Genomic DNA, 576,716 nt, shown 5'->3' with positions numbered 1-576,716 from the left:
AAAAACTGTCTTTAAATAGTTCTGTTTACGTTTTTGCATCCGACACACTGGACCTTTAATTTTAAAACATCCTTATAATTTCCCCCAACAACACCTCCAGCCCAAATGACCACATAGGTAATATGTTCCTACCCTCTGAATCCGACCCACTGACTGTTTCCAAAATTAGCACCCCTACTGGTGGACAACAGAATACCTGCATAGGACTATTAATGAGCACAGTTTCAAACTCGTGGTTAACACCGTGAAACAGTTGCACTAAAACTATGTGGTTATTTGTAGTGACCAAATATGAGGTCAAATGTTGCAATAATCACCTTTATTCATTATTCGAAGACACCATTCACTTTATAAGTAATGAGAAACCTAACCCCTAATCTAATCCTAACCTTAACTACCTCTCTTTTAAACTAACACTTTATAGCTAGCTAAATGCTAACTTGGCATTTTCTTCAGGGTTACTACTTCTGGACCATAGGTAGGTCTTGAGGCCACTCCGGCTACAACTACAACTTGCTAAATTTTCCAAGTTAGGCCACTCAACCACCTCCCATCCACGCTCGACGTCCTCCGATGCTCCAGCAACAATTACAACAACCACTAGAGATTGTCACCTAACAAAAAATGTCTGTAGGACTATTGGTTCTTAATTTGTGCTTGTAAAAATGACTTATGTGTTCATGTTTTGGAGGAGAAAGTCTCAGTTTCCAAAACATTTCTGAAAACAGCTATATATTAAAAGTGGTAGTGATTAAAGGGAAATAATTGTGCACAGTTTAGACAATAATTGAGTCAGTGCATGTCAGTATGAAATGTGTGTACAGGCAGACTTAAACTTTAACAGTCTAAATTTTGTTGATGAACGCAATGATGAAAATTATTGTCAACAACCTTTTTTCCATGATGAAAACAAGACGATGATGAGCTAAAAATATATTTAAATGATAGACACTATGACAAATCTACCCTGCACTTTAACATATTAAATGTAAAATAAGGTTTAAAACGGATGTAGGAAAACTTGAACTCTTGGTCAGTCTTAATTTTGAGGAATAATAAAATAAACTCAATGAGCTACAGTTGATCTTAGTTGAATATATAAGTTTAATGACAACACAAATCGAATCCAACAAGCTCTTGGTACAGCACGCACATGGACAAAGACATACCGAAAACTAAAAGAAACAGAACAATAGTTCAGCTTTATATATAGTGTATTTTTGATAGTATCTTAACCTTCAGAAACACATTGCATGCAGACAATGAATAACTCCCAGGCCTCCAAAAATACCTAAACCATGACCACAGATGAATCATACATTCATCCAGTTACTATTATTTTCATGATGACATTCAAAAACTGTGTTTCATTTGTCTGTGTTAAATAAGGTTTTCAGCTGAGGAAATGCCTTTTTTCTCATGATTAGTAAGAAGTCTCATGGTTCTTTCCAGGAAATTAGAGGAAATCGTTTGGAAATTAAAGACCGTAAGATTAAACGCCTATCAAAGTAGCTTTTATGAAATTACCTTTTTCACAATACATGTCAGGCACACAAATGCAAGGGCAAAGCACTCAGAGGCTGAGCTTCGGTCTTGAATACTGACGTGTTCAAAGTCCTTATTGCTGGACCCCTGCTGGTTTGTTGAATCGCCCACACAGGGATGTTCTCCTCTGAGGATCTGAACCTCTGTGCACGTAACACTCTCCGTACATAAGGCTCCGTGCATCTAATGTCAAGAATTTTCCTTTAGATTTTTCTTTGTAGTCTACTTTTGATATTTACCTCTAAGTGAGTCAGATTTAAATAATCATGTTTTAAACACATAACAGTTTGAGTTTTGTTGCTCTCATGGAGCTCTCTATCTAATTTATCTTCTGGGAACCAGGAATATAAAAAACTGTTTCATTACATTTCAATTTGTAGCCCAGTGGGATATGGGATTGGTGGCATCACAGGGAGTGTGAATGACTGAGGGGGGGGACGAAATGTGGAGCAGAACTAATGTTGAATTTGATGAATGTGGGAATGAAAGACAAAGAAAAAAAGTGCCTTCAAGTAGGGAAATGTAAAGTAATTTTTTAATTTTTGTTTTGCAAAAGTACCATGCTTATATGCTCATGCTTATAAAATGTCTCAGTCAAGACCAAAATATGCTATCTTACACTGAGCTTACAGTCATTGTGGTTTCAGAGACGGTTTGGGTTAAGCTGAACTTCTTGTTACTGTTGTTATTTTTGTTGTTGTTGTTGTTTGTTTATTTTTTTCCCCTTTTCATCACACTACTCAAATGCTTTAAATAATATAAGCCAAACCTTTATTGATCCCCAGTGAAGAAATTTGTTTTGTGGCAGCTTTAGGACGACAACTTTTAGATGGCATACTATACTTTGATGTTTTTTTTTGTCATTGTCTATTTTCAAAAGTCATTGTATAGTATGTTGTCAAAAATATCATTAAAAAGAACCGTCACAGTATTGCATAACATCCTAAAGTGATTAAAAAAACAAAAATGTCATAGTAGAGAATGTTGTCCAAAAATCATGAATCATCATATGAATCGTCATATTATACGATGTATACTATATGACTAACTTCACAAAAAATGTTATCATTTAGCGTGTCTTCCAAATACCATATAAAATATAATATAAAAGTATGCTGACAAAAATCACAAAAATTGTCATAAAAAAGTCATTTTAGTATGTTGACCAAAACTCAACAAAAACATCATAGTATACCATGTCTACTAAAAATCATAAAAACCATCAAATTGTAGTATGTCATCCCAAAATGTGTAAAATTCTTAGTATTGTATAGTATATAAAAATAATGAAAAATTTCATCATAATTAAATATCACAGTATTGTAGGTTGACCAAAAATGATCATACTGTAGTATGTTGTCAAAAATAATTGGAAAAACAAACAAACATTGTATATTACAGTGTAGTATGTGGTCCAAAAATCATTTTAAAAAACATCATAGTAAGTATGTCATTGTGTTCATTGTGTTTTCCAAAGACATTTTTTCATCATTTCAAAAGACTTACAGATGTGTGAGATTTTTTCATGATTTCAGAAAACATACTATGACGTGTTTTTTGATGATTTCGGGCGTCAATCTATACTGTGACGTTTTTTTATGATTTTTGGTCGTCGTATACTCATAGGTAGACTTTACTATTAGGCGAAACAGGTATTCGCTTGAAGCCCCGGGCCCCATAAAATGCCTTTTGGGACCCCATAAAATTACCTTCCTTTATTTTACTGCTCATTTATTCTATTTTTCAAAATTTCTTTCGCAAGAATAGCATCGGGATGCCTAATTCATCAATAACTCACGTTTTGTCGGAGTCTGTCTGCCCCCCTCCCAGTCGGCCCATCATGGACTATTCCATAATGCGCATCAGCGTACTGCGCAGCGCTTATGCGGAAATGATTCTGGCGCGCAAAAAATCAAATCATGTGAAAACAACACGACAGAGAGACTAGCCGAGATAAACCTCTAAACTTAGCTATGAAAGCGGGAACAAGGAGAAAAAACAGGAGTTTTTAACAAACCTGCCAAAGTTATCTACCGTTTTACAAAGCAGTGCCGGCGTCGTGCCAAAAAGTTAAAGCTGTTAAAGTTGTATCGCCCAGTATTGACATCTTCAGCTGCTCTCACACTCATCAAACAGTCGCAGAAAAACTTCTTGTCCGTGGAAAGAGCATAGGTAAGTCTGTGTGAAACTCTTTCTTGAAACCCAGTTTTCACGTGTTTGTGATTTATAGTTTGATCAGGCATGACATCTACGCAACTATTGTTGTCCCCGTTGTTTGTATGTGTTTAATTGGTCTAAAATCCTGTTCACATTTGCAAATAGTCACTTTACTTATGGGTAATGCAAAGATGAGGCTATTATCTGCTATTGTCCTTATGAGCCGGCGTTATATTACTTTCTCTGTGCCCAAGATTATAACTACTATAGTCCTTTTTACCCTCTTTTACCTGTTGGGATATCTTTGAAGAGCCAATAAAACACATCACACAGTGATTGCAGCTCCTATGTCGTCACTAAAAGGTTGTTTCTGCCTCAAAATGACTGGATTTCATTCCTAGTGATATATTTTACAAATGATGGCTCACCAAGTCCCTTTTACCTGTGTAAATACCTTAAAAGGGCCAATGCCATGCATAAAATGCCATTTCTTACTTGCCAAAAAGTGTATGCAACTGTTACCGAACCATCTGCATCTTGTTACTGAAAGGTTGTTTCTGCCTCGAAATGACTAGATTTAATTTTGGGGGGTTGCATTTGACTAAATGCAATCACTCCAGTCATTTTTACCTGTGTAATTACCTTAAAATGACCAAGGCAATGCATACTTGCAAAACATTTATTGCACCTCCTATACTATGATGTCTCTTGGCAAGCTATAATACGTCCTTTTCGGGCATTTTTTCAACATATCACCCCCAACCCCAACCCCAACCCCCAACCCCAACCCCAACCCCAACACCAGATCACAACAGATGTCATAGACACCCCAAACAGGAGGAGGAAGATTCTACTTGAGCATGCCATCCCGAGGCCAGTCAATAAGGAGAGACGGAGAGTGGAGACAGTGATGACGCAATGAACCTCCAGATACAGAGGAACAAAAGATCACTGTGTGCGTGTGCTTTTTGTGCTTTTGCTTTATCTTGCTTAGACTCTGTGCTAGAGGGTATAAGGAACATCTGTAAAAGTGAGTGAGGTAACTGCTGTTTTTGATTTACACCTTTTACATTATTATCTTTGAATAAAGCCTGCCTCGAGCAGTTTTAACCTTTTTCTTCCATCCCTTGGTGTTTGCCTTTTCATCCTTCTGAGAATCTAGTGACTGGCTAAAACACAAAAACAAGAAAAAAAGAAACAGGTTGCTGGACAGAAGCAAACTTTCAGTTGCTGCTCACAAAGAAAAGGACCGGAGACGCTCCGTCAGCCCGAATGGCAGGGGGTTAATCTACTGGTCTGGTCAAGAAAATGGCTGAAAAGGACACTGTGAAGTATGTTGAAAAACCTCAAATTTTGATGAAAATTGCAGGAAAAGAAAAACACGTCAAAATGTCACATATCTAAAAAATCAGCTAAAAACTGCGAAAGTTGGCAAGACAAAACACGTCAGTGCGTGATTGTAATGTCATCTTTTGAATCTTTTTATGCTTTTTTAATGTTGTTTTGAGGTGTTTTCAGCTTATTTTGGGACATGTCATGTTTTGACATTTTTGCCTTACTATAGTCTTGCCTTTTTTGGTCATTTTTTCAAAATGCTTTATTATGGTATTTTTCATCATTTTTGCAGCATTCTATGCTATAGAGTGATTTTGCACACTATTTTATGTTGTTTTGATGTGTTTTCAGCTGTTTTTGGGACATGTCATATTTTGACATTTTTGCCTTACTATAGCCTTGCCTTTTTTTTGTCATTTTTTTCAACATGCATTTTTATGGTGTTATTGGTCATTTTTGCAAAATTCTATGCTATGACGTGACTTTGCATACTATTTTATGCTGTTTTGAGGTGTTTTCAGCTGTTTTTGAGACATGTCATATTTTGACATTTTTGCCTTACTATAGCCTTGCCTTTTTTTGTCATTTTTTTCAACATGCTATATTATGGTGTATTTGGTCATTTTTGCAACATTCTATGCTATGGCGTGACTTTGCATACTATTTTATGCTGTTTTGAGGTGTTTTCAGCTGTTTTTGGGACATGTCATATTTTGACATTTTTGCCTTACTATAGCCTTGCCTTTTTTTTGGTCATTTTTTCAACATGCTATATTATGGTGTATTTGGTCATTTTTGCAGCATTCTATGCTATAGCGTGACTTTGCACGTTATTTTATGTTGTTTTGATGTGTTTTCAGCTGTTTTTGAGACATGTCATATTTTGACATTTTTGCCTTACTATAGCCTTGCCTTTTTTTTTGTCATTTTTTTCAACATGCATTTTTATGGTGTTATTGGTCATTTTTGCAGCATCCTATGCTATGGCGTGACTTTGCATGCTATTTTATGTTGTTTTGAGGTGTTTTCAGCTGTTTTTGAGACATGTCATATTTTGACATTTTTGCCTTACTATAGCCTTGCCTTTTTTTTTGGTCATTTTTTCAACATGCTATATTATGGTGTTATTATTGGTCATTTTTCCAACATTCTATGTTATGGCGTGACTTTGCACGCTATTTTATGTTGTTTTGATGTGTTTTCAGCTGTTTTTGAGACATGTCATATTTTGACATTTTTGCCTTACTATAGCCTTGCCTTTTTTTTGTCATTTTTTTCAACATGCTATATTATGGTGTATTTGGTTATTTTTTGCAACATCCTATGCTATGGTGTGACTTTGCATGCTATTTTATGCTGTTTTGATGTGTTTTCAGCTGTTTTTGAGACATGTCATATTTTGACATTTTTGCCTTACTATAGCCTTGCCTTTTTTTTTGTCATTTTTTTCAACATGCTATATTATGGTGTATTTGGTTATTTTTGCAACATTCTATGCTATGGCGTGACTTTGCACGCTATTTTATGCTGTTTTGAGGTGTTTTCAGCTGTTTTTGAGACATGTCATATTTTGACATTTTTGCCTTACTATAGCCTTGCCTTTTTTTTTGTCATTTTTTTCAACATGCTATATTATGGTGTTATTGGTCATTTTTGCAGCATTCTATGCTATGGCGTGACTTTGCATGCTATTTTATGTTGTTTTGAGGTGTTTTCAGCTGTTTTTGAGACATGTCATATTTTGACATTTTTGCCTTACTATAGCCTTGCCTTTTTTTTTGGTCATTTTTTCAACATGCTATATTATGGTGTTTTTGGTTTTTTTGCAACATTCTATGCTATGGTGTGACTTTGCATGCTATTTTATGTTGTTTTGAGGTGTTTTCAGCTGTTTTTGAGACATGTCATATTTTGACATTTTTGCCTTACTATAGCCTTGCCTTTTTTTTGTCATTTTTTTCAACATGCTATATTATGGTGTTATTGGTCATTTTTGCAGCATTCTATGCTATAGCGTGACTTTGCACGCTATTTTATGTTGTTTTGATGTGTTTTCAGCTGTTTTTGAGACATGTCATATTTTGACATTTTTGCCTTACTATAGCCTTGCCTTTTTTTTTGTCATTTTTTTCAACATGCATTTTTATGGTGTTATTGGTCATTTTTGCAGCATCCTATGCTATGGCGTGACTTTGCATGCTATTTTATGCTGTTTTGAGGTGTTTTCAGCTGTTTTTGAGACATGTCATATTTTGACATTTTTGCCTTACTATAGCCTTGCCTTTTTTTTTGTCATTTTTTTCAACATGCTATATTATGGTGTTATTGGTCATTTTTGCAGCATTCTATGCTATGGCGTGACTTTGCACGCTATTTTATGCTGTTTTGAGGTGTTTTCAGCTGTTTTTGAGACATGTCATATTTTGACATTTTTGCCTTACTATAGCCTTGGCTTTTTTTTTGTCATTTTTTCAACATGCTATATTATGGTGTATTTGGTTATTTTTTGCAACATCCTATGCTATGGTGTGACTTTGCATGCTATTTTATGTTGTTTTGAGGTGTTTTCAGCTGTTTTTGAGACATGTCATATTTTGACATTTTTGCCTTACTATAGCCTTGCCTTTTTTTTGTCATTTTTTTCAACATGCTATATTATGGTGTATTTGGTCATTTTTGCAACATCCTATGCTATGGCGTGACTTTGCATGCTATTTTATGCTGTTTTGAGGTGTTTTCAGCTGTTTTTGAGACATGTCATATTTTGACATTTTTGCCTTACTATAGCCTTGCCTTTTTTTTTGTCATTTTTTCAACATGCTATATTATGGTGTTATTGGTCATTTTTGCAGCATCCTATGCTATGGCGTGACTTTGCATGCTATTTTATGTTGTTTTGATGTGTTTTCAGCTGTTTTTGAGACATGTCATATTTTGACATTTTTGCCTTACTATAGCCTTGCCTTTTTTTTTGTCATTTTTTCAACATGCTATATTATGGTGTTATTGGTCATTTTTGCAGCATTCTATGCTATAGCGTGACTTTGCACGCTATTTTATGTTGTTTTGATGTGTTTTCAGCTGTTTTTGAGACATGTCATATTTTGACATTTTTGCCTTACTATAGCCTTGCCTTTTTTTTGGTCATTTTTTCAACATGCTATATTATGGTGTTATTGGTCATTTTTGCAACATCCTATGCTATAGCGTGACTTTGCATGCTATTTTATGCTGTTCCGATTTGTTTTCAGCTGTTTTTGGGACATGTCATATTTTGACATTTTTGCCTTACTATAGCCTTGCCTTTTTTGTCATTTTTTTCAACATGCATTTTTATGATGTTATTGGTCATTTTTGCAACATCCTATGCTATGGTGTGACTTTGCATGCTATTTTATGCTGTTTTGATGTGTTTTCAGCTGTTTTTGAGACATGTCATATTTTGACATTTTTGCCTTACTATAGCCTTGCCTTTTTTTTTGTCATTTTTTCAACATGCTATATTATGGTGTATTTGGTCATTTTTGCAGCATTCTATGCTATGGCGTGACTTTGCACGCTATTTTATGTTGTTTTGATGTGTTTTCAGCTGTTTTTGAGACATGTCATATTTTGACATTTTTGCCTTACTATAGCCTTGCCTTTTTTTTGTCATTTTTTTCAACATGCATTTTTATGGTGTTATTGGTCATTTTTGCAAAATTCTATGCTGTTGCGTGACTTTGCACGCTATTTTATGCTGTTTTGATGTGTTTTCAGCTGTTTTTGAGACATGTCATATTTTGACATTTTTGCCTTTTTTCAGCATTTTTTCAGCATGCTATATTACGGTGTATTTGGTCATATTTGCAACATTCTATGCAATAGCGTGACTTTGCACGCTATTTTATGCTGTTTTAGATGTTTTCAGCTGTTTTTGGGACATGTCATATTTTGACATTTTTGCCTTACTATAGCCTTGCCTTTTTTTGTCATTTTTTTCAACATGCTATATTATGGTGTATTTGGTCATTTTTGCAACATTCTATGCTATGGCGTGACTTTGCATACTATTTTATGCTGTTTTGAGGTGTTTTCAGCTGTTTTTGGGACATGTCATATTTTGACATTTTTGCCTTACTATAGCCTTGCCTTTTTTTTGGTCATTTTTTCAACATGCTATATTATGGTGTAATTGGTCATTTTTGCAGCATTCTATGCTATAGCGTGACTTTGCATGCTATTTTATGTTGTTTTGATGTGTTTTCAGCTGTTTTTGAGACATGTCATATTTTGACATTTTTGCCTTACTATAGCCTTGCCTTTTTTTTGGTCATTTTTTCAACATGCTATATTATGGTGTTATTGGTCATTTTTGCAGCATTCTATGCTATGGCGTGACTTTGCACGCTATTTTATGCTGTTTTGATGTGTTTTCAGCTGTTTTTGAGACATGTCATATTTTGACATTTTTGCCTTACTATAGCCTTGCCTTTTTTTTTGGTCATTTTTTCAACATGCTATATTATGGTGTTATTGGTCATTTTTGCAAAATTCTATGCTATGGCGTGACTTTACACACTATTTTATGCTGTTTTGATGTGTTTTCAGCTGTTTTTGGGACATGTCATATTTTGACATTTTTGCCTTACTATAGCCTTGCCTTTTTTTTGGTCATTTTTTAAACATGCTATATAATGGTGTATTTGGTTATTTTTGCAACATTCTGTGCTATGGCGTGACTTTGCACGCTATTTTATGCTGTTTTGAGGTGTTTTCAGCTGTTTTTGAGACATGTCATATTTTGACATTTTTGCCTTACTATAGCCTTGCCTTTTTTTTGTCATTTTTTCAACATGCTATATTATGGTGTATTTGGTTATTTTTTGCAACATCCTATGCTATGGTGTGACTTTGCATGCTATTTTATGCTGTTTTGATGTGTTTTCAGCTGTTTTTGAGACATGTCATATTTTGACATTTTTGCCTTACTATAGCCTTGCCTTTTTTTTGTCATTTTTTTCAACATGCTATATTATGGTGTATTTGGTTATTTTTGCAACATTCTATGCTATGGCGTGACTTTGCACGCTATTTTATGCTGTTTTGAGGTGTTTTCAGCTGTTTTTGAGACATGTCATATTTTGACATTTTTGCCTTACTATAGCCTTGCCTTTTTTTTGGTCATTTTTTCAACATGCTATATTATGGTGTTATTGGTCATTTTGCAAAATTCTATGCTATGGCGTGACTTTGCATGCTATTTTATGTTGTTTTGAGGTGTTTTCAGCTGTTTTTGAGACATGTCATATTTTGACATTTTTGCCTTACTATAGCCTTGCCTTTTTTTTGTCATTTTTTTCAACATGCTATATTATGGTGTATTTGGTCATTTTTGCAACATCCTATGCTATGGCGTGACTTTGCATGCTATTTTATGCTGTTTTGAGGTGTTTTCAGCTGTTTTTGAGACATGTCATATTTTGACATTTTTGCCTTACTATAGCCTTGGCTTTTTTTTGGTCATTTTTTCAACATGCTATATTATGGTGTATTTGGTCATTTTTGCAGCATTCTATGCTATAGCGTGACTTTGCACGTTATTTTATGTTGTTTTGATGTGTTTTCAGCTGTTTTTGGGACATGTCATATTTTGACATTTTTGCCTTACTATAGCCTTGCCTTTTTTTTGTCATTTTTTCAGCATGCTATATTACGGTGTATTTGGTCATATTTGCAACATTCTATGCAATAGCGTGACTTTGCACGCTATTTTATGCTGTTTTAGATGTTTTCAGCTGTTTTTGGGACATGTCATATTTTGACATTTTTGCCTTACTATAGCCTTGCCTTTTTTTTGTCATTTTTTCAACATGCTATATTATGGTGTATTTGGTTATTTTTTGCAACATCCTATGCTATGGCGTGACTTTGCATGCTATTTTATGCTGTTTTGAGGTGTTTTCAGCTGTTTTTGAGACATGTCATATTTTGACATTTTTGCCTTACTATAGCCTTGCTTTTTTTTGTAATTTTTTCAACATGCTATATTATGGTGTTTTTGGTCATTTTTACAGCATTCTATGCTATGGCGTGTCTTGACATGCTATTTTATGTTGTTTTGAGGTGTTTTTAGCTGTTTTTGGGACTTGTCATATTTTGACATTTTTTCCTTTCTTTAGCCTTGCCTTTTTTTTGGTCATTTTTTCAACATGCTATATTATGGTGTTATTGGTCATTTTTGCAAAATTCTATGCTATTGCGTGACTTTGCATGCTATTTTATGCTGTTTTGATGTGTTTTCAGCTGTTTTTGAGACATGTCATATTTTGACATTTTTGCCTTACTATAGCCTTGCCTTTTTTTTTGGTCATTTTTTCAACATGCTATATTATGGTGTTATTGGTCATTTTTGCAGCATTCTATGCTATGGCGTGACTTTGCATGCTATTTTATGCTGTTTTGAGGTGTTTTCAGCTGTTTTTGAGACATGTCATATTTTGACATTTTTGCCTTACTATAGCCTTGCCTTTTTTTTGTCATTTTTTTCAACATGCTATATTATGGTGTATTTGGTTATTTTTGCAACATTCTATGCTATGGCGTGACTTTGCACGCTATTTTATGCTGTTTTGAGGTGTTTTCAGCTGTTTTTGAGACATGTCATATTTTGACATTTTTGCCTTACTATAGCCTTGCCTTTTTTTGGTCATTTTTTCAGTGTGCTCTATTATGGTGTTTTTGGTCATTTTTGCAACATTCTATGCTATGGCGTGACTTTGCATACTATTTTATGCTGTTTTGATGTGTTTTCAGCTATTTTTGGGACATGTCATATTTTGACATTTTTGCCTTACTATAGCCTTGCCTTTTTTTTGGTCATTTTTTAAACATGCTATATTATGGTGTATTTGGTTATTTTTGCAACATTCTATGCTATGGCGTGACTTTGCACGCTATTTTATGCTGTTTTGAGGTGTTTTCAGCTGTTTTTGAGACATGTCATATTTTGACATTTTTGCCTTACTATAGCCTTGCCTTTTTTTTGGTCATTTTTTAAACATGCTATGTAATGGTGTATTTGGTCATTTTTGCAACATCCTATGCTATGGCGTGACTTTGCATGCTATTTTATGCTGTTTTGAGGTGTTTTCAGCTGTTTTTGAGACATGTCATATTTTGACATTTTTGCCTTACTATAGCCTTGCCTTTTTTTTTTGTCATTTTTTCAACATGCTATATTATGGTGTATTTGGTCATTTTTGCAACATCCTATGCTATGGCGTGACTTTGCATGCTATTTTATGCTGTTTTGAGGTGTTTTCAGCTGTTTTTGAGACATGTCATATTTTGACATTTTTGCCTTACTATAGCCTTGCCTCTTTTTTTGGTCATTTTTTCAACATGCTATATTATGGTGTTATTGGTCATTTTTGCAGCATTCTATGCTATGGCGTGACTTTGCACGCTATTTTATGCTGTTTTGATGTATTTTCAGCTATTTTTGGGACATGTCATATTTTGACATTTTTGTCTTACTATAGCCTTGCCTTTTTTTTGTCATTTTTTTCAACATGCTATATTATGGTATATTTGGTCATTTTTGCAACATCCTATGCTATGGCGTGACTTTGCATACTATTTTATGCTGTTTTGAGGTGTTTTCAGCTGTTTTTGGGACATGTCATATTTTGACATTTTTGCCTTACTATAGCCTTGCCTTTTTTTTGGTCATTTTTTCAACATGCTATATTATGGTGTTATTGGTCATTTTTGCAAAATTCTATGCTATTGCGTGACTTTGCACGCTATTTTATGCTGTTTTGATGTGTTTTCAGCTGTTTTTGAGACATGTCATATTTTGACATTTTTGCCTTACTATAGCCTTGCCTTTTTTTTGGTCATTTTTTCAACATGCTATATTATGGTGTTATTGGTCATTTTTGCAGCATTCTATGCTATGGCGTGACTTTGCACGCTATTTTATGCTGTTTTGATGTGTTTTCAGCTGTTTTTGGGACATGTCATATTTTGACATTTTTGCCATACTATAGCCTTGCCTTTTTTGTCATTTTTTCAACATGCTATATTATGGTGTATTTGGTCATTTTTGCAGCATTCTATGCTATGGCGTGACTTTGCACGCTATTTTATGCTGTTTTGATGTGTTTTCAGCTGTTTTTGGGACATGTCATATTTTGACATTTTTGCCTTACTATAGCCTTGCCTTTTTTTTTTTCATTTTTTTCAACATGCTATTTTATGGTGTTTTTGGTCATTTTTGCAACATTCTATGCTATGGCGTGACTTTGCATGCTATTTTATGTTGTTTTGATGTGTTTTCAGCTGTTTTTGAGACATGTCATATTTTGACATTTTTGCCTTACTATAGCCTTGCCTTTTTTTGGTCATTTTTTTCAACATGCTATATTATGGTGTATTTGGTCATTTTTGCAACATCCTATGCTATGGCGTGACTTTGCATACTATTTTATGCTGTTTTGATGTGTTTTCAGCTGTTTTTGGGACATGTCATATTTTGACATTTTTGCCTTACTATAGCCTTGCCTTTTTTTTGTCATTTTTTTCAACATGCTATATTATGGTGTATTTGGTCATTTTTGCAGCATTCTATGCTATGGCGTGACTTTGCACGCTATTTTATGCTGTTTTGATGTGTTTTCAGCTATTTTTGGGACATGTCATATTTTGACATTTTTGCCTTACTATAGCCTTGCCTTTTTTTTGTCATTTTTTTCAACATGCTATATTATGGTGTTATTGGTCATTTTTGCAGCATTCTATGCTATGGCGTGACTTTGCATGCTATTTTATGTTGTTTTGAGGTGTTTTCAGCTGTTTTTGAGACATGTCATATTTTGACATTTTTGCCTTACTATAGCCTTGCCTTTTTTTTGTCATTTTTTTCAACATGCTATATTATGGTGTATTTGGTTATTTTTGCAACATTCTATGCTATGGCGTGACTTTGCACGCTATTTTATGCTGTTTTGAGGTGTTTTCAGCTGTTTTTGAGACATGTCATATTTTGACATTTTTGCCTTACTATAGCCTTGCCTTTTTTTTGGTCATTTTTTAAACATGCTATGTAATGGTGTATTTGGTCATTTTTGCAACATCCTATGCTATGGCGTGACTTTGCACGCTATTTTATGCTGTTTTGAGGTGTTTTCAGCTGTTTTTGAGACATGTCATATTTTGACATTTTTGCCTTACTATAGCCTTGCCTTTTTTTTGTCATTTTTTTCAACATGCTATATTATGGTGTATTTGGTCATTTTTGCAACATCCTATGCTATGGCGTGACTTTGCATGCTATTTTATGCTGTTTTGAGGTGTTTTCAGCTGTTTTTGGGACATGTCATATTTTGACATTTTTGCCTTACTATAGCCTTGCCTTTTTTTTTGTCATTTTTTCAACATGCTATATTATGGTGTTATTGGTCATTTTTGCAGCATTCTATGCTATGGCGTGACTTTGCATGCTATTTTATGCTGTTTTGATGTGTTTTCAGCTGTTTTTGAGACATGTCATATTTTGACATTTTTGCCTTACTATAGCCTTGCCTTTTTTTTGGTCATTTTTTCAACATGCTATATTATGGTGTTATTGGTCATTTTTGCAAAATTCTATGCTATTGCGTGACTTTGCACGCTATTTTATGCTGTTTTGATGTGTTTTCAGCTGTTTTTGAGACATGTCATATTTTGACATTTTTGCCTTACTATAGCCTTGCCTTTTTTTTTGGTCATTTTTTCAACATGCTATATTATGGTGTTATTGGTCATTTTTGCAGCATTCTATGCTATAGCGTGACTTTGCACGCTATTTTATGTTGTTTTGATGTGTTTTCAGCTGTTTTTGGGACATGTCATATTTTGACATTTTTGCCTTACTATAGCCTTGCCTTTTTTTTGTCATTTTTTCAACATGCTATATTATGGTGTATTTGGTCATTTTTGCAGCATTCTATGCTATGGCGTGACTTTGCACGCTATTTTATGCTGTTTTGATGTGTTTTCAGCTATTTTTGGGACATGTCATATTTTGACATTTTTGCCTTACTATAGCCTTGCCTTTTTTTTGTCATTTTTTTCAACATGCTATATTATGGTGTATTTGGTCATTTTTCCAACATTCTATGCTATAGCGTGACTTTGCATGCTATTTTATGTTGTTTTGATGTGTTTTCAGCTGTTTTTGAGACATGTCATATTTTGACATTTTTGCCTTACTATAGCCTTGCCTTTTTTTTGGTCATTTTTTCAACATGCTATATTATGGTGTATTTGGTTATTTTTGCAACATTCTGTGCTATGGCGTGACTTTGCACGCTATTTTATGCTGTTTTGATGTGTTTTCAGCTGTTTTTGAGACATGTCATATTTTGACATTTTTGCCTTACTATAGCCTTGCCTTTTTTTTGTCATTTTTTTCAACATGCTATATTATGGTGTTATTGGTCATTTTGCAGCATTCTATGCTATGGCGTGTCTTTGCATGCTTTTTTTTGTTGTTTTGGTGTGTTTTCAGCTATTTTTGGGACATGTCATATTTTGACATTTTTGCCTTACTATAGCCTTGCCTTTTTTTTGTCATTTTTTTCAACATGCTATATTATGGTGTTATTGGTCATTTTTGCAAAATTCTATGCTATTGCGTGACTTTGCACGCTATTTTATGCTGTTTTGATGTGTTTTCAGCTGTTTTTGGGACATGTCATATTTTGACATTTTTGCCTTACTATAGCCTTGCCTTTTTTTTGGTCATTTTTTCAACATGCTATATTATGGTGTTATTGGTCATTTTTGCAGCATTCTATGCTATGGCGTGACTTTGCACGCTATTTTATGTTGTTTTGAGGTGTGTTTCAGCGATTGCTTTTGAGACATGTCATATTTTGACATTTTTACCTTACTATAGCCTTGCCTTTTTTTGTCATTTTTTCAACATGCCATATTGGTGGTGTATTTGTTATTTTTTGCAACATCTATGCTATAAGTGGTGTGACTTGGTGCATGCTATTTTATGCTGTTTTGATGTGTTTTCAGCTGTTTTGAGACATGTCATATTTTGACATTTTGCCTTACTATAGCCTTGCCTTTTTTATATGGCCATTTTTTCAACATGCTATATTATGGTGTATTTGGTTATTTTTTTTGCAACATCCTATGCTATGGTGTGATTCTTTTGCATGCGCTATTTTATGCTGTTTTGATGTGTTTTCAGCTGTTTTTGAGACATGTCATATTTTGACATTTTGCCTTACTATAGCCTTTGCCTTTTTTTTTGTCATTTTTCAACATGCTATATTATGGTGTTATTGGTCATTTTTGCAGCATTTATGCTATAGCGTGACTTGTCATGCACCGCTATTTTATGTTGTTTTGATGTGTTTTCAGCTGTTTTTGAGACATGTCATATTTTGACATTTTGTTGCCTTTTACCTATAGCCTTTTGGCTCTTTTTTTTGTCATTTTTTTCAACATGCATTTTATGGTGTTATTGGTCACTTTTTGCAGCATCCTATGCTATGGCGTGACTTTCGGTACGCATATTTTATGTTGTTTTTTGAGGTGTTTTCAGTTGTTTTTTGAGACATGTCATATTTTGACATTTTTGGCTTTTACTATAGCCTTGCCTTTCGCTTTTTTTTTGTCATTTTTCAACATGCTATATTATGGTGTATTTGGTTATTTTTGCAACATCCTATGCTATGTATGCTGTGGATTTCTTTGCATGCTTATTTTATGCTGTTTGAGTGTGTTTTTTCAGCTGTTTTTTGAGACATGTCATATGTTCCTTATTTTGACATTTTTTGCCTTTACTATAGCCTTTGCCTTTTTTTTTTGTCATTTTTTTTCAACATGCATATTATGGTGTTATTTGGTTATTTTTGCAACATCCTATGCTATGGAGTGTGACTTTGCATGCTATTTTATGCTATTGTTTTTGAGGTGTTTTCAGCTGTTTTTGAGACATGTCATATTTTTGACATTTTGCCTTTACTATAGCTTTTCTTTCTGCCTTTTTTTTTGTCATTTTTTCAACATGCTATATTATGGTGTTATTTCATTTTTGCAGCATCTCTATGCTATACAGTATTCTTTTGTATGCTATTTTATGTTGTTTTGATGTGTTTTCAGCTGTTTTTTGAGACATGTCATATATTTTGACATTTTGCTCCTTTACTATAGCCTTTTGCCTTTTTTTTTTGTCATTTTTTCAACATGCATTTTGTATGGTGTTATTGGTCATTATTTTGCAGCAATATCCCTCTGCTATAGGCGGTGTTGACTTTGCATGCATTATTTTATGCTGTTTTGAGAGTTGTTTTCAGCTGTTTTTGACATGTCATATTTTGACATTTTTGCCTTTACTATAGCCTAAGGTGCCTTTTTTTTGGTCATTTTTTCAACATGCATATTTTATGGTGTTATTGGTCATTTTTAAAATATTCCTATGCTATACGCGTGACTTTGCAACGCTATTTTATGTTATTGTTTTGAGGTGTTTTCAGTTGTTTTTGGACATGTCATATTTTGACATTTTTTGCCTTTACTATAAGCCTCAGTTTTTTTTGTCATTTTTTCAACATGCTATATTATGGTGTATTATGGTTATTTTGCAGCATCGTCATATGCTATGTGATCTTTGCATGCTATTTTATGCTGTTTTTGAGGTGTTTTTCCAGCTGTTTTTGAGACATGTCATTTTTGACATTTTGTCTTACTATAGCCTTTTGCCTGGTTTTTTTTTGTCATTTTTCAACATGCATTTTTATGGTGTTATTGGTCATTTTTGCAGCATCCTATGCTATGGGCGTGACTTTGTTGCATGTTATTTTATGTTGCTTTTGAGGTGTTTTCAGCTGCTTTTGAGACATGTCATATTTTGACATTTTTGCCTTTTACTATAGCCTTGCCTTTTTTCATTTATTGTCATTTTTTTTCAATACGTTATATTAAGGGTGTATTTGGATTATTCTTTTGCAACATTCTATGCTATGGGCGTGATTTTGTACGCTATTTTATGTTGTTTTGAGTGTGTTTTCAGCTGTTTTTGAGATATGTCATATTTTGACATTTTTGCCTTTACTATAGCCTTTGCCTTTTTTTTTATTATTATTTTTTCAATGCTATGCATTTTTATGGTGTTATTGGTTCATTTTGCAACATCCTATGCTATGGCGTGATTCTTTAATGCTATTTTATGTTGTTTTGAGGTGTTTTCAGTTGTTTTGAGACATGCTCCATATTTTGACATTTTTGCCTTTTTACTATAGCCCTTGTTTTTTTATCATTTTTCAACATGCTATATTATGGTAATTGTTATTGGTCCATTTTTGCAGGCCTTCTATGCTATAGCGTGATCTTGCAATGCCTTTATTTTATGCTTGCTTTTTGATGTTGTTTTCAGCTGTTTTGAGACATGTTTACATATTTTTGACATTTTTGCCTTTACTATAGCCTTGCCTTTTTTTTTGTCATTTTTCAACATGCATTTTTATGGTGTTATTATCATTTTTGCAGCATCCCTATGCTATATGGCGTGACTTTGCATGCTATTTTATGTTGTTTTGAGGTGTTTTCAGTTGTTTTTGAGACATGTCATATTTTGACATTTTTGCCTTACTATAGCCTTGCCTTTTTTTTTGTCATTTTTTTCAACATGCATTTTTATGGTGTTATTGGTCATTTTTGCAGCATCCTATGCTATGGCGTGACTTTGCATGCTATTTTATGTTGTTTTGAGGTGTTTTCAGCTGTTTTTGAGACATGTCATATTTTGACATTTTTGCCTTACTATAGCCTTGCCTTTTTTTTGTCATTTTTTTCAACATGCTATATTATGGTGTTTTTGGTTATTTTTGCAATGATTTATGCTACATGTGCGCAGACTTTGGTACTATTTTATGCTGTTTTGAGGTGTTTTTAGCTGTTTTTTTGAGACATGTCATATTTTGACATTTTTGCCTTACTATAGCTCCCTTTGCCTTTTTTTTTTTTGTCATTTTTTTTCAACATGCATTTTTTATGGTGTTATTGGTCATTTTGCAGCATTCCATATGCTATAGCGTTGACTTTACGCATGTTATTTTATGTTGTTTTGAGTGGTTTTCTAGCTGTTTTGAGATACGCTCATATTTTGACATTTTTGCCTTACTATAGCCTTGCCTTGTTTTTTGTCATTTTTTCAACATGCATTTTTATGGTGTTATTGGTTCATTTTTGCAAATATTTCTATGCTATAGCGCGATGACTTTGCACGCTATTTTATGCTGTTTTGAGGTGCTTTCAGCTGTTTTTGGAGACATGTCATATTTTGACATTTTTGCCTTACTATAGCCTTGCCTTTTTTTTTGTCATTTTTTTCAACATGCATTTTTATGGTGTTATTGGTCATTTTTGCAGCATCCTATGCTATGGCGTGACTTTGCATGCTATTTTATGTTGTTTTGAGGTGTTTTCAGCTGTTTTTGAGACATGTCATATTTTGACATTTTTGCCTTACTATAGCCTTGCCTTTTTTTTTTTTTTTTTTTTTCAACATGCATTTTTATGGTGTTTTTTGTCTTTTTTGCAGCATTCTATGCTATGGCGTGATCTTGCCACGCTATTTTATGTTGTATTTTGAGGTGTTATTCAGCTGTTTTTGAGATGATGTCATATTTTGACATTTTTGCCTTTACTATAGCCTTTTAGCCTTTTTTTTTTGGTCATTTTTTCAACATGCATATTATGGTGTATTTGGTTATTTTTTGCAACATTCTATGCTATGGCTGATGACTTTGCACGCTATTTTATGCTGTTTTGAGGTGTTTTCAGCTGTTTTTGAGACATGCTGCCATATTTTGACATTTTTGCCTTACTATAGCCTTCTGGTTTTTTTTGTCATTTTTATTTCATTTTTTCAACATGCATTTTATGGTGTTATTGGTCATTTTATAGCATCCTGTTGCTATGCATGCGTGATTTTGTGCATTGCTATTTTATGTTGTTTTGAGGTGTTTTCAGCTGTTTTTGAGACATGTCATATTTGACATTTTTTGCCTTTACTATAGTTCTTTGCCTTTTTTTTGTCATTTTTCAACATGCTATATTTTATGGTGTTTTTGGTCCATTTTGCTTATTAAATTTTCATGCTATAGCGTGGACTTTGCACGCTATTTTATGCTGTTTTGAGGTGTTTTCAGCTGTTTTTGAGACATGTCATATTTTGTCATTTTTGCCTTACTATAGCCTTGCCTTTTTTTTTGTCATTTTTTTCAACATGCATTTTTATGGTGTTATTGGTCATTTTTGCAGCATCCTATACTGCTACATGGCGTGACTTTTGCATACTAGTTTTATGTTGTTTTTGAGGTGTTTTCAGCTGTTTTTGAGACACGTCATATTTTGACATTTTGCGTTTTCATTTTTCTATAGCCTTTGCCCCTTTTTTTTTGTCATTTTTTCAACATGCATTTTTATGGTGTTATTGGTTCATTTTTGCAGCATCCCATGCTAAGTATGGCGTGACTTTTGCATGCTATTTTATGTTGTTTTGAGATGTTTTTCTTTAGCTGTTTTTGAGACATGTCATATTTTGACATTTTTTGCCTTACTATAGCCTTGCCTTTTTTTTTGTCATTTTTTCAACATGCTATGTTTATGGTGTATTTGGTCATTTTTGCAATATCTTTATGCTATGGCGTGACTTTTCAACGCTATTTTATGCTGGTTTTGATATAAGTTTTCAGCTGTTTTTGAGACATGTCATATTTTGACATTTTGCCTTACTATAGCTCTTCTTTGGCTTCTTTTTTTTTTGTCATCATTTTTTTCAACATGCATTTTTATGGTGTTATTGGTCATTTTTGCAGACATTCCTATGCTTATGGCGCGTGATTTTGCATGCTATTTTATGTTGTTTTGAGGTGTTTTCAGCTGTTTTTGAGACATGCTTCATATTTTGACATTTTTGCCTTTAACTATAGCCTTGCCTTTTTTTTGTCATTGGCTTTTTTCAACATGCATTTTTTATGGTGTTTAGTGGTCCATTTTTTGCAACATTTCTATGCTATGTATGCGGTGACTTTACATGGCTAACGCTTATTTTATACGTTGTTTTGAGGTTGTTTTCTTTAGCTGTTTTTGAGATACATGTCATATTTTGACATTTTTAAGCCTTACTATAGCTCTGTTGCTCTTTTTTTTTCATTTTTTTCAACATGCATTTTTATGGTGTTATTGGTCATTTTTGCAGCATCCTATGCTATGGCGTGACTTTGCATGCTTATTTTATGTTGTTTTGAGGTGTTTTCAATTGCTGTTTTTGAGACATGCCATATTTTTGATATTTTGCCTTACTATAGCCTTGCCTTTTTTTTTGTCATTTTTTCAACATGCATATATTATGGTGTATATTGGTTATTTTTGCAACATTTTATGCTATGGCGTGGCTTTTGTAACGTTTATTTATGCTGTTTTGAGGTGTTTTCAGCTGTTTTTGAGATACGTCATATTTTGACATTTTTTGCCTTACTATAGCCTTGTTTTTTTTTTGTCATTTTTTTTCAACATGCTATTTTATGGTGTAATTGGACATTTTTGCAGCATCCTATGCTATGGTTATGATTCTTTGCATGCTATTTTATGTTGTTTTGAGGTGTTTTCAGCTGTTTTTGAGACATGCCATATTTCTCCTTGACATTTTTGCTCTTTAATATAGCCTTGCTTCCTTTTCTTTTTGCTTTCATTTTTTTTCAACATGGCATTTTTATAAAGTGTTATTGGTCCATTTTGCATGCAAAATTCTATGCTTACATGTTGACTTGTGCACTTATTTACATATGTTGCTCTTGAGTTGCTTTAGTTGTTTTTAGACATGTCATATTTTGACATTTTTGCCTTTACTATAGCCTTCGCCTTTTTTTTTCATTACTTTTTCAACATGCTATATTATGGTGTTATTGGTGATTTGCAGCATTCTATGCTATGGCGTGGACTTTTATCGCTATTTTATGCTGTTTTGAGGTGTTTTCAGCTGTTTTTTGAGACATGCTTTATATTTTGACATTTTGCCTTTTACTATAGCCTTACCTTTTTTTTGTCATTTTTCAACATGCTATTTTTATGGTGTTATTGGTCATTTTTGCAGCATCCCTATGCTATGGTGTGACTTTGCATGCTATTTTTATGTTGTTTTGAGGTGTTTTCAGCTGTTTTGAGACATGTCATATTTTGAGCATTTTGCCTTTACTTATAGCCTGGTGTTTTTTTTTGTCATTTTTCAACATGCTATATTATGGTGTATTTGGTTATTTTGCAACGATATTACTATAGAAGGCGTGATTTTGCATGCTTCGCTATTTTATGTGTTGTTTTGATGTGTTTTCAGTTGTTTTTGAGACATGCTCATATTTTGACATTTTTGAGCCTTTAATATATTCTATAGCCTTGTCTTTTTTTTTGTCATTTTTTTCAACATGCATTTTTATGGTGTTATTGGTCATTTTTGCAGCATCCTATGCTATGGGAAGCGTTGACTTGTACGCGTTATTTTATGCTTGTTTTGAGGTGCCAGCTGTTTTTGCGAGACATTACGTCATATTTTGACATTTTTGCCTTACTATAGCCTTCGCCTTTTTTTTTTGTCATTTTTTCAATACGTTATGCCATTTTATGGTGTTACTTGGTATTTTGCAACATCCCTATGCTGCGAAGTGACTTTGCATGTGTTATTTTATGTTGTTTTCGAGGTGTTTTCAGCTGTTTTTGAGACATGTCATACTATTTTGACATTTTTTGGCTCATTACTATAGCCTTTCGGTTTTTTTTTGTCATTTTTTCAACATGCTATATTATGGTGCATTATGTTGGTTATTTTTGCAACATTTCATGCTATGGCATTGACTTTGCCATAGCTATTTTATGCTGTTTTAAGGTGTTTTCAGCTGTTTTTGAGACATGCTGTCATATTTTGACATTTTGCCTTTACCATAGCCTTCAGTTTTTTTTCGTCATTTTTTCAACATGCTATTTTTATGGTGGTGTTATTGGTCATTTTTTGCAGCATCCTATGCTGGCGATAGCGTGACTTGCATGCTATTTTATGTTGTTTTGAGGTGTTTTCAGCTGCTTTTTGAGACATGTCATATTTTGACATTTTTGCCCTTACTATATATACCTTGCCTTTTTTATCATTTTTTTCAACATGCTACGTGCATTATTATGGTGTTATTTGGTTCATTTTTGTTAATTTCAATATAGCTATGTTGACAAAGTTTTGCATTTTACGCCTGTTTTGAGTGTTTTCAGCTGTTTTGCGAGACACTGTCATATTTGATGACATTTTGTATCTTGTCACTATATTCCTTTGCCTTTTTTTTTTGTCATTTTTTTTCAACATGCATTTTTTATGGTGTTATTGGTCATTTCAGCAAGCATCTCTGATGCTATGGCGTGACTTTTGCATGCTATTTTATGTTGTTTCTTTTGAGGTGTTTTTCAGCTGTTTTTGAGACATGTCATATTTGACATTTTGTTCAACATTTGTTAGCCTTGCCTTTTTTTTTGTCATTTTTTCAACATGCTATATTATTTTTTCAATACGTTATTTATGGTGGCAATACGCCTGTATATCCTATGCTATGGCGTGATTCTTTAAAGCATTTTTGAGGTTGTGGTTTTGAGGTGTTTTCAGCTGTTTTTGAGAGACATGTCATATTTTGACATTTTTGCCTTACTATAGCCTTGTTGCCCTTTTTTTTATTGGGTTTTTTCAACATGCTATATTATGGTGTATTTGGTTATTTTGCAACATTCTATGCTAAGTATGGACTTTGCACGCTATTTTATGCTGTTTTGAGGTGTTTCAGTTGTTTTTGAGACATGTCATATTTTGACATTTTGCTACTTCTTACTATAGCCTTGTAGTTTTTTTTGTCATTTTTTTCAACATGCATTTTTATGGTGTTATTGGTTCATATTTTTTTGCAGCAGCATCCTATGCTATATGCGTGACTTTTGCATGCTATTTTATGTTGTTTTGAGTGTTTTCAGCTGTTTTTGAGATACATGTGTCATATTTGACATTTTTGCCTTTACTATAGCCTTGCCTTTTTTTGTCATTTTTTCAACATGCATTTTTATGGTGTATTTGGTTCATTTTTGTAAATATTTATGCCTGGCGATGACGATTTTGCACGCTATTTTATACGCTGTTTTGAGGTGTTTTCAGTTGTTTTTTGAGACATGTCATATTTGACATTTTGCCTTTTTACTATAGCCTATTGCCTTTTTTTGTTGCCTTTTCGCAACATGCATGTAACTTATGGTGTTATTGGTCATTTTGCAGCATTTCGTTATGCTATGGCGTGACTTTTGTACGCTATTTTATGTTGTTTTGAGGTGTTTCTCAGCTGTTTTTTGAGACATGCCGCGGCATATTTTTGACATTTTTGGCCTTTACTATAGCCTTGCTCTTTTTTTTATTCATTTTTTCAACATGCATTTTTATGGTGTTATTATTGGTCATTTTTGCAGCATCCTATGCTATGGCGTGACTTTTGCATGCTATATTTTATGTTGTTTTTGAGGTGTTCCAGTCTGTTTTTGAGACATGTCATATTTTGACATTTTGCCTTTACTGTAGCCTGTTGCCTTTTTTTTGTCATTTTTTTCAACATGCTATATTATGGTGTATTTGGTTATTTTGTAAATATTCTATGCTGTATGTGACTTTGCACGCTATTTTATGCTGTTTTGAGGTGTTTTCTTTAGCTGTTTTTGAGACATGTCGGTATTTTATTTTGAGCCTTTTGCCTTACTATAGCCTTTGCCTATTTTTTTTTCATTACTTTTTTCAACATGCATTTTTATGGTGTTATTGGTCATTTTTTGCAGCATCCCCATGCTATGGGCGTGACTTTTGCATGCTATTTTTTATGTTGTTTTGAGGTGTTTTCAGCTGTTTTTGAGACATGTTTACATTTTTTGACATTTTTGCCTTTACTATAGCCTTGCCTTTTTTTGTCATTTTTTCAACATGCTATTTTGTATGGTGTTTATTGGTCCATTTGCAACATCCTATGCTATAGGCGTGATCTTTGGCATGCTATTTTATGTTGTTTTGAGTTGTTTTCAGCTGTTTTGGAGACATACGTCATATTTTGACATTTTTGCCTTACTATAGTCTCCTTTTGGCTCTTTTTTTTTTTTTTTTTTCTTGCATTTTTTTCAACATGCCATTATATTATGGTGTTATTATCATTCTCCTTGCAAGCATTCTATGCTATTAAATTTGACTTTGCATGCTATTTTTATGTTGTTTGAGGTGTTTTCAGCTGTTTTTGAGACATGTCATATTTTTGACATGCTCTGGTTATACTATAGTACCTTTCGTTTTTTTTTGTCATTTTTTCAACATGCATTTTATGGTGTTATTGGTCATTTTGGTACATCCTGCGTTATGGCGTGACTTTTGCATGCTATTTTATGTTGTTTTGAGGTGTTTTCAGCTGTTTTTGAGACATAATGTCATATTTTGACATTTTGCCTTTACTATAGCCTTTGCCTTTTTTTGTCATTTTTTCAACATGCTATATTATGGTGTATTTGGTTATTTTTGCAACATTCTATGTATATGGCGTGACTTTTGGTTTTCATTTTATTTTACGTTGCTATTTTAAGAGGTGTTTTCAGTTGTTTTTGAGACATGTCATATTTTGACATTTTTGCCTACTTATAGCCTTATTTTTTTTTGTCATTTTTTTCAACATGCATTTTTTATGGTGTTATTGGTCATTTTTGCAGCATCCCTATGCTATGCTATGGCGTGATTCTTGCATGTCTATTTATGTTGTTTTTGAGGTGTTTTCAGCTGTTTTTTGAGACATGCTCATATTTTTTGACATTTTGCCTTTACTATAGCCTTGTGCCTTTTTTTTATTATTTTTTTCAACATGCATTTTTATGGTGTATTTGGTTGATTTTGCAACTAAAATTTCTATCGCTATGGCGTGATTCTTGGCATAACGCTATTTTATGTTGTTTTGAGTGTTTTCAGCTTGTTTTTTGAGATTACGTCATATTTTGACATTTTTGCCTTACTATAGCCTTGCCTTTTTTTGTCATTTTTTCAACATGCTATATTATGTTGGTAAGTTATTTGGTTCATTTTGCAGCATTCTATGCTATGGCGTGACTTTTACGTGCTTATTTTATGCTGTTTTGAGGTGTTTTGAAGTTGTTTTTGAGACATGTCATATTTGACATTTTGCCTTTTACTATAGCCTTGCCTTTTTTTTTTTGTCATTTTTTTTTCAACATGCATTTTATGGTGTTATTGGTCATTTTTGCGGCATCCCTATGCTATGGCGTGATTCCTTGCACTGCTATTTTATGGTTGTTTTGAGGTGTTTTCAGCTGTTTTGAGATACGTCATATTTTGACATTTTTGGTTTCTATATTATAGGCCTCGTTGCTTTTTTGTCATTTTTTCTCAATACATGCTATATTTTATGGTGTTATTACCATTTTTGGTAGCATCCTCATGCTATGGTATGTTGACTTGCACGCTTATTTTTATGTTGTTGTTTTGAGGTGTTTTCAGCTGTTTTTGAGACATGTCATATTTTTGACATTTTGCTCTTACTATAGCCTTGCCTTTTTTTTTTATTATTTTTTTCAATATGCTGTATTATAAGGGGGTGTTATTGGTCATTTTTGCAGCATCCTATGCTATGGCGATTGACTTTTGCACGCTATTTTATGCTGTTTTGAGGTGTTTTCAGCTGTTTTTGAGACATGCTTCATATTTTGACATTTTTGTCTTTACTATGCTTCGCTTTTTTTTTTTTTTTGTCATTTTTTTCAACATGCATTTTATGGGTGTTATTTGGTTCATTTTTGCAAATATTTTCCTATGCTATGGCGTGATTCTTTGCATGCTATTTTATGTTGTTTTGAGGTGTTTTCAGTTGCTTTTTGGAGACATGTCATATTTGACATTTTGCCTTACTATAGCCTTTGTTTTTTTTTGTCATTTTTTTTCAACATGCTAGGCTATTATGGTGTATTTTAGTTATTTTTTGCAACATCCCTATGCTATGGTGTGATTCTTTGCATGCTATTTTATGCTGTTTTGAGGTGTTTTCAGCTGTTTTTGAGACATGTCATATTTTTGACATTTTTGCCTTTACTATAGCCTTTGCCTTTTTTTTTGTCATTTTTTCAACATGCTATATTATGGTGTTATTATGGTTATTTTTGCAGTCATTTTATGCTATAGTTGACTTTGCACGCTATTTTATAAGCTGTTTTTGAGGTGAATTTTGTTGTTTTTGAGACATGTCATATTTTGACATTTTTGCCTTACTATAGCCTTGTTTTTTTTTTGTCATTTTTTTCAACATGCATATTTTTATGGTGTTATTTGGTCATTTTGCAGCATCCCTATGCTATGTGGCGTGACTTTGCATGCTATATTTTATGCTGTTTTGAGGTGTTTTCAGCTGTTTTTGAGACATAATCATATTTTGACATTATTTTGCCTTACTATAGGCCTTTGCCTTTTTTTGTCATTTTTTTCAATATGCTATATTACGGTATCGGTTAGTCATTTTTGCAGCATTTATGCTATGGCGTGACTTGCACGCTATTTATGTTGTTTTTGAGGGTGTTTTCAGTTGTTTTTGAGATACATGTCATATTTTTGACATTTTTGCCTTTACTATAGCCTTTGCCTTTTTTTTGTATTTTTTTTCAACATGCTATATTTTTATGGTGTTATTGGTCATTTTGCAGCATCCCTATGCTATGGCGTGATTCTTTATGCTATTTTATGTTGTTTTGAGGTGTGTTTTCAGCTGTTTTTGAGACATGTCATATTTTGACATTTTTGCCTTTTACTATAGCCTTTGCCTTTTTTATTGGCTTTTTTTCAACATGCTATATTATGTGTATTTGGTTTTTGCAATATCCTATGCTATGCGGATTCTCGGTTGCATGCTATTTTATGCTGTTTGAGGGTGTTTTCAGTTGTTTTTAGAGATACGTCATATTTTGACATTTTTGCCTTTTATTTATAGCTCTTGGCCTTTTTTTGGTCATTTTTCAACATGCTATATTATATGGTGTTATTGGTCATTTTGCAGCATCTCTATGCTATATGTTGACTTTGCACGCTATTTTATGTTGTTTTGAGGTGTTTTCAGCTGTTTTGAGATATGTCATATTTTGACATTTTTGCTCACTATGCCTTTCCTTTGCCTTTTTTTTTGTCATTTTTTTCAACATGCATTTTTATGGTGTTATTGTTCATTTTTGCAGCATCCTATGTTACTATAGTGACTTTTGCATGCTATTTTATGTTGTTTTGAGGTGTTTTCATGCTGTTTTTGAGACATGTCATATTTTTGACATTTTGCCTTTTACTATAGCCTTTTGCCTTTTTTTTTGTCATTTTTTTCAACATGCTATATTTTATGGTGTTATTGGTCATTTTTGCAGCAATCCTATGCTATGGTGCGTGATTTTGCATGCTATTTTATGCTGTTTTGATGTGTTTTCAGCTGTTTTTGGAGACATGTCATATTTTTGACATTTTGCTCTTTACTATATTTGCCTTGGTTTCTTTTTTTTGTCATTTTTTCAACATGCTATTTTATGGTGTTTTGGTCCATTTTGCAGCATTCTCTAGTAAGCGTGACTTTTGGCACGCTATTTTATGTTGTTTTGAGGTGTTTTTCTAGCTTGTTTTTGAGACATGTCATATTTTGACATTTTTTGCTCTTTACTATAGCCTTGCTTTTTTTGTCATTTTTTTCAACATGCATATTATGGTGTATTTGGTCATTTTGCAAATAGCCAGGCGTATATGGCGTGATTCTTTGCACGCCGCTATTTTATGCTGTTTTGAGGTGTTTTCAGCTGTTTTTGAGACATGTCACATGTCTTATTTTGACATTTTTGTCTTTCTATAGCCTTGCCTTTTTTTTTGTCATTTTTTTCATCATGCATTTTTATGGTGTTATTGGTCATTTTTGCAGCATCCTATGCTATGGCGTGACTTTGCATACTTGCGTTATTTTATGCTGTTTGAGGTGTTTTCAGCTGTTTTTTGAGACATGTCATATTTTGACATTTTTTGCCTCATCTATAGCTCTTGTTTTTTTTTTCTATTTTTTTCAACATGCTATATTATGGTGTTATTTGGTTCATTTTGCAGCATTCCTATGCTATGGGATGCGTGACTTTTGCATCGCTATTTTATGCTGCTTTTAGCTGCTTTTAGCTGTTTTTGAGACATGTCATATTTTGACATTTTTGCCTTACTATAGCCTTGCCTTTTTTTTTGTCATTTTTTTCAACATGCATTTTTATGGTGTTATTGGTCATTTTTGCAGCATCCTATGCTATGGCGTGATTCTTTGCATGCTATTTTATGTTGTTTTGAGGTGTTTTCAGCTGTTTTGAGACATGTCATATTTTGACATTTTTGCCTTACTATAATAGCCTGCCTTTTTTTTTGTCATTTTTTCAACATGCATTTTGGTATGTGTATTTGGTCCATTTTTGCAGTAACATTCTATGCTGTTATAGCGTGATTTTCGCACGCTATTTTACGTTGTTTTGCTGTTTTCAGCTGTTTTTGAGACATGTCATATTTTGACATTTTTGCCTTACCTATAGCCTTGCCTTTTTTTTTTGTCATTTTTTTTCTTTGAATACGCATGCTATATTATGGTGTGTTGGTTATTTTTGCAACATCCCTATGCTATGGCGTGACTTTGCATGCTATTTTGCTATTGTTTTGAGGTGTTTTCAGCTGTTTTTGAGACATGCTAAATATTTGACATTTTTGCTCAACTATAGCCTGCCTTTTTTTTTGGTCATTTTTTTCAACATGCATTATATTATGGTGTTATTGGTCATTTTGCAGCATCTATGCTATGGCGTGATTCTTGCATGCTATTTTTTATGTTGTTTTGATGTGCTTTCAGCTGTTTTTGAGACATGTCATATTTTGACATTTTTGCTCTTTACTATAGCCTTGCCTTTTTTTATTCATTTTTTCAACATGCATTTTTATGGTGTTTGGTCATTTTTACAGTATCTCTATGCTATAAGTGACGTGGACTTTGTATGCGCTATTTTTGTTGCTTTGAGGTGTTTTCAGCTGTTTTTGAGATATGCTTGCATATTCTTGACATTTTTGCTTCTCACTATAGCCTTGCAACTTTTTTTTTTCATTTTTTTCAACATGCTATATTATGGTGTTATTTATCATTTTGCAACATCCTTGATGCTATGGCGGACTTTTGCACGCTTTATTTTATGTTGTTTTGAGGTGTTTTCAGTTGCTTTTGAGATACATGTCATATTTTACATTTTGCTACTATTTCTTTTTTTTTAGTCATTTTTCAACATGGCCTTTTTTGGTCATTTTTCTCTATGCTTTTTTTCCATGCTATTTATGCTGTTTTTTTTTTTTTTTTTGCTTCATATTTACTATTTTTGCCTTTCCTTGCCTTTTTTTTCATTTTTTTCTAACATGCTATATTATGGTGTGTGTGCATTTTCCATGCTATTTTGACTTTACTTTTTTTACTACTTTGTTTTTTTTTCAACATTTTTTGCATTTTGTGTTTTTCATTTTTAGACCTATATACTTACCTTTTTTGTCATTTTTCAACATGCATTTTGTTTTATTAATTTTTTTGTCTATGCTGTTTATTGCATGCTATTTTATGTTGTATTTTATTGTTTTTCATTTTTGTGTATATTTTTGACATTTTGCCTTCATTGCCTTTTTGTATTTTTTTTTTTTATAGATTGTATTTGGTTATTTTTAACATTCTATGCTATTATTTTCGCTATTTTATACTATTTTTGTTTTCAGCTGTTTTTTCATATCATTTTGCCTTACTATATTTTGCACTTTTTTTTTGTTTTTTTTATGCATTTTTATAGTGTTTTGGTCATTTTTCTTGCTATCTTTTGCATGCTATTTTATGTTGTTTTTGTTTTTCAGCTGTTTTGAGACATGTCTTTTGTTATTGCTTGCCTTTTTTTTTTACATGCTTTTATGGTGTTGTGGTCATTTTGCAGCATTCCTGCACATAAGCGTGACTTTGCAGCTATTTTATGTTGTTTTGATGTGTTTTCAGCTGTTTTGAGACATATATTTGGCATTTTTTTTCTATAACCTTGCCTTTTTTGTCATTTTTCAACATGCATTTTTATGGTGTTATTGGTCATTTGCAGCATCCTAATAACATAGGCATTGACTTGCATGCTATTATTTTATGCTGTTTTTATGAGGTGTTTTCCAACTGTTTTTGAGACATGTCATATTTTGGCCCATTTTTTGCCTTACTATAGCCTTGCCTTTTTTTTCATTTTTTCAACATGCTATATTATGGTTTTGGTTTTTATATTTTGTACTTTCATTTTGAGGTGTTTCAATATTTTTGAGTCATTTTTCTTTCCTTTTTTTTTTTTTTTTTTTTTTTTTTTTTTTTTTTTTTTTTTTTTTTTTTTTTTTTTTTTTTTTTTTTTTTTTTTTTTTTTTTTTTTTTTTTTTTTTTTTTTGTTTTTTTTTTTTTTTTTTTTTTTTTTTTTTTTTTTTTTTTTTTTTTTTTTTTTTTTTTTTTTTTTTATTTTTTTTTTTTTTTTTTTGTTTTTGTTTTTATTTTTTTTTTTTGTTTTTTTTTTTTTTTTTTTTTTTTTTTTTTTTTTTTTTTTTTTTTTTTTTTTTTTTTTTTTTTTTTTTTTTTTTTTTTTTTTTATGTTTGTTTGTTTATAAGCTGTTTTTTAATGTCATATTTTGACATTTTTGCCTTATGTTGCACTTTTTTGTGTTTTTTATGTTTTATAGTGTTATTGGTCATTTTTTATACATGGGCGTGACTTTACTATACTTTTATGTTTATTTGTTGCTATTTTTTTTGCTTTTTTTGAGTGTTTTAATTGTTTTTTTGAGTTTTATTTTCTTTTGTTTTATTTTATCTTTTTATAATGGTTTTACTGTTTTTGTTCTTTTTTTTATGCTATATTATATTTTTGCAACATTCTATGCTATGGCGTGACTTTGTATGCTATTTTATGCTGTTTTGACGTGTTTTCAGCTGTTTTTGGGACATGTCATATTTTGACATTTTTGCTATACTATGTCCTTTACTTTTTTTTTGAAATATATCAAAATATGACATGTCCCAAAAACAGTTGAAAACACCTCATAACAGCATGAAATAGCATGCCAAGACACTCCATGGTATCATATGCTGCAAACAAAATGTCAAAAACACCATAAAAACACATGTTGAAAAAATGACCAAATAGGCAAGGCTATAGTATGGCCAAAATTTCAAAGTATGATATGTCCCAAAAACAGATTGTCATGGCCCTGAGCTGTGAGCTGTAATCCCCTCCCTTGGCCGTTTTTGTATGTATGTATGTATGTATGTATGTATGTATGTGTGTGTCTAACCATCCAATTGAGTTACAGCTGTCCCCAGAGTGCACGTCCTTCCCAGTGTCTGGTGATTGGTGCGGTTGGTCAGTCCGGGCCTCTACCAATCCAGGAGGGATGACGGTTATAAAAGTCCGATTTGCTATACTGATGGCGGCAGATACCACCTGTACCTCTCCGTTGCAAAGTTGTTGCTTGTCAATTGTGTAAAGTGTAAGAGAACTCGATTCCTGTGCGTGTTGCACAGGTAAGACGAAAGTACTGATTTTGGGCTGCATTCACCATAGGTTGTGTCACTGTTTAGTTTCACTAGGTTCAGGGGTGCTGGTCGTTTGTCTTTGTGTTTTTCACTGAGTCACGACAGTAGTTAGTTAGGTTCTGTTCAAGAGATGTTTGCGTTATTTGTCTCTGTAATCTTTAGCTTTAGATAGTCAGCTGTAGTTTTGCTTTAAGGAGTCCTCTTTTCATTGTATTTATTTGAATGTTTTGACAGCACCCTGTGGCCCTCATCTGTTTTGCACATAATGTCGTCATGTTCTTTTTTTAAATAAATGCACCTTGAATCACAATCTCCTCCATCAGTTGTGTGTGTGTGTGTGTTACTTCCCTTTTCCCCATTGTCAGCTGGGTTTGTAACAGACATGTCCATAAAATCTTGAAAACAACTCAACACAGCATAAAATAGCGTGCCAAGACACGCCATTGCATAGAATTTTGATAAAACGGCCAAAAACACCATAAAAATGCATGTTGAAAAAATGACAAAAAAAGGCAAGGCTATAGTATGGCAAAAATGTCAAAATATGACATGTCCCAAAAACAGCTGAAAACAACTCAAAACAGCATAAAATAGTGTGCTGAGACACGCTATTGCATAGAATTTTGCAAAAACAACCAAAAACACCATAAAAATGCATGTTGAAAAAATGACAAAAAAGGCAAGGCTATAGTATGGCAAAAATGTCAAAATATGACATGTCCCAAAAACAGATGAAAACACCTCAAAACAGCATAAAATAGCGCACAAGACATGCCATAGCATAGAATGCTGCAAAACAACCAAAAACACCATAAAAATGCATGTTGAAAAAATGACAAAAAAGGCAAGGCTATAGTATGGCAAAAATGTCAGAATATGACATGTCCCAAAAACAGCTGAAAACAACTCAAAACAGCATAAAATAGCGTGCCAAGACACGTAATAGCATACAATTTTGCAAAAACAGTCAAAAAAAACATAAAAATGCATGTTGAAAAAATGACAAAAAAGGCAAGGCTATAGTATGGCAAAAATGTCAAAATATGACATGTCCCAAAAACAGCTGAAAACAACTCAAAACAGCATAAAAAAGCATGCAAAGACACGCCATTGCATAGGATGTTGCAAAACGGACCAATAACACCATAAAATAGCATGTTGAAAATGACCAAAAAAAAAGGCAAGGCTATAGTATGGCAAAAATGTCAAAATATGACATGTCCCAAAAACAGCTGAAAACAACTCAAAAATAGCATAAAATAGCGTACAAGACACGCTTATAGCAGAGAATTTTGTAAAACGCACCAAAACACCATAAAAATGCATGTTGAAAAAATGACCAAAAAGGCAAGGCTATAGCATGGCAAAAATGTCAAAATATGACATGTCCCAAAAACAGCTGAAAACACTTCAAAACAGCATAAAATAGCATGCAAAGTCACGCCATAGCATAGGATGTTGCAAAAATGACCAATAACACCATAATATAGCATGTTGAAAAAATGACCAAAAAAAAGGCAAGGCTATAGTAAGGCAAAAATGTCAAAATATGACATGTCCCAAAAACAGCTGAAAACACCTCAAAACAGCATAAAATAGCGTGCAAAGACACGCTATAGCAGAGAATTTTGCAAAACAACCAAAACACCATAAAATGCATGTTGAAAAATGACAAAAAGGCAAGGCTATAGTAAGGCAAAATGTCAAAATATGACATGTCCTAAAAACAGCTGAAAACACCTCAAAACAGCATAAAATAGCGTGCAAAGACACGCTATAGCAGAGAATTTTGCAAAAACAACCAAAAACACCATAAAAATGCATGTTGAAAAAATGACAAAAAAGGCAAGGCTATAGTATGGCAAAAATGTCAAAATATGACATGTCCCAAAACAGCTGAAAACAACTCAAAACAGCATAAAATAGCGTGCAAGACACGCCATAGCAGAGAATTTTGTAAAAACGGACCAAAACACCATAAAAATGCATGTTGAAAAAATGACAAAAAAAAGGCAAGGCTATAGTATGGCAAAAATGTCAAAATATGACATGTCCCAAAAACAGATGAAAACACTTCAAAACAGCATAAAATAGCATGCAAAGTCACGCCATAGCATAGGATGTTGCAAAAATGACCAATAACACCATAATATAGCATGTTGAAAAAATGACCAAAAAAAAGGCAAGGCTATAGTAAGGCAAAATGTCAAAATATGACATGTCCCAAAAACAGCTGAAAACACCTCAAAATAGCATAAAATAGCGTGCAAAAGACACGCTTATAGCAGAGAATTTGCAAAACAACCAAAACACCATAATAATGCATGTTGAAAAATGACAAAAAAAGGCAAGGCTATAGTATGGCAAAAATGTCAAAATATGACATGTCCCAAAAACAGCTGAAAACACCTCAAAATAGCATAAAATAGCGTAAAGACACGCCATAGCAGAGAATTTTGCAAAACAACAAAAACACCATAAAATAGCATGTTGAAAAATGACAAAAAAGGCAAGGCTATAGTAAGGCAAAAATGTCAAAATATGACATGTCCCAAAAACAGCTGAAAACACCTCAAAACAGCATAAAATAGCGTGCAAAGACACGCTATAGCAGAGAATTTTGCAAAAACAACCAAAAACACCATAAAAATGCATGTTGAAAAAATGACAAAAAAAAAGGCAAGGCTATAGTATGGCAAAAATGTCAAATTATGACATGTCCCAAAAACAGCTGAAAACAACTCAAAACAGCAGAAATAGCGTACAAGACACGCTATAGCAGAGAATTTTGTAAAAATGGACCAAAACACCATAAAAATGCATGTTGAAAAAATGACAAAAAAGGCAAGGCTATAGTAAGGCAAAATGTCAAAATATGACATGTCCCAAAAACAGCTGAAAACAACTCAAAATATAAAATAGCGTACAAGACACGCTATAGCAGAGAATTTTGTAAAAATGGACCAAAACACCATAAAAATGCATGTTGAAAAAATGACAAAAAAGGCAAGGCTATAGTATGGCAAAAATGTCAAAATATGACATGTCCCAAAAACAGCTGAAAACACTTCAAAACAGCATAAAATAGCATGCAAAGTCACACCATAGCATAGAATGTTGCAAAAATGACCAATAACACCATAATATAGCATGTTGAAAAAATGACCAAAAAAAAGGCAAGGCTATAGTAAGGCAAAAATGTCAAAATATGACATGTCCCAAAAACAGCTGAAAACACCTCAAAACAGCATAAAATAGCGTGCAAAGTCACGCCATAGCATAGAATGCTGCAAAAATGACCAATTACACCATAATATAGCATGTTGAAAAATGACAAAAGGCAAGGCTATAGTATGGCAAAATGTCAAAATATGACATGTCCCAAAAACAGCTGAAAACACCTCAAAACAGCATAAAATAGCGTAAAGTCACGCCATAGCATAGAATGCTGCAAAATGACCAAATACACCATAATATAGCATGTTGAAAAAATGACAAAAAAAGGCAAGGCTATAGTAAGGCAAAATGTCAAAATATGACATGTCCCAAAAACAGCTGAAAACACCTCAAAACAGCATAAAATAGCGTAAAGACACGCTATAGCATAGAATTTGCAAAAACATTCAAAAAACATAAAATAGCATGTTGAAAAATGACAAAAAGGCAAGGCTATAGTAAGGCAAAAATGTCAAAATATGACATGTCCCAAAAACAGCTGAAAACACCTCAAAACAGCATAAAATAGCGTGCCAAGACACGCTATAGCATACAATTTTGCAAAAACAGTCAAAAAAAACATAAAAATGCATGTTGAAAAAATGACCAAAAAGGCAAGGCTATAGCATGGCAAAAATGTCAAAATATGACATGTCCCAAAAACAGCTGAAAACAACTCAAAACAGCATAAAATAGCGCATGCAAGACACGCCATAGCATAGAATTTTGCAAAACGGACCAAAACACTATAAAAACGCATGTTGAAAAAATGACAAAAAAGGCAAGGCTATAGTATGGCAAAAATGTCAAAGTATGACATGTCCTAAAAACAGCTGAAAACACCTCAAAACAGCATAAAATAGCGTGCCAAGACACGCCATAGCAGAGAATTTTGCAAAAACAGCAAAAATACCATAATAAATGCATGTTGAAAAATGAACCAAAAAAAAAGGCAAGGCTATAGTAAGGCAAAATGTCAAAATATGACATGTCTCAAAACAGCTGAAAACACTTCAAAACAACATAAAATAGCGTGCAAAGTCACGCTTATAGCATAGAATGTTGCAAAATGACCAAATACACCATAATATAGCATGTTGAAAAATGACAAAAAAAGGCAAGGCTATAGTAAGGCAAAATGTCAAAATATGACATGTCCCAAAAACAGCTGAAAACACCTCAAAATAAAGCATAAAATAGCGTGCAAAGACACGCTTATAGCAGAGAATGTTGCAAAACAACCAAAAACACCATAAAAATGCATGTTGAAAAATGACCAAAAAGGCAAGGCTATAGTATGGCAAAATGTCAAAATATGACATGTCCCAAAACAGCTGAAAACACCTCAAAACAGCATAAAATAGCGTGCAAAGACACGCCATAGCAGAGAATTTTGCAAAACAACAAAAACACCATAAAATGCATGTTGAAAAATGACAAAAAGGCAAGGCTATAGTATGGCAAAAATGTCAAAATATGACATGTCCCAAAAACAGCTGAAAACACCTCAAAACAGCATAAAATAGCGTGCAAAGACACGCTATAGCAGAGAATTTTGCAAAAACAACCAAAAACACCATAAAAATGCATGTTGAAAAAATGACAAAAAAGGCAAGGCTATAGTAAGGCAAAAATGTCAAAATATGACATGTCCCAAAAACAGCTGAAAACAACTCAAAACAGCGTAAAATAGCGTGCCAAGACACGCCATAGCAGAGAATTTTGTAAAAACGGACCAAAACACCATAAAAATGCATGTTGAAAAAATGACAAAAAAGGCAAGGCTATAGTAAGGCAAAATGTCAAAATATGACATGTCCCAAAACAGCTGAAAACAACTCAAAACACATAAAATAGCGTACAAGACACGCTTATAGCATAGAATTTTGTAAAATGGACCAAAACACCATAAAATAGCATGTTGAAAAAATGACAAAAAAGGCAAGGCTATAGTATGGCAAAAATGTCAAAATATGACATGTCCCAAAAACAGCTGAAAACACCTCAAAACAGCATAAAATAGCATGCAAAGTCACACCATAGCATAGAATGTTGCAAAAATGACCAATAACACCATAATATAGCATGTTGAAAAAATGACCAAAAAAAAGGCAAGGCTATAGTAAGGCAAAAATGTCAAAATATGACATGTCCCAAAAACAGCTGAAAACACCTCAAAACAGCATAAAATAGCGTGCAAAGTCACGCCATAGCATAGAATGCTGCAAAAATGACCAAATACACCATAATATAGCATGTTGAAAAAATGACAAAAAAAAAGGCAAGGCTATAGTATGGCAAAAATGTCAAAATATGACATGTCCCAAAAACAGCTGAAAACACCTCAAAACAGCATAAAATAGCGTGCAAAGTCACGCCATAGCATAGAATGCTGCAAAAATGACCAAATACACCATAATATAGCATGTTGAAAAAATGACAAAAAAGGCAAGGCTATAGTAAGGCAAAAATGTCAAAATATGACATGTCCCAAAAACAGCTGAAAACACCTCAAAACAGCATAAAATAGCGTGCCAAGACACGCTATAGCATACAATTTTGCAAAAACATTCAAAAAAAACATAAAAATGCATGTTGAAAAAATGACAAAAAAGGCAAGGCTATAGTATGGCAAAAATGTCAAAATATGACATGTCCCAAAAACAGCTGAAAACAACTCAAAACAGCATAAAATAGCGTGCCAAGACACGTAATAGCATACAATTTTGCAAAAACAGTCAAAACAACATAAAATAGCATGTTGAAAAAATGACAAAAAAAAGACAAGGCTATAGTAAGGCAAAAATGTCAAAATATGACATGTCCCAAAAACAGCTGAAAACACCTCAAAACAGCGTAAAATAGCGTGCCAAGACACGCCATAGCAGAGAATTTTGTAAAAACGGACCAAAACACCATAAAAATGCATGTTGAAAAAATGACAAAAAAGGCAAGGCTATAGTATGGCAAAAATGTCAAAATATGACATGTCCCAAAAACAGCTGAAAACAACTCAAAACAGCATTAAAAAAGTGTGCAGAGACACGCCATAGCAGAGAATTTTGCAAAAACAACCAAAAACACCATAATATAGCATGTTGAAAAAATGACCAAAAAAAAGGCAAGGCTATAGTAAGGCAAAAATGTCAAAATATGACATGTCTCAAAAACAGCTGAAAACACTTCAAAACAACATAAAATAGCGTGCAAAGTCACGCTATAGCATAGAATGTTGCAAAAATGACCAAATACACCATAATATAGCATGTTGAAAAAAATGACAAAAAAAAGGCAAGGCTATAGTAAGGCAAAAATGTCAAAATATGACATGTCTCAAAAACAACTGAAAACACATCAAAACAACATAAAATAGCGTGCAAAGTCACGCTATAGCATAGAATGCTGCAAAATGACCAAATACACCATAATATAGCATGTTGAAAAATGACCAAAAAAAGGCAAGGCTATAGTAAGGCAAAATGTCAAAATGTGACATGTCCCAAAAACAGCTGAAAACACCTCAAAACAGCATAAAATAGCGTACAAGACACGCCATAGCATACAATTTTGCAAAACGGACCAAAAACACCATAAAATAGCATGTTGAAAAAATGACAAAAAGGCAAGGCTATAGTATGGCAAAAATGTCACAATTTGACATATCGTAAAAACAGCTGAAAACACCTCAAAACAGCATAAAATAGCGTGCAAAGTCACGCCATAGCAGAGAATTTTGTAAAAACGGACCAAAACACCATAAAAATGCATGTTGAAAAAATGACCAACAAAGGCAAGGCTATAGTAAGGCAAAAATGTCAAAATATGACATGTCCCAAAAACAGCTGAAAACAACTCAAAACAGCGTAAAATAGTGTGCCAAGACACGCCATAGCAGAGAAATTTGCAAAACAACCAAAAACACCATAAAAATGCATGTTGAAAAATGACAAAAAAAAGGCAAGGCTATAGTATGGCAAAATGTCAAAATATGACATGTCCCAAAAACAGCTGAAAACAACTCAAAACAGCATAAAATAGCGTGCAAAGACACGCTAGTAGCATAGAATGTTTTGAAACTGTCAAAAAACACCATAATATAGCATGTTGAAAAAATGAACAAAAAGGCAAGGCTATAGTATGGCAAAAATGTCAAAATATGACATGTCCCAAAAATAGCTGAAAACAACTCAAAACAGCATAAAATAGCGTGCCAAGACACGCCATAGCAGAGAATTTTGTAAAAACGGACCAAAACACTATAAAAACGCATGTTGAAAAAATGACAAAAAAGGCAAGGCTATAGTATGGCAAAAATGTCAAAATATGACATGTCCCAAAAACAGCTGAAAACACCTCAAAACAGCGTAAAATAGCGTGCCAAGACACGCCATAGCATAGAATTTTGCAAAACAACCAAAACACCATAAAATAGCATGTTGAAAAATGAAAAAAAGGCAAGGCTATAGTATGGCAAAAATGTCAAAATATGACATGTCCCAAAAACAGCTGAAAACAACTCAAAACAGCATAAAATAGCGTGCCAAGACATGCCACAGCATAGATTATTCCGAAAACAACCAAAAACACCATAAAAACGCATGTTGAAAAAATGAACAAAAAGGCAAGGCTATAGTATGGCAAAAATGTCAAAATATGACATGTCCCAAAAACAGCTGAAAACACCTCAAAACAGCATAAAATAGCGTGCCAAGACATGCCATAGCATAGATTATTGCGAAAACAACCAAAAACACTATAAAAACGCATGTTGAAAAAATGACAAAAAAGGCAAGGCTATAGTATGGCAAAAATGTCAAAATATGACATGTCCCAAAAACAGCTGAAAACACCTCAAAACAGCATAAAATAGCGTGCCAAGACATGTCATAGCATAGATTATTGCGAAAACAACCAAAAACACCATAAAAATGCATGTTGAAAAAATGACAAAAAAGGCAAGGCTATAGTATGGCAAAAATGTCAGAATATGACATGTCCTAAAAACGGCTGAAAACAACTCAAAACAGCATAAAATAGCGTACAAGACACGCTTATAGCAGAGAATTTTGCAAAACAGCAAAAACACCATAAAAATGCATGTTGAAAAATGACAAAAGGCAAGGCTATAGTATGGCAAAAATGTCAAAATATGACAAGTCCCAAAAAACAGCTGAAAACAACTCAAAACAACATAAAATAGCATGCAAAGACACGCTATAGCATAGAATTTTGCAAAACGGACCAAAACACCATAAAAATGCATGTTGAAAAAATGACAAAAAAAGGCAAGGCTATAGTAAGGCAAAAATGTCAAAATATGACATGTCCCAAAAACAGCTGAAAACAACTCAAAACAGCGTAAAATAGCGTGCCAAGACACGCTATAGCAGAGAATGCTGCAAAACAGCAATAACACCATAATATAGCATGTTGAAAAAATGACCAAAAAAAAGCCAAGGCTATAGTAAGGCAAAAATGTCAAAATATGACATGTCCCTAAAACAGCTGAAAACACCTCAAAACAGCATAAAATAGCGTGCCAAGACACGCTATAGCATACAATTTTGCAAAAACAGTCAAAAAAAAACATAAAAATGCATGTTGAAAAAATGACCAAAAAAGCAAGGCTATAGTATGGCAAAATGTCAAAATATGACATGTCCCAAAAACAGCTGAAAACAACTCAAAACAGCATAAAATAGCATGCAAAGACACGCCATAGCATAGATTATTCAAAACAACCAAAAACACCATAAAAACGCATGTTGAAAAAATGAACAAAAAGGCAAGGCTATAGTATGGCAAAAATGTCAAAATATGACATGTCCCAAAAACAGCTGAAAACACCTCAAAACAGCATAAAATAGCGTGCCAAGACATGTCATAGCATAGATTATTGCAAAATGACCAAATACACCATAATATAGCATGTTGAAAAAATGACCAAAAAAAAGGCAAGGCTATAGTAAGGCAAAAATGTCAAAATATGACATGTCCCAAAAACAGCTGAAAACACCTCAAAACAGCATAAAATAGCGTGCAAAGACATGCCATTGCATAGAATGTTGCAAAAACAGCCAAAAACACCCTAAAAATGCATGTTGAAAAAATGACCAAAAAGGCAAGGCTATAGTAAGGCAAAAATGTCAAAATATGACAAGTCCCAAAAACAGCTAAAAACACCTCAAAACAACATAAAATAGCGTGCAAAGACACGCCATAGCATAGAATGCTGCAAAATGGACCAAATACACCATAATATAGCATGTTGAAAAAATGACAAAAAAGGCAAGGCTATAGTATGGCAAAAAATGTCAAAATATGACATGTCCCAAAAACAGATGAAAACACTTCAAAACAGCATAAAATAGCGTGTCAAAACACACCATAGCATAGAATCCTTCAAATATGAGCAGAAACACCATAATATAGCATGTTGAAAAAATGACCAAAAAGGCAAGGCTATAGTATGGCAAAAATGTCAAAATATAACATGTCTCAAAAACAGCCGAAAACACCTCAAAACAGCATAAAATAGCGTGCAAAGTCTGGCCATAGCAAAAAAAGTTGCAAAAGACCAAATACACCATAAAAATGCATGTTGAAAAAATGACTAAAAAGCCAAGGCTATAGTAAGGCAAAAATGTCAAAATATGACATGTCCCAAAAACAGCTGAAAACACCTCAAAACACCATGAAATAGCATGTCAAGACACGAGATAGCAAAAAAAAGTTGCAAAACAACCAAAAACACCATAATATAGCATGTTGAAAAAATGACACAAAACGTCATAGTATAGTAATAACAGTATCTATCTGGGGTATCCAGAAAAACCGTGGACAGGGTCCAATATGTCCAAAACTCTGCCATCAGAGTTCCCCCACCTAGCCCTCGCCGCGCATCATCCTAACCCTCATCCACCTGTACTGGCTCCCAATTAAGGTCCTCATCCACTAAGAAAATCCTCCTTCTCACATACAAATCCTTCCATGCTCTTCTATCTCCCTCACCCATACAACCCGTCTCAGATCCTCCAGTCCTCAGTCCTCAGACACTGGTCGAGCTGCAGACCTTTGGGGACAGAGCTGTCAGTCCCACAGACCACATCCTCTGGAATGCTCTGTCTGCTCACATCCACAATGTAACATCCCTGGACTTGTCTGAAAAACATCCTCAAACGCCACCTGTTCACTATGGCCTGTGACCTAACATAACTCACACTCATACCAGAACTTTTTAGTTTAGTGTTTGTTACTATATAAAGCAGTTTGTTGAAAAAACAAAAAGAAAGTCAAAGTATAGCAAGGTCATAGTATAGAATGTCAAAAAAAGGGGGGAAATATGCTTCAGTGGTGTATTGTGTCAAAAAGTCATAGTATAGTAAGCTGAAGAAACTGAAAAAAAGTCATCATGTACTATGTCAAAAAAATCTAAAACAAAAAGTTTTAGTTTAGTATGTCAAAAAAACAGAAAATGTTATATATTAAAAAACAAAAATATATGCATAAAACACCTTCATTAACATTTTACAGTAAATCATGCCATTAAAATTCTATTAAAAAAGTCAATTGTGTCATCATTAAAAAGTCATGAAAGTCATAGTATATTATGCCATTAATAACTAATTTAGAAAAGTAATGGGAGAAGTCATGAAATTATTTTTCCTTTTTTCTAAGTCAAAATATAATGTCATTAAAGTGTTTTTAAAAAATGTTGTAGTTTCAAGTTTCACATATGTTTTCAAATGCACAACAGTTATAGAACAGCAGTGATAAATCTCTTAGATCTCAGGCCCCCTTCAACAATGCTTAAGTCCCTTTTGGATGGCCTAAAAACTGAGAAAATGCGATGCAGTCCTATGTTCTGCCGGATTCCCTACATGCTTGAAACCTCTCTGCATGCTGGTGCCCCACAGCATGCCGCTGGTGCCATTTTTTATCAGTCACTCAGTATGCGGGAAAACATGCCATAGCCTTTATAGTCCTATTTCAGTGATAAAACAACAACTTGCAGCAAACGTGACACATTTTCTTGCCAACTTCTCCTACATTGTTAATAGATCATTAAAACTTAAAGTTGTGTAAGGCGCTCTCTGCAACCTAAAGGAGGCAATGAACCATTGAGATACCCTGCTGTGAACCAAAGTGATGGACTAACAGACTGAACAGCCAACAAACACCATGACCTTCATTAGACCCCTGATGCTAGTGGAAGAAAAATAGAAACAGACATGACCTCTGCGCTCTCAAAGCAGTAATACCCCTGAATAAAATATTTTCAAGCTATGCAAACTGATTTTAATAGCTTTTAATGCCATGCATTTTTGTATGTATATCCTGTGCTTACTGTCAATGTGTCAGCCCATGCTGTGCAGCTATATACACATGGGCGGACATATACATGAGCTTTGGGGGTTGATTATTTGCGGCATTACATGCATAAGTCTGATGTGTACGTGTCTGTGCAAGCACAAACAGATGCTTCCCTTTCTTTGTGTCTATATGCATGTATTAGGAGTGTATGATGGATCATAACAGGTGAGTGTGGAGGTTCAAAAATGACGAGCTCATCCATGAGTGATAGGCAGAGCTGTACTGCTAGTTAGGGATGACATGTCAGAGGATGGAAAAGATGAATGCAATGCAGAGTCTGCATGTTTATCTGCAGGTCTCAGAAGGAATGGGATGCTTGCATGAGTGATGACTGCTCAGTGTTTAATTACTCCGAGGTGGTCAGACTTTACACTTTTTAAAGTCCATGCTGCGGCGCACACGTGGCACACACAAGGAGGGAAAGAACAGTAAAAAATAAATGCTTATGACTCAAAGTGCCTCCAGTTCCTAAACAAACAACAAATCTCTTCCTGCTTATTTCCTTTGTGATAACAGATATGAAAGGCTTTGCACATTTCTGTGGGTGGACAAACAGATGTGATCAGCAGTTGCAGTCTTTAGAAGCGGCAAATGACGATGGATAAAGATGTTGATTACAGACAGGGATGGCTACACGCCTTTCACTTTGTCCCTCTCTCCTTCCACCAATCCTCCCACCAGTGTGTCACAGCAGTACGATAATCATCCTCCCCTCTCTGCCACTCTGTGACGCTTACACACATGCTGCCTTTACTGTTAATGTGATGCCATTTTGAGGTTAAAAGGTTATGTGCAAGGAGGGAACCAATCCTGCAAAAGTGGGAAATGAGCACTGGCAATTTGACTACACAAGATGCACATGGATACATCTGTCCTATTTTTGTGTGTTACATTCATGTTGCTACGGCAAATATATGTTCACAATGTCACATTATAGGGCCTTACTACCTACCGTTTAAGAATGAAAAGCTGGCTGCCACAAGTATAAAGAAATAGTTTGAAATTTTGGGAAACAGGCACATTTGCTGCTTGCCAAGAGAGAGGTAAGAAGATCGATAGACCTACCACTGTGCCAGCAGATGGTTAACTTAGTTACTTTATTGCATTAAGACTGAAAACAGAGGGAAACAAGTTGCCTGGCTCTGTCTGAAAAGAACAAAATGCACATACCAGCACCCAAATAGCTCACTTATGAAAACACATATGTTTAATCATATAAAAAAGTGAGTGACAGTACAGTATATCTAACAATAAACTAACAAAAAGAAAAGTCCTTAAAAAAAAGTCATAGTGTAGTTTACGATAAAGATATTAAAAAGTAAGAGTATATTATGTCATAAAATACTCTGAAAAAAATGTATATATGCTTCAGATAAGTCTCAAGGGAAATAATATATGGTCAATAAAATGTTTCCCCAAGTGAGAAAAACAAGTGTCAAGTGTGCATGTGTCAAGGTCACCGTGGTGACAGGTTAATTGTGACAGATTCTAACGAATGCATAATGTGGCCAAGGGGGAAGTTAAAGCCCTTTAAATATGCCAGTTGCAGAGGATGAAAGCAGAAGCTGGAGCGTATCCTACACATTCCCACACACGATGCCAAGTCACAGTAAAGCTTATGGGCTCAGGCATTTATTCAGACATGATCCGTATGTTTTTTGTAAAATTTGTGCTTATTTAGATTTTAAAATAGGCTATCATCTGGGGAAAAAGTGACTACCGGTGATCTGTTTTAGCACTAGATTTTATTTTGCATATCATACCACATCACTCTACTCGAGAGTAGAGGGATGTTTTCTCATTATTACGCAAAATAATACAAAATTTAAAACAAAACAAAAAAATTTTTGACACTATGCCCACACTCCTTTTATGCTCTCAGTTACATTTTTATCACTAACTTTGTAAACGGAATTATTTAAAATCCAATTAGCGACTAAATGTTTACAAGTATTTAGTTTAAAAATACTAGAACAAGCCTATAAAATACTGACTACTTACTGTACATTAGTTTTGTTTTGTTTTTAATGTTAAATGTAATCTCCCTGTAGGTTGCAAATTCTCATTTTTGGTAGCCACAGTCCTTAATATAATACTTAAGATAAGTGTTATCTGTTTTTATGGAAGACCCTTACTGCCTGGAAAAAAAAGATCAGAAGTTCTGCATGATTTAAAAAAAAGTTGCAGATACAAAATCTGCAACATCCAAGGACTAAAATAACATAGCAGATAAATCAAATGTATAGTAGATATGAAATACAATACACAGCAAATATAAGCTAAATGTAAAACTAGATCACATTAAGGAGCAAAACACACACAAAACAAATACCTAAAAGTAAGGTGCAAACAGCAAGGTACTGATAAGTGCAAACTAATCAAATAAATTACACAAACACGTTACTAGCATGAATGATAAACGCTAAATCAAATATATAAGATAGGCCACTACTAGTAAATATTTAGCAGTAATGAGTCAAAGTTGAGATACTGAATTATACTCTCAGAATTTCGGTCCACTTTTTTATATGAATTTGTATCTCATACTATTATTTAGTATCTTTCAATTTGAACTTGGTATTTCAAAATTACAACAACTTTTATTCGACCAATACACCTGCATTGGGAACAATTTGGGGTTCCATGTCGTCCTCTAGGACAATTCAGCACAAGAACAGATATAACCAGGGATCAAACCACCAACAATGAATAGCCAAGCAGCAACATCCAGGGCTAAAAAAATGAAGCCAATGTGAAAGTGCCAACAAATCTGCAGTTCCTTGAATGGCCACTTGGGGCTGCCTCCAAAAGCAAGTAAATCTTCATAGACCGCCATGTTAAAATGCCTAAACTTAGCAGATATAAAAATGTTTACAGCCACGTGTGGAAAAACAGGTTTGGTCTCTATAGCTATTTTCAACATTCATGACAACTGAACTGAGGTTAAATTTGTATACAATTCACTGCTCTGCATTTCATTGAGCCTTTTAGTTATAGCTAAGATTGTGGCTGCTTTGAGTGACGCATTGTGCTACAATTATAGCTCAATCAGGCCATTTAATTGGACATCTGTCCTTGTCTCAGTATGCAAGCACTTGGGGAGAATGGATTTATGGACTGCACCATGGTAGGTGGCAATATGCCCCCCTCTTCTAATTGACCTATTACTTCACCTGTACCAAACATGTTAGCAAGCAGCAAATGGGCATGTGGCATAATGACAACATGGTCATCTTTTCAGCACTGTGCATTTCATACATACTGTACTACTTTTTGTTAATACCTTCACCTTCTGTTGTTTTCCTCTCTTCTTCTTACTATCTTTCTACCATGAAATTATGGTCTCTGATTTCCAGGTCAAAGCCCAGCGCATGGACTATGGAGCATGTGCACGCCTAGGTCAGCTTAGGTCTGTTCATCTGACTTTGAGAAATTTGACTTTGATTTCGGTCAAACTAACATGTTTACACATATTTTAAAAGTCTAGTCTAGTTAGCCTGACACAATAATTTGACTTTTTCTAACATCATGTAAACATACTAAGTGAGGTCCTCCACAGGTCCTCTTGTCCAGATTTGGACATTTCTGACTCAAAAACCCAAGATGGCCAAAATGCCAAACTCGAGGCATCAAAATGGGAGTCCCACTGAGTAACGTCACAGTGACTTTCTATACTACTTTTATACAGTCTATGGCCAACCCATTCTCTTAACTTACAGCTGTTGTGCATACTTTTTTGTAGGTATTCATATATTTATCTATACCGTACTTAAGTAGTTTTTGGTGTCTTAAACCCTTCTTTGTTTCTGGGTCATTCTGCACTGATCGGCTGGTTAACTCACCATAGTTCAAATGTCAAAACCTAACGTGACTGGACTCCGTTGGGGTTTTTTTTATCTCCAGCAGCTGCCTGAGCACTCTCTGATAGCATGCAAATCTCTGCATGCTCCTGCACAAGTGATGCCTGCACGCTAACGACTTCTTGAAAGGTGTAGCTCCCTCACATGTATCCCCAGCTGCATTTATCTCACTGCTGTGATAAGGATTGAACAAGAGGCAGATTGGAGGCCTCAAGAGGAGCTTGTTCTTCATGAGATTCGTGACTAACAATCGTAAGTAGCACTGAGATTTTGAGGTAACAATTTAGTGTGATTAGATATAATTAGTTCTAGATGGTTAAGGACACAGTGTTGGTAAATAAGAGAGGAAAGGGGGATGTTTCAAAGGACTTTTCAAAGTGAATTACTTCAGTGAGAAACCTTGAAAATCAAGAAGCATATTATAAGCCTGTTCTTTCTCTATTAAAGGCAATGATATGAAGCAAGAACATACAAAACCTGTAGCAGTCTGCGAGAGACTCACACTGTTATTTGTACGCTATAAAAAAAAGTCAAGATGCAGCATAAAGAGCTGCAGTTCAATGCATACACTGTGTGAAAGATGCCTGGACAAAGAGATCACCTGATAAGACCCCAAGAAACCTTCAAACACATATTGCACAATGCACTCAAGCACCTATTCAAATAATTGCACACAAAACTGGTGCATACTCAAAGGTTTCCACAGGATATGTGCTCCACCTCTTCAGTGTGAGAGCTTTACTGTTTCCTTGGATCCCCTCCTGTGGAATAGATTAAAGGGCAAATGCTGCTGCCCTGAGAATTTGCATCATAATGCAGCCATGTGATTATCATCAGCGAGCCAGGTCTCGACCAGGGAGCTACTTTTGGAGTTAATGAGCAGAGGGAAAACGGAAGATAAAGACAGAGGCAGAGCAAACCCACCACAACTATCAGGATTCATCTGAAGACGTAACCAGTCTTTACTGAGAGAGAAGTGAACGGGTTAATTCCCAGTAATACCTGTATTTTCCCTAAGAAACTGTTTAGGAGGAAATTATGCCAATGAAATGATTATTTTATCCAAATGGGAGGACGCACTGTATCTTGCAAACTGCACTTAGTCGCGGATAAGCTGTGCTTCTAAAATAGAGGCACATATTTAATAATGTATCAGGAGACGGCATACATAAGTAATGCATTCTATGCACGGTCATACCTCTTTCACTCAGGACCCACAGCACCTGGGCTCCCCTTATTCTGTCAATCTGTTGAGCAATTAAAGTGAGACCTCCCCATCACCTTGGCAGGGATGACTGGGAGCGACTTGCTGTGTGAGTGGTTTATGAGAAAAATGTGCATCGACTTGCTCGAGGGTGCGCTCGCATGCGAGGCAGAGCGAGAGAGACAGAGCATGACAGTCGCATAAAGGCTTGGTCATTATATTTTTTTTCCGAAGGGGTCAAAATTCATGCAGCATTAACCCAAAGTACAATAATGACCACTAATTACACATTTGGTTCTCGTGTGTGTTGTCCATTTTAAAGGAGCTGTGTGTAGGATTTGGTGACATCTAGCGCTGGGGTGCAGAATGCAGATTACAACCAGCTGAAACATCGTCCGCGTGCCAAGTGTGAACTTTAGGTTTCTTCGGTTCTCATTGTTCAGGAGTTTTTTACCGGGAGGCGAATTATCCGCAAAGGTCTTTTCCTCTCCAAAATAAAACTGACCCAATGATTTAAACTATAAAAACACTAAATAAAGCAGTTTCAGGCCATGCTGCCAACTCGGTGCCTATAACTGCTACTTTTAGTAGCAGCATTTACACTGCCCGTTCAAAGTGGGAATATCACTCTATTAGGCCACCTCGCCATTCTGTATATAACGTCCAATTGCAGGAAGGAGGGACAGAGTGGTATCACCTCTAAACCGGGAATGGAGGTAGTAACAACACCTTAACGACATCCGTGTAAAAATGGAAAGTCAGGAAGCCGTGACCATGGGTCGAGAGGTAACGTTTTGATTGCATATAATGTTGGCAACTACACTGCGGGAGATTTAAAAAGCAGCTGTTAGCAATTAGCGGCAAATTCAAGGAAGAAGAGCAGCTGCGGTAAATGTCTCACAAACTGAGAAAACAATGAGATTCAGGAGCTTTTTTCCCCTTTAGAGCAGAGGACAAGATGAGCTGCCATGTAACAGAGACGGTAGATGATTGTGACTGACATGTTATGCCTTTGTTATTGTTTAGAAAGTGCTGTTGACACATATTATTATGTCACACCAGCGGCCGAAGCTGTTGCCTTACATCTCACGCCCATCACTCCTCTTTTGAATGCTGGATGCCGCAATGCAGTATATAACCACACACTGGAGCAGAGTGATGCTATCTTTGGTTCTGTGCAAATTTGCATCTGTGTAAAAGGAGCTGGTGACTTTTTAGATTCACTTAATGATTTTATTTCTAAAAAGCTACTCGCAAAAAATTCAGCGACATTGTCAGACCATCAGGGAAAAAAGAAAAATATATTGTTTTTTCCTATGCGTGCTGCTCAGTCATCGACTCTGACGGCATCAGTGTGGGGTCTCTCACCATCCAGATGTTTTGATGAGGATTTTTCTATTGAATTTAATTCATTGAAGTTGAAACGCTTCCATCCATTCCAATGTTTCCAGTATGCAAATACGTGCATTACGTTATCTGGCAGCTTTTAGTTGCAGCTTTTAGAGTTGTCAACTCTGGTTTCACATTACAAATTACTGTTTCTCAAACACTGTTTGGTCCCACTGACTGACGACCAACCCTGCACATCTGCTAATGTGTGCTCACTTTCTTTCTTTGATAAATTAGGATCAGGACATTCAGGAGGTTTTTACAGGGAGCCGAATTATCCACAGAGGGCTCTTTTTTTCTCCAAAATAAACATAAACAGACTTGGTGATTTTAACCAAAAAAACACTGGGAAAAAAAGGCATTTAAAAATAGGTATTTTTCTAATGCTGTCCAGCGATACTCCAGCATCAAACATACTTGATATATTACATTACATTTCTGCCAACATATCCACCTAAATCCTGTTCACTGGACCTTTAACCAGGCTGCTGATGCTTTGACAAAAAATATTGCATGAAAACTCATTCCTCTGTACTTATTCATGCTTATTTGGAAAACGTACCACACTTCAAGAGTCTATGTTTACGTCTAGTTTTTTATCAGACCCTCACAAACACCTGGACAAAACCAGTTACTTTAATCAGCACATGGACACACACACACCATCTCTGTTTGGTAGTAGGCCTCTCTATCTACCCTGCACACTCTGTTTCAATTTTCCTCTGCTCTCAGTGTCCTCTCTGTGCTCAGCGAGATACTGTTCACATGTGACACCGGCGCCGAGCTGCCGAGTCTGAGAGCCATACTAAACTGGCTCCGAGCACAAATCTTATTTTCTCTCTAATTTCTCGCCTTCTCTTGTGTCAGTGTTTCCTAATTGTTCCATCTCCAGCTCGCTCTGCTTTGCAGTCACGTGTGTGCTTTGTTTGTGTGTGCCAGGTTCGCATGTATTGATTGTTCAGTGATGATGCACAGGTGGCTGTTGGGCTCCCGTGAGGACATATTGACCGCTCTGTAGCAAGCTACATGTGATTAGAATCAAGACTGGACTTTAACGAATAGATCACCATTTTTGGAAATGCGCTCATTTGCTTTCTTAACAATTGTTGGCTGAGAGAATCGATACTCTGATGTCTTTGTGCTAAATAAGAAGCTACAGCCAGCAGCCAGTTAGCTTAGCTTAGCATAAAGACTGGAAACGGGGGAAGACATGGCTAGACTAGTTGCAAAGGTAACAAATTCTGTCCACCAGCATCTCAACCACAGCATTTTTATTTTGGTTTTCTATGTTCATAAACACACTTATATAACACATAATGTACACTCGTGAGAATGATATCAACCTTTTTCGAACTCTCAGCAAGAAAGTTACAATGGATATTTTTCCAACTGTATAACTATTTCTTATTTTTTTGTACCCCATCCTTCTTATGGCCTGCTCTTACCATCTTGTCATGTTTTAATTCATCTACTTGTCATTTATCTCTTATTAATCTTTTTTTATCATCCTATCTTTATTTTAGCCCCACTCATGTGACGTCGTATCATCTTGTTAGATTACCTCTTTTTATCGTCTTTTATTGCATTAATTTTTATATTTTCTAAAAACTTCTAAAAATGTGCTTTATTCTTGTTGACCTTTATAAACATATTTGTTCTGGCCTTTTTGACTGTCCTGCACCTTTCTCTGTTCGACTTGATTGTTGATGTCTATTTTTATTATATCCTGATTTCCTGCCTTTGCTTTGTCTATCAAAGCACTCTGTAAACAACTGTTTTTAAAGGCGCTATATAAATAAAGTTATCATTATTAGTTTTATGATTTTTCAAAGTGTACGACTCGTGCGATAATGAATTTGAAACTATCCTTCAATTGTTTGTGCTCATTTTTTCCCCACTTTAATCTATCAACTTCTTTCACTCAGCATCCTTTCTTCTCTGTTGCCAAAGGCCCTGTCTACTTCTCATACCAATTGGCCTTTTTGTCTCTCACACCTTTCCTTTCTTTCATACTCTGCTTCAGCTCACCACATAATGTGCTCCCACTCTCCCAGCTGCAGGCCCCTGCTGCCTCTGAGTCCTGTGAAACTTGTTAATTAAATCTGCAGATTGAAAGACCCCCGAGGAACTATGTTTAATCGATGAGCACAAATAGATGACTTTCATTCCACACAATTCTTCTCATAATGTTAGCGGAGAGAAGTGAGTGTGTGCACTCTTACAAACAGGGCAAGAGCAATCTCAATCAATCACTTAATGCTAAAAATCTTCCCCTGCCTTCGTCACAGCGAGCAAATCGTTTCTTTACTGCAGAGCACCTCTTTTTCTGTTATCTCTGTGCTCAGAATGATCACTTTCTTAAACTTGTGCCAGTATCATGTCCCCCTGAGGCTCATCTCTTTTGTTATCAATAGCTACGTCAGCTAAATCAGGAAAGATTGTGCTTACTTGAGAGTACCTGATGTGTGGCGGACGAAGTCTCCAGCAGCCGTCGTCTCATTCCCAATGCCAGACCGACGTCACTGGCGAAAACACAAGGAACAGAACAGAGGTTACATGCAAATTAGGTTAAAACTGTGCCTAACCATGTACAAATGAACACAAATATTGCATGCACACTCACACACACATACTAAATGCAGCAGTCAGACAGAGGGGTGCCTGGCCTTTCTGCAGCTGCGGGCGGTATCCCGGTTCGCCCAGCTGTTCTTTTACCCCTGCAGCTAGCTTCATGTCTGACCTCCCCATCTCCAGCAACAACAACCCGACCCAGCTGGCTCAAACATTAGCAGCACCCACAACACTGAAATGCAAAGTCACTGAGAAAACAAGGCCGTGAGTCATCACAGACAAAACAATCGCTCTCAAAATAGCCAAAATAGTCCCAAAGCGCCTGGCAAAGATGTCATCAGTGACCCACCGCGAGTTTTACACATTCATAGGTGAACTTCAGCAGCTGTTTCATAAAAACATGTTCGAGGGGTTGTAGTTTCATTCTTGGATTTAGTTGTCAAAAATAAAGACTGACTTATTTTAATCTCAAGATGTTTGCGATTGAATAGCAGAATGGCAAAGAGCTGTTTCTGTGGTAACAGTCAAAAACACCTGACAGCAAGTGACAAGCAGTGTCACCTGCTAACAAAAAGTTAAATAAATAATTTTTGGTTTTTGAGCAGTGACATGGGGTGGGAAATGAGGAGGTAATTCTTCTATTCAACATGATTTTTTTAATAGACTTTTCTACAGCTCCACTTTCATAAAATCTCTTTTGTACTGGCAAATTATCGTTTAAAAGGCAGCAACTCTGTACCTTTATATGTTAAGTGAAGGAAGTTAAGCACAATGTGCTTTTAAAGAGCAATTTCCCCAGAATTAATAAAAAAATAGTCCTGTTTGATGCTGAGTTGTGGCAGGAAATCTTCACATTTGCTAACATTTGCTAAAGGTAACACTAAACACAATAGTATAGTTTAGGCTGATGGGACTGTCATTTGTTTATTTGGTCTTGAACAAAAGTACATGATAAATGAATTTCTTCAACCAGATGAAGCATTAAATCAAAAGTCAGGGTATCACCAGAGTCAGTAGTATTCATCCTCTGGAGGCCATGAATGTATTGTTCGTATGTATCGTCCAAACCGGGCCAAAATGGTGAACAGACAAGCCGTCAGATCTACATGTCTAGAGCTACATCTCTAGCATGGCTAAAAAATACATTATGATGCAGAGAGCTCATATGTATAATTCTGTGCATTATATCCGCATCTGTTTTGATTAAACTTTTATTAGAATCTCATGTCTTATTTGGAGGTTTCAAGCGAAAATGTAGAAATGCAGATCCTCCTTTCGATTAAAAAAATGCAAATTCAGGCCCCTTTCTGCTGAAGAGATACAAGATAATGCGACAGCAACGAAGGCTAAAGCCACCAGCAGCCAGGAGGTGTGTGTCCTCAGGGACCAACAGGCTGAAATGATAATATTCTGCTTCTGTTTCAACTCCCATTCATTCAGCTGTTATCCTCACTATTTCCTGATTTGTTTTTCTTCATGGTATTAGGATTATTTTGCTTTTGTTTGTGCGCTTCTCGTCAGCATATCTAGCATTTTTTTTTGAGATACCCAAAGTGAAGTCGGATTTCATTCTAAAAGTGGAATAATAGGAACAAAATCACTGCAATTATTACAGCTGGGGGAGCCAGAAATCTGAAAAAAGGCAAAAAAAAAAAAGAGCAGAATTTGAAAAAAAGCCTCCTGCTGCCGCTCTTTCCTCTCTGTCCTTTACCCCCATCACCAGGCAATCATTTATTAAATCTTATGTAATTGTAGAGTTGCCTGCAGTGCATCAGCTCAGCCCCACCTTGACCCGTTCTCTCTCTCTCTCTCTCTCTCTCTCTGTTTATCTGACAGTAAAGAAGAAAAATTTTAGCTAGCTACAGTTGATCCACCTTACTCCCTGCCCCTGCAGACAGTCCACAGTTACATTTTCCAAAGCTTGAAAACAGAATCAAGAGGAGGTGCAGAGATCTAGTGTTCTCTCAGTCCATTTGAGTTACAGTATACTCAAATGTTAATATGGGATTTTTGTCCAGTGATGCCAAAATGAAACTGCCTACCCCACTTTTAATATCATTCCAGCGTACAATGCCTCAGTAAAGAATATAGTTTGTTTTAACTACTATACAAATACAGGTCTCACAAACATTCCACAAATTACATTTTTTATGCAACCACAATTAACCCCGGACATTTTCACAGACTGCAATGGAAATGTTTTTAAATCACCTTCACAAACATACATGCATACAGTAAATTACATGGTTATACAAACATCGCCTCCGTGGTGAAATGATACTTGAAGCAGGTGGAATACCACTGATTGGACATGGGTATACTGCGGTCCCATCTTATGCATTACAAATGACTTTGATTGTATGGATTGATGTATTTGAAAAACAGATGCAAATATGCCAGTCTAAAGCCGGACAATCTCATCTGGCCTACTGATCACAGTGAGGGTGTTATTTCTCCGCTGAATGTCCCAAGTGAGGGTGAGTAACTGAGGCATGCTCAACACTTGTGGTGTTAAAAGGTGGACAACTGCAGAGATTTGTGTTTACGCGAGGCTGCCTGACAGCCTTTTCATCAACGCCATCGAGACGCTGGAGTAATGCCAGAGTTTCAATGAGATTTCGGCTCCATCATTCACAGAAACACGCACTTCCTGAAGCCTGGAGCAATGAGGCAAAAGACTCTGGTCACAGATTGTGCAGAGTAAAAGAAGGAAAGTTTAAGGTCGAGAGAGGGGAGGATATTTAACACAGGTCCTATAGGCTGAATATACAGCATCAACGACTGAGCTACCAGCACGCCTGTCTCTTGATTTAATCGAGGCACAAGGAAATTGCCTTCAAACTCAATAAATGTCAGTGCATCCATGACACACAGTGGCAAAACCAATCACACTGCTGGTTTCTGGACCAAAAGCCCTAAACATGTTGAGAAATGCCCTACACTCGCAAATGTATATTTGCTGCTGCTGCTTCTTTTGGATATTTGACTGCATCCAAATCTTTGTTTATGCCAAGTTTGCACAAGAGCTAAAGGTTTCTCTGTACTGTCGTGAAATCTCAGCGGGAGATATGCATGATTTGTGATATCACAAGAAGTGGCAGCCAATCCAAAAACTGATTTATTCGCAAGTTGGCAACAGCTTGTGTCAAGTGGTTAATCTTTTGGAATTAATATGACAGATTGACGACCCAGAGCTAAGTTTCCTTCCACTAAATATCCAAGCAATACCATGCTGAGGCAGAAAATATTGGATTTTATGTGCTCACAAGTTAACTTTGAAGGCTGCAAAGTATTTATCCTCAGGCAACAACTGCAATTGCAAGTCAGTATGTAAGTATTTATTTCATTAAGCAAACCCTCAAAAGAAATCTGTCCCCATACAACATATTTCTTAGGTGACTTTTATATTGTTATCTGACCACTAGCTGCTGTTGTTAGCCAGCAGATTGAATCAGATGGTGTGTGCTGACAGTGTTCATTTATGAACATGGCGGCCACATGTTGGTGTGGTGGAAACAAGGAGGGAATGATTGTGGCGCCAATAGTTTCTTGATGTCAGCTACAACCTAAAATATGTTGTTTGTGTATTAAACAGTAACATAGTTAGGGTTAGAGTTATTCAGGTCAGTCTAATGATTGTATAATGGACAGACACACATTGGGCCTCATACAGAAACGTTGGGCAGGCTTCCATTACAGATTAGCGCAAAAATTAAGCAATATTTTCCAATTGTCAATAAAACATCAGCGGGTTTATTTCTATTGCAGCCACAGTACTAGCCGTCATTATTTCCAATCAAAGGCAAGAGTTATGTGATGCAATAACATCTCTTGTATCACCTGCTGCATCATGCCCAAAGGAGCCAGTAGTGCATAGCCATAGCATCACGTGACCTATATAAGCCAAGAAAAAGTGTTTCCATTGCACTTTTGCAAAACATGGCTTTTTCAAATTGCCTGAAATACCACCTTATGCAAGCGTAAAAAAGCGCAGTTTCAATTTGTGCTATTTGAGGATTCATAGAAACCTGCCTACTGTCTTAAATTACTTTTATTTTCTCTTAATTTTCTGTGAAAAGGAAAGTGAGAGAATTCTAGATGCTCCAAATTTTCTTAACATCCAATTCTGCTCTCAAGCTGGGAATACATAAAGCCCATTTTAAAAAGGTTTAATTATATAAAATATACTTATAATATTTAATTACATAAAAAGTTTTTATGCTCACAATGTGTGGCCCAATTTTTAAGAAAAAAGCAAAAATAAGAAAATATTGGTAATTCACTTACATCAAGAACAGATCTGTTTGTTGAACGATATCTGTATGTCAGTCACAGGGCAAACCAGGTGGATAGCTCAGATAGTTTCATGTGACATCAGCAGTATGCTTATAGGCTGCAATCCAGTCATTTCTGAGCGTAAAGCACAAATGAAAATCAGCTTCCTTTAAATGACATGCCTTGTGTGGCGGTTTGTGTAAGCGGACCGTGGTGGTGGCGGTGGGTGGAGCGTGAGGCCTGAGGCAGCTGCTATTCATACTGTAGACTGGAGTTCTCCATGAGGGAGTAGATGTGCTTTGAGGGCTCTTCAGCTGTTCGTTGAGCTTTCATTTACCAAAAATCAACTCTAAACAATATATCCCTCGGTTGACTAAATTGTACCCAGATGAGCTATTTAAGGAAAATGTGCTTTAATACACCATCTTTTTTGTGACTTTGCGCTAAACAACGGATATGTGATGCGACTTAAAGCTCGACAAGTGAATCTGCTTTGAAGCTACTTCAAATCTCAGATGAACTTACAATTATCCGCTATCGGCTGTCTCTGCTCGTACAGTCAAGAAGAAAGAAAACATTATGTCGGAGAGCAGGAACAATCAGATTTCTCTCCACGCTCTTCATTTCTCCCACTTTAAAATTCACTTTCTATACTGGTCTCCTGCTCCCTCTGAGGCTTCTGTCAACTGTCATCTTTGTCCTTTCGTCTTTTCATACTCAATGCTTTTTGAATACCCAACTAGTCCTGTAAAATAGAGCAATGTTCCACAGCTTTTCAAAGAAAACAAAAATACCACTATTAATGCCACACACATGCCACAAAGTAGCTACTGCAACAACGGGCAATCCTCGCCGTTTGGGCCTCAGAGGAAAATCAGTCAAACCCCCACCGCCTCGCTTCATCTCTACAAGGAACAACCATACTCCTTGGAGGATGCGATCACTATTTAATCAAGGCTCTGCATGCATCAAGATGTTGAGTCACACTCTTGAGAACAAAACTCCCTGAACTGTCATTATAATCAAATTCTATTGATTTAGGCTTGATCGTCATTGACATCTCCGTTAATGTTCAGCTTCCTGCCATTTATTTGAGAATGCGTAAACTCTAAAATAAGACAAAAGGCCAAATCACGTGGGCATTTGTTTCCACTTTTTAACGTAAGGCAAGCAGCCATCACGTGAAGTTACAATGATTCACACCTTTGGTAAAAGCGCTGTATGAGGCAGATTAGTTGCCGCTGTGAGGCACCTTAAATTGCAGATAATGGATCTGGCAGGCTGTTTTTCTTCATCCAGGCACTTTAAATTGTGTAAGAGAATGTCTGATACAAAAATGTGCTTATACTGCCTTTTGAATTTATAAATAATGACTTTAGAAGTAACAATAAACCATCCTGAATTATAGTTGACACATATATGATTAGATTATTAGAAATGGAAATCCATGAGAGCAGTTTGATTGATGGCACGGTGATCACATAAATTCGCCATCATTAAGTCTTCCGTTATCGCACGTCATTTCTCTCTTTCAAACAAGCACCACATAAACCATAAACAGCAGTGGCAATCAAATATAACTGGCTTGAAGGTGCTTTCAAAATTATGCCCCAGGGTCCTTAAGGAAATCACATAAACAATTCCCTCAAGTTATAGTCCACGTGTCACGCCATTAGGGTAAGATGAATTCCTCAATCATCACTAATTGTAAGGAGGTTGTAAGAGGTTTTTCAAACTACTGCCTATCCAGAAAAGCTGTAGGGAGACATTCACAGAGAAACCTTTAGCTGTAAACACTTCAACTGCAGCAAATCACTTCCAGCAACTTCCCTGTAGTGTAGAAAGTGATAAAAATGTAGCTGATGAGAAACTTTAACCCTCGTGCTTTACTTTAAAAAAGCATCTCTGATATGTAAAAAAAAAGAAAGAAAAACTGCCGTTAAAAAATTATATACATATTTTTTTTTCTTTCACTTTCACTGACTGAAATTATTTAACTAACTTCAGAAATATTCATTCACTGCCAGTTTGTTAACATGATTAATTTCAGTTTTTTTTTTTTTCATACGGTACACAACAAAAAATGGCTCAGTCAGAAAAAAAATATGACAAACTGCAACTTTGAAACAAGATCTTTATATTGAAAGCCCAACATTATAGAGTGCACGAATCAATGTCGTTATGTCAGGGGATCAAAAAAATGTTGTTTTAACGGGTTTAAATGGGGATGTTTGCATCCTTAATCTGTTCACGTCTCTAGAATAATAATAGAGTTCTTATGGGAGCTGTGGCCGAAAAACTACAAAACTAGCACCCTTGCCTGAAATCTATGCCATCAAATGCATTAACGCAGCCAAAATGATCGCAAAATAAAAAAGCCAAAAATGTTCCTGGTGAAGTGCAATAGTGAAGAGTGCCTTCCCTTTTCTTTCACTCTCTGCTTCTATTTCAGCAAAGAACCCAGACCTGAAATGATGATGCTAACCAGTAAAGGTCAAATCCCACTTGGCCTTTTCATCCTTCTGATGTCCCACTACCCTGAACACAGCTGACCTTTCATCCAACTTCGTGTGACCTCTAGGGCAGCAGAGCACTATAAATGAAATGCCTGTTTTCATGAAACAGAGACCACAAAAGCAAGAGCTCATCCGACATTTTGTAACATTTGGTGTCCTTTGAATAACCCCTTAATTAACTAACTCAGATTTTCCAAATTACTTTTATCCAGAAAAAGAGGGACATTATTTTCTCTCAGGATTTTAGCTGCCTGGATGGTAACAGCTGTTACTATCACACAATAATCATGCATTCAGGAGGTGAATCTCTGTACAGCCGGAGCATCACAACTTAAAGGTGCCAAAGATGATAAATGCTTGTTACCTCGTGTCCCTCGGTGTATTGCTCTGCTATCGATGGCTATAACAGAATAAATGTCTTCAGAAAAAGCATTTTTTAATATTTTCTAAAGATTCTGACCATTTTTCCTACTGCAGAGAGCCTTTTTGCTGACTCAGAGGCAAACAAAATAAAATACTTCTAATGAAAGATGAATCTGGACAACCCCAGCCGACCTTTTCTCTCAAGTTATGTTTGCAGATCTTTTTCTTTTAGTCTGGCTGTATATTTTATTGAATTTATGTGTGCACAGACAAAGTGGAAGAGTCAGCATAATCAAGATGAAACCGTTAATCAATTGATCAATCTTTGGTTACAGTCATTCCGTACTTCGTTTTCTGTGATAGTTAATTGATTATTAACTGAAGCAGAATGAAATGTCTTTATAACTTTTGGATGGACTGCTAGGGAGTTTGATACAGATACTCACGGTCCCTAAGAATAAAATGTAATGATGATCCTTTAACTTTTCCTTTATCACCATCATCAGGTAAAAACCTCAGTTTGTCAAATACTTTGGTTTTTCACCAAAGGTTGCTTCACAACTGGTTCTCTCGTCTCAAAATCAGTGGGCTTTTTTATTGTATTTGGTGAGATGCCGAAAATAAGGCCTGTGGTTAACACAAGCTGAAGAGAATTTCACATGTTGTCACATTGTGTCTTTAAAAAGGCGGCTGCTAACAAGCAGCTAAATAAGACTACAGAGCTTCATCACACCAAACACAGCTTTACAGCCTCACTGCAGTAGCAACGTTAAAGTTATGCAACCTCATTGGGGTTGGTTTTATAACCCATTGTTAGTGTTTTGCTTCTGGAAATTGCATTTAGTCGTAAACTGCCATATACTTTTGCTGTCCACAGATCCTATATTTATGCAATAGTTCAAAATCAAATGGAAAAATCCCATTGGCCTTTTTAGGAGGAACCAGGGCAACACTAACTTCCTTTGTCTGCCTACAAAAAACTCATGTGCCACTGAGCAGCTTATAGGAATGAATGGACCCCACCTTGAACACTGTATCCAGTTTTCTTTATGCATCTATAGTGCTAAATAACACTGTGGACATGGTAAATGTGCAAAAGCTCATCATATTAGCATTGTCACTGAAAGCATGCAGATGTTAGCATTTAGTTCAAAGCACTGCTGTGTTTACAGTACAGTCTCAGAGAGACAAGAGCATAGCTGTCCAGTCTTTGTCTTGTCAAACAAGATTAATTGAGAAATTTATCAGCAAATTAATCAATAATTAAAATATTGTTAGCTGGAGCACCAGTGCACAGTCTTGCCAAACATTAGCAGCCGTCCTCCTTTTGAAATATATTTAAATATTGTCTAACTATAATTTATTTTCAGTTGTATGCTTTGTTTGTGCAACAATTAAAACTCTGATTTTGTATATTGAGTGTCTTATTAAGAGAGTTTCTTGTTCGGTTAGTTGACCATGTCACTCGATCAATACCCAACAGGGTTGAAACATTTCGAGTTGCAGTCCAATAAGGTTTAGTAGCTACAATCCAATGTATACTATTACCATTCTACAACTAAACCAAATATGGGACAAAATTTACACAAAACAGCAGGGTGCCAAAAACTCAGCTACAACCATCAAAACAACATTGCTTAAAAATGTAACAAATTCACAGCACATGTTTTTGAATGAACATGTTTAAATATAACTCAATACTTCCACACCGCTTCACAAGAACATCTGGTGTTTACAAATATAAACCAACATACCTGGTTTTGCAGTGAGCATACTGGTTCCAGAAATGGGAAAATATGGTTTCAAATCTATTCCAGAGAACCTACAAAAAAAAAAGGATACAATCACAAAAATGAAGCATGATATGCAGAAAAAGCCAGCAGGCTTTGTTCTAACATTATAATACCGTGAGTGAGGTTGCGCAGAAAACTGATGTATTCTGTGCACATTCACAAAGGAGAACTTATCTTTCATATTTCATTAAATTCACACGACACCGGGGCAGAAGGTCACAAGGGAAGTTAACCAATAAGGCTGGAGAATTAATGTATTATAACCTCTATCTCAGAGTACTTTAACCTACACTTACACGTCGTGACGTGCAGAGTCACAACCCCGATGAAATATTCACTCTGGGTGCATGACAGAGCCAGTAGGTCCCTGCTGAATTTAGAACAGTGTCACCTGATGATTTGTGGGTGTAAACTGATCCTGAAATAAACTGATCCTGAAATACAACATCCTAAAATAATGATGATCTTGAAATAATAAGCTATTTGGCCTCCTGTTTAGTAAGCAATCACTCATGGCCAGCATCACCGCTGCTCCATGCTGGTGGTCAAGGGTTACCATGGGGACGGAGGAGAGGGTCAGGAGCCACCAAGGGGTTTTTATCATGTTGGTTTGTGGTGTCTTGATTGTTTATGATTGGGTGAAATGAAGGAGGAGAATCTGTAAGGTAGGCTGACAGTATGATGCCTGACTGTAGTTGGGAGCAAGCTGCAACCTTAGACAGATTATGAGACAACAGGCACCCAAACTGTCCACAGGAGCAAGACACACAGACGGACAGAGATACAGAATTTAGCTCTGTTTTTTATTGTGGTTGTTTGTTGGAGGGTTTTTTTTAGAATCTCTGTCATTGTGTTGTGTCATTTTGTTTGTCTTCTAATACATTATGTCTCTGTGGTCGTGTTTTGTCTCTTTATAGTTTGTTCTGTGTTTCTTTGCAGTTATTTTGTGTCTATTTGTAGTCATTTTGCCTGTCTTTCTGGTCATTTGTGTCTTTATAATAATTTTGTTTCTTTGTAGTCATTTTGTGTCTTTATAGCTGTTTTGTGTGTATTTGTTGTCATTATGACAATCTTTCTAGTCATGTTGTGTCTCTTTATTGTCGCTTTGTGTGTCTTTGTAATTGTTTTGTGTCTATTTGTAATCATTTTGTGTGTCTTCATAGATGTCATGTGTGTCTTTAAAGCTGTTGTTTTTCATTTTTTCGGCCCTTCTAGTCATTTTGAGTCTTTTTGTGTGTCTATTTGTAGTCATTTTGTGTGCCTCTATTGTTGTTTTGTGTCTCTTTTTAGTCATTTTGAGTCTTTGCACTCGTTTTGTGTCTCTCTGCATTTGTTTTGTGTTTGACTCATAATTTTGTATCTTTCTTTAAATCATTTTATGTGTCTTTTGGTTTGGTGTTGTCTCTTTACTGTTGTTTTGTGTCAATCGTAATTTTACATCTATTTTTAGTCATTTCGTTTCTCTTTGTATTTGTTTTGTACGTGTTTGTGGTTATTTGATTGAACTGCCAACAACAAAATGTTAGTCACAAACAGAAGTTCCCCCTGGGGTCAGGTGGCCCTCGGGCCAGTGCCCAGTAGGCTCATTGAGTATTCCATTCATGGCTGTGGCACCTTGTCAAATCAGTGATTTAAGCTCCCAACACATCACAAAGTGACACTTGCCAAAGTGACAAACACTGGCACTGTCTCACTCCAGTAATGACTCTGTATGCTCTGCTCTGACAACACAATCCCTCAGAGATGAAACCCTCAGAGATGAAACCCTCTCTGGCCATCATTTCCTCCATGATAACACCCGATTCACTTCACACCGCTGGGTTTATGAGACTTTCTGTTGTCTTGGGAGAGCAGCTGATCTCATCCGTTTTCGTGTTGTGCCGCCACGACAGCAGATAACAGTCCTGCTGTCGTGTGAAGTGTAGGATAAATGTCATGCTCGAATTACACTGCAAGCTTGTTCAGGAGAGTGGAGACAAGAAACTTGTAGTGATCCAGCCTGAACGGCTTTCTCTCCATCTGTATAATTAGTTGAAATGAGCTATGAGGGCCACCTGCTGACTGTGTCATTGAGAGCTCTTTTACATGGAAATTGTGCCTAATGTTGCTCAGTGCAGCACAGGGCCAAGGCGTCCTCCATACAGCTCTCAACATGGTGGTGGCTGAGCTGGCGACCACCTGCTAACGGTGCTAACAGTACAAATAGTGCTGACAACAGCAACAGTGATGACAGAGCTACTTTAATAACATGGGTAGGAGATTGTTGCAGCATTTTTTCCCTCTTGAGATCCGACATTGATAGATGTAATTTTGCATACATGCATTCCGCAGGAAATTGTCAAATCTTGTGTCGATCGGTTAAAGTAAACTGTATTAACTGATAAAATGTGTTTTGAAGTACTCACTTCTTTCTACTCCATTTTGGACGTGAAATACTTATGTCTGTATTCTTTTTTTTTTTCTTACATACGTATATACATTTTTTGGCATCTTCAAAATCTTCATATATGCTCTAAATCCACATATTGTTCACATTCTCACACTCTATTTTTTCTACTCAGAACACTTGAGCTATAAAATATCAGATGTGTTTAAACACCACCGCCCCCATCTGCTGTATGCTTATTTATATTCTATTTCATTGTGCTGTATCTTATTATTGCAATCACTCTTTTCCACTCGATCTCGCAGTTGAAGGTCACAAGCTTGATAAATATGACAAAATGAATAATAAGTTAGAATACTGTGGTCGAGAATTATTAAGAGCAATTTCACTCAACTGCTATTAAGAACAGCTTCAAAGGGGACTTATTATTGAAAGCTTGTTTTAAGCAGTGCATATTTACTGAGGATAATTTACTGAGCAGGCTTTTATACAAGCATTTATCAGATACTCAAGGACACATTTTGATTTCTTGTAGTCTGACCGTCCATGACAGTCTTGTGAACGTGATATCTCAAAACTGCCTCGAGAGAATTTATTCAACTTTGGCACAAACATCCACTCAACAACGATAAACAGATTACATTTTGGTGGTCAAAGGTCACAGTGACCTCACAAAGCCGTTAGTCAAGAATTCATTATGACAAATTTTCACATAAACATCTAAAATAATAACATGATTAAGCAATGACATTTTATGTCCAGAAGTCAAAGATCAACTTCACTGTGACATCATAAGGTTTGGAAAAATGCCTTTGTGGCCGTTATTCAGAATCATAACTCAGGAACAGAAGGGAAGACATTTAGGCAGATACTGAACTTATCTTGGGTACCCACCTTGAAACTATGCTGATTGTTGAAACTGTGCTGAATGGACTTCTTTTCTGCTAGAGGATTTGTGTGAAGCATCCTTGTTTCCATGGTTCACCTTGAGTGGTTTGTGGAGCCACGCAACTGCAAGGAAATACATAGTTTGTTAGCTGCTGAACACCTACACTGAGGCCGGTTCTAGTCAAATATCAACAGAAGCTATGCAGGAAAAGGAGGACAAATTCATTTATTACTTATTTTATTTTTACTAGCTAATCTGAGGGACTGACTTTTCAACATTCTGCGCACTAGTTTCTCTCGACTGCCATCCCATTAAACCTTAAAATAAACATAAGTCTCAAGGTTATTGGTTGTTTCAGCTTTTACATATTTCTCCCATGGGCATTAATACACTTCCATCTTTCCCTTTCCATATTATGCCTACATTTCTAAAGAATTCATGCACTGTGCCCACCGATTGATGACAGCAAATCCTCCAACCTACTTCTATACAATGCTCAATGCAGGTAACCCACAGGTGCGACAGCCATCCGCATTGCTGTTCCATAAATCCATCATACTCTCCTCTCTCTTAGTCTGTCCACTGTCCTCCACAGACAGCTGCATGGTCTGACAGTCAATTATAGCTCCTCACCTTCAAAAAGGTTCCCTCCACCGCTGCATGGGAGGCAGCAGAGACCCATATCTTTCCCTGATCTTTATCCTTTCCCAGCAGCAGGAATGGTGGAGCTGTCAGCTTGAACCTTCAGTTAACCTCCCCAAAACCCACGAGAGACAAAAGCCATCACATCTGCATGCAGAACTGGGTGTTTAATGTGACACAGTCTCATCATACATGCCGGTTAGTCAGCGGGTTTGACAGCAACATGAAGTTAATCTGCACGTGAGGAGCTCATCCAACTGAAACATTAAAAGATTCATGAACAAATGAGAAATGATGAAACCTAGAATGAAATTCCAAAAAGCTTCAAGGAAATCTTATTATACACATGACAATGTACAGTATAACAGGAGAAAAGCAGGATATATTTTGGTCTCTCTAGTAATCGGTCACCAAGTTAGTTCACCCTCTGGTCTATGCTGCTAAGTCAATGACTGCAGAGGATATTAGTCATCTGCTGGCCTGTAATCAGACCACAACAGGAGGCACACACGGATTCTGAGAGTAAGATTGCATCTGGCCAAGTCAGTCCAGTGATCCTTCAGAGGAAAAGCTGATAAATCCCTCTCTTGTCCTTCTGATTTATCTGACTCATTGCTTTTTTTCAGTGTGCCCAACTCTCTCCCTGAGCACCGATCTCTTTAGGAGGTCCAGTTTATCGTTGGCCAGAGCTTCTCTGAGGGCGCCGAAAAAGGCATGATAGTGGGTTGTGTTGTGGATCATGAGCAGGACTCCCGCCAGCAGCTCATTGGTCACCAGCAGGTGGTGCAGGTATGCCCTCTGGTGGTTCTTACAGCTATAGCAGCCACACCCCTCCACCAGGGGCCTGAAGTCATCCTGGTACCTGGATAAAAGTTGAAAGAAAGTTTAAGTAGAATTCAAAAACAGGCCCCTTAAATGTAAACAAAGTGATTCTGCAAGCACAGCTACTTGTGAAACCCTTTGGGGTTTTTATTACAGCTGCAACAAACCTCTTGTCTTTGAGATTGATTTCAAAGGACGTCATCTGCATTTGATCGTAAAGATTAAAATCTCCATTCTGTTGCGTCTCCCCCACAGTGTCCTTCTCTTCATCCAGCTCCAGCACTGCCAAAGCATACATCGCATTAATAACAGCACAAACTGCTCACGGCACACTCTCACGCTATAGCAGAAAATACGTCCCTACATACAGACCCACAGCGCTCAATCAGCCCGCCGGTGGAAATAAAACGAGAACACACGCTGTAACTTGACCCCCTTTTAAACACTGCGGTGTCCTATATTCTCTCTGACGTTATAATATAATTACTGACTGGCTATGGTCTGACAACCAAAGCCTGTTCAACACAGATGGGTGTTCACTGCAAGGTGACTTCACTTAAATTAATGAGAGTGGAAAAGTAACCAGAGCTGATGAAGAGCCGCGTATTATCAAGAGGGCTGATGTTGTTTCACAGGACATACACCACAGTTACAGACACAAGAGATGTGTTATAAGGAAAACAGAAAAGAGAGTGAGGAGGGAAGGAGAAAGAGAAATGCATACGTTTAAGATTTACATTAAAAACTGACATTAAAGGAAACAATAAAGAAAAATGGATTTAGCACAAACTAAACAGTGTAACAACGCATAAAAGCTAAATTAGGTGGGGGGGTGGAAAGAGATTAAAGCTTGACCAAAGCTAATAAGATGTTAAGGAAGTAACTTGTGCTGACAAGCTATTCTGCCTTAAAAGAGTAGAGCAGTAACTATAGCAACAGTGATTTGAGAAATAAGGGCGTGAAGATGAGTTAAACTGTGAGATAGACTGTTGTAAACCAGAATTTTATGTCTTTCAGACTGACTGTTAAACATTTTGAATATTGCACTAAGTGTTCAAACATCTCAAGGTTGCATAGAAAACACACACACAAGACTTTTTTTGTCCTCATCTTTCTTTTCCATTGAACAAACTACTCTAATTTTTATTTTTAATTAAATACAGTTAATGTGATTTAAAAGGTAGCTCTAAGTTACATCATGTAATAGAGGGCTAGTTCTTCTGGTGTTGCTTTTTTTTCATCATGATTACATTAGGAGCCGTGTCCACATTGAATTTTTTTTTCTGAGTAGCAGTATCTTTTTTCAATCGTTCCCAATAAGGACAGAGCGTATGAGGCCGAACGCATCTGCCTTAAGAAAAAGCCACATATCCAGCATTGTTTTTTCAGAGTGCTTGTGTCTGAGTGATGTTTGCTGAAAATCTCTAAATTTATTAGAAAGTTGTCATTAAAATTAAAAATTAAAAATTAAAAAAATGTTTCTCAGCACCCTGCCACAACTTTCCTGTCAAGTAAAACTATGTGGACAAAGGCCCATATTACTGCGGCCATATGGTCTTAAAAAAACTCAATTATTAAGATGCTGGAGCATTAAAACTGATTTTTCTGCAGGTTTCTGATTTTCTAGTTCTTACAAGTACTGTTTGTGTCCCAAAAATTACACATTTCTGTGGCACAATAAATCTGTCAGACCAGCAGAGATTCTGGTCTTTCCTGGATTTTGAACAGAATATGTAGTAGTAGCATTTTGGCTTTTTAGGGCAGAATATGTGGTGGAAGCGCAGTAAAGGGGAAAAGTAAGACTGGATGATAAATACAAGGTTCAAAGAATGGAAAAGAGTAAACTTAGAAAGGGTATAAAAAGAAGGAAGCAGCTTGGCATAGCATATGGACTTTTGTGTCAAAAAGGGCCTTAAGTTGGAAGTGAGGACGTTGACATCCCCCTACGGGACTTTGTAATTGGCTGAGAGAGAAATTAGAATTTCTCTTCAGATTTTACACCATTGCTGCTCTAAACTCCACTGAACTCTATTACGCTCCCTGTGCAGAATCGATTAGTGCTGTCTGACACTTGATGCTCCCGGATACTGAACTTCACTCTGTCGATCAGACAAGTTTCACGCAACTTTTTAATGAAGCACAAAGTCCTCAGCGGGCCGAGTCAGTGCATTTCCCATATCTCTTGTCATAACACTTCTTAAGTCTTCAGCTCGGGACAACAATGAGGATGACAACTCTGACTTAATTGTTACCTTACTGCTGAGGGATACACCATTGATTTCATTTCACTGGCTGAATTTCTTTCTACCCAATTACTTCAGTGGACCTGGGGCTAGAAAATACACACCAGCCACAAGACACAAACAAAGACGTAGCTTCAGTAACAATTACAACCCCTGGCAAAAATTATGGAATCACCAGTCTTGGAGGATGTTCATTCAGTTGTTTAATTTTGTAGAAAAAATGCAGATCACAGACATGCCACGAAACTAAAGTCGTTTAAAATGGCAACTTTCTGGCTTTAAGAAACACTAAAAGAAATCAAGAAAAAAAATTGTGGTAGTCATTAACAATTGCTTTTTTAGATCAAGCAGAGGGAAAAAATATGGAATCACTCAATTCTGAGGAAAGAATTATGGAATCATGAAAAACACAAAAAAACACTACATCACATCACAAGTACTTTGTTGCACCACCTCTGGCTTTTATAACAGCTTGCAGTCTCTGAGGCATGGACTTAACGAGTGACAAACAGTACTCTTCATCAATCTGGCTCCAACTTTCTCTGACTGCTGTTCCCAGATCAGCTTTGCAGGTTGAAGCCTTGTCATGGACCATTTTCTTCAATTCCACCACAGATTTTCAACTGGATTGAGATCTGGACTATTTGCAGGCCATGACATTGACCTTATGTGTCTTTCTTCAAGGAAAGTTTTCACAGTTTTTGCTCTATGGCAAGATGCATTATCATCTTGAAAAATGATGTCATCATCCCCCAAACCAAATCCTTTCGAATGATGGAATAAGAAAAATCCCAAATCCAAAATGTCCAAAATGTCAACGTAAACTTGTGCATTTATTAAAGATGTAATGACAGCCATCTCCCCGGTGCCTTTACCTGACATGCAGCCCAATATTATCAATGACTGTGGAAATTTGCATGTTTTCTTCAGGCAGTGATCTTCATAAATCTCATTGAAACGGCACCAAACAAAAGTTCCAGCATCATCACCTTGGCCAATGCAGATTTGCAATTCATCACTGACTTTCATCCAGTCATCTACAGTCCACGGTTGCTTTTCCTTAGGCCATTGTAACTTGTTTTATTCTGTTTAGCTGTTAATGACGGCTTTCGTTTAGCTTTTCTGTATGTAAATCCCATTTCCTTTAGGCGGTTTCTTACAGTTCAGTCACAGACGTTGACTCCAGTTTCCGCCCATTTGTTCCTCATTTGTTTTGCTGTGCATTTTCTGTTTTCAAAGTTTTCTGTCTTGACACTTTGATGTCTTCCTCGGTCTACCAGTATGCTTGCCTTTCACAAGCTTCCCATGTTGTTTGTACTTGGTCCATATTTTAGACACAGCTGACTGTGAACAACCAACATCTTTTGCAATATTCCATGATGATTTACCTTCTTTAAGATGTTTGATAATCCTCTCCTTTGTTTCCATTGACATCTCTCGTGTTGGAGCCATGACTCATGTCAACCCACTTGGTACAGAAGCTCTCCAAGGTGTGAGCACTCTGTTTTAACTGCAGACTAATGAGCAGATTTAATCTGATGCAGGTGTTAGTTTTGGAAATGGAAATTTACAGGGTGATTCCATATTTTTTTCCTCAGAATTGAGTAATTCCATATTTTTTTCTTTAGTTTTGTGACATGCCTGTGATCTGCTTTTTGTTCTACAAAATTAAACAGCTGAATGAACATCCTCTAAGACTGGTGATTCCATAATTTTTGCCAGGGGTTGTAGATCCATCTCAGATTCTAATGCAAAATAAATCCCTCATCTGCAGGGAAACATTACCACTGAAAACACAAACTGGCTCAAAAAGCAGGCTAACTTTCGCTTGTTCTTGTTCTCACCAAACTAACTGAAATTGTAAGGTGATGTCATCGGGGAAAATTCTCTGTGCAGCCTCTCTGCTGTGAGATGAATGTCCCCTTTACATTCGTATAAGAACCACAAATATCTGCAAGCATTTTCAACTCAACACCAAAGGTTCCCTCCTATAGGAATTACCATAAGCCTGCTTGGCTCATTATTGAGCTTCTTTAATCATTTCTTATTCTGCAACATTAATAACATCAAAGTGGTGTTTTTCCTAACATACATACTTGTGTTTATGACATCTCTGCATATTTACATACATTTTCTCATTGCTCTTTTATGCCCAGAAATGATGCAAAATAAACTATCATGGGGAGAGGAATCATTTTCTCCACCACAGTCTCATTTCATTAAGGTTTCATCGTATTCCTAATGCGTCTAGCGAGAGATACCCCCTACCCACGCACCTAAATTACATTGTAACATGTCAGTTTGCTCTAGGCATACCTATATCGAAAGCTCCTGCTTAGAAATGCCAATTTGATTGTTTTTTCTTTCTTTCTTTTTTTTAATCTTTTTGTGGGTAATTTCCTTCATCACACTTTAAAAAAGTCATTTTGTGGCTTTAGGCAAGGTTGTTTTACCTAAAAGGTCATCTGAGAGCAGGATTGTCCCTCCGTCTTCTTTTAAATTAAACCTGTGTGCTTCAGTTTAAATGTTAAATGTTTAATGTCTGCTACTGTCTAGGAAACACACTGACGGTGCATAAGTTACAGAATGAGAAGAACAAGAAAGTCCATCTCTCAGAGAAAAAATAATGTGCACTGCAGAGTATGAAACACAATACATTTGTAATGGGAATCCTTCAGCAGCACAAAGCAAAGACGAGTTAATGCAACTTGAATGTTAGGGGAACGTAAGAGCAGCTGAAAGTGAACAAGCTACATCTGCTGATGTTGTTGCTGTTTGATGATGTTTGATTCATGTGACAACATCAAAATGAGGCCACAGGGCAAGAGAAAGACAATAAAAGTAAAATCGTTAATAATAAAAATAATACAAGCTGTTGTATTAATGGAGTTTGTTCTTACCGTTTAAAAAATTACCAGGACCAAAAGCCTTAAAATGATAACAGTACCAATAGTACTTCATTTAAAATATTGAAAAAAAAAGTGCAATTTTGGAGTCTGTGAACATTGCACAGAATAGGTCATGTTTAAACACCACAGACCCTCTGCTTTCTTCTTCTGTGAAGGCATAACGGAAACGGGGGTTGAAACAGAATTGGGAAATACCTTGCATTTGTTGGCAATTTACAGCAATTTTGTGTAAAATTGCTGTAAATACTCTGCATGCGGGATTGTACTGTCTTGATTCCTATCCTGCTGAGTTCGAAAAACTTTTTGCATAAAATTTACCAAGCCTCATTCAGTCATGCCCCAGAACGGTGGTTAAATAGACAATTTTTATTGAATGTGCACTTCCATGTCATCCAGTGACAGCTGGCTCGCAGTCAGTGTAACTCCTGCTCTGAGAATCCCTGCCAGAAACAAATGTGAGTGTTGTTGGATTCAGGAGCCTGATCCGCAAGACTTTTAAGCTCCCTGCTGCATCACCTCACGTTGCAGTGTCTCAGCAAAAAAGTTGCACATAAAAATGCAGAATCTGCCGAAAAAAGCCAATGGGGGTCGACGAGGGTCAGCAGTGCCAGACCCACTGCTGATTTTAGAAAAAGACTGAATGCAGGTATTATTTGATTGGAGTAAGTATCTATACTACTTGGTACTGGGTTATTTTGGTGGATGCCATCAAAGGTATTGAATACAGATGCGCAACCCAAATTGGTGCAGAGGCACCACATATATTATTTAAAAACAAAATGTTGTAACAAAACTGTTCTACAGCACAGCTATTCACCACACCTGCAGGGGGCGCTCTACCTGCGAGCTCCGGGTCCGGGGTGATGTTGAAGCTGAAGCAAAGAGCACAGCCTCGATCCGTCACCTGGAATGGGAAGAAACTCTCAAAGAGGTCCACACCAGCCTCCACGCACCTGAGCACCTCATCAGGTCGTCCTACACCCTGCAGCAGTCTGCGAGTCACAAACAGAAGAAATTAAAAATTCAATAAATCATAAACATTAATGTAACACATACGAGCGTCTACAGCATATTACTGGCAGCATTTCTCTACCCTCTAACAACATGTGCACCCTTGTGTGTTCGTGCTCTTCATAGGCTTTCAGTTAACTGCCTCCCTCTGACTCTCTGCCTGCAGGCATCAAGGTCAAGCCCAATTTAGCATGTGATAATGACTCCACTTCCAGTAGGAAGCAGCCAGAGCTACCAGCAGGGACGGTGATGGATACAGACTGCCTCTCCTCTCAGGCTATCTCTCTTAAACTCAGAGCCGGCACCAGAGCTCCTTCACCGCCTCCAGAAGAGGATTGCTCATGTGGGACAGTCTCCGGTGAAAGCCTCTAAAACGCTACAGGCTTATGTAGTTTGAGAGAAAGTTTGGCTTTTAAAACTGTATTGGGAAAGTTTCGCCAGTCTTTTTGGAGACATTAGGGCTCTTTTTTAATGTTGTCAGAAGAAGCATTTCATCATTTAACAACACTCCTGCCACAGGATTAGGCAATTTTCTTCAAAAGCACTTGTTTGTGTCCGACCAACAGCTTAAAACCCAAACACATTCAAATAATAATAATTTAAAAACAGCAACAAGCAACAAATCTTCACACTGAAGAAGCTGGAACCAGATAATGATTAACTGACACCTAATCCTTTCAGCTCTAACGCTATTCAGAACATAAAAGAAGAGACACTGTATAAGACAGATTAATGAAAATTGGCAAAACTAGATAACGTACCTGCCTGCAAACTGTGTGTTTTAAAATCGATAAAAGAAGATATCACACTCCCTTTGCTGTCAGTCACTTGACTATTCCAGAGAAACATCCACGTCTCCACCACAACATAATCCTTTACACTGTCACTCATTTTAAAAATCAATCTCTATTTTTGTCGGGATGATTGGTGGTTTCAGCCAATGTTTGATGTTGTAAATTTAAGATCTTAAATTTGTCATCAAACAGTGCAAAGTTATTGGAGTACTGTAAACTGAACACGGACAGTAGTAAAATGAATACAAATTAACTGACACTGGTATTATCCTTTAAGGTTGAGCTGAGGTAATGACTGCAGACAGACTGTGCGTGTGTGTGTGTGTGTGTGTGTGTGTGTGTGTGTGTGTGTGTGTGTGTGTGTAGGGGGAGAGCTGCTGGGTTTTCACTTGTAATCAATCATGCAGGATAATTAACTGATTGAGCAGCACCCACCAACTGCTCCCACTCAGTCTCTGAATCACACCGTCTCGCACACAGACGGCCATGACGGTGTGAGGCACAGCAACTGCAGTGGTTCGCTGAACATTCAAAATGAATCAAATTCATTGAATTTTCATAAATAGTTTGTTGCCGTCTCCCACTTTACAATATTAATTTGATCGGATTAGATTTGTCTTATCGATGCCAATAAAATAAATAACAGTGTACTGTTTGTCCATCCAACCTGTATGCTTCGTTTTGCTTGGCTCCAGCTGATTTAATGTTTTCAGTGACTCTAATAAACACTGTTGAAAAGTTTATGATTAGCAGAGAAAAAAAAAATCTCCCCTTAAAAATGTCATCCATAAAAACATTTCTAACACAGCCACAAGCTGACCTGGGTTTGTCCTCAGGCAGCTCCTTGCTCACAGCGGTGATGAGCTGCGTCCTCAGGGCCGGGTCCATTGAGCCCGTCTGAAGGCCGTCCAGGCAGAACCCTGCCACAGGCCTCTTGGCAGTCTCCCTGGCTGAGCGCACCCTCTCTTCCAGGATGTCTCCTCCCTCCACCACCCCGAACACCTCCACTCCCTCCAACTCCTGGCAATGACAGACAGTTTAGTGATTAAACAGCTGGCTGCAAGAAACCCCAAATAACAGAAAGAGAGAAAGAAAATTAGAAAAAGAAATACTGTAGACTAAAACCTCCCACAACATAGATGTCCTTATTCTAACCATACATGGTGCATGATCAGGTATGCAGTGACAAAGTGAAATTTTCTTTTTTTCTTCCGTCTGGGTTTTGATGAGTCCACGAGAAGTTAACAGCACATCACGAGGAGGAGAGACGCAGCTCGGTAGCAATCAAGCAGCTCACTCAGAGTTGATCTCCCTGCATTGTACCGTCGATTGTTTTTGCTCCGTATTGTTTTACAATAACACATTTAATGTTCCAAGGGAAATTTGGCAATAAAATACACAGATGAGCACATCTAAAAGACATACAGGCAGTCAAATATACACATAATACAAATAAACACTTTCAGATTAATACACCAAGAAATATACAGTAAACCACCTACCATAAATCAAGTTACACACCTCTAAAGCAATACAGCTTGAAAACATATTATCTCCCTTGAAGCATAACTGAGTTAAAGTGTCATATGTGTCTACATACCATCTCCTGCATATATCTATATATATGGATCAGCTTCACTCTGTTCTCTCTATCGTGAAATAAGGTAACGTTTCGCTGCCTTTAAAAGAAAGAAGAACAGTTCATTTGTATTCCTGCTTGATGCTGAACCCTTACACACCTACTGATAATATATATATGTACCCAATGATAATGTATTCCACCTAATCTCGCTGCATTTCCCGCCGCAGCACAGCAGCGCCTGCGACAACAAAAACACCAAACATCAATTCTTGTCCTGTGCTCTTGTGCTGTGCATGACTGATGCACAAATGCAATAGAACAGCTGTGTGTGTTAAGAGTGCTGCTTGTGTGTGTACCTGTGATTTTTGGTGAAGCAGCAGACACTCATCCAGATGGGCGAGAGTTCGATCCACCGACTTTCGGACCCTTTTGCGTGAGGTGTTGTTCTGCCACGTCTCTCCGTCTGCCATGCTCTGGTACCAGTCCGGCTGCACGGCCTTCTGGAGAGCCATGAACTTGGCCGCTGTCAGCTCAATCCGCCCACCGCTGCCCCACACCGACACCGTCTAATCACAACCCACAGAGCAGTTACATGGAAAAAGATGCTTGAAATGAAACAATAACTTTAGTGAGATAAATGTGGCATTATTGGAAAAAACGCCTAATTGTTATTCTGCCAAAAGCTCGATGAGAAGATACCAATCTCACAGCAGCTGGTTAAAGACACAGGCTTCCCACACGTCTTCACAAAGAAAATCTCAAAACCTTTCAATGACGTTTTTGAAACTTAGATTCAAACTCTATTCAAACATTATTTCAAGTAGCTGGCATACATGAAGTGCACTATAAAAAGAGAATATCTGTTTACTTTAAAAAATTAGTGTCTACGCTATTTTTAAGTTGACTGAATTTGAAAAGTTGAATCATTCAAAAAAGACCTCAATTTGTCTTCTTGATTTGAGCCAACACAAAAACAATTAAGGCAGCCTGAACACTAATTTTTTTAAGTTAAAACGAAATGTTTCTTTTTACAGTTTAAGAGACATAATGGAAGAACAAACAAAAATTGAGACATGTATGTGATGGTAAAAAAAAAATGCCACAAATTGACACATATTAAAGCAACATTATGACGACTGCCACGGAAAACAAATGTGATCTTACACTACATTACATGGAAGGTTATTATGAAAGAATGATTAGTGTTTAAGTAGAATGAATTTCAGTTTTGCTGGAAAATGTTGTATAATAATAAATACAGCATGTTTTATATGCAATCTCATTTGAAGAAGTTTTCTTATTTTGTCCACTGAATGTGTACATTTTGAATAGCATTGTATTTTATGTCTGCATCTACCAGTGGGCTATTATGATAAAAACGTACGCATAGTAATATATTATTTCATACAGGAGAGACTTGAAGTTCTCTGAAATTTGTTGAAAATAAATTTGTAGATATATGCGTTTCGGCACCAATATTGTATAAAATATGTTGTAAAACATCGGTATAAGGGATATTTGTAAAAATCAAGTGTCATGCATCCTTAGTTAGCTTAGCTCTGCATAAAGACTGGAAACAGGAGTATACAACGAGCCTAGCTCCATCCGAAAGTAATAAAAATTTACCTTTCAGTATCTCCAAAGTAACAAAATGTGGTTTAATGTGGGGTTTCTGTGTTATTTGTGAGTACTCCTTGGGTGTACTCTCCACTGGTTGCCTAGCAACTTCTCCCAGGCCAAACAATAGCCCTATACATAGCCCCCCCAAATTAAACTACAACTTTATCATCTTCACATCTTAGAGGCTTCAGAGGTGTTGCTAAGAGGTTTTTTTGGTCAGATTTGGGCTAGCTGGTCCCCCATTTCCAGTCTTTATGCTAAGCTAAGCTAACAGGCTGATGGCTCCAGCTACACGTCCAGCGCACAGATATGAGAGTGGTATTGTTTTTTTCCATCAAAGTCTCAGCATAAAAAGGGAATAATTGTATTTCCCAACATGTGGAACTATTAATCTCACCTTGTTAGTAGTGTAACCTGTTGGGCAGGGGGTCGCAGGGTCATGAAGCGAGCAGTACAACACGGTATCATGAAGACCTGCACAAACAAAAAAATCAATACGGATCACTAACAGGGAACAAAATCAGACAAAAGATTAAAGTCAGCAAAGGCTGAGCAGGAAACGAGGTGACGGAGTGAGAAGCTTCATTACTGCATGTTAATGTGACGGCTCCGAGTCGGAAAAGAGGAATGAGGTGCGGCCTTATCAGCAAAGCCAGCTGCAGCGGGAGATCAAAAGGTGGGAAAACAAAAGGCTTAATAGCAGCAAATGCTGTTATTATTTCTAATTATTCAATCATTGCTCTTTCCAACTAGGACTTAAGAGGCAGCAAAGTCGTAATCCCCTGACAGTCTACAACAAGCGACGCTACAGTGATTACATTTCTAATTTCAAACTGAGGTCCCCGAGGCAGGGTTAGGCTGAGAGCCACGGCTACTGTTGCATAGCAAAGCCGAATGAGGTCACTCTTCTGAGGCAGTCATAGAAATATCACTCAGAGCGGCACTGCTCTTTGGTCGAGACCATGAGGCTAATCAGCTTTTAAATGCTGAACTCAACATACTGTATATTTAGAAGCAATTGGCTCCAGTCTTTTCTATGTAGCCAGTGGAAATAATGTTCACACACCCCGAGCTCCTCAAAGTAAATTTGTGCATCAAGCATGTGTGACATTTACATCAGCCAACTAGTCACACCACTCCACCATTTTAGCCTGGCAGGGGTTATTATTTATTTATTTTATTTATTTTTTTTCAAATATGACTAATACAGAGGGCTGAATTGCAATAACAGTGAGCTAAAACAGCAACAAAGTTCATTCAAAACAGTTCAAAAAACAGTTCTTTTGCTTCTCAGTTGCCGAGTCTTTGACAAAGAGATGATTGTTCTTGTTGTTTTGACAGAGAGAGAGACGAATGAGTTTTAACCGACGACCAAAAGCTATTTCAGTCAAAGGACGGACTGAATCTTAACACAGCACGGTTCAAATGCCACACGCTTTCTCGGCAGAGACAGACTGATCGCAACATTAAAGTTTGAGAAAGATATTTACACTCACAATCTCTTTTAAGATCTGTAAATGTTCAGACACACGACCATTTTAAATCTTGTCATCCGTGTTGGCTTTAAACTTGAGACTAAATGAAAAGAACAACTGCTGGGTGAACCACATGGTGAGACTGTTATCTGTTTTTGTCAAGGTCAAAAATAAACTTCATATCTCAACATAAAAAGCTGTTTCACGATTTGAATAACATGTTTTTGCTTACAATAGCATTAAAGCCTTGACTGGCCACTGTTGTCATATTACATATGCTGCTGCTGAGGCTGCACAATTAATTGAAATATTACCAAAACTGAATAATAAATGAATAAAATTTGTCACAAAATATGATTATAAATTAAGACATTTGGTGCTACAGAGACGTCACAGTCAACAAATCATATTCCAGGGATCATGCTGATTTGGTACAGACCCCAGCTAAAACAACATCATCATTTTTAAGCCTCCACGCCGGCGATAGTTATGGCTGGAGGCATTATGTTTTCGGGTATCCTTCCCATTCTTGTGAACGCAATATTTCAAGAAGGCCTTGAGGGAATTTCTTCAAATTTGGCACAAACAGCCACTTGGACTCAAGCATGAACTGATCAGAATTTAGTGGTCAAAGTCACTGTGACCTCACAAAACATGTTTTTGGCCATAACTTAAGAATTTATAAGCTAATTATGACAACATTTCAAGCAAATGTCTGATGGGATAAATAATGAAGTGATGCCATTTTATATCCAAAATTCAGATACTGAACCGTTGACACTAATCCATATTTTCACTGACATGAATGCAAACTGTAACTTGACAGGTTTGTGGAGGCACACAATCGCGAGGCGCTAATTCTAGATATTTTTTTTTTTTTGGTGACAATGAAAGACAAGACTAACCATAGCCACTAAAATCAAGGCTCAATCAATATCACAATTACAATATCTGTAAATAATTGCTATATGATTTTTTTGCATATCATGCAGCTCTAACTTCTACTATATTTTTCTAATATCTGGCCTAACATTTAACCAATATCCAGTATAAGATCTGCAAATTACTAACATCTGTCCTTTGTATTTTGCAATTGAATGCCTTTACCTGGAGGGAATCAAAGTATTTCAAACAAATATATTTTTATTCCAAAGAAAAATGATTAACAGATTGGCACTTGTGTTCGGTAGCTTTAAAAAAACTTCTACTGCATTAAAATTAACACAACACTTCATGATTTTCAGTTAGTTAAAAGCTGATTATGTATTGCCTTTTTCAATTGATACTGCATACATCTGATTACATTTGGTGTCATAATTTAAGTAAAACAAATAACTGGGCCTTGGTCAAGAGATGTATATGTATTGTTTAGTTACTATGGGTTTGATTAGGGATTTCTTAATAATGAAAAAATTAACATTTTTTATGTTCGAGATTCTGTGCTTACTCAGTATTATCTGGAGAAAGCAGGGGAGCTGAGAAAACAAGCTCTTTATAAGATAAACTGTAGATTTTACACAATTTATTTTTCACTATACAATTCATTTTTTGGAAGAATATTGGTCATATATTATTTTGTAACTTAATTTATTTTGTGTACCTACTTTTTCTTTTTGCTGACGTGTAAAACTGGACGGTAACACACATGCTTTACCTTCAGAAAATGCATGACACAGAAATAACATCTAACTTATGTCTGTCTAATCAATGCTGTCCCAGCTTATCCCATACACTTTTCTCCTGATTACTTTGAAAGATAACTGGCACAGAGGAAGCAGAGACGAAGAAAAAAATGTGATTTATTTGACAAAAGTACCTGCAAACTTCCTGAATCCATCCTTAAACTCCTCCAACACCTCCTGGTGCTCTGCTCTTAAGAAAGGAGAAATAGTTCAATTGCAGTGAAAGTTTGGTGTGTGCATGTGTGCGTGTTAAATTTAACTTACAGATTGGAAAGGGTGACCTGGGTGACAGAGGGCAGGTTGTTCAGGGTGTGCAGTGTGTCCTGGGTGAGGTGGGGCACGGTGCCCAGGTGTGTGTGCAGCAGACACCCCGGGACTTCCAGAGAGTGCTGTCCCGACCTGCCGAGCCCCTTCAGGACACCCAGCCGACTGCTCCCCTGAACCACACGGCACAGCTCCAGCTTCATCCTGCTGCCAACCAAACGAGCAGCTAGATCCACTGCACCTCAGTGCAAAACCTGAACCACAACGAGTCTGAACAGCAGTGATGCCAGCTGGCTAACATTAGCAAAACACATGTGAAGTAGCCACGTTGCTAACTAGCTTAACGGCTCAAGTGTTACGGATTCAAACAGGTTTTCGCCAAATTAAGATGCTATTAAATGACTTTCGGGAACTTTCACACTCGCGGTTGTGCTTGTTTGGGTTATATCTGTGTTTAATTTGAATAATATCTGTGTTCAATTTGAATTATATGTGTGCTCAGTTTAAGAGCGTCTCTCATTCTGATACCAACTGCCCGCCCGACAGGAAGTACAAGTCGACTAAATATGACGTCATCGCTGGCCGCGCCGCCACTCGAAAAACTACAAATAAAGTTAGCTAGTGCACTAGCATAAACTCTTAAAGGGCTCTGAAATTAGCAACTCAGCTCAAATATTTGTTAATTGTGTCATCATAATACCAGATTATATCTTTACGGGTAAAATGATGAGTGATAGAATAGTCACTAAAACACAAGAACTTAAATTAGACCAAAAATTATTTTATGGGGAAATTCTTTATCCATAAACAAACATTTTTAGGTTCACTCTTTCCATCGTTTCTCGATTGATCTCAACTCAAGGCTTTCCTCTCTTGCTCTTACAAATAACAAAAAAGCAACAGAGTTTTAGTCAATAGGCCTAACAAAAACTTATAAACAAAAACAAAAATTAATTCATATTCATGTCACATCAGGGGGTTTCGCCAGCCCCCCTGATGTGACATGAATATGATTTTTTTTTTCGTTTCTTTGATTTTATCTATGTCCATGTTCATTTATTTATTTCACGATTTTTATGAATTTATGTAGGCCCTATTGGTATTATGATTATTTATTATTATTGTTTATTATGTTATGTGTAGATCGTCTATCATCTGTGCACTTATGTATGTTTGTGTTCTTGTTGATCTAGCATATTTATAGGCCATATATATTTTTTGTTAAACAAGGCTGTGAAAAAAAACTACAAACATTGCTTTTGTTAAAAAAAAAAAAAAAAAACACCAATGTGTTATGTTGTGGGTTGTACAGACATTTAAATAAGTAGTTTTCTTTGATTCCTTTAATTCTACTTACATCACTTACGTTACCCTACTTACATTTCAAACGCAGGTCATTTAGAGCACAACTGTTGCAGAAGTGAGCATCGTTGCTATGGTTACAAAAAACTACAAACAAAGTGTAGTGGGTCATGTAGTCCTAAAATTCTTCGTTGGCCGGACTTTCATCCTAGAAAAGTGGTGCATTCACTACATTACCCAGAGTCCTATGCGATCCAAATCGATGGCAGTTATGTGTATGGCTCTGCGTTGTACGAGGGATCTTTGTGACGACTTCTTAACACTTTTTGTTCATTATAAAACGAGTAAAGTAGTTTTTTGTTGCTATTTGTATAACAGGGCGCTGTAATGGCGTTTGGGATCATATTATAGTAGCTGCGGTAAAATGCTAATATAATCCACAATAACTAAACAGATGACATTCCCAGGTCACAATCCTCACCTGTTTCGGTGGAGGAGGCTCGGCAAGAGTAAAACATCTGCAGACAAGGTGAGTTTAGTTTTTGGAGTAATGTTAAACTGAAAAGCTAGAGCTTCTAATTCTAATTGAAAAGGGGTTATACTGTGGCTGCCTATTCTAGATAATAAATTTAAGCCCACCTCAACACTTTCTCTTACATAAAAAAAGGATATTTTTTAATCCATTTTCACTTTTTAGACCCTTTGCCCCAGGATTATGAAACCCCCCTAAAGAGATTAACAGAACTGTTAATAAATGGTCCTGTCAGATTTATGAATAAATCAGTGATATGGATGAATACATGGCTCATGTCAGTATCATTTCCAGATGCTCAAATGCCTGCAGCCTCATATATGTGCAGCCTGAGACAGAGATAGCTGAATCCGATGTCTGGGAAATTATTTTGAAGTAATGTGCTGATTTAAGGCATTAGCTAAGCTGCCGTGTGAAATAATCCGCAGACATCAGGCATGTGGCTCAGCCCTGGATTTGTGCTGTGCCGACAGCTCAAGGTGTCTGAGAGCTCGGCTGGGCATTTTCAAGCAGGCAGGAAGTTGACCATGACATCAGTGATTTCTCTTGCAAACTCCCACTTGACATGATTTTTCTTTCCATAACAGATGCCTGTGAAGAATGGTGATATCGATCAGTGGAGAAAGGTGAGAAGAATTTAGGTGCAGGTGTAGCTGTGTATATTTTGTAAACTGGATTTGGATTGATGGTGGGCAAACAAGCAATTTAAATATGTCACACTTGACCCATTAACCCTGAACCTTCATCAGTTTTCTTGTGCTGCAGTTAGACGCCTGTCATAAGTAGTTTAACCTCTGAAACCTGAGAAAATTGGTTTGATTTCTGTCAAAACACAGGAAAAACATAATGAGCAACTTGGAAAGAAATATCCCGCAAAATGCAAAAAAAAATAAAATAGTAAAAGGTGACATGGAAATAATAAAAATCAGAGAAAAATGTCCAGAAAACTATATTAAAATTCTCTTACATATTTAAAATGAGAAAGAAATGAAAAAATATATATATTTTTAAAAGTAAGAAAATAGCTTTATTGGCACTTTCTTGAAATTATTTTCTTGTTTTTTTTCCTTGTATGTTTGTTCTGTATTTTCAACTTTTCCCCCTATTTTCCAGTCATCTTTTGTAACGTCTTATTCATATACATCTGGGCCATTTCTAACTAAGTTGCTCGCCGCCCTCTGATATTTTTGACAAAAAAAACAAGCTAATTTGCTTAGGTTTCAAAGGGTTAGCCAAGTAATTGGATAATCATCAGATGCATTGATAATGTTACCAATTATTAGATTATTTACTTGTCCTCAGCGCGTGGAGGCAGCATCTGAGTTTGCTGTATCTGAAGTCTTCTCCCAAAAGAAACCTCATTTAAGGACTAACAGCGTGGCTGTACCTTTGCAAAGCTCTGACCAGTTAAGAGACCACGATGACGCTTACAGTGAAGGTAGGTCAGCCCATTAAAAGAATAACAGGAGTGTCTCTTGAGAAGTGTTACCTATATAATAGAGTTGAGCCTGTGCAGCAGCTGCAGGCTGAACAATAGTATCTGATTGCTTGCTTCCTGCAGCACAAGCTCTCCTTGGTGATTGGCTGAGCAGTAAGCTGCGGCTGGAGCTGGACATGGAGGAAGATGATGACCTGATGTGCTACAGTGAGAGGAGGAGTCCTGCTGCACCGGGTAGCGCTCAACCTGCAGCCCTTGACTACACCAACTTTGATGGTACAAAGCAAGGACGAAAACTAAGTTACCAACCAAACTAACTATATATATATATATAAAATATAAAATTTAAAATGTTTTATTACTAAAATAACATCTAAAACATAAAATAAAAAATATATATTATATATAATATATATATAGAATATATATTATTTTGACGTATAGTAGATCCCACTACAATAGTGCCATATGAGTTGTGATTTTAGTGGCCATTTTTTAGTCATTTACACTAATTAAAAGATTATCTGTTTTTTGCTGGCATCTGTACAATAAAAGCATGTCCCCTTATATCTGGAATAGGATTTTAATTTTACCATATAAAATCACTGGTGCAGTCCTTTAGAAAAAAATGTCTGTTGTGATTTAATTCTTTTACTTGTATGCAACGATAACCTAAACTAAGCTCAAACAATTCATAAATATGACATAACACCCCATCATTCTCCTTCTGTATTTAGGATTTTGTTCTTATGACATTATTTTAGGATTTTTGGTCGACATACTATACTCTAATCTATATCCATTTCTGTTCTAAGATCTGTACAACTGCCTGGCCGAGGAGGAAGAGCACAGCACAGTCAGCAGCTTCCTACAAGGCCTGATGGAGCAAGAGGTCCTGGACTCTGGTGTGATGGAGGAGCTGGCACTGGATGTTGGACAAACAAGGAGGAAGTTCAAAGATCCAATTGTCACCATGGAAGCACGACACCTGCAGGTAGGTTGCCTAAGTGATTAACTCGATATAGTAAGAGACGTGAATGCTACAAGAGGAACAATCAGCACCCAAGTTTTTTTTTCACTCACTCCACTAATTGCCACTGAAGGTGCGAGAGAACAGAGCCCGGCGGGAGGCCGAGAGGCAGAGGCAACAGAGAGAGAGGGAGGCTCAGCGGGGCGCCAGAGCGGAGGCAAAGAGGAGAGAGCGAGAGGAGGAGGCCAAGAGGAGGGAGCAGGTACGCAGACAGGACGAGATGATGCAGAAGGAGATGGTGAGACTGCGACGTCAGATGGAGGAGAGAAGAGGCCTGGAACAGCTAGTTCGACAGAGGTATGGTGTCCACATCATCCGCTGGTCTGCGCTGAAGGGTTTAACATCTCTATCTGAACTAAGTCTCCTGTCTGACTGCACCGGACAGGATCTCACCTCTTCCTACCTCAAATGGTGGATTGAATGGATCCATGGTAACATATTTAGAGGGACAGGTAGAAGTGTCCCTCTGGAGAATACAATAACTCTGGGTCAGCACTGCTGGGTAATCTCTCACAAAGTGTTCACCAGACAAGACTTTGTGTCCTGAGGAGCCCCCTTCCTTAAATGCAACTGCTGGCTGTCAACATGCAGAAAAGAAAATGTTAGACCTTTAGATATACCTTATAAAGGTGCTGCTAAGAATAGTTTTAATTGGGTAAATACAAGATTGCAGAGGTGCTTGAAATACTTAAATTCAACACTCAGGAGTTTAAGTCTTCGAAAACCTTGAAAATCAGACATTTTTTTAACATAGTCCTTGAAAAAGTATTTGGATATAATTGACAGGATAGCAGATTGATACATTATTTCATAAAAAACTATCAGATAATTGTTTAAACTAGGATGCAAAGAGCAGCCTAAATGCTAAATGCTTACGCCAGTACTCACAATGACAATCCTAAAGCTGAGGCAAATGTCAGGGGATTATTTAAATCAGTAGAATTCATTGTTTCCAGTAATATACAAATAAATAAGTTGAAAATCTGATAAAAACTATAACATGAGGGCATGAAAATTGAAAAGAGAAAAATAAACGATAAATGGCCTGCACTTGTATTGGGCCTTTTTAATTTTCCAACCACTTGAAGTGCTTTTTACTCTATTTATCATATTCCCAGTTCACACACACATTCATACAAGGTACCACCTGCACACCTAAACACACACACACACACACACACACACACAAATAACCCCTAATGGCTGTGCTATCAGAAGCAATTTGGGGTTTAGTATGTCTTCCCCACATGCAGGAGCCACCTCCTGAGCCACAGTCAGCAGTCTTAAGAGGATGAGCACTCTCTTCTGAAAATGGTTTCTCTTTGGGCCATTCTTTACAAGGCCCTCACATATGTATGTTTATTCCACAGGGAAAGGGAGAGAGTGGAAGGGCAAAGGGCAACCAGAAGCCTCCAGTCAGCTCCTCCACTTCCCACAAAACCTCAGCTGCAGGACACAGAGCGACTTTATAAGGAGCAGAAAATTCAAACCATGGTTCACGTGGGTCATCTAAAGGTTGGTTCCTGTGCCATGTGTGTGGGTTGATACAGTGAATGTATTGATATAAATTATCTACCTCACGGGCCCTCATGTTTGAATGTGCATGTTTTAGTGTCTGCAGAGGCATTTCTTTGGATGGTATTCAGTGGTGTTAGACCGAAGGCTACGGTTAGGTAAGGCCATGGCCCTCTGTGATTGGAAGCGGCAGCTGAGGTCCTGGCGAGCGTGGCGGGCAGTGGTGTGGGAGGAACGTCACCAGCGAGAGGTTGCGAGAACAGAGGAGGATCTACGAGCTGAAAACAGGCAAGAATTAAAAGAAATTGCGTCAAAAGGTCCTGATCCTATCATTTTTTAAATCCTGCCTTTCACCACAAATGTCACAATATAAATTGTTTAAATGTAGACCATTAATTATGACAATATTTCTCAAAGACACTCACTGATAAAAAAAAAAAATACATCCTGTTACCTTGATCAAGCAATAATTGAGGGTTAAAAATAAGTCCACATCTGTTCCCTACTCTAGACAACGCCAGCTGGCTATGGAGAGTGACCGTAGGCGGCTGCTACGGCGGTGTCTGAATGAGTGGCAGCTATGGTGTCAGATGGAGAGGGAACAACGAGAGCTTTTGGCCCAGCAGCAGGAGACTCGGCGCAAGATGGCTGCCTTAATCGATGCTGCATTAACAGGCAAACTCAAGGCCGCAGAAAATCCAACTTATCAGCTAATCATGTGCCCACTTGAGCCGTCTAACCAACCAGAAACTCTGAAAAAGGTCAGAGGTGCATTCAGAAATCCTCATATCATTAGTAAGGGGTTGATTCAAATGTCTGTGTTAACTGAAAACAACCTGTAAAAATCACATTTTTAGTGAAATCATGACTAAAACATCAGCCCTACCCTTGGCAGGTGATGCTAAAGGCTAAAATTACTGAGGCAATAAATACGTTTGGGACTGAAATTGAACAAAAATTGTTTTGCATGGGGTGACCTAAACCTTTCTCAGTTAAGTCAGCCAGAGGCAAAAACTTTTCCTGCTGAAATATTCAGAACTCTGGAGATTGAGAATGAGGTAAGAAGGAGTGGTGTACCTGTAAGGGACGGGGGGGCATAGAGCAGATGGAAGAAGGTGTAGGATTGTGGAACAGAGCTCAAGGGACGAAAGAAACAGAACAGGAGATGAAGTTCACGTTGACAGGGTCAATAAAGAGGCCATATTAGGCCCGTGCTGCTTACATATCAGGATTTCTGGTGCTCAGTGAAATTTAAATTGCTCTCAGATACTTTATCGTATTCCCCTTAAACCTTCTGTAGAAGTAGGCCTAAATTGGGATTTTTTTCTGCTCTTTTTCCTTCTTTTTTTCAGGAAGATCACCAAAGGTCAAGCACTGGAGCCCCCGACGCCTCTTCAGTACATCAGACCCCTATGGGTGCTGTGGCCCAGCCCACTCAGCCGTGGCAGGTGACTCGACGCCATGCAGCACCGACTGCCGGTGAGCTCCAGAGGGCACAGCAGAGAAGTGAGGGCAGCGGTTTTATGTGTTCAAAAAGAGCAGTGTCTCCGGGCAGCAGGTTTGAGAACAGGCACACCGTCCAGCAGCAGATCATCACTCAGCAGAGGAAGCTGCTGAAAGAGCAGCAGGAGCAGATTGCTCGGCTGAAGGAGGAGCAGAATATGGCGGGACTGGAGCTGGAAATGGAGAGAACCGCACAGCTCACCCAGTTATCAGTGCGAGGAGGCTCCAGACCAAAGAGATACAACACTGACCCTCAAGAGCAGAGGTAGGCTCACTGCACCTCACCAAAATGTCACCCACCCAAGCTCTAAATATGTGAGTGTATTATTTTTTCAAACGTCACCCTCTATAAAGCTGTAGCTAATGGCTTCATTAATGGTTAATTAACCTTTTACCACATGTTTTGCAGTGTGGGAGGAAACCGGAGTACCCGGAGAAACCCAAACTATGAAATAATAAGTAGTTAATGTTTCAGGAGGGAGAAACCCCAAAGATACACAAGACGTAAACATTAGCAGTGTCCTCCTCAGCTGAGCTGTAACATTAACGAGCTCAGTGGTTTTAGGTGGGTTAACAGTAGGTGCACAATTTCTTCTGTGCTGTGACCCATAACTTGGCAATGATTTTTGGAGAGACATTACTGTTGAGTTTTTCAAATGTTTTTTTGGCGCTTTGAGCACCACAAGTTGAGTGCCATATATACCACAATAAACTTAATTTATATAGCACTTTTTTAAACAAAGTTACAAAGTGATTTTCAGAAGACAATCACAAAAACAAACACAACACAGCGATCAAGTACAAAGGTCACAGGGGGTTAATAAAACAAAGCAACAGCAACCTTCTCAAAACTCATAAAGGCTTTCCTATAAAAAAAAAGTCTTAAGAAGTGATTTAAAAGATGCTAAAAATGGAGCAAGTCTGATTTCAATGTGCAAGGAGTTCCAGAGTTTAGGGGCTCTGATGGCAAAGGCACGATCACCTTTTGTCCCCAGCCAAGAGCAGGGAACCACAAGAAGAGCTGTATACACTGACCTAAGGGGATGCCGGGGTATGTAGGGGGTCAATAACTCGATGTAAATTGGGGAAAGTCCATGCAGTGCCTTAAAAGTGATCATTAAAAAAAAGATTTTATTTATTTAATTTAAAATTAATGCAGTAGGAAATATAATTAAGAGAAGGCAGGCATCTCTAGGGACGATATCTCACACTCAAAACAACAACAACAACAAAAAAACTAGACCAATAAACAGCACAACAGTTAACAGGAAAATATGTATTTCGAATTTTGGAGTTAAATGTCCCTTTAAGTCATTTGTTGCAAAAAAAAAAAAAAATGGGAATGGGAATATGAAAGTTTTGTGCCTTCACTGGTGATTCAGACTGTTCAGCCCTTTGAACAAGTACATTACAGTCTGTGTATATACATTCTTTACCTCCTTTTCAACCCTTTTGCTTCAACCTCCTGGACAATTACCTCATAAGACTGTCTCCATACTGCCATGCCCAAATGTGCCGAAGCTCTCCTTTGATGATTAAGCACTTAGTTTAGTTCATTTCTCTTTCTACACTGCAGACTGATGTTGGCAGGTCATTTAAAGGATTTTTTACAGAAATAATACCATTTTACACTATCATCTCAAATGTCTAGAGTAGTGCAGACGTTTTTTTGTTTTCAGGAGCTACACTGAGGTGAACGGGGGTAAAAGTCATTATCCATTAATAGCTTTCCCTATTAAATACAAGACACATACTGTAGGAGTCAAAAAGAGCAGCTACAGAAGGATTTTAAAGCTTAGAGAGAACAGAGGAGCAGGAGGTTGTGCTAAGGTTTTGTACATTCATGGTTCTTGTTGGACTGCAGATAAAATACACTTTCCAAAAAGTCTATGCAACATTGTATATTTCAGTTTTCAGTAAAACTAAAAACTTTTGCACATTACCTCATACTAAAATTCATTTAGAGATTTTTGGACAGCCTGACACACGTCAGTTGAGCTCATCAGAGTTAAATTTGCCCTACAAGGATGTGGAAGATGTGAATGCACAGACAGTGTTATGACTTGCCTTTTTTTTCCTGTGCTTGTGGCGGTGATGGTTACTCTTGCAGGGTGACGAGCATTACTGTAGAACCTGACAATCTCCGTGCACCTCGGAGCAAAACTGTCACACGTCAAACGTCCGCCCATCCCATCATCACAGGTCAGTATGGAGGGTCCTTCACTCAGAGAGCTTAAAAGCACAAGACGACACACACAAACTCACCTATACATGCAGAATGACATAGCAGGTACTAATCTTCTTCCAAACATGTAGCTCTTTTGTCAAGAAGATTGCATGACCCTGGATCACACAATATTTGCATATATAAAGTCCTACAGGTCAAAACATCCTGCAGGAGTAAAACACATTTTCCTCCTAGTTACATGTTTAGAATACAAAGGAGGAAACATACATAAACATCCACATACCCACTCCTTTTGTACCACAAAGGAATACCGTGTGTTCAACTCACCTCTCTCTCGCTTTGAAGCCATGGAGGAGCGTGCACGTCAACGCGCAGGGCGGAGGAAGGAGATTGAGGAACTCAAGAGAAAAAAGGAAGAGGAAAAACTAGTAAGAGGCGGACTATTTGTTTACTAATTAGCGTGTTGTAATTGTCTGAAACAATATAAAGAAAGCACATTTAATTGAACTTGTCAGGCTAAGATGAAAGCCGCAGAGGAGCAGAGGCAAAGGGAGGAAGAGGAGGAGAAACGCAAAGCAGCGGAAAAGAAGAGGGAGGAGAAAAGGCAGGAAAAAGAGGTGAGATTCATATTTCCCCAAAAACTTGAGTCCGAATCGAGGAAGCAGTGACACACAGAGGGACTGTACTCTTGTGTCACATTGCAGAATATTAGAATAATGTCACTTCTTTCTGCGTTTGTGAAGAGGGAAGAGGAGAAACAGAGACAGCTGAAGAGGCAGCAGGAGCTCCTGAAGCTGGCCCGACAACACTACCACAGAAACTTGCTGTTACGGCGAGGCCTGACGCCATGGAAACGCCTCATTCTGCTCAAACAAGCCAACCTGCAGGTGAATCACCTGTCTTTTCCATTTCAGCCACAAGCTACAGCAACACAGAGTGTAGCCAGCCAAATTTAGCCTGCCCTCAGTCCTCAAACTCAACATTTAAAAGGTCCAGTGTGTAGGATTAAGGGGGATTTACTGTATTGGCAGAAATGGAATATAATATAAGTGTGGGTGTTTTCTTTAGTGTATAATCACCTGAAAATTAGAATTGTAGTGTTTTCATTACATTAAAATGAATAAATGGATAAATCTGCTCCTGCTACAAACCTTTTGAACGTCTTGATCAGAAATAAGTTGAGCACACATTAGTAGGTGCTGGGCTAGTGGTCCCTCTCTGACGTGCCAAAGAGCTTAGGAAAAACCTTGATTTGTAATGTGAAACCCCGATGTTCAGTTTTTTACTGGTTTAAATCATCTGGTCGGAGAGGAGGAGACCTCTGCGGATAATTCAGCTCCTAGTTTCAGCAGGTTGCAATCATCAATCCTTACCGTTAAATGCCACTAAATCCCCCTAAATCTTACACACTGAACCTCACAGAACCCAAGAGGCACTTTTGATTTTTAAAATCCTGTTTGAACAGCAAACAATGTGAAAAAGTGCTTCAGGTTTTCCATTATCACACAAAGAATTACAATAAGCAAAAGGGAATTTTGACTTGTAAGGGTAAATCCGAGTCCAGGTTCACACCATGGATTTGAATAATGTAAAGTCGGGTTTTAGCCTTTCTTGCATACAGTACTGCATGTGCATCTGCTATGTGACTTGAAGGCATTCGCTTAAAGGCAATGTGTGTCTATGAAAGGCTTTTCAGAATTCAAATCTTTACAAGTGGGTGGATGTTTTTTATGGCTCATGGACTGTTGGTGAACATAATGCTTCCCAATGGTCTCACGCTGAAAAGCGTCTTTAGTTATTTTCCATCCATCTGAGAAAGACTACAAAGACAAATCTGTCTTAGATTTTAGTAATTCAAACAGGATTATACATGCTTTTTTTGTCATCATGTCAGTCGCATTAACTGTAGAAGTAGAACTTCAGACAGATTCATTTAACCAATAGTATAAATAACTTCTTAAAACTGTCATAATGAGTTGGCTCTTTATCTATTTCTACTTTTTTAGCTGATTTATGTATTCATTTATTTATTCTATATTTATTATCCCTGTTGCTGGGATGATTTTTTTTTGTTCCATTTTAATAATATCTCTCTTTTGGTGCTTTCACCGGTTGGATAGCACTTTGATTTTCAAAAGTGCTATATAAAGTCTCTTATTATTATTACTATAAAGTACCAAAAAACAACATGCTGTGTATCCACAGGAAACCCACTTTAACACATTTAATAGGCTGAGCCTGGGAGTAAAAATATTCTTTCGGCAGCTTAAAAGCTACAAAGCACACATTTACCCACCACCCTGTAACACACTTACACCCTTGGACATGCACACAAAAAGCCCAAACACACACACAAACAAACAAACAAACAAAAGCATATGACATCTATGTAGCCTCATTCTTTTGACTGTATTTCATCTTCAAAATCTTCATCTCTTTGCACAGCATCACACAAAAACTCTTGTGCATACATGTTTCACAGCTAGATATAAACCCTCTTTGTTAAAATGTGAGATGCTTCATCATTTCATAGCACTCCATTGTTTCAACCCTGCACATATGACTGAGTTTGGATGCCTCTACGCTTTTCTCTTCGATCCCCGCCAGCTGGCCGAGAGTCATCACAATCTCTCCCTCCTGAGGCGGTGTACACTAGGCTGGCAGCAATCAGCAAGAGAGTCCCTGTCTGAGAAAGAGGCTTCTGCTGACCAACTGCACCAGCACTTTTTACTTCGCAGGAGCTTAAGCGGTTGGAAAAGAGTGTGTATATACTTCCTCACACACACACAAACACAGTTACTATCAGTATTGCATTCTCCCCATCTTCTGCTGGTGACTTAGAGCAACATGCTTTCTTATCTCCTCTTCTATCTGAACTCAATCATGTTTTCAGGTGCCAAGTCTTAAAAGAAAAAAAAGTTTAGACCATTTTCTACTTCTTATTTAAACTAGTGCCATCTCGATTATTTTAACCTCCTGAGTAATATGTTTCATTGTGGGTTTTAATGCTAAAAGATGGGATGAAGGCCAATAAGCAGCATTTGTACACCGTTAAAAAATATCCCCATCTTGTCTGTCTCAGCTAAAGGACTGGCGGATGATTCAAGACGAGAGAGCCCAGCGTTTCTATCGCGCTCGAACACTGAGGAGGTTTCTGCTGGCGCTGCTGGACCATGTGAGCCAGGAGAGGCTGGTTGACTGGGACCGTCAGGAGCTGGCTCAGGAGCACTATAACAGGTCTGCTATCTGTGACTTTACCGTGTGTTCACTGTGTGGCGGCTGCAGTGTGCTCTGCCAGTAACATAATCGACTAACAGGGTGTCAAATTAAATTCAACAGCTTGGTTAATTACGAGTTGAAAGGTTATATCAGAGAATGTGTTTACAGTATGCCAGAGAAACCACAATGCCTTTAATTAACATCAGACTAGATCAACATTTTAAGGCCTGTTCTATAAAGACAAGTAAGACTTCCAAAGCCCTTCAGAATAAGATACAGGCTGCCCACTGGGGCATGCATCTTTGGGCAGAAGAAAGTGTTGAACATTTATCAATATGAAATATGAGAGCTTTTGTAACATTTTGACTTTCCACTGCAACTGCCAGTAAATTAAATTATGAACCACCATCTCATTAATGGCAGTAAAGAGCCTGCTGTAATCTGCTGTTACAGTAGCTGTAAATGTCTCCGCATTATGTGATTAATGGAGTCAGCTGGGGTCTTTTGCTGCTAAATTACAGAGTGTTCATATCTTGACTCTTCTATAATACTGAGTGATTAAAAAATAGAAACTACTTTCTGCAATAACATTCTCTTTTCAGCTAATAGTTGTGAATACATTTTACCTTAGAGGAATACTTCAACCACACCTGACCATCTGTATATCAGTTACTCACCCCATGTAAGATTTTGGGAGGAAAACTTTTGTTTGTCCCACATGCTTCCACAGTGAGCTGAGCATCAAAAAACTGAGAAAAATCTTGATGAATTGAAGTCATAGATATATGACAACACTGTATGAAAACATCTGTTCCCACTTACCCTGCTTATTAGCTCAACTTCAACAAGGTGGATTGTATATGGTTTCAAGAGAATGAATCCTAATAACCTTAGTGACTTTTCCTCTACTGACATTTGTGATTTTAAAGGAATAGATCACCCCCGAAATGAGAATTTGTGTCTAAATTACTCACCCCTTGTTATGTTGAGAAACTTTGTCAGAAAACGTTTTTCTCCTCCATGGTAGACACAGAACCTGAAAGAAAGAGCGAAAAAAACTCTTGATGAATTAAAGTCACACAACTCAATCCAAGTCTCATTTATCCAGTCAAATGCTCTGTATTTCCTAAACAGCCTTTTCCAACGGGGAACTGAACTTAAAGTAAAACGAATAAAGGCTCTCTTCAAAGTCAGACTCCATTGACAAAAAGTTTTACCTCTCTGAACACAGGATGTGCTGCTCTACCGCTGCCTTGATCAGTGATTTCTGAGGAAAGGGCTGTCTGTTCAGGAAATATTAAGCATACAACTGGATAAATAAGACTTGAGTTATACTGCAACATTTGAGTGAGCGTTTGTAAACAAATGTTTTAATATAGTTTTGCTGTTGTTAATCACAGCCCCCTGTGACAGTTCATCAAAATGTTCTCAGTTTTTGGATTCTACGTTCATCAAGAAGGAATGCAAGAAAAACAAAGTATTCTTTACCAATTGAACATAACAAGGGGTGAGTAATTTCAATACAAAATGTCATTTTGGGGGTGAAGTATTCCTTTAAAACTACAAATGGCAGCAGAGGAAAGGTCAAAGGATCACTAAAGGTATTAGGAACGATCCTCTTAGAAGCATGAAGCTGAAATAATTCACTGGATAAGTGGAAACTTTGACTTGCTGATGGCACTAGAGGAAAAGTCAGGGGATCACTAAAGATTTATCCTCTCAGTACGATAGATATGTGAACCAAATGTGATGGCAATGAACCGCTATAGATTTTGAGAAATTTTAGTCTGAACCAAAGCGATGCACAGACAGACCAACATTGCTATCCTTGGAGCCAAACAACCAGCATGACTAAAAAAAATAATAAAAAGTCAGTTTGGTGTCTACTTGAAAACTTTTCCAATTTACATTTAAATAGTTTTGCAAGATTTTCTTCCTATAAATTAATCATTTTTAAATAAGCAGACACATTCTGGTTTGGGTTATGCTGAATAACAGCATTATTTGGTGGTCTTGATTCCCATTGTGGAAAAAATTAATAATTAATTTAGCACTGGTCTAATTTCATGTTTTCACCCTCACTGACACAAAATGTGAGTGCCTATAAACTTCTCAGGTGAGGTCAGCTAAATGACCAGACCCTGCAGGTGAATTCCCACCGGCTGCCCAGCTGCCACTGTCAATAAGTCCCCTGTGACATCATGTAAAAACTCATTAGCCTGGGTTTTGCTCCCTATAATTCAGTTTCTTATTGCTCATTTGCTCTGTCACCGTCTGTGCCTCCATCTGCTTACACTTCAGACGGGTGCTGCGGCGATGTTTGCTGTCCTGGAGGCAGCTTCCCTGTCTGCTGCGGAACGAGAGAGTGAGGGAGGAGCGGCGGGAGAGGCTGGGACGAAGAGTGACTGAGGTTCTGCCTGATTTCTGCTCCCATCCACTGTAAAGCCTCTGGGAGAAACAAACACTGTGGGAGACAAACTGCACAACCACACAAACATCTGGAGAGGACATAAAAACACAAAACATTTGCACTTTTCTCACATTCATTTAATAAAAATTAATAAATAAATTTCATACAAACATGGACCCAATCAACTTTTAGGATACCAAAAAAAAGCTTTCAATCCCTTTAATAAAAGCAGCAACAGTGTAAAGCTAACTTCTCAAAGTGACATTAATGTGCATCGACTTATTTGCTTTTTAACATTTCCAGGGCTGTTTAAATAAGGAATCATTTTAAGGGAATAAAAGTAATTCCTCATATATTTCACGCACTGATGATGTGACTTGTGCCAAGATGTTTGATTCATCTGTGATAAATATCCATGACACATCAAGTCCAAATAGGTACCCTGCTTTGTGAACACCACAGATAAGTGTTTGTGGAGGACAAAGTGTGCAGAGAGAACATCCTTGAAAAGACGTTTTGTGCAGGACTGACCGACTCCACAGGCGTCATCTTGTTGAAAAATGTCCCTACGAGGATCAGAACAGATTACTCATTCTCACATGTACTCTCTTGTATGCCGACTCCCAGCAAGGCACTAGAATGTAAAGCAGACATAAAGACAAATGTTCAAGTCTGAGAAAGACAGTCGGTGTGACGGAAACAGAGATATTTGTTTGACGGAGAGGCCGATTACATGTGGAAAGAGATTGAAAGGTCAGTGTGAGAGGAAACAGCTGCATAGAGGAGTTGGCAGTTGTGATAAATGGCAGTGAAAGTATCTTATTGGTGGTTGTTATTGCTATATATCAAAGTCAGAGCAACTCAATAGCAGCAATAACCCGTGACGGCAGCTCTCAGGTTTGCTGCAAGCAGAAGAAGAAACCAGTGAAAGGAGCCATGCTGCCATCCAGTGGACATAAACAAGAACAGCTACCAAAAGCTCCACAATTTGAAAAAGGTTGGGTAGCAATCTCTTACACCAGGTCTGTTGGGATGGGAGAGGGTGGATTCAGTTTTTCTCCCATAGTCATGAACTCTTCCCAGTTGCCACGGAAACCTCGGGAGTAGACACCAGTGTCCACGACGAGCCCCCAGTAGGCGCTGCGAGCAGTTTTGTCTCTCAGGGCTGCGCGAGCCTCGCGCTCAGTTACGTTGTAGCTCACATTGATGACCTGCACCAGCAGCAGGTGGAGCAGCCCGCAGGTCACAATGCTGCTGTACCAGCAGCAGGTGAAGCAAAGTGCAGTGCTGAAACACAAAGAGGACAATCAGACAAACCAGGGCTCTCTAGTCTGCATAATTATTACATGACATAATTTAGTAGCAACTGTAAACACACTGTATCTTTGGCATTTCTGTACTCAGGTTTCCTACAGCTTAACCCTTTGAAACTTGAATCAACATCATCTTCTTGTGCTGCATTCAGACCCTTTGAAACCTGAGTGAATTGGTTTGATTTCTTTTAAAAACATGGGGGAAAAAAGGCAATGACCAACTTCGCTAGAAGTGTTTGACAAATTGCAAGAAATTAATAAAAGGTGAAAAAAATTCATCTAAAAACAGTTTAAAAATAAGAGGCGAGGATTTTTAGAAAATGACTTAAAAATAGGGGGGGAAAATATCCAGAAAACTGTGTTTATAGTTAGAAGAATTTTAAATTACAAATTATGTTATAGAAAAAACTATAATAAAATAAATAAAAGAAATACTTATACTTTTTAATTCAAGGGCTTTTTAAAGTCTGTTTCTTGTTTGGTTTTGAGGGGGTTTTCCCACTTATTTTTAAGTAATTTTCTTGTGAAGTTTTTACAGTTTTTTGCTCATTTTTGGACCTTGTCTTACCAAGTTTATTGTTGCCTTCTTCCTATGTTTTTGAAACAAAACAAACCATTTATTATTGTTATTATTATTAATAATAATAATATATGAATGTTGGTTCAACTATTCTGATCTGTGTGACATTAATGTAAAAAAATATTATTTTAAATTACTTTTAAAAATGTGTTTTAATTGGACATTATTTCAAATAGATCAATTATTTTGACTTTTTACAATGCAACATCTGGAAAAAAAGATAAATAAAATCCTACTTACAGGTCTTAGCATTTTTCAGTCTTTTGACAGATCGATTAAGACATTTTGATACCAATGATGGCTTTATTTTTAGATTAATGTATTCAATACCTTTTAAAACGTTTTAACGATCTGCACTGATATAAATATTTCAGTGATAAAGTCATATTTGCCAGTAACATTAGTATAAATTTATGGGTCAGAGTCGACTTGCGTATTTCAAGACCTGATACAAGTTTTCAAAAAATGTTTCATCTTTACATTTTTAGTGTCTTTATGTAGGATTTTAAAATATCTGAAACAATATATTATCAGAATATTTGGGTGTTGGAGTTAGTTAAACAGTAACGTTAAGGTAATATAGTGTTACAATGACCCCGTCCAGAGTGTATGTGTAAGTGTTTGTCTCTGCTCTCAGTACCTGTACTGATCGTAGACCCCCGGGCAGTAGAGCAGGGCGATGACGAGGCGTTGATTCGGACACACACTCTGCAGCACCAGGCTGATCCCGTACAGCGAGGTCAACAGGAAGAGGACGAGCGTAAGCAGGAAGCTGCGGTGATTGGCCTGCCCCACACAGCTGTTTATCCTAGCCAGGCACCGACGGAGGGGACGTACAAACAAACAAGTACACACACAGGTAGACAAAACATGGTACTGAGACTCCAGGGTCACACTACAGTACACACATGCAGGACCACACATAAAAGTGTAGGAGTGGATGACTGAAACAAACTGCTCACTTGTAGCTGATGTTAACTCACAAAACATACAAATATGGTAAATAAAGACACAACAGGTGTGAACAGGACAAACACTCATTCAGTCTGAGCTGAATACATATCCTGGAAAGAAAGACAGTCACTTAAGGGCCTTATTTTGAAAATTAGAAAGGACGCTTTTTGAGATTTATTGAATTGTTTATGCAGAAAAGACGAGCAGATGACAAAAGAGAAAATTTCAGTGTTTGAGGTGAGAGAGGAGGAAAGTGATGACAGGTGAGAGGCATTTTAATGGAACCAACCAGACACAGTGGTGGTCGAGACGCAGCACGCAGACACCACAGATCCGACAATGTCCCGCCCTTGGGGGCCGCATCACCCTGCACACCGGACACCAGTTCCTGCGGCTGCTTTCCTTCAGCTCCACCCCTGCGTGCTCTGGCGATCCCGCCCGGTTGGCTACTGTCATCGTCACATCCTGCCGCCCGCCGTTGACGGCAGGGTCTTTTTCTGCCAGGGGGCGGTAATATGTCACGGTGCTGTGGACGGACTCTTGGTTTGACCTCACAATGCCAGGTCCTCTCTTGGTGTGGACAAGGGCCACCAGGGTGAGTATGACCCCGACGGTTACCACCGTCAGCTGGAGCTGACCAACTTCCCCGCGGGGAAGCACCTCAGTGATGAACAAGTAGTACATGTACGCCAGCGAGAAGAGGGCCAAGCTGAGGAAGAAGAGTGTCTGTCCCTTCTTGCGGTGGGTGAAGTAGTAGTACCACAGCACCAGGCCGGGCAGAGCTGTCAGAGTCACCATGCCGAGCAGGAAGTGTAGAGCAGCGAGGTGCAGCAGGACAGGAAGGAGGACAAGAGGAGGGATGACGGACAGCTCCACTTTTCGGGCTCCACCCCATAGCCAGGGTACACGGATACGGTCTGTGACAACTGCCGCCACATGGGACAGAGATTCAGGTTTCTGAGGCTCCCTCTTCAGAAACCTGAAAGAGTTTTTTTTAACATAAAATCTTTTACTTCAGGAAATCAACAACTTTTTTTACAACATGAGCAAACCTTTACCCACAACGTCTCAGCATTTTCAAGACTTTTGAAAGATTGACATAAGAGATTTTAAAGCCAATTAAGGCCTTATTTTTAGATTAATGAATTCAATGCCTTTTAAGACTTTTCAAGGATCTGCGGGATCCCTTTAAATATGAGAACTTCCCATTTTCTGCTGTTTATTATCATTGTAAATCGAATCTCCGGCTTTTGGGCTGCTTATGGGACAAAACAAGCACTTTAAAGATGCTACTTTAGGCCCAGCGAAATTTGGATGGGCATATTTTCAGTTTTAGGGACATTTTTTTGGACAATCACTTATCATTTAATTAATTAAAAAAAAAAAAAAAGATCATTGTCATTTAAAATAATCATTAGTTGCAGCCCCAGTGTTGTTCGCTTCATTGTCTCCCACCTGTCGCAGGCGTCATCCAGGTCCTCACAGTCACAGCAGCAGGCTGCCACGTGGCTGCGCTCTCCGAATCTGTTCACATACTCGCAGCAGCACAAGGTCTCCTCCACCTCCAGCACCTTCTTGGCTCGCTTCTTCATGGTGGACAGCCTGTCAGATTAAAAAAAAAAAAAAGTTTATTAGTACCGTTATTAATATTTGTGTCGTGGATAAAACGACATTCAGAGACAAGAAAAGTGGCACATAAGAGACAGGAAGTGAAAGATAATAATACTCTCTAAGCCCCGAAATGTCCTGTGCACACAGCAGCTTACCAGCTATGTGTATGTGTTTCAAACGCTGGAGCGGTTCCAAACAGATTTCCACTACGTAACACAGCAAAGTAGACCCTGTTAGTTTGACCTGGTCTGACTCCTGCCCACACAGCCGTCACACATCTGTCATGCTTTTAATGATTTAAAGCAACTGGACGGTCCCGCCGCTGCAGCCTGCTGGCTTGGTTAGACGGCACAGATGGATTTGGGCTGGGGTGAGACAGGGGAGGCTTTTATAACACTCAGAGGTCTTTAGTGTCCCCTCGATCATACAGAGCAAGACAAGTGGGATTAACCCGTCAGATCAGTTGAACCTCTCTCTGCGGGGCATTGAACGACCCTCTGATTAGCAATAAATCAAAGCATGACAAGGTATTTTATTGTTATTAGGCAGCCACTGATCAAACTAATGTGATAAATGGGACATGAGGCTCAGGAAAGGTCGCCAGCATCAGACTGGTGAGTCCTTCCAGAAAGCCGAAAGCAAGTAAAAAGAGCCTTAAAAAAAAGACAGAAGACTACATGTACTGATTAATGAGTGTGTGGGTGTGTGGTAGCACCAACTAGCACATCTGTTCCCTGAAAATAAAAAAAATTAATGAAATACTGCTGCAAGTATTCATAGCTTGACTGTGGTGCTCAGCAGGTTTTTCAACACTTTTTCTGTGCCATGCAGTTTCAGTTGCAATTACAGCAGTTGCAATTACAGGACCATAAAAACCTTCAAAATAAAATTTAGGACTGCTTGAGCTAAATTATATCTTTGATGTCTTTGGAGGTAGGATTAAGAAAGGGGATGCACACCTAAGAGGTCATTTGATAATTGTCGGAGAGAAAAGGAAACGGCAACTATTTTATTAATTACTTCTTTGAGCTGAATTGTTGTGGGGATTTACTGCCTTTTTGTACCTTATGTTTAGGTTTTAAACAAGATAGCCTAGGTGAACTGAAGATGTCGCCTTGATACAGTTTGCTGCAATAACAATGACTTAAGTGTGATGAACAGACGGCAAAATGTATCTTACGACTGTAAGCGTTAACGTGTTAATCACAATGGATTTTAAGTCTGTACATAATGTGTTTTTTTTAATTGCATTAATTGCCGGCCGACATGCCTGTCTTTAAGAGGCTGTACCAGACTGAATTTTGAAGTTAGAGAGATAATACTTGTATCAAATAAAACTAGAAGACCTTAAGAATCCAGAGGTACCAACTCTTGGTTGGTCATTTCTTCTCAGTAAGGGGGCTAAATAATGTTTCCTTGGCCTCTGACCTTAAGATATCTGAAATCAAAATGTGTTTTGGGTACCCATGAGTCTCCCCTTTACAGACATGCCCACTTTATGCTAGTCCCGTGCAGTTTTTTGCTGTCATTTGATTCCCAAATAAGACAATCCAGTAAGAATTGCTTTACCTTGTCAATATGGACTTAGTCACTGCTTTTTAAATTCAATACAAAAAATGCAATTAATCGTGATTATTATTGCACTTCTGCAATAAATTGCAGTTTTTAAAGTCAGTTGTTTGACAGCCTTAATTGTTGTACAGCAAGTCATATTTAAAGTATACTATGCTTACTGAGGCGAAATGGAGAGGTTAATTAATGAAATTTAAGGTATTTTTAACATATTGCAACCATCCCCGGGTTGGAGTAGGTTACAACATCCCTGCTGAAAAAAAACAGCTAAAAAACCATCTTATGCTTGTAGCTGGTTTTAGGTGATTTTATGTGGTTTTAGCTGGTCGAACATGGTCTTATGTGGTCCTGACCCAGTTCCTGCTTGTCTGTGATGGTTTGACATGCTGGTGTGACCAACCTATCAAGCTGTGCACTTTTATCTTCATGAATAACACATGACAAAAAACTGATTTATGCGTGTTGCTTTTCATACTTCCCCCTCATGACAGTGTTATTTCTCCACACTCAAGGACATTCATTTGGTTTCAATTTCACAGGAACTTCAATGAATAAACCAGCAAGATTGACCATCACAAGCTGGTACGACTAGCTAAACAATCAAAAATTATTTAAAAACATACTGTAAACTGGCCAAAAAAGCTGGTCAATCATCTCGAACTGGTCAAACTGGGGGGTTTTCAGCAGGGATCTGACTTTTTTCATTCAAATCCAAATTGTAAACACTATGTCATATAGTCATGTTTAACTGGTATGGGTAAACAGCAGACAAATGTAACTCTAACATATAAAAATGTGTTTGTTGAAGTTGAAATAACCTGTAAAAAGGTGTTGCAACCGCCCCCGTTCTCCCCTACATTTGGGCTTTTCTGGAGTCATTTCAGCGTCTCGTGTCAGCCGGTTAATCACCGACTGCAGGGTCACAGCTGACCCACATTTCACCCACCGTACCTGTAGACAAACCTCCGCACAAAACACGGAGCCTAAATACACACAACACATGTTAAAACGCAGCTTCCACATACCTGAACACTGAGCCGCTACATGCCGACGCTTTCCGGTAAATATCGACCGAAACGGTTTCCCCTCTCCGGGCTTCTTAACGGAAGTCTTTCGCCTGGTAACGGCAGTCGTATCCGGTGTTTCTCTGAGCTACATGGCGCTCCGTGAGCCGCGGAAGTTTCCAGAATAACAGCAGCCGGTGATAATCCAGTCTGGGTTTAAGTGTCCCGGGTCGACTGGGGGTCTTTTCACCGGGAATCGTCCGTGTTCACGTTGCCTGTTGAGGGAGACGTCCGGCGGATCTGCCCCCAAACTGTTTCCCCCCTGACGTCAAAGGAGACTCTCCGCCCAGGACACGTTTACCGCCTCACCTACAGCACACATCTGTGGGCTCCTGACAGTTTCACTCATTTCACTGCTTTTTATACAGCTAAGCAGCTCAGTCTGTAACCGTGCAAAAAAATAAATTAAACAAATAAAAATTAGAAGGTGAATTCTTGCCACAGGTGTTTCTTAAAAGCCTTATTTTCACAATCCTCTGGTATCATTATGGACATTTTTGTCCAAATGGATAATTTTTCACATTTGTTTTGGAAATCATTTTGGCTGTGTTACCACATATGGCATGATTTTTTTAAATTTTATTTTATTTATTTATTTTTATTTTTTTTTTGATTTCCAAGAGTTTCGGTTTAAATTTTTCGAATGCGTCTATAAATATACTTTCACAGAAGGCCATTCATGACAAAAATGTCCACTCCCCAAAAAATTCATAAAAATCATATACATAAATTTTCCCCCCAAACCTTTTGGGTTAATTCTTTTTATAAATTTCAGTCCTGATCAAAACTACCAAATATTTAAACATTTTTCAGGATTTTAAACCTTTAAATAGCACTTTGATTACATGATGTCACTGTTTTTTATTTTGTTTTGTTTTTTAATGGAAAAAAAGACCAAAAATTAGATATTTTCCATATAATAAATGTGGAGGGCTGGAGGATTTTTTTTGTCACGAGTCTTGGATATGTCAAAGATTAGCAACAACACTGATTTTGATGCATTATTAATGCAGTGTCAGGTTTAAAATGTACTAGTTTTGATGCGGACTGAGGTTGATCAACAGATTTTACCCAAAACAGTGGGGGAAGTATTTATATGAAAGTTTTTGGAAGTGGACATTTTTGTCCTTAATGGCCTTATGTTATAGTACATTCAAGTGATACCAGAGGGTTAAGAGACTGTTCGTTACTTATGAGAGGGTAGAGGGGTGGTGCAAAAAGGGGGAGGCATGTCAAATAATTCTTTAAACACTCAGGAGGGATTTCTATTTTTTATTTTGGCTTAGGAGAGGAGCATAAAATTTTAAATGGCTGTATTTGGTATTTATTTTACTGCTGATTTTTTAAGAAAACATGCCTTATAAACCAGGGGCCAGATGTATAAACTATGTGTACACACTAAAACCATGCATACACCTTTTCCTGCACATAAACGTGTATTTATAAAGGAGGAATGTACAGTGAGAATATGAGCACCTCATATATTCTTCAGGCACACGCACAGTTTTAGCTGAGATAGCTGCGGATGATGTGAAAAGCAGGAGATTAAACATGAATTGAGCGCTGGAAAACTATGTTTTAAGGTTGTTTTCCAAGTTTTTCAGGCTGTAGAGTGCTCTGTATAATATCAATCAGAGGCAAATCTATAAAATTAATCTTAAATTATTTATGAATGATACATTTCAGCAGTATTTTTATTTACATTTATTTCCCTGTCAGTGATTGTTTATTTTTTTCATGTGGAGCATTTTGTAAAGTTTTCACAGGAGCTTTATGAATGAGTGTCCGTCTGACATTTAATAATAATGATGATTAAAATGTTGACAGTAATACAGCAATGAAATAAATCATTCTGGCAAGAAATCTTGTTTATTAAAACAGTGAATTGCAATATGGCAAAAAAATGTACAATACAGGAACAAATTTACATAAATGGTTGCTTGTAGAAGTGGTTTTAAGTGGCTGAACAAATGTACGCACACAGACAAGGCTGATGGCAACACTGTAAACATCAAACAGGCTCAAGGTCATTGTAGTGGCATGTCACCAACAACTGATACAAAGAAAACAACTGTAGTGTTAGTGTCAATTTGGAAATCACAAAACAAATTTGCATTTGGTGTTCACAGTGTGAGAGAAAAGTACTACGAAAACCTGAGATAGTTGCACTGACCCTACACCTAGTACTCAAAATTACAGCAAATCATACTTTTTTTTAAAAAAAAAAACTCAAGGCCCACCATCAGCAGTATCTCTGCTCACCAGATTTGGCTCATATACAGTATTATAAAATATTTTTTATTTGCATTTGTTAATTATGTTGCATCTATTCCTGCAGTTCACATATACAAAAACAGATAAATTATTATGATTACAAAAGATAGGACAAACTCAAATTTGAGGCCCTGATTCTACAGTTTTTATTGGAAGAGTAAAAATACTAAAATATATCTAAAGGGCACTTGTGCAAAAATTAAAATATGTGCAAAAATGTACATAGAGAAAATAGTTATTTTAAATAATATTGATTCACTTCCCTGGAGTAAAACACAAATAAAAGTATTTCAGTTCATCACAACATAAGAAGGCACATCAGTAAAGAGTCTTCAGAAACCCAATGCCACTATTTAAGAGTGAAAAAGAAGCCAGCTAAGAGAGCTGACAATAGCATCCTAAAGAAGTCTAAACATGCTGCTCCGTGTGCGGCCGACTGATGTAACTTCATCTTCACAGCAGTCAGTCCACATCTTTAAAACATTCTGGCACCTGATGCCCCGCCACAGGCTTTGGGAAGTGTAACCCCTGGCAACACATGGCATGACAGGGGTCTGGGGACGTCTACACCGCAACATCGCTGGATACCAGAGATTTCCTCAGAGGCAGTTCATTACTGCAGTCTTTTGCTCCTCTCCACAGGGGACAGGTACTCTGTGGTTGCCAGGTGTGGAGCATCACTGCGGTGCTGCTGTGTGATTGGCCAAAGCAAAGTTCTGCTGCAGCGCCAGCAAAGAGCTGCGGAGCTGTGAAAAATACAAGAAATGACTCAGCAGCCAGAAAAACTGCTTCAGTTTTTTTTGTGTTACAAAACAGCTATGAATTTATGTGATAGTTGTAAATTAAAACAAGATAATGATAAAAAGTCTACGATGAACTCATTGACTGTATATAAAAATGGACAGCTCCCCAAAAGTGAAGCCAAAACTTCTCGATCGCCTCCTGGTGGCCGGCTGCAGAACCGGTCATAAACCCCGCCCCCTCCATGTTAGCAGAAGGGACATGGGCCAAAACTAAACTAAAAACTCAAAAGGTACACACCAAGTAACTTTTCTCCAAAGATGGTTTCTGTCACTTAAGGTAGTTATTATCACACTGCTGTTTGTGTCTTTTTTTTCATTTTTCTTATTAATTCAGTTTCACTGGTATTTGATGCTATTAAAAAGGGTGTTTGATGTCATAATTAACCGTTATACAGTGCCAGTTTGTGGGCTCACAATCAATGGCGTCAATAGCAATTAATTGGACAAGTGTAGAGGTAGGAACTCGATACCATGGAGATCACTACTGTACAGATTATGGCTCCGTCACCGGAGAAAGATGGAAGCCACTGTATCCGCACATATTGGCTTCACTTTTATACAGTGGGAGGAAGTAAAGATGTGACCTCCATCTTTTTACACAGTCATTAGCTGAACTACATTCATTTGCACAAGGCAGTGCAGAACCTCCACAATCATGGTCACATTGGAGCTACAATCAGACTTTTCATTTATTGAGTGCGTCCCCAGCTTGTCTCACCTGTTCTAAAAGCTTGATTGAGTCCTGCAATACAATTTTCAGCAGCTGCGCATCATCTGCGGTCCTAAATCCCGGTACCGGTCTGGGCCCATATTCAGAGGCCAAGCTGCCAAAAACAGGAAAAAAAAGATTATTATTATTATTATGAGCAAAATACGAGCATCACACGTTCTCTTACCATGTCCTCCAAAAAGAAATACCAATCTGTCCCTCCAATATACAGTGTAAAATATGTTAAATTTTTTTTAGTTAAAAACAAAACCCAGATTACTAAATAACAGAAAGTAACAAAAATTCTAAAAACAGGGGAAACATCTTTAAAATATAACCATCTGATAGTGAAGTTGCCAGCTGGTATTTAAGTTTTACTGATACTTTCCTGCGGAGATATTACATCAGCAAATCACGTTGAAAAGCTGGTTACTTATTGCCTAAAATACACCAGAAGACTTTGAAAAGACTGAAGTCTGACAACCTCTCACATCTAAAGACAATGTGAATTTTTACTAGATTTGGCACAGACTGTAGATCTTGCACAGTCACTTTACTGCAAGACTTCACCTAGATTCCTTTTCAGATTATGTCCCGACCTGCTCCTAGTGGAAAACATTATGCCAAATTCCCTTTAAGAAATATAACATTTTAATGATTCCTTACATTTCCACAATAAACATTATTCTAGAAACAAAAAAATAAAAAAGCATCATATTTATGCTAAGTGTATTTTTGTCAATTAGGCATCAATATAATCCATAAGGACTTGTGTACAAACTTACTTGAGAGGTTACCTCCCCAAACAGAAGACGCATAAGAGGATGGAAAAGTAAATAATGCCTAAATAATGAGTGTTGACTCAGCAGGGATATAATCTGTCAACGGGAGAATAAAAATTTGACAGCAGTACAGAATGCCTGGGAGCATTACTGTTTTATATTCTATTGACATATATTGTAGAATAAAAATTTCTGTTTCCTTTTCAATAAATAAAGACTTTTCTACCATAAATTGATGCAGAAAAGGCACAAATTGGTCCATAAAAATTCACCCCACATCCCCAGCTTGTGTCCCCACCACTGTTTAAATGAAACCTACGCTCCTCGCACAATATGATATTCACATTTGTTATATAAAAGCAGCAGAAGACAGACAAAAAAGTAGGAGGGAAGGAAATGTAAGAAGAGTGAAGGGGCACAGACGCAAGACGATGTCACTTACATAACCACCATTACTGAGGCTGACCTGCAGGCAGTTTAAACACTGTGACTCATTAGAACAAGTGCGCTCCTGCATGTGGGCTGCTTCGACGCCACAGACATCATTTAAAAAAGTGGAGGAATACAAACCTCTTCCCCCTCTCCACCCACACCAAGACTTCTGCTTTCTGAGTGTGGCAACTTCCGATATAGTTACAGTCTATGACAGATGACGAACAAGGGAGCAGATCCGATGAAATGTGCATATTACAAAAAGAACAGAAAGTTATCTGACCTGGCCTCGCTCCTCTCCCTCAGCCGATGCTTTGTGCTCAGGTACATGCGGTGCGCTACGTCCTCCATGGCCCACAACTTGAAGAACAGACCCAGATTCATCACCGTCAGAATCAGCAAGCTAAGGAGACAGAAAGTTTCATCTGACCACTGGTGCACAGGAGGAAGCATCCTAACACACACAATCTTTGGATGTTATGACCTTTACGATCAACGCAGTCTGTCACGGAATAAAATACCAGGTGTTTCACAGGTGTGTTTTCAGGTTGTTAACTTACATCACACTCATCACAGCCACTATTGTCGTTGTGCTCCATCCGTGCGGCCCGTTCATTTCTACAGGTCCTGAAACACAGATGGACAGATCAAGAAATTATAGATTTGAAAGAAAAAAAACATGCTGGCTGTTGACAAACCTGGGTTGCAGTCGACATTTTTCTGGTTAGAAAATATCTACTCCCAAACGTGGTCAACATTTTGCATCAGCCTAAGCTACACATGCTGCTGTTTTTTTCTGGGTGTGTCATGAGTACAACCAAATACGACAGCGGCAAATCTCCACTCGTCTCTACAGCAGAGGCGGTTGTCCGGCATGCAGTTGGCACATTTGCTTTCAAGGCTTTACCGCTGCACTGCCTCCACCGCAGGAAGAAATTCTCAAAAGTGCAGAGTGACTGGATGTTCATTTGAACATTTTAGTAAATTTTTTTAAAAAACCATGTGTTCTTAGTTTACTTCAGTCAGATTAAAGAAATGTATTCAAAGGTTTAAAATAAACATGCTTTGTACAGAATCAGCACATTTCAACAGATGACCAGGTTTTACCCCTGCTACAGAGCTTTATGCTAAGCTAATTGTCTCCTGGCTATAGCTTCATATCTGATAGACAGACATGAGAGTGGTATTGATCATCTCAGCAGATCTATTCCTTCAAAGCATTTATACACAGTATAACACCATGTACCCATGTTGCCATCTCTGTGCTGTTCGGGGTCTTGCCCGAACTGCTTGTTGGGCTTCATGTGCTCAGGCAGAGTCCGGCTGTAAGTCCGCCTCCTCCTCCGCAGCCCACCGCTCTTCCCTGTGTCTCCACCTCCTTGATTGATCTCTGCTTCCTCCTCCAGCAGCTCTGCCTCTGCACAGTGTCAACAAAGCGCCACAAAGAGTCAAACACAGAGTGAGAGGGGTTAAAGCAGTAAAAACACCATGTCATCAAAGTGTCAGCGTATTTAGACACTGATAATTGAAGAGTATCAGATCAGTGAAACATTTCTGCTTAAACAGTAACTAAAACACAAGAAAGGCATAATTCCAGAAGGTTTCCAAGCTCAGTGCACTTTAAAAAGCTGATAACTTCAGTGTGATGCAGGTACGACTGCCCGTCATATTTCTTTTCTCATAACTGTTATATGATTCACTGCTGCAGAGCACGATGTGTGACAGAGGAAACAGCTCATATCAGATCAGCGATAAAACTGGAATTATTGCCTTGTGGTTATATGCCTCCAAAAACTAGTCCTAATAAAGGGGCGGGCAAAATAATTTTGCGCATTTAAGGGTTGAGAGGTACGTCAAAGAGATTCCACTGTTTTTTTATATACAAAAAGCAGTCTTCGACCCTTTTATTCAGCCAATTTTAATTTAGTTCTGGCACTAATAAAAAACGCAAACAAAAGAACACTTTTTACTCTGGGCTTTTCAAGGTCCCCGTCCCATTCTGCCTCTAGGTAGTCCCATTATTCATAATTGCGACGCCCTGCATGGAGGCACAATAAAACCACAAGCTAAGACATTGCAAAGAAAAAAAAAAAAAAAGAGTAGATTTGGAAAAACTAGTAAAGTATGTCCAGAGAGCCATACTATAATTATCAATATAATCTATTTTAAATTATTTTTTAAAATTACTATATTTTTAAGCATTTTTGTTGTTATTGTTTGTTTTTAACTTTTTTGTTTTATTTATTTTTGCTAATTTTCAGGTAATCTACTTTTTACTGATTTCTTGCCAATTTTAGGGTAATGTCTTCTCAACACTTATGTAATGTTTGGGTCAAATTGACCTGTTTTAAATTTTTATTTAAATAAAAATGATACAATGATACAAGCACTGAAGTGCTCTTTAATGCCTCCACACTGTGTGAACAGCCGTCTACTTACCCAGCTGTCTGAAATAATCTTCTATGCCGCTCCAGGAGTTTTTTGTGATGAAGGACTTCACCAGGCCCCATGGCTGCTTCTTATATTTGACATCAGTATAAACCCTGGCAGTACAATTGACATTTTAAATGGCAGTCACTCAAAAAATATAAAAGTACAGTCATAAAATCATAATATCTTACCTTAGCCGACACTTTCGCTTCGAGTTACTTATGATGTAGTACCGGTTTTGCGTGTAGAAGTAATCATGATAGGGAACATCATGAGTGTACACCTCAGAGTCCACGTGGTAATACTGACCATCCCTGGATTCTTTGTACAGCGTCTGAGAGATAATTGGAGTGCACACGTTTATTTATCCAGTCAGGTGTTCAAACACCATTTACACAGATGTAAACAAACCTGGTTCTCTGTAGCGGTGGAGAACTTGCCAATCAGAGGGTTGCTGATGGTTATTGTGTAGTTCAGACTCCTCTTCATGTTTCCTGGGGCATCTTTTTGCCAAGCAGTAAAGCTGGCGTCTGAGAACACAAAAACACAACTAGAATAATGCACATGGAAGATGTTATTGCCTAGACATGATGGATAGATGGCTGAAAATGATTTTGTTTATTTAACAGGGAGCATACAGATAAACATTGTTACCAAAAGTCATTACGTAGCTATGGACACTCGATTCTGATTCAGTCAATTACAATGCTCCAATTACAGACAGTTGCAGTGGATGCAGTTCTGATCGTAGACTCAAAGCAGTTAAATAATTTTCAAATCTTTTTTTTGCCAATTTATTGATTTCTTTGTTGCATATTGTTTATAGCACTGTCCTGCAGCTGTTGGGGTTTATTTCACAATAATGAACCACTCGCTGTACGTTATCCCTTACATAAGCAATGCAACAGATTTAATGTATATATAGCCCCTTTATATGCCTTTAAATCCAGATTAAAACTGGTCTTATACTTACTGGTTATCTTCCTGACGTTCATGAACCTGCGGATGAAGCTGGAGTCGGTGAAAAGCAGCTCAAACATCTTGTTGGCGCTGATGTGGAACACCTTGTTTAGATAAAGTCGACCCTGCAACTGAGACGAACCCACTCGCTCCTCCACTGATGATGCAAAAAGTTTAGGGAGAGAGAGCAAAATATATTAAACCATGAACAGAATTGCCTCCTCGTGGCATTATGTCTCCACAAATCGGTCAAGTTGCAGTTACTGTTCATATCAATGAGTGTGGTTACATAAACTTGAATAACCTGTTTATGAAGCCAATCCTGGTTATGATAATATTCAGGAAATGGTGTTTAGATGAGAACAGAACTATCGGGTTATTCATATTCCTCGTATACATCTCACTTTCCTTCGGAGTACTCCAGATAGCATAGTTGGGCTTCTCATAAACAGGATATGGTGTGTAAATACCCAACAGATAAAAAGGATACTCCAAAAACACTTCATTCATGTCCATGTAAACACACTCTATATCTGTGAAAGCGTGGAAGCTTCACACACATCAGGTGTTAAGTAATGGCCAGAAAAGTGTTTTTGTAGAACACTATGACATCACAATAAAGTTCACCTTTGACCCTTTGGTTACAAAATGTCAAGACATTTGTGTAAAATATTGTCATATCAGTGAATGAGTTGCTGAGTAATGGCCAATAACATGTTTGGTGAGGTCACATTTACCTTGAACTTTGACCACCAAATCTAATCAGTTCATTCTTGAGTGTGAGTGGACGTTTGCGCCAAAATTCTGAAATTCCTTCGAGACCTTCTAGATATATCGCAATCAAGAAATGAGATGAACGCAAGGTCATATTGACCCTGACCTTTGACCTTGGACAACCAAATTTTAATAAGTTCATTGTTGAATCCAAGCAGATGTTTGTGCCAAATTTGGGAAAATTCCCATTTGGCGTTCATGAGATACTGTGTTCACAAGAACGCAACAGACGAGATCACATTGACCTTTGACCACCAATCTATTCAATTCATCTTTGAGTCCAATTGGACATTTCTGCCAAATCTGATCAAATCACCTCAAGATCCCGGCTATCTCCAGCGTGGAGGCATTAAAATACAAAGCATGGGCTCAAGCATCTTACCATCCTCGATGCTTTCTGAGCCAGTTTGTTCAGACAGGTCGTTCTCATTGGCGTTAAGGTCAAGAGAAAGCGAGGAGCGCTTGGAAACCCGTTCTGGGGCGAGGCGGTCCAGCGACGGAGCTGGGCTGCGCCGAGACGGGGTGCTACGAGCGTCATCCGGCTGGAGGGCGGAAAACAACACAAACGATGAGGTGTGAAAAGATTAAAACATGCACAGACCACAAAATGATGAAAAAGAAAAACATAATACCAAAATGGGAGAGCTCTGTGAGCTGACAGGGGAAGGCAAGTCCTCCCCTTGAGGTGTCGAAGCATCTAAAGGCCCGTGCTCCATCCCAGGGAGGCGAAGGGAAGGGGGGCGCTCGAGCTTCCCTATACCATCATCACCACCAGGCCTCGCTGTCAGGCTGCAGTAAACACAGAGGTGGTGTTATATTACAGTAAATTGAGACTATGTGCAAAGAGCAGGCGGGCGTGAGCTCACCTGGTCTGCATGCTTGAGTCTGCTGATATCTGTAAGCTCTCCATCTCTTCATGGCTCAGGCCCAGGTCATACCCATAATGCTGTTTAACCATCTGCCACAACTCCAAGCTGGTCAGAGGCTGAAGGCGGAGAAAAAAGGGAGGTTACAAACATTACCTGCAATTAAGGCTTGTTTCCAACTTCAAGCCTATTCGACGCTACTTTTTTGACTTAGGTTTTAGAGAAAGTAGTTTTTATTCAGTTGGTGACATTTTTCAGTAACTATATTTATGACAGTAAACATCATAGCATTGAAACAGCAATTTGTAGAGCTTTTGATAGAGCTACCAAACAATTCAACCCCACCCCCCCCCTCCCTCCACACACACACACACACACACACACACACACACACACACACACACACACACACAACCAATTTTCTCAGGTCTCAAAAGGGTTAGATGTGCTCTATAAATACAGCTTGACTTGACTTGGAAACCAGCACCTGCAGATATCTCTTCCTCTTGCATAATAACAACTCTGCTTTGACAGACAGAAACCATAATATGATCAATAAACTTCAGGTGACTCAGAGTTTGAAGTAGGTTACCTGGACACATCTAGCGTCCACACAGTATAATTTACAGTCTTATCTCCATGGGTGACAAGCAACCTGTAGACCTCATTGTCTCTCTCGACCTCTGGGATATTCATATTACATTTCTGTGTTGACAACCAAAAGAAACTCACTCTCAGAAAACTTCAAAAACAAGATGTGCTGCTCCATGTGGCGGAGGAATAAAGTGATCCGTAGGCAGGTTTAATCCGACGGGAAATAAAACACTATATTCAACTAAAGCGCATCTAAAACCGTGAGAAAGTTTCAGATCTATTCACACAGACTTTACTTACTTGTCAGAGGACTTTTCCCCTCGCGGCTGTTTGCTTCAGCTGGCTGTCAGACTGATCTGCAGCCTGGACGATCATTCAGGAAGTCCTCTGAGCGAGTTCAGGGGCGTAAAGACGCGCCGCCCAGATTTTACGCCGCGATAAAAGGTAAATAAAAGCTCGTCCTACCTGTCGAAAGTCCGGTTCACTGCCAGTTCAGACCGCCAGAGAAGCGTCTTTGTTAAGATGCGACTCCGGTTTAACTTCGAGCTGAGCGTCAAGTGCGCTCTGTGCGCAATGTAATGTAAATCTACCCTCGAGACCACACCTGAGAGGTCAATGAACTCTAGACGCTGATGTTTGTATATACAGGTGTTTGTGCTACTGATCCCAGGAGACTGCGCCCCCGTGGGTACAGGTTGCCATAGTGCCTGTCTATAAGAACAGTGGTGTAAGCATTGCTGCTTGGTTTCACCTCTTAAAAACACCTTATTGTTATGTGAACATAAAGCCAATGATTTATATCAGCGATACACAAAACTTTTGCAAAATGACAGGAAGCCAGCGGGTAGTCAATAATCAACCATTTATATTTATCCGTAAATATTATAAATTAATTCCTTGTTTTCCGCCTGTTGATGTTTGCTTTCCTATGTGGTGTTTGCAAATAGGAAAATCCAGTCGCAACCCTGCAAAGGTCAAGTGTATGCAGGGGTGCTTCTAGGATTTAGGGACAGCCAGAACTTAGCTCAAGGGATCTTCCCATTGCACTTTTTTTAAAATCATAAACAAGGTACATTTTGATGATTTTTTTATACACACTAACACCTTCTTTATGCTTATTTCAGATACAAAAAAAAATCACATTTATTTTTATTTTTTAATTACCCTATCACTGACCAAATAAGGCTCAGCACACGATTTAAGACGCAGTGTCATTTTTAACTTATTAAAATTTTTTTAGTGAATTGTGTGCCACAGTGTTTGTTTGGTTGCAGTCCTTGTGAAGTGGCCCATTAAATAAGATGTAGCGTCTCTATTGCTGCAACTTCAGTGAGGTTTTTAACTGCTTCCATGTCTACTTTTCGACTGACAATGTAACTGCTTTAAGCCGCTGCACATCAACTGACACTTGTAGCTCATTTTTAAAGTTGTAATCTTTAAGATTCTCAGAAAATCAAGTTTTCAGCAATTGCACTTTAGCAAAGGCTTAATCCAACCCATTTTAGTGCTTCAACTTTAACTTATGTACAAAATTTGAACCTGTTTACCTGCAAACTAGCAAAATCACTCAAGGTACTGCTTACACTACCTAAAATTTCTGATAAGTGGACGATCCGCTCTAGCTCCTGAGCCACATCCTACTTGTGCAAAGAGCTGTGTGAGCACAAATAAAGCTGGCTCAGCGGTTAACTTTTGAACTAAATCCCTGACATAAATATAAATGATTCCAAACAGCACCTTATTATGTGGAACAATGAACAAAAGCCTGTGTCTGTCAGACTCAATATCAAACTCTGCTGTGCTGCTGTGGGCAGATCTCTACCCTACATGCAATAGCAGAGCAGCACTGATAACCTCAGAGGAGACAGGGCAGTTTGATATGTACTCTGGACCGATTACATAAGTGCTGCAAAATGAGCTAAAGTCACAGAGCTGCTGGTGCTCTGTGAGGCATTTAGTCACAGCAGTCTATTTATTGGATCACGGCAAAGTCTGTGTGACGACAGTGTTTGAGATACGTGTGAAATGACTTTAGGTACTGTGGACATGTGACTGAGGTATGTAACAGTGACTATTGTTGAACCTGCATGAACTGTGGTTATTCTACATGGAGTATGAACATGATACTGATATTGTCTGTGGTTAGAAGACAGTTTTAGGTAACTGTATGTCAGTGGAGCAGGCTTTACCTTGTCCAACAGTGTGTTTTGCCACATGCGGAAAACACACAGGTAACTTTTCTCGCGTGCCGCGAAGGACGTGAAGAAGAACTGCAGGTGAAGATACAAAGATATGATCATTAGTTATTCATTAATTAAATGTGAAATACTGTCACAATTAAAAGTCCTGCATTGAAAATATAACTTAAGTAAAAGTGAGTAAGAATAATAAAGAAAATACACTAAAAGTATTAAAAGTAAAAGAACCAATGCAGAAAGATCTTTGACACACACACACACACATCCAAAAAAACTCCAAATTGTTAGAAAAAAAACCTCAAAATTTAAAAAATAAAAAAAAAAAAAAATATATATATATATATATATATATATATATATATATAAAACAATACTTCAAAATAAAAAATAGAATAAAACACCCAAAAAAAAATCAAAATTAATAATAACATCCCCTATAACTCATATATATAACCCCTATAATTGTTTCAAAAATCAAAAAGGCTTAAATGTTTGTCAAAACAGTTGTTTTCTGTGAATCAACCGATTAATTAAAGAACTAATTATTGCATCTGTACTTGTATAAACTCTTTGGCAATTTATTTTAGAACAAAAACATTATATTTTACAAACTCTTCTTGTGATTTTTATGCAAAAATCTTTATTTGTAAAGTAACAAAAAATACTCAAGTAAGGCACAAGTACCTTAAATTCATACTTATGTACAGTACTTGAGTAAATGTACTTAGTTACATTCCACCACTGCGTCTAACACAATATACCTTCTCTGTGTTCGTGCAGATCTGAATGGCATTGGGAATCAGCCGAGCTGTTTTCTCTCTGGTCACAGTCACAATGTCTTTAAGGGTCAGTGTAATCTATAAAACAGGTAAACGGTTACTGTAGTTAGTACACACATGCTTATCAAAGAATGCTATAAAGAAATAATTCATTACTTTATCAGATATATCCTCATCCACTCAGGAGTCATTTTGTGATGACATCTTGTAATCACTTTAGGCAACTCTCCCAAGAAGAGGCGTGAACATTGTGCTCACAGCAGCATTGTTGCATTATCATACAGTCCACTGAGGCTGCAACAAGTGTTGCAATATGTGGATCTCCCTTGTTATTTTTTACTTTTGTTGCTTAGCTGTTGTTCATCTGTTGCACATGACTGCAAACCAGAATTCCTCGCTGCTTGTTTTTGAGGAACAGGAACTGCACAGAAGGTCTTTTTCCCATAAACAAGTGTATTATTTTGTGCACTTTGGAGCCATATTTTGTTTGTTCATTTGGTGAGCTCTCCCAGAGATTTTGTGTGCTTGTTTAAGAGCATGTTCGAAATGTCATCTCAGTTGTCATTTGATTACACGTCTACAAGAGCACAGTGCAGAGTGCTGACTCTGTTTTTTGTCTCTTGCGTGATCTTTTGTCCAGCACCTGGTTTTTGTAAACATTTTGTATGTTTTTGAGGAAATGATACCAAAATGTGATAATTATGGTTTCTCTTTTACGTTGCTAAAAACACATTAGATTGATATATACATTTTAATAGCAACTTTTGTGGGAATAAAAAAAAATACAGTGGAAAATTCAACAACAAAAAAACAGGCTCAGAAATGCAATTGCTTACATTTTTCCTTTAAAATGTGCACACGTTTCTTTTTTCTCCATTTTTTAAAAGGGAGTGTTGAGTGAACAGTGTGTGAAATAGTTTACTCTTATTAGAGATAAATAAACCATCAATATTGAAATGTACACTGAAGAGGAAGAAATGTTAGTTTAATGAAGATAAATCTATATTTTGATGCTTTGTACGCACTTTTGCAGTTACATCAGTATGAACACAATGTGCTTCTAGACTGTACACCCTCTGCTCTTTCCGTCTGTCCTCCACTGTCTTATTACCTTTGTACCCCGAAACACATTGCTGTAGAAGCAGAGCCAGTTCTCTGCGAGGTAGAGGCGTCCCTGAAGGAGGATGTCCCGCTGGAGGGCACACGGGTAGTCTGAGGAAAAATATACAGGAAAGCTGTAGCAGGTGTATCATCCATCGAAATGAGTGTGCCTGAGGTGTTCTGTGACACATTATATTTATAAAACAGGCCACTGTAGTGAGAGTCATATTGTGACTCACCTTCTCCAAGATTTTTAAAATACATCTAAAATTTTCATCCAGTTCTGGTTTCTAGATCTGTGTCATGCTGAGGTTACACTACAGAGTCATGTGTCTAACCTTGATAATTTTCCATTTAATGCAACAGTGTCACTGTAAAACATCAAACTTAAATATTTTATTTATTAGTGTGTAAGTTTACCATCTGGTTAAAATATTCACTGATGATACCATCTCTGAATACATAATTGACTTATTTGAACATAGACCACAACTGCATTAAACATTATATTTTGTTTCTACTTCATCATTTTATTTTTTATTTTTATAAATTGTTACTTAATTTAGGATAGAATACTGTCATACAGATTTGAAGAGCTGCTCATCCTGCTTCGTACTTATGCACCGCTGCACCTCTTTAAAATGCTGTATTTTCCTTAATTTTATGCATTTTATACACCATTTCTAGCTTTATTTTTATTAATGTTATCTCAGTGGGTTTTATTTTCCATCTTATGTCATGTATTCTGCACATTATATTTTTATCCTTGTTTTTATCTTACTTTTACTAGTATTATCATGTGGGTTTATTCCATGTGAAGATGCACTTTATGAATTCTATTCTTATCTTATCTTATTTTTACATGCTGGTTTTATCATGTCTTTATGTCTTCAATGTCTTTTGATGTGAAGCACTTGGTGTATGCAATGTTTTGTTTTTTTTTGTTGTAAAGCATGTTAGGTTGCGTTTCTTGTATAAAAAGGTGATATACAAATAAAGTTTATTATTATGACGATTATTATTATTATTGTTCTGTGTCTTTTGTCATTTCCACTTTTGCAACCAAAAAAAATCAGATAAAACAAGGTTTGTGAAATAAATAACAATAATAATAAATCGAATAATACCTGAAATATCTGTGTCATGGATCAACACTCTTATTACCTTGAGAAGCAGTCTTTGTAACTCACCCACTATGAGTCTCTCTGACTCCGGCAGTTCTTTGAACAACTTCTTAAATTCATCAAACCTCTGTTTGTATGTCGGCAGGGGAGTTTGTGGTGCAGCAAGACACTGTCCCTGAGGGTCGGAGCTCTGCTGGAGGACATGTGAACATCAGAGACAGTAATAAGACATGGCATATTTTTTCTGTCTTTGTGCTCAAAACAGAAACCAGAACAAATATCAAGATGTGTATAATTCTCACTGGAGGTTAAAAGTGGTGATGAGAGAGAACGAGACTGAGAATTAAGTAACATCTCCTGAGAGTGTGAGCAGATGATAAACAGCATTATGAGCCTGTTGGGTTTTACATCAGAGAGGCAACAGCAATCCCATATGTGTGAGGTGGAACATGGTGTGATAAGATTTTCAACGTCATAGTTTATTGTATTTTCTACTAGAACTGCATGATTTTAGGTAAATCATGTAAAGGAAGTCTGAACGTCACATACAAGCAGCAGGAGCAGGTATAAATGACGTGCATTTATTCTGCCCAATAAAAACATTACAGTAGAAGAAGGCTTATATATCAACAAAATTAAAAAGTTTTAGACCATATATTGATGTAGAAATGCACAAAGTGGTGCATAAATAATCACCACAATGCAGAAAAGGGTTTGACACTCCCCATTTCATGTTCTCCCCCAATGAACTGCAAAAAGGGCACGCCAGATAGTTATGGGATGGGTTTCAATGTGGATACAGAGAAAGGTCCACACACTTTAGCTCCCCTTGCAGCTTTTAAGTGATGTATTTACATTCAAAACGGTGCAAAAAGCTGCCGGGGATGGGGAAAAGAAATATCCCATGCATGCCCCTGGAAACCCCCCCCCAGATTTGGGCGGAGCCACCAAAGTTTACACCATCCAGCTCCGCCCCTGGCATGGTGTAGCGTGTAGTTGTTTTTCTTACCTCGTCTTCATTAGAGCTCCACGTGAACTCTTCATCATCACTGCCCACTCCTGACCGGTTGGATACCTGGTCCATCTGCTCTGATGTGCTGCTCAAATAAATAAATAAATAAATAAATAAAAAGTCATGCTTCTGTGAAAATTCTCCTGCAGAGTGATACTACACAGATTTCAGAATTTTAATTGGAAGAGACAGGAGACAAAAATAACTTGTGTGGGCCTTTAGAGAGTCGAACAACAACAACATGATCGCCAAATGTCATGAAACAAGGAGCACCACAAGGGAAGTCATTATCACTGCAACAGAACTGGTTTGACCGGGGAGTTTCACCGAGGATGAAGTCGTGCCAGTAATCATACACTTTTATGTACTTGTGACACGTTTATGCGGTGTGAAAAAGTTATGTTAAAATTACGCAAAGTTGATTTTGTAAAAGAAACTGAAAGACAGCGATCTAATGCCACCATATCACAACTCTGCTGTCAGATTGTTTGGGCCGATATGATTAATCAGTCGATATGGATGCCACAGAAAACAAAAGATGATAAAAAGTCAGATCTGTAAAGCCGACAAACGTGCGTCTAAATACTTTTACGCACAGCGCCATGAGCGCAAAGGCGTGCTGAGACTCCAACATGTCACTACATGCGGGTTGTGTGAGACAAACGTGTTGTTGTCAGTCACTTACCTGGTACGGAGTGGACCCAGGGTTTCTGTTCTGTTGCAAATTGGTTAAAAACAAAAGCAAAGAAGACGCCAGTTTGTTTGTCGCACACAGCTCTGAAGCTCTGCTCATGGGTTAATGTTGTGCGCGTGCTCCTCGTTGCATGCAGGTGCATCTGATCCGGCCGGGGGAGCATACCTTAAGGAGTTGTCATCTCACCGGTGACGCTCATTGGTCTTCACAGAAGTAGTCAAGGGCTCCAAAATAACCTAATTTACCTACATCCACCACCCTTCAGCCATGCACGAGCTTTGACAAGTTTTAAAGTGAGCGAGCTACACAATAGTTTAAATCACAACAGTTAATAAGGACTTTTATTTCTTTATTAATAAGCTAATTAAGCTCTGGCCTTTAAAAAACATTATTTAAAGTAGCTGAAATGATTTTCTATGAACACAGCATCCTTTGGGCAGAGAGCTGCAGAGAATGAGTGTTATGCAGAGAAACCGGTTCAGCAGCCCGGACAGCATCATCAGAAACTATGAGGTCAAACAAGCAAACACACACATTGTTCCATTTCCCCATGTTTTAATTCTTTGGGAGCAACATGATGAAAGTATTTGGACAGCAGAGCGTCGACTCGTACACATTCACACGGCAAAGTACACGACACAGCACGGCGTGAAACACAACCATAAAAAACAAAAAGAACGACAAAGGCTTCACGTCAAAACGCTGGCAATAAATAGGCTGATCTTATTAAATTTATATTCAATACTCTTCTGTACAGATGGTCTATGAATTACAATACATCAACCGAACAATCCGCTCCAGAAGAGCAACACGGATACACAAAGAAATCATGTAAACAGAGAAAGGAAGAAACAGGGTGAAGAGATCCCTCTTTTCACACAACAAGTCCACACACACGCACACACACGCACACACACACACGATCAACGACCATGCAGAGGATCCAGAGTGCGCCTATCAGAGGCAACAAATAATAATGAGTACAGTACATCTTTCTCTTTTCCCTCCACATGAAATTACACACACACACACACACGCTCACACAATCACTCACAAAAGGAGCACAGGGAGCACATGGGTTTTGGGGATACGAGGAGGTGGAATGTGATTCTGCAGTGGAGGGGTCAGAGATGAAAACTGGAAAGGTCATGAGAGGTGGGAGCTTATTCCTCCAACGTACGGAAGGCGTTCTGCATGTCCTCCACTAGCTGAGCGTACTCGGCCTTGATCTTAGCCTCGCCGTCCTTCACCGGGTCCTGTGGCGACAAAGAAGTACTGTGTTACAACGTGAACGGGAAACTAGAGGTCTGAGCGGACTCTGTGCGTGATCTGTGGGGCTTGACATTTGGCTGTCATAGTTTTCTACAGATTTCATAAATTTAAAAAAGCTTTTAAATACGCTGCCTTCCTCCTGGAAAAATGTACAGACTTTAAACCGATTAGTATCATAACTACTCCAGTTTATTATCACATACAGAGGCTCCAAGATATGGATTTAATTTCCTTCTCACCAAATTAGACTTTCTTCTTTATCATTTAAACAATCTGTGAAAAATATCTTACTACAACAATAGTTTGAACATGATGTGTTTCTTTACATAATTACTTTGGCCCTCATCTGCCTGACCCTTCTTATTTATATTAAACACACACACACACACACACACACACACACACATATATGCATATATACAATTTCATAATTGTTTCTGATCAATGTTAAGAGTTTTTGTGCATAGATTAATAGTTTCCTAGGGAACCCACCCTTTGAGGATTTTCGGGGTTTCCCCTGCATGTCTCCTTTTAACATTGTTTAATATGTGCTAAATAAATCAAATTAAGTAAACTGTCAGAGCAGATTACTTTTGGTTAAATGTACCATATGTCATTTTTTACTGCTATTGGTCGCTCAACACTGAAAGTGTTCATGGTTCAGATAGTTTTTACTAAATTATCTGTGAGGTGTCTTCCTCTCCAAAACAAATGGATGAGGTATTTAAAACCAGTTAAAACACTGAATAAAGCAGCGTCACCTTAAAAAATTCATTGTTTCTCCATCACTGTTCAGCTCTGCAGGGCCTGGAGCCGAGCTGCCACAAAACCTCAACCCGTTTTTCTGACAACTTAACAGCAAATATACAACGCACCATTTTCCTGTGCAACTATCAATCATAAACACAGCATCAGTATAAGTGATGTGTGTATTGATTTTATACTACTTTTATTTTAACTTATTTGAATTTTTGTAATATTTTTTGTGTTTTAGCACCCAATAACTTTTTTTGCTCCTTTCTCTTCCTTCTGACTCTTGAGCTGCTGTAACATGTGAATTTCCTGATCAATAAAGTCTTATCATCACTAAAGATCCAGAAACAACCAAGATCTAAAAAGTGTACTGTAAAAACGTGTCTTAAAACTGGATGAAGAGTAAATTAATGTCAGCTTCTGGCAGGCAAACACAACCCTAACGCTTGTGCAAAGGAGATACGACACCACTGACAGGCGACTGGATCAAATGACACTGACCCTGATTAAAATTACAGATTTCTGTGGGTTTGAACATTCAGGAAACGTTTGGGATAATGAAATTAATAAAAATAAATAACATTGGTCTAATCATTTTTAGAAATTGTAATGCAAAAAACATACATATTATATCTTAAAAAAATCTAAATAAATGTATTGTTTTTACCTCATTTCATAGTTTTTTAAACTCAAACCTGATTATTCATTTTAACTGGATATGGTTTATGCTGTTTTGTACCAAGTGACAGATGTCCTCTCTCATTTATGTTGTTTACTTTCATAGTAGTCACAATGTTTTCATGCTACCCTCCTTGTGCAGGTCTCAAAAGATGACAAAAGAAAACCTGATGGGTGGAGCTCACTGCATCAGCTGCGGTTAAAGCTTTTAAACTTTACTTACTGTAATTGTCTCAGCTCTTAAATGCTGTCATTGTACTGCAGCAAACAATACGTCAACAAGCTCAAAATAATCCCTTCAACATACGACACAAAGACACCTTTCATCTGATGTACAGAACGACTTTCTGCCACGTTTCAAAAGATATCCTTTTCCTTTGATTTTTTTGAGTCTCGTGTTTCAGAAATATCAGGACAGCATCTGTTGTGATGACTTAAAATTGGCCTGAGAACCACAAAATTAACACACAAGGCAGAGGAGAAACATGAAAATACACACACCTTAAATTTCATGGAGCTGATCCTGTAGAGGATTTCTCCCATGTGCTCCCTGATCATGGCCCAAGTGATCTTGTTGTCGCTCTGAGCTGTGGTCTCCACGGCGTGCCGCGCCATGTCGTAGAAAGAAATCATGTTGGAGAGGATGCCCACCGTCTTATAGAAGGGGCAGAACCTGAGGAGACGGACACAAAACAGTCAGCCATGGACCAGACTTACATACTCAGAAAATATCCAACAGTCTCTCTCCAAGATAAAGTCTGGTCAGGGACAGAGTGCATGCTGGGTAGGGCATGATGTTACCTGTCATAAGGAGTGTAACCGTTCTGCTGTAGGAAGTCATCTTTGATCAGCTTGGCCACTTCCAGGGTGATTTTATCTGTTTCTGCCAGGGATGCCTTTAAATAAAATTGTAAAATTACTAAAAAAAACGTGTCAGAACTAGTAGATATAGAATAAACAGGATTTTCTGACTTTACAGGAAAGAGAAAAATCAGATCAGCGTTCATCCAAAGATCAAACTGCTGCTGCCGACTTCATGGAAAATTACCTTTCCGACGAGCTGCACGATCTCAGCGAGGTCCTCCTCCTCCTGCAGGATCTCCTTGGCCTTGGTACGTAGGGGCACAAACTCGGGGAAGTGCTTGTCGTAGTACTCATCCAGAGCACGAGTGTATTTGCTGTAGCTGATCAGCCAGTTCACAGAGGGGAAGTGCTTCCTCTGAGCCAGCTTCTTATCCAGACCCCAGAACACCTGAGAGAGGAAACAACCGCAACATAATGAACAACTGAGCACCTTAAATTATCGACAAAGCTTGATTATAATCTGAATTTAATCATGTACCTGTACGATACCGAGGGTGGCTGAAGTGACAGGGTCAGAGAAGTCACCACCGGGAGGGGACACACTGAGAAAGGAAGAGACAGTAAAAACTCAGGTACAGTCCAAACAGGATGTGCAGAATCATGTCTCCCTCTGGTGGATTTAAGCGGTACTCACGCGCCTACGATGCTGACGCTGCCCTCCCTCTCAGGGTTGCCCAGACACTTCACCCTTCCAGCACGCTCATAGAAGGAGGCGAGACGGGCGCCCAGGTAGGCAGGATAACCACTGTCTGTGGGCAGAGACAGAAAATACTGTTCATTCTCACTCCAAATACTTTCTACTAAGTAAACATGACTACACAAAAGAGTTGTGCACGGCAAAACAAAGAGGCAGCTCCAGCTACTGAAGAGGAGAATTAGAGGATTAGAAATATAAACAAAAACAACCCAGGCTGCATTCAGCTAAAAGACTGTTTTCACACTGTGCACCACTTCTCATACTTTACTTTCACAATTAGTAAGAAGGCAAACGCATCACTGACTTTGCTTTTTTCCTTTACATATACTCATACTGCACTGTAACTAAAGCCCGGTTGATAGTAGCGGTGCAACCAACAATTACATCACTACTGATTAATCAATAGATGATTTTATTGTTTAATGGTTTAGTCTATACATTGTAAAAAAGAAATGTACAAAAGTTCCCAGGGTCCTTTGGGATGTAGACTGTCTTGGTTTTTTAGGGCCAATACCGATAGCAACTACGAGTAGATAATGAGACCAATAATAGATATTTGGAACCGATATGCATTTACAATAAAATTTAAATCTTTCTGTCAATATTTAGAATGTCACTAACTTAAATTCCTTTAGCAAATGTTTTATCAAAACTCAAACTTTCAACATCATATATGGCAAGTTCCCAGTAACCTTTTTTTATAAAGTCAAGTGAAAATTTAAATAAAAAATGCATTAATAGGACAGCTCCCTGACAAAGTAAATCTGTCAATCCCTACTTCAGATTACTTGTTTTGCCTGACCAACAGACCAAAACCTGAAAAAAATATTCAGGTCACCATTAAGACGACTGAGAGAACCTAAACAAAACACATTGAGAAGCTGGAACCATTTAATTTTTGGCATCTTTTGCTTAATTTGACTTTATCAAGTAGTATTCAATTATTCATTCCAGCTGTAGTTGGAATATATCTAATGTCAGAAATACTGAATCCTGAATCAACTGCCTTCAGCTCTTATAATAATCTCTAGAAAACTCCAAACTTACCAGCAGGCATCTCAGCCAGACGACCAGAAATTTCCCTGAGAGCCTCGGCCCAACGGGAGGTGGAGTCGGCCATCATGCTCACGTTGTATCCCATGTCCCTGAAGTACTCAGAGAGCGTGATTCCTGCCAGAAGACTCTGAGTTAGCACGTACCATTCATGTGTTAAAGGAATACGTCACCCCTCAAATAAACATTTCTATATCAGTTACTCACCCAGCAAGTTTTTATGATGAATTTGTGAACAGAACTTGGTTTTTGCATGCCTCCAAGGAATAAATAATCCAGAAACAGAAAAAAATCTTCACTAATTGAAGGAAAAGGGATACAGCAGTAGTATATCAAAACATCCAGTCACAAACTCTCACACAACTCAAGCAGTATAATCCAAGCAGTATAATTTCACCTCACTAAAAACCGGAGCTTCTTATCTACCGCTGCCTCAATCAGTTGTTTGTGCGACCCTGGAAAATCCAAACTAACCCTTTAAAGTCACACACAAACGACCTGATCAAGGAAACAGTAGACCTGCAGCTCCTGTGTTCAGCGAGGTAAAATCACTGTTTTTGTCTACGGAGTCTGAGATAAGTTTCACTTCCAGTTCAGTTTTTATTGAAAGGTTTTAGCAAAAATGCACATTTTTTTGAACTACTGAGTATACAACTGAATAAATGAGACTCGAATTATACTGCACAAGTTGTGTGAGAGTTTGTAAACAAATGTTTTGATATCGTTTTGGTGTTGTTAAATGTGAACCCCTATTACTTAAATTCATCAAGAATTTTCTCAGTTTTTCTTCGTTCACTTTGGAGGCATGAGAGAAAACAAAAGTTTTCTTCAGGAAATCAACGTAACACTGGGTGAGTAACTGATTTACAAATGGTCATCTGGAGGGCGTAGCATTACTTTACATCTATAAGTATTTACAGGAGGAGAGTGAATGACATTTGAACATGTATGTGATCATAGAGTATTTACCTGTGTAGATGGAGGCTTCTCTGGCAGCTACAGGCATGTTTGAGGTGTTGGCCACCAGTGCTGTTCTCTTCATGATGCTCTCCGTCTTCCCGTCCACCTCCATGGTCAGCTGTTGGTCAGACAACACTGTCAGTCACTCTGAATACCACTTAGGTTGGATTACGACCCCACCACTACCTGCCTACCCACCTCGGGGAAGTCTCGCAGTACTTCTGACATCTCGTTACCACGTTCTCCGCAGCCTACGTAGATGATGACATCACTGTTGGAGTACTTGGACAGGGACTGAGAGATGACAGTCTTTCCACAGCCGAAGGCTCCTGGGATAGCTGTGGTTCCTCCCTGCACACATCTTCACACAGAGAAGAGAGTACAGGATGAGAAAAGATTTTCAACAGGACTTTAGCGCTAAATGTTAAATAGTAGGATGTGAGACTTACGGGAAAAGGGCGTCCAGCACTCTCTGTCCGGTCAGCAGCGGGTGATTGGCGGGCAGCTTCTCTGTGACAGGTCGCACTTGTCTGACAGGCCACACCTGCACCATGGTGAACTTCTCCTTCACCCCCTCAAACTCCAGCTCCATCACCACGTCCTGATGCAGAAACACACCAACCATCATCGACACAAAGCAACATGTACCAGTTAAAAAACAGCCGAGGCTAGAGGTGTGGTTGACTCACGGTGACGTCGTAGTTTCCAGGCGGAGCGACGTAGGTTACAGTGCCTCTGTTTCTGGGAGGCAGCATGATCTTGTGCTTGATGAGGGAGTTCTCGTACACCATGCCGTAGATGTCTCCTCCTGTGATGTGACTGCCGACCTAACAGCGTTAAGAAAAAAAGGATGTTGACATAAGTCTGAGAATTAAAAAGGGAACTTCAATGATTTTCAACCAGCTCTATGTCATCACAGTGTTTGCAGATGAAAGGAGTTTGGCTTCTCCCCAGTGCCACAAGCGTGCAGAGTTTCTCGCTAATTTGCTGTCAGACTTCAATGACGTGTTTTGCGCCACCCGGCATACTATTGGCAGTGGATCAGCGCAGCTCCAGGCACTCACAGCATGAGAGGAAGTCAACACTGTTCATCTGCACACTCTGGGATGACACAGAGCAAGTTGACAATCTGCAAAGTTTCCCTTTAAACATGTGAAGCTGAAGGTTTGAAGTCTGCACAGACACACACCCGCAGGCTCTTGCCAGGAGAAAACTCCCACTTGAGGTCTCGGTTGAGGGCTCCGATGTTTACACCTCTGGGGATGTAGATGCTTTGTGTGATGTCGTTGATGTCCTTAAGAGGTCGTTGGATACCATCAAAGATGGACCCCATGATTCCTGGACCCAACTCTACAGAGAGAGGTTTCCCCGTCCGCAGCACAGGATCTCCAACAGACACACCGGCTGGATTTCAGCTCAGGAAAAAAGTTTTAAAACGGGAATGTAGGACAATTTTTAATATTAACTGCATCAGTGTTACATGCTGCTATTTATCATTCTGGCCACTAATCATGCAAAGTGGAAAAGAGATGGTACTGATTTTCAACTTGAGAAAATCATTTTAGTCTGTCTAAAAAGTATATTCACAATCACCTTTATTGTATTACTATTTTTTGTATACCTTTTTGCAGTTAATGACACAGAAAATAGTGTTTGACATCAATTTTCCCTTCTTCCTGACGATTTTGCTTAATTGTGTACTTTGACTTTTATAAAGGATCTCTATTGTATATGGGTTAAAACAATATTGTCTCATTCTTATACAAGCTATTAAAGAATATTATATTTGAGAACACACATAGAAATTCTTTTTTTTTAAAAAAAAAAAGAGGTATAATTAAACTAACTGTGTTGTGTCACTCTTTCCTCTATTTTGTGTCCTTTCCGGCAACTAACTGACTCAAACATCTGGCTTTAGGCTTTCAGCTGTGACATCAAGTAAATGTGAGAAATGGACGGTCATGTGGTCAAAAGGATACACGTCTCCTCGTAGACCTGGATGGTGGCCATGTCTCCCTCCAGCCTGATAATCTCTCCCACCAGCTCACTGTGGCCGACACGGACCAGCTCATACATAGCTGCTCCCGCCATGGCTGTAGCCGTCACCACTATTAAAACAAACAAGGTAAACAGTCAAACCCCAGGAGGCCAAAGAACAGCAGCTGAACAAGTCTGTCCTCTTTTATTTCCTGTTTCAGCTCAAATATTGTTGCAAATGGTGTTTTAAATGCTTCTGTAGTCATTCTGTTGTGCTAAAAATGCAAAGTGGAAAAATACTGACGATAGTGTTAATGCATGTGTGGTGGCCAACCTGGTCCGGAGACTCCATGAACGTATCCAAACTGGCTCTCCCTCTCCTCATCCCTGATCTTAGGCAGCTTGGACATGTCCATCTTCACCGGTTTGTTACTCAGACTGGAAGGAGAGCAGAGAGGAGTCGACTAATGTGAGAGAGACATCAGGAAACAGAGATCTAAAGGACAAAATTAACCAGAGGACTGCAGGAGAGGCCATCCTGTCCTCTGCGATAGCAATTTACAACAACATAACCTCTGTGTCAACATTTTAATTACTGAGAACTTTTAAAAGCAGCCATGCAGCAGCTGTGGGTAAGAGTGCTGTAATTGCTGCAGTTAATAGTTAATTTCATCTAAGACCACAAAGTGCTACCAGTCTGTTTAGGAACTGAGCCGACTTGTTAATATGAAGAGAATGAAACCTACATATAGCCATACAGGATAACCACTGTATGCAAAAGTGTTCACCTTTTTCCAGCTTTAAAGGAGCAGAGTGTGGGATTCATTGCAAAACACTCTCCAGCATACTCTGGGCACAGACAGAGCAGTAGAACATCAGGCGCAGTTAAGGTGAAACATAACAGTTAACTGTGCTAGGTCTAAAAGTCAAAAAAGTCAAAGCAACTGCTCCACCAGCTCTGACCAGATTGACAGATCAAAAATGTCTGAATTTACAGAGGAGACACAGAATGATAAATAATAATAATAAAAAAAACGGGAAGTTTACTTATTTTCGGGTGATTATAAACTAGAAGAAAACACACTTGTTATTCCATTTCAGCCAATACATCAACCTAAAGTCAAATTTTTCGCCTGCATCAATTTGGCATGAGATTTACCACAAAATGGCTTTTGAAAAAATATTCAGACAAAATGAATTTTCTAACCATAAAGACAGAAAAAAATTTAAATTAAAGATATTATTCAAGGAATCCACAAAGTCAGATGTATATATTGCGTGGCACCGTGCTGGTACCTTGGCAGTGGCACCTCCTACTGTAACCATGGAAACCACCAGAAAAATACAGCAACTTCACTGATCACGACTCTCTTTCTCAGCATTACAGTGCCTGATCTAGGCCACCCCCTTCATCTCCTTCTCCTCTGTGGCTGCAGCCGCTTCAGGTGCAGTAGTACAGTCAGGATGACGCGTTGGGCTAACATTAGTGGGGAATCCCACAGAGCTGCATGCTCCTCGTTTGTCCCTTTACATGTGTACAGACAGCACGTGTGTGCAAACATGCTTCTATTTCAAACAGAATGACAAATGACCCCCAGGGTTGCATTTTGGGATTTTTCTCTCTCTTATTATTGTGTTTTTCTGTCATTTTCACATCACATATCTGCTGGATCCTATCCTGACTCACTTCAGCTACATGCAGCAGTAACACGAGCACAAGCTGTCATCAGTCGTGACAGAAACCCATCCCCACAGAGCCGACTGCAGATGCTCTGCACATATTACAGAGCAGCTGCAATATACTGTATGCACCACACACATCAGATCCGGTCAACATGCTCATACAGCCTGAATTTAATATTCCTCATTTTTCATCTTTTTTTTCTGACAGTCATATCACAGATACAGCACTCTACACCCATGCCCTTTTCTTGTCCTTCCCACTGATGTACAGATCTTCCTGTTTACGCTACGCTGCTTAGCCCATCTGTGCAAGAATATAGCAGCTCCACCAGTGGGTCAATACAGGAATTACAGGAATGACACCTGAAAAGGCTTCAAAATGTTCTTTTAGTATATCCTTTTTTTGTAAGGGAAAAAAAGACAAACAGCATACAACATGCTTTCAATCAGTAATTTTGTGTTTTTCATCTCAAAGCCAAACTGAGCACACTGTACACATTTACAGGCATGCTACTCTGAATGATTAAAGTATCAATGTTACTGATCTATTTTTTAAGAGTCTCCAAATAGGAGTACAGTGGGAAGATAAGATCTATTGTTCTGATGATTAGCTGAGATAAGATCAGTCTGCTAGATTAATTCAAATTCTGCAAATCAAACTACATGTTACAATAGGAGGGAAAGTCATTTAATGACAATAATATTACAATCTTTATTGCAGCCATTTTTATGAGCAGTTAAGGTCACGCTCTCTTGTAATAATCTTGGCTTCAACAACAGACACTTGATCATATGATCCTGGCACATGACTGGCTGGCCTCTCTGTATGAGTGTCTTTAAGGAAGTGGAAAACTAGCATGGTGCAAAAGTGGGAAGTACAAATTATGACTGTGTGGACACACTGGGGAAAATCTCTGACTACAGTCCTACATATAAAATAGGTATGGGGCATATCATTTACCTTTCATGCCCTTAACCTTCATAGATTGCTGACCTGTTATGTTAATGAATTTGTGACTGATAGTAAAAAAGAGGGTGGAAATGCTCAACTGTTGCAAACAAATGTCAAATTAAAGGTTGAAAATGGCATTTAAGTATGGCATGTATTGTATTTTCTTTATTTTAGGGCTGAAGACATGCTTCTTTGCTATCTGTGCTCATTACTGGACATTTGAGCTATAGAAAAACCGAATAACAACACTGAGAGAGACATGTATATCTTGGCACTGGTGCAAAAATAGGCTCAGAAATGTGAGAAAAGTAAGATGACCATGCAAAAACATCCTGACACAATGATGTTAATTGCAAACTCGCTGATTGCAGGTAGCTGGTGGCATGAAACTCAGCTAAATCATATTGTTGAAATAGAAAAAAACACAAAAACATGTCAATAGTAAAAATGTTATAAACTAGTAATGACCTGGTGGCCTGCAGTATCTGTTATAACGTTATATGCTTTGAAACTGATGTCAGTGCATGATATTCAGTTTGACAGCTTTCCTCGAAACTGTACACGAGCTAGCTTTACTGACACAGCAAGGAGTCTAAAATCTGGCGAAATTAATTATGAATAAACGTATCTCCAGTTTCCACTAAATTACGATATGAAGTGGGAGTAAAAAAGCTACATCCGTGGTTTATTCGGTGTTGTGAAAACGATAGCAAAACTGGTCTCTCGGCCTTGCTGAAAACTGCTGCCTCTACCGTTTTGGCGCAAACGTTGGAGCTAAATTATTTCAATAAAACACACAACAAAGCCAATGTCAGTTTATAATATCAATAAAAAACGGTTAGAGACAAATATAGTTACCGTCTGGTTGTGAAGTGGTGGTTACTGTCTTGCCTCGAGAGAGAAACGATGGGTGCTGCGGAGCGTGACAGCAAACTGGAGATCAGCTGACTTCATTCACTCGCTGCTCGGTTTTTACTGCTGGGCCCCGGCAACTGCCGCCATTTTGGATCCACCCCTGGACACCAGTTTTTTTTTTCCTAGGAGGGCGACGGCAAGGCCCGCCCTACTCTTGCTCTGATTGGCTAGTGCTCGTTGCTTTCCTTAGTTTGATTGGTTAGATTTAGGTATGAAGCATGATAATATCAAGATTAGCCAATCAGAGGCAGTGTTACGTAGAGTAGGGCGGGTCTTGCCTTCACCATCCTAGGATAACTAGAACTCACCCACTAAACGACCGCAAAGATTTTACAAGTGATCCGAAATCGATCTCTGTAAAGAGGTATTCGTCTGCAGCATAAGCAAAAACACAGTTTTCTTTTTTTTCTTTTTTACAATGCAAACTAGGTTCAAATGCACTCCACCACTTTATTATTATCGTTGTTATTACTAACACTTTTTATTAACAGTTTTGAAAACAGTTCAATACAACATTTTAAGAATGAAAACAATAAGACAAGTAGGTTCAAACCAGACCCAAAAAAAGTTGACACAAACACAATTATGAACACACAGGGGTTTACCTAACTGAATATAAAATAATATTTTTGGTTAGTTTTTTTTAATTACTGCTACTACTATTATTTTTTAAAAGTTTGATATTGTTTTAAGATATGTATCTAGACTGTTTTTTTGAAAGTGGTATATAAGGGCAATTTCTTTTTTTAAAAAGTTATGGATGTAAGATTTAGCTAAAATAATTAGCAAATGTATTATTTACTGCTCATAATTGAAGAAATTTGGGTTTTTGAATATTAGCAAGAAATCAGGTTCTTTGAGTGAAATGCTCCTGTCAAAATATCTTTGGAGATCTGACTGAGAAGATAGTCACATATACACATTGAAAAGATGTGTTCTCATATTTTTACCATTTTATTACAGAAAGTCCATTTGTCATTCATATCATGAATGTATTTAGAAATTCCAGAATTGACTGCATTATTATCTCCTGTATTATTATCATTATATGACCTAAGTCAAAACCTATGCACATGACTCCCCGTTTTATACAGGGGCCCTATGTCAAAATACACTTTTAACACCAGTTCCTGTTATATTATGCTAATTATACATGTGCTTAGATAATTTTGCATTTAATCTACGTCTTTATCCACACTTTATACTGCTGTAAATTTCTGCTCCGTGTCCCCTAAGCAGGTTAATGTGGTTCTGTTAGAAGGCTTTCATTGAGATAGATACAGTTAAATTATTACATAATTTACACTCAAACACGGTGAGGGTGTAGCCTATCTCTTATGTGCTGAATATCTTTACAGCACCGTTTGAGCCAAAATGGAGGCGCTATCACAAATAGCTGTGATTGATTATTTACTCCAGCTACGTCTCTTGACAACATACAACATAGCAACATAATCTAAAATGTGGCGATGTTATAGCAAATAAATGTTTTCTATCAAAGAATAACATTTAATGGTACTCTCTTCAGTGGTCTGCCTCTGTATGTGAGGTGAGGTTTATGTTGTAATGTTTGTCATTTTGTTTTGGTGACAGTGTATCAAGAAGATATTTACTTTTTTTATTTCATGAAGAAAAACTGCAGAAACAGTTCCAAAAATTAAAGCAGTTGTAAATGCATAAATAATGGTTGCACACCGTGCCCAGAGTTCAGCCTTACAGGTAGTGCCTCCTCTAAGGACTAGTACCCCCCTCGTTTATAATTGGGGACTGTTCGTTATTTATGGAGGGGGGCGGGCAAAAAGGCGAAGACATGGGACTGATTTATGTTTTTTATTTGGCTTCGAAGAGGGGCATACAAATTTAAATGGTTGTATTTTGTATTTAAATTACTGCCATTTTGTTGAATGTTTTCTCAAAAACCACAAAAATTACAGCATTTATCACATAGCCAAAAACTATAACAACAGGACTTAATGTTGGGAGAAAAACAACTCGTAGACACATCATATATGACAAACACTTCGGTCAGAAAAAACATAACCATAATCAAAACATAGCAAAGTCTGATCCTACAATAGTCATATTTAATTAAAATCCTAGAGAGTGGGAATATATTGTTTGGGTTTAAATTTTAGCACTCTTGCATGTAAAGCACTTTGAGCTGCATTTTATATATGAAAATTGGTATACAAATAACGATTATTATTTAATGATCAATGAATTCAATGCCTTTTAAGACTTTTTAAGGATCCGCAGGGACCGTTTTATTATAATACATCTAAACACAGCTAACGTTGTGCTTGCAGGGCGCAGTAGACATCCTGACCATGGATATGTTACAGTGAAGCTCCTGACAGACTAAACTCAGGGCACCATGGTTGCTGCATAGATATGCAGCAGTGTCAGTGCGCATGCGGGGGTCAGGGTTGACAGTCTCCACACAGTCGTGGAAGGAGTGCGGCGGCTAAGCTAACTGCAACCACCGCAACTAGCTACATGTGGAGGGTAAAACGGGAGGCATCCCCGACCCTAACTCTGTCAAAATTCCTCCTCTTTACCCAAAACAACTCTAAAGTTCAGCCTCATCGAAAATAAAGGATAACATCCGTTTACAATGAAAGGGTGAGTGTAAGCTTTTGAGTCACGAATAAGTAGCTTAGCACGAGTAAAGTTTTTCATGTCTGTTTTTTTCTAAAAGGGGAGGCGGGGAGGAGACGGCGAGGCTAGCTATAGCTAGCTTGCTAAGCTACTTTTATTCAGGCGTGGGACAAAAAATAAAAAGGACATTGACTTAACCGAAACAGATCTGTCAAGGATATCCTCGTTAGCTTAAGCCGCTTGTCGATTCGTTCAGGTGGCGAACTAGCGAAGCTAACTAGCTAGCTGCTACTGGGAGCTGAGTCAGTAAACCTGCTTTAGCTAAGCTAAAGAGGCTGGATCACAGATTAATTTGTGTTCGCGTCAAAGATCGCCTAAACTTGAGTTGCAATAAGGTTGCCAAGTCGGTTAACTAAGTCACAAGACAAGTTTCTGTTACAGTAAGCCCATATTAATGTCAGTTACCGTGAAAACGTTACATCAACTTCAGAGTCCAGCTTGCTTAGTGTAACTTGTCAAAGTAATGCAGCCAGTGGTGCTCTACGTTGTAACACTTTTTGGCTACTTTTCTCAGATAAAGTGAGGCCAGTTAACACTGAACTATGTTAAAATGTTCAGATTGGATTTCAGAGACGTTACCGGTTTAAGTTTTGACGGATGCTGGCACTGTATATCTTGATGAGCAACACACGTGACCAACAGCTGTTTTTTTTTGGGATGTGTAGTCTAAAAATACCTCAGTGAACCTTTCAACCATACAAGCAGGAGAGCTGTGTTTGGGTCAGTTACCAGGACACTATAACACACACATATCTATAAAAAATAATAGTTACAGGTATTTTATTTTATTTTTTGTTTTGTTGAAAATGAGATTTATGTGGATTGTGTCTGGTACTAGGCAATACTGTGTGGCATACCATTGTGCTGTGTGACATTTATGTCAGTAATGCAGCTTTCAGTTCATCTGGATTGGCTGTCATTTGATTTTACTGCAGAGATTTATTGTACTGCTTTACAATGATACAAAGGAATAGTTATTTTGCTGATAATTTTCTCAAAATAAATTAATTAATCTGCAACATGACAATGTTCAGAGGTTTGTTTGATAAAAATACTTAACTGTAATAATCTTTTTGCGTTTCAGGTTTAGTATTCATTCTGTTTAGTGGATAAAGGGGGGAAAAAAAGCTACTCAACAGTTAGATACCAAAGTTACTAATTGCATTTGGGGCAAATTATACTGTATTAAAAAGTGTACCAGTTGTCAGCCATTTGACCGTTTTGCTCTTGTTCCAGTAGCCGGATCGAGCTGGGGGATGTTACGCCCCACAACATTAAGCAGCTGAAACGCCTGAACCAGTTCATCTTCCCTGTCAGCTACAACGACAAGTTTTACAAAGATGTACTGGAAGTTGGAGAGCTTGCAAAGCTAGGTAAGAAACATCAGTCATGTAACATACTCCCAGATAACTTACTTTTTTGTATTTAAAAAAGCATGACAGTACTGCATTTCTGGTGACGGTGAAATGTAAGAAGCAGAAATCACTGGCAGGATTCAGTCCTTGGTCAGTGACAACACAAATTACTTTGTCATGAAAACCTTAACATTTCTCTGCCCTCTGCAGTTTAGCAATCATTGCTCCTGAGGTTAGAAGAAAAGAAGGATTCCCTGTCTGCTGGTGATGTTACAATCTCCCCTCTTCTTTGTCTTGCAGCATACTTCAATGACATTGCAGTGGGTGCTGTGTGCTGCAGAGTGGACCACTCTCAGAACCAGAAGAGACTGTACATCATGACGCTCGGCTGTCTAGCACCCTACCGTAGACTTGGCATTGGTAAGGAGCTCGGCATCTCTAGACAACGCTGGAGTGCACCTTATGAGCTTGTGTTTTGTTTTTTGAAACTTTGCCTTTGTCTTTTTCTCCAGGTACAAAGATGCTGAATCACGTGCTAAACATCTGTGAGAAGGATGGCACTTTTGACAACATTTACCTGTGAGTGTCCGATTGCAGAAGCTGCACGAGGAGATGTCGTTGCTGCTTTAGTTGATTCTGCAAAAAAAAATAAAAACATTAAAAGCATATTTTCAGTGTAAATTAATGAAATCTTTTTTTTTTTCACTGACAATGGTCATAACTGATTCTTATGAACTGTTCTAACAACATTTCTCCTTTCCCTCTCCACAGTCATGTGCAGATCAGCAATGAGTCAGCCATTCACTTTTACCAGAAGTTTGGCTTTGAGATCATCGAAACAAAAAAGAATTACTACAAGAGGATAGAGCCCGCAGATGCCCATGTGTTGCAGAAGAGTCTGCGCAGCCCATGTGCGCCGCCCAGCGGAGAGCTTCAGAAGGCAGAGTAGGGACACAGTGTTTGGAAAGAGCACAGATGTGCCCGTCTCCACAGAAACAGAACTGTGACAAATGCCCCAGGGTCGACACATTCAACACTTTCTTCAAAGGACGCTAAAAGAGAAAACAAATTTAATGTACAAAAAATGCTGCATTTATTTTGCAAAGGGGCCCCCTTTGATTTTTTTTTGCATATTTTATCGCTCCCTTTTCCTCATACAGATAATTGAACATGACAAAAAGCTTATTATCCAAAAGTGCTCCTATCGATGATGTTGCCAACTTCAGACAGTTTTAGACTTGGTGAAGGGGGAGGGTGTGGTGTTTGCAAAACATGCTGTTTGTGTTTGAGTTGTTTTATGCGGTTACAAAGCTAATGGGGACATATCTACACTGTCGAGCGAACGAAAACAGTTGGTTTGAAGCTGTAAAAATGTTAAAACGGACACTCACGAGTCCCAGCTGGTCAGCTTGGAGTGATGCTTTGAGTACGTGGAACAGTCGCAACTCTATTCCCACACCACCCGAACCCTGGGATTTATGGGGAATGAGTCTGACCAGTTTGCAGATATGTCATGTCCAGAGGGGGAATGTATCCTCTCTGTTCGGGCGTAAAGAAGGCTGAACGGTTTTGAGGTGGTGGGAAGACGCAGGCACCACTCATAATTTCTGAATAACTTTATTTTCTAGCCTGTTAATTTAATTCCCCTTCAACTGTTATTTTTATTTTTTACATTAAAATGGCAAATGGTTCAGAGGTTCTCCTGGGTTTACTATTAAGGGTGATAACATTAAAGAACGAGAGAAACAAAATATTGAATGTGTTTCTGAGAAGGGCACTCCACATGCTCTTGTGGGGGATGTTAAAATAACAGATTGGCTGTTTGGGATTGGATTTGGGCATTATTTTCAGTAATATAATGAAGGTGTGTGAGGATGCATGTCTCTAAACACATGGATGTGTTTGGAGACATCTTACCTTAAACATCTTTGGCACCTTATGTAGCCACCTTTCAGATTTGGTCTTCTCAAACTACCTGTCTCAGTCAGCTTCTGTTACACACACCATGAGGGTTTGAAGCTCAGCTGATAGTTTGGAAGTTTTGGTTTGGTCTCTTGAACAGTGTTTTACCCAGAGGAAGCTCTGTCCCCTCTGCATGCAAGGAGAGATGTGTCCTCTCCACTGTAGTATAAGCATGTTTTTCCTTTCTTTGAAGAATTTTATCTTTTCTGGAGCTCTATATTGTAAGACTTTTTAACGTCTAAATAAAGGAATTACTATTTGCAGTAAATGTGTTGCCAACTGTCTTATTCGTTTTCATAAATAGTGAATTATAAGCACATTATTATGGTCAAAATTTACTGTAAAACCATTTACTACTTTAATACTAGCACAGCAACTAAACTTTTTTTTAATAATGTGAACAGTTTGGAAACAGTACATTTAGTGGTCAATACAAAAATGTATATATGAAAATAATGACAAGTAGGCACAAAAATATAAAATATAATAGATAAGGGGTTTGCCTAATTTGTTATATAATAAAGCTTTAAGGCTTGCATTAATTAATAGTTATGGTAAGTTTTAATACATAATTTTAAGTTTGATATTGTTTTAAGATATGTTTTATAGATAGGATTTTTTGATTATATATACTTTTTGAAAGTGGTATACAAAAGCAGTTTCCTTAAAAATAGAATAAAATGTATGAATAATTTAGCCAAAAATTATGCACAAACTAATTATTTATATAATAAAAATAAAGTAGTAAAATAAAAGTTACTATACATAATAAAGCAAGATAAAGCAAATAATTATTTGTATAAATAAAATAAAATATTTATATATAATAAAGCGGTAAGATTTGCATAAATTAACAAAATTTTAAGTTTGATATTGTTTAAAGATATGTGTGTAGATCTTTTTTTTTATTTCTTTTGATAGTGGTATATGAGGGCAATTTCTTGAAACATTTACAGATGTAAAATTTAGCTAAAAAGAATGAGCATATTAATTATATACTGTTCATTCTTGGCGAAATTTTGATTATTGAGTATTTTAACTCAGGTTCTTTGACTGAAATATTCTCGCCAAAATGTCTTTGGAGATCTGACTAAAAATCAGCCAAGAAGATAGTCACATGTACACATTTTAAAAACATGTATATAGGATACAGAGGGTGCATACAGCATATATAGGTGCATTTGTTGTTCACCCGTCCCGATGCCCTTTTACACGTCCTGATTGGCCCAAACCTCTAAAGTCTGGAATACTATTGGCTGTCGGCTTCCCCAGAGCCCTCCCCTTTCTGCACCAGGCTAGGTGTATCTAGATTGTTTTGAGAAATGAGTTGAGTTTAATGCTCTGCTAGCTAACAGTTAGCCTCCAATCTCAAAGTACTCGCAGCGGCAGACAGTCTCCAAAATGCCGAGGCAACAGGTTAGTGAAAGCTACCACCCATTAGCAGCATTTTATCACACGGGCGGCGAATAAATCCGCCGTTAATTTGCTCAATAATTATGTCGGTAACGGTAAGGTGAGCTAGCTGTTAGCTAGCTGGCTAACAGAAAGCTAGCTGGATAGGTATTTGGTCAGGTTGCTAGTTTCTTGCTGATTAAGTGATCGGATAATAATTGATCATCGCTTGCTGTCAACAACGTAAACGAGGAGTCACAACTGTGTGTGTATTACGCTACACATGCTGTTATTATGTTGTAATGATTAGGTAAATGACTTAGATTAGCTGTAAAGCTAGGTTCATCAACACCAGTTTATTAGCATCTAGTAGTTGTATTAGAGAGGTCTCAGATGTCTACTGCCTTACCAAATTATATGACAACATTTCTGCTGGATAATTTAATTTGATTGGTTATTTGTGGTCTTATACAGTTGTCTGGTTTAATCTTTCTCCTTTAAAATTGATATTTAATCCGGATGTTTTATTTTCATTGCAGGATTGGCACGATAAGGATTTAGGGTCCAGCTGTTAAATGTGTTGACTGGTGCCTTATCATACAGGCAACTTTTAGGACATTATGCCAGAGATGACTGAAACTCAGACACCTGGTCGTAAACCCAAGTAAGGATGTTTGAGATATCTGCTCTGTATTGTTGTTTTAACCTAAGCATAATATTTCAGGCATTTTGATAGTGTCCATAGTTGTTATAAAAACTGTTTTTTGTTTGTTTGGTTTTTTTGCAGAAAGAAGAAAAACAAAGAATCTCACAATGCAGGTGAAATATTCTCTCCTGTTATGCTTCTGTTCAAATATTACTACTTAGCAAACGTGCTATATATTCATTAGGGCTGTACCCAACTCAGAATTATATCAGTCAAATGGGATTTGGCAGTTAAATATGGTTATCCAATGATTTATTTTTTCCATATATTGTAAACAAGCTGTGTTAAAAACAGAATCGAAAATGTGCAACATTTTTTTCCCAAACTAGATATCGAACTCAAGCCAAAGTCTGACATGTTAAGTTGCTGTGAGCTGTAGATTAAGCACTTCTAAGCAGAAGAAATCCTTTCTCTCCTCTGTGCCACTACCTACTCATCTGAAGCTCCCTGTACCAAAGAGCAGTGTGAAAGTCACTCACTTCGCAGCTAAATCTGGGGACCAAAACATCAAAGAAATATACACAGCATAGCACACTGACTGGCAAAAAAACAACAACAAAAAAAGCGTCAACTCCGACTGATTACTTGAATATCTGACTTTAAAGTGGCAGCCCTAATATTTATTGTGAAAGGATTCTTTTCACTAAATGCAACTGGACACTAAAGTTTACTCTCTTCTCTGTGTAGTTGAGAGACACAGGAAAGAGAAGATTAATGCTGGGATTAACCGCATTGGTAATCTTCTGCCCTGTTCCCAGGCACTTAAACAGGTAAGAGACAAGCTGGCATTACTGTTTGGCCTTGTCACTAACATGTTATGGTCAAGTTAATGACTGTACAAGCTACATAAATGCTGTGTGGCATGTTTGAAACCTTAATCTGTACCTTCATCTATAGAGTAAGAACATGATCTTGGACCAGGCCTTTCGCTACATCACTGAGCTGAAGAAACAAAATGATACATTGCTTCTGGAAGGAGGAGATAAAGTCCAAGGTGAAGTTTTAACAGTACACATACAGAAAGTGTGACTGAACAGTACAGCTGGGATACTCAACTTGCTTGGGGGCCACTTTTGCGAAATGCACCCAGCACTCTTTCGGGGGTCAGATTTTGCCCACAGGCTGCAAATTGAGTATGACTGCAGCACAGTACTGTACTTTGAATCTTTAACATATGACACATAAGTACAGTTGATTGATTATATGTTTGCTCGATCTCTGTGCAGCGGAGGAGATTCGTCGGCTGCGGCGTCAGATGGAGGAGTTGAGGAGGGAGAGCGCTCACTACATTGAGCTCCTCAAAGCCCATGATATTAATATCCTAGAGGACCCCACAATTCACTGGAAGGGCAAACAGCGTTGTGCCAAGGTGGCAAAGGTGACCCCTACTCACCAACTCCCAAAGGGGATCATCGTCTATTCCAACGGCAATGTGATGTGCCCAGCAGGGAAGGAGACGAGCCCAGCGAAACAGCCCTCTGAAACAATAATTCTTCAGCCACCTTCTGAGGTCAGTGCCAGGTTGAGGGTTAATGGAGCCGTGCTGCAAGTTAATACCTCGTCCTCCACCCCTGCTCTTCTCCCTGGTTCGACCGCCACACCCATCCAATCTACACCAGGCCTGAGAATGATAGAGCAGTGTGTGGTCGAGACACCGGCTGCAGCCCCCACTCTGCCACCCTCTGTGTCTTACATCACCCTGCAGATCCCTGCTGCCACCGCAGCCCTGCCCCAACAACCACAACCTGCCGCTCCAGCCCCAACCCTCACCATAGCAGCCACACCAGCCTCACAGCTTCTGACTGAAAGCCCCGCTCAGCCTAATCTCACTACGCTTACCCAAGCTATAAACACATCCAGAGCAGCAGCCTCAGAGGTTTGCTCTTGGGTCACACAGGACACTGCCATGAGGACTATAAGTTACACTGCTATTCCCAATAGCCAAACCCTTCTTAGAGCTGGGGCGGCAGGCAGCACACAGACAACCTGGACAACGCTGCAGATGGCAGGAAACACAGTGCAGCCAGTCTGCCAGAGTCTTCCCACCCCAGAGGTCATCAACACCACCCAGGCTGTCCAGCAGGTCACTGTGTGTCCAATGGGCAACAAACCTTCTGTTCAGCCCATTCAAATACAGATGCAACCACACGTGCCTGTACAGCAAGCACCCATTACAGCCCACATTCAAGCGCAGCCCTTTCAGAGACAGCCCCAGCTACGGCCAGCGATCCTGAACCAGGCACAGCCTCAGAGTGTTCTGGCTCCCCAGCCACAGTGTGCAGTTCTCTCCCAGTCAGCCATAGTGCCCCAGCCAGGTGTGGTGGCCCATCCTGCTGTCGTGTCATCACAGCCCCAGCCTGCTGTACTTCAGCCAGCATCATTGGTTCCCCATCCTTCAACCGCCCTCATACCTCAGCCTCAGCCCATCTCTCAGCCAGCCCTGGTGCCCCAGCCACAGGCCACTGTGCTGCCCCTCCTTCAGACCATGCAGGTGCTGCAGGTCAACCCAACTGGAGGGACAGTCGCAGCAGTGACAGCACCACAGAACACTAACAACCCAAGTGTGGTCATCCTGCAGCAGGCAGGTTCTTGCCCAACCCAGTCAGTCGTAAGGGAGGAAATACCCAATCAGACACCGTGTCAGCATATTGTAATTATCCAAGCACCCAATCAGGTTGCTCCTGCCCCTCAAAATCCTCAGGTTGGCATGGTGCCTGCTGCTGTGCCTACTGCAGTACCTGTTGTGTCCACTCAAATACCCACAACCAGCTGTTCAACATCTGCCACTTCCCTACAGAGTGTTGGAGGAAAGCAACTGGTGCACATTCTCCCACGCCCTGTTCAGCCTCAAATTAACCATCCCGTTCAGGTCACACAGGCTTCCTCTTCCCCACCGGTTCCCCCAACCCCACAGACTATCACTGTGAACGGTCAGGTGTTTGCCTTGCAGCCCATGAAGACGTCTGACAAATCCAGCTCCCAGGCCGGCCAGAGTACACTCCAGCTGGTCCAGCCCACCACCACTGAGGAACCAACTACTAATGTGGCCCTCAACAGTTTAGGTGCACTCAGCAGTCTCAATCAGAGCATCTCTCAGGGCCTTCCACTCACTATTTCTAGTCAGAACATTATTCAGCCTCCAGCTGCTCCATCATCAGTAGTCCAGCAGAAGCAGCCACCTGCTCCACCATCCATCCCTGGAACTGCACTTGCTCTACCTGCCCGGCAGCTACAGGTCCCTGGTTTGAACCCAGTCAAATCAGGCCCGGTGGTTAATGCCTCTAAGCCTCCAGGAAAAAGGCTTCGCACACCTTTGAATATAAAGAGGGCAACAGCTAAAAGGGCTAAACCAGTCAAGAAAAAGGAGCTCAGTCAGGCTCCGCCTGCTGCTGCTGTTTATGCCAAACCTGTGGTTGCTGCAGGAGAAATACAGACAGGTCAAGTTTCAGTAACTCAAGTTTTACAGTCCCCGGCAATGAAAGTCACAGAAATTCCCCCCACTTGTACCACAGTTGTTACAACTACAGATTGTAGTGAAGCTGTAGGGAATGTCACCTCTTCACAAAACACTCAATTAATGATTGTGTGTAGTTCATCAAGTGAGTCAACTGTACTTAGTCAATCTCATTCACAGAGCAAAATCTCTGTCAGTGCAACTCAAACAGATGTTGTATTCAGTCACACTAACACTGGTGGTGTGGCAACTGCAGTTACAACTGTCAGTGCCACATCGGTCAAGCCAACAGTTAGTGCAGCTGTGTCCACTGAGAGTAAACCAGCTGTAGCTTCTGGCAACAACTCAACTGTAACCAAACTCTCAGTTCCAGAGGTTAAACAACCGACCACCAGTTCAGCAACTAGCACAACACAAAGTAAGTCAGCTGCCACCACGGCTGTTTCTAAACCAAGCAAACCTGTGGTCAGTTCTGCAGGCACTACTGAGACTCTGTCCACCACCATTTCTACTGCATGTCTGACTCCAGCGTGCACCAGCAGTATCCCAACAACTGCACCAGTATCTTTAAATCAGGCTACCCAACCAACTTCAGTATGTCGTGCACTGGTATCTAACACCCAAGATCCTCTGCCCTGTAGTAAACCTCAGTCTCAGCCCACAACTTCACCCTTGGTAACCACAACTGCAGCACTCACATTACCTGTGTCAACATTTTCTGCAGCTCACAGCTCTGTTACAACCCCTACGACAAGTTCAGAGTTTAGGAAAAGGGTCACGACCAATAAAGCATCAACGCAGCAGCCGGATGTGAATATGCCCAACCCCGCCCCCTGCCATCCTGCTGAAGTCAAACCACCCCAGCCTCCAAGAAGAGACAGGGAGGCTCAGGTAGACGGACACTCCACAGCAGCAGAGAAAGATGGCATGGTGGCTGCAACTTCTGGTGCCCCCTCTAGAAAGGATTTTGCTCTGTCACAACAGGTATACACCAACCTCGACGATCAAACTATAGAACACCCGATGACATCTAGCAGACAGACAGATTCTCCCATGGCTTCAGGGGCCGGGGGAGGCAGAGGGTTCTCCGTGGCATCCATGCTTCCTCAGGGCCACACTATTAGTGCGTCATCTGGCTCCTTTGGAACATTTACATTCACCTCTGAGCAGGCAGAAATGCTGGCGTTGGCCATGCTAGAACAGGACAGTCCAGGAAGGCGGAGTGGAGGCTGCTCTGGAAACAGTGCTTCAACAAACCCAACCGCAGCCACATGGGAGCCTCCGAAAACCCCAGCAGTGTCTAGCAGTAAAGACAGGGGCTCAACTGGACAGCAGGTAAAAGTGACTAAACCCATGGACACAGTAACCGGTAAACCTGCTGCCCCTGTCAGAGCTCAGGCTGGGGAGGCGCCCAATGGAAGCAGACATCCACAAAACATCTCATACTCCCAGTCTCAGCCTCTCCCCCAGGTCCAGTCTCAGAGCTCATCCCAGAGCGGCACTAGCCTCAGTGTAAACAACCTGATCAGGCCCAGCTCCATTCAGCAACCCTATCCTGGCTCTCCCAGTCTTGCTGGCCAACAGGTCTCAGTCCCCTCACCTGTAGGGACTTCAGCCCACATATCCCAACCCTCAAACAACACCCTCTCACCCTGCCCAGGTGCAGCCCAACTAAATGAGTACACCCCCTTAAAGACTGCATTAATGAGGGCTCAGGCTGGACTTGGTGGTAGTGAGCGACAAGTTAAGATCATCTCCAAGCGGCAGGCCCAGGAGGAGGTGATGCTAAACACTGGAAAACGTCCCAAGCCTTGCCCTCCTTCAGCTACCACTGTTAGCCACATGGACGTGAAAGCACCAGACCACAGCCAGATGATGGTGGGACAGCTGCCCCCCACGTCCTCAGCTGTCATGACAAGGATTAATTCAGAGAGCGGAGGCCCCCTCTTCTCCACAAACTCTTTCATGAGCCCCGTAGTTCGGCCCACGGATGGCCACTGCCCTCCTCAAGGACCCCCTGAGCAAAACCAACCAGGTGTGCTTCACCTGCCGCAGGGTCATCCACAGCATGCTGCGACCCAGCCTGGCCAGCACCTGGGAGGAAACCTCTACATGAAGCAGCAGCAAGAGCAACAGAGACATCATCTGTATCATCTGCAGCACCACCTGACGCAGCCTGACGCCGCACAGCGCCACTCACTACACCAGAGGGCGCTTCAGCAGCAGGAGCAGCAGCAGCATGTGCAGAAGAAACGGGGACTTGTCAGAGGCAGTCAAAGTGGTTCACCTGCTGGCTTGCAACAGAAGCAGCACCATTTGGAGAAATCTGGAGTTCAGCAGCAGCACTCACATCAACAACAACAACAACAGACGCAGCATCAGCAGCACGCACAGCCGCCGCAGCAGTCACAGCAGCATCAACAGTCACACCAACAATCACAACAGCATCAACAGCCAACACAACACCAACAGTCACATCCACAACAGCACCAACAGCAAACGCATCAACAGCAGCCACAGACACAACATCAACAACACCAACAGCAGCAGCAGTTACAGCAGCAGCAGCAGAGCTCCCACTCCAGACACCAGCAGCATCTACAGCAGCAGATCCAACAGCAGCAGCAGCAGCAGCAGCAGCACTTTAGACACCAGGAGAAGAGCTGTGAGGCCCAGGCAGCAGGATCTAGGGCCCACCACAGCAGCCACCTGGCCCAGCAGGAGCACCTCAAGGTTAGTGTCACATGGTAGATAAAGACAGTGAGATTTAAAGGGTAGATCCATCTATAATGCTTTCCATGTTTTTCACATGGAAGCCCCCACTGAGCCATTAGCATAAAGCAATATCAGTCAATATCAGTTTAAGTTTATGCCATATTTAGAATTTTTTTTCTTCACTGTGGTCTCAGACAGCCTTTTCAGGTGGGGGAACTTCACATCCATCACATTGCCTACTTTAAAGCCACCAGACTTCATTGATAGTTTTACATTATACACATGGAAGTTGCTGGTCTACTCTATGCTTCAGTCAGTTTGTTTGTTTGTGTTACTGTATCATTTTCAGAAATGAACTAACATGACATCTATAGTGGTATGTTGGTTTAACTGTAGCAACGTGCATCATGTAGAAATGTATGTCAGGTCACATGGGATGAAGTTTATAGAAGGGCTTGGGAACATCGCCTTTTGATGCTAAACATACACATTTTTGGATTTGAAGAGATGAGGTTACTGGAAAGCTACACATGATATAATGATATAAAAACCTCAAAAAAATAATGGAGTCACCCTTTAATAATACTGGAAACTAAGTAAAAGTGATCTTGTCTCTGTATCTTCATTTGACTGGTATTTTTAATGCTAAAATTATTTGTTGATAAATTTGGTCAACAAGTAAACGTGCAGGCAACTAATCAAAGCAAAGTTCCCAATGGATTTTCATTTTTTCATAAATAATCACGACCTCATGTGAGATTTCTTTTTGTGCAATCAAACTGGTTTAAAAAGTTAAAACTGGTATGCTGGTATTTTGTGGGACTGGTTGGTAAATCTTTCCAGCGTTCCTCGTACAAAGGACTAGTTTTAGCAGACCACTGCAGCAGATAACATTTGCACTGTCACAGCAAAAAGAATCCTAAAAAAAACACAAAATGCTTGCTTAGGAGTTTTTTTCTGTTCTGGGCTTTGCAGTTAAAAAGCAGCCCTCCCCACATAGTCACAGTTAAAACAAAGGATTGAAAATGTAAGATTGTAATTTCACCTGAAATGCAATTATTAAAAATTGCCATTAAATATGTTTAAATCATATCTTGTTGATCTATAAATGTCAACAGTTATCTAACAATGTGAACAGTCAAGTAAAATTGTTGATATTGAATAATTAATAAGACTGCAGTTTGAAAATAACATTTAAACTTATTCTCTCCCTCAGCCTGGACAAGATCATAGTGCTATGCAGAGGATGATGAGCACTCGGACTCTGGAGCAGCAGCTCATCCCTCCTCCCAGCAACCCTGTGTCCCGCTCGTCTGACCTGGCCTGCGCTCCGACACGGCAGGAACGCCACCGTGTTTCCAGCTACTCCGCAGAAGCACTCATCGGTAAAAGTTCCACCAGCGGTGAACAGCAACAGCGCATGGGTCTCCACCTTCAGCCTGGCCGTGGTGCCACACAGGAGCAGCCAGACCTTCGCGGTTACTTGGACACATCACGCGGGAAGGCCAACATCGCACACAACCCACAGAACCGCCTGCCCTCTGACCATCCAGGACCCGCTGATGTTCAGCGGGTCTCAGAGTGTCCACCATTCAAGGCCATGGGGGGAGGAGCCCATCAGCTTGGTGGTTTTGAGGCTCAGGTTTCTCGTGGGAGTGACATGGCCCCGAAGTCAGTGCCGTCTTCCCAGAGGGGCCCGCAGGGACAACAGCAGGGCGGGTTTAGGATGGGTGTCGGCCCTCCAGCGGACGGTAGGAACCGCTACAGTGCAGCTCATCCCGGCTCACAGGGAGTACAGGTCGGCCTCCCGCGGGAGCAGGAAGGTTGTCACCAGAGTTTCATGCAAAGCCTCCTCTCCCCTCACCTGCCTGAGCAGAGCAACCACCAGCGAGCAGTGCAGTGCTGTCCCCCAGTCAGCATGGAGTACAGCTGCGTGCCGGGAAGCTCTTCAGGAGACATACAGGCCAAGGCGTCCAGCCCCAGTGTGCCCCAGACACAGAAGGCTCCAGCGATGCGGCTCGGAGAGGGCAACAAGGGCCACATTTCTCAGGTCAGCAGTAATATGCATGGAGGCCCAGGTGTGCGTGCAGGTCTCCCCCACCCTCCAACCCCACACAGCAGCTCTGAGCCCGGCCGCTCCTCAGCCCCTTCCAGACCTCCTACTGCAGTGAGCCAGCACTCTCGCCACATCGCCAGAGACACTCAGCCCACCAAACTGAGACCTGGTGACCGGCCTCGATCAGGAGCTCTGAGACAGAGCAACCCCTTTGAGCCTGAGGGCCACCTGCCTCTGCCGTCAGGAGGAGGCATGCTGCTGAGCAGACCGCAGTCTGGAGGAGAGGCCCGACGCAGCACTATCGTTCGCTTTATGGCAGATAGTGCTCAGGTTCCGAGCGACAACAATCTGGTTCCTGACCAACACCTGACACAGAACTTTGGTTTCCCCTTTATTCCAGAGGGAGGGATGAATCCTCCACCTCCCATCAATGCGAACTCCACATTCATCCCTCCTGTCAGCCAGCCCAACGCCTCCCGCACGCCGTCCCTTCTGCCTGTGGAGCCCCAGAACACTTTATCCTCCTTCTACACTTCTTATTCTCCAGCTGCTCACCCGAGCCTCCCCAGCGATGTCACCCTCCAGTACTTATCCAACCAAATGTTTACCAGCCCGAGTGCCGACAAGGGCAGCGCTCCTCCGCTCAATAACCGCTTTGGCTCTATCCTCTCCCCACCTCGCCCTGTCGGTTTTGGCCAGCCCAGCTTCCCCTTGCTTCCAGATATGCCCCCCATGCCCATTGCCAACTCATCTGGAATCACCCCTCACATATCCAACTTCAGCCTCACCTCGTTGTTCCCTGAGATCGCCACAGGCATGCCCACCGACGGTTCGGCCATGCCGATGTCTCCCCTGCTGTCTCTCTCCAACACGTCGGCTGCCGACTCTGGTAAGCAGCCCAATCGTCCTGCCCACAACATCAGCCACATTCTGGGCCACGATGGCAGCTCAGCCGTGTGAGGAGACGTCCTGCTGCATTGTGATGAACTGGGGTTCTGAAATGATGAGATTTATTTTCTATTAGGGTTATGTTGCTCTTTTAACTGTTCGAGTTCAGAAAGTGGTGAAGCACCTGAAAAAACGGTTTCTAGGTTGAAATGACACCACGTCTGTCTGATTGTTTACACGTTCACAGTTTCAATCTCAAATTTGTTCCGTTCGGCATACTTGTGATGTCAAAGTTATAATTTGTAATATTTCAGAAAACTTTTGATTTTAAGGGCGCAGGAAAATATGATTCCTTAAAACTCTTCATTTGAAATGTTGGTAAAACCGACTGTTTGGTAGTAAAACAAAATCAAATTTAGGTTTAGAACATTAATTGATGTTTTCTGGATCATTAAGAAACCTTCTGCACAGTTACCTACCAATGTAATTTACTAACTTATCAGGTTCTACTGTACAGAATCATTTTTTCCAAGAGCTATTTTGTAAATACCAATGTTTCATATCAGAATTGTTAGATTATGTATGTATTTGTAAATACAAAATTGATTAATAAAGTTTATAAGGAGACATTTGTATTTGCTGCCAACTGAAGAATTGTGTGTTTCTTGCTCCACTAGATGGCACTTGAACTCAGTCACTATTTTTTGTTTTTTTCCTTAGCTGCAGGGTTGTTGTTTTTTTTTTTTCAGAATCCAGCAGTGGGAGAAACAATGAAAATTAGCGGTGGTAGTGGTGGGTTTATTCCAACAAGAGTGGATTTAAAACTAAATCGCCACATCTGTAGAAGTAAATTGCAGAGCAAATTGTTTTTACTGTAAAACAAAGCAAAACAGAAAAACTAGAATTGCCGCCTTGTGGTTGTATGCCTCCATGAAGCAGTCAAGTTGCAGTTACAGTTTACATCCACGTCTGTGAAAACACGAATGCTTCACACACATCTTCCCCTCTAAGAAGAGCACTCAAGATTAATGTCAACGAATCAGTATCTGATTAAAACAGTGTGTTTTTGCAGAACACTACAATATCACAGTGATGTCGACCTTTACCATTTTGGATATAAAATGTCATGACTTTATCACCTTCCTATTAGACATTTGTGTGAAATTTTGTATAAGAGTTGTGGCCAAAAACATGTCTTGTGAGGTTACAGTGACCTTTGACCTCCAAATTCTAATCAGTTCATTCTTGAGCCCAACAAATTTCAGAAATTTCCTCGAGGCCGTCACTTACAAACATAAGACAAACGCAAGGTCATGGTGACCTTGACCTTTGACCACCAAAATCAAATCAGTTTATCATTGAGTCCAAGTGAGCATTTATGCCAAATTTGAAAACAATTGAAAGGTGCTTTTGAGACTATCACGGGTATAAGACAGACGAGGTCATGGTTAACTCGACTTTTAACCACCAAAATAGAATCAGTACAGTCCAAGTGGACGTTTGTGCCAAATTTGAAGAAATTCCCTCAAGACGCTCTTTAGAAATCGCTGGCATGGAGGCATAATGCAAAATCTCAGACAGGGAGTGCTGCTGTACTGAATATCACGGCTGTGATTCGCTCATAGGCATGAGGTTGCAGGTCAATCGCTATTTGTAAACTAACAATAAAAAGCCCCAACGAGTTGTGATTTGTTTATTTGAAGGGTTAATTCACATTTTTTGAAGTGGGGTTGTATAAGGTACTTCCAACAGGGAACTTAAGGTGTCATATCAGCCATTTTTACAGTGTAATTGTGTGAATTTGGCATTTCGACAATCTATTTCAAATTCACCAAAGTTGCAAAACAACACAAACTAACAGATCTAGGCAGCGTTAGACCAGCAGCTCCAGGTGTTCAGCAAGTCAAAATTACTGTTTTTGTCAGTGGAGTCTGGCGGCTTTAACAAGAGCATACATGTGAAACTGAAGCCGTTATTTGGCTGTCTGATGGAAAAGTAAAGTAATACATTGACAAAAGATAAGTACCTAATACAACCCCACTTAGAAAAAACGGAACCATCCCTATAATGATTTATTTGTCTCTGCTGACACAAATAGTTCTTAGACTTTTAGAGCAACACATAAACATTACTGCACACTAGCTTGCTGCTTTATGTAGATCCATACCTTACCACAGGCTATCACGTTGTATATCGTACATTTATCTGTTTTTCTAATTAACTGGCGATCACTGTAGTGTGTTGACAGTCGCCTTGCAGGCACACCTGTGATCTTCTGGTGTCATATGAGCATACCTGGAGATTTGCAGTGAAGTATCCAGGCGTCTTTCCTTCCTTTTGTACTTTTCTGACGACCAGTCATTATTTATCTCAAAAGGTAATAGGAAATATGTTCCTCTTTGCGGTGTTGTTTGTTACACGACCCGTAAAGTCGGTTGACTTAGCCGGTCAACGTAAATTAATGACTCAAAACACCTGGTATGCGGAGTGATACATGCGTAGTTAAAAGTCCCGGCACTCTTGAAATACTTCCTGTCCAGCTAATGCATGGTCTAGCTAAATAGCATGGTCGGACCTAGTTTTTCTATAAAAAGCATTTTAACCCTGTGAAACCCGAGCAACCTGGCTAAATTTCTTTAAAAAAAACAACCTCTGTCCATCTTTGTGTATTTCTGCGACATAAACTGCTGTCTAAACAAATAAAGAATTAAAAAAATATATATCTACATCTACTAATATCTTGCAATTTGTGGGACATTTCTTACCAAATTGCCAACTGCCTTTTTGTCTATGTTTTTGATAGAAATCGAACTAATTTGCTCCAGGTTCAAAGGTTTAAATACTTGTGAACAGCGTCTGAAGGCACAAGAACAGAGATGTCTTTCAAAGGTTAATAGCTTCATCTATGACTTTAGCCAGTGTGCAGTGTCGTTAGCACACCTAAATGTCTCAAGATGAAAAAGATGCACCAAACACTTGTCAATTTCATAAGCTTTTATTTACATGCAATAGTGCTCCAGCATGTGCAACCACAGAGCGGCTACACTGATAAGGGGAGTGTAGATTCAGGATCTCCTTCATTTCGATTGCAGATGTCTCTGGCAAAGACTAATACTTATGCACCAACCTGTGAGGGAGGAATAATACTGACACACCTGTCACAGCGCCCTCACCTGGCAGTCATTTGGTAACCAGCAAATGAGTAAACACAGAAGTGGTTGCAGTATAAAGTTCAGCTTATCAATGACTGAGTTAAAGATTTGTTTTTTTTTCCAGAATCTCTCCCATTCAGTGATTTAAAAAAATAACATAAAATCAAAAAAATAAATAACTATACAATATATAATCTCTTGTACACTACTGAAACAGAATGATTTATGTTGCATACACTTGTTAATAGTTTGTTAATGATGAGCGATGCATAATACATTTGTGTTATTGCTATACAAAATGACAGACAGTTGTGTTTTGAAAACGTGATGAAGCAAAACTAAACGGCAATGAAGCACCTCATAATTACAGCATCGGACTGGTTTGAATTGTCCCTTTCTTTCAGTTGTACGTAAAGCTAAGTACCTAAGGTCCAAACATTTATGATGGAGGGTATCTGTGAGGAATGACGTGAGGAGGGTCTTGACATGAAGTGCTGAACTGAGAGGAATCCCCTGCAGATTTAAGGTCCCCTGACTGATCTTCTCCACACAAGGAATAGCAAACTTCCCTCCCCGGGAAACGCAGACAGAGTTCAGCTTTTCTTTTTCAATATGAAAATAACCTTATATACAGTATAATCAGACACATATGTACAAAAGCATAAATATATAAATATCTGTGATACAAAAATAAATATTTTCTCTTGTTTTCTTCTGTGTGTTTAACAGTCTTTTATGCATCTGTTGTGTTGGCTGCCCCTTCGTCCACAGGGGAGGCTTCATTTGGGAGGATGTTCACTTTCTGTATCGCTGTGTCTTGGGACTGTGGTGTTGTGGCTGCTGAAGATGATGTGGTAAAAATACCTTCGTCTTCTAGAGAGAGGAGAGGGAAGGATGCTGACTCTGCACAAGGGAGGAAAAAAATAGCAGGTCCAAAATAATTAGTTGACGGTTTAAAAAAATAAGATGAGCATGTTCATTGTTTCACCTTGAGTACTTAAAACCTACATCTTTGGACACAGGAACTGCAGGATCATCACGTGCAAGAAAAGCTATGTTTTAAATGTGTCTGTACAAAAAAAGCGCTTTTAACTAATAGCAAATCAAAGTCTTCACACGTACTGTATGTGATGCCATCCTCGGCTTTATCTCCACCACACAAGCTGCTGTCACCTCCCTGTTCCTGTGAACCGAGGTGTTGATGAGAGGAGTCAAGGAGCTGAAGAGTGGAGTCATCAGGAGGACAGCAACTCTGTCCTCGATGATCTGGACCACTAAAGGAGATGAAGAAAAGGTTGGTACTTCTGAATATTTTCAGTAAAATTGTTGTTTTAGATTTTTTTACAGCTTTTTATTGCCTTCATGAAAGAAAAGCTGGGGAGTGACAGGAAAGTGGGAGATAAAGGAAGGGGGTATAACAAGCAGCAAAGGGCTGCAGGTCAGATTCAGAGCCAATGAGTGAGGCCTACATACGCTATCATATGAGCCAGAGGTCACCCCAAAAATATTAAAAAATATATTAAATGTCTGTTCTATATTTAAGTTCTTAAGTGTTGCAATACTTTGCCTTATTTTTAATTATTTTTATTCCTCTTAATATGTTCATTTTATGTTTAACGTTTGCACCAAAAACCAAAGCAAATTCCCTGTAAGTGAAAACCTACTTGGTGAATGATCCTTTTCTGATTCTGGCAAAAATACATGTAAAATCATTTGCTATTAAAAATATATATATATCAAAAAAGCAGAAATGTTTGGTGTGTTGCCTAATAAATTACTGATGATTGAACTGTTAATACAAAAAAAGAAGAAAACAACTGATGTCTAATTGATTAATTGACTCAGTGTTTTGGCACCAGTTTAAGGACAGATTCATTATTAAATCAGTCAAAATTTGAGTAAAATCAAATATCAAAAAAATAATTTGTGTACAGATCAACTAAAACATTAACATTTAACATGATTTGTGTTTTTTTTTATCTTTAGCATTGATTTTTGCTTCCCCATTTTTTATTTTTTTTTTGAAGATTAGATTTTTTTTTTTTAAATTGGGGACATTTTTCACCTTTTTTTGATAGATGACTAAGTAGACTTTGACAGGAGGAGAGAGAGAGTGGGATGACATGCCACAAAGGTCCCGAGGCTGGAATTAAAAAGGCTACATATTGTGTATATGAGTGTAATATGTAAACGTACCTGGTGGGGTAGTGGTAAACAGGCACATGCCCATTTGACACCGTCTGTGGCAACAACGTGTCACACTCCATATCACAGTCCACCTCGTCCTGCAGAAAATGAGAGCACATGCATCATATATTCAACACATAACATGGACGGCTTATTAACAACCTCCAGAATAATGAGCAGTTTATTTTACCTGCTGCAGCCCTGGCAGACAGTGTGTGGGGTGGTGAGGTTTGCCATTCGGGGTGTAGTCTCCATTAGCAGGGTAGACGCCATGTGGCGCCGTCATGTGGCTGTCCAGCGGGCAGTGGCCAACCAGGGCAAGTCCCTGGAGGGGAACCATGGTGTACTGGCATGACGACACGGGGGCGGCCACAGCAGGGAAACACAAGTCGGAGGTTTGCTCTGAAATAAGCAGAAAAAGATGATTACACAGATGCTGAGGTTAATATTTCGACGACTGCAAACAGGAACAGCGAGGAGCACTCACTCTGTTTGGCCCACGCTCTCCAAAGGCAGAAGGGGATGAAGGCAACGATGATGAAGACGAAGGCTCCCAGGACGATACCGACTATGAGGTAGGGGAGGTCGCCGGGCCGAGGCACGAGTCCGCCTGAGTGTCCCACCCCGACGTCTGGGGTCTCTGCTGGAGTAGGCCGCTGGTGATTAGGACGAGCTGAGGAGATAAAAATGAAAAAAATGTTTAAAAAGAGCAGATACATCAAAATCAGCCTGCACGGGTGTCGATTTCAGGGGGAAACAGAGGACGCCGTCCCCACAATATTTAGAACATTGCCAATAAAAACCTGAAAGTAACAGAGGACTTTTATTTTGACAGAATTCAAGACATTTACAACATAAATTGATGCAGAAAAGGCACAAATTTGTGCATAAAATTCACCACAATGCAAGAAAAATAAGACTCGCCTATTTTCTACCAGAGAACCCCAAAACCTCCGATGCTTAAACAAAACCTACGCCTCTGTCAATCTAAATATTATGTTACAGCCATGCCCAAAAATGACCTCACCGTGCGTTTCAAGGATCACCACGTTGCCAAATTCACTCTCGCCCTTCTCGTTGAAGCTCTGCATCTTGATGTCGTAGGCGGTCTCCGGCTGCAGGTCAGTGATTAAATGCCAGTATCTGTCTCCCTCCACCACATCCTTCTTATAGTCACTGTCATTATCGCTGTCCGTCGGCCGGTAGTAGATGTAGAAACCGTAGATGGGCGTGTTGTTTACGGGAGTGTACTGTTGAGAGGCAAATAAATCATGTTACAATGAAATCACTAAACAATGCACTGCAAAAAAAAACATTGTTTTGTCTTTCAGTCACTAACATCAGTTGTGTGCTTTAACAAATTATTATTACCTCGTTACAGTACTTAAGTACTTTTTTGGGAGGATCTGTAGTTTACTTGAGTTTTTTATATGTCTGTCAACTTCCTAAATTAGATTTCTTAAAAACAATGTAAACTTTTACACCACTACATTTCCCCCACGCATTTTAGTTACTTACTACAAAACATGGAAGGAAAAGAGGAGTGCACAAACGGGTTATTGAAGAAATCAGAGATCTTTAAATCCTGTAAGTTATGAAAAAAAGACCTTGTTTTTCTTCAAGAGATTCGCTAAATTTTGAAGGTGCTCTGTGCTACGAAGAAATAAACTTTATAATTCTCAAAATTCTGATTGTTCGCTTTTTTTATTAACAGCATTTACTTGTGCTTTTACCTTCACTACTTAAGTACATTTAACATTAAATCACTTTTGATATTAAAGTTCAGTAAATATCAGATACTTTAAGATTTTTACTCAAGTAATATTCTAAGATGACTTTAACTTCGACCAAAGTCATTTTCAGGATGGATATCTGTACTTTTACTCAAGTGTGGCTTTCAGATACTTTGTCCATCACTGCTTACCGTCCATTTGAGCATGATGGTCGTCTCATTGATGGCTTCATTATAGGTGATGTAGGGTCCATCGACAGGGCGCTCATGGGTTCTCCCGCCTTCCACTGTGTACGCCTTCGAAGGGGCACTGGGAGGACTGGAACCGATTACATTCACCGCCACGACACGAAACTTGTACGAAGTACCTACAGGGAGAGGGATAACCATCACTAATCTGTCTCTGGGGGCTGCGAGCTGCCTAGAATGAAGCCCTATATTGTGTTGACTAATGATGTTTGTCTTCACATCACTTTATGTTTTCCTTTTGAGCGACTTGGTTATGGTTTTGATTGATGCCCGCAATTACTGAAATGACTGTAACAACACTCATTATGTTGATGAATTTACGGGCCGTGGGAATGTAATTATGCAGGACATCATTGCCGTAATTATATGGTACGACATCCTACTTCTCCCCCTGACTCAGAATAAACTGCTGCGAATAATAACAACTCTGTGTAAGGAAGATGGCCGACCTTTCTCCAGGCCCGTGATCTCCACAGACAGACGCGACGGGGGGATGTTTTCCACCGCTGTCACCCAGTCCTCCCCTGCCTTCTTCACCTTCTTGTACTCCACCCGAAATGACTGGATTGGGAAGCCACGGTTACCGCGAGGAATCCAAGTCACGTAGGCCGACGTTTCCGTCGCAGTGGAGACTGTGGGCTTGTCGGGGGCTTCGGGAGCTGCGAAGGAGGAGGAATGGTGTCAGATAGAGGACATAAACTCGCAGAAACCATTCTGTAAATCATATCAGTGAAGGAAAAACACATCACATTCAGCACTTACTGAGAGCTCATCCTTCAGAGACAGAAGGGAAAAAGAGATTGAAAAGTTTACATGTTAGTAAAAAAGGAGAATGATAAGAACATCACGTTACAATTAAGTAGAAGTGATTTTTTATAGTTAGTATCGTTAATAGGAGATGGAGTTTGCAAAGGTGCATAGTGAGGTCAAAGAGGATTGGAGGACACTTACGAGAAAGGCTTGGCGAAGGAACAGCGGGAGTTTTCGGTGGGTCATTTTGCCCTGGACCTCTGCGACCTGGAGACATGAAAACACAGTTAGATCAGAGTTTAAAATAAAGAGCTGCCCTTTGAGCCAAGTAAAATTTTAATTAAATTCTCCTCTAAGGCAGGAATAACATTTTAAGACGTCCACAGCCATGCTAGCAGCACTGTGCGGCTGTGCTTTGAGCTAAATGCTGATGTAAGCACACTAACTTTCTCTCAGTGTGGTGCTATCATAACAGTATTTCAAAATCAAGTCAAAGTTATTTATACAAATAGTAGTTACAACTTTAAAAAGGCACAATAACATCAATAAATGGGAGTGAAAAATGCCAGGCAATATCATAATGTGTAGACAAATTCAAAACAGAAACAGAATAGAAATGATAAGATCAATGAATACAAAATACTAAAATATTAAAACCACGAGGAGCAACCTTTGAAAACATGTATATTTTCTGATTTGTTTAAGTGTCAAAGGAGGGGAAGAATTAGATTGTTACCCCTGCCAGTCCTGAAGGTCATCATAGCAGGTTGTCCTAAACCTGCACAGTTTTTGGCAGCCATCTCCACCTCATACAGGCTGTCTGGCTGCAGCTTGGCCAAAGTCAGCTTGTGCAGGGCGCCTGAGATGCTGCTGGAGGTCCAGTCTGCCAAAGGGTCTCCCACCTGAGAGAGACACACACACACACACACAGAGGGAAAAATTACTGACAAAGAACATAAACATGTTTGTTGAAAAACATAAAGGTCCAGTGTGAGGGATTTAGGGGGATATATTGGATATCATAAATATGTTTTCTTTAGTGTATAATCACCTGAAAATAAGAATCCTTAGCTGTGTTCAAAACCATCAACTCACTCACTCACTCTTCTTTATGTAGTGTGTGTTAAAAAGCAAGCTACATATGGAAAAACCGAATGAGATTTTGGTCACTACACGGGAATTTTTCTTCCTCCGGAAATACACGACTGCACTGCGGGAGTTAAATGTACACTCAAATTGCTGTGCATTATGGGTATTTTATAGTGCTCTATATAGTGAATGAAATTAACCGATAAGAATTCGAACACTCTGACAAAACGGCAAATACAATATATAGTACACTATTTCCATGACAGGGAACGGTTTTGAACACAGCTGCTGTGTTTTTATTATGTTTTACATCTACATAGTAGATCCTCCTCCATGTTGCACAGCCATGTTTCTACAGTAGCCCAGAATGGACAAACCAAACACTCAAGGTAGGGGCAATTATGTTTTTGGATCAACCACATTAGTTAGCGGCCACTTTGCAACAAGCAAATTCATAAATGTGAAACTGCTTTATTTAATGTTTTTACTGGTATTAATCATCTGGTCTGTTTGTCCTGACCTCTGCGGATGATTCAGCTCAAAACCTTCTAAACAAAAAACACCGAAGGAACTCTAGCCAGGAGAAGTTTCAGCTGGATGCAATCTGCAATCCTCACCACTAAATCTCCCTGAATCATTAGCACTGCTAGTTTAGAAATAATATCATTTTCATTCATATATTTTTATTAAGAGCGCAGTGCACTGATTGCAGTACCTTTCTGTATTTGACCATATACTCCAGCACAGGGGCTCCTCGCTCATGCCGCGGCCTCCAGGTGAGTTCATAGTAGTCGGCCTTGCCCGTGCGTGGCTGGCTGAGGATGATGGGGGCGTCTGCGGGCAGGATGTGTCCCGGCAACTCAGAGCAGTCAAGAGGCAACATGGCACCGGCAGCTCCCGGCCTCACAGGCGGCTGCTCTCTCAGCACCTTATCTGGGCTGAGTGGCCGATAGATGGAGGGTAGCTTTCCCCTGGATGGAATCCCTAAAAAGAAAAGGACATCCATGCTGAAATCTAAAAGCTGTGATACAAAAGAGTTACATTTCTAAGAAATTACCAACTGCCTTACCGGTTGATATTGTAATGAGGCGAGCGGAGGCCTGCGAGCTGCCCACCCCGTTCTCAGCCATGCACTGGTAAAGTCCGTCATCCTGAGGGCCCACGTTGGAAACACGCAGCATCCGGGAGCTGACGCGGTGGCGGGAAGATGGGGCAAGAGGACGGGCATTGTGAAGCCACATCACTGAGGGAGTGGGTTTACCGCGGGCCTGGCAGGTGAAACGCACCGTCTCTCCATACACGACCTCCTGCTGCTGCAGCTCCACCGTCACCTGAGGAGGCTCTGCAGGAGACAAGTTAAACACCTGGTTAGAAACCTTAGAAATGGCGTGAATGTGTGTGTGTGTGGGGGCATAGGTGTGATTGTGCAGAGTGTCAGTGGTTATTTTCATAAGAGCTGAGGCAATTAATCAGCAGAGAATTACTGTTATTCTATTAATTACAACTTTTTTTTAAGGCTAAGCATCAATAATGTCACGTGCATAGGCACGTGTGTGTGTGAGTAAAATCACAATCATACTCGTGTGGGTTTGTAAAGGCTGTATGACAGGGGGGGTGGGGGGCTGGGGGGTGTACAGAGCCAGGCAGGCGGGGCCAGGCCAGCGAGTTGATGGTTGGCTGCTTGTGAATCAGGGAAAGACAGAGCTCATTACAGCTACAGCAGCTCTCTGGCTTTAATTAGAGCCAGCTGCAGAGAGACAAGCCCACAACACACACACACACACACACACACACACACACACACACACACACACACACACACACAAACACGCACACACACACACACACACACACACACACACACACACACACACACACACACACACACACACACACACACACACACAGAAAATCACTGTAAAAACAGTCATCCATAACCTAGACACACTCAATCAAGTCCCGCTGCAGAAAAGAGAGCTCTGTCTCCACAAACGTTTTCTTACACAACGCCGCCCGACCTTACATGCTTCTCACACACATGACTGCATGCACACATACAGAGACCTGTCTTCACTGTCCGCCAAACAGGAGTCAGTCTAATTATTAAATCCATGACACAGACAAAACTTTGCAGAGTCAAATGAACAAAATCCATTCACAATGAAAAACTTTTATATTAAACTGCGCTTAACAGATTAGTTCAAGGTCTTTATATAAAAGACTATCAAAACAAATCTAATGAAAACCCAAAGCAGCCGACGCACAACTGCCCCCCTTACTCCACTCTTCCACTTTACTCACCAAACACTTGCACATCATAAAGCACCGTTGCAGAGCCGCCAGACTCTATGCCATTGTCCGCTCTGCAGATGTAAGTGCCCGAGTCGGCCTCGCCCACCGCATCGATCAGTAGGTTGCTGAGCAGGAAGCGCGTGTTGTTATGGGAGCGCAGGTCCTGCCCATCTTTTGCCCATTTGACCTGAGGAGTGGGAATGCCACTGGCCACGCACTCCAGCACCAGCCGCTGGCCTTTGGTCACCATGATGGAACGAGACGCCGGTGGGTAAATGATGCGAGCTGCCTCTGAGGTGGAGCCTGGAAAAGACGTCAATATAATGTGGAAAAAGTCTGTGCACATTTTCCAACCTTCTCCATTTCTTTACATTGCTTGTATGCATGCTGGGGCTGGAAATACCGAATGCAAAGTTTTTAAATCACAATGTGAAGCACTATCATCTCTGGCTTTGAGGATGCACAAACAAGAGTGCGTCATCACCTGTGACTAAATGCATCCTGGCAGGACAATAAAAGTCACACAGAGTGAGCCACATGTGCACCACATGTGTCTGCAGCAACAGTTACAAACTCTCTAATGTCTTTTCTGATGTATACTTACTCTAAGACCAGTTAATATTTCAGTTTGACCCAAGAATACTTCTTCCTGCACATCTTTAGTTTATTATTAGAAGCTGCGATGCAACTGAAGAACTTTATGTTCTGTCTCATCAAAACAGTGTTGGAGGTGATGACTCACGTCGAATGCGCAGGCGGTCAGCAGAGGTTGATGTTTTGACCTCCTGAGTGACGGGGTTGTAGGCAGCACACTTGTACGGCCCCTCATCGTCCTGCGTGGCATTGGCTATCTGCAGGTTCCCTGATGGCATGATGAGGTAGTTCCCTGCAGAGGAACAAACAAACAAATGTCAGTTTGCTCTTAAAGCCTAAAGAAGCAATAATGAATCAGAGTGCACACATATGGCTAGTGTCTGTAGGGGCAGTTATTGCTTTAGATGGTTTAAGATTCAAAAGTTTTATTTGTCTCTTGCTCATTCAATATGTATATGTATAATGTTCTGTTTGGGTCCTGCAACCTGTAATTTCAAGAACTGGGAAAAATTTAATTAGTATTAGTTTCTCTAATTTGGTCCAAATGAGTTGTTACTGAACCATCGGAGTAAGGAGGGTTTTTTTAAACTACAAATGTATGTATTTATTCTTATTCACATTACAATAATCCAAAGAAATGCATTAATGAGCCTCTGCAGTGCTAATCATGTCTATTCTACAAACAGGAAGCTTTACTATAGATAAGCACTTCATACAGTCACACTTTAAAAAAAGCTGAATCTTTCCTTTAAATGGTTAGTTTGATGATAAATCACTCAGTTCTACCTAAGTTACGATTATCATACGGTGTATTGCTGACTGTAATCAACAACAAAGTGAAAGATTAAATGGAAATTGGCCTGATCCACTAGATATGCACTGGAAAAGTTTGAATGAGGGTCAAAGGTCAAAGTTGAGCTCGATATTTCCTTTTTTTGTATATAAATAACTTAATTTGTAAAAAAAAAAACAAAAAACATTCAATATTATGCCTACAATTCAGTTAGTTGGACACCAAAACAACTTTAAGTCCATGTAAAAGGCTTATTCCAGTTATGATTATAATCAGGATATGGTGTTTACATGCAAACAGGATGCTCAAAAAAACAGATCATAGACATGTTATTCATGTCCATAAAAAGGGTCCATAATTTAGGTAAAAGTAAGGATTAGGACATGAAATAGAAAGGACAAAAAATCAAATTCCTAAATATAAAAGTAATGTCAAAACTTTAAAGAAAACTATGCAAAAGATCCATGGAGGATAATGTGCTATAACATGAGATCAGGTTTTACATACTTATTTTTAAAAAGTATAATGAAATATATAAGAAAATACACGAGTATGACCAAGACAAATAGGAACCACAGATAAATCAAGTCCATATTGTGAAACAGTGTGTGTAACATGAGTACTATGTGCCATTCCAGCGCATGCTCGCACTGTCAGGACGGACCACAAGGTGGCGCCATAGAGTCTGAGACCAGTCAGTGAGTGCTCTTCAATGTGGTATTCATTTCCTCAGAGATAAGCTGCAGATATCAGTACCTACAGCTCCCAGGCATCATCAGCATACCAGCCACAAACCACTGGAGCTTTTCTTCTCTTACAGGCAAGTTAGAAGTAAATAGTTTGAAAAATAAACAACTTGCATTCCCATGTTTCAACATTCTCGAGATAATACCCTTATCACTGCCTTTATAATGGGCCTGATAGCAGGATTGTAGCATTCCGGTAAATTATGAAGATAGTATGAGAATTAAGAGGGAAGTAGGGGCTGATTATGGGAAATCCTAATGAATTGAAGCAGCTCAGTACCTTTGGATGTTTCAAGCCACTCCTGTTTGACGCTGTAGCGGACCTGGGCCTTGGGCTGGCTTTCGGGGAGGTGACATTCAATAACAGCCGTGTTGCCTTCATCGACTTCGATCTCCTGCTGGTCGTCAGGCTCAAAGTCCCGAAGCTCTGGAAAACACAAGAGGGTGAGGGGAGAAGTCAGTGGCGTCTTTCATCGCCTTAATACACAGTGTAAATCACGTCTAACTGCACATGTATACAGTCAGTCCTCCGCTTTAGAAGCAGAAAACCACAATATTCTCAGTAATAATAAACTCTATAATAACTGCAGTTTCCATATCTGGTGTCTCTCCATATTTGTAGCGTAACCATATTCCCACAACGTCTCCAGTGTCCTTCTCTTTGAAAGAAAACCCCTATTTTGGAATTTTGTTTAAACATGATCTGCTTTAAGTCACCGGAATTTTATATCTCTGGCTAATTTTTCTGTTTTACTTAGTCCACGCCACTTCAGATAAATCCAAAGCCTGAAAGTAGTGTCTGTAACATTCGAGTAGGTGTCATTAATCCTGTCAAACATTATCCTGTGACTGGAGCCGGTTCAGATTCTGTGGGAAATGGGTGGAGTGGGATTACTGGGGCCATGTGCTGCGACTGTGTCCCGCAGACACACAGTCTGCACAGCACAGACACTCATGTGACCTCTGACCTCCTTAAAACCCGCCTCCGCCTGAGCGGCCCAGAGGCCTGGCCACGGGGTCAAAGGTGAGAGGTGTCCATCCTATAGAGTTTCAAAGAGAGATATCCAGTTTGAGAGGAAACTGAAAAACTGTTGCTCTTAAGAAGCCGGAAAAAAGGAAATACCCACAAAAATCTTAGCGGGGGGGTTCTGCCATTTTATAGATTTGAAGTAGAGTGAAGCCGCACAAGAGAGGGAAAATAGTCGAGCAGTGAAATGAAAGATTAATCTCTAGGAACGTAATTAAGCGTCTACCAGCCTTTGTTGATTTATTCTTAACAAACATGGCCTCTCTCCATTTTTTCCAGAGGTGCTTTAGCTGGTGTGTTTTTCTTGGAGCGGCAGCTTTCTCTGGCAAGAAGCTGCTGGTATACACAGTCAGCTGATGAGACTTTGTATACAGCTCTAATTCAATAAAGAACGTTTAGTTAAGAGCCGGCGTATCTACTGATAGGGACATCTTAGTGATTAATTCGAAGCACTAAACAAAGACAGAGGTGGAGAAGTATTAAGATCATTTACTTGAAAACACTCTGTTACAAGTAAAAGTCCTGCATTAAATATGTAACTTAGGTGAAAGAAAGTAAGTATAATCAAGAAAATATACTTTAAGTATTAAAAGTAACAGTACCCAATAGAAAACCCCTTAAAAACTTTTTTTTAAGGAAAAAAAAAACACCGTAATAACTCAAATTATAAGAAAAAACAGCAATAAATAAATAAATTATTAAGATGGAGAGAAATCACACCAAAAAACTCAATCATTTAAAATAAATAAATAATTAAAATGATTTAAAAAAAACTAGGGGGAAAAAATCACCCTCAAAATTATTTTAAAAATCGGGGGAGAAAATGTTTATCAAAACATTTAGCAAACAGTTTTCCCTCAATCAACTGATTGATTACTCAGCTAATCGTTGCAGTTGTACTTGTATAAACTGTCATTAATTAAAACACTTTTAAACTTTTAAACATATTAAAAGCTTAAAAGTGGCATGAAGAAAATACTGTGAAGTCCAAGTACCTGAAATCTTTCTTAAGTACAGTACTTGAGTTAATGTACTTAGTTACATTCCACCACTGACTGCAGGAGAGATGATTTATTCACCGTGCATCTCTCTCTCTCTCTGTGTGTGTGTGTGTGTGTGTGTGTGTGTGTCTGGGGGAGCTTTGAAAGCAGGCACACACACAGACAAACACTAAAACTCTAACTCTGACTCCGTTTCAGCTCTTATTCTGAAAGATGAGAATCCCAGCCAGGACATGTCAAGCTAAGTGGTGTGTGCGTTGGGGGGGGGGGGGGCTTAAAGAGGGACCGTGTGGCGCTCCATTTGCTAAATCAATCAGGTGCTGTTTTTACAGCCACCCCTCCTCCTCCTATCATCCCTAATTCCTCCTCCTGCCTGCTTCTCCAAAATTCCTCCAGTTACACCTTTTAACCCCCCCACAACTCTAACGCCCCGTATTCTTCACAGGAAGAACCCCGCATGGGTGCCTCTCAGGTGTGTGAGCGTGCATATGTATTCCTCTGAGTGTGTGTGTGTGTGTGTGCTTGGTGCAGGGATGGAGGATTGATGGTATTCATAAAGTGAAGCAGACCTCCCGCACCAGGGCTGCTTGGCAAGGCACACTTAAATATTTTTAGAGAGACAGTGCATTCATCATCTTTATGTGTAGCAGTAGGAGGCCTGTGTGTGTGTGTGTGTCTGAATTATAACATGTTTGTGCAACGTGTTGTGAGTTCACGTTGTGCAGATACATGTCTCTGTTTTCTGCAGCAAAAAAAGGGGGGAGTGCTGCACAAGAATTCAAGCGGAGAGCTTTTAACTTATGCCAAAAAAGCGCAGATTCTTCAGAGTCGGATAGCGAGGAGGGTCTGGGATCAACCTATCCCGATCACAAAAAACATGTGCGTACAGCTAAGAGGGCTCACATGGAGAGGCAGGCACGTACACACTCCCTGTGGAGCAGTTCCTTAGGCGGTTTGGGGGTGGCCGAGGAGAGACCGTTATTAAATTAGAGAAGTTTTAGGAGGGGGGTGTACAGTCTGGCTCCACATGTGGTTATCTCAACACGATTCATCCACTATTGGAGCTATCAATAACTTTTACTGCCTTTGCAATCGCTCTGACAAAAAAGAAGAAAAACAAAACATGAGGGGCTGAAGATGACAAAAGAGGAGGGAAAGTGAAAGATAATGAAAGGAGGCAAGAGGAGAGAAAGCGACAGGGTGAGGAGTGAAAAATGTGCAGAGGAAGAGAAATGTGTGCGTGTACGTGTGTGTAAGGTTACGGAGGCCTGCGAGGAGACAGAGAATGTGACATCACGTCTCATCTTGTGTGAGGATCTTGTCTCAACTGGCCTGAAACACCTCCAGTTTCTCCAGCTTTGGCAGCCTCATACATCACATCACTACGTCTAAAACAATACAGTTAACAGCACCCTTTTTTACCTAAAAGTGAGTTCTAGTGAGGCATATCCTCTGTCTGCCCCTTCACACACACACACACACACACACACTCACGCAAAACTACCATATCTCCCCTAAAGCCCTCTACCCAATTACGGGGCCATAATTTCTGGCGAGCCCTGCTGTCGGGCCCTGTGGAGAGGAATGTGGTCTTGCGGGGAGCAGAGGGGCCGATGGAAGCAGGGGGCCCCCAGGCTGGAGTCCTGGTCCCTGCTCTGACCGGCCCCCGGCCCCTAGGTCCCCTCCATTCCTTTGGCTCAGGTTACACAGCTTCAGGCCCCCTCTCAGTCCCCTGATGCATATCAAATATAACACCACACACTCGGAGCAGCTCACTAAAAACGTCAGCAGTGAGAATAATTCACTTTAACTTCATTCGATCAATATGACACTCCGTAAAAGCAGCTGTTGTGTTTAACAACACAGAATGAATACTGACGATTATCTGGAGGTTTTTATCAGCAATCTCGATGTGCAACACTTTGTCAACATAATCACTTGCAGTGGTGGACAGTAAGAAAGTACATTTACTTAAGTACTTTAGTTTTTTAGTGTCTGTACTTTACTTGAGTATTATTTTGGGGAAAACTTATTACTTTACTACATTTGAAAGACAAATATCGTACTTTTGACTCCACTACATTTCTATGAAGCTCTTGTTACATTTGCTTTGAAGTCAGCGGAGGTTTTTTTTTTTTGGATCATGCAGTACTGCACGTGGTTTCTCTGTCCGCTCGTGCTGCTCATCAGTAGAGACAGGTAATGAGGAGAGGTCATCAGCGGGAGGTCGAATTTGGTTATGCAGTGTTAGTGATGGCTATGGCTGCAGATGGAGATGAAAATTTCCACCAGATCACCTATGGCGATACCTCAAGTCCATGTTTTAAGTTTTGTTTTTTTATTTTATTTTACTTGTTTTCAACAACATAGCAACTGCAGTACGATCAACATGGAATATCAAAATATATAAGCATGCATGTTCCCGTTTTTGACCAGGAACATCTATACTTTGTCTCAAGTAAGAGGGTTGTGTACTTGGTCCACCGCTGATCACTTGGTTAGACTCTCAGCAGTGGAAAAGTACAAGGTTTACAGTGTTGTATTGGTGATGATTTAAGGCAAACAAATACCGCCCCTTCACTGTTTTTGTTTTACTGAAAGGACATTAAGTCAAAGGCGTTCTTTGACAAACCAAAAAGTCACTGTTTATTTGTGTCAGCATTGTGTGGGAGGATACTCACTGGCAGCAGTGACGTTAGCGGGCACACTCGCCAGGGCTCCAGCGCCGGTGCTGGCCACGCACTGGTATCTGCCCACAGTCATGTTGGAGAGAGTGGGGATGGACAGGCTATTGGGCCCCAGTACTACACCCAAATATCCATCTATCAGCTCCTGTCCGTTGAGGCGCCAGCTGATGTTGGCGGAGGCGGGTCGAGCGCTGCAGCGCAGATTCACGCTGCCTCCCAGCTTCTGCACCACAGACATGGGCTCCTCAGTGAACGACGGCACATCGTCTGAGGAAAAAGATGACACAAAGCAGTCAGAAGCAAATAAAAGCTCTTGTGAAACACCTTTTGCTCATAAAGATGGAAAATAAAAGGAAAGTCACATGACTTGGCCTTAAGTCTGACTCAAGTCACAAATTTGATGAGTTTAGACTAAACAAAATCAAAAAAACTGCAACTTGACCCAGACTTTGATACCAATGACTCATGAATTTATTAGGACTTGGAGCCTTTTGACTTGAAAATACTTGAAGAAAAGACAGCACACTTGTCTGTGCTCCCAAAAATGTTTTATTAAATTACCTCCAATTACTGATTAAATAAATATTCATGGTTCAGCATCTAGTGTTTTGTCATCTGAATATGTGTGCTTCTGCATTTTTTTAAAATACTTGGTATCTTCCCCCAAACCCAAAGATTTAAAAAGTATTTTATTCAGTTCCCAAATCAACTAAAGTTAAAGTTATTTATTCCTAGAGAGTTGAAACTTTACTCCCCAGATAATTCACTTAGTTTGAACCAATCTGACAGCATCAAATTAAGTTGCAAGAGAGACACATGAATGTTACATGACTGAGCTCCAACTGGAAGAAATTCTACCAAAGATAATTTAACTTTTATTTACATTAATGCTTGAAAAATGATTTTTTATTTCATATATTATCAAAATAGTGGCTGATTGAGGCGCCCTCTAGATCAGTGGTTCCCAACTGGCCCATGTAGGGGGTCCAGATTTCTCCTTCTTCGTTAGTTCAAGGTCCACACATAAGATAAAATGTGAACACGGGCAAAAAACAGAGTTAAACAACACATGTTGCAAAAATAAAGTGCAATTACGTAAAATCTAGTAAATATATAGCATTGCTTCGAGGCTGGTGATATAAAAACCCTGCAAAGGCACAGCATGTTAATAGGCCAAGTAATAAGCAAGGTGGAGCACACACACATCCAAAGGACTTTTACAGGTGCTGGATCAAAAAAATCAAACCACAACTAAAATTTACTGGGAGCTTTTCATGCAGTGTAATGATCTTTTGTTTGATTATTGCCTTATAGGCTGAATAATACCAAGATCAGGGCAATAAAATAGATGCTAAACTGGAAAAAAACAAAAGGTTGATGTGATACTGAGGCCCTTAACAAAGTTTGTAGGTCTGTACGTAAAAATAACATGAGCTTTTATGAACTTTTATGAACATTCAGAATGGACCCGTGACTCACTTGTGGGCCACAACACACCAGTTGAGAACCACTGCTCTAGATCACCTGGGAGAGTGTGTGCCCCCACATTGCAGCGGGCCGGTATTGATTTGCACCCTTGGCCGTTTACAGCCATCTTCAGCTCAACTAATAATAAGGATGAACCCCCACCATGAAATAATCTAAAAAATTATAAAAAATAATCATGGCTGATGAATTTTTTAATCTACTAATCATTTAGTGGTCTGTTTGTTGCAGTTCTTTATACAGTGCGTCTTTTTCCTCTTCAGTTCAGCCAGGTGGCTTGTATAGCGCATGCAAACTTATTCAGTTCATTCCAAATAAACTGCTGTTGCTGCAGCCAAGACACGTAAAAAACACCTCCCTCCCTCCGTCTGACTGAGCCAGAATATTTTGTCCCTGGCAAGATTTATCCTGCACCAGGTGTGTGGAAAAAACTAATGTAAAGGCGTTCATAAAGCAAGCATACATCAAGTCAGTAATATGGATTTTGAAACTGTGACAAAAAGCATAAAAATGGAAACATTTTAAAGTTTTAATCCTGCAGATTGATGCAGTTTTTTTACTGAGTTTGTGAACTCACCGGGGAGAGAGGCGCCGCTCTGCAGGCAGCACAGGAGCACTGCACCCAGAGCGCACAACACTGGAGCCCTTCTCTTTTTCATCCACGGAGTCCAGTCTCGCTTTCCAGACATCTTCCATACACTACCCCCTGAAACACACACACACAGGAGAAAGGTCAGAGGGTCATTTACAGACTTGGTGCATTAACAACAAACAGCTTAAACCTCTTTATTCTGACTGAAACAAGCACACACAGATGCAGAAAACAACCAAAACTTAGAAACATGCATCATTCATCAAAACAGTCAATCTCAATTCATATATAAGCTGCTCTCTATCTTACTTGTACACACACACACACATACACACACACACAAACAGGCAACCATTAAGGAAACACAACCCAGGCGAGGCGGTGCACTCTGCGGTACCCTCAGCAGCCAAACTCCAGACACAAATAAAGCCTTTCTTTTCTGTCAGCCCCCATCTCACCGCTGACCCCATCTCCTCCGCCTGCACCCGCACCCATCCAGCCTGCGCTCATCAAAGGGGCGCCCTCATTCTGCGGGCCGTAACCCGACCCCTCCACCTTCCCGCTCAGGTGTAACCGATACAGGTAGAGGGTCCAGGAGAAGGAAGAGGGGGAGGGAGAGGAGCCGAGAAGGGAAAACACACAGGCTGCATTCAGAAGTTGGGACAAAGAACAACTAATGAGAGGCAGGGCGGGGAGGGCAGGGCGAAATATATATCAGTGACGAGTGTGTGTGTGTGTGTGTGTGATGGAGGAGGGTTGTATTATGGTTGCAGTTTGTATTGGAAGGAAAATGGAGAAGGCGATGGTAACGGTCAGTCTATTAACAGTTAAAGCAGAGAGGGGAGCTTTACTCTCTCCCTTGTCGCTTACTGCCAAGTTTCCCAAATTCTTTCCTGTCAGGTTAAACTAACAACTTCCCGTCAGGATGAGGAGGGTGGTCCTGCAAAACTGAATCTCTCCTTCTCCCTCCCTCTCTCTCTCGTATACATACATGTCGCTGAGCATGCACACACTTGAGGGCATAAACTGTCCTGCGACGATGTAGTAAAAATGGAAACACACACTGTTCTCATACATATTTGTCCTGATCTTATTATGGCAAGGGGTTTGATTAATGAAGCTCAAACACTAGGGACTACAACACACACGCGCGCGCACACGCGCACACACACACACACACACACACACACACACACACACACACACATATATAAAGGGCCAACACAGGACAGTAAGAGAATGGAAACTCTTACAGTGCACCTTCATCATCTAATGGCAGCAGTGAAAATGTTTAGCTGCCTGGCACATTTATTGAAAATGAGTAAAGCAGCCGACTGATGGAAAAACAGCTGTCAACGACGTCAACTGCCACACTGGGCCACACACTACTGCTGCGTTTTAATTGCAGATAATAAATATGTATAAATTACTTTAGATTGGCAAGTCTCACGACACGAGGAACTCAAGTCCAACTTGCTCAAACTGTACTGATTAGCAAACAGTTGTTTTATTAAATATACAGCCAAACGGAGCATCATTGACATTAATTCGGAATCGTGCATCTGATGGCGTCAATTATTCATCTTTTAGCTCTGTGTTTGGTCTCCACCATCTCCTGAGAGAAAATATATTTCTCTTTAGCCCACAACTTCTTCATTATGTTTACTAGCAAGTCACTGACTTTCGTTTTTTTGGCAACTTTCATCACTTTATTTCGCTGATTTCATGATTTGCCTCTGAAGAGACAGTGAGAGCGCAGATAGAGACGAGGGGGTGAGAGACTCTGCGTAAAAACCAGCATTATTTCACATCTTGCTGTGAATTACTGGATTATTTCAACCAGTGTTGGTGATTTTTGGAGGAGTGGAAATACTAACTAAAAATATTTAGGTGAGTTTTATTTTGTTTCTGTCAAGTTTGAATGAAGTTAACAAGGCAGTCTAGTCTCAGTTTAGTGAAAGAGAGAAACTTGATTTTAGAGGGTTGTATTTTCTATTTCTTTCTATTAAACTGAATTTATCTTGTTGATTTATTGGACTAAAAAGATATTAGGGCTTGTGAAATATACACACTAAGTCACAAACACTCAAACCTAAATGAATAGATCTGCGATCGCCGGTTATTTGACTGACAGCACGGTTGGACTGCCCAAGCCTAGTAGTATACAGTTGGTGTTTAGAGCTATTTTCCTTAAAAAAGCTGCAGCCAGATACAGCTGATGAGAGCCACAAAAGTGAATCAAAACAGTGGCCTACAGTTGTGGTCTCGAAAACCAAAACAATAAGCTTAAAGCCACCAAATAATTTAGTGATAATTGTTCTTGAATGCATTATCATCACCTCTTTAAAGAAAAGGTGCTTCTTAGCTTCTTAAATGTGCAGCTTTTCATTCAATGTTTATGCAAATTGAACATCTGTTTTTGGACTTTTGAGGTGTTTACACATTGGGGGCGTGATGCAAAAATGACATTAAAATGTGAAATATTTTGCATTAATAAAATATCATCAGCAATCCAAATTTGCAACAGCTGAAACACTCAAAAAAAAAAAAAGGTTTTGGTGCTTTCAACTGCAGCGATGCAAATATGCCACAACTATCAGGATCCGACTGACCCAGAGCAACATCTGGCAGTCTGCCTGAGGTCAGCTGCTGTATAGCCTAAGCTACTGTAAGCTATTTTATGAAATTCCTTTTCCTTGGGCTTTTATTGTGAAAGTTAAGAAAAAGAAGTGGATCTGGTTTGTTATGCCTTGTCAAGCTTGAAAGAAGTAATAAAGTTTGCCATATTGGTTTGGACTATCGTGCCTCTGTTGGTGTCTTATAAATATGGACACAATGTGATGGTTGATGCTTCTATCCGCAGTCAAAAGCTCCGAAAAATCAACCTTATTACAAAAACAGGGGCTTTTGCACCATTTAATATCCGTGATTTGTGTGAAAGTACTCATGACAAAAACAACAGTTTGAATAAACACGTTAATGTTTGACCTACATGCACAAAAAGCAAGTAATCTGAGTATGTCACCCTGCACTGGGAATCTGTGACAGGCATTTTCAGTGTTGAAAATAATCCCCAGCTGCAGCCGTACATACATGTACAGTTTAATTCACTCACTGGTCCACTCAGAGTGGCCCATTACTAGCGGCCTCACTCAGTAAACAAACAGCGCACTGCTGTGGAACCAGGAAGCAAAGCCGAAGGTCTGTGGCTTCAGCGGCTGGTCGCTGTATGGACACAACCCGGGACAGCTGCCCATGAAAAACACACACATCTGTATGGAGCACCTGTCCCGACTGTGAGCGTCACTAACCGTAAACCACACCAGTCAATCTGCCAACCGGACACACAGCAGGACACACCACCTCGCCAACGAGACCTCTTACCTGTCCAATTTCTGTCTGTCACACACAAATGAAAGCAGCGACAGTGAGACAGGAACAGAGATAAAGCTTTGTTATAACAGCGGCATGAGCAGGCCCCTCGTATATCATCACTCCCTAAAAACAGCCATACTCCTCCGAGCCTGTCTGTCCGTCTGATTCATTAGTCAGCTGGGTCCTGTGTTTGCTTAGCGGATACCCTGCCTCAAGATGAAAAGTTGGCCTGACATCTATGTCCAACTTTTTCCATCCATCCTTCCCGGAGAAGTCACCGACAGAGAGAGGGAGAGGAGCCTCCTACGCATCAGCGAGACTGATAAAAACCAGAGCGCACGCACAGACAGCCCTCCTAAATTAAGAACCCAGGGAAAGTGTGTGTGTTTATATGTGTGTGTTAATGCGTTCCTGCGACTGTTGTGTTACAGCCTTCCCAGCGAGAAAAGCATTGCACGGCCAACACTTTGTGGGAGCAGCTTTGTGGAATTAAAACATATTTTAGTGACAGTGCAGAGAGGAGAACTGTGTGAACTCCTCAAATCTGCCAGTTCTGGTGCACAAGTATGATTATAGGGGAGTGAAGCTATTTGTGTAATCATGTTGAGAAAATGACACTTGACTACTGTGAGATCTGACTGAAGAGTTGACTCCTAACAGACCCAAAAGAAAAAAAAAATCTTACATTTTGACTTGGTCAAATCCTGGGATGATAAGAAATACATAAGACAGCAGCAGAAAATGTCTGTTGCTGCAGGAAGTTGACTTCATATGTGTGGTCCAATTTATAGTTGTGTTTACTTGTTGTTTTATCAGACACTTAATATTTTATATCATAGTTTCTTGCACAGCTGCTTTGAAATTTAACATGTGAGAACTAGCTTTTTTCTTTTGAGTGAAAAAAGGTTTTGTGGAAAATCTTCAGGGCTTTAATCGACTCTGAATTATGTCAGATGAATTGGATTTGGCTTTTCAATTCAAATATTCCACTATTGGTTTCTTTTCTCCATATGGAGTTTGAGAGCTTGAATGAGCTTTAGTGGGATCTTCAAGCCAACCGGAAATCCAACTGATGAGTCAAATCTTGGTCTTTCACAGGACACCCCTAAAAAACTTGATCATATTCCTTTAAGTAAGGCGTTGAAAAAAGTACTTTTTGTTATCAGTACTGAAACTCAGGTTTTTTATTGTACTAGTTACAAAAAATTGAAACGACACCCAGGCCCTGCAACAGGTGGGCCTTGCATGTTAACAGATATTTATGAGCAGCAAAGACAATCTGCAATACATGCAAAGAAAGTGTCAGCACAGGAGGAACTTTTACTTTGTAAAACCTCAGGGGACAATTTTTATTTAAATTTCACTGAACCATGTTTAAAAAAAGGTTACTGAGGACTTGCTGTTTATGATGTTGAAAAATTAAGTTGTGATTAAACATTTGCTATAAGCATTTTTTGTGTTGGAGTTTACTATATTCCAAATTTTGACAAAATATTTTAATTTTTATTGTAAATGCATATCCAAATATAAGTTATTGGTCTCATTAACTATTAATGATCAGTATTGGTATTGGCTCTGAAAAACCAATATCAGTTGACCCCTAATTGGAGCATCCCTACCATTAACACAGGAATTACTCAAAGGCTGCCTCATTCAAGGACCTGACACTATCTTGACTTGTATTTTGGTTTTGAAAGCTTGAGACTTGGAATTGACATCAAGTACTTCAGACTTCACTCGAACCAATCTTGATTGGACCCAACTCAGAGGACTTTGTATCATAGAGGACGAGGGGAAAGAGGGGTCCTGGTGGTGGCAATGGTGTGCAGGCATGCATCATGAGTGTAGGTATGCGAGTGCCTTATATGTCGTTGTGGGAGAGTCACTTGACAGAAGTTCATTGTGAGCGTGCTAAGTAAAGACACCGGGGCCCCTGTTCTCCCGGGCCACTGCCAGTCCCATTGTCCCCCTGCCTCCGTGGATAAATTCATTTTGACAACCCTGCTAATTGGATAAAACCAGACTGGAGCCACCTCCCTGAGCTCTCACATTCCATCTGCTTTCTGGCATGGAGAGGACACACAGGAGGGGCGGCGGCGGCGGCGGTGGAGGGGTAGCAGGGGTAGTAACTCCTCATGAGGAGCTGAGCTGTTGAATATTTATCACCTCCCCAAACTCCCCTCTTGCCCTCCCTCCTCCCCCAGTTTTACGTCTTTTTACACCCCGTGCCCCCCTCCTCCTCCCCCCTCGAGGTTCTCCAAACACCACAAAGCCCCCCCTTTAGATAAACACATGCGGTGTCAAGTGTGAGGAGTGCCGGGGGTTCAACTGCTCCGCTCAGGCCCGCAGCCCACAATGCCATGCCGCATAGCTGCCATGCGGGAGGCCGGTTGCCCCTGGCGACGCTAACAGGCAGAACGCACCTTAATAGAGTGGAGAGTCATTGTAAAGCAGTGAGCCGGTGCACGGACAAAGACCCCGTGGACCCCTGGAGAAAGGGGAGACGCTACTCTGAAGGGCCCGGGGAAGAGCTGATGGGCCCTGCTCAATGACCAAAGAGAAGGAGGGGGGCTCAGTGACCAAGAGGTTTGAGAGTTTTGGGGAGGAAGGCAGGAGAGTTGAGGGGGGGGTTCAGTGCTTCTATGGATTGATGTGAGATGGGTGAAGGGGGTGAAGGGGGTTTATGGAGGCAGTGGGGGGGGTGGAGAGGTTGACTGAGAAAGCAGAACGGCGACTCAAATTAATAGAGAGGATGTCAACTGGCGGGCGAGCAAGAGGAGAGAGCAGGGCTTCGTCAATGAGAGGGTGTGTTTGAGAGAGCGTGTGTGAGAGCGTCGCTGAATGTCCCAACATATTTTCCCCTCACTCTGTCAATGTGTTTGCTGGTTTGGCCCGAGGTTTGTGCGGAGTGGAGGAGGACGAGGAGGGTCCGGAGAATACTTAACAAACCAGTAACACGCCATCAGACGATCACACAGGGAAACAGCAACAATACAACAAGTTTAATAACAACAACAACAATCTAAGTAAATGACACGTAATCACTGATTGGGCTGCTAGGGTTGCAACTAACGATTATTTTCTTGATTAAACGTTAGCCGTTTGGACTATAAAATGTGAAAAATGACGATTGTTTCCAAAAGCTAAAGACGATGTCGTCAAATGTCTTGTTTTGTCCACAACACTTGGACATTAAGTTTTCTGGCATATAAGAGTAACTACAACTACAAAATGTTCATATTTAAAGGTCGAGTTTGTAAGATTGTGGAGAATGCATTGGCAGAAATGAAATATAATATTAATAACTATGTTTTCATTAGTTTATAATTACCTGAAAATAAAAATGATGAATGGAATGAAACGCTTATATTCACATACAGAGCGGGTCCTCTTCCACGGAGACCACCATGATGTTTCTACAGTAGCCCAGAAGGGACAAATCAAGCGCTCCTGATAGGGCCATTGGCATTATAGTTGGGTTTTTTTTTGTTTTGTTTTGTTTTGTTTTTGCGTTGGTTTCTGTGGGTCTCCCAGTTTCAGTTTCAGTTGGCTGCAATCTGCAAATAAATATTAAATATATATTAAATATATAAATTATTAGTACTGCAAATACAATTAAACTTTTGGCAGCCTACTATAATGAAATCAACAGCTTTTTCAGTGTGGTAGATACATTTTGAGGCAATAAAAACGGATAAACAGACAAACTATTTTGTCTTAGATGACAGATTCTGACTAAGTTAAGTTTTCCTTCACCTAAATGATTTGCAGTTGAAAAAAGGTAATAAACACTATACATCACAATAAATTGTATTGTAATCCTCAGCATATTGCAAACATTTAAAATGGTAATAATATTGTACATGACTTAAGTACTGTGATAGTCATATAATCTTTAATCAGTTCAAATGTACGCAACTGGTAGTTAAATGCTGTAATGATCAATATGTAATTGCTTGTTTCTGTCTTTTACAAGATAAATTGAGGATATGTTTTACAGGGTGGAAGAAACTGGTCTGTCAGGTATCATTGTGTAAAACAAAACCAAAATACAGAGTGATCATGTGAAGATAACGTGCTGGATGCTGCTGTCTCACTTCACAGAAACACAGATAATTCAAACTGAAGTGGAGAATCTCCATACGCTTCACACCAGCAAAAACTTGGCAGACAACAAATCCTAAATCTCTTCCCATCTATCTCTCGGACACAAGAGAACCTTTCGGAGTCTTATCTTGGCATGGAAACTCTGCCCAACAGGTGGAGAGGGGGCCAGTCCAAATCCTCCACTCGAGACATCACTCGTTCTCATGCCATAAAATTACACATCAAAAGCATCTCAGCATCCCTAACGAGGCTGAGAATTTACCCCCTCCTCCTCTACAATACTGTCTCTCACACACACACACACACACACACACACACACACACGCACACACACACACGCACACGCTTCACAAAGTATTAACGAGCTATATGCCCATCCAACCCCTCCTTCGCCCCCCGAACCGACACTAACGAGCTACAGAGCGTCTTGAGGATTAACGAGAGGGATCTGGACAGGCCCGCCGTGTAGAGGAGGGGGGCGTTCTAATCAATTAGGCACTGCGGCATTTGCATAATTTAGATAACGAAGCCGAATTAACCACGGAGAGCTAATTACTGTGCCACGGTGAACACACCCACCCACATTCCTCGGCCTGGTGTGGGATGCCAGCGTGCCCACCAGGGGCCATGGGAACAGGACCGGATCATCAGCGACGCAGAGCCAGATAGACGGAGCAAACAGGGATGGAGGTAGCATCAGCCAATCACATCAGAGGGAGGAATACCATCAAAACTGCACAACTTTAGTCTCAGTTTACCAGAAACATGCTTCAAATGTGACAAGGCAAAACACACACTCTCTCACTACTTGTGGGAATGTAATGTGGTCACAAGTTTTTTAAGGGGGGTTCTTGACATGGATAACATTAAAAAAAAACGGAAAAACCCTTGTTGGTCGATGTTGTGCATCTTGTGTGTTTATCCAGGTGATTTTATTACCAAGAAAAGTTTTTAAAGACTTATTTTTAAGTCTTCCTATAATTTCTCTTATTTTATTTTATTATTACACTGTACCTTGCTCCTGAAGTCTTGCACTGTTCTGTTTTGATGATTGAATGACTGATGATTTTATCAAAAATGTGTCTTTTTTTAAATTCTGTTTGTTTTTTGTGATTGTAAGTGTAATGCACTTTGTAACATTGGCTTTTATAAGTGCTATAAAAATAAACTTTATTATTATCATTGTGTCAGACTAAGAGAGCAATACCCATAAGATGGAAAAATGTGATATTAAGGATTTATCAACATGTGTTGCTATGGAAAAACAGATATCTTACAAATGGAAAGCTGGCAGTTTCTGAAAATATCGGGGGGAGCTTCATGGACTTTTTGAAACTAAATGTTGACAGAGATCAACAAAACCAAAGACAGGAGTTGGGTCGGGGCAGTTGGAAATAAGATTATAAAGTGCTGTAGCCCAATCTTCAAGATTTCTGTTTATTGTAATTACTGTAACACCCGTTTGTCACCTCTGTTTCAGTTACACTGTATTCAGTTGCACTGTGTTGTGCTGTGTTGTGTTGTGTTGTGTTGTGTTGTGTTGTGTTGTGTTGTGTTGTGTTGTGTTGTGTTGTGTTGTGTTGTGTTGTGTTGTGTTGTGTGTCTGCCTTTTCATTTATGGTATACCATATTTGCTGCCAATACAATTTTATTTCTATTTAATATCTGTTATAATAGAAAAAAAAACAATAAGAATATTGTTACAAGAAAGAGGGAGGGAAGAATGGATAGAAAGATAGAAAGAAAGATGTAATGATAAATGAATGGACGGAAGGAAGGAAAGAAGGAAGAAAGAAAGCTGGAAGGAGGGAGGGATTAAAGGAAGGAAAGACAGATGGGTAGAATAGAGACAAGGAAGGAAGGAAAGACAGATGACTAGAAAGAAGGCAAGAATGACTCAAGATGGATAGAACAGAAGAAAAAGCTTAATCACATGGAAGAAAATAAGAAATGAAGCAGATGAACTGATGATAGAAGGAAGGAAGGAAGAGGGGTGGATGGATAGAAGGAAGGAAGGGTGAATAGATCGAAGGAAAGAAAGATAGATGGACTGATAACAGGAAAGCAAGAAGGATGAACAAGGACAGACAAGGGGAAAGAAGGATAGAGGGAAAGGTGGATGAAAGGAATAAAGCCATAAAGAAAATAGATGGATAGAAAGGAGGCAAGAAAGACTCCAGGATGGATGGATGAAAGGAAGAGAAGAAAGGTTAATAGATGGATAGAGGATAGATGGAAGGAATACAGTAAAGAACCAAGGAAGGAAAGATCAATTGTGAAAGGGAACTGTGATCATGGTTCCCACACATTTTCATGGACAAGATTTCAAGACTTTTCCATGACTTTTCAAGGACCCATAATCATTTTTTCTTGTGATGTGTTTTTCAAAGAGAGAGAGAGACGAATGCAGGGAGAAAATGAAGACATAAATGACGGTAAACAAAACGTCGTCACACACTGACGAATATTTGAGCTACTTTATGCCGACAGCTGCAGAAATGTGTCGTTACGTTAAATGACGTGGAGGGTTACACACGTCAGATTATTCTAACAATTTCATTACAACAACATTTCAGGACTTTTCCAAAACTTTTAATCATTTTGACTGATGACTTTTCCAGGCCTGGAAAATGTAATTGAGAAATTCCATGATTTTTCCAGGTTTTCCATGACTGTGGGAACCTTAGGTGATAGATGAATGGATGTAGCAAAAAAGGAGGGGTGGAGGACAGAGGCCAGGAGAGAAGGAGGTAAAGGAAGATAGATGAGTGTATGGAAGAAAAAAAGGATGATGAATGGATGAGAAGATGTACAGATGGATAGAAAGATGGCAAGAAAGACAGTAAGGTTTGAGGAGAGGAAAAAAGGATTTAAAGAAAGATGGATGATCAGATGGAGGGAAATAAGATGAATAGATGAAGGGAAGGGTGGGTAGATGGATGAATGGATGCAGCAAAAGAAGGAGGAGTGCATTGGTAAAAGGAGTGAAAGATGACTGAATAGTTGGAAGGAAAGAAAGAAAGATGGATAGAAGGACACCAGAATGGATAAATGAGAGTAAAGTAGTATGATCAGATGGAGGAAAAGAAAAAGAGATGGATAGATGATAGTAGGAGGGAAGGACAAATGGATGAAACAAAAGTAGTAGAGGTGGAGAATGAAAAGAGGATGATAGAGAGAATGCAAGAAGGATAGATAAGATGAAAGAACAAGGAAAGACGGATAGAGGATAGTAGGAACATTGGCTTATAGCTATATGGCTATATATATATATATATATATATATATATATATATATATATATATATATATATATATATATATATATATATATATTTATTGCCATATATAATATCGAAATATAGAATATCGGAACATCGGAATATTGAATATCGGAATATAGAATATCTGCAAAATAATTCAATATCGTACATCCCTAGAGGATAGATTTAATAAAAGAAGCAACAATTGATGAATGAATGATGAAAGGAAGGAAAGACAAATGGACAAGTGAAGGGATACAAAGATGAAAAGATAAATGGAGTCATGGTCTAAGAACTAGAACAAAATAAAATCTGAGAGGCTGAACTAAAAACTTTAACCACACTCTATCTCTAAAACTGGATTAAAGACACTGAATATGTCTGTTATTGTCATGTCGGTGAATCATTTCATTGTTATTTAATCAGAAAAAACATTCTCTGATTGCAGTTTCTCAAATAAGACTGATTTTTTTTAAGCAAAACAAGACATTGGAAAAAATCACGTTGCAGAAATTATACAGTATATGGGTGTGTGTGTCTTCAGTGACACACACACGTTTGAGAAAAGCTTCAAGTGAGCATCAAGAGTCTCAGTACACAGATCACACACACACTTAATCATTCCCATACAGAGCTGGGAAAACTCACTAATACCCACGATTTCACAGTCCTCATCACACAAACACACACCGCATGCAGTTACATATTTCATTTACCCACAACCATTCTTTCCCTGAACACACACACACACACACAATTGATGACACATAAGCAAGCAATCACACCAACTCCTATTACATGGTAAAAGTATACTCACAGAGGCACATAAATATGCAGACCTCAGGAAGTTTTTCCAACACCAAATGTCAACACGCAACAAAACAGGCTACCACTTCTCCCCGGCTCTGAGAGATAAACTACGTACACACCAACGGCATTCGAATATAAGCTTTCATAGCTGTACATATCTGCAGCCTGCTCCCTGTGTGTTCCTGCATCGTCGCGAGGGAAGGAGGGAGGGAGGGTGGGAGGAGGGATGTGAGGGGGTGAAAGGGGCCCCAAACTCCTTTGGCAGCTCATGCATCAGAGTGAATGGAACCAATTATAAATCAAGAGCAATTTCTCCCCATTATTCAGCAGGAACTAGGAGGGGGAAAAAAGAGATAGACTGGCCCTACAACTCTCAGCAGGAGACGAAGGAAGGAAGAGAAAAGCAGAGAGAGTGAAATATTATATGAAAAACAGATATAGAGAGGAATTAGGAAATTGAGATAAGGCAGACGGAAAGAGAGATGAGGGAATGGAGAAAGGTTGTAAAGTCATATGAAACAACTGAAGGAGAACGTTATGGGAAAAACAGATTAGAAAATGGAGAAGAGGCAGGAAATTAAACAGAAAGCGAAGGATAACGGGGCGTCAACTGTGTCGGAGATGGTGCAACCGGCTTTGACTGCCACGGTTGTAAAGTGAAAGTCTGAAAGAGTTTCTTAAGAGGAGAAACAGCTGGAAAAGGCTTGTTTCAAAGAGAGCTCTCAGTGTCAGGAGCTGGATTTGTGTGCTGGAGCGGAGCTACCACTTGTCCTGTCACTCAGAGATGTGCGTTATCCTAAAAGCAGGGAGGAGGGGGGGGCTCTGAAATATAAAATAAAACCTCACACTCATTTTGGCAGAAGAAAGAGGAGCACTGTCGATGGAAAATTCCAGTTGTGATAACCTCAGGGGCCCAGTAACTAACTAATCTGGTGCCCAGTGATTTATTCTGTTGAATCATGTCTTCTCCTGCCAGTTTGACATTCTTCGATGATGAGTTTTTTCTCTCTGGGGCAACACTTTAAATCTGATTATTGGTTAAAGTGCTGGAACACAACCCAGATTCCGTTATTTGGCACTTTTCCTGTTTCGTTCGCACATGCATCGAGACGGGGATGCATCACGCAGCGTATAAAAGGTCTAATAAAGCTGACCGAAATGACGCAAAGTTTTAAAAATGTGTGCAGTCGAGGCAAAAAGAGCGACTGGCCCAGGTTTAAATTGCAGAGCCCCAGTCAGAGTGCGATCTTATGCCTGTGTGTGAATGATCTATTAGAGCGTCTGGGTTGCTTTTGGCTCGTAATAACACCCCCTAATCTTTGTCCAAATATCTGCTTTGCACACACAGGGCTATTTGTCTACACACACACACACTGCTTTCTTACCCGAGTCTGGAGTTGATCAATGATCTAACAGCACTCACTGCAGACTCACAATGTGTGTTTGTGTTTGTGTGTAAGCGAGAGAGTGAGAGTACGGCTGGGGTAACTTCATTATCCAATCAAGAGCTTCTTAACTTTTACTTTAAGTAGTGGAACAAATCAACTCAGCTGGTTTAAAGGCTTTGGATAATCCCTGTTAGGCTGTTAGGATAACAAATGAGAGCGAGATTATATTTACGATACAGATACAAACTGGATGGGCAACAACATGTGGTTCCAAAATACTATTTGGGACCCCAAAAAGACGTGTTTTGCATCAGAACCGTTAGAAAATTTCTCTTGCAAAAGCTTTCTTTCCTTCTTACATCCAATTCACGATCATCCCAGCCTCGATAATCTCGCTCTGTTTGCTGTATCGCTGCCTGTTTAATTAGCCTCTCCAACTCTCTGTCAGAACTTTCTCCTTCACTATTCCCGCCTCACATTCCTCCTCCTCTCTCTGTCTGTGGTCCTGGCTGACAGCGAGGATCAGGAGGAGAGAGGTATGCAACCCCAGGGGAGGGGCCTGGACCCCGGCCACCTGCCGGTCCAGGTGTCCCTCAATGGTTATCTGATGTCCGGACACAGAAACCCTCCCGGGGGCATGGGGCTTGAGCCAGAGCCTCCAATCTGTCAGCGCTGGAGGACTAATGCACCGTATGTCAGCGGGCCAATAATGTCCAGCTCTGGGAAATGATGCAGCCTTATTTGGCAATGAGGCTAGTTTTTGAAAATTAAAGAAACCTTTCTTTTTCACACACACTCTTCTACTTCTAATCTCAAAACGACCACGCAGGTGAGGCCAGTCAAGGACCACAGTGACAAGCAATACATACCAGTGCAAAGAGATAATCCTGATTGGACAGGAACTATCACTCACACACACATCTGTGCAGCAACGGCCCTCAGATTGTGCCTGCAGGCTGTTATGACTGCATGAGTGTACGCGCTGTCACAGAGATGAAAGCATGCCCTCAGGAAGGAGGGGTTTTTTTCTCCTTTGTCAATTAACGCCAATGTTACACCCTCTACAATAACAATGCTGCTATCCAGCACCGCAGTCAAACCTTTGGCTCACAAACACTGACATCCGAGCTGCAACTGATGGAACCGCTGGCTGTTTGTAATCTCGAAATGCATCTTTAAAATCCATCTAAAGACTTTGATTTACATCCAGATGTAAAAACACACCGAGCGAGAGCCAAACAAGTTAAATCCTATCCTTCCACTCATATCTCACATCCCGGTTCAATATTGCAGAGCAAATTTCGAAACCAAACTAATATATGAGTGAGAGGCTCTATTGCTATTGGCTGCAAACCTAAATCCACACAGTAACTTTCTTTACAAGCTGCAACACATATGAAAACTTTGCTCCTATAGACGCAGAGTTGAAAAGCTATCCACCAGCCTCTGGACAAATAGTGGAAAACTGGCAGCTTTTGTCTCCGTTACACGTCTGTTTGGCAGGTAACCAAGATCAATCACATATAATTTCAAGCTCCAGACTCACTCTGAACAAAAAAAGGCTCCTAAATTCTGACACATATCAGGCTCTGTAACCATAAGACAATAAAGTCAGCTTCCTGTTCTGACATAGAGGCCTGTTTCGCCTAAAGCTATGCACAGTTTTAGTCCAAAAAGTATAGCGTGCAGAGTATTATACACTTTTAAGGACAGCTTCCAGGCAATAGTTGTTGTTTTGGCCCGGGACTGAAGCCTGAAATCATTCGCCTCAGCGTCCTGTACAGAGAAAAACTTGATATTATAATACTCCTATAGGGACTTAAAGTGTGCCTGTGGTATTCAAGAATGGATTGATGCTACTTTACTGTAGTCGGGGGGTTGCAACTGACCATTTTATTGCCAATTTGTCTAAAAATATTGTCATTTTAGGTTTTATTTGGACGGAGCAACAGTCAAAAGATACTTAAATTGTGATCAAAACAGATGAAGAAAAGCAGCATCAGTGAAGCTGAGTTTTTAGCACATACACTCAAAAAATATCCTAAACAATCATTGATTATCGAATAGCTGCCGATGCCATTGCAACGGTATTAGGTCTTCACAGTCCGATAACCGTCTCAGACAACATTGCGGTTTTACACTGTTCAGTATTACACAAATAACATTGTCATTAGTTGCAATGTCCCTTAAAGGAATGAAAACCGACGGTTTTTCTTTCGCCTGAACGAATGTTTTATTACAGTAACTGAAAAATGAACGCAGTGTTTTTAAATGGATTTATGTGTAAAAAGTCTCCTTCTGATAAATAACTAAATCAAGGTGAGATTCTCTGTCCACACAGTAAAAATTAACTGTTTGCTTTCATTGAAAAAGCATCTGGACTGCCATACATTTTAAGGTGACTGAATTGAGTTAAGACAAGTTGAATCATTACAAATTAAATCAATTTATATTCTCAGATTCAGTCAACTTAAAAAAATGCATTTTTTCAGTGTCCCTTAGATGAGATAATGTTGTACATGGTAAAATAACCACCAATTCTTATACTACGGTATACCTTGAAACCGGTGTACCTCTGCAGCCTCAGATGAAAATGAATTTTCTGCAGGCAGTAGTTGTTTTGGACTGCATCCTGAAAGCTTTCCATTCAGCATTATATCCTAAAAACATAATTATATTCATCCTATGGTGATTTAAAGTGTTCCTGTGGTATCAAGTAAAAGCCTTTATTGTTTTATCCCCTGTACTGTAACTGCAGGGTTTAATAAATCACAGTTAGCTGCACAGTACTGAAATATTCTTTGATATTTGCATCATATCTTGCCAGATTGATTATGAACTCCCCATAATTGTTTTTCTAGTTTCCACATAAGTAATCAAAAGGGCCAAACAGTGTGAGAAACAAGCAGATAATCAGACTGGAATCAATTAGTCCCAACTTTGATCCACCCGACTGCCAGAGATGATCAACAACAACAACCAAACAACAAGAGGCTCCTTTTTACTGAGACCAATTAATTCCCTTATAAGCTGTGCGCCTAATTGGAGGAGGCCAGGGCCATTCGTTTCGACTTTTAATCCAAGTGACATTGATTCAGCGGGAACAATCAGGCCCTCTTGTCTGATGCCATGTCTTGTCACTGAGGTTCCTCCATGCGAGGCAGCCAGCGGAGGCTAAATGTAATCCAAATAACAAAACGACACCTGTGGTTGGAAATTTGAGCCCCTGCGGCTGTTCCTGAAGGCCTCCTCCATGTCCCCCTCCTCCGTGTCTCTGTACCCGGCCCCCACGGTGAGTGACACCACGGGCCAAACACTCATTAGCAGCTCCGGGATTAAGACAAACATTTTCTCATTAAATCAAACCTGAATGGTATCAGGAGAGACTCTCCTGACAGGGAGGCAGGATGCTGCATTCCTGGCTGCACTCAGCAGCTGTCACTTTATTGGAAGATTTAATTAGGTTATTCTGACACTGGACTTTGGTTTGGGGGGAAGCCACTAACGAAATGCATTTGTTATGTTGTTTTTTTCTATGCAAACAATGAAATCTGTGCAGTATGAGGATGCATTTTCACATAACACATTTGTAATCAGGAGCATCACTAACAAACACGATGCTTCTCTGATAACATCATTTGTTTTTAGCTTTCCTTCACTGTTCCCCAGCCTGCGTCTACATCGCTGCGCTCTCCGATGATAATATGGGGGTAAATCTGGCACCATGTCTGTTTTCTGTTACCCTATGGGAGCGACTATAGGCTGCGGCCTGCAAAACGCAAGCACATTTCTCCCAAAAACACACAACTATGTCTAAAAACATAGCTATGGATTTCTGCAACGTGTCACACAGAGCCGAATCCTCTCCATATTCACGTATCGCACTGTTATAGCGCGCGTATATAGGCAGAAATGTAAGGAAAACTTATATAAAATATGGACGCAGAGCTCAACCAATCGACAACAGGCTAAGTCCGATCGCAAAGTTAACGTTTCTTATTAAACGTAACGCTAAAGCTTAAAGCCAAAACACACACTTTCACCCAAACTCAGTTGATATGTAACACAGAGTTTGAATTAAAATTTACGCGCATCAGTAAGTGAAAAAAAACAAAACAAATGGGGCTATCAAAGTAGTCACCAGCATGGAGTAATCTAACACCTAAATCGCAACTTTTTCCTGTAAATAAAGTTACAAACGAGTTGTAAAAGACTTCCGTTTGGCTGCACACACGCACAAAAGCTGCTACATTTTGTATAACTTTGTAAAACATGTTGATACAAAGCGCAACACCGCAAAAACATGGACCGCATGAAGAGGCAAAACTTACCAAAACTGCTCTATCTGGTGCTCACACCTCGTTTTAAGCGACCGATGTCTTCTTCGCCTCTCTTCTGCGGTGAGTTTTAGTCCCAAAAAGCTGAAGTTTCTACTTCTCTTTTCCCTCTAAAGCCTCGCTGCTTTAGTAATTTACTGCGATGCCACCGACATTTTCTTCGGCTCCCCAAGTTCTCACATTGAAAGGCCGTTTTTGGATGACTGAGCTCTCAAACAATTCTCCCTTTTGCGACGCCTTTTCGGGTCCTCCCACTTCCCAAGCAGGAGGAGGGATCTGAACAATAGGGACTGGCTCCCAAAATCCCAGAGCCGGGTACTGCGCCGCCTGTTTCTGCACACTATAGATCCATACTCACAGCACATGAAGGCTTCACAGAGGTTGTGCGTAAAACTACAACTTGGACCACGCGTTTTAACGTATATTCATGTGTTTATAGTTATTAAAACTCATAGAAACTTGGAATCTCGAGAACTACGGTGTCCTGGAGGAGAAAAGTGCGCCCCCTCCCCCTCCTCCTGCTCTGTTCCCCCTGATTTGGTATGCGTTGGTCCCCACAGAGTTTGTATTGACCCCCGTCCATTGAGGCCTGCAGGCCCTCCAGTGCAGCTGTGCAGTGCTGTGCTGGGTTGTGTTGTTGTGAGCTGGACGGGCCCAGTCAGTACTGTGCAACACACACACACACAGACACACACGCACACACTCTCATACCACAGTGATCACAGCTCGGTCCCCCCGCCTGTGCTGGCTCTGGAATTCTCTTCTCCACTTCAATCAGCACACTTTGAATCGAGGGGAGCCGTTCCCATCCAGTTCATTAATAACTGACTATTCCCAGATCACAGGGTTTGATAGGGGGGTCTGACGGTGGGACGCTGGCCTCGTCTCGCCTCTGTGAACGCAGGAACTCCCACCATGATGTACCTGAGGGGTTATTGCAACCCAGCGGGGCTCCATTCACTGGTGGCATTTTATGACACCTGTTGCTCTTGTTCAGGTGTTTTTGGGGACACATTTCAGCTTTTTTTTAATCACTGTAAAACTTCAAATATAGGCTTAGTCCCAATTAAATGGGCAGTCCCTTTTACTAGCCTGGTGTGGAGACACATTTTGACAAATAAACATCTGTCTCAATTGAAATCTGGTTGCCGTGCAGTTCATTTTTATATAAGTTCTTTGGATGTATAAAACAGTAGTGTTGGAGTACTCGAGATCAGTCTCGAGACCTATTTTAGAGGTTTTTGACTTGGTCTTGTCTCGTCACACTCTGGACTTGGTCTCACTTTGTATGGTCTTGAATACAAGAATATGAAAAAGGGTTGTTGGCTGCCGGCTGGAATAGTAAACTGCTAAGATCACACAATCAAGTATAAACGTTTAAACTTTTGTCAATATGGATATGCTACACACATGATTAGTTTTGTAAGATTCTCTACAATGCAATCATTTATTTCAGTTTACTGAAATCATGAACACCAAAGAATACATTAATACCATCATAGTAAACAAGGGATATGCCAAAAAAAGAGGTTTAAATAAACAATTTGACTGTGTTTCCCATCTTTAACGAAAAACAGTTTTGTGTGAAAGGAAACAAATGTCATGTTGTTGTTCAAAAATCTTCATTTTAAAAGCAAAAGTGTTCAGATAAATGTAGTGGAGTAAAAAGTTTGATATTTCCTTCTGAAATGTGGTGGGGTAAAAATATAAAGTGACATGAAAGGAAAATACTCAAGTAAAGTACAAGTACCTGAAATTTTTACTTAAGTACAGCACTTGAGTAAATGTACTTAGTTACTTTCTACCGCTGATCCACGCCACTTTGATTTTTTACCCTGCAGGATGTTCCAGCTTCAAGATGTTTTCAAGGAGTCATTAATCGCGGGTGTTTTCCAGTGTTGTGCTGCAGTTTGCCAGCAAGCTCTGCCAATGTTTTGGTGTTGTTGCTACCGAGCAGGGCTCTGTTTGTATGTGGCTCCCTCACACTAGCGCCACCACGCACTGCAGAGTAGAGAGAGAGACGGGAGAAAAAATGGGGACTCCCAACCCCAAAAAACCCTCCATGGTGCCCCTCCCCCCTCTCCATCTCTCCATGCAGGGCTGGATGAATTAGCTCGGGACAAAAGGCTTTGTGGGCCGGCCATGAAAGGCCTATTAACCATACTGCATCCCCCAGAGGCCCTGCCCGCAGGACACCGCCTCCCAGAATGCCACTCTCTCAGCAGGCCGCAATCCCAGCATGCACCGCTTCCCTTCAGCGCTAACCCTTGTCACCCCCGAGCCTCACTATGGAGCCCCACACAGATTGTCATGTAGATGATTATAAATGTTGTTATGAAAGTAATGGAGAGTGAGAAGGAGAGACGGGGGGTGTCAGCGCCGTGTGTTGGTGCGCTGTGATTTGTGCGTTTCACCAACAAAGAAGAAGATGGAGCGAGAGTGCACGTTGAGTTTTGGGTGTTGGCTGTCAGGTGTGAACTCGTCCAGTGTGTCTCATAATTGAGCGGTGTATTGTTCACCAGTGAGTGTGTGTGTAGAGCAGGAGGTGATTTTTCCTCAAGGGTCTCAGCCGTGCGATGCTGCCTCCTTGCCGACCTCCTCGCTCCATTGTTGAGCTGGGCGCCATGACAACGACCTGCTCTCTCCTTCCCTCTCTGTATCCTGCTGACCTTAGCAGCTGTGTCACTTCCTCAGTGTGACAAAACCAGATTGAATCACACACACACTTGTGCTTTGTGGCATATACGAGCACTAAATCAGCACACTTTCACTCTCACGTTCATTAAAGCAAGACAAACAAGCAATCTTGCTCTCTCTTTTACACTCCTACACTGTTTAATTATCGATCATTTCGGATGTGCAGTTGATCTAAAGTTTCCACAAAGAGCAATTAAAGGATAGCCTCAGATTTTAAAGATACTGAAAGGGTTATTGATCACTGTAATGCAGCATTTCCACACATTTTTACCTATGATTTTTCAAAACTTTTCCATAACTTTTCCATAATACTTCATCCCATTTCCATGACTTTGTTTAAATAGGTTAATATTGTAGCAGTCACAGACGGTATTTTACAGCAAAACGAGTTCATTAATTTTTGATACTTTAACTACATCGTTATGACAATACTTCTTACTTTTACTAAAGTCGGGATTTGAATAAACATATTGTTTAAACCTTAAAACCTGGAGCAACTTCATTTCTTGTGCTCCTTTCAGATGTTTTTCACAAGTATTTAAACCTTTGACTTAAAAAACATGGGGAAAAGGAAACTAACAACATGGTAAGAAAAGCTCCACAAATTGACGGTTAAAAAAGCCAGGGGAAGCTATATTTGTAATTATCACTATTACATATGTAAAAGTACATTACAGAATTATTATAATTTTAAGCACTTTTTCTTTTCAGTGTTTGTTTTTTTGACTGTCTTTTTTTAAAACTAATTTCCAGGAAACGTTCTTGTACTATTTACTAATTTCTTGCTAATTTGTTACTCATTTTCTTCCCATGTTCTTGAAAGAAATAAAGCCAATTTGCTCATATTTTGAAAGGGTTAAAATGGGTATGCCTGTATACTGATACAGTCCTGCACATGTTGATGCTTACTTAATCTGCATATCTTAGACAGCTGAAGTCACATATTAACATGGGTACTTGGGTATTGCGGATAGGTAGGAACACTGAGGGTCAAATATAACAATTAGGACCAAATACAAAAGCCAGATAAAGATGATGGTGTGCTCAAAGTAGTTTTTATGATGTGTTATCCAACCAAATCTGAAGCCACGGTGAAGACATCCACGCTGGAAGGCTGAGCGTAAACACCAGGTCTCATTAACAGAGGTAGGATGTGATAATTGTTTAAATATGGGAACAAAAGCGTTCACTTTTGGCCAATCTTTCCTCTAAAACACAAAGGGAGAAGCATCAGACGAGCACATCAGTTGAAGCATAATGAAATCTTCAATCAGCCAGATCAATATCTGCTATACCCCAATGCTGACATGAAATGATGCAGGCATGATGTTGTAAGCACCACTGTTAACACCATCTGAATTAAGTCAAACAACAGTAGCAGTGCTATTGTAAGAAATGTCTTGGTTCTTGGCCAAGGATTTTTTTTTTGTTTTCCCGCATTTAAGATCATGACGGTGCTGCAGATGGATGATGCGGGTTGATGACGTGTCTCTACTTGCACATTTTTTTTGCATCATAGTTCTACGTTTTCATCAGGTTTCACTGCAGTCTGCTTCCTTAAAAAGTGATGCGTACAGCCTGACACAGATTACAACATTTTACAGGACCACAAACAGAGTGACAAAAACCTGCAAGACTGCTTCTATATTAATGTATTAAATCGGGTTTTAGATTTAAAACCGGTTTGTATTTAAACCACAGGGTCATCACTACATAGCCAGTAAAGACTGATGTATTAATCTGACATTGAAAAGAATTCAAACCTTTTCTTTAAAGTGAAAACAATGACTTTTTCAGTGAAAACAACAACATGAATCTCTGTGGGAATTTCAGGGTTCATGTCTGCTGACTTGAGCAACGTGCTGCTGGTCGCTGCATAAACACACTCAGTCATGGTTCAAATCATTACAATAACCCAGACATTCAAACAACAGGTGTTTCTATCCCAGCCCAGTGACAACCTTTCTATTCACAACACATAATACCACTACACTATCTGGATAAAGGATTAAACAAAGCATGATGGGAAGTAGAGTCAACAGCACAGTGGCTGGAGTTCTACTTCCTGACGTTTTGCTAACATATACACTTAAAAATAAACCCATGTGAGCTGAAACACTGCAGAGCTCATGTCACAGCTGTCTCTCCGGTGCTCCTAAATAAAATACAAAAACTCTGTGAAGGAGCTCATGGGAAAATGCCTTTATAGAGAACTGAATGATGGTGTTTTATGACCTCTGAACTGCAGCTTCATGATTTATGTAAAATCCAGAGGAAAAGAAAGTATACAAATCTTTTACTCGAGAAAAAGCCCAGTCCTGCATTCCAAACTGTACCAATACTCTGGCTCAAAATTGAAAAACTACCTTTAGCCATTAAAAAATGTGGAATTTACAGTATTTTTGTAGATAAACTGATCCCAGATATTGAGAAACGAGGATCTTGAGCTACCCAAGCTGTTTGTTTTAGCCAAAAATACTCAAAATATAAAGTAGAACTCTTTGTTTTCTGCTAAATATTACAGTGACAATCATACATAACGATAACTGTAGATGACCAGGATATAAAAAAGGATATTGCTTCTTTTAATTGTCACTGTACTGTAAAAAATATCTTAAAAACTTGATCTAAGAAATAATACATATCATCCAAATGCTTAATTTCACATAAGTGGATGAAGGAGCACAATTTACTATTTACAACCTCAAGCACCTGATATTTCTCTTTTTACATATTGGGCAACTTTTTTATGAGATGACTTTTATGATTATCTTGATACTGAGACATAAAACTAGTAATTTTTCATTAAATACTTAACTTACTACTTAAATACTTGAAACATTAGTTCACACTCAACAATTGTGCTGCCTATGGAATAATCCCTCATTACGTAATTAAAAGTAAACTTGTTTTCACTTATCATTCTCACTCTTTTTTTGCTCGCTGAATAAAGTAAAGTATTATTCTACAAAACTAATAAGTAGGTATTAACTTCTGAATGTAAAAGTTCCATAATAACAAACCTGAGACAGCAGGATTATTTAAAAAATGTAGCACAACATCTAATAATACATCTCATATTATCAGCTTTTTGTTTATTTTATTTGAATCTTGATTGTGCAAAGTATACATTTTGGTAACAGCCATCAGATAAATGTACTGATGTACAATAAAGTTTTTAATAAAGTACCTGCGTGCCACTGGAATGAACAAACATACCCATTTCTGAGCTTGACTCAATTTTACAGATACAGGCTGATAACTGTGCCTTGGGCCTCACATCTAGACACACAATCAAAATTCTCAGTACGACTCCGGGAGAAGAGATTTATGGTGTCTTTTTCTTTCAGATGTCTTCTCCTAAGGTGCACACACACACAGAGAGCATCTTGTACTTAAACTGTGCATTGTTGCCTCGGGAGCTTTTCATATCCGGAGATTTTATTGTTCTTTTTCAATCTTACTGATGTAAAGCTGACTTTTCATGCCCCTGTGTGTGTGTGTGTGCGCGCATTGGAGGGATATGGAGGGTAATTGGCTGTTATTGGTTCTCATTCCAGTGTGATTGTGCTGTTGAGACAGAGATCCAGGCTCAGGTGGGGTCGGACCTCAGGCTGAGTTACTGTGTGTGTCATGATGTGGAATGTGCTGTGTGACTGCTCTGATTAGATGTTGTTTTTCTGCAGAGAGGCCGCCTCGTATCTCCTCTGAGACTCCGGGATGCAATTTTCTGCAACTGTTTTTCATTGTTCGTCGGAGTTCTTGCAGCAGCGATGGCACATGTTTGGTGAGATTCATTTGATTTATTTTATTTACTGTGTTTACTTGTTTGTTCCAGAGATTTTAAAACTTGCTGTCGATCCAGTGTGTCGACGTGGGTCATCGTCGCAGCTTGAAGCTAAAATCTGCAACTTCCCTTTTCTGCTTGGATTCTGTTCCATCTATCAGTTGTTTCCATCGTGCAAAAGTTTCTGATCCAATGTTCAGTCTTGTCTTTGAGCAATTTCCACTTGGCTTCTTTGCTACCTCACTGCTTCTTATTTTTAAATCTGTTGCAGAAGACTGTGACGAAGCCTGACATTGATATAAACAGTCACTATTAAAAAGGCCCGCTCCCTGATGAAAACTGGGAGAGGTTCTCCAGATGCAAAAAACGGATCCATTTATTTCATATACAAAAGTGCGAAACGTGAATTAAAGGGTTTACGTCATGCACAACCTTTAAATTGACCCATCGTGGCCCGTTCTCATTCCGAAATAATCAAATACCGCCATATTGACTGTGATTTTGACATAAGATGTTGACACCAAAAGACATCGTTCACATCTGCATGATACGCCGCTGGACGGCGTCTGGTAAGCATGCAGACATACAGAACCGGTCGCTGTGTTGTTATACACTGGCAGAAGGTCGGACGGCACCTGCTGCGTCCTCATGATACATGGTAGGACGGCGTCAGGTTGAAACACTGCCAGTAACGACATAATATAAGGAACACAAGGGTGCCTATCGGGTGGACGATGGGTCCAACAAACCCCAGACTTTCATGAGGGAGTCCAGTATTCGCTTCCTGTCTGAATCTTACGTTTATTTTCAACACCTTACCATGTGCCTCCTTCCCCTTATTCTAACCATCGGTGCCAGCATGTGTGTTTGTTGACGACTCTGCATTGGTTGCCATGTGCTGTTGTTGTCCTAATATAACCACCTGCAGCGTCATCCCACCACATGCCTGTGCTGAAATCATGGTAGCTGCATCCCAGAACGTGAAGCGTCAAACTTTTGCACCCAAAATGTCAATATGGCATTTCCAACAATATCAGTAAGAAATATTCCAAAGGAAAACAAAGGAAATATTAGCTCTGAGATATTAGTGAGAAGTAGATAGAGATTACTTCAATTTGAGAGCTACATTCACAATATAATTTGCCAGGAGAGTGCTATGAATGAAGACATTAAAGGCAACAAAAGCACATGGTTAGGTTTAGAAAAAACATCATGGTTTGATTTAACATTCACACAGGAACAAACAACGGGCTCCTGGGGGAAATTCAGGGGTTTGTTGGATCCATCCACCAAGATAGCTTTCCAACTCCTTACATTACATTACCAGCAGTATTACAACCTGATCATCATCGCACCACTATAAAAGGTGCCTTTCTACGTGAATATCTGATGCCAACATCACTGATGAAGCTGCAGTATTTGAGCAGTGGGTAATAAGAAAGGGGTGGTTGAATATGGAGCTACTGCCAGCAGCTGGTTAGCTTAGCTTAGCATAAGGAATGGAAACATGGGGAAACATCTAGCCTGGCTCTGTCCAAAAGTAATAAAATGTAATCAATGTTTTATTTTATTATTATTTTTTTTTTTGCTTTTATTGGCTGCCTGGGAACCACTGAATTGTGTTTTTTCTTCAACAACAACAGAAAAAAATGCTCGAAATAGAAGTCGTTGTTTGAATCTTTCCATGATAAAGTGCTATTTTCCATGGGCATGTAGAGATAATAATGTGTTTCTTGGCTTGTACACTCAATAGACACTTGAAGGCAAAACTCTGAGTATTGTTAGTGTAGACATCTTGATCTTGCAATTTTTCCAGTGATTGTTTGCCCTCAGCAAAAGCCTCAAACATAACTAGTATGTTGCAACACGGAAAAAATCCTCTTATTGACACAATCTGACAGCAGCATGTCGGCCTCACTCCATCTCACGCTGCAGTCTCCTCTTTCAGGTTTTATCTGCGGAGCTGTGTTATGACTGCTGCAGAGCTGTAAATATTCTGCGCTCTTTGTGGTACAAAGCTTAGCTGGCCTGTAGTCTAAAAGTTGTGACTTTATATCCCTGCTGGAGTGAAGTGTGAGTTTTGACTCTGACTTTAACTGTGTCCAGATGCAGCAGACAGTCCTAATTGGACCTGGAGCCAGTGAAATCCAGGACCCGCTCTGCTCGGCTCAGCTCACATAGCTGCTTGGCCTGAACTGTCCTTACAGCACTTCACTTTTTAAACAACAAACATTAATATCTGCGCCTGCCGAGCTGCTGCGTCTTCTTGTTTTGCTCTCGGGGGAGTCAGATGAAGGACGACCCATCAGAGGAGGTGGACGGTACAAAAGGTTGGACGGTAAAGTTAAGTTATAGGCGCAAGCTGGTGTTGCTGAAAGGGTCAAAAGGTTGGATGAAAGCCGAGGTCGGGGAGTGTAAGTTGTATATCAGAAGTAAGGGAGTGACGCCAGTGGACGGAGCAGTGAAGGGAAGAGAAAACATCCAAAAACCTGACATGGCTGAATGTAAAAAAAATTCCACCTTTTATCAAGCACCTGGTTTTATCATCCCAACCCTCCCTGCATAAGGTTTTATTTGGATCGGGCTCTATCACTCCCCCATCCTCCCCTCTCATAGTTTCCCTCTTTCCTCCCATCATCCATCTTGGATTCTCCTCCCTTATTTTGACTCGCCTTCTCCCTCACCCCCCCTCCACCCTCACCCTCCTATCATCTATCTACCATCCCTCCCTCTTTCCATCTCTCCCTCTCTGACTTCCTGCTTTCCAGCCTGCCAGACGGTCATAATTAACGGGGAAAACGATAGTCCCCCTGGCCCTCGGGAGCCCTCTACACTCACTGCCCTGAGAAAGCCTGTGTGTGTGTGTGTGTGTGTGTGTGTGTGTGTGTGTGTGTGTGTGTGTGTGTGTGTGTGTGTGTGTGCATACACAGATCCCTGTTTCCCTCCGTACCTCCAGACTTGGCCTATGGTCCGTGCTCCACTCAATGACTCTTTATGTTCAGCGTCAGCATGATCTCACCCCCTCCAAAAAACACACCAAATGACTTACAGAGACTCCCAAACACAGGCCGCAAACACAGAACGGCCTACTATCCAAGAGCAATAACACACACACACACACACACACACACACACACACACACACACACACACACACACACACACACTGTACAAGGCGTCCACTGGCAGTAACTCTCATTATGACTAATTCTGACGAGAAAGTAAAGAAAGCGAGGGAGAAAGATCGTAATAAAGGCTGCCTGGTTCTTTGGTTAAACGTAAACTACACCTTGTTTTTTTCCTTTTTTTCTCTGTATTTATTCATTTATTGCTTAATATAAATCAGAAAACAGAAACAACTACCTGTCCATATATGTGCACAACTGTTTGTGAGTCGTCTTGCCTTGGCATACCACCCCCTCCCCTCATCATTCACCTCCTCCCACCCTTCCTCCTCCTCCTCGCTGCAGTGCTGGGAGGCAGACCCCAGATCAGAGGGCAGGGAGCTGATAAGGAGCTGGACTGATGCTATCTGTCAGTCACAGCCGGAGGGCGGGGCTCACAGCCAGGAGGTCAGGACTCTCACGGTCCCTCGGCTCTCCCCTCCTTCCTTATCTAAACAAACAAGTCCTCGAGATGCTCTCACATGGAGGCAAAATATGAGCATAGCAGGGTGGACACAATAACATGAACACCTTGTAAAGTCACACAGTACAACAATACCTCCAGATATGGCCTAAAAATCCCAGCAGGACTGAATCAACACCTGATGATTATTCTAATTACTGATTCATCTCTCAGTAGTTTTCAGTTAATTGGCTAACAGTTTAGTCACAAAACGTAAGGAAAGAGTGGAAAACCCTCATCACAAATTCACAGAGTTCAAGGTAAGGTCTTCAAATTGTTTGTTTGGTCTGATTGAGTTAAAAAAAAACTTTTTATGTTCACTTTTGTTTTGTCTTTATTGTTTTGTAATGCAGACAAGAAATAAGCACAAATTGTTTGGCTTTGGCCTTTCTCAACTTTTGCCAAACCAACAGCTTAAAACCCCAAAATGTTCTGTTTAGAATGGTAGAAAACTGAAAAACCAGCAAATAATAGCATCTGAGATGCTAGAACAAGTCAGTGTTTGGCCATCTTTGTTGTTGTTTAAAGAGTAACTTCATACCAGGTGCTTGACTGCCACGTCCAGTTAAAAGTTTTAAGTTTGTTGCACCTGTGCCATACCTGACAGTGAAAAGTTGAAGTTTGCCCTCAAATTAAATACACACTTTCTTTTCTTCTCTAACCTGTATCGCAGTTCAGTCTAGACTGTTTTGGTGTTGGAGTTGCAGGGTGTTGAAGATATTGGCCGTAGAGATGTCTGCTACGATGGTGAATATTGCTGCAGGTGAGAGGAAAAAATATGTTTTCTAGATTTGGGTGTGAACTGTCCCTTTAAAACACACGAAAAACAAAACTATAGTTCTAACTGCTGTTGCTTTTTAGTGTCAGATCTTTTCTTTTAACACACACACACACACACACACACACACACACACACACACACACACACACACACACACACACGCTCGCTCTTTGCACATATGCATCTCCAGAGTTTCTGTTGTTTGTACAACTAAAATCATGTTTTTCTAGATACTGTGTTCACCTCCAGCACCTGTTTCCCCTCTGTGCTTGTGCATATGTACACATGCCTCAGTGTTAGTTCGACCCTACATGTGTGCAGGTATATGTGCTGGCGAGCGCGAGCGGGTCTATGTGGATGTGCGTGGGTCCAGCAGTGTAAATATTGTGTTGTGCTCTAGTAACAGCTCTTCCTCTGGCTCTGCAGTAGCAGCACGCTCGGCTGTTTATTTTCCTTCCTGACGGACGACTTCTTATCAAATAAGCAGACGCTGCCTTCTAGCTGGCTGTCCAACCACACGCTCCCAGAGGATATCCCGCCCACTTTCCTCCGGGCTTTTGAGCCTCAGTTTTTTTTGTGATGATTGACAGCTGAAGGAACCACTCACACTGCTGACAGTGTCCGCCTGCACAGATCCTGACTGCAATAATCTAAAATATCTTCGTCTCCTTTAATGTGTCAGTGAAGATGTGCATGATTTATAGTCTGCACATACAGAGCAGATGTGACAGTGTTTCCTCTCTGTTGCCATGGTAGCCCCCTCAGTTATGACAGTGAGATAAGGGCCGATTTTGGCTCCCACAATGAGGGCTTTATGAGTCAACACAGACTAGAGAGACACTGCAGACACTTGAACGAGAGCACCAGAGTGGATGAATGAATTAATGTGAAATGTACTTCAGACACAAACAATCATCCATTCACTCCATGGCTGCATTTCTTACTGCCGCTTTATTCATAACCTCTTGAACAACCACTCAATATTCCCATTACCTCACAGCTGTAAAATCAGGAAATTAGTTTTCCTAGGAGTTAACTAAGTGGAGTTCAAGGGTCATTTAAGAACTTCAGGACAGCAGTTAACAAAATCATCACAACCCAAGGTTCATTAAGAGGCATAAAACACACGGAAAACTCTCTCTAGCCCCTTTTACACTGCCTGTTCAAAACAAAATGTTGCGCCGTTATGCCGCCTCGCCATTCTATATAAAAAGGTACAATTGCAGAGTGGGGGGACAGAACTGTCTTGCTTCTAAGCCGGCAACGTAGGTAGTAACAGCGCTAAAATAAGGTGTGTGTTAAAGGGACAGCAGGCCAGATGGGAAAATACGCCACTTGGGCAGTGTAAAGTTGAGCCCTGTGTGGAACTGTACTCTTAATCCCAATCCTGCCCACTCCCACCGGATTCACACCAAATCCATCTTACTGTAGTGTTTGCTCACAAACTGCTTGAATCAAGCAAACGGTCAAGCGGGCGAACATCAAATTATTTAGTGTTTCCCGATGAAGATGTCCTTACCTGCTCTGTGTTAGCAAACAAGCTAAGCAACATGTTGGTTGCCCGAAAAAAGCTCACCCTGGCTCTATTTTGGCAAAACTTTGCGCACCTCCAACCTAATTTCAGCGCAATAGCAAGTCATTGCTTAGGCTCACTCAGGGCTCGATAGGCTTCCTGAATATTGTCCGTTGTAGCATATTTGGACACTTTTTCGTGCTCCATCCAGCCAAGTTTGCTCACTTGCTTTTAGAAGGAGATGCACAGGGATTTAACTGTTATTAGATCTTAAGGGCAACAAACGCAGTATAAAGAGCGCAAAAATCCACCCAGGTCGGGAGGAAAGGAAGGATAGACCCAACAAGAACAGGACTTTGTCGTTTGTCATGGCAGGGGTTCGTCATTAGTCACATGGATACTTAATCACATCAACCACAATCTTTTCCTAACCTCATCAAGTAGTTTTGTTGCTCAACCACCAACCCCGTCTTTATCACGGGTCTACTCAAGTGAGGGTCTTCTCGACCAGAAGCCCCTAAAGTCATGAAGGGAAATTTTGTGATCTTGGCCAAGGTCTCAAAATGTGATGAGTCGGGTTTAGATAGCAATTGTTCTGGAGCTTTCAGTCACTCTACATGATCTTCTTCAGCACATGGCCTTCTGGCATGGAAATACAGATGTCCAACTTTTAGGTTAACACACATACACATTAAAGTACTCAGGAAAAAACAGTAATTTGAGCATCTACATTTCCATGACAACTGGTTGAAGAAGATCTGAAAAAAAAAATAACCTTAATGATGTAATAGTGATGTCACTGAGCTTAGACCGTGCAAAGTTACAAACTAGGGGTATGGAGTCTTAAATACATGAGCATTTACACAAGAAGATGAGGATCTGATTAAAAGGTTGCATTATGGGAAGTGTAGGAACCACTTTTTTTGGAGCTTGACAGACACTGAAGACAAAAAGTCAAGATATTTTGGCTTCTGTTGCTTTTTTTTAAAACTTTAAATTTAACACATATTTATGTAGGTGACATACTGGAATAAGTCTTTAATAAAAGAAAAAAATCCTCCTGAAGAGACCTTCTGCCTGATTTTTTGCTGTAAACATTTTTAAATTTGATGTCATTTCACTGTAACAAATGAGAACCACCCAAGTTGCATTTCTTGGAAACTCACCTGGCCAACACAACTAACTCATTCTGTCTTTTTTCCTTTAATTCATGCTCTCAGGTGGAATACATCCTAACTAAAACCACCTGGCCATTATGAGCTCCCTCTCCTCCATCACTCCTCCTTCCAGCTGTGTGTGCATGTGTGTGTATGTGTGTGTGTGTGTGTGTGTGTGAGAGAGAGAGAGAGAGCGGAGAGCAGTGAGAAACTGGACCATGCATGGTTGTGATTACATGTTTATGTCCATATTTGTAAGTCTGCTGGAAGGCGTCTGTGTGTGTATGTGTGTTTGTCTGCAGTGCTGACGGCAGAGAGTGTGTGTGTGTGTGTCTGTGTGTGTGTGAGAGTGAAAGTGTGTACACTGTGAGTTGTGAGAGTAAATAAACGCTGTGCAGCGGGGACTCACGTGGCGTTATTATCAGAGCTCAGAGAAAAGACAAACTGTTTTTTCACTCCGGTTTGATTCATCCCACCCTCTGCTGCCTCCTGCCTTTCTGTACGACCCACCGCAGTACACCCACCCCCCCATCCCCACACACACACACACACACACACACACACACACACACACACCAACCTTACCCCCACCACCCCAAATTCAACACATGGCTCCAATCAGGGGATTATTTTTAGCACTTTGTGTTTTTATGGAGGAATGCTAATCAGTTGTATTGTGATTGTTTTGCACACTCTCAGTATGTGAATGAAGTTTTCAGCCGCTGCTCCACAAACTGAGCCCCCCTCACAGTGTCACAGAGACAAGTTTGGGAGCATTTTTTGGCTTCTTTTGCAGACGCCTGCCGCTTGATTGCAATCGAATCCCGGCATCCTTGTGATTGGGGGAATTTTTCTTTTTTTCTTCAAAAAACGGCCCAGATGCGACTCAAAAGCCAGCCTTCTGTGGAATCACTTACTTTGATGACGGCAGAAAAAAAGAAAATCCACAAAATAAAGTTTGGTTTGGAAACCGCAGATCAAACACACACACACAAGGGCTCGTACAGTATGCAAACTCACACACTCACAATTTGTGGTACACTAAGGCATTCTTTCTCCCTCCTTCTCTCACACACACACTAAGTTACACTCATTAATCTGGGCAGACTCAGGAAACCGCGCCAGTGAGCTGGCTAGAGGCCCTGGGAGGGGTGGAGGAGGGGGAGATGGAGAGGGGGGATCAAAGCGAGGACGAGAGCAGCAGACTCGCTGAAAAGAAACAGCAGAAGAGGGAAGAAAAGAGAAAAGAAAGTTTTGAGAGGGAAGAAAAGAGAAAGGAAAATTTCCTTTGCTCTTGAGTTCTGAGAATACAGGAAGGGGAGACGATCTGAAACCCCTCGATTTAATGAACTGGGAGTGCAGAGAGTGTGTGACGGTGTGTGTGTCCATCCATATACATATATCAGGATGTCACGAATGTGTGTGTGTGTGTGTGTGTGAATGTATAAAAACCATGAAGAGTCTCAAGATGGGAAAATAGTTCTGCAAAGTTTCTGCACAAAAAGGAAAAAACCACAGAATGAAAACTTACTGTACACACACGCACAGACAGAAACACACTCATGCATCCACACACATGTGCGCACACACTTACACATGTACACACACACATGCACACACCCACACACATTTCTCCCCCAAAAAGCTCTGCAGGGAGGGTCGACAGTCCTTAAGAAAATATTCCCCAAAGCACTAATTAGAAAAACGATGGTGCTGGGCTCGTTAATAGCCAGCCCCACACACACACACACACACACACACACACACACACACACACACACACACACACACACACACACACACACACACACACACACACACATTCCCCCTCCACCTAAACTCCACCCTCACCCCACCTCACCCCCCAAAAGTCTTGCAGAAGAAGAAAAAAAAACAACACAAAAACAAAACAAAAAAGATTCTGGCAGAGGGAGAAGAGAGCGTTCCACTGGCAGGCCTGGGTCAGAGCCCTATTTACCTACCGCAGCACTGCTCTCTTTCCCTTACAGCACCGAGCGCCTCCCCTCAGCGCCGAAACCTGACCCTCTGTCTCCCTCCGAGTCACACACACACATGAACGTACATACATGCACACAAACCAGCCAAGAAGTGGCACATGGTCTTGGTTAAAGGGTTCTTGGCTCCGAAGGAAACCCAATCTCTCGTGGAGTTATTCGTCTCATTTCTAAAACTTTTAAAATGCAAAGAGGAGGAGTTCAATTTTTCCCTCCTCAATCATTCCTCGTTTCGCCCTTTTTTCTCTCATCCTGATTAAGTTGCATGGTTAAAAAAAAAAAAAAAGCCGGAGGATTTCTTGAGCCTTTATTATCCATCTCTGGAGCCAGTTCAGGAAAACTGAGACAGAGTGAGAGGAACAACAGCTCAGACGTTCTCACACAGATAATAAAGTGGACCAAAAGCTACAAAACACAAACATACTCATTGCGCACAAAAACACTACTGCAAAGTTTCTTCACACAAGTCTCAATCAGAGCAGATGAGGCGGCAATTTCAGGGAATCAATTTGTTTTCTCTCCGCTCTCTTAGCTCTCTATCTGTTGCTGACATTTCCTCCCTGTACCATAGCCGAGCCCAACCGCCCATTACTACACCACACAGGCCCTTATTAAATGTATATATAGTCACGCTTCAGACCAGGAGACACTTTCTCACACAAAGGGCCGAAAAGAGCGAACACGGGGTCGTACAACAAACTGAGAGAACACAGGGAGGGAAAACTGGAGCTTGACCGAGATCCAAAATGGCCTCAGCCTGTGTGGGTGGATGAATACAGTCGAATCCAACATGCCTGCGTCTTGTTTCACGCTGTCCTTCTTCTTCTCCTCCCCCCCAAAATGTGTGCCTCTCTGTCACGCTCCTCTCCAGCCCTCATTAGAAACATCTCACTTAGGGTAACAGTGTTATTTCAGTGTTTGTAGCTCGTTATGGGAGTGTTTTTCCTGCGGCGTGGCCCTCGTAGTGTGTGTGTGTGTGTGTGTGTGTGTGTGTGTGTGTGTGTGTGTGTGTGTGTGTGTGTGTGAGGGAAAGGGATGAAGGGGGAGGTAAAAGAGGGTGGGCTTCTTAAACACGGGGTGAGAGCGTAGAACGTAGAGTGTGATTCCAGATGTGTTTTTTACTGCTCTGGCAGGGATGACAGGGCTGTAAAGAACCTCTCTAGAGTAGCCTGGAGGGGGAGACAGAAAAGGGGGAGGAGGGGGGAGGGAGGAGTTAAATGCTCGGCGGCTTAAGGCCCTCAGGGACGGAGCCAGAGAGGAGTCGGGGAACAGGAGAAGGTTTGAAGGGGGAGCGATGGTGGACATGGTGGTGTTCAGGGGTTTGGGAGAAGTTAAGTACGGGGCAGCTTTTAGGGCCTCAGGGAGTGAAATGGAGGCAGTTTAAGGGGGGAGGAGAAAGGGGGAGAGAGGGGGGAGGACAGAGACAGAATGAAATAGCTTTTCCTGGCAAAAACGTTCCACTTTATTGGCTCAGGTGTGTCGGGCGGAGAGTCTGGGACTGTGAAAGAGTGACTGGGGGATATTAGTGTTAGTGTGTGTCATAGCAAAGAGCTGTGTGTGTGTGTGTGTGTGTGTGTGTGTGTGTGTGTGTGTGTCTGTGTGTGTGTGTGTGTGTGTGTGTGTGTGTGTGTGTGCGTGCGTGCGTGCGTGTGCATGTATCCTTGAGGACATGAGAGAAGAAAATGGACAAGGACCAAGAGAAAGAGAGGAAAGTCAAACAGACGAAAGGAAGCAACTTGAGCTGTAGACTTGAAGCAGACCAAAATAAATAGTTCGACATTTTGGGAAATGCACCTCTTCATCTTTTTACCCAGAGACAGACGAGAAGATCAATACCCATCTCTCATATATATACATATATGCATATATTAGCATAAGCTCTTGCACCAGTGGAAATAAGCTAGACTGGCTCTGTCAGACAATAACAACACGCACTTACCAACATCTCACATTTGGGTTTTGTACGGATACAACAAACCAGATGTTGATCAGTGAGCTTTAAGGTATTTATACATTAGAGGCATGACAAATAAATAAGTTTTATTGTTATTGTGACGTGACCGCACAACGGATTGGTTGATGCCTTTATTCACAGTGTAAATGATCAGAAAATTGCTTGTTGGAAAAGAAAAGTTACGTTTTAGCTTTCGCCGAGTAATATTCATGTGCAATAGTTCTCAAAACAAAAAAGCGTGCGGCCTAAGATGAGCTGACTGGACCATCAGCTCTGTTATAATAAGCTATATTAGCTTTGTTAAACAGTTATTTGTCTCTAAGTGACATAATCTTGCTGTAAGACTTGAATTTTGACTTAAAAGTAAAAACATTCAAGTCCCCAGTTTTGACCTAAAATCTCACCAGCAGGCATGCCGTGCATGGCCACAAACCACGATCATTTACTCATCAGACCTCTGTATTTAAAAGATGGTTTCAGCGGTGTCAAAAACTAATTAAAGGGTGACTTTGGTTCATTACAACTTGCGCTCATTTTTGTAGGTTTGAATACGCTATTATTGGATATTTTAATACTCCACTCTTCAAGTTCACAGCTGATCCGGGAACACAGCGACATTGCCAAAAAGAAGTCCAAAGTCAAGAAACACAGCAGTCGGTTAGCCAAACATATGGAAGACAAAACAAAGGCAAACAAAACAAAGGTAAATTTATGACCCAAACATCCAGCGAAACTGGTAATTATCCATCACAGTTTACAGACTTCCTGGTTGAGCTTTGACATGATGTATTTGTTGTAGTTTAACTGTTCAATGAGAATTATCAGTGACAATTTTGGTGAATTCACGTTCCATTTTACCTCCAGATTATCTGCGTAAGTGTTCGATTTGTTAACGTCTGATTATTTGACCTCTTGGGTTTTTTGCAGACTTTGTTGTTGACTCAGTAATTACTCTGGTAAGTAGCCTACAATCTTATCACAACCGATAGAAACTGAGGCCAAAACTACTAAAATAAGCCCAAAAGTTTAAGTGAGCTAGAATTATGCTTTGACACAACTTTGGAAAAAAAAAAGATTTAAAAACAGCTCTGGAGTATATCATGCATGACGTGTGTGGAGAATGGAGAAAAGCTGCGTCTGAGAAACAAAAAAAAGAAGGGAGAGAAAGAAAACTATATCATGCAGAAGACATGATGTGTGTGTGTGTGTGTGTGTGTGTGTGAGTGTGTGTGTGTGTGTGTGTGTGTGTGTGTGTGTGTGAGTGTGTGTGTGTGTGTGTGTGTAGTGCGCCGTGTGATCCAGCTCCCTGGGTCCTGCAGCTTGTTAGTCATGCTCGTTAATATGCGCCTGTTTTACGGGCTCTGTTCAAAGACTGACGTGGTGTTTCATCTCAACCTTACCTTCTCCACGCAGTCAGAGACGGAGGAGAGGAGGAAGAGGAGGAGGAGGAAGAGAGGGGGGGTATGGGGCCTTTAGTGCAGGGAAGGAGAGAGTGTGATACATTCACAAGCTCATGGCTCAAAAAATACATATTTTGAAGAGAAAATATGTCATATAGGCTGCTTGAAAAAGGTACATCACAAAAGCAAATAGAAAAAAAAGAACCTTTAAGCTTTAAAGATGTGGAGACAAAAACGCACTAGAAAGAGAGCAAGAGGTCAGATGTCGCTGTCATGAGACAAGGATGTCGCGGGAGAAGAAGGCAAAAGCAAACTGGACAGAGAGGAAGAAAATGTGACTGTAAGTTTCAACAAATAAATGAAAGACTTTTATAATCCAGTTAATACAGATAAGAAGAGAAATTTAAGTCTTAATTTCTGATCCATAATCTGCTACCGCTTATCCTTATCCTCCTGCTCGAGCCAATCCCAGCTGACACTGGGTGGTGCATCCTTGACAGGTCAGCAGACTGTCACAGAGCTGACACAGAGACAGACCGTCCACACTCACAGACAAGCGGCAATAATCAAACATTATTCTAACTTACGTGTCTTTGGATTGTTGGAGGAAGTATGAGAACCCACAGAAAAGACGCGCTAAAACGGGGAGAACATGCAAACTCCACACAGAAGGGCCCCAAGCTCACGTTCGAACCTGGAGCCCTCTTGCTGTGCAGTGAGACCACCGTCTCGTCCCTGTTCACACCAAAAACATGTCATGTAATAAGTCTTATTTGATGGAACAATGCAGCCATAAAAAAAAATAAATAAATATCACACGGCAAATAAGAGCTCTGGATAAACAGACACTGTCGGACAGTATCTGATGAGACAAATGTAACTGTTTAAAGCCACTTCAGAGGGGGTACTTCATAGTAAAAGGTTCATCTGTCACCAGACTAACACATATTAAAAGAAATAGTTTGCCATTTTTGGAAATACACTTATTTGCTGTCTTGCTGAGAGTTGGGCCGCGTTCCATTCAAAGTCGGAGGTCGAGAAAAAATACAAAATACAGAGTCCCGACCTGCGAACTCGGGGTAAATCCATGTACCGCAACTACAGCTATCTGACATCACACAACAATGGCAGCATCCACAGAGGCACAGAAGAAATCAACTACAAGGCTACGTAAAGTATATTTGCATGTATTTAATTAAAATATTACATCAACAACGCAAAAACGTGAACAGCTAAATAATCGCTGAGTAACCGTTAAAGTGTTACTCAAACACCTGTTAACATAGTTGCCACAGACTCGTGTGTGTCTTTTATGATAAGTTTGCTTTTAATGAGTTATTAAATTTTACAAGAAGGGGATTTTCTGCCTTGATTGACAGCTGTGACAGCCAATCCGTGCGCTCGCATTCAATTGAGCTGCACGCGATTGGTCAGACAGGTGTTTTGGCGGGAACTCCCCCACCTTGAACATTGCTACTGCGCTCCGAACGACATCGCCAGCGCAAGACGGCAGCGTCCGTATTCCGGATATTTTAGCCTAACTTAAGCAGCGTCCATATTTACTCACAGTCTCTGGTGTAAACGCAGCTTTAGCTGGTTAGCCACAACTGCTATCACTGTGCATTATGTTTAAATATAAAAACCTTTTCAAACATTTTGACCTGACGAAGATCCAAGTGAGGTCGAAACGTTGTCTTGATTAAATTCATGTGGCATGGAGTAAGCGTGCAGGCGTTACTTTTTTCCTTCAAGAAATATTCCCGGACATAACTCCCCATAAAACCACAATATGTCATTTTTACACTTTGGTTTTTGTACGGCTTAAACAAACGAGATGTAAAATGTTAGGTATTGAGTTTTAGAGGTGTTGGGGCAGTTTTTGTTATTTGTGGAGTCAGGCTAACAATTTCCTCCTGTTTCCAGTCTTTATGCTAAGCTAAGCTAACCAGCTGTGGTTTATCCAAGGCCATTTATGGCGTATATTATGTCCTATACTTGACGACTTTGATTATAACTTGCTTATATTCCGAAAATGCAAACATAAAAGAGGCAGACGTGGGAGGAAGTGGAGGAGGAGGTGGCGATAAAAACAGGCCACATCGTACCCGACACATACTGTGTGCGTGTGACCGCTCACTCGCCCTCTGCTCTCCCTCCCCTCCTTCTCTCTCGCAAGTCCTCCACAGGCACGCCAGCACCTCCAGGTCCGGAGAGCAAGGCTTTCTGGGGGATCAGAAACAGATGTGCCTCCTGCCCCTCTGCTCTTAACTCGTACAAAAACACACACGCTGTCTTGTACACACACGTACACACACGCTGGCGGCAATTCAGAACCGGCACCAGGACCCAGCCGGAGTGACGGGGCAGCGTGACCCTGAGCTTGACCCCGGCCAGCAGCACCTCAGACAGGAAAGGGACGCAATTGGCTTCAGCTGTGACCCGCCGGCCCCTCTCTCCTGCCTGGCCCCCCCCTTCTCATTAAGACAAACTGTTTTTTAAGGCAAAGCAGCTTTCACTACCACTAAAGCCAACACCCTGGAGCACGGAGAGGGGCGGCAGCGAGGGGGGAACGACGGAGGGAAGGTAAAAGAACGAGAAACAAATAGAGCCGGAGCAACGGGGGTACAAAGAAGGTAATAAAGAAAAAAAGAACAAAAGATCAAGGTGGAGGAAAAAGTTAGAGAGAAAAAGGGCAGAGTGTAAGAAAATCCAGACTGAGCAAAGCGGGGAAAGTCAGGCATATCACTTGCAGCTGTTGCAGGCTCACGTTCCCAGAATCCATTGCAACTTGGCACTGGTTTTTCTAATGAGAAAGGGCGGTGTCATGGTTACATTAATATCAAAACATCCAAAACAACAGCTTTGAATTGGAGAAGAGAGACGGGGAGAGAGAGAGAGAAAGAAAGAGAGATGAAGTCACTTAATAGTAATGGCAATTAAATCAGTGTAATTATAAACAGCAGTAAGGCGCGTTTGTCTTGGAGACAGAGTGCCGACTACAAACAACATATTTGTTTGTTTAGGGATGTACAGCGAAGACATGTGGAAAGAATTTTTTCACGTCCATAAAAAAAGACTTTTTATTCTCGCTTGCCTCTGCTTTTGTCGTCCCTTCTAATCCATCAAGCCGCTTTAAAAAAAAACACCCACAATTCTCTTCCAATTTCTTCATAACAGCGAGCGCTGTTCAGACTCAGTGGAAACTGTGTGTGTGTGTGTGTGTTTGTCTGTGTGTGTATGTGTGTGTGTCTGTGTGTGTCAGATAGGCTGTTCCAGGTTGTAATGTCTACAAAACTGCTGAAAACATTTGCATATTTCATGTTTGGCAACCTGCAACAGCCAAAACCTAAAGTAAAGAAAACAAACTACACAGATCCTGTGTGTGTGTGTGCGTGTGTGTGTGTGTGTGTGTGTGTGTGTGTGTGTATGTAAGTGAGAGTGGCAGGGCATGCTGAGGTAGATTAATACCGCTGCTCAGAGGGGGGTTCCTCCATTCAGGGCTGACTGATGTGCGTCCCAAATTGATTTATGAAAACGGCCCTTAATCAATTATGTGTGGAGAAAGAGGGGGAGCGGGGAAAAGGAGAGAAGAAGAAAGAGGGGATCTGGTGGGGGTTGGAGTGGGAAATAAAGAGGACAGAGGGGGATGAAGCCACGGAGGGAAAAGTGTGTGAATGACGCTGCTCTGCTGAGGAATGTGTCTAATGGATGTCAGTTTATGCCACAGGTGTCCAACGCAGTGGATGTGATGGTTTGTCAGGGACACACAAAGCGCTGCGGCTGATCCTGATGTATGCAGGCGACTCTGCGGCAACACACTGAGCATGCTGCACCCATAACATTCATCAAAGGAAGCTGTGGCACAAGGGATGTCCTGATCAAGTTTGTTTTTTGCCCCTGATCCCAAACCGAGTCATCTGAGTCCTGATCCGATTCTCGCATTTACCTGGATGATACAGCTGCACAATTCAAGTACTTTAAAGTTATTAAAATCAACCCAGTGTAAATTACTGACAGTTTAATAGCTCTGCAATGCAATACAAGAAAAAATGCTTTTAATCGCAATTGCATTTAGTGCTGTTTATTAAATAACAATGTAAACAAAGAAACTGCTCTAAATTCCACTCATTGTAATATTGTATCACGTAATAAAATCAAAATTTCACTTCAAAGTAGTGTTATAACAAGAGATCGACTGATATTGGTTTTTCAGGGCTGATACTGATACCGATTATTAGTAGTTAATGGGACCGATAACTGATATTTGGAACCGATATGCATTTACAATAAAAATGAAAATCTTTCTGTCAATATCTAGAATTTGGACTATAACAAACTCCAACACAAAACTTTGTTTAGATTCCATTATAAAACGTTTAATCAAAACTGAAACTATCAACATCATATACAGCTAGTTCCCAGCAACTTTTTTTTATAAAGTCAAGTGAGAATTTCAATACAAAATGAATAAATAAAACAGGCTCCCTGAGGTTTTACAAAGTAAAAGGTCCTTTCATGGTGACACTTTCTTTGCACTTTTTTTCATTAGTTAATTTTATTTGGGATCATTAAATAAAAATGCCAATACAGATAATCCGCAAAATGCCAAATATCGGCCGCAATAATCGTCAGGGCCGATAATCTGTCGACCCCTCGTTATACTTAACTTTAACATTCCCAGCCACAACAAATAAAAATCGATCACAATGCTGCTTTTTACAGCATTATAGCAAAACTAGTTCACTAAAAATGAACACCAAAACAATTTAAATTCCACTCAAAATAAAAAAATCAGCTTCTACTTATCCAAGTTGCAGCATTGCAATAAAACCTGAATATCTGCCACAAATTGTGCTCTCTTTACGACACCTGTGTGACGTTGACAAAACATCAGGCGGAGCGTGTGTTCAAAATAACCAATCCCGATCAATTACAAAAATGTGTCGATCAGGTCCATTACTGGACATCCCTGTGTGACACAGCAGATGATTTGCAGAGAAAAGGGGGGGCGTTTGGAAAAATGCACACATGCTCAGTGTTTAAAGCGTAAAGGCTGAATCTGTGCTGCAGTGTAATGTGGTTTTTGTAGTAATTGTAGTAATAATGGCCCGTTTTTTGGGGGGAGCGGCGGAGAAGAGTGAAGCTGCAGTTGTTTAAAAAGCCCTTCCCCTGCCTTGCCCATTGTGCCTGAGTCAGGGGTGTGTGAGGGGGAAGTGGGGGGTCACGCTGAGAGCTCGTTTCTCCTGCCTGTCAGAACTCTATCTGGGATCCAGCCGGAACTAATCAACTCCAATAGGCCTCCCCATTACCCAGGGTGCATTGGGCCACGGGCTGAGGGCTGGCCGGTGGGAAACAGAGAGGAGGAGAAGGGAGAGCACCCCCCCCCTCCCACTCCTCACACACACACCACCAGTACCACCACTATCCCTCCACACACACTCCACCAGCCCGTGCAGCACACACAACACTCCCACTGTTTCACACCGAAGCAATAATAAACACTTGCAATAATATTTTCACAGCAAGCAATAGCCTGCTTCAGATCAGAGCCTCGCACAGCTGCGGAGCGCGCTCACATGGGCACCCACTCACACGCACGCACAGTTTCCCCCGTCACGCACGTCACTCCACGCTGCTTCAAATACGTGAGACATTTGAAAGTGAGAAAGTTAGTTAGTTAGAGAGTTAGTTTACAAAATGACCTCTGAACATGACAACAATCTGCATCTGCACCAAAACAAACTCGCTTAGAGTATCAAAGATAAGATATACTGTACGTTTATAATATTCCCAGTGCACAATGTGATTATTAAACCACTAAAGTGTCACAATATCTGTGATCACTCATTATAATCTCATTTATTTCAACGCCTCTTTTAGGTTTCCACAGATATTACAAAAGTCACAGAAATAGCAAACATAATATTAACTTAACTAATGCTGTGTATCATTGCTTTCTTTACTTTTTAGAAAGAAAAACAATATTTTTTGTGTTAGTGTTATGTGCAGTGTGGTTTTACTAAATTATGGGGGGGACCCAAAATTGAGCCAGTGTTGCACATTAATATTGCCCTCTAGTGGCGTCATAAGCACACGACAACATTTAAAGGTGAACACCAATATATTATTTCCATGGCTGAGGGAAGTTTGATTTGATTGATTTATTTTTATATTATCAGATTTTATTTTATTACTTGATATTTGTTATATTACTTACTATACTTGATTACTATTCTTTTATTTAATAATAATCTAATTAGTATTAATGCATTTTGTTTATTCTGTAATTATTATTATTATTATTAGTATTATTATTATTATTGTTGTTGTTGTTGTTGTTTATTTTATCTTCTTTGTGTGAATTTGTGACTGTGTGAGGGGATGTATCTTTCTATAATGATGTGCATGTTTTGATGTGCAGATGAAACTTCAATAAAAAGTACTGTTTACAAAAAAAACAGAAATAAAAAAAAATCAGGTAAGTTAGTCTCGAAGTTTTGATGTTCAAGTATCAAGTATAAAATCTGGAGCTGCTCAACAGACAATGAATGGGAGCCCGATTTTTTGGACACTAAGATGGTTTATTTTCTTCTTCATACCCAAATGAGCTTTATTCAATTGCAGAGTTTTCAGTTTTTGAACGGGTAGAACATTTTTCCCCCAAATTATTGTTGAGCTCCAGAGAAGAATTAGATTTCTTTGAGCTTCTATAAATCTTAAAGAAACCTACAAAGGTAGTATTAACCCTTTAACACCTGGATTGCCATCAGTCTATTTGTGCTGCATTCAGACATCCAGAAAACTGTTTATAAATCGTTTAATTATGTATTTAAAATCATGTTACAGAAAAAAAACAGAAAAACAAACAAACAAAAAGTAGCACTTTCTTCTGGGGTTTTTTCTTCTTTTTTTAAATTTTTTATTCTGCTTATTTTCACGACAATTTTCTGATAACATATGACTAATTTCTTGGTGATTTTGGGACAATTTCTTGTTATGTTGCTGGTCACCTTTTTCCCAAATATAAAGCCACTTTGCTCAAGTTTTTAAAGGGTTAAACAAACAACATTTTGGTCCGCAGACCTTTATCAGGTTAAAATGTGATGGGTTATTTGGAATAATGAGTTGGCATACATTTTTTTTTATATATACTCAAGAATCTGACTTTGCAGAAAAAAACAGATGTATCCAAACATTTTAGCGATCTATCCCATGATATCTCAGGAGAAATTATAATGCTAAAAATCAGAAAAGAAAGAATTATAAAAGCTTCTCTCTTTCGACAAATAAACTAGCTCCTTGCTCAGGTCGCTCTGGAGTTGACTGAGCGTCACTTTGGACACTATCAAAGGCCGCAGCAGTGTGAGCCAGTCAGTGTGCACAAGTGTGTGTGTGTTTTTCTGAGTGACTTCAGCCTCCTTCACTGAGGTGAAGTGGGGGCAGATTTAAATGAGTAAAGAAAACTACCCCCCCTCCAAGCTCCGCTACACCCCCCCGTCATTGTATGTGTGTGTGACTTTACTCCAGTCTCACCGGGTGCATTTTTTTACTAAGATTGTAAAACTCCTAATTAATATCAATTGAGTTTCCCTCCGCTATAAGTTGCATGATTCAAGTGTGAATATATGAAGTGAAGAGGTGTGCTGAGGCTGCTGAGAGGCCCCGATAAAGGTGGTGGTGTGTGTGTGTGTGTGTGTGGGGGGGGGTCACATGGGAACCTTCCCCAGGCCCTGTGATGGGGGGGGCATTGAGAGGCACTGGGGTGGGGTTAATCCCCATTCACCCCGTCCTTCACTCAGCCTGGCCGGGCACAATAAGCCCCGCCCGCCTCCTCCTGCGTCTCCACGGTGACCTCTGACCCCACGTTTACGGCTGCTGTCCCTGGCCCCTTTATGCCTCCATCCTGTTATTATCTGCAATATTTACTCCTTTTGATTTCCCTGCTGGCCATTGTGGTCGCCCACACGGCTCTCCTGACTGACTGGAAAACTCAAGTGCTCTCCTTCCTCCTCCAGCATCACCCCCGAAACCTTAAAACCCTCAGCAAACACTACCTGAAGTGGGAATGAGTCAGCTTACAACCACTTATTTATGGCTTTTTGGATTTGGCCACAAGGAGCCGCACAGAAGAGCAGCAGAAAACAAATGGGTGAAGTCCAGAGCAGTCACCAGAATAAATGACTGGAATTGTATGTTTTGGAAAACCATGGATAGAAATGTCCAACTATGGTATGTTGACCAAAAATCACGCAAAACGTCATGGTATAGTATACCGTCCAAAAATCACAAGACGTCATAGTATAGTATGTGGTCCAAAAATTACAAAAACACCATAGTATAGTATGTTTATGACGTGTGTAGATTTCATAAATATTATATCAAAGTTTCTAAAGTGACGCAGTATTTGTGCAGATTTTGTCATCGTGAGGTCGAGACGATGGTGGACGGTGTGATGCATGTGAAACGCCTGCCAAACTGCAGACCACTGTTTGAGACCAACAAACACAAAATGCGGTTGTTTTCTCACAAGTTGCAGGAGGCAGCTATTAACTCTTTCACTCACCAGTGAGAGTGACTCCAGGTCGCCACCTGCTGACTCCGGGCTGCAGTGCACCATCTTCTCCTGCACACACAAACCAGCGCAAATGACATGAATGAAAAGACGAATGTATTAGTCATGTTACAAATGACAGAGATGCAATATGAACAAGTGGAAAAATGAAACCTAATGATGCCAACAAAGTCAAAGAAAATAATTTCAAAATTAAATTCTATAGTTTCCAGATATGCAGATGTTGAAAACTCTTGTTCTTTCTGATGAAACTTTAATCCATTTATTTTTTCAGGGTAAAATAACGATGACATTTTTTGGTTAAATTGAATTTCTCATGTTTTTAATAACTGTAATATCACTCATGATTTTACCCATAAATATACAATCCGTTATTATGATGATACGTTGTTAGTTTTTTAATATGTTAATGGGTTAATTCTTTATCCACAAAAAGGTTCAAAACCCTCTTTCCATCTTTCCATCCAACACTTTCCTCTCTTGCTCTTACAAAAAAAGCAGATTTTTGGACTATTAGAAAGACCTATTTTGCAAAATGTGTATAATTATTTTTGTTTCTGTTCGTGTCCATACTTTTTTTTATTTTACTGAGTTGTGTATTGATACTATGATTATTTATTATCATTTATTATGATCTAGTCCTGCAGGTCTGTCACGATGCTGTCAGTGTTGGAGGGAGAAAAAGAGAAAAACAGTTTACCTCAGATGTTTCCGTATGTGTAACCAGATTTTCATGATCGCTAGTCCTCTCTAGTCCCTGTGGCTCGCGGGTAATAAAACGGAAACAATTTCTCTAATTTTAGCTTTTTAAATTCACATCAAAATACGGCAACACCGCGTTTCCTCCACTACAGCAAACATTAACCTGAGTCTGTCACACCAACACCTGTCCCCTGTAAAACAACAGCAGGTAGGAACTATTGTTACGTAAACTCTCTCTCCCTGTTATCTTTATTATTTTTTATTTCAGTATACGGCTGAGTTAGGAAAAGCAGTTTGCACATGAAACATTACAATTTACATTTTTTACTATTGATCTTGTACACATCTTGTTGATGTAACAATGCAAATCCCCCCATTGTGGGACTAATAAAGGATTATCTCATCTGTTATCTTAAATATATAAACATTTGTATCGCCAGTCAAATGAAATGAAATTAAATAGTGAAATAAAATAAAACAAAACGATAACATTTGTGGGGATTATGATAGTAAATAAACCATGGACAGCAAGGTCAATTACTGAAAGACTTGGACATGACATCGTACTGTTACTCTCACTTGAGGCAAAGAGGACATAAAGCAGCAAGATTAAGGCACACATGAAAACATGAACAAAATAATAGTGTGAGTGCTGTTCCTGATGAAGGAATTATTACTGTATTTTTTAACTCTGTAGGTCCAAAATGTGGAATTATTGTTGCTAAATTATTCATCTTTCCAAAGTATTCTGTAAATCAAATTAGTGAAATAACCCAAAAATATAATGTGGAGTATGATGTGGACAGTAACTAGATTCCGTATGCACAGGCCAGTAAATCACAGTTAAAGGAACATTTCACGTCACAAATGATCATTTGTGAGTCAGTAACTCATCCTGCGTTACGCTAAGTGCCAGCACGTCTGTACGGTGAACAAAGAATCCAAAAACAGGAAATTCTTGGTGACTTGAAGTAATTGTGGACCAGTGTTTAACAACAGCAAATATATAATAAACATGCATTTATAAACTCTCTCACAACACATACAGTATAATCCAGATCTCATCGATCCTTTTGTATGCTGGATGCTTCCCAAATACATTTTTGCTCTAAACCTTTATATTTAAAGCTAATGCAAAATAAGACAAAAAAAAACCTGCAGAGGCGCCCCAATTTTCTGTGCCTGAGACGATGTAGAAGTCCTTTAAATAGTAAGGTTACAGCGAAAATGTATGTGTTTGGGAAGCATTGAGCACACGAATAAAAGAATAAGACATGCATTATACTACAAAAATTAAGTTTGTACACAGATGTTTTGATGTTGTCACCTTTGAGTCAAATTCATCAAAACATTTTCTATATTTTTGTTCATTGTGGAGGCATGAGAGAAAAAAGTTTTCTTCACAAATTAGATGTCACATGGGGTGACAGATATACAGGATCATTTGAAGGGCGGAGTACTACTTTAAACCAACTAGTTTGTGTGAATCTTTTAGGAAAAATAATAACAGAAAAAGAGATGATTGTTGAGACCACAGGGACTCAGATAAACTAAGACTTAAATGGCCACAAGAGGCCATACGTTAGTTAAAGTTACAGCAGAGAGGACTTGGAAGCAACTCTTTTCCTCGTCTCCATTCTTTCTTCCTTTTGGTCACAATTTATTGGTATTCAATTCCTCCTCTCTTTAAAAAACATAAATACACTGATACTTAGGTATATCAAACATGCCTCAAAGACTCTTCAGACGCTTATACTGAACCTTACTGCCAGGTGTGATGAAGCTGAAGTCTAAAATGTTTCAGAGGCCAGAACACCATATGGCCATTCAAACATTCAGACACACATCGCTCTGCAGGGAAAATCATTAAATCGCATTTGGGTTGAATGAAAACAGGTACTCTGGATATTTTACTGTCTGCTCATATATCACTCACAGGTACATATCAGGTTTTGCCTGCTGCATAGCGTGTGCTATAAAACAGTGATGACAAAAACATAAAGTTCATTTAAAAACATTTAATTCAGTGATTTAAAATTGCATAGATAAAACACTAAAAACAACGTCAGTTTTAAATGTCCTCGGGCTGAATCATTATTTCTCCTCTTGTCATCTCACATGAGCAGATAAAGCAAACCAGCCTTCTCTCTCTCTGCGTTTCTCTGTCTGCTGTGCGGAAAAAAAGATTTTATAGAGTTTCAGATCCAAGGTAACAGAAAACTGAGTACTTGTGTGTAATCTATAGTGTGTGTGTGTGTGTGTGTGTGTGTACCTTTGTTTTGCCATCCCTTGTTTCGCCTCCAAAACTGTAAGAAGACACTTCAGAACCAGCAGATCTGCACAGAAATACAAGAATGTTAAAGCTTCAAAGACGGGTTTACAAGAAACTATGCGTGTTAAATACAGGGTTCCTGCAGCTTAAGGCAAGGTAGATTCAAGACTTTTTAAGACTATTTTAATGCCACTTGGAATTGTCTTTAAGACCAATTTTATAATGATGAAATTTGAAGGACAATTTCATTTTGCCAAGATATTTATTGTAGCATAAAACAATCCTTTTCAGAGTGGAACACATGAAAGACAATGAACCTATCATATTATCACAGAAGCATCTATTTAGTTTACCAATAGAAGTGGGAAATATCTGGCATTTTTGGCTGGTTTTCTGTGTGATTTTGTGTCTCAATCTGTATATGAGATTTCATTATTTGAATTCCCATCATGACCAGTTTAAATTACTTATCATTTTGAGATTTTACAATGCAATGTCAGAAAAAAAAGATTAATAAAATTGTACTTCCCCATGTCTGAGCATTTTTTAAAAAGTTCATTTAATACCAATTAAGGCCTCATTTTTAGATAAATGGATTCAATGCCTTTTAAGACATTTTAAGGACATGCAGAAACCCTGTAAATAGCATGCTGAAAAACACCCAGGAAAGCAAAAGTTAATTCCAATCCCTCATCAGAAAACACTCTCAAACATCAAACAGAGCTACTCACCGTCTCTCAAAACCACCAGGCTGTGACAGGAGCTCCTGTGCAGGCAGCAACTCTGGACTTCCTCCTGACAATGACATGATAAAGATGATTTTTCTTACAGGAAATACAGGAAATTGGAGGCGGACAGAGACGTGTTGGTTGAAGCACTATACCTGCTGTATGTGGGCTGAAGGCCGAGGGAGGAATGGGGGAACCAGAGGGAGAAACTTTGGCTGAAACACTTTGCTTCTGTTGCTCAATAAGCTCCAGCAGTCGACCCCTCGCCGCTGCACTTTGTCTGTTCAGCTCCAGGAGGCGCTGCTCCACGCTGCTCACATGGAGGGGGTTAGGAGATGTCGCCTGAGCAAGAAGACGGAGACAAACAAATAATTGGCTTCATCCACGTATCCCTAACTTCTATCTTTTCTTTGTGTTTTATGCATTGAGAGTAACATGTGACTGAGAAAATTATGATAAATTATGTAAAGAGTGTTTCTTGCTGACAGACAGAATCTCTCTGATTTTAACTGTATCCAAAATAAAAGTGTCCAGGGGAAATAACAGATCATGATGAGAAAAATCTTGGTAATAAATGAAGTTGTCTGTGGTCTTTTTGTTGTGCAGTCCTTCCGGTGTTTGAGATTCAAACTACCTGATGACAAAAAGCTGAAAGACAATAAGGATCAGTGGTCTGTCTATGAGGGACATTTCTGTGGATTTGGTGCAGAGAGATCTTTCCTCCCATGCACTTTTTAGCTTCGAAAAAAAGTTTTAGCACATTTTAAAAGATGGCCTCATGCTTGCAACCAATCACATGGCAGGTCTGTTATGCTCATCATAATGTCTGGCAACGTTCATGTTTTGTTTCCATGAAAAAAGGACAAATATTACCTAAGATGAAAAAAAAGAACTCATCTTAAAAGATGAAAAAAAAAATTATATTTGAGGTACGTCACTACAATGTAACTCTCTATGACCCTTACACTTTTATAAAATACTTCATGTAGGTTTTTTAAAAAGAGAAATTTAATCCAAAACATCTTTAAAAAGTAGGTAATTCTGTGACAATACAATATTTAGAAATTCATAAATATGTCTTTTAAGGCCATGTGGGGCGTTATAATCTCACCTGATGCGTCAGTTGCTCTCCCTCAGCAGCCTGCACAGGCTGACTCCTTCTCCCTGTGCTGCTGGAAACAGACGTCCTCCTCTCTCCAACACTGTTTGGTGTGACTCTTCCTGTGCTGCTGGAGCTCGACCTTGTCTGCACGTTGCCACTGTTCGGCGATCCTGAGACCTTTGATCCGAGGCCTTTAGCCTGGCTAAGCTGGGCCTTGATCAGCTCGTTCTGTCTGCTCAGCTCAGCGATCTCAGCCAGCATGGCCTCTGGAGAGAGCTGTGGGCTGAGAGGGTCAGAGGTCAGTGATACTGAGGACGTGGAGGGCAGGCCGGTAAGAGGCAGGCTGGTGAGGCTAGAGGTTGAGCTGCGGGAGTGGACGTCCTCACGGGAACGAAGGATATCTACAGGAGGAGGCTCCTGGAGCAGCGGTGCAGGATGATTCACTAAAGAAGAGAGGAGAAAAGCGAGGGAGAAAATTGGGATCATTACAGCTGAGAAGATGGCATGAGGGGATACAGCTGAAATCAGATAACTTAAAAGAGACGTGCTGTTACCAGGACGTTGCTGGCAGCTGTCTTTCTGTCGAGGGGGAGAGAGCAACACAGCAGGAGACACAGAGACTGGAAGTTGTTCTGGATCTCGCTCAGCAACTGGTGCAGACTGACAAACTGTTTATGATACATAAAAACCCATTATGCACTGTTTACCACACACACATATTCATTCAGACACGCGCTGTATGAACCTGCAGCTTTGACATCAGACTCTTGAGGTATATCAGTGTGAGCCTCTAGTAGTCCAAGTCCTCCCATCACCAAAACTACTGTGTCTAACTTCTGCTCCAGCTCTGCTGTCCGCTGCTGCAACTCCGCCTGAGAGGACGCAGACACAAAGAAACAGGATTCACGAGCACAGTTAGAATCTGGAAAAAACAAGTAGTGTCAGATCATGTGGTTAGTTCTGTCTCACCTGCAGGGCGGCGGCCTCTTCTCTCAGAGTCATCGTCTCAGCAGTGAGAGCATCAATGAGCCCACGCTGCTCTCTCAGCTCCTCCTCCAGTCTCCTCCTCTCACGAGCCTCCTCCTGAGCCTCCTCTTCCCTCTGAGGACAGTTAAGTTCAGTCAGCGTTATGGAATTAAGGATGATCCACCACCGTGTCAAACATCAAGCTATAAATAAAGTAAATGAAACCAAAATCGATTAAATGATGCCTGGAAAGTAAGAAACACTTTCTAAAATATAAAACTATGACATGCTTTGGAAAAGTGATAAGCAGTAATATTTAGGGGCAACAATGATGGCAAAGTTTGTTTTCCTCTTTTTCTTCTTTTTCTTTGAAATACGTGTGTTCCTTCACATCATTATGTGTCCCATCTTTAAATTCAGAGGTTTTGGCAGGTCCATGAACACAGCACAGGCAGAACTCTTTTTTTTCCTCAGCAGCAGTTTGTGACTCGCAGGGTGGATGACTGATCTGTCGATCAGTTCAAAACTGATCAGATCAGATCAATGGATGAGAAGAGCCGCTGCTGAGAGTGAATGCAAACTTTTAGACCCAGCTGTACTTTCAATGTGCCCAAAGTTCTGCTGCTCCATTTTTGCCCAGAGTGCGCTCTGCACTTCAAGAGTGAGGTGCAATGAATAACCGAACGGTATATATATTGAACAGTTCAGCTCCCAAAAATAGAAAATCCATTTGTGGCAGCAGATCGGGGTTGGAAATTAGCACAAGCCACCAGCCAAATGCTGTTAAAAAATGGAAGTGGCTGCTAGATTTGCTTCAGTCACCAGCCAAAATAACTATGGTAATATTTTGAGTGACTGGTAGATTTTGGAGTTCAGCAGCCACAATGGCAGCTGGACAAAAAAGTTCATTCCTACCCTGGGCAGATGTTGTGATCATGGCTGTCCAACACAAATAAAATAATGTGTGAGAAACCCTGGATTTTCATCAAAACCAATAGTATGGTCCTTTAATAGTAGCTTTGGTCTGGAGGCACTTAATACTATGTTTTACCTTTGGACCCTCAATGACACCAACAAAAACCCATTCAATAACAGTTAAAATATCAATAGAAATAAGAGGCTCTTGTGAGAATTCCTGTAATGTGTTCATGCATGTTGTCGAACATATGTGTGTTTTAAAAAGTCCTAATCGGAGCCACTGCAGTACCTGTTTGAGGAGGTGAACTAAACGTCCCAGAGTGGACACCAAGGCGACAGAGAATCCAGTGAGGCCTTGAGTCCTGTGCGGTTTCTGACTCTGTGCTGAAGCTGGTTCAGCGTCAGGACTCAGAGTATCCAAGTCTGCCTCCACCTGACCCAGCATGGCCTGCAGCAGGCCCAAACTGGACTGGTCCCCACTGAGAGAGGCAACAGACGAGCCGTCCAGCTCTGAACTCTGAGAAACACACTTCCTGCTCCTGCTGGTACGACAACTGATCCTGCCTGAAAAAAACAAACATAAAAACACAATAAAGACACCACACATTTCTTCTCTTTATTGCAGTATTGTCACAGAGTGACATATGGAGAAACAGCTATGTTACTGGTCTTACCTGACTGGCTGAGAGGCAGCTCAGGGTTCAGGACCTGAGAAACCAGGACTGTTGGTTCCTCCTTGACTTCCTCTGACTGGCTTTGTCTGGACCGAACACGCTGAACAGCCACTGTGGCATTAAGAGCTGAAACAATGTGGGATGAGTTTGTGTGTGGAAAGGGATTTCACACCTGATACATGAATACCTTTTCTCAGTCCACCATTGGCTTAGCTAATGACACGCAGAAGATTTCAAAATAAATTGAGACTCTCACAAGATACAGTTACTATTGCACATCCAAATAACAGGCAACTAATCTGCAAATCAGCAAGAAAAACTGTTACAATATGTCAGCAGTTTATAAAGGTTTCAATGACCTTGCTCCTCCCTGCATCAAAGATTTTCTTTCATTTTATGTTCCAGTCAGATCATTTTTCATAGCTTTTTTAAAATTTTCCTCATGTGCCAAATAAAAGTAACCAGTAAGATGGCCTCCTGTTTTGTTTTTTTGTGTTTTTAAATCTTTGGTGTTTACTTTTTCCATTCTACTGACTTTATTCTTTATTTGTTGTAATTTATTGTTAGAATTTTTAGTCTTGCAAAATTGTATTTATTGTAGTTTAAGTATTTATTTATTTGGATATATTGTTTCAGCTTTGCTTTGTGAAGCTATTTGAGCTGCATGATTTTATGAAAGGTGCTATACAGACAAAGTTGATTTTAAATATGTGTTTCCTTGTGATGAATAAATGAAATACACTTGATATACATATATTATTCAACTGTTGTTAAAGTACATGTAATATGTGTTTTTTAAAGTGTTCTTATCTTTTAACCCAACCTGTTTGGCCTGGTGCTCTGTCTGACGTGCAGGGAGTTACAGGAACTGTATCCCTCTCTGCCTGCGCAGAGTTGGGCCGACAAAGTTTCTGTCGCTGTGTTCCTCTTCTCCGAGACTGTGCCTTCATTTTTTGTAAATTGGACCTGCAAAGAAAAGTATCACAAGCAAAGGAGAGACATGGTCGGTAAATTATATTTACCTTTCTAGCAAGGCACACAAGTCGGTTTCTTCTCTCAGACTGCATTGTGTTTTGCAGGTGCTGTCTTTTCTACAGGCATTACTACCTTTGGATTAAATGATCGTCTGAGCTGCCAGCAGGACGGGTATCTTCATCACTGTGGTCTTCCTCTGAAGCTTCTAGTTCATTAAGAGCCTGGAGGAAACCATTTTACACATGCAAACATTTTAATACAGATCAAACTTTTTATGTAAGAAAGCAAAACTGGGATGTAAAAAGACTTACAGTGCATTATTATTAAGAAAAAACACACACCTGTTGGTCCATCATAGACTGGCTGAGCTGTGACAGCTGAGTTGGAGGATCTGGTCTTTGGAGAACAGGCAGCCCTGAGTCAGAGTCACAGTTTGGAGCCATCGTCACACTAGGGTGCCCTGCCAAAATTCAAAAACACACTGTACACAAGAAAGCCTCTAGCCTCACAAGGAAAAAACTGATGCCTTGCTAAAACGGGTGAAAACATGTTGTGTCTGCTCATGTCTACTAGCAGGGAACAGATTTTCTTCATCATTGCATTTGTAAGTATGAGTGTGAATCTACCTGTCTGCCTGCGTGGAGCATCTCCAAACAAGTCTTTGACAACAGCCATGGCTCTGTCAGAGCGAGCCAGCACATCCTGCAGCAGCAGCTGGTCAGAGAACACCTGCAGCAGTAAGACAAACCACCATCACCAGCAGCAAAAACATCTAAAGCAAAACAGCTGAACGCAAAGAAGACAGTAAAAGTTAAAGTAAGTTCATTGTTGCACACACCTCCCTTATTATGCTGAGGCTGGCTTGGTCTAGAGGTGCAGGGCTTCCAGCATGTCTGAAACGGCGTTGTAGAGCTTTTTCTCTCAGCTCCCACTGCGCCGCTGCCTTGTTGTGGGACTTGTGAATCTCATGACGATGGCTCTGAAGCAGAAGCAAACAATCAGACAAGCATATATGGGCTAGAAGTACCCACTTTAATTGTTTCAAATTAATTGTTTGAATTGCTTTTCAGTTGCACACAAACACAAGAACCAGCGAAAAAGCACAAGGTCAAACAGCGTACCAGCTCTGCAGGGGACAGCTTGTACACAGACAGGTCATTGACAGTGCTCTGAAACCAACAAAAGAGAACTGTCAATTACTCAGTGAATTTTAAAATGTAGAGATAATACTGCTTTTATTAACCCTCTGGTATCACTTTAATTTACTATTGGCCATTAAGGACAAAAATGTCCATTTCCAGTTTGATTACACAATGTCACCGCTGTTTTTTTCTGAGACCCCCCCATATTGATGCATTAATATTTTTTACCCTTTAAAGCTATAAAAAAAAAAAGTCCACTTCCAAAAACTGCTATAAAAATATAACAACTACTTTTTCCCTCCACTTTTTTGGGTTATATCTTTCCATCAACTTCAAACCTGATCACACCAACCACATATTCAATTACCATCAGGATTTTAGCCCTTTAAATACCAGTTTGATTATATAATGTCACTGTTTGTTTGTCTTTTTAATGAAAAAACATACAAAAATGTAATTATTTTCCATATAATAAATGATGCCCCCATCATTTAGGAGGATTTTTTTCAATCACACTCGGATTTGTCAAAGATTGGCAACAACATTGATTTTGATGCATTAACAGTTGATGTGGAGTGTAAAATGTCAATTATAGGACTCTTTAGAAGATGATAAGATCACTTTATGAGGGACAAAACAAACATAAGTGGGCTATCCTCCTAATTATGCGGCAAGAATGTATTCCCCAAAAAAGTGCAAGTATACGACATAAGCACACAATTGTCTAGTCTCTTTCCAACAAGTTAAACATATGTCGGTACTCACCACCCAGTCTCCTTTGGGAGCTGCTGCCTTCTTGGGGCGAACAGGTCTTTTTCCTTTGGTGTTTTGTTGTGGACGTCCAACTCTCACAAACGACATCTGTTCACAGACAATATGAAAAGTAAGCTCCACAGGTTTAACAGTAGAAACACGAACCTTTTGTTGCGTTTACACACAATGTTTCTAATGAAGTTTCCTTCACAGTTAATACTACATATATTTGGGCACCAGTAACGTTAGCTGTTTTCACCGAGCTACACTCGCTTTGCTAAAACGTGATTCCACACTAAGCTAGCCAAATATTGAAGCAGCACTTACGTTTTATGTTACGTAGCCACGGTTAGTTTTACAAGAAAAACGCTTCAGGTTGTCTAAAACTTTGACACCGAAGCTTTGACGAAGTTGAACAGCATCAATATCTACTCTTCGGTTTGTTGTGTGACAGTTTTTCAACAGTTGCGCGCCACTTCCTGTGCTGTTGCCACGGACACCGCTTCAAGGCGGAGCATCATGGGAAATGAAGTACCGGCGTGTAAAGAGGATCAACGGTTGAAGAGACATCCCAAACTGATCCCAAAGTGTAAAAAAGTAAGTAAGAAAAAGGATAAAAATTAGTGTACGCATTACATTTATTAAACAGCAAAATAGACGACATAAATATTGTACCGTTAAGATTATATAATTTAATCATTTAGTAGAATTAGAATTAGGCTGTAAACTTTACTCGCTGCTGGGAAGTAAACAGTGGCGGAAGAAGTATTTAGATCTTTTACCAAAAAGTTGCAGTATCACTGTGTAAAGATAGCCAAGTAAAAGTCCTGCAAATACACTTGCTATCAGCAAATAATAATTGAGATAGGCTATAAAAGAATGAAAACCCTATGGCTCCCGTGGCCCCTGTTAGTATTTTATGATTACAGCCTAAATTTTATTATTTAATCATTACTATAGAGGGGTTGCTATGTATACTAAGCAGTTTTTTACAGTTGTAGTTCTACGGGATGGAGGTAATTTTATGTAGGCCTAGTTATGCTCATATACTGCTGTATATAGAGGCCTACTTGTAGTTTAACCCTAGCAATGCAATGCATTTTTTTAAGCTAATCCAATAGTGTAAAATGTGAATACTGAAAAACGTACAGGAACCTAATATTTTGTGCTTAAGTACTTGAGTAAATATAGGCTAGATAATTGCTTTCCAAAACTGTCTATAATATTGCATCATATTAAAGTGGTCACATGTAAACTCTTAACCTGCAAAGTATCTAAAGTTGTCAAATCAGAATCACAAATGTTTTATTACCGAGTAGCTTTTGCAAGTAATTTGACCTGGTGATTTGGGGCATGATATTAAAAGAAATGACAAAAACCTAGGAAATACATAATATAATAATAATGATAATAATAATATATAAAAATAAGAAAAATATAAATGTAGTTGAGTAAAAAGTAAGCTATGTTCATCCCCAAAATGTGGTGTAGTAGTTATCAAATAAAATTGATTGATTGAAAGCAGATTTGCACTTAAATAACTTTTTGAACTTGTGAGAATATGAGCTAAATTAAACTACTGGGTAATAACAATATGTGAAATACATGTTTTTAAACATTTGTGATAATATTTGAATCACTCATAAGCCAGTGTTTTCTTCAAAAATTAGTTACCTTGACACAACCACCAGGTCTGTAAATTTTGCATTTGATCATACCTTGTTTTCCTAGTGGTGCTGCTAGACGTTCACAAAGAAGCAATCATCTGGATATGGCAACTCCACTAGATGGCACCGTCACCGTGTAAATCTCTATTGACACTGGTAGTTCCGACGGTACATTACTCGATTAAGAGCGATGTGTATTTGCGTCTGACTTTTTTCACGCCCATCTCACTCTGACGCAAAGTGGGGTAGACTCTGCGCGCTCTAGTTCAATCAGACTACACAGAGCCAGACTTGGATGACTGACTTCTGACGCCCAACAATGCAGAGCAAGTCACAAAAGTTTGAAATCTTATCTTTGCGCACGGGGCTGGCTGCGAGGAGTGACAGCAGCATGGATCAGGCTACAAGTGCTGGTTTCTCTGCATCCCCGTGGAAAGTTTGAACAAGATGAACAGACTCGTTGCGGTGCCAGAGGAGATCATTTAGTCTTTTCATACTGGATTTTCAGCTCCGAAGGTTTGCAACTGGAATATCAATTAAGATTATAACTTTTGTAACAATTCAATAGCATCTAATCTGTTGTGTTTTCTGCAACTCTTGGATAATCGCGCACTCTGCGGAGTCACTTTTGGAGACGTTGGATCTGAATTACGCACGGGATTCCTCTAACAAATGACAGCTTCTAAGTGGTTTATTGCTCCCTTACTTCACCCCGTCAGCTGCCCGTATCGCACAGATCCACCGGATCACTCAGGTTAGACACGGGGAGTGAAAACCACTCTGTCTCCTTCTGTGCGCCAGCGTGCGGCCGCGGGCCACCTGGCCGAGGATGTGGGGACGAGGCTTCCCGATGTCCGTCACCACGATTGTGACTCTCCTCCTGGTTATTATCGACGTTAAAGCCAGCGGGGAGTATTGCCACGGCTGGCACGACTCCCAGGGCGCCTGGAAAGAAGGTTTCCAGTGCCCGGAGAAGATCGACGGAGAGGACGCGATCATCTGCTGCGGGAAATGCGAGCTGCGCTACTGCTGCTCCAGCACGGAGGCTCGGCTGGATCAGGGCAGCTGCGATAACGACCGGCAGGCTGAGGAGCCCGGGACAGAGAGCAAGGAGAACAAGGACTCCGGTGCAGGTATATAAACCCATAAGTTCTACTGTTTTTACCACTAATATAATGTATGATAACCAACCATCATCATATATGGTCTTAAAGAAAACGTGCAGTTACGAAAGTGGACAAAAGCAAAGAAAAAACGGTACTGACATATGAGAATGATGTATGAAAATATATTGTTTGAAATATGGGCACTGTCAGAGTAAAATCCCGTAGATAGATCACTGTAGAGGCCTGCCAAGCACAGGCCCAGGGGCCCAAAGTGTCAGCCCCCCCTTACTTCCACCTGCAAAATGTCCCTCAAAGAGATTCTGACCAATTAGGAAGAGACTCAAAATAACCACAAAGAAATATAGGAAGACAAAGAATGACACCAAATGGATGCAAAATTCGTGCAAAAACATAAAATTACTACAGAAAGACAAACAATAACCACAAAGAGAAACAAAAATGACCACAGAGACACAAATGAGTTTTAAATGACCAATAAATGACAGCTGAAAGGCAAAAAATGACTACAAAGAGACACACGACTATGTAAAGCGACTATAAAAAGACTTAAAATGGTTACAAAGTCCTTTAAAATGACTATACAGAGACTTAAAAGACATCAAGAGACAAAGAGACAAAATAGATGCAAAGCAAAAACACAGAGATTCAAAAAGACTACAGACAAAATATGACGACAAAGAGATACAAAATCAACAACAAAGGACACAAAATGACTATGAAGAGACAGAAAGGAACTTTAAAAAGACTCAAAATAGCGGCAAAGAGCCAAAAATTAACACAAAGAGACACAAAATGACTACAATGAGACTCAAAGCAGCTATAAAGAGACTCAAAATTACCACAAAAAGACAAAAAACATGATCACAAAGAGACACATACTGTCTATGAAGAGATGCAGAGACTACACAGAGACTCAAAATGACTACAAAGAGAAAAAAAAGACCACAAAGTCATAAGGCATCTACAAAGACAAATAAATCCACAGAGAGATGCATAATGACTGCAAAGACTCACAAAACAACAACAAAAAGTGGCCAAACAACAACTACTAAGTCTGTGTTTCATGCTCCTAGTTTGTGCGACAGGTGGTGGGGCCTTTTGTATGTCTGTGCCCAGGGGCCCATTGTCTCATAATACGCCCATGTTTAATCCTCATGCACACAACATTTCCACACTGCAGTCGTCTCTGTGTTTTATGTCAGAGGGAGACTGGTACGAAAACTTATTGACCTGTTACTTAAGCGCAGCGGTCAGTGTGGTGATGTTAATCTCAGCTAAACCTTTGTTTTTAAGGTTTATTCTAATTAAATGTCATTGAAAAAGACTTTTAAGTAAATATACACTGTAAGTTTGTTGACGCCATGCCTGAGGCCCATGCACAGGATGCCTTAAATTTGATATTTGGAATTGCAGACCTATTACATGGTTCAGTTTCCCCTCATAAAGCCAACAGCCTCACAGTATCTCCCTGTTAAAAGGCTCATCTGCTGCCTGTCCCGGTTGGCAACGACAGCTGCACAGGAGACAGCAGACAGACTCCTCCAAAAAAAAAAAAAACCCAGTTAACTGCACTCACAAATGGCAAACTGTGTCGTGCTGCACTTATAAATAGCCGTGTTTGTTCTGGCCTGTAACAGTGCGAGAGGGGGCCAGGCTCAGATCACGCTGTCCCCACGGGGATCAAGTTTGGACTTGACCGGATCTTGGACAGTGGCTCACCAAAGGCGCTGACAGCTCTGCTCATAAAAAAAACACAAATCACGTTATGTATCATTTCCTAGCAGGCTCATGGAGTCCCCTTCCTCCTGTAATCCCTCACTGCACTCTCTCTGAGCTTTCAAGGGATTCACACTCATATACTGTACATACAAATACATTTAACCCTTTGAAACCTGGAACGACATCCCTTCTCCTGTGCTGCTTTCAGGCACCTTTCACAAATATTGAAGCCTTTGAACCCTGAGCAAATTGATTTGAATTTTTATTGAAAACATTGGAAAGAAATGTTCCACAAATTGTAAGAAATTAGTAGATTTAGCAAATGACTTTTTCAAAAAGCTAAAAAAAAAAAAAATGTCGCTAGGGTAAAAACTATATTTCTAAGTATTATAATTACATATTAAAAATTATGTTACAGAATTATATAATTTTTAAGCGCTTTTCACTGAGTGTTTGTTTCCTTTCCTACTTTTTGTTTATTTATTTTATTTTATTATTATTATTTTTATTTTATTTTTTACACATTTTCAGGTAATTTTCTTGTACTCCCTGCTAATTTCTTGCAATTTTTGTGTAATTTCTTCTTCCATTGTGTTGAAATACATCAAGCAACTTTGCTCAAAAGCTAAATAGAGGAATTATTAGCAAAAAGCAGAATGTAACACATATTTTTCTAGTGAATTAGGTAACAACGCAAACCAGTTTCTCCCCATTCATCATTGCTCACATTCCCATAAATTATTCTCACATGAATCCTCTTGAAGCTGCATCATATCTCGAATAAAAGATCAACATGCAGATAAGAGCACTCCTGAAAAATGGAGTGAATATTGGACATCAGAGAGAAAGGCAACATAGGCCCACTTCATGTTTCCCTGGAGGATATTATGCCCTCTTTTGGACCTCTAGCTATAATCTGTCATTTGCTAAGACAATCATGCCTTATCGCTGCAGGAAGGGGTATATACATTTCACTCAGTGGCCTCCAGCCAAAATAACTTAAAGAAAAGCAGCTTTTTCCTCACTACGAAAAGAGGAAGGCCAAGTTTGGTTTGTGCATCTCATTCATTTTTCTTGCACTCATAGCCTATTAATCATTCAGGAAAGATACACACTGTAACGTCAATGGATAACAGGCAGGAAATTATTAATGTGCTCAACATGAAGGAACATATGGTATTTAGGAACAGGAGAATGCCCGTGGGACAGACGAGGGAGACGAGCGAGAGTCCAGCCAGTGCAGCCACAAAGACTGTGCCCAAAAACAAGAGCTTAAGAGAGGAGGGGGGCTGCTGTTACTGCGGCATAGCTGCCACAGCTCAACTGCAGCAACAGGTGTGGACGAGTGACTGGGAACAATGGGAGGGTTTCAACCAGCATGTGCACAAGAGGAGAAAATCACACAGCAAGATGAAAGAAAATAAAATCCCTTTTTTTTGATACAGTAGACAGATGAATCCTGAATTTGAAAAAATGAGAACAGTCGACCAGATGCAGCAAGCTCAGCAGTTGAAAAAGCATTCACTCTAGTACTTTACTTTCCATCACAACTCAAGGGGAAATATTGTTTTTTTTACTCCACTACATTTCGTTGATAGTTGACTATGGCTACACATTGAGGTTTTACATTAAAAAACATAAAAGCGTGTAAAGTGCAATTCAGTGTTTAGTTTATTATTAAGAGACTGGATAATTGGATAATCAGTAGTTCCAGTGTCTACTCTAAACTCTGTCACATTTCAGATGTCTATAGCCCATTTTCCACTGCCTGTTCAAGGCAGGAATATTGTGTCGCTATGCTCCCTCCCCGAAACCAGGCCTGTGTAAAAGGGACAGCTGGCAGAACAACATGGCGTGACGGGTGTGATGTTTTGACGGCGTGTTATACGTGTGACCAACTGGCAGGAGATTTAAAAAGCAGCTAGCAGCAGTTAGCGGCTAACTAAAGGGAGAAGAACAGTGGCCGTAAGTGCCGCAAATTGGGAAAACACTGAGGTCCGGGAGCACCTTACCCTCTGAGTACAGGACGAAATCAACCATCAAACAGTGACGGTAAATCCAGGAAATCCTGGAAACGGTGTATGATTGTTATTGACATGTTTTAGTTTATAAAGTGCTGCCGAAGACTGTTATTTTTTACACCAGAGGCAGACGTTGTTGTGTTAAGCGTCACTCCTCTTTTGATTCTGCGATGCCAACATGCTATTTAAAATCACACACTGGAGCAGCACGATGCCGTCGTCATTGCTTCTGTGTAAAATGCAAAGAAGGCATAATGACAGCACCTCGTAGCGGCCCTTTAGCTCAACCTCTATGTAGAAAGGGCTTATTAGATGTCAGCAGTTCTCCAAAAGACACAATATTTCCAATTAAATAACTGTTTTATGCCCAAAGAGGTACAAGTTTCCAACAATCATCAAAAAACAAAGATTAAAAGTTTTTAAAAAACTGTACGAAAATTGATGCAAAGATGCATAAATTGGTGCTTAAAAAGTCATCAGTGGTGCTCAAAGTTTAATGGAGGACCCCCAAATCTCCAGTTTCATATATGTCCCTGCTATAACTGAAACAAAACTTACTTGATTCTACCTGAAAAACATCAGTCACTTAGTATTGTGAGCATGTTAGCATTTTGAAGAAACATTTTACCCAAGTATGGCCTCACAGATTTATTCTGAGACCCCTTTAACATTTTTTTTCCACAATAAGTTATTTTTTTGATGCTCTAGTAATTTTTACTTTAACTTAAGTATTTTTAGATTGCCGTGTTTTTTGTTTCACAAAGTTCAGAGTATTTCTTCCACCACTTGCTGAACTTTCAGTGGTGCTTTTCTCCTCTCCTCACTGATTTACAGTACAGTATTTTGGAAACGAGCTCTGTAGTTCAAAGTAGGGATGAAGTAAAACAAGACGAAAGTTTCTGTGATTACTAATCCTCATCAGCCATGCAGAAAGAGGGAGTGGAGGCGCAGATGTTGGGGTGGAGGCCATATAAGTGCAGGAAGAGAGGGCAGGCAAAGGCTCCCCGCGCTTGTAACGTATATATGTATTTCCAGAGCCGAGTTCCTGTTAAAATCTGTTTACTGTAAGGTGTGTAGCTGTGAGCTACATTAGCCTCTGAAGTCGACACCGCCTCATGTCAAAGGGAAATGGGTCAAGGTCCCAGTCTGTTTTATGTCACCGTGTCTCGGCCTCTTGTGCCGCTGGCCTGTGTCTTTTGTCACCTGGACTTACCGCCGGGGCCAATGAATGTCCCCGAGCTCTTAACAGGTCTCACACGGTAATCCTTTTAATACCCGGCTACTTTTGATGAGCATTCTGAAAAGTTTCTCAAGGCCGAATGGATGTATTTCAAAGAGACAAAAGGAAACCGGAGCCAGTTGCCACCTCTCTCCGTTTGGCATACAGTTACACCTCATAACACACGGGCACATTCAGAGCAGAAAATAACTACACCCTGTGGGAACAATAAAACACAACTAATCACTTATAATGTAACATGGTCGTTATTGTGTTTGTAAGGTGTTTGCGAGAGCGAGCATGGGAATGATCGAGCGAGGAGAACACCTCAAGGGTGACCTCATCTTGCCTGTCACCCTGTTTCTGCCAAAAAACGTTCACTCTGTGCCCTCCACATTCGGCCAAAAGGTGAAATTAGAACAAAAACTGTTACTTCGCCTCAAAGAAAGTTATTGTTGATCATGTTTCAAAGTTGTTGTTGGAGTGTCTCCTCCTCACTTAGCAAATTTACAGATATCCAGCTGCAATCTGAGATGTTCATGAATAAAAACGTCAAGATTTGTACCTGTTGTATAATGCTTCTGTTATTTGACCCAGCAAATCAGAGTGATGGGAGGAACTTTGAGTTACACAAGTGCTTTTCTTTGCTGTTTTAAACAAAAAGAAGGAAAAGGTCAGTGAGAAGAAATTGGCTTACTCCTTTGATTTAAAGCGCTGAATAAGCTCCCATTCAGCTACATTAAATCAGTCAACTTTAATACCCTTCTTTAAGCAGGAGCCAAGCACTGTATTTCAATCTGAGTAACTGATTTTCAAAGGTTTGGTCATAAAGAAAAAGAGGGGTCACAAATATCTGCTGGCAGCCGAGCTTAAGAATGTCACCCATGCAAACACACACACACACACACACACAGATGTGCAGGGTCGAGGAGGCTGGGGACACAGCAGGGTGCGGAGGATTAAAACAGATCAAAACAAAGTTAATAACTGCTAATGAGAGCCCGGGGCTCCCTGGGGACTCAGTCCCAGTTTACCTTTCATTCTTCTTCCAAAATCCAAACACTCCTCTCTGCTCAGGCTTTTGTTTCACTGTCTCGCCCAATCTCCACTCACATGTAGGAGCTTTGCCTGTGCAGAGAAGCAAAACGTGAGTGTGTGAGGCGGCGCGGCTTTGAAGTTTAAAGGTCCAGTGTGCGAGATCTTGGGGGATTTAGTGGCATCTAGAGGTGAGGATTGCAGATTGCAACCAGCTGAAACTTTTCCACATTATAATTCCTTCTGTGTGTTTGTTGTTCAGAGGATTTTTACAGGAAGACAAATTATCCACCTCCTTTCCAAAAGAAATGGACCAAGTGATTATACCTAATAAAATCACTGAGTAAAGCAGTTTCACCTTACAAATCGGTGTTTTGCTTATGCTGTTTGGCTCGTCTCTTCTCTCAAATCATGATTTTCAAACATGAATGTGTCCTCTCTCTCTTGCAGTGCCGATCTATGTGCCGTTCCTGATCGTGGGCTCGGTGTTTGTGGCGTTCATCCTGGTGGGCTCTGTGGTCGCAGTGTGCTGCTGCCGCTGCCTTCGCCCCAAACAGGAACTGTCATCAGGAGGTGCGTCAGGAGGAGGAGCTGGCAGTGGTCGCCTCTTGGAAACCATCCCCATGATGGCCAGTGTGGGGACCTCCAGAGGCTCATCGTCCCGCCAGTCCAGCACTGCCACCTCGTCCAGCTCCTCCGCTCCGCCTGCCGCACCTCGCCCCGCTCCCCCTCCTCTCATGCGGGCTCAGGCCTCCTGCTGCCTGCCCCCTGACGCCAGCGTCTTCGTCAACATGCCCACTAACTTCTCTGTACTCAACTGCCAGCAGGCCACACAAATCATGCCCCACCAGGGACAGTTTCTGCACCCCCAGTACATCGGCTACGCCGCCCACCCTGTGTCCCCGGCGACAGCCTTCCTGGACCCCACTCAGGGAGGATACAGACCCCTCCAGTCCCCCTGCCCTCCTCCCACTGCTGGGTCCAGTGTCACCAGTGACCAGAAATTCCCAGCAGTGACTGTGTGATGAGGGGCCGACCTGCAGACCACTCTGCCACTTTGTTGTGAGGTTTAACCTGTGAGGGCCGCGCCAGAGACCTTTAGGGGACGCTGCCAGAGTGGAAAAAGAAAAGCAGGGAGTCAGACTCACATGAAGGACTCATAAAGCCGCTGCTGGCTGAGGGCCTGCCTGCTATTGTGTGTGCTGTGTGTCTGTTTAGTGTGTCATATGATCTCTTGGCGAGTTGGAATGAGCTAAGCTCAGCCTGTGATGGATGCATAAACAATTTTCAGTCTTGATGCAAAAACAAAACTGCATATAGGAGAGTTACACAGCCCAGATGGGTGATTGTGCACCACCCGCTGCAGCAGCCTGCAGCTCAAATAAAGACCATGCATGTGTTTGTGTTTGCATATATGTGTACGTGAGAGTGAGAAAAAGATTTGTTGGCTCATGTGTGCTCGGGTGAGTGATGACTGGATGATTTATAGCAGTGAAATGTATGAAAAGTGGATATTCAAGCAAAAAAAAATATTATGACCACATGCTGTGTTTATGCCATGTGCACATCTGCACTTGTGAATGGTTGCGAGTGGTTTATACAGTACAGTTTGTTTGTGTTGAAAGTGTGAGGAGAGAAAGCATGTGAAAAGATGTTTGTACTGTACGTGTGTGAGTTAGTGTGAAGTGTGGAGGGATGTGGTCGCATGAGTAACTGTGAGTGAACTGTGTGTAATGGGAAATGCAGGTGGTGTAATGTGAAAGGCAGTCGCAATCTCCCTGTAGACCATTTAAACTCTAATGAAGTGAACACAGGACATAGACTGTGACGCTCCACCCTTCTATACAAACCCAACTGCCACCCAAAAAGAAAAAAAAACACAAAAAAACTCCAACTGAAGGAGCGGAAACACACACAGACCCCAAAAAATTAAAATATTCACGCACGGCTGGCAGTTAATGTCCCTGAGAAGTGTGAGAGGCCGATGCAGAGTTAATTATACAGCGAAAACTGCCCCCCTTCACTCCTCTCCTGTGAGAGGTGTGTGTGCATGTGTGTATTTAACACCAGCACAGTTCAGTGCGTTAGCTGAGTTCATGGGCAGCTTTGACTCATTATTTCCCACTTAAAACCAGCACAGAAATGGCGGTTATTGCTTGTTAACCTAAATAACACTGAGTCAAAGTTGCATTTCTTTCTGTTGTGCAGCTGGTAACTCAGTAACATGCAACCTGAGGAATGTGCTGCTCCACTGAGCGTGCAGCCAAAGACGTCCCAAAGTACTGAAACTGTTCGCGTACCTCATCTGTACTCTGAGCACAATGTCTGTAAGATACAGTCGGCAGCTTGTGTGTGGCAAAATGAGAGAAATGATGTATGTAAACTGGTCCAGTTTGATGCAGAAGTGACATTTTTCATGTGAAATTTTAAAAATAAACAACTTTTAAAGAGAAATCTGTTGCTCATAGCGAATGTGTTTCAGCTTCTATTACTGAGATTTATATTTACTCAGACATGGCTTAATTAATCCACTGAAACTTGGGCAAACTGGCTTGATTTCTGTCAAAAACACAAGAAATTACAAGTTATGAGTTACAATAAAATGACCTGAAATGTATTCAAAAAAGAAAAAAGTAAAAAACTAACTAATACATTTAGATACAGCATATAGATACAAGTTATAAGTTAGAATAAAATCACCTGAAATTTACCAAAACAAGGTCAAAAAGTAAGATATATAGATATGTTTTTAAAAGAAATCAAACAATTTTTCCCAGGTTTTAAGGGTTTAAATGTATGTGAAAGGCATCCCCACGCAGCACAAGAACAAGCAACAAATCTGTGAGGTGAATGAGTTTTTGAACAAAGAACTGTCTCACATCCTTAATCCCCTTGAAACACAAACACACTCACGGTTAAGCTATTAGAAACACTAATTACACACCTTCACAGACAGCTCTGCCACCCACAGTGGACACACCAAGTACCCGTGTCGTCACAGAGAGACAATAAACCACAACAATGGGAAAACTATGACGGTGTTGAGGTGCACTTTTGGCAAGTTCCTCCAGAAACTACAGTAATGTGGAAAGCGGAGCGGGTCGTTGGGTTGCGGAGTCACTGGGGAGGAGTTGAAAAGCTTAAATGGTTCTCTGGCTCCTGCGCGGCCGCAGCCCGATGGATTCTCCATACTGGAGCAGCTGTAGTCGGTTTGGGCTGGGTCACATCCAGGAAGGTGGGTGGGAAAGGGGGCTCCAGTTGGACTCCAATGTCCAGAGACTGGGGGGGGTGTATTAATCGTTTAATGGTCTGTCTACACTGACTCTCTTGAGCTTTAAGAGGGAGCGTGGGAGAGGTTTGATTCTGTTAGTGTATGAAATCATATGAATCTCATGTATAAATCAAGCGTTTTTGATCCATTTTAAGCACACAATGTAAATCCAACTCCTCTTACTGTCCTGTCATGGTGTCCTTAGGTGTCAGACACTTAAATTTAATGTTTTTAAAGACCGTTTTAAAGATAATTTTTAGCCAAATTTAAGACAAGTTTTGGAAAAATTATCTTTTTCTTATTCAAGCATTGCAGGTGAGTGCAAAGGTGAGTAGTACATGTGATCCCATGCAGAGGTAGATTTTTTATCAGACCTCCTGAACTAAGACAAAGTCATGACCAAGACCAGAGTGCATCGACACTGAAACAAGACCAAGTCAAGACTGGACCCGACCACTTTGAGTCCCATACTTCATGACACGCTTACCAGAAAATGTGGAACTTGCAAACCTTGGACCTTGGTCAGACTGATCTGCAAGATCCACATTCTTGTAAAAATATCCACAGAAAACAATTTAAGATTCCACTTCATGTATCTCTTTGCATGTATACCGTACACTGTGTACAGCGTGTAAGTGTACCATAGGAAATGTCTTCATAGAATAATCAAAAGGCATCGCAGAGGGAATTTAACGGGTGGGAATTTTCCTGTTTTCTATGAGCGAACAATATAAACAAGCAATAAGGAGCTGAAATCAGCTTCGCCATCTTCATTCAACACCCACAGGAAATTTAATGATATCCCTGCAGTTGTTGTCTTGATTAGACTTAAAATCCAGATCCTTCTTTGTCTGGAATCAAAATAAGACCAAGTAAAAATGTGATGGAGAGCGGGAGGAGACCTTCAAAAAATAAGACCGATCTCGAGTGCCACAACACCAGGTTTTAGGAAGAAATACAGTCGAGTGAGTGAGGATAATCTACATTTTATCTGCAGGCTAGTGCAAGTATAACATTAATGACACATTAGGTTCAGAGGTTTAAAGATTTGTCACAAAGGAAATGTGGAATTTCACATAGAAGAGCTTGACTCATTCTGGCAAAAAGAAATTAAATATGGGTGAATAAAATTTCATAAAATGTTTGTATCAATTAAGACCTCACCAATTCAAATAAAAAAAACATTCAATTACTTTTAAGGCCTAATATTTATTTAAAAAATCCAGATTTTGAGACTTTTTAAGGACTTGCAGACACCCTGTCTGTCGCCAGTTTGATTTAACCCTTTGAAATGCAAGAAATTTGTAAATGGAGAAAAAATCTAGAAGAAAATGTCCCTAAAACTGCAGCTCTAATGATTATAATTATGTATTTTATTTTATTTCACTTTATTTTAGTTTGCACTTGTTGCCCAGGTCTTTTTTCTTGTTTGTTTTCACTTTTTACTTTTTTTTCTCTATTTTTGTTATTTTTCAGGTATTTTTTTTGTAACTTTGTACTTTTTTCTTTCTATTTTTTGAGCAATTTCTTATGAAAGTGTTCATTGCATTTTTAAATGTTTTTGAATGAAATCAAGCTAATTTACTCAGGTTTTAAAGGGTTAAAAAGCCCACTTGAGTCCATGAGTAGAGACAGCTTACAGTCAAGAGACAGAGACATTTAGTCAGGCCATGGATTGATTAGATTTAATGATTAGGACTGGGATGGATAGCCCCCCTCTCTCCCACCCTTTCAGTCTTGCATTCCTGAAACAGAGTGTCCTCAGCACGGAGCACACACACACACACACACACACACACACACACACACTCAATGGACTCTACATTCAAACAAATCCCAGAGCCAGAAAAACACATGATCCAGGCGAGCGTCTCAATCAGATCGCCTCTGTTTGGATGCCTATTAGCACTAGTTCAAGTAAAGTATTCCCTCTAAGACATGTCTCCACATGAGTACAAAAACAGGCATTAATGAAAAAAATAAACATACATATTAATGTCCACTTTAATAATAATAAAAAAGGGAGAAAAAAAAAAGAACGGTCCAGTAAAGAATGGAAATCCAACAAAGAAGGAAGCTCTAATGCCGGACTCGCTGCTTCCATGTCAGCTGAGGATGCTTAACAGCCAGCGTGAGGAATCACAGGAGTGGTCGGAAACAAAGTGGATGTTTAAAAACTGGCCAAGACAAGGAGATGTGCTCGAGGAGGGGAGACGTGGAGGCTGCAGAGCGGCTAGGAGATGGTAAGATAAGACGGAAGAAATGAAGGAAAGATAAGCATGAGGACGTCCCAGTAGGGTAGGAGGGGTTGCAGCAGGGTGGTGGTCTGGTTTGGCATGAGCGTTCTGCCTCAGTGGCATCTCTGTGGTGTTTGGCAGTGAGGCTTGGTGCTGTGATGGGACATGGGGGGGGGGGCTGTAGCTGGGGTTCAGAGCTGTGGCAGTCCTCGGTCTTTGCTTCCCTCCCTCCCTCTTTAAGGAATTCTTCAGTGCATGTGTTTATTTTGACATCCCCTCCTGCATCAGCGTGTGATGACAGACGAACTGAACCCACCTCACGACAAAGATGAGAGAGAACCATGGAAGCAAACACACGCCGGCCGATACACATGCACACAAACACAGGAGCGCCAATGCGTGCAGACGTACATGCACAGGCAGATACAGACGCACGGGAATGCACACACACACGCACACACACACACACACACACACACACACACACACAGATAAACACACAGTGGCATGAAGCAAACCCAGTCTGTGGGGTATACACATATGAGTTGCAGTCTCTGAGTTTGACTTGTCATGTCTGTGCGTGGATATGATTGCTCATGCCTGTGCAGCTTGAAGAATGGTTTATCCCATAAACTCAGCCTGGTCCCTTCTCTCAAGTCAGTCCTCTATGTGCCAGCGACGTCCTCCACGCCTGACCGTGACCCTCCACACCTGGTGAGGAGCCAGGTCATAGTTCCAGTAAGGCCACAGCAGGGGTCGGTCACCCGGCGTGAGGGTGTCACATGAGTCTTTCTCTGCTGTCGCCTTGATAACCATTGCTACGGTGAGCCGAAGCCTTGGTCAGGGGCGGGGCTAGAGGCTGGGGCGCTGGCGGGTGGTGTCGTAGGAGCGCACTACCTGGGATTGGGACACCACGCCATGCTCCTCTTGAGAAAAGGCATAGCCATCTGCAGAGAGAGACAGGAGGAGGAACATTTTAAAGGTGTTTCAAAATCTGGGGAGTGACGGGAAAAACAGACACACGTATGCTGCATTCAAGTGCAGTTCAAGAGCACTTTCCTTCAGCTTTTTGTGAGCAGGGAAATCACTGCCTCAGGTTTCACAAATGTGGTATTCATTACAGGACTATTTTCATGGATTGGCTTACTTTGAACAAGTGGTTTCCATTTTTCTGGACACTCAGTGTATGAGTTTCTTGTCAAATTTAGTCAGAATACTGGGAATCCATTTATCAATCTGTTGTTTCTGGCCTATGTACGACAGAAACAAGGAACAGCATTGCTTTCTCTCTCTGTTTACTCTCTCGATGGTTTGCCAGATTTTCACCATTCATAAACACAGACGCAAACGAACGAATCAAACACACCAAACAAATCAGACTCAGTAAATATATAGAAAACACAGCTCAACACAGTGTTCTTCTCTTGGTCTACATCTTTAGGTCTGGGTCACACTAAAAGATTTTTACAATCTTTTCAGATGTTGAAAATGTGAGAGATGCCACACACAATGACATGTATTATAAATATAACAAGTTTGTTCCTATAGATGTTTCATTGCTATTCTGGTTATCTGGAAACAGCATTGGTCCCTTTTTACTTCCTGTCAGCTACTAAGGGACCTATAAATTATATCTATCTATCTATCTTACACACATTCCAACAGCAAATACAAAGGGACCCATGTAGAATATATATGTTGTTTGAAACGGTCTATATATCTTGCTGATGATTGTTGGGACCAGTCATGAGTTTATATTACTGATTTATGCACTGATTGTGAAGCTAAATGTGTTTTAAAGACTTTATTTCATGCCATGAGAGGGACAGGCGAAAGACTGAGAGGCAGTTCTCTCCTTCAAGGCCTGAGCTGAAGCAGGACGTTAATAACGTTGTAGATTGTGTGTGTTTGGAAACTCACGTGACACAGTCTGCTGCACCGAGTTTGAGCGTCCTACGCTTGAAGGCGTTTTCCTAAAGACTCTTGTCAGCAGATGGGCACGTTCGTTTAGACTGCAGAGAAAGGAAGGACGGATCAGTTACTCCACAGCGACTGCACATAACCACTTAATAATTGGTAATTAAAGAGAGACTCTCCACTATTTACTCTACTGCACGACACCATGACAAGCTACTTGAAGTATTCCTTAAATTAGAGCAGATATTACTCAGTGTATTTGTCACTTTTAAGCTGTTATTTATGAGCAGAGGCTGGTTTAGCAGCTTTTTGAGACAAAATATAACGTGATAATCTTCACCTGTCCTTGAGCAAAACACTGAAGGACAGAATCCTAAAGTACATAACTCCTTCACAGATCAACATGAACAGATTAACAAGCAATGTCTGAAAACTAGACGTTGATATGAGGTGGAGTGGATACCGACTGCTTCTGACATGCAATGTAACCTAACAGAAAGTCATAAACTGGCTGCAGGGTAACAGGACATCCACAGCAAACTATTTCTCAGCCCCCCCCCAACTCCTCTCCTCTCTCCTCTCCTCTCCTCTCCGTCTCCCCCTTTCCAAGAAGAAGACTGGATCCTCTGTTCAGAGACCACACGCCGTCACGGCTCCTCTCCTCCTGTGACCAAAAATAACTAAGTCCTTTCCAGATATTGCACACAAATGCATGCGTATTTACACACACACACACACACACACACACACACACACACACACACACACACACACACACACACACACACACACACACACACACACACACACACACACACACACACACACACACACTTATTTAGTCCAATACCTCTCTCCACTCCATCATTACAGCCATTAAAGTCATTAGGCAGAAGCGTTGGATGCAAATGCGAGGACACCAGAATCAGCATTTGCCTCATCAGAAAGTGACTTTTTTCCCAATTTTATTTGAATAACTACATTTTCTGCATTTATCTGCCCATGGACAATAAAGAGGGGTTTCCCTGGCACTTGTGATGATCAGTGGAGTACTTATGGACGAGCGCCAGCCTACCCAAGGTTAACATTTGGATCAGGCAGTTAGGAAATTCCTAATACTGTATGTGACTGTTGGGAACCTTCACTAGAGTGTTTGTCAAAAAAAGAGAAAAAACTGAGAGGCTCTGAAGTTTGCTCAAGAAGTTTGGGGCCAAAAAAAATGATGTCTGTTAGATAGATGACAGCGCTGAGTGAATGATAAAAGACTAAATGGTTACTGGACAAATAAGTAAAAGGCTCATGCATCAGTGCGACTCCAGTTGTCCTTCTATATGTTTCTTTCTGGCTAACCTCCGATTCAAACAGGCCCAAGGATGTGCTTCGTTTGAACTCTTCCCTCGAGACACTCCCGTACTCTACCTTCCCACCCTTTCCCATGCCCACCCCAGGACCTCCTCAGGAACTACAAACACAGATGTGCTCTTTTCCATTTTGCTCCACTGCCTCTCTGCACACCACTACTTCACTTCTCTCATTTTAAATGGAGAGGTCCCAAGGACCCAGTCCCGTTTTCCTGGGTTTAAAGCAGGGTCAGTCCAGGACGGGGCCCTGTGGAGGGGTCAGGAGCTGCATCGTGGTTACCCAACCTTGAAAACATACCTCAGACTTCTCCAGCTCTTTTCAAGGACCAAAGTGCTCTGAGAAAGTAGCTTTTTCTTAGTGAGTCACTCACATCTGACTCTTTATTCCAGCGAGTCATAATGGCATAATATCATACAACTTTTTGCAATTCTTTCTCGCAAACAATTTTGGAAAGGACTCAGACACTTTATTGAAATATAAGTATAAATACCAATGGGTAAAAATACTTTGTTAAAATTAAGTTATGCTCTTAGAAATATACTTTACTAAATGTAAGAAGTTTAGAGCGCTGCAGGCATGAGTCCTAAACCCCAGAAATGAGTTAACACATTTGCAACTTCAGTTCCCTCGTCTCGAAGTCAAGTTTTTTGAATGGGTTTTCGGTTAGATGCCTGAAATAAAGTCCATGGTCCAAGGAAAGTACAAGTGCCTCAACATTGTACTTAAGTAAAAGTACTTTCCATCACTGCTTGCAAACAGTCAAACCTCTACAATCCTACAGTTAGTTCATACTGTCTCTGCATTCTTTAGACAAACGTCCCAAAAAACTAAACAATAAATGTCATTGCTTCTAACACAGTTCTAGTGACACCACACAGCTACATCACAGAGAGAACTACAGACAAATCCAGAGGACACACCAGGTCTGTACAGCAGTTCAAATTGGTCCACCTATGGAGCAATCCGCAGAGGAAGGAATGTAAAAATTGGACATAAGGAGATAAATTAAATGCAAAAATGACAACAGGATGAAGGGGAAGGAGTGATTAAAAGATAAACAGAGAGAGGCGTGAACCAAGTTTATGGAAAAGTAGCAAGGTCACTCCAAAGCAGCTTGCAGTGAGGCACACAGGTCATTTGAGGTCAAAGTTCACACAGTGGGACAGTGCAAACCCAGTAACTACCTCTGTGAGCATGTGACAGTCTGGCTCTACGGGACCTCAGCCTTGGCTTCGGCCCTGTGGACGGTGCCACCGGGGAGTTAAGGATGTCATAAATTTCCACACATACAGAAACATACACTCCATGGCCAGTTTATTAGGTACACCCATACAGCCTAATCCAACCCAACGCAGCAGCTCTGCCACATATTCTTCTTTTAAAAAGCATAGAATGACCAATTCTTGTTGATTGAGATGAAAAATGCCTTTTCAACTCTTCTAGATGATACCCCTGGTCATTGTGCACCTATTTAACAATATATGTAAAACAAATAGCAAAAAATCAATTTCTTTGTATTCATGTTTTCTTTATGTAAAATAATATATGACGTGCTTACGTAGGCAAGTACCAACAAATAATATGATGATCTTCACCCATCATTCATTCTGCAGCTTTTAGCAGTACAGATCTAAGATTAAGTTAGCAAGCTATTACAGCATGTTATGTCAGTGTGTTGTTATTTCTCCAAAATACTGTGGTTATGAGCTAGAATTTATACACTTTGAGTTGTGGTATCTGTGACAGTTCCAGATTATAATCCTCCTTCTGATCTAATGATGAGACAGGTGTGTGAGCCAGTAGTCAGCTGTAGCTCCGCTAAACTCTAAACCCCACCACTTTTAGCGGTCTGACCAAATCCAGGATAGATTTAAATCTCTTTAAATCTCTCTTGTAACTGTACACCCATCAAATATTCCATTTCATTGGGAAATACAGTAAAGAATTTAAAGACGTTAAATTTTCCCAAGATGTGTTGTGCTGTATGTTTATATCTGAGGTTGTAGTTTGCGGTGTTGTTGTAATGGGCTGCAAATATAAAACAATGTTTCTTCCCCCCCAAATGCTTGTTAATGGGTTGGGCAAATTAAAAAGGTGTTAAAAACACATCTGACTATAAAGTAATGCAATCGAGTTCAACAGCACTGCAAACTACAAACTCAGCACCAGAAAATTAGATGAATACCTCTCTGACAGTGTCAATCAAAACATATTATAAGTAACTTTGTAAGGGCAGAGTTTTTGGCTATGCTGTTGTTGAACTGCACGAAAGGTTAAAGGTGTACCTAATGAGGTGGCCTCTGACTATTTTACTGTTGCATCTGCAATGTGCACATGTACAAAGTGTAAATATAAATAATAATGGATTATTCTTAGATAAAATCATTCTAAAAAATCATGAAATACATGAAAGAAAACTAAATAAATCAACAGAAATAATTAAAAAGAACTGATTGATGACACAAATTAAACTGGATATGAATGTAAGTGATGCTTTTTCACTTTTTCACTGTATATACCTGCGGCCACTGGCATCCCTAAGTACAGCTGCCCCTGGGTCTACGGCCCGAGCCTCCAGCTCCTGCACCTCCTCCAGAAGAGACTTCCTCACAGTGCGACGTGTGCTGCAAAGCAGAAAATAAGCTCATCAGACCCATGAAGGAAAGTTTGAGTGTTTTACTTTGCAGACACATGTGATTCATAATATAAAGTGTGCGTAAGTGTTGACATAGACTCAATATGGGTTATGTAAACGCCTCGGTAAAGTTAAATAGTCTCTGTATGGATTCCCCATGTATTTATATTAAATGTGTTCTACTTACGCGGTCCAAGCGAAGTCTTTGAGTAAACATGCAGTAGGCACCAGGACCAGGCCCAGCCAGAAGTGCCAGCACTGCATTACCTTGCCAGCCTAAAATGACAAAACACAGGCTCCATTTATTTCGCTCGTATATTAATTCAAATTGAGTATTAAGTCATTTTTCTCTGCAACGGGCACAGAGAAACACATGTGGAAAGGGAAAAGAGAAAAGTGGGACAAAGCACATTGAACACATTCAAATCAGCCACAGTTGAATAGCCCGAATGCCAGCCAAACATATTTAAGAGCTCTCTCACACCCAGTATCTACACCACAAACTGGATTTAACACAGTACTCCCAAAGCAGTGCTTCTATATGATGCTAAAGGAGAAAAATGCTACTGAGTAACCACAGATCCCCCCTACCTGTCTCTGCAGTCCAGCTGCAAACTGCCTCATCGACCTTTGACCCCCTCCTCAGTCTGTCTCTTGGGATTAATCATGCGTCTAACCACTGTCTCAATTTGTCTGTCTGTCTGTCTCCGCTGCTCCTTACTCCTACAGATTTCTTTCTCCTGTGGCTCCCTCCAATCTTTCTCTTTCACAACTCCCTTTTATTATTAGTGACTCTATCTTCTGCTGCTTGTCCTCGCCTGTTACTCTAAATCCCTCAATTTTCCCTTTATTACCCAATATCTCCCTTTACTTATCTGCAAGAGGTCTGTGGTGTTTCATAAGCCTTTGTCTCTAGGCGTGGATGTTTAAGTCAACAGTCACAAACACTTAATGTGCCATAACTTCTACTTCTTTTTTGCCCATATCTTGAGTTTCCTGTGTTTAGATCCAGAGATGTAGAGACAATATGTTTGCCAGAGGGAGAGGAAAAGGGGAAAATGAATCGGATGACCATTAGGAAATATCCTCTGCGGCAGCTGGAATCACGACCAAGCCACTGATGATCCAACACATATCTTCCTGTGTGGGACAAACCCCTACACACAGTTCATTTTTACAGCAATGGACACACATTATATCACATGATCTTCACATACACACTGAGGATGGAGGAATGCTAAACGATTTTCTCTGCTTTGTTATATCCATAGAAACAGACTGCTGGACTCTGCCACTTTACAGTCAACACAAATCACACATAGCTGGACACATTAATTCTCACATGCACAAACACAGTTATTCTGAGCAGAAATATACAGCTCTTTTCCATCCCCTGTCCCCCGTGGACAGATGGAAATATAGATAGTGGAAGCAGGGGAAATAAGAGAGGTAATAGGGTAGTTAGGGGGGACGATGGAGGGTTGGGGGTGGTGGTGGCTGAGTGTCTCGAACCATTCCCCAGTTAGACTGAGCAGCTGCAGAGATATTTGACCGCATTCCTGATTTCTGACACAAATTGAATTAATGGGCTGTGGGGAGTTTAGACGGCGCTATTCCCTTCCCCTCCCGAGACTCTCTACCCACTCAGTGGGGCACCTCACCTTACCCCCGAACTCTAAAATGAGTCTCTCAATCAAGGGGTCCCGGTGTCCACTCTCCCCCACTGGATCCTCATCACCAGGAGCAGCAGCCCACCCTCTTGAGTCAACACCTCCACAGTGGGCAGTAAAAAACGGGGGCTCGGGTGACACGCAGCAGGTGCAGGAAGCCTGGTGAGAGGGGCTGGCCCGGCATAAATCTCCCCTGGGGCTCCAGCAGTGCCGACGTGGAACACCCAAGAGGTGAGTCTTATAGGCGCCATGTATTGGCAACCAAGAACAAGGGAGGGGCAGGTGACGGAGGTTGCAGAAAAGAGATGTAGAGGGAAGGCCCCCCTATTACTGCATTGTGTGTGTGTTTATTTAGACTGATCTGTTCTTGTTTTGTTTTAACACTTGCTTGATTTGATCAAGATGCGCATAGAAAAAAATTGGGGCAGAAACTGGGAATATTAATGTTTAAAATTCAGTTTCTTTGATAAAATTGAAAAAAGGGGGTAGGATTTGATAGGTCACTTCCTCCTACTTCTTTTCAGACATGAAATACTTATGTTGTTTGCTGATTATGTCCAGTGGGCATTCTGGTGTTGTTTTTGTTATATTTTATTTTATTCTCCCATTTTATTTAGCATGTTCAAAATAAAGATATATAAAGAAATTAATGTTTAGGGAGAGGAACTTGCCTGGCCCAGCATGTCAGGAGCGATGGGGATGGTGGGCCAGATGGCAGAGTAGACACCAAAGAAGACCATCCAGAGCGCCATGCTTCCCCAAACCGCCAAGTGGGAAAACTAAGAGAGAGACAGAAAGATGGAGGAGGGCAAATAAAAAAAGAAGGGAGATTAAGAGACAGAGAAGAAAGACAGCGTGAGGTCAAATAGTTTACATACAGCTCATCCGAATATACACAACCTTTCCCTCACTCATTCCCATATCTTGGGCCTGCTTTCTGTGATCTGCTGAAAGCGGACACTGTGTGAATTCCAGTGAGACCCTGCTTCATTACTGCCAGGCTGTTGTGTGGACAGCTGAACGGACAAAAGTGTCAGCGCCCCTCTGGCCATCCTGCCAATCTCTCTCTCTCCAACAGCAGAAAGACAAAACATGTCACCATCAAGGCTCGAGCGGCTGTTGTCCTGAAGTCTACATCCTTCCCTGCTGACTTTGTTCCAATACGATAAGTTTGAAACAAACACTGAGTTCTTACTTTCATTGAACTACTCTTTGTTCAGATACTCGTTTAAAACATCATTTTATAAACCCTTTTATGTGAAACTGCTCAAAACAAGGTCTTGAGATACATAATACATATACACATAACACATGATACATAATTCCCAGAAACAGACATTGCTGTTGAGTTTCCAATTGTATTTTTTGGCACTTTTGGATTTTTGGGTGAATTGTCCCTTTAATGTTACTTAGGTAAGGCCGTGGCAGTGAATAACTAGATTTTGGAAATGTGACTGTGTGTCACAATTATTAACCATTTAAAAGTAAGTTTACTGGTTTCCAGCAAGTTTTTAATTAATAGTGGCAATGTCAACGTATAAGCTGCCATGACATTGTGGTGCCGACTTTCTTGATGTTTATATGCAAAAGAACTTGTCCACAGAAAGTAGCAAAAAGTAGGGCTGGCAGTATACTCTGATATTTACATCAGTAGTCTCTATTTCATCTTTTGACAGTAGCCGTATGGATGAGTGTAAAAATATATTTCTCATGACTGGGATACAACATTCTTTGTAAGGAATGAGGACATCTGGGCTTGTAGTTAACTGTTAAATTAAATCTGTTTCGCTCCCGTTTCTGTATTTACTCTTCATCTAACAGATGTTTTCTGGTCTGTTTTTCTCCTCGGCTGAGCAGTAACAATGTCCATTCGATCCTTGACAGTTTGCAGTTACTTTGATTGACTTGAATATTTAGAAAGTTATTAATGTTTGGACATTTTTCAGAGTTTTTTTGCAAGTGGGTAAGTTTGAAATATTGAACAGAGACGATGGAAAAAAATGCAGCCACAAGTGAGCTGGTGGGTGGTGTGAGCAACTGCAGTTGAAGAAACCTCAAACCTCCACCACAAGATCAAGGTACACCACATCTTTTCCCATGTCTTTCCTGAATACGAAGCATTGAGGCCAGGCTGGATGAAATCCTCACTGAGTGGGCCCCCTCCTCCTTTTTATTTATCAACGGTTGAGTAAAACACAGCACATGTGGTGTGGCGTAAGAGAGTGTGTTAATGTTCTTACCCTGGTCCAAGCGGTGGTCTCCATTCCAGCTTTCAGACATACTGTAACTACCACATACTACACACACACACACACACACACACAGGGGAGAAAAGGGGCAAATAAAAAAACAGAGAAACAAGATTAGTTTGCTGGCAACTGTGGAGATAATAAACATTAATAGTCAACTCAACAATGTCTGTAAAAATATTCAGGACCCCCACAGCCCCCTGCAGACTACACACATTACAACACAACAAATAAACACCACTGACATTCACATGAGACTGCAGGGAGTAAAATGATAGCAAGAGTGTGAGATGGAGAGGTGAATAGAGAGAAGAGATGGATGAGTGTGGGGGGAGACAGACTGGCTAGACAAGAGGAGATTGACTGGAGACTCGAAACGGCTCTAAGGAAGCAGCACAGGACTGGAGTGTACACAAATACTGTGCATACGCAGAAAAAAAACACAAATCAGCAATGCCAAAAGACACAGAAATAAAAAAAGACATATAAACACAGAAAATACAAGCAAGATGCTTACAGTGTAGACCATATTTCCAACAAACAGGTAGTCATTTCCCTGACCGTCATTGAACGGAGAGTCTGTGAGAAACACACACACACACACACCTCATGACAAAGTGTTAACATCCAGAATTTTGTTAATGACAACAACTTACTCAAGCATGTCACTTACCATGCTCTAACATTTTGAGCGGAAACCAAAAGAGAATAATTGAATGAATCAGTGCATTGATACAGTGTCCCCAAAACACCTGAAGTACAGAGAGACAGAAAGAGAGAGAGGGGAGAAAAGAGTGGGAAACAAGTCAGTGAAGACTAATGCCAAAGCATATATATGCCCTCGCACACATAAAAACGTACAAAAACAGCAATTCCTCACACTAACACACAACTTCCACTGTGTCCCTGCCATCAAAAGTGCCCTCCTGTACTGTACACATTAACACACACTCCCACACATACAGTAGGTAGGGTTGCTGGTGTACCCTCGAAAATGAAAGACTTCCTTATTCTGGCCCTATGAATCTCATTAGGGGTTGCCGTGGAAACATCCCAGTCTCCATGCCACTCTTGTTTACTCGCTGGCGTCCCAAACAAACAGCAGGCATCACTCGTCAATCCCGCAGACGAGCCACAAGGCAGGACAAGTCAAATGTAGATTGCTTAGCTTTGACTTGAGAGCAGCACATGGTGCATGTGTATGTGTGATTTGTGTGCGTGTGTGTTTGTGCATGCCGACTGTAAGTGTGTGTGTGTGTGTGTGTGTGCATGTACTTTAGTGTTGAAGCCCTCGGCATTCTGGGTGATTCGGTAGAGCTGTGGGAAACGGAGCATGTTCTGCTGGCTGCACGGCCGGTCAAATATCCCCAGAGTGAACGGAGGCAGTGCAGTAAATATCTGCATCACACAAAAAATACACACACAGCCATTAACACACATAATGACAAAGTAGCTTGTGTACATATACACACTTTAACTAGCTTGACAATCAGTATTCGTATCAGCAATGGCAATCGAAGGCAAAATGTTTGAAAAGTGGGGAGCCTGAGGTCATCCGAGAAAAGTACACACAGCAGCCGCCAAAACACAGAAAACTCTCACACACAAACATTTCTGGCATTCAGATAGAGCAGTGATAAGAAGACAAAGTGAGAGTGATTGAGAGATAGGTTAAGAGTGAGAGACAGCGCTTAACGTTGTGAACATAGTGAAACAGGGAGTGAGTGAGAGTGGAGAAGTGGAAAAGAGTTTGTGAGGGCAGATACTCACCACGTTGTAGAGACCTATACACCAGCGCTCAAAAAGGATCTGGCCAGAGAACCCGTTCACAAAGGCGAACCAGAGCTAGGACACAAAGAGAAGGATGAGAGGGGATGAGAGGCACAAAAGCAGAGAGTAAATCTGCTTTAGGGAGGTACTGATAGTGGAAACAGCAGGGAGAGATGGCCAAATGTGTGCCCCTGCTTACAAAATTAAAATAACTTTAGTGCAACATTTTATTCTTTATAAAGCCTGATGAAACCAGACGTCCTGTACATGTTCTGTCAGTTCTCCTTTTCAAGAGTCAAGACTTTATTGTCATATCAACATGAATGACTGGAATTTGTCTTAGTGAGCTTTCTTAAACAAGGGCAGAGAAAGATTTAAACAGCAAAGCTACTCACTCATAAAGTACATAATACAATAAACAAAGTAAAAAACAGATCTATACCCATAACATAATCACTGAGCATAAAAACAAAATTAAAAACATAAGAGCACCATAGATAAAAACACAAGTACCTGTAGGGAAATAAACAACATAAACCTGCCAATAGAAAAAGTGCCTCAACTGCACTGCAACAGAAACTTCAGTTTGTAACCTGTGGGTTTATATCACCCCAAATTTTGCTGTCAGAAATGAGCTTTTGACGAATGACATCTTTGTCCAAAATTGAATGATACTACACGATTACAGCAAGTTAGTAGAATGACTTTGGCATCGATTCTCAACCAACCTAGTTCCCATAGTTAAATTATCAGTCATCATCATAAGCTGCAACAAACAACAGAAGCGCTCAGATGAAGGTGAATGATTATGTGTTTTATGTCATTTTAAATCTGCTATGTTGTGTGTTTATCAACGTAAAAACCACATTCAATTTTTTCAAATTAAATTTCTAATTTAAATGAAGAATGAAAAACACATAATAATACAGTAATGCCAAGTTGAATAGGATAGGGTAAAGTGGACTTTACTGCAGACTTTCAGTACATATAATTTGGTTTAATGAACATGCATTGTCACTTCCAATATTTTTACCATTTAAATCACTTTCAGCTACTTCAATGCTGAGATAATCTATTTGTATAAGGAAAAAATAGAGTTTCAGCTTCAATCTCAATCAAGTCTAGTTAAGTAGGTGTCAGCACACAAGTTAAGATAATTGCATCCACAGAATGTTATGTTCAGTGTGAGTTGGTGAAGGATGCTAAATGCTTGTCTTATGACAACCCACCATTATCTTATCTGACAAAACACGCCAGTTTCCTTGTTTTGGCATGTCTTCAGTTTTGGCTGATTAGCATAAGAGGGAAATTTTGCCATGTGGTTTGTGGACATGCGCTGTCATGCCTTCCTTTCAAGCGCTCCTATGACCGTTTGTTACTCTCAAATATGTTCAAGGAAGTTGCTAAATTGCTGTGATTGTTTTTGGAAATGGCTTTGTCACTGTACAGGGATATACAATTGTTGTTTAGCTGACGATGTATTAAACTGTGGCTATACACCGACTGTTACACTTTGACAGAGATCATCCATTGATTCTGGATGTCGGCTACATCATGACAGAGTGACTGATTTTAAAGTGTCTCTTTTTCCCTGCCACTAACACCACTACCATAGCAAATAAAGGTTTAGGGTTGTTGACTCCGAAATGAGGTATAAATCTTTCAGATCTTGACTTGATAATAGCTTCTAGATGAAATAATCTTTCCCTAAAACCCCTGACTGGATAAAAAAGCACAGTCTCCTGTTGATGTGTGATACCTTCAGTCTCAGCCCTTCTCGCCGCACACTTGTCCTCTAGAGCTTTTTCTCTCTCCATTTGTTTAGTAAGCTTCTTGAGTTCTTCTTGAAGGGCATCATTCGGAAACTGAAGAGTTTCACTTCATATTTTGGGTTTTCTCCGGGTGCTCTGGTTTCCTCCCACACTGCATAACTTTACTAATTTGTCAATTTCTTAATTAAAAAAACATAGACTAAATAATTGGAATTTTCATATTTTATTTTCAGTGTATCTATTTTGATATGTCTCTTCTTGACCATGTACTGTCAAAGGTTATCTTTAACATCTCAAAAACACACTTACATTATTTTATCATCCCAGCCCATAGAGACAAAGCCCAACATGTCATACCTCAAAAACCACACCCAGACACAGCAGTAGATTGACATTTAAAGGGTGAAAATACTGCCCCCCATTCGGTTGGACTGGTGGCTGGAAATTACAAATATCTCCTTTAAACACAAAAATGTCTGATAACGCAAAATGCTGCTGGTAGACAGGCAGGGTGTGATCTAGGAGCTGGCAACAGCGTTCATCAATACACTCTCCCCATACTGCGGTGACACAGACCTGATAGAAAATCTGCAACGTATCCCTTGATGTTGCAATGTTTATTCATGGGGAATCAAGGGAAACAAAACAAAAAAACAACAAAAACAAACAAACACAAAATAACTAAAAAGGCCAACAGAAAACTTGTTTTCAGCATTCTGACCTCTTCACTTTACTCCTTAAAGAAAAGAAGTAAGTAAAGATGGTATAAAGCAGTGAAGCTCATTGTGGACATCCTTTTAAGAAACACAAGAGCTATCAACAATACCACTGATGCGAGAAGCAAATGAGATGGTTGTCCCATTTGCTTGTAATATTCCCCCGCATAATGATTCTGGCAGTACTGTACTGATTCTATGTAAAACGCAAAATATGCTAGTAAAGTAGTTGCACTTCCTGGAGCTCAATTAAGTCTTCTGGCAAGACGTTTTAAATGCATTCCTCACGCAGGTCGTGGCTGGCTCTGAAACCACTTTCTGACTTTACAGAAGTTAATTTACTGAAAACATGGAGTCTAAATATGACTGGGGAAACCTTCATTAACGCCTTCATACACATACAGAGCAGACACACGCCGATCTGAGGGCAGATAGGGAACATGTTTGGGGCCACTAGTGGGAGTTGTGGTATTCTTGGGGCATACAGTGGAGCATACAGCCTAGGGGTGAGGTCAGATACACAAAAGCACACCCTCACACAACCACACCCATCCCCCTTATTCTGTCTCCACTAAGTGGACAGAGACAGTCTCTAACCTTTGGCCTAGACCGCCCTGCAGGGAGCCAATCATGTGAGATAATAATGGAAACACACACATATGAACAAACACACACACACACAGGGGCACAGAGTGGTGGTGTGAGCCGGACAGTGGGCTCTCATGAGGACCGGCACCTGCTGGCATCCTTAATGTGAGACAGTGGGGTGAGGAGGGTGAGGAGCACAGCTGACAAATACCCCTCATAACAGGCAGGCCAGGGCTGAAGTGTGTCCCTTCATCACACTCACACACACACATGCACACAAAGCTGTCGACCCTTGGAGCCAAGGTCTCGTCACTGCTGATCTAAACACACATTTTTTCTATGCATGTGTGTGTGTGCAAAAGAGACAGAAAGCAGACACCAGAAGGGCACCTCGTCCATCACTGTCAGCCATGTCGACAAACAGCTGCAGAACGTCTCTGTTAATGTTACTGTGTGTGTGTTAAACCTCAGAGAGGGTGTGGCGGTGAAGCTCCTACCTCTATAATGTAGAGGACCACATTCTTATAGAAACAGTAGAGGATGCACTTGGTGACACGGTTGTAGCTCCACGCCCCGTGGACCAATAGCAGCTTCTCCAGGTAAGAGAACTGCCAATCAGGAAGAGAGAGAGAGATTTATTACTATAATTAGAAGAAAAAAAGTGTTTTAAATAAAATTTGAGACAGAAAGGGAACAGAGAGAACATTAAGAATGTGGCTGGGAGACAAGAAAGCTGTGGCAAGAGGAGGCCCGCTGATACAGATAAGCAGCGCAAGAAGCCCAGAGGCTACAAGATAAACCAAACAGTGAAAGTGACAGAATACGTTTAAGTGAGACACAAAAGACAAGACACCTCAGTAATTAGGAGAAGCTTTAGTTGCCATTATGGGCCTAACAGATAATTAATGGGAAGTAGGGTTGCAAATATCAAATATTGTTATTTTTTTAGCAAAAAATTATTTTAGTCTACAAAAAGTCACAAAGTAGTGAAAATGACAATTCCCCAAAGCCCATAGTGATATCTTCAAACAGCTTGTTTTGTCCGACCAACAGCGCAAAATCCAAGCGTATTTAATAACAATTATATGAGAGAAAAGCAGCAGTTCCTCTCCTGTGTGTCACCCATGCCAAAAAATCTTGGTTAAATAGTCAATGTATGTGAATTTCACATGTTTCTGGAGTATCTGTTTGAGCATTCTGACTAGAAACAAAATATGAGTATTGCTGGTTCCACTTTTCTTGTCTGCATGGCGTTAATGCATAGGCATTTGGTAAATTACTTTTCATTTTTTTTAGATTTACAATAAAAGAGTCATAAAATTATGTCTTAGCATTTTTATGAAGAAAATGAATTAAAGAAATTTTAGTACTAATTAAGATCTTATTTTTAGATTAATAAATCTGAGCCCTGTCATGAGCTGTCTTGGCTGTATTTATCTAAACAATTGAGAAGCTAAAGGTAAAATATTTTTACAGTAATAAAATGATTGAAGATGAAACTGCCCTTAAAAAGAACAAAATCAAAAGAGAGAAAAAATGACTTTCTAATGCTGCTAAGAACAGATAAAATGTTATGTATTTTCCTTGTGGGCTGTCTTTTATCCTATTATAACACACTTGTGATGAGCCATGTGTCTGCACTGATAATATGATACTTGAGTGGCCTCTATAAGAAATTTCTTCTTTCAGTTGTCCCCCCCTCCAGCGAGGTCAAAGATCAGACCAGCTGAAGGGTGAACAAGTAAGGATTCAGTGTCCTGCCTTAAGACATTTGAGCAGGGTGGACAACCAGGCATGAATCCATTATCTACGTTCATATAAAGCCTGTAACGTATCTGTATGACCCTAACCGAGCATGAATAATGTCTCCATGCTATGTCTGCATCCCACCTGTGCTATGGAGTAGTCAGATGAGTTGGTGGCCTGCATGCCCTCGTTGCCACTGATCCCCACTCCAACATGAGCCGTCTGAATCATGCCTACATCGTTGGCACCGTCACCTATCGCCAGCGTGATGGCCTTCACATGCTTCTTCACCATATCCACAATCTCAGACTTCTGCAACGGAGAGACTCTGAAACAACAGAGAAACAACGAAACTGAGAAACAGCAAGAAGAGAAACAGAGATTGTTGGTTCATGTAAGAAGTGTATACAGCTGTACCAGAGGTGGTAAGATAATATAATACTGAGAGAAAGAAAGAAATGCAATTAGAGATAAAAAGGAAAAACAAAGACACCAGAAAGTAGGAAAGAAGAATAAAACCTGAAATTTTATATTGGGGAAAAAATTGAAATGGAAAAAAAAGATGGATGAGAGGCTGGGAGAAACACACAAACACAAACAAACACACACACACACACACACACACACACACACACACACACACACACGCGCGCGCGCACACACACACACACACGCACGCACGCACACACGTGCCCTTCAGGGCTCTGTTAACTGCTCTTCACCAAGAATTAGGAAACAATGATTCACTGTTCTGCTAATAACACTCTGGTTAGCTCATGTTTGATGTGTTTATATGTGTGTGTGTGCACGTGGTTACAGCGGTGCGTGTTGTACATTTGAGTGCACCTCAGAGCATGTGTGTGTGTGTGTGTGAGAAAGTGTGTGTGTGTTCACGGAGCCTCCAGTGGTACTCCACCCTCTTGACCTGTATCACTGATCCTCCTGTCCATAACCGGTTCTGTCTCTTCATTGACAATGAAGCATCCAGGGAGGCTCGATTACAGACGTTTCCCTCGCGGCCACTGAGAGACGATAGCGATGTGTTATGGTGCATTTACTGAAGTACCTTGGACATTTTTTCATTTTATGGTGCCATGTGTTACACCTGCGGACAAATGAGAAAACAGCATCCGACCGATGCCCTCTGTTGTGGTGGCTTTCTGTTTGGCTTTACCAAAGAGGTTTTAAAAGTGGTTTTTCCTCCACCATCTGCCTTGGATGAATTTGTGAGAACTGGAGCTCTTGGTCATATCACCTGGTCTTTCTCAGCAGAGGGAGTTTGCCCAGCTGTTACTGAAATTTAGTAACTCAGAGTTTATGAGTTGTCTGGGCACAGTTCATAACATGGAAGTGGCTAAGCTGGCAGCTAGCAGCTAACAGTGCTCACTCGATACACAGCTCTAAACAATGGCAACAGTACTGACTGTGCTAATAGTGTTAATCAGAGGGGAACAAGTGCATGAGCACTATGTTTCTATGACACTGCTGTCCTGATATCAGTGTATCTGTAACTTCTGTATGAGTGCAGTGTAAAGCAATGAGCTAGCCAGTGGAATACACACACCTACATGCATTTGAATACTTATTTGTATATTTAAAAGTTCAGTTGTAGAGTTAAAAGTTCAGTTTTGAATAATGGTTTTTCTATTTTGTCTTCATGTCTGCTTTCAAAACATGCGTTCCGACTGCCTGTAATTCACATTTGCACCACTTAAGTGAGTCTTGTTCCTAGTACCTGTAACCTACACTGTGAAAAATTCATGTACAAAGGAGGAGACATGGGAGAAAACTGATACTGAGACTGGGATTAAACGTGTATAACAAAGCAAGCTATACTTCCCCCAGTGCAGTACTTGCAACTGTAGTTGCTATATGAGACAAACACTTTTTATAGTACCTTGAGATAGGATATTTGTGTTTACTATCACATTTTGCCACAAATTCATACATGTGAAAGTACAGTAGACCAGCTCTCCTATGGGCTGCATTACAAGAGATAAACCAAATCCAGATATTAAATATTTACATTACACTTCCCTGATTATAGTCATTACCTGATCCTCAGTAATGTATGAGGTGATGGTAATTTGAGTATCAACACTGGGCTATTGTGTAGACAATGCTTCAAAATGTTCCTAGAAAGGGGTGGTGGGGGGACTTCCACAACGACTGTTTCTGTGTGTGTCATACAGCTCTAACTCTTCCATCAAATTCCCACCTTGTTCGTCAGTGCCAAGATAATGATATTACAAAATCTAATTATGTGCAGCTGCATGAGCCATCATATGCAAACAGCGTGCAGCAAGATGCTTTGATAAAGGTGCGACGAAATGAAATTATGAGCAGATGTATGACCCCTTACACACACACACACACACACACACACACACACACACACACACAAACACACACACACACACACACACACACACACACACACACACACACACACAAACACACACACACACACACACACACACACACACACACGGCTGGAGCCCAGAGGTCATAAAGAGGCTCTATCTTCTATGAATATGTAAGAAGGATCATGTCCCGGTCAGGCTGAAATCACAGAGCTGGGTGGTCTGCTTAGTATTCATACATAGGCGTGTGCAAAAACACACAAATTTACGCACATGCACAAACACACAAAAACACACCTTGTGCCTCCCTCACCAAACACCACAGGGGAAAACCTCAGAGAGTCTTGGCCTCTGTAGTCGTTGCAGAAGGATGGGATCAACCTCTGCTCTTTGTTTTTCCTGATTCTGCGTCTGATGTGTGTGTGTGTGTGTGTCTGCCTGTGCGTATCTTGGCCTCTGACCACAAATCTCTCTCTATCTCCCTCTCTGTCTCACTCTACCTTTCCTCTAAACACTGCATACAGTGTCTGGAATTGTGTAAAGTGGCGTTGAGGAGATGAAAGGCTCCCGGTGCTCTTCACGGTGGAACTGAGCAGAAAATAAGCAGCCGCTAAGTCCTCCTATAAACAAACGCACAGTGAAGTCAGGAAGCCATGCGTACGAGTACACCCGACTCTGCCGCCCCTGAGACATGCACGCGCATGCACACATTCCCAAACTATGAAACATCACACTCACATACAGTAGGAGATATTATCTCACAGATATCTCTGTAAAGCCAAAGCCACAGCTCATTATGTACAGGCGTCTTATTAACCGTATTGTGCCCTGTATGCATAAACACACACACACACACACACACACACACACACACGCACACATACAAACAGGAATCATCCACAGCTTGCTCCCAACATGCAGGTCAGGACCTCCCAAGGCAGTGTGTGATGGTACTTCTCCCTAATCTTTTTTTTTTTTTTTTTTTTTAAAGGAAGCTCTGGATAGTTTTCTTCCATCAGGCCTTTTATAATTATTCAAATTAAAAAACTGGAGTAACTCAACTCTTTGTTCGAATTGTTTTAAGGGATAACAGGCCCCAAATTGTGGGGAACTACTAACCTATAACACAAAATAAAAAAATATCTACCAGAATCAATACTTTTTTATCTGATTTCTTACTTTGAAGAATATTTTTTTTCTTTTGGAGCTGGATTTTCAAATGTTTATTATAGTCAAAACACAAGCAACTGTACAAGAACTAATTGGTCATATTCAATAAATATATGTTCTAAAACCGGCAAATCCAAAAAGTCAGTGTTTTTGATCAATGGATACATCTTTAGATGCATTGACAGGGTTTCTACAGAGGCAATTTTGCCAAAATGTTTACTTCAACATTAAACATGACTTTTTAAGTCTAGTTAACATGTTAGATGATATCCATTAAAGGTTTCAAATTTTACAAACTTTTTAGAGTGGCAACTCCAATTTTATGTGACACTTCCACACTGCTGCACAACCATGCCTTTATGTATGTAGCTCCATACATGTGGAATCTTCTATGGACTTAAAGCTGCACTTGTTGGCTCCTCTAGGCAGTTTTAAAGCACTGTTGCAGGACTTTTGTAAGTCATCTCCTATTTGCCACTGTCAGGGTGCATCTTATCTGATCTTTTAATTTTTTGTTTTTATGGTTCACTAATACCATTTATTCACATACTTTTTAGTCTTTTCTTTTTGTTACTTCATTTTGTGTTCTATATTGCTTCTCTTAGAATTGTACGCCTTGATTCTGTTTTTTGTTCTATGTTGTCTGTCTGTAACTTATGTTGCTATCTGTCTTGGGTAGGACACTCTTGAAAAAGAGATATTTCATTTCAAGAGGGTTTTTTTTCTGGTTAAATAAAGGTTAAATTAAGCTAAAAAAACAACAAACAAACAAATGCAGCTAATCACCACAATGCTAGATTCGGTGTGAATTCAACCTTAAACATACTCAAAAGAGCAAACTTCAGATACTCGCATGCACTCAGAGGAACATAAGTACCCTGATAAAGACTATGTTTTTAAAAGACCAAAACCATTCTATGCTCATTTGCACAAACTTGGCAACATTTTGACTGAAACCAGGAACCAACTATGAATCAGACCAGACATTTGATGCCAACTTTCAGTACTATACAGGTTTTCAGTATTTGGGTCCTATGCGCACATTTTTGGTCTGTATGAAAAAATTATTGATGTTCGATACAAAGCCCTAACCAAGGTAGCAAAAGAGATATGGAGCAAGGGGGGAGACGTGCACACGAAGAGCGATAGAGTGAAGGATAGAGGAAAGGAAGCTGGAGGCTGTTTGCAAGGCCTGTGAGACCAGAGTCCGGATATGGCCTGGATATGCAAGGGAGAGTCAATTACTTCCCTCCTGGCTGCAAATGCACATGCGCACACACACACGCACACGCACACACAAGTACGATCACACACACGAAAGATGAGTGGAAACTCTTTTGTTAAACATCACAGCTGGTGCTGAGTGGAACATGACCAAAAAAGGGAACATGCAGTAAACATCCTAGGAACAAAGTGCACTTTGTATGAATGGAAATGTATAATGGCAATGTCTGTGTCTGTGTATGTGTATTGGTGCCCATTCCTGGGGTGCCACCAGTCAGTGAGTCATGGCTTTGACATTTCCATGCAGCGTAGCATATTACATTACCCCTGCTGTGCAGCGGTGCAGGCTTTTATCAACCTTATTCATTAGCTGACCGTGGGCAACCGACAACCTTTACAAACACGCATGCACCCAGGTATACAGGCCCCTGCGCGTGCACACACACAAACACACACACACACACACACACACACACACACACACACACACACACACACACACACACACACACACTGAGTCTCTCTTTCTTTTTATCACGCACAAAACAGAACAAGGATTACCTGTAATAAGTGTATGGTGAGATTCAATGGTTCTTTTTGTTAAGTGTTTTTACCACAACAGTGCATTTTTTCTTTATAGGTGCCTACAGTTGCAGATTGGCTGACTTTATTAAAAACACTTTAAGGAGTTAACCCTTTGAAACCTGAGCAAATTGGCTGGATTGACAGAAAATGAACAATGAAAGAAGAAATTAGCCAGAAATCAGCAATAAATTATTTAAAAAATACAAGAAAATTGCCTGAAAATTAGTTAAAAATGGAAAAACATGCTTAAAAATATATAATAATTTAGTAACATAATGTTAAAAAAAAAAAAAAAATTAATAAAAAGCAGCACAAGAAAGCAGCACAAGAAAAGTTATGTAGCTCCAGGTTTCAAAGGGTTAAACCACAGTAACATTTACTTCCACCCACCTTCTTTTGCCAGCACTCAAAGCTCTTGGTAGTCATCAGGATTTATTTCAGAGATGATTTTAAACACGTCATTACAGATCACACCCTCACCTTTACCCTCACAACGTCATGTCTGAGTAAAACAAAGGAAAGCCCGGTAACAAGATAACAGTGTCTTTGTCTTTTTGTACATAAGTATTTTAAGGCAAAAAGTTGGATATTGAAACCCAGTTGGGTACAGGTCAAAAAGCAGCCAAAAACAAGGGTTTGCTGAACAAAGACCTTGTACAAAACGCATTAAAGATACTTTTGGGAACGTTGAAATTTGTTTTTGTGGACAACCTCTTCTTTATCTTTGTACATAGGGGTTTTCCCACAACAGCACAATGATCCTGTGTATCTGTTAACGTTTTTTGAATACAGGATGCTTGACCTTTCTACAAATTAAAATACCAGACTTTGTCCAGATTTCAGGCTTATTTGTTTCAGGTTTATGGTCACAAGACATAAACTTTAACCACGCTAACATTTTTTATGAGGCGCTAGTGTGTTTTTGTAGGATTTATCTTTCATTGCTCCCTTTTTTTTCAGTGCAGGATGAAATATCATCATTGATAACCGAGACAAATTGTCACATCCTTTTCATTATTAATCATTACATCAAATGCACCGTTAATAGTTTGATTGATAACGTCAAATCATTTTTAAGATTGAAGCACCAACAAAAAAAAGCACTGAATTTTTACATGTTTTCCCTTGTGAGTTCCAAACTTTTCTAGGCTTACCAGATGTGTGCAGATACCCCGTAATAAAATAAAAGTTTGCTTATGTACATGTATTTGTATGACGAATGAGTCTTCCTTACCGACAGCAGATGACAGCCTTGCAGGACAACGCCAAGTCAAGGAAGGCCTGGCGAAGGTCAAAGGACAGTGCATATTTCAGTGTCTGACCATCAATGATCAGCGCCAGCTCATTCTCCTTCCTCAGGGAGTCGCCCAGGGACGAACAGTGAGCTGTCAGAGTGGCGCGAGTAGCCTGCAAAGAGACAAAGACACAGAGAAGGGTGTTTGGGTTAGTCTTAAATCTTTAAAGGAGGATTAAGTAGATATTCTCCCTTTCACACCTACATTAGGCTCCAGAAACTGGTTATACAGTTTCACACATCATCAACATGATTTTACTGACAGGCTTGTATCTCCTCTACAGTTGGTTCAAGTCAACAACATACCTCAAACACATTAGTGCTCGTATGGAAATGCTGTTGGGTTGCTTGCTGAGTGAAAGCCTAACCTCTAACCCCGAACCTCATCACTGAATTACTGACAATCTTAGATCCTAATCTGCACCCTTACCAAACACAACTCTAAATCTTAGCCTGGAAATTACTCTTTTTCTGGTGTGATCTTGGAAGCAGCCCTTTCAAGTGAGAGTATTTCCAGGTTTTATGCTTTTGTGGAGTTATTGTGGCCTAACAAGGTGGTGAAAATACAAATCACACATCAAAAACACACAGACAAATTTGCTGAAAGGTCAAAACCGTATGCGGTAAATGGAAGACATATGCTCTTGGTTGAACGGGCTGCTTTCATCTGGGGGAAAGAATTTGCTTCTGTGTACAGTCAACAATTAAGAATGCCAATATAAAGTTCACAGTTGTTCTAGACATCATGACAACAAGCGGACACAGCAACGTCGCAGAGGCTCGTTGAACCACGGCGTCTTATCTGATATCTTTACTTCAAAGGGAGAAAATACACTTAAGACACACAACCAGAGGAAAAAAATAGAACTGAATTTGATTTATGTCATGGTGGGGTAAAATGTATCATTCACTTTTAACAGCAAAGTGTGTGTGTGTGTGTGTGTGTGTGTGTGTGTGTGTGTGTGTGTGTGTGTGTGTGTGTGTGTGCGTAAATGCCAGCTTGCCTGCAGGGCAGTAGTTTGGGGGCAGTTTTGATGGAGCTCTTGATAATAGAGGAATAGGGATTAATAGAGAAAATAAACATCCCGCAGAGTTGTAATGAATTCCATGTGGAGGAACAGGCACGCCACAAGCTACCACTCAGGCCCACACACACACACACACACACACACACACACACACACACACACACACACACACACACACACACACACACACACACACACACACACACACACACACACACACACACACACACACACACACACCTGAATTCTTCATTTCCACTGACTGAAATTATGATTTCCATGGGATCGCAATGTTACAAAGCATTAAAATGCTTCAACATGCATCATCTCTGCCTTGTGTGGTCCATCTGTAATGTTCAGATGGGAAAGAGAAGTTATGCTGATTATCAAAATAGGAAGAAAAAATAAAAATGCGACTGTTAGCAATTCAATTATGAATACTCATTAAAACATGTAAGAACAGTGAAAAATAGAGTTAACAGGATTTAACAGTTCTAGCTCTGACTTAATGTTTCTAAATGTTTTTGACACTGAGAACACTATGAGAATTTGGGTTAAAGCTTATTAAAATCATTCCAACACTAATAGGCTGTCTTCAGGTATCAGACACTTACATTTAATATTTTTTAGGATAATCTTTAACCAAATTTAAGACTGGCTATTTGACAAATCTTTTTCTAATTCAAGCATTGCAAAAGTAAGGGTAAGTCGTACAGGTGTAGGTTTTATGTAGTCATATGGTTTTTAAAGTGAGTAGGGTGAATCTAATTTTAGCCAACAGGTAAGTGAGTGCAAGTATAAATTAAAAAGAGAGTATTAGGTTCAGCGGTAGGTGTTAAGACTTGTAACATCAGAAATGTGGATGCAGAAGAGCTTGACTCAATTTTACAAAAATAAAGATGGACATAAGAAATTACATATAATGTTTGTGGCAATGAAGACCTCATAAATTCAAATTTAATACAATGTCTTTTTGAGCCTAATATTCTTAAAACTAAATTGAATACATTTTAAGATGTTTTAAGGACCTGCAGACACCCTGACTAAGCAGATGTTTTATCAGTTAAGGGTTGTCCAATCCTGTAGCAAACAGCTCACTAACTGTCCCTCTAGGGACACTTTTGTTAGCTGTACACGTGGAAATCAGCTTATTCACATAATAAACACAGAATGACACAAAATGAAATGCCCCATAAGAGGAGCTGTTTGTGGAAACACGGGCAACACAACTAAGCACACAGCAATCAGGAACACAAGAACAAACTACACACACAAAAGTGCACAAACATTTGAAAATTTAGCAACGTTAAGAATCTACACTGTCTCTCACGGTGGGTTACTCATCGGACCTGAGAGAGTCCAGTGACCCGCAGAGAGATTACCCCTCTGTCCGCCAGTCAGGACACAACACAGCAAGCACAAACACGTGATCACTCTTCATGTATGTAATCATACAAACAATGTGCTCTCTCTTCTTCCTGCCAAATAGCGATGCACACATGCTCACAAGTGTCCCTCCTCTTCCAAAAAATTCCCTGCTCTTGTTTTTTCAGCCTGAGGCTCTGTGTGTGTTTTTCTTTGTATGCCGGAATTCCTGTTTGCATTCACCTTTTCCCCCAAACAGGGGAAAGGAAAACAAAAACATAATGAAAGGATTAAAAGAGATTACAGGTTGTCAGAGTCCCGAAACTCAAAGTGTCTATGTGTGTGTGTGTGGTGTGCATGTGTTTTTACAGAGGAGTGAAACACGTGTATGCATGTGTGTGTGTGTGTTTGCATGTAAGTGCATGGGGGTTGTGTGTATGTGTACATGTCCTGCATGTGTGAGAGATGAGAATCTGACAAAACCTCCTTTTCCCTGCTCGTCCTCACCTCATCACAGAGGAATGGACACGAAAAGCCTCAGCAGCATAATGCAAAGTAAACAGTGTGTAAGTGAAAAATGATTGTATAAAAACATGGCACATGACACATATTTGGGGCGGTGGGTGTTGATGCTTCACATCTTACACAACTTTCTGCATGGGGCTTAATTCTCTGGAGTACTTTCAAACATGATATGAGGAGACAGCTTCAAATTCCTCTTTGGCTACAGTTACATGCACAGTTACAGTACAGTACAGTTCAGTTACACCAGTATGCCCCTTGTTATTCAGAATATACCAATATTCTGAATTTGTTGCAGGTCATTCAAACAGCATATTCCCTATAAATATTCCTAATTAGGGGGAAAAAAATGACTTTTTTGCGCATGAAAACAAACTCAATGTCTGTAGGAAAAATATTAGTATATTTGCCAATATTTAGGTGATTTTTTATAATAGTATATGGACCACATTATAAAGACACTAAAAGAGAGGGTCGCACACATGGGTTAATCCTCAAGCGAAATCCTCAATGCAAACAGTTCACCAGCCTATCAGTAAGGTGCTAATACAACACAGTGACTTGTCACAGCAGGTTCAGTCTAAGCTTTAGCGGCGGCTAAGATAACCCGGGATAATAACCAGGCTAAGTATGCAGGCAGCATTAAAGAGGAAAGATTAAAAAGGTAACTAAGGTACAAACACCAGTTAGCTCTTGAAGCTAACAGGCAGCCACCTACTAAAAGTACAGCAAGTCCAGACCTAACTGTATCCTCATGAGAAAGACCGGCGTCTTAACATGAAAAGAAACAGCTCACAAAAGGTCCACTATGATCTGTTAACACTTTCTCAAGAGAACAAACATGAGACCAAAGAAAAAGCTGTTACTATGTTACTTTCCTCTTTCTCACGCTAAATTACCCACTATTTCTGTTTGCTTCGTTCTTTGATTGCACCAGTTCCAATATGACAGATCTCATTAGAAAGAATTTTTATGTTCCAAAATAAATGTTTATTTTGTCATGTGCATCTGAGCTTGAAGAGGGCGGAAACACACACACACACACACACACACACACACACACACACACACACACACACACACACACACACACACACTTTGTAAACCATGTTCACAGGCCCTTCTGCATGGAATTTTATCAGGTTTATATTTGGATCACAAAATAGGAAGGGCATGGAGGCGGTTTGAGATATCACAGGTCACCCTCTCTCATTGCATACTTTACCATACAACGCTCTGACACACGCACACACACACACACACACACACACACACACATATATATATAAATGCACACAGTGGGAATAGGGAAAGCCAAATGCTGATCCGTTCCAGCCAACCTCTTCATTCAAAAAGACCTTAATCACTAGTGCCATCATGACAAATGTATAGCCAGAGTATAAAATATACAAAAAAGCACTAAGCAAGATAAATGGGGAGAGGTACAAAGACAAAAGGGAACGACGAAGGATGTGGAGTGTGAAGTAGACTCATGGAAAAGGAAGAGAAAGAGAGAGAAAGGGAGAAAGAGAGAGAGGGTGAGAGAGCTGCGGAGTGAAAAGAAGGCGGAGAAAGACATGCTCATATCTGAAGTGCAGATTCTGTCACCACTGAGATTTAATATACCGTTTAATTATCAGACTGTGCATCTGTGCAAATACCTACATCCTTCCCTGCCCCAGCCAGAAACACAATCACACAATCACACACACACACACACACACACACCTGAGCAAAAAAAAAGTAGACACACATGTGGCTTGATGTATAAAAAATGATTATAAATTAAAAAATGCCAGAACAATACAATAACATTTCGATCCCATGGAAATCATAATTTCAGTCAGTGGAAATGAAGAATTCAGGTGTGTGTGTGTGTGTGTGTGTGTGTGCGTCTGTGCACATGAAGATGATTAATGAGCAGATGAGAGATGTTGTTTGTTTTAGGGTTGTACTGCGGGCAGCATGACGAGGAGAGGGGGATTGTGGGAAAGTTAGATGTAATGTATATTCAGAACTATCAAGCTGATCAGGATGACTATGTGCCACTGAATACGGGGTAAACAATGTGTGTGTGTGTGTGTGTGTGTGTGTGTGTGTGTGTGTGTGTGTGTGTGTGTGTGTGTGTGTGAGGACAGAAATAAGAGGGCAAAAAGGAGACTTTACATATGCTTTTGTGTCCTTCAGCATTGACTAAACAGAAGGAGACAGGGCAAAGATTTGTGTCAGTCTGTGTGTGGCATGTGATCCGAAGGTGACAGATGGCGCTCGTCACAGCTTCAGCGGTCGCAAACCGTTTACCCAGGAGGCATTGCTCACAGGGTTTGTTTTGATGAGGAGGAGCACCAAAAGGGGATCGCATTACCGCTCACTCATCACCCTCACATGGCTCGGCCGCCTTCTTCACCCCCCTTTCTTTCTCTATCCAGATTGTCTGTCTCATACATGAAGTACAATAAACACTTCCCCTGCTTTATTCACAAACACACTCCTGCTGTTTCCACTAAGATAAACACACATATTTTGTTGCTTGTTCTGCGCTTCCTCTGACTTTACCTCTAACACAAGCAATAATTTTTCTGTGTAGTCGCTTCCTGTGCACAGAGAGGCTGCTGACAGATGTGGAGGTAGTAGTGTGAAGAAGACATGGAGCGGAGAATGGGCTTGGTCGGGATGGGAGCGACAGGGGGGCTTGCATCTGCCGCTAAGACTGGCAACTGCAAGATCCTTCACACAGATCAGCCGTCACACAACAGAAGAAAAAGGGCACGATAGAGAGAGTGAAAAGTTGTTTTCTGTTTTTTTGTTTTATGGTGGCAAGAGGTCAACCCCAAGGTGAGATTTTGATAAGCAGCTTCTGCTTTTGCTCACATGCAGGTTACAAACAGGCCCACAAGCATAAAGAAGCTGAGCCAGCGCAAAATATTTTAAGTGTGTGATAAGTGTTGTGCTGAAGACGGTGTTGCTTTCATCCATGCCGACAACCAGAGCTCTCTGAAGTCGTCCTGATTGACAAGCATGACTGTGACACCACGTGCACACACAGGCATGCTACATTCATACATGACAGAGAATGTTTCGTCTCATACATCTATATGTCCAAATATAAATCTAGACGCAAATAGCAGGGGTCCTACACATAGTCATGGACAAAATTTCGAAACAAACATTTTTTAAAGAAAAAATAAAATCGCAGAAAACAAAAACAGAAAAAAAAGGAAAATTAAGGGAAAATCGCCTCAAAATTTGAAGGTTTCTAAAAATCTCACCAAATTCTTTTAAAAAGAAGAAAGAAAATCTGCAGTAAAATAAACACAAAATACAGCCATTTCAAGTTGTATCACTCTCTCCTAAAGCCAAATATGCTTAAAAAATGTATTATTATATTAGTTAAGCAAATTTTACGCTACACTAATGTAATTTAACTTATTACACAAAACAAATGATGGCTTTGATTGATGATTTTTATTGTTTTCATGACTTTTCTAGGTCTGGAAAATGTTTTCCATGACCATGGGAATCCTGAAATAGAGCCATAAATATTTATTTTTTTGTAGAAGGGGTGCTGTTTTTTAATTGTGTTTTCCAGCAGTAGTATGTCATGTTGTTTACTCTGTCTGTGTTTGCCGAGTTTTATTCACACCCACTTCAAAGTGCGTTACACAAGTCTCTGCAGCATACTGTAGATCATGAACTTGCCACATGAAAAATTCCCCTCATGACCTACGGTTAATGTTTCATGTCAGCCAGCTGTCCGTCTCAACTTTCCTGTCTCTTCCTGTGCCCTATAGAATTGTGTTAGTGCAACTATTTTACAAATGTAGCCCTTGAGTGATAATAACCCTGAGCTGGTACAAATGCAAAAGGTTCCTTTAGCAGGATGGATGTTTGCCATTTCTGTGTGGGACGGGCTTTCCAGCTGAAAGATGGATTCCCTGCTGCACCAAGTTGTTTTGAGTTGTTTCTAAATGGTGTGTATTAAACGGAAAGTCTTTGTCTGCATTTGGCATTACAAAATTCTGGATCTGCATCACAAAAAATTATACTATGAATAATTCTAGTCATAGAGAACATTATGTCAAGACAGAGAGAAAGCTTTTAGTTACTTTTTTTTGGTTCTAGTTTCCACTAGCTCTCAATTAAGTCCAACTAAAGAGGAAATTTATCTGGAAAAATCTGTAATTTCTAGATTTTTTTTCACTTCTTTACACACCATTCGCACCAGTATTTTTTGTTTTAACTGGAAGTCCCGTCTTTAGACAGCACCTCTTAGCAACAGCCTAAATCCTTCACTGCTTCAGCACATCCTGCCTCATTACAAGTCATTCAGCTGTAGAGATTTCTAATGAAAGGGTTTAGAAAGTTTTCTGATGTGTAGGCACAAAAAATACTAACTTTATGATAACAAAAAGCTCTTGTCTTATGTGCTATCGGATCTGCCTACGTCTATGTTTAATCTCTGCTGAAGAATTTCCCAAGGAAGATAGGCATAACAATCTCTTTCTCTGCAATTAAAGCTTATAGACAAGAATTTCAAATATGCATAAGCAACAACAGCAAGGAAGAAAATGAAAGAAACAACTGTTCCTTAATGTTGTCACCTCTTAAAGCTGAATGTTTCATCCTTAGACCCAGACTTCATTGACCAGACTTTGAACTGTTTACTGGAAAAGTACAGTATGTGATCAAACGTGGAAGACGGGCTGCTAACGAAATCTTCCAAACCATGTTAAGAATGATCCACTTATGGTGCTAACTGTATTAGCTTTCACTTTCTTGTGCTAATTGCATAGGCGATTCTGAGGCTAAAGCACCCGTATCACCCTAGCATTAAATGTTCAGCCTGTCCAGCTCAGTTTACTCAGCGTCTAAGTGGCCTTGCACGCTGTCTGGCTTCTGACCAGCCAGACACCACTTTGATGCATAAGGGTATAAAATCACAGTTAATTCCTATAGAATACAGTGAAGCAAAATTTCTATAAGTGTGAAAGCGTGCAGTTAAATCTGAAATCATGACCAACATTAACATCCTTTCACACAGGATTCCAGTTGGATGCAATGTAAACCCACATTGAGGTCTCTGCTGTCATGTTGATCATGCTATGGACTCATAAAATCCTCCTTTGGGTGTACAAACATTCGCTCACACACAAACACCCATAAGCAAAATACACACAAGCACACACACAGTTCCGACGCTTAAAGTTTATAAGGCATAATCTCCCCAGTCTCACATATAAACAAACTCTGTAAAAGTGAACACACTGTGATTGTGTGTGTATACGTGTCTGAGTGTAAGCACACATGTGGGAGTCAGGGAGTGTGTGAAAGAGAGACAGACACGGAGACACATGACAGCAATCAAGCCACTTAGGTTAACAGAAATCTGAAAGCAAAGAATACATAACTGGGATAGAAATCTAATATAGAGACCTTAGACTTCACTCTAAATAGTAACAGGAGCAAACATACAAGTGAACACATATACAGTCTATGTGCTGTGCTGGCATTTAGTGAGAAATAGGTTAGATAAAGACGCGCAAACAGTGTGATACTGCTCTGGGATCATTAAAAGCCAGGGAATGGATGTGAATGTTGTGAAAGAAGGAGGAAAAGAAGTGATAGTTCCCTGCTTGTCTCTTTTCATCCCTTTCTCCAAAGGGACACCAGAGACTTTAATTGCCTGCACCTGTGAGCACACAAAGAGCCCCACCCACCAATCTGGCTGTGGACCACACCCTAGTTCCCACGGTAATCTGCTTAGGACGCCACCACATAACACCCTCGCAACACACAAACAGTCATGACTGTACAAAATGCACACAAATGTGAATACTCGAGGAAGAGGAGGGTCTACTCACATCCAGAGAGTCCTCATTGACGATAATGAGGGACATGCCGTGTGTCACCAGACGACAGGAGTAACCTGAGAGACAGATAGTGGAAGGTAGAGAGCGGGGGATGGGAGGGAGATTAGATTTACTTAAACCCAAAACACAGGTGAAAACTGGTCTTGTGTAGATTTGCAAAATCCTGCTCCATTCTCTCACGCAGCTATCTGACTCCACTCTCCTCCATCAGCCTGCAGCCATCATATCTGTATTGTAGTCTGTTGTGCATCATTCAACTAAATCATGTAGCAATAAACACAGTAAAAATCCTAATTATTCAAATTACTTATACAAGTGTAGCGCACAGCTTGATCATATAAAAGTTTGTAAATAAAAGTTGTACAGTCAACTCTCAAAAGGGGTCCAAACTTCTACGTAAAATTTTGTTTTTATTTTTAGGTGTTTTCTCTTCCTCCACTACTGCAATGAAAAACCAAGCGCACAAATGTCATTGGTGTGCAACTTAAAACCCCTTTTTCCCTGCTTACACTGGCCACTGGCACACTTCACTTAGAGATTGGAGACATGTCTGGCATGTCACAGCCAACATAAGGCCAGCTATTATCCTAGCTGTGATTTAATAAACTCCACAATACATACAGTTTCCTCCGCTGCTGCACATAATGCTGCAGTGTGAAGGGCACATCCACACCACTGCTGGTTTTGTCTTCTTCACTGGCACATAACTTCACTAAGGATATGTTCAGACTACAAGCGAATCAGATTTGTTTCTTATATCAGATCTTTATGAGAGACAGTCTGTGCTGTTATTTGCAAAACAAGTCAAGTCAAGTCAAACTTTATTTGTAGAGCACATTTAAAAACAATTACAGCTGAGCAAAGTGCTGAGCTGGCACAAAATAGAAAAAGAGATAACACACAGCAACAGGAAAAAGGAACCGAAGAAAAAGCAAACAATAGAGCAAATTGCAGCACAACAGGGAATATAGTCGATTTAAGGTGTCACGCTCTAATCAGAAGTACGGCAACGAAAAAGAGGTGGGTTTTCAGCAAGTTAACCAAATCAGATTTATGTGTCCAGACATCACCAACCTGTCTGCATGGGTTACTGCGGTAAAAACATAAACATCAGTAACTACGTAGCGGTGCTGGTGAAACAGTGTTCCAGCATGGAGGCATGAGAAATGGAGGCCCATCACTGCGCACTCTAACACTCATGCTGTCAAACTGCCGTGTTGTCCCCACAGCTCTCTGCTAATAGTACCACGCTCAGCACTTCCTTCTCTTTGGATTTATCACTATCATTGTGTGTCGTGTTGCGAGTGACACAGAAAGAACTTTGAAATCTAGACTGAGACGCATCTGTAGAAATCCCACTGGAATCGCATTTTAATCCACCTTTAAATTTGGTTCGGATTCGATTTGCAAAAATTGCACTTCACGTGTTGTTTTTGCTGTCCAGACTTTCTAAAATTCTGGATATGCCAAAAAGCAGATGTGGGCTAATCTAAAGGAACCCTCACTTTCCATCTGCTTGCAGCTTTTCTGTCCTTACTTTCCACTTAAACTTATATTTTGGCCATTGTGTGTATTTGAAATGTTTTCCCCTGTACCTATATTGATGGCAGTCTCCTGCTTGTCTCCAGTGAGGACCCAGATCTTGATGTCGGCCCGCATCAGAGTGGCGATGGTCTCTGGCACACCAGCCTGCAGACGATCCTCTATGGCTGTGGCACCCAACAGCAGTAAGTTCTGTTGGTGAAACAAAAAGAGTGTGAGAGTAAGATTTTAAAACTCAGTGAGAATGATCACATTTAGGCAACAAATTTAGCCAAACATCACCAGTTTGTACGTGAGTGCTCTTTATGTCAAGAGAACATCACCCATATCTGGTAAGAGGATGAGAATGAAGCCAGAAAGTTCAGTACAGTTGGTACAGCGGCTCATTTTAGACCTCTGTACCAACTCTGTGTCTTCGTGCCAAGAAGTAACCCATTACCTTTCCCCCCCTTGCTTTAATTTGTTCAGCATTTAAATGCATGTGTACCCTCATTAGACACACTCGGACGCACACACAAACACTCGCACAGACACACAAGTTAACACTACTGTGTTGTTGACTCCAGTTTTATGGGGCTTTTGGCAGGCTGGTGCAGGTAATTACCCTTGTGGTCTCCCAGTCTGAGCTCCCCTCCTCCGCCTGCTTCCTCTTTTTTTTCTTCTTCACTTACTTTTCTCACCTAGTCTCTCAACTCTAAATCCTTGGTTTTCCCACCTCTCTCTAAATCTCTTTGGAATATCCTCTGATCTGATATTTTTGTATTATTTTTTCCCCCCACCCCCCAAACAGAGACAGACAGACACACACAGACACAGACACAGACACACACACACACACACAGTGCCATCTCTCTGGTCAACCAATACAAGATATGCAGATAATCCTTTCAGGAAGGAGTAGCATCTGTTCTTTACATTCTGTTAATAAACAAGGGAGGTGGTAAGTGTTGAAGAACCATCAAATTTATTTAAGTGAAGGAAATCAGTGGAGCCACTCTGCCCCCTGCTGGCATACATAAAATGTGTGTGTGTGTGTGTGTGTGTGTGTGTGTGTGTGTGTGTGTGTGTGTGTGTGTGTGTGTGTGTGTGTGTGTGTGTGTGTGTGAGATAGAGTGCATCCATCAGGAAGAGTTTCAGGTCTCTGCTTTGACTTTAAGACATCGCTCACAAGTTTGGATACCAACAGTACAAATCACTACAGAGAAAGAGTTGGTGTGTTTACCTTTTCCAGTAGTTCATAACACTCCTCCAGTTTCTGAGCACGGTCTTTGAGCACAGTGCTGACACGATTGTATTCCTTCAGCCACTCCTGGTAGGCGCCTTCCTCCAGGTCCACATAGGCAAAACACAGAGTCCTCAGTCCTGGATGGGAGGAGATAAGATGATCAATCATTGAGATCATGCAGAATAGATTATGTCTCTAACTGGGAGTGAGTCGTCCAATGTTTTCCATTGTAGTGTTGAGAGGCAGATAAAATGGAGGAAACTCAGAAAGATGTTTCTGCTGGAATTTAAGCCTCAGCCACAGGTGGGATCCAATAATGTCAAGTCTGGACTAGTAGCCAACATTTTAGCCAACAGGATGCCAGAGTAAAGAGCAGAGTTTTCTTGACCGTTATAAGACTTGGATGCAGCCCCTACGCTTTTTTCTTCTTCTTTTTTTTCACTAGGCAAAATTTAAAAAAACAAAAACAAAACTATGCTGAGACACATTTTGCTGTCATTTCTGGTTGTCTGCTCTCTGTGTTGAAGTTCTGCACTGGGCAGGGCTCAGCTCAACACTCTCACTTTTCTTTTTGTTTTATTTTTTAGGATTTTCAATATCTTTTTCCACATTTTCAATTCCAAAGCCTAAAGAATTAAGAATTAAATAATTAAAAGTTCATTGCTTTTTGAGATGGTTTACTATTATTATTATGCTATTATATTTACCATACATAACATAATTTAGTGATTTTTTTCTAGGATAATAAACTGTCCAATAAAAATAAAAGTAGTTGTCGTGACAGGCCTAGTCTTGACCCTTCTAAAACTTCTTGTAAACTCAGATCAGTCTCAAGACAAGGCTAAAAATACTATTACAGAACAAGAAAAAATTAAGTCAGTGTAAAAGAACTAATGCAGTAATAGAAACAGATCAGTGAGGAAGTCATCGCAAAGATAATTGGATGTCCAGTGCAAAGAACAATTGTAAACAAAGAGAAACTCAGCTATGGCTTTCTCCTCCTCTCTCGTTATCTTTGTTACCTTCAGTAGCAAACTGCTCCAGATGAGCAACAGTTAATTCTTTGTACTGGGACGCCTCCGTCAAACGCTCAAAAATGACATTATCCTGCAAAACAACAAAATAGCATTAACGACAAATATCAGGAGATATTTGGAGTGCTGAAATACAGATGTAATGAGATAAACATACAGCTCCTTTGCAGTACAGCCGTAGTCGCCCGTGGGGGGTTCTGACCACCACAGACATGCGTTTGCGGTTACTGTGAAGGAAGCAGAGGGCTTAGTTTCAAAACACACAACAGTCTTATATTACAGAGTTATTTACTGAGTGAGAGGAACATTTATGGGAGTGTTACCTGGAAAACTCAAGCACATTCAGTAGCTCATAACTCATCTCCTTCCCTCTCTGAAACAAACAAAATGTCAGCTCACAGCTTTGCAAAAAGCAGCTGTTTATGCAGTAAAACACTCAGATACACACTCACAGCTTCAATTATGACTGAATGCGGGGTTCTTGCAGTGAAGACAAAGCCGAGCCCTTTGGCCCCTTTGACCAGTGCTCCTTCATCTGGCGAGGAGGCCTGGTAAATGATCTGGTTTTCCTCTCTCTCTGGGACCACCGTGTGGCACACTGCCATCATTGTCAAAAACTCACAGATCTGAGGTGATGTAGGCTGAACAGAGAAGACATTAACAACATCCTTTGGTCATTTTTTTAGCAGAAAAGCTTTGCTTAAAATTTTTTTTTAATTTAAAAATAAATATGAGAAAAGCTTTAGAGATACCTACATGGTTTTCAATGTTCTGGATGAGAGTTGGGTCGTCAAACTCTGTAGAGTTATTGCTGTTGGACGGCAGATTGCTGTGAGACAAAAAAATTACATTCATGTACATCTAACAGCGTAAACAAAAATACCAGCAGTGTGGCATGGAAAAAGTGGGGAAAGGGAAAATTTTAAAAAAGCAAACATAAAACAAATCATAAAATGGTTGGACCAGGGGATATCATTAGCAAACCCTGCCAGGAAAACTCTATTCTTCCCTATTTTTTAAAACCATTTCCCCCTGTGTCTTTCATTTGCATGCAGACTTGTAGACACACCATAAGATCCAACATTCGCTTTCTTTATTTATGTATTTATTGCTTGATTGTTTGCAATCCTGTCATGGCAACCAATGATTTAAGTTTGGTTCTGTCTTGTCTAGTCTAAACTGAAATGTCTTGTTTCACTCAATACAAATAAATACATACGTTTTTAAAATAGATTAATTAATTAAAACATCGCAGTAGTAATTCTAATATTGTACAGAAAAATTACAATTTTGGCATTCAAATAGCCTTACAGGCTAAACAGAAGTTCTTCTGTAAACTTTTTTTCAGATCACAGCACACATCATACATTAATTCCCCGAAACATGCAAAGTTTAAAATGGAAAAAAAGAATATCAAAAAGAGCAAGAATGATTAAAAGGTCAGACAAGGTCACTGACCTGAAGTCCTCCATTGACCGATCACAGTCAAGATCGGGGAAGTGACTGCAGTGATGAATGAGGTTGTATTGAAAGAGGAATCAATCATTTGATGAGTTGGTTATTTCATTTGATCAGGCATGCAAGAGTTCAATCAACTGAATTAATAAAAGGTCACTCTTTACTACAAGTTAGTGTGAGGCTTGAATTAGTTCAACTAATAGAGATTAACAGGTGACTCTGTGCTAAAAGTACATTTAGTGGCATTCTGAGCTCATTTTCTTTTAGTAGATGGCTCTTTTAAAGGCTTAGAGGAAAGAATGAATTTACAAGAAATAAGAGATGACTGACCCATATGTGATTCCCGCAATGGTACACTTCTTGAAGTGCATGACGTTACAGGTCAGAGTTCCTGTCTTGTCAGAAAAGAGATACTTAACCTGAAAAAGACAGACAGACGATCGGGAATTAAAGCACGTTTTAAGAGGCATGTACTGATTGAGTGTGTATATAATGGTAACTTTGGGCATTCCTACTTTCCATCCTAAAGTCACTGATTATGGGGAGGGGGAGGAACTGACCTGGCCCAGTTCCTCATTGAGGTTGGACGTTCGAGCCATGGCTGGTGTGTCTGTCTCTGAGTAGTACATCTCCACATCCTGAGGGGAAAACAAAACACAAGCATGGTGACCAGGAATATTTAACTACTTACAGTAAGTTAATCTGAAAACATGAATTACAAAACAAACAAAGACCACAGGATGTGAACAGAGCAGACAGATTTTGGATCAAACACAGAGGGGATTTTTAAAAATGTTGGAGTGTTGTCTGATCTCACACTCCACCCTGCTCTAATTTTGATCCGCTTACACCAGGAGTTCGAAGCATGCCTGACCCATAATGCATCTGTGTATTGCACAAACTATTCTCTCGCTGCCAAGAGCTCGGCAATGGGGTTTACAAAGTACTTTTAAAAAGAAACTGAGCGATTTGAGTGGAGCAGGGTGAAATCTGAGTTGAGTGTGGAGCGATATTGAGCCGAGGGAACAAACAGCTCCATGAGAGAGGAGTAGAAATTTTCACCGCTCCACTCGGCCAACATGCTCTGATATGAACCATACCCAGTTGATGAAGAGGGCCTGTGTGAACTTGACCACCTCCAGAGTGACCAGCAGGCTGATGGGGATCAGGTTGTTGTACAGGATGATGAACGTCAGCAGGTTATATGCAAAGTTAGTGGAGATGTCACCTGCACGAACACACAATATTCACTTATTTACTGACCTTTAAGTTGTATATCAATCCTAATTTATTACTGTTAGGAGAGTTAAATTACAGGTTGTGAAATGTGTGTATTCTCACCAGCCCTTGACAGGTACCAGCAGGCCTCTTCAGTGTGTTGTTTGTTCCAGATGGCTGCGCCCACAGAGCTGACCAGAGCCATGACCAGCAGGATGCCAAACAAGACGAGGATCTGCATGTTGGTCACCCGCTCCACATTAGAGCGCTTCAGTGGTGCCTTGGTGGAGTTCTGGCAGGACACGTTAATAAATACAACAAAAAGACACTCACATCAAGATGGTGCAGGATGAGGGTACAGTTTTTACTGAGTTACAATGGTTTCTCTGGGAAGAAGTCCACTTACAGCAGCCTTTAAACACCTTTGCTTCAATAATTAAATTTGTCATACACAATTACAAAGTAATTTTTGGCAGAAGAATGTGTCGGCAATTCAAACACTGGGACTTTAATGTGCTCCCAGTTATGAATGAGTCCCTCAGTTAAAAGCTGTAAATTATTCCTATGAGGTTCACTAAGAAGGAAGGATTCCAATTATTAAACATTATCAAATTAAACTTGATTTAAAGACAGGATTATTTCGTGCTTACACTTTGCTGAATTCAGACAGGACACATTGTCTTACCTGCATCAGTTTGGAGTCATGGCCAGTGTAGACAACAATACCCACAACCCACTGTGTGTTTCTGAGCTGAGCGCCACGCAGCAACACCTGGTCTGGACCCAGGGGAGCCGGACTGAGGAGAAAAAAGAGATAATCAGTTAAAAAAACAAAAAAATTACTTTGGATTACTATGGATATTTTCTGCTTTTACTTTTTAAGCCTTACTTTTTTTACTTTTGTGCTGGATAAGTCTATGAAATTATAAAGTCTCTGATGTGTGTATAGTTTTATTCTGATGTCTTGGCCAGGTCTGATTACTACTGACTTATATCTTTTAAAAAAATCAGCATATGCAATTGACAATACACTTTTTATCGTCAATTAATAACTGGTCATGAAAAAACTATGTCAGTGTGTGTGTCTCACTTCTGGTTCTCCAGACGCAGTGTGCCAGTGAAGTCATACAGGTGTCTGTTGGGACCTTCACACTCCAAACGACCAGATAATGCAATCAAATCCTCCAGGGTCTGAAAAGCAGCTGTGAGTGAAAGACCCTGTGGAATAATTCAACAAGACAAGTCAAGAAAAGCCTATTGAGGGAGAACTTTAACCAAACTGGATTATCTCAAAATGCATGAGAAAGAAAGAGAACAAGAACTACGTAAAACATGATCAGATCTTATGTGTGAACCACGTGGATACAAGCGTGAGGATTGTCAGACAGTAAGGCTTCACAGAGTGCTGAGAGCCAATGTTAACATTTTTCAACATCCTTATAATTTGGTAATTTGCATCCAAACTGTAACAAGTATTCAATGTTTCTAAAACAACACACACTCTCAGAGTCCATGCACTGACACATCTGACAAAGTAAGATTTGCTCCTGTGTCATACCTGTCTGATTTTCAGGTTGGTTTCTCCATCCAGGTTTGAGGTCTCAGTGTAACACATGGCCTGCGGTTCACTGTGGAGAGGAAGCATCAACATTTTTTGTTATCATAGTGCTTTATATAATCTATCCATCAATCAACAGGGAATCAGTTACTGACAATTTTGAAAATCAAATAATTGATTAAAGAAGTATCTTTTAAACAACTACTTCATTATAATTCAAACATGAATATTTGCTTCTTTTACATGATTTCATACTATTTTAAATTTAAACACTTTGGGGTTTTTCACTGCTTGACTGCAATTTGAATTCATCATTGCTTTTTATACAAAGAATGATTAATCAAAAGACTAGTTAACAGACTGGTTGATAATGGAAACTATCATTATTTGTTGGCCCTAAAAAGTAAAAGACACATTCATGTTAAAACCTCAAATGCACACTAATGTATTTGTATGCCCACAAACAAACACACGTGCAAATTCATACAAACTGGAGTCTGACCTGGAGGACACAATAACCATGTCAGCTGGAAGGTGCTGGCCATTGGTCACCTTCACTATGTCTCCTACTGCCACCTTGTGGGCAGGACATAGCCGTGCAACAGCGTGAGAGAAAAGAAAGGTGGGAGAAAGAAAGGAGGGGCGTTGAGGCAGGGGGTAAGAGGTGATAGGAGGGGTAGGGGTGGGGGGGCAGAGAGGGGAAACAAGAGGCAGGTTAATTAGTGACCAGTCGAGAGACAGCCAATAAAGAGAGAGGAAGACTTGAGATAAAGTGACAATGAGCACAATGGTGCAACGCTTTAACTCTTTTGGTTTGGCTGCAAGACCAGACACAAAGATTACAAGCATTACATGACAGAAGGAGCTGAGACAAAATAAGCCATTCAGTATTAGCCGTACAAAACTGTAGCTTATTTAAAATTAACTCCCAGAAACTGGAAACAGAATTTGCCTCTCAGGAAAAGGGAGCATTTCAGGGAAACTACTTGTGAGCACGTCTCTTTAACGTGAACATTATTGAATTAGTGGGGCAGCTGGAACAAATTCCTTCACCTTTTCTGACCCTGAATAACAAGGGGGCTGCATTCCTGCTCTACATCACATAACAATGACTCAAGTTTGATTTGATCTGACCTGCTGGAGCAAGACTGCACACAGCTGGACGCAGTTAATGAGTACATTTGAGATTTTTTTTTATGCATTTCTTGTTTAAGAGCACACAGTGAACTTCCTTTTTACTGTGACAACTAAGGGTTCATTTTGCTCAGGTGATTTTAAATATGACATTTGAGATTGCACAGGATGCTTTGCGTGAGTAGGTCACTGGCTCAGATAAACTGCAGACCAACAGAGGAAACCTCAGTATTCAACCAACAAGTTGTGTCTATGTGGAATATTGGATAAATCACTCACTAATTAAATTGTTATCTAGCCCTAAAGCATCAATACTATTCAGGACTCTTTTAACTGCCAGGGATACACAGCACAGACAGATCCTGACCAATCACAGATTGAGAGACTACATCCTGGCCACAAGAAGTGGAACTCCCAGAAACCAAAACAGGAGAAAAAAACTCACAACAGGTGATTCTGAGACAGAAATTTAGCTCCTCTGAGGCAAATGTAACCATTTGACAATGAAATAAGCTATGAAATTGCTGTGTTAATCCTCAGTTTTTAAAACTAGACCTGCAATAGGTCCAAGTTGAACAATACTCAAGTTTCTTATTAACTATGCATATAAATTGAAACATAAAACTGAGCCAGATAGAGAGAAAGCCAAAGCGCACAAGTGACAAAACAGAAAGAGCAACAAAGATGATGTCCGTGATGATAGTGATACCTGTTTCCAGATGATCGTCTGCCAGCCTCCGTTCCGCAGCACTGAGAGACAAGGACAACACAGCCATCAGTCAGCCTATAGAGCAGCACTCATACAGTATTCATAGCGACTAAACTTTTTGTCTGGGGCCTGCACTATAGTGAGTGACAGACAACAGCCATTCACTCAGCCATGAAAGGAAACAAAACCCACACAAATAGACACCAAGCACACTCGTGGAAAAGCGCACAGACAGTTGACGCACATAAGCGAGCACACACACACGCAGACGATACCTGTTGTCTTCTTCTTGTTCACTGTGTTGTCTGCTTTGTGTCTTTTCTGTAAAGACACAAATAAAGACACATTGGCTTTTAAGTTATGATGTCCCTCTCTCTTAAACTTAACATTTAAAAAGTAATAACTTCTGCCTGTATCATTGTGGTGTTGCTGTGTTACTCACGTAGTCCTCTATGATCTCTTTGATCCCGGCCACAGTGAGGATGAAGATGAGTGGGACCAGTGTGGTATAGCGGCCGGTCGGTGATACATCAGGGATTTGCTGATAAGAGTCAAGAGAGGCAGAACTCACAAATCATTGATGATTACCAAGTGTTGAGTACCGTAAAGCACACATGATGGATCACAACAGTCAGTTAATCTCTGATGCGTGGGTAAAGCCACACAAGCATACTGGAAGACTTTTCATGAGGCTCACACTGAGGAAACTGCTTGTTGTCTTACTTATTAACCAATCAGGCAGTGACTACAGACAGAATTACTGACCATCCTCTATGATCAAATTCCTTCTTAATTTTACTTTTTTTCAGTTTACAAGCAGTAAAAATGTAGGGGTGTAAATCATACACACAATTAGGGTTGAGTACCGAAGCCTGGTGCTACTATGATACCGGTTCCTTTTCAACTGGTACCTACCAGACAAAATCATGATGCAGATTTCGCAGCCTCATTTACTGACCCGCTCCGCTGCGGTCGGAGTAGACTTTCAAATTAAATGCATCAGCGTAGTGTGTGAATAGTAAGGGCTGTTTGTCAGTGAATAAATGCACTTTAAATTGTTAAGAGCTAAAGTGTTCAGTTCCCAGGCCAAATATGCCTTTTTGCAATAAAAAAAAAAACATTCTTTTACTTAATGAACAGTCATTTTTTGCTTTATTTTGAAAAAAGTATTGGTTTAGGCGGTGTTTAGGCACTGGTACTGTTTTAAAAGAATTATTTTGGCACTGGTCTCAGAAAAAACACAAACGATACCCAACCTTAAACACGATGCCATGTTTAAATGATTATCTGGACAAAGATATGGAATTTGCTGATATAACAAAATCTTCCATGATATGATTTCAATACGACTCTGTTCAGGGGCCTGTGATCCATATCAGATGACATCAGTCAGTGTGGTTATATGGGCATGAATAACCTGTTTATGACGCTCTAAGTTTCTTTCAGAGTACTCCAGCTAGCATATTCAGGTTTCTTATAAATAGGATATGATGTTGACATGCTCAGACAACACATAAAGGGAATACTATAAAAACCCAATCATAAAAGGGTTACTCATGTCCATGTAAACCCTTCAGTGAATATCCTTACTGTCTTCATCTTAACTGCTTTTAATGTCTGCTTGGGCAAAAATGGTGACACAAGAAGTGCCATGGGAATTTCAAAATAAAGACTAATCTTAAAGATGACAATATGTATCAATGTTTTCACTTTCCATGGGTGATATTGTTACACCTCTATCTAAAAGAAGCCATAGAGCTGCATATGTTGTTGGGAAAATGATGAGTAAAAACAACATGCAGTATTTAATTTTTAAAATGAGTAATTTGTCATATCTTATAAACATGTATTGAAATGTGACGTGAACTATTTGTGATATAACTATGATTCATATTTATTTTTTAAGTCTCCTTCTCTTGGCTTTTTGAGGAAATTTACCAAATCTTAACTTTAGCCATCTAGAAAACAACACTCAATAATCCATAACTCAGTATTTCAAAAATAGCTGGGCCCATGGGAATCCTGGAATACTTCAAAATAGACTTTTTAGGATGTATCATCTACAGCAGCTTGTGCGGGCCACAGAAGCAATCTGAAACCAAACAGCATACCGAGCCATTACAGTTTTGTGCGTGGGGGTTACCTGCATGAGTGCGATGAACAGGAAGAAGGCGTTGGCAGCCCGCCTGATCTGCTCATACAAGAACCGGGGCAGAAAGGTGAGAACCCCGTACTTGGTGGTACTGCAGGAGCAAACAAGGATAAAGGAGACTTTATACTTTGTTTACAGTCAGATAGATGGAGGCAGAGCCAGGTAGTGCATTAGCAAAAGTAGGAATTCATGCATAAATTGTGTGCTAACGATTTTTTCACCTGACACGCTCAAACAGCATTACCTTAACGGCTGGGTTTTAATATTGCAGGACTTGAAAATCTATAAGAAACACTCAATGGTGCTCAGTGAGGGCAAACAGAGCCATTATGGGGTGCACACACATCAGACGTATAAATAGACCAATACTTAAAATCTAGCGATCTAAATTTAGAACCCGAACCCCATAAAATAGGTGCAAGAAACCTTGGCAACCTCAACTTGTCTGTCAATCAACTGTATTGATTAGACAGCTGTAATGATTAGCCTTGTATAACCAGGAGCTACGGTAAGAGCTTTTAGAGAGGTTAAAAATACAAAAAGTCAACCTTCAAGTCAAGGCCTGCCTTGTTTTTTTCATGCATGGCCTGAGTGAAAAATAAGAGCTTCTGCAAAAGCATTTGTTTAATGGATGTGGTACGTTTGTGTTTATGTGCAGGAGTGCATCAAGTGCAAGCACTGAATGGGAAAACACACACCCCTCCATCACAGTTCAGAATCTCCAAGGAGATGAACTCTTAACCGCTTTTTCCGTCTGCCTCATTCACACAGAGACAAAACTACAAAGAGCAGGACATTACACACAGAGCAGAGTAGCAACAGCTGTTTGTCTGTCGCACACACACGCTCGGTGTCCTGACCCTGATGCTCTGGATACCTCAGTTGGTGATACTACACCTATGATTGAGCAGATAAAGCTGCTTTAATCCAATCAAAGACAAGTGATATCTATCTTCTCTCTCACACACACACACCAATCGGACCAGGGCTAAAGAAAAAAAGAAGAAGCAAAAACCTGTCTTATTTTTCATACTATGGATGTCCAACATGCTGGTGGTGTTAACAGCTGTTAGCTGCAGGGTGATGCTCTCCTGCTGCTGGGTTGCTTTGTCGTGTTTTTTATTTAAAGTAAAAAAAAAACTCATACTCTATAGGACAAAAGAAAACACTGAGCTGAAGTCAAAGACGAGTCATTGCTCTGGGTTTAAGAATGCAAGCAGGTAGATTTGTTGGAAATATATATAATAAAAAGTCTTTTTAAAATAGTTGTTTTGCGGCAAGTTTGATTTAATTTGAAGTATCGACAAAATGGAGCATATGTTACCCAGTTAAATATTATTGACAGACAATTATCAATCTATTTTCCAAAGAATAATCGAGCAGCTTACTTCGCTGCAATGGTGCACAGGAGAGCAGCACTAATGCTCAGTATATACAAACACACTGGCATACAATGAAATATGGAAGAGGAGGATCAAGGGAATGGAGAGGAGGTGAGTTGAGTACACAGATAAAAGCTACAAGGCTTTAATCTAAGAAAAATCAATATGGCTATTGAACCTTTCAAACATAAACTAAAGAGTTACAGGAACATGGGGACATCAGAGGGCGCCCCTCTGGAGCCAGAGTGCTCTTGACTCTCCAATCAGCATGCAGCTAGGGGCAGTACACCACATGTGATCCAATCAGATGAGCCAGGGAGCGTTTGCCTTAATCTTATTCGTAGACCTGAAATAGGCCCTTTTAAAAGTAAAATTAAATCTCCTGACCGTAACGGCAGACCACTGAATGTCAGCTGAATAACGACAAGCCTTCAACTCATAGAACATGAGCCCTCTGCTCCTGATGGCGCCAGGCGCAGTTAGTACATACAAATAGGAATAACAAAAGGTGAAGACAAGCTACAAATTACATTGCTGTCTGTATAAATCAAACTCCAATATTTTGCCTGACTGCAACTTAGTATTTATGACCACAACTGAGCCCATAATATATGCAAATGACAGCTGGGATGATGCTTATAAAAGGGACTTCTCCGCTGCAGTACGAAACATTTGGCCCTGCTCATCACCCTGCCTACGACAGATAACTCAGCAATAAATTCAATCAGATTTTCACTGTTGAACCATGGAGGGCAACCAAGACACATCAGCACCATATGTGAAATATTATCAAGCTTAGTCCAACATTTGTAGAAATCAGACACACCTAGGGCGCTTCCTGAAAATTATGCAAAACACATGTAAGTGTAGTTACTTTACTTTCACTGGCAGCCTTCAATATTCATAAGGACATATTGATAAAGCAATGCGGTCAGGGTAAGTTGTTTAGCCAAGCACTTTCCCACTGAGAATCTCAAGTGGACTTCAGGACTTCAGATGACATTAGTCTCACCCGTCGGGGGCCGCTGCAGAGTTGCAACTTAATAGGTGAGTTATTAAGTAGCCTTATCAATAGAGTTTCAACTGTAAAATTGTAGTAATTGTCAAACTAAAACAGTTTTTTTTTACAGTTTCTGTGATTTAAGGCAAAACTAAATGAAGGGGAAATTTTAAGAGAGAAAAAAAGCAAATTTTCAGTGGTCCAAAGTCTACATGTCGCACATGGCATGCTGGGAGTTAAAACATACAAACAGGCTGTCCTTCAACCTGAAAACATGAGAGTACAGCCCCTCTGGTTAAATATCCACAATGCTGGATTCCCACTGAGCAAATCAACATTGAAAAGACGTTTAATAAATGTCTATTACACATCTATTTGTCTTTAGGCTTTTAGATTTATTTGTATTTGGACGTTTATTTTCAATTATTCAAGGTTAAAAAGTGAAGGTTCAGTGGACATCTAGTCTCAGCCTAGATGAAAGAGTAAACTGAATCTGTGTATATGACAGAAAATAAACATCCATAATGAAAACACATAAGTATACAGTGCTTTTGTTAATTATTCACGGGTTTTTATGGGGTTTTTTTTATATATATTCAATGATTATTTTAAAATATGATCTGAAAATTGGGCTCTTTGTACCCTGGTCTATAAGGGGGCTAAAGCTTGGAAATTATGTTTAAATAAATAAATCTATTGCTCAGTGGGATGTCCCTTAGCAAGACGGGATTCCTACATGCTGGCCCTGCACTCTGACCTCAGACAAGCAAACAAACTTGTAATTAAGTAAGTAGAATCAAGATGAGCTTAACATCCTCTGATTAAACATAAAATAAACAAAAAGTATCAATTAAGATGACCAGGGGTTGCATAAGTGCGGTGACATGTTGGCTATACTGTGCTATGGTTTAAGTACTGTGCACAAGTCTTAGGACACCCTAAACTTTGTAATTTTAGCAAGTTTAAACTGATCATACATATTTATTTCCCACTAGTCTCTACTAAAATAAAACTAGAACACACAGGAAAAATGTATACAGTATCAAAAACACAAGTATTTCAGAATAAAACAACTTGAACAGACTAAAGTTGCAAGTACTCCACTCCACTTTGCATGTCTCGAGCTCTCTTGGGCAGACAATATGAGATTTAAAGTAATGATCCTCTGGTGTATTTATGCAAGGTTGCATTCAAGACATGTCCAAAGCTCAATAATAATTGTTTGATCCACTGTTTATGGTTTTAATGCATTGAACATGTTCTCTATATTCTTTGTTTGTAAGAGACTGCGAAATAAATATATACATCCTCGTAACAACTTACCAAAACAGCAAATCTAGGGTGGGCTAAGACTTTTTCACAGTACTGTAACTTTCAGTGCACACAATAAAAAACATGCATAGAAGCTACACAGCATGCATCTCTTTACAAAACGTGCAGTCGGTGAAAGTCCAAAGTGACACCCACCTGACATGGTTGTCGCAGAACTTGGTGTTCTGTGGCCGGTTGAGCAGCACCGTCCGCGCGGTGGCGTCTACGGGATCCGCCTGGGAAGTGGTCCCGGACATCTCATCATCTGCCTTGCGGTAACCGCCGGACGAGCAAGCAGGTCCTGCACCGTTGGATTGATGGGAGAGAGGCGAGGCTGAGTGAGTGCGAGGGAGAGACAGTGAGACAGAGATAGATAGAGAGGGAGGGAGGGAGAGAGAGACAGAGACATGGACGGGAGACGTGGTTTACGGTTCAAAAGCGAAGGCGACCCATTAGTACTAGAGGCTACTGTATGCTGATGTATGCTGAAGCCGGCGGGGTCAATTCAATGACGTTTCCCGTTATAAACACCACCCCTTGTCTTTCAGTATTATTATGCAGGTACCGTCAATGCACACACGCGCGTTTCGCGACGCCCACGGGACCCCCCGCGTATAATGGATGTGCTGAGGGATGCACAATGGCGAACAAACACACCGAGTTTGTCTGTTTTATCAGCACGTCAACTTGTTCATATGTAACACAGGGAAGACCCGGCGCACATCGCAGCTAACATTTAACTACAGGCGCAACTGATGCCGTAAAAAAAGTGACACAAGAGGATGCAACACGCTTCTTCTGCTTCTGCAGACTCCCTGCCTCCCGCCCGCCTGGCTTTGTCATCTCCAACCATTTTAAAGCGTCGTGATCTCCGCTCATTCACCCCCGCATGAGCTCCAGGAGCGGGGCATTTTTCATCCTTGAGTGCGCCTAATGACGGGAATATAGTCCTGCAAGGACATTGTGGGGAAGTGAAAGCAATGCAAACAGGTCTGGACGCTACAGTTTACTCAGCTGGTACAACAACGGCGAACCTGGGCGAGGACAGATGCAGCAGCACGCCCGTGCCTCCTCTCTCCTCCTTCGGCCTTGCACAAGAGGAAGCTCCCGGCCCTGGGAAATAATACTGGCCCACCGAGCTACGCAGCCGTGTCATCTGGCCACCTGCCGCCTCGGGAAGCCTTGTTATTCGGGCGCGATTTGAGCAATGTCCTCCAATTTGATGCTGAGCGGCTCACTACAGCCAGTGCAGACAACAAGGGGAAGCCATATGGAGCTCCTTCAGTGCTGCGGAGGGGCAAAGCCGGGGCTCCGCTTTTAAAGGGCCAGAAGCCTGATATCGCCTTAAGGTCTTGTGGTCAGCCATATGGGTCAAATGACATCCCTGAGGCAAGAGCCATCCATCAGGAGATCACTTCATACTCCACCGTGATGCCTGTGCAACAGCAGGGTGTACTCACTACAGGTTTCTGCTCTTTCTCATTAGTTTGCATCGATGCAGATAGTTAATGTGACATACTGCATCTCAAGTTATGAGATAGAATAAGAATATTATCTATAATGCATTTATCTGGAAAGCCACTAACAAAATTCCAAATTCAAATTCATTTTATGGATGTCCCGATCAAGTTTTTTATTGCCCCAATCCTAATCAGTCACTTGATTTCGAGTATCTGCCGATACCCCGATTCGATACTTGTATTTACCTGAATAATATAGCTGCACAGTGCACACTTAAAGTTTAGTAGCTTTGGGATGCAATCCAAGAAAAAATATCTGCATCCAAACAGTTCCTTAAGGGTTTTTATTCATCTTTACAAAATTCCAAAGTGAACAAACTAAAAATATTTCCATTATGGCTCTTATCACAATTCCAATTAGTGCAGCATTTGTTTGTTTGTTTTTTTAAATAAAATAATAAAGTTAACAAACTATAATTTATTCAGAAATTGCTCTCAAATCTACTCTTTGTACCATTGTAATACATGTACAGAACACTACAAATGAGTAATAAAATCACAATTACACTTCAAAGTACTGTTATAAATCCACATAAACATTCCCAGTCTTAACATATAAAAATCTGTCACAATTCCGCTTTTTATAGCATTATAGTGAAACAAATTCACTAAAAATGAATGACAAAAATTTAAATTCCACATAAAGCGGTGTATTTGCTTAAGTTGAACATGAAAAATTGTTTGTACTTATTGGTATAGCAGCATTACAATAAAACTTGAATATCTGCTGCAAGTCATGCTCTCTTTACGTCACCTGTGTGATGGCCGACGTACACAAAGGATCGAGCGGGCCGTGTGCTCAGAATAATCGATTCCGATCAATTAAAAAAATTATTGGGCCTAAAACCAGTCCTTCCGATACAATCAGGACATCTCTAGTCATTATTTTGATAATACTATTCCTGCAAACCCTTGAAGAGTGCTTGTTGTGCTCAATTGTTAATATATTTTGAGCTGTATTATGGTATTATTTGTGTGAGATAGTCTATCTTTTCTTGCGATCTGTGCATTGTGTGCCTGCCTGTGAGTGAGGCTGTAAGTTAAAACAACGGCCTAATTGCATAAATAATTTAGAATTGAATAAACACTGCAGGGTTTAGCAGATTGAATTTCCACAGTCCCGAAACTCTATTTCTGCAGCACTGTAATCCTACAATAGACGGGTCATTCATTCCCCTCATCAATAACCAAAATATCATTATATTCCACTCAAGCCTGTTATTCTAAAGCAGGCGAGGAATTGTAAAACGACCCAGACAAAAGCCAGCCAGGCTTATTTACCTGATGTGCTATCATCACTATTGACACATCAGACTTCCACTTTTCCATTAAAAGAGAGTTGTGCATATTTACAGAAAACGGCTGCAATAATTGCATCTTTTTCTAGTGCAACTTGAACGGTCATATCAAATCTTATTTAAAGTGGAGAGATTGCTTTGTTTGTGCGTTCGTGGTAAGCTTTCAGCTTTTTATTGTAATATATTTCACATTCTATCACTGCAAAAGAAACCTGCTTGAGATTGTAAGAGGTTAAACAACTTGAAAAACTACAACCTCACTATAGTGCTGTACCACACCAGCCCACAAAGTGCCTGCACGAGGCAGAGAGCAAGGGTCAAAGTCTATCCAAGCAAAATGATAATAAGCTGCCTATCCCTCGTCTCTATATCTCTGACTGGGCTATTACCTCTCGACCTATCAGAGCAGTAAATCACAACCACAGCTCAGCACTCCACACTGTGAATGGCACAGGGGTCAATCAAGATAGCAAGTGATTGCAAGGAAATTATTAAGGATGATACGACGTTAAAAGATAGTGAAGGGCGATGCACATGGTTACCTGTAATGTCATTTTTTACTTCTTTTTCACAATGCAATTCTCTTTTCCTTTTTTCCTGTCCTCCTCATGAATTTTTCTATACTTTGTTGCATGTTTCTGTTTGGCCCCCCTACCTCCACTTTTTAACCCTTCTACCTTTCAAAGTAGATCAATAATGGCTTTCTCAGCAGCCCAACTCAGCTCTGATCTGATTCATTTCTAAAGAGATCAATGCCTCTGTTACTCATCTCAGATGGAGTAGAGGCGCAGTCACCTCCGTAACTTATTACTGATGCACCAGTGATGAGTCAGCAACAAACCCCAGCAGAGCACAGCCAGGTCAATTACACATGAAGCACCCAGGCTGGCCGGACAGGTAGCATAGGTCTGATAACCTGCAGCCAGAGCAGGTAAGACTAGACTGATACGCCCTCAATAAACACTCTGATCTCATACCCTGCTAGCAAGATGCTACCAGCTACCCATTTGGTTAGTAAAGTTTAACAAGACATACCCCCTTTCTTAAAAACAATCATATGCATTAATTAGCCAAATCTTTGTCCATTATATACAGAAGTTTAATGGCCCTTTTACTGTCTCTCTAATGTGAATATGTGTGTCATTAGAAGCCTATCAAATCAAAAACATTAAACACAGTGGGCAGATACCGGTTCCGGAAAGCAGAACAATGACAATGCAGTCTGAAACTGCAGGCGATTAAATCCCTCATGTGTGTCATTCGAAGAAAATGTCACTCATTACACGCTTCATAATATCTTAATATGGAGTATTAACTTTTGGGCTGAGCCCAAGCTGCCCTGGCCTGGAGCCAAAGTTTCACTGTTAAAAAGCAGGCTACTAAATAATGGATAGGGACAGGCTGCATAATTCATCCACATTTTCCAGTATGGCAGAGCATATTTCACCAGACTCTCTGCCTTGGTGTAATGCCCCAGTCTACACTCAAGAAATGGCTCACATATCGGCCACTATCGCGGTGTCTCTCTCGGCGGCTGTGTCAATTAACGTGACTGCCTGAATTGTGTTTTAAAAGGCACAAATATAGCTTCTGGAGATGCTTACATGCTGAATTCAATCATGTCTAATAGAGATGCACTTCACATTTTCCAAACACCCAGCCCAGGGCGGAAATGAGCCAGAAAGAAATTGCTACTAATCATAACAGCAGTTACAGTGGAATCGCTACAATTATCCCCAGCTGTCGGAGCACTCCAACTCCCACAAGCATCTCTGAGGACAGATAGTCTGGCTGTTTACACATTTTTAATCATCTGAAAAACTGTCAAAACATTTTAAATGCAATTGTGCTAAGGCAGCTGAATGTGCATAGCGAATCAGAATGTATTGCATATACTGTGAATATTTTCATCTCAACACGTTTTGTTTTCCTCACCCAGCAACATGGCTGCAAAGTCTTTGGAGTCACTGCCCCGTAACAGTAAGGTCTTAGGTTTGACTCCTCTAACAGCCACAGGACCTGTCAAAGTGCTCTTGAGCTGAACACTGAACCACAACCACTACTACCAATAACTGAATGACTTAAAAAAAACATGAAACATCTTCCCCACATGCTTCCATCTAGTCGAAAATCATGCTGTGAGGTCAGAAAAGCATTACCAACAGAGTGTCGTCTGCCTGAGAGAACCCTACGTCCCATGGCTGTCCTGGTCTCCAGACCTGCAGGCCCTATTTACAGGTCCTGGTTGACCTGGCCTCAAGCATTCCCAGAGGGTCCATTTGTCACCGTAACAGAGTAGGAAGTACGACAAGAAAGCCTCTTACGAGCCAAGTGAACGAGCATGATAATCCCCTCTGTGTCTGCTCTGCAACTTCACCTGCTGCTAATCCATATCCTGGTAATCCTACAGGTGAGACTGCAGCACGCACACAAATACACATTACACTAATGTATGCATATGCACATATACATACACACTCATTGACACTGTTTTATGGGCACACTCTCTCAAACACACAGGTGAACAAACATCATTTAAAGCCAGAGAGCATGCAAGGCCCCAACATGCAGGTACTCCCCTGCCCCCTTCTCTAAGATTTAAGACACTTATGTGTCATACACACATGCAACAGTGTTCATGTACATGCTCTATTCAGGCATGCCATGTCAACACATGCATGTGTTATATTCTACAGCATGCAAATGTGTTTGTATTGAAGGTTTTCCCCAAAGACCCCAGTGCATATTGATCTGCCTTCATCAACATGGTCTGACATGAGTGGCCACCCAATTAACTTCAAGCACATGCAGTGAAAGGTTTAATTCCTGTTCAGCATTCATCACTCCAGGCCCCAAGGAGCTACAGGTTATTCAGGGTCCACAGCAGTCATATAATGTCTTAACCTTTTCAGACAAGAACCAGAGACACTCTGTAGGTAACTAGACATTGTAGCTCTTGAGGGCCGGGGGTTCGGAGACACCTGCTCCGAGCTGTTGCGCATGGCCACATGCACCTTGGGACTCCGGACACAAACGGGGCGTCATCCAGTCTAATTCGAGCAAACTCACTTTTGTCAAACCTGTCTGTGAGGCGGGCACGCATGGTAGCGCCGGTGCCCTCGCCTGGGTCCTGCAGTTCAGAAGCCTCCTGCCTAATGGTGGTCAACACTAACTGCTCTGTGGGTGCCAGAGAGGCCGCGGCAGGAGAAAACAACACACACAAGACAACAAATCAATATACACATACCGCACACAACACATCTATGGGTCAATAACTGAACTGTAAATGTGTTTGCATGGGCCAGACACTGGAAGCGTTAACAATCAGATGAGATCCATGCCTGAATATGAAGGATGTAGACCTGAAGAGTTATACAAAGTAATGTATTTTCTAAATCCTTGTAGCTTGCACAGGAGTGCCCCCCTGTGTCCAACTCATGTAAATGCATCATTGGTGCAATTTATTAGACCTCCCACTATCTCTCAAATGGCATCTTCAGTAGCTTTGCAGCCATGACAACCCCTCATTATCTTTCCAAAACAGATGCATTGTTGACAGTTGGCTGAGCTGCATGACTCGCATAAACTAGACACATCAACACAGAGACAAGATAGGCCCCTACATTGTACAAATGCTGTGGGTTGTCAAAGACAACCTGCAAAACTGTAAGACATCTTTGTTACAGTTTGTTTAGCTTCATATTGTGACATGATGCTTAATGAATGTTCTGTAAAGTATAATATGCTTTCCCAACAAATGTGAGAAGTGCTTTAAGTAAGTACTTATATGTAAAAGGTGCTGTTACAGACATGACAAAATACTAAAATTGTTGGTCAGATTTTATAATGCCCACAATTCATAATGCAAGCAAATATGATTACTCTGTGTGAATGTGTTTGCAAGTGTGTGAGTAAATGTGACAGATTGGTAACCGCAGACGTCATCACCAGGGATATGGCAGCTCGCTAATTGGAGCAAAGAATCAAGAGGTCAGGCTCCAAGAGATTACAGTAAAGGCAGCATTGCGAATCCAGGAGGGAACACATGTACATAATGACTGACACTCATACTGGAGTGCCATCCTAATGTGCCTTAAATATGGCCGTGTTAAACACTTGTACAATTTTAGGACCCCAGAAACCAAAAAAAATGCCCACTATAGATACTGAAAGTCTCACATGAATTTCTCTGACACAAACAGGAATAAAACACAAGGAGAAAAGGCTCTGCCACATAGCTAGGTCAATATCTGATGTAAAACAAACAACTGTCAACAGCGGTGTGACTCATTTGTAAGGCCATCTGATGTGCTATAAAACAAAAAATATAAAAATATGATAGCTAGACTTGTGCTTTTTTGTCACAGTGCTGTCAAAAACATACACTTCTACCTTTTGAAACTGGTGCTGAACCCTTTAACCTTTGACCTGCCCTGTGGTAAAAATGTGCTGCCCCAGTGTCAAAAGGTGGAGTATTCTTTTAACATTAAAAAAATATCTGGGAAACTCTGGCCTGAAGACAGTGTGGCCCAGTTGGCGCTCATCTCTGCTCCAAATTTGCCCTGCTTACTATTTCTGGAAGCTGCATGAGGCATGCAGCCCCACACACACACACACACACACACACACACACACACACACACACACACACACACACACACACACACACACACACACACACACACACACACACACACAACAGCGAAGCAGCCCGACAATATGTGCCAGTCACTATTATAAGCCACTGGATGAGCCAAACACATGCTCCTATCTTCCAGGACAATCCAATCCGATGTCAGTTTGCCATGTGTGAAGTCATCCGAGGCAGCTTTGTGTCCCCTCCCTCCGACTCCTACTCTGAGGAGAATGAAGCGTTTTCTCCCAAAAAGTGAGACTATAGCCCTCACTATACAGTTTTTCCCGGGGGATATATTTAAGATCACTTTCCTTGCGCGGCTCTCAGATTACTGTGACAAGTATTTAAACTTTTGAACACAAAGGCAAATTAGTGCAATTTCTTTCAAAAAAGAGGGGAAAAGGCAACAGGTAACTTAATAAGATTTTTTTCTCACAAATGAAAGGAAATTAGTAGATATATAAAATTATTTTTAAAAAGCTAGGGAAAATGTCTAGGGAAAAAAGAAAAAAGGTAAGGAAAAACTATAATAATCGTATTTACATATATACAATTGTTTTACATTATTCTTAGACATTTTAAGGACTTTTTCCAGGTAATTTCTGTTTGTCTTCCGTTTTTCTTTTGTTTTATTAATACAAAGTTTCAGGTCATTTTCTTTTACTCTTTGCGAATTTCTTGCTAATTTTGGGGTCATTTTTTCTCTTGTTGCTCATTGCTTTCTTCCCATGTTTCTGAAAGACATCATGCCAATTTTGCTCAGGTTTCAAAGGGTTATAGTAACCGTCTTGGTTCATAGAGCACCTAGCAGAGACAATCTCTCTGTGCAACACACTGAACCATCTCTTCCCCAACACATGAGTGTGTAAAATGTTGTGATGTAAAACAGGCTCTGGATGTGGATGACCGTCGGGTCAGGTGAGATTCACTTCCGGGCGGGCTGACAGTAAGGACCTCTCTTTAGACGGTCACGTGGATTTTAAGTCAGCGAGGTAATAGGCTGTTCTTGGACTGATCTATAGGATCTTAGCTTTGACGTTTGAAATGCAAAATAACTTTTTACTTCTTATAATTACTTAGATATGAAATTATTTAGGCGAGCAATCCCATACGAGAATATCCCATATGATACGATTCAGGAGGTCTAGATACAAAAGGCTGTTGCAACAATATTATATAATACCAAAATGATATCATAGGAAATGGAGTACATCCCAATGAGAGTGATAAGGTCATACAACAGACTCACATTCACTCTACCAAGAACAAATATATAGTTATATTTTTGTGATGTTAAAGCACAACACAGATCCCTCCACTTGTTTATATAAACCAGTATAACCGGCAGACGGTGGTTCCTGAAGGAGGCACCTGCAGTCTGCTTGCCCTTGCATCCCCAACCGGTGCCAAAAAAAATGAGCGAGACTGGAGGATAAACACCGGTACAGCAAGTCACCCCACATGCATGCCGCAGTCCCGGGCAACACCGATCCCCGTTATTATGCCAAGCACATCTCAGATAGGCCTACGCACGATTAAATACAGGCCGCTTTACCCTCTATAATAACAGGCCTGTTACGATATTAACACGATCTTACAGTGACAGATCACGAATCAAGCGGCGGGCGCAACCTTGGCCGAGCAAATAATAAATAATGTGTTTGTTGTTTTTTTTCCTTAGCTTACCTCCCTCGCTGTGTATCTTCTTGGCTCTCCGGTTGAAATACATCTTGCTGGTGGTGAACGAGTGTCGGTGAGGCTGGGACGAGGAGGCCGGAGCGGTGGCATGCTCATGGCTCACCGACAGAGCAGGGGAAAGCTGCTCCGGGCCCAAGCTGCGGCTGTTGCTGCTGCTGCTCGGGGATCATTATTTCACGGGTAGACCGCGGAGATAATGTTGTGGACGGTAGTTTGAGCCAGCGTCGAGTCACACAGGAGAAAGTATGTGCAACTTCCGGTCACTGCTTTCAAAATAAAGTACGTTAAAATAAACACTCAACGGGAACGTTATTTATCTTCAGTGTAATACATTTAAAGTGCAATTTTCATGTAACAGTACAATTGCAGATAGGATAAAATTCAGCCACATTTACTAAATAAAGCTTATAGGCTGCTTAAACAAATAATTTGCTACAATATAATACACATACTGCATATATTCTTATTGTCCTTACTTAAAAACAGTACATATTGTGTTGTACATTGCTGCATCGTACACACATGTTCTATTTGTAACTTACACACTAGTTTTACAGTTTGTGTCATAGCATAAGGAACGTAGTTTATATTTTTAGACACTTAACACATATTTATAATTTTAAATATTTACATTCTGGTGCTAATTGTTTTTTATTATTACCATATTTATATTTTGTATGTTTACATACTCTGTGCTAGTACCTATATCTACTTTCTATAATTCTCTATGCATCAGGTTGACTGCAACCAACCTTGATTTCCCCTGGGGATCAATTAAGTATTTCTGATGCTGATTTTCTGGTAAAATATAGTGCCACCTTTTACCTCTCTAAAAAAAAAAAAATTTAAATCACAACCCCAAAAGCTCAACAGGTGCAACAATTTACTATACACCTGAAAAAATACACAACCATCTGCACTTCCTTTGTACAACTAAGTTGTCTGTACAGATTGGCTTTTTCTTTAAAATGCCCACATTTCTTTTTTGCAACTAAATCATATTTATATTTTTGTATCACAGATCAAGGTGCATCATCTTATAATCATCATGCATCTATCTATCTATCTATCTATCTATCTATCTACTAGCCATTTTAATACACTACTGTTTTAGCTGTTAGTTAAACAAATCTAGAGCCGAAATGACTTATTAATCAGTTAGACAAATAACACAAAAACAATCAGCAACTATTCAATGTAGTTATTTCTTTCAATCACTTGTCAGTTAAGATGCCAGAAATGTATTTGTTCCAGCTATTAATTGTGGGGTTTTGTTGCTTCTTTTTTTATATATATACAACTGCAAATTAAATATATTTTGGGTTTTAGGAAGTTGTGGAACAACTTAGGAAGAGGACATTTTGTAGTTAAACTACTTATTTAACATTCATTCAATTTGGGGTTTTATAATACAAATTATTGATCGATCAATTGAGCATATAAGTAGCATATTGGATGATAATTAAAGTACTTACTAGTTTGAATCCTGCGCTAAACAACAATTAAACGGTATAAATTGAATACTCTTATCAGAACTGATCTGCAAACCTTTATTTTGAAGGACAAATGTCAGACTTCCGTTCCTGTCCTGTGCGGCTTTCTGAGCCACGGAGCCGCGCATCGTATGATGAGATGCGTGCGCGCATTGTCCTCTAGGTGTAAAGTAGCCTATGAGATTGACCTGTAATGGATATTTTTGTAAGTTGTTTTTTTTTTTCAATTTATAAAAATAAATAAATAAAAACGCTAGTTCAAAATGATGAAATGTTTTTGTACTACGGTAGTATGAAATATGGTCATTTGCTTTAGAGAAGAAAACAGATATTACGTTTATATTACTCTTGCTTTGAAGGGGATAAAAGTAAACGGAAAAATGTAGTTTAACAGTAGCACCAGGAGAGAAGAGTCACAAGTCATCCAATTGACTTTATAATAAACAGTAACACATTGGTCGAGAAAGTAACTATGTCCTTTACTTTAAAAGTATTGATACCGTACTGTAAAAACACTCTGTTAATGATAACAATCCTACACTGAAAATGTTACTTGAGTAAAACTATGCAAGAACCGTCATAGAAATGTATTCAAGTGTTAAAAGTACTCAATGCAGAAAAAAACACCCAATGTAATATGTAAAAAATATTAAAATTACTGGAGAGAAAAGCAGTAAATCCTCAAATTGGAACCATGAAATATTTATGCATGAAAAAATGTCTAATTATTGACAAAATGCTACCAAATTATTTTTTAAGTGAACTGACTAATCGTTTTAGTTGCTTTTAAATATTTTCAATATGGTTTATGTTTTTTTGTTTGTTTGTTATAATTCGTAACGTAACTAGTATCTAAGATTTTCAAATAATGGTCGGGGAGTAAAAAGTACAATATTTCCCTCTTAAGTATAGTGAAGAACAAGTAGGAAGTGGCATGGGACTAAAATGCTCAAGTAAAGTAAAAGTAATTTGTACTTAAGTACAGGACTTTAGTAAATATACTTGGTTACATTCCACCACTTCAGGTGTACATCTTTAAAGTTTGCTAACATTAGCTAGCTACGTTAGCCACTATGGCTAACTGGTCGGATGCGTTTGGTTTAGAAATTCCGCTTAACACAGTGAAATAAATTATACGTTGCAAAAGTTTTCATTAAATAGGACAACAAAAAATTGGTCACACTTGCAGCTAACCTAACCTTAAACTTGGTGAGCATAAGATAAAGTCAAAGAAGAGACATTAGGTTACTAAATGAGTAACGTAAACGGTTTTAGCTAGCACTCACCCAATTGTGACAATTTTACGTCGATGTAAAGCCACCAAAACGTGCATAGGAACTTTTAAAATCATATTTACAGAATTATCCACTTGCCCTTTGTGTATTCTTATAACTTTGTTATATATTTTTTTTTATTTCGCCTAACTGTGGCTAAATTGGCTACAGCTAGCTTGTGGCTCGAGCGATTAGCAATTAACATCCCGCGCTCAGAAGTACACGCGCACGGCACGGCACGGCACGTTCTATTGGCGCGTGCGCACACACAGACACACATATAAAGCAGATTTCTAGGCATAACAAAGCTGCGTTTTATTCCATTGTTAAAGGAGCAGAGAAGAAAACCCATGTCTTCATTTTATTACATAGTAACATATTTATCTTAACTGTTTACTCTCATCACATTGTAACATAATACATATTTCAAAAGTTGATTTCCATCTTATTAAATAGGAACAGAATAAATATTCACTTCTGAACTCAGTGGCCACAATCCTCTCCCGGTCTTCAAGGCGGACATAAGCTGAACAGAAGCCTTCTGAGAATCTGGCTTACTGAGACACCGGACCTTTCCTTCAGCACCCACACAAACTCACATGCACACACAATTAAACCACACGTTCCCCCACTCTCATACAATCGCACATACTATACTGCATCATTCCTGCAGTTTTATTAGTGACATGTTAACTGCAGTGATGTAGTAGCTCCTGTGTACTGTTGTTGATGTAGAAAGTGACCCTGGTGGCAACACAATGACTTGATGGTTCAGCTAAATAATTCACCTGTGCTACACTAGAATTGCCAATATCAGCGCATGTAAAGACAAATCATAAAAAGCATACAGGAATATTATTTTACTAACACTTACTCATCCTGGTGTTGCACTGGAAATAGACTGCAACCATTGCACTGTGACAAAATGTAGTTTTAGAGCCAGAGGTGCAGCACATGCTCCAAACATTAACAATTATCCAGTACCTATCTCATGAAGGAGTTCGATGTTAGCTGAACAACTGTAAAAACTCTAGAAAATCTATTTTTTATTCTTTAATTCCATGCTTCAGATTTTTGCTCAGCAGATGTATCAGGCTAACCACTCAACGCAACTTCATGACACAGGTCACACAGGTGTCTGTCAGGTATGGAACAGCAACAGGAACCAAGAGGAAACATTGATTTCAGGGTAAACAAGACTGATTTTAAGTGGAGATGATAATCAGGCATTACAATGTAAACAATGAACAGCAAAACAAACAATACTGTCTTTTCTCTCCATATTGCACAACTCTAAATTACATATCTGCATTCCTGATTATCAACATGCCTTCTGCATTTCATATGAATTGTGCTGCTCATATGGGTAATGTTAATATTAAAGTGGCTGATTTTAGCGGGTGACTTTAATGGATGAATTCTGTATTGCAATTATACGGAACAATTCTATGGAAGCGGCTTAACAAATACCAGAAGACATACAGAATAAAACTTATTTCAAAATTAAATACATAGCTCATACACATCCCAATAAATCATACATTTCTTAACCAACGGTAAAGGGACACTTTAAAATGGATGACAAAGCTTTAAAATGGTGAATGTAAAAAAAAAGTTTCCTGCTTTCATTTTAAACAGATGGCATGTGAGGAACGGCCTGCTTCAAAACCCTTAAATACAAGCAGTGTTGAGTTATTTACAGCTTATACTGAATAAATCAAGTCTAGAAGTGATTTGTGTAGTCCAGTTGTGACAAAGAGACGTCACATGTATCAGACATTAAAGAGTTAAAGTGAGACTAGTCAGCAGCGGCTACAGGAGCTCCTTAAGCAATAATGCCATCCATTGACATGGGCCTCTTAAGCTTTGTGACAGAGACCACTGAAACAGGTCATAGGAAGAGGAAAATAAAAGTTTGTTGCTGAAAACAAAGAGTCTAAAAAAATAAAATTTTGTTAATTCTCTGCATTTATAGTTTCTTTTTTTTCTGCACTTTTGGTTCAACCTTCTTCAACTTCAACACAATGGATATTTTCAAAGAAATTAAACCATGAAAGCGCTATGTACATGCAAAGCCCATTTGGGTCTGCTCAGTTCAGCCAGCCAGGAACTTGATAGTTGTGTTTGTGAGCAAATAGGTCAGTCATGATGCACTGCAAGGATGGGCTGCCTGCAGATGGGGCAGGTGTTGTTTTCAGACAGCCAGCGGTCGATGCAGTGGATGTGAAATTCGTGGGAGCAGGGCAGGCGGCGCAGCTTGTTGCCCTGGGCATACTCATTGATGCAAACACTGCACGCACGACCCATCTCTCCCTCCAGGTTGGCCTGACCATAGGTACGCGTGGATAGATTGTCAATCTGCTCTTTGGTCAGGCCTCTGGGGTGTTCATCATCCTCCTCGTCATTGAGCAAGAAGAAGTGTGCCAGCCGCAGGATGGGGAGAGTACCGTTTTCTACTAGGTTGTTGGTGTCTCTGCTGGTGGCTCGTCCCTCTGTGGTGCTCACTACTCCTCCTCCGAGCCTGGCCTGCCCACCCTGGTCGTCCTCACTTCCCACCAGCCCCACCCTCTCCGGATCTACCCCACCTGTACCAACCTGGCCCACTTCACTCTCATTTGTATGTAGACGACTGGCTGGGCTGGTGCTACTATTTGTAACACTAGCGTCTGTGTGGCTAGGTGCAACAGTTTCAGAATCAGCCTCTGTCTCCATTAGAGAGCTCAGCTCCCCAAATCCGGTCATGATCTGGCGCAAGATGGAGCGCAGGGCGGTGGAGTTGGGCTCCCCCAAGCCTGTCTCACTAATGCGCCTCAGGGGAATCCGGATAGTGCTCACATAAGTACGGATCCCGGCCCGCTCAGAGCGGGAGATCGTGCGTCTAAATCCACCACTGTCACTCTCAAATGTGACAGTATTCTCGGCAACCCGGGCACGAGAACGCGTTCTGCTGGCAATACTGTCCCGATCGCGGTTTTCACCAGGTCGAATCCGTCTCACCTGCAGGTCCAACATGATGGTTGGGTGCCGTCGCACCGCTGAACTTCCTGCTCCTACTACATGCGATTCACTTTCGCGTTCTACTGTCTCCACAGCTGGCTCTGTTAGAGTGACAGGTTCTGCCGCAGCCTCCCCGGTCTCCATGGAAACAGAGCTGGTGCCACTGCCTGGCTCAACATTGTGAATGCTAGAGACACTGACACCAGTGCTGGATGGTGGAGTGGTACTGGCAACAGGTACTCTATGCAAGGGGGAACGGCTGCGCCGTGACAGGCGGGATGAAACCCCACCCCCTGCTGCAGCCCTGCGTGCACGACCACGTGATCGAGTCCTACTGCCACGGGGTTCGTGTCCCACTACTGGGGCCTGAGGCCCAGCCTGCGAGGACACACGAGGACAGTCTATAGAAGCAGACATATCATCACTGCCCTGCTCTACTTCTGCATTCAGGGCTTGATGTTGTGAAGGTGTCGTTTGATCGAGAGGCGGGTTGGGAACAGCAGGAGGAGGTGCTAAAGAGTGCAAAGTGGCACTTCTCCTCTGAGCAGCAGCCGGGGCGGCCACTGGTGCAGGAAGTGCAGGGGGGCTCATAGAGAGAGTGGTAGTGCTGCTGCGTGTACGCCGTGTCTGCATCCTCCTACTGAGGGCTGGGCGGGGGGTGGGGTACGGGACTGGCCTTGGCGTGGTTGAAGGGCGAGGGCTGGAGAAAGAGGAAGCAGTGCGTATAGAGGGTGAGATCGTGTTTGGGACAGTCACTGGCAGCTCTGCAGTGTCCGCAGCATCATTATGCTCCCCTGGCTCTGGCTGATCGTGGTTAATGTTGATCTCCAGGCTAAAGCGGAATTCTCCACTGTTGGGATTGGTTCGGCTGACGGCACGCCATGTTTGGTTGCCACTCTGCCCACTGCGAGTAGCATTACCAGTACGTCTGAAAGTGTTCAGCCACTCCAGTAAGGAGTCACCATTAGAAGTTTCTGCTCCAGGCTCTGTGGCCCCTGTAAAAACAACAAATATGTCAGATTGTAAACTAGGTATTCATCCCAGAATCTATTCTCTTGTGCAGACAAACCATAATGGAATGAGTGACATTTCCTGGTGTCCACTTACAACAGTGACAGCTTTAGCCAGTCTGTCACTTTACTCAAAGCCCCCAATTCCACTGTATTCACTGCCAGGCTTAACTACACTTACAGTTGAATAAGCTGTGTTACAACCTTTTTTAAACCTTGCCAAAGCAAGCAACCAAACTAAAATAAAAGATTAATCAATACTCGTCTTAATTATGCATGAAAAAAGTTGCAGGAGCATTCAGTTTTATTTCTTTAAGATGATACAGTTTCAGAGAATTTATGATGAAAGCTATAATTTGTTTTGACAGTCCTGAAAGTCCAGTCCTAAAACATTATCTAATATTATTACCATTGCCAAGAAGGATATGTTTTTGGTTCAGTTTGCTTTTAAGAGGGATTATGGGAAAACTACGGGCCAGGTTTTTATGAAATTTGTTGGAAGGGTGTAGCATTGGCCAAGGAAGGACTAATTACATTTTCTGAATTACGGGGCAGATAAACAAATTGTTTTTCACTTTCTTGAACACCGACAGATATGGCATTTGGCCTTAACAGAACAAATACCACACAACTTAAAATCTACTAGACAGCAACAAAATTCAATACAGACGAAACAACAAATTGTAAAAATACAATTTGATATCACACACATTTACTGTAGTGCTGTAGTGATTTTACATGTGTAAAATGTGCAATAACGTTGTTGATAATCGCTTGAAATTAACCAATATTAAAGTGTAATAATTGCTTGATTCCGACTTCCACAGTACCTGGACTTGTTCACCGTCACAATTGCAACAATGCTATATTCTTCAGACTAAGGTGTGGCTATGGAAATGATAATTTACACATATCATCCAACTAATATATACAGACATATTTAGTGGTTGCATTTGCAGGTTTATAGAAGTCAAAGAAGACTGGACTATCGGCTTTGAAGGAGGTCTGCACTCTCTGAGTGCCCCTCTACGTAGCTGTGGGATGTTTTCTGGCTTCTTTGTTAATCTACAGTGACTTGACCAAGTGATACTGCATCAAGACTAGTGAAAGCATGATTTGGAAAGATCAGATTGAGAGAAATCCCTCCCCTTCCTCCCTACCTGCTCCTCGTCTCCCTCCAGTCCCTCTCTCCTCTCCATCGCTGCTACTGCCCTGCTGCTCTCCAGAATCAGCAGTCTGCGAGCGCTGCTCAGTACGCGGCTGAGATGACATGCGCTCTTTTGCTCCATCAAGACGCTGCCGAAGCTCCTCAGCCGTCACCTCCCCTGTGAAACATAGGAACATACAGGTGGTTACATGCTGTCAGTAGTAGTGGGTCAAGAAAAACTATCCCTGCTCCTGTAGTGAAAGTAAATTACTGCTAATAATTAGATAGATAGATAATTTGTTAAATTCATAAGCCTGGAATACATGTGAAGAATGGCTGACGATCCCAGCCAGTGTGTTAAAATCACAAGATGTGTCCCTTCTCACCAGGGGTGCCAAGCAGGTTGCTGTCTCTCATTAGGCGGTACTCCTCTTCACTCAATTCATTAATAAAGTGATAGTATGCCTCCTCCCGACGAAGACGCTCTGCCTGCCTCCGCCGTTCATCTCCCCCACCAGGAGGGTCCATCACCGTGAAAAGTGCTGGCAGAGAGATGATTGATGGTGTCAGTCAGGGGTGAAAAGTCATCCGCCGCTACCCACAATAGCTTATAACATTTAGCGACAATACAATGAGGACTGCAGTCACACGTTGAGCCTCTGCAGCCCCACTGTTTACGTGAACATGCAAAAATGTGATTACAATATGTTGCTCAAGCTAATGGCTTTTTTGATCCTCTTACAAAAAAATACAGAACAAACGTTTTAATCAGCTATATTACCCACCAGTGTCAGGATAACAACCTAATCCTGAATGTCAGCAAAACAAGGACATGATGGAGAACTTTAGGAAGAATCAGCCAAAGAACTATGCTCCCCTTATTATCTATGAGTCCTCTTGTGCAGGGGGAATAGCTTCAAATACCTTGTTGTCCACAGCACTGAAAGCCTGAACTGGGCGTTGGATACTGACTCAGTCAGTAATGAGAAAAGCAAGGCAGAGACTGTTTTATCTGAGACACCAGTTATCAACTCAAATACTCAGGAATTTTTGCACAAACCATAGGCGCTGCATTACCCTGCATAAAGGATGTTTACAGTAGACGCTGCAAAGAGAAGGCCAGGAAAATCGTTAAAAATCCCAGCCATCAGGATAACTGTCTTTTCACCATGTTGAGATCTGGAAGAAAGTAACAGTTTCACCAGGCCAGCACTGAGATGCTCAGGAAGAGCTTCAACCCTCAGATGACAAGGATACTGAATGATGACCCTGCCTAATCCTAAACAGTGACGTTTATTTATCACTTCTATCACTGCAATTGTGGGGCTGTGGCTGTAGAGCAGGTCATCCTCTAATTGTAAGGTTGGAAGTTCGATCCCCGGCTCCTCTTATCAACATGTCACAGTACCCTTGGTCGAGATATTAAAACCCTAATTGCTCCTGATGGCTGTTCCATTAGTGTGTGAGTGCGTGTGAATGGTGAAAAAAATGAGCAGCAGGTGACACTGTGTACAGTAGCCTCATCCACCAGTGTAAGAATGTATGTGTGAATGGGTAAATATGACTATTTGTGTGAAAGCACTTTGAATGGTCAAAAATGACTAGAAAAAGGGGCGTCCAGTAGCTCACCAGGCAGAGCGGGCGCCCACAGCATCCCTGCCGCAGCAGTCATAGGTTTGATTTTGACCTGCGTCTCTTTTCTGCATGTAATCCCCTCTCTCCCCAGCTCACACTTAAGCTTCCCTATCTATAATAATGGAAAAAGCAAAAAAAAAAAAAAACTAGGACAGTGCTATACAAGTGGAGGTCCATTTACAATCGGTGGAACTGAAAACTACTACATTTTACTGAAATCTCAGGGTTTGAAATTAACACCAGCCACCAGCTAAAATCTGGTAAAACATATAAGGGGCTGCTAGATTTGCTTCACTCATCAGGCCGCACAAAAAAGAAAAAAAAAAGTGATCTATTGCGTGGCTGGAAGATTTTGAAATCCCCCAGCCACAGAGGCAGATGGACAAAAAAATATAACTTCCAACCGTGGAAATTATATTTTATGATGTCGTGTAACACATAATTTGATTGATTATTTTACAAACTGGGTAGTATTAGATACTGGAGGCAGAACTGCAATGCAAGGTAGAGTTGCTCGATTATCTTAGCTTTAAAATGACTAATCTAAGGGCGACAGTTAAGACAACGCCATCCATTTTCTATCGAAAGACTCCACCAGCAAGACACTGGGTAAGGCTACAGTAATCTTGCTAACGTTTGGCACTACGATTAGTACCGCCTTAAAGAGTCACAATCAGACTTACTAATTATTACATCTCTATGTAATTTAGCACGAACATCAATGCTCAATTCATTCAATGTAAGAAAAAGCCAATAAACAGCCTATTAACAACGTAGTCTTGATGAGAGCTAATGTTAGCCAAGTTACACCAGCAGCTACGGAAGGCCATGTTGAAGGCAGGGGAATAAAGCAACAAAACTGGCGTTGTCATCCTGGTTAGCCACCAATCAGCGGCCTAGTTTTAATGATGGACGCGCCAGGCGTCCAATCACCGCTCTACAAAGGCGGGCCACGGTGAACTACACGGAGGTCTCCTCCATGTAAACGCAGGGCAAAGGAGGAAAGACAAAGAATGTTGTCAGCTTTATGACAGAATTACATTATAAAAACATTAACGCCTGGCATTGGTTAACTCAGTTTCCGCCCAAAGACAACAGTCGATGTTATGGACGTTTAAAGGATCCGAAGTGTTATTATGAATGCGCAACGCTTTAGTTGCTAACAGAGCGCTAGCAGATTAGCACATCCACCGTTAGCGAATAGCAGTCCGTCGTTAGCGGTGTTAGCCGAGTCGCCTGCGAGCGGTGAGGCTGAATAACTCCTCACATATAAATGTGACGAACTGTTTTATGAAGCTGTTCATGTATACACAACTTAACACACAACCCTAGCATGGTTTTAAAAGAGATGACAGTGTCATTAAAAGATTTTACTACCTGACAAGGCAGCGGTAATATGGACGGTTCGCTCTGCTCTCCCTTCTCTCTCAAACCAAGATGGGACCAGTGGTGCTACACTACACCGTCCTTCAGAAACAACCCCACTGTTCACGTTAGTTCCTAGGTAACACAACATCGGCGTCTGTTAACAGATTTTTTTTTCTTATTTATTCTTTTTTCATTTTTATTATAGACAAAATAAATATTACAACAAGTTATTCAATTCTACATAGACGTATTCTCATCTTCACTTTATCAACTATTAATTTATTATCATCAATCTATAATTTATCCATCTGTTCACAGATGTAGATTTATTAATGTCAGGCCCCTTTTTCCTTGTAGTCGTGATTGAATTAATACGTTTTAAGAAAGCACTGAAATGTGTAAAAACCAAACAAGCATATCTACAAAAACATCAATAAAGAAAAAAACAAACAAAAACCCACAATATCAGCAAAATGTAGCTCAGTTGTTGCTATCCAAAAATACAGTACAAAAAAAATCTGATGATTATAATTCACCTTTGTAAAATGAAACTACATTGCAATTGCTAATAGTGCAGTTTGGTTATTTACTGTTCTTTTAAAGATATGATGCTGTTACATTACATTGTGGAGTAAACCACCTAAAACAGAAATGTGTATTAATGTAAAGCTGAAAGCATTAATACACTCTCAGAAGACCCAATACAGATACAAATATGAATTAATTTGATTGGAATATAGTTAAATGGGATAAGATAGAAATCAGTAGTTACAGTGCAATAACAAGTATTCAAATGCAATAAAGGAAATGAAATTGCAGAGGAATTAAGTACAGGGAAGTACAAATAATTTGCCAAAGCCAACTATAGTGTAGAAAACACATGGAAACAATGCAAGACAGAAAATTCATCACAAAAGAAGAGCTTTTAGCCTAACTGTAAATTTTGAATGGAAATATGAGCAAGAAAGAGAGAAACTGGTAATAAAAAAAGTAAAAACAATAATTTAAGTATAAATCATTAACTTAACATTCAAGTGGCATTTTAATTCATTGTTTAATTATTTTTTGTCACACAGAGGAAATAAAGATAAAAATACAGGCAGATTTTTCATTTTAACATTTGAAACTGTTTTTATTTCTTGCCAAAACAAAAAGGCAATTAGCAACTTAACTTAAGAAATTAGTATAACGTTACAAGAAACAAAAGTTGAAAAAGAAAAAAAAAAAAAAAAAAAAGAAAGAAATTTTTGAATACAAATCAAAAATTTAATATATACTGTATATATTAAATGTTCCTTTAAAAAGGCTAATAATCATTTTAATAAGTAAGTGAGCTGTGACAAGACAATAAGTCTCTGTCTTGTCACAGCTTACTAATGTCTTGAAATGTCTGGGACATTTCTTGCCAAGTCTCATGCTGTCATTGCACCCACGTTTACAAAAGAAATCAAACCAATTTGCTCAAGTTTCAAAGGTTTCATTTAAAGACCTTTGAAAGGGCTTCTGAACGCAGCATGAGAAAATTGATGTCGATCCGGGTTTCAAAGGGTTAATCGCCTGTATTATAGCACTGAAATATGCCACAATCATGCAAAATATATACACATTTCTTCAACATACAGTTGTAGTAAGTGAGTAAACTTATGCATGATCTCTGGTGATAACGGGTATGATTTTCCACGTGGTGTAGTCCGTGTTTCCTCGGCTCTTTCTCTGCTGCAGGGCTGTCTTCACGACGTTTTGCGACAGTGCCGTGCGCGAGTACGCCGTCGTTACCGAGTGAAGTGCGTCTCTTTGGAGCAGATACCGGCTGAGAGAAACGCAGCAACAAGAGAAAGGATTTACATTTCGGGCTCGTTTTGCACCGGGACTAACTCCGAGCACCGCGCATCTCCTCCGGTACCGACAATCCGAGCCGAAACCTGGATGTGGAAGCGGGGTTGAGGGAAGAAAGGGCCACGCTGGGGACGAGCTGAATTACCAAACCGAGCTCGTCGGAGTAGCCCAGTTGCCTCCCAAGCGACGCTTTAAAACAGAGAAGGAGCGGATACATTCAGCCCGATCAGAGGTGAAAATGGACTATGATTTTAAAGTGAAGCTGACCGGCGAAAGAGAGCGAGTCGAGGACCTGTTCGAGTACGAAGGATGCAAAGTGGGAAGAGGCACCTACGGTCATGTATACAAGGCGAAGAGAAAAGATGGGTGAGTTGATGACCAGCAAGGCCTCTAGCCACTGAACCCTTCCCCTGCCCCCCCTCCTCCTCTCTCCCAAATACATTTTAATTACTCCTCTCATTTGTTCCCCATGTTAGGCTTGTGTGCAACTGGCAAATGTCTATAATCTAAGATTTATGCAGAGAAATAAGACGATAATGCATTGACATTATCTGCACTGGCAGGATGCTGATGGAGATGTCTGCCTTATATGCTGTTTCTATGTGATTGTGACTTCCATTTCTGTAATGTGAATGTTAAAAGGCACCTGTTTTTGTTGCTCAACAGTGTATGCATGATTCTATTCAGTAAAATTAAGAGCATTTGCAGGTGTTGTGGTGAGTGCAGGATACAGCAGGTGCATGTGCATGCAGTTGTTAATGTTGCAGGGTTGGAAATTGGCAACAACCGACAGCCAAATGTTGGTAAAATATGAAAATAGCTGCTAGATTTGCCTCACTCACCGTCTAAAACACAAAAGTAGTCTGTTGAGAGGCTGGTAGTGGTGGCAGGTGGACAAAAACGTTAATTTCAAACCCATGCAATTGTGTCAGTGGTCATTTTTTGAAGTGAGAAGGGTTGCATTATCACAATCATGGTAAAATATGTTTATCAACTAATCACACATATAAGTCTTTGTGTGAGTGGTTAAGAAATATGAACATGTAGAGAAATCTGCTACATTAAAGCTGATTTCCCCACCTGTGTTAAGTGGTGTATATGACAAAATCTGTAATCTAGCATACCAAAATTTGTGCTCATGTTGATCTTATACTTTTTTGTCCTAGTTATATGTGTCACCAACCCACTTTTGTTCCCTGTTTGTTTACTTATGGCTTTTTTTTTGCCTGTTAGTCAATAGTGGAGAGATGCCATGACATACAGAGAGGGAATGACATGCAACAAAGGTCCTTGGCAGGACCCAAACGTACTCTGTGGTACATGGACACTGTGGCGCCACCCACCTTCAATTCCGAAATTTTTATTTGTCCCCCTTCTGCCCACTGTTTCTGATGTAATCCATGTTTTAAGCGTGTCTGGACCAGAGCTTGTCTGAAGGCAGCCCGAGCTACCAGCACCATACTAGGCCCATTATCACAGCCCCGACATACTGGCAGCCGGAACCACACAAAAGAACCCTAAAGTGTTTAAAGATGTTTGTGTTCACTTTAGGAGGCTGCTGTTTATGAGAGTCTGTGAGCTAATTTGTGCTGCAGTAGTTGGACAAGGCCTGAGGAGGCACAAAGCATGGGTTTATGAGATGATTTAGGCCAGGGGGAGGGAGGGGTTATAACCAATTCATTCAAGTGAGAGCCAGTCCCAGTGCTCTGTTTGTCCCTCGCCAGCTGCCAGACAGGGCCTGTTTCCTCTCCCCCTCTATTGTTTTGAGCCTCAGAGGTGAGCTTGATTACACAAATCTGGAGGTAATGCAACTCGGCCTTTTCTCAGAGTCTCTGTGCCAGCTGCCAAGTGCCCCCCTTTATGTTTCTGTGCAGACAGCTCTCAGGGGGCCCGCAGTCTGGTCTGGTGTTGATGTTTCTCTGCCTCTCTCTGTTTGTAGGAAGGATGATAAGGACTACGCCCTCAAGCAGATTGAAGGCACTGGCATCTCCATGTCAGCCTGCAGAGAGATTGCAGTAAGAACTGCCTGGCTTACTTTGTCCCTTTGTTTGGTTTCTGTTCAACACCCTCATGCCATTCCTGGGTGGCTTATGTAAGGCCCGAATCACCTTCACAAAGTAAAACACAAGTGCTAAAAGAAGAAAAAAGACATTAACATAATGCATATAAAGGGTAGACATATAAATATAAACTATGCCCCCCAAAACAGCACCTCAAACATCATATGCTTCAAAGTTATTCTTATTAATTTGCATTAATTTGGACAGATGATATAGTGTCTACCCTCTTATTTGCATTATTTATGGTAATCACTATGTCCCCACTTTTAGCACCTAATAGCAGCGTTAAATTGTACGAATTTCCAGAATGGAAAACCTTCAAAAGTGATGGAATCTTACAATCTCATTTTCCAGGCCTGGGGAAGTCATGGAATTAGCAAAAATGATTCAAAGTTTTGGAAAAGTCCCTAAATTGTGTTGCGTGTAATGAAATAGTCACAGTAATCTTCCATGGATAAGCGTCCATGAAATGTAACGGAACAGCAAATCCCATTTCTGTTTCTGTCGACGTAACGTAGCTCTAATTTTCACCGATGTGTGACGTTTTGTTTATCGTCACATACGTTTCTTCATTTTCCTCCCATGTGTAGTTTTTCCCGGTATGCCAGCTTGCTGAAATCATGTTAGAACAGAGTTCAAATCAGTTATGTTAGAAAAAACTAAATAAATAAAATGCTGAGCAAGTGGGAAAAGAAAAAAATAAAATTATTAGCACTTGAAAAGTCATGGAAAGTTTTGAAACCTGTATTTGTCCCCATGATTTCTGCTGTGAGCGTGTGTGGTCGCTCCTCTGAGAAGGTTTGTGTGTTGCAGCTGCTGCGAGAGCTGAAGCATCCTAACGTCATCTCGCTGCAGAAGGTTTTCCTGTCACATGCAGACCGTAAAGTATGGCTGCTCTTTGACTACGCCGAGCATGATCTCTGGGTAAAATGCACATACACACAAACACACACACACGCACAAGAGCTGGATGGCATGACCGCAATATTGTCTATCCGAAATGAGTGGAAACGCATGTGGATAGTTTTATTTTTAATTGTTTCTTGATTAGTTTAGACTAACTGGGATTGCAGCGATATACCAGTTTCAAGGTAAACCGTGGTATTAAAGCTGACAGTTATCGTTCCATGTGCATTTATTTATCTACGATATTAAAAAACGCAATCAGACGGAGAATCTTTCCTGTGCACGCACATCTCCTTTTCCTTTCGATTGCCTTTTTACATGTACTTCCATTGAAAAGTTTAAAGCCTAATGTCCTCAATTCCTTAAAGGCTAATTTTAACAGATAATAGTAATAATACTGTTTGTGTAATACTACGATACTGTGATATTTTCAGAACCGATTATCAAACCATGAAAAGACTGACACACGTGTAAACTGCAGATGTACTCATATTTATGTGGGTTATACATTTTTATGCCGTATGCTGTTTCGTTTTAATCTGGTACAAAAGAACAAGACGTTCACGAATGCAGAATTACTCACAGCATGTATACTCACGATCACCATCAGCCAGTTGTAAGGAAAGAGACTTAAAATGGTGCTAATTATGCATTGCTAAGTCTCATTAAAACACACAAACACCAAGAGCTATTCAACATTTGCTCGTCAAACCTCTGCTGCATTACTTTTGGCCGGGTATGCGAGTTAAAATGCCATTTTCTGCCACAAAGCTGCAACAGTCACATTCCCTTCCCTAGGAAGTGGAAACACATGCCGCAAACATTAGCCTTGCTGATCTTGCCTGTAGCATGAACTTATATCTGCAGCATTACAAATGCGGAAAATCCCACAAAATGAAAGATTTCAATCATTGTGTTCGTACACATACCTCAATTACTATTATCTTGTCTTTCCGTAGCACATTATTAAGTTCCACAGAGCGTCCAAGGCCAACAAGAAGCCACTTCAGCTGCCCAGAGGAATGGTCAAGTCTCTGCTCTACCAGATCCTGGATGGCATCCATTACCTCCACGCCAACTGGGTCCTCCACAGAGACCTTGTAAGAGGATTGGGGAGGGCAGAGAGGGGAGGAGAGGAGGGGGAGAGAGAAAATATTTTGGTAGAAGGGAAAACAAGGCCGCGGTTGATGAGAGATTGGAAGATTGTTATTGGGCAGAGAATCAGTCAAAGGCATGCAAAGCGGTGTCCGTTTGCACATGTTTAGATATGGTTCTTAACTTTCCCTAATGTCATGTGTTATAAATGTGTGTAGATGAATGATAATATGTTAAAAAGTTGTTCAAAATTAGCATGCATTTTTCATATGCACATTTTTAATACAATATTCTATGTTTAAGTTGTGCAAGTTGAAGATTAGTTGATAAAAACTGGGTTTTAATTAGTTATAGTTGCGGTTATTGTTTTCTAAAGCTTTAACAAATTAAAAATTCTCTCAGTTTAGTCTCAGGTATTATTGTTTTTACTTCTTTGACTGAAAAGCCAAATTATCTTTCACTTACATACACAGTGAGATGGAAATGGTAGACCTCTCCTGTGGGATGTAGTCTGTGTATTATATCCACTAGAGGGCAACATAGAGATTTGATCACATACCACATCCAGTGCTGTAGTTAACAGAATATCTGCAGATCTTAAAAAAGTCTCAAGCATTGAATTCAGTTTCCTCAATAAAGAAATTGTTTGCCCGCTGTAGGCAGTAATGTTAGTTATGTAATATTTTCTACTTGATTGTGAGCAGGGGTGCAAACAAACAATTATTTTAGGTGTCGAATAATCTGCAGATCACTTTCTCTATTAATCAGTCAGTTGTCTGGTCTATCAGATATCTGAAAAATGTTAAAGATGTTGATCAGTGTTTTTCAGTGTACAAGATGGTGTCTTCAGATGCCTTGTTTTGTCCACAACCTAAAAGATATTCAGTTTTCTGTCATAGAGAAGTAACGAAACCAGAAATCATTCACATTTAAGAAGCTGGAATCAGAAAGTGTTTCCTTTTTTTTTTTTTTACATAAGATATTGCTTTAAATGAATAATCGGTTATCAAATTTGTTTGCATTATTTAATAGTTAACAACTAATATATTAATTGATTTATCATTGCAGCTCTAATAGTGGGCAGTCAGGAGAAAATACACGCTCATTAACTAAAAGTAGGATTGTTACAACAATGCATTTTGTGCTTAGTATTGTCACTAATACTAGTTACAGAAAGCTCCTCTTATATTAGCAAGTGCTGATTTTAGTATAATGTATTAATCATTTTTAATTGGTAAATCCATCTATTCATTTCATGCCAGTTATCCAGATCACATGGATTTCATTGATGTATTGGAATTATTGTTATGTAGTGCTGGAAAGTACTGAGAATGTGATATAAGTCATTCAAAGCTTGACTGTCCCTGCTGGTTTTCCATTATACTCTGTCCAGTATGTTTAAGAAACAAGCATAAGATTGCCCTCTTCATGGTAGGGCTGGGCGGTATATTGACTTTTTTAGTTATATCAATATATTTTGAAACGATGCAGGATGAGATAATACTGTTTATATTTCTATATTTTCGTGGTGGGTTACATAACTTGTTTCCTCTGTAAAGCCGTGCCAGTTTGCATCTCTCATCTGAGTGCAAACCCGCCTCACTCGATCACAACTTCTCCTACAACACGGAGGGAAACACAGCACTCTAGTTTAATCAGTCTGTTAATATTCATGTAATTTACTTTTTCATTTGCATGTTTTTGAAGCTGAAAAAATTCAAACAGAGGCAGGAAACCCCGTCTTTGCATTTTATTTTGGATCACAGTCTGTGTTAAGAAAAGTAATTTTAAAATCTTTGACTTACAACCAAATGTGTAATGCGCTGTGCGGAAAAAAACAATGTGCATATATATCTATATCTATATATATATCCTGTATCACCATTCAACCTTGATGAATGCGATATGGTTTTTGGTTCATGTCGCCCGGCCCTACTCTGGGGTATTAAAAAGTCTTATATTTAACTCTCTGAACTCTGCAGAAATCCTGAGCTCAAACAACTGTGCCAAGCAAAGCTGATTTAATCTCAGTGGTTTTTCTGTATTTTTGTAGATTCTGTGTTGTTGAAGCGTTTTCAAAATTGTGTATCTGTCTCTTTTCCTCAGAAACCAGCGAACATTTTAGTGATGGGGGAAGGGCCGGAGAGGGGTAGAGTAAAGATCGGTATGAGTGTCCTCTTTTAAAATGTTTAAAATTCACTTTTTTTTGAGGTTTTGCTATATTTGACTGACAGTGATGTTTGTCCTGCAGCGGACATGGGGTTTGCCCGTCTCTTCAATTCACCGCTGAAGCCTTTAGCCGATCTCGACCCTGTGGTGGTCACCTTCTGGTACAGAGCACCTGAACTGCTGCTAGGGGCTCGGCACTACACCAAAGCCATCGGTGAGAATGGTGCAACACCATCTGTCTTTTTGATTTCCCACGATGTGTGAACGCATGCAAACCAGTTCTACTGACTTTAGTGAGATTAAATCAGTGTGTGCTCTGTTTTTCTCACAGACATCTGGGCGATTGGCTGCATCTTTGCGGAGCTGCTGACGTCTGAGCCCATATTCCACTGTCGCCAGGAGGACATCAAGACCAGTAACCCTTACCACCACGACCAACTGGACCGCATCTTTAATGTCATGGGTTTCCCGGCTGGTGAGTCTCGTGTTGTTGATTAAATACTGATTTAATGGTTTACCTGAATTGCTTCAAAAAGGAAAAAGAAGTCCTTCCGATTTTCCAAAGAGTGTATGCATGTTAAAGGGACAGTTCATCACAAAATTAAAAGTACACATTTTAACTTTTACCCGTGGACTTATTATCAGTTTCGATTGTTTTGGTGTGAGTTGCAGAGTGTTGGAGATATCAGCTGTAGAGATGTCTGCCTTCTCTCCAGTATAATAGAACCAAATGGCACTCGGCTCGTGGTGATCAAAACACCAAAAAAATACATTTGAAAAACTGAATAGCCATGTCTCTCTCCAGAATTAGTGAGTCTGTTACCCAAGATAATCCACAGACCTTATTGTGAGCACTTTCATATAGGAACTATTTTCTCTCTACAAAACTACACCCGCGACCATATCACTGCACCAAAGGAAGCGTGCATCTACTGCTAGCTCTCACCTACTGAGCAAGCTAACGTTACAGTTCAGCCGATGAGGATGCCATTAATTTTCACATCCCGCGCTGTCACAGACACAAGCTTCTTGTCTAGATGCACGTTTCCTTCTGCGTAGTGATACTGTAAACAGCTGTAGATCTGTAGAAAGAAAATTAGGTATGAACCAGTTGTGAAATTCTGTGCCAGTATGAATATTAAAAGTAAAAAATTTGGTACAACAGCCAAAACCAATGTTTTTTTTTTGTTTGTTTGTTTATTTTGTTATTGTTGTTAGTTATTCCCCCTTTAGTGCCAGAGAAACAAAGATATCTTCATTATAAAAAAAGCCGAACTGTTTTAAAGTCATTCAGTCCTTCATTATGCAACCTTAAATGTGCACAAATTCAGTCACAAAATGTATGAAACAACCTTTAATATAATCTTTCACATAACAAACATCTGTTAAAAATCACTTTTTTACTTTATATAATATATATCATTATTCCCTCTCTAATGTCGAAGGCAGTCAACAAATGGCAAATATTGGTTTAGCCAGTATATTGGTGCACCCCTAAAGAAAATAGTCCTGCATTTTTGGCGTTTTGAGCACCACAAACTGAGGGACATCTAGGTCCATTTTATTCGAGAGACGTAAGACATCTCCATGGTCGATATCTCCAACACTGTGCAACCCACACCAAACCAATCTGGAGTGATAAACAGCACTACAGTTAAAATGAAAATATGTATGTTTGAACTGGATTTGATTTGATGTATTTCACACTTTAGCACACATTTAAAAACAGCAATGTTATACTTTTCAAGAAAAGTAAACATGCAGGGGAACCCAGAAAACCCTCAAGGGGCTTGGGGTGAACTGTCCCTTTAATGCTGTTATTATACCAAAATGTCAGCCGCTATGTTGCCTTTCAATGGAAAATGTTGTGGAAGGATAAGCATTTTCCGTCCCTAGCAGAGGCAAATTATTTGCTTGGTCTTTGCAAGCTCCTTTTTTCTTGAGGCAGTACTGCGGTCTGTTGGCTCTGAACACCAATCCACTGACACGATAGAGGAAGCCAAGTCGCAAACACAGAAACTTTTACTTGCAGGGCTACATTTGGGCCTGTATTTTCCAGTTCACTTAGTCTGCTTCTGATCTTTCTGTCTTTTTCTTCTACCATCTCTGCTGCTCTAGTTATGTAATTCACCCGTCTGATGGAGTTTTGTTTCCTGCAAGACAATCAAATTTTGCATTGTGACAAATGTAAATTGGTTATGTTAAAACCAAAGCCCAATATACCTTTTATGTAACAAGCGACCATTGGGCAAATCATGAGCATTTGTACTTACAAAGATTGTAATCCAGACGTCACCACAACCTAAATAATCTGTTCTTGAAGGGAGGGAGCGTATGACGTGGTGTAATCCTGTCTTTCCCTCATTTGACAGATAAAGACTGGGAGGACATCAAAAAGATGCCAGAACACTCTACACTGATGAAAGACTTTAGAAGGAACACGTGAGTCTAGCGAGCACTACTGTCCTAGTTTTCTGAAAGATCAAAAACAAAGTTGGAGCGAAGCAAAGTGCCATGTCTGCTGGCAAAAATACATTTTTTGAGTGTTGTACACAATTCTTGCTCAACCATGTAACAACTCTGCATGTTTTTATATGGGGTAATTACACTGATGGCTTGATATTAATATGATCCACTCCATTTTTTTTGCCACAGATACACAAACTGCAGCCTTATAAAGTACATGGAAAAACATAAAGTCAAACCAGACAGCAAAGCATTCCACTTGGTGAGTTAAAATGCCTCAGTAATAATAGGGCAAGTGCATGTAATTTGCATAGCTTATGGACATTATAGTACAATTATAATAGAAGCCATATTTGGTTTTCCATGACAAATGAAGCATGCTTTGTCGTTATTCTATTAATGGTTTCTTGTTTGAGGCTGACATTGTGTAAAACTCATTAAAGCTGCAGAAGCTGTTGACCATGGACCCCATCCGTAGAATCACATCTGAGCAGGCCATGCAGGACCCCTACTTTTTGGAGGAGCCTCTGCCGACCTCTGAGTGAGTTACAGCACACACATGCACACACCTACAGTCTGTATCCGGTTTGTCTATCTCGTGCTGCTCCTTGGTTTGAGTCACATGACGACCCTAGGGTTGCTACCACATTGAACGGGTCCATTAGCTAATTAGCTTTGAGTCATGGGAATAAATGTTTGAAGTTGACAAGCCTCTTTTCTCCAGTGTGTTTGCAGGCTGCCAGATCCCCTACCCCAAGAGGGAGTTCCTGACAGAGGAGGAACCAGAGGACAAGGCAGACAAAGTGAGAATTGTGCCGCAGATTCTGTCTCTTAACAGGCGTTCAGCATACTTATTTTATGAATACATACAGAGAGGTAAAGAGAAACATTGAAAATAGATAGTAAATGTACACACACAATACAATGTACATCTTTTGTTTTTTTACTATTAGAAAAACCAGCAGCAGCAACAGGGAAACAACCACACAAATGGGGCGGGGCACACCGGCAACCCTGACAACAGTCATGCCCAGGGCCCGCCTCTGAAGAAAGTGCGAGTTGTCCCGCCCACCACTACCTCAGGTGGCCTCATCATGACCTCAGACTACCAGGTAAATCCCTCCTACGCAACAGGTGGATGAAAACATAGCTCTCTAATGTTAGCTGGGCCTGTTTGTGCCAGTGGTGTCATGCTACACCAGTATCGACAATAGCTGTGATGTTCAAAGATGAATTTTTAATATGAAGTTAATCTGAAAATAATCCAGCGCCTCTTAAATAATTTGTCTTTCTTGTTTGTCTCCCTCACCCATCACCATCTTGTTGCCTTTTCATTATTCATTAAGTGTTGGGTTTTTTTTTACTACAATTTTTTACAGTTGGGGTTACAAAGATAACATCATTATTATTTATTTATTCCAAATATTACTATATATTATTGTACTCTTTTAGCCATGATTACCCTGTCGTGAAAATCTGATATATCATAATTCCTCACAATCACTTTACCGAGTGATCATACAGTAGGAAAACACAGATGCACATATTTCAATATGCAAGTTTAATGATTTGATAATCTGATAATCTCAAATATTAATCTGTTTCATTATAGTTTTCATACAAAATTACATTTGTCACATTTTTTTTCTGCATATTTAGAGTTTAAGTTAAAATTCCTAAACTCCTTTTTTGTTTTTCCGTAATTGTCAGGAATTATTTCTTCAAAGGGCAGCTTCATTATTATTATCATTTTTTTTGTTTATTAATTAATTAATTAATTAATTTATTAAAGTTTTTATTTTATTCTGTAGCTTTCCAGTAGTGTTTCTTGTGTTTTTAAATCTGAAAATTCTGGAGGGTCAGATTTTGGTCTGGTTTTTTGCTCAAAGTGCTTTTTCCCCAAGCTCTTCTAAAAACCATTATTTGAAGTTATTAGAAGAAGGCTGATTTGAACACTGAGATGTGTGACGGCTGGCTTGACCACAGTTATTTTTAGCGTGTTCCCTGCAGGCGACTCACTGGCTCCCTGCGGGCAACCAAGCGCTCACAGGCATCATGTCGACTTCTGCTGCTTTAGACCAAAAGGCCACTGGTGTAAAAAGTGGGGCAAAGTTTGGAGTTAATAGGATTTACTGAATATCTTGTTTTCTTCTTCCACCCTGCAGCGCTCCAATCCACATGCTGCCTACCAGAACCCTGGACCAAGCACATCACTGCCCCAAAGCAGCATGGGATACTCCTCTACCTCCCAACAGCCGCCCCAGTACTCCCACCAGACCCACCGCTACTGAGACACCCCTCAAACACACACACACACACACATACATACACTTATACACACACATATAACTATATATACACGCATACACAGCCCTCACCATGCCCACCTGAACGAATGTACTGAGGGATGTGGGGATGTCCGAGGCAACACACCACCCCACAGAGGGCACTTTTTCTCTGCAGCAGTCTGTTAGGTCAGAGTGACAGCAACCTACACTTCTTCAAAATAACACACCCATAACCCCAGTATTAGAAACACAGTGATAGAGCAAAACCTGACAGGTGAAACACAAGGTGGGAGGAGGAGAGGAACGGACTCTTTGGTCGATTCCAACCTGTTTTTGACGTAATCAAACCAGCCGAGAGAAGACGGCTCAGTTTGGGGGGGACACGTGTTAATATGCTGTGTCATCTCCTCCCCTTTTCTTCTACACCTGTCTCCACACCCCCACTTACCCCAGCCCGTTAACCCTCTTCCCGTTGAAGCTTAGATGAGACTGAAAGCTGCTATGTGACTGCCAGCGGTGACAGATTCCCTGTCCGACTGTCCTCCCGTCTGTCTGTCTGTCTGTCCGTTTGTTATTTTGTGTGTGTGGCCCTGTGAGGGCCTCAGCTGAGGACTGAACTGAGCTGCTGTGAAGCATGCTGGGAGGATGCGGAGCCCCCACAGCTGTGGCGTTGAGGGTTTTTTTTTTGTTCAGAAAGGACAAAAAAAAAAATTACAAAAAAGATTTTAGTAGTTTCTAATTTAATATGTTTTCATGGTTTTGTTTTCATGGCGAGTGTGGCAGAGTAGCTTGCGCTGCCTGAGCGCTCAGCTGCTGTGGGCAAGCCTTACAACGTGATGACAAAACCAACCAATCGCATGGAGGATGGCAGATGGAACATGCATTGTACTGTATTGTATTGAAATATTTTACATGAAGCAAGTACCCTGACAATAAAAGTGGAAACATTGAAATTGTTAATTGTGTGTGTGTGCAAACAGCTGATTACTGATGCATTTCCTTTTTGTACCTGTAATGACATCTTTCACCTTTTTTTTTTTTTTGCCATTTCTACTTGACAAAGCCAGAGCTGCTAACTATACTGAACAAAAATTTAAACATAACACTTCTGTTTTTGCTTATCACGGGTCTAAGTTAGAGATCCAAGACTTTTTAACCCTTTGAAACTTAAGCAAATTGGCTTGATGTGTTTCAAACACATGTGAAGAAGAACATGTCCCCCTCAGTATTTAGATTGTGCATTTGCGCTCTTTCAATAAAAATCTGAAGGAAGCCGAGAACTCTTATTTTTGGTTAAATTAAAGACATTCCAACATAAATTGATGCAGAGAGGGCACAAATTGGTGCACAAAATCAACCTGAATGCTGTATTTTATGCTCAATATCTCTTGGAGAAAGATTCTCAAATCCCCATTTAATATGTATCCAATTTAATATTGTAACAAAACCTCCACTCCTGCCTCATTGTCCTTTAACTACAGTGACCCTTTGATGACTATGCAATTTAAGACAGCAGACTTAAAGCTAAAAGGGGCTCCAAAAAAGATTTTTTTTTATAATTGATTACCCTGACTGTAATTTTCTAAATTAATCAATTATCATTGATTAATTTAGAAAAGTAATCTACAATGACTTCTCACTTTTAAGGGGTATAAAAAATCATGAAAAAATATTTGATGCAATTAATATGCTCAAAATTTGCAGAAATTACTAATTTTACACAAATTTCCCGTAGTTATTGCATTCATTATTTGGGTTAACTGTTGCTGATCTGCACTCTCAGTGCTTTGCAGTGAATAGAATATGAAACATTTCTAAAACATTTCATACATTTATACTTACTCCAGGTTCATCAGTTTACTTGATGATAGGAAAGGGGTCCCTTGGGGAAATAGGTTGAGAATCACTGGTCTATAAAATCTAGAAATAGTGGGAAAAGGTCTATATTAGTTGTAAAGTCTGGTCTTTTCTGTCTAAGCTGCACCACTTTATTACAGTCACATACTGTACATGTGTGCTTTGGTATTCATGGCTGAATCAATTATATATGCCAAACTGACAGCTGTATAACAAATGAAGGCTGTGGCTTCCCCACTTGTCCAGGAATAGAAGTACATTTTCAATAATGAAACTCCTTTTCCTTTTCATGTGGACTAAACCCAGTGTACAGTAGGGTTGAAACAGTATGAGATTTATTGTCATGAGTCAGAATGACTCATGAAAACGAAAGGGTTATTTTTGTTTGAACAAATGTTTTTATTACTGTAATTGAAGCTTGAAACCATTTCTGATGGAAGTATGTGTAAACAGTCTCCCTTTTTGATACTGACTAAAATACAGTTGTTGTTTTTTTTCTAATTGTAGATACGCAAATACATTGTATGATTATCGTCAACTTTCATATCGCGGTATACCTTTAAATCGATATATTGCTGCAATTTTAGTATAAGCTACAGTCTAATTCTCTGCTCTTTTTTAATGCTTCGATGACAGCCATCTCGCCTCAGACTGTTTTCGTCTACAAACACACCTGGGAGAGTGAAGCACAGATCTAAGTATAGCAAGTCCTCTTATTGAACCTCTTTCTGCAGGATGCTGGCCCAGCTATTTCAGTCTGTTATACAATACTATCCTGGCTCATTCTCAGCATCACTGCCTGAAGCATGGCTCTAACCCCCTGAAAACCTCTCCAGCTCACAATTTTCTGCTATTACACGTTATCTAAATAGGTCTTCATGTCTACAAAATCCCCACAGGCCCCAAGATGAATTTAAAGCCCTGATAATTTTGACAAGGAATGGGTCCCAGTTGCGTAAAAAAAAAAGGCACGTTAAGCTCTTCAGCAACGCCCAACTATAGCCCCGCCTCCTCTATTCGCAACACTGGGGAGTCTCCCTGTCAATCATTTTCTTTAAGCGACACCATTGGCTAATTAGAACGCCCATCATATGTTAAATCCCCATTTTGGCGATTTGATTGGTTGATATGGCTAGTGGGCGTGTCCTCGTCCTCAAAGGATTTTACCCCGGAGTGGCCAGACGGGCTGGGGGACACAGGATGGAAGAGCTAATAGGAGTATCTAACGGGACATGCGGACGGGCTGATTTCTTCTAATATTTCAAGTGCTGGTGAGGGTCTTATGGTACTTTTTACAACCACTAATGACAGCTTTTATCTAATTCGTGAGATAAGCGTGGCTATTTCTGTTCACTGTAGTCTCATTTGTCCAAACTAAGAACTCGACCACTGGACATAAGCTAGCTAACCAAGTGGTCAGTTGGTGCGGACCCCCCGGTTAAGGATAATAAACGGCCGAAACCCGCTTTAAAAATTATACATTTTTGGCAACTTTAAAGCTTTTTCCGCCAGATAATTGATATAGGTTGTACACCGGCGGGTTAGTCAGTTTTTTAGGAGCCCAGACAGAAAACGGCTCGTTAAATTTGCGATTAAAACTGACAGAAAATCACGGGAACCGAGGTGGATGAACAGATGTGGGTCAGTCCATCAGTAACGGGAAGCGACGGTGCGGAACAGTGATTGATCGCGGTTGCCATTAGTTCACGCCTGTGTGTGTATGTGTGTGTGTTTCAGTGAATGTGCGTGGATCAGCCTGTGAGGAGGAGAGGAAGGGAGCGTGTGTGTGTAAGTGATTTGGGAATTTTAAGGAATGAAACATCAATATAAAGCGTTGTAGTAACTTTGGCATGACGTTCAAGTGATAATATTTACAATCAGTCCACCTGATATCCCGAAAAGTATTGATTCATGAAATTTAAACGATGGGAACTTCGTTATACTGATATTATAATGTCATCCTTATATTCATAGCAGTTATATCACTAATATCTAGTTGCAACTATTCACTAGCATTCAGTAAATCTAACACATTTTAGATTGATTGAATGTGAATTTGCAAAATTAACGCAAAAAATGCAAAACACGAAACTCAAAGTGAGAGAGATGCTTAGTATTATAAAAGTTAAAATAATTTAAAATGTTGAATATATGTCATAAAGATAAATGCATATACATCTGTCAAGCTGAACTTTGATAATGGCATCTTACCTTATCATAGAGAATATATCACCAATATGTGCAAGTATTCACTAACAATCATTAATTGACCACATTTTAGATAAACAAATTATTATGATTATTGGGTAGTCAAACATATTAAATTGCAATATTAACACATAAAAATGCACAAGATGGAGCTCAAAATGAGAAATACTTACCATTGCAATAGCTGAAAGAATTTAAAATGTTCAATTTATATCATAAAAATAAAGGCAAACAATTTTTACAACTGTCAATGTGAACTTTTTTAATAGATAATGACATCTTACCTTATATTCAAAGGAAATGTATCACCAATATGTAGCTGCAACTGTTCACTAACGATCAAGAAATCGGCCACATTTTAGATTATTTGATTATGGAGTCATCTGATATATAAAACAGCAAAATTAACAAATGCAAAACATAGAACTCAAAGTGAGAAATGCCTGGTCTTGCAACAGCTAAAAGAAATTAAAATGTTAAATTAATGTTGTAAGGATGAAAGTGAGCATTTTTGCAGCTGTCAAGCTGAAAGCCACGTGCTGTTTTTTCCAATACTTGAATGATTATTACATTTTCAATCAATTAACTGATTCACTACCAAAATTAATCAGCTTTGCAAGGATTATGACAACTTGGGGTCATGTTTGCATTAAAAAGTCAAATCTTTGAGTGAGATTAATCCTGCAGATTAACTCGACAGATATGACTGAATAATGTCTGTTATAAATATACATCGAGACAAGGCAAAGGTATGCAAAATCACACAAAAAATTAAAATTGTTGTTCAAACCAACAAAACCTCTTATGTATAAAAGTAGCACATTTTAATGAAGATTATGTCATCACGTTGCCATTTTGCTAAAAGTCAGCAAAGATATTTTTGAGTTATCGCCCAGCCCCTAACATTGTTTTTGGCTGCAAAACCAGAGTTCTGGCCAAAAAACTCCCCGGCCCACACAGTGAGGATTCACTATTCAGTCAATGCTTTTACTCAAGAGTGCCCAATTGTTTCACCACGGATGCACCTGAGTAATATTAGGACAAGGAGATGTTCCTGGACAGGCGCAGTGTCACGGCAGATTTTTTTTTTTTACGTCATATTTGGGGCAGTGTGACCTGACGTAATCCAGGCTGCATTATTCATAACATCAGAGCAAGCAAAACAGCCCGCAACATAAGAAGCTGTACTCGGCTCATAAATTGCTAATGACTTCCCTTTCAGATCTTAATGGAGTTCTCACATCTGTAGTAAATGCCTCTGCTATGTCCGTGTGTTGGTGGAGAGATGTGGCATCTTGCAGGAGTCACAGTGGAAGTATATTTTACCCTAAATGTCACCCCTCTGATGATCTTAGGCATTTTTGGCTGCAGATGGGACTGTTAACTTGCTGCTAATGGGACAATTTAGACACTACCTGGTGTGTTTGTGTGTGTTTGTACATGTTTGTGTGCCTGAATGCCTAAGTGTGCATGTTAGGTTGTAATAAATCAAGCATCCAAACGTGACAAAAGGCAGAGTGAGAAACATAGAGCAGGAGAGTGAGAATCTGCGTTTAAGCTAATACATTCCTCTCTGGTGTCTCTGGCTTATGTTCAGGCTTTGCTCTGTCTCTCTCGCCCCTGTCTTTCTCCCTGAGTGAGTGGAGGAGCGTTCGCTTGCTTTCATTGCAAGAGTACAGGGGGCCTTAAAGAAGGTCGAAGAGGAGGAGGAGGAGGGGGGAGGATGCATGGGAGAGCTAGTGCTGTTGCCGTGTGAACGGAGCTCTATTGTCCCGGGAACCTTTCAGTGGCTTCCCCGAGGTCCCTGTTCGTACCCCTCCCCCCGCCTGAATCACCCTTTCTCCCTGACAAACACATAAACACACACTTTGTCCACCTCTAAATGTTACTTGCAACCTTTTTCTTTCTGCCTCACACTCTGTCTCATTCACTGTCCCTTTCCTGTCGCACAGTCTTGGTGTCTCTCTCACGCGTCCTTCTCCGGCTCCTCTTTCCCCTCATTTCTCACAAGCAGACAAGGCCCATCCGTCCCTCCTCCCTCCCTCCCTTCTCATGCTCGCCCCCCCAGTCTCATTATTTCGCCTCATTGATGTGATTGTCATGCCAGCCAGACAGTAAAAGCAAAAACATGCAATCTTCTCATTTGCATCACCTCCCCTCCACATGCAAAATCACTGGGTTTCCAAAATGTTTATGTAGACTGCTAAATCCAAGAGGCTATTTTGCTCCAAACGTTATTGACTGTATTCAGTGTTCTTTGTGGCAGCACATGATGGTGTAATTTTACCCTTTGTTTTCTCTTATTGGCGTGAGGCTGTTGGGGTTTACAGGGGGTTGCTAGCTGAGAAAACGGGGCCAGATGAGGACTCGGTTGGTGGGAATTGGCCTCAATAAACAGAAGTGTCTCTTTTCTGTCTTGGACAGCTGAAATGACACGATCTGTAATAACAGTAGTTTCCTGCTGAGACACTGACAGCGCAGTGCTGCTACTTGCTTTGTTGGTGATTTATTGTGTTGATGATGTAACCTCATCTTTGAATTTGGTCTCTTATTATGAGATAAAGATTTGGGTAAACATTTGAGCCACTCAGATGGCCAATAGTTTGTAGCTGCGATGGGTTTTAAAACTTACTCTCCATCAAATTTAATTTCTTGTAACCGTAAATGGATTTCTGCAAGTTCCAAAAAACATGAGTGGTATTTCTAGTACCTGTCAGCTATTATTAGCCTCCTGTCACACTGCCAGAGCTCCTGTGTCTCTCCAACCTGCTTTTGACTGAGGAGATTTTTTTATTTGGCGCGAATGCACAGGAAAAAAGTCTGGAACTCTACTTGAAATTAGAAGCGAATCTTTTGATCATTGAATCTAAAAATTGTGTGAGCATGTTTCCATCTGCCTCCCTTCCCGTCCGTCCTCTCAGTTTTCGTCTTGAGTCATGGCCGTATTGTTCTGGACGAGTGTTTGGACAGGAAGGAGAGCTGTGACACAGGGAGGACCAGGAAACAGGAGTCAGGTTGAGACGGCAAAAACAGGAAACAGGAAGAAGCTCAGATAAGATGGCCGCTCCGATGCACTTCTTCTGTTGCTTTGAGTAATTGTTCGGAGTCCTTTGTACTACAGAGAGTCTGGTCAAAGAGCTAAGAGGCGTTTAAAGGGATAGTTCACCCCAAAATCGAAAATATGGATTTCTCCTTTTACTTGTTGAGCAATTTATAAATCCAGATTGTTTTGGTGTCAGTTGCGTAGTGTTGGAGATATCGGCCGTAGAGATATCTGAATTTTTTTGAATATAATGGAACTAGATGGCTAAGAAAAACTCGACAGCAATGTCTCATTCCAGAAATCTTACACACCTTATTGCGAGCAGCTTAGTTTAGTTTATTTAGTTTATTTGTTTCACATAATGCAAAGCACGATGGGGATAAAACATAAAGAGTACATGTGTGGCAGAAACCTATAGTCGCTTATTTGAAAACCACAACCAATACAAGCAATCAACACATTTAGCTGCTAAAAATTCAAAATCACACAATAAAATGTTTTTGACCAGGATATTTTCAGAGACCCTTTTTGTAAACAATGACGCAGAAGGATCCAGTAAATCAGCATTTTCATTCCATTAAATAATTTCACAATATCTGATAGAAAACTGACCACGAGAAGTGTTACACAAAGGTTTATGAAGAGCCTGTCAGTAAATAAAACTATGGGGTACATCTGTCGCCTTATATCTCACTTTAAAGACAAATGTACAGATTGGAAGAATATTAATGTCAAAAATTGTCAACAACTATAATTTATAATGCAGGAACTATTTTATCTCTGAATTACACCCATTTCATCGTATCACTGCGCCAGGAGGAAGTACGCATCTGCAGCTAGCTCACCTAGCTGAGCTGTAACAAACATCCGCCATTATTGTTTACATCCTGCACTGTCATGAGCATAAACTTGTATGTTGCATTGTACTCATGGCATGTTTTCACATAGTCACTGGAGTGCTTTTTTGTTTTCTGCCTTTTTGGCGTTTGTCTGACCGTATTTGTGAATCTCTGTTTGTGTCAGGATTCCAGCTGGGCCTCTGACAAGCCGGTCTGGGATTAGCTGGCATGCTGTATCTTCCTATCTCTAATGCTTTAATCTCTCTGCTGGTCGCCGCAAGTCTTCTGGCTCTGGGACACTGTTGGTCACCACTGTCAGTACGCTGGCCACCAGCTCGCCACATGCTTTCTTTGTTTTTAAACTCAACATTACATATCAACAAGAACAGGAAAATTGAAACTCCTTTATTGAAATTCTGTCCTTTACTACAACAGACACATAAACTGCATTTTTAAAGAGGACGTGATTTTTATTGCAGGTATATGTCATTTGGCTTCATGCTTTTCTGTCATTCACTTCAGTGTGAACTAGAGTTGGGTGATACTGAAAAAAGAGTGATCACTTTTTACTCATTATTTAGGAACGATAATGTGACTTTGTTGTCAGTTTGATGATTATTGATTCATTTATATAATTAATCTAAACTCAAAATAAATAACAGCTGTTATTTATTTTGATTTAAAAAAGTTAAATTATTTGAGTAAATTTGGTATTTTAATCATATTTTAGCAGATGAGAACAAAAAAGGATTACATTTTAATAATTATGGCAGAAACAATTAGTCTACTAATCAATTGATAAAAGATTGATTGAGATTAAATAATGACTAAACTACATTTTAAAGTAATTTTTAAATATTCCATGCTTCCAACTTTTTAATTGTAAGTAATAGCTGCTTTTAAAAGTATTGAGTTTGTTTTTTGAGTTTGCATTATGGTCCAAATACACACATTTGAATATATCAAATTGCAGAATAAGTCATTTAAATTGTGAAAATAATGCTTTCAATATGATGTTTCGAAAACTAGGTTTAAAATGATCAAAATCAAAATCACACACACCATCCAGCCTCTTATTACAAACTCAGTCTTAATGTTGGTGTACGTTTCTTGCAGCTCTGTGGCTGACGGGCACAGTGGTGTGTGTCCACAGCCGGTGGGGGATGGCTGTCTTTCTCACAGACAGCAGACCAGATACAGTTGGTCAGAATCAGCATGCTGGTTTCTCCGTCATAGACAGTCTCTCCGACCATGGTACAAGTGCTTAAAACAGTGTCTTCTTGCTTATTCCCCGTGTCCGTCTGCAGTTCGTGACGGTGTGAGGCCTCGCCATGCCGCTGGTGAAGAGGAACATCGAGCCCCGTCACCTCTGCCGAGGGGAGCTCCCCGAGGGCATCGGCAGCGAGCTGGAGTGTGTGATGAACAACACGCTCTCTGCCATCATCCGTCAGCTCAGCAGCCTGAGTAAGACACACACTCACACAGACAAACACACACACACAATGTAACCTTGGCAAAAAGAGAACAGACGCTAAAAAGGCTTTTTTGTGTAGCATTAAAAACGCATTTAGGCTAGAGCATCCTCAAGCTGTGACCCTAACCTCAGTGTGACAACTGTCTTCAATGTGTGTAGCTTCTTTGTAGCAGTACAGGATCACATGGTTTCACCAGTAATCCCAAAGCTGTGATTGATTTGGGCGTTGTCATGGTTACAGGGCCTGGGGTCACTGGGCTAGCAGCAGACTTACAGCGACCTCGCACTGGAGCATGGAGGGTTGAAATGTAATCCTTTTAGATAGCTCTGCAAAAGTGAACTTATCTGGACAGCTGTGTGCATGTGAGTGTGCAGACAGATTGTGTGTTTATGTCTGACTGGACTGCGTTTGCGTGCAGTTGCTGTTTTATATGGATTGTTCCGCTCACTGTAAATGCATTAGACAGAGTTGTTACAGCACCAAGGGCATCTATCTTCCCATCCATCTTCCATTCCCACGTCCTCGTTTCTGTCCTGTCAACAGTGCCTTATGTGTTTTCATTTGACAGTTACCCTTCACCCATTCATCCTCAGTCGCACTCATTTTCCCTTTCGCTCTGTAACTTTGTTGACAGTTCATTCTGAGTCTCGACAGCTTTCATTTAAACCTGTCATTTTTGCTGTTGGCCTTCTACATTTTGGCCCAGTCGTGTTCAATCTCTCTGTCTGTCTCTTATTGTGTCAAGTTCCTGCATTGGGAGTGGGCCTTTCAACAGCAGCTGTGGGAGCTATATATATAAAAGCAGGCCTTGGGGGTTGTTTCTACAGACTACATACAATGTGCATGTCTGTGTGCACACGTGTGGGTGGACCATAAGAATCCTCCATAGGGGTCAGAGTTGACCGGGCTCAGCATGCCGGATCTGTGATTCTTCCTTCCTCTAAATATTTTTCCTGCAGCCCATCCTGTCAGCAGGGGGGACTGAAATAGCCCTTAGCGTGTGTTTGGGTGTGTTTGTCATACCACCTTTTTACACACACTGTTCTATAATTAAACAATTTTATTAAACTACTCTGGCTGGGTTTAACCTGTTGACATCCAGGAGAGGCTTTTTAATCCTAGTCCTCAATATCAGTACTTTCCAGTTTAGCAATGCTTTAGTAAAAAGCCTTTTAACCTCATTAGTCATGGGCTAAACCCCCAAGAGCGCACAGTTTATGGTTTTCCATAAACCCTTGGCTGTCGTTTCACACTTCCAGCTTTTAATTTGGTTTACTTCCTTCCTGAGCACTTACTAAACCTCATTCCAGAGCAGGGCCATCCTTACTTTTCCCCAAAACATGGGGGTAAGAACACAAGTGTGAATGCAAACGAAACAAGAAAATGTTTGTCATCCAATGAAATGTCAGAAAGTGCTTTGTTCCCAGGCCTCTGCTTCACAAACTTTGAATCTTCACTTGGTCCCAACTCTCCAGTGACTGCATGCGTTATGAGAAAGGCAAGCAATAGATATTTGCACAGATTATGTTTGGGTTTTTTTGGAGGCCAACATTGAAGTACATATCCCCTTTGTTACCTTGACAAAAAGCCAATAGTGGTTTTTCATTGGATTTTGGATTATTGCAGAAAATGAGATCTGTTGCAAGCAAAAGTTTATGATACTACAATATGTTTAGCGTGATAATCTTCACAAATTAACACCACTTTCATGGTTTTTGAAGTGTAAATCCAATCTCCAGATGTAAAAAGCCAAACTTAGGCTATAAGCAAACTTCAGCATGGCACAGAAAGGCTGTGAAGCTGTGTTCTGCAGGAACACGCTCTGTCTCCTTAAGCAACTGCCCTGTTTAAAACATGTAAAAGCTTTATAATTCACAAGTGTTCTGTATTTTATGACATAGAACAAAATGTGAAAATCTCCAAACGTTTGTGTTTGACCACAGACCTTTCAGGCACCAAAAACCCATTCAAAAAAACAACAATATTGACTTTGAGACAAGGGGACCGGAAGTGCGAATATGCTAACTCATTTCCAGGTTTTGGGGCTAATTCCGGCATGTGCTTGTTTTGAATGAACAACATCAGGATCAGGAGCAGCAATGACTTGAGCACATGTGCAGGACCTAGACTGACGTTTCTCGGGTCTTTGAGTTCAGATGTGTGTGAACATCTGGAGTGGATGTGGTTAAGCTACCCCCTTTTCTTTTTGTAAACAAAGGTTTAGTAGTGTTACACCTACCCATATTCTACTTTGAGTCACACTGATACTAGAATAATGGGATTATGAGCCTTGCTTAGTGGCACATCAACAGCAGCCGTTGCTGTAGTGGACAGAGTGTTGTTTTCTCTTCCTGCTGATATTTGCACTGACGGTTTAAGGCTTTGAACTGGCAACCCAGAGGTGATGAGTCTCCAGCGATAATAAGGCAGTGATAAATAACTTCAATGAACATGTGTAGTAGGATTTCTGTAGTCAGCGGATGTTCATTTATTAATGAGAAATGTTGATATATGGAGCGGTATGAGATGCCATTTCCTGCTCAGACTCTCAGGACTCCAGCCTCACATTGTGTCACATTACCATTGTATTGATTGGACTTCAGTCTCTGTGGGGATTTACTTGGCTCCAGATTTCTCCCTGAAAGCTCTCAAATTCCCCGTCTCTCTGTCTTTCTGCTGTTCCCTTCCAGGTAAACATGCGGAGGATATATTTGGCGAGCTATTCAACGAGGCCAACACTTTCTATCTGCGTGCCAACTCTCTTCAGGATCGCATTGACCGGCTGGCTGTCAAGGTCACACAGCTGGACTCCACCGTAGAAGAAGGTGGGTGAGAGTTAAGAGGAAAAGCACAGGAAGCGATCATTCACAGAGACAGAGCGCAACGCAACATACTCTGGAAACCGCGCCCACCAAAGAGGAAAACAATCAGTGTAGTAATATGTAACCAAGTGCTGCAACGCTAACAAAACGCCTGTAGCCAGCCAGAAAGATTAGATTTTTTAAGCACCATATGTCCATCAGAGAGAAAAAAAGTATATTGATGTACTTAATATTGTCAGCCTTTCCCAGTGTCCCGTTTCCTTACCTTGCTTATCATGGAGAAATGATGCCACTGAATGGACAGAAGTGAAATATTACAATTATTTTATTTAATGATCAGGTAAGGTCATCATAGAGCAGAATTAGCCTTAAGGCACATAGCCACAGCTTTATGAAACATACATCCCCAAAGCCCCTCTGCGACGAACTGAACAGCGTCTGAAAAACACACATATTTAACATGAAACTGCTTATTCAGTGTTTTTGATAATTTTAATCACCTGGTTAATTTGTTTTGGAGATGAAGAGATCTCTGTGGATAATTCAGCTCCCTGAAAAAGCCTGAAGGAATCCAAACAAGGAGTTCACACTTGGTTCTTGTTAGGAGATTCAGCAATCTGTAGTCCTCACTGTTAGATGCCACTAAATCCTACACACAGCAATTTCACTCTGCCTCTATTGTCCAAGTGTTGTCAGTTGCATATTTTCTGCCTTTTCTACCTACATTTGACATCTTTGTATGTCCTCAGTTTCCTTACAAGACATCAACATGAGGAAAGCCTTCAAGAGCTCCACCATTCAGGACCAGCAGGTGGTGTCCAAGAGCAGCGTGCCCAATCCTGTCAAGGAGATGTACAACCTGAGCGACAAGCCTCCGCCACTCAGCATCCTCTCAGTTTACAGGTTGGTGTATGCACACACACACTCACCAAACACTCGCACTTATGCCTTTGCAGCATAATCACAGCCATATTTTCTGAACTCTGTTATGGGATTTTTAATCAAGAGCTTCTTTTGCTTTTTCCCCCCAAGTGCAGTTTTCAAACATTGACAAAAGGCTAAAATGTTGACTGCAGTCAGAATTCGAGTTCATATCATTTTAGGTGATAGTATTTCAGATTCAGATTCACACATTTTATTAACCCTGCTAGGCAATTTGTTTGAACAGCGTGCTTTGTACACACGCAATAACATGTAGACACATAAATAGATTACTAATTAAAAAATGCCAAGGAGTTCAGTGAATAAAGGAATCTATAAATATACCAAAGTTAAGTTGATTATAAAAAAAAAAACATGTTTGAGACTACAGACTCAAAAGCAGACGGACAAAGCAGATGTTAGAAAAAAAAGCTCTTTGATACAACAGTGAAATGTGCAGGAGAATGATGGATAAGATGACTGGCTTAGGTGAGGGGTGATCCGTGTTCTTGTGGTATCTTCAGTTTGAGGTGTGGATAGGATGGAGAGATCACAAAGAAGTTATAGTAAAAAAAAACACTAACAGGCAAGCGGGAAAAAAAATAGAAAAGGTAAGAAATAGAGCTGGACTTGGCAACAATTCAGCAGGGAATGATTGTAGAGCTGGAGTCACCAAGGGCCGGTTGGGACATTTACAGAGAATTTAAAAGACAAATTGCAGGGGTAATAAAAAATTTGGAATGGTGGTTGGTCTTATAAGCACATAAAATGTAATGATGCCCTGATGACTAAAATGCAAAAATACTTGTTGCTTTCTGTAGGATTTTGTGATTGCAAAAAGTCCCTTTGTGTCACTCATGTTATCTTGGAGCAGATTTAAACAATGTCATTTAGACTATTTCTGTCATGTGAGGCAGTGAAACCAACAGTTAAATGAAACACAGGAGGCTCTCAATTAAAAAGACTGATAAAAATGGCAACTTTAAAGTGCTGAACTTATTTATTTATTTATTTATTTATTTATTTTAGTTTTAACAATATGGAACAAACAAAGCATGTCAACAATGTGAAAGTCAAAACCAAACACTGGATCAGATCTCAGATTTCAAGTTTAAAGCGTGCGTTCTACTTAATAACTCAGACAGTGATACTTAAAGTCATCCCATGTTCCTGATTTGATTTTGGCTCCTTGTTTCTGACCCACATTCACAGTGAAACAGCAGATTTGGTCCTCTTTCCTACTCCTACTTGATGGCTGCTTTTATCCACTGTGCTTTCCAGTACTTTAGGTGCATTACATATTTAGCAGGGCTGGCTCCAGTGGGAATCTAACTCCTAACCCTGACTACATAGCACACTTTTCTCTCTTTCTTCACTTTCTCTGCCTTTTCACTCTTCCATCCTGTCATTCCCAGTTATGCTGGATCCCCACTCACAACTCATAATAACGCTTATTCTTCCATCAGCCTCTTCCACGTTTGCAATATTCAGAGCTTCACATGTTTCACACTACACTTAAGTCTTCCCGCAGAGACACACTGAGCCAAAAAATACTACCTGCTGAAACAAAGCCAATGCTTTGACTCTACTTCTTGCATGTTTCTAAACAAATACATTTGTGCGCCTGTCTTAGTTTCTCTGTGTATGTTTCTGTAGGGACGACCACAAGGAAGCACTTAAGTTCTACACCGATCCTTCCTACTTCTTCGACCTGTGGAAGGAGAAGATGCTGCAGGACACAGAGGACAAGAGGAAAGAGAAGAGGAAGCAGAAGGTACAATTACTTGTCTGCCAGCCTCCAACTGGTGCTTTTCTGTCCAGTGTAGGGCAGAGGTCATGTAGAGGCCCACATATGCCAGGTCTGACACTGACTAAAATCTCACCTCTAGTTCTCACTGAAAAATAGACAACTGGTGTTGACCGTGTCCCCCCCCCCACCTTTACTGCAAAGCTTTGTTAACATTTTTGCAAGTTGTTGCACAACATCAGTCTCTATTTTGTTTACATCTGCTTCCCTATGATATCACGTGAGTTAGTGCATTCACGCTCCCTTTGGCACAGTGATCTTAATACCCTGTCGTGTGTGATGTGCCATGATTTTCAAATCTTGTAGTTTGTTCATGTTTAAGTTCAGAGAGAAGTTTTGATTTTCATGAAACAAATTAGCCTATATGGTCTCATTCATTCTCTCTCTCTCTCTCGCAGGAACAGAGGCGTTGTGTGGATGGAACGTTACAGAGGGAGGTGAAGAAGGTCCGAAAGGCGAGGAACCGTCGACAGGAGTGGAACATGATGGCTCTGGATAAAGAGCTGAGGCCGGACCATCGACACACCATACACCGAGACAGAGGGGCTTCCTCTGAGGGCTCCATGTCACCAGAGAACAGGTAGGTCACTATTTGTCTGAATTCTTCCAAAAAGCATCATGCTGAAAATGTGCATCATTTCAGTCCATGAAAATATGGTATGATTTCACCTTCCATGATATTCTCATCCTCCTCCTCTGTCTCTGTCAGGGGTCACGGTGCTGATCAGCACCACTACCCCAACATCATGAACCATGCTGGCCACGCCCATACCTACTCTGGCCCACCGCCCAGCGTCCTGGCAGCTCAGATGGCTGCAGGGCACGCCCCTCGTGGAGGGGGTGAACATGATGCTAGAGGCAGGACCATGATGGCCTATCAGGGTGGAACTCTGGGCCGTGCTCACCACCACCAAGTCCCGCTGCCTCCTCCGCCCACTGAGGCCATGAACGGTGGCTCCATGTCCCTTCCACCAATGGACTACAGGTAAGCAGAGTCAATGGGAACCACCTTCCTAACATACTCTTTCTTTATTTTATTTATTTACATTTATATATTTTGTTCTTTTGCAAACCCTCAGGGAATCAGGGGTGGGCGCACAATGTCCATTATACTTCTTCCACACAGACAGTGAGAAGTGTCAGGTCTCTGGCCTTCACCCACAAAATGTCACTCAAATCAACACTTGTCAACCAGGGAAACTCAGTGTGACCACAAAAAAATGCAAATGGACTACAAGAAGGCTTCAAAGAGCCCAAAATGACTAAAAAGACACAAATATACCCCCGAGAGACACTAATTTGCCCCAAAGAGACACAAAATGGCCCCAAAGAGACACAAAGTCAACATGAAGAGACTCAAAACCACAAAGAGATGCAAAACAAGAACAAAAAGAGGCAAGATCTCCACCAAGTATTGGTGTCTTGATCCTGTCTAGGAGAGGTAGTGGGGCCTTTTGTATGTCTGTTCCCAGGGGCCCATTGTCTCATAATCTGCCCATGCTCCTCCTAGATTAAACCATATCCTGCATGTCGCCGCTGTTCTCGCTCATTATTGAGGTTCCCTTAATTCATTGTGTGTATGAACTTTGAGCTCATGCTGCCCTCTAGTGGGTTGGTGGCTTTATGCTTCAGTCTCAGTTCCTGACAACTGTACTTGTGATTGCAAACCAAACTACAGGCCGCTAAAACACAACTTTCAACACAGTTCTCTTTCTTCATCTCTCTCTCTCTCTCTCTCTCTCTTGCAGTATGGATGGTTACGCCAACACTGGTCCCCCTCCTCCACCTCCAGCCCCTCTCATCCCCTCAGCCCAAACTGCCTTTGCCTCACCTCCTGGAGGTCCGATGCCTCTCGGGCCGATGGCCGGCCCCGGTGGCTGTGCTCCGCCTCCACCGCCTGTATGTGGAGCCCAGGCTGCTCCACCTCCCCCTGGTCCTCCACCTCCTCCCGTCCCTGCTGGTGCCTCCCACTCCACAACCCGCAAGATGTCCTCCTCTGCACCGGCTGAGACCTCAGCGGTCAACGATGCCCGCAGTGATCTGCTGGCTGCTATTCGTATGGGTAAGAGCTGCAGTGTGTTTATGTGAGCACTCCTAAAGATTAATGTGTGTATTTACCTTCTTTAGAGCATTTGTATTAACGCTCAAGATACGATTTGTTAAGGAGGGAGTTCACACAAGAGATTTACTGAAAAAAAAATTATAATTTATTAAACTAAGACATACAAAACCAAACAAAAACCAACAATACAGGGTGGATGTCTGCTCGAGGAAGGGAGAGAGCGTCAACACCTGGGCCAGCTTTTGTAGCTGGGAAGGCCCAGGTGAGCGTACTCATGCCAACGACTCTCCCATGTTGGCAAGCTGCCTGATGAGGCTGTCCATGACAGCCTCCAAAACAGTGGGACAACAACCTATGATAAAAATGCAATAGCATTAACCCTTACAAACCCTCGCCTGAAACTTGGGAAGAAGGTAATGAGTAACTAAAATACAATATTATCTTAAATGAGATTGAAAAACAAAAACTAGCAAATAATGCTTAAAAATAATAAGCGGGAGTTTTTTTTGCTTAATTGTTTAACTTTTTTTTACATGTTTTTTTTTAAAGAAATCAAACTAGTCAAATCAAAATTTGAAATACTTGTAAATGGCATCTGAGAGCAGCACAAGAAAAGCAATGCTGATCCAGTTTTCAGAGGGTTAACTTACAAAGTATTCAGCACCTTTCCAAGATTTATGTATTTTATATCAAAGAAGAATAATGTGACTTTTTTGTGAAAGTGAAAACAAATCTCTACAACATGATATAAATCAAAAGCAAACTTCTTAGACTGTGTGTATAGGCACAGTAAATCAGTCTTTAGTTTAAGGGTCTGAGCAAAGATTTATTCCTTGAGATTAAATATTTGTTTGATTTCACGTAATATGACAGTAAATCTTCTTCTAAATACACTTGGAAACACAGAGTGAGAAACAGCTCTAAGTAAAATGATTGTGACCTATATGGGGCTTGTCCTGATATGACAGGAAATGGCCTAAATCTGGAGCTCTATAATTAAGTGGCTCAAGTGAACATTTAAAGATGTGTCTCCAAGTGTTCCACTAAAGACCAAAATCTTTTTATGAGAAGACAAATGTTGGTTATTACTAACTACTGCGACGTAGCGTCATCACCGCAGTCCTCATGTTATCCATCGTATCTCAAACACAAATGGTTTGGACAGGTTTTTAAAAAGTCCAGTTCAAACTTATTATGTACTATGTATTTTATTTAGTTATATGTAATTTAAACAAAAATGAGAAATTCTAGGTTATCAACTAGAGATTGGCAGGAGTACTTATGTGGACATCAAAATTTATTCATATTAGGGTATGGACGCAATTATTGATTATTTTCACGATCCATTTGGACGATAATTTTCATGATTAATAGTTTAGTTTATAACCTGTCAAAAAATTGTGACAGTCACAGTTTTCCAGACTTCAAAGTGACGTCTTCAGATTATTTCCTCTATTCATCCAACAGCTCAGAACCTGAAGACTCTTCATTTATTATCAAAAATGACAAAAAAATCACATTTATGAAGCTGGAACCAGCAAATGTTTGGAGAGTTACGCTTTAAAAAAAAGACTGAAATGATGGATCAGTTATCAAAACAGTTGCCTATTCATATTTTTTTCTATAAACTAAATAATAAATCAACTATTCATTGCAGTTCTAGTGTAGTGTTATCACTTTTTGCTGCTTTTTAAAGAAAAAAGTTACTACACTTGATATTTAAACAAAATGCTAGAATTCAGTGTTTAGCATTTATTTAATATTGAGCTTTTTTTCAAATATTACTATGTTTTTGTGATTTTTTTGATCAAAAAATGATCCTGTAATAAAGGGAATAACACTAAAATGGCACTTCTTTTGATACTCCAGTGATCTGTATATGATAAAAGCCACTGTGTCAGTGAAAAACAAATCCCATATTCCCTGCAGGTATCCAGCTGAAGAAGGTGCAGGAGCAGCAGGAGCAGCAGGCTAAGAGGGAGCCAGTCGGAAACGACGTGGCCACCATCCTGTCCCGACGCATCGCTGTGGAGTACTCTGACTCTGAGGACGACTCCGAGTTGGAGGAGAACGATTGGTCGGATTAACACACTTAAAAACAGATAACCACTGAAGGTACACACAATATCAGTCGATCTCACACTCACTTGAAAGAATGCCCACTGTACCACACTCACACTTTGTTGCTGAAAAAAAACCACACACACACCTACACACAATCACATGCTGTAGGTTGATATAAGCTGAATGGTCCAAAACTGGAAATGTGGGGGTGTATTCGAGATGCTTAAACACTGTAAAGACACTAGTAACATACTGTAATACTTACCACTCTATGAAACATTAACGTAGTTGGATGAATATATTTAAAAGCATTGTGAATACACCCCAGTGGATGTTTCTCTACCTGTTATAACACTATAGACACCCCGTGAAGGTGCTTATTTCATGTATAGTCGAAGCTTGAGAGCGTTAGAACAATTAGAAACTTTCCTCTCGAGCTAACCAATGTACTTGTCTTTTTTTAATGTTTTTACTGAAACACATGCTGTAGATCATGAGGCAAGTTTTTAACATGTCAGTAACTGGAAATGAAGAAGTGAAGGGAGTAAAGGAGTGAATGAGGAGAGCGTTTGTGGGAAAGATGGATGAGAGGGAGATATGTAATACAAACTCGATTCCCAAAAAGTTGGGATGCTGCATAAAACATAACCAGAAAACAATGATTTGCAAATCCCCTTTGACCTATGTTCAATTGAATACAGTCCAAATGCAAGATATTTAATGTTAAAACAGAAAAACCCTTTTTATAAATATATATACTTATTCTGAATTTGTTGACTGCAACACATTCTGAAAAAGTTGTGACAGAGGCATGTTTTTTTAACAATACTGTTTGGGAACTGAGGACACAAAGAGGTGAAATTATTTCTCTTTATTTTTACATGTAGTTGCTCAACAGTCTGGGGTCTTTATTATTGTATTTTGTGCTTCATAGTGCTCAACACATGTTCAAATGGAGACAGGTCTGGACTGCAGGCAGGTGAGTTTACTACCTGCATTCTTAAAGGAGCCATGCTGTTGTAACACATGCAGTATGTGGCTCGGCATTGTCATTGTCTTCATGGAATAAGCAGGGGCGTCCCATAAAAAGACATTGTCTGAGTGGCAGCATATGTTGCTCCAAAACCTGTATGTACCTTTCAGCATTTATGGTACTTTCACAGATGTGAAAGTTATAAATGCAATTGCCACTAATCACAGCAAAATGTTTGGTTTTCCAAAGTGTTCCTGAGCCCATGTAGGAATATCTTTTACTCAGTCATGTTGGTTTTTAATGCAGTGCCACATGAGGGGTCAAAGGTCATGGGCATTCAATGTTGGTTTTCAGCCTGGCCTCTTGTGTGCAGAGGTTTCTCCAGATTCTTTAGATTTTTTTATGATATTATGCATAGTAGATGGTGAAATCAATGAATTCTTCGCTTGTACATTGACAACATTTTGAAACTGTTGGACCATTTGCTCACACACGTTTTTTTTTACAAAGTGATTGTCCTTGCTTGTGAAAAACGGAGCCTTTTAGGATGCACTTTTAAACTTTGATCGGTTACCAATTCACCTGTTTACTTGTGTAAGGTTAAAAACAGTTTTAAAAAAAATTACCTCGGAAGAGATGGTGACACGCAGCAAACTCTGAGGTTGGAGTCGAACACAGCCTTTGTACATGGGTCGCCCGCTCTACCAGATGAGCTAGTGGGCTCCCTAAACTAACTTGTGTTTTCTTAGCATTTCACAACTTTCCCAGTCTTCTGATGCCTCTGTCACAACTTTTTTTTGGAACATGTTGCAGGCATCAAATTCAGAATAAGTGTATATTTACAAAATCAAACAAACAAACAAAAAGACCTCAAGTTTGAATATTGAATATCTAATCTTTGTTCTGTATTCAGCTGACTATAGGTGTAATAAAAAAAAAGTGCAAATCATTGCTTTTTGTTTTTATTTACGTTTTACAAAATGCCCCAACTTTTTTTTAATTGGGGTTGTAAGTCTTATTGATCATAAAATGATAATTGATTGAGCCATCTGCGTCTGCAATCGATCACTGCTGTGTGGGAGGGGAGGGGAGGGGGGGCCATGTATATGCTAGTGTGAGATCTGTAACCTTTGACCCAGAGAAAAATAAAACGATGAATGAAGGATCATGGCTGGGCTGCCATGTCTCTTTACTGCTTCACTGTCGTCACAGAGACGACACATACCTGGCACTAAGACTTTAGTTTCCATGGTAACAGTACAGCTAAGAAGGGAGTTGCCAGGGAAACAGAAGAGTGTGAAAAGGGGGGCACGGCGCCAGAGAGAGGATGAACAAATTAGGCGAGGCAGGAGTTTTTATGCACAGCACATGTTTGGTTTTTAATACAAAATTAACAAGATTTCTCAATTGAGTGGACTAACCAAAGCAATAAAAAGTACAACTAACACCTTGGAAAAATAGACACCACGTTCACACAAATGTTTTTTTTTTGTTTTTTTTTTTTATCTTTACAATATCTCAGTTAAGTTAGTGCATGTTGATTATCGTTTATATGTTTCATTTTGCAGATACTTAATTTGTTGTGCCATTCTCATCCAAAAAATAAAGTGCATTTCACATTGAAAACTATGCATACGTCTACACAAGATGCTGTTAACTGTGGCGTCCTCCCACCTCTAAACCCCCGACCCCCAAAACACACACACACTCACACACACACACACGCTCACACACAAATTCACAGGCCCTTGAGTGTTTTGATATTTAGCTCTAGATTAGTAACCATCAGAAAGACACGTCCTCCTGCCCATCATTGGCTACACGTCCTCAGTAATGCTTTGTACACAGCTTTGTGTACAGTTACACTGTGAAACCACAAATAGATTAACAGGTGTGTGTATACAGAGAAGTATTACATCCAACATCACAGTCTTTTGCAATTCTTGGATACAAAGCCCTTGTTCACACCCGCTCAATCATGAAAATCTCAACAATACTGTCGGCTGCCCGAGAGAAAGACATTCACCAATCAGAGTAAGTCGTGTTTCAAATTTTTTCTCAACCCATCTATGTAGCCAAACAGTCGTCCTTTAAAGGTCCAGTGTGTAGGATTTTGGGGGAATTATTTTTTTTTGCAGAAATGGAATATATGTTGTGTTTTCATTTCCCTAGAATGATGTTATATCTACATTGGGAGCAGGTCCTCGTTTATGGAGTCTGCCACGTTTCTACGGTAGCCTGGAACAGACAAACCACTCGCTCTAGATAGAGACATTCGTGTGACCCTGGTTGTGTCAGCCACTGTAGTTAGCAGCCCCTCTGCAATGAGAGTGTTTGAAAACAAATGACATTTTTACGTGAATATGCTTTATTCAGCATTTTTACCAGTTTAAATCCCCTTTGTGTTTGAGAGGAAGAGACCTCTGCAGATAGTTCAGCTCACAGTAAGAACTAGGAGTGGAGGGGAAAAAAATCTATATATCGTATCAATAAGTAGACAAAGAAGGACTGTTTTTTAATCTGTAACTGCTTTATTTTGTGTTTTTAATTAATGGACAATAATTCAGCTTTCTGCAAAAACACCCTGAATGTCTGGATCAGAAAAAAAGGTAAGCACATATTCGCTGGTGCCCCTCTCCGACATGCTGAACAGCATAGGAGGAACACTGTTTTGTTAAATGAAACTGCTTTGTTCAGTGTTTTGAGTGGTATAAATCGCTTTGTGCGTTTGCTTTAGAGTGGAAGAGACTATTGCAGATAATTCAGCTCCCAGTAAACAATGAACACTGAAGGAAATTCTAACCAGGAGAAATTTCAGCTGGTTGCAATCTGATATCTTCACCACTAGATGCCACTAAATCCCCCTAAATCTTACACACTGCTCCTTGAACCAGCCTTTACAAACCGGTGCATATCAAAGCGAGTAAAGTGAAACCTAACAGAGGACTACATTAACAGCTGAGGTGGAGAAATGTCATTCGAGAAAAAATGGTGCAACCCAACTCACCACATATAGTTTGACTGGCTTTGGTAGCACCATGCACGGTGGTTTAAAGTCCCTCCTCGTCAGCATGCCGTATTTACAGAAACAAATGAGTCGAGAGGAGGGGATATCAGTGAAACAAGTCGATTATTACTACATTCAGAAAAAGGCTTTACATACAACGTTATATCGTACAACATCAGAAAGAATTCAGGCCAGACTAAAGTGGAAAAAAATAGAACTTCTCAATGAATATAACAAAATAGACTTTTCTTCAAAGGTAAAGGAATAAGAGTTTGTGATGGTTTGTGATGTGCCAGTCTGACCTGTTGGTGCTCATCGGATAATGACAGGATTCAGTCTGACACTGTGCACAAGTTCACGTTCCAATGCTCAGAAATGCTCTGCTTTCCTTACTCTCCCACCCCACTTTTTAAAAAAAAAATCGCTTTACAGCTGATCCAAGAAAGAAGAAGATCCAGTTCGCTGAGAGGGGAACCAGCAAGGAAGGAAAGGAGAAGCATTATCTTTGTATTTGGAAGCGACCATTTTTAGCTCATAGAATCATTCAGAGGTCACTTAACGGACGCCTGCCTCGACCAGATTGATTTAAAGTGGAATATTAGTGATATAGAGGAGACGGAAAACACAGCAGGACTAGGATCCCAGTTCGTTCAGAGTCCTTTTCACTTTGGCTTGAAGTGCTGGAGCTTCCACGTCCTAGTCTCTTTTCAACAAAGCTCTACAAACACATAACGAGGCCACTTCTCTCAGAATTGACAGGAAGACTGGCAGCATTATCCTCTAAGGTCAGGGGGGTCAACAGGATGTTATATTCCTACCTAGACCTGTTTTTGCCCCCCCTCCCCCAGATTATGGTCTACTGAGCTGCTGGATCACAAACACACACAGGCACACACATGCACACACCCAGAGGCCATGCAACTCATACAGTATGCACGAAAACACAGTCCCAGATCACACACTGACACTTACGACACTCAGGACAGTTCATATGCTCACAAAAAGGCAGAGGCAACAACGACAGAAATTTCATCCTGGTGTGACAAATGATCAAAGCCCGATTCTTTTGTCGGAAGGAAAAAAACATTGCGGAGGAATGAGGCAGTGACAAATGAGTCTTTTTGATCTTGTCCACTTTTTCCAGCCCAGGAGTGATTATCCAACCACCTATTAGAAGATGAGCCCATCCACTTTTATCACATCCCCACCTGAGCGGCCACTATGGTACCTCACTCTGCAGGAAGAAGTCAGACGTGGATGTTATTGCTGTCTGAGTATTGCTTCACATCTAAAAATTAAAATAACTACCATTCATAGGCTAGTTATTGCTGACAAGATATGAAGGAGCGAAGAATTAGCTTGTCGGGCTCGCAAACTAATTTTGAGAGTAAAATATAACGGACGACTAACTCAGAGCAGCTGTTGTGATTTGGGCTTCCACTGGATTAAACTCCAATCATGATCAAAGCCTCTAAACTTCAGCCGCACTGTACAGCAATTGACATTTTTAAAAATCCACGTTTTTCATAAAACCGTGCAACTCTTGTTACCATCAAGTGATGATTGTAGCTCATTCAATGATACATATGAGGTACACTGTGTACATAAACAGAATTATTAGGGTCATGATGACGACAGGGTATCATGACACATGGCCAGTGTGACCTACCACACTGAACTCAGGAGGGAAAAGAGGGCATCTGTGCTTGTTGCATGCAAATTACACCGAGCATGCAGATCAGATATCATGTGGTTGTTAAGAAGCCAAAAAGGATCAAATAAATGAAAATACATTCAGATTTTGCAGATTTCCACACAAAAATCTAAATTTTGTCTACAGGTTTGTAGTGATGTGATCATGAGTGTATTATTTTAAATCCTATAGCAGGGATACTCAACTTGCTTTGCTTACAGGCCATTTTTGCAAATTGGCAGGAGGCCAGGGGAAAGTCTTAGCAGCCCCATACCTTTCTTGGATTTGAGGACATTTCTCAGATTTCAGTACATTTCTAGGATTTTAGGATTTTAGGACATTTTTCAAATTTTAGAATATTAGGACCTTAGGGGCTTAGATAGGACCTTTGCAGGGGGTGCTGGAAATCCTCCACTGGCACTTTTTTTTGAAGAGCAAGCTTTGATGTAGTTACATGCTCTCTGGGATCTCTGGGCTCTTATGTCTACTAAAAGTACAAAATCAATTCCCAGTGTTAATCACGTTATTTTTAGTGTGAATTAGAAAATGGTTGGGGTGCCACCATGCACCCTATGGGGAGGGTGCGGGGCAGATTTGGCACACGAACCATAAATTGAGTATCACTGTCCTGTTGGGAGAATCTAGTCTTTTAAAATTACCCTATAATTCAAATTATAGTTCAAGTTTGTGTCGTTTTCGCAATAAAATTATCCTTAGATATTATATAACAATCCTCAGACATTCAAAAAGTCATAAGCAAACTCCATTTAAAAGGTGAAAGAGGAGGGATATACTGCAAGGTGGTTACATAATCCGATATTCGGTTTGATGCCTCCGTTAGTAATAAAAAATGGAGGAGGGGTTAATGGTGGGGTCTCCTGGGGCTTCGTCTTGAGCCTCCCAGACACGAGATGAACTAAAACACATTCACGCACAATCCAGAAAGAGAAGAAGACAGATTAAAATAATCGAGAGGCGAGGAGAAAAAAGAAACGGCTTGGTTTCTTTCTGTGGAGGACGCAGGGCGCGGATCAGAGAGCGCCGGGTCTATTTTTAGCTCTCCGCGGCTGTTTAGCTTTCGACGCACGTTCAGAGTGCAGCAGCAGAGCGCCGGGATGCTGCTCCAGACGGGCTTTATGTGGAAATGCCTGCGTGTTCAGCTGCAGCCGCTCTCTCCTCACTGCACACTCTACTGCTCAGTTAATCTGCCGTGCGTTTTTACGCACGCGTAAATCCCTCCCTGTTTGAAGAAAAAACAAGCACGTGTCAACCAAAGCTCCAGTGCTGTTAGCTATATGCACATTGAATATACAGCTGCTGCCTGTAACATGTGATGCGCTCAGCGCGCTCTGCAGAGCAGAGGAAGGGCGTGGCACGGATTGAACGGGAGGGGGCGGGATGCAGTGGCCGCCTTTGCTGGGGAAGACAGTGAGACACTTTGCCCTATGGTGAGTGTAACAAAGAAAAAAACGCCATCCATCCAGGTGGGCTGTGGATAACTAACAAAACTGCCTCTGCCAGTAACAGCCAGAGCTGAGGCCACAGCCCTCTGCCACTTCCCCTGACCTCCCCTGCTGCTGCTCTCTTTGACACCACACTCATCCGGTGCGGAGCAGAGCTGACTCAGGGCGCCTCTCTCTTCCCACCTGGGTCTGCTCTGTCACACGTCACTAGGGGTCCGTGCACGCTGGGCCACGCTGGCAGGCACGCAGCCACAGCACACCAGCCACAGCGCCTTCTGGATCTCCTGGTTCCTGAAGGCGTAGATGACAGGGTTGATGACGGAGTTGTAGGTGGCAGGCACCAGCGTGGCGTAGGTGTATAGCGGCGGGTAGGTGTAGTCAGCGATGAGGGAGTAGACAGTGAATGGCATCCAGCAGGCGGCAAAGGTGCCCAGGATGATGGCCAGTGTTGACACGCCCTTCCGGGTTGTGACGTAGTGGGGTGTGGCAGCTAAGAAGTGGTGCTGGAGGGCGATCTGGTGAGCGTGGCGCATCACGATCTTGCAGATCTGGACGTAGAGTTGCAGCATGAGGCCGAAGAGCAGCAGGAAAGAGACAGACAGCACTGCAATGTTGTTCTTCGTGAGCGGCCGCACCACACTGCATGTTGCCTCCTCCGCCAGGCAGTTGACCCCTGTCACTGGCAGCAGGCCGAGACACAGCGAGAGGCCCCACAGCAGCACGAGCATGGTGTAGGTGAAGGCCGCCGTCCGCTCAGAGTTGTAGGTGAGGGCGTAGTACAGCGACAGGTAGCGGTCGATAGTGATGGCCAGCAAGCTGAAGACAGAGGCCGAGAAGGAGGCCACCACCAGGCCCACGGTCAGTAACTGGGCCGAGTCGGAGTGAAGCAGGTAGGCACAGGTGAAGTGAAGCACCAGACCCAGACCGGCAAGGAGGTCGGCCAGCGCCAGGCTGCCGATCAGCAGGAACATGGGAGCTCTGAGTGCCGGGTTCTGCCAGATCACCAGAACCACGAGGGCGTTCTCGCAGGCTATCAGAGTACCCGATGAACACAGCACAATGTCCCAGGGGTTGACCAGCAGGGGCAGCTGGCTGGGCGGGAGGGAGTCCGGAAACGTCCCCAGGCTGGTGCTGTTGTCCATCGGTCCCCCGCCTCCGCTGGCCCATGCTGTGGGGTCAGGGGTCAGCCAGCTGGGGGTAACCGGTGGCTCTTCACTCATTGTGGCCCCCGTCTAGAAATGACAGAAAACACACAGTTAGGCAGTGGTGGAATATAACTAAGTATATTTACTCAAGTACTGTAATTAAGTACAAATTTGAGGCACTTGTACTTTACGTCAGTCTTTTCTTTTTATGGCACTTTTTAAAAAAATGTTTCAAGGTTTGGGGTCTTTCTACAGAAAAAAAATCCTGAATTGAGTAGTTTGGCAATCATTCTAATAAACATTTCAGTATATGACATAAAGTTAATAAACATTCTTTTGGTTTTTTTTGTTTTTAATTTTGGGGATGTTTGTCTCTAGATTTTTCTGAAATTACTTTTACTGATTATATATTTCCTTACTTTCACTTAGGTAAGTTTTTTAATGGACAGGACAGGACTTTAAATTGTAACAGAGTATTTTCATACCATGATATTAGTACTTTTTCATAAGTAAAGGAATTCAGTACTTCCTCCACCACTGCTGTTAGGTATCTATTAGGTGTTTTTTGGTTGATCTTTTCAGCTTTACAATTTGATGCACTGAAGACTAAAACAGAGTGGGCTGTTCCTTTTTCACCACTGTATTTTAAAATAAGACAGCACTCTATAGAAATGCATATTTTGACTGGCTCAGACAGTTAACAGGTCATGTATTTTCCTCTGGGAATTAAACACAGAGTGATGGCTATTGTAACACAGGCCTATGGGGTATACCACAAGTAAAGCGCTCTGTTTATTAACCCTTTGAAACCTGGATAGATATCAGTTTTCTTTGTGCTGTTCAGATGCCTTTCACAAGCACTGAAGACCTTTGACACCTTAGCAAACTGTTTTGATTTCTTTTGAAAAAGAGAAGAAAGAAATGTGCTGCAATTTGAAAAAAAGTGACGAGAAAAATTTAATTCACCAACAGATAATGCATTGCACTAATTATTCTAATTTTATATTTATCTCATAATTTATTATAGATTTTTTCCAGGTAGTTTCTTTCATATTTATTTTTCTGTTTTTGATTTTTAATTACTTTCTTATTTTCTAGGGAATTTTCTTGTAATTTTGACCAATTTCATGCTAATTTTTTGGGTCATTTCTTTTAAAGTTGCCCTTTTTGCTCAGGTTTCAAAGGGTTAATATATGGACAAGAGGAATGAAAGAGGATGATAGAAAACCACAGCAGGCTTTGCAGCAAATTTCAGGCCACATTTCCTAAGAGACATCGATAACCCCACACCGGCGATAATTCACGCCGCTGTCAAGAGACCAGGCACCGGTTTGCTTAGCAGGAGACGCCGCACCCGTCATGGAAATACAGCCTCTAACGCCATACATGCATCTCACACTGGTGGCCATATGGTGCTGCTTCACCCTCTGTGCACCTTGCATCAGAGCAACACAGCGGCTGCTCCACGTCAGCAGGAGGATGCTGCTGGAGGAGGAAAAAAAAAACCCAACAGGCTGCATGTTTTTCATGCATGTCAGGGATGCTCAATAATCCGCCGCAGCCCAGCCTACCTTGACTCTGTGAGGTGAGACTCCCCGTCTAGATGGAAGAAAAACCGCTTTGTATTTCCATGTTATTGATAAGGATGGTGCAGCCCGGTACAGAGACGCAGCCCGGGGAAGAGGTGGAGGAGGAGGGGATGCTGCTCCTTCTCTGCCTGAAAGCGGGATGATGGAAGAAGGAGAAAAGAGCGCGAGGCGGCTCTGCCGTTAACGGCGCATCGCCGTGGACTGCGGCTGTGCAGAGAGCAGCGAGCGGAGCAGCGGCGGAAGAGAGGAAGAGGAGGAGGTGTGTGTGTGTGTGTGTGTGTGTGTGTGTGTGTGTGTGTGTGTGTGTGTGTGTGTGTGTGTGTGTGTGTGTGTGTAAGGGAGGAGGGGGTCGATGATGAAGGAGGAGTCCCAAATGGGCCACAGAGACCGGTTGAACTCCTTTAAAGAGCTAAATGTCTGGTCCGTCTCAAAGACAAAGACAGGTGTGATCGCGTCCACTGTAAAATGTGATAAGTTGATTTTACCTCAAATAATCTTTGAAACCGATTACCTTGAAAAAGTAAAGTAAATGTAACTATTAATCTTAATTTATGCATTTTACATATGAGTGTTACTTAAAATGTTGCTGTAGGAATTAAATAATAAAGTTCTAACTATTCGGAGCAGTTTTTAGATATTGAGCTTCAAATGTTCACTTCATGACATCCACATGTATCCATTATGAAGGACAGTCACTCTTATAGCATTTCATGGTATTTAAGCAAATGTTAGCATTCAGATGAGCTGAACATGGAAAAAAATAGGTGTACATTTTTGAGTTTAAAAATGGAAAAAAGGGCCCATTTGCACATTTGGAAAGATTATATTTTAAAGATACTGGGAAACCTTTTATTGCCAAAGACTTTCTTGAGAAGTTCTTTTTATCATTTCTATTTTAAGCGACAGCAGGTTGTCTTTAACCGTTCAGCACTCACGTCTTGACTTTGAGTCAAGAGAGGCAGAAAACTCGGTTTCTGCGTGATTATCTTGCAAAACGCCCCCTGGTGTCTGACTGCAGTATAGGTCCTAAAGCCTGCCCCTCCGTGTTAATGAATGGTTATTGGCCAAACTAAAAACTCAAAGTACACACCAAATACAATTTTCCTCAAAACAGTTTCTGTCACTGAAAGTAGTTCTCATCACCTGATGTTTTTCCCAGTGTTTGTTTATGATAAATTCAGTTTTAATTAGTTATTAAATTATACACAGGGGGCTTTTCTGCCTTGATTGACAGCTGTGACAGCCAATCCGTGCGCTCACCTTCAATGGAGCTGCTCACGATTGGTTGAACAGGTGTTTTGGCGATTCTCGCTACTACGCAGTTGCGGGCTCTTAATGATATCACCCTGGCAAGATGGCAATGTCCCTATCGCGGATATTTCGGATATTTTAACCTCACTTCAGCATAGGGGTAAGTGGGGGCGTGTCGTCCATCTTTACATACAGTTTATAGTTACTAGTGGTAATTGCTCGTATGCTAACGGTAAGTATGAGCAGCTCTGCTAGTAGCACTGGAAGCTAACGTTGCCATGGTTCCCTTGTAAAAAAGCCTATGAATTTATTTATTTTTTTGGATTTTGGATTATGGCAGAAAATAAACTCTGTGGTATAAAAAAATGTTTATGATAATTACGTGTTTTTGAAGCCTAAATGCAAGTGCTGGAGGTAAAAGACCATTGCTGGGCTAAATTGAACTACAGTGCCGCCACAGCTGTAGGAGCCGCGTTCAGCGTGACGACGTCTCATTTAGCCTTTTGTTAGCAACCCTCTTTTAAAAGACCCATAAAAGCTTTAAAGTTTGCGTGTGTGGTGTTGCAGAACCAAATGTGAAAGTCTCTTAAGCTTGTGTTCACCACAGATCTTTTTTAAGGTTTCTAACCAAAAAAAAAAACCATCTAAAAACCCACTGACTCGAGACAATGGAACCAGAGGTGCTAAAATGCTAACGTATTTCCAGGTTGTAGGGCTCGTTACTGGGTTTGTCTACAACAGCACTACTAAAAACCCATATTTATTACTAAAAAGAGGGAGAGGTTAGACTTGCTGTTTCTTGTTGTTTCTTTTGTAAATAAGTCAAAACCAAAAAAATCCAAGGCACACTGTTTTGCAAATGTTTAAAAGCCTGTAATATAAATGACACAACAGTCTTCATCGGGGCATGCAGAAAAAAGTGGTAGCTCACAGATATACCGAGGCTGATGTCAGGTGCCAGGCAAATGGAGCGCTAGATAACGGTCACAGGTGCAATCAATAAAGTGAGTGTGCACACAACTCAGGTCAACTCCAACAAAGCAGCAGTGTGCTCGAGACTGGCAAATTCATCACACAACCAGCAACATCAGGTACATTTCACTCATAAACAAATACACAAAATTTGTAAAAGGTACATGAATCCTCAGTATAGGTTCCAATGCTTTACTGAAACTGATCACCTGTAATGAAAGGAGAGATAAATAAGGAGTTTTATTGCTTTCAACTGAAAAAAAAAATGCTTTGGGGTCTTTGTTACACTATAAGAGAGGAATTTACTAAATTATTTAATTTAAAAAAATGATCAATTATTTTGAGATTTTACAATGCAACATCAGAAAAAAATGTTTAAATTCTACTTCTCATGCCTGAGCAGTTTTAGGACTTTTTAAATATCAGTTTAAGTCAATGTAATTTCAGTTAAGGGCTAATTACTATACAAATTAATTGAATGCATTTTAAGACTTTTTAATGATCTGTGGGAACCCTGCTTTTCTTTAAATAGAATTTTTCATTGTATAGGTGTCGAATTAGTTTTAAAACATTAAAAAAATGATCATTTTAGTAAAGTTTCTGAAGCAATTTCAGATACATAAAAAGAAAAAAAACCCCAACATAAAACAAACACAGCATGAAACAATAATACTACAAATGACATTAAATTGTATGAGGGAGATTTAAACAAAGACATAAACATTAGTTTATAGTAATTTTAATACATTACAACATTAGTTTTAATAATACATTTTCCAGTTATTTGAGAGGTCTTAATAGCTTTTCTGTTTGTTGTCATCTTAGAAACAATAAGATTTTTCAGAACATCATCATTGGACCCTTTAAACAGACATGTTGAAACATTTGTTTATCACCCAATCAATCTAATTTTAGCCCACCTGAATAATGCACAGTGCACTCAGCGAATCTGTGCTGCCTGGCTCCAGTTTCAGATATGAAGATGCTGGATGCAGAGACTTGCTCTCCTCCTGCGACGCCCTGCTATTCTGGTCCTGTCTGTGCTATTAACAGAAACCTGATGTGTGTCACCAACCCTCCTCCCTTCTTCCTCTCTCCTGTCCTCCATCTTCTCTCCCTCATCTCTCCATCTTTCTGCAAGGATGGAGCTGGCAAACTTCTGCTGATAATGAACTGATGTGCAACTTGGTGATATTTGGGCCGCATTTAGCTGACCAGGCTCCATGTCGACCCTTTTTTTTTGCATCTGGCTTTTAGGTCTGAATGGATTAAAAATAGCCCCTGTTGCAGTGGGAGAGCAGCAGTACCAGATAGCACCGCTACGGGGCGATGTTGAGCTCCTATGAGTCATCAGTGCGCACCTGTGGGTCACAGAAGAGACAGCACCCTGCCTTTTTATTAAAATCATAGACTGTATTATAATAATAATAATCATCATCTTTTTTACAGTCTATGAATAACATTTGTTTGAAAAAAATTAGTTGCAATAACATGATTTAATATATAATAAAATTTCTTTTAAATAATGTGGAAAAAAAAATAGTTGCAATAACAAGATTTAATATTTGATACAATTTCTTTTAAATAATGTAGAAAAATTTGTTGGACCAATTTAATTTTTGCTAGTAATCAACTTAAAAACATGTTCATTATTATGGTAACAGTACTAAAATTCCTTTAAAATTATGTAAAAAAAATAGTCCCAATAACATGATACAGTCAACTGCATTCATACTTATAATTAAATATATAACACTTAAAAATTCCTTTTAAATAATGTAGAAAAATTATTGGACCAATTTCATGTCACTAGTGATCAACTTAAAAATGTGTTTATGATTATGGTAACACTACATAACACTTTAAAATTCCTTTAAAATAATGTAAAAAAATTAGTTGAAATAACAGGATTTTTATGAGAAGTCAACTGTGTTCATAATTATGATTAAATACATAAAAGTTCCTTTGAAGGTATTCCTTGAAAGTATATGCGGTTATGGCTAATGAAGAGTTTCTACCTACTTGTCTCATTATTTGTAACATTTTTGTATTGACCACTGAATGTGCCATTTTCAAAACTGTTCAAAGTGAAAAAAAAAATCCACCCTGCCTCAATCTTACTGGCTTTATTTCTTTTTCTTTAAAACAGAAAATGATCGCTTTACAACAGGCCTTTTCAAGCAAACCCTCACATTTAACTTGCCAACACCTACAAAACGGTATCAAAAGTGCACCATAGTGTTAATACATCTTCTCAAGGTCTAACAATTTCCATATTATCTTCTTGTTATATTTATACAAATACCATTCTGTACACTGTAGAAATACACGACCCAGCGTGCCCCATACGTGGGACGCTCACCCCCCACCCATCCTCCTTTACATCCATGATCAAAAACATGATCCACTCAGTAAATCGCAGTGCAGAATAGCAGTGTGGGGGGCGAGGACACTGGGCCGATGTTACATCATATGAATTATTAAATACCCATTCAACCCCACACCCAAAGAAAAACCTAATACGGCACTCATACGACCAACCAGTATCTGTACAACCCTCATTCAACGGTTTTTTTTTTTTTAAAAACAATCTTGACACAGTTTTCATTCATCATCGTCTCATTGTCCCGGCAGCAGCGTCCAGCCAGAGTGAAGGGGTCAAAGGGGGATACGGAGGACATGGAGGCGAGGAGGGACAGCTGGTAAGTAAGGGGAACTTCCACGGCTGAGCTGCGGCTCTGAGTGCATAAAAGCACGAGTATGAAACACAGCTGTGCGGGCAGATAGGACACCACGCGGGCTGCTGCGGTGCGTTTATGGTCCGCTTCTCCCCGTAAAGAGGGAACAGAGCATTTCTCCTGGTTTCTGTGGCGAAACACTCGGCTCCACGTTTAGTCTCTGGACTGGTAAAAGAGGATGTAGCCTGACTCAGAGTTCTTGGAGATTTCAGAAGTGAGACCGTAGAATTCTTCTATGGCCTGTGCATCAATTTTCTGCAAGAACAAGAGAGACGACGCAGCAGGGTTAGAAAAAATCAAATCAAATCAGGGTTCCTAAAGATGGAGGCAAGAAGAATTAAGAATTCAATTTAAGACTACTTTTATAATAACCAAAACTGTGTTAGTATGTTAATGTTTTTTATCGGTTTGTATTGTCTGTTGTAATGTATTTGCTCTGTTTGTACCTGCCCAGACTGCAGATGTAAACAAGCTAATAGCTAAATCTGACATGAATCATCACTTCTCTTTTTTAATTAATTAATGTTGAGATTAATGTTTTTATGCATTGTCCTTGTTTAAATAATAATAGTAAAAAAAACAACAACAAATAGAATAATGATAACAAAGAGTTAGGGACAGTATCACCTTAATGTTTATTTAATACAAATTTTTTTTTTTTGGTTAAAATTACAAAATTAGGTGATTTAAAACTTTCTAGAATGGAACACATAAAAAGCAATGAAATTCTATTATAAAGTATCCATTCCATTAAAAAAGCTTTTTTAATTTGATTGGATGTTGTAAATGTATATGAGTGATGTTGGTTTTTCTTTCCTGATATGCTTGAGATTATATTTCATAAAATATTAAAGTAGTAGATATTAATTATTCTGAGATTTTACAATTAAAAAAAAAAGGATCATAATACCTTTGTTCCCATGTCTGAGCTTTTTAGCTTTTTCAAGACTTTTGAAAGACTGATTTAAGACATCTTGATACCAACTGATTATTTAATTAATTTAAGACTTTTTAAGGATCAGCAGAAACCCTGACAAATGTCCTTTGAATACCAAATCAAATATATATATATATTTATATATATATATATAAACTCACCTCTACAATGTCATCATCAAAAAGCAACCAGAAGTCATGACTTTTCACAATGGCGATGTAATGACCCCGGTTTGGACCACTGAAGAGAAACAGAACAGCGTGTTAGCAAACATTAGCCTCTATCATCATATTACACTGACTTTACACACTCACGGCCCACCCACACAGGTGTTTCCTGCTTCCTCGTTCTGTGTGATTTCGACTCCTCCGCAGGACTGTGTGAATGTGTGAACAATTTGTTTTATTGACATCTCTCTGACCTTCCTATTAGGTGGAAACACCTGTGTGGGTGTAAAGGCCGTTAAATGGAGCACAAATCAGTGCAGCTGTGAACAAAAACATTACAAGTTGCAGATGGAGATGGAGAGACTGGTGAAGTCAATGGACAGAATTTCAAAACTTTTTCATAACTTTTCATGATTTTTTTTTCTTCTTGTCAGGCGTTTTTCAAACATAAAAGATTCAAACTTTGTTCAAACATAATTTCAGGTAGCTGGCATACAGGTACCTGAAATAGAGGCTGAATCAAAACATCGTGATGATAAACAAAAGATAACAAATCGACACATAATAGAGTGAGTTTACATCGACAGCTACTGAAAATAGATTCGCCATTACGCTATATTGTAGGTCATCCTCGAAACATGACTTTAACAATTTCACTACCTGCAACAAAATTTCCATGACTTTTCAAAAACATTCAATGATATTCACTAATTCCATGAGTTTTCCATTGCCTGGAAAATGTGATTGTGAAATTCCATGACTTTTCCAGGTATTCCATGACCGTGGGAACCCTGTAAGTCAGACCAGTTCTAGACCGAGGCCGGTGTGGGAAGCCAGTGGGGCAGCGGCGGAGCCCTGTGGCTGTCTTCCAGGCTTTGAGGCACCTCAACCTCCCGTCGAAACCTGCGGTCCCACCCAGATGCTCTCTCAGGTACCAACATCTGGCACCAGCTGATTTCACGAGAATCAGGACTCACTAGTACCAACGTAATGTGGTCGGTGCCGTTAAAACTACCAAGTTCAATAGCCAACCTTAGCAAACACACACACACACGAAAAAACACAAACATGCACACACACACACACACACACCCCGTCCATGCGGTGATGCCCCTTTCATCTCGCCAGCTGCAGGTCTCATAAAACAAGCTTACATGAATGAATTCACCAGCCTTTTTCATACTGTCCCGTGCCCTGTTAGGTGAACATATTGGCCAAAAAGGGGAGACAGTTGATACTGTATCATTTAAGCGCCGCCGTGACATTATGACAACCAGAGTCCCTGATGATGTATGGCCTGAAACCATGACATCAATTTCATTATACGTCTCCCTGCTCTGAAAATAAATCGGAAAAAGGGAGCTGAAATGGAAGTAAAGCTCAAAGCGAGAAGATTCAGACAGATAACAGGACTCCCGACGCACCTGTTTAACTCCATATGAGTTTACTTTCTTTAAGAAACTGATTTAAATTCACAGTCTCAAAGCGCTGGAGTGTGTTTCAGCATGCACGGTGTGAAAAGCAGGGAAACACCTCGCATAAACGCAGACAGACTAACTCCCACTCACACTGGGTCACAGCGGCGCTGAGAAAGAGAACGGCCCAGCTGAACAGTGATGGATGAGGATCTGTGTTTTCTCCTGCTCGCTGTGATTTAGATCCTAACGTGCGTTTATTCTTGTGCCGGTGGGTTCAAATGCATTTTATTATTAGAACAATGATTTGTCTGCCTGTCTCTGGTTGCTGTGGAGACGGTTATAAGGTGTTGTATTCCGGCTGTGTGATCACCTACGCACCTCCCACAATGCACCACCACGGCGACTAGGTCGTACAGCCTCTCAGGATTGGTGGCGTCCCCGGAGGTGTTGAAGAGGCGGAGCTCCAGGGGGAAGACGACGCGATAGGACAGCTTGGTGTAGCGCTGCAGCTGCTCCATGTACTTGAAGCGCTTCAGGTGCAACGCCAAGATCATTGGCAGCTTCTTAACACGCATCCTGCGGCACAAATATGACAGAGTCAGACGCCGAAATTCATTAACACGCGTGTAAAAAAGGCACACATCAAGGATCAACATGGATACTGACCTCTTATGAGCCTCCTGCTTGCTTCTACATTCTTCACAGTAGTATTTGTACTCACTGCACAGTGTTTCTGTGTTGCTGAAACCTCTGAAAGGAGACACAAAAAGAGAATTAGTCAGTGCAGTTATCTACAAATGAATGGATTAAAGGGACAGTTCACCCCTAAATCTCTTCCTTGTCGTGATATTTATCGACGTGCATAGTTTTGATGCGAGTTGATGAGTGTTGGAGATGCGAGTAAAGATTAAAAATGGATTTTTGATTTTGGGGTGAACTGTCCCTTTAATTTCAAAACACTGCATTCTCCTTGTGCAGTTTCCTGAAGGACACAACAGAGTGTATTTTTCATTAAGCTCGTTAAAAACCCAGCATTTAATAAGAGCACTTAATGCAATCTTCTTAAAACTAAACACATAAAATCTTCACATTGAAAAAAATGTTACAACTTAAGGTTACACTGTTAAAATATAAAAGCCTCAATGTCAGTCATTGAGGAGTTTGGATATCGTATTTTTAAACGGGTGGCTAAAAATGCTTTGGAACAAAATTCGTCAGCAGAGCTGCATTTTTATAATTTGATTAAGATAACACTCTTGATTAATTAACCGTTTGGTCTTCAAAGCATTTGAAAATAATTAAACATGTTCAGCACAATGTTCCAGAGCCCAAGGTGACATCTTGAAATTGCTTTTTTTTCTCTAATTAACAGTCCAAACTCCAAAGATATTCAGTTTATCATAATATTAGAGGCAGAAAGGCAACACTTTTGAGAAACTGAGACTAAAAAAATGTTTTTGCATTTTTGCTTTAAAACCACGTTTGGTTAAATTATCATAAAAGTTGTAATTTACTAATTCTGTTGAGCTCCGCTTCTACGTGCGGTTTATTTACCTGAGGCAGTGTGTGATGGAGGTATTCTGTTCGACATCCACAGAAAGGTCCAGAAAGTCCTCATCTTTGCTGCTTATCTGAAGAGGAGAAAAAAGGACGTCAAAATACACTAAAATACTAGAAAAATGAGTAAGCCTTTGGAATATACTAATAAAGCTCTGTAGCCACATGGCAATTAGAATATACGACTGAGTCTGTTGTATTTACCTAAAACATTGTCTGCAATGGCAGAAACTAAAGCACAAAAAAAGCTCTCTGCTCGTGCCAAGGCGCTTCATTTTCAAAGTTTACTAATCCCTGAAATCAGCAGCAGGACGGTTCGACTTGAATGAAAACATGTTTAAACAAGACTCTGGCGACACACAATAGGAGACGTTTGGTGTCAGACACTTAAACTTAATCCCCCTTGTATGAAAACAGCAGCACGGCTTACCGTTTCACAGGTGAGGCAGCGTGTCTCATTGGTCAGAGTGCCTTGGAAGATCTCGTGGACCCAGGTGGGAGCGGGCGTGGCATTGCTGTTGTTGTTCTGAGAGTCCAACGTGCCGTTGGCAAGGCGGCCGTTGGTCTTGTCCTGCTTCCTCTCCTCCTGAAGCAGATCTGCGATGGTGTTGAGCAGGTAGTTCAGGAACTCATGGGCATCCTGCTGCATGTAATTGTCAAAAAGCTCTGAGGAAAAAAGAGCGGAGAGAGAACGTAGAATATCAATTCAGTTATTCCACATGTTCAGCAGGTGTTTCCGGGTCTCTGCTCCTCTTACCATTCTCTTTGCGAAGCCGTGTGATGAACTTCTTGGGTGGTATGACGCCCACTTTCCTCTTCTGGTTGGCAATACTGTGAAACAGGTCGGCCAGGCAGGTGAGCAGGTTCTCCTTCCGCCGAGGCTGACTGCGGTACGCCAATATCTTCTCCCGAAATGGTCGGCAGAAGTACAGAGCCTGCAGCACTGAGTTGCAGTAGCAGGTGTTTCCGAACTAAAATAAGACGAGGAAAGCAGTCGAATCTGTGTTAGTATCAGTCATGTGGAGATTATGCAAAACATTACAAATGCTCAGAGTATCCTTCACTTACATTGACCAGGCCAAAGTAGTGCTCATTGACCGGAAACTGCTCAGATCCAATCTCTTTCTCCAGAGCAGAGGCATTGGCGCCCTGTAGATGCACAGAGTCCAAAAAAAGAATTTTATTTTTTATAAAACGCAATATGATTTAAATTCAGCTATTAGTTTGAACAAAATGATGACAAAAGCACACCAACGTCACTACTGAGTCAGCAGGTAATTGCCAAATTAGATGGCAGCTACTTGGCAGTTCTGAGGTAATTTGTTGTAGCGATAAAACAAAAACTAATGGGTGCTTAAAAACTCCAAGACAAGGCATTTCCCTTACCACCTCCACTCTGCCCTTTAAAGCCATTAGAGCTAAAAGCATGCATCATCTTAAACTGACAGGACATTTAGGTTTACCCTGGCTGGTGCTCAACAGTTACACTCATCCAAAAAAGGTTTTAAGTGTAAAACTCTACTTAAATGGCAAAATCACGTGTCAGAATAGAAAATAGCGAAACACAGATGTTTTAACACAGGACTCGTTGGCTGTTTGGGGAAACATCCCCTCTATGATGTGTTTAAGTTTAACCCTGTAACACCTGGATGAGCATCAGTTTTCTTGTGCTCCATTCAGACCCCTTTCACTTGCATTTTAATCTTCTTCTTTCTTTCTTTTAGAAACACAGGAAAAAAACACAATGAGCAGCTACGAGGGAATATTCTCAAGCAAACAATATTTCTAATTCAAATTCATTCTTCAAATGATTATGTGTTTAAAATTATCTTATAGGAAAAAAGGTGTCTTTTCTAATCTTGTTTCTTTTTTCCTTATCTTTTTTTTCCAGGTAATTTTCTTGCAACTTTTTACTAATATAATGCCTCATTTTTGGGCCATTTTTTGTTAAGTTGCTCATCGCCCTCTTCCCCTGTTTTTTTTAAAAATGCCAATTTGCTCATGTTTCAAAGGGCTAATAGATGCAACATGCAGACGGTAACAAACTGCAGAGTGGACATGGATCTGGAGCGGGTCCACAACTGCGTAGCTAATGTCAAACCATGTCGTCATTGCCTGCGTTAAATATGTGTGGTAGGAAAGGCCAACACGTCAATTTAGCTTTATTTCCACGTTTTTCTCTCAAATTCAGCAGATTAATCGTCTACCAGCCTGAAGTCATCCATTACCCAGCTGTGCTCCAGTTGTGGACAGGAGGTAGCACTGGTTTAGCTTTAAGGCTAGTTAGCTAGTTAGCTGTGAATCCCAGCTGCAGCAGGTGCACTGTCACTGTGCTCAAAGAGGCTGTGATAAATATTAACCAAATAAACAGTCGATGTTTGGGTTAAAATTTAAGCAACACCACAAAGTGTCCATCTACTGCCGTTAGCTAACCCGGATAATGCAGTGGGTGGCTGCTTGCTCTGCTATGCTCGGAAAACTGCTTTGCTAGCACAGACACCAGAATTAACAGCTTTAATTTATAACCACGCGGTTAAAATACCAATCAGAGTGCAGCCACGGTTTCCGTTTCGCCGTATAGCTCGACTAAGGCCAGTATGAGACCGCTGTGCACTCACCATGGTACAAAAAGAGGCAAATTTGGAGACTGTCATTAGGATTTCCATTCGGCTAGCGCCATCTTCAACCACACCGCCTCGCGCTGACAAGACTGGGCTGGCTCCCCTCGTGAGGGCAGGCAAGCGATACTGCTGAGCTCGCGACGACAGGTCCAACAGCCCCAAAAAACGAGAGCATTCACCGCAGGTTGTTTCCGCCTTCGCTTAGTTACGGTCGGTATAGCGGGTCGCTACGTTTTGGGGTATCGGTGTCACACATTGGGACGCTTCTAATCTTCTGAGAAAAACTTATCGAAATCAAAAAAAATGATGTCAAAGTATTTGGTAAAATCACGTCACATAATCACAAAAAGCCCAACTAAAGTTGTGCGCATGCGCATTATTAATAGCTGTTGCACCAATGTACAAAGTCTGAAATTAAAAAAAAAAATTAAAATAATAAATTAATCTATCTAAATATCTGTCATTCCCCCCCAAATGTGAACAATATACGCACTTTTTGTAATCGTGAAGTAGAAACTCTTGAACATGTCTTTTTTCTCAAGATTATTTTTATGTATTTTCTGTATGATTTGAAAATATACTTTTCGAAACCTTTTTTAAACAAAATTAGACATATTACTTATTTTCAAAAAATCTAAATTTCACATCTGATGAAGAGTACGTAACTAATTAATGTATTATTTATAAAAATATTAATTACATAATATAATTTGACTCAAAAAACTACCCTCCTTTTGATATTTTTAGAGATATGATATGATATGATTTTAAAATATACTTTACAATAATTTAAAATTTAAATCTCTAATTTCAAACGAGTGAAAACGATTAGATTACCACCAATTACTACTATTATTACTAATTCCATTTTATAGCAGGCCCTTAATGTTTTATTGTGTTGTGATCCTTCATTTCCTCTACATTTCATTTATGATCCAATTTAATTTCTTTTTTGTTATGAACTATTGTTATACAACTTCTATTTTGAAAATATTGAATGGATTGGTATTAAATGTGTAGGCCTAAATAAAGTTCAAGAGATTTGAAAAATAAAATTTAAAAAAATAGATCCAACAGAAAATAGCTGCAATGTTATTTTAAAACGATTATTTTTTTTCTTTTGTTTTTAGCAGCGTTGCTATATTTTTTCCTTTCTTGTCACTCACCCGAGATAAACAGCAAACTTCAAAAACGTTATAGATCCCAACTGATATGGGACCAGCTTGCGTATGGCAATGGCGCTTAGTTATATATAATAATTTATGACTGAGCTGACTCTGGGTCAGCTGACCACTTGTCACTCCTTTAGGGTGACATTTATTTGGTTCAGGCAACATCGCGGCCTGCCTCAATTCTATTTCACAAGGCGGAGTTTGGGGGCCTTCGCTCTCTCTTTCCGCCGTACCCGCCATCTTGTAGTGACCGGGGGTAAGATCTTCTCCGTGTTAATTGTTATATTCTCCTTTATTATCTAATCATTCGTACATAGTTACATTCATATATGCACCCTAGGTTTCCCTTTACATCTCAGTAGGTTAGTATAGCCCGAAAAAACGTCACAGTTGGTGATATTTTCCGTTGAATGTGAGCGAGAGCAGCAGCGTGGCTCTCCATGTGGGCCCGAGAGGCAGAAAAACGTCCAGAGGAAACTGTGTTTTTCTTTATCAAACTGCTGAAAACGCTGCAGTACAGTCTAACACCGCGTTTTTCGTCGATACGAGGCCGTAAAGAGATTGTTAAACAGCAGATACAGTGCTGCTTGAGGTTACGTCAGTGGTAAAGTTAATCCGAGCTTGACATGTAACGTTATTTTTGTTGCTAGCTTTTACATTAGCACATACTGAAGTTAGAGTAATGATCAGTTTTGTTGTTTAAATTATTAAAACAAACCAAAATCACCTCACGGGGGTGTGATAGGTTTATGCTCGTCCAGTTTTGTTGTCATTCACTATGATTTGCAATTAAATCAATCTGCAATTTTAGCCCGTACAGCAGCTAATATGGGTTTGGGTCCTATAGTGCCTTCAATGAGCTTTTTGACAGTTTTCCTTATCCTGTGGCGTAATTAGCTAAGCTTATGGTAGATCTTATGATTGCCAGACTGTATTCACATGTGATATTACACATTTAAATCATGTTGACATTGGAAGAAAATGTTATGGTTATATTAGTAATAATTATAGTTTATTTTCTCCTAGTAATCAGGCATCATGACGAACACCAGAGGCAAGAGGAGGGGGACCAGGTACATGTTCAGCAGGCCATTTCGCAAGCATGGTGAGTCCAAATTTAAGGGGTATTTTTGACCACACTTAAGTGAATTCCCTTTTAAATGATGGTAGTGGGAAATTAGTGTGCCAAATAACATCAATTAATCGGTTTGATTTTACTTCACAGGCCCAATCCCTCTGTCCACGTACATGCGTATCTACAAGAAGGGTGACATTGTTGACATCAAGGTAAGACGCAGCATATTTGTTGTAGTGTTGGGTGCTATAATGGTTCATCTGGTATATTGGATATAAAGCATCTATTTGATTTAATTTTTTTATACACTGTCATGCTGATGCGTAGCTGCATCGCTTCACAATAAGCGCTACGTTGGCTACAAACTTCATACTTTCCTTCTTACTTAGGGTTAACTTCATAACAAAAAAAAAATAACCCACAAATAACTCCAGCAACACAAAACAGCCAGGTACACAACGAAGTGTGACAAAGAATTTGTAAAACACTAATAATTGTGCATTTATAAAATGAAACCTCCGAATGGCGTGCTGGGTACAGCTCGCTAGTTAGCTAGTAAACATAACGGTCTTTTAACAGCTGGGAGCAGCTCTGCTGCTGCAGTACATTCAAGATCAGGGAAAAATACTGTGATGTACTGTGAAACCGCAGGAATTTATTAAACTAATGTTAGGTCATACTGCCCAGCATTATGTGTTCACTAATGTTCTTGTCTCAGTGTCATTCATTTATTTAGACCTGAAAATCGTTTTTAGTGCGAGCCTTCATTTACAATGTCCAGCAGATTAAAAATAATGAAATGCAAGAATAACAAAAAAATAGTAAAAGATAAAATGGGCATAATCAATCAGCAACGCTAACTTCAAAATGAGTTAAAACAGGTGCCGTCAGTGAGTGAAACTGCGAGGTAAATTCAGGCCTTTGCACACAGGTCACAGGAGTCACTAGTTAGGTATTTAAATCTATCCTGAGGTTGTATTCTGTATCTAAAGTCATCTTCCTAAATGTTTGGAGATGTAGTAAAATGTACTTTAAACTGTGACATTACTGTAATTTCAGACTGGGTCAATGAAGGTGCAGCTGACTGAATATGTTTAATGACAGCTTTACCTACACTCACGTTGCAACTGTTTTAACACTTACTGCTTCTGTGTTTTGACAACTTATTTGTGACAAGTGAATTTCGTTGTTGCAGAGTAATACATTGTTACATGTGATTTCTTTTCAGGGCACAGGTACCATTCAGAAGGGTATGCCTCACAAGTGCTACCATGGCAAAACAGGACGTGTCTATAACGTTACCCAACATGCTGTCGGCATTATTGTCAACAAGCAGGTCAAGTAAGTACAAAGTGGCATTTAATTTATGACATTAAAGTACGCGCGCTTATGTAACTTTGAGCTGGCACACAAAAACTTCTTAAAACTAATACATTATTTAAAGACCTTCTATTCTTGAGGTAAAGAGGAGATGGTAGGAGGATCCGTTTGTGATTTGGCATCCAGTTTTCAGTTGTTAAACCAGTGAATCCAGATACCAGTGGCGTCGTCGTCATGGACCTGACGGGGGTCATGTAGGCCACTCTGGTATTTTCTTCTATATCAGGCCAGTTTAAAATGGGTCAAAGAAGTCTTTGATTTCCCATTAAAAAACACTTGTGATGAGCATTTCGCAGATCGTCATTGTTATAATTTTGACATTTTTTTTGTGTCTTGGCTTCAGTCTTCGATGTGTACTCGTACAAATACTTCATCTAAAAAGAGGGATGTGACCCCATCTTCACTTTGCCACCAGGATTGTTCATGTCCTCAGTGGTCATTCATGTGGGGAAAAGTATTTCATCCTTACACACCCCGAGTCTAACTCCTGTTTGACCTGGGGCTGTATTGAGGAGACAGCAGACGGGTGCAGATATTTAAATGGAGATGCTTTTAGCCAAAACTACCTGTAAAATTGTGTTTTTTTTATTTGACGTGTTTGATATGAACTCTATTTTTTTTCTCATGCACAGGGGCAAGATCCTGGCCAAGAGGATTAACGTGCGCATTGAGCATGTGAAGCACTCAAAGAGCAGGGACAGTTTCCTGCAGCGCGTCAAAGCAAACGAGGCCAGGAAGATGGAGGCCAAGCAGAAGGGCAGCTGGGTGGAGCTGAAGCGACAGGTACGGCATGAAGCATCGACTTACAGGGATTTTTATGAAAAGGAGAAAAAAGTAATTGAGAAAATATATTCTGTAGTGAAGGAAGTCCTTCAGTTGCAGTGATTTTACTAATACTTTTATTATACATTGATTAAAACCATTTAGAATTGAAATCACATTTATATTACTTTCATAAGATTTGCATTTCAATCAACATGTACAAACATACAAGAGTGCACTCAGAACAGAACAACATTGAAATGAGGCAAATTACAAAACAATAAAGTTAGAAAAGTTACCAAAAAAAAGTATAAAATTAGCTGATGACAATCATGATAAAAAATAAATAAAAACAATATTGAAATATATATATAATATGGCATATAGCAATCATTTCTATAACATTTTAATGTCTGGAGTTTTTTTAAAATGTGAAAGCATACCAGTCTAAATACATTAAAGTATGCTGTGAATAAATTACTAATAATGCTCAAGAATTTTTTTCTATTGCAGTCTTTTGTCATTATCAATTGATTATTTTAAATTCTTCTTTTTTTCTGTCTCCAATAGCCCGCTCCTCCCCGTGACGCTCACTTTGTCAGCACCAAGAAGAACGTGCCACAGCTGCTGGAGCCCATCCCCTACGAGTTCATGGCATAAAGTGCTTATCAAAATAAAAATATTTGTACACACGCCGCGTGTCATCTTGTCATCTGTTAACACATTTGAATGGTGATGAAGAGCCATGATGTGCTGTCGCTCAGTGATGATTCTCCTCCTTTGATTGCTAAATGAAAACAAATGCACTTTACATTTCACCGGCGATCTGAGAGTGACGGCCCTCATGTCACAAGCATTTCACATCTCACCATTAACTCCTGTCTGGTCTGCAAAGTTTAATCTGTTTGCACCGTGAATTAAACAGTTCCAACCAAGCAAATTGATTGACATATCTCTATAATAAATTCATTTGGATTTTCCATAGATGGAAAATTTCCATAGATGCTACACTGTGTTTAATTATGGGGGAATTTATGAAATGATGCAGAAAACAAATAGCCATTAAAAAATAAACATTGACGATTTCACTCGGTGTCACCATCACAGTTTTCTTTAATAATACTTTATATATATATTCTCCAATCTCCTTATACACTGTATACTGACAATAAAGAGCATTCTGATTCTGATATATATATATATATATAAAGTTGTGCCAACAGGTGGAATGAGGACATTTTTTCCCAACCTACCACTAACATGGAAAATAAATTTGAACTGCATGTCAGGTTGATTTTATATGTTCTCAAGGTATCAGACAGTGACATGTATAATATACTCCGTGTACTCTGTCCCAGGTTTGCAGTGCATGCCACAGAGTGTACTGTGCATGTGCAGTAGGTGGCGCTGTGCACCAGGATAAGTGTCAGGTTTAGATGAACAGCAACAGCGCCCTGAATTGGGATGTCAGTGGGACTAATGAGTGAACAGAGTTAGCTCAGGTGTTTGGGTGTTGGGCAGACCATGATTTAACAGTTTCCTTTAATTTCACCTAACCTCTGTGATATTCCCCTTCTATCTGTACACAACTTCATATTCAGAAAACTAATAATTTGACTTGCATAGAACTTTTAAAATGAGGAGAATAAAGGGTTTTGCTGTGTAATTTATACAATATTGTACAACAAAAACAGGATAATGGATAACCTAATATTCAAAAATGAAATACTGATATACGCATTTGTAAATATTGTGTAAATATTCCAGCACCTCAAATCATTTCCGTTTCCAATTGCTTTTTCAAGATTTAATAAGTGTAATTGCTCTTTTTGTACAACTTCATACACTTGTGATTGCAGACTGTATTGCTTCACCCTTTTTTTAGTGTAATTCATTTGCAAAAAAATGCACGGTAACAAAAGTAAACATGAATGTGACTAATAGCTTTCTTCTCTCTTTTTTCATTTTTAAAAAAAGATATTGCAATATTATCGTTAACTATACAACCAAAGAAAATTGATTTGATTTCTTTTTAAAAACACGGGTAGAGGGCAACAAGGCTCATAACAAGGAAGACATTACTAAAGGGAGACATAACAAGGCTCCAAATTAGCAAGACATTACTAAAATGTTGTAAGAAAATTACCTGAAAATAAGCAAAATGAATAAATAAATAAAATATAAAGAAAAAAGAAGTGCTGAAAATAAAAATATACATGTATGGATCTATTTTATATATTTTATTATACTTAAATTTTAAATTTTTCCAAGTTGTTCATTGCCTTTTTTCCCTGATTTTTACTACAAAAAATCAACAACAAACAAACAAACAAAAAACATTTCATAGAAGTGAGAATAGTAATTTAAAACAATTAAATGAAGTTTCTTTGTCAACGTTTTTAGTTGTTTTTGTAAATCAGTGGGTTATAGTGGATCGTCATGTAAGGTGACATTTTGGCAAAAATCCTCTAATTGTCAGGTACATTATGTTTGTTTTTTGTTTTGTTTTTTTAATTAAAATATGTAGAGCCTATTAGTCAAACCTCTCTGTGTGTGTGTGTGTGTGTGTGTGTGTGTGTGTGTGTGTGTGTGTGTGTGTGGCCTGTCATGGTTTGTGTGTGGACCACTTGATGTGTGCTGTTTAATCAGTGGAGGCTGAATGGCTGGCTGGTTATGTGACAAATAGGTTATCTCATCGCACCTCAGTACTTTACCCAATATTTACACGAGTTAGGACCAGTTTACAGAGATAGGGAGCAGCTGACAGGATGGAGTGTGTGTATGCATGTGCATGCGTGTGTGTGTGTGTGTGTGTGTGTGTGAGAGAGCGAGACAGAGATCAGGAGGGGGAAGGCCAACAGTGCATCAGTCCAAGGATTATATTTAATTTCTGTGGATGCATCACTTAGATTTTCATGCAGTAGAAGAGATCTCTTCTTATCTCTTTTCATAAATGTGAAAGAAGTGAAGTATAAAAAAAGAGGAAAGAAACTAAATGAATATTGTAATCCCGTCCTGGACAATGGTTTCACCCCTTTAACCTTGTAGGCCTAAGGTCAGGGGATTCAGACACAGGTCTTATCAGGATGGAGTAATAAGTATCCAACAATATGAGGAGGGAGAACCAGGAAAAACGGATGGAAAAATAAAATGCAATCAGTCAATGAGCGGGTTGGCAGCCAAAGCCCTCCGTATTGATCTGGATTTTGCTCCTAGTATTTAGATAAGGCAAATGGTGCCTCTATGTTTTAGTATATTCCCACAGTTTATATCAGCATATAAGTATCTGTTATTATAGTTTCCAAGCTGAAACTTGAATTAAGTTGTTTTTTGTTTTTGTTTTTTTTATGAATAAACTCGCCCCAGGCATGGAAATATTTGATTTTGGTAACTTTTTTTTTTTTTAAAGATTTTTTTTTTTTTCTTTTTGGCTTTTGCCTTTATTGGAGATAGGACAACTTTAGCATGAAAGGGGGAACGAGAGGGGATAACATGCAGCAAAGGGCTAAGGCCGGAATCAAACCCACGGCCGCTGCAGCGAGGACATAGCCTCTGTACATGGGGTGCCTGCTCTACCAACTGAGCTACTGGATGCCCCAATTTTGGCAACTCTTTTACCTTTATTGGACTACATTGATCTGCTTTTTATGAATGCATCTGACCAGTGCCTAAAGAAGCGCGATACTGTGTACCATTGTGCTTTACATTGTATCATTGGCTGTGGAAATCGTCCACACCACTGTACACTGTGCGCTACTGCTAAATTCTCTGTCCGTTCTCAGACTTGTGCATTGGTTGCTTTGTGTATATAAATCTCTGCTTGGGCTGATTCCTTTTTATTTGTGTATGCACATGTGTACAAACCAAAACCAGTGTGGCCTGCGCTCTTCTACAAATGTTGATCTCCTACGTTCAAACAGAATTCGGCCAAAAAAGCTTTCAAATATGCCCCCTGATCTTAGAATAATTTACAGAAGGACCTAAAACTGTCTAAATCTAAGTCAATTTTAAAGTATCAAGAAAAATCACTGTAAGTCAGTGTGATTGCTAATCAGACAGTCAGTTAAAGCAGATTCTGGATTTTTATGCATTGTTACAGTTTTTATTTTCATTTTTCTCTTTATAGCACTGTATGGTTTCCACCCTACCTATACATCTACAGTAAGTCCTTTGTGTGTGTGTGTGTGTGTGTGTGTGTGTGTGTGTGTGTTCTCACAGATACACCAGGGTGTCATGTGTGGCACTGACTCATGGAAGTTACTGATTGAAGGACGACAAAGTAAACAAAGAAGGGGAGAGAAATCAAGCGAGAGGGAGGAGGGCAGAAAGACGAGGATGGTGGATAAAAGCTGTGGAAAACTATGAACTCCTTAATCACACATGTTTGACACACACAGATTGAGTCTGTCAGCTCAGCCAGCAGCCGTATCGACCCGGGTTGTTACATATTAACCACACACACACACACACACACACACACACACACACACACACACACACACACACACACACACACACAAACAGTAGATAATTGGATCTGTACACCGCTGATGCAAGAGGAGTTGTGTGTGGAAATGTTGCACGATATGAAATTTCACAATTATCAGCCTTCTTAATTCACCTGATCACATTAAGTTTAAAGAGCAGGTTCACTCAAACTACACAAATATGTTATCTCACACTTTTCTCAACCGTTATTGTGTCGATAGATATTCTTCGGTCTATATATATATATATATATATATATACATACTTGTGATGGTTTTGTGTGTCTTTGTGGTCATTAGGCATGTTTTAGTGGTCTTGTGTTGCTTTGTGGTCATTTTCAGTCTTGTCCTGGCTGGTATTTGTCAATTTGAGGGACATTCTTGCAGGTGAAGTCCAGGGGGGACTGTCACAGTTTGAGCCTGTGCCCAGTAGGCCCATTCAATAAACCACACAGACTTCCCAAAAACAGTGTTGGACAATGCACAGACCTCAGTGTCACCTTTTTTGGAGCTATCGTCCACTGAAGAAATTGTGACAAAATAGTGGCAATGTGTTCTGTGACTCTTTGTTTTTGGAAAGAAATGTTGTTGTTAAAAAAAAAAAAAACAACGAAAGAAAAAAAAATTGACAAAATATTTGTATTCTGATCCTTTAAGTAAAAGTAAGACCATGCTTATCAAGAAAAAGTCTGCAATCAAACACGTACATAAGGAATATAAATGTAAAAAATGAGCTTAAAGTATCAGAACTAAAAGCACGTTCTGATATTTATGTGTGATATTTTACATGTATTTAAATATTGTAAAGCTCCTTGAAGTAGATTTGTGATGTATGATATAGACTTGATTATTATCATTATTCTAACTGATGTTTTCACGTGTTAGCAGTATTCGAGTATTTTGGCAGGTCAGGGTTCAGCTGTTAAAAAACAGGGTGGTTTAATCTATAACTATCATAATGTTTTATATTCTTGTCATATCTGGAAATTAGCTTGTAACTATACTGTCAATATTTTTTTTTATTCAGACAGTTTCATGGACACAGGGGACACATCTCCCTCAATATTTAGAACAGACACATTTGTCCCCCCCAATAAAAACATGAAGACTTTTACTTTGACAAAATTGAAGACATTTAAACCATAACTTGGTACAAAAACTGCACTAAATAGTGTATAAAATGTTACCAGAAAGCAAGAAATTAATTCTTTGATGCTCAGAATTTTCTGGTGGAGGACCCCCTGTTTTATTTGTGTTGAGATGAAACCAATACCCTTAGTTGTATTGGAATAAAAAGTGCAGTATTTTCCCTTTGAAATTAAGGGGACTGGGAGTGTAACTCAAAGTGAAATACTAAAAAATACCTAAAAATTCCACCACGAATGGAAAATAAACTGATTCCCTTTTATATTGGGCTCAAGTCTTTCAAAAAAAAAAAAAATCAACTCACAAGGGGTAAATAAAAATGTGCTCATTACAATTTGTGTGAACCAGCCCTTTAATTAAACTCAACTAGTTCCCCTCACATACCTCTGAGGCCTCACCACCCACTACTCTCCCAGTATCTGAGGAAAAGTCCCTTAGTTGTGTTGAAAGTTATATTTGTGACTGTGATGAAAGCGTGGGTGTGACAGTGTATGTCCACATGATCTGTGTGTGTTTGGGAAAGGCCTGGAGCTTTGACAAAAGCACAAGGAAACCCCAGTGCAGGCCAAACACAGTGCATGCTGTATCTCTGTGTGCGATAGGTGGGGTGATAGAGTCTGTGTGGTTATCAGAGACAGAGGGGGGGGGGCACGGTCATATATGTGAATATTGGGCCAGCTGTATTGATCCTGGCCCTGACAGCAGAGGTGGAGGAGGTGGAGGGGACCGGATGAGAGGAGCAGGAGGCTGATAAAGGTGTCAACTGACCCCTGCATGCTTACCTGAAGCGTGGGAGGGCACCGAGGTAACGCCCAACAGGCTCTCAATAGGCCGTATTCACAAAAGTCAGTCAAAGGTTTCACATGAGAGCAGGACATGGGCTCACATGGTGATCTCTAATGTTTGGACAAGCAGATAACCTCATTTGATTGTCACTATCTCTTTCTTTTTATTTATTTGTTTTAAATAGAGACTTTTTTTCTTTCTTTTTTTTATTATTTTTTAAATTCGTTTACCAAAAGCAGGTGTATGTAAATTTATAAAAAAAAAATGGCTCTCACAAATAAAAAGTTAAATTCATAAACAGACAAGTGCATTTCTCAGGGTTTTTGCCACTTAAAGCAGTTTGGTATAATCTTTATAATCTGAATTTCTGCTTTAATTAAAGGGCAGTTTCCTAAAGCAGGACTATGTAACTTTTAAAAGGAAAAATAAATTGTTGTCTTTTGGCAGTTGATACATCAATTCATAAACAATTTCATGCACTCAGGAGTTTTGCCACAGCCTTAGCCTTCTTGGTTTAATATGACCTGTGGGCTAGCTTAGGGCAGCTAATGTTAGGGACTGTTGGTTATTTATGAGTGGGGAAGGGGTGGTCTGAAATGGGGTAGGCCCTTCAGATATTTTTTTAAGCAGTGGGAAGGGAAGAGGAAATTCATAATAATATGTCAAAAAAAGTTTGTTTTCCTTGTTGTGGCTCTAATTGCATTTGCAAAAATCCACTGCGCCTGAATGAAAGCCAAGGAGTCTCTGATTCGTCTGTCAATTATGTCCATCATGGCTTGTGAACTGCAGTCAAACTGTTGCAGCGCTGATCAAAAATGACTCAAGATTCTGTTACTGTATTGCCTACTTCAGAAAGACCCAGATGCCCTGCTGAAAACTGCTAAACCAAAATGAAGCACTGCCGCCAAGAGCAAACTTTCTCATTTACAGCTAAACAGTACACTGAAATAAAGAGAAAAAGGAAATATTTCAGGGGAGAAATAGGTAATGCAGTAGCAGAATCTCGATTCATATTTGATCAATGCTGCCTAGTTTGACAGTTTGACAGCAGTTCACAAGCAGGATTTGACATGATTGACAGCTGCATTAGAGACTCCTCGGCTCTGATCTTTTTGCCTTCATATGCAGTGGATTATTGCAAATGTCATTAGAGCATGACAAGGCAGAGGAACATTATTTTTTTACACTACTACTGCCAGGATTTACTGGTAGCTACAGCGAAAGTGACAAAAAAATGACATTTTCATAAAAGGTACCACCTTCAGCTTTAACGTTAACTTGGAGAGATATTTGCTGATTGACTGACTCTGTTACTGTGGCAACCATGGCTACTTTTCAGCTATAGTTATTCCGGCTTAAATATAAAACTGTGTAATCTTTGCTGAACAGTGACCACTGTGCCTACAAGTGACAATGCCAAACTACTGTTCAGTATTTAGATAAAATAACACAAGTGAAGACAGTCATAATGTCAGCAAAGTGACAATATAAATTGTGTTACACAGCAAAATGTACCTTAATTTATCTAACATAAGCTACTGCTCAGACCAAGTAAGGCTGCAGCAGTAAACCGCTCCGCTAATCAAACTGGGCAGCACCATTGCTTATTAATGCCATTTTTCATTTGTTAGAGAAATAATGTGCCGTTTCTTCTTTAAAGGCGGAGAAAGGCTGATTTAGTTTCATGTTTGTGGGTCACAAAGGATGTCACTGAAGACTACTCTCTGACTACGATAAATCACACCTATCAGAAAACAATATTGAAGTGTTGATAAGATTAAGATTAGAGCAGTAAATTCTGTGTGTGTGTGTGATTAATGGAGACAGACAGTCGCCTCTCTCCATGCTTGCACGCCCCATACACGCGTGCACACACACACACACACACATACACACGCACAGAGAGGTCAGCAGTTATGGATGCATACTGCAAGGAGCCTGGATGACATTTTTAAAGCCTGAATCAATCAATGTGGAGGAAAGAGTCATGGGAGTTTATAATGTTTGAGTTGAGTATCAATGGCAGCACTATTAAACTCAGACGTCTCAATCATTTCCTTACATCTTACATGTTGCATCACCTGTGCTACAATCCTGCACAGTAGAGTGTAAAAGCTGAGCGTGAGGTTTTCTAAGTGTGTAAAGGTTAAAAAAATTATCTCCATTTACTGTATTAAAAGTGTTTAAATGTGAAATCTGTTGCTTATTTTTCTCTTTTGGTGAGATAGGGCACCCCTTTTTTGGCTCTAATTGGTACATTCCAATGAGATAAATGAAGTGCAGGCGAGCAGCTTGTTGTAGGTCAGTAAGTGTCCTGCCTCTTTATTACTAGTTTTCTCTGTGACCACAACACCACATCTGACATCTCTTATTAAAGATGGGGGAGAGGTTGCAAAGTAAAAAAACCTTTGTTTGCAATTTTTTTGAATGTAAAGCTACTTTCAGTAAGTCATGGAAGCTTGAGGCTCATCTTTGCAAACACACAGGATTGGTAAGTGACTGCTAGAAGCCAAAAAGAGCAAATAACACAATAAAGACCCAAAGAACACGTTAAATTAGTACATATTGTGTTTGATTGTCTTGTTAATGTTATTGGGATTATGTGTCAAATGTTACCCTAACCTTAGAAACCGTTTTCCTGTGAGAACTGCAACAAGAGCTTTTGCACTCGCTATGAGCTCACCAGACATGAGCTCAGGCACAGTGGGGAAAAACCACACAAGTAAGCTACTATGTTCTATTTGAAATGATTGGGATCAGTGAAAACAGTGTTTGCTTTGACCTGCTACCTGCTCTGGTCTCCAGGTGTCTGGCTGACGGATGCTCAGAGGCCTTTGTCACAAATGCCAGCATGAAGAACCACATGGCTCGAGTTCACCAGCACCAGGAGAAGCATTATCAAGTAAAAAAAAAAATCCTAAAGTTTGCCTTTTGCCAGCAGGCTTGGGACTACTGTGATGTGCTTTTGCTCTTTTCTTTCAGTGTGACCATCAGGGCTGCGGAAAGGATTTCAAAAAAAAGAACCAGCTGAAAGCGCATAAGTGTGAGCACCAACAGCTTTTATTTCGGTGAGTGGCTACACATCTGATCTAAGAATAAATTAAATTTTTCTGTTTTCTAACCTTGTTTATGTTTTGATGTAGTTGCACTTTCAGTGGCTGCACAAGAGAGTTTCCCTCTCAAGGAAAACTGAAGAATCACAAGAGAGTGCATGAAGGTTGGTGGATCACCAGAAGGCTTATTTCTTTGACTGGTGCATGTGGTGCTGCAAGTTATTCTCATTTTTTGATCCAGCTGTTTATTTTTGTAATTTACCAGGTAATTGTTTAGTCTATAAAATGGTGAAAATGTCAGTCAGTGTTTCTAAAAGCCCAAGATGTCTCAGATGTCCTGTTTTGTCCACAACACAAAGATGTCAAACTTTACTGTCAGAGAGAATTAAAGAAACCAGACCAATCTTAAAAACAATACGCAAACTAATTATCAGATTAGTTGCTGATTTAAGTCATATTTGACAACTAACAGATTAGTCGTTGCAGCTTGAGGTTTGTGTTTAACATAACTCTTTGTTGCAGGTTACCCTTGTGAGTACGATTGTCCTTTTCTGGGAAAGACGTGGACAGAATATCAGAAGCACAGAAAAGAGCACAGAGGTATGAATGTAATGCTGGGAAGTGTTGATGGCTGTCTTGTTGACTGTTTTAATGTCTCTTTTTTTTTCAGTCAAGGTGCAATGTGGAGAGTGCAAAAAGTTCTTTAACAACAAATGGTTCTTGCACCAGCATGAGCTGCGTGTCCACGGAGAGAGGAGGAAGCTGTCGTGTCCCACAGAAGGGTGCGATAAAAAGTTTACTCGTCACTTCAACTTGGAGAGTCATGTACTGGGAGATCATGAGGGCAAGAAGCTGTTCAGCTGTGCGTATGCTGGCTGTGGGAAGAGCTTCACCATGAAGGTAAACCTGCACTTCAGTTTTATTCTGTTAAATGTTGGATCAAATCATCCAAATCACATTACTTTCTTTTACCAGGGATCCAGTAATGTTGATAATATGACTTTTAAATGTGCACATGAACACTTTGCTGCAATCTAAATACAAAAGAGGTGGATGGATTTAATTTTGTGTAGCTCAAAGCACTGAATTTATTTTAAAAATAGTATTATTTTCAGCGATGGTGAGACTTTGCTGTTTTTAGTTTTAATTTAGACTTATGACTTTTTTCTTGCTTATCAAAATGTCTTTTGAGTAGCACAAACTAAATTCTAGTAACCTTCAATATACACGTGTAGTGGCAGATGTTTCAAAAGCCAGACCACATTAAAAACTGAGAATTTATGCATGACTAGACACACTAGAAGTGAGTTTTTGAAGATTTTCGGTGATCTGATTAGAGTGCTGATACAGTGTTAACCGGTCTCACTGTTAATCAGGAAAGCCTGTGGCGACATGGAGTGGTGCATGACCCAGCAAAGAAAAAGCTGAAGGTAATGTATCCTTGTAAACTTTTAAACAGTAAATGTGACTTTTCTCCCCTCAATCTTATACTTGTATTTAATTTTTTGGTTTCCTTTCCAGAAACTGTACCCTAAAAAGAATCAGCCGTGGCGTTTGGCACTGCAGGCCAGACTGGCAGCTGGAGCCAATCAAGTGGAGACCGAAAAGCTCGCTGCAAAGCTGTGCAGCACAACGTTAAAGGACAACAAATCTTGAGGCCGCTTGATATAAATATGTGTGGATGTTTTCAATGATTGTGACACAAATCACATTTTTTCTGTTGATATACTTTTGTTTAAGCTAATATGGAAATAAAGCCTCATTAATACAGCACTTTGTAGTTATAAAGGGACTGTTCATTATGGGGGGGGGGGGGTCCAAAATGGGCGAGGCATTTTGGATAATTATAGTTATTGAAGAGTGAATTATGTTTTTTGCTTTGGCTTAAGGGAGGGACATTCATTTTGATTTAAAAATCCACAGAACTCTGAAACCCATGAGTGAGTGTGAAAAGCATGTTTTCTTTAAATTCCCCAAAATTACACAATTTATCAAAGTCAGAAACTGTGTAATATGGTGAAGGGAAGGTCAAGCATTTTCCTTCAGTCACTCTGAGTGGCTCAAGGAAAAATATTTGTAGCTCTGGGGAGGTTCATGATACAAAACTAAAAACCCTGCAGTCACCCCCCCTGCTCTGAAATAAAGTACAGTCCCTAATAAAATGCCTCTTGCTCATAAATGTGTTGAACTGCCCTCTAGTTCTCACCAGCAAAGTGTAAAAGCGACACTGTAGAGCCATTAGTCCTTGGAAGGAAATGTTTATTAAACAAACAGAACACACATTCACACACATGTATAAAACTCCAGCTGATGGGACAGCTGGTTGTCATGGTGATGAGGCCTAAGGGCAGTTGAGCCCCCAGGGTGCGGCAGGTTTCTTATAAGGCCTGAGGCTTATTCAGCTGGATACAGCGCTGGTGTTGCAGAAAATCTTGATTAGAGTGATTACAGGTCATTATCCTAGATGACGGAGGATCACAGGCTATTTTTTTAAAAATCTATCTCTACTTGCAACGATGCATCCACCTGAATACAGCCCTGGATTCTACAACTGCCTGGTGAGGTGAACACAGCACAGATCGCCTGTTAACAGTTGCAGTACCATTTCTCCCTGCGGGAGTGATGACAACATGACCATATGAACACAGCAGTGTGTTTGTGAGTGCAGTCTGTCGCGTGACGTGGCACGATCTGGATCAGTTCCCACCTGGTCAGGACAGGCTTGGTCCTGCTGGGTCAACTACAGTTCTGTATGCTTTTGGTCCTGGATTAAGCCCGGTATGGAGCGATGTACAGTAGCGTGTACCAGTTCACTTTGGCCAAGGTCGTTCCCAATATAGAACATTCAGGGTGGACTCGGTGTGGTGCGCAGCCTGCTCACATGATCCGGCCTAGCTATACCAGGCTGCCAGGCCAGGAGACCACAGTCAGCGCCACCCGGCTGCGCTGCTCCTTCAGCATGGGCACCAGCGCCGAGTGGCTCATTCCTGCTGTCGACAGACCATTGACCGCCACAATCATGTCACCACACCTAGAGTGAGACAGAGAGACAAGTCAGGATTGTAAACAGCACCTGACAGCTTGGAGCAAGATTCATTCATAAAGCTCTGCATCATCATGTGAAGACAAGATGACCGAAACATTTGGTGTGGCAGTGGCTTACATAGGAAGCTTAAAAATACAGTTAAAGGACAAGAATGGCAAGGATGTATCAATTTGTCATTGTCCACAATTTCTATGAATTGCAACTAGAGCTTGATGGTAAATTGATCTGCAACAAGTTTGAGAATTCTTAAAGTATTTCTTTTTTGAGCAAAAGTACCAAATATTAATTGATTCCAACATCTCAATTTTAACTAAACCCAGAGTGGACTGACTACATTAAAAAAATGGCTGTTTATTTATTTTTTTTCTTTTCTTATGTCTTTATGTCTCCAAAGTAAAGTGTCTTTAAGGACTCTGAAAAGTGCTATATAGTTTGTTGTAATGCACTCTGTAAGTGTGGCCTATCATCACGCCACTCTTATCAGTCACCGACTGGAGGTCACAGTTTATCTTCCTGCTGATTCACCACAACGTCACGGCTAACATAAGCCACAGATACTCATGTAAAGAGCAACTGATCACTCACTTGAGGCGTCCATCGTAGTACGCAGGCGTGCCGAGGACGATGGTCTTGATGAAGAACGCCTGGTTGCCGTGACTTTCCTCATATCCCCCAACGATGCTGAAGCCCCAGCTGCCCGGGTGGCTCCTCCGCAGTACAATCTCATGACTACTGTGAAGGTAGCTGTGAGGGGAGAAGATAGTAAAGAAAGACTTTATTCTTCACAGAGAGAAGGTGCTGCCTCGTGTTTTAAAAACCACCTTTTGTAAATCTTGAAATCTTTCATTCCCTGGTCAAATTTAAAATTTTGGGTTATTTTGCTTCTATAATTTCTTCTTTATGACTATTAGAAGGAAAACATCTACAATACATATCTAGACTATTATTTAGTTCAGATTTCTGCTCTTGAAATGTATGAAAAAAAGTGCATTTTTAATTATTTAATGCCTCATTTGCATATTTAAACATAACATTTCAGAAAACTTGTAATGTAAAAAATAATTGTCTACATGTAAGTAATTAACAGGGGAAGTTTAATGTTTTACTCCTATTCACCTATAAAATGTATAAAAAATAGAGGAAAATATATAAAAGTGGTTATTTTAAAACATGTTTGAAGACATTTCTAAATTCCTGTATTTAAGCCAACTAAAACTTCTTTATTCTGTATTTTTATTTAATATTTCTACCAGTTTTAATCACCAGTTAAGTTTGTTCTGGAGAAGAGGAGACCTCTGCGGATGATTTGAACCTCCTGAGCAATGAACACAGAGGAAATTCTAACCGGGAGAAGTTTCAGCTGGTTGAAATCTGCAATCCTCACCATTAGACTCCACTTAATCCTTTGCATTGTTCCTTTAATACACACCACAAAGGCACATTTAAATCCAGACGTGTGCTCACCTGGGTAAACCCAGCCACATGACCCATGAGGGGGACCAGTTGGCATCAAAGTCACTGTCATGTGTGTGAGACAGCAGCTCGTCATGGTCGTGCTCCTCCACCATGCTGACCTCCAGCACCCGCAGTTGGACTGAGGGCGAGGCAGCGCTGGCCTTCAGAGTGCCCACAGCCTCGCTGTGGCTCAGGTACGTTAGGTCCTGCCCGTTGATACTCAGCAGGACATCACCTGAAGGAGGCAGGGAGAAAACGCTAAAGTATCTGATGTATTTGATTTGAATTGGTCGTGTTATGTCTGAGGCAGCGCTCACCCCGTTTGATTCTCCCATCCCTCGACAGGCAGCCGTGTGGTTGGACGCTGGTCACAAAAATCGGCAGCTCCCCGCTCTTACTGCCCCGCCCTCCTGCAACGGTCATGCCGAGAGACTCATGGGGCTCCTTCTTCACAGTGATGTGTTTCTCCTTACAGGTCACGCACTGGGAAAGGTCCTGGGTTTAATCACACAGAGTCAACACACACACAAACACAGATTTGGTCACTACAACAGAAAATGTGTCTACGCCACTGTAATTGCCTGGAATCTCAATCACCTTTTCACCCACATCAAACCACATGCTTAAGATCCTGGGTGTTATATCTAAGTTTTAACAGGCAGGTCAATTCTGCTCTCAGGTGCAGCTTCTTCCAACTCACTTCCATCTCCAAAATTTGACATTTCTTCTCGAATTCTCATCTAAAAAGGGTCATTTTGCACCAATATCATCTATGCTGGACTGCTGTATCTTGATGCTTTTCAGATTTGCCTTAATCTGCCTTTCATTGTGTTTAACCTCTTGCATGATGCTTGTGATGTGAAATCTTATTAAAAAAGTGTCAAAATACCTCTGAATACACAGTCTGACCTATGTGTATACACACACACCCACACACACACGACACACATGCTCACTCTGTGAGTGCTGGTGCGGGACAGGTGTATGGGCACAGGGCTCGGAGTGGAGCTGTGGTTAGGCAGGAAGTGATCAAGGCAGTAGAGGTCTCTGGTGGAGCTCGATTTTGGCGGTGGAGGAGGGGTTGGTTTGGTGGGTCGGCCAATCAGCAGGTGGACTCGCTCTCCGCTGGCCTGGAAAGACAGACTTAAAGTTTTAGAGATTTTTTTTCTCACTCACATTTCCTTCTTTGTTGTTCATGTTTTTACTTCTAAACAACATCAAAAGAAGCGTTAATGACTGAATGCATCCTCACCTGTATGATCTGTGCAGCCTGCTCGGGGGTGCCGTGGCGTAGGTCCTGCTCGTTGACTGCCAACACACGGTCGTTGCTGCGCAGTCTGCCATCCTTTGCTGCCAGGCCTCCCTCTAACAGATCCAACACAAACACTCCTGACTCATCCGTTCGCCGTACCAGCTTGATGCCGAGCTGCTCTGTCGAGTCCCGCTTGTGTAGGGTGATTCTCAGGGTGGCAGGGCTTGATGGGGCGCCCTCGGGGGTGGAGCAGGGGGCGTGGGGCACAGCAGGGGTGGAGGAGGAAGAGGAGGGAGGTGCCCGGGAGGCACAACGACGCTCCCTGAGCACAGTCAACTGCAAGGTGGTACAGGGCCGTGCCAGTGTAGAGCGAGCAAAACTGTGGGGGACGTTACTGATGTCCACATTGTTCACCTTGTGAGACAGATAAGTCAAAGTTAAAAAGCAGGATTTGGTTAATTATTTAAATTTGAAAAATTAGATGTTACCAATTGTCTTAAGATTTTACAGTGCAACTCAGAAAAAAAGCAATTCATGAAATCCTAATTCCCATGTCTTTGCATTTTTAAGACTTTTGAGAGATTTTTTCATGAGTTAAATGCCTTTCAAGACTTTTTATGGATCCGTGGGAACCCCGGGTTTCTGTGTCTTTCACATGTGACCCCTTTCATATTCAAGTAGTCATATGATCAATTATGAAAATACGGATTATGGCAGCTTTAAATGGCAGAACAATAACACAAAGAGGTTTTATGAGAAAATGAACAAGATATTCTGGAATATATAAGAATGTAAAAATGCCAAGAAATGATTCAGATGAAGTTAGGTGCTCAAAAAATAATAAAAAAAGACAGTAAATTACTACTATAATAGTACTGCCTGCCAAAACAGCTACTTTGAACTTGAATCATGACTGAAAATGACCACTTATAGTTACAGTGCAGCTCTAAATTGGCCAAAATAATGTTGTAGAAGCTCCTTTCTTGTATAAAAATGGCATGTGTTTGTTAAAATCCCATCCGGCTCTTACCTGCAGTATCTGATCTCCGGCAAGCAGCCTCCCGTCTCGTGCAATGACCCCGTCTCTGTACACTTCCTGAATCACAATATTGATGAGAGGCGTCTCGTTTCCCCCCACGACGCTGATGCCCAGCTCAACATATGGATTCGCCCGGTGGACCTCTATGGCAGTTATCTCTCCTTCAGGAAGCGAGGGTAACTTCACACAGCCTTTATGGACACACAAATCACATTACACAGCTGCATTTCACAATCTAATTCCCACATCTTCCTAATGTTGCCTGAATGTGATTATCCTGGCATCTCAGATTACAGCTCTTACAATGGCCAGAGGCTGCGATATCTCAGATCTCTAACATTCAGCCCTTTAGGAAGATGCTCAGTTAAATGGAGGAAGTAATGTCATACCCTCTTCAGCAGAGAGAGGCGGAGACTCAGGGCAGTCCCAGCCAGAGGAGGTGGAGCTGACAGAGCGGAGGAGGTGGATGCAGGGATTGCTGAGGGGCCGCTTCACCCTGGGGACCACACACTCCAACCCTACCACACCTAAAGATGGAGACACATGAAGAGATTAAATAGATGTGTTATCAGTACAAACTGTATTGACTTCATTGACAATCTCAATCTCTTCGCTTTGTACAAGGCCAGGGGACAGACATGGAATCAAGTAATTGCTTTGCAAGTCACAAGTCAGTGTTGAGTACTTGCACTCATGTCCAAAGTCAAGCCAGGCAAATCCTGATTCCTAAACTTAAGTTTCTGGAGTCCTAAAAGAGGCATAATGTATTCTTTGCCAAATAACAATAATTGTAATAATTATTACCATACTAAGAGCAGAGAAATAATACATTAAAGGGGCTCTATGTAAAAATTCAGAGTGTATGAGTTGTCTACACAGTTCTCAACATAGAGGTGGCTTAGTCTGCAGCTAGAGGCTTAAAGTGATAACTCCATAAACAATGCTAAGCACAGCGCAAACCAGCATACTTTAAAAAATCCCTGGAGGGGCGTGGATTACAAAACACACAGAAGTAGAATCAATTAATTTTGTGAGTTAAGTGATGATGTATGCTGCTGCATATTTTATGTTTTATGTCTATCTACATGTACAGAAATTTTTGAAAATGGATCTTTTTCTATAATACGTTTTCTCTTCTTTTCCATATTTTTGAAAACACCTTTAAAGGTACAGATTTTTCGAAACTCTGAGTACTCTGCATAAGTTAAAGTTACTTTGCACCTGTGTGGACCATGGTATTATAAGGAGGTCGGTGTGGACATGCAAAACAAAACACTTGGGAAACCATAATGACATCTCAATTCACGCATGCACATTGTTGCTTTGAGTACTGAGCATGCGCCATAAAGAACAATACATCCATTCACGTAGCCCATGCTTGTAGCAGATGAATACAGGCAACATATTAATTTCAACAACCCGCCCTCCTGCGCTGGGATCCTTTATTTTTGGTCACAGGTGTATGCTACCAGTGAGTCTTACGTGTGAGTGACAGCGTCCAGTGTGATGACGTAGGCACGTTGGCGCAGCGCAGCGTGCACGCGCTTGCTCGGTCAAAACTTTTTCCTAGCTGGACTTGAGTGAGTGTAGATCCGGGTTCCACCAATATAAGTTCATAAAAGTTATTATTTACGATTTTAATCAGGGCAAACTGCTGCAACCTCTTTTGTTTAATATCCGATTCGTGCTGTGAGAGTCCTGCTGAATTTTGAGTTCGATAATTAAAGTTTTTAACGAGTTTAGCGTCGGTGATAAGAAGAGCTAACGCTAGCATGCTAAGTTAGCTACCGCGATGTCTCCGTTTAACGCCTTCACTCTGCTCGAGCTCGGCGGGTCCCCCCTGTACACCCAGCTTACCCGTCACTCTGTTTGTACCACAGGTATGGAGATAGTTTTGTGCTACGATAAATGTTTTGAGAAGTATTATTTTTGCATACCATAACAAGAGTTAAGCTATTTTAGCTGTAAGAGATGATTGCTAAAAAAATAAAAGCATCAGTTTCACATGTGTAAACTGTGAATTTCTAGTATTGTGTGTAAAAAATCATTAAATAGTGGTTTCTCTGGTAACTAAATGTTATTTACTTGCTTAATTATTCAAGATTTATATCTTTCAAGTTATGTTTCTTGTGAAATATATAATTTTGTAATTTACGTTGCGCTTCATAGACTAAAGCTAGAGGAACGTTTCTCTTTAAAAGAGCAGTGCCTTGTTTTTTGTAATTGAATAATTTGTGTCAAATTGTTTATTTTAATGATTGATGACTCAGTCATTAAGAGCAGGAAAATTAGCAAAAAAAACTAATGGCTGGAGGAGAACTGAGCTTTGCGGTGTGCACACAGTTTACTACAGTCATTCTGTTTGTACCACAGAGCAACAGTTTGTGAGTAAAGACCCAGAGACCCAGTGCTGCTTCCTGTCCTATAATCCCACAACCCAGAACACAACACACAACAAGAAACCACACAAGTTACATATGGACTGCCGGTTTGTACACGTTTTGTCGATGCTGCTTGTTTTAATGACTACTTTACACTTAAACTCTTTATTGCGCCATCACTTAACGGATGAACAGAGCCATCTACTGCACCCGGTGTATTTGCTCCACCTTAGTGTCCACAATTTAAAGTTTGCCAAAAAAAAAAGCTTTTTTGGATCAGGCCAGCAGATGATGGGACAATTTTGAGAAAGCTTTCCCGTGTCCAGAGCATCACTTGCATCTTTGAGTGAGTTCTTTCATTTTCGTAATATCTAAAGAAAATCAACTGTGATAAGAGCTCCAGTAGGTGTTTTGAAAAAGGTAACGTTAGCCTATAAACTTTACTGCCTTTGCAACAAGGGAAGACTGTGGGAGACAGCTAATGCCAACATATGTTTAGTCTTTTTTGCGTTCTAGTGTTGTAGATGTTGAAGGAAATATTTTGCAAAATGAAGATTGTGTGGAGAGAATTAAAAAAAAAATCTGTATATTGTTTACAGGGCAAATGTATAATTTTCTTCATTTGGTGCTCAGTAATGTTAAATCGTTACATGTTCAAAGGCTCAAGTCCAAGTGAAGTCATTGGTGTTAAAGTCCAAGTTGTGTCGCAAGTCTTTTTTGACTCCATAGTCCTCAAATTTCTGACTTGAGTCATAATTGAGTCCAAGTCCAGTGACTCAAGTCCACACCGCTGCCAGTGAACCCACTTACTTTCTTCCTCCGTGCTCTCCTCAAAGGCAGGGTTGTCGAGGCCGGCGTCGTCAGTCCACACAGGCCCGTTGCCGTTGGTGTTATTAGGTCCAGAGGGCGGAGAGGGTGTGCGGTCCCTCAGGTCTGTCTGTGGGGAGCGGGGCGACCTGGGAGGGCTGGTCACCATTGCTCGCTCGTCCCCGCTCTCACACCGCGGGCCGTCCATGCTCGTCTGCTGACACCTTGTCCCGGGACACCTTTCACCAAGCAACAGGCGTCAGTTTGTTAGTCCATCTGACGTGTAAAGAAAATCAGGTTCAGCATCAGTTAATGTAATGTGCTGTAATTGATCCCATCAGGGAGAGTCTCTTGTCTCCTTAGGGGAGGTCAGAGAGCAGGGCCGTGATTAGATGGGAGGGAGTCAGTGGGTAAAGTGAAGACTGGATGCACACTGATCCGTCATTGAGCAGACAGAAAATACCAGAGAACATCGCTGCGTGTCTTGTTTTTTAGATATTAAATTGACGTGGGGCTGCACAAAAGATTTTACAAGTACAGGAGACCGTAATTGTGATGGCATGACTGTATATGTGCATATTGTGCAAATTGCATATATCTGTATGCCTTCCATGTCAGACATATTTGTACATCTGCAGGCCTTGAAAACACGCTTTCTATCAATAAATAAAAAAATAAAACTAGGAAATTAGAAAATAGTGAAAAATATTCATGAATATTTCCCAAAGTCCACAGTGACTCTTGAGTTTTCTTGCTCAAACCAACCAGCAGTCTAAAACTCACTATGAAATGATATAAAACTTTAAAAAACTTTTTTCATTATAAATGACTTAACCCTTTAAAACCTGAGAAAATTGGTTTTATTTCTTTTAAAAAACCAACCCCAAAAAACTTGAAAATAACCTGAAAAAAACAACAAAAAAGCAAAGTAAAAAACACAAACAAGCAAGAAAATGATGCAAAAAAGTGCAAACGATTATTATTAAAAATTATAGATATATGTATGTTTTTTTCTGTAACATAATTTTAAATATGAAATTATAAATATAAATATAAATATAGGTTTGCTGGCATTTTTCCTAGTTTTGATTAGTTTCTAACCCCCCTTTCTTCCCCAACTAATTTTGAGTTCATTTTCTTGTCACATTTTTCTAATTTCTAACCAAGCTGGTCATTACCTTTTGCCCCACAAATGCTTAAGAAAGCCAATGCTCAGGTTTCAAAGGGTTAAATAGATTCTGAAAGGCAAACGCTGCAAAAGAAAACTGATTTGTGAGATGTTCTTTCCATGAAAACGAAGACAGCTCTGGGCGAGACGAATGCATCATTTCTGTCCCATAAATAGAAAGTCTTCAGTGAGAGACATTTAAAAATAAACGCAGACTCAAGGGATCAATGTGGTCTCACCCTTAATTGACTGAAGCATTAACTGTAAATGGCAGCTATGAGCTGGTTGAATTATTTAAGTGCTTCTGTTCTTCATTTCCTCCCTCCTAAGATAAACAGGACCATCGAAAACAGACGTTGCTGTCCCAGGATACTTTGCTCTCGCCATATTTAACTAAAAAAATCAGCCAGTGTTATAAAGCGATGTGGCCTAACGTAGTTTTACCATCAGCAGTCCTTACTCTCTTTTGTATCTTTGACATTTTCCATCAAGACATAAAAGTTTTAAGATGACAACTAAACTTTTTTGACCCTTTGAAACCTGGATCGAGACCGGTTTTCGATGCGCTGTGTCCAGACGCCTTTCAAAAGCTACTTGATCCTTTGAACCCTGATTGGTTTGACTTATTTAAAAAGCAATGACAAACTTGGCAAGAAATGTCCCAGAAATTTCAAGAAATTAATAAAAGGTGACAAGAAAATTATTATTATTATTATTTAAAATTATGCAACAGAACAAAATACATAATAAAAAATATAACATAAATACACATATAGTTTTATTTTTAGCGACTTTTTCTCAAGACTTTCTTTTGCTCATTTTCAGGTAATTCTTTTGTAACTTTTTTTACTATTTTCTCGCACTCTTGAGCTATGTCTTGTTAAGTTGCTCTTTGCCTTCTATTGTTTTTGAAAGAAATCAAACCAATTTGCTCAGGTTTCAAAGGGTTAACAAATAGGCTATGTAAACGGGTTGAGCTCATATAGAGGCTTTAATTCAAGGACTTTGGTTCAGAAACAGTGAAAGTATCTCAGTTCTCACACACACACACACACACACACACACACACACACACACACTCACACACACACTCACACTCAGTAATAAGATCAACCAGCCCACCTTGACCACCGTGGATCACAGTGGCCTGGCACTCTCGTCTTTTAATCTAATGTTCTGTGACCGATCCCTCTCTTGGCTCCTGTTACTATCTTAGACCTAAGTCTGCAGGGTAGGGTGGCGGAGAACCCACGTGGGCTGAAGGTTTAATCTTTACTAAAGAATGTCACGTTAGTGCTCACAGTGACCTCGTTTGATCTCTCTTAAACCATCTTTACTTGTCTTCTCCACACACCGACATCATGTGCAAAACCTCCACTGAGATGTACCCCTCTGCCAAAAGGCCAAGACAAGAAGACTGTTGACAGTTAGGTTTAAATGGGCTACAACTATGAAATGAAGTCCCTGTTTGTTTTATGCTCTTATGATTGCACATCATGAATGAAATTATTCAACTGTGCAATATTCTTTTTAACATCCTAATTTATTCTTACTTTCACCACTCTTGCATGTATATTAACATATGATGTGCATAATGTAGAAATGTATTTTCTTGTTTTTCTTTTTACATATATTGTGCCATACATTGTAGCATGATACACACATTTTTATACTTCTAACACTTTACATAGCAGTTTTTATGCATTGTAGCATAATTAAATGAAATGTTGAATCTCCTGAGAGAAACACGACCAGAGAGCTCATAAACATAATGTCTTTTCTTAAAGGCCCACTGTGAAGAGTATAGTGGCATCTTGCAGTGAGGTTGCAGGACTGAAACTTGTGCCAAGTGAGTCACTATGGTGGCTGACACAAAATTGCAAATGGCCTTATCTGGAGCCAGCGTTTGGTTTGTCCATTCTGGGCTACTGTAGAACAAAATACCGGACTCTGTCGAAGAGCACAAGGCATAGATTTATAATTGTACCTAGATACTGGAGTTGCTTGCTTGGTGCATATGCCAAAAAAAGTTTCTAGCTTCCAGGTTTTCTTCTGTTGTATTTGGCCCTCTGATAATGTGCAGCAGTGTTTCTCTCATTGAAACCATCTGCAAAACCCTGTTTGGCTCATAGACTTCAAAAACTCCTTTTGTAATAGTAAGAATCGTAATTTACCTTGTTTGCATTTTGATGTTCCTGTCAACAGTTTGACTCTTTTATAATGGTGATCTATGGGGAAAATGCTTATTGGATGGCAGGGGATTTCTTCAACACAACACCATGCGTACGACTTTGAACCCAATTTTTGTAGTGGCCAAACAGTGGAATTACTCCTGAGTCCACCACTTGATGCCATTGCAACCAAAAATACTTTTTTTTTTAACCCATAAGAGACATCTGTAAATCAGGGGATACATTTTTTGAGTGAAAACAGCCCCACAAAATCTTGTATAAAATAGTGTATAAATCCTGCTGGGAAACTTGTATAGGAATAAATGGGGTCCTGCCTCCAATGCTGTATCTCTTAATACATCCATGGGACCTGCCACTTATGCAGATGTAAACGGTTCATTCTAAGGTACCAAAAACACAACAATTCTTGTTTTCAGGTGATTATAAATTAATGGAGAACATAGGAATATTATATATTACCTAAAAATTCTGCCAATACATCCACCTAAATCTTACACACTGGACCTTTAAAGGTGGACTATGTGACTTTTGAAAGATAAAATATTTTTTTCTCACACAAACGAAAAGTTAAATTTCAAAGCATTAAAAACACCCCTGCTCCCTTTAATAGAGTTAGGGATTTTACTGTTAGAGCCTTTATTGTCCCGCTGTGCCCAATAGCTTAGCTGATGTTAGCTAAATTGAAACAGATATTGCTGTGTAACCCATCTTATTATCCGAGTAAGTCTGCTGACTTTAAACATCTTTTCTGTGCTCATGCTGCCAATACACTACATTTTACCATTTCTGTTTTTTCTGTAATTGTAGGCTAACTTGTTGCCCCGGTGGCATTATTTGGTAAAATTTGTTTTGCTTTAAAAACATAAAGTATGTGTCAGGGGTCTCCTGTAAAAACAGCTGACTCAGAAAAGCTTTTAACACGCTGTTAGCAGTAGCTTGTTAGTGTGAGCTTGTTAAGGACTTGACTTAACTGAGGTGTTAGCTGATCACTGGATATACAGTCAATAGTCAAGCGCCAAAAAACTAATGGATGGCGCCTTAGCAACATCAAATATGCAGGATTTTCAAAGAAAAACGTATAGAGGTACACTTATGAAACACCAGAAGTGTGTGCCGATTTATTTATTGGCAGAGATTTGCTTCTCTTGTTGTTATTTTGCTGCAGAGTGCAGGTACGGTTGAGACTTAATAGAGAGGCAGCATCCAGGTGCCAGATCGTAAACAGCATGTATCCACACAAATATAGTGAACAACTGTTACCTGCCAAGGGTTAAATAATCAGTCCTGCTAGCTCCAGCATATTTACCTTTGTATTTCATACTGATGTTCAATAACATGCTGTGTCTCTTTCAAACAAACATTAAACTGTAAATTTAAATAAACTGTAAACCCTTTGAAGCCTGAGGAAATTGGCTTGATTTCTTTCAACAACATGGAAAGAATTATGAAGAGTAACTCAACAAAAAAGTTACCCCCAAAAAATATTAGTAAAAAGTTAAAAGAAAATTACCTGAAATTACAACCCCCATATATAAACAAACCAACCCCCAGACAAACAGGTAAAATAACAAAAACAGGAAAGGACCTGAAAAAAGTGCTAAAAAAAAACAAAACAAAAAAACAATACAGACAAATAATAATAACAACAGTAATAATTATAGTAAATATATATATTATTTCTGTATTGTCTGTATTTATTTCTGTAACCTAAATTTAAATTATCAATATAAATACAAAAATATAATGATTATAAATAAAGTTTTTCCGCATTCATTGATGATTTTCTAGATTTCACATCATTCTCTTGTCACCTTTTACTACTTGTTGCAGTGTTTTTAAAGAAATCAAACCAATTTGCTCAAGTTTTAAAGGTTTAAATATTAATGAAAGTCTGTCTGTCCAGGTTTCAAAGGGTTATTCTGGGGTTGATTTCACTTTCACTTTGTTTAGAAACAGCAGCAACCAACAATTCCTGCATAATATACCCGTAAAGAAAACTGAACTATTTAGAAGTTTTATCCATATCAATGGCTAAAAATTAATAGATTATAATACCGGTCCTCAGAACTAAAGCTATGTTTTTACACATTTACAGCGTGTCCTGACCAAAAGACTTCTACTAAGCAAAGTCAAATCAATGCATATATTCTCCAAGTGCTGCTACATTCATTGTAATATCAATGCAAAATGTACGCTACTTGTAACAGCAACAACAGCCTTTGTTTCATATATCAGCTCTGATGCATGGACAAATACAGACACCATCTTGCGTTTCATTGCAAGATGGCAACAGCAAGAAAGAGAGAAAGAAAGAAGTTGAACTGAGAGACACCGAGAAGAAAAGGTGGAGGAAACACTGAGAGAAAGATGCCATTGTGCCATCCAGCACAAAACTCATTGACCCACATTCTGCTGAGTTCGACTCACCACAGGCCGGGGTTGCCTTTGGCTGTCTCGCAGAAGAAATGGTTGAAAAGATCTCTGGTGTTGAAGTTGCTCAGCATGATTGCAGAATGAGAACATGGAGCTCCTGGTCAGCCAACCCATGACTGCGGTAGGGAACCACTAATCCCTCATCACATGACCTGCAGCCCAATAATCCCCTCTGGGTCTCACAACACCTGGTCCAAATGGGCCAAAAGCCAAAGCATGAAACGCTGGAGGTTAAGGATGGCGGGGTAACGCTCTGGACTATAGATCTAGGATATCACTAAAAGTTCCCACCAGAAACAAGCCAATTGTGAGAATGGAGGAGTTTTAAAGTCATATGAAGGTAAGTTGTCTTTATTATCAGTTAATCTGTCAGTTACTGGTATGCTATTGGGAGAATGGTTTGGTCAAGAAAATGGAGAAAAAAAAGCTATATTGCTGTATTATAATTTCCCTGAGTTTAAAGTGATGCCTTCAGATTGCTTGTTTCCTCTCCTTTAAAAACCCATAGATATTACGCTTACTACATCAAGAATTCTCCCAACTGAGGAGCCAAAACCAACAAACTTGGTATTTTTGCAAGTAAAGTTAAAGGCTGAGTGTGTAGGATTTGGGGTAATATATTGGCAGGAATGTAATATGATAAGTATGTGTTCATTAGTGTATATTCACCTGAAAATAAGAACGGCTGTGTTTTTGTTACCTTTGAAGGAGCCTTTTATATCTACATAGGGAGCGAGTCCTTGTACAAGGATGTTTTTACAGTAGCGCAGAACAGGCAAACCAAACACTGGCTCTACATAGGGCTATTTGAGTTTTTGAATAATAATAATAATTTTCAGGTCTTTTTCTTGTCACCTTTACTAACTTAAACTTTGAGGGACATTTCTTGTCAAGTTTCTCACTGCCTTTTTCCATGACTGATAAAGAAATTAAACCAATATGCTTTGGTATCATGGGAAAAATAGCTTGTAAAAGGCGTCTGAACTCGGCCCAAGAAAACTGATGTCGATCCACCTTTCAAAGGGTTAAGTGTCTGATTGATTTCATTACAGCTACAATAAATACATGCTACATTACCTGTATAAGGCGAGTGAAGTCCTGTTTGTCATGCATGCATAGTGTTTGATTTGTGTGTTTGCCCACTGATGTCATGAAAGCGTTCATCTATTATGTCTGTATGGAAGCTTTATTACCTGTGTTTGAGGTGTGCCTCCAGATCACATCGCGGCATGCTGAGGGAGCAGACTGGGGTCAGAGGGCAGGACACAGACAGCTTGTCCAGCAGCTTGTGCACCAGTATGCTGGATCTACGGCACGCCTGCAGCTGCAGTCGCGTCCTGTCCAGCGGGCAGAAGTCCCTCTCCTGGAGGAAGCTACGTAGGCAGCGGGCGCAGAAGGTGTGTCCGCACGGCGTGTCTAGCGGCTGCACCAGCGGCTGCAGGCAGATGTGGCACACCAGGTCATCGTCCACTTCCAGACGGTAGTTGTAAAGGTGGTTCTCCCAGCTGCGGTGGATCTGGCCACACTCAGGACACAGAGCGTCCAAGGCTGGCTCCACTGGCCCGGCTAGACCCACCTCGCAGCCCGGGCTGCCCATCTCTGCTCCTTCGACACAACTCAGCTTTGGCACAAATGACTCCAGTGGGGCTGCAGTGTTGGGAAGGGGCACACGCACTCCTATCCCATAAGCTTCAGAGGATGAAGAAGTTGCAGAGAGGACAGATGCCCCCCAGTGGCTGATGGCACATCACCCTGCAGGTCAGAGGGCACAGAAAGAGGGTTAAACAGCTGTTTCAGAAAAACAACAAGTGTCTGATTATGTGCTCGTGCATTTATTCATGTGGCAAATGCTTTGTGCACGTGGGCACGTGTCTGCATGAGATGGAGAGTGGCACTGTGTGTGTGTGTGTGTGTGTGTGTGTGTGTGTGTGTGTGTGTGTGTGTGTGTGTGTGTGTGTGTGTGTGTGTGTGTGTGTGTGTGTGTGTGTGTGTGTGTGTGTGTGTGTGTGTGGGTGTGTGTGTGTGTGTGAGTGAGTGCGCTGAGATTATGTATTGCTGCTCCTGTCCACTAATCTGGCAGTATAATCTCTCTTTTGCTCTCGCCTGCTGCAATCTTCCAATTCCACAGAGAGGGAATTATCTGGGATTGAGGCAGAGAGAGGACACAGATCAGAGGAAGTGGGATTGGGAAAGCAACAGAGAGGGAAAATAGTGCCAGCCAGAGGTACACTGTAAAATCTGACGACTTGATCATACTTAAAATAATCTTAGAAACCGATTGCCTTAAAAAAAGGGAAGTAAACATAACTATCAATCTTAATTTATGTTTACTTTATATCTAATTGTCAAGTTTAACAACAATTCATTCCATTTCATTTTTCAAGGCAATTGGTTTCCTAGATTTTTAAAAAGTAAAATCAATTTCAGATTTTACAGTGTACAAAGGAGCAGAGGCAGAGGAGATAAGATGGGGGGCGAAGAGGTTATATAAAAATCTGAAAGAGGCACAAAACAAGAACGGAAAATGAGAAAGAGAAGAGATGATGTGTGAGGATCTGAAAGGCAGTCAGGAGTTCTTCACACATTCCCCACAGCAAGTTTGATATTTTTGGTTCAGGCCATGTACAGTAGATGCACTCTGTCTCCTCTGCAACAGAAAGAGAACATGCCCAAAGCAAAGTCTTGAAAAATAGCACTCCGCGAGGAGAGTGCGTCCCCGCAGCTAATGCACTCTGTGTGTACGGATCATTTCCACAGCGTTTCACATCCAAAGCCAGGCGTGTTCAAAATCCGGCCCGGGGCCCAAAGATGGCCCTCTGACTGATTTTAAATGGTCCTTGGCTTGTTGTTCAAAATATACTAAAGGAGGACCCACACATTATAGGTTAATGAAACCAGATCACTGTGCATTTGCAGAAATGCACCAAGTAGGAACTTCTCAGGTGGAACTGAAGTGTTTTCACGAACAGACAGAAAACAAGCAAAGAAACGGTAACCTAGCAGCAGACATTTTCTGCAAGGTAGCAGACATCACCAGAGCAAACAGAGGTGTAAGAAAATATCACTACATTTGGATATCGTGGTTTAATGTTTTGTGATTGTGAGTGTTTTTGAGAGTCAATAAGGCGTTGTTTTTTAAATGAATGTTAGGCTGCCTTCTTCCAGTCATAACTTTAAATTTTGAATTACATAAGGGCTGTGGGTAAGAAAAGCACGGGGATGTCTTCTCAGTTTCTTCCTCTCTTTTTAATGTCCACCTCGTCAACAACCACTCAACTTCACTGAACCCACACAATAAGCATCTCACGATACACTTTGTGGAAGGTGCACCACCTTAAGTAGTTCCCCATATGATAAAAGTTCACTTTTGAGCCATTACTCCTACTATTGTGGTACCCAACAACACAACAAGATGGCATTAAGACTCCTATGTAGCCTACAACCCTGTGGTGGCGATTCATGTTTCCCATGGATGTATTAAGAGACCCGCGTTTCCCTCCAGTTTTCCTTTCTTTTGCCTCCAGCTAATGTCATGACATTATCCTGAAGTCCGCCCCGTAGGCTGTAAATAAAGATGTACAAGGCTTACCCCCATTATGCTTAAGTAAGACTAAAATATCTGGGATATTGGTGCTGCCATCTTGAGCTGGGGAAGTCTTTCGGAGCCACTGTATGCACAGTAGCGATACCTGCAGTGGGGGAGTTCCTGCCAAAACACCTGTCCGACCAATCACGAGCAACTCTATTGAATGCGAGCGCGTGGATTGGCTCACAAGGCTCATTAAAACTGAGCTTAAAATAAAAATGATCACTCGAACAAACATCAGGCCGAGGAGATCTACCTACAGTGACAGAAACCATTTCTGGGGTCAAATTTATTTGGCCCCCATTTAAAAAAAAAAAAGTTTGGACACACCCCTGTCCAAAGCTACTCAGCACTAGACGCTCTGGTGCAGTTAGTGGACGGCCGGCAGAGGGCGTGCCTCAGCTCGCAGCAGGCCGGCCAAGCCTCAGTGACTACCTGCCTCTGTTCCAGCGGGGGTCTGCTCTTGTCTCCATGACGACCCGGAGCCAGTGCTGTGCAGCGGGGCTTGACATTCAGAGTGTAGCCGGAGAAGGATGCAGAGGAGCCACACAACAGATGCATTTCTCTCAGCAGGATGCTCTGCTCCTCCCTGGTGCAGCTTGAAAGCTTGTCAGACAGACGATGATGAGACGACAGACATTTTTTTTGGCCGGGGTGGGGGGGCTTTTTTCGTCTCGCCTCCATTTCTCCATCTCAACCCGTCTCTCCTGTCTCCTTGGCTACCGGACCGGTAGTTACTTATTTGAGCCTCCTTTAAGTACGTGCTCCTGTCTGTGTGTGACTGGCTGCTTCTGTCTCTATCCCGCAGCTGGACATGAATTAATCATGAGGACACAAGGCTTCTCTGTTCCTATAACAAAGCTGTGACATCACCACATCACACACACATTCACACACTCACTTGTAGACATGTTAAGTCTACACAAGCAAAAACACATCATGCACAAGAGCTTTTTAGATCCTGCAAATAGTCTTTATCAATAAGTAAAGTCTTCAGGTTTTCACTGTGGCAGCAGTTTAGAGCCCTGGACATGAAAAGCACTTAAATCTATTTTAGACATAGCTGGACTCAACAGATTCTTTTACTCAAGCCATATGAACACTGGCTTGTGAAATATCTCTCCTTTAATCCCACTGTGCGTGTCTGTGAGAGTCCAAGGTCCATGCTGTTATTGTCATTGCACTATATTAATAAATAACAGTCTTGGCCCTGCACCTGCTCATTTTTCTTTTTTTTTTGTCCAGAGATGACAATCTAATCAAACAACACAGAACAAGCCACGTACAACCTCGCCTGCAGGAATGACATTTTCAATTAAGATGAGATGATGTTTTAGGCCACAGATTTAAAATCTCAGGTCCTGTCGGCTTAGCCTACATTTTCATAAAGCCCCATCTCGTCGTCTCTTATCTTAAAACAAAATCTAGAGAGGCTGATGGCCACTTGCAAGAACAGGCCTGCTGCTGCTCTGCATGCTCTGTAGCAATAGGCTGCTTCTTTTCACTACATGCAATGATAACAACAAAAACTGACACTGATTTAATTGATAGTTGACATCATTTTTTTCACTGTCACAGTCCTAATATACCTTGGCAACGCACCAAATGGAGTGTCATCATCTTTAAGCTAACCGCACACGTTGAACACATTTGATTAGACATTTTTGTAATCAGTGCCCCCATCTGTCTGACTCCATCCCACCCTCCGCCAGCGGAAAAGAGAGGACAGATGAAGCGACAATGGCAATATCAATGCAAAGCCAGCCACACACTGACACCCTTCATGCAGACACTGAATATAATGTTACCTTCTCCGGCTGCTCCTCCGCGCCGTGCACTCCGGCCCCAAAAAGGGGGGACTATGATTAGCTGCGGGACCTCAATCACGCATTCACCGCAACGGCCCGTTCCGCAAACCCGCACGAAAACGCCCCCGTGCCTTTGGCGGCGCTGGCCCCGCCCACTGCTGTCCGTCAAGGGTGGTGGGCGGGGCCTGCGTCTGTCAATTCAGAGCATAATGAGGGGTGGCTTTCAAATAGCCTCCTCAAAAACTAATAGCCTAAATAAATACATCGCCTAAATGAATGAGTGAATAAAAAATCCTGTGCAAACCTAGAAATGCCCATAGAGACACAAATAGACAGAGCGACCACCATTATCATTTTCATTTTGGTTTTTTTTTTTTGTTAAATCTGCCGATTTACTACTCTTTTCATCCTCTGGCCAATACATTGTCTGGCAAACAGTCGAATTGTTGTAGATGCATCTTCTTCACAAAATAATAAATAAATTAAGAACCTAACTTAACATCTCAGTTACACAACTTATAACTGTTCAAGAGTAACTCGGCTAGATAGAAAAATCGCACTAAAATTGTACAGATCCACCACCAAAAATTACTGTCAGGCAATGTCATATTTTGGAGTAACACCCACCCAAGTCCAAAAGTCAATTTCTGTTGAACAAAATGTTTTCTTTTTTTTTCCTTTTATGTTATTCTCTTTTTTGTTTGGCGAATTTTCTTGTAAATTTTTACTAAATTTTTGTTAGTTTTTTTCCCCCAAGCTGCTCATTGCCTGCTTTTTGTGTTTTTGAAAGAAATCAGGCAAATTTGCTCAGGTTTCAAAGGATTAAGTGAGGGATCTGAATTCTTTCTCCATTATTGTTTGTCATTTAATCGATTTAAACTCACTGTGAAAGAGGCAAAACTTTGATCTCAATATTATTTAGTAGTATTTAAAGCGCTAAGCCTATTTTTGATTCGTAAAAAAATAACAGGTTAGTGGTGTGAAGATTTTTGTGCCACAAAAAGGCTTGAAAGAGGCTGTTACAAACTATCAGGCACCCGTGAGGAAAGCTAAAAACAAAGGGTCCTTGGCCGAAGGACCTCGCAGACAAGTAAACAAAAAAAAAATATGCATGCTAACGTTAATTAACACAGAATCAACGATTTAAGTCGAATTAAGTTTATTTCAGCGTGTTATTTAGCACTACGCGATGACAGAGGACAATGAACTGGAAAAGTATGTAACAATTTTTCTGTTTATCGTCAGTTTAACAGTTTACGGTTAGCAGTTAGCTGCTTACACTTGTAGCTAGCCTGCTGCCTCCACCGTCGCTCCCCACCATGAGTGAGGAGGGATATTTTTGGTCGACAGCTGTTGTATTTACTGTGTTGTAAGACGAGTGTTGTGGTTGTAAGGAAATCCTGCCACCACTACAGCTACCGGTAGGTGCCTGTGCTGTGTGGCTAAAGGTCGGCTAAATACTGATACTCTGCTGATTCAGCAGCTCGGGTCAAACCAGGACACTGTCCCTCATTCACTCACAAATGATTCACTTTCTCCTCTGCATCACTCTGTTTTCATCACTTAATTAAAAAAAATACCCTCTTGGCTCCCCCTTGAGGTTCTGTGTCATATTTGCCCTCAACTTCTTCCAATTTCCTTTCTCCACCTGACATATTTTGTATGTTTCTGTATTTATCCGTGCAGGCGCGCAGTGGAGGAGCTCCTGAAGGAGACTGACAGGGCTCGAGTGAGAGCAGAGACCATGGGCCCTGCAGGATGGTGAGCACTGTGTTTTCCATCTCTATCAGCCTGCACATATCTGTCACGTGTGGACATTTGACTGCTCTGCTTATCTCTACTTCACTGGGGCATTTTTTTGTCTTTTAAGTGTGTCGCCTATTTGTGGTTTGTTAAGATTTAGTTTGTGTACAGTATATCTTGTATTTAATGCTATAGTCTCAAATGTTTTTTTATGTCCTCAAAAGTAGGGCCAGGCGATATTGCATGCAGATAACATAACAATATTTTTAGGCTGCATTGCGATACACAACATTAATCTTGATATTTTGAAACTTCTTAAAACTACTACTGCAAAGTGCTAAACAAAATAAACTGCTATGGTAACTAAAATACTGTTACAAAAAGTACAGATATATTTAAGTTAAATAAAGTACAGTAATAAAATAGTAAAATAAAGTACATTGTATAAAGAAAACATCAAGACAATTTATACTTGATGTTTGCGTTATGTCATTTGATCCACCCTCAGTGAAACCAGCAACAATACAATATATTGGCTACCTCTACTTTACTTTAATGTAGCCCCCAAAATCAGATAAAAACTGCATTTACAATAACACTATATACAAAATCTAAGACAATATTTACACTCATATTACAATATTGAAATAATATCAATGTATTTCCCAGCCCTACTAAAAAGCTACTGTTGTACACAGAAGCTACTCTCTCTAGGGTCTTCAAAAATTTGTTAGTAATGCTACAGTAAAAATGGTCGTCTTATTGTCGTATTGTGGTTCTCACAATGAAACTTAAAAAAGTCTTCATCGGGGTTAAAGAGAGCAAAGACAAACAGGCACAGTCATATATAGTGAACGTACAGCCTGTTGAAGGCTCTAAATTGATCAGTGTGCTTCGATTCTTTCCTCTCCCTTGGAAAGTGTCTGTCTTTGGGCTGAGAGACACCTGATTTGGACACATGCTGTTGAGTGATGCACAGGGAGCCCTGTATCAGCAAGACTTTACAATACCAATAAAAAACACAGCTCTGATTTCAACCAAGGGTGTTAATTATCTCAGTCGCTTAGTCACCATGACCTTTTTAGATGAAAATACATTATGCCTGTTAGATAGCAGCAAAAGAAAGTTACAAATGGCCCCAGTGCATGCTGTTATGACAGGCCCTAGTGCATGCTACTTGCTAGTTTTGGAGTGCGCGCGCGCACACACACACACACACACACACACACACACACACACACACACACACACACAAACACAAACACAATTATCACATAATCTGCTACATGGTTGAGGACACATCACTGAGGGCAGCATAGATGCTGATTTCAGCCAAACTGCTGCATTCCTGCTTGGAAGGGGGCCGTCTATGGGCCCGTGAATGTTCATAAAAATGCCATAGTAATATTATTTAGGGAGCTACATTCCTGTGTTGCTATTTTCATTCTTGTCTTTTCTTACTGCAGCTTTTCTGATTAAAAGGTATAACTGTTCGCTACGCTTGCAGATGAGCTCATCTTGTCTTGATCAGAATTTGCACCTAAACTACCTACATGTCAGTCAGTGTCATGTGTCTTGTCACATGATCATATGAAGACTAGGGGTCGACCGATATTGGTTATTTTAGGGCTGATACTGATACCAGTTACTAGTAGTTAATGACACCCATAACTGATATTTGGAACCAATATGCGTTTACGATAAATGAAAATCTCAATAGTCAATATTTAGAATTCGGAATATAACAAATTCCAATACAGAACTTTGTTTAAATGCTTTTAGCAAATGTTTTAACAAAATGTTCAACATCATATACAGAAAGTTCCCAACAACTTTTTTAATAAAGTTAAGTGAAATTTTAAATAAAAAATTAAATAAATGAAAATAGCTCCCTGAGGTTTTACAAAGTAAAACCTTCTCCCATGCTGACGCTTTCTTTGCACTTTTTAATTTATTAATCTTATCGGCGACCATTCAAATAAGATACAGATTATTGGCAAAATGACAAATATTGGTCCCAATAATCGGCCAGGTCAATAATCTGTCGACCCCTAATTAAGACTTAATATCAGACATCAATGGGCAAATTACCCAGCTGTCCTCATTGTGCATCTCTGTATGACAAAAATACCAAAAAACAAGAAGAAATTATTCATTTCATGGAATAGTTTTCATAGTTTATTTATTAGAAAACCATGACAGAGATTTGTTTATCTTTTCAAGGCCTTATAGAGTAGCAAATAAAAACATTTTTTATTGAACATGAGTATGAACTCGGGTGCATTTCAGAGTTGGCTCAGCACATTGTTGGAGGGCCTACTTTCTCTCTTGGACGCCTCACCACCCCACCCCATGGGTGCCAATGCAGTCTCACTGCCTGCACGGTCTGTATTTACGCCCCTGCTTAGTGATGACCCTCTGTAGGTCTCAGATTAAGTGCAACAACTTTCAATTTTCTCTCAGGTTGAAGTGTCCCCTGCGGAGCACCAACAAGCGCTTTCTCCTCAACACCCTGCGCTCCACTGGCCTGCAGCAGCGCACCGGTGAGTCCAGGCATGGACACTCCACGAAGAGAGGGCGTCTGAGGAGCGCGTCCCCGCACAGGAGCCGTGACCGCAGCAGAACACCTCCCAGAGATCACAGGAGTAAAGGAGGCCGCACAGACCATAAACGTCATCATAGGGACAGCTGCAATAACAAAGATAAGAAGCAGGACAGAGACAAAGAGAGGACATACAGGCACAAAGACAACAGAGACCGGAGACATGTGAGGGATGACCAGAGCAAAGACAAAGACAGACTTCATGAATAAAAACTTCTGTCCAGGGGAGAAACTCTGATTTTACAGAGGCCACTCCCTGACCGGGCAGCACAGAGGTGGACACATGAAACTGATCTATGACTAACACACCTCAAAGAACTGCAGACCGAAAGACCTTTTCCCCTGTCCGAGAGGACATTTTTCCCCCGTTGATGGAGAATGTTCCTCTAAAATCAAACATACTGACAGTTCACTTTTATATAAAACCAGTTTTGTAGTTTATTTGATTCCCTTAAATCGCTCATAAAGCCAACAGTCAAGTTTTTTTTTTTCCACTTAAATTAGAGCGAATAAACTCTTAAGTGGCAGTTTTAGCCAAAGAAAATTACAAGTTCACAGAAGTATTTTTAAACATTTCCTTGCCACTGGTGGTTTGGTGTGATTCTGTTTCACCTACAGTAGAGGAGGTTTGATTTCAATTATATTCTCATTACCATTCTTCTGTCATTATTCACCAGCCGTAATGTTTACATAGGCCATGCTGCTGTCGCCATTGGGTAAGCACATTTTATCGCGTGTCCAACTCTTTTTTTGACATGTATACACCGGCTATCAGAAACGGTTCGTTTATCAAAGGAGAAAAAAAAAAATTGTTTTCCTGACACTCCTACATGTGCTCTTGTGAAGAAGTAGGCTCAGATTAAAAATGATTTAATAAGGATTTAATAACTTTGCAATAATATTAATAATTGTTCACACTGTAAAATCTGACAAATCAATCTAACTTTAAATTATCTTGTAATCCAATTTCCTTGAAAAATGTAAATAAATATTACATTTAGTCTTGATTTATGTTTATATCTATTTGTTAAGTTTACTTAAATTTTAGCTGTATTAAATTTGTTGATAATGACGTTAGGTGATCAGTGAGCTATGTTTTCTTAAAATGTTTAAGAATGTTCGATTTGACGAGTTTGCAACCAGCAAAAACAGATTTATAGCACAGTAAATTTAGTTTACTAAAGTTGCTAAAACTCAAAAAGATAATTTATTAAACTAGTAGCAACACCTTCACAAAATTAAATAAATTAAACTTAATTTTAAGTGAACTGAACAGTTAGATATGAAATAAACATAAATTAAGACTAATAGTTATATTTACTTAAATTTCACTTTCTAGATTTTTTAAAAAGTAATATCAAACTGTCAGATTTTGCAGCGCCCTGATTCAACTCACACACACACACATGTTGAGTTTTAGTGAGGTCACCAGGTCTTCTGGACAACAGATGGACATTTGCTCAAGCGTTGAAAGTGTTGCTGTTTTTATCTTTCCATTTGGCCTCTGTCCATGTGTGTGTGTGTGTGAGCTTACACTCTTTTATTGTAGCATTTTATAAACGTGGCAACTGTTATTGTCTTTGCTCACTCACATATATATCGGTTATATCTACATTTCAAATGCATTACTCCTCGCCGAAGCCATTACAGACAAATTCTGTGTCTGGAAAGTCCCTTAAAATGCGTTTAACGCCTCTCATGCTTCATAAATCACGTTGTCCATCTCCACTGTAGTGGGGAACAGCCTGGGTTAACAGTTTCCTTCCTCTTTGAAACAATGATCAAATATAAACACCATCAAGCCATAGTGCACGGGGTGATTTGTATAGAATCGGTTTACTTGAACTTTATTGCGCTGCTGAGTGCCCCATTAAGATACCGTGGAAAGTGCTATAATTGCTTTTGAAGAACTCAGTGCAAATAGTCCCTTGATACACACTATCCAGGTAATAGCCCTGCCTTCCTGTACAATTTACATGAAAAATAGGTAAATCACTCCGATCACGTGGCTCAAACTGTTGCATAAACGCGCAGGTGAGCACGCGGTGATGGTGGAGACACGCTTCACGCGCACGCCCAGTTAATTGAGTTCTGTCGCTCACTCCAGCTTTAATTGGTTTACCACAAGAGCTGCTGTTTAATGGGGCGGACACACACCTGCTAAAGACTAATGGCCAGCAAACATGGCGAAAGTGCAGCGGCTCTGTGTTTGTCACCGCCGAGGGCCGCTCTTGTAGGGCCCACGCGCGCTAAATGGTGTTAAATGATGCATTTGCAGAAGTGTAATGGGTCCGTTTTAAAACTCAGAACGGTGTAGACAATTGACAAAAAGCTTGTGGAAAGGTGTTTGAGCTTTTCACCCGAGTTTCCCAGACAACTGTGTCTCCATGCAGGTCTCTTATCTGGCAGGTCAACCGATGTTTGCGCCCATATATCGATTTATCAGAGTGCAAACGGGAGATATATCCATATAAATTGTCGATGACACATTGTTTGAGGACAATTCTGCATGCCCTACAAGAGAAACATGTTTTTATCATGCGCTTCAGATCATTAAAGACCTCTGTAACTGTTTTCTGGAGGCAGGGTCTCACTGATTCACCTGTTCCCTCGCTGCTCTGGGTGCAAACACAGGTGGGTGCCAGGTAAACGCTGCAGTATTTACAGAGTGCCATTGATTTACGCGTTCTGTTCAATTTACTGAAAAGTCCCACAAGCTACATAAGATCCCGGTAACTGAGTCTATAGGTCTGCAAACAGTGAAGCCAATGGCTTTGGCGCTGCGGAGTCACATGGTGGCAGAGTGACACACCTGTGAGGAGCCGCACGGGCCTCGCAGTTGCGCCAGAGACGGGTAGAGCAGAAGGATCCACGCCGAGGCACGGCGCAGGTGCGGGAGCCATGAATCGAGAAGATCATTATTACCCTTCTCAGGTTTTTAAAGACTCCTGTGCCTACCAGAGATCGCAGGGGGAGGACTACAGCCACAGCCCGCCGCCCTGCCTCTACATGAGCAGGCAGGTGCACTCCGTCTACACACCGCCGTCCATGGGAGCCTTGGAGCAGGCCAGCCTTCCTGACATCGCCTCTTACAGCCTACCCATGCGGGAGGATCCAGGTGTGCCTCCGCTCCACCATCCTCAGGGGCTCCAGCAGCAGCAGCAGCAGCCTCTCCCGCCGGCTGCAGAGTATGGAGACACGGGGGAACAGAGCAGATATCACCTCCCTTTCCCCTGGATGAAAACCACCAAATCTCACTCACACACCTGGAAAGGACAGTGGGCAGGTAACTCCTCCAAACCGCAACAAACACTGTGAAGTCTGACAAGTTGACCTGACCTAAAATATTCTTAGAAACTGATTCCCTTGAAAAGGAAAAGGAACTGTAACTATTATTCTTAATTTACGTTTAAAAATATAGCTGTATTTATTTAACTTAGTGAAGTCACTGCAAAGTAAAAGCACCAATTGAATTTATCTCGCTCTCTCTAAGTTTTAGCAACTTCAGTAACTTGGTCATCACAAAGAGGATTTTGCCAATAATGAAGTTTGGAGATGCACGAGTTCTGTTTTGTTAACATGTTTAGGACATACAGACTCCTTTTCAACCAGCAGAATCCAGATAAATAGCTCAGTAAACTTGTATTACTGAAGTTGCTAAAACTTGGAAAGATTGATACAATTACAATGGTCAATTCTAAGTTGCAACAACTTCACAAAATGAAGTAAATATGACTAAATTTTAAGTAAACTTAATTAGATATAATGTCAACATATTTTTTTTAGTAAGTAAAATCAACTTGTTAGATTTTACAGTGATCAGTCTATGACATGACTCAAAGATCGTGGAAAATCTACTTCTCAAATCAGCCATTTGTATTTCCCTCTGCTTAATTTAAAATGCAGTTGCAGATTTGTTTGCAGCTGTAGTCAAAGCACTAACCACAGTTTGATCTGACTCTTTCTGAGGCCTATAATGACATCATGCTCCTAACACTGTGATCCTGGGTGTTTCAGTTTACCTTGTCACTCAATCTGTAAAAAGCCCGGAAGGTCGGCGCTCGCTTTTGTCAGGTCTTATCATCACAAAAATGTGGGTTTTGTCTATACAAAACATGTTCACAAATGACCGTATCTTAAACCATCAATAGGCTGTATCACACTATAGAGTATAGGCTTTAATAATGGGTAATTATGGCTTTTATTTGATGCATTGCGAAAGAAGGCCTTTTATATTAAAGTGTATTGTTAGACTTTACATGTTAAATTAAATTATTCAGTCATTTTGGATTCATTTTGCTGTTTGATAAGACTATAACATAAGATTTAATTATAGGCTTATCAAATTTAAGTGTGTTTTCCCATGTAAACGTGCCACTAACTTTCTTCACCTGAAATTCATTTCTTTGGAGGTCTCAGACTTTTCTTATATTAGGGAAGAGTTTCAGACCATTGAACACAGTTTTTTTTAAAGTTTGCATCATTGATTCGTTATTACTCTCTTTTTTAAATCACTGATTCCGCGTAAATCCTCTCTTGTGACATTGTGGCCTACTTTTGGTTTATTTTGCGCACAGTTATTATTGTTGATTAACGTGGAACCCCGTGAAGATATGTCAGTTAAATTACATTTTCATGTAGCATAATTCTTGTAAATTTAAATTTTACTCTTAAAGGCATTTCATTTTAAAGAGGCTGACATGCAAAAAAAATACATGGCTACAGAGTGGACGCCAAGGGTCAAAGCTGTCATTCGTACCTTGATAACTTGATAAATAGGCATATCAACAATGGCTTGCATTCACAAAAGACGGTTGCAGTGAAACCTATAGACTAATTGTCTATTATAGGTTAATTAAAATACAGCTAAAATATATCTCACCGCTAAGGCATCGTCTTAATTTAATTGCCAATATAAATCAACTAAAAATAAATTTCTAGAGAGAAAGAAACATATTTTTAATGTCACATTATGCACTTGTGTGTCCCGCTGCTATACTTTATACTACAGCTGAGCTATTCGTTAATTGATTTGACGTTTGTAGGCATAAAAAAAATTGCGACGATTTAAAACAATGACGCATTACTAAAAATACAAACTGCAAAACGCAGAATAAGCTTATTTTGGTCAACTCATACTTAAAATATGTTCCTGGAATAACGATGTTTTGGCACGACCGTGATGAAATTTTGAGGCCATCAGTGAGACTAAACGGTGGTCCTCATCAGGTTGAGGACTCTCAGTGTCCGCGGAAAAGACAACCACGGGCTCCTAGAAGGCTCTAGAAATGAGGAGTAATGTTGTGGGTTTATAGCCTTTAAAAAGTTATGCTTCTTGTTTCATTCTCACCGTCGTTGTCCTCAAAAAACAGACTGCAGAAGTCCAGCTATAGTTGGAACAACACCTGTGCGTAAAAGTCTCCGTGGCTGTGGTTTAAAAACGATACATGTCCCTGAGATCAGCCATAGCGTGTCATCATATCACCTGTTGCTTTTTAAACTCGGAATAAGAAATTAGATGGTAATTTTGTGGGTAAATCTCAAACAGCCTAATTGTGAATTCCTGGTTACATTACAAGTGTATAAATGTTTATTTTACTGGCTATCAGAAGACAAATATGCACTGTGGTTTCTGCAGGTACCTGCTAGAGAGGTCAAAATCGAACCCATGCACTTTTAATAAGCCCTGTTGTTAGTCTATAAAGTAATTTATAATAAGAAAAAGGAAATTCTCTTCATGATAATTAATACGATTATTTTTAAATGACTTCGTTTGAGATTTAGCCCAAAGAAACAACACTGTACAATGTGACAAGTTGATTTTACTTCTTCTTTTTTTAATCTAGGAAACTCATTGCCTTGAAAATGTAAGTAAATGTAACTATTAAACTTAATTCATGTTAATTTTATATCTACTTGTTTAGTTTACTTGAAGTTTAGTTACATTTACTTAAATTCATGATGTTGTTGAATCTTAAAAATGACAATGTAATTAAATCAGTCTTTTCAAGTTTTAGTAACTGCAGTCACTGTGCAATGTATCTGTATTGTGCTGCTAGTGAAGTTAATCATATTTGCACTCTCTTAAACATGTAAATGAAACAGGACTCACAAATCTACCACCACCATCTTTGGCAAAATCCTCTCAGTCATGATCCAGTTAAGTCAAACTAACTTGGTTTACAGATGTTGCAAACACTCAGAAAGAACAAGGTAATGTCGTTGTGTTCAGATGCTTTTTACAATCTGTGTGGCAAGAAAATCAATAATAATTATAACAATAAAATAGTAAAACATGACAAGAAAAATGCCTGAAAATTACCATTAAAGAAAGAATGACTAAAAAAAGGAAAACTAAAGTCTAGAAAACTATATTTAGAATTACAATTAAATCTTTTAAATTATGTTACAGGAAAAAAATATGTATTCTTTTGCACTGGTGAATTTTCTTGTTTGTTTTTCATTTTTGCAAACTTTCTTTTTTTTTTATATTTTCAGATAATTTCCTTGGATTTATTTAGGCTATTTATTTCTTTTAACTGATTTATTGCAAAGTCTTGGTTCATGCCACTTAAAGGTGTTCATTGCCTTCTCTCCATCTCTTTGCAACAAAAAAATCAAACCGATTTGTCAAGGTCTCAAAGGGTAAGATCAACTTGTCAGATGTTACAGTGTCATAATAAACTTTCAAATAGCTTTTATTAAAAACGTGAGGACATTAAATCTCTGTTTGCCTCCAGGACCGTACGTGATGGCTGAATCAGAGGAAAACAAGCGCACGAGGACTGCCTACACGCGCGCCCAGCTGCTGGAGCTCGAGAAGGAGTTCCTATTCAACCGCTACATCTCGAGGCCGCGGCGCGTGGAGCTGGCTCTGACCCTGAGCCTCACCGAGAGACACATCAAGATCTGGTTTCAGAACCGGCGCATGAAGTGGAAGAAGGAGGAGGACCGCAGGAGGGCGAGGGGGGCCGACCCGGACCAGGACTCCTCTATCACCTCTGGGGACCAGGGGGAGGCCGCGGGAGGGGTCACCTCTTCCAACGGACCTCTCAGCAGCTCACCTCCTGTGTCCCCGCTGCACGCTCACTCCCTCTCCTCAGCTGGGGCCAGAGAGCCCGCATAGAGACCGGGACTTAGACTCATACCGAGAGGGGTTCATTTTTTGTTTATTTTGATGGAAACACAAATGGAAAAAGACTTAAAATCCACATTTTAAGGCAGTCCCATTGAGAGGATTGGTATTTTTATGGATCCTTTAAGACAGTGGTTCCCAACTAGTGGGTCGCGGTTTAAAAGTGGGTCGCAAGTCCTCTCTGAATGGACCATAAGTGACTCAAGTTTGTGAAAAACTGGCTACAAAAGAAAAAGAAAGAAAGAAAGAAAGAAAGAAAGACATCGTCCGACTTCACAGCAAATGTAGTGCAGCCAACAATATTTGTCTTTCAAATGTAGTGGAGTCAAAGTAGGCCTAATCACTTTTTAATAAATAGATAAACAAATAATACTCAACTAAAGTACAGGTACTTAAATACTCAATTACAGTACCTAAATAAATGTACTTGTTACTGTCCATCACTGATAATATCTGACACAAAGAAGCTCATGAATGTATATATGTGTTAATGACTATTTAGTATGTTTTTGATGGCCACTTGTATATATTTTAGGCAGCATAAATTGTTAAATTACAATTGAGATACATTTTATTGAAGAATTCATTGTGCGGTATGATGCATGAATAACACCCAAAATAAATTTGGAATAAAGTACATATCACAGTCTATACATACCCTGGAACAATGACAGTCTTAACGTGGTTACACAAAGGAAAAATACTATATAAACTCCAGTTATCAGAAGTTCATAACTTGTTAGGAGGGTCAGTAAGCACGACACCTTGAAGGCGCAGGCGACATATCTTCTTCACCTCCTCGATGCCGCGCGCCCTCTCCACCGCGCGCTCGTTCTGAACGCGCGCGGACAGCTGCTGTAATATGTTGGCCTTGTCGTTCATCCGGGCGCAGATGACAAACGGGAACCCGAAGCGCTCCTTGTACTCCTTGTTGAGCCGGCCCATGCGCGAGGCTTCCGCGGAGGTCAGCGCGTCCATCCCAGCTCCTGCCTGCTCCTCGCGCGACTCCCGGGTCAAGGTTCCGCTCTGGAGGTCCCTGCCCGCGAGGTCCGGGTGACACCTGAGGATACCCTCCTTACCTGCACACAAACACAGACTGATTATTGCATTCGTTATATTATCGGTAGCATTCTCTAAAACAGCCACCTAAAATTTGACCAAATGTTTCTCACCTGATTCTGGGAGAGCATCGATGAATTCACTGATTGCAGCCTCTAAAGCACTCAAATTTAAGAAGGGACGCTGCGACCACACAGCAGCAGTTATAATGGGACATTTCTCCACCACATTTCCCAAAATATTAACAAAATCCTCATAAGACAGAGCATTTACTGTGGCGATGTCCATGTTCATGTGGGGACTCTTCAGCAGTTGTGTAGACCTTTGGACCAGATTTTGCAATATGGGTGAATGCACTTTTGGACACACAAAACGAGGCCCCTGTGCCTGGCTGTGGTTAATATGTTCTTTTTCAACACCAACTAGAAATACCAAAGATGAGTTTTCTGAAGACTTTAAAGGTCCACTGTGCAGGATTTAGTGGCATCTAGTGGTGAGACTGCAAAACCGAAAATTTCTCCGCTGTGCCAACCCTGTAGGTGAACTACAGGTGGCCGAAGTAAGAACGTTAAAAAGAGGATGACCCTATTTTTAGCCAGTGTTTGATTTGTCTGTTCTGAGCTACTGTAGATATTAGATACTGTAGATCATATGTTTTGTGCCTATTTATAGCCTTTAAAAGAGGCATTGGCAACTGTAGTCCCCTCTGCAATTTGTGAGATCTTTATTTTCTATCCAGTTTCATGCTCCTTATTATAAGCTGCAGAATAAAAAAGTAAAATAAGCTTAGCTCCCACTGAGGGAAATTGTTTACAGTTTACAAAAGTGAAAAGGGTTTGTTCAAGGCAAAAATAAATATATAAAAAAGATGCACCAGTAGCCCCTCGATAGGGAGAATATATTAAAACATTTATAACAAGGTCCTATAGAATGACTGTAGGCCTATTTGTACCACCTATCACACTCAGAGGGAGGAAATGATTTTTTCAAATCATTTACAGACAAAAGACCCAACTGTGCTCATTAGTTAGGTATGTTTTACTGTGTTGTGTTACTTTTGAACAACATTAGATTATTCACACATGTTCACACCATCTGCATCAGCAGAATACCAAGGTAAATGAGTACATCCAGATACAACTGGACCCTTCAGGTAAACAGGTAAACATAATATGGCACTTCCTGTATTTCTGCTTTCTCTCACTGCTCAGAGATGGCAAAACTACAACCCCTGCTGTCCACAGTCTACACTTACAGCAGGATATTTATTTATGGGGATTACTACTTGCAGCGGTCAAATGTAACTGAGTACATTTAGGTATAAATTCAATGCACTAGTTCTCTATTTGAGTATTTTGATTTTATGCAACTTTGTTCTACCTACTACAACTCACAGGCAAATTTTGTTCCCTACTACATTTGTCTGATGGCAAAATATGTCTGATTTCAAATAACATTTTTTTTCCATACGCTTTCTGTCCTGTGATAATCACGAGTAAGCTAGTATACAATACAAACAAGTTGCATGAATGTGTGCTTAATATGACTATTTACCATATAACTGTATATATTGTAGGCAAGGGATACTCAAGTTCCTTTGGACCACTTTTGCAAAATGACAGGAGGCCAGGGGCCCGTCGTTGCAGCCCCATACATGAGTTAAGGATTTTAGGACATTTCTAAGATTTTAGGGCATTTCCAGGATTTCTTGGATTTCAGGACATATCTAGGAATTTAGTATGTTTTTTTTTTTTTTAGGATTTTAGGACATAAGGGGCTAAGCTATGTTGGCACCTCACAGGCACTTGTTTTGACAAACAAGTTCTGTTTTTACACTATTTTATGTACTCTGGCACCTTATGTATTCTAAAAGTACAAAAATAATTCCCAGTGTCAATCACTGTTTTTCTTGTGAACTGGAGCTACCTGGCAGCCTATACAGGGCCAGATTTGGCCCACGGGCTATAAGTGGAGCACCACTGTTTTAGACTGTAATATGTAAACTGTTACATTAGATTTACAACATATTTTTTTTATTGAAGAATTCCAAGTACAGTATAATGCATGAATGACACACAGAATACATTTGGAATAAAGTAAATATCACAACTTACACACCTGTAAACAATGGCAATCTTTATACCCGCATGATTAAACTGGCAAAGGAGAAATACATTTTAAATTCCAGTTATTTAGGTTCACATGTTGTTGAGCGTGTCAGAGAGCATGAGACCTTGAAGGCGTGGCTTCCTGGTGCTGGAGCTCTGCATGCACACCTGCTGCACACTCCACTCTCATCAACAGCAGCTTAAAAACCTTGGACTCTCACTTCCATGCTGCCAGATTGTTTCTGCTCCTCAGTGTCCCTCATTTCACGGAGCTCCAGCGCCTTGGCCGCACGCCGCAGAGCCTATCACCGCCGGTGGCTCCAACCACAGCTCCTTTAGTGCCGTAAGCCACACAGTTTTCACTCCAGCCTCTCACCACCAGCCTTAGCTTCACTGCGATCTGCCTGCTTCATCCACCAGCAAAACTCAACAATAAATCCTTTTTTCCCCTTGCTCTTGGGCCGGTGTAAAATCACAGTAAACCGCTACAAAAAGTCCCTTTTTGACTGAACTTTTGACAAATCAGACACATACAGCTGACCTACACTGTTTCTCTGTGTAAAGTACATTTTATTGCAGGCATAATGCTGAAACAAACACAAACAAAGAAACCTAATACAAAATCCTCTAAAATATTTAAAATATGAAGGCTTGTTTTGAAAAAATATAGAAATGTGTACAAAAATTTGGTTTAATAATGCCGACATAACATAAGAGACCACAATGGAAAAATAACTGTAATTTTTCAAAGCATAATAATATATTCATGATATGTACAAGATAAAACCTAAAACCAAAATTTGATAAGTTGCTACAATATGTGGGCCTAATGCAAGAAAAAAAGGAAAAAAGTTCAACTCCATATTCTTAAGTCCTGAGAATATTTAGGTTCCATTTAGGGATTTTTAAATGTATTTTTAGCTGCACAAAAAAAAGTTAGAAAATCAGTATTTATAGTTAAATCACAGTTTTACAGAACATATAATTCATTTGAAATCCATATGCATAATATTCAAACAGAATATAAAGCAAGTGCATTCTACTGTCACTCTCGAGATTATTATGATGAAAAAATCTTAACTCTTATTATAGATGTAGATAAATGGGTTTGAATATTTACATTAATTGATGATCACTCTGCCTTAGATGGCTTCACGAGCTTCTCCTCGTCTGCTACAGCATCGGAGTTGGACACCTCTGCTTTGCTTTCTTCAGTAGTATGGGTTCGACAGTAATCATTGGCTGACTGCGTCTTGTTCTCGTTCTGCTTTGTCAAGGCGGAAATGTCCAAAACGGCTGGTGCATTCTGATAGTCGCTGGATGTTTGATCAAGCATGTTTTGGTAGAGCTGAGAGAGGAAGGATATACTTGTAGATCAGATACAATATTACATGTCTGTTCAGCTGTGAAGGTGAAAAAGATAAGACAAATAGGCTATTTTTAATGAAAGGCCTACCTTCTCCTCTCTGTCTGTCAGCTGATCACACATGAAAGACACCAGTTTGGAGAAAGATGGTCGGCTGCAGGGATCCAGAGCCCAACACTTACACATCATCCCATACCTGGAGGACAAAGTCATGGAGGAAAAGTCATGAAATACATTCCTGTATTTAGATTCTTAGTTTTTATCAGTAATATAGTCAAAGGTGGCTGCGCTACTGTATTTGTGTGGTCTTGAAGACAGTGGTGGAAAAGATCCTTAAGTGAAGGTATCAATGCAGCAATCTACTAATACTTGTAACGTGTAAAATTTTTGCACTCAAAATTCAACTTTAGAGGAATAACATGTAAGTATTGTTATCATAATTGACTTAAAGCATGAAAGGAACTGCAAAAGGCCAATTTCAAAGTATAACTGGATAACTGTTATTTTTCTAGTAATGTGTAAGCAGATTGTTGTTAATATTGTAGCTGGTCAAAGTGGAGTTTAACTTTTAACTATTAACTATATCAATCTCGAACGGCAGAAAGACTCTAATCGGAAACATGGAGTCAACAGGTATCAGACACTTAAATTTAATGTTTTTCAGACCTTTTCAAGATTATTTTAGACCAGATATAAAGTTCATATCTGGACAAATTGTGAATTGCGAATATAATGTGGTCCTGTGAATGAGCGGATTATGAGCCAGCGGGCCACTAGGTACAGACATGTAGAAGACCCCATCACCACTCCTAAAAAAGAGGAAGGCACTCAGACTCTGTAGTTGTTTAACCTCTTTTTGTTGTTGTTTTCTTGTCTCTTTGTAATCATCACTACACATCTCTGAGTTTTTGTGTCTCTTTGTGGTAATTTTGTGCCTGCAATTGTGTTGCAGGTGATGGCCAGCAAAGTCCCTGACTCTTCGGGCCCCTGTGCTTGTGCCCGGTAGGCCAGTCCGTTAATGCATCCCTGGTCCCGTGAAGAGGTAGGTTTTTATGTAAGAATATGTTTAAGTGCAATAGGGTTAAAAAAACCCCCAAACAATGGACAATTAGTGGTAGGTTTTTGATTTGTAACATCAGAAATATGATTTTTTTATGCAGAAGAACTTGGCTCATTTCAACAAAATCAAATTAAATAATAAAAAATAACACTTTAATAAATAATAAATTATACTTGATAAAATGTTTGTAGCAATTTACTTGAAAATAAATTTTAAACTTTTTAAAGACCTGCAAACACCTGGTTATACATTTCTTAGGTCTAAAAACCTAGACTTTAAACAAGTAAAAATGTCTTTTAGCGTAATTAGTTCAACCTGCTTTTATTCATATGACCCTGTCTACAAAACTAACTAGACTGTCTGAATTGAAACTTGATTTTTTTACTTGATTTGCATTGGAAACAGGCTGGAATATTTTTACCACACAGTTGGATCTTACTTTTTTTGTATTGAAGTAACTAATGTTCTTAAATAACTGTAGCAGTGTAAGAAGACCAGTATGTCACTCTGAAATGTGATGACATAAAAGCAGAAAATAGCAATAGCAAACAGTCAAGTAAAGTTCAAGCACCTCAAAATTGAGTTAATGCTTGTAGATAGGCTCCTTTACGCCACTGCTTGAATATGTTGCCATTCACTGAAAAATGTTTTCCGGCATGTATATTTATACTGTCTTTTATAGATTTCACTGCTATTATTAACTGTAATTGTGCAAATGATTCAAATATCAACTTTATCATGACACTGTCATTGTAAATCAACTGAAATACTGAGTTGCATACAGACAAAAGACACCTACACAGCCTCACTGGCGTAGTACGGACACTCCATCTTAAATCCTCTCTCAATCATTGAATAGAACATGTGATCCACCTTCATGCCCGGGTACGGAGTAACACCTGGAGTCACACAGAAAGAGTTGATGTTAATCATTGATCATGTGCTTGTTCTTAATTTTTTTTAATGCACTGCTCACAGAGAGTGCTGGCAAAAGCTACCAAGTGAGAAGATCTCCCAGAGCAGAATGCCATAAGCCCAGACGTCACTCTTCATGGTGTAGATCCCCTGAAAGGTGCTCTCTGGTGCCATCCACTTCACTGGCAAACGCACCTGCAAAGCCACGTCACCCACAAAATGTGTGAGAAGTAATAAAATATACATGCATAATGATACAGAGGATGCTGTAAAATCAAATCATGTGACATACATTTCCTCTCACAACGTAGTTTGAGTCATTGTCGATGTCCCGGGCCAGTCCAAAGTCACCGATCTTCACCAGTCTGCCCTTTGTCACTAAGACGTTTCGAGCTGCCAGGTCTCGGTGGATACACTGCACACACACAGGACAAATGATCAGGACATTTACTTCAATCACAACACACATAACCCACAGTGACCAAGCCTGTGACTTCAGTTTGACATGTAAAGAGTTTGCGTTTATTGCTGACATGTCAGTTTACTGGCTTGGCATGCGATTTTGCATTTGTGCTTTTAATGTCCATACATATCTGTCTAAAACAGACCAGTAAAAAGAGAAACAAAAGGTTAGGAAAATTTGCATATTGCACAAAATTTGTTATTCATATCTACAAGCCAACATTGCTTATATTTGAGAACATATGTAAATTGGCAAAATAAAGATTATTATTATTCAAATTTTGCATTCAAATGTAGTCATTTTTTAAAAAAATCAATTAATTACTTAGGCAAGCTAATGATAGCTAATGACCCATGCCCTGTTTTAAACTATGTGAACCAGTCTCTGCCTTCAGGTATGACGTTTAGAGCCCATTGCACCATATTCAATACATTTAAAAATGAATTTATCCCTGTGACAATCAAAAGGATTACCTTTGTTTTATTATCATTGCTGATGTGTTTGCTTCATCTGCTTGAATAGGTGTATTGCTACCTTTTATTTATCGACAAACTCTCATATGCATGTTCTTTCACATGTATTATTATTATTATTATTATTGGTCTATAAAATGCCATACAATACTGAAAAGTGTCCATAACATTTTTATAAAGCAAAAGTTAAGCACTTGATTTTACTGTGATATATGGATTTCAAAATATAGGCCTGAAGTAAAGTATTTATAATTGTCTTTTGTAAACCATCTATCTGCCAATAAAAAATAAAAAAAGACCTTAATGATTAATCAGTCATCAAAATATTTGTTTCAAGTGTGAAATGTTGATAGATGTAAGTTTAGAAAGATTTGCAGAGTTGTGTCTCTTTGTCTCTTACGTTCTTGGAGGAGAGGAACTCCATGCCTTTGGCCACTTGGTAGGCAAAGCTGAGCAGGTCATCAAAGGTCAGGGTTTGCAGGTCCTCTGTCTGATCGTCTGGGTCTTCGTAGATCGCTGGGTCTGCACATAAAGTTGGACCAGTCAGGATCAACACGGCTCATTGCTTGGACAACTGAAGGTGTTAATATATCTGTTCGATAACATGCATGTTCTGACTTCAGGTGTATTTTTTCACCTTCAAAGCCGTCCATGTCTCCAGAGTAGATGTTGAGGAGGGCGATGTCCTCCTGCCCTCTGGTGGTGGAGCTGTGCATGGGCACGTAATTGTCCACCGCTTTGTCAAGCTCACTGAGGAAACACACACATGCAATGATTGTTATAATAATGTGAAACTTCAAACACACTTTTTCAAAAATGCCTGTACATGTATAGGATCTTTTCATTATGTTTTTAATCCATCCCTTTGCTGCCTTTACAGCCCAATACCCCCCCCCCCCAATTTTCGCACCCAGAGCTTTTCCTGGGCTGGTTGTGGTAAATGCTGCTGAATCGGTCTTTGTTGAAAGCATCAGTCACAGACTTGTGGTAGCACTCTCTTTTTGTCTTCAGGTAGTTCAGCAGATCTCCATAACAGCAGTACTGGAAAATCAGGTATATGGGTCCTAGAAAGAAAACAAACAACAAATGAGGGCGGTGTCTGAAATCACTAGATGTGTCTCCCTGTCTGACAAACACCACCAACCTATTTGGGATGAAAATAGGGGCAATGAGTGTGTACAAAGTTGTGGTAACTATACCTGACTCTGTGCACGCCCCGAGCAGGTTAACAATGTTGGCATGGTGACCGATGTGAGTCAGCATCTTCAGCTCCGACATCAGAGCCTCCTTTTCAACTGTCTGGTGTTTCTCTGCAGCATCAAATGTCATATCAGCTACTGAAAAAACATTACATTTTGCATTTCACTCACGGAATAAATATAAAACACTGACCTTTGAGCATCTTGACGGCCACCTGCTGTGAGACTCCAGGCTTGTTAATGCCATAAGCTGTAGCCTGGACCACCATGCCAAAAGCCCCAGAGCCCAGTTCTTGACCTGGGGAGGACACAGAGACACATACTGACCTTACAGGAAAGCACAACTTTATTGTAAGGAAACTTGGAACAAAACATAAAGAATGCAAGTGGTGGAAAGCAAATAAGTACATTTACCCAAGCTGCACTTACTAGTTTACTAAAGATTAAACCAGTGGCACCCAACAACTTAAAGCTTGTCACCCCTTACAAAAGTAGCAGGGTCCAGTTTAGGGCCCCTTGTCACTCTTATGATGTGTAAGAGTTGTTAGCAGTCCTACCAAAGAGAAATTGCCCCTCTTAACTTGTCACATGGTTTCATTTACACAACTGTTCAAGGATCCAATAGGGATGTTATCAGCCCATTAAATGGCCACTATCTGATGACCAGATTACAAACCAGCTACATGACCACGGTGTAATCCATGTCATGTCCAGCCTCCTGCATGTTATACGCAGGTGCTAGACCCATCGCCTAAACCAAATTGATTATCTGGAGTAGGTGAGCATGCTTCACACACAGACAATCTCCTGAGATTTATCGTCTCACCCCTGGAGGGGACATTGTTAAAAAAAGTTTGCCTGGAAAACTTTCTACCAGAGAGGGGTTTCTTGGTTAAGGTCAACAAAAAAAATTTGTAGGTTGGATTAAAATGGATCGATTTCTGTCAGAAAACCTTCTATGATAATATCTTCCATGTGCAGAGGGTGTCCAAACCCTACTTTTTAAATAAATTTTATACATTACTAATAATTATGCGGTGTTCGTGTTATCATGTCTGATGCTGAGTGAAGTTCATACCCAGTTCCAGGTTCTCACGGGGAAACTCCCATTTCATGTTGTACTCAAAGTCCTTGAAGTTTATGTAGATGTAATCATTGTCGTTGGGTCCAACCATCTGGATTATCTGAAGCTGGGGCTGATACTGGGGTTTCTATTGGAAAAACAAAAGTGGTTGGTAGTATGTCCTCATGCATGTTTGTGTGTGTATGTTTGTAGATGTGTAATACATACCCTCTTTTTGACAAAGTACAACAGCACCACAATAACTATGGTCAAAGCCAGAAGCAGGATCAAACTGCCCACTTTCAGCATCATCAAGCTGCTGTCATCATTTTCTGGACCACCTGCAAACAGTAATGAAGGACAAGTTCTTATGACAATCATCAAAAAACAATAATTTCATGATTTTGTAATGTGAAATTGATCTCACTACCTCTGGAGTATTCGGGAGAAGGTAAAGAGTACAGGTACTGAGTTTGGCACCAGGAGCCGACTGAGTTTGTTAGGCAAAACCTTAAATGGTGTCCTTCAACTAGATTTTTGCTCAAAGAGCTTCTGATTGTCTTCTTACAGAGGACATCAGAGTCTGACTGAGAAGAATCAGGGACCTCCTTCCAGGAAAAGTCTGTTTCACAACTGAGACAAAGAGCAGAGACCTGAGGAAATCTGAATCTGTGTGTGTGTGTGTGTGTCTGTGTGTGTGTGTGTCTGTGTGTGTACCAGGGCTACATATTTTGACAGTGAGCCTACCTCTCATTGGACAAAGAACAAGTCATCCAGGTATAATTTGCTGGCACAAGACTCTCAGTCTCGAAGGTGAAGGTATTATTTGCGTTATTAATCCCGAATTTGAACTGTGGTTTGTCTGAAACAAAGTCAATGTACAATAGGCTTTGCGTGATTTAAAATGTAACTGTAATATAAGTTTAAAAAGTGATATAATCGTGCAGAAGTTATTTTGATAAATACCAGATGTGCACCAAAAAAAATCTGTCTTACCTACAACACACACTGATATAGTCTTTGTTTCCTTTCGTCCTCCAGCCTCCAAGTGTAGTTTATAATCGCCTGATCTGAGTACGTCACACAACTTCACAGTGCTGCGGAGATAACATTCACATCAAACCATCCAAAAGTCAATACACCTCATATAATATTATTTCCAAAAGGCTAGTTAGATTACCTATGGAAGCCCAGAGAAGCAAGTGAGGGAAAGAAATCTGGTGATCCTATTACTATTATTACTATTATTACTATTTTAAGTGATAAAAAAATAAATAAAAGTTTGTGGCTTAAGAACAGGTAAGTGAGGTAAGTTAAGAACAGTTTTTCATCTTTTATTTTAATCATAAAGGGTTGCCTGTTGAAAAATAAAGGTTTAGCATGTGTTTTTTTAAGATCTTCTTATATTTTTAATTTTTTTTTTTTTAAGTTTGATGTTGTAATACTAATTTTGGCCACAAGAGGATGATGTGCACTACTTCTTCTAAATTGGTCAAGAGAATTGATGTCTTGCAAGTTTTAATTTTTTTCATGCACTCTCAGCACGACGCACATGTTTTGTGTCAGCAGTTATATAATCCTATTGTCAAGTCTTTCTATTATGCTGCAACTGAAAAAAATGCAAACAATTTTTAAAAAAAAATCTTATTTGACCATAAGAACTGAGTGAAAACATTTTTCCAATAATTAAATACATTTCTAGCGAAAACAAAGTCATGGCAGTAACGCTCTAACACACAATATACAGTTTGTACTTTGTGTTTAGAGTGCATGAAGAACACAACTTTTTTTCACCTGTTTCACAGATAAAAAAAAGGTAAGTTAGAAAAATTTTCTTTTAACCCGTTAAAGAGAGATCAGACTTTATTAATTATATTTTTTCTCACTTGTCTTTTAGAGCTTCCGTATTGGCCATCAGTATGTAGAGTACACAACACAATTCAGTTCTTTTCCATGACAGTTAATACTGTGCAACATTTTTAGATTTTGGTTCCAGGAACATTGCTTCATGCAGCTACCTGTGTTTTGTTACCCAGGTGTCCCTGACACATTTAGTCATAGTTTTCTCAGGAGTTTCCCAGGAACAGATCTCGAGCACAGGATGGTAGGAAACACTGGCTTGCAAACAGGAGCTGGAGGCGTTCTGAGCTGGTAAGATCTTTGTCTTATCCAGCTGGACGAAGAGGAAACCCTCAGCTGAAGCAACACCAGAATGACATCAGAACAAATGGTACAAACAGGATAAAACATCTGTTTGAAAAAAGAATAAAATAGAATTTGTTTTACTAACCTTGGATATGAATTTCAACAGACTTGTTTTTTTGATTTTCAGTCCTGCAGGTGTACGTGCCTCCGTGATCTACACCAACTGACTCGATGAACAGGTAAGCCATCGCACTCTCTTCATGAGAGTCATTTTTAATGCAGACCTGGAAGTAAAACATAAGGTTGTTATGATTTAGATAAGAAAAATTTATGATTCATGCCAGTCTTAGACCAAAGAAACAACGAAAGATACAAACATATATTTATAGTTTCCTTGTCTTACAGACATAAAGAGAAATAATCCAGGTTTGTTCTCATAAAAATTGAAAAGAAAATTTCTGTGAGAATTACTGTACCTCATTTTTGACTTTAGAAGGGCATGCTAATGTTTCGGCATCTAGTATTCTGTAGTCAGTCTCCCATACAAGTTGCGTTTCCACGTCCTCTTGTTTTCGGCAGCGAAGAAGTAGAGGCTGACCAGGGCTCACAATCAACTTATAAACCTCATCATTTTGCATGTAGTCACTGTCCATGTCTGGAATACACAGTAAGCCCCCCCCCCCCCAAAAAAAATCACAATTCATTTTTAGCATAATAATTGTTTTCTATGCTATAACTTATAGGCTTTAAACTGCTTTTCCTACAACCTTTTCAGGTAGTTGACATGAAAACTGAGCAAACTATCTTCCATCTGTAGCCATTTTCTATGAATAAATCATCTGTAGGATGAACTTGTAATATTTAACTACCATAGTCATAAAGTTGGGAGCATTCCTGTCCTTCAGCATTAGTAGCACAGCACATCACCCCTCTTTTAGAATATTTACTGCTGGATATTGTGCTCGCCGTCCTTCCACTGCTTGTGGAAACAGCTTTCCCATTAATGTCTCTGTTCAAAAGAAAGAATATTATTGAGAAGGTCCCACTAATATGAGATTTTTTAATTTAAAAAAACAATCTTACACTGTTATCAGTTACTCTGTATTATGCATACTCATGTTATGCATCTTACCCAGTCCATTCATATGTGGGCATCGGGAGGCCCTCAGACGTGCATGTGAACATAGGGGAACTCCATCGATCATTTGGTTTGTCCAGCGTCAACTTTGGTTTTGTTGGACGTTCTAAAAACATAATTATTTTAATTGCCATCAACAGAGAGCTTTGTTTGCTGTGTTGAGCACTGACTGATGAGGTGATGAGATATGAGAGAGAGTTGTTACTCACTCATTGCTACATGCAGAGACACGGTCATTGAGGACCTGCTCCCGTCACTAGTTTCACATCTCAGCGTGTACTCCCCCGCATCTGTCTCGGAAAGCCGTGGTAGGATCATGAATTGACTCCCGTTTCTGTTGAGGTTTGAGAAAGAGAGTCAGTTTGATCATTTACATATGATAAAAAGGTAAAACATACTCAGCAGACCATCACTTACACTGTCTTTACTGGGTTTACTCCTCTGGTCCATTGGCAGACAGTTTGTTCAGAGAAGTGCTCCAGGGAGATGTTGAGTGTCTTACCGAAATATACCTCAATGCTGACAGAGCCAGATGCATTCAGATAGTCAGCTGGCTCAAAACATGCCACCTGAAAGACAAGGCTCACTTTTTAACCATTGTTCACTAAGTAGCATTTTGATTGCATGGAAATTTGTACAAATGTTACAAAAGCATGCACATTATGAAGTACAGCTATTGCTTGTTTGTGTTTGAATTAGAAGACATCGGCAAGATCAAGTAGCCAACAGATGAATGTTTCCATTTTTGTTACTACAAATTACTTTATTTAAACATTAATGCTGCAATCTATAAAAAGACAGTTTTGATTTGTTATTGCAGTGAAAGTGCAGGTGTTACTCATCCCATGAACAATACGAGGACCCTGAAACTAAAGCAGCTACATGGAATTCAGCTATACTTAATGGCATTATCTAAATATGTGTTTTTTCGGACATGTCAAAAATTAATAACTTTAACTACTCATCTCTTGGCTGCTTTTACAGGTGCCATCTTTTTAAAAGTTACACATAAATGACACATTACAGGACCAACTTTAAACTGAGGAGCAGAAATAAAACAAGCAAATTTAGTCAGCCTTTGCTATTTCCCTCTCCGATGTTTCACAACCTCTTGTTGATCTGCACTTTTGTTTTTCTGTTTCTAAGTGAATAACCAGATCAAGTTGTAGCTTTTGCATTATTTGTCCACCCAATTAACCCAAAAAAGAAGCAGAGGACTTATTTTGACAAAATTAAAGTCATTTGAATTTAAATTGATGCAGAAAATTAACACATTTGTGCATAAAAAAATCACCAGAATGCAGGAAATTAAGTGTCTGATGCCCAAAACCCTGTGGTGGAGGACTCATAAAACCCCCGCTTCACATGTCAGGTACTTTTGTTTTGGCTGTTAATATGTTCTCGTGTTTTGAAGCGGTTGGTAATGACATTCATGACAACATGTGTGTGCTGCACAAATGCACTTTGTAAAAAGCAAACATAAAATGACACTTTGATCTGTAAAACCTGCCAGCTACATGTACTATATGTATGTTTACATTCCCTGTGCATTTACTGGAACTTAAAGGAATAACAGGTTCCTTTTGTTTCAGAAATGCACAGAAACAAAGAGGACATGTACAAATATTTATAAATAATTTGAATATTTCTGTTAACTGGCAGTAGGGAACCCTGCAGCTTTTACCTCTTGACTGGGTACACAGGCTTGATGCTGTGCTGCAACGCCATTAGAGCAGTCAAGCTTGACAGCACACAGCAGTAAGACAGCTAGAAAGAGAGAACATATAATTTTATTTCAAATGTTTGTATTCTTTTGTGCATAGCATGAGGCTATTTAAAAAAAGGCATTTTAAACAAATATACATGAGAAATGCAACCATAAAAACAAGAAACAATAACTATGTTGTCATGAAAATATGTTAATTGCTTAGTTTATGTCCTTTTGGTGGTTTATTGATCACACAGTATAGATATACAATATACTTATGCTAGACTTTTTTTTTTAAAGCCAATTTTTAAAACCTTGCTAATATGGTTACTACAGCACACAAACATACTAAATTTAGTTTAAAAAAATGTTTTATTCCGTTTCAAAGGAGCATTATGTTTACTTTATGTAATAAACAATTTAGTGTCAGCCTCGCGAAACATTTAAATCACTTTTGATTTAAAAGTTCCCCATACTGTATTACTAAACTACAGGTGAACGTCAACATTGAACCAAATATTCCATGATTTAACATTACATGTAGATGTAGACCAACGATTCTTAGTCTCCAAAAATGCAAAATGAAAGATAGTATTTGATCATGTTTGTCAATAAATAAAAAAATAAAAATAGACCGTTTTTTGTCATTCTACCAACACTACCAATAACTCAGACCACAGAAAAGAGACCCGAAAAAGTCTGACTCACCCGCAATCATATTTCTTTGCCCCCGCATCGATGCTGTCTTTCTGTCAATGTCACATACTCATAACCGGGAAAGATCAGCGCGACTTTGATGTACGAAGTGTGCGCAAGTATCTTTTTAAGGAGGGGAAGTGTTACTGAAACTGTGACGTTGTCAGACACGCGTGAGTGCAAATATTCAAGTGTAAGAAAACTTGTGAAAAGACCGAAGCATTTGGTGTCACATTGGAACACTATAATAATATTATGGCGACAATAAAAATACAAACACGTACGATGAAGTCGTATTCAAAGATATATATAAATAGGCTATATTATAAATTGAAAGAGGATGTACAGTAGGGATGACTCCTTTTCTTCTGGTACAACATGTTTAAAAATATTTGTAATGCAGCCAAGTGGGATGACAAAAACTGACTGAACCAGTTTTATCTATGTTTTCAGATAAAACGGTAATGACTTTAATTCACTTGTCCTTTATGCTCTTTTCAATCACCTCTTGTCTGTTCCAAAAACATTTTTATTAACTTTTAGCAAACCATTTATTTTAAACGTCTTATTTTATTATCAATATTGTTTTTATCATCTTGTAATGCCATTGGGTGTTGTGATCTTTTTTCTTTCTTTATTCTAATTGTCTGATTTTATATAGGCTACCTCAGTGCAATATTTTGAGCATTTAACTGCCAACTTTGCTTATCTGCTTCATTAATGACATTTTTGTTATTGTTGGGGTTGCTGTTTCTTTGTTTTTCTTAAAATTGCTTGATTGGTTTTGCTTGAATCCTACATTGTTTTAAAACTGGGCTCACCCTTGCAAAGCACTTTTACTTTGGTTTTGAAAAGCACTTTATGATTATTATCATTATTTTCCCACTAAATCATTTTTTGATTTTCAAATAAACAAATATTTATTTATTGTTGCCCATGCTTATCCTTATGTTGTATTCTTGTGCATCTGTGCAAGCTGTACTGTATGTTAATATGAATAACATCACAACATTACTTTTGCTGAAAAACAAAAATCATTCATTTAATCATCACAAGATGTTACAAAAGGATGGAGAAATACAATTGAAGATATAACAAGGAACAATAGGGGTGCATGTACACCAACATTAAAAAGAGGTTTTTAAGGCATAGTACATACCCATAGTCCTTGTGGCTCTTGAATTTGTCAGTCCTTTTAGTGTTTAAAAATACAGTTTCATTTCATGCTTGAAACAGTGGATATTTGGTTTCCTGTCCATTTGCATATAGGATTTAAAAACTTCCCATATGAAGTGAGACGATTCAAAATAAAAATGTATTCTTCGATCAAATCATTTTTCCCATGATAAAAAAATAACTGAATAGTCGCTTTGGAAACATGGATTGGAAATCAATCTGGATTTACTGTAACACATATTTAGTCAGCAATAAGGTCAAAGAAATGTGAAATGTTTTTCAACACCTATCCAACAAATCCTTAAAAATCTATTTTATATATGAATATTTATTCTATCAACGCGTAAATGTAAAATATTCTGAATTGATGTTGAACATTTTTTTTAAACGTTTTGTGGAACCAAGATGAATTTGCGGCTTGTGTTTGCAGCAGGTAAACTCTGCCAAACGCTGTACCTGTTACCCACAATGCAAAGCTATGCTAGCTGGTCCCTAGCAGAGCAGCCTGACTGCGAGCAAAAACAACAACAGGCTACTTTGCGAAAAGGGCAGCTGCATGGATAGCGACAACAACGACGACCAGGATTTCACGGATGCAAAAATAATTTCTTAAACGAAAATGCATCTTAGCCTTATAATGTGAGTACTGTAGCGTTTAAAGTGCTCTTCGCCAGCTGAAGTGATATTAATCCGCTCCTTTAAGGGGAAACTGTTTGCAGGCTAGCTGGCTAGCTCGCCAGCTATCTGCGTCTCTATGTTTGAGTGTCTTCCGGCAGCAGCGGTGGCGGCAGCAGCGGTGCCATGAACAGTGGACTCCCAGCTTCAGCTGCTCCGCTCGGGGGTGCCGGGATACCTAATGTCAAGGTGAAGTTTTGCCGATACTACGCGAAAGACAAAACCTGCTTTTATGGAGACGAGTGTCAGTTCCTGCATGAGGATCCGTCCATGGCGACCCTGCCGCTGCACGGCGGCGGTGGTAGCCCCGTCCCGTTGTCTATGGCCGGGGGTGGCGGGACGCCAACGGGGTATTCCCTCGGCGGCTCCGCGGCGGCCTGCCCGGGAGGCGGTGGGACCGGTGTGTCCAAGAAAAGCGAAACATTGGGGCCTGCAGGCACGACTCTGGAGGGGCAGCTGTTGACCAGTGAGTAACAATTCCTGCAAGACAAGGCCGCACACGGGGTGACTGACTGTGACTTTACTTTTGGGCCTTGTTGGGCTTTGTTAAAATTTAGCCCGGGGATTCAGTGAGGCCTCTTAACTTAAAACAACGTGGGTATTTACCTGCCAACATTATCCACTGTCTGCAGTATGCAGCTAGCACACGCTGCGCTCTCTAGCTGTCTTGTGAATAGCTTTGTCTTCAGGTGGTGGTTATGTTTTGAAACAACATATAACATAAGCCATGCTGTTGCAGCTCTCACGGAGGAGGCCTGCTATTTTTGTATGACAGCTGTGAGTGGGCAGAAATCCGCGACACTACAGTTAACTAGCTAGTGTAGCTAGTAGCCAACTAGCGTTAGCTAAACTAGCCTTAACCGCTTTAACTAACTTTAATGCGTTTGGCTTTGCATTCAGATGGTCGTTATCAGCTGTAGTAAATAGTCCGATTTGTTTTTCTCTAGTTAAATATTGTTTATGTGAACTGTAGCGTTGCTGTTAAGATGTAGCTTAAGTTTAATGTTTGCTAACATTAGCCTAGCCATGCTAGCTCTTTACGGGGCATTGGTTTTACGCTCTAAACGTAAACAAACATAAAAGTGACTGAAAAAAATCCCACACAGCTCAAAAGTTAACACAAAACTTCTGGTACCAGCAAGTGTTGTTTAAAAGTGTGTGATTAAATGATACCAATGGTTGATATCTCCTTGTGGTAGACAGTTGTGGAGATGTTTACATGTTTTTATAACTAACGGTAGCTGTGTGATTGTGGCTTAGCAAACACTTGGTAGTGCTGGTAGTAACATGCATGCTTTTACTTCTCGTCTGTTGAAGCACAGAATTTCTTCTCAGTTAAATCAGTCATTTTGCAGGTAGTGTTTGTTAAACTTTGGTTTCTGTCCTCCACAGTCCCAGGGATGGAGGGCGCCACCTTGAGCGATGCCAATCTTACCAACTCTTACTTCAGCAGCAGCTTTATTGGGGTCAATGGGTTTGGAAGCCCAGCCGAGTCGAAATACTCAATGATGCAGGTACAAAAGCAAAGTTAGAGATATCAGTATCAGAAGTACTTTATTGATCCACGGGGGAAAGAGAGAAATATGTACAAATATGTGCTTCATACAAGCAAAATGTGTTAAAAATATGCAACAACACAAAGTGGGAATTAAATAAAAATATTAGTCAAAAAGAGTATTGCTCACTTGAATTACTGCACAGTCAAGACAGTACTGCACAGAATTGTTATACTAGTAAGTCAGCATTGCACAGTTAAATTAAAAAACAAATAAATAAAGAATAGGGTTATAGCTGCTGACAGATGATTTTAATCCAAAAGCCAATCTATTGACCCAGAGTGTCTGACACTCCAAATAAGCTGTGGTTCTTGAATTGGTTCTGTTTTTTTTAACCTTGGTGCTATAGTGAGGCATCCCATTTTACCACCAGTTTTTGCTTAACCATTGTAATCAAGGATGTGTCATCAGTGAGGGGCATTGCACAATGCACAACAGAAGTAAACGATAGTAGCAAAATTGCAGAATTGCGTGAATGACCTGCAGACTTTTGTTCTGATATTACAGATATTGTTTTTACCCTGCCCCTCATACTGCAATAATATTTGGTGATAGTTTATATATAATATATATATATATTTGCACATTAGTGGGCCTTCTGTAACACATCTGTTCTTGATGCTGTTTTCTTTAGCGAATGACAACCAGCAGCAGCTCTCCTAGTCTCCTCAACGATGGTGCCAAGAATTTCAGCCACAGCACTCATGGTAAGACGGCTCCAGAGCTCTGTGAAGCAGTGTTCAGTACTCATCCACTGAATATTGAAAGGGCCACTGCTCAACTTCTTGCACTCTTTGGTCTCCACAGAGCCAGTGAACTCCCCGACATCCTCACTGTTCAGTGATTTCGGTGCTCTTAGCATTTCCCAAAGGAGAAAGGTGAGCACACCAGCGTCCTGTCCAAGACAGGGAAGCTATTTTAAATTGCTTTCAAAGTTCTGTACTGTACTTTTTTTGACACTTAACTAGGATAAATTCAGGTTTCTCATGGTCATGAAAAACCTGGAAAGGTCATGGAATTTCAGAATCGCATTTTCCAGGCCTGGTAAAATCATGGAACTAGCAAAAATCATTGACGGTTTTGGAAAAATCATGGCAATATGTTGTGTGTAATAAATTAAATGACAATAATGTAACATAACAGTGAATTTATTTTCTGTAGCTTACAACGTAATGTAGCGTTAATAAGCATTAAGGTGTGACAACCTTTTGTTTTTTTTTTTGTTCAACAAGGAAGTTCTTTTATTTTCTTCCTTTGTTTTGTCTTTCACTACATGTCTGCCTACTAGGCATGTAAAATAATATTAAGCACTTTTGGCCGAGAGGAGAGGCATACAATTTAAAATGGCTGTATTTTCTATATATTTTACCACTGATTTTTTTAAAAAAAAGAAAACATGCATTTTTTCCATTGAAACATTTTGCCGATTTTTATTGAAAACCTAAAAACTTTATTTTGTTAAGAAAATTTTTTTAAGAAGATGAGTCTGGAAAACATGTTTTTTAAAAAAAAAATATTGCCATTTTTTTTCCTTTATTGAATTTTTGATGACTTTTTTCTTTGAAGTTATTTGGCAATTTTTCTAGAAAATATAAAAGTTCAGGACACTTATAATTTCTTTGTTTGTTTGTTCGCATGTCTGTTAACTTCTTTCTTTATTTCTTTCTTTTTGTTTTTGAAAGGCAAGGCTTGATTGAAATTATTTATCACAGCCAGAAATTGTAAATAAAGTAATTATTATTGGATTATCAAATTTCAAATGGTCCTTTAACATATGTGGGACGCTGATATTGTGTTTTAACAGAGTTTAAATGTTATGTTTGAAAATTGCCGGGCAAGTGGGGCAAGAAAAAAAAAGGGTCCTTAAAGTCATGGAAAAGTTTTGAAATTTTGTCCATTACAATGTGTGGGAACCCTGTAAGTTTAATTTTCATTATTGTTTTTATTGCCTCTATCATGCTCATTAATGTAACTCCTGCTTGTTTTTTTTTGTGCTGCCAGACTCCTAACCCGGCAGCAAGTGAGTTCATCCCCAAGGGAGCTCCACGTATGGCCGCCATGGCTCAGTCCACTGTCCAGGCCTTCCCCTCGCCTCTCTTCCCACATCCTGGCCTCAGCAGCTCCACAGCTGCTGCGCTGGCTCCTGGTAAGGGTTTTTGGAGCATCACCCACAGAGAAATCACCCCATTACATCTGCTTTGCTCTACTTTTTTTAAGACTCAGATTTGTTTTCCATCTTTAGCTCTGAAATTGTATTGTTTAGCAAGTTTGGGAATTCCCTCTTGTGTGCAGAACCACATGTGCTACTGTTGAAACAATACCTTACTTTCTTTATATCCAATTTTAGGCATGTCTCTGTCTGCGGGATCTTCTCCTCTCCACTCCCCTAAAATTACACCGCACACCTCACCTGCTCCTCGTCGGCGCAGCCACACCCCAAACCCTGCCAACTACATGGTGCCCACCACTGCAGCTGACCAGGGCACTCACATAATCCAGAAAGAGACTGTGGGAGGGACCACCTACTTCTATACAGACAACACCCCCGCACCGATGGCAGGGATGGTAAGTGAGGAATTACGTTAAGATGGGCGATGTCCAAAATCATTTATTGTAGTATATTTAATTTTATGTCACTGTAAGGGTATATATAATAATTAATTGTTTTCTAACTTCAATGAGAAATGCTTTAAAATAACCATAAGGTTAGGGCTGCCCTTTGAAAGTTGAAGATTTGAATCATCAGTCCGAGACTCCTCAGTTGACTGAGGCTGTTTCAAGTCGAACAGTCGTTTTTTTGTGTGTAGTTGTCACTCGACTTTGCTGCAGACTAAGCGTGCTTGACTTTACGATATTTTTTGGTACAGACAGCTGAGTACACGATGCAGATGCAGTGGCATGAGGAGGAGAAACTCTGCACCATTCAGGCTCTGAGAAAACATTATCTTCTATCTTCTGCACAACTCACAGCAACTTAATACGATGCAGGATCTGGCTTTTGTTTGATATCTAGTGTTGGCAAGAAATGTTGTTGCACATTTCCGATCTGGTGTCAGCACTGTTAGCTTGTTTGGTATATTATATAAATGCCACCGTCTCACTAAATGTCCCACTAACCCATTCAAACTTAAAAACTTGCAGTGGAAAAAAAAACCCATATCATTGAATATTCCTATTGAACAGCCAAATCTGATTCGACTGGCATAATTCTGAGTCGGGAACTTCCCTACATAACATACCTCATCACATTTATTTTCTTCTTTTGTTTGGAACTTCCACACAAACACAAAATCAACTCCCACTCATGAAAACACTTTAATTAAAAGAGAAGTCTCAAAAAAGTAAAATTCTTTCAAAGTGGTAGCTTTAAATGTGTGTGTAACAGGTTTCTGTATTTAAAACTTCACTCTCCATGTCTGCCTCACGTTACCTCACGAGGCAGCTGGTTTCGTGAGTATCACAAAATCTGGCAAAAACCCAGCCATGATTTGCAGCACATGCTGCCTTGAATATCCTGCGATAGAAAAGGTGTCGCCAGATCTTTCCCAACGAACACATTTCTACAGTCACTTGGTATATAACATCATATCATGCCTTCGTTCTTACAGCATAAACCAGCGAATACACAGGAATACTTTTTTAGTCCAAACCCAACATAAAAGGATGCAGCATCTCATGACACCATTTATATAAAGGAAACTGTACTTAAATCTGTCTGTGTTTAAAACTTAATCTGATCGGAGGTTCTTTTGATAAGTGTTGACTCTTAAATGTCTGCTTGTGACCTTACATATCAGTCTGTTAGCTGCCCTTTTATCGTGCAGGCACTCCACACATTTAAAAAACACACTCATCGCGATGAAGAGGTCATGGTTTGACTTGAGATGTCTTGTTTAATCTTCCTCACACTTCATTAAAATCCTGATAAGAGTTTCGGTTCATCATATTCATCTGCATAGCTTTGAGTTTTAAGGTGGGGGTGGCGGTGTGGGGGAGACATGTATGATAACACTGGTTTTCATTTCTCAATAAATAGGAAGCTGTCTTTTTGTGGCTTCATTGCAGGTGTTTCCTACCTACCATATCTATCCCCCTACTGCACCCCATGTGGCTTACATGCAGCCGAAAGCCAATGCCCCGTCCTTCTTTATGGCTGATGAACTCCGACAGGTATTTCCCACCTCTTTTTTCACCAAATATCTCCCTTGTCTTCTCCTCTGGAGGTAATATCTGATGTGATCGCCCTTTATTTGTCCTCCAGGAGTTGATAAACAGACACCTGATAACAATGGCCCAGATTGACCACTCAGAGAACCCAGGTAAAGGATCCACTCTGTTGTCACCACAAAGGGTTGTTATTGATTCAATAATTTCCATTGTAATTCCACTTCATAATAAGTGTGCTTTGTATTGAACAGTTGGAATATGTTGTTGGTTTACTGTAAACAAACCTGCACTGTATACTTAAGCAAACTTAAACAGGCCTCATGTTAGTGTTGAGGGGTGTTTAAATGTGTTTTTGGTCTCTGAAAGTTTCCCTTTTATTTAGTTTGAGTCTGTTGCCAGGCATGCAAAAATGAAATAAAACTGGGAATGTTGTTAAATGATATATTATGATATAATGTTGTTATTTTAATAATAAAAAGAAGAAATAATTCAGGTGGCGGATAACCTACTTAAAACTGTTTGCTCCATTTTTGATTGCGTGCGTTTTTGTACTTTTTTTTTCTCTTCTGAAACTTTTTGTGTTTTGCAGATGTACCATCTGAAGTGGACAGCTACCACAGCCTCTTCCCCCTTGAGCCCCTCCCTCCACCAAACCGCATGCAGAAGACCAGCAACTTCAGCTACATCACCTCCTGCTACAAGGCTGTCAACAGCAAGGATGACCTGCCTTACTGCCTGAGGAGGATACACGGTAATAAATATACTTATAAGAAATTGTGTTCCAAATAATCATCACACAGATGCTACACGATCAAAATAGCCACATGACAAATTAAGTAATTGTTTATTGCCTCTTATTGTAACTATTAAAAAGTCATAAAGCAACCTGCTGATAGAGATAATTGCCTTCTTTTCAAAGCTTTAATGATTCTAATAAAGTCATCTTTGTTATATGACCACTTTTCCAACAAATTGATGAATATTTTCAGAAAATATAGCTGGAGCAACAAAAACGGCATTGAAATTGTAATTGTTTTTTGTTATACTTAAAAAAACAGAATAGTCCTTACCTTTCCAACGACAAAGGCTTTCTACTTCAGGGCCATGACACACCACGGCGCCAACCAGTCAATGTTGGGCCATTGTTCAGCATCTGTAGCCCCAGTTTTTGCAGACTGTCCAGCACAGTTGACACTATTGGCCCTTGTTGGCTTTTTTTCAGCCGATTTAGCATGTGGAATCGGTGTGGCTGAGCCTGTTGGTGAATGAAATCCCTCTGACTGGCAGTTGGACTTAGTGCAAGAAAAAACAAACAGCTTAATTCAGCTGTAATTATGTCACTGTTCGCTGGTGCACTATAAATATCCATAACCAGCTGGCAAACTAGCATCTTGAATCGGTCCTGTTGGTTGTCCAGTTTACTTTTCTAAATTTAGAATACAGACTACCGCTGCCTGCTGGTATGGAGAGACATTTCCTCTCATGTAGGTGCAGCATGTAAGTGCTACATGGCTGTTGGCTGTAGTGTTTACGATGTGCTCATGTGCAACTTTTTGGCTAAAACACAGTCCTTGTGAGGTGAAACAATAGGTGGCCTCTGTCGCCACTAGGTTTTTGATGTGAATTTTGTGTGTCTGTGCCTTTATAGGGAAAATAATGCAATGCACTTGTGCAGAAAAAATAACCTAATAAGAATCAGAGTAAAAATGAAATGCCTGTTTTTCTGAGCTGCTGTTGTCATATTTGAAGGTGGTACAGGATGTTATGTTGGTTCAAAAAATCGTAATTTTTAATTGCCTATGACTGATTGTATATGTTTAAAATCTGTCCAGGTTTCCGCCTTGTAAACACCAAGTGCATGATGCTGGTGGACATGTGGAAGAAGATTCAGCACTCAAACTCTGTAACACTGAGGGAGGTCTTCACCACAAAGGCCTTTGGAGACCACTGTAAGTGTATAAGTGAATTTTTTTACATGTTTGTGTCTCCAGGATATAAAACGGACCTAAAGTCAACCTGCTCTACAATTGTACTTTTTACATGTATCAATTTTGGTGTCCAACAAAATGACTAATCTGTAAGGTGGAGTGGTTTCATTATAACTTCAGTGTTGCAGTCTTTTGAAGGGATGTTTATCACCAAAGTTTTGCTTTCTTAGCTCTGTAAATTTAGCAGAAGCGTTTAAGCACCCAGTTGGCTGATAGAAACTAGATTTGTATTTAATTCTTTTATTTGATTGTCTGATGATCATAAAGATTAAGACATTAGGGCAGTGGTTCCCAAAAGGTCCAGCCACGAGGTCCACTTTCTCCTTAGTCATTGGTTCAAGGTGTGCACATAAGATAAGTTACCACTTTTTCATTTTTTTTGACAAAACTTAAATAACACAAGCGCTTAAAACACAATGAAAGAAATCATATTGCAAGAATGAGGTGCTGTTAGTTAAAACTGAGGGCATTTCTAGGATTGGAGGACATTGGGGACTTAGCCCGGGCCCCTGTAGGGAAAAAAAGACAACATTTTTTGAAAAAAACATGCCTTACATACATGTGGACATGTGTTCCTTAGAAACAATTTTGGCAATGTTTTTCCCTTTTATTTTTTTTGCAATTTTGTTTTCTCGAAAGAAATTTGGCAAACATTAGGGAAAATATGCCTTCTAAATGGCAGGCATACCAAAATAAAAATTGCCAAAATTACACCATGTGTCACAGCCACAAACTTTAAAAACAGAAATTAGAGTTAGATTTTCAAATTTCTGACAGTCCTTGAACACATCATGTAAAATGTGCACTTCATGCATTTTCCCTGCGCCACTCAGGGAGGCTGTAGGGAAAATATTTGTTGCTTTGGGGAGGGTAAAAAAACAACAACCAGACAGCCAGTTTTTCATAAACTTGAAATGGTTGCAAGTCACTTGCGGTCCATTCAGAGTGGACCCGCGACCCACTTTCGGACTGCAACCCACCAGTTGGGAACCACTGCATTAGTGAGTACAATTCTGAACAAACTTGCAAAAATTGGATAAATGAAAGTATGTACAGCTGTCAGACTCTTTTCATCTTTTTGCTATAGCGTTGGTGTTCTCCTATGACTTCCATGCGGGTGCAGAAACCATGTTCAGCAGACACTTCAACGACCCAGCAGCAGACTCGTACTTTACCAAGAGGAAGTGGGGTGAGTTAGGCTTCCCACCTTTCCACTGTCACACTGAAGTAGCCCTAGCTTCACTTTAGATGCCCCTCTGCACCTCTCTGCTTCACACATTTTGAGTTTGTTTACTCATTTGCTAATAAGGTCGTCAACCCAGGCCTATTTGGGCATGCACTTTGAGGTTTGCAAAGCGTGCAGTTGTTCTCACATCCTGCGTTTGGTTTCTCAGACTGTTAATACAAAACCACTCGGTTTACTTAAAATAAAGATACATTTTACAAGAGGTTTAAAGCTCTAAGACTGGGGCTGGGGCAACGCATGGACGTAATCGGTATCGACGCCTTGCACTGTTTCATACAGCGCGCGCCATGAGAGCGTGAGCAGCGCAGAGCGTGTTGTTTTTGTTTCGGTGTTCATGTTATCAAGTTAGTATGTGCACACTGCTCGCCTGAGCAGCGCTTGTCAGGCGCGTCTGAGCTGCGTGTCAGCTGCAGCACATCTAGAGAAATAGTGGCTCGCCGTTTTTTTACGCATGATGCTCGCATTTGTTGACTCTATACTACTTTATACTGCAGTTTAAATTCTCTCTCTGTCACAGAGATAAGGAAATACAAAGATGTTGTTTTACCTCAACTGCCTTACTTCCCTTTCAAAACAAAAGCTAACTGTCTGTGTCTCTGTAGACAGAATGCCACCAGTTGCTGATACAATGCATTTTATCTTGAAACATTTACAGGATGGGCTTGTCAGCTGTGCAGGAGCTTGCACAACTTCATAAATAAGTGGAATATGTGCTTATAAATATGAAAATACAGCACTCATATCAGCAGGCAGCGTTATGCCTTAAGGCCCAGTTAATGCTGGACTATTCTGATGCAGAAAGAATGGACTAGTTAGAATTATTTCTGTTTGAGAAAAGTTATAATGTTATTCAAATTGCACTAATATTACTGTTCAATGTTTTGTTGGACTGCTAGATTTGAGGTTTGTTACTGTAACAAAGAGTAACTGTTTTGTCAAAAGTGACTTGAATTTTACATTGTTTTATTTATTTTGCTGTTGTATTGCTAAATGTAGATTGCTCTACAATCCTTTTACTTGAGTGGAACAAACTCTTGCATTAATTTTATTTTGGAGAGACTTTATATCAAACTGTAAAACACAGATTACCAGTTACGACTTGGCTATTTTTTGTGGGGAATAATGCCCTGCAACGTTTTAATATGTTATTTTTGGTAAATTTGTTGTTATAAATAATTGAGTAATAAAAAAAAATAATAGTTAGATCAATTTTAAAAAATAATCGATTAATTGAAAAAAAATAGTCGATAGATTAATCGATAAAAAAATAATCGTTAGGTGCAGCCCTATCTAAAACTACTCTTGTGGATGTCTCAAGGCTTCGTAGAAGATTCAAATGTTTGGATTCTGTTATGTGACCTAGTTTGACAGTTGGCATGCATGTGTCTGTGCGAGAGAGATGTGGGGACTTGGAGGAAACTGTGGCTGAAACTGATCCTGTGGCAGGTGTTGTAAAGCCTACCTACAGGAATGCAGACAGAGGAAGCAAAACCATTCCGACCCTGGGCTTTGTTGAGTCTGCAGCAAACACATACAACAAATCAAAATATATTAACTGTATAGAATCCCACAGGGGAGCATACTAAATATACCTCAAAAGCATGGCTCGTATAGCACAAATACATTTCTTTCTGGACTACCTGTTATAATAACAACCTTTTTGGCCATCTCTGCATTCTCAGGGGGAGACTCCCCATATGTCGCCTGAGTAACATTACTTAACTTTATTTTTGTGGGAGTTTCAGAATACTTTACAGTGAGACAAAGTTATGAGCTGATGGTAAACGAGATGTCAGGGAAGAGTGAGTGTAATTTCCTCACATTTGTTTTGTTCATACTAGGAGTGTAAATCACTACTTTTATCATGATACAATATTATGTAGATTCCTTGAACAACACACATTTGCAGCTCTTAGGGACAGGCTTTTTTTTTTTTTTTTTAAAGATATTTTTTGGGGCGTTTTTGCCTTTAATTGATAGGACAGCACATATGTGAAGGGCGGGGGGGCAAGGTCAGAATCGAACCCCTGGCCGCTTCGGTGAGGACACATGGGGTGCCCGCTCTATCCACTAAGCCACCAGGCGCCAGGGACAGACATTTTAAGTAACTTCCATATTCAAGTACTTGCATTAAATTATTATTATTATTATAATTATAACTTGGGTACTTGCTGAAAAAAAAAAACATGTTAGATAATGAATGTAAGTTGACCAACAATGGAAAAATTTCCATAGATTAGATGCAGCAGTAAAGGACCATGTCAGAGCTTTTCTCCTCCGGGTCAGTAACCACATAATAATAATAATAATAATAGTAATAAAAATAATAATAATAACTTTATTTATAATAAAATAAACATCACACCATTTACCTATCCCAACAAACTTGCTCCGACGGCTTGACTCTCATTAAACCTGTTACATTTTTAAACCTGAGATGCTTACCGTTAGCCCTGTCACTGTGTGTGCGCGCGTGCGTGTTTGGGTGGACAAAATGGAGTTCAAACAGTAAGACAAAGCAGCGCTGATGAAATGTAAACCAAGACTCTGTTACTGAGTTGCATAATTCTCACATCAAATGTTTTCAGAAACATCTTTTAGCTTAGTGTTTACCTGTAATATGAGATTACTGCCTGCTTTTATTTCAGAGGCTACATTCAACATAACTTCATGCACTTAGCCTAACATCGATGAAACAGATGTGCTAATGTTATTGTAGCCAGAGCAACAAGTTTGCAGCGTGAGATGCCCGGACAGGTTAGTCGTGTTTCATCTTGTCACAGCATTGTTTGCATATGCCATGGGGTTTTTCTGTTGCCTTGTCTTTTCTTTGAAATCCTGCATATTTCCACACTCCTGATTTATTACTGAGGGCCAAGTTGAATATCCTCAATGTCGTTTTCTTGGCTGCCTGTCATTATCTGACAGGTGCTACTAGACAGTGTTATGCCATGGGAATTTCAAAATAAAGGTGTATCTTAAAGCTTATGATGATGTGAATCAATATTTTCACTTTGTATCAGTGATTTTGGATCAGTGATCATTGAATTGATACTTCGATCCAGACTGATGGATTGGGATATCCTTAATTCATAATCGCTGAATCAGTCCACAAAAATTTAATCTGCTGTTATTGTAATAATCATTTTGTTTGTTTAAATCCTTTCTTAAGAAAAAAAAAAAAAACAAACAGTCCCGAGATCCAACTTTTCAGTTGTGAAGGTTTCAGTTTCATATTATTGTCAACTGAATATCTTTGGGTTTAGGACTGTTTATTAGACAAAATAAGCAATTGAAAGAAAGAAAATATTATGAGAGGTATATTTCACTATTTTCCGACACCACAGTAAGGGGTGATTTAGAAAATTATAATAATAATAATAACTTTATTTATATAGCACCCTTAAAAACAGAGTTTAAAAAGTGCTTTGAAAAACGAGGCAAATCCTATGATAATGCTGACAAAGGGCAGACAAGAGTGAAGGCAGAATAAAGGCAGAATTATGTCGACTGACTAAAAACGACGCGTTACTGACATCACAACGGTGTAAAACTGTTTATCCTGAAGATAAGATTGCCAAGGAAGTTGATGACGGTTAGAGGTTTAGTTCTTGAGTAATGTTTAACCCCTCAGGCTAAGTTTGTATGAAAAAACGTGTCTCCTTTTGCAGGACAACATGAACCTCCCCCGCCACGGCAGCATGCAGGTCTGCTCCCAGAGTCTCTGATCTGGGCCTACATTGTCCAGCTCAGCTCGGCCCTGCGGACCATCCACACTGCCGGTCTGGCCTGCCGTGTCATGGACCCCAGCAAGATTCTTATTACTGGCAAGACCAGGTACACCCACATACTGATACCTTGTTAGTCAGCAAGGGTAGATGAATATTGTAGATTTGAGCTGACCACAAAGGGTGGTGAACAGACAGCATGAATTTCAATTTCCAGCTCAGAACGCGTAGATATGCTAACTGTAAATACATTAAAAGCGGAAGAATATTTTCAGCGATGCTTCCTTTTTTTCACAACCACAAGTGTGGTTGTGCACTCTCAGTAAACTGAGAAATGCAAGCAAACTGTTAATAATTGTGTCTTACCTCTGCAGGTTACGGGTGAACTGTGTTGGGGTGTTTGATGTCTTAACTTTTGACAACAGTCAGACCAATCATCTTGCCCTAATGCCACAATACCAGGTATTTTGTATGATGTAATTTGTGTCAGTTATACATGAGTATACATTAATGAAGTGTTAATTTAGAGGGTTATATCTCAGCTACATAAAAGGACAGTTAACCCCAAATCATAAATAAGCATTTTTTTTTACCTGTAGAGCTATTTATCAGTCTAGATTGTTGGTGTGAGTCGCTGAGTTATGGAGATATCGGTCGTAGAGATTTGCCTTCTTGCGAATATAATGGAACTAGATGGCACTTGGCTTGTGGTGCTTAAAGCATCAAAACATTTAATTTGAAACACTCGAGCAATGTCTCTTACCAGAAATCATGACCCAGCCACTAAGAAAATAAATATTTTCTTTCTTCCAAAGAAAACCTGCCAACTGAATCACTATGCAGATGGAAGCGTGCATGCACTGCTAGCTCACCTAGCACCCCTTCAGCTCGCTAATGTTACAGCACAGTCGATGAGGACGCCATTAATCTTTACATCTCATGCTGTCATGAGCATGAGGCTCTCGTTCATGAGTAGATGCGCGCTTCCTTCTGCATGGTGATGCGGTTTGCCAGTGTAGTTCAGTAGAAAGAAGAAAGCTCCTACATGAAAGTGCTCACAACAAGATATGTGGATTATCTTGAATAATTGGGTCATGATTTCTGGAAAGAGACATTGCTGTTGAGTTTTCCAAATGTATTTTTTGGACGCTTTGAGCACCACAAGCTGAGTGCCATCTAGTTCCATTGTATTCAAGAGAAGGCAGACATGTCTACGGCCGATATTTCTCAACACTCAGCAATTGAAACCAGAACAATCTAGACTGATATATAGCACCATGGGGTAAGGGGGAAAATATGTATTTCTGATTTGGGGCGTGAAGGGTCCCTCTGCAGCATTCAAAGCTCTGTTTGAAATGGGACTTTACATCATTGATGTGTGTATCTCTGTGATGTGTGTATTTTGTTGTGTAGCAAGCAGACCTAGTGTCGCTGGGCAAGGTGGTGCTGGCGTTGGCATGTAACTCCCTGGCTGGCATTCAAAGGGAGAACCTGCAGAAGGCCATGGAGCTGGTGTCTATCAACTACTCTTCAGACCTCAAGAACCTCATTCTGTAAGAAAAGGGAGCAGTGGGCTGCAGAATGTGCAACATTTTTTGTAGAAGCAAGAATTGTCCTGACAAAATCAGACGAAAAAAATCTTACCTAATACCTGGTTTAGGTCAGCTCAGGTTTAAAGTTATGGCCTTGTATCTGTAGCTAATGGGAAAATTTGGCTAACATCCACATGACTGAACACTTCATTTCACCTCCTGACCTGTTGGCAACAAGTAGCTTGCGTCATTTTCCTTTATCTTCAAGACATAGTCCCGTGTTTGCATTGCAGTCATGTGGCCAAAGCAGTGACAAATTATGCCATTTCTTCATTCTCACATATAAGCCCAGGATATGATGAAATCAACAGTTTTACAACTGATACTGTCATAAATAATCTAGAGAATGAACCCTCAAATTAGTGTTATAATCAAAAAATCATTACAAAGTTTAAAATGACTGCAGCTTAGGATACAATTAATATTAAGTATATTTTCAGACAGTTTTAGTGTCTTCAGCAGTCTGATATACTCTATATCTGATTGTCTACTTCCTGGAACTCAGATTATGTTTACCCATGTCGTCATCCACCCACACCAGTCGTGTAGTGAGTAATTTAGGTTATTTCTTATCTAGGAGTGCGAATTCAGTGGTAAATGAACTTGCTGTACTTACATTACATACAGTTGCCTTTTACTTAGCATGTCTGGGTACTGTAGAGACACAATGTGCTTATAAGATCTCCAAAGGGGGTTTAATCAATTCCTGGTATTTACTCCTGGTTTAACATGAATGTAGAGCCACTTAGTCATTAAAAAAATCTATGTACATGGACCGTGTAATAACAATACTTTTTGTATAAGTACTTTATTTAATGTTATTATAAAAGTACCATAATTAACTGTATCATAACAGTGCTTTATTTTACTTTATTGTAACATAAATTGATAACGGTACTATATCAAACTTTAGTAAAACAGTACTTTATTTCACTTTATTATAACAATGCTTTAACTTCATTATAGCAGTATTTTAACAGTACTCTATTTAACTTTCTTGTAAAATTACTTATTTAAATTTATTGTAACAGTACTTTACTAACTTGATTGCCACAGAACTTTATTTAAATTCATTGTGATAGTACTTAACTTTATTATAACCGTGCTTTATTTAAGTTTATTGTAATAGTGCTTTATTTTATTGATGTACTAACTTTTTTTCTACTTTACCATAACAGCACTCTTTTTTAACTTAATTATAATAGTACTTTGTTACACTTTATTTTTTACAGTAGATTATTTAGTAGTAGAATTTTAGTTGTCTACAGTAGCTAAGAATAAGTTTCAAAATATGGAGATGTATCTCGTGTATCAGGATAGAGCCTAAAAATATTGCAATATTATTTACTGGACATATTAAGAAGCCCTATTGTTAAACTACCCATTAAAAATATATCTTACCAAGTTTTAGCAGTGTTTACACGATCACCATTTAAACATAAGTGTAGTAGAATTTAAATAGCCATTAAAAGTCTGCTTTAAGACTTTTTGGAAAAAGTGGAAGAGTGGGTCTGTAACGTTGCACAGCGTTGTCCAGCTTTTCCAACTGAGCTGAAGACAAACTCGGACGTTTTTGTGTATTTGCAGGTATCTGCTGACTGAACAGTCTCGCCTGCGCAGCGTCAATGACATCATGCCGATGATTGGAGCTCGATTCTACACACAACTGGATGCATCACAGATGAGGAATGATGTCATTGAGGAGGACTTGGCCAAGGTATGTGAAGGGCACTGCTTTTTTGTTCAGGTAGACTTAAAAAACACAGGAAGGAAGAGTTTGTGTGACTGAAGGCACAGAACGGAAAGCATCATTAGTATGCATGATTTAGTCTTGTTCTTGTTGGGCTGATATTCTTGGGTGGTGGCCGGAAGTAGGCCATCGGTTTTGTGAACTAAGAGGGAAGTTGTGTGCACACAGGATGTTGTTTGGTATATTGTAGACTTTGCAGTCTTGTCTTTCTTTAAGTCTCCCCATGTTATAGTGTGAATGTGTGAAACAACCAACCCTCACCTCACCTTTCTTCTTGTTCATACCCCAACTTCCCCTTTACTCCCCTACTCTGTATATATACACTTAACACAGTAGTTTGCAATGGTGTTTTTACATCTTAGTTACATATGGTTTCTGTTTCTGCTTTTGTTAGATGTCGCAATATATCAAGATTTAAGCAACATAAGTTCAGCAAAGAAATTAATAGTAGAGCAAGGAAATAACTGTCTGTAGTAACAAAGCTGGGCTAGATAAACAGAGTAGCTTTTCTGGCAGAACCTGCTGTTATCTTTGCTGGTATCTGTGCTGATGGGGAGGCTGTAACCGTTTCTGGTTTATCAGGTCATCTCTAGATAACGTCTTAGCTGAATGTGTATTTGCAAACAGGGAAATAGAAACAGCGGTGTTTACCTGGCAGGTGAGCCTGTTTTTGTTGTGTCAAGCTGTTGAAATAATGAAAGCGCTGTAACACCTGTTATGCATATTTAAAAAAAATCGTGTCTTGACATCAGCCTGGGGCGGGATTCGCAAAGCTTCCCACAAGTGCAAAGAGTTGATCTTTGTCATAAAAATTCTAAGAAGTTCTGACAATTATGACGTTTCCTAAAAAATTCCCTTTACAGTTTTGACTAGATTGTGATAACAATTTGTTAGTCATAAAAATTTTTAGCACGTAAGAGAAGGTGCATTGAAGAAGACTTCTAAGAAGTTTAAGAGTGTCTTAAGCAGAAGAGAAAATGGTGTGAAGCCAAAGACATAGCAGAAAGAATTAACAACACTAAACAACAGTGAGTTCATAAAATGCTACAGATTAGATTATACAGGGATAATGTTTGTGGCGGATCACATTAGACATGCCCCCCCCCAATGCACTAACACGTGACAGTTATCACAACACTAAGATATTTGGAAACTGGAGAATGTGCAACTGTGGTGATGTGAGTCTATCTTTCCATCAGTAAAGCGAAAGACACCTCCACACCTCTGCTAAGGCCAAATACCCTATCCCGCAATATTGATGAAAGGGAAACGTCATTAGTGTATCTGCCTCGTGATTCCAGTTGGCCCCAAAATGTAATGGGTTCTTCCTTGCCCAATGCTACACCCTTCCACCAAGTTTCATGAATCAATCACTCAAAGAACTGCACCAAAAACATAACCTCTTTAAATAAATGATAGATAAATGTCTTATCTGCATTTAGTCTCCTCTAACTGAAACATTCAGCTGTTTTGTGTCGTAACAAACACCAAGTGTTAGAGCCAAGCTTTAAGTGTGGCTCCAAAAAGATATCATCTTAACTGAGAGGTAATGTGAGCTTTTATTGTTAATAGAATAACAATGTTTCAACACAAAAAATAAGTCTAGAGCCGCTACATGATTGGTTGATTGGTTTTCAATAATTGTCACTTTGTCCAACAGTGCATAAAACGTTTGACAGGGTGAGACAGGCAGAGAGGAGGAAGAGACAGGAGAGGCAGGAGTAAATTAGATCTGCAGAGGTGAAAGGTGAGCGAACACCTAACTGACATAACTCTCTAGATGAGTTCACAGGTGCTTCTGATGTTGATTAAATCATCAGTGATGTAGATGTGGTCACCACTGTTGGGGATTTTTATTTATTGACAATCGGATGAGACTGCGTACAAAAATAGATGTCTTTAGAAGAAAGAGCAGCTTCTTCTGGTTGACTTTTAGTAAGGAGGAAGTATTTTCTGGAAGCTATGAGAAAACATGGTCCAACACCATGTATGGACAGAAAGTCAAGTGACAGAAGTTTCAGTTTCTGACAGTGTTCCCCACAGGGATGAGTAGTCTTGTTATTTTAAAGGGGCCCATTTTAAGGTGAAATTGTCACATATGCCTTTGCTTCTAACTTTGACGTTTGTTCATTCTTTATTTAATCCCTTTTTTCATCATCAATGTATTAATTTATTTGCTCTTTTTTGTTGAATATTTATGTATTTATATTTATTGTTCAACTTGCACAAGCAGAATGGCCCATAGTGTTACTGTCTGTACAACTGTAGTAGTTGAAAATCTAGATCACAGCAGCCCTAAAACATTATTAATTGCTTAATGTAAGCAAACGTGCATGTTTTCTAATGCAAGTTGAATTTTGCTTTCATCAACTGCACAATATTTTATTTACTTGTCTATTGCGAAAAGTATGTGCAATTTTCACTCTGTTAAAAAATTATGTTCTTTTCATTTTCCTCCAGTACACCCTTTGTGCAGCTGCTCAAAAAAACATATTTTAGGGATGCTTGCTGCCCATTTTTCTGTAAATGCTCTGAACTGCTGGAGCACACAAGTGGTTATAGTTATTCATTTGTGCATTTATTTATTTATTTACAACAATTACAGAGAAACAGTCGTCAACATAAAAATCTTCTCAGGGTCCCTTGAACAATTTTCATTAAATGTATAGGAAAAAAAAAAGATCACACAAATAAAACAAAAAAAAAAACTGGAAAACTGTAAGCATTAAATAATGCAAATTAAAATATAGGGTAAAATATAAAGAAATAAAACACAAAATGAAGTAATGAAATTGGATTAATTACGAATTAATGCACACACAGAGGTGTAAACAATTGTAAAATAGGAAGTAAAAGTATATAAATGGTAAAGTGACAAAATAATTAAGCCCTTAAAAGTTCAACAGTGAAGCAAATGTGAATGGTTATACAGCACAAGCCACATAACTGCAATGTCCACGGTCCAGTTCTGGTCAGGAATCAATGCCGACTGTCTAACAAAGGCAAAAATGTAAGAAAATGTTTAAATATGAATCATCATACATTTGCAGGAGGTGCAGAATGGCCGTCTCTTCCGCCTGTTGGCCAAACTGGGCACCATCAATGAGCGCCCAGAGTAAGTAACTCTTGCATAAAGATACAGCTTTGTGCGTGATTTGTGGTTCTGTTACTACTCTGTGACCTTTTGCTTTCTTGAGTCAGGTTTCAGAAGGACCCGACGTGGTCAGAGACAGGCGACCGCTACCTGTTGAAGCTTTTCCGGGATCATCTGTTTCACCAGGTGACAGAAGCTGGGACGCCCTGGATTGACCTCAGCCACATTGTCTCCTGCCTCAACAAAGTCAGTCAGCTTTTTTCCTCTCTCTATTTTATATAATATAAACTGATAACTTGTCTATGTTAATGAGGTGTTGATGTAATGTGTATGAATTACACTTGCGAGGTGTCCTATTTTCAGAGCAGCTGTTAATGCCTCATATGTATTGGCTATAAAAACGTGCACGCTTTTGCCAACAGTTTGCAGAACCAAGAGGAGAGAAGTATGACTATTATCGTCCTACCTTTATCCGTGACATTTGGTATTTGGTTACCAAGCTGGTCATGGGCGGGAGCAGCGTAAATGTTAAACTCTCAGCACTTGTAACTAGCTTGTTAGGTCATTTTACTAAGTTGCTTTCCAGAGCTAACGAAAATAATTTAGAACTGCTGTTAAAACTGCAGCATTTTTCTAATAATAAACACCAACAGAAAGCTCTGACTATTACTTCACTGTGAATCTCACAAACAAGCCTATCTCAAATTTAACATCCTAAATCAGCCCAAAAAATAATCAAATTATCCAACTTAATGTTGTTGCAGGTTGTTTTTACTTTTCATAATCTGTTGTTCCTATTTTCACTATTTAAGTCTGAGACTGGTTGACCTTTTGTACTTAACACTCTTAACATAACATGAAAAATGTAGTATAGTTAAAAAAAAAGGTTATAAAAGGTCATAGTATACTATGCCATAGTATAAGATGTCTTAAAAAAGGAATAGTAAAGTGTCAAAAAAGTCATAGGATTGTTTGTAAAAAAAATCTGATAAAAAGTCAAAGTATATTATCTCATAAAAATGTCATAGTGTAAAATATCATGAAAATGTAATGGTATAGTATGCCAAAACAAGTTTTAAAAAGTCATAGTATAGTGTGTCATGAAAAATGTGAGGGTATAATGTCATAGTACAGTATGCCAAAATCCATAAAAAGTCAATGTGTAGTATGTCAAAAATACTTTGTACAATTTGTCATTAAAATGCCATAGTATATCAGACAGTACAGGATGCCAAAAAAGTAATTATATAGTAAATCATGAAAAATGTCAATGTATAGTATGTCATAATAAATTTCAGTATACTATGCCAAAAAGGTCATGAAACATCATAGTATAGCATCTCAGTAAAAATGTCATAGCAATATGCCAGAAAGTTATAAAACGTCATAGTATGCCCTAAAAATTCTCATAGAATCACATCATAAAAAATGCTATAGTACAGTATGCCAAAAAAGTCATGAAAAATTATCTTATAGCTTGCAAAAAAGTCATTATTTAATGTCATTATAAAATTATAATAACATGCCAAAAACAATGCTTTGTTAAATTAGTCAAATTCATCCAGCCATGTTAGATGCAGATGGATTTTTTGTCATGATTGTCTAATCAGTTAATAAATTCATGGTTTCACGTTTACTTTTAATCCTTAAAAATAAATATTCTGTTTAATTTGCCTCCAAAATACGTTACGTAAAAATGTTTTTTACTGTTCCTTTCCGTGTTGACACAGCTGGATGCAGGCGTTCCTGAGAAGATCAGCCTGGTGTCTCGGGATGAGAAAAGCGTCCTGGTTGTGACCTACTCAGACCTGAAGCGCTGCTTCGACAGTACCTTCCAGGAGCTGCAGGCTGCAGCCTCCGGCTCTCTGTAGCGCCCTTTCTGGCCCGGGGTGGGACTTGCCCGTACCTGGAACACACTTTTGCACTACAGCGGAGGACCAGGCTCGTGGAAATGACATCAGCATGGCAAAGGCAGCGAGGCAGGGCTTCGTGAACCTCAGTCACATACACTGACCGTGTCCACCAGGAAGGCTTTTTCTAAAGTGTATTTTTTTTAGTTTTCCTAAACCCTGCAGCTGAGAATCGTAAAACAAAAGGAGAAAAAAAACATAACATAAATGGACAAATACGGAAGCTGTGACAAACGAGTATGAGGACATTTTTTTAGATTTGGGGAACAAAACAAACAAACCATGAGGTTTTGAACTTTTTTCCGGCTTTTATTGTTTATTTCTACAGTTGGGGTTTATTTTTCTGAGGAGGATGCACTAAGATTTTAATTTTTTTGTTAATTTTTTGTTATTTTTATCAATATGTGTGAGTGGCCTACAGGGTGTACAGAGAGCTAAAGTCACACACACGGACATAAATACCAGAGCAGACTTAAAGAGATAAAACAAAAAATTAAATCCAGCTTTCTATTGACAGCGTCTTTCCTCCGGCTGGAGACCACACCCCTTCATTCTGACGCACTGGGAGATGGGACGCACCACTTGAGGCTTTCTCTGGGGCGGGATGGCAGCCGTTTCATGAAATGGGCCAGTCCACTTTTGCCGTGGTCGTTGGTTCCCCCTCAGAAAGGACAAACCACTTGGGTGTGTGGGATGGGTTCCTAAAACTGGAAAAGTCAATGGATTTCTGACATTTTAGTTCAGGAGATTGTGGAACATCAGGCTCATATGTGTGGGTGGGTAGGCTAACATGGACTGGGATTTTGGATTTTGGGGGGCAAAACGTGGTTTTCGTTGGCACTGAGGAAGGGGTGTCTTCTCCTGATGCCGTCTACCAAGTGTTTGTTACATATGCAGCAACCACCTTTGGTTAAAGGACGCTATTGTGACATGAACTGCATAAGGATGGGTCATTTTGGTTTGGCTGTCCAGCACTTGGTTGTAGCCCGTGGGTGGGGCTTCTGTTGAGGTGGAGCCACAGCTGCCTCTTTGTGGAATGTCCTTATTTCGTCCCCCGCCTGTCCTCCCGCCCCCAACGTCCCCTTTCTCTGTCTCTCTCTCTGGCTCTCCCTTCTTCTCTTCCTGCTTTTATCCCAATCTTCACTTCCCCTCAGGGGGTCTGGGCCCCTCTACATTTGAGAAAAAGTGACGCTTTTTGTGATTTTTCTAGCTGTTTTTTCTCTTTGCTCAGATATTGTGCAGGAATGCATGATGGGGTATGGGAGGGCAATTCATTTTTGCCTCAATTCAACTTTATTATTCTGTGGACCAATTCCAGCAGGGGTTTAGGTAAAGGGAAGGGCATGGAGGGCGAAGGAGAGAATAGGGCACCAATAGATTTTCTTTTTAATTTTTATTTGACTTTTAAAGATCATGAAATACAAACGTGCTGGAGACAAAGCAGTGGGGCTGGCTGCTGCTCTCACTCGGATGGTTTGGAATTCTCTCAGGATGACAAACAGGTGGAGGGGCCCAATGATTGAATGTGTTTGGCTGTCATTGGCCGCCCCCTGTCCAGTCAGATAGATGAGCTACAGTGGAGTGGGTGGGACGTCTTCAGGTGGAGGTTTTAGGAAGTTAGCGGCACTGTGGAAATCATGCTGTGAGGGATTTCATGTTGCCCTGAAGTACGGTTCATAATCACTTATGATTTGTGTCAAATTGACAAAATGAATTTGGTGCAAATCTGCTTCATGATAAAGAGATCGATCCAGACTCTGTCCAACCACTGTACTTATTTCTTCTGCCTTAGTCGAGTTCTCGGTAGCTTTTGACGAGTTGGTATAAACATAAGACGAGAAAAACAGGGTCTTGTGTGAAGCACAAAAGACGTGAACAAGACCAGTGTCTTTTCCAAGTCATCGTGGAAGTGGATGAGCTGTACTTGGGGGCAACAAATCTGCAGGGATCTGAGTGTTAGATCATGTACTACTTCCTCTCTTTTAGTGAAATGAACAGAAAAAAAACATATTTGGTGAATGTGGTGCTTTAGAAAACCCTCAAAACACACACAGAGACACACACACACACACAAACACACAAACACACACCCCCCCCCTTCCAACTTGGCCCACACAATGTCAGTGCTCATATCACTATCTTCAACATCATAACACACACTCCAGTTAATATTAGTGACGACCTTCTTCTTCTCCACATCATCACACCTACAATCACCATCTTAGTATGTTTTATGCCCCTCTTGTGTTCATTGTCTCAAATTTTGCAATATTTGTGTGTACAGCAGTATTTTAATAAAGAATACCAAAACAGAACATACAGGACCATGTCTTATTTGCAATTGGATACACTGAAGATTTTAATCTATAATATATGTTTATTAAAACAAAGGAACAACACTTTTGTCAGCACATAGGTAGGATTTTACTAACTTAAATCCAACAGAAACAAACTAAAACTCACAAAAGCTATCTTTGTTCTTCTCTCCACTGGTCCAACAATCACTTACTCTAATTTGGTTTTTACAAAAAATCACCCACTTGGATAAGAAAATTTGCTGGCAAAATACACACTAAAATGTTTATTTAATTGGAGTCTGGTAGTTTTGGCTATGGGCATAAAAGTATCTGTAGTAATTCTTCCCCTAATGTTGTCAGACACCAAAAATGACAGTAAGCCTATCACTGGCAAAAACACGCTCCTTTAGTGGACCAAAATGTCCTGAGTTGCAGCATGGTTTGCGGCAGCTGGCTGTGGTAATCTTGCTTAATACTGAACCCATTTAAAAAAATTGTTGTTTCCGTGAGTCACTTAGACACAAAATCATGAGAAAATAGGGTCCAGGTTGAATAATATTAAAGTTACCCTTTAATTATAATCCCATGCTTCGATGATTAATCATCTTACACATAGAAAATACAAGAACTATGACTACACAAACGTCTACATTTGTTTTTATACCAGAAAAAGTTTAATAGTAGTCAATACTGCATTATTACATAGTGAGATGAGGTCATCATCTTAATATTCTTTCCTACTTGTCACTTTGGTATTTTCTATATCTGTATAGATTTATCTGGAAAACAAAAATAGTTGATGATTGAATGATGTCACTATTCAGATATAGGTAGATTGCATGTTAATAACAGGCGTCTGTATCAGGATGCTGATCTTACTTAAGCAAGTTAGATACCAACATTGTAGCAGATCTGTTGGGCTTATGTTTTGTTGGGTTGCTATGGGTTGCTTGCATTTTTGGTCATTTTTTTAACATGCATTTTCATGGTGTTTTTGGCCATTTTTGCAACTTTCTGTGCTATAACGTGTTTAGGCACGCTATTTAATGCAGTTTTCAACTACTTTGAGCTGTTTTTGGGAGATGTCATATTTTGACATTTTTGCCTTACTATAGCCTTGCCTTTTTGGTCATTTTTCAACATGCTATATTATGGTGTTTTGACTTTTTTTGCAACTTTCTATGCTATGGCGTGTTTAGGCACGCTATTTAATGCGGTTTTAAGCTATTTTTAGCTGTTTTTGGGAGGTGTCATTTTTTAACATTTTTGCCATAAATGTTAAAAAATTTATGGCATTGCTCTTTGGGTCATTTTTTCAACATGCTATATTTCAGTGTTTTTGGCCATTTTTGCAACTTTCTATGCTATGGTGTGTCTGAGGACGCTATATAATGTGGTTTTAAGTTATTTTTAGCTGTTTTTGGGACGCGTCATTTTTTGACATTTTTGCCATACTATAGCTTTGCTCTTTGGGTCATTTTTTCAACACGCTATATTTTTATGTTTCTGGCCATTTTTGCAACTTTCTGTGCCTAAGCATGTCTAGGCACGCTATTTAATGCAGTCTTAAGGTATTTTGAGCTGTTTTCGGGACGCGTCATTTTTTGACATTTTTGCCATACTATAGCCTTGCTCTTTGTGTCATTTTTTCAACATGCTATATTTTTGTGTTTCTGGCCATTTTTGCAACTTTCTATGCTATAACGTGTTTAGGCACGCTATTTAATGCAGTATTCAACTACTTTGAGTTGTTTTTGGGACGTGTCATTTTTTGACATTTTTGCCATACTATAGCCTTGCTCTTTGTGACATTTTTTAACATGCTATATTTCTGTGTTTTTTGGCCATTTTTGCAACTTTCTATGCTATGGTGTGTCTGAGGACGCTATATAATGTGGTTTTAAGCTATTTTTAGCTGTTTTTGGGAGGTGTCATTTTTTAACATTTTTGCCATAAATGTTAAAAAATTTATGGCATTGCTCTTTGGGTCATTTTTTCAACATGCTGTGTTTTTGGCCGTTTTTGCAACTTTCTATGCCATGGCATCAACTACTTTGAGCTGTTTTTGGGACGTGTCATTTTTTGACATTTTTGCCATGCTATAGCCTTGCTCTTTGGGCCATTTTTTCAACATGCTATATTTTGGTGTTTTTGGCCATTTTTGCAACTTTCTATGCTATGGCACGTCTCAGCATGCTATTTAATGCAATTTTGATCTAGTCTGAGCTGTTTTTGGGACGTGTCATTTTTTTTTTACATTTTTGCCATACTATAGCCTTGCTCTTTGTGTCATTTTTTCAACATGCTATATTTTTGTGTTTCTGGCCATTTTTGCAACTTTCTATGCTATAACATGTTTAGGCATGCTATTTAATGCAGTATTCAACTACTTTGAGCTGTTTTTGGGACGTGTCATTTTTTGACATTTTTGCCTTGCTCTTTGTGTCATTTTTTCAACATGCTATATTTTTGTGTTTCTGGCCGTTTTTGCAACTTTCTATGCTATGGCGTGTCTTGGCATGCTATTTAATGCAGTTTTCATCTAGTATGAGCTGTTTTTGGGAGGTGTCATTTTTTGACATTTTTGCCATACTACAGCCTTGCTCTTTGTGTCATTTTTTCAACATGCTATATTTTTGTGTTTTTGGCCATTTTTGCAACTTTCTATGCTATAAAGTGTCTAGGCACGCTATTTAATGCGTTTTTAAGCTATTTTTAGCTGTTTTTGGGACATGTTATTTTTTGACATTTTTTGACAATAATTCAGCTCTAACTGTTTTAGGACAAACACCAAACAGACACAATTAGTCTTCATGCATTCACTATTTTTTGCCAAAAGAGAAGTGCAGTTATCTTAACAGTAAGATGCGGACACATCCATGACATGATTACAGCATTAAAATAAATACAAAAAGATACATCCCATCTGAAACAATATTTCATTGGAAAATAACTTTTTTCCAGCATACAGTAGCTGTGTAGGAGGAACCATTATTTTATACAGCAGTGTTCCTCTTGACAAAGCTCAGCACATGAGGTACCAACACAATAAGCTCTAGTAGTTATAGGTCAGTAAATACATTCTTCATAATTGCATGTGATTAGTACTATCATGTAATACTTAGCTGCTCTTAGAAGGGGTTGTGTGGGGAATGCAAGACAATACTTGAACAACAGCATATTGTTTTGGGAACTTAAAAAAAAGTGATGTTTCTCTTTAATTAAGAGAAATAATCTCTGAGTCTGGTTGAAGGGGGAAAAGGTGGAATACATGCAGATGTTATAATGAGGTAGAGGATGAAAACAGTAGAGTTGAAAAGCAGAATAAGTGCTAGTTGAGTAAAATTGTGAGCAGGAAAATTGGATATACCCTGTGTAAAAGTGTCCTAGAACAAATGTTAGAGGGAGGGGTACAGAAAAGCAGAGTTGTAGTCTGGGGGAGGGGAGCTGTCCTCATCAGACTCCCAATCACATGGCAAGATAGATGGCTTGTCGTCGCTGAGACCTGTGATGTCACTGCACAGGAAAGGCACCTGGTTTTCCTGGCACTTGGTGAAGGCAAAGAACCTGAAAACAGAGAAATTAAAGAGTTATATGGTAATCATGCAATAAGCTTTGTGACAATTGTATAGTATACAATTCTATCATGATATAGCATTCAAAAGAAAGACAAATGTGTTGTTGCAGTGACCTTGACCTTCTACCGCTAAATTAGAAAAAAATGTCTCCTTAAGTCCACTCAAACAGTTGTGCCAAATTTAAGTAAGTTCCCACAAGGTGTTCTCAAGATATTGCTATTACACAAATGAGATTTCGTCTGGTGGCTGGTCGGATTGATTTGCTGACACCATGTGGGCCCACCACCTGCAGGCCTGGAAATCAGGGCCGGGTGCATTGTATGCCAGGCAGCAGACAGGGGTGGGGCCCCCGGCATGCTGACCCCTGGCTTCATAGGCTAGCTCTCGGGACGTGGAACATCACCTCGGTGGCAGGGAAGAAGCCAGCGCTTGTGCGGGAGGTGGAGTGGTACCAGCTAGATATAGTCGGGCTCACCTCCGCACACAGCTCTGGCTCTGGAACCTTACCCCTGGAGAGGGGCTGGACTATCTCCTTTTCCCGGAGTTGCCCAGGGTGAGAGGGGCTAGGCGGTTGTGGCGATACTCACAAGTCCCTGGCTGAGTGCTGCTATGTTGGAGTTCTCCCTGGAGAATGAGAGGATTGCCTTGAAGGGGCTGCAAGTCACTAAGAGGAGGCCTCTGACCGTTGTTTGTGCTTTTGCACCAAACAGTGGTTCGGAGATACCCGCCTTTCTTGGAGTCCCTGGGCAGGGTCCTGGAAATGGTGCCAGCTGGGAACTCCATTGTTCTCCTGGGTGACTTCAATGCTCACATGGGCAACTATTGAGTGACCTGGAGGAGCTCAACTGGGAGGAACGGCATGCCCATGTGGTGTTTTGTTATTGGACTTCTGTGCTAGTCATGGATTGTCCATAACAAACACCATGTTTGGGCATAGGGATGTTCATAAGTGTACATGGTAACAGAGCTCCCTAGTCCAAAGATCAAGATGGACTTTATGGTCGTGTCATCTGTTTTGTGGCCATATGTCTTGGACATTCGGATGAAGATAGGAGTGGAGCTGTCAATTGATCACAACCAGCTGAAAACTGCATGTAGTAGAGTGCTGAGACACGCCATAGCTTAGAATGTTGCAAAAAGAGCCAAAAACACCATAATATGGCATGTAGAAAAAATGTCTGAAAAGGCAAGGCTATGGTATGGCTAAATATGTTAAAATATGACGTCCCAAAAACGGCAGAAAACACTTCAAAACAGCATTTAATAACGTGCCAAGACACACCATAGCCTTGCCTTTTCTGTCATTTTGTTAACATGCGATATCATGGTGTTGCTGTATTTGAAAGATTCTATGCTATGGCGTGTCTTGGCACAATATTTTATGCTGTTTTGGATTGTTTTCAGCTGTTTTTGGGACATGTCATATTCAATCACATTTTGCTATGCTATATAGCCTTGCCTCTATGGTTATTTTTTTAACATGCATTTTTATGGTGTTTTGGCCGTTTTGCAGCATTGTATGCTATGGCCTGTCTTGGTATTGTCTTGTCTCGCTATTTTATGCTGTTTTGAAGTGTTTTCATCTGTTTTTGGGAAATGTCATTCATTTGACATTTTTACCATACTATAGCCTTGCTCTTTGGGTAATTTTTTCAACATGTTATATTTTGGTGTTTTTGGTCGTCTTTGCAACTTTCTATGCCATAGCATGTCTCGGCACGCCATTTAATGCAGTTTTCAATTACTTTGAGCTGTTTTTGGGATGTGTCATTTTTTGACATTTTTGTCATACTATAGCCTTGCTCTTTGGGTCATTTTTCAACATGCTATATTTTGGTGTTTTTGGTCATTTTTGCAACTTTCTATGCCATGGCTTGTCTCGGCATGCTATTTAATGCAGTTTTCATCTAGTTTGAGCTGTTTTTGGGACGTGTCATTTTTTGACATTTTTGCCATACTATAGCCTTGCTCTTTGTGTCATTTTTTTAAACATGCTATATTTTGGTGTTTTTGGTTGTTTTTGCAACTTTCTATGCTATAGCCTATTTAGGCACGCTATTTAATGCCTTGTAAAGCTATATTTGGCTATTTTTGGGAGGTGTCATTTTTGACGTTTTCGCCATACTATAGCCTTGCTCTTTGGGTCATTTTTTCAACATGCTATATTTCGCTGTTTTTGGTCGTTTTTGCAACTTTCTATGCTATGGCGTGTCTCAGCACGCTACTTCATGCAGTTTTCATCTAGTTTGAGCTGTTTTTGGGAGGTGTCATTTTTTGACATTTTTGCCATACTATAGCCTTGCTCTTTGGGTCATTTTTTCAACATGTTATATTTTTATGTTTCTAGACGTTTTTGCAACTTTCTATGCCATAGCATGTCTTGGCACGCTATTTAATGCAGTTTTCAACTACTTTGAGCTGTTTTTGGGAGGTGTCATTTTTGACGTTTTCGCCATACTATAGCCTTGCTGTTTGGGTCATTTTTTTCAACATGCTATATTTTGCTGTTTTTGGCCGTTTTTGCAACTTTCTATGCTATAGCGTGGTTAGGCACGCTATTTCATGCCTTTTTAAGCAATTTTCATCTGTTTTTGGGAGGTGTCATTTTGGACATTTTTGCCATACTATAGCCTTGCTCTTTGGGTCATTTTTTCAACATGCTGTATTTTGGTGTTTTTGGTTGTTTTTGCAACTTTCTATGCGATGGTGTGTCTCAGCATGCTATTTAATGCAGTTTTCATTTAATCTGAGCTATTTTGGGATGTGTTATTTTTTGACATTTTTGTCATACTATAGCCTTGCTCTTTGGGTCATTTTTTCAACATGCTATATCTTTGTGTCTAGACGTTTTTGCAACTTTCTATGCTATAGCATGTCTCAGCATGCTATTTAATCCAGTTTTCATCCAGTTTGAGATGTTTTTGGGAGGTATCATTTTTTGACATTTTTGCCATACTATTGCCTTGCTCTTTGGGTCATTTTTTCAACATGCTATATTTTGGTGTTTTTGGCCGTTTTTGCAACTTTCTATGCTATAGCGTGTCTCGGCACGCTATTTAATGCAGTTTTCAATTACTTTAAGCTGTTTTTGGGATGTGTCATTTTTTGACATTTTTGCCATACTATAGCCTTGCTCTTTGGGTCATTTTTTCAACATGCTATATTTTGCTGTTTTTGGCCGTTTTTGCAATTTTCTATGCTATGGCGTGTCTCAGCACGCTACTTCATGCAGTTTTCATCTAGTTTGAGCTGTTTTTGGGAGGTGTCATTTTTTGACATTTTTGCCATACTATAGCCTTGCTCTTTGGGTCATTTTTTCAACATGCTATATTTTGCTGTTTTTGGCCGTTTTTGCAACTTCATATGCTATAGCGTGGTTAGGCACGCTATTTCATGCCTTTTTAAGCAATTTTCATCTGTTTTTGGGATGTGTCATTTTTGACATTTTTGCCATACTATAGCCTTGCTCTTTGGGTCATTTTTTCAACATGCTATATTTTGGTGTTTTTGGTTGTTTTTGCAACTTTCTATGCGATGGTGTGTCTCAGCATGCTATTTAATGCAGTTTTCATCTAGTTTGAGCTGTTTTTGGGATGTGTCATTTTTTGACATTTTTGCCATACTATAGCCTTGCTCTTTGGATCATTTTTTCAACATGCTATATTTTGGTGTTTTTGGTTGTTTTTGCAACTTTCTATGCTATAGCCTATTTAGGCACGCTATTTAATGCCTTGTAAAGCTATATTTGGCTATTTTTGGGAGGTGTCATTTTTGACATTTTTGCCATACTATAGCCTTGCTCTTTGTGTCATTTTTTTAAACATGCTATATTTTGGTGTTTTTGGCCGTTTTTGCAATTTTCTATGCTATAGCCTATTTAGGCACGCTATGTAATGCCTTGTAAAGCTATATTTGGCTATTTTTGGGAGGTGTCATTTTTGACGTTTTCGCCATACTATAGCCTTGCTGTTTGGGTCATTTTTTTCAACATGCTATATTTTGCTGTTTTTGGCCGTTTTTGCAACTTTCTATGCTATAGCGTGGTTAGGCACGCTATTTCATGCCTTTTTAAGCAATTTTCATCTGTTTTTGGGAGGTGTCATTTTGGACATTTTTGCCATACTATAGCCTTGCTCTTTGGGTCATTTTTTCAACATGCTATATTTTGGTGTTTTTGGTTGTTTTTGCAACTTTCTATGCGATGGTGTGTCTCAGCATGCTATTTAATGCAGTTTTCATCTAGTTTGAGCTGTTTTTGGGATGTGTCATTTTTTGACATTTTTGCCATACTATAGCCTTGCTCTTTGGATAATTTTTTCAACATGCTATATTTTGGTGTTTTTGGTTGTTTTTGCAACTTTCTATGCTATAGCCTATTTAGGCACGCTATTTAATGCCTGTTAAAGCTATTTTTAGCTGTTTTTGGGAGGTGTCATTTTTGACATTTTTGCCATACTATAGCCTTGCTCTTTGGGTCATTTTTTCAACATGCTATATTTTGGTGTTTTTGGCCGTTTTTGCAACTTTCTGTGCCATGGCATGTCTCGGCACGCTATTTAATGCAGTTTTGAACTACTTTGAGCTGTTTTTGGGACGTGTCATTTTTTGACATTTTTGAAATACTATAGCCTTGCTCTTTGTGTCATTTTTTTTAAACATGCTATATTTTGGTGTTTTTGGTTGTTTTTGCAACTTTCTATGCTATAGCCTATTTAGGCATGCTATTTAATGCCTTGTAAAGCTATATTTGGCTATTTTTGGGAGGTGTCATTTTTGACATTTTTGCCATACTATAGCCTTGCTCTTTGTGTCATTTTTTTAAACATGCTATATTTTGGTGTTTTTGGCCGTTTTTGCAATTTTCTATGCTATAGCGTGGTTAGGCACGCTATTTCATGCCTTTTTAAGCAATTTTCATCTGTTTTTGGGAGGTGTCATTTTGGACATTTTTGCCATACTATAGCCTTGCTCTTTGGGTCATTTTTTCAACATGCTATATTTTTATGTTTCTAGACGTTTTTGCAACTTCCTATGTCATAGCATGTCTGGGCACGCTACTTCATGCAGTTTTCATCTAGTTTGAGCTGTTTTTGGGATGTGTCATTTTTTGACATTTTTGCCATACTATAGCCTTGCTCTTTGGATCATTTTTTCAACATGCTATATTTTGGTGTTTTTGGTTGTTTTTGCAACTTTCTATGCTATAGCCTATTTAGGCACGCTATTTAATGCCTGTTAAAGCTATTTTTAGCTGTTTTTGGGAGGTGTCATTTTTGACATTTTTGCCATACTATAGCCTTGCTCTTTGGGTCATTTTTTCAACATGCTATATTTTGGTGTTTTTGGCCGTTTTTGCAACTTTCTGTGCCATGGCATGTCTCGGCACGCTATTTAATGCAGTTTTGAACTACTTTGAGCTGTTTTTGGGACGTGTCATTTTTTGACATTTTTTAAATACTATAGCCTTGCTCTTTGTGTCATTTTTTTAAACATGCTATATTTTGGTGTTTTTGGTTGTTTTTGCAACTTTCTATGCTATAGCCTATTTAGGCACGCTATTTAATGCCTTGTAAAGCTATATTTGGCTATTTTTGGGAGGTGTCATTTTTGACATTTTTGCCATACTATAGCCTTGCTCTTTGGGTCATTTTTTCAACATGCTATATTTTGATGTTTTTGGTTGTTGTTGCAACTTTCTATGCGATGGTGTGTCTCAGCATGCTATTTAATGCAGTTTTCATCTAGTTTGAGCTGTTTTTGGGATGTGTCATTTTTTGACATTTTTGCCATACTATAGCCTTGCTCTTTGGGTCATTTTTTCAACATGTTATATTTTTATGTTTCTAGACGTTTTTGCAACTTCCTATGCCATAGCATGTCTGGGCACGCTACTTCGTGCAGTTTTCATCTAGTTTGAGCTGTTTTTGGGATGTGTCATTTTTTGACATTTTTGCCATACTATAGCCTTGCTCTTTGTGTCATTTTTTCAACATGCTATAGTTTTACGTTTCCAGACGTTTTTGCAACTTTCTGTGCCATAGCATGTCTTGGCACGCTATTTAATGCAGTTTTCAACTACTTTGAGCTGTTTTTGGGACGTGTCATTTTTTGACATTTTTGCCATACTATAGCCTTGCTCTTTGGGTCATTTTTTCAACATGCTATATTTTGGTGTTTTTGGCCGTTTTTGCAATTTTCTATGCTATAGCCTATTTAGGCACGCTATTTAATGCCTTGTAAAGCTATATTTGGCTATTTTTGGGAGGTGTCATTTTTTGACATTTTTGCCATACTATAGCCTTGCTCTTTGGGTCATTTTTTCAACATGCTATATTTTGCTGTTTTTGGCCGTTTTTGCAACTTTCTATGCTATAGCGTGGTTAGGCACGCTATTCCATGCCTTTTTCAATTTTCATCTGTTTTTTGGGAGGTGTCATTTTTGACATTTTGCCATACTATAGCCTTGCTCTTTAGGTCATTTTTTCAACATGCTATATTTTGGTCGTTTTTGCAACTTTCTATGCGATGGCGTGTCTCAGCATGCTATTTAATGCAGTTTTCATCTAGTTTGAGCTGTTTTTGGGATGTGTCATTTTTTTACATTTTTGCCATACTATAGCCTTGCTCTTTGGGTCATTTTTTCAACATGCTATATTTCACTGTTTTTGGTCGTTTTTGCAACTTTCTATGCTATAGCGTGTTTAGGCACGCTATTTAATGCAGTTTTCAACTACTTTTATCTGTTTTGGGAGCTGTCATTTTTGACATTTTTGCCATACTATAGCCTTGCTGTTTGGGTCATTTTCTCAACATGCTATATTTTGGTGTTTTTGGTTGTTTTTGCAACTTTCTATGCTATAGCCTATTTAGGCACGCTATTTAATGCCTTGTAAAGCTATATTTGGCTATTTTTGGGAGGTGTCATTTTTGACATTTTTGCCATACTATAGCCTTGCTCTTTGGGTCATTTTTTCAACATGCTATATTTTGCTGTTTTTGGCCGTTTTTGCAACTTTCTATGCTATAGCGTGGTTAGGCACGCTATTCCATGCCTTTTTAAGCAATTTTCATCTGTTTTTGGGAGGTGTCATTTTTGACATTTTTGCCATACTATAGCCTTGCTCTTTAGGTCATTTTTTCAACATGCTATATTTTGGTGTTTTTGGTCGTTTTTGCAACTTTCTATGCAATGGCGTGTCTCAGCATGCTATTTAATGCAGTTTTCATCTAGTTTGAGCTGTTTTTGGGATGTGTCATTTTTTGACATTTTTGCCATACTATAGCCTTGCTCTTTGGATCATTTTTTCAACATGCTATATTTTGGTGTTTTTGGTTGTTTTTGCAACTTTCTATGCGATGGCGTGTCTCAGCATGCTATTTAATGCAGTTTTCATCTAGTTTGAGCTGTTTTTGGGATGTGTCATTTTTTGACATTTTTGCCATACTATAGCCTTGCTGTTTAGGTCATTTTTTCAACATGCTATATTTTGGTGTTTTTGGTCGTTTTTGCAACTTTCTATGCGATGGCGTGTCTCAGCATGCTATTTAATGCAGTTTTCATCTAGTTTGAGCTGTTTTTGGGAGGTGTCATTTTTTGACATTTTTGCCATACTATAGCCTTGCTCTTTGGGTCATTTTTTCAACATGCTATATTTTTACGTTTCCAGACGTTTTTGCAACTTTCTGTGCCATAGCATGTCTTGGCACGCTATTTAATGCAGTTTTCAACTACTTTGAGCTGTTTTTGGGACGTGTCATTTTTTGACATTTTTGCCATACTATAGCCTTGCTCTTTGGGTCATTTTTTCAACATGCTATATTTTGGTGTTTTTGGCCGTTTTTGCAATTTTCTATGCTATAGCGTGTTTAGGCACGCTATTTAATGTCTTTTCAAGCCATTTTTATCTGTTTTTGGGAGCTGTCATTTTTGACATTTTTGCCATACTATAGCCTTGCTCTTTAGGTCATTTTTTCAACATGCTATATTTTGGTGTTTTTGGTTGTTTTTGCAACTTTCTATGCTATAGCCTATTTAGGCACGCTATTTAATGCCTTGTAAAGCTATATTTGGCTATTTTTGGGAGGTGTCATTTTTGACATTTTTGCCATACTATAGCCTTGCTCTTTGTGTCATTTTTTTAAACATGCTATATTTTGCTGTTTTTGGCCGTTTTTGCAACTTTCTATGCTATAGCGTGGTTAGGCACGCTATTCCATGCAGTTTTCATCTAGTTTGAGCTGTTTTTGGGAGGTGTCATTTTTGACATTTTTGCCATACTATAGCCTTGCTCTTTAGGTCATTTTTTCAACATGCTATATTTTGGTGTTTTTGGTCGTTTTTGCAACTTTCTATGCGATGGCGTGTCTCAGCATGCTATTTAATGCAGTTTTCATCTAGTTTGAGCTGTTTTTGGGATGTGTCATTTTTTGACATTTTTGCCATACTATAGCCTTGCTCTTTGGATCATTTTTTCAACATGCTATATTTTGGTGTTTTTGGTTGTTTTTGCAACTTTCTATGCGATGGCGTGTCTCAGCATGCTATTTAATGCAGTTTTCATCTAGTTTGAGCTGTTTTTGGGATGTGTCATTTTTTGACATTTTTGCCATACTATAGCCTTGCTGTTTGGGTCATTTTTTCAACATGCTATATTTTGGTGTTTTTGGCCGTTTTTGCAATTTTCTGTGCCATAGCATGTCTCAGCACGCTATTTAATGCAGTTTTCATCTAGTTTGAGCTGTTTTTGGGAGGTGTCATTTTTTGACATTTTTGCCATACTATAGCCTTGCTCTTTGGGTCATTTTTTCAACATGCTATATTTTTACGTTTCCAGACGTTTTTGCAACTTTCTGTGCCATAGCATGTCTTGGCACGCTATTTAATGCAGTTTTCAACTACTTTGAGCTGTTTTTGGGACGTGTCATTTTTTGACATTTTTGCCATACTATAGCCTTGCTCTTTGGGTCATTTTTTCAACATGCTATATTTTGGTGTTTTTGGCCGTTTTTGCAATTTTCTATGCTATAGCGTGTTTAGGCACGCTATTTAATGTCTTTTCAAGCCATTTTTATCTGTTTTTGGGACGTGTCATTTTTGACATTTTTGCCATACTATAGCCTTGCTCTTTGGGTTATTTTTTCAACATGCTATATTTTGCTGTTTTTGGCCGTTTTTGCAATTTTCTATGCTATAGCGTGTTTAGGCACGCTATTTAATGTCTTTTCAAGCCATTTTTATCTGTTTTTGGGACGTGTCATTTTGGACATTTTTGCCATACTATAGCCTTGCTCTTTGGGTTATTTTTTCAACATGCTATATTTTGCTGTTTTTGGCCGTTTTTGCAACTTTCTGTGCCATAGCGTGTCTCGGCACACTATTTAATGCAGTTTTCAACTACTGTGAGCTGTTTTTGGGACATGTAATTTTTTGACATTTTTGCAATAGTATAGCCTTGCCTTTTTTTCGGAAAATGTCAAAATATGACATGGTACCAAATGCTGCAAAAAATGCCAAAAACACCATAAAAAACCCATGTTGAAATGTATGTATGTGTGTGTGTCTAACCATTCAATTGTGTTACAGCGGTCCCCAGAGGGCATGTCCTTCGTGGTGGCTGGTGATTGGTGCGACTGGTCGGTCTGGGCCTCTACCAATCCAGGAGAGACGACGGTTATAAAAGTCCGATTTGCTATACTGATGACGGCAGACACCACCTGTACCTCTCCGTTGCAAAGTTGTTGCTTGTCAATTGTGTAAAGTGTAAGAGAACTCGATTCCCTTGCGTGTCCCAGATTTGGGCCAAGGTAAGACTAAAATACTAATTTTGTACTGCACTCACCATAGGTTTGGTTACTGTTTAGTTTCAGTAGGTTCAGGGGTGCTGGTCATTTGTCTTTCTGTTTTTCACAAATTCACTAGAGTAGTAAGTTAGGTTTTGTTTTAGAGATATTTGAGTTATTTGTCAATGTAATCTTTAGTTTAGATAGTCAGCACCAGTTTGCGTTCAGGAGTCCTCTTTTTGTTACATTTATTGCACTGTATGACAGCACCTGGCGACTCTTGTCTGTTTTGCACTTAATGTCCATGTCTTTTTTTTTTAAATAAATAAACCTTAATTCACAATCTTGTGTGCGTTACATCCACCCTTTTACCCATTGTGAGCTGGGTTTGCAACACAGCTCAAAACACTTCAAAACAGCATAAAATGGCGTGCCAAGACATGCCATTGCATAGTAAGTTGCAAAAACGCAAAAAAAAATTATAGAAATGCACAGCAAAAAAAAAAATGACCAAAAAGGCAAGGCTATAGTATGGCAAAAATGTCAAAATATGACATGTCCCAAAAATAGCTGAAAACACTTCAAAACAACATAAAAAAGCATGCAAAGACATGCCATAGCATAGAATGCTGCAAAAACGGAAAAAAAACACCATAAAAATGCATGTTGAAAAAATGACCAAAACAGCAAGGCTATAGTATGGCAAAAATGTCAAAATATGACATGTCCCAAAAACAGATGAAAACACTTCAAAACAGCATAAAATAGCGTGCCAAGACACGCCATAGCATAGAATTTTGCAGAAACGCCAAAACACCATAAAATGCATGTTGAAAAATGACCAAAAAGGCAAGGCTATAGTATGGCAAAAATGTCAAAATATGACATGTCCCAAAAAGAGATGAAAACACTTCAAAACAACATAAAATAGCGTGCCAAGACATGCCAAAGCATAGAATGCTGCAAAAACGTCCAAAAACACTATAAAAATGCATGTTGAAAAAATGACCAAAAAGGCAAGGCTATAGTATGGCAAAAATGTCAAAATATGACATGTCCCAAAAACAGATGAAAACACTTCAAAACAGCATAAAATAGCTGCACTAAGACACGCCATAGCATAGAATTATGTAAAAAGGGCCAAAAACACCATAAAAATGCATGTTGAAAAAATGACCAAAAAGGCAAGGCTATAGTATGGCAAAAATGTCAAAATATGACATGTCCCAAAAACAGCTGAAAACACATCAAAACAGCATAAAATAGCGTGCAAAGTCACGCTATAGCATAGAATGTTGCAAAAATGACCAAATACACCATAATATAGCATGCTGAAAAAATGACCAAAAAGGCAAGGCTATAGTATGGCAAAATGTCAAAATATGACATGTCCCAAAACAGATGAAAACACTTCAAAACAGCATAAAATAGCGTGCAAAGACACGCCATAGCATAGAATTTTGCAGAAACGGCCAAAAACACCATAAAAATGCATGTTGAAAAAATGACCAAAAAGGCAAGGCTATAGTATGGCAAAAATGTCAAAATATGACATGTCCCAAAAACAGATGAAAACACTTCAAATCAGCTTAAAATAGTGTGCCAAGACACGCCATAGCATAGAATTTTTCCAAAAGGGCCAAAAACACCATAAAATGCATGATGAAAAATGACCAAAAGGCAAGGCTATAGTATGGCAAAAATGTCAAAATATGACATGTCCCAAAAACAGATGAAAACACTTCAAAACAGCATAAAATAGCGTGCAAAGACACGCCATAGCATAGAATTTTGCAGAAACGGCCAAAACACCATAAAATGCATGTTGAAAAAATGACCAAAAAGGCAAGGCTATAGTATGGCAAAAATGTCAAAATATGACATGTCCCAAAAACAGATGAAAACACTTCAAAACAGCATAAAATAGCGTACAAACACGCCATAGCATAGAATTATGTAAAAAGGTCCAAAACACCATAAAATGCATGTTGAAAAATGACCAAAAGGCAAGGCTATAGTATGGCAAAAATGTCAAAATATGACATGTCCCAAAAACAGATGAAAACACTTCAAAACAGCATAAAATAGCGTGCCAAAACACACCAGAGCATAGAATTATGTAAAAAAGGTCCAAAAACACCATAAAAATGCATGTTGAAAAAATGACCAAAAAGGCAAGGCTATAGTATGGCAAAAATGTCAAAATATGACATGTCCCAAAAACAGATGAAAACACTTCAAAACAGCATAAAATAGCGTACAAAACACACCAAAGCAAAGAATTATGTAAAAAAGGGCCAAAAACACCATAAAAATGCATGATGAAAAAATGACCAAAAAGGCAAGGCTATAGTATGGCAAAAATGTCAAAATATGACATGTCCCAAAAAGAGATGAAAACACTTCAAAAACAGCATAAAATAGCGTGCCAAGACACGCCCATAGCATAGAATTTTTCCAAAAGGGCCAAAAACACCATAAAAATGCATGTTGAAAAAATGACCAAAAAGGCAAGGCTATAGTATGGCAAAAATGTCAAAATATGACATGTCCCAAAACAGATGAAAACACTTCAAAACAGCATAAAATAGCGTGCATCAAGACACGCCATAGCATAGAATTTTGCAGAAACGGCCAAAACACCATAAAAATGCATGTTGAAAAAATGACCAAAAAGGCAAGGCTATAGTATGGCAAAAATGTCAAAATATGACATGTCCCAAAAACAGATGAAAACACTTCAAATCAGCTTAAAATAGTGTGCCAAGACACGCCATAGCATAGAATGATGTAAAAAAGGGCCAAAAACACCATAAAAATGCATGATGAAAAAATGACCAAAAAGGCAAGGCTATAGTATGGCAAAAATGTCAAAATATGACATGTCCCAAAAAGAGATGAAAACACTTCAAAACAGCATAAAATAGCGTGCCAAGACACGCCATAGCATAGAATTTTTCCAAAAGGGCCAAAACACCATAAAATGCATGTTGAAAAATGACCAAAAAGGCAAGGCTATAGTATGGCAAAAATGTCAAAATATGACATGTCCCAAAAACAGAAGAAAACACTTCAAAACAACATAAAATAGCGCATCAAGACACGCCATAGCATAGAATTTTGCAGAAACGGCCAAAACACCATAAAAATGCATGATGAAAAAATGACCAAAAGGCAAGGCTATAGTATGGCAAAAATGTCAAAATATGACATGTCCCAAAAACAGATGAAAACACTTCAAATCAGCTTAAAATAGTGTGCCAAAACACGCCATAGCATAGAATTATGTAAAAAAGGGCCAAAAACACCATAAAAATGCATGTTGAAAAAATGACCAAAAAGGCAAGGCTATAGTATGGCAAAAATGTCAAAATATGACATGTCCCAAAAACAGATGAAAACACATCAAAACAGCATAAAATAGCGTGCAAAGTCACGCTATAGCATAGAATGTTGCAAAAATGACCAAATACACCATAATATAGCATGCTGAAAAAATGACCAAAAAAAAGGCAAGGCTATAGTAAGGCAAAAATGTCAAAACATGACATGTCCTAAAAACAGATGAAAACACTTCAAAACAGCATAAAATAGCGTGCCAAGACACGCCATAGCATAGAATTTTGCAGAAACGGCCAAAAACACCATAAAAATGCATGTTGAAAAAATGACCAAAAAGGCAAGGCTATAGTATGGCAAAAATGTCAAAATATGACATGTCCCAAAAACAGATGAAAACACTTCAAAACAGCATAAAATAGCGTGCAAAGACACGCCATAGCATAGAATTTTGCAGAAACGGCCAAAAACACCATAAAAATGCATGTTGAAAAAATGACCAAAAAGGCAAGGCTATAGTATGGCAAAAATGTCAAAATATGACATGTCCCAAAAACAGATGAAAACACTTCAAATCAGCTTAAAATAGCGTACAAGACACGCCATAGCATAGAATTTTCCAAAAGGGCCAAAACACCATAAAATGCATGATGAAAAAATGACCAAAAGGCAAGGCTATAGTATGGCAAAATGTCAAAATATGACATGTCCCAAAACAGATGAAAACACTTCAAATCAGCTTAAAATAGCGTACAAGACACGCCATAGCATAGAATTTTTCCAAAAGGGCCAAAACACCATAAAATGCATGATGAAAAATGACCAAAAGGCAAGGCTATAGTATGGCAAAAATGTCAAAATATGACATGTCCCAAAAACAGATGAAAACACTTCAAAACAGCATAAAATAGCGTGCCAAGACACGCCATAGCATAGAATTTTGCAGAAACGGCCAAAAACACCATAAAAATGCATGTTGAAAAAATGACCAAAAAGGCAAGGCTATAGTATGGCAAAATGTCAAAATATGACATGTCCCAAAAACAGCTGAAAACACATCAAAACAGCATAAAATAGCGTGCAAAGACACGCCATAGTATAGAATTTTGCAGAAACGGCCAAAAACACCATAAAAATGCATGTTGAGAAAATGACCAAAAAGGCAAGGCAAAAATGTCAAAATATGACATGTACCAAAAACAGATGAAAACACTCAAAACAGCATAAAATAGCGTGCAAAGACACGCCATAGCATAGAATTTTGCAGAAACGGCCAAAAACACCATAAAAATGCATGTTGAAAAATGACCAAAAGGCAAGGCTATAGTATGGCAAAAATGTCAAAATATGACATGTCCCAAACACAGATGAAAACACTTCAAATCAGCATAAAATAGCGTGCAAAGACACGCCATAGTATAGAATTTTGCAGAAACGGCCAAAAACACCATAAAAATGCATGTTGAAAAAATGACCAAAAAGGCAAGGCAAAAATGTCAAAATAAGACATGAATCAAAAACAGATGAAAACACCACAAAACAGCATAAAATAGCGTACAAAGACACGCCATAGCATAGAATTTTGCAGAAACGGCCAAAAACACCATAAAAATGCATGTTGAAAAATGACCAAAAAGGCAAGGCTATAGTATGGCAAAAATGTCAAAATATGACATGTCCCAAACACAGATGAAAACACTTCAAATCAGCATAAAATAGCGTGCCAAGACACGCCATAGCATAGAATTTTTCCAAAAGGGCCAAAAACACCATAAAAATGCATGTTGAAAAAATGACCAAAAAGGCAAGGCTATAGTATGGCAAAATGTCAAAATATGACATGTCCCAAAAACAGATGAAAACACTTCAAAACAGCATAAAATAAGCGTACAAAACACGCCATAGCATAGAATTATGTAAAAAAGGGCCAAAAACACCATAAAAATGCATGTTGAAAAAATGACCAAAAAGGCAAGGCTATAGTATGGCAAAAATGTCAAAATATGACATGTCCCAAAAACAGCTGAAAACACATCAAAACAGCATAAAATAGCGTGCAAAGTCACGCTATAGCATAGAATGTTGCAAAAATGACCAAATACACCATAATATAGCATGCTGAAAAATGACCAAAAAAAGGCAAGGCTATAGTATGGCAAAAATGTCAAAATATGACATGTCCCAAAACAGATGAAAACACTTCAAAACAGCATAAAATAGCGTGCCAAGACACGCCATAGCATAGAATTTTTCCAAAAGGGCCAAAAACACCATAAAAATGCATGTTGAAAAAATGACCAAAAAGGTAAGGCTATAGTATGGCAAAAATGTCAAAATATGACATGTCCCAAAAACAGATGAAAACACTTCAAAACAGCATAAAATAGCGTGCAAAGACACGCCATAGCATAGAATTTTGCAGAAACGCCAAAAACACCATAAAAATGCATGTTGAAAAATGACCAAAAAGGCAAGGCTATAGTATGGCAAAAATGTCAAAATATGACATGTCCCAAAAACAGATGAAAACACTTCAAAACAGCATAAAATAGCGTACAAAACACGCCATAGCATAGAATTATGTAAAAAGGGCCAAAACACCATAAAAATGCATGTTGAAAAAATGACCAAAAAGGCAAGGCTATAGTATGGCAAAAATGTCAAAATATGACATGTCCCAAAAACAGATGAAAACACTTCAAAACAGCATAAAATAGCGTACAAAACATGCCATAGTATAGAATTTTGCAGAAACGGCCAAAACACCATAAAAATGCATGTTGAAAAATGACCAAAAGGCAAGGCTATAGTATGGCAAAAATGTCAAAATATGACATGTCCCAAAAACAGCTGAAAACACATCAAAACAGCATAAAATAGCGTGCAAAGTCACGCTATAGCATAGAATGTTGCAAAAATGACCAAATACACCATAATATAGCATGCTGAAAAAATGACCAAAAAAGGCAAGGCTATAGTAAGGCAAAATGTCAAAATATGACATGTCCCAAAAACAGATGAAAACACTTCAAAATACAGCATAAAATAGCGTGCAAAGACACGCCATAGCATAGAATTTTTCCAAAAGGGCCAAAACACCATAAAATGCATGTTGAAAAATGACCAAAAGGTAAGGCTATAGTATGGCAAAATGTCAAAATATGACATGTCCCAAAAACAGATGAAAACACTTCAAAACAGCATAAAATAGCGTTGCAAAGACACGCCATAGCATAGAATTTTGCAGAAACGGCCAAAACACCATAAAATGCATGTTGAAAAAATGACCAAAAGGCAAGGCTATAGTATGGCAAAATGTCAAAATATGACATGTCCCAAAAACAGATGAAAACACTTCAAAACAGCATAAAATAGCGTGCCAAGACACGCCCATAGCATAGAATTTTGCAGAAACGGCCAAAAACACCATAAAATGCATGTTGAAAAATGACCAAAAGGCAAGGCTATAGTATGGCAAAAATGTCAAAATATGACATGTCCCAAAAACAGATGAAAACACTTCAAAATACAGCATAAAATAGCGTACAAAACACGCCATAGCATAGAATTATGTAAAAGGGCCAAAAACACCATAAAAATGCATGTTGAAAAAATGACCAAAAAGGCAAGGCTATAGTATGGCAAAAATGTCAAAATATGACATGTCCCAAAAACAGATGAAAACACTCCAAAACAGCATAAAATAGCGTGCAAAGACACGCCATAGCATAGAATTTTGCAGAAACGCCAAAAACACCATAAAAATGCATGTTGAAAAAATGACCAAAAAGGCAAGGCTATAGTATGGCAAAATGTCAAAATATGACATGTCCCAAAAACAGCTGAAAACACATCAAAACAGCATAAAATAGCGTGCAAAGTCACGCTTATAGCATAGAATGTTGCAAAATGACCAAATACACCATAATATAGCATGCTGAAAAATGACCAAAAAAAAGGCAAGGCTATAGTAAGGCAAAATGTCAAAATATGACATGTCCCAAAAACAGATGAAAACACTTCAAAACAGCATAAAATAGCGTACAAAACACGCCATAGCATAGAATTATGTAAAAAGGGCCAAAACACCATAAAAATGCATGTTGAAAAACGACCAAAAGGCAAGGCTATAGTATGGCAAAAATGTCAAAATATGACATGTCCCAAAAACAGATGAAAACACTTCAAAACAGCATAAAATAGCGCCAAGACACGCCATAGCATAGAATTTTTCCAAAGGGCCAAAAACACCATAAAAATGCATGTTGAAAAAATGACCAAAAAGGCAAGGCTATAGTATGGCAAAATGTCAAAATATGACATGTCCCAAAAACAGATGAAAACACTCCAAAACAGCATAAAATAGCGTGCAAAGACACGCCATAGCATAGAATTTTGCAGAAACGGCCAAAAACACCATAAAAATGCATATTGAAAAAATGACCAAAAAGGCAAGGCTATAGTATGGCAAAATGTCAAAATATGACATGTCCCAAAAACAGATGAAAACACATCAAAACAGCATAAAATAGCGTGCAAAGTCACGCTTATAGCATAGAATGTTGCAAAATGACCAAATACACCATAATATAGCATGCTGAAAAATGACCAAAAAAGGCAAGGCTATAGTAAGGCAAAATGTCAAAATATGACATGTCCCAAAAACAGATGAAAACACTTCAAAACAGCATAAAATAGCGTGCCAAGACACGCCATAGCATAGAATTTTTCCAAAAGGGCCAAAACACCATAAAATGCATGTTGAAAAATGACCAAAAGGCAAGGCTATAGTATGGCAAAATGTCAAAATATGACATGTCCCAAAAACAGATGAAAACACTTCAAAACAGCATAAAATAGCGTGCAAAGACACGCCATAGCATAGAATTTTGCAGAAACGGCCAAAACACCATAAAAATGCATGTTGAAAAAATGACCAAAAAGGCAAGGCTATAGTATGGCAAAAATGTCAAAATATGACATGTCCCAAAAACAGATGAAAACACTTCAAAACAGCATAAAATAGCGTACCAAGACACGCCATAGCATAGAATTTTTCCAAAAGGGCCAAAAACACCATAAAAATGCATGATGAAAAAATGACCAAAAAGGCAAGGCTATAGTATGGCAAAAATGTCAAAATATGACATGTCCCAAAAACAGATGAAAACACTTCAAATCAGCTTAAAATAGCGTACAAGACACGCCATAGCATAGAATTTTTCCAAAAGGGCCAAAAACACCATAAAAATGCATGATGAAAAAATGACCAAAAAGGCAAGGCTATAGTATGGCAAAAATGTCAAAATATGACATGTCCCAAAAACAGATGAAAACACTTCAAAACAGCATAAAATAGCGTGCCAAGACACGCCATAGCATAGAATTTTGCAGAAACGGCCAAAAACACCATAAAAATGCATGTTGAAAAAATGACCAAAAAGGCAAGGCTATAGTATGGCAAAAATGTCAAAATATGACATGTCCAAAAAACAGCTAAAAACACATAAAAACAGCATAAAATAGCGTGCAAAGACACGCCATAGTATAGAATTTTGCAGAAACGGCCAAAAACACCATAAAAATGCATGTTGAGAAAATGACCAAAAAGGCAAGGCAAAAATGTCAAAATATGACATGTCCCAAAAACAGATGAAAACACTCCAAAACAGCATAAAATAGCGTGCAAAGACACGCCATAGCATAGAATTTTGCAGAAACGGCCAAAAACACCATAAAAATGCATGTTGAAAAAATGACCAAAAAGGCAAGGCTATAGTATGGCAAAAATGTCAAAATATGACATGTCCCAAACACAGATGAAAACACTTCAAATCAGCATAAAATAGCGTGCAAAGACACGCCATAGTATAGAATTTTGCAGAAACGGCCAAAAACACCATAAAAATGCATGTTGAAAAAATGACCAAAAAGGCAAGGCAAAAATGTCAAAATATGACATGTCCCAAAAACAGATGAAAACACTCCAAAACAGCATAAAATAGCGTGCAAAGACACGCCATAGCATAGAATTTTGCAGAAACGGCCAAAAACACCATAAAAATGCATGTTGAAAAAATGACCAAAAAGGCAAGGCTATAGTATGGCAAAATGTCAAAATATGACATGTCCCAAAAACAGATGAAAACACTTCAAATCAGCATAAAATAGCGTGCCAAGACACGCCATAGCATAGAATTTTTCCAAAAGGGCCAAAAACACCATAAAAATGCATGTTGAAAAAATGACCAAAAAGGCAAGGCTATAGTATGGCAAAAATGTCAAAATATGACATGTCCCAAAAACAGATGAAAACACTTCAAAACAGCATAAAATAGCGTGCCAAAACACGCCATAGCATAGAATTATGTAAAAAAGGGCCAAAAACACCATAAAAATGCATGTTGAAAAAATGACCAAAAAGGCAAGGCTATAGTATGGCAAAAATGTCAAAATATGACATGTCCCAAAAACAGCTGAAAACACATCAAAACAGCATAAAATAGCGTGCAAAGTCACGCTATAGCATAGAATGTTGCAAAAATGACCAAATACACCATAATATAGCATGCTGAAAAAATGACCAAAAAAAAGGCAAGGCTATAGTATGGCAAAAATGTCAAAATATGACATGTCCCAAAAACAGATGAAAACACTTCAAAACAGCATAAAATAGCGTGCCAAGACACGCCATAGCATAGAATTTTGCAAAAACGGCCAAAAACACCATAAAATGCATGTTGAAAAATGACCAAAAAGGCAAGGCTATAGTATGGCAAAAATGTCAAAATATGACATGTCCCAAAAACAGATGAAAACACTCCAAAACAGCATAAAATAGCGTGCAAAGACACGCCATAGCATAGAATTTTGCAGAAACGGCCAAAAACACCACAAAAATGCATGTTGAAAAATGACCAAAAGGCAAGGCTATAGTATGGCAAAATGTCAAAATATGACATGTCCCAAAACAGATGAAAACACTTCAAATCAAGCTTAAAATAAGCGTACAAGACACGCAATAGCATAGAATGTTGCAAAAAGGGCCAAAAACACCATAAAAATGCATGATGAAAAAATGACCAAAAAGGCAAGGCTATAGTATGGCAAAAATGTCAAAATATGACATGTCCCAAAAACAGATGAAAACACTTCAAATCAGCTTAAAATAGCGTGCCAAGACACGCCATAGCATAGAATTTTTCCAAAAGGGCCAAAAACACCATAAAAATGCATGATGAAAAAATGACCAAAAAGGCAAGGCTATAGTATGGCAAAAATGTCAAAATATGACATGTCCCAAAAAGAGATGAAAACACTTCAAAACAGCATAAAATAGCGTACAAGACACGCCATAGCATAGAATTTTGCAGAAACGGCCAAAAACACCATAAAAATGCATGTTGAAAAATGACCAAAAAGGCAAGGCTATAGTATGGCAAAATGTCAAAATATGACATGTCCCAAAAACAGCTGAAAACACATCAAAACAGCATAAAATAGCGTAAAGACACGCCATAGTATAGAATTTTGCAGAAACGGCCAAAAACACCATAAAATGCATGTTGAGAAAATGACCAAAAAGGCAAGGCAAAAATGTCAAAATATGACATGTCCCAAAAACAGATGAAAACACTCCAAAACAGCATAAAATAGCGTGCAAAGACACGCCATAGCATAGAATTTTGCAGAAACGGCCAAAAACACCATAAAAATGCATGTTGAAAAAATGACCAAAAAGGCAAGGCTATAGTATGGCAAAAATGTCAAAATATGACATGTCCCAAACACAGATGAAAACACTTCAAATCAGCATAAAATAGCGTGCAAAGACACGCCATAGTATAGAATTTTGCAGAAACGGCCAAAAACACCATAAAAATGCATGTTGAAAAATGACCAAAAGGCAAGGCTATAGTATGGCAAAAATGTCAAAATATGACATGTCCCAAAAACAGATGAAAACACTCCAAAACAGCATAAAATAGCGTGCAAAGACACGCCATAGCATAGAATTTTGCAGAAACGGCCAAAAACACCATAAAAATGCATGTTGAAAAATGACCAAAAGGCAAGGCTATAGTACAGCAAAAATGTAAAATTTGACATGTCCCAAAAACAATTGAAAACACTTCAAATCAGCATTAAATAGCGTACAAGACACGCCATAGCATAGAATTTTTCCAAAAGGGCCAAAAACACCATAAAAATGCATGTTGAAAAATGACCAAAAGGCAAGGCTATAGTATGGCAAAAATGTCAAAATATGACATGTCCCAAAACAGATGAAAACACTTCAAAACAGCATAAAATAGCGTGCCAAAACACGCCATAGCATAGAATTATGTAAAAAGGGCCAAAACACCATAAAAATGCATGTTGAAAAATGACCAAAAAGGCAAGGCTATAGTATGGCAAAATGTCAAAATATGACATGTCCCAAAAACAGCTGAAAACACATCAAAACAGCATAAAATAGCGTGCAAAGTCACGCTTATAGCATAGAATGTTGCAAAATGACCAAATACACCATAATATAGCATGTTGAAAAAATGACAAAAAAAAGGCAAGGCTATAGTATGGCAAAAATGTCAAAATATGACATGTCCCAAAAACAGATGAAAACACTTCAAAACAGCATAAAATAGCATGCCAAGACACGCCATAGCATAGAATTTTTCCAAAAGGGCCAAAAACACCATAAAAATGCATGATGAAAAATGACCAAAAAGGTAAGGCTATAGTATGGCAAAATGTCAAAATATGACATGTCCCAAAAACAGATGAAAACACTTCAAAACAGCATAAAATAGCGTGCAAAGACACGCCATAGCATAGAATTTTGCAGAAACGGCCAAAAACACCATAAAAATGCATGTTGAAAAAATGACCAACAAAGGCAAGGCTATAGTATGGCAAAATGTCAAAATATGACATGTCCCAAAAACAGATGAAAACCACTTCAAAACAGCATAAAATAGCGTGCCAAAACACGCCATAGCATAGAATTATGTAAAAAAGGGCCAAAAACACCATAAAAATGCATGTTGAAAAAATGACAAAAAAGGCAAGGCTATAGTATGGCAAAAATGTCAAAATATGACATGTCCCAAAAACAGATGAAAACACTTCAAAACAGCATAAAATAGCGTGCAAAAACATGCCATAGTATAGAATTTTGCAGAAACGCCAAAACACCATAAAAATGCATGTTGAAAAATGACCAAAAAGGCAAGGCTATAGTATGGCAAAATGTCAAAATATGACATGTCCCAAAAACAGCTGAAAACACATCAAAACAGCATAAAATAGCGTGCAAAGTCACGCTATAGCATAGAATGTTGCAAAATGACCAAATACACCATAATATAGCATGATGAAAAAATGACCAAAAAAGCAAGGCTATAGTATGGCAAAAATGTCAAAATATGACATGTCCCAAAAACAGATGAAAACACTTCAAAACAGCATAAAATAGCGTGCAAAGACACGCCATAGCATAGAATTTTTCCAAAAGGGCCAAAAACACCAAAAAATGCATGTTGAAAAAATGACCAAAAAGGTAAGGCTATAGTATGGCAAAAATGTCAAAATATGACATGTCCCAAAAACAGATGAAAACACTTCAAAACAGCATAAAATAGCGTGCAAAGACACGCCATAGCATAGAATTTTGCAGAAACGGCCAAAAACACCATAAAAATGCATGTTGAAAAAATGACCAAAAAGGCAAGGCTATAGTATGGCAAAAATGTCAAAATATGACATGTCCCAAAAACAATTGAAAACACTTCAAATCAGCATTAAATAGCGTACAAGACACGCCATAGCATAGAATTTTTCCAAAAGGGCCAAAACACCATAAAAATGCATGATGAAAAATGACCAAAAAGGCAAGGCTATAGTATGGCAAAATGTCAAAATATGACATGTCCCAAAAACAGATGAAAACACTTCAAATCAGCTTAAAATAGCGTACAAGACACGCCATAGCATAGAATTTTTCCAAAAGGGCCAAAAACACCATAAAAATGCATGATGAAAAAATGACCAAAAAGGCAAGGCTATAGTATGGCAAAAATGTCAAAATATGACATGTCCCAAAAACAGATGAAAACACTTCAAAACAGCATAAAATAGCGTGCCAAGACACGCCATAGCATAGAATTTTGCAGAAACGGCCAAAACACCATAAAAATGCATGTTGAAAAAATGACCAAAAAGGCAAGGCTATAGTATGGCAAAAATGTCAAAATATGACATGTCCCAAAAACAGCTGAAAACACATCAAAACAGCATAAAATAGCGTGCAAAGACACGCCATAGTATAGAATTTTGCAGAAACGGCCAAAAACACCATAAAAATGCATGTTGAGAAAATGACCAAAAAGGCAAGGCTATAGTATGGCAAAATGTCAAAATATGACATGTCCCAAAACACAGATGAAAACACTTCAAATCAGCATAAAATAGCGTGCAAAGACACGCCATAGTATAGAATTTTGCAGAAACGGCCAAAAACACCATAAAAATGCATGTTGAAAAATGACCAAAAAGGCAAGGCTATAGTATGGCAAAATGTCAAAATATGACATGTCCCAAAAACAGATGAAAACACTCCAAAACAGCATAAAATAGCGTGCAAAGACACGCCATAGCATAGAATTTTGCAGAAACGGCCAAAAACACCATAAAAATGCATGTTGAAAAAATGACCAAAAAGGCAAGGCTATAGTATGGCAAAAATGTCAAAATATGACATGTCCCAAACACAGATGAAAACACTTCAAATCAGCATAAAATAGCGTACAAGACACGCCATATCATAGAATTTTTCCAAAAGGGCCAAAAACACCATAAAAATGCATGTTGAAAAAATGACCAAAAAGGCAAGGCTATAGTATGGCAAAAATGTCAAAATATGACATGTCCCAAAAACAGATGAAAACACTTCAAAACAGCATAAAATAGCGTGCCAAAACACGCCATAGCATAGAATTATGTAAAAAAGGGCCAAAAACACCATAAAAATGCATGTTGAAAAATGACCAAAAGGCAAGGCTATAGTATGGCAAAATGTCAAAATATGACATGTCCCAAAAACAGCTGAAAACACATCAAAACAGCATAAAATAGCGTGCAAAGTCACGCTTATAGCATAGAATGTTGCAAAATGACCAAATACACCATAATATAGCATGCTGAAAAATGACCAAAAAGGCAAGGCTATAGTATGGCAAAAATGTCAAAATATGACATGTCCCAAAAACAGATGAAAACACTTCAAAACAGCATAAAATAGCGTGCCAAGACACGCCATAGCATAGAATTTTTCCAAAAGGGCCAAAAACACCATAAAATGCATGTTGAAAAAATGACCAAAAAGGCAAGGCTATAGTATGGCAAAAATGTCAAAATATGACATGTCCCAAAAACAGATGAAAACACTTCAAAACAGCATAAAATAGCGTGCAAAGACACGCCATAGCATAGAATTTTGCAGAAACGGCCAAAAACACCATAAAAATGCATGTTGAAAAAATGACCAAAAAGGCAAGGCTATAGTATGGCAAAAATGTCAAAATATGACATGTCCCAAAAACAGATGAAAACACTTCAAAACAGCATAAAATAGCGTACAAAACACGCCATAGCATAGAATTATGTAAAAAGGGCCAAAAACGCCATAAAAATGCATGTTGAAAACATGACCAAAAAGGCAAGGCTATAGTATGGCAAAAATGTCAAAATATGACATGTCCCAAAAACAGATGAAAACACTTCAAAACAGCATAAAATAGCGTGCCAAAACATGCCATAGTATAGAATTTTGCAGAAACGGCCAAAAACACCATAAAAATGCATGTTGAAAAAATGACCAAAAAGGCAAGGCTATAGTATGGCAAAAATGTCAAAATATGACATGTCCCAAAAACAGCTGAAAACACATCAAAACAGCATAAAATAGCGTGCAAAGTCACGCTATAGCATAGAATGTTGCAAAAATGACCAAATACACCATAATATAGCATGCTGAAAAAATGACCAAAAAAAAGGCAAGGCTATAGTAAGGCAAAAATGTCAAAATATGACATGTCCCAAAAACAGATGAAAACACTTCAAAACAGCATAAAATAGCGTGCAAAGACACGCCATAGCATAGAATTTTTCCAAAAGGGCCAAAAACACCATAAAAATGCATGTTGAAAAAATGACCAAAAAGGTAAGGCTATAGTATGGCAAAAATGTCAAAATATGACATGTCCCAAAAACAGATGAAAACACTTCAAAACAGCATAAAATAGCGTGCAAAGACACGCCATAGCATAGAATTTTGCAGAAACGGCCAAAACACCATAAAAATGCATGTTGAAAAAATGACCAACAAAGGCAAGGCTATAGTATGGCAAAATGTCAAAATATGACATGTCCCAAAAACAGATGAAAACACTTCAAAACAGCATAAAATAGCGTGCCAAGACACGCCATAGCATAGAATTTTGCAGAAACGGCCAAAAACACCATAAAAATGCATGTTGAAAAAATGACCAAAAAGGCAAGGCTATAGTATGGCAAAAATGTCAAAATATGACATGTCCCAAAAACAGATGAAAACACTTCAAAACAGCATAAAATAGCGTGCCAAAACACGCCATAGCATAGAATTATGTAAAAAAGGGCCAAAAACACCATAAAAATGCATGTTGAAAAAATGACCAAAAAGGCAAGGCTATAGTATGGCAAAAATGTCAAAATATGACATGTCCCAAAAACAGATGAAAACACTCCAAAACAGCATAAAATAGCGTGCAAAGACACGCCATAGCATAGAATTTTGCAGAAACGGCCAAAAACACCATAAAAATGCATGTTGAAAAAATGACCAAAAAGGCAAGGCTATAGTATGGCAAAAATGTCAAAATATGACATGTCCCAAAAACAGCTGAAAACACATCAAAACAGCATAAAATAGCGTGCAAAGTCACGCTATAGCATAGAATGTTGCAAAATGACCAAATACACCATAATATAGCATGCTGAAAAATGACCAAAAAAAGGCAAGGCTATAGTAAGGCAAAATGTCAAAATATGACATGTCCCAAAAACAGATGAAAACACTTCAAAACAGCATAAAATAGCGTACAAAACACGCCAGAACATAGAATTATGTAAAAAAGGGCCAAAAACACCATAAAAATGCATGATGAAAAAATGACCAAAAAGGCAAGGCTATAGTATGGCAAAAATGTCAAAATATGACATGTCCCAAAAACAGATGAAAACACTTCAAAACAGCATAAAATAGCGTGCCAAGACACGCCATAGCATAGAATTTTTCCAAAAGGGCCAAAAACACCATAAAAATGCATGTTGAAAAAATGACCAAAAAGGCAAGGCTATAGTATGGCAAAAATGTCAAAATATGACATGTCCCAAAAACAGATGAAAACACTTCAAAACAGCATAAAATAGCGTGCAAAGACACGCCATAGCATAGAATTTTGCAGAAACGGCCAAAAACACCATAAAAATGCATGGTGAAAAAATGACCAAAAGGCAAGGCTATAGTATGGCAAAATGTCAAAATATGACATGTCCCAAAAACAGATGAAAACACATCAAAACAGCATAAAATAGCGTGCAAAGTCACGCTATAGCATAGAATGTTGCAAAAATGACCAAATACACCATAATATAGCATGCTGAAAAAATGACCAAAAAAAAGGCAAGGCTATAGTAAGGCAAAAATGTCAAAATATGACATGTCCCAAAAACAGATGAAAACACTTCAAAACAGCATAAAATAGCGTGCCAAGACACGCCATAGCATAGAATTTTTCCAAAAGGGCCAAAACACCATAAAATGCATGTTGAAAAATGACCAAAAGGCAAGGCTATAGTATGGCAAAAATGTCAAAATATGACATGTCCCAAAAACAGATGAAAACACTTCAAAACAGCATAAAATAGCGTGCAAAGACACGCCATAGCATAGAATTTTGCAGAAACGGCCAAAAACACCATAAAAATGCATGTTGAAAAAATGACCAAAAAGGCAAGGCTATAGTATGGCAAAAATGTCAAAATATGACATGTCCCAAAAACAGATGAAAACACTTCAAAACAGCATAAAATAGCGTGCCAAGACACGCCATAGCATAGAATTTTTCCAAAAGGGCCAAAACACCATAAAATGCATGATGAAAAATGACCAAAAGGCAAGGCTATAGTATGGCAAAATGTCAAAATATGACATGTCCCAAAAACAATTGAAAACACTTCAAATCAGCATAAAATAGCGTGCCAAGACACGCCATAGCATAGAATTTTTCCAAAAGGGCCAAAAACACCATAAAAATGCATGATGAAAAAATGACCAAAAAGGCAAGGCTATAGTATGGCAAAAATGTCAAAATATGACATGTCCCAAAAACAGATGAAAACACTTCAAAACAGCATAAAATAGCGTACCAAGACACACCATAGCATAGAATTTTGCAGAAACGGCCAAAACACCATAAAACAGCAAGTTGAAAAAATTACCAAAAAGGCAAGGCTATAGTATGGCAAAAATGTCAAAATATGACATGTCCCAAAAACAGCTGAAAACACATCAAAACAGCATAAAATAGCGTGCAAAGACACGCCATAGTATAGAATTTTGCAGAAACGGCCAAAAACACCACAAAAATGCATGTTGAAAAAATGACCAAAAAGGCAAGGCTATAGTATGGCAAAAATGTCAAAATATGACATGTCCCAAAAACAGATGAAAACACTCAAAACAGCATAAAATAGCGTGCAAAGACACGCCATAGCATAGAATTTTGCAGAAACGGCCAAAACACCATAAAAATGCATGTTGAAAAATGACCAAAAAGGCAAGGCTATAGTATGGCAAAGTGTCAAAATATGACATGTCCCAAACACAGATGAAAACACTTCAAATCAGCATAAAATAGCGTGCAAAGACACGCCATAGTATAGAATTTTGCAGAAACGGCCAAAAACACCATAAAAATGCATGTTGAAAAAATGACCAAAAAGGCAAGGCTATAGTATGGCAAAAATGTCAAAATATGACATGTCCCAAAAACAGATGAAAACACTCAAAACAGCATAAAATAGCGTGCAAAGACACGCCATAGCATAGAATTTTGCAGAAACGGCCAAAAACACCATAAAAATGCATGTTGAAAAAATGACCAAAAAGGCAAGGCTATAGTATGGCAAAAATGTCAAAATATGACATGTCCCAAACACAGATGAAAACACTTCAAATCAGCATAAAATAGCGTGCCAAGACACGCCATAGCATAGAATTTTTCCAAAAGGGCCAAAACACCATAAAAATGCATGTTGAAAAATGACCAAAAAGGCAAGGCTATAGTATGGCAAAATGTCAAAATATGACATGTCCCAAAAAGAGATGAAAACACTTCAAAACAGCATAAAATAGCGTGCCAAAACACGCCATAGCATAGAATTATGTAAAAAAGGGCCAAAAACACCATAAAAATGCATGTTGAAAAAATGACCAAAAAGGCAAGGCTATAGTATGGCAAAAATGTCAAAATATGACATGTCCCAAAAACAGCTGAAAACACGTCAAAACAGCATAAAATAGCGTGCAAAGTCACGCCATAGCATAGAATGTTGCAAAAATGACCAAAAACACCATAAAAATGCATGCTGAAAAAATGACCAACAAAGGCAAGGCTATAGTATGGCAAAAATGTCAAAATATGACATGTCCCAAAAACAGCTGAAAACACCTCAAAACAGCGTAAAATAGCATGCAAGACACGCCATAGCATAGAATTTTTCCAAAAGGGCCAAAAACACCATAAAAATGCATGTTGAAAAATGACCAAAAAGGTAAGGCTATAGTATGGCAAAAATGTCAAAATATGACATGTCCCAAAAACAGATGAAAACACTTCAAAACAGCATAAAATAGCGTGCCAAGACACGCCATAGCATAGAATTTTGCAGAAACGGCCAAAACACCATAAAAATGCATGTTGAAAAATGACCAAAAGGCAAGGCTATAGTATGGCAAAATGTCAAAATATGACATGTCCCAAAAACAGATGAAAACACTTCAAAACAGCATAAAATAGCGTACAAAACACGCCTATAGCATAGAATTATGTAAAAGGGCCAAAAACACCATAAAAATGCATGATGAAAAAATGACCAAAAAGGCAAGGCTATAGTATGGCAAAAATGTCAAAATATGACATGTCCCAAAAACAGATGAAAACACTTCAAAACAGCATAAAATAGCGTACAAAACATGCCATAGTATAGAATTTTGCAGAAACGGCCAAAAACACCATAAAATGCATGTTGAAAAAATGACCAAAAGGCAAGGCTATAGTATGGCAAAATGTCAAAATATGACATGTCCCAAAAACAGCTGAAAACACATCAAAACAGCATAAAATAGCGTGCAAAGTCACGCTATAGCATAGAATGTTGCAAAAATGACCAAATACACCATAATATAGCATGCTGAAAAAATGACCAAAAAAAAGGCAAGGCTATAGTAAGGCAAAATGTCAAAATATGACATGTCCCAAAAACAGATGAAAACACTTCAAAACAGCATAAAATAGCGTACAAGACACGCCATAGCATAGAATTTTTCCAAAAGGGCCAAAAACACCATAAAAATGCATGTTGAAAAATGACCAAAAAGGTAAGGCTATAGTATGGCAAAATGTCAAAATATGACATGTCCCAAAAACAGATGAAAACACTTCAAAACAGCATAAAATAGCGTGCAAAGACACGCCATAGCATAGAATTTTGCAGAAACGGCCAAAAACACCATAAAAATGCATGTTGAAAAATGACCAAAAGGCAAGGCTATAGTATGGCAAAAATGTCAAAATATGACATGTCCCAAAACAGATGAAAACACTTCAAAACAGCATAAAATAGCGTACAAGACACGCCATAGCATAGAATTTAGCAGAAACGGCCAAAAACACCATAAAAATGCATGTTGAAAAAATGACCAAAAAGGCAAGGCTATAGTATGGCAAAAATGTCAAAATATGACATGTCCCAAAAACAGATGAAAACACTTCAAAACAGCATAAAATAGCGTACAAAACACGCCATAGCATAGAATTATGTAAAAAGGGCCAAAAACACCATAAAAATGCATGTTGAAAAATGACCAAAAAGGCAAGGCTATAGTATGGCAAAAATGTCAAAATATGACATGTCCCAAAAACAGATGAAAACACTCCAAAACAGCATAAAATAGCGTGCAAAGACACGCCATAGCATAGAATTTTGCAGAAACGGCCAAAAACACCATAAAAATGCATGTTGAAAAAATGACCAAAAAGGCAAGGCTATAGTATGGCAAAAATGTCAAAATATGACATGTCCCAAAAACAGCTGAAAACACATCAAAACAGCATAAAATAGCGTGCAAAGTCACGCTATAGCATAGAATGTTGCAAAAATGACCAAATACACCATAATATAGCATGCTGAAAAAATGACCAAAAAAAAGGCAAGGCTATAGTAAGGCAAAAATGTCAAAATATGACATGTCCCAAAAACAGATGAAAACACTTCAAAACAGCATAAAATAGCGTGCCAAAACACGCCATAGCATAGAATTATGTAAAAAAGGGCCAAAAACACCATAAAAATGCATGTTGAAAAATGACCAAAAAGGCAAGGCTATAGTATGGCAAAAATGTCAAAATATGACATGTCCCAAAAACAGATGAAAACACTTCAAAACAGCATAAAATAGCGTACCAAGACACGCCATAGCATAGAATTTTTCCAAAAGGGCCAAAAACACCATAAAAATGCATGTTGAAAAAATGACCAAAAAGGCAAGGCTATAGTATGGCAAAAATGTCAAAATATGACATGTCCCAAAAACAGATGAAAACACTCCAAAACAGCATAAAATAGCGTGCAAAGACACGCCATAGCATAGAATTTTGCAGAAACGGCCAAAAACACCATAAAAATGCATATTGAAAAAATGACCAAAAAGGCAAGGCTATAGTATGGCAAAAATGTCAAAATATGACATGTCCCAAAAACAGATGAAAACACATCAAAACAGCATAAAATAGCGTGCAAAGTCACGCTATAGCATAGAATGTTGCAAAAATGACCAAATACACCATAATATAGCATGCTGAAAAAATGACCAAAAAAAAGGCAAGGCTATAGTAAGGCAAAAATGTCAAAATATGACATGTCCCAAAAACAGATGAAAACACTTCAAAACAGCATAAAATAGCGTGCCAAGACACGCCATAGCATAGAATTTTTCCAAAAGGGCCAAAAACACCATAAAAATGCATGTTGAAAAATGACCAAAAAGGCAAGGCTATAGTATGGCAAAATGTCAAAATATGACATGTCCCAAAAACAGATGAAAACACTACAAAACAGCATAAAATAGCGTGCAAAGACACGCCATAGCATAGAATTTTGCAGAAACGGCCAAAAACACCATAAAAATGCATGTTGAAAAAATGACCAAAAAGGCAAGGCTATAGTATGGCAAAAATGTCAAAATATGACATGTCCCAAAAACAGATGAAAACACTTCAAAACAGCATAAAATAGCGTACCAAGACACGCCATAGCATAGAATTTTTCCAAAAGGGCCAAAAACACCATAAAAATGCATGATGAAAAAATGACCAAAAAGGCAAGGCTATAGTATGGCAAAAATGTCAAAATATGACATGTCCCAAAAACAGATGAAAACACTTCAAAACAGCATAAAATAGCGTGCAAAGACACGCCATAGCATAGAATTTTTCCAAAAGGGCCAAAACCCCATAAAATGCATGTTGAAAAAATGACCAAAAAGGCAAGGCTATAGTATGGCAAAAATGTCAAAATATGACATGTCCCAAAAACAGCTGAAAACACATCAAAACAGCATAAAATAGCGTGCAAAGTCACGCTATAGCATAGAATGTTGCAAAAATGACCAAATACACCATAATATAGCATGTTGAAAAAATGACCAAAAAGGCAAGGCTATAGTATGGCAAAAATGTCAAAATATGACATGTCCCAAAAAGAGATGAAAACACTTCAAAACAGCATAAAATAGCGTGCCAAAACACGCCATAGCATAGAATTATGTAAAAAAGGCCAAAAAACACCAAAAAAATGCATGTTGAAAAATGACCAAAAGGCAAGGCTATAGTATGGCAAAAATGTCAAAATATGACATGTCCCAAAAAGAGATGAAAACACTTCAAAACAGCATAAAATAGCGTGCCAAGACACGCCATAGCATAGAATTTTTCCAAAAGGGCCAAAAACACCATAAAAATGCATGTTGAAAAAATGACCAAAAAGGCAAGGCTATAGTATGGCAAAATGTCAAAATATGACATGTCCCAAAAACAGATGAAAACACTCAAAACAGCATAAAATAGCGTTGCAAAGACACGCCATAGCATAGAATTTTGCAGAAACAGCCAAAAACACAATAAAAAGGCATTTTGAAAAATGACCAAAAAGGCAAGGCTATAGTATGGCAAAAATGTCAAAATATGACATGTCCCAAAAACAGCTGAAAACACATCAAAACAGCATAAAATAGCGTGCAAAGTCACGCTATAGCATAGAATGTTGCAAAAATGACCAAATACACCATAATATAGCATGCTGAAAAAATGACCAAAAAAAAGGCAAGGCTATAGTATGGCAAAAATGTCAAAATATGACATGTCCCAAAAACAGATGAAAACACTTCAAAACAGCATAAAATAGCGTACAAAACACGCCATAGCATAGAATTATGTAAAAAGGGCCAAAAACACCATAAAAATGCATGTTAAAAAAATGACCAAAAAGGCAAGGCTATAGTATGGCAAAAATGTCAAAATATGACATGTCCCAAAAACAGATGAAAACACTTCAAAACATGATAAAATAGCGTGCAAAGACACGCCGTAGCATACAATTTTGCAGAAACGGCCAAAAACACCACAAAAATGCATGTTGAAAAAAATGACCAAAAAGGCAAGGCTATAGTATGGCAAAAATGTCAAAATATGACATGTCCCAAAAACAGCTGAAAACACATCAAAACAGCATAAAATAGCGTGCAAAGTCACGCTATAGCATAGAATGTTGCAAAAATGACCAAATACACCATAATATAGCATGCTGAAAAAATGACCAAAAAAAAGGCAAGGCTATAGTATGGCAAAAATGTCAAAATATGACATGTCCCAAAAACAGATGAAAACACTTCAAAACAGCATAAAATAGCGTGCCAAAACACGCCATAGCATAGAATTATGTAAAAAAGGGCCAAAAACACCATAAAAATGCATGTTGAAAAATGACCAAAAAGGCAAGGCTATAGTATGGCAAAAATGTCAAAATATGACATGTCTCAAAAACAGCTGAAAATGCTTAAAAACAGCATAAAATAGCGTGCCACGACATGCCATAGTATAGAATTTTGCAGAAACGGCCAAAAACACCATAAAAATGCATGTTGAAAAAATGACCAAAAAGGCAAGGCTATAGTAAGGCAAAAATGTCAAAATATGACATGTCCCAAAAAGAGATGAAAACACTTCAAAACAGCATAAAATAGCGTGCATCAAGACACGCCATAGCATAGAATTTTCCAAAAGGGCCAAAAACATCCCATAAAAATGCATGTTGAAAAATGACCAAAAAGGCAAGGCTATAGTATGGCAAAATGTCAAAATATGACATGTCCCAAAAACAGATGAAAACACTTCAAATCAGCATAAAATAGCGTGCCAAGACACGCCATAGCATAGAATTTTTCCAAAAGGGCCAAAAACACCATAAAAATGCATGTTGAAAAAATGACCAAAAAGGCAAGGCTATAGTATGGCAAAAATGTCAAAATATGACATGTCCCAAAAACAGATGAAAACACTTCAAAACAGCATAAAATAGCGTGCCAAGACACGCCATAGCATAGAATTATGTAAAAAAGGGCCAAAAACACCATAAAAATGCATGTTGAAAAAATGACCAAAAAGGCAAGGCTATAGTATGGCAAAAATGTCAAAATATGACATGTCCCAAAAACAGCTGAAAACACATCAAAACAGCATAAAATAGCATGCAAAGTCACGCTATAGCATAGAATGTTGCAAAAATGACCAAATACACCATAATATAGCATGCTGAAAAAATGACCAAAAAGGCAAGGCTATAGTATGGCAAAAATGTCAAAATATGACATGTCCCAAAAACAGATGAAAACACTTCAAAACAGCATAAAATAGCGTGCCAAGACATACCATAGTATGAGAATTATGTAAAAAATGGCCAAAACACCATAAAAATGCATGTTGAAAACATGACCAAAAAGGCAAGGCTATAGTATGGCAAAATGTCAAAATATGACATGTCTCAAAACAGATGAAAACACTTCAAAACAGCATAAAATAGCGTACCAAGACACACCATAGCATAGAATTTTTCCAAAAGGGCCAAAAACACCATAAAAATGCATGTTGAAAAAATGACCAAAAAGGCAAGGCTATAGTATGGCAAAAATGTCAAAATATGACATGTCCCAAAAACAGATGAAAACACTTCAAAACAGCATAAAATAGCGTACCAAGACACACCATAGCATAGAATTTTTCCAAAAGGGCCAAAAACACCATAAAAATGCATGTTAAAAAAATGACCAAAAAGGCAAGGCTATAGTAAGGCAAAAATGTCAAAATATGACATGTCCCAAAAACAGATGAAAACACTTCAAAACATGATAAAATAGCGTGCCAAGACACGCCATAGCATAGAAATTTTCCAAAAGGGCCAAAAACACCATAAAAATGCATGTTGAAAAAATGACCAAAAAGGCAAGGCTATAGTATGGCAAAAATGTCAAAATATGACATGTCCCAAAAACAGATGAAAACACTTCAAAACAGCATAAAATAGCGTACAAGACACGCAATAGCATAGAATTTTGCAGAAACGGCCAAAAACACCATAAAAATGCATGTTGAAAAAATGACCAAAAAGGCAAGGCTATAGTATGGCAAAAATGTCAAAATATGACATGTCCCAAAAACAGATGAAAACACTTCAAAACAGCATAAAATAGCGTGCCAAGACATACCATGGTATGAGAAAGTTGCAAAAATGGCCAAAAACACTATAAAAATGCATGTTGAAAACATGACCAAAAAGGCAAGGCTATAGTATGGCAAAAATGTCAAAATATGACATGTCTCAAAAACAGCTGAAAATGCTTAAAAACAGCATAAAATAGCGTGCCACGACATGCCATAGCATAGAATTATGCAAAACCGGCCAAAAACATCCCAAAAAAAGCACGGTGGAAAAATGACCAAAAAGGCAAGGCTATAGTATGGCAAAAATGTCAAAATATGACATGTCCCAAAAACAGATGAAAACACTTCAAAACAGCATAAAATAGCGTGCCAAAACATGCCATAGTATAGAATTTTGCAGAAACGGCCAAAAACACCATAAAAATGCATGTTGAAAAAATGACCAAAAAGGCAAGGCTACAGTATGGCAAAAATGTCAAAATATGACATGTCTCAAAAACAGCTGAAAATGCTTAAAAACAGCATAAAATAGCGTGCCACGACATGCCATAGCATAGAATTATGCAAAACCGGCCAAAAACATCCCAAAAAAAGCACGGTGGAAAAATGACCAAAAAGGCAAGGCTATAGTATGGCAAAAATGTCAAAATATGACATGTCCCAAAAACAGATGAAAACACTTCAAAACAGCATAAAATAGCGTGCAAAGACACGCCATAGCATAGAATTTTGCAGAAACGGCCAAAAACACCATAAAAATGCATGTTGAAAAAATGACCAAAAAGGCAAGGCTATAGTATGGCAAAAATGTCAAAATATGACATGTCCCAAAAACAGATGAAAACACTTCAAAACAGCATAAAATAGCGTGCCAAGACACGCAATGGCATAGAATTTTTCGAAAAGGGCCAAAAACACCATAAAAATGCATGTTGAAACAACGACCAAAAAGGCAAGGCTATAGTATGGCAAAAATGTCAAAATATGACATGTTCTCAAAAAAACAGCTAAAACCACGTAAAAACAGCATAAAATAGCGTGCCAAGACATACCATGGTATGAGAAAGTTGCAAAAATGGCCAAAAACACTATAAAAATGCATGTTGAAAACATGACAAAAAAGGCAAGGCTATAGTATGGCAAAAATGTCAAAATATGACATGTCCTAAAAACAGCTGAAAATGCTTAAAAACAGCATAAAATAGCGTGCCACGACATGCCATAGCATAGAATTATGCAAAACCGGCCAAAAACATCCCAAAAAAAGCATGGTGAAAAAATGACCAAAAAGGCAAGGCTGTAGCATGGTAAAAATGTCAAAATATGACATGTCCTAAAAACAGCTGAATAAACTTCAGAACAGCATAAAAATGTCTGTCATAGTCATCTACCATAGTATCAAAAATATTGTGGAATGCATGCAATATTATTGTGTGTTCTACTGTGGGATGTTGACAGATAATAAGATATCTGGGCAGGTAGGAGGCAAGTCAAGGGCTCACTGGTCAGGTATTAAAAATTGCCACCTGCTGAGTTTCCTGCTCTTGGTGTTGTAGTTCCATGTCAGACGCCTCAGCTCCTCAGATGGTAGGACCATGCCACTGTCACTTTGCTCATCCTACAACAGAAATGATGCAAACATGCAGCTTATCAGAGCGTGACAGGGTTTCGAGTTTTCATCCTTTTTTTTTTAACTGTTTCTACTGAAATTAGTTAAATTCCGACAAAGTGAGGATGCATTTTTGTCTCATCCTCTCTGTATGCATGTTTGTGCGTGCCTGCAAGCAGAAGTGGAGGTGTTGTCTTACATCAGGGCTGTCTCGCTTCTCGCAGGAGAGTTCCTCAAACGTCTGAAGTGTGGCCATACCCCTCATGTAACTGGATGGATTGGATTAAGATTAAAAAAAGAAAAGAAAAAAAGCCTGAAATTTCTCAACATGTTTGTTGTTGTTTCTGAATAGACTTTCTATTACCTCTCCTGTCACTTTCACATCTGCACCTGTCTCATTAAATTTTCTCTTTTTTTTTTATTATTATAGCACTTTTCCATCATACATAAGATTTGGTGAAGTGAAGTTGTGCTGGCTCACACCTACATGGTGTATATTCAGTTACATTGTGATTTTATTTTCTTTTGTGTATATTTACCTCAGATTTGTGACTGCGAGCGGGTTTTCTTTGAAGGTCTCACTGCGACCAGTGTCTCCAGTTATGAAAGAGCCCAGAGGAATATAGTCTTTTCCATCCTGTTAAAGAGAAGAAACAATTCAGAGTATTTGTTAGACATTTTTTGTCTTTTTGTGTAATTATATATACATCGAGAAAATAAATTGTTGGACAAGAAATAAAGGAAGGAGTGAGATCCATAAAAAGCCAGACCTGCTGGACCCTCGCTTGTAGCAGGTCTCCCAGGGTCTCCACCAGGTCAGTGAAGGTGGGTCGATCTGAGGGACTGGCCTCCCAGCATGACAGCATTGTGCTGTAACTATACACACAAACATACAGGTGTTAATGTTAATCCCTCTCTCTCTCTCTCTCTCTTTCTTTCTCTCTCTGTTTAAATCAGTTGTTCCAAACTGGTCCAGCCAATGGTTCTCCTTAATCATTCGGTCATGATCTGCACATAAGAGAAATTACCACACATTGAATTTTATTTGACAATGTGAATAATACTTGGGCTTCAAAAATAATAAAATAAAACATATTGCAAGAATGTGGTGCAGTTAGTTAAAAACAGGGTTGTTTGTAGGATTTGTTTACATTGGGAGCTTGAACCCCTGTGGGCACAAAAGAAAAGCAATTAAAAAAAAAAAAAAGAAAACATGCCTTCCATACCAGCGAGCCCGTGGGTTTGAAAGGCATATTGTCTTTTTTTTCTTATTTGCGCTTTTTTTCCCCACTTAAAATTTAGGGCTTTTTTTTTTATTTAAAATTTTGGATCATTTATAAAAAAGACCATTTCTTTCTCTTCAATTTTGTTTTGTGATTTTCCTTTTCTCTAAAATGTTTTGGCAATGTTTTTTTTTTTTTTTTAATTTTTGCAAATTTTTAAAGAAAATATGCCTTCCAAACCACAGGCAAGCTTAAATTAAAAATGCCAAAATTACACCATTTATCACAGCCAGAAACTTTAAATACAGATATAATAATTGGATTTTCAAATTTCTGACAGTTCTTGAAAAAAGAAAAAAGAAAAGAAAGAGTGGTGGGATTCCCTAAGTCACTCAGAGAGGCTCAAGGAAAAATGTCTATAGCTTGGGAGGATTAAAAAAAGAAAGCCCAGACAGTCAGTTTTTCACAAACTTGACAGGGTTGTAGTCAGTTCAGAGTAGACCCATGATCCACTTTTGGATTGCAACCCACCAGTTGGAAACCACTGTTTTAACTGATGCTCTTCCCCCTTGACCCCATATTTGCTACTGTATGTCCCTGCCTCCCCTACTGACTTCAGTAGGCAATTGTATTAAAAATGTATGCACCCACATCTCAGGTGTGCTGTATTCAGGTGCTCGCATCCTTGTTCCCCCCTTCAGTCTGTGGCAGAACTCTTCATCTATGTGCAGACCAGGGTACGGGGAAGCTCCTATTGGACAAACACACACATCAATATATGAACATACCCAACCAAAGCATGGGATCAGCTTCCAAACGCGGTTTTAAAAATGAAAGATCATAAGGTTGCAGATATTTGTTGCAGGGCTTTTGTACTGTGTTTGTTATTTTGTCCGCTCCCTGTGGTCATTTGGACCGAAACCATGTTGAGTGGGCTCCTACCCAAAGAGAAGATCTCCCACAGCAGAATGCCGAAGGACCAGACATCACTCTGTGTGGTGAACACTTTGTCAAAGATGGACTCTGGAGACATCCACTTCAGAGGGAGACGAGCCTATCAGCCAATCAGAGGAGCAGAGTCACAAAAGGCCATTCTGAAGAAGCATTTAAAGTTTAGTTTTTTGTAAAGTCATCCTTTGGAGGAATAATGTTATATGATCTTTGTTGCGCAAAAGAAAAGGCAAGGCAGCTTTATTTGTACAGCACATTTCATACAACAGAGCAATTAAAAGTGCTTTACAGAGCAATAAAATGTAAAACATAATAATTTATTCAGATTTACAATAAACTAGCAAAGTGAGAAGATTTAAAATGTAAAATAATAAATAAAAATCACCATTAAAATAACAGAAGTGCAGACAAGAGGTTCAAAGATAAAAAAAAGATTATTTTTAAAAATGACTGAAAATTGAGTTCAAAAATGTCCTGAGAGTCCTAGAAGGCTCATATGTCACAATCATGTCGAGATATATTCAAGTGCTGAACCATAATGTGATTTAACACCAGCAGCAAGATTTTAAAATTAATTTTCGGAGTGACAGGTAGGCAGTGAAATTCACACTCAAAAAGATAATTTGTATAACAACTTTGTTTTTCTCACAAGCCTCCGTGGTAAACAAGGGATTATTCTAGTTTAATCAAAGTCATAGGGGTCTGCATATAATAACAATATAAAAACGTGTTAAAAACTCACACAATTTAAACAGTATAATCCAAGTCTGTCTAATTCAGTCGTATGCTCAGTACTTTCAAAAAATGTTTTGTTTTTGCCTGTAGTGGGTATCTTTTTAAAAAGTGGCTGCAAAAGCTGTTTATTTTTGTAAATGTAAACAAAACAAAACAAAACGATTCACCTATTTTTATGACTAATATAATCTTAAGAATTCTAAAATGCGACATACTAAGAAAAAATAAGTTGTTTAATGTTTTAATGTTGAAATACTGAAAACAGCACTGTGAACACAGATTTTGCTTTCAGTGGTGAATTTTCGCGGTATGTAATCTGTCATTTTGAATAAATAAATTAATAAAACAAAATAAATAAATGCTAGTGTGGACATTGGATTTTGGAACCACATTGCTCACATATACTCACATCTCCCTTGCGGACGTAGTCAGGGTCTTTGTAGATGTCTCTGGCCAGGCCAAAGTCACAGATCTTGACCACTTTATTGTCAGAAAGCAAAATGTTCCTGGCTGCCAGGTCTCTGTGAATACACTGATGCAGAAACACGGAGACCATAAATAATGACACACTTGTACCAGCACCTACACACACATTTGCTCACAGACATCAAGCATCAGACCTTCCGAGATGCCAGAAACTCCATTCCTCGCGCCACCTGGAAACTGAAGGAGATGAGATCCTCCAGGAATAAAGGAGAGCTAGAGGCAGATTTGGGATCTAGAGGAAGAAAGAGAGGGGCAAGAGGGTGTAACTAAAAAGTTTAATCATGCACAGACATGACTGATGACATGATTTTTTGTGCATGTGTGTCTTTGTGTTTACTGTGATGTCTTTGACTGTCTACATTGTGTGTGTTAACTGCTCTGAGTGTATATTTGAATATACAGTGAAAACAAATTCCCTCCACTGATATCTAATTTGAATCTAAATCTTACCTGGGTCGTTCTCTTTTTGGTGACTTTCAACCAACTCAGACATGCTGCTGCCACAACCTGGCCCTCCATCCTTTTCTCCGGCCGGCTGAGATACGGGAGAGACTCAGTTAGTTGTTAACAAACATTGTATAACAGAAAGTGAAATTTATGACCCAGTTAGAATTAAGTGTCTTCTGACACTTAAGGGTTTTGGTATTTTTTTAAAGGGAATTTCATAAACTTGTTTTGCTCTGTGAAAATGGCATTTGAGGCCACAGTTTGTATTGTTTATTAGAAATTAAGGAAGTGGACGTCCTGCTTGAGAACTGATAACATCTTCGAACCTCAAACAGATTGCAGAAGTGAGTTTTTGAGTGTATGATTTTGTAATTGTGTGAAGCACAAAGGGGCAATTTCTTTTTTCTCAACTGCAAGGAGAAGTGTGGGGCACACAGGCATGTGGGAACTCTGTCTGCACGCCATGGAGATCCTGTTTTAACGTGAAATGTGGCTATCGTGACAGCATCTTTAATAATGTGTTATTAAATATAATCACACTCACAGTGTTGTGCACAAACACCTCTCTCTTGCCCTTCAGGAAGGTAGACAGATTTCCATAGCGACAGTACTCAACAATAACCATCAGCGGTCCTAAACACAAAGAAAACACACATATATATTATGACACAGGTGAGGGCACAAACACATATAAATACTTATACAAGCATTGACAAGCTCAAAGTGCACCAAAGTGCTTACACATTAACATGAATGATAAGGAACTTGTGCATATAAATAGGCCTGTTTAGAGCAGTGGTTCACATATGGTGGGTTGTGGTCAATTCTGAATTGGGTGCAAGTCACTCATGAACCTGTCAAGTTTGCAGAAAAACACTCTTCGTTTTGAATTACAACCAATTTCTGCCACAGAGCTTTTATTTTGTTTTATTTTGGTTTGCTTTTTCTGTTTATTCTTGCAATAGGTTTCATTTTTGTGTTATCTAAGCCAACGTGTTTGTGAAATAAAATTGATAATGTGGTTCTTTATCTTTTGTGTTGACCTTAAACTAATAATTGTTACTGGAATATTTGGGAACCACTAATTTAGAGCACACATGCATGGAAACATACACACACCTCCCGGCTTGGTGCAAGCTCCCAGCAGGTTGACTACATTCAGGTGATGTCCGATGTGGTTGAGGATTTTCAGTTCAGTCATCAGTGCTTTGTGTTCACTGGCTGTAGCTCCCTCTAGTGGACAAAAAGCAGAAAGCGTTGCACAAATGTTTTTTGCACAGAGTGAAATTTTATTCTCAGGATACCAGATCTTGTACCTTTGAGCATCTTAACAGCCACAGTCCTGCAGCTGGTGGCATTGTCTATACCGAACGCAGCTGCCTGCATCACCTTACCAAAGGCTCCACGGCCCAGAGGCTTCCCTGAGAGAGAGAGAGAGAGAGAAAGAATGTGAGTGATGCTGACAGGCAGGAAAGGGAGGTGTGTTTTTGTGTCTAATTGAGCTTCTTTAATAATTACTATTATTATCATCCATCCTGGACGTGAGACGCTGATAAGAGAGTCCATCTAGATGAATCCCACCCTAGTGAGCTGATTAGTTCCAGTCAACACAGTTTACACACACACCCCCTGCTGGAGTTGATTAGCTCAGCAAAGACAACACAGACACAAAGTCTGATTAATGGAATGAGAGTTACTCCCAATAATAATCTGATAAGACCTCTGAGAAAGTCCTTCTATCTGTGATGTGATCTTAAATACCTTCTCTCTCTCCTGGTGTAAGCATTACATTCTCAAAATCCTTCATATCACAAATCAAAGTCACTTAAAATCATCCATTTCGGAAAGACATCTGGAAAAAACAACATTTTGGTTTGCGTATCAGAGCAACACCGTTTAAGATCATACATAGAATACATATATCACCCAACCATAGACATCATTTTAGCTTATCTCTTTCCCACATATGCCTTAATAACAAGACAGAAACTGGCACCATAAGTGTCTCTGGTCATGCTGTAAACTTCAAAGAAACGTGTCTAATGTGCTATCTGAAAAAGAAAATATGTTGGGTTGGGAAGTGGAGATGCACCCAGTGTCCCTCATCTTTGGTCTCCCAAGCAGATATGCAACATAAAAAACATTTATATATTGCATTGTATTTTTATTTATGCAGCAAGGAAGAACATTTTATTGCAGTGAAATAATGAAAAAAGTACCAATGGTTAAAGGCTGTAAGAGAGTGATGTTTAAGTGCCATTAGAATACCTTGCACATGACAAAAAACAAAGCCAAAAAATGTCTCCTTTTTCACTGCTTGTATTCATTTGTCTTGATTGTGGATGTCAAAACATTGCATTTGCAAATAAAAAAGGACAATTTAAGGAGAAGAAGAATAAACCCTTGCGTTTACATTATATATATATATTTTTTTACAACATTTTTAAAAATGTGGAAAACCTACCTGAATTATGTCTGAGTCTGTTGTCTCTGCCATCATGTTGCAGTTTTTTTTGTCATATTTGTTGCACATTATCATCGAAACCTCTAGTATATGAATCTGAGCTGGTGTTCTAGGTTTCTTGTTTGTATGTTTCTATTGTCTTTTGTATTTTATTCTCCTGCGTGGATTTCATAATGTGCCCATCTGCTACTTTTAAAGTTCTAATCTAAAAAAAAAACGCCATCAATTTCTGCATTTCTTATCATCATAAAATACAGAAGTGTACCTAATTTGAGCCGCTCCCGAGGGAACTCCCATTGGTTTGGATCATATTGCAGTCTCTCACACTGCTCCTCTATTGGCCCGTCTCCTCTGTCCACAATGATCGACAGGTACTCTGGTTTGCTGTTTGACCTGCTAGGCTTTGGAGAGAAATGTATGTGTTTTAAAAACCCACACCAGTGTTGTCCTAGCATTGTGTTTCTTTAAAAAAAAAAAAAATCTGTTAAACATGCAAACAATGGGTTTTTTTTTCTCTGCCACAAAATGTTGAGCTTCAAACACACTGCACTCTAGGGAATTTATATGCACCAATTTGTGCCTTTTATGCATCAATTTATAGTGTACGTCTTTAATTTAATCAAAATAAAAGCCCTCTGCTACAGCTCCTAAATGCTAAGGTGGATGTGTCCCCTGCATACCCCCAAAAATCTAGATCTATGCATACCACCTGCCACATAATCAGAATTGTGATTTATGTAGTGCAAACTAAACTCTCCATATAGTTAAAAGGTAGGAATATTTACAATAGTACATAGTAAACCTTGGACATATTATGTACCATATATTTGTTTCATTATACCAGAAAACACTGTCATCTTGTTTGATCTTACCTGTTTCAGTTTGCGTATGAAGAGTGTGAGCAAGAGCCAGAAGAGGGTGGCCACCACACAGGTACAGGTAAGTGCAGGAATCTCCAGAAATGAGGCTTCTGAGGCACCTAGAGACACATCGAGACCACAAATATACATCACAACTTCATTACATTTTACATTAGATTACATTTACATAATATAAACAAACAGGCTGGAGTGAGCTGCATAGACTTTGAATATCATTGCCTTTATAATGCATTCATTGCAGTTAACTTCAAAATTGAGATAATCAGAGACAGAAATTGCAAATAAATCAGACGTTTAATCAGAGAATTACAATAAATCATTTTACTGAGGCGCTTGATGTTTTAATTTTTCTCCACCCCTCCAAATGGGGGCACTGTGTTTACACTGTCACACCATGATCCATAAACACGATCATCTAACTTCCTCATTAAATCCCATCTTAATGTTTGTTTTTCTCATTTTAATGTGAAGAAGCAGAAACACTCAGCTCAGTGTGGAGCCTCTCTGAGATGCAGGCCAGGCCCTTTCTGGAGGAAATAAAAACGGGAGACAGCTTCCTTCCTGACTGATCAGAACACAACAACACACAGCCACTCCTTCTCTGCAGACCCTGACTGTGAAGCTCGTCCACCACTTCTACCAGGGAACGATGCTCAAACTTGGGGGGGTGGCAAAAACACACAGGGGCCTGGCTGAATGTATAATTGAGTGTGTGTGAGTGTGAGCACGTTTTTATAATAGAGATTATATTTATTTTTGTGAAGATTTATTTTATTTGGTGGATAACCTTATTTTTTTCTCTGATTTTAGACAAATATATTAATTTAATTAACGGTAAATTCATATATTATATTGTGTGCTCCCCTTTAAGTTAAAATGAGGAACTACATAATGTGGTGCACCTTCCCTTTCAGGTCAAGGATGGTTTAGATCGGGAATGATATGAGAGATGTGAAGTGACAAATCACTTTGCTGTGTTCAGTTGGGTTTTTGTCCGACTGATGAAGTAGACATTAAAGTAATAGAGAAACCAAGAAGATGTTGTCCCCGTGCTCTCCTTACCCACAGCCCTTAAGTAATTCAACTCATAAAGCTGGAAAAAAAGCCTTATAACAGCTGTAAATAAGAACTATTCTTTATCTTCCCTGATTATTTTTTTTTTTTTTGCAGAAATGTAGAGCCACTGGAAAACAGGGACCCCACAATCGGGAAAAATGTGGTCCTCTCAAGAGAGGAAAATGAGGATGTGTCTATGAATAAGGACAACTGAACAAAAGACTGGGTATGTCCCACATTGGTCTTATTTAAACAATGTTTACTTAAGAATTGAAGTAGCAATATCATCTATATATCTCCCATTAAAAGAATTGACACACCACATGTATACATACTACGTCTATAAAAACAAAGTGACAAAGTGTACTATATGTCCAGACTATACATCTATTTACAGAACTGAGAACAATGGACATCCAGACATACCCATATATGGAAGAGTTCTACTGTTGAGAAGAAGTAAACACAGCCAATCAAAGGCAGAGATGCTTAAAAAATACTACGTGTTGACAGATGCTCACCGGTGACCCATATATAGGCAGAGCTCTCTGCAGATCCTCTGTCATTGGTGGCCTGGCACGTATAAAGGCCCTGGTCCTCCACTGCAATTCGATCAATATGGAGGGTCCCATCTTCTGGTGATATCACAATACCTGAAGGCGGTGGCACAAAGTCTTAGACACCAGAACACAGCTGCAGTTTGCATGTTTATTCTCTATATTTTGTTTACCTGATCCCTGCGACAGAGCACGTTCATCCTTATACCATGTGATGGTTGGGGGTGGGACCCCTTCAGAGGGACAGCTAAGGATCACTGAGCTGCTGACGTTGACAGTACAGTCTGTCAGATTATTAAGCAGCAGGGGAGCCTCCAAAACTGAAAAAAAGAAACACACAAACCATTAATATATATGAAAGCCAAAGTTTGAGTGTGTTTGTGTAACTTTTGGCAAATCAGTGGTATAAGTACATTAACTCAAGTACAGTATGTACTTGCAATTGCACTTTACTTGAGCATTTCGATTATTTCAATCCATCACATTTCAAAGAGAAATGATGTAGTTTGAACTCTCCCTAGTTTATCTTATAGCTACAGTTACTTTGTAGATTAAGGATTGAAGTGAAACAGGCAAGGTAGCATCGCCAGGATTCCCTAAAACAAAACTGTGTGATTTTTCCTGTGGAATTAGGATTATTGCTGAAAATAAACTGTGGCAACAGACCTCATTTCAGGCATCTAACCAATAACCCATTTTAAAAACCCATTGCCTTTAAGACAATGGAACTGGAAGTGCACAAATGCAAACTCATTTCTGAGATTTAGGACCAATTTCTGCACCACTCTCTGGGCCACTCACTGTTGGTCCTATTATGGCACAGTGCATTCTGGTAGTTATAGGTTTTCTACCTCTTAAATAAAAGCAAATGCTGCAGCCCTTTTCCTCTGTTTTCTCTGGTACTTAAGCACCTATTTCAAAAGCATAAGCAACATTCTGCTGCATAGACAGCCCCGGATATACGAAAAGGCAACCTTTTCAGCAGTGAAAGACAATGCATCTAACTGGACAATAGTACAGAAAGTAAGTAAAGCATTTCCACTTTTCCAACTAATGAGCAGTTTACACATTTATTCAAATATTATAGTATTATCATTCTGCATAATGAGGACTTTACTTCTGATACTTAAAACCTGCAGTAAATGATTACACTTGCAGTTATTTATAGACTAAAACACATCTGTGTTGTAGTGAAAGCAGTGCTATTTATTCCCATGTTTTCTGGACCACTGCCACTTTTGGATAATAACCGTGCAGTGGCAGTGACACATTTTTCCAGAAGTCTGGCCTTGGCTTCAACCTGTGAGTCAGCTGACGTTTGGGTTCTCTTGGGCCCTTTAGTCACCCTGAAATACCCCACAGTACAAACCCATTTCTAAAAAGCAACAACAATGTAGTATTTCATCATGTGGACAGCTTTTGGCCTAGTGTACACGATAAGTTGAATGCAGTTTTTTAAGTTTCCTTCTCGTGCACTATAATTACACTACAATACTCACAAACTATAATTAGATGACATTGCTCCCTGTGTCTCTAAAACCCTGTTTTAATTTTTTACTTGATCCCTCCTCTTTTTCTAGTGTTTTAGCTCCCCAACTTCTCTCTTTATGGTCGCCCTGTCTCTCTAGTAATTCCCTTGTGGGGGACCCTTGGGAGGAAGCTGACGTGTTGAGCCCTGATTGTATAGAGAACAGCAGTAAAAGACATGAAGAAAAGTCACTTAACCAAGGCGACTGATTGTTGTTTCCCCTATCTTCCTCCTGGACAACAATTGATGATTGTCCGCGGGGGCTGGGGCCTGACAGTGTCTGATTGGCTGATTGTTCCTCCGGCCCTGTGTGGGGGCCTGTAAATGTGGCATTGTGGGAAGTGCCATTGTGTGCTCTTCCTCCAGACAAGAGCTCATTCCCACGTGAAAGAGGTGCTGAGCTGCAGCGCAAGAGCAAAGGCAGGGTGGGGCCCCAGGAAGCTGAGGGGACCCAATTCCCAAGCAATGAAACTCTGCGAGAGAGGGTCAGTGTTTGTTTGTTTGTATGTATGTGCAACATATGTGCACAGAAAATATGGGGAAGCTGTGAGTTTTAGATATATAGACAGAGCAACTTAAATCTGTATTTAATTTAGTAATTAAGAATTATAATTAGGAATTAAGAAAATCGTTTTTAAGCCACAAGCTCAAGGCCCTAACGACTCACTTGGGGCCCCAAGACAATAAATATTAATATCAGGTATGTTCCAGGGCCCTTTTTCAGCTCTGGGACCGGTGAAATTCAGTACACATGGAAGGTTTTCAATTCTTGTAAGGGTGCAAAGAAAGGCAAAAATGATCTAAAACTTAACAGTAACTGAATAACCACTGAAATTTAATATCTAAGTATGAAATTCAAATGGCACTTAATTTAGAGCATTTCAATGTTCCCCTTCGAAGTCACAAAGAAAAAAAACCTAATAACTAAAATTTAAGTGGTTGGGACTAAAACTTAAATTCAATAAAAGAAAATAATTAAAAATTTGCATACTGACTTATAAAAAAAAAAAAAAAATCAAACTAAAAACACAATCTAAAACAGCTCAATACAAAGGAGATAATTAGCCTATTGTTAATAAAAGACTACTGGCTCTTTGATGTTAAAGAGGAAGATATAAAGTTGTGACTACTCACTTGTGACCTCCACCTGTGTGTCTCGGTGTGTCTCCTGTCCAGTGACCAGGTGGCGGGCGGAGCATCTGTAGGCTCCAGAGTCTCTGGCTGTCAGGTTGCTTAGCAACAGGACCAGAGAATTAGAAAACTCTCCTGATGTGAGCTGCTGACTGCTCAGGCTACGGGACTGGGCTTCTTCTGTGTCATTCACTCGTTGCCATGACAGCGCTGTGTACAGGTACTTATTGGCTACACAGGTGAGATGGAGGTCTCCACCCTCTCTAGGCTCCTCCCTCTGGTTTACACTGAAGCCTCCTGGGACATCTGAGGGAAGCAGAGATGGATTGATGAGGGTGAAGAGGTGAGGGAACATGAACAACAATATAAACCTCTGCTGATCTCTTGTTTGATGAATAAGCCCTCTCAGTTTCTCCACATACGAATGTGGATCCTGTCTGGTGCCTGAAACCAGGACAGCTGATTCGACTGATCCTCCATTTTTTGTAACCTTTGACGACAGTGTTGAATGGCTATTGTGGGTAAAAGCAGCTAGTGGAATACAGTGAAAAGGCTTTTTATTTACTTTAGCCATTTGAAACTTCCCGTGGAAACGGCTCGAGAGTTTCCTGATGGCAGATAGTGTTTATCTTTCCCAAACACCCCAAGGCCTCCCGAAATAAAGCGGACCTGCCAGTCCAAGGAAGTGCGCTGCACGGGGAAGTGGAACGATAAGAGCCCCAGGTTCCTGTTTCGCTCTTGCTTACACACTAATAGCTCAGCACACCCTCATGCACAAACACACGCACATGCACGTAATACAAAACTTTTACCTGTAGGTCTAGTAACTAATCAAACTTCATATCACACACAAATCTGCAGCATGTACCCGATGCACGTACTCTACCTTACTCTGCCAAGAAATTCAACCTACATTAATGTGTGTGATACCTTTATTTTATTCACAGTATGTTTTTTATGTATCTGGTACTAAAATATTAAATGTCTTAATATTCTTTAGCAAGTATCAGATTTATGGATATGAAAAGTTACATTTTGCTAATACTAAACTATCTGAGCAGCTTTTCCCCAACTTGCTTTGCTTGGGGGCCACTTTGCAAAATGACAGGAGGCCAGGGGCCACTCGCAGCAGCCCAATACATGTTTCTCGGATTAATGCACATTTCTGGGATATAAGAATGTTTCTGTTTTTTTTTTTTTTTTTGATAAATCTGGGATTTTAGGAAATTTCTATGATTTTAGGACATTTCTAGAATGTTGATACTTTTCTACAGTTTTAGGATATTTCTATATTTCTGGGCATTTCTAGGACTTTAGGACGCTTCTAGGATTAGGCAAATTAGGGATTGAAAATAATTTTCTCTGGAATCTGTTCATCTGTGACTACAAGTATAAGTTATATGGTGCACTGTGCATGAATGTCTCTTTTTTAAGAAAAGTGAGAAGAATTAATTGAGTCATTTACCTGTCTCAGGAGAGGTATTAGACACACCTGCAGGAGTGAAATGGTACAGCCTAAACTGTCTCCTGCTGATTGGAGGCTGTGTTTAAGCAGTTGCTTCGGGCTGTGACAGGGTTGGTTGGATGCAAGTGTGTATTCATTTGCACATTATGTAAAGTTATGTTTATTTAAGACAAACTAACTGTTTATTTGCTTTATTTTTTTGTTGTTTGTACATATTTTTAGTTACGTGTGTACCACTTTTTTTTTTTTTAACAAACCATTGATTGAGATATATTGATCGGCTTTCTCTGGTCTGCCTCCTACCACCTCCCAAGCCACAGTCAGCAACATATAAATGTCATCTGTGCATGCGCTTTTGGAAATTACAATATGAAGCTCTACTGTTAGTAAGATGCTAGCTCTTACTTTATTAGTTGGGACTGAAAATGTGTTGCTCAACTCACTCTGCTCTCCCCTTATTATGGCTATACAGGAGAATCAAGATTATTTTATGATTATTTTCCATCTTCACTCATTATTTTGGATAAAATATCACTTCAGAAATTAATTGCAAATCCAAAAGTGACTAAGCATCAAGTGGATCAGCTGATATAGGCCTTGTTTCATGTTGAAACTGAGGAGGAGTAAAGTGAGAAAACCAAGCATATAACAGAGAGAAGACCAACACCAGTTGTAAAACCAAAATTCTTAGGAAATGAAAGGGAGAGGGAAAAAAAATGAAAAAAAATTTCCCAGATGTTGGGAATAAAAAAGAAAACGCCCATGAGTTGTAAATCCAAGGAAATGATTCAGTGACTACCTGTGACGTAGAAGTGGATGTCCAGCTGGTCTGTGCCTGCAGAGTTGGAGGCAACGCAGCAATAGACACCAGACACAAAGGCCTCTGCCACAGTCAGGACTCCCACTGTCTGTGGAAAGAACAAACATCCGCATGAACAAACCGGCACTTTGCACACTATGAAAAAAAGGCACACTCACACATTCATACACACATTTAATGTTCAGGCTCATTACCTCTACCACTGATGGCAGGAATCACATTTTCCATGAGCCCACTTAGGAGACAATAGGGGTCTCTGAGCCAGACCTCCTGCCCACTTCCAACACAGTAGAGAACTTAACATGCAAGCTGTCGATAAGTATTAATAAAGATGCGTATCTGTGAATGCGTATGTGTGAGGGGGAAGTGAAAAAAAGAAGGGCAGTGAGAGCAGAAATAATCCTGTGAGTGAAATTATAAAGAGAACTATACAATGAAGTTCTCTGCAAGCAGCAACCTCTGGGGCAACTTGCATTATCAAAAACTACACTTCCTCTAATGGCCGCTTTAGGCTGGCTCCATAGACAGCCATGTTAAAATGACCAAATTTACAGTAAACAAAAACAAACAAACAAATAACGGTTGTGGACTCTTTTGCTAATTTTAATATTCATGATGACTTTATGGGGGTGAATTTATAAACTCACCTGTTAACATTTTTATTGAGGGATAACCCTCTGAAACTTGGAGGCTCATTGCCAATGAGCAACTTAACAAGACATTGCCCAAAAAATGAGCAAGTACTAAACAAGCAATAAAGTTACCTGAAAAGTTCTGAAAATTATTATTATTATTATTATTATTATTATTATTATCATTATATGTAGATTTTTCTGTAACATAATTTTAAATATAAAATTATACTTATTATAAGAATAGTTTCCTGATATTTACATAAAAAAAAATTGGGAAAAACATGTCATGAATGCTAAAATTAGCTACAGAGACTTTTTCTATGGGGATATACTCTGTTTTGGAGCCAGCCTTAACTGGCCATGTGATGAACTGCAGTTTTTGGCAGTTCAGCATGGACCTCATTTTTCCGCTCCAGTGGTTGCTTCTTGATATTTTTGATCTCCATCAAAAAAATCTGTTAATAATTGCAATTCAAATAGTTTTTGCAGGACAAACTGCAAGATGTTTGTGTGTGTGTGTGTGTTTTTTTAATCCAGTTTTCAATAGTAAGTAAAAATCCTGCTACAAACACATCATGGCTCTTCTGTCAGTGTGTATTTCAGTGTTTTACCTACCTTTTTCTTCCCTTGAAGCACTTCCTGTCTGTGCGTAATACTCAGGATGTGGTTGCTTGTGGACGTGGTGGGGACTCTCTCAGTCACAGGGCTCCATAGCGAGGAGGACGCTGGACATACACACCTTGAAGAAGGAAGAGGAGGAGGAGGAAGAGGATGAGGAAGATAGGGACAGGGACTCAGCTGTGTTGACACAAGTCATTCTATGCTGCGTCCAGGTGTGGGTGTGTTTTTCTCAGCTGTGCTCGGCAGGAGGAAGACCAGAACATCAGGCGAACGCCTTGATCATTGCTGCTTGATGTTATCTTCACCCTCATTCACAAAATCATCATCACCAAACTATTTTTTTATTAATAGCATCACGTCCTCTCACTCTGTCCTGCTGGCTGACAATAGTGGATCTTTGGGGTGCTATGTAATGCTGGATTGTTCATCCATGGAGGATGCAGAGGTGGTATTGTAATCCTGTAGATCAACTTCCTTCCATTCTTAACAAATCATCCCACATTTCCAGGACATGAGTTCCTGTCCCTCTCAATGACTCTCACAAGTCTAAATCCATCGATTACACACTGGTGGGGCTGTGGGAACAGGAGCTTATGTAGGCTGCTTTGTGCTTTACATATGCTCCTATGATGAAAAACTGTGAAATCATACAGGAGCTTCGGTTTGGGGCCTAAAACACACAATGGTTGATCAGTTAATTTCAGAGGGAGAAGGTGTATATTTAATCTACTTCTCCATGTCTCGTAATAGTAATTGCTGAACAGCTTGTATTACGTTACGGAATTTCAGCTTGATTTGGTAATTTATCAGTTAAGTTAGAAATCACAAATAACCTGGTCAACACAGCATTTGAAGTGATGGGGTGAGGGTGTGTCTCCTCCCCAAAATCTCTCTTTGAAAAGACTATAGTTGAAAAAGGCAGAAATTATCCTGTATTCAGAATAGACACTCCCTCCATTAGGTAGACACTGTAAGCCTCTATTACAGGTTGAGATACCTGAATAGGAATTGAAAACTCTTTAATTCCTCTATCAGTGTATCTCCTAAACTAAGGACAAAAGGATGGTGCAGAATGACAGGTAGTGCTGCATGTATTGCATGTATATGCACTTATGTGTGCCTTGTCTGTACTATGCACTTTACTTCTGTTTTTGCATTATGTATGTATTTAGATGTGGGAATCTTTATGTCATGGACAGATTTCTCCCTCTTGAATGATGTAAAGTATTCAAACAAAATAAAATTCTCAAAAGTAGGCCATAGACTGTGCATTACAGAGGCGCTATTCTTTTTTGCACACCAAAAATTAAAGATATTTGAAAGAGTTTACTGGAAATGCACTGTGAAAGCATTTCCTAAAAAAAGAAGAAACTCAGAAGAAGATTACTAAATGATGCTATGTAGGGCTTGATACAAAAATAAAACAATTAATGGCAGGGTATCATCTCTGCATCGCAGAGAGTGGATACATTTTTGTGGCAGACTGAAATGTAGTCAGAAACAAGCACTTTAACTTTTGCTGTGAAAATAGTAACTTCTCCATATTCACCAGTTAGGTTATTTGGCATGTCCTTGCAAAATCCTTGATAGTAGGGCATAATTTGTGAATTATAGGGATATATTTTACAAAAGGTTAAAAAGAAAATCGAAAAGTTTCCCCCTTTAACTTTTGCTGCTCCAAATTTACCAAAGTCATAAGACACCATCTGAAGGTTGAACGAAATAAAATATTGCTGTGCGTTATCAAGAAGATGATGTCAGACTAAAAATGCAGTCTGAAGAGACTTTGTATCCCCCTGTAAAGTTTGTGAGGAAAGTAGAAACTTCATGTTTACTAAGCTAATTAGGCATGTTCTGAGGTACACACACACACACACACACACACACACACACACACACACACACACACACACCTTAATCACTTATGAAAAGCCCAATATAGATGCAATGCGTTGTAATTATGATGATTATTCTGATGATTAAATTTTAACAGGAGCGTTAATCGTTATCTAAAATGCCAATCTATTCCTTAATCTATCTATCCATCTATCTATCTCATAACCAGACAGATTTCATAATCAAAAGAATGCAGCTTCATTATTTAGACATTAACCATCATCCTCACTGTAAACCATCATTTCCACAGTGTTCACTGATCCTCTGCCTGTTTATGGATGTGTCACTGCACCTCTCACTCCCTGTCTCTGTCTGTATCCTTTTCTGTCTGTCCCGAGCTCCTCCCTGAGCTTGGTTCCTCTCTGCTCCCTGATTGCTCTTCCTCTTGGCATGTAGTGTGCAACTGCACAAACGACCCACCCTGTGCATGACACCACGGACCAGACAGACACATGCTTACATGCACACACACTCATGGCCATCACACAGGCACAGATTACACCAGGGCACACTCCCATGCTTCCCAGGAAAAACCTTCCCACTCAAAAGTTGCACTCACACACACAAATAGTATTAGTTGGATGGATGTGAGGACATAAACGTGGTTAGAAACATTAAACGAACACAGATACACGCAGCCACATTCACGCAGTGTGTGCCTGCGAACAGGGTGAGCAGCAGCTGCTTGGAAATATGAATGAGTTGTGTATCAGTGGGGGTCATCTCCTGCCTTTTTCTTCCTGTCTTGTTTTACTGCCTAAAATACGCTTTTACCGCTGTCTCTGTCCGTTCCTGTCTCAAACCCAAAATAACCACACTGCTGTATAAACCAAATATAAGCAAAGTTTAATGCAAAAACACAAACAACTGATATAACGCTTCAATACAGATTTATACAAAGTTGGCAAATATTGTCATTCATCATATGTAAGTTAGTTGTATAAAATTATTAAATATTAGATTCATATATTACTCATAGAACATCTGTATACAAGGAATGAATCACATTGGGAAACACCCGTAGAAAGGGACATAAACACTCACACACACTGACATTCCTGCACATTACGTACACTCATACTTAATACACACACACACACACACACACACACACACACACACACACACACGCATGAATGGACTTTACTACTACACTTATGGCACTCATACATTTAGATTTTAATTAACTTTCAATACAAGACACAGGGCTGTTATACTGACATCTTTAGACAAACAAGACATTTTGACATGGGATGACACTGGACGACACAATATGACAGAGGGTTGGTCATAGTCTCTGGTCCGTGCAGACTTCCTACATGGTAGGCATCCGCTGACCGTCAGTCTTTATATAGAGAACTGTAGGCATCCCATAGTGAACAACACAAAGCTTGTCCTCTCTCCTGTTTTGCCCGTCCAAGGTGAGCACATTTGACCTTCTACCAGTGGCTAAAAAAATCGGAAACGGAAACTCACAGCTTTTGTGGATGTCAGAATCAGATTAGGGCTTGGGACAGGCACAGTTCATGCACCCATTATAGTACCACTCTAGGACACAAAAAAATAAGCAAAGCAGCTCCAGAAATGTGGCTGGTGGATGAATGGAATTGCACTTCTTCTGGCTCAAAATGTCTGTGAAATGTAAAAAGCATAAAACTACAGGATGGCTGGGTGCGGGGGATGCCTTAAATTGGGAAAATGAAGGAAATAAATAAATAATCAGTAAAGCAGGTGTCCTTATATCCTTAGTGATGTGACTTATTTTCCTCTTTTTCTCCTGGTCTTCACTGCTCAGCAGTGTTCCAAGTCACTTTCCTCCTTTTCCACACCAGTTTAGCAAGCGCAGGATCATCACATGGGATCACTGGGAATGTCACTGAGGGTTCTGGCTGCTGTGGAGGAGCGCTGATGAGTGTGTGGAGGTGGTGGTGGTGGTGGTGGTGGAGGGGATGGAATCCGATGGGGAGTTCTTGATGCTCGGTTGGGGTGGAGGGCAGAGGGGTTGGAGAGGTATGTGTGGGGGGCAGAGGAGCTGGGGAAGGGGTGTGTGGGGAGGTGGAGGGGGCTCTCAAGAATAGATCAAGCTCTTGAGGAAGCGGACTGTGCCACGTTTGAAGACGAAGGGACAATCACGCTGCTGGGAAGCGTCTCGCGTCGGAGAGGAAGCCAAACAACGAGAGGAAAAGCGCTCTGATTTTCGCACAGGAAGCCCAGTGCGCCTCCTGCCCGAGCCAGATAAGAGCACTGCGGTTCCCAGGGCCAGACCCAGGAGTGGGCCCAGGACCCGGGCGCGAGGCCCCCCATCAGCCTGGCCCAGCCTGGTCCACTGTCCATGGGCTTCCTCCGGCGCGGCGTCAGGCTCGCGGTGCAGCCGGGCTGCAAAGAACAAGGGCCTGGTGAGGATCCAGCCAAAAACTAACTAAAGAGACATACTCAATGCAAACACTGAAGCAGAACCAGAACAGAGCTTTGCAAAGGACCTTAAATTATCCAGTGAAGAAGTCAGATGGAATCTGCTGAACCTTTACTGTGCAATTATATTTTAGCTCTTATAAGCAGCCTCTGTGATTTCGAAAAATCTACTGGACTATTTTGTTGTTAAATGCCTTTGTTCCATGTTTGCTTTCTTATATACCAAATTGTGTTATTACTTATAGACTAAAACATCAAATAAAACTTGAAATTTTACTTACAAACCAATCAGAATCTACATTTTTAAGCAACAAATTAGGGTTAGGGTTAGGGTACCTTACCCCGACATCAAGAGAAAGATTATTGTTAACCATAATGACTGAAATGTGACCAAGTTGAACACTGTTGTGTTGTGCGTGTAGGTTCTGTGTATTAAATTGCACAAATATTACATCACACTGAAATTCGCAGGTGCTTTGATGCTGTCAACTTGTATGTAAAAAAATATTTAAAAAACAATAGGTTTACAAAAAGTAAAAAACGAACATAAAACTTAAAAAGGTTAATTATAATTACAATAATAATCATTTTAAATAATTATTAGAAATATAGTTTTCTAGGTTATTAACTTCTGATATTTCTCTCTCGCTCTCGCTCTCTCTTTTAAAACTAATTTTCAGGTTATTTTTATTTTACCTTTCCCCAGTTTCTTGCAATTTTTCTCTTGCGAAGTTGCTCATTGTCTTTTTAGACATGTTTTCAAAAGAAATTGTTTCAGTAATTGTTCAGGTTTTAAAGGTTTAAATATATGGCTTTGGTATCTAAACACAGCACAAGAAAACTGATGTAATTCCAGGTTTTATAGGGTAAATGAATTTCAGATACTTTAGCTTCACCAGCCGGTCAAACAAGTGTTTATGGACATTATGTAGATTACACTTGGCACAGACAGACGGATGAAACCACACTGGAGGTAGCTCGGCATGGCGCCATGTGAGAGTGCCGGTGTTAAGGGTCAAGTACACTGATGATGTCAGTGCGTCTCAGAGGGGGAATAGAGTATGGGCGGCTGCTGTGGTGCTCTCAGGTAATACTTAACCTCTCTGACTTGGTCATAAGCAACACAATAAGTGTCTGACCTCCAAGAACAACTCAATCAATGTTTCTGCCAAGCGCCTGCTTGAGCACTCGTGTGTGTTGACTAAATGACTGTCCCCCGGCATCACTGGGTTGGGCCATTTCTCATGAGAACTTTATATATAGTGTGTGTGTGTCAGATATAAGAAAAGGCATCACAGGATGCGGTGTGCAATCACAATAATAAACAGGCCTCTTACCCTGCGTCCTGGACAGGAAATTCATTAAATCATAGCGTTTGATTTGGAAACCAACAAATCGTGACTGAGAGCACGGAACTGGCTTCTATTGAAGTGTGTTTTTTTTTCTCTGTCCTTTTATGTCTGAGATACACTGTGTACGGTGTCTGTGAATGTACCAGGCGCGCGCACACACACACACACACACATTCTGCAACACACACACACGCACAAGCTACGCATTTGTGTACACTTAAACAAACACATGAAGAAGGAAACACGGACAGTAAAAGAACAAACATATGGGGAAAGAGTTGCACAAGCAAGCAAACAGATAAACGCTGATATGATGAGACACATACACATGAATATGGCCGCAAACACACACGATTAAACACACACACACACACACACACACACACACACACACACACACACACACACATTTTCACACATTCCCGCACATGAAAGGCCTCCAAAGGCATCTGTTCTGGTCACAAGAAGGAAACGCTGTCTGAACACATGCTGAAATAGACAAAACATGTCTCGTTTTTCAAAATCTCTCTCACACACACACACACACACACACACACACACACACACACACACACACACACACACACACCACCACCACCAAATAATATAAAACAAACAAGATATAACATAATTGTAACATCATGACACTGATATTATTTTTAGCCTTTGCAGCCAATATATGCACAAAATATACAAACTATACGACTATATGATATGAACTAAAAACAGCAACAACATGTCATTAGATGAATTTTACTATTTATAGCTTACTATAATTTTTGCTGTTTCATTTGTTACACTGTATTAAAGGTCCAGTGTGTAGGATTAAGGGGGATATACTAAAAGAAATGGAAAACAATATAAGTATGTTTTCTTTTTTATATAATTACCCCAAAATTAGAATCATCATGTTTTTATCTTAAAATGAGCCATTGATATCTACAGGTCCTTGGGAGGAGCAGGTCCTCATCGATGGAGATATTGCACGTTTATGTGTCTACAGTAGCTAACATTGGACAAACCAAACACTGGCTCTAGATAGGGCCATTTGCATTTTGAAGTTGACCAATAAAGTTAGCAGCCAATTAGTTGGCAAAAATCAGGTTCACAAAAACACAGATTTTTTAACCTGAAACTACTTTATTCAGTGTATTTATCAATTTAAATGACTGGATCCAGGGTGCCCAGTAGCTCAGTTGGTAGAGCAGGTGACCCATGTACAGAGGCTATGTCCTCACCACAGCCCCGCAAAAAAATAGTATTTAAATTACTGGATCTGTTTGTTTTGGAGAGAAAGACACTTCCATGGATAATTCAGTTCATGGTAAAAACCACCTGAATGTCTGAATCTTAATGTATCAGAGAAAAAAAATGCAAGCACACATTAGCAGGTGCAGGGCTTGTGGTTTATCTGTGACATGCCGAACAGCACTGGAAAAACCCTGATTTGTAATGTGGAGCTGCTATAACATTTTACCAGTGTAAATCATCTGGTCCATTTGTTCTGCAGAGGAGGAGACCTCTGCAAATAATGCAGCTGCCGGTAAAAACTTTCTGAGCTAAAAAACATGAAAGGAATTTTAACCAAAAGAAGTTTCAGCTGGTTACAAATTGCAGTCGTCACCACTCTGCCTAAATCTTACACATTGCTCATTTAAGTTGATTGAAATGAAATACTGCTATTTTGAAATATTTCTAGATTTTTATACTATTAAATAATTAACCTAACTTACTGCAGCTGGAGGAATTTTCAATGATTTCCTGGCAAGAGTTTAATGTGCACAAATTGTGCTGCAGTAAGTCTTTTAGGCTACTTACAGGCCTTTGGACGGGCAGGGATGCCAGAGCCACTGGATGTGTGGAGGAGGGATCCCGTGAGATGTGCAGTGAAGGGCTTGTCTGCTCCCCCGTGGCACTGAGCCCGGGTCCTGCAACGACACTGCCTTCTCCCCTATCTGAGGACTCACTGTCAAACAACAAGCAAACACAAAAGTTTAAACATTGAGGGAAGCCTAAGACGGAGCTAAATGTTAATTGATTGGTAAAGAATTTAATGTCTCACCATTGACCACAAGTGTGAGCGTGAGATTCTGGTAGAGTCCATGTTCTTGGATTCGTACCAGGACGGTATACTTCCCAGCATCCTCCTCTGCCACATCCCGGATTACCAGGGAGCTCCCATCCATGTGGTATCTGGAGCATTGCTCTGCTGCCACCATGCCATCCTTCAACCTGTCAGGAAAAAAAAAAAAGCTGTGTATTGCATGATTGCCAATAGTAACGAAAGTTTTAAGGAGGAAAACCACTAAGACTAAAATTAGAGTTCACTAGTATCATTTCGATGACTAAATGCCTTTTGCAATACTTGGCACCTAAAGCAAACATCAGTCTCAGAATTTTCAAGGGAAAATGCTTTGAGGAAGTGTGCTAGCTAGAAAAAGAAATAGGTTTAGGGAAGCAAAAAAACTAAAGCCAAAATAAAGGGATTTGGATGATGGTGATTCCAAGGAAACAATGGGACCTCTTACCAGATGACTTCAGGAGCGGGGAATGCTCGTAGTTTTGGAGAGATTTTGTAAGATTTCTGTCCTGCCTGTACCTCCATCACAGACTCATGTCTGGGCTTGAGCCGAATGAACGGACGGTCTACAATTAAAAAAACACATGCACATATTTGTGTAAGAAAGCAAATGGAAAAGTTTAGCATTATTGTGACCTTCATCCAACACACCCAGACAAAAAGCTAAGCTGATCACCATCAGAGGGAAACTAGCTTTAAAAATATCAATGAGTAATCTGGTCATATGAATCCGGTTGAATCATCTAAATTTCAGGCAGTTTCGGAGGAAGACACTCACCATACACAGTGACAGTGACTTTCTGTTGTTTTGTGTTTTCCCCGCTGGTCACACGGCAAGTGTAGAGGCCTCGGTCTGAACGCTGAAGCTTTGGGATGGTCAGAATATTGTAGAACAACATGTGCGTTCTGTGTTTCAGTAGCCTCTTTGAAGTAGAGCCGGTGTTGTTATTCTGAAGGTGGAGAGGAAGATACAGCCACAGAGTTTACACTGGAGGCTCACCTTTGTTTTCTTGAAACTTTGTTTTAAAACCTGTGAATCAAAATACTGGTGCTTCCTTGATTGAATTTCTGACAGTTACATTTGTTCTTTTAAATATTTATTTTTTTACTTAAGGAATGTCGTGACCGTTCTCTGATAACGCATACTTTCTAAAAGGTTTAAAAGTTTTAATTAAATGCAATAAAAGTAACTTATTATTTCTTTATAGACCAGTAATCAACTTCTGGATTATCAGGTTGTGAAAGCATAACCTTAAATCATAATTTAAATAATCTTTTTCATTTATTTTGTTATTCCAGGAACTATTTTCTTTCCAGTTAACTACACCTGCAAACAGAATCATTGAGCAGGAGGAAGCGTGCAACTGCAGCTAGCTTACCAAGCACCAGTGAGCTAGCTGATGTTGCACCTCAGCCAAGGAGGACGCCGTTAATGTTTACATCTCATGCTGTCATGAGCACGAGTCTCTCGTCGATGAATAGATGCACGCTTCTTTCTGCATGGTGATATGGTTGGCAGGTTTCATTTTGGTAGAGAAAAAATAGTTCCTGCATGAAACTGCTCACAATAAGGTGTGTGGATTATCTTGAGTAACCAGGTCATGATTTCTGGAAAGAGGCATTGCTGTTGAGTTAATCAATTTTTTTTTGCACTTTAAGCACCACAAGACGAGTGCCATCTAGTTCCATTATATTGGAGAGAATGCAGACATCTCTACAGCTGATATCTCCAACACTCTGCAACTTACACCAAAACAATGTCGATAGATAAATAGCACTACAGGTAAGAGGAAAAAATATGTGTGGTTTTTCATTCCACTTGAGATTACAACAATTGCAATGTAAAAAATATAGTTGGTTTGAAGTGTCATGATTAATCTTTGTATCTACTTTTAAAAATCAATGAATAACTAGTCTGTCCATTTAAGTCAGATCTGCAGGTTAACGGAATGAAAAACTCCTGCTCGGTCTCCTTCAAAGGTCATTTAACATTTAAACCTGTTCTCTTCTGGTTCATACAAAGTCTCCACGGACTTTAAAGCAGCTCTGACCTTTCCAGGGTAGTCCCAGGTGATGTTGACTCTGGTGTTCAACTCCCCAGTGGCAGTGCAGTTCAAGACCAGTCTCTCCCCCTTCAGGGCCTGCACAGGTCCACTGCTGTTCAGATACACCTCCATGATTTTACTTACTGTGACAAGAAAGACAAAAAATATAGAAAATATATTTAAAAAATATACGGACATACTTATACGTTAAGGTACAATTTGATTCGTATCTATGAAAGGAATTCCTGCAGTGCTGACCTGGTCTGTGCACAAAGTATATACGTGACTTGTGTGTGACACCGTCAGTGATTGTCTGGCAATAGAAGAGACCAATGTAATAGAAGGTGGGGGTTCGGATGGTGAAGCCCTGCTTGCTGTTCCAAATTATGTTCCTCTGATCTGGACTCAGGCTGTGACTGGGGAACTGTGGGAGGAGAGGACAACACCCATTAAATGTCTGACGGTAGCACAACCATGACAACAGCTGCAATGACACATTTTGAGCACAACTGAAATCTCATGTACAAGTGGAGAGATGAGGGGATTGCAGCAACAGAAAAACATCACAATGACTTATTTGATATTTAAAGCATAAAGCACTGCAAATAAGGAAGGAACATGATCACATAATGTGCAACATCCTGTTAAAACTGTAATGATACACAGGAGGAAACTATACTTTGTCATTTGCTTTCGATTTACTTTCAGAGTGAAAGTCAAGTCTAAGTCAAGTCTCCTTTTTGGAACTTTCTCATGTCTTATTCAAGGTCAAGACTCAAGTCTAAAGTCCTTATACCAGAAATTACAGCAGGTAAATACTGCCATCGTTAACTTTTATTATCTACATTTTTTTCCTCTTAAAACTCAGTTCTCTTCAACCTAATCAAATTTGTTCTCTTTCAGCTTCAGGTTTTTCTAGAATCGCTTGTTTGCAATCATGTGTCTATTATATTGTGCAAAATTCAGATGGAGGGCAGAGAGTGATAAATCCATAAACAGTGTGAATTGGAAATAAAGGGTCGTGACAACATAGAAGGATTAAAGGAACCTGCAGGAAGCAGATACTGTCTCATCAGAGGCTTATGTTGGATGTAATTCATACAAAATTATGAAAAGTGATTTTTCCCACAACTTAACCAATTTGCTCTGTGGACACCACCTTTATTACAAATTACCTCATCCTCCAGGCCTCATAGTAATGTATCACAGAGAGCCAATAAAAGCAGACAAGAGTCTAGTGGACTCTAATTATTTAAAGTGCAGTTGGGTCCACAACTGAAAGGACGAGTACAGGAGCTTGAAAATAACTATGTTTTATATTTCAAGTGTGTACATGGGTAACATTGCAACATTAGCTACTTAGCGACTCCTGGCTGAAGATGGAGGCTTTTAATAAACATTTTCTGAGGTTTGTCAGTGAGTTTTTTCTTTTTTTACTTCTCCCCTTAACATCCAGCTACCTTCAGGACTAACATGACCCTTGTTTTTTTTTTTTCAATTTGCTGGATTGGAACAGCAACAATCATAGGCATTTGAGCAGACTTGGCAATCTGGACAATGCACTGATGTATGATGTCATACTCAAAGAAGCAATTGGGTTTGATTTTTGGCAAATTGGATCTCAAATCTGAGTTTTGGGGGTTTTATTGTCGCTTTTAATGATAAAATAGCCACAGGTGCCTTCTAAAAAGCTGATGCTCATAGATTAAACGTTGTCAAAAGAAGCCTGAAATGATGCTGCCTGTATTCTCACACTGCTGGTTTTATAATTCTTGGCTACCTTGGCGAGGACACTTGTGTAACAGGGTAACCTTGTTGTTTTCTTCGAGGCAGCCTCAAGGAAATGTTTACTAGAGTTTCTGTGACACAGTGGAAGCCTCCCACCCACTCTCAAGGGAACAGGTAGACCCCCCCGCCGCTAACATCACACCCACCACCCCCAGTGTGAACTGGCTGATATCCCCCCTCCCAGAGTGAGGCGACCCTCTCAGACGCCACTGTGCTCCTCCTCCTCCTCCTTTCTTAGTCCTGTAAAGTAGATGCTTCTCCCTCACTGACGCCCCAGCTAAGCGCCCTCCATGCCCCCTCTGCCCCTCTTACCCCCATCCTCCAAACCTACATGAAGAGTACATGAAGGTGAAGAAACAGGAGGAGGAGCGAAGGAGCCCGAGGAGTCAGGATATGAGAAACGTGACTCAAGTCCATCTGCTCGCATCCTGTTACTACAGGATATAGACATTTTGACTGGAACCCCAGGTCGACCCCGTCATCCCGGACCTCCGGGACCTCCTGGTCACTTTCACAGTGAGAGCAAGAGAGCAGAGCCTCCTGAGTATTGTTCCCACTGACAAGGGTCATATTAGAGATCCGGGCAAAGTGCATAATCCCTCCAGGAAAAAAACACTCCAGGGGCTGTGACAGTGAGCGGAGTTCTGGTTCAGAGCGGCCAGCGGCCAGGTTAGAGGAGGGAGATGAAGGAAGAGGAGAGCTATTTTTAGTAATTACCTTAGTGCTTCCAGGCATTTGTTTGGAGATAGACGCAGGACAAAAACATGTGTGTGTGTATGTGTGTGTGTGTGTGTGTGTGTGTGTGTGTGTTGGAGTTCAGACATGTCTGTTTCAGGATCAGTTTCATACTTTTGGAGAACTAGTACAACATGTCATGCAGGGGATGTTTTGCACTTCCCGGATCCAAAATTCTCAAGTTCCCTACATGTCTCCTGGTTGCATCATTCTTCTTGTTTTTTTTTTGGTTTTTTTTTTTGTCTTTCTTTTTTTTTTTTTCAATTATATGGCTTGCCATGAAATTGACTTAAAAAGTTCATGTCTACCTCAGGAATGAATGAATGAATCATGAATTTTGATAACTTTGGTGATCCTAAGACTTTTCATCATCCTAAAGTTTAAATAAAAGTATATGAAAATGTTGGGAAAAAATTTGGACATTAAAACATGGCCATTAGCAGAACTGCAGATAATGGCACTTCTGCGATGGCTTCAGCCTCGGGGGTTTCTGTTGGGTTCAAATGTGGAGAATCTTCTGGCTCAGAATTTTTGCCTGATGTGGAAGCTGTTGAGTCTCTCTTCTTGCTGTTTTTCTTGCATTTTTGTGTGATACATTGCTTGGTGGCTGGAAAACAACTACCAACAATGCCACCCCATCCAGGGGTGGGCTATGAGCCATCTGACTGCACGCCAGACCCGGTGTCGCCACTTTCCACAGCAACAAACTCAATGTGGAATATTTGACATGGCTGAAGACTTGGAAAATCACTGGTGTAGTTTCCACTGCCAGTCATCTTTATGTTTTGTTCATATGATATACTAAAATATCCTAGTTGGTAGCTTGTTGGCTAGTTAGCTAGTTCGCTAGTTCAGATTATTCTGTGTGTTTTCAGACCTTCACTGTCCCTCGAGAGGAAATTTAATTTGCAGTAGAGGGCAAAAAACCTCAACAAAGACGACATGCAAGAGAAAATGGGACATTAATCACGACAGTTAAAGCAAACAACCAAATAAATAAGATGTATTAAATCATTAAAAGTATCAAACCATAAAGTGGTAGCTTTGATAAAGTGCCACTGAGCAGTGCAGTCAATGTTTTGTGCAAATGAAGCACATTTATTGGAACAACAAACCTTTTACTTTTAACCTGCGCAGACCTGTATTATCCACCCAGAAAGGAGAAGAACTAATTGCTCCATGTGCGGGTGGTCAGAGCTGGCAAATATTAGTGGTGCCTTCCGCAAAATGTGTCTCTCATCTTGTAAAGACAGCTAACTCTATTGTATCAATACTACAATAAGCTTCCTACTGTGACGCACAAGGCGTGATATGGATGATCAGTGTTCGTGATTAAAGGGAATTTATTGTACTTTGATCTGTTGGAGCCAACAGTGGCTGTCTCTGCTTCCCCCACAAACCACCTGCTTAAAGCATCAGTTGGAGGAAATTGGCAGCCAGGATTCCTACTACAAGAGGTGGAGGGTGAGATGTGGGAAGTGGTGCTGGCCAGGGGCCAAAGGGGCACTCCAGACCCCGTGTCCCGTCTCCAGAGGTAGAAACAATGCCAACAGGACGCCATGGGCGCCGCTCCATCGGAAAGAGCCAGTAAATAAAGGGGCATCTTTGACAAGGAGGTTTTTCTTGCAGATTTAAGCCAGCAGATGTTATTTTTTTCATTCACAGGTAAAAAATATCCATACAGCGACATGCACTCATACCAAAACAAACAAACATGCAGACAGCAGGCACTCTAAATGCTCCTTTTTGCACTTGGTAACACTGTCCGCTCGCCTCCTCACTCAGCACTCAAGCACCAACACTCACAACCATATCCGCACACACTTTCACACATATCCGCAGACGGACAAACAAACGGACACACACGCCACTGTGTAATGGCTGCCAAGATAAGAACAATGTGGCGAATGATCTGGAGAGGGGGAAACAACGGGATGGTGCACTGTGTGCATATGTGAACCCCGGTGGAAAAATATTTGAAGTGATGATGTGCAGAGATGTGAGAGGTGTGACTGAACAAGGATGCTCATTAGATCCTGCCACAGAGCTGAGTTCTGCACCAAACGTGAATTAAAAGATTGTCAATTCATTCATATTTCCTACACTGACCTTGACCAGCGTAGTGGTGATGTTGGGGTGCGTGACCCGGCAGGGGATGACCAGCGGCTGCTTCTCCTTCATGTACAACACATCTGGGCTCATTCCCGGATGTTCCACAAATGGCTGCTGGCTGTCTGAAACCCAAACACTGCGGTCAGGGACACATATAGTGCAGGTAATAAACATGTCAAATAAATGCATGAAAAAAAATTCTCTCTTGGTCAAATATCAATATTACATAGATGAGAGTATATAACCACGTGTACAGTTTATAGGTTTAGTTCACAAAAGAAAAACATATTTTCTCGCTTACCTCTTGGGACTCAGCTCTATATTTACTTTAGGGCTGCAACTCATTATACTCATGATCAAAAAATGTGCAGATTACCATCCTGATTATTAGTTTCTGCTGTAGTATCAAAAGACTGAAAAAACACCCATCGTGCCTTCTTAGAGCCCAAGCTGACATCCTCAAATGTCTTACAACTATAGACTGTCAAAACAATGGATGTAGATACTGTGAGTTTCATCTCAGAGCAAAAAGTTTGGTTGAAACTTTTGACAAGGACACAGTTTAAGAAAAAATATTGTGCTTTGTATTTCCTTTATCATGTGATCAATTAACTCCCCAACACTGTATTGGACTGAAGACAGATACCTCAGAGTCAAATATCTCAAAACATGGACTAATAAAGACTGAATACAAAAACTTGTTGCATTATGCATTTATTTCAAGTAGCTCAGAGTACTGTAATGCTTTTTTCACTAGTCGTCCTGAAGAACCCATTCATGTTTTACAGTCTCTTAAATCCTCTGCTCCCAATTATTACACCAAAAAGCATAGGGGATGCAAGCATTTCTAAATAATAAAACAAAATATATCTAGCACTTCTGTAACAAACTGTAATGTTTCACATGTTTTATTCTTAATATGCCTTCCTTGTTTTTTCCCCCATACATTTTATATTTCTAGTGGACCTGTTCTTGCTATGTGCTGCCTTTTCTATGTTATACATGTGATTGCTACGTTTTATTGTGCAGTATTTGCCTTTGTTTTAAAGTGCTTGTTTTTATTTTCTTCTTTCTTCTCATCATAGTAAATCACTTTGAGCTACATTCCCTGTATGAAAGGTATCTATTTAAATAAATGTGATATTATTAAAATAAAATGTAAAAAAAAACTCAGTAAGTTTGGTTCTTGGAAAGTATTGTTAGTGCAAAAGTAAAAAAATAACTTTTATTTCTAATAGATACATTTTATTTGTGTCATTTACAAAAAGCACTCGGTTTTACTGTCTTATCTTTTACTACTTTTTTTTCTTTTTAACCACAAAAATAAAGTTGGCGGTACCTTTTTTCATGTCTGAGTGCTGTTTGCAGATATCCCTTTCATTTTCAGGGTTAACAAACTCATGTAGCCTGAGAGGCAAAACCCAGGGAAAAAGAGTGGCAAGGCATTTTGACAAAAGTGAGAGGAATTTGTTTTTCTCTCCCCAGAGGAAATTACCTTGTTGACTGAGTGAGAAAACATGTTTTTCTATCATTTTCTGTGAAATGAGCCTTTAATTTCATGCACACACAGAGGAAAGAAAACAATCACCTGCCTCTATGCACAAACACACAAACAAACACTCCCAAGTATCAATCTCAGCAATAAACAAAAACAAACAGACACACACTCCTAAACATACTCCACACCCATTCACTGAATACCCATTCAGCAAATGACTGCCTGTAGTCAACAATAAACACACAGATTGTTTAGAAGCAATCAAACGGCCTCTCTGAGCTTTCTCCTCCCAGCTCGACTACTGTAATAGTCCTGCACCATTGAAAAAGTGTGGGTGTTGCTCGCTGTATTGTTTGTTACCGTAGGGTGTTATTCAAGGAAAGCAAATCTCTGAACATTCGAACAAAAGTACCCAAAGGACTAGCGGACCGAGGGCTTCCTTCTCATGCTTTGATTCCTAATAGAGGACTCAGGGAGGGAGGCAATGTCTGAGCAGAGCCGCAGGCCAAGTCTGAGGCTTAATGGACATGGTGACCTGAGCGATTGATGGCCCCCGAGGGTCCTGTTGGCCAAACAGTAGCGTGCCCTGTGACCCTGGCCTCCAGCCCAGCTCCGTGCCCGGCCCGGCCCCGATCAGCGTCAGCCTCCAGGACAGGGAGGAGCCAGCCGGGTAGACATCATGCCTCCTCTACCCCATGATACCACTGAGCCACTGGCCTTCATCTTATCCCTCTCAACTCCTCTCTCTCTCACACACACACACACACACCTCCCCGCCGCCACCTTGTAGAGACACATCCCCTCCCAGCACACCCCCTTCAAGCCCTTCCCCTCCTCCCCCAAGCACAGGATGCTTCAAGCAAGGCTGAGGCGAGCAGATAAGGCTGATGCCCTGGGAAACTTTGCCCAGGCCTGAGCCTTTCAGCAGCTGGGCTATTCCTGGCCTCGAGGTAGCACGTAAACGAAAGTAAAAAAGGGTTTATATATAGACAACAGGGAGGTAGACCCAGGCTGAGAAAAGGCAGGGGAGGAGGGGGATGAAACTGTGCCAGAGTCATCTAGAAGGATGTGTTGTTGGGACAAACAGTGTTTAGATATAATTGGCTCTCTGGCATTGGTCTGTATTTAGCACCCACCACATCCTGTTTAACCTGGGGATATAAACAATAAGCATGACAGGGTAAGGGGCTGCTCTGTGAGTGCAGCCAGAAAAAAAGACAGAAAAGAAGTTGAGCTCTTGGATCTCAGGCAGTAGTGTCTTACCTGCGACATAGACATAGATGGAGGTCTGTTTTCGGGTTCGTTGCCGGTATCTACAGTGGAACAGGCCAGTGTGCTGTGTCTGGGTGCTGCTGACCGTCACTTTACTGCAGTACTGCTGGCTTGTCCTGCCGCAGCGAGACTCCTCTATTCGCACCTGATCTCTGTTCACACCTGATGGGATTGCCCAGGTCAGCTCCCAGCGACCCCTGTCAACAGGTACAAGGGGTTAAAGTTTGCTTAGAAAACGCTTTGTATGTGCATTCACCTTCAACTGTATTATAAGAACTATATCTCTTTATCTACTGATTGTTTAGGCATATTGAATTGACGGGGGGGATAGGAAGACTAAGGTGCACAACCAAGTGATGTGGCAACTTCCCAGGCCTTTGTGCACGATGCAAAAGACGTGAAGACGTCATTTTCTCATGCACTGAGCTCTCACTAGGGCTACTATGACAAGCATAAAGCCTTGTCTTTGTTTAAGAAATTTAAGTCCCATTTGGTGACCTAATGAAATGCTATAAAGGGCTTTAATAACCTCAAATCCTTTGTGTTTAAGCTTTTTCTGATTTTGTCATGTTTTTTTGCATTGAACCTGGAAAATTAGGATAAAACTATTGAGTACAAATACTAAAACCCAAACTCTGCATAGAGCACATATTTTGAGGTATTGTTTAAACTTGTACTGCCCTGATGAAACTTGTAAAACGTGTTATAGGAAGCAACATATTTCTGACAAAAACTCTGGAGAACAATAACTGCCATGACAGGGCCAGAGGCTAGCAGAGGTTGTACCAAGTCATTGCAAGTGACAAATAAGTCTCAAGTCTTTGCTCTTGAGCCCAAAGTCAAGTCACAAGTCCTAAATTTTGATTTTCAATTCCTAAACAAGCCATAAAATGTGCTTTAAACCAACTATCATGTCATTTTCAGTGTAACAATATATTAAATTCACAAAAATCCTGAATTCTTTTTAAAAATTTGCATTTGTTGAAAGTTTGTTTGGAGTCGTATCTCCATCTGTAATTTTTGACACGCACATTTTGCAAACTGAAAGTTACTTTTTGTTGATATTTTTGCACCCTAATGAAATTATCTTTGGTATAATTTTTCCTACTGGCATCTAGAAATGTAACGTTAGTCCTTCATGGTTCTCTCCTGCAACTTGAGAGGATGCTGTTGGAGGGGTTCAAACAAATTGATGGAATGGAATTATGTGTCGTCTTGCTGGAAATGAACAGTGTTGATGTTAGTTGATTCAGGAAATGAAGAAAAATTAACTTATTCGTGGTACACTTTTTAAACAACATACTTTTAAATGTTTGGGCTTGGTGGTAAGTAAGTCAAGTTGCAAGTCTCTTGATTTTGTCAAGTCAAGTCAAAAGTAATCAAATTTGTAACTGAAGTCTGACTCAAGTACCAGTAATTTCTTCAGGAATATCTTTGCGGAACAAAGTCGGTGAGATTGAAAAGTCAGTAAATTGTGTCTACATCAACTTGGTGTCTCAAAAAAATGATTAATTACAAACTAATGAGTGCCTTGGTGGTGATTTGGACAATAATTTCTTCAGGTAATACTGAGTAATAAAGGCTTAAAGATGAGTATGTTTGAAGTTGTTTGCTTTGATTGACAGGCATCAATGATGGCGATTGTCATGCAACATTGTTGCCCAAATTAAGGTTTTCTTGCGTGGATCTGTCTACCTGAAACTCACCTGCAGTTGAGCAGTAGTGTCTGGTTGATGTCAAGGACCAGCTGCTGGGCTTTCACGTCCAGAATAGGGACGCTGTACTTCCCCCTTTGTTCTTTGTCTGCAGAGGCAGAAGAAAGGACAACAATCAGAGGTTTTCTGTAGTCACAGCAACATCCCAGAACTCCATTGCTGATAAACTGCATTGCATAATTGTAGTATGTATTCTTTAAGGACATCTGAGCAGGAGGTTTACTTTCTGGGGCTGGAGTCCTGGGACACCATTGAAATGTTCTGCTTATTAATAAACTTACATGGAAAAATAGTTCATGTTATTATTTTTAGTTCTAATCTTAGGTTTAGGATACATGAATGAGATAGTCTAGGTCCCTTTGTGTTGACCCAGATCTACATGAGACCACTTTCCAAGGAAATCCTGGAAGACAAAACACTTTACAACCCATAAATATTGTGGATAGTTCCTGTAAGCTCTGTCAATTACAAACCGGACTAAACCGGACTCATGACTGATTGCAGAACCGGTCTGTGTGAGTCCCGGCTCTACAGCACGCACTCCAGCCAGGCTACAGTATCTGTGACCCTCGGCACATCTCCTCGTTCAGGCCACTTGACAACTTGTGTGGAAATGCGTAAGCAGTGTCCCTCTTGTTTATCAAATAAAGGCATTTCTCCACTCCATCGTTGAGGTTTATTAATGAGAGATAAAGATGACTGCCTGTCCACCCTTCCTTCCTCCCAACAACAGCGGAAACATCATTCAGGGAAGTCCGTCCTTCACAGTGACTGCTCCTTACAGAGTGCACAACACACAGTTGAAAAAACTCCTCACAACACAACTGTATCACTGCTACAGCAGTAGTTCAATCACTTGTACAGCAGCGAGTTAGTTTATCACTTAAGTGTATTATTACCATTCATTGTCAGCATCATTGTTCCCAGTGGATGCCCCATTCAGCAGATCTAGCATTACTCACACTGCCTTCACTTCCTAAACTATTTCCTTGTGTTTCACAGAAACACACACACACACGGCAGGGTGAAGGAAGATGACGGAGAAATAAGGATGTCCCCCAGGCCTTTTCAACAAGCTGTGAAGTGTCCAAAAGCACCACTTCCAAATAAGTCAGTGCTGTTTTCCTGCTACTTCATCCAAGGAAAATCAAAAGAAAATCATCACATTTCCAACCACAGAAATGTGAAACGCCCATCATGTGGCATTATTTTTTTTGTGGGAGGTTTCCAGACGTACACACGTCACTATCAGAGTTAAATTACTGCTTTGGAGTTATCAGGAACTTTGGAAGAAACATGTGATGACACTGATGTTAGTGATTCAAGGGGATAACAATGATTATTGTTCATACTTAACTGATATTTTACACTGACTAAACACGGACCTCAAGACCCTTTTATTCTGAAATTGAAGGCATCTATTGTCAAAGGCTTTCAATGATGGAACACTCTGCAGAAAATTTATCCGATGCTCCCGTATTTGTGCAGCTCGATGTGATTGAGCAACAAGTGAGCCAAAAAATTACTGTAATAATTATTAAAATGTTATAAATTGACTATATGGATGTATTGTATTTATAGGTTAATTGACACTTTAGGAGTGGATTTTTAAATTTCATTTAATTGCTCAGTAACTTTATGCTGTAGTTCATTCTATTTAATTATTATTTATTTGACTCATTTACATAGATTTTTTGCTTTTATGAGCAGGTAGGGCATTGCTGAGGTAGAGGGGGCTACAACCGTTTAAAAAGAACAGCATGAATCTGTAATCAAATCTGCAGATTGTTTTGTAAAATTTGGTTAAAAAAATGTTTCTTGGAAAAAAAATCAAGATATTCTATCAGACATTATTAGCATTTTCACTAAACATAATAAAATATATTATATCTCAACATGATAGTGGGATGGATAAAAATAAAGATTAATATTCATATAGGTGTGTGAAATGATTATTATGATATCAGATGCATGTTTTTAAATGAGACTCTTCTGACATGCAGTTATTATTAGGATAAAATCATTATTGTACTAATTTTGGATTGTATCTAAAATTATTTGTTAGGAAAAAAGTAATAACTAAATTTAAAGTTATTGTTCCTATTATCTTTCCAAATTACACTATTAGGCTTTAAAGTTGTTCCCCAATTGCTGATTTGGCCAGTCAGCAGGAGAAAATTAATGATTAGTGCAATTTAGTTTTTGAAAAACTGGATGAAACACAACAGATGAAACACAAAAAAAACAAGTATTTGAACATAAATTAACAGTTGGTTAGGGCATATATTGTGTTAAATGACAGATAATCTGTATTTACTATGGAAAAAAAATATTAGGTTGTGCATAATAAAATCTTAACCTGATGTTAATTGCTTATTATTTCACTTTGCGGGGTGGGGGGGCGAGGGGTCAATATCAACTTTTTTTCTCTCTCTCTTTTATCTACAAGACCTCTAAGTGACCAATAACATCACATCTGTGGGGCGCATAAAAACAACCTGCCGACTGTTTTAGCAATAAGCACAGATTAACCCCGGTTCCTGCCCAGTGGATATTTCCCTCCTGTCGGTCATGACCCCTCGTTCTTTTAAATCAGAACTTTTCATTAAAAAAAACTCATCAGTCTCAGGAAACAACGCCCTGCGTGTGTCCATTCAGCCGGGGCCAAATGTACAAGGAGCCGGGCCACAGAGGTCCGCATTATCCAAACAAGTGTCCCGCAGGATAGCGCTTATCTCCCTCACTGCACTCGGCGCTAATAGAGGTTTACAGGCTCAATAGCCTCAGACTCATGAGCGCACCGACGACTTAATTGCGCAATAAATGAGCAGCCGCACCACAGTGTGAATGAAGAGGCACATCTGTGCGTCTTTTGTTTTCTTTCAAACTAAAGACTGAATTGTTCAGCTTTAGTGATGGAAATGACTCTGCTTTAAAAGCGCTTTAAGATTTCTTATGACCCTGTAGGACCCTCAAGCTTTATGGGGAAACAATATCCAGAATAAAAGTCGTGCGTAAAATACAATTTTCTTCAGGCTACCACAAGTTTGCATTCAGTTTACTACTAAATCGTTTGAGCAAAAGTAAAAAAATACTCAAATATGAACTTTAAGCAGCTAAATAAGTTACCAACACCAGCTCAGATGGTTACAGCAGATGCTCTGTGCAACATTTAGCGACATTACTTCAAAACGTGTTACTTACACTAACACAGTAAACGTGTTACTCACCTTTTGCAAGAACACCATACAATCCACATAGCAGGCAGATGAAAATATATTTCATCATCTCTGGTGACTCCGGTTTTCAAATATAAAATATGAAATGAGTTTTATTCCTGATGTTTTCACCTCTCCAGAGCGGACTCAACACAGCGCAGCGCACTTGGATGTGGCGCTCAGCGCTGATGGTCAGTGAACAGAGATGGTTTTGCTTTCCTGAGGATAGCTGCGGGAGATCACGCAACAGGACACCACGCTTGAACTCCAGTGCAACTTTTTCCCATCGTTTCGGACACTAGCGAGGATTTATACAGTTCCCACAGTGCAGCCACCGGATAGCGGACTTCCGTGACGTCCATTGACACACCCAAGGCGCGTAACAGCAGTCCCCTTTTAGCTCTCCCCAGTGGTCAAGCAATCGACCAGTGAGGGGTTAATAAAGGTTAACAGTCCAAAAATACCCCTTTCTTTTATTAACATTCTTTAAAAAATTAATGTACACACGAAACAACCATTTTTTATCTAATGATTAGCAAGTTATCTCCAGAACAGAGTAGAATTAAGCACCGCTGAATGCCGGAGAGGATGCGCACATGGGAAGCTCTGTGCTTAAATCTTGGGTGCACTTTGGATTTGTGCACGTGATGATCAGCACGTAGGCAGCGGAGAACAAGGATGGTTTCCTCATCAACAACCTGACAGTCGTGTCTTTATATGACAAACTGGCAATCTTTCATCAAAAAGTAAACAAACAGGCGTTGCGCTTGAAAGAGCATGGCACACATTGCGCAACCAGAAAAACAATATCACCAGGTAACCTCATTTCAAATGTACTCATACTACAACGTCATCAGATGTAAAAGTATCACCTCCAAACTACTGTACTATATAGGTGCCTCATATCGTACTATTTTCAGCCAAAAGCACCAATAAAAACTGCGGCAGTTCAGATTTCTCAGGTAAAAAGCCAAATTGGCATATGTTTTGGTTTGTCCTCTGGGTTCTCATTTCACTAAACTACACACAAACCCTCTGTAATTACAAGTTTTTAAAAAGTTTTATTTTACTTTATTTAAAATTTCTAAATGTCCGTGCTGAAATGTGAGTTAAACATGCGGTTTCCTTTTTCTATTTTTTGAGAAAGTCAATAACAATTCAAGGTAAAGAAGGGCATTTTTTTTAGTAAGGGAAATAAAAGATCATAAATGTCATGCAAAAAATGCAGCAAAAGTACAACAGTTTTGTTGAGACCTGCTGTGTTGGAAATTGTGTCTTTAATGTCAATGCAATCAATCTGATAGAGTTAAATAATGATGCAAAACGTTTTTTAATCCTTTGGGCATAAGGTGCATCATTCCCTCAGGACATAAAATAAACAATGATGCAGACTGGCCACTGGGTGGTGATGTGGGCTGAATGAGCACAAGGACAAGTGGAAACATGCAAGTGTGTCTGCACAGAAAAGACTGGTGAAATTCTCTCCTGATGATCTTATTTACCAGCATCATGACTTTACGGTAATCTGCGATCATGCTTTTCAGGGAGCATGCATTAAAACAGAGGCACCACAGGGATAAATTAAATCACAGTAAAACTGAAATGCAAAATATATTATCTCCTCCTACCGAGCGATTATTTGCTTCTCTACAATTACAAAATATGTTGAACAAAAGGCTATGACTCAGATAAACTCAGGATATACAAATGCACAAACATACACGTACAGTACAATAACAGCTCTCAAACACATACATAAACACACATATACAGTACATGGACGAATGTAGAGGAGGAAAAATAGACAGTATGCGTGTGGGGAAAGAACTCTTTCCACATTCAGTTAAGGAACTGTTGTGACACTATCTCTGCGGAGAACGATGTAGCTGACAGGAAAAGAGGAAAGGTAAGAAAAACAGAAAGTAATTGGCTCCATTTACATGCTCAGGAAAACCTGGCTAGTTGGTCTGACCTGTCTGTCTGATTGAGCAAATTAATAACGGAAATAGATGGCACTAATGTTGTGGTGTAATTTTAAGTATGTGGGTGTAAAACAGATGTCTCTTCATCGTCTGCAGTTTATACAAAATGCAGCTGCTTGACTTCTAACTTTAAAGAAAATTGGATCACATAACACAAGTACTGGCATCTGTCCGTTGGCTTCTTTTCCATTTTAGGATTGATTTTAAGGTTTTATTGCTGTTGTAAAGGTTTTAAATGGGCTGCTGCCACCTTATCTAGCAGAACTTTTAAATCTTCCTGCTCCATTTAGAATACAAAGGTTGACCGATCAGATGCTCCTGGATGTTTACAGAACGAGACACAAAAACAGCAGCAATGGAGCCTTTGTGGTGGCTGCCCCGAAACTGCTCAGACAACAGAAACCTTTAAATCACTGCTGAAGTCCCACTTCTTCTCACTGACATACAACTGATATGAGCTTGACACCTTTATTGACTTCATCATCTGTTGTGCTGCAATTTGTTCACTATTATTTTTATCGTTTTCTATTGCCCTTATTGCCAATTTGCTTCTGTACTCATTTGTTTTGGTAATTTGTGCCTGATCAGCACTTGCTGCTGGTCAAGTAAGGTTTATTTGAAATGTTCTGTATAAATAAAGTTGGACTTCACTTGCTTTTAAGCATATTATTGCTCTGTCAGAACTATAGAGCAATTGTAGGGCAGAAAATATTATAACACTTGTATTATAACACTCAGTCTACATGAGTGTACAGACAGTGAAAACCATAAGCTAACAACAGTATTTTTTAGGAAAAGTATCCTGTGGGCATCTTATAATCCGTGTAAAGTATTCTAACAAAATTCTAACATTTATTTGAAGCAACCCAAACCCTAAATTAATTTAATAAAAAGGTTAATCTTTTGTGCATGTCGACATAGCGTCTGTCTGTGATGGGGATTGTAAGAAGTTGACTGGTTTGGAGCACTGATGATGCCCCTGCTGGGCGGTTGCCATGGACACACCCCCAAAAACGTACTGAATCATTGTCATGCAATCACGACAGCAGTCTGAAGATGGACTCCAGGTCTGAAACCTTTGCCCTGTGTGTTAAGTCTGTCTGTTTTATGTCAGTGTAGTGGTCTGTCACACCTGTCCTTTGGTCTGCTGATGAATCCAGTCAGTGAACTTGACTACCTGTGTGTAGACACCAGGGCGGTTCTGCCTCGCACAGCCCTCACCCCAGCTCACGATCCCCGCCAGGAACCACCGCCGGCCTCGCTCCAGACACACCAACGGACCTCCTGAGTCACCCTGAGGGCAAACATATGCACAGTTATACACATATAGACAAACATGAGCATAAAAACACTTTTAGAGCAGCTAGAGTGCCTATTAACATAAAGACACACAAACAGAAATCCAATGAAACACAGGAAATTAGCTTTTTGAGAAGATGACACATGATACATTCTGTTGGGCTTTAGAAAGAAATTCTGGAAAATATAGAAAATGAAATTAAAACTATATTCATTGAAGCAAGCCATTTTCCATAAACATCACCGCAGACCCTTCTGAGTGTTTTGCCAGTTGTTTATATGTCTGTTTCAGATCACAATGAAGGCTGAGTTTGAGGATGGATGTGGTCCAAGCAAGGGTGCTGGAAGTACGGGGTGTACATAATAATACTGTCTATTCTTCACCTTTATTTGTACAGCTTTGTGTTCCTTGTTTCTATCTGGTTTGTCTATTTAAGTATATCAAGAACATTTGTGAGTGTGTGAGAATGTGAGGTCATTAAGAACTATGCAAAAAACTAGTAAAAAGAGTAAATATTTCTCATATGAGTACACACACTTGGCTAAAAAGGGATACTGATAAAAATGCATACTTGTGCGAAGACACACCAACTGTGATGCACACACTCACCTGACAGGCATCCACCCCTCCCTGCAGGTTCCCAGCACACAGCATCCTGGGAGTTACAGCCTCATCATACAGCTTGTTACAAGTGTTCCTGTTTATGATCTTCACTGGGGCCTCTTGTAAGCGAGAGGCCAGTTCACCTATAATCAAACACAAAATGGGACTATCTTATGGTATTATGAAAATTTTGGAACACAAGAAAACGTCACCCATCTATCTCCAGAACACAACTTACAGAAAAACTCCTGCACATAGTCTAACTTGCAAAAATCCTTATTTTCACGCAACGTTTTGGTAGTAGGTTTGCCTGAAGAAGGTCTAGTACCAAAACCTCACATTAAAATAATGATTTTTGCAAGTTTGACAGTGTGCAGGATTTTTTTCTCTAAATTCTGAAAATTTTATAACGCTGTGATGCTTGTTTATATTGCCCCAGATCTACGTTTTTTTTTAAGACCTTGGCAAGATGTAAAAACACACTTTTTGTAAACTTCAGCTCTTACCGTCCTCCATGAGGACGCCCCAGCCTGTGACATAGCAGTTGGTCCCTGTTGTGAAGGTGTGTGAGGGAGCAGGGACGCACACAGGCTGCACCAAGTCGTTGAAGAAGACAGGAGCGCTGAGCTCAAGGAGGGCGATGTCGTAGTCGGAGGTAAACTGGTCATACTGCGGGTGAAGGAGGATGCGGCGGATCGGTCTGGTGGCTGCACCGTTGTTCCCTGTAGTCATCACACGCATTCCCATATAGGCTCGCCATGCACGGGCATCTGAGTATCTGCAGACACAACATACATGAACACACACACGGATTATTATTATCATAATGTCGCCTTTCAGGCATCTTTCTTACTTAATGGCGTCTGAGTCTTGGAAGCAGTGAGCTGCAGAGATGAGCCAGCGGTTGCCGACCAGCGTGGCTCCACAGACGTGGCCATAGCGATCCATCTGGAGGCTGACCTGCCACGGCCATGACCCCGCCCCCGCATCAGAGCCGCCAACTATCTTAGCCCGCTTCTTGGGCCTGGTGCCACAGCCTGGGACACAAAGGTAGATAAGAGGCAAAAATCATGATGGCAGAATTCAGAGGACTTTCATTCAGTTTTTAGCCAGGATTGAAACTTACCACAGCGCTGCTCATCAGAGCCATCAAAGCAATCTTTGACTCCATCGCATTCAGGGTTAACCTTACTCACACACTTTCCGTTGGCACATTTGTATGAGGATGAGGAGCAGCCTTTAAGATCTAAAGAGAATAAAAGACAATATAAGAAGAGTGAAACAAAAGACACTTAAAATATAAGTACTTATAAAAGCAGCATATTGAGATAAAATACACTTAAAGTGATCAGTCAGCGTCACCAGTGATGTCTAGCATCATGAACACTCACACGCTCTGGTGCAGTTGAGTTCATCACTCCGGTCTTTGCAGTCAAGGACACCATCACACACTGAAGACTTTGGCAAACACACCTTATTGGGACACACGTGGTAACATTTACCTCCTGAAAACAAACATGTTAGCTTTAACAGTCCAAATACAAACAAGCACATGCATGTTACTATGGTGACAGTCTACTCACCACAGGCACCCTCCTCGCTACTGTCGGCACACGTGCTCTGGCTCCCACACTGGCTGCTTTGAGGCTTACACTGGCCGTTCCCACACAGTACTTCACCTGGTCTGCAGGATGCTACATGTTGTGCGCATGTGCAATCATGCACACACAGTAGAAACACACAAACACATACAAATCTGAGTGTAGTACAAAGGTCATGTCTGTCAGATTACATGTTAAGAAATAAAGGGTCAAGCCTACAGTCCTTTTGCATCATCAATAGTGTCTTCAGGCAAAAGACTTACAGCATTTAGCCTCGTCCCGTCCATCTGAGCAGTCTTTTACTCCGTCACACACCTTTCTCAGAGGGATGCAGCGGCCATTTCCACAGCGAAACTGGCGAGGACACGCTGGAGACAGACAGGGATGAGACTTCAATGTACTGTCTAGAATTACAGTATTTTCTCTGGCATAGATGTAGATATATGACCCATAATAGACTGGTTTGCAGTGTCATAGTACTTTCAGGACCTCTCTTTTGAAGGTTTTAGTCTCATCTCACACTTGACCACATCTTTACTTAGTCCTGTCTCAGTCTCAGATGAAGAGGACTCGAGATTTTGTTTCAAGACCGGTAAAGACCACAACTGAGTATATAGAACAAAAATGATGTTGAATATGATGGTTAAGTTGCTTTCAGCTCTAACTATCGTCTTTTATAGCATACAGAATAGTCCAGTTAGCCTACTTGTGTACTAATATTGATAAACACAGGAAATAATCGGCTATGTCATGGTTTATTTTGTAGAAGAAAATTAACCTAGAAAAAATTCCTTGGTTTCATGGTTTGATCCATTTAAAGGTCAACTGTGTAGGACTTTGAGGTATGGAGTAAAAATAAGGTCAAAAGTCTTGTAGCTGTGTATGACCATGTCTGAATGTGTTAAATTATTTGTATGAAATACATTCAAATGTGTGAATATGAGAACAAATAGATATCGTTTTTGAATCCATAAGGGGATTTCTGAATAAATGAAAAAAAAGTAAACGCATAAAGAAGTTTTTGCACACGGGTTTAAAGTTCCAAAAAAGGTTTGCAGGTACACATCTATCTATTTTCACACATCAAGCTATTTCTCATGGTACAAATATACATAATTACAGATATGTATTTATGGTAATAAAAGTGAATGAAGAAGAATCTTAATTTTTTTGTTTCGTTTTCAGAGGAATGTTGATCTTTCAGAGTAATGTGAGGAGTGTCCATGGTTTACGTGGTCCACATTTTATTGTAAGTGTGTCATGCAGAGTGGGCCCACTGGACTGGTCTAGTTCTTGACTCTGATTCGGCCTGCTTTGTTCTTTGTCCTGACTATGCCTCTCTGTCTGAGCTGGTTATTTGAAGGCAACACATTTTACTTACTGCCCTCTGGAGAGAAAGCTCGGTAGAGCAAGTAGAAGCCCTTGTGAGTGAGAGATTCGTCCGAATGGAAGTGGAGGGAGAGAGGAGAGGAGTAGACTCGCTTTTTGCTGCTATCTGACACTGGATTACACAGTCTAGATATAGAGAAGCAAAAAAGTAAGGAATCTAACATTTAACTCACTCATAGAGACACAAAAAATGTGGAATGTCTTAAACAATTGTGAGATAAAACACAGTTACAGTAATTGAGAATCATAAAACATCTTTAAAAATTTGACTGATGTGGATGAAATGCTTATGGGCCACACAGTCCAGTTTGGCAACCCACTTGGTCCCTCCAATGTCCAGCCAGTCTTTCTCACAGCCGTCTGATGACGAGGAATCCTGAATGTCCATCGTCACGATCGTCATGGAGATCAGGTATCCTGGCAAGGGCGCCTGATAAAGTAACCAAAGACAATTCACATGCTGGAATGTGGATGGGCCGTATGACAAAGGCATTATTCACTCCTCTGCTCTCTTACTTTCTCTTTCTTATTCCTGTGTTTCTAACACGCACACTCACAAACATGTATGCCCTCATGTGACTCACCCGTAGTGTCCAGGTACAGTCTATGTTTGGAGGGTAATAGGAAGGGTAGTAAGGGGAGGCAATGGAGCCGTTCCACGAGGAAATCGACCCTCCGCAACCTGCAGGGGGAGATGGTGACACAGCGAGATACACAGAATACACATTAAAACACTGACTTCACTCTATGTATGCTTATCAGTGCAAATAAATACTCCCAGCACCAACATATCATACAAGATTTGAAGGGTTTAATACTCAAACCTGCTTTTGGGATGGCTTGGAAATAAGCTTTGAAGATTGCTCCATCTCTCTGTCTGCTGAAGGAGAAGGTGACTAACATCACATTCCCAGAGGATGTCAGCTTCATAACAGGGGATGAACCCGAAATAGGAAGCCCACACCACCTGAGACAAGGATATAAGGGTTCTTACAGCTTAAGGCAAGTTGGATTTAAAACTTTTAAAGACTTTTTTAATGCTACTTGAAATTAAATTTTTGACCATAAGCTATTATTGAAGGAAAATAACATGTCCTGACATTAATTACTTAAGGTTAGGGTGAATTTTATTTCATTTTTCAAATATTTATTGTAACATAAAACATGACTTTGGTGATTTATTACAAGAAGCATTTGGTAAATTATTATTTTTAAGTTACCCATTATTTTAAGCTTTTTCAATGCAAAAAAAATGTCTCCAATGTTTAAGACTTTGAAAGATTGATTTTAGACATTTTAATGCCAATAAATGCCTTTTTTAAAAGTGATGTCTTCAATGCCTTTAAAGACTTTAAGGATCCGTGGGAAATGTGTCATGGATATGTATGTATTCAATATATAAATGAGATATTTATTATAATGCATTTGCTATCACAGTGACTCCAGAGACTGAAAGGTCATAGAATATGTTTACCTGGCGATTATCTTGTTCTGTAATGGAAGTAAGAAATCGTAGGCAGAGAGCTTGTGGGCAGTGCAGCTTCCTGGCGTGGCACCATGCAGAGTGAGGATTACCAGTCGAACCACATGACCTGATGGCACGCGAAGACGCCACTGGTAGTACGGCTTTTTGGGACTCACAAGGCTCAGGGTGCGGTTGTTGCCATACTTGGCATAGAGGTCAAAGGACATCGCTAGACAGAGGAAGTGATGGAAATATTTTCGAAATGAATAATGTAAGTGCACTTTTTCCTTTCCTGTCAACAGACATGGCGTGCAAGCCTTGAGAGCAGCATTAATGGCAGCCATAAAAGAAGACAGAACGAAGCACGATCAGCTCCAGTCAGACAGTCTGAACTCAGTCACACTTTTTTCAAATTTTCAGAAACCATATCTTTAGATTTTGTTACATAAAGCCAGAGCCATGCTCTCCTCACCTTGGAAGCCAAGCTGCCACTTCCCACTCTGGATGCTGTTTGGATTCTTACTCTTTTCTGATTTTTCATCTGATTCAAAATCATCAGGGTCCAGACCTACAGAAACATACGGCAGATATCAACATGCTTTACAAATTATACCATTCTAAATGTACAGGTATCTAAGTATTTACAAAGGGTTAATTATTCCTAAATCCTGTGTTTCTATTTAAAAACAAATGCCTGCAACACAGCATTACATTTCAATTTGTGCATTTCACTGCTTTAAACCTATTTATTAGCAGTTACAGGGTTAGTTCACCCCAAAATCAAAATGCATATTTTTTCTCTTAACTGTAGTGCTATTTATCAATGCACATTTTTTTGGTGTGAGTGCAGAGTGTGAGTGGACATATCAGCCTTCTCTCCAACATAATGGAACTAGATAGCACTCAGCTTATGGTGCCTATTGTACATTTTTAAGACTGTACAGCAGTTTTTCTTTCCAGAAATCACGACACAGTTACTCGAGATAATCCACAGACCTTGTTGTGAGCAGTTTCATGTCTGAATTTTTTTCCTCCTACCAAACTACACCCACAAAATGTATCACTGTGAAGGAGGCATGCATCTACTTATTGACTAGAGGCTCGTGCTCATGACAGCGCAAGATGTGAACATTAATGGCGTCCTCCTCCAATGGTATGGCGTAATCTAGCTCAGTGAAACTCTTGAAATCCTCTCTCCTTTCATGGGATAAATTGTGGGAGACCAGTGCAATGATATGGTTAGTGGGTGTAGTTTGGAGAAAAGAAAATAGTTCCTACATGAAACTGCTCACAACAAGGTCTGTGGATTGTCTTGAGTAAGTGGGTCATGATTTCTGGAAACAGACATTGCTGTTGAGAATTAAAGGTATTTTTTTTTTTTTTGGTGCTCTTGGCATTACAAGCTGAGTGCAATCTTCTTTAAATATTTTTTAAGAGAAGGCAGGCATTTCTATGGCTGATATTGCCAACATTTGGCTACTCACACCAAAACAATCTAGAGTCATAAATAGCCCTACAGAGAAGAGGAGAAATATATATATTTCCGTTCATATGTCTGTGTTTAATATGCATGTACTGTGCAGCGAGAACCTCTACCCAGCAGGTGGAGCATGTCGTCATCTTCCTCCATGAAATATCGCTGCTCATTGCGGCTGTCCCGCAGCACTTTGTTGCTGCCAGGAAATCTGCGCTGCAGCCTCTCTGGGGCGGACCTCTGTATCGCCACTGCAACATCATCCGGAGCAGAGAATTTACTCCAGTAGAAGACGTTGAGCCCTTCCACTCCTTCACTGTCACACAAAGGGTTCACAATGTTGCTATTCTGCAGGGGACATACAGCTGTGTATGTTGTTGTCATGTAGGGGTGTAAATCACTGATTTTATCACTCTATATTATATCAATACTCTATATTATATCAATACTGGACACCGATACGATATTTGCCGATATTACAAAGTCTACCACAATACAATTTCGACTCAATTTAGGGGCCTGCGATTGATATATGCTGATATTATATGCTGATTTAACACAGCCGGTTACAGGAGAAGCTGCTACCCCTTGCTTTTCTTTCAGCCAGAAAAGATAAAAACAACATATACACAATTGGAAATAATTTAAACTGGTTCATTGTGTTTGAAAACACTCTCTGGAAAAAAATGTTTTCACTTTAATTCAAACCATGATTGTTTTTCCTAAAACTTCAGGGCTGTCTGACTTGGAGACAAACTTCTCCCAACATCCTCAAAACGTGGATTAACAACAAGATCTTTTCACTAAAGTATAAAAACTCAATAATAACTGTCAAGGACAAAAGACAAAACAACTGTCTTTTTTGTAGGTCATATTTCCCCCACATATACAACATGCTAATGTTATTAGCATAGGCCCATGGCATTTTACATTACAGAGATTAGCTTAGCGGCTAGCAGACTTTTCCTCTACTCATAACTTAACCAACTTACTATTATTTATGCTTCGTCTTACTCACCGCTGGTTTAACAGAACAGCACGGATGACTTTCAGTCACCATGAACATTTTTTCAGTCAACATGGCTGAAACACAGCAGCTAAGGTAACATTAACAAGAAGTCAGTGAAGTGGCCCAGCAGGTACATCATGTTTCCTCAGAATGGCTTTTGTTTACATATCATGTGCGCTGTCTGTTGACTCACACTTTCTCCGAAAACAAAACATTTCAACGCTGATGATTTATTCCCGAGTAAATAATAGTAATATATATCCTCATGTCCTCATAATATCCTCATTGTCTTTCTCTCAGCTGCCATTATATGCCAGACGCTGTGTGACGTGACACAGACTTTCAAAATAAGGGCGCGCCTGAAAGAGGATGACATGGATCAATGTTGCACATTTCATCACTGGGCTTTTTGTCGGTGCAGCGTACCTGAAGGCAGTAATCCCTGAGTGCAGGTAGTAAGAGCTCCACGGCGAGGACTCGTAGAGTTCTGAGAACTATTAATTGAAAAATACAAAAAGACATCAAGAATTAAAGCCTCATGGGTGTATGCCTCCCTAAGCTAGTCAAGTTACAATTTACATCCATGTTTGTCCAGACTCACATGTAGCCTGACAGATGACAATGCCTCAAATATGAATGTTGCTGCAAAGAAGCTTCATATTCTAAAACATGGATGCTTCAAACACATTTTCAACTCTGACAGTAGAGAATATCTATACAATCAGCGCAGCTTTAACGTGGAGACCTAAGATTAATGTCACAAATTCAGTATCAGACTAAATGTTTCCCCCTCTGGCCATCACTCAGCATCATAACTCAGGAACAGAGAAGTGTTTTGTGGAGCATCATGACATCAAAGTAAAGTTGAAATTTTACTTTTTTGACATAAAATGTCATCATGAAGTGCCTCCTCAAAAAGAAGGATTGACCACATACTGTACACTACAGTGCTGTCAGTGTGACATCACTGCAGTGCAAGTGAGGTCACTTCTCCCGTGTAAGCAACACATGAGCACACCTGGTCGAACATGCAGCCTGAGCTCAACAAAAGCATTGTTCGTGTGTGTGTGTATCAAACTCTGCATGTGTGTATGTTGACTTTGAGCAGCACAGAGCTCCATTGTGTGTCTACCTGCCGGCCGTGTAGAGGTAGGACCTTGGGTGGTATGGGCTCCTCGCCTTGAGTTCACCTGTTCTTTAATGAACAGATGGCTGTGCAGATACTATGACCACTTAACAAGCCTGCTAACTCGCCCTCACAGCTGAGTAAAGGAGCATTACACTATGTCAGTGTAGATTTGGGGGGATTTACACCTATCAGTTCACCATTTCTTCACCGCTCAACAAGATTGCCTGGCCGTGCAACTGACCTTTCACTCCAAAACCCAAATTCCCCCTCTGATATCTTTCCCAACCCTTCTCTCATCCCAACCTGCCCCACTGCCCTGTCTCTCGCTCTCCACCCCAGCGTCAAACTGAGGTTCACCTCCTCTCTGTAGTGTTCGGCACACAGAGTGGCTGATTGTGTGAAAGCTACACAGACAATGTTTTTATTGAAGGCCTGCTCTTCCTCTCACTCTTGCTGCCTGGGCCTAGCTGGGCTCACAAATGCCGGGCTTGTCCTCAGCCCTGAAAGGGCCCTGTCCCTGGGGGTCTCGGGAACTTGCGCACACACCGTGCCCAGCTCCTGTTTCAGCTTTACATTTAACACCACCAGAGTGAGACAGAGAGAGAGGGATAGAGGGAAGAGAGAGACGTAGAGAGAGAGAGTGGAGGACAAAGCCGATAAAGAGAAAAGCAAATGAATTCAAGGACAAGACACAAGGAGAATGGGAAGGAGAAAGAGGGCAGCAGTGTTTTGAAAGTGCCACTTAAAAGACACTAGTAGTCTGCCGTAGTGAAGCATATCAAAGTCAGAGCAGCGAGATCAGCTTCAGCTCAGAGCGGGAAGGACGAGCAGCACTCTAAAGTGTCATTCAGAGGGGAGGCACTGACGGACAAGTCCATCGTTCCACTTACATAATGGTTCAAAGCCTGAGCCTGCAGGCGGAACTGCGGGGAGGTGGAGTCAGTCAGCTCTGAGGAGAAGCTCAGGTTTGGGAACTCCACGCTGCCACCGAGGAAGAACACTGAGGAGGGCGGAGCTGCAGGGGAGGAGGTAGAGATTTGAGACAGGTGTACTTGCAGGGTTCCTACAGCCTGAAACAAGTTCAGTTTAGGACTTTGCAATGCCACTTGGAATTAAATTTAAGACCAATTTTACTGTAACCAAAATGCAAGAAAAAAGCATGAACGCACATCAATTACTTATAAACAATTTTGTCCAAATGTTTATTGTAACATAATTGTAACATTGTAACATAAAACTTTTTTGATCAAGTTTAAAACTTGGAGGATCTACTTAAAATGCTGAAAAAAAGCTATAACTGTCTAAAGTGGAACACATAAAAAACATATTATTCTAAATGTATCAATTTGGTTTGCCTTGAAAAAATAAACATTTTAATTTGAATGGATGTGGTAAATGTGTTGTTAGTTCCTCTTTACCTGCGTGATGGAAATGACAGAAGCATATGTTTATTATTCAAACGTTGTTCATCAACAATTATTTTGAGATTTTACAACTCAACATGAGAAAAAAAAATTAATAAAATCCTATTTTCAGGGTTCCCACACATTGTCATCACACATTTGTCACATTTTTCAGACAAAATTTCAAAACTTTTCCATGACTTTTTAAGGACCCAAAATATTAATTTGTCTTGCCCCACTTGCCCAGTGTGTCTTTAAAATATATAAGATTAATATTCTATTCAAACATAATTTCAGAATCCCACATGATGTGCTCAAGGGCTCTAAGAAACAAAAATCGAACCAAAGGTTTTTTAACTTTCTGTAAAAATTGCCCCAAATATTTAAGTTTTCTATTAAAAAGATGCCAAACATTAAAAGTTGTATGTCCCTGTATATATAATAGCATATTAAAGTGACTTTTTGTCATCAGCTACAGGAAATATATTCACTGTAACGTTACATTAATGTAATTCAATTTATTACACACAGCACATTTCCATGATTTTTCAATAACTTTCAATGTTTTTTACTAGTTCCATGACTTTTCCAGGCCTGGAAAATTTGGTTGTGACATTTCATAGCTTTTAAAGGTTTTCCATGACCGTAGGAACCCTGTATTTTGTTTTTTTTAAACATTTTTTGACACACTGGATATTTTAATACCAATGAAGGCCTTATTTTTAGACGAATTTAATGCCTTTGAGCACTTTCTATGGATCCACAGGAACCCTGACTTGGGTGACAGTGGGTGAAAAAAATAAATAAACATTTTAAAGGACAGGAGAAAAGCAGGTGTGTACTCACATGTTAAGAAGTGGAGAGTCAGTGCAATGGAAGCAGCGAAAGGAAAGAGAGGCAGGAGACCCAACATCCATCTCCTCCAGGAGCCACAGGCTGGAGCTTGCCCCCCCTCCACCTTTTGCTCTGCCTGATCCTCAGGCTTCGTGGGGGGGCTCAGTGACTGGGTGGGCTCCTTCAGCTCCCCCTCTCCCTTCAAGAGACAAGGACATGACTCAAATATCATAGCAGCTTTTAATGTCTGTGCTCAAGTTGCTTCTAATTGATTGCATTTTATTCTTAAGTCACCACAGGGATAAAGAAAAGCAGCCTATCTGCCAAAATCAGTGGGAAAATGTAACCATGCACTTTTACTCAAGTACTGTACTTCAGTACAAATTTGAGGTATTTGAACTTCACTTGAGTATTTTCTTTTTATGTCACATTATTTTACTCCAAAAGATTTCAGAGGGAAATATTGTACTTTTGTATTTCACCACAGTTATCTTAATGTTTTAGTTACTTTAATCTTAAAAAAAATAGTATGAGTTTATAATATATGTTGTTGTTAATGAAATTATTAAACATTAAATCATCAGTCAACTGACAAAATTAATTATAAACTATTTTCATGAACATGCATTTTTTAATTTTGTTTTGTTTTTCTCCTTTTGTGTTTGGGGTGGGTTTCATAATTTTGAGTTTTTAGGATTTTTTCCTATTTAATGAATGATTTCGACCCCCCTCCCCGTTTTTTTTAAAACAATATTTCGTTTTTGAAAAAAATAGTTTGATTATAAAATTCTGCAACTTTGGTACTTTTAATACTACCACCTTTTTTATTATACTTTACTTTTGAGCAACATTTACTATGCAGGATATTTACTTGTAACAGAGTTTTTGTGGCTGTGTAGTAATTGTACTTTTACCTAAGTAAATGATCTGAATACTTTTGTTCACCATGGCCAAGATCAATGAGACATAGATTTGATGGCTGAGCAGACTCTGATTTAGTGAGAGTAACGGTGAGCATCTTTGAGCTGAAAGGATCTACTAAAACATTTAAGGGGTTGGCAGGATTCCCCGGGGGAGCAGACAAAGCGTGGCTGGAGGAGTCTGCTTTCCCACGGCCTGGCTCTGCGGTGTCAGCACTCAATCAAGTGCTCACCCTGACAGATATTCATGAGAGAGACACCCTTGGAGACGGATTTTCTAATTAAGATGAAGCATTACTGATTTGGTTTGATTATTAAACATCACAAAAAAAATCTTAAAAAGTTAAGTGAACAGACTTTTCCCGTTTTATGTATGGAATATATTCGGAAAAATGGTAGAAAGTACAGTCAAGTTTGGCACAACCGACATTTACGCGCAGAGAAAAGCTGCAGCTTACCTGTGCAGCAGAGCAGCCTGAGTGTCCATGCCCGGAGACGCAGTACACTTCGCAAGTTTTGCTTTTGGGGAGAGTCCTCATAGCACTGTCCCGTTTAGCTCCAGAGAGGCGATATGCAACAATACCTCAGGCATAGAAACGATGGAGAGAGAGGAAACCCCCGCGGTCGCTTCCTTTGAAAAAAGCGCAGAAATCCGACCTGAGCGGCTCGGATGCGGCGGGCATTCACCGCCTCCCGTTTACCTGAACTGGGCGGCAGGTGTCACACGGAGCCCCAGAATGCAGTGCGGGGGACAATGAGAGCACTATGAAAGGGTACAATCCGCACAAGCATCCGTGCGACAGATATTGTGGGCAAACTTCCTCGCTGTGTATGCTGGGAGTGAAGCTAGCAGGGACAAAGGGGTGCTTGAGGGAAACGTGTGCGAGGTATTACAATTGCAGCTTGGCTGCTGTGCCCTTGGATGCTCCACAGGGGCGCAAAGCAGGACACAACACGCAATTACAAATTTTGGCACCAAACTTGCTCTTTGTGAGGCTGCAACAGGACATAAGATGGGCTTACAGTCCCAAATCTTGAAAGAGGAATGCTGCAAAAGCACCTGATAAGAGTTAATATATTTCAAACACATTAATAGCACCTTGCAATATAAGTAAAAGGTAAATATTGCTCTTGAATAAATCGACAGTTAACAGTGTCTGATGATGCTTTTATTATCTGGTGTGAGCGACAGAATATCTAAAAATCTGCTGGCACTGGATGAATTGGAGTTTCATCCTGTCAGTTGATATGGCTGTAGATCCAGGAGGTGAACTTGTTGACCCTGGTGTAGACCCCAGGCAGGTTTGGTCTGCCGCAGCCCGCACCCCAGCTCACAATGCCAATCAAGAACCAGCGACCCCCACCTGGTGCCTGACAGGACAGAGGACCCCCTGAATCGCCCTGAGACACAAAGAGCGCAGTTGATGCAGAAATAACACCAATGTTTAATACAGAAAATAGAGGTGATTATGGGCGAGTCAGTCAGATTGGAGCTCACCCTACAGGCGTCCCTCTCTCCTGAGGGGACCCCGGCACACAGCATGCGTGGGGAGACAGGTCCATATCTCTTTTTACACTCTGTCTGGCTCAGTAGGGACACTTCTGCTTTCTGCAGCACCGAGGGCAGCCCTTTGTCTGCAGCGGGCAGAGATCATGCAATTGTCAGATAAAAATATTTACACATTTTGGATGTTTTAAAAGGTCCAGTGTGTAGGATTAAGATGGGTTCATTGGCAGATATGAAAATATAATATAATAACTATGCTTCCTTTAGTGTTTAATTACCTGAAAAAAAACAAATAGTTGTGTTTTTGTTACTTAGAAAGAGATGTTTATATCTATATCAGGAACAGGTCCTTGTCCATGGAGACTGGTATGTTCTACAGCCATTTTTCTACAGTAGCCCACAACAAACAAACCAAGCACTGGCTCTAAATAGGGCCATTGACAATTTTGCAGCGGCCACCATAGTTAGCAGCCCTTCTGCAGAATCAGAAAAATGTTTTTTGTTATGTGTTTTCAAACCACCTTGTCCCTTTGTTTTGGAGAGGAGATACCTCTATGGATAATTTAGTTCCTGGTAAAAATCTTGTGAATGTCTGGATCTTAAGTTATCAGAGAAAAAAAGTGAGCACACATTAGCTGGTGCTGGACTAGCAGCTTGTCCATAATGTGCTGAACAGCGTTCCAGAAACATTGATTTTTCATGTGAAACTGCTTTATTTAATGTTTTGCAGGTTCAAATCACCAAGTGTTTTTGAAAGGAAGAGACCTCTGCAGACGATTCGCTCCCAGTAAAACACTTGTGAACACTGAACACAGAAAATTCTAACCAGGAGTTTCAGCTGGTTGCAATCTGCAATCATCACCACTAGATGCCACTAAATCCCCCTAAATTCTAGACACTGGACCTTTAAGCTGACACAAGCGTAATACTACATGTAATATCCCCATGCAAATGGGGATATTTCATATATAATTTACTAACTATATATGTGTTAAAAATGAATCATTACTTTCTGTTTCTGTTTGTTTATGCTGCTGATGTAGCTACTTTGGGATGGAATAAAATTGTAGTTCTGGTTTTCTCTGACGACTGTTATTACAGCCAACAGCACAATATTTACTGGGTATATTGTATGAACTTTTATTTTTTTTGCTTCAATTTCTGTTTCATTGTACCTCCATTGTCTTATTACTTGCGGTTGTGATGTACAGTTGTGACCAATCACAATAATGCTGGCGCTAAGGCACTGTGACATCACATGGACCCCATGAACAGCTCATAAAGAGTGTCAGAGTTGGTAAAGATACTCTCTTGGGTCATTACTTATATGTACTATAACTGCAATGTTTTTGGATGTAAACTAGCTTTATCAAACAACCCTCCTAAAGGAAATCAATGTTGTATTAAAGTGTAAGAAATCACTGAGCTCTATATCCAAGGAGTTGCTCACCCTCCTCAGAGCGGTATCCCCACCCGGTGACCAAGCAGCGGTGGCTGTAGGTGACAGTGTGGGAGGGGGGTGGCAGACACACAGGCTGGATCAGCGGACTGAGGGAGGGAGGCCACGGCTTCTTCAGCTGCAGCAGGGCGATATCGTAGTCAAACGTGTACGCGTTATAATACTCGTGCACCACAATTCGCTGGATCTCCGCCACGTGTTTGGCACTGCCCTGAGTCAGCATGCCAAGGTGGGCGCTCCAGTAGCGTGGGTCAGAGAGCCTGGTAGAGTCAGAGGATCGAGGGTCACTGATGGAGGACAATTGTGGCTTATACTATTAACTAACAGGTGTGTTTATATCTACAGTATGTAATAATTTGTTCATAACATCAATTTAATAAGCCAGATGCCTTTTAACTGATAATGTAATAATTGGCAGATGACACTGCAAGTCAGAGCTATTTGCACTTTTTTGATACAGCCCAATACTTTAAATGTTACAACTTAATTGATTGTTATTTTAACAGATTTGTATTTTTTTAATCTCATTTACTGTTACATCATAATGGAAGATGCTGGCTGAATTTGCACAGTGACAAATATATTCTACTTATGAACTCACAACATGTCATTATGTCATAAAATATCCCATAAATTGATTGAAATGTAGTAGAAACTGTCACTGAATGGCCCAAAAATATGTAAAAGCATCATTATCACCAACCAATTGTTATTTCTGGTTTAGTAACATTAATGAGCTAAAATATTAATAAAATATTGCTTGCAATAAAACAACACGATTGTTTCTTGTTTTAATTATATCACTATCTTCATGAGATGATCAGATATAAACCTGCTGCATACCTAGTATTACCAAAGGATGCAGTAATCTTATGTTGTCATTTTTTGGCAATAAAACACACTAATACTTTTTCATTGTTTTCTTATTGAGAAGGGAATTGAATCATATTTAAATTTATTATTTTGGACACTTTTGCACATTATTACATAGCTATTGCATAACACAGTGGTTATCCCGTAAGTGTCGAGATCAATCAACAAGATAATTAAAGAAATAAAACACATTTTTGTCACACAAAATTATCTTTTCTAGTCTTTTTTTTCTTGTAAAATAATGCATACTTTACATCTCCTGACCTCTCAAACTCACAACTCATTCCCACACAAAGGCATGACATCTGGTGGGTGTTTGCAAGAAGATACTGATTGTTTTAAGTTCAGGTACTTAAAGGCCCGCTGCTCAGTATATCAAATCTGTTTTCATACAGGGATCATATAACAGTAACAGGAAGTCATTAATTAGTGGTGAGTGTCTGACCTTTCCTTGCTGAAGCAGTGTGCTGCTGAGATGAGCCAATCAGAGGAGAGGACAGACGCCCCACAGTACAGGTTACCAGAGTAATGGAGGCTGACCTGCCACGGCCACTCGCCCTCCTCAGAGTTATCTCCACCCACGATGCGCTCAGGTCCTGTCGATGAACCCACTGTCCTCACCAGGGAGGGACGACCACAGGCTGTGGAGCACACATTGATGGATTACTGGTTATATTATACTGGACTTAAGTTTCATTGTAAAGGAGCACACAACACTTAATTTGTATAGCACCTTTCATAAAAGAAATGCAGCCCAACATGCTTTAAAACAAAGAAATTACATGCACCAAATGCTTCACATGAAAAGACATAGAAGACAAAGACATAATAAAACCTGCATGTAAAAATAAGATCAGAATAGAATACATAGAAAGCATTTTCACAAGGATAAAACCCAGTTGATAATACTATTAAAAGTAAGATGAAAATAAGGATATAAATATAATGCACAGAACGCATAACATAAGATGGCAAATAAAACCCATTAAGATAATATTAATAAAAACAGAGTGTATAAAATGCATATAATTAAGGAAAATACAACATTTTAAAGCGGTGCAGCAGTGCGTAAGTAACTAGTTAAACTGTTACTGTGGTTGAATTGAAGCCTCTAACAAAAGAGTGTACCTCAGTGAGAGATAAAAAAAACAATACATATCACCATTACTATTATGATCATGTGCAGTTTATGGATCGATGGGGATTTATAAGTGCATAAGTGTTTTTTTTTAATTCTGCCACGCTGAGTCATCACCATGACAGACTGCCGCCTTATTAAAAAGCTTTAACGTGTGTGTGCGCACACACGCGTGCATGTACAGTATTACCCAGTATCAGTGAGTGATCAAAGACAAGCCTGTTCCCATCACCCTGAGACCCCATCACGATAAAATAACAGAGAGGGCTGTTACAGCTGGATCACCGCACTGCTGCAGGTCAGCAGGTTCAGAGCACGCTGCTCAGTGGATTATATAACAACAACTTTCTCATGGAAACACATGAAATATCCGTCTGTTTGATCATTATGTATCAAGCTTCATTGAAGCAAACAATTCAGGTGGGACATATCCGAATGTGTTGATGTGGCTAAGGTTAGTTAATCATTAAACTGGTCTTCATTTTAGTGAACAATAACTTGAGAACATGTTCCTGACAGAAACAATTATAATGGTATTAAGGTTATTATAAAGGTGAAGGAAACAGCATCTTACTTCCATGATAAACATATATTTGGTTGGTACTAGATATTAAAATGTTAAATAATGCAGGGCAAAATACATGAGCATAATTCTAATTATTCAAAGTTTCAATTTTGTGAAAATGAATCTTTCAAAGTGTACATATAGTGTCTTAAAAACAGTAAACAGTTTTCACCACTGCATCATACCACATGTTGACACTGGAGTCACTTTAAACAGCAAGTTGCAAGATAGGGTGAAAAAACAGGTTAATAAAAAATCTGTACTGATGTTTTTGATTTTGGTTTTCTTTTCACAGCAAGTCCAAGACGTGCACATGGAGCAGACAATGCAGAGCACTCACCACAGTTGGCCTCATCGCTGCCGTCCTGACAGTCGTGAACGCCATCGCATTTTGCGTTTTTCTTCAGGATGCAGGAGCCACTGTTGCACTGATACCTGATTGCAGAGCAGGTCGTTTCTGGAAAAAAAGTAAGCAACATATTGCTAAAATTAGTGGTTAATGGGTGAAAGGGCATACATATTGCACTTCTTCAAAATTTTAACAGTTCATACCCTGAGTGCAGTTGATCTCGTCAATTCCACTGATGCAGTCAGTCTCTCCGTTGCACACAAACAAAGGATGCAGGGGGCTGTTGCCACCACAGTTTTTGGTCGGCCTTGCTGTGAAGTCATGCAACATTTTTCCTCAATCAATTATAACCATTTGATACTTTAAATCCTCTCCTCTGTAATGTCTGTGTATCTTTTTATGTTTTGTTGTTGTTCTTAAGAACAGGAACCTGCTGAAGACCAGTTTTATCTGAGTCAGACCAGTCTAACTGTAACACATGTAATGTAACTTTTAATTTCTTTCCAATGAAAAAAATAAATGAATAAATATGAAAATGAAATAACCAGTCCTACGTAACTCATATGACAACTTACAGCAGAAGACCTCGTCACTCTCATCCTGACAGTCGTCCAGACCATCACAGCGTCGACTCTTCTCCACACACAGTCCCGTGGAGCACAGGAAGTGGCTCTCTGGACAGGCTGCACATAAGAGGCAAAGACAGGTTACAACAAACAAATTAACCACGAGTCAAAATGCATGTTCCTGCCATTCTGACTAAAAGTACACTGAACTAGGAATGACAAATACTAAAGTGAAAAAAGTAGTTCTATTTTATTATGTTCATCTCCTCTAAAAAAGGGTCTTTTCATGAGAAGTTGAAAAATGTCCATACACTGTATTTCTGTCTATTGTTTCCAGTGCATTAAGCATATTGTAATTTTCTTAGCATCCCCTCGAACTAAAGTCATCAACACTAAATTATTATAAAACACCCTTGATCTGTCATTTCCCAGAGTGTATCCCGGTTGTTGAGTCATGCTCTGGGTCCAGCAGTGCTTACGTTGGCTGATATTGTAGCTGCTGTAAGATGCCTGAAAAGGTTGAGCAGAGTTACGTGAGCTGCAGCGAAACTCCACCTCTGGGCTGTGGTCAGCGATCCGAAACACCGTGTGGTGTCCCACGTAGCTGCCACAGAAACTGGTGAGGGAGAGCAATCATCAATTAATCATTATAGGGTGTTGGTGTGGGATGAAGTAAACGGAAAACTGAATGCTGTGCAAAAATCACGGATTTTTCCTTCAAACATAAATGCACGCAGTTTTACAAACATACATGATTTCATTGACCTTCCACCAGCCGTGTTCACAGCCCTTCATGTCCTTTGGTTTCAAGACATAGTTCTGAAACTGCAGAGCAACTCCTAAAGCACTGTTAGGGGTCTATAAATACAAACAGAATACACAATTAATAAAAGATATTTGAGCTCAGCCAGTTTAACAAGTCGTGTGCATGTGTGTGTTTCTTTGTGTGTGGGTGTGCTTTACCTCAAACTTCCAGGTGCAAAAACACCGTGGGGGCAGGAGACTGGGGTGGAAGGGGCTGTAGATTTGACCACTGATGTCAGGCTCTAAGTGGGTCTCAATTTGAGACATACACACTGAGACATACAGAGATAGTCAAGGATTATACTTTCATCCCCAGGCAATACTGTACATAGTGGTTCCCAATTTTGGGCTGGAACATCTAAAGTGGTCTGTAGAGAAATCTGAGGGGTCAGAAGATGATAAATGGAACAGGAGAGAGTCTACTAAAACCTATTTCTTATACTCAAAATTATGTTTTTTTCTGAAATCTCTACTTCTCTACTCTCTTCTTGTAAAACTGTAGTTAGTTTAATCCTTTCAACCTTCCTGAAATTACTCATATTAAACTTTATTATCCCTTTGATCTGCTCATACCTCAAAGACATATCAAATTTGTCTGCAGGAGTCAAACATAGATATTACTTAGTTTAAAGGTATGGTGTGTAAGATTAAGTTGCATCTTGTGGCTGAGGTTGCAGATTACAACCAACTGAAATTTATTCAGTGTGCCAGTATGTAGCAGAACAAAACTAACTCTGTGCTGCTGTGGAAACAACATGACAAACTGTGGAAGAGGACTTGCTGTATATGTAGATGTTAACGGCTCATTCTAAGGGAACGAAAACACAACAATTCTGATTTTTCAGGTGGTTACACACTAAAAAAAACATATCTTGATATTCATTTTAATTTCTGCTAATATATTTTGTAAATCTTACACACTAGACTATTAAGTTGATGTAAGCCAAAAAGGCATACAAAGTGAAAAGATAAACGTGTCATACTTTCTTCAGCAATGGCCTCAAAGTGTCCTCTGAAGCTCTTGTTGTCATTTGTCATTCTGAAGGACAGCAGCATGACATTGGAGGTAGACACCAGGGAGACGGCGCTGGACACTGGCTCACACAACCTGCAGCACAGTGATACACTTTTGTATATGCAATGTTTTAGAAAACTTGGAAAAATACAGTGACATATGGTTAAAAACAATTAGAATTGCTTGTAGCTTTTCATTTGATTTTTTATTCTTATAGGGACAAGTACCATAAAACAGCTAATCTGCAATGCCCTTACCTGGATGGATTTTTGAAATACATAAAACACAATACAATACATGACACAGTACAAATCACAGACTTAAGAATAAATACATTAAGAACAGATAACTCACAATCCTATAAAATAAAGACAGAACATGTAACATGTAGGCAGCAGGCCCTCCTCATCACATAAGGAGAGATTTCATTTGTGTAAAGTAGGCTACAGACTCACCTGTGCAGAATGCGCCCTCTCATGGGCAGCAGAGCATCATACACTGTCAGGGCATCACTCACACAGTCGCTCGGCTCAATGTGGAATGAGGTGACCGTCAGACGGATCAGAGAGCCGGGGACAGCAGTGAGTTTTACATGGCAATTCAAACCACCCCATGTCGAGAAGACGTTTAAAGGGACGCTCACTCCAGGAAGATTGGCATACAGCTTATCTACACACTGTGAGCCTGTAAGGAAAGGAAGAAAATTCATATGCTTACTATATAATATACAGTGTAAGTGTTAATAAACCTAACTTCAAGGAGCAGTATGCAGGATTTAGTGGCATCTAGCTGTGAGAACTGCAGAATGCAGCCAGCTGAAACTTCTTTCCTATGCCAAGCGTTAACTCCTGGTTAGGAGGTTGTTCAGGAGGTTTTATCTGGAAGCCAAATTATTCAAAGGGGTTTCTCCCAAACAGACACGCCAGGTGATTAAAACCAGTAAAAAACACTGAAGAATGCATTTTCAGATCACAAATCAATGTTTCCCCAGTGCTGTTCAGCTTGTCAATGATGGACTGTTAAGCCAACACTTGCTAATGTGTGCTCACCTTTTTTTCTCTAATAACTTCATATCTAGATTTTCAGGATGTTTTTGCTAGCAGCCGAATTTGTTGGAAGGGTCTCTTCCTCTCCAAAACAAACTGAACAGTGATTAAAATGGGTAAAAATGCTGAATAAAGCAATTTTACATTAAAATCTGTGTTTTTCTGATGCCGTTTGGCTTGTTGCAGTGGGGTTGCTAACCATGGTGGCTGACACAAAAGCACGAATGGCTGTAACTAGAGCTGGTCTTTAGTTTGTCTGATCTGGGCTACTATAGCAATATGGCAGTGAAACACGGCGAACCCCATAGACCTGGAAACCTGCTACCTAGATATAACCAGCTCATTCTAAGGTAACAAAAACAGCATTTATTTTCAAGTGGTTATACTCTAAAGATAATATACTAATAGTATTACATTCATCTGCCAGTATATCCCCATAAATCCTACACACTGGACCTTTAAGTAGCATCACCTACCTGCTCCATTTGATGAGTAATCTGATCGCTGAACAGCTGCAGGAAGACACAATAATTAGTCTCGGCATTGATGCACACACTTTTAGGATACACGTGCAAACACCCTGACGCACCGTTGATGAGGATTGAGTCTATATCCACTGGGAGACCCAGCAGGTATCCTACAGAGGACCTGTTCTGCAGAGAGGTGTGGACTGAGTCTCTGAAAATGGCTCCTACACACTCCTCACACACTGTTGGGCTCTTAAGTCGAGGGACCACAAACACCATCCAGAAATGAACCAGCACGCCACCCTTATTGTTGGTACTGCGTGAGGAAAACAGAGTTTACATTAAACTTTAAATACAGCCTGTGTCGTAAATAAGTAGTGATGCTAGAAACTTGATTTGACAGCAAAAATTGAATCAGCTGGTCCTCTTTCTGCCTCATGCTGATGACGACGAGTAACTCACTGTACCTGAGGTCTGAAATGACAGCTTGCTTGTAGAGTCTGGCCACTGAGGACATCTTGTACACATTGCTCACCTAAGAGACACCAGCAATTAACAGTAAGACTCTCGTAGATCTCATGTGCAGCACTAACCATCATGTAAATAACAGGGTTGCACCTATACATACCACATGTTGTATTTTGTTTGCCATGGAAACAAACTCATGGGACTCTGCCTGACGGTACTCAGGGATAAACTCCACATTGGCAACACGGAACATCCCGGCAAAATACGCTCCACTGTTGCTTTCCCTGCGAACTAAGGAAATCAAGTCGGAATTTGCATTAAATGGTGCAGTGAAAGATACTGATACATAATGTTTTTGCAGGATTTAAAGAGAAATGTTGACATGTGGCTGCATGGTTTATTTATCCCAAGACAGTATACAGTATTATAAACAGTAAAGGTCAGTCAGCACCAGTTTGGAGAAGCAGGCTGGAGTCTGACATGGCAGCTAAGCAATGCACTCCTCAACCTTTTGTTGCTGACCCTTCCCTGGCTGTTAATTGCTTTGCCTCTGTGTCAGACATCAGCCTGCTTCTCCAAACTTGAGGCATGTCGACTGACATCCAAAGTATATAATACACTGACTGTGAATAAGTGACCTATATAACGCCATTTCAAAAATACTGAACTATATCTTTAAGTATAAGAATCTTCTTACTTACATATGAAGACCCACAGCAGCGACCACATGATAACCACCACCACAAACACCACTGCTGTGATGATGACAGCGAGGTGCGGGATGCTCAGCAGACGAGCCCACAGCCTCTTGAGTCCCTTTGGCTTCCGTCTGGTCTTCCTGTACTTCCTGCAGAGCTTCTGCAGAGTGTGGTCAACTGTGGCCACCTCCACAGACACATCTGCAATCTACAAGGGAGGAAGACTGACACATTCACACTCTAATGCATCATGGCAGCAGTAATTCTACTTGCCCTTTCCTGTTGTCACTTCAGTATGTGTGGATTCTAATAAGGATGTGGTTTAATGATGCTGAAATGATATGAAAAGCACAAACAATTGTCTCTTGATATTGTAGATCCTTCAAGTGTATTGGAACCCCTTTCGGATTCAGTGTTGGGACAGAAGGGCACAAGGGAGCTCTAAGTAGGTTAAATTACCAGAGAAACACCAAGAGGGCATAACCTTGTCTCTACCATTCTTCTCTTATCACTGTACATCATTCAGGTCAGCCAGTTTGGATTACAGTAGGCTGAAAAATATGCTAATCAATTAAGAATGCACACAGACATAGATGAGCAAGTGGTACAAGGTCACAACATGAACTGAACGAACATCAATATGCATAAAGTTAATCAAAACCATCACATTTAGTCCCTGATCTGCCAAAAAAAGCATGTGAGCTTGTGTCTACAGGTAACGATGCTCCATTACTGGTCAGGATTAACTTTAACAGGTTAAACTTGTGAAGACAGCAATAGTAACTCCATCAGATGCAGCGCTCAGCTCTCATTGAGTTACCTGGTGCACATACATTATTCATTCAGTGTCATCCCATACTATGCAAGAGGCAGTTAATCCATCACAAGTTAGTATGATATGGATTCCTGAAGGAAGAAAACTATTTTACACTTATTTATTCAAGTAACATAGCAACAGATGTGAGTTTTGAGGTTATGGTCGATTAAATTTCAATGGTTTAATCCTGGAGAAAACAGTAAGATATATTCCCAATTAAATTGTGACAGAAGGATTTAAAAATAACTTTAAGTCTCCGTGCCCCCAGAAAAATAAAGATATATCTTACTTACACTGGCTGCGTCCAGTTGTGATGCATCATCATCTCCGCTCGTCTTCTCGTTCGCCTCGTTCTCTGTGCCCATGACACAGGCATCATCTAATTCTCAATTTCCAATTTTTAAGATCCATTCTCTCTTCCTTTCAGAACAAAAACAGCCTCATAAGAACAGTTGCAAACTGTGTAGAGTCACACAGCTCACCGTTTGGATGCACGGTCGACAGGTGTGTGAAACCAGATCCTGGTGATGGAGAAACAGGGAGCTCGCTGATGGCAACGTACCTCCTCCAGTCTTATGGCTAATGTTTCATTCATTAACTTCTATCGCTACCTTCTTTCTAATTCACATGAACCAATATTCAGCAGGCAACAAACAAAGTCTAGTGTGTTTGCTCTGCAATAAAAAGAAACAAATGGATTTGCAAACAGAATTATCTTAAAGTGACAACATTCTTGTTTGGTATGTTTGTACAAGAGTTTTATTTACAGTGTTAACAAGGTAGGTGTCAGTTAAATTACCCTCCGGCTGTTTTGTGCTCAGAGTTGACAGACTTGCAGCAAAAAAAGGGGGCCAGCTTCTGAAATAAACTAAAACCATGTTTGTCAACTTAAAAGCAGAATATCCATTGTTGTCTTAATTAACATAATAAAAAAATTCAATTGGAATTAATAAGACAAAGGGGTGGGAGCCTCTTGAGTGAGCAGCATCTTTAACACACCAACAAAACTGACAGTCAGTATTTTAACACTTTTGTCGTGCCCCTTTCAAACTGCAGGCACTAAACTTCATCATGCAACAACAACAACAGACACAAAGACAGAGACACACGAGGCACAAAAACAGAACTTAACAGTACATTCACAGGCAGAAAAAAATACAGGAAAAAATAAAGTGTTCTTCGAGTCTTCAGGACGGTTTGGGTGTGCTCTGAATGTGCACAGGGAGGAAAAAAAGTTGAGGGAGCAAAGCCTCATTTCCTGAAAAAGGCGTTGCGGGTGATGCTGTACAACAGGTGATAAGGCTTTCGTTTTGGGGGCTCGGCCAGTGAAAAGACCTGCTGCTGAGGCACGCTGGTTGGAATGGTGATGTGACGCTGGTGAAGTGGGTGAAGGTTTTGGTGGTGCGGTGGGACAGAACCAGAGTAACCAATGGCTAAACGGTGAACAGGTGAATTAAAAAAAAAGAAATCAAAATTGTGAATGAAAATCAAATTTAAGATAAAAATGTGGTAAATTTAAATGAAGAGTGGCTAAAGGCATAATACAAAATACTTGCTTACTTTTGTTCTTCTTCTGTTTGGCTCTTCTGGCATTAACAATGGCCTGTTTTCTTTGCTCTTCGCTGATCTCCATTCCTGCCAAGAAACACACATAAATACACCTTCAGGTCAAAATATTTCTGACCACCCCCTTTTTTCCAACAATCATTTTACCCTGTTCACCTTTTATTTGACCTCTGCCCACAGAAGCTGTTGTGCGTCATGAGTGAAAGGAATTCAGCACGACTCACCCATCTCTTGATCTTCTTTGACTCTGTATCTCTCCTTGGCAAACGCCTGTAACCACCTCTGCTTGTCCTGGGCCTTCCTGCAGCACAGCACGCACACAAACTCCAGGGTGGAGGCGTGACGCAGACGCAGAGCATTCCTCAGGGTCAGGCCCAGGTCTAGGTCCCGCCCGTCGGGCACGTCCACCACCTCGGTCTGGTCCATATCCAGCCGTCCACGGTAGTGGAGCAGGTCTCTGCGCAGGACGTCTTTTTTACAGAAGACCAACTGGTGGTCGAACAGAAAGAAGCTGCGCTGTTGCATTTTGCCCTGTCGGATGACTCGAGTCAGCTCACCAGAGTGGATCAGCTCTGAGCTGCGCTCCAGGACGTCAGGTCCCTGCAACAATATAATTACAGTCATAAGATTTACACAATATATTTAAAGGGATAGTTCAGATTTTTTAAAGTGGGGTTATATAAGGTACGCTTTTGCATTCTTCAGCTGAGAAGTTCTTCAGTTGAGAAACTGTAGTGCCAAATGAAAGTGCTGTCTGACAGCAAAGTAAAGTGGTGAAAATATTCTCAAAATAGCAAACACTTAAACTAATATTGGGTATTTTTTTTAGGTGGCTACCTTTTTTTATGCTGTCCCTTTACACAACAGTTCAATGCTTAGCTTCTCTACCAGGACTCATGCCCATTTTTCCAAACTGGGAGCACACCAACCGCCATGTACCGTAGGTAATACACTGATCATGAATAAGTACCACATATGACTCTGCTTCAAAAAAACTACCCTTTAATTTTCTTTACATACAGCTGGAAAACAGACTAATTTAATTAAATACCAGAGTAAAAATTGGAAGAAAATTGATTTATTGTCATCACCTCCCAGTGTAGAATGGCCACCTGCCAGTGAGCGATGGTGTCGAGGCTCTCCAGCCGTCTCTTCCTCTCATTTATCAGACTGGCCACATTCTTCATTGCCTCATATGCTTTGCTCACTCCGCTGTAGTCACTGCAATACATCAGTAAGGGAACAATGAGCCAAGCACCCACCCTACACATAAAATTGATGGAAAGGACATTTCCACTCACAGTAGCACACTGCTTCAATCTCAATCATAGAAAAGTACGTCCTCAATTCACAGGGACTAAAGTGAATTCTTTATTTAAAGTAGAAGTCTTCTGAATATTATGAAGTAGAGCTTTGATTCTTTAACCCAACCCAATTTGGTCCTATTTTCCAGATTCTGGCTGCGCTGTAATGTCTAAATATTTCACTGTGCCAGTTTTTTTTTTTTAATGAAACTGTTAGTTCTTCATGAACTCAGCATTGGGAGAGATATGCTCTGCTATCATGCTATCATCTGCACGCTGTGTCACCATGGACCACTGTGTGCACTCAGAAACAGAGACGCACTTAAGGGGCACAGCCCATTCTGCTGAACCTGTTATGCGCTAAGACACAACGCTGACTACAGACTATCAAAATACCAGAGGAAAGACAAGAAGGAGAAGTGGTGTGGGAAAACATCTTAGTGCTTAACCTACAATTAATGTTTTAATGCTAAGAGTTTTTTATGGTAGAAGCTATTTATTTTTTTAAATCGGGCTATAACCCAGAACTGCTGCATGGTTCAGATTCGGGTCAGGCTCATGGAGAAACTGTGGGGGATCATGGGGGTTTGCGCCTGATCAAAGTTCCACTATGCAGATCACTGTAACTCCAGATGAATAATTAAAGAATGACAAATTATTCACAGCTATTGTAATAGTTAATGTTACTTGATGCTAAGCTATATACTGCGCTGATACTATACTCCTAAGTATCATCGCAGATACTCGCTTAAAGCTTTCATTGTACAACCAAGGCAAAGTAATGCTACACAAACAAAAGTTTCATCAAGTCAACATAGTCCATTATGTGATTAATTGGCATTAGATGTGGTTGTTGTTGAGTTGAATGTGTCCATTGTTGGGTCAACACTAAAGTAGATGACTTAATACCCAAAAAAGGTGCAAGTGTTAAGTGCAAGTAGTGAAAGAGTAGTTTAAGTTGGGGAGTGATGATCTTCCTGAGGAGTACCTGTGGTCTTTGGGGGTGTATTTCAGCAGTTCTCCTAGCTGCAAGGGATATTTACAGATCTTCTGGACGGGTGTGAGCAAAAAACCTGCAATGGAAATGTCAATCATCTGCTGGAGGAGCCGGCAGGCCTCAAAGAAATGCTTGTATTTTCCTGACTTCATGAGGCGCTGCAGCTCCGCGCAGGCTGCTGGATGAGTGTTACAGTAGTCTGAGTAGATAGAGAAGCCTTCTCCCTATGGAAAAAGGAGAAGCATTGAATGATTTAATAAATATTTAGACCTACTGAATCAGGTAAATAAATGAATTTGAAGGATTTAGTGAACTGGGGAACGTTTACTGCGTGTGGGCACTACCTGCAAGAGAAAACAAGAGCCTATTTCGCTGAGATGTGGTTGGTCTTTGTTGTACTTCTTCTCCAGGTCTCTGAGAAACTGCCTCTGAAACCTGTAGATGTCCTCTATGTTACTGAAGATGGTCTTCAGCTGCAGCTCAGTGAACATGTCCGGGTGTTTACGGCACTGACGAATGTAACCCTGGAAGTTACACAAAACCAGAATGCTGACTGCACTAAGAGACAGTAGGAAAACAGTTCAAACACTGGCCAACAGGAGGTGCCACGATGCTGAGTCACTTCTGAAATACATATGTGACTTATTGCAAATATTTCTTCAAAATGTTGACATTATTATAATGTAGGGCTGCTTAAGAGCTGTGAATCATGTATAGATTAAATAAAGTTCATGTTTGAGAAAAGCAGCCTTTAGATGTAAATATTGATGCTCGTACCTCACAGATGTCTTTTAGGTGCTTTATGTAGATCCGCTCAGTGTTCATGATTTCCTGAACAACATTGGTTCTCATCTGTTCCTTGTGCTGACTGCTTTGTGTGTCCCTGGGAGGTGGATCTTCCTGGTCCGCTACACTCTCCACACTTTCAGCACTCGAATCCTCCTGGTTCACTCGCACCTGAAACACATCGAACACACTCATTTTGGGACCTCCTGGGCAGCATTCACATCATAAATAAGTGCTTAAAGAGGAACTTGGAGGTTAGACACCACAGTGAATCTATGTGTAGGAAAATGATGTAGATACTATTTTTAAAACAAATACACATAAATATACATAGTGGGAATACAGAGGGAATTCTAACAGAAAGGAGAGCGGCCAAATTAAACATTGGCAAATGTGGATCAGAATAGTTGTTTTGACACGTAAGAGTTTGAAAATGTGTATTCTTATGCATATAACAGGCCACAACCAAACAATTATGAACCTTCCAGCCATCCAAGAGACCAGGAGCAGCCACGAATTAGTAGAAATAACAGCCACTGCAGAGGAATTGAGATACAGTGTGAAGAGAACCAGTGGCGAACTGGCCAGATGTCTTGGTGCGTGACCTAACCTGCAAGTTGCTCTTTAAAGCTTCAAGTTAGGATTGCCTTTTTAAAAAAAAAAAAAAAAAAAGAAAGAAACTTTTTCCTTGTCCCCACACTATCAAACAAATGAAACAAATACGGCCCTTTACACATTTTTGTTAAGTCTTTAAATACATTTTCCAGCTCATAAGCAAAATAAACATTATAACAAAAGGGAGAACAATAACTACTTACACTACAAAAAAACTACACATCACTATGGTAGCAACATGTGCTGGTTTAACCAGCTCTTGTTTGGCCACACTGATTCAGCTACAGGCAATTCCACAGCAGACGCCCATCTGCCAATCAAATAACCTCACCATAGTTACTATAGCCCGCCTAATTGAGACGTAACTGTCAATCAGCTCCTGTCACCACAGAAACCAGCTGAACCTCTGAGGTTTGAACCCTTCCACACACAATGTTAAGAGGGCTGGTGAGGTTTGTTTGGAGCTCGGCCAGTTTGCAAGTCTTTTCTGTGCTGCTGGAAAGCAAACATGTGTTAGAGACATAGGTCAGGAAGTCCACTTACCCTCACAAAGCTGGAGGGGAACCAGCCCTCCTTGTCAGCCCCCCTGCCCCACCACCAGTCCTTATGCGAAGCATCCAGGACACGGATAACATCTCCAGCCTTGAAGGCCAGCTCCTGCTCCTCCATGGTCACATGGTCCCAGAGAGCCTCAGCATACACCGTGTGGCCTGAGCTTATCCACTGAGCAGCACACACAGATAAGATAAAGATACAATTACATGCAGGCTAAGCCTGTGTCTAACATGTAAGATTATGTCTAGACTTGTGGACACCGTAATGGTTGTCTGTTCTGCTTTACTGTGGCCAAACATCTCAAAAACACAACATTCTCACATGGCTGTTCACGAGGCACACACACGACAAGATGCATGTTGCATCATAAATTCAATACACATCTCTGAAGAAGATGTCTGTGAGTGTTGCCAAATGACAAGCTGCTCAGCCTTACCTCGTTGAGCACAGAGAGCTCCACCCCTGGCTGGAGGTATGGTGTGACATCAGTGAGCTCATCAAAGCTGCCCTCCTCCTCCTCACTAACGCTGTCATCGAGTGTCGCTGAGCACTCAGACACACCATCTGCAACACATACACAGGGATTAAAAGACTGTATGGAGCTCAAAACTTTCTGACAAGATGTAAATAATCCAGAAAACAAGCCACAGATGGAGGTACGCCCACATCTGGCTCCACACCAATATTTTCCTCCAACTCACTTATTGACATTCCCAGACCCAGCTTTCCCACAGACTAAAATTTGTGATCAACAACAACCCCAGTTCTCACCACTGAGCACTCTGTGGAGCTTACGCCGTCCAACACGGTCCAGTCCAATGGGGGTGCTCTGGGAGAGGGTGGAGGGCCGAAACCTGGCAGACACTGCTCTGTAGGGGGGCACCTGGTGGGAGGGGATGGGCGGCCGTGACAGAGACTGCAAAGAGGACAAGAGGAAACATCCTGGGAGTTAGGCAGAGCTCGCTTTCTCAGGCTTTCACTACCTTCCTGATGACTTTATGTTGCACAGAAATAAAGCTTGCAACGTCTTGATGGATAACATTCATAACAAAGACCATGATTGTGGACTTAAGTAGAAAATAAAAAAAGAGAACAAGCAAAAGGTGTTCAAGGTTCATTGTTTGTGTTTTTAACATCTGAGCTAAGGGCATCAAAAAGCAGAAAAAGAGTCTGTTTTAGAACCACTTGTAATTTAAACTCGTTAACATTTTGCATTTAAATTTTGTGTTTTATTCTTGCTTAGAGGGACTCTTAAAACAGGAGTTGCTTTGCATCCTCCCTTCTCACACTTGCGTGCGCACATACACACATACACACACACACACACACTTTCTATGATCATAAGTGCACGATTGTTTCTGCTGCAGCAGCAGGAAACAAATCAAGCTGACCTGAGTTAAAATCAATATAAACTGATTTGCTCCCTTGAAAATATCAAGATATTCTTCAGAGTAAATCTGTAAAACAAAAACTGAGCCTTATGTATAAACTACCAATCACATGGTTAACATAGGCAAGAAATTACCTCACGATATGGAGGATACACAGTGTTTTTCAACACTTTGGAAACAATAGCCTTGAGTTGAAAAATAAATATAACTGGGAATTTTCTACATCAGCCTAAAGGCAACCTTGATACTCATGTAACTGATTTAAACATATGTATAGAACCACATTTCCAGTTGATAAAAAGTAGATGACAATGCATCTAAGCTTTTTTACTTTTTTCAAAAACTATGAGCTTCAAGTAAGTTTAAAAGAGCTGTGTACAACATCTAGAACATATCTATAATTCAGAGTCTGATCAGATTGTGTGCATACGGCTCTCAACATGCAAGTGGCTGAGCCAGCAGCCAGCAGCTAACACAAGGCAGGTTTCCATGAACCCTAAAATTGCACAAATTGAAATTGGAAATATAAAATATGCCGAATGGAAAGCCGTCAGTTTTGAAAAAAACTCCCATTTAATGCAAAAAAGCTTTTATGCTCACATGAGGTGGTACTTCAGGCTATTCAAAAAAGCCATATTATGCAAAACTGCAATGAATGCAATTTTTGTCACTTTTATAAGTCACGTAATGCTATGGCTCTGCACTTGTCAGTAGGAACCGGCTCAATGACCACAATGTAAATTGGCGACCATTAGCTAGCCAGTGGGATACATGCTTGCACCAAAATGCACAAATGGTTGCATTGGCTACCACAACAACCCACAGAGAAGTACAACATACACACAGGTAGCGTGACTTTATTCTCTGCTCAGTATGCCATTACTCCACTATAACTTTACACAGCAAATTGTTGTTTGCTGCAAAATTAATGCTTCGAATGTTGCATAGAGCTCCTTTTAACTTTAACTATAAAGGCTTACAGAAGGAAGGCAGTCGTCTTTCTCCTCGGCATCAGCAGGGAACAGATCCACAACTCCGATCACTGAGATCGGGCGCTGCCTCATGCTTTGAAGGTCTCCGTTCATTGTGCAGTCTTCAGGGCTCTCTCCATTCCCACACGTGTCATTACCACTGCATTCTTTATGCAATGATGTATTTGCTGTCCTATCTTCAGCACGCAGTTCTGCCACTTCCTCGGGAATGGAGTGCTTCCTGGAAATGAGCTGCCCGTAGTCAGAGATGGGTCGAGGTCTCGGGCGCCCACTCCTTCGCCTGGGCTTGACAGAGGATGTTTCTGTGGATGCATCTGCGGGTGATGTGGATGACTCTGAGAGGCTCGTAGGAGAGATAGGAGGGGTGCTGCTGGTTGTTGGAGAGACTTCATCTATTTGGAGAAGTGCTTCTTGCCCTTGTTGTTCTGATGTCACCTAGGGATCAAAAGGGAAAAAGTTCAAAACTCAAGGACGATGATATTGATTTTCCCCTGTTTAACGATCTGCAATGCACAGACATGTAAAACATAATGTCAGCTGTGAATAACATCTGTTAATCAGAAACAGAGCAAAATGTAACGGCAAGTCATAAAAGTTCCAAACTGAAGAAACTGTCTTGATTTGATCTCAGTGCAAAACCACAAGAATCACGCAAAACTATTTCAATTAACTTATCAGGATTCTCATGAGAAACTTCATTATCACATGAAAGCATTCAAGTTCACACAGTGATTGGCTCCATATATTGAACTCAATAAACTCCTAAGCTTATCAAGTTCAAACAAGAACTGCAACAGAAATTCCACAAATATTCCACAATTAAATGTTATCATTCTGTATGTATGTCAGTATACTCAGCGGTCAAATATTGGCTAATGGTTACTCATTTGGAAATAGTTCTTCCAAGTCTGTTAGTCAGCCTGCGATATCAATCCTCACCTCCTGGTTTTCTCGATCTGGGTCCGCTCCCCGGCATATACACTGGAAAGGCACGCAGTGAACCAGCACCATTGTGAAACAAACACAAACACAGACTGGCCTGTGTTTCCAAGGCCAAGTCCCTTTTTTTGCGGCCGGTAAAAGCCACCTGATTTCTAAAGTAAACAAATCAGATTATTCTGGTTCATCCTTAAAGGTAAAATTGTCCTCTGAGAAAAAAACACATTTCACTATAGCGGTGTGTTTACGGTCCCTTCTACCTGGTGGTGCTGCTAGCTGTCCAAGGCCCAGTGCCCATCGTGCTGGACTTTGATCCACTCGGCTTCAGCTAGAGGGAACAGGGAGACGTGAGGCGGGGGACGTGCTCACTCATAGCTCCCTACCCTCCCACAGCAACAGGACTATGAAGCGGCTTTGCGCAAGGGCCACTAATCATAAACAAAGCCTAATCATTAACTCTGCTCCTTCAGTGTGCCTGGTAGCACAGAACAGCTGGCTCCAGCATGTGACCCTGCTGCGGCAGAAGTCAGTATATCAAACACCACTGACAGGAAAAAGGACAGTGAAAAACAATTTATGCCTACGTCGTTATTTATTTGACACCAAAGGGGACTTTGGACACACGCAGAGCTCGGTTTTAACATACAAGCACAATACTGACAAGCATCACGTTGACATAAGAACTTATCTCAGTGTGTTAGAATCATGCCAGATTCAAAGATCACTTCATAAAAATCACTTGTTAGAGGTGTGATGCTTCCTTTCCCAAGATAACACTCAATGCCATTCAACAACAAGATTGGCACCCATTAATGATCTTGCTGTTCTAGAAATAGAGGAAGAAATTCAATCTTTCAACTGTCAGTGCTTCCTTCCTTCCTCTCTGAAACTTTACAGAGAGCCTCTAATGATTTCCAATCCCATGGTTCAAAGTCAGTGATGAAGGTGCTGCTAATGTGTGACAGTACAAAACATTTTGTAGCTTTGTTCTCCTTAGCGGCAGTACATTTTATCTTGCTGTAAGCAGTGAAAAGCTTTGTAATCAAAGACACCAGTTGCATAAAGATAACACCTGAGCTTGATGTCATCATTATTGTTTTACACACCTCCTGCATTGGGTCAGAATATCTGCATGTCCTGTGCTAATAAGCAGTTGGAGCAATACTGACTGCATCATATTAACATCAGATTCCTCTCAACCTAAAGTGTACATGGCTCAACTATAAGGATTGCTTGAGACAAGTAAAATACCATGTTGGGCTTTTAGATCAAGCAATCCATTCGTCCATAAAAAAAGAACTGCAAATCCTTTTTTATCTGTAGCTGATGATGGAAGTAGCTAAGGAGCGAGCAATGTCGCTTCCCTCTCATCTCTGATGAGAGTTGCACATGTGCAGTTTCAACCAGGCACTCACAAGAAACTGGTGGCAGGTAAAAACGTTTATTAGCTGAAGCTTAAAGCCCAGTTCAGACCAAGTATTCCAAATGTTCTGAAAACCTCCCAGTTTACACCAACGCGACAAGACGTGTATCCTCTCCATACCGACTACTCTCTGCACTTCCACTCTAGCGTCAGGCTTATTTTGTGGCACAATGTAATTTGTAGCTTCTTAAAAATATGAATGAGGATAGTGATAGTGAAGCTTTCTGCAGTTGCATCTCTGGTAGTGATGAAATAGCAAAAACATAAATGAAAAGACCTGAGTCTGTGATGGAGAGTATTTCTAATAAATACAACACCACAATAATTTAAATAACCAGCGCAGATTAATTAGTCAAGAGTGTGTATGACAGGCCCACATACAGCAAACAGCAAGCAGCAGCAGCAACCCATCATTCAACACCAATACACCCTGAGGACAGAAACCAACATACATGTCACCAGCAGCAGGGATGTTGATTAGATGGGCTAACACACCGTCTGCAGTCAGTGTGACTAACTTGGCCTATGGACTTTGCTACAAGCCGGCTGGCTGGTGATATGCCTTACGTTCTGAAGCCAGTTGCTAACAACTTGACAAGCTAAGTCAGATGCGACACCAACAGCTGGCACAAGTCTAACTGAAACAAACCAGTTCACAACATTGCAACTTTGATCTGCAGTGCTCTAAAATAGTTTGGTCTCCTTGCAAATTCTTGGTCTGAACTGGGCTTAAGCCTCCAACAGAGTTTGGTGCAAGCTACAATGTGCGACATGGATCTAATAAACTTATGTTATAATGTCATGACATCAAGTTTGTTGTATGCAGACTGTATGATGACAACACCTACTGAATCAGGAATGTGACCTACGTCCATTGATGTCAATACACAAGGACATCATCAATGTGCCTCATCTATCTATGACTTCTCCTACATAAAACAATTTGTAAAGGGGTAAGTAAAAATCAACTTTGGGCAGTTATATTTCTGTCCACTTGATCGACTGGACAGGCAGACAAAGCATGATATTTGAACCCTGGCACATTGTTTTCAAGTTATTACCTTACCTCATTCTGTAGCAGGTTGAGATCAGTCTGTTCCTGTTGTTGCTCTTGCTTTTTCTGGCTGAGTGGAGATGAATCACACTCTGCTTTATAGCCACTTGTGGCCTCAGTCAGTGATTCATAATGAGCAGAGATACCAGGTGAAGTCTCTGTTCCCTCTGGAGGCTCCACAGAAACCTGGCTGATGAGAACCTGGTGCTGCTGAGGGCTGACATCAGATTCCAGTTGGACATGAACCAGTGGGTTGTGTTCAACAGACATGACCCTGGCTCTGACGGGCGAGGGCCTGCGCTGTCGCTCGCTGGTTGCTAGGCAAGGCACACGGCGGGAGTAGTCGTCATGGAGACGGGTCAGGGGTGACAAGGGAGATGGAGAAGTGGGGCTGGGGGAGGGACTTCGTCTGCGTCGGACAGTCAGGTCAGTCATGCTGCCTACTAGCTTTAGCATCGGCCCCTTAGTCATCACAGGGCTTTTTCTGCGGCTAGCTGAGTGGCCCCGCAGGTCCACTGAGGAAGCGCTGGCTGTCCTCTGGATGTTTGGTGTCCCATTTTTAGTCCTCCTAGGTTCCTCCTGAGCCGAGAGAGGTCCTGGAGATGGTGCTTTGCGTCTGAAAGGTGCCTTAAATATATGAAGGTTTTCTGCACTTTTGCTCAGTCTGCTCAGCACTTTCACATTTGTGCTCTCACTCATGTTCTTCGTTTGAGCATTGACCTTGGACATCTGATCTGGTTTCTGAGTGTCCGTAGCCTCATTTGTGCAACTTCCTGCTATTCTCTTATTCCCCGTGTCGAGTAAAGAGATGCGTCCTGCTCCGTATGCTCTCCTGATACTCCTTGACAATCGTGTGTTTCGCGTGAGACCGCCTCCTTCATCAGTTTCATCGTCATCGTAGTCCTCAATATCTGATCCACATTGGCTTATCACAGCCAAATTTTGGACAGTTAAATTTCCATTAGACACTCTGTATCCTTCTGCAATCTTTAAACGATATGCTGCGTCATCTAAGCCAGGGTCAGTGTTGCCATTAGCCATTTCCTGATCTGGTGGCTCATGTTCTCCATCGTGAGTGGCTGCCCCTCTGCTCTGTATACCCTGGAGCACAGAGGAGCGGAGCTTTTTGAAGGAGTCAACAACACCCAGTCCTGGAAGTCCTGACCAGGACTGAGGGCCGCTGTTGCTGTCATTGTTGTGGGTTAAGGTGGGGCGGTCATTGGTTGTAGTGTGAGCAGGGACAGGGCCTTTTCTCGAGTTAGAAAAAAGCCTCATGATTCTTGAGGAGTAAGGCTTTCCTCCCTCAGATTGACTTATAACGGGGTTGGACCAGGCGGAGGAGTTGATACAATTCAATCTGTTTTCATCAGAGCCTACTTGGGCGCCACAGCCAGACAGCAGACATGGGACTGCACTTCTCTCAGTATGACTGTGGAATGGGTATATGTCACTGAGCGGTCGGCTTCGGATCAGCGGGTCAGCTTTAGAGCTGTGGAGGCACGGGAGGGAGTCTTGGCTTGTGGACAAGACCCTGTCGTGCTGTTCTGCCTGCAAAACCAAACAGAGATTCATTTTAGAAATCGTTGCATGCTGCATTAACCCCTTTAAAACCGTATTCTTTTTTTTTGTTTTCTTGTGCTGTGTTCAAAATCCTTTTACAAGTATCAAAAACTATCTTTTGAAAACATGGGAGAAGGGTGCAATGAGCAACTTGGCAAGAAATGTCATGCAAATTTAAAAAAAAATAGTAAAAGTGACACCTGAATAAAATAAAAACATTTAACAGTCATTTCCAGGGAAAACGATGAAAAACAATCACAGAGAACATCAGCATGAAAAGGACATACAGTATGCCTGAAGGGATGGAGCACAAGAATTAACTATTGTTTGTTTACAGTACAGTGTCCTCTGTGTCTGTATGTAAGAGAGGAGGAGCTGAGAGAATACAGAGAGACACAGATAACCAGAAAAAAGAGCGTCCCTCAGTGTGCACAGGATCCAGAGGAGTAAAACATCTACATGCATTTGTCCATGGTGCTGTATTTCAACGTCCAAGGAGAGCTGAGGCCCAGGTCAGGGTGGCGTTGTGCTAAGCTCAGCTTTATATGTCTGTGTGTGTGTGTGTGTGTGTGTGTGTGTGTGTGTGCGAGCGAGAGTGAGATTCAGGGCAGTGGTAAATGCAGCTGAGCCTTTGAAGTGGGGCTTTGTGAGCGTGACTAAGCAATGAAACTTTCTAATCCATTGTGATTAATGCAATAAATTGCCCAGTTTTCTCCAGATTACGTAGATGATGAGGTGATGGCGAGGGGGGTGGTCTTTAAAACAGGGAACATAGTTCAACTCTGATACACAGTCCTCAATGTTTGTCTATATGAATTTTTTACAAATAGGCTTTTTTCACATGGTACATTTTGCACAGGTGTTACTAATAACATTAACAAAGGCTCTGCTCATTCAACTGTACCAGTGAACCATGACAGTGCGACAGTGAGTCACCATGCACCATATAAAGACCCAGAAACTGAAGCATCTAAATGGAATTCAGGAACCATTCATTTACACCGTGCTTTTCCTACTCGGACTTGTCTAACCGCCTAATGTGATCACGATCATGGTGTGTGAGACCCAATTTTTTCTCAGATTTGACTCAAAAATGCTTACTTTTCATATTCTTAAAGGTTTCATTTCAGTTACATGGAACCGTTTTTGGGATTATCATTATATTCAGTGAAATAATTCACTTTAACTCCCTTATATATCATTTGTGAGCAGAATATAAACATGTGACTAATACTGATGATAAACCACACTATCTATAGATACTTACAAATATATCTACATACATACAAAACACCATCAATGAATTATATACTGCTTATTAAAAAAACAAACATTATATTGTCATTATTATTGAGGCAATCAACAAAAATGTGATACTGTCAGCATCACTCAGTCCTAACACAAACTGAAGGCATTTTTAAGGCAGTGTTGTTTCCTCTGTCTGCTATGTACACATGCTGGGAGTCGCAGGGATCCTGGAACGTTCCCATTCCTCCTTTCCTCATGCGTGTTCAGCAGCAGATGGGCTTTCTCAGTCAAACCCTCTGTGGAATCTGCTGTCACTTCAACCAGCTCGCTCCATCACACTGAACACTTATGTAAACACAGAGCCACCGCTGCCAAGCACCGCTGCTGACAGACAGTAAACACCCCTCATGAACAATGTGCTGCTTTCAAAGCTATGCTGAATTGTCTTCTTGTGCTTTCTCCTCCTCAGCCGCTGGAAGGATCACATTGAGTAGCAATGGAAAAATAGACGGGATCAATTATTCCATATATTTTCCAAGCAGAAAGATAAGAGATAGGGAAGGAATTTCTACAGCTCGCATAGCTTGTTTTTGTTTTGAATACCCACACTGTGCTATCAGCCATTCAACCAACTGTGCTATCCTTCAACACCTTTCTGCCTTCTCCCCAAACTTGGCGCCAACTGTCACAGGCCAGTTGGCATCTACTAATACTTGGCAATGCTGTTAGCCAGGACCAAGCTGACGCAGGTGGTGACTTTCACAAAAAGGCAACACAGATTTCACCTTATATGCAATATGCTTTGTTGTCCAACAGCTCTACAGTATGTTAATTTGTGTTCATTTTAACCACACACATTAAACCTGGTTATGGTTTTATGAGCCTTACTGTGTCTAGACTGAAAGCATCAACCTCAATTATACTGTTCGCTTTGATGTGTACGGTAGGCAAACTTGTTTCAGTTGAAACAGCAGGTTTGTTGGCAATCCGCCAATTTTACCAAACCAATTCAACAACTGCAGAAATAAAATAAAATGGTAAACTGTATTGCATTTAACTCAAGGAATTGTATTTTTTATCAGTGATGTAATGTATCAAAGTAAAATACTTGGTTATAGAGTTTCTGTACTTTGCTTGAGGTTTTATATTTCTGTCAGCTTTCACTTTTACTCCACTACAGTTCCTAAATAAAACGTATACTTTCACTCCACTACAATTCCCCTAAGCATTTTAATTACATACTACAAAATAGGAGAAGAAGGGAGAAAGGGAGAACGGCACAGATGGAAGAATGAAGGAATAAGAGAGAAGGAATAACTGAATCTGGTTTTTTAAATCCTTTAGTTTAAAAAAACAACACACCTTGTTTTTTTCCCAAGGGCATTAAGGTTGTGTATGTTACAAATAAGTAAACGTCATAAGTCTGACTGCTTGCTTTTTTTATTAACATTAAGCATTAAGCATTTTCTTGTACTTTTACTTTCATAACTTAAGTAAATTTAATATCACAAAATTACTTGTAATACTTAAGTACATTAAAAAATCTGATACTCAAAGACTTAGGTGACTTGCCGTCTGCAAAAGTCATTTTCTGGTAAGATATCTGTACGTTTACTCAAGTGTGGCTTTCAGGTACTTCATCCACCACTAATTTTATACTGTCCACAATACAAACATATAATAAGAATGGTGCAATTCAAGAAACATATTTCATTTTGTTCATCTTCTTAGAAAGGATCTAAAGTTTAAGCCTGGCATCTTTACCTTTCCTCCATGTTTTCTGAAATCACACAAAAATAAACTAAATGAAACATGTACATGTAAAGAAAAATAAAAACATCTACCACATCCATGTCTACAGCTATGCATCTTGCAACATTCAGACAGATATTACTTACGTGTTAAAATCATGCCTTACTGCCTGTAAATGCAGGTCACTTTTACTATGTTGAACTTTCCTAGATCGTCTTTGCTCAGGCTGTGCACCAAGATCACTGCTGCTCTCCGGCTTCCTCCTGCTAGGCTGTGGATGGGAGCGGCACACTGGGGCCCTGCTCCAGAGTTAATTAAGAGCTCAGGGAGGAGCCCCCCCCCACACACATGGCAGCCAGCTGGAGCCAGCCTCAGATTAGACTCCCACAGATGAGGATGAGCACTCTCCCAGATACATAAACATGTATACAAGGGCTAAAAGCATGCACTCCAAAACACATGCACAATTAGTTTGAGCATCCTTTCTCAAACTACACGACCCATGTGCATGTGCATTCACACGCCGTGTGCACAGACCTGAGCAGGGAGGAAGGCATTTAAATCATAGACTCCCTTCCTGTTTGGCTAGAAAACCCAGGCAGTTATGCAAGGCGTCATACATGCATAGTGATAAGAGACCTCCTACCAAAGGTTCACCTCTGCAGAGGTATGTCCTGCCTGAGGTTAGGATAAAACTAATTAGGCCAAAATGAACTGAGCATTAAATTAAAAAAAACACCAGACAGAGAGTATCAAGGGAAAGTCAGCTTTTCTGTCATTTTTCATTCTCTGGCTTAACTCTGAGACAGACACAAATCGCCCCGGAGCAACACCACCATTCCTCTGTAAGCGGTCACATTACTGGTCGCCTATCTGTCTCGAGGAATGAAAGCTGTGAGGAACACATACCTCTAGGATGTCCTAAAACAACACGCCATAATGTGTAACAGAACAGATTGGCTGATTAGCTAAATCAGTGTGCTCACCTTGGGTTCTTTGGAACTTAAGCTGCACATATGTTCAGCACAGGAGGAAAAGTTCACTGTATTTTAAGTGAATGTGTTGCCGTGTAAGCGTCTGGCAAGATTAGGAAACACTATACAACACAATATTCAGCATTAAATATTTGAATCCATATTAAAAGCTTTTTAGCCTTAATGCTTGTTATCGGACCTTATAGGCTGTTTCCAAGCTAAGAATTAAAGCGTCAGCAAGAAAACTGAAGGAAATCTACTGTGTGAGGGAACTGTGTGTGGGAGTGTGTATGTTTGTGTGTGTATGGCCTATTCCTCTTCCATCCCACTCCCAGTAATAATCTGATTAGTGGAGCTTTACCAGTCTGTGTTCAGGACTGGTTTCATCTACACATGATAGCCTAATCAGGGCGACAACTAGACTATTCAGCCCTGACTGAGAGTGACACCCAAAGCTTGTAAAGGTCCAGTGTGTAGGATTTAGGGGGATATATTGGCAGAAGTGGAATATAATATTTAAGTATGTTTTCTTTAGTAAATAATCACATGAAAATAAGAATCATGTTTTTGTTACTTTATAATGAGACATTTATATGTACATAGGACATGGGTCTTGGTCCAAAGAGCCTAACGCATGACACACAAACCAAACACTGGATCTAGATATGGCAATTTGTGTTGTTCATCAGCCAAAGCAGTAAGCAGGCCCTCTGCAAACAGCCGAACAGTATCAGAAGAACATTTTTGTTTAACATTAAACTGCTTTAGTCAGTGGTTTTACTGGCTTTAATCACCGGCTCAGCGGATAATTCGGCTCCCGGTGAAAACCACTTTAACATCTGGATCTTAAGTTATCAGAGAAAAAAGGTGAGCATACAGCAGGTGCTGGGTTAACAGGTCATCTCTGACTTGAGAAACAGCGTCCGAGACACACTGATTTGTAACTTTAAACTGCTTTATTCAGTGTTCTCAATCACCTGCTCCATTTTTGTTTTCGGGAGGAAAAGACAGCTGCAAGTAATTCTGCTCCCCAATAAAAACCTGAACATTAAACACTGAACGAATTCTCACCAGGAGAAGTTTCACCTGGTTGCTATCTGTAGTCCTCATCACTTGATGCCACTAAATCCCCCTAAATCTTTAAAACTGTTCTTTTAAAGGTGGAAATTAAGAGATAAAGGCTAAAATTCCATAAACAGTATTCATGTTATCTTTTTTTTGGGTTGCATGATTTTGAATTACACAACTTGTCCTACCTGGATCAGGTAAGCACATGTGCTACTGGTTACATTCCTTGGTTACAGTCTCATATTTTCCACGACCTAGTTCCTCATTTTTTGATTTGGAGGGTAGAAGGTACTTGGGAGATGCCACGCCCCTTTCTATAGAGCGTGGGAAGTGCAGGTACAGGCCAAACCAGGGAGTGTCACCACTCTCACACAGGCAGCCTCACTCACCTGATCTGCTGTGGACTGTCACAGAGACAGACAGACGGAAATCTAACACTACACAGTGCACAAGGCTTAGAGAGGACAAAACGCCACTGAGCCTCGTTGTCAACAGTCAACAGTGTAACCTGACAGCACTGCAACAATAATCAAAAGGCTGTTCTATCAACATTCAAAAACCATGAAAACAGAAAGCTTTTCAAGAGCACAAATCCACTGATATTATATAGTATTATACTAATATTAAGCAAACACAAGTCTGTGAGCTTGGAATTGGTTTACACAGCATTTCACTGGTGCAAACATCATTTTTGACAGTCCCAGCACTACAAAAAGGGCAAAATGTAAATGCAGAACAAGTTCAAAAACTACAGACACAAAGCTACATATTGCAACTCATGAGGCAGAACTACAACCATGTATTAAAAAGAAAATTGTTTCCACAGTATTTCTGAAGGAAGTATGTGTGAAATAGAAAATAGTTAAAACAATTTTTCTCTGGCGTAATTATCTATTTTTATAACTGTGCCACAGCTCTTTTCAAAACTGCTTTCAATATGTGAATAATGTCTGCATTTTAATGTTGTGTATATCTTAGTCTATTCTATTTTATGATCTTTTACAACTTGTGTAAAATGCTTTTGAGTACTTTGAAAAGCACTCCATAAATATAATATATTAGTATTATTGTTGAAAAAAAAGCTGTTTTAAGTTGCTTCTTTGCTCCATGGACTTAAGTGGAAAAAAAAAGAAAACAAATAGAGAATAAGTTAACTACAGAAACAAAGTTCTGTTTTGTACCCTGTGAGGCAGAATTATGTAAGAAATAGAAAGTAGCCTAGTGTGAAATGATATTGTAGTTGTTTATTACTGTTATAAAAATGTTAAGTTAATAATTTATGTATCCTCTATAAAGCAGAGGACTGTGACCTGTGTAGGTGTATTTAAGACATTTCAGTTATACTCTAGTATAAAATCCATCTGAGGAGTTATGAAAACAACATAATTAATTGTGGGTAAACTCTAGTGATAACTGCAAACTACTAAAGGAAGTGCAGATCTGTTGGAAAATGCGAAGAATGAAGCAGAATCTGAAACAAGGAGCTATGGTGGGGGGATTACACTGAGCAGTTTTCTAAGCCCATAGAGAACTCGGGGCCAAACTGCTTATTTATTTCTGCATTAATTAAGTTTCTTTGACCATAAAGCTCTTTGTAGTAGGTGGCCCCCTACCACTCCTTTACCAACTCCCTGCACAGCCTGGCATCTCCCACATCACTATAACAACCACGGCTGTAATGCACTACAATAACCCCCTCTGGTCCCATTTCAAACAAGAAAACAAGAATGAAAATCACCGCAACTGTAATGTGAAACACATAAATAATTTAAAGGAATAATATTATTATTGTTTTAGCAGTCACGGGGTAGTTAATTGAAAACAAAGCTTTAGCTCACCCTGCTCATAGTCGCTGATGTTGTCCGCCTGCCCTTTTTCTCACATCAACAGAGCAGCTGTTTTTGTTGTTTAGCCATGAAGTAAGCTAGGTTCTCCGACGTCCGACGACTTGCTGCCTCGCACTCGTCGTCCTCCCGCAAAAACATGTCGGGTACAAAAACCACGACAAGTGCGCTGGCCCTGCTCTCTAGTTACTCCGCAAACATATTGAGACAAATGGCTGGCTGACTTCTCAAACACACAGAAGCTAGCACCTTGGGGCTAGCTTACGAGCTCACTTGTAAACTTCTTGCAAATTGCGCAAGCTTTAAACTTCGCTTCCGCCGACCGGCAAAACCTGACGGTAGTCAAGTGAGTGCACGAAATAAAAACTGAGTCACTCTATATCCTCCGGAGTCGCTCAAAAAGAGCTCATAATTTCGTTGATGATTCCTGTTCAAAGAGGTCTTTCTTGAAGGATTGGGCAGGCAAGCATCATTAATGCACTTGTTGCAGTGTTTCTAGGGGGCGGGGCTTACATAGGTTACCATTGAGGTTACTGGTTGACCGCAGCGTGACCATTCGGCTGACGGCCAATCATAATTAAGTAGATGATTTCGTGACCACAAACCACGCCCACTTTGGAGCGTTCCTCATTGAGGAAAAAAAGGAATGCTACTCCTTACTTCCTGCGGCTCTTTGAAGACAGAAAAAGACTGGACCTTCCAGTTGTCTCGCTCGTGTCATGTCATTGTATCATGCCAAGACAATTAATGTTTGTGCATGCCCATCCCCGGAGTAAGAATGACTTCGTGATTTTGTATTGTAACACAACAGCAAGGGTAGAGAACAATCACATAGCTGAGATAACTTTTGCTTGTGACAAACACGACGCCACACCTCAAATAAATCTGTTTAATGTTTTTTTTTTAAAGCCTGACGCGCTCAGTAGAACATTGTACCTGTCCAAGATCCAGCAAGAGGACTAATTTAATCGTTTTAACTTGTGCACTAGAATAATAATAATAATAATAATAATAATAATAATAATAATAATAATAATGATAATAATAATCTTAAAGGGCTCTGGTTTTAACCACATAATGCACACACAATTTCACATTATTTTTTAAGTTTAAATAAAACAATACAAAAGTCTCGACTAAAGTAAAATCATGGAAGTATTATCAGCAAAATGTACTTATTATCAAGAAAGAAAAACACTTATAATGCATAGAAATTGCTCCACTGAGAGTTGTATTAGTGCCTATATTATGTCACTGGGTTATAATTACTGATGCACACGTTTAATAAAACAGTATAAAAGTCCTGCAAATTTGGCTTCAGTAAAAGTATGTTTAGTATTATCAGTAAAATATACTTATTATCATTAAAGAAAAATACTTATTATGCAGAGAAATTGTTCCTCTGAGTGTTGTATTAGTGTCTATATATCACATTATTGGGTTATTATCACTGATGCACAAGTTTAACACAGTAGCGTAAAAGTCCCACAAATCTGGCCTAAATAAAAGTATGTTAGTATTATCAGCAACTGTACTTATTATCAAAAAAGAAAAGTACCCACAATGCATGGACATTGCCCTAGTTTGCCCAAGGTTTGCATTAATGTCGATCAATTTATTGTGTTATCATCATTGATTCACACATTTATAAGATATATGTTAATTATTTTATATTCCTGGGTAGTTGATCTGTAACAAAAATTTGTATTTGGTAAGCCTGCCATGGGTTTTGTATGTAAAATCTTCATCAGCAAAGTCACAGAATTCAAATAATGCAGTGGAGTAAAAAGTATGATGTGAGAAGAAGCATTAAAGTAGCATAAAAAGGAAATGCTCAAGTAAAGTACCTCAAATTTGAGCTTAAGTACAGTAGTTAAGTGAATGTACTTAGTTACATTGCACAAGTCATTACAGAGTCAGCTAAAGAACTACAGTTTAGAGGCAGGCTGATATCTTATGACTGATTGATATTTTTTAAAAACGTTCACCGGCAATCACGAAGAAATTCTGGCTCATTTAAGCCCCAAAGATCAAGAAGCCAGAGAATGTAGTGTCATCATCTTCATCAGCAAAGAGCCCATTGTATAGCTCTCCTCCAGTCACCTGCAGCCACACCTTGTCCCCCACGTCCAGGTGCAGCACAGTGCCCCCTGCTGCCTGATCCTCGCTGCTCTGGTAGTTATCCGTAGTGTGGATGATCCTTGCACCATTCTTCACCAGAGCAACCTTCACGTTTCTGGAGAACACAGTGATGTGGTAGGTGAAGAAATACGCTCCAGCTGCGGAGCACGTGAATCTCCCTGTTTGTGGATCATAGTGATTCTGTGAATTGTAAATGATCTTGTCAAAGCGGATGGGTGCATTAGGTGCTGGGAGTTTACTCTGTGCTGTGAGGCCCACAGAGAAGGCACTCTTTGAGATAACAACGGCATCTCCCTTCTCACCCTTATCACCTTTCTCTCCTCGAGTCCCTCTTTCCCCACGATAACCAATGTTGCCTTTGTGACCTGGAACACCAATTTCCCCCTTAAGGCCTGGCCTGCCAGGGGGCCCCAGTGGTCCCTGAATACCTCTGTCACCTCTAAGGCCAATTTCCCCCTTGGGACCCTCTGGTCCAAGAGGTCCAACATCACCTTTAGGTCCTTGGGGTCCAGGTGGCCCAAAATCTCCCGTATTTCCTTTCAGGCCAGTGGGTCCTTGGACTCCTTGGGGCCCCATTTTCCCTGGAGGTCCCCGTTCTCCATTTTCTCCCCTTTTTCCTTTAAGTCCCACTGGGCCAACTGTACCTGCAAATGACCAGTAAATGATTCAGTGTTATGTAATAATATATTTATATATTGTTAAATATATGAATACATAGAGCTGGTAAAAAAGAAAAAGGATTGTTTCAACACAGGTAACTCTACAGATCTGTTTTTTTGTTTTTCGTAGTGCAGTTAATTCTGAAGATACATACCAGATTCCCCTTTGTCCCCCTTTTGGCCATTAAAGCCTGCTGCTCCAATAGGGCCAACTTGACCTTTTAATGGGTAATTCACAGAAAAAAAAAATTATTATAAACTGTGAAGTTGAAGCTCAACACATTTAGGAAAAAGTGCAGGCAAGTTCTAAAGAAAAAGTCTTCGCTTCTAAACCTACCTGGATCACCTTTGTCACCTCTGAGTCCATCACGGCCGTCTCTGCCAGGTGTGCCATTATGTCCAGGGTCCCCTGGTATTCCAGGGTGTCCACAAACACAGTCTTTATTCTGAGTTGCATCCTGTGTTACACATCTGACCACCAATAGAAGTAGCAAGGCAGTGACACAAAATCTCTTCTGCAACATTGTACCTGTCTAACAAAATTAATATCCAACTACGCAAAAATTGGTAGACCAAAAGAAGTTAAAGCCGGCACATAGCTTGCCTCATAACAACATGTGCTACTCTTATGCAAACGCAGTAATTAATCAAATTGTCTTCAAACAGACGCATTCAGGAAGAGTACAGTAGAACAAAAGAGAACCACTACACCAACCAAAGAAAACATAAGCTGGACAAGAACTTTGGACAAGAGTGACTTCAGTCCTCAGAGCTATTTCATTGGTCCGTTTGTTTGTGGCTGACTTATTGTGTCTGTCAGTTACACATCACCTGTGCCCCTGTGGATGCTTCTCCAGTCTAGTTGAGGCTAATAATAAGCATAGAGTATATGTCAGGGCCAGACATGCAAAAGGCCACATAGTTTCACGTGCTACGTTCCTATAGGGTGAAGAAAGCGGGATATTAAACTTAAAGGAATACTTTACTGCTCAAATAACCATTTCTATATTAATTACTCATCCCATGATACCTTGAATTCATGAAGAAAACATTGATTTTCTCACATCCCTCCACAGTGAATTAAGAATCCAGAAACAGAGAAAATTGTTTATGTATTAAAGTCATAGCATCTGCATTTAACAACAGCAAAACTCTATCAAAACATCTGTTTACAAAATGTTACACAACCGGTGCTTTACAGTTGAAGTGTAATTTATCCAGTCATATGATCAGTGCTTCCCAAACAGATAACCCTTTCCAACGGGGAAATGAACCACAAGCAAAGCTTATCTATGTTCTCTTAAAAGCCAGACTCCATTGACAAATACAGTAAGTTTACCACACTGATTGAGTGAGCTGCTGGTCTACCACTGCCTCGATCAGTTTGTTTGTTCATGTTGTTGTGTAACTTTGGTATTTTAAAGTGTTAGTTCAGATTAGCCAGAATTAGACAATAACACAAACCAGCAACCAGATATTTTTGTCAGTGGAGTTTGACTTAAAAGAGAGCATATTCAAGTTTCACTTTTAGTTCAGTTCCCTGCTAGAAAGGGCTTTCTGTTTGTGAAATACTGAGCATACAACTGGATAAACCAGACCTGGATTATACTACACAAGTTTTGTGAGTTTGTTAACAGATGTTTTGATATGTTTTGCTGTTGTTGACCCCTATGACTTTAATTCATCGAGAATTTCCTCCATTTCAAGATTCTTTGTACAGCATGAAGGCATATGAGAATAACATAAGTTATTATGTGTAACATAAGTTTTCATTAGTAATTCTACATAACATGTATTACTATTGTTAAATGAGGACGCCTAAGACTTTAAGACATTTACAATTTTATCATGGGGGTGAGTAATTGATGGTCAATTGGGGGTTGAAATATTCCTTTAAGCAAATGATCACATGCTATCTGTGTGGTGGAATATCTTATTTTTTAATTGAGCAATGAAAAATGGCATTAGGAATACATTTGTTAATATTAAATGTTGTTTTGTTCAAGACTTTAAGGACAGCATTGTAACAGGCTCTGTTTAGTCACTGGATGCTAATAGCAAGATAAAATGTTAATTCATGCATACTTCTCTTATATGTGATTTTTAAAATGTCACCAGTGAAGAACAACTGACCCCATAAACTCGATCACTGACATAAAATGTGACCTTTTGTGCTCCAAAGCCCAAC

The 576,716-nt window shown here is 39.6% G+C and overlaps 29 protein-coding genes and 3 long non-coding RNA genes across 52 annotated transcripts; 13 read left to right on the top strand and 19 right to left on the bottom strand.

The window, feature by feature from the left end:
- Positions 1-66,381: 66,381 nt before the first annotated feature.
- On the bottom strand, positions 66,382-81,155 carry qtrt2 (queuine tRNA-ribosyltransferase accessory subunit 2). Of its 2 annotated transcripts, none has more exons than XM_042510006.2 (8): positions 80,636-81,155; positions 80,506-80,561; positions 77,612-77,688; positions 75,951-76,160; positions 74,833-75,032; positions 73,030-73,199; positions 67,223-67,337; positions 66,382-67,095 (listed from the first exon to the last, which is right to left on the bottom strand). In XM_042510006.2, the coding sequence occupies exons 1-8, from the start codon at positions 80,836-80,838 to the stop codon at positions 66,843-66,845; spliced, it is 1,284 nt and encodes a 427-aa protein (XP_042365940.2). In that variant the 5' UTR covers positions 80,839-81,155; the 3' UTR covers positions 66,382-66,842. The 2 variants fall into 2 exon arrangements, with proteins under 2 accessions (XP_042365940.2, XP_042365942.2); XM_042510008.2 differs by having other exon boundaries at positions 73,048-73,199; positions 80,636-81,153.
- A 175-nt stretch (positions 81,156-81,330) lies between these two features.
- ccdc191 (coiled-coil domain containing 191) lies at positions 81,331-96,125 on the top strand. Its single transcript, XM_042510322.2, has 17 exons — positions 81,331-82,466; positions 83,057-83,095; positions 83,772-83,907; positions 84,031-84,183; positions 84,723-84,901; positions 85,011-85,234; positions 86,308-86,452; positions 86,550-86,740; positions 86,964-87,213; positions 87,805-88,220; positions 90,066-90,157; positions 90,489-90,571; positions 90,659-90,760; positions 90,887-91,030; positions 92,751-92,903; positions 93,226-93,380; positions 95,664-96,125. Exons 1-17 carry the CDS (start codon positions 82,392-82,394, stop codon positions 95,803-95,805), a joined length of 2,679 nt encoding a protein of 892 aa, XP_042366256.2. The 5' UTR covers positions 81,331-82,391; the 3' UTR covers positions 95,806-96,125.
- Positions 90,015-95,794, bottom strand: LOC121960556 (uncharacterized). Its single transcript, XR_006106994.2, has 4 exons — positions 95,657-95,794; positions 94,337-94,398; positions 90,471-90,541; positions 90,015-90,187 (listed from the first exon to the last, which is right to left on the bottom strand). It is a non-coding gene; the product is annotated as an uncharacterized LOC121960556 (long non-coding RNA).
- zdhhc23b (zDHHC palmitoyltransferase 23b) lies at positions 95,888-103,187 on the bottom strand. Its single transcript, XM_042510321.2, has 6 exons — positions 102,828-103,187; positions 100,075-100,221; positions 98,909-99,598; positions 98,306-98,473; positions 96,790-97,059; positions 95,888-96,406 (listed from the first exon to the last, which is right to left on the bottom strand). The coding sequence occupies exons 2-6, from the start codon at positions 100,209-100,211 to the stop codon at positions 96,358-96,360; spliced, it is 1,314 nt and encodes a 437-aa protein (XP_042366255.2). The 5' UTR covers positions 100,212-100,221; positions 102,828-103,187; the 3' UTR covers positions 95,888-96,357.
- Positions 103,188-104,716: 1,529 nt separating this feature from the next.
- On the bottom strand, positions 104,717-120,589 carry gramd1c (GRAM domain containing 1c). Of its 2 annotated transcripts, none has more exons than XM_042510741.2 (18): positions 120,390-120,589; positions 119,702-119,789; positions 118,759-118,885; positions 117,579-117,679; positions 116,450-116,545; positions 115,680-115,760; positions 112,897-113,015; positions 112,663-112,819; positions 112,413-112,572; positions 111,270-111,413; positions 110,708-110,826; positions 110,488-110,630; positions 110,306-110,409; positions 109,113-109,283; positions 108,427-108,493; positions 108,150-108,269; positions 106,662-106,767; positions 104,717-105,886 (listed from the first exon to the last, which is right to left on the bottom strand). In XM_042510741.2, the coding sequence occupies exons 2-18, from the start codon at positions 119,774-119,776 to the stop codon at positions 105,818-105,820; spliced, it is 1,959 nt and encodes a 652-aa protein (XP_042366675.2). In that variant the 5' UTR covers positions 119,777-119,789; positions 120,390-120,589; the 3' UTR covers positions 104,717-105,817. The 2 variants fall into 2 exon arrangements, with proteins under 2 accessions (XP_042366675.2, XP_087927934.1); XM_088071808.1 differs by having other exon boundaries at positions 118,759-118,882.
- A 344-nt stretch (positions 120,590-120,933) lies between these two features.
- atp6v1ab (ATPase H+ transporting V1 subunit Ab) lies at positions 120,934-132,303 on the bottom strand. The gene is made up of 15 exons (XM_042510735.2): positions 132,146-132,303; positions 128,987-129,090; positions 128,655-128,783; positions 127,865-128,079; positions 127,365-127,502; positions 127,125-127,276; positions 126,874-127,036; positions 126,685-126,793; positions 125,710-125,832; positions 124,600-124,714; positions 124,444-124,507; positions 124,150-124,353; positions 123,903-123,997; positions 123,603-123,774; positions 120,934-121,654 (listed from the first exon to the last, which is right to left on the bottom strand). The coding sequence occupies exons 2-15, from the start codon at positions 129,066-129,068 to the stop codon at positions 121,562-121,564; spliced, it is 1,854 nt and encodes a 617-aa protein (XP_042366669.1). The 5' UTR covers positions 129,069-129,090; positions 132,146-132,303; the 3' UTR covers positions 120,934-121,561.
- Positions 132,304-134,612: 2,309 nt separating this feature from the next.
- naa50 (N-alpha-acetyltransferase 50, NatE catalytic subunit) lies at positions 134,613-138,445 on the top strand. Of its 2 annotated transcripts, none has more exons than XM_042510050.2 (5): positions 134,613-134,824; positions 136,100-136,233; positions 136,516-136,635; positions 136,728-136,794; positions 136,987-138,445. In XM_042510050.2, the coding sequence occupies exons 1-5, from the start codon at positions 134,817-134,819 to the stop codon at positions 137,162-137,164; spliced, it is 507 nt and encodes a 168-aa protein (XP_042365984.1). In that variant the 5' UTR covers positions 134,613-134,816; the 3' UTR covers positions 137,165-138,445. The 2 variants fall into 2 exon arrangements, with proteins under 2 accessions (XP_042365984.1, XP_042365982.1); XM_042510048.2 differs by having other exon boundaries at positions 136,097-136,233.
- A 1,008-nt stretch (positions 138,446-139,453) lies between these two features.
- Positions 139,454-150,034, top strand: usf3 (upstream transcription factor family member 3). The gene is made up of 7 exons (XM_042510047.2): positions 139,454-139,593; positions 140,109-140,233; positions 140,357-140,388; positions 140,963-141,045; positions 141,173-141,269; positions 141,502-146,462; positions 147,661-150,034. The coding sequence occupies exons 2-7, from the start codon at positions 140,190-140,192 to the stop codon at positions 149,458-149,460; spliced, it is 7,017 nt and encodes a 2,338-aa protein (XP_042365981.2). The 5' UTR covers positions 139,454-139,593; positions 140,109-140,189; the 3' UTR covers positions 149,461-150,034.
- A 2,330-nt stretch (positions 150,035-152,364) lies between these two features.
- On the bottom strand, positions 152,365-187,306 carry boc (BOC cell adhesion associated, oncogene regulated). Of its 2 annotated transcripts, none has more exons than XM_042510646.2 (18): positions 187,039-187,306; positions 169,750-169,878; positions 167,682-167,954; positions 163,253-163,399; positions 161,582-161,725; positions 160,849-161,142; positions 159,617-159,889; positions 159,263-159,531; positions 158,195-158,360; positions 157,660-157,725; positions 157,158-157,367; positions 156,652-156,827; positions 155,755-155,977; positions 155,215-155,400; positions 154,918-155,129; positions 154,737-154,825; positions 153,663-153,814; positions 152,365-153,443 (listed from the first exon to the last, which is right to left on the bottom strand). In XM_042510646.2, the coding sequence occupies exons 2-18, from the start codon at positions 169,859-169,861 to the stop codon at positions 153,274-153,276; spliced, it is 3,162 nt and encodes a 1,053-aa protein (XP_042366580.1). In that variant the 5' UTR covers positions 169,862-169,878; positions 187,039-187,306; the 3' UTR covers positions 152,365-153,273. The 2 variants fall into 2 exon arrangements, with proteins under 2 accessions (XP_042366580.1, XP_087927949.1); XM_088071823.1 differs by lacking the exon at positions 187,039-187,306 and adding an exon at positions 181,327-181,455.
- Positions 187,307-196,690: 9,384 nt separating this feature from the next.
- Positions 196,691-218,471, top strand: LOC148186041 (uncharacterized). The gene is made up of 3 exons (XR_015775327.1): positions 196,691-197,415; positions 197,829-197,918; positions 218,353-218,471. It is a non-coding gene; the product is annotated as an uncharacterized LOC148186041 (long non-coding RNA).
- Positions 217,257-225,276, bottom strand: spice1 (spindle and centriole associated protein 1). 2 transcript variants are annotated; one of them, XM_042510538.2, is made up of 18 exons: positions 225,107-225,276; positions 224,792-224,887; positions 224,006-224,053; positions 223,723-223,863; positions 223,511-223,613; positions 223,226-223,344; positions 223,017-223,105; positions 222,733-222,875; positions 221,910-222,035; positions 221,525-221,799; positions 220,321-220,452; positions 220,097-220,223; positions 219,906-220,019; positions 219,361-219,794; positions 218,405-218,591; positions 218,253-218,316; positions 217,522-217,585; positions 217,257-217,418 (listed from the first exon to the last, which is right to left on the bottom strand). In XM_042510538.2, exons 2-18 carry the CDS (start codon positions 224,885-224,887, stop codon positions 217,359-217,361), a joined length of 2,322 nt encoding a protein of 773 aa, XP_042366472.2. In that variant the 5' UTR covers positions 225,107-225,276; the 3' UTR covers positions 217,257-217,358. The 2 variants fall into 2 exon arrangements, with proteins under 2 accessions (XP_042366472.2, XP_042366474.2); XM_042510540.2 differs by having other exon boundaries at positions 217,257-217,415.
- A 1,431-nt stretch (positions 225,277-226,707) lies between these two features.
- On the top strand, positions 226,708-236,021 carry shisa2b (shisa family member 2b). Its single transcript, XM_042510601.2, has 2 exons — positions 226,708-227,579; positions 234,018-236,021. The coding sequence occupies exons 1-2, from the start codon at positions 227,276-227,278 to the stop codon at positions 234,590-234,592; spliced, it is 879 nt and encodes a 292-aa protein (XP_042366535.1). The 5' UTR covers positions 226,708-227,275; the 3' UTR covers positions 234,593-236,021.
- Positions 236,022-237,808: 1,787 nt separating this feature from the next.
- On the bottom strand, positions 237,809-296,048 carry atp8a2 (ATPase phospholipid transporting 8A2). 9 transcript variants are annotated; one of them, XR_015775306.1, is made up of 38 exons: positions 295,785-296,048; positions 292,532-292,639; positions 286,801-286,978; positions 282,943-283,042; positions 281,242-281,340; positions 281,075-281,120; positions 280,800-280,840; positions 279,459-279,532; positions 278,957-279,026; positions 278,489-278,616; positions 278,084-278,195; positions 277,522-277,690; positions 277,281-277,408; positions 276,741-276,818; positions 276,511-276,599; positions 276,181-276,225; positions 275,479-275,551; positions 275,175-275,363; positions 275,046-275,095; positions 274,880-274,949; positions 274,711-274,795; positions 273,686-273,825; positions 272,517-272,655; positions 270,913-270,977; positions 262,077-262,249; positions 255,645-255,828; positions 254,252-254,362; positions 250,679-250,753; positions 250,184-250,306; positions 249,582-249,660; positions 249,426-249,487; positions 248,900-248,956; positions 247,331-247,438; positions 245,177-245,265; positions 244,874-244,978; positions 243,275-243,305; positions 240,996-241,087; positions 237,809-240,022 (listed from the first exon to the last, which is right to left on the bottom strand). XR_015775306.1 is itself a non-coding variant. In XM_088071700.1 (37 exons), exons 1-37 carry the CDS (start codon positions 295,825-295,827, stop codon positions 239,928-239,930), a joined length of 3,672 nt encoding a protein of 1,223 aa, XP_087927826.1. In that variant the 5' UTR covers positions 295,828-296,046; the 3' UTR covers positions 237,809-239,927. The 9 variants fall into 9 exon arrangements, 8 of the variants coding, with proteins under 8 accessions (XP_087927826.1, XP_087927827.1, XP_087927828.1 ...); XM_088071700.1 differs by lacking the exon at positions 243,275-243,305 and having other exon boundaries at positions 295,785-296,046; XM_088071701.1 differs by lacking the exon at positions 243,275-243,305 and having other exon boundaries at positions 286,801-286,945; positions 295,785-296,046.
- Positions 296,049-298,910: 2,862 nt separating this feature from the next.
- rnf6 (ring finger protein (C3H2C3 type) 6) lies at positions 298,911-306,885 on the bottom strand. The gene is made up of 4 exons (XM_042510449.2): positions 306,730-306,885; positions 304,104-304,259; positions 303,731-303,895; positions 298,911-302,555 (listed from the first exon to the last, which is right to left on the bottom strand). The coding sequence occupies exons 1-4, from the start codon at positions 306,866-306,868 to the stop codon at positions 300,703-300,705; spliced, it is 2,313 nt and encodes a 770-aa protein (XP_042366383.2). The 5' UTR covers positions 306,869-306,885; the 3' UTR covers positions 298,911-300,702.
- Positions 306,886-308,302: 1,417 nt separating this feature from the next.
- cdk8 (cyclin dependent kinase 8) lies at positions 308,303-320,500 on the top strand. The gene is made up of 13 exons (XM_042510704.2): positions 308,303-308,922; positions 310,496-310,571; positions 311,430-311,540; positions 312,482-312,622; positions 314,724-314,781; positions 314,869-315,000; positions 315,118-315,261; positions 317,159-317,228; positions 317,442-317,514; positions 317,696-317,793; positions 317,977-318,055; positions 318,206-318,364; positions 319,418-320,500. Exons 1-13 carry the CDS (start codon positions 308,795-308,797, stop codon positions 319,541-319,543), a joined length of 1,395 nt encoding a protein of 464 aa, XP_042366638.1. The 5' UTR covers positions 308,303-308,794; the 3' UTR covers positions 319,544-320,500.
- A 2,072-nt stretch (positions 320,501-322,572) lies between these two features.
- On the top strand, positions 322,573-341,240 carry wasf3b (WASP family member 3b). Its single transcript, XM_042510750.2, has 9 exons — positions 322,573-322,668; positions 328,795-328,951; positions 331,653-331,787; positions 332,534-332,687; positions 334,362-334,479; positions 334,911-335,092; positions 335,222-335,497; positions 336,261-336,574; positions 338,504-341,240. Exons 2-9 carry the CDS (start codon positions 328,819-328,821, stop codon positions 338,659-338,661), a joined length of 1,470 nt encoding a protein of 489 aa, XP_042366684.1. The 5' UTR covers positions 322,573-322,668; positions 328,795-328,818; the 3' UTR covers positions 338,662-341,240.
- A 1,484-nt stretch (positions 341,241-342,724) lies between these two features.
- Positions 342,725-348,757, bottom strand: gpr12 (G protein-coupled receptor 12). The gene is made up of 2 exons (XM_042510700.2): positions 348,491-348,757; positions 342,725-347,006 (listed from the first exon to the last, which is right to left on the bottom strand). Exon 2 carries the CDS (start codon positions 346,992-346,994, stop codon positions 345,972-345,974), a length of 1,023 nt encoding a protein of 340 aa, XP_042366634.1. The 5' UTR covers positions 346,995-347,006; positions 348,491-348,757; the 3' UTR covers positions 342,725-345,971.
- Positions 348,758-350,719: 1,962 nt separating this feature from the next.
- Positions 350,720-355,498, top strand: LOC148186040 (uncharacterized). Its single transcript, XR_015775398.1, has 3 exons — positions 350,720-350,850; positions 353,366-353,433; positions 355,343-355,498. It is a non-coding gene; the product is annotated as an uncharacterized LOC148186040 (long non-coding RNA).
- Positions 352,843-360,524, bottom strand: usp12a (ubiquitin specific peptidase 12a). The gene is made up of 9 exons (XM_042510341.2): positions 360,167-360,524; positions 358,617-358,697; positions 358,306-358,519; positions 357,979-358,214; positions 357,546-357,622; positions 356,658-356,741; positions 356,370-356,567; positions 354,568-354,646; positions 352,843-353,724 (listed from the first exon to the last, which is right to left on the bottom strand). The coding sequence occupies exons 1-9, from the start codon at positions 360,212-360,214 to the stop codon at positions 353,623-353,625; spliced, it is 1,119 nt and encodes a 372-aa protein (XP_042366275.1). The 5' UTR covers positions 360,215-360,524; the 3' UTR covers positions 352,843-353,622.
- Positions 360,525-361,455: 931 nt separating this feature from the next.
- On the top strand, positions 361,456-365,251 carry rpl21 (ribosomal protein L21). Its single transcript, XM_042510480.2, has 6 exons — positions 361,456-361,597; positions 362,368-362,446; positions 362,567-362,628; positions 363,645-363,757; positions 364,429-364,579; positions 365,129-365,251. The coding sequence occupies exons 2-6, from the start codon at positions 362,380-362,382 to the stop codon at positions 365,216-365,218; spliced, it is 483 nt and encodes a 160-aa protein (XP_042366414.1). The 5' UTR covers positions 361,456-361,597; positions 362,368-362,379; the 3' UTR covers positions 365,219-365,251.
- An 8,011-nt stretch (positions 365,252-373,262) lies between these two features.
- Positions 373,263-375,803, top strand: gtf3ab (general transcription factor IIIA, b). The gene is made up of 9 exons (XM_042510624.2): positions 373,263-373,468; positions 373,605-373,699; positions 373,783-373,879; positions 373,960-374,045; positions 374,121-374,194; positions 374,553-374,630; positions 374,701-374,930; positions 375,407-375,460; positions 375,552-375,803. Exons 1-9 carry the CDS (start codon positions 373,355-373,357, stop codon positions 375,684-375,686), a joined length of 963 nt encoding a protein of 320 aa, XP_042366558.1. The 5' UTR covers positions 373,263-373,354; the 3' UTR covers positions 375,687-375,803.
- A 469-nt stretch (positions 375,804-376,272) lies between these two features.
- On the bottom strand, positions 376,273-395,351 carry lnx2a (ligand of numb-protein X 2a). Of its 3 annotated transcripts, none has more exons than XM_042510503.2 (11): positions 395,198-395,351; positions 390,997-391,555; positions 384,014-384,249; positions 381,212-381,349; positions 380,814-381,013; positions 379,784-380,197; positions 379,488-379,661; positions 378,849-379,026; positions 378,541-378,766; positions 377,662-377,820; positions 376,273-377,061 (listed from the first exon to the last, which is right to left on the bottom strand). In XM_042510503.2, exons 2-11 carry the CDS (start codon positions 391,398-391,400, stop codon positions 376,926-376,928), a joined length of 2,265 nt encoding a protein of 754 aa, XP_042366437.2. In that variant the 5' UTR covers positions 391,401-391,555; positions 395,198-395,351; the 3' UTR covers positions 376,273-376,925. The 3 variants fall into 3 exon arrangements, with proteins under 3 accessions (XP_042366437.2, XP_087928066.1, XP_087928067.1); XM_088071940.1 differs by lacking the exon at positions 395,198-395,351 and adding an exon at positions 393,825-394,122; XM_088071941.1 differs by lacking the exon at positions 395,198-395,351 and having other exon boundaries at positions 384,014-384,286; positions 390,997-391,137.
- Positions 395,352-396,229: 878 nt separating this feature from the next.
- On the top strand, positions 396,230-400,549 carry LOC121960780 (uncharacterized). 3 transcript variants are annotated; one of them, XM_042510637.2, is made up of 3 exons: positions 396,230-396,412; positions 396,884-396,958; positions 399,404-400,549. In XM_042510637.2, exons 1-3 carry the CDS (start codon positions 396,387-396,389, stop codon positions 399,750-399,752), a joined length of 450 nt encoding a protein of 149 aa, XP_042366571.2. In that variant the 5' UTR covers positions 396,230-396,386; the 3' UTR covers positions 399,753-400,549. The 3 variants fall into 3 exon arrangements, with proteins under 3 accessions (XP_042366571.2, XP_087927815.1, XP_087927814.1); XM_088071689.1 differs by lacking the exon at positions 396,230-396,412 and adding an exon at positions 396,476-396,618; XM_088071688.1 differs by lacking the exons at positions 396,230-396,412; positions 396,884-396,958 and adding an exon at positions 398,231-399,324.
- A 138-nt stretch (positions 400,550-400,687) lies between these two features.
- On the top strand, positions 400,688-406,678 carry pdx1 (pancreatic and duodenal homeobox 1). The gene is made up of 2 exons (XM_042510598.2): positions 400,688-402,828; positions 406,283-406,678. The coding sequence occupies exons 1-2, from the start codon at positions 402,444-402,446 to the stop codon at positions 406,666-406,668; spliced, it is 771 nt and encodes a 256-aa protein (XP_042366532.2). The 5' UTR covers positions 400,688-402,443; the 3' UTR covers positions 406,669-406,678.
- A 552-nt stretch (positions 406,679-407,230) lies between these two features.
- On the bottom strand, positions 407,231-408,060 carry urad (ureidoimidazoline (2-oxo-4-hydroxy-4-carboxy-5-) decarboxylase). Its single transcript, XM_042510599.2, has 2 exons — positions 407,850-408,060; positions 407,231-407,756 (listed from the first exon to the last, which is right to left on the bottom strand). The coding sequence occupies exons 1-2, from the start codon at positions 408,028-408,030 to the stop codon at positions 407,407-407,409; spliced, it is 531 nt and encodes a 176-aa protein (XP_042366533.2). The 5' UTR covers positions 408,031-408,060; the 3' UTR covers positions 407,231-407,406.
- Positions 408,061-409,747: 1,687 nt separating this feature from the next.
- flt3 (fms related receptor tyrosine kinase 3) lies at positions 409,748-422,195 on the bottom strand. Its single transcript, XM_042510568.2, has 24 exons — positions 422,083-422,195; positions 421,351-421,433; positions 420,084-420,235; positions 419,876-420,000; positions 419,661-419,772; positions 419,398-419,537; positions 419,005-419,183; positions 418,674-418,812; positions 418,402-418,579; positions 417,380-417,480; positions 417,131-417,245; positions 416,814-417,016; positions 416,612-416,724; positions 416,399-416,531; positions 415,514-415,618; positions 415,321-415,431; positions 415,032-415,185; positions 414,759-414,871; positions 414,522-414,643; positions 413,478-413,600; positions 413,269-413,380; positions 413,070-413,169; positions 411,301-411,406; positions 409,748-411,192 (listed from the first exon to the last, which is right to left on the bottom strand). The coding sequence occupies exons 1-24, from the start codon at positions 422,108-422,110 to the stop codon at positions 410,977-410,979; spliced, it is 3,063 nt and encodes a 1,020-aa protein (XP_042366502.2). The 5' UTR covers positions 422,111-422,195; the 3' UTR covers positions 409,748-410,976.
- Positions 422,196-423,718: 1,523 nt separating this feature from the next.
- Positions 423,719-447,267, top strand: pan3 (poly(A) specific ribonuclease subunit PAN3). The gene is made up of 18 exons (XM_042510224.2): positions 423,719-424,387; positions 425,314-425,435; positions 426,112-426,184; positions 426,285-426,355; positions 427,479-427,623; positions 427,825-428,042; positions 429,543-429,647; positions 429,739-429,796; positions 430,234-430,395; positions 431,477-431,593; positions 432,720-432,821; positions 436,550-436,715; positions 436,981-437,068; positions 438,020-438,159; positions 439,786-439,915; positions 442,999-443,063; positions 443,150-443,288; positions 444,773-447,267. The coding sequence occupies exons 1-18, from the start codon at positions 424,048-424,050 to the stop codon at positions 444,911-444,913; spliced, it is 2,382 nt and encodes a 793-aa protein (XP_042366158.1). The 5' UTR covers positions 423,719-424,047; the 3' UTR covers positions 444,914-447,267.
- A 2-nt stretch (positions 447,268-447,269) lies between these two features.
- flt1 (fms related receptor tyrosine kinase 1) lies at positions 447,270-525,818 on the bottom strand. 2 transcript variants are annotated; one of them, XM_088071680.1, is made up of 30 exons: positions 524,791-525,818; positions 521,552-521,648; positions 519,837-520,042; positions 517,073-517,197; positions 512,699-512,864; positions 512,447-512,583; positions 511,174-511,345; positions 510,844-510,961; positions 510,378-510,547; positions 510,134-510,281; positions 502,650-502,773; positions 501,379-501,487; positions 499,118-499,420; positions 496,629-496,775; positions 496,420-496,551; positions 494,834-494,940; positions 494,227-494,362; positions 492,814-492,918; positions 492,617-492,730; positions 492,042-492,130; positions 491,501-491,585; positions 491,185-491,282; positions 490,974-491,096; positions 489,821-489,932; positions 489,530-489,629; positions 488,426-488,531; positions 488,195-488,292; positions 487,855-487,924; positions 487,573-487,664; positions 447,270-450,816 (listed from the first exon to the last, which is right to left on the bottom strand). In XM_088071680.1, exons 1-30 carry the CDS (start codon positions 524,846-524,848, stop codon positions 450,648-450,650), a joined length of 3,816 nt encoding a protein of 1,271 aa, XP_087927806.1. In that variant the 5' UTR covers positions 524,849-525,818; the 3' UTR covers positions 447,270-450,647. The 2 variants fall into 2 exon arrangements, with proteins under 2 accessions (XP_087927806.1, XP_087927807.1); XM_088071681.1 differs by lacking the exons at positions 521,552-521,648; positions 524,791-525,818 and having other exon boundaries at positions 517,073-517,193; positions 519,837-519,976.
- Positions 525,819-525,966: 148 nt separating this feature from the next.
- Positions 525,967-540,888, bottom strand: LOC121960351 (suppressor of tumorigenicity 14 protein homolog). The gene is made up of 19 exons (XM_042510011.2): positions 540,346-540,888; positions 538,980-539,166; positions 537,621-537,745; positions 536,028-536,095; positions 534,715-534,908; positions 533,591-533,686; positions 533,128-533,347; positions 532,478-532,620; positions 532,238-532,335; positions 531,974-532,083; positions 531,646-531,779; positions 530,528-530,632; positions 530,247-530,357; positions 530,055-530,168; positions 529,790-529,909; positions 529,517-529,700; positions 529,170-529,441; positions 528,670-528,806; positions 525,967-528,054 (listed from the first exon to the last, which is right to left on the bottom strand). Exons 1-19 carry the CDS (start codon positions 540,424-540,426, stop codon positions 527,887-527,889), a joined length of 2,667 nt encoding a protein of 888 aa, XP_042365945.2. The 5' UTR covers positions 540,427-540,888; the 3' UTR covers positions 525,967-527,886.
- Positions 540,889-541,040: 152 nt separating this feature from the next.
- Positions 541,041-552,271, bottom strand: tmprss7 (transmembrane serine protease 7). Its single transcript, XM_042510010.2, has 18 exons — positions 551,953-552,271; positions 550,846-551,050; positions 550,305-550,435; positions 550,144-550,211; positions 549,799-549,992; positions 549,686-549,721; positions 548,619-548,847; positions 548,132-548,256; positions 547,308-547,420; positions 547,096-547,202; positions 546,824-546,960; positions 546,354-546,461; positions 545,982-546,089; positions 545,770-545,886; positions 544,172-544,367; positions 542,845-543,113; positions 541,386-541,522; positions 541,041-541,288 (listed from the first exon to the last, which is right to left on the bottom strand). Exons 1-18 carry the CDS (start codon positions 552,022-552,024, stop codon positions 541,127-541,129), a joined length of 2,514 nt encoding a protein of 837 aa, XP_042365944.2. The 5' UTR covers positions 552,025-552,271; the 3' UTR covers positions 541,041-541,126.
- A 99-nt stretch (positions 552,272-552,370) lies between these two features.
- Positions 552,371-572,198, bottom strand: spata13 (spermatogenesis associated 13). 3 transcript variants are annotated; one of them, XM_088071683.1, is made up of 14 exons: positions 571,722-572,198; positions 563,294-564,829; positions 560,805-560,846; positions 559,854-560,300; positions 558,254-558,398; positions 557,919-558,046; positions 557,471-557,650; positions 556,304-556,483; positions 555,871-556,050; positions 555,518-555,750; positions 554,317-554,446; positions 553,450-553,825; positions 553,220-553,294; positions 552,371-553,092 (listed from the first exon to the last, which is right to left on the bottom strand). In XM_088071683.1, the coding sequence occupies exons 1-14, from the start codon at positions 571,728-571,730 to the stop codon at positions 552,911-552,913; spliced, it is 3,843 nt and encodes a 1,280-aa protein (XP_087927809.1). In that variant the 5' UTR covers positions 571,731-572,198; the 3' UTR covers positions 552,371-552,910. The 3 variants fall into 3 exon arrangements, with proteins under 3 accessions (XP_087927809.1, XP_042366296.2, XP_087927808.1); XM_042510362.2 differs by lacking the exon at positions 560,805-560,846; XM_088071682.1 differs by lacking the exons at positions 560,805-560,846; positions 571,722-572,198 and adding an exon at positions 567,988-568,134.
- A 1,182-nt stretch (positions 572,199-573,380) lies between these two features.
- On the bottom strand, positions 573,381-575,260 carry c1qtnf9 (C1q and TNF related 9). Its single transcript, XM_042510671.2, has 3 exons — positions 574,866-575,260; positions 574,684-574,746; positions 573,381-574,513 (listed from the first exon to the last, which is right to left on the bottom strand). The coding sequence occupies exons 1-3, from the start codon at positions 575,050-575,052 to the stop codon at positions 573,744-573,746; spliced, it is 1,020 nt and encodes a 339-aa protein (XP_042366605.2). The 5' UTR covers positions 575,053-575,260; the 3' UTR covers positions 573,381-573,743.
- Positions 575,261-576,716: the final 1,456 nt, after the last annotated feature.

The sequence above is a fragment of the Plectropomus leopardus genome, chromosome 21 (assembly GCF_026936395.1).
Source record: "Plectropomus leopardus strain MGB_pleo_1.0 chromosome 21, ASM2693639v1, whole genome shotgun sequence".
Taxonomy (NCBI): domain Eukaryota; kingdom Metazoa; phylum Chordata; class Actinopteri; order Perciformes; family Serranidae; genus Plectropomus; species Plectropomus leopardus.
Note: the sequence above shows the minus strand (reverse complement) of the source record. Positions and strands in the feature narration are given on the sequence as shown.

Excerpts from the sequence above, each read along its gene's own strand:
- shisa2b (XM_042510601.2), top strand. The coding sequence starts at position 227,276 with ATGTGGGGACGAGGCTTCCCGATGTCCGTCACCACGATTGTGACTCTC. Across the intron at positions 227,580-234,017 it reads GAACAAGGACTCCGGTGCAG|TGCCGATCTATGTGCCGTTC; the intron begins GTATATAAACCC and ends TCTCTCTTGCAG.
- gtf3ab (XM_042510624.2), top strand. The coding sequence starts at position 373,355 with ATGGGGGAGAGGTTGCAAAGTAAAAAAACCTTTGTTTGCAATTTTTTT. Across the intron at positions 373,880-373,959 it reads ACCAGGAGAAGCATTATCAA|TGTGACCATCAGGGCTGCGG; the intron begins GTAAAAAAAAAA and ends CTTTTCTTTCAG. Across the intron at positions 374,046-374,120 it reads CACCAACAGCTTTTATTTCG|TTGCACTTTCAGTGGCTGCA; the intron begins GTGAGTGGCTAC and ends GTTTTGATGTAG.
- cdk8 (XM_042510704.2), top strand. The coding sequence starts at position 308,795 with ATGGACTATGATTTTAAAGTGAAGCTGACCGGCGAAAGAGAGCGAGTC. Across the intron at positions 317,515-317,695 it reads ACAGCAAAGCATTCCACTTG|CTGCAGAAGCTGTTGACCAT; the intron begins GTGAGTTAAAAT and ends AACTCATTAAAG. Across the intron at positions 317,794-317,976 it reads GAGCCTCTGCCGACCTCTGA|TGTGTTTGCAGGCTGCCAGA; the intron begins GTGAGTTACAGC and ends TCTTTTCTCCAG.
- atp8a2 (XM_088071700.1), bottom strand. The coding sequence starts at position 295,827 with ATGTATTTCAACCGGAGAGCCAAGAAGATACACAGCGAGGGAG. Across the intron at positions 283,043-286,800 it reads TTCTGCGACAACCATGTCAG|TACCACCAAGTACGGGGTTC; the intron begins GTGGGTGTCACT and ends TTGCTCCTGCAG. Across the intron at positions 249,488-249,581 it reads GCTCAAAATGTTAGAGCATG|ACTCTCCGTTCAATGACGGT; the intron begins GTAAGTGACATG and ends TGTTTCTCACAG.
- pdx1 (XM_042510598.2), top strand. The coding sequence starts at position 402,444 with ATGAATCGAGAAGATCATTATTACCCTTCTCAGGTTTTTAAAGACTCC. Across the intron at positions 402,829-406,282 it reads CTGGAAAGGACAGTGGGCAG|GACCGTACGTGATGGCTGAA; the intron begins GTAACTCCTCCA and ends GTTTGCCTCCAG.
- usf3 (XM_042510047.2), top strand. The coding sequence starts at position 140,190 with ATGCCAGAGATGACTGAAACTCAGACACCTGGTCGTAAACCCAA. Across the intron at positions 141,270-141,501 it reads AGGAGGAGATAAAGTCCAAG|CGGAGGAGATTCGTCGGCTG; the intron begins GTGAAGTTTTAA and ends ATCTCTGTGCAG. Across the intron at positions 146,463-147,660 it reads CCCAGCAGGAGCACCTCAAG|CCTGGACAAGATCATAGTGC; the intron begins GTTAGTGTCACA and ends TCTCTCCCTCAG.
- tmprss7 (XM_042510010.2), bottom strand. The coding sequence starts at position 552,024 with ATGGGCACAGAGAACGAGGCGAACGAGAAGACGAGCGGAGATGATGAT. Across the intron at positions 549,993-550,143 it reads GCTGTCATTTCAGACCTCAG|TACCAACAATAAGGGTGGCG; the intron begins GTACAGTGAGTT and ends TTCCTCACGCAG. Across the intron at positions 546,961-547,095 it reads TGGAAGGTCAATGAAATCAT|TTTCTGTGGCAGCTACGTGG; the intron begins GTATGTTTGTAA and ends CTCCCTCACCAG.
- lnx2a (XM_042510503.2), bottom strand. The coding sequence starts at position 391,400 with ATGGGCAGCCCGGGCTGCGAGGTGGGTCTAGCCGGGCCAGTGGAGCCA. Across the intron at positions 381,014-381,211 it reads GCCTCTCTCTGCTGAAGAGG|GCTGTGTGAAGTTACCCTCG; the intron begins GTATGACATTAC and ends GTGTCCATAAAG. Across the intron at positions 377,821-378,540 it reads ATGTGGCTGGGTTTACCCAG|CTACCTTCACAGTAGTCATG; the intron begins GTGAGCACACGT and ends CTCCCCTCACAG.
- rpl21 (XM_042510480.2), top strand. The coding sequence starts at position 362,380 with ATGACGAACACCAGAGGCAAGAGGAGGGGGACCAGGTACATGTTCAGC. Across the intron at positions 362,629-363,644 it reads GTGACATTGTTGACATCAAG|GGCACAGGTACCATTCAGAA; the intron begins GTAAGACGCAGC and ends ATTTCTTTTCAG. Across the intron at positions 363,758-364,428 it reads ATTGTCAACAAGCAGGTCAA|GGGCAAGATCCTGGCCAAGA; the intron begins GTAAGTACAAAG and ends TCTCATGCACAG.
- atp6v1ab (XM_042510735.2), bottom strand. The coding sequence starts at position 129,068 with ATGGACATGTCCAAGCTGCCTAAGATCAGGGATGAGGAGAGGGAGAGC. Across the intron at positions 126,794-126,873 it reads TACTGCGAGACTTCCCCGAG|CTGACCATGGAGGTGGACGG; the intron begins GTGGGTAGGCAG and ends TCTGACCAACAG. Across the intron at positions 123,998-124,149 it reads TCGTGCAGCTCGTCGGAAAG|GCATCCCTGGCAGAAACAGA; the intron begins GTAATTTTCCAT and ends TTTTATTTAAAG.
- flt1 (XM_088071680.1), bottom strand. The coding sequence starts at position 524,848 with ATGATGAAATATATTTTCATCTGCCTGCTATGTGGATTGTATGGTGTT. Across the intron at positions 496,552-496,628 it reads TGCTCTGTCGCAGGGATCAG|GTATTGTGATATCACCAGAA; the intron begins GTAAACAAAATA and ends CACCGCCTTCAG. Across the intron at positions 492,131-492,616 it reads AGCTTGCACCAAGCCGGGAG|GACCGCTGATGGTTATTGTT; the intron begins GTGTGTGTATGT and ends CTTTGTGTTTAG.
- zdhhc23b (XM_042510321.2), bottom strand. The coding sequence starts at position 100,211 with ATGAAGAAGCGAGCCAAGAAGGTGCTGGAGGTGGAGGAGACCTTGTGC. Across the intron at positions 99,599-100,074 it reads CTGGATGACGCCTGCGACAG|GTTTCTGAAGAGGGAGCCTC; the intron begins GTGGGAGACAAT and ends AAACTCTTTCAG. Across the intron at positions 97,060-98,305 it reads GGGGTCTACGATCAGTACAG|CACTGCACTTTGCTTCACCT; the intron begins GTACTGAGAGCA and ends TTTGTGTTTCAG.
- spice1 (XM_042510538.2), bottom strand. The coding sequence starts at position 224,887 with ATGTCGTTTGTGAGAGTTGGACGTCCACAACAAAACACCAAAGGAAAA. Across the intron at positions 223,614-223,722 it reads GCCTCAGCATAATAAGGGAG|GTGTTCTCTGACCAGCTGCT; the intron begins GTGTGTGCAACA and ends TTACTGCTGCAG. Across the intron at positions 217,419-217,521 it reads CAAGGGATGGCAAAACAAAG|CAGACAGAGAAACGCAGAGA; the intron begins GTACACACACAC and ends TTTTCCGCACAG.
- wasf3b (XM_042510750.2), top strand. The coding sequence starts at position 328,819 with ATGCCGCTGGTGAAGAGGAACATCGAGCCCCGTCACCTCTGCCGAGGG. Across the intron at positions 334,480-334,910 it reads AAGAGAAGAGGAAGCAGAAG|GAACAGAGGCGTTGTGTGGA; the intron begins GTACAATTACTT and ends TCTCTCTCGCAG. Across the intron at positions 335,093-335,221 it reads TCCATGTCACCAGAGAACAG|GGGTCACGGTGCTGATCAGC; the intron begins GTAGGTCACTAT and ends TGTCTCTGTCAG.
- urad (XM_042510599.2), bottom strand. The coding sequence starts at position 408,030 with ATGAACATGGACATCGCCACAGTAAATGCTCTGTCTTATGAGGATTTT. Across the intron at positions 407,757-407,849 it reads CGATGCTCTCCCAGAATCAG|GTAAGGAGGGTATCCTCAGG; the intron begins GTGAGAAACATT and ends GTTTGTGTGCAG.
- gramd1c (XM_042510741.2), bottom strand. The coding sequence starts at position 119,776 with ATGGACCAGGTATCCAACCGGTCAGGAGTGGGCAGTGATGATGAAGAG. Across the intron at positions 112,820-112,896 it reads GACTCAAGCATGCAGACCAG|CCTGACAGCGAGGCCTGGTG; the intron begins GTGAGCTCACGC and ends TGTTTACTGCAG. Across the intron at positions 108,494-109,112 it reads GCACAGAGATGGCAACATGG|GACCTGTAGAAATGAACGGG; the intron begins GTACATGGTGTT and ends TCTGTGTTTCAG.
- usp12a (XM_042510341.2), bottom strand. The coding sequence starts at position 360,214 with ATGGAAATCCTAATGACAGTCTCCAAATTTGCCTCTTTTTGTACCATG. Across the intron at positions 358,698-360,166 it reads TTGCCTCTTTTTGTACCATG|GGCGCCAATGCCTCTGCTCT; the intron begins GTGAGTGCACAG and ends GTGCATCTACAG. Across the intron at positions 356,742-357,545 it reads TCCATCACACACTGCCTCAG|AGGTTTCAGCAACACAGAAA; the intron begins GTAAATAAACCG and ends GTCTCCTTTCAG.
- rnf6 (XM_042510449.2), bottom strand. The coding sequence starts at position 306,868 with ATGTTGTGTTACCTAGGAACTAACGTGAACAGTGGGGTTGTTTCTGAA. Across the intron at positions 304,260-306,729 it reads TATTACCGCTGCCTTGTCAG|CACTTTTCACGGTGATGGAC; the intron begins GTAGTAAAATCT and ends TCTCTCTGCCAG. Across the intron at positions 303,896-304,103 it reads CAACCTGCTTGGCACCCCTG|GGGAGGTGACGGCTGAGGAG; the intron begins GTGAGAAGGGAC and ends TATGTTTCACAG.
- LOC121960351 (XM_042510011.2), bottom strand. The coding sequence starts at position 540,426 with ATGAGGACTCTCCCCAAAAGCAAAACTTGCGAAGTGTACTGCGTCTCC. Across the intron at positions 533,687-534,714 it reads CGACATGCTCCACCTGCTGG|GTCTGGACCCTGATGATTTT; the intron begins GTAGAGGTTCTC and ends ATGTTTCTGTAG. Across the intron at positions 529,701-529,789 it reads CTCTGATGAGCAGCGCTGTG|GCTGTGGCACCAGGCCCAAG; the intron begins GTAAGTTTCAAT and ends TTTGTGTCCCAG.
- gpr12 (XM_042510700.2), bottom strand. The coding sequence starts at position 346,994 with ATGAGTGAAGAGCCACCGGTTACCCCCAGCTGGCTGACCCCTGACCCC.
- c1qtnf9 (XM_042510671.2), bottom strand. The coding sequence starts at position 575,052 with ATGTTGCAGAAGAGATTTTGTGTCACTGCCTTGCTACTTCTATTGGTG. Across the intron at positions 574,747-574,865 it reads AGGTGACAAAGGTGATCCAG|GTCAAGTTGGCCCTATTGGA; the intron begins GTAGGTTTAGAA and ends ACCCATTAAAAG. Across the intron at positions 574,514-574,683 it reads GGGGGACAAAGGGGAATCTG|GTACAGTTGGCCCAGTGGGA; the intron begins GTATGTATCTTC and ends GGTCATTTGCAG.
- ccdc191 (XM_042510322.2), top strand. The coding sequence starts at position 82,392 with ATGACATTCCCAGGTCACAATCCTCACCTGTTTCGGTGGAGGAGGCTC. Across the intron at positions 83,096-83,771 it reads ATATCGATCAGTGGAGAAAG|CGCGTGGAGGCAGCATCTGA; the intron begins GTGAGAAGAATT and ends ACTTGTCCTCAG. Across the intron at positions 84,902-85,010 it reads TGGAAGCACGACACCTGCAG|GTGCGAGAGAACAGAGCCCG; the intron begins GTAGGTTGCCTA and ends TTGCCACTGAAG.
- qtrt2 (XM_042510006.2), bottom strand. The coding sequence starts at position 80,838 with ATGAAGCTGGAGCTGTGCCGTGTGGTTCAGGGGAGCAGTCGGCTGGGT. Across the intron at positions 75,033-75,950 it reads TGCTTCACCAAAAATCACAG|GAGTTGGAGGGAGTGGAGGT; the intron begins GTACACACACAA and ends TGTCATTGCCAG. Across the intron at positions 73,200-74,832 it reads CTGCCTGAGGACAAACCCAG|ACTGCTGCAGGGTGTAGGAC; the intron begins GTCAGCTTGTGG and ends TGTGACTCGCAG.
- flt3 (XM_042510568.2), bottom strand. The coding sequence starts at position 422,110 with ATGCGGGGGCAAAGAAATATGATTGCGG. Across the intron at positions 419,184-419,397 it reads CTCCCAACTTTATGACTATG|ACATGGACAGTGACTACATG; the intron begins GTAGTTAAATAT and ends TGTGTATTCCAG. Across the intron at positions 416,725-416,813 it reads TTCTCCCGAATACTCCAGAG|GTGGTCCAGAAAATGATGAC; the intron begins GTAGTGAGATCA and ends TACTGTTTGCAG.
- spata13 (XM_088071683.1), bottom strand. Across the intron at positions 553,295-553,449 it reads CAAAGAAGATCAAGAGATGG|GAATGGAGATCAGCGAAGAG; the intron begins GTGAGTCGTGCT and ends GTTTCTTGGCAG. Across the intron at positions 553,093-553,219 it reads CAAACAGAAGAAGAACAAAA|CCATTGGTTACTCTGGTTCT; the intron begins GTAAGCAAGTAT and ends TTCACCGTTTAG.
- pan3 (XM_042510224.2), top strand. The coding sequence starts at position 424,048 with ATGAACAGTGGACTCCCAGCTTCAGCTGCTCCGCTCGGGGGTGCCGGG. Across the intron at positions 426,185-426,284 it reads TTTCAGCCACAGCACTCATG|AGCCAGTGAACTCCCCGACA; the intron begins GTAAGACGGCTC and ends TGGTCTCCACAG. Across the intron at positions 428,043-429,542 it reads CCGCACCGATGGCAGGGATG|GTGTTTCCTACCTACCATAT; the intron begins GTAAGTGAGGAA and ends GCTTCATTGCAG.
- boc (XM_088071823.1), bottom strand. Across the intron at positions 163,400-167,681 it reads CGCTAACGTCACTGCTGCCA|AGCTTCGGGACTTTGAGCCT; the intron begins GTGAGTATCCTC and ends TGTGTTTTCCAG. Across the intron at positions 161,143-161,581 it reads TGACCGCCTGCGCATTCGAC|GCTCCACCTCAGAGGCAGCT; the intron begins GTGAGTCATCAC and ends CGTCTTTTCCAG.
- LOC121960780 (XM_088071688.1), top strand. The coding sequence starts at position 399,203 with ATGAGTATGAACTCGGGTGCATTTCAGAGTTGGCTCAGCACATTGTTG. Across the intron at positions 399,325-399,403 it reads GCAGTCTCACTGCCTGCACG|GTTGAAGTGTCCCCTGCGGA; the intron begins GTCTGTATTTAC and ends ATTTTCTCTCAG.
- naa50 (XM_042510048.2), top strand. Across the intron at positions 136,636-136,727 it reads CTACCGTAGACTTGGCATTG|GTACAAAGATGCTGAATCAC; the intron begins GTAAGGAGCTCG and ends CTTTTTCTCCAG. Across the intron at positions 136,795-136,986 it reads ACTTTTGACAACATTTACCT|TCATGTGCAGATCAGCAATG; the intron begins GTGAGTGTCCGA and ends CCCTCTCCACAG.